Source organism: Falco cherrug, chromosome 5 (assembly GCF_023634085.1).
Source record: "Falco cherrug isolate bFalChe1 chromosome 5, bFalChe1.pri, whole genome shotgun sequence".
NCBI classification, from domain to species: domain Eukaryota; kingdom Metazoa; phylum Chordata; class Aves; order Falconiformes; family Falconidae; genus Falco; species Falco cherrug.
Window position 1 is genome coordinate 91,299,881 of NC_073701.1, and position 576,716 is coordinate 91,876,596.

General features: G+C 41.9%; 12 protein-coding genes and 2 long non-coding RNA genes across 27 annotated transcripts in view; 7 read left to right on the forward strand and 7 right to left on the reverse strand.

Annotated features, from left to right (window-relative positions):
- C5H12orf40 (chromosome 5 C12orf40 homolog) overlaps window positions 1–4,477 on the forward strand; it is a 14,441-nt gene extending 9,964 nt beyond the window's left edge. The window contains exons 7-11 of the mRNA XM_027815441.2: window positions 125–188; window positions 903–963; window positions 1,072–1,138; window positions 2,214–2,296; window positions 2,875–4,477. Of these exons, the coding sequence (XP_027671242.2) occupies window positions 125–188; window positions 903–963; window positions 1,072–1,138; window positions 2,214–2,296; window positions 2,875–3,498 (899 nt within the window). The 3' untranslated portion in view covers window positions 3,499–4,477. The remainder of the gene's footprint in view (window positions 1–124; window positions 189–902; window positions 964–1,071; window positions 1,139–2,213; window positions 2,297–2,874) is intronic.
- Window positions 4,478–12,875: 8,398 nt separating this feature from the next.
- Window positions 12,876–182,290, reverse strand: SLC2A13 (solute carrier family 2 member 13). Of its 2 annotated transcripts, XM_055712362.1 has the most exons (11): window positions 181,477–182,290; window positions 150,741–150,900; window positions 144,298–144,506; window positions 104,826–104,934; window positions 62,739–62,902; window positions 57,639–57,759; window positions 44,273–44,398; window positions 20,711–20,832; window positions 20,425–20,577; window positions 19,118–19,246; window positions 12,876–13,672 (listed from the first exon to the last, which is right to left on the reverse strand). In XM_055712362.1, exons 1-11 carry the CDS (start codon window positions 182,027–182,029, stop codon window positions 13,656–13,658), a joined length of 1,863 nt encoding a protein of 620 aa, XP_055568337.1. In that variant the 5' UTR covers window positions 182,030–182,290; the 3' UTR covers window positions 12,876–13,655. The 2 variants fall into 2 exon arrangements, with proteins under 2 accessions (XP_055568337.1, XP_055568336.1); XM_055712361.1 differs by having other exon boundaries at window positions 12,876–19,246; window positions 181,477–182,289.
- Window positions 182,291–182,498: 208 nt separating this feature from the next.
- On the forward strand, window positions 182,499–184,009 carry LOC114017859 (uncharacterized). Its single transcript, XR_003563144.2, has 2 exons — window positions 182,499–183,234; window positions 183,825–184,009. It is a non-coding gene; the product is annotated as an uncharacterized LOC114017859 (long non-coding RNA).
- A 2,799-nt stretch (window positions 184,010–186,808) lies between these two features.
- On the reverse strand, window positions 186,809–252,031 carry LOC129736223 (uncharacterized). 2 transcript variants are annotated; one of them, XR_008732539.1, is made up of 4 exons: window positions 251,904–252,031; window positions 198,611–198,697; window positions 194,678–195,030; window positions 186,809–191,928 (listed from the first exon to the last, which is right to left on the reverse strand). It is a non-coding gene; the product is annotated as an uncharacterized LOC129736223 (long non-coding RNA). The 2 variants fall into 2 exon arrangements; XR_008732538.1 differs by lacking the exon at window positions 186,809–191,928 and having other exon boundaries at window positions 193,782–195,030.
- Window positions 252,032–252,183: 152 nt separating this feature from the next.
- LRRK2 (leucine rich repeat kinase 2) lies at window positions 252,184–323,782 on the forward strand. 2 transcript variants are annotated; one of them, XM_055712360.1, is made up of 51 exons: window positions 252,184–252,498; window positions 252,648–252,733; window positions 256,965–257,071; window positions 261,009–261,097; window positions 263,095–263,229; window positions 264,856–264,990; window positions 268,420–268,551; window positions 271,388–271,507; window positions 272,655–272,779; window positions 273,320–273,399; window positions 274,169–274,275; window positions 275,917–276,046; window positions 277,211–277,335; window positions 278,992–279,125; window positions 280,812–280,956; window positions 281,260–281,399; window positions 282,734–282,862; window positions 282,949–283,119; window positions 285,092–285,347; window positions 285,558–285,746; window positions 286,123–286,244; window positions 286,790–286,859; window positions 287,321–287,541; window positions 288,036–288,286; window positions 289,586–289,734; window positions 291,562–291,655; window positions 293,504–293,690; window positions 294,081–294,262; window positions 294,680–294,909; window positions 295,914–296,041; window positions 297,297–297,515; window positions 299,726–299,927; window positions 300,429–300,517; window positions 301,378–301,565; window positions 302,385–302,539; window positions 303,503–303,649; window positions 303,803–303,994; window positions 304,732–304,878; window positions 305,206–305,306; window positions 305,482–305,672; window positions 306,283–306,443; window positions 307,260–307,430; window positions 309,288–309,388; window positions 310,048–310,242; window positions 311,267–311,460; window positions 311,751–311,823; window positions 312,643–312,827; window positions 314,227–314,379; window positions 315,430–315,638; window positions 318,848–318,922; window positions 320,866–323,782. In XM_055712360.1, exons 1-51 carry the CDS (start codon window positions 252,336–252,338, stop codon window positions 320,985–320,987), a joined length of 7,602 nt encoding a protein of 2,533 aa, XP_055568335.1. In that variant the 5' UTR covers window positions 252,184–252,335; the 3' UTR covers window positions 320,988–323,782. The 2 variants fall into 2 exon arrangements, 1 of the variants encoding a protein (XP_055568335.1); XR_008732537.1 differs by lacking the exons at window positions 311,751–311,823; window positions 312,643–312,827; window positions 314,227–314,379; ... (1 more) ...; window positions 318,848–318,922; window positions 320,866–323,782 and adding an exon at window positions 311,045–311,151 and having other exon boundaries at window positions 311,267–311,405.
- Window positions 323,783–333,059: 9,277 nt separating this feature from the next.
- ERGIC2 (ERGIC and golgi 2) lies at window positions 333,060–359,049 on the reverse strand. Of its 2 annotated transcripts, none has more exons than XM_055711809.1 (14): window positions 359,007–359,049; window positions 353,372–353,517; window positions 350,359–350,467; window positions 348,271–348,317; window positions 347,240–347,310; window positions 345,747–345,787; window positions 344,913–345,014; window positions 343,328–343,423; window positions 341,535–341,590; window positions 340,464–340,562; window positions 339,161–339,258; window positions 336,021–336,183; window positions 335,374–335,453; window positions 333,060–334,598 (listed from the first exon to the last, which is right to left on the reverse strand). In XM_055711809.1, the coding sequence occupies exons 2-14, from the start codon at window positions 353,475–353,477 to the stop codon at window positions 334,533–334,535; spliced, it is 1,134 nt and encodes a 377-aa protein (XP_055567784.1). In that variant the 5' UTR covers window positions 353,478–353,517; window positions 359,007–359,049; the 3' UTR covers window positions 333,060–334,532. The 2 variants fall into 2 exon arrangements, with proteins under 2 accessions (XP_055567784.1, XP_055567783.1); XM_055711808.1 differs by lacking the exon at window positions 359,007–359,049 and adding an exon at window positions 355,891–356,055.
- An 11,871-nt stretch (window positions 359,050–370,920) lies between these two features.
- LAMB4 (laminin subunit beta 4) lies at window positions 370,921–415,879 on the forward strand. Its single transcript, XM_027815457.2, has 34 exons — window positions 370,921–370,954; window positions 372,155–372,369; window positions 376,269–376,404; window positions 379,161–379,234; window positions 379,928–380,116; window positions 380,708–380,771; window positions 381,329–381,543; window positions 382,348–382,468; window positions 383,728–383,916; window positions 384,989–385,168; window positions 385,973–386,082; window positions 386,875–386,954; window positions 387,954–388,104; window positions 389,045–389,176; window positions 389,933–390,118; window positions 391,316–391,437; window positions 392,145–392,265; window positions 393,251–393,428; window positions 394,794–394,937; window positions 395,163–395,394; window positions 396,964–397,121; window positions 398,705–398,929; window positions 400,057–400,277; window positions 401,471–401,567; window positions 401,919–402,294; window positions 402,661–402,821; window positions 405,939–406,144; window positions 407,049–407,252; window positions 408,831–408,975; window positions 410,810–411,017; window positions 411,614–411,752; window positions 412,036–412,212; window positions 413,217–413,370; window positions 414,757–415,879. The coding sequence occupies exons 1-34, from the start codon at window positions 370,921–370,923 to the stop codon at window positions 414,894–414,896; spliced, it is 5,484 nt and encodes a 1,827-aa protein (XP_027671258.2). The 3' UTR covers window positions 414,897–415,879.
- A 3,642-nt stretch (window positions 415,880–419,521) lies between these two features.
- LAMB1 (laminin subunit beta 1) lies at window positions 419,522–463,724 on the forward strand. The gene is made up of 33 exons (XM_055710621.1): window positions 419,522–419,736; window positions 419,881–420,050; window positions 422,320–422,455; window positions 424,516–424,589; window positions 426,468–426,656; window positions 426,767–426,830; window positions 428,320–428,522; window positions 429,834–429,954; window positions 430,134–430,322; window positions 430,669–430,848; window positions 431,244–431,356; window positions 432,313–432,392; window positions 434,654–434,789; window positions 436,854–437,012; window positions 437,841–437,968; window positions 438,419–438,542; window positions 439,085–439,289; window positions 439,432–439,575; window positions 439,672–439,903; window positions 440,410–440,573; window positions 441,072–441,296; window positions 442,134–442,351; window positions 442,443–442,539; window positions 452,234–452,603; window positions 454,304–454,488; window positions 455,725–455,966; window positions 458,026–458,229; window positions 458,608–458,752; window positions 459,523–459,730; window positions 459,932–460,073; window positions 460,879–461,055; window positions 462,336–462,495; window positions 463,281–463,724. The coding sequence occupies exons 1-33, from the start codon at window positions 419,700–419,702 to the stop codon at window positions 463,415–463,417; spliced, it is 5,358 nt and encodes a 1,785-aa protein (XP_055566596.1). The 5' UTR covers window positions 419,522–419,699; the 3' UTR covers window positions 463,418–463,724.
- A 1,910-nt stretch (window positions 463,725–465,634) lies between these two features.
- Window positions 465,635–480,947, reverse strand: DLD (dihydrolipoamide dehydrogenase). Its single transcript, XM_055710622.1, has 14 exons — window positions 480,828–480,947; window positions 479,791–479,866; window positions 478,913–478,992; window positions 475,818–475,886; window positions 473,214–473,283; window positions 472,785–472,885; window positions 472,307–472,450; window positions 472,052–472,153; window positions 470,691–470,881; window positions 469,276–469,446; window positions 468,697–468,886; window positions 468,166–468,303; window positions 466,715–466,804; window positions 465,635–466,606 (listed from the first exon to the last, which is right to left on the reverse strand). The coding sequence occupies exons 1-14, from the start codon at window positions 480,864–480,866 to the stop codon at window positions 466,541–466,543; spliced, it is 1,527 nt and encodes a 508-aa protein (XP_055566597.1). The 5' UTR covers window positions 480,867–480,947; the 3' UTR covers window positions 465,635–466,540.
- A 22,922-nt stretch (window positions 480,948–503,869) lies between these two features.
- On the forward strand, window positions 503,870–530,205 carry SLC26A3 (solute carrier family 26 member 3). 2 transcript variants are annotated; one of them, XM_027815442.2, is made up of 21 exons: window positions 503,870–504,669; window positions 508,193–508,392; window positions 509,201–509,340; window positions 509,438–509,548; window positions 509,636–509,793; window positions 511,024–511,188; window positions 511,872–512,024; window positions 512,808–512,890; window positions 513,850–513,997; window positions 514,129–514,242; window positions 514,356–514,433; window positions 514,867–514,962; window positions 515,940–516,046; window positions 516,321–516,390; window positions 516,479–516,571; window positions 517,932–518,027; window positions 518,658–518,891; window positions 520,560–520,614; window positions 521,105–521,250; window positions 522,056–522,121; window positions 522,730–530,205. In XM_027815442.2, the coding sequence occupies exons 2-21, from the start codon at window positions 508,262–508,264 to the stop codon at window positions 522,751–522,753; spliced, it is 2,268 nt and encodes a 755-aa protein (XP_027671243.1). In that variant the 5' UTR covers window positions 503,870–504,669; window positions 508,193–508,261; the 3' UTR covers window positions 522,754–530,205. The 2 variants fall into 2 exon arrangements, with proteins under 2 accessions (XP_027671243.1, XP_055567235.1); XM_055711260.1 differs by lacking the exon at window positions 522,730–530,205 and having other exon boundaries at window positions 522,056–522,617.
- A 648-nt stretch (window positions 530,206–530,853) lies between these two features.
- CBLL1 (Cbl proto-oncogene like 1) lies at window positions 530,854–538,116 on the reverse strand. 5 transcript variants are annotated; one of them, XM_055711266.1, is made up of 6 exons: window positions 537,994–538,116; window positions 535,160–535,327; window positions 534,704–534,801; window positions 534,375–534,458; window positions 533,510–533,583; window positions 530,854–532,959 (listed from the first exon to the last, which is right to left on the reverse strand). In XM_055711266.1, the coding sequence occupies exons 1-6, from the start codon at window positions 538,004–538,006 to the stop codon at window positions 531,918–531,920; spliced, it is 1,479 nt and encodes a 492-aa protein (XP_055567241.1). In that variant the 5' UTR covers window positions 538,007–538,116; the 3' UTR covers window positions 530,854–531,917. The 5 variants fall into 5 exon arrangements, with proteins under 5 accessions (XP_055567241.1, XP_055567239.1, XP_027671235.1 ...); XM_055711264.1 differs by having other exon boundaries at window positions 534,704–534,804; XM_027815434.2 differs by lacking the exon at window positions 537,994–538,116 and adding an exon at window positions 537,125–537,987 and having other exon boundaries at window positions 534,704–534,804.
- A 42-nt stretch (window positions 538,117–538,158) lies between these two features.
- On the forward strand, window positions 538,159–548,402 carry LOC129736152 (translation initiation factor IF-2-like). 2 transcript variants are annotated; one of them, XM_055711267.1, is made up of 4 exons: window positions 538,159–538,578; window positions 538,925–538,974; window positions 545,414–545,528; window positions 547,858–548,402. In XM_055711267.1, exons 1-3 carry the CDS (start codon window positions 538,159–538,161, stop codon window positions 545,454–545,456), a joined length of 513 nt encoding a protein of 170 aa, XP_055567242.1. In that variant the 3' UTR covers window positions 545,457–545,528; window positions 547,858–548,402. The 2 variants fall into 2 exon arrangements, with proteins under 2 accessions (XP_055567242.1, XP_055567243.1); XM_055711268.1 differs by lacking the exons at window positions 538,925–538,974; window positions 545,414–545,528.
- SLC26A4 (solute carrier family 26 member 4) lies at window positions 539,485–566,996 on the reverse strand. Of its 3 annotated transcripts, XM_055711262.1 has the most exons (20): window positions 566,501–566,996; window positions 565,940–566,079; window positions 563,569–563,679; window positions 561,800–561,990; window positions 561,076–561,240; window positions 557,967–558,119; window positions 557,773–557,855; window positions 556,688–556,835; window positions 554,168–554,281; window positions 553,297–553,374; window positions 552,999–553,094; window positions 551,434–551,540; window positions 549,959–550,028; window positions 549,531–549,623; window positions 549,336–549,431; window positions 547,321–547,551; window positions 545,826–545,880; window positions 545,359–545,504; window positions 544,144–544,227; window positions 539,485–542,497 (listed from the first exon to the last, which is right to left on the reverse strand). In XM_055711262.1, the coding sequence occupies exons 1-20, from the start codon at window positions 566,653–566,655 to the stop codon at window positions 542,474–542,476; spliced, it is 2,340 nt and encodes a 779-aa protein (XP_055567237.1). In that variant the 5' UTR covers window positions 566,656–566,996; the 3' UTR covers window positions 539,485–542,473. The 3 variants fall into 3 exon arrangements, with proteins under 3 accessions (XP_055567237.1, XP_055567236.1, XP_055567238.1); XM_055711261.1 differs by having other exon boundaries at window positions 539,485–544,227; XM_055711263.1 differs by lacking the exons at window positions 563,569–563,679; window positions 565,940–566,079; window positions 566,501–566,996 and adding an exon at window positions 563,074–563,541 and having other exon boundaries at window positions 539,485–544,227.
- Window positions 566,997–572,983: 5,987 nt separating this feature from the next.
- The window catches only part of DUS4L (dihydrouridine synthase 4 like), a 39,324-nt gene continuing 35,591 nt past the window's right edge, over window positions 572,984–576,716 (reverse strand). For both annotated transcript variants that reach the window (XM_055711505.1, XM_055711504.1), the window contains 2 exons: window positions 575,381–575,481; window positions 572,984–573,983 (listed from right to left, as the gene is read on the reverse strand). In XM_055711505.1, coding sequence (XP_055567480.1) covers window positions 573,945–573,983; window positions 575,381–575,481 — 140 coding nt within the window. In that variant the 3' untranslated portion in view covers window positions 572,984–573,944. The remainder of the gene's footprint in view (window positions 573,984–575,380; window positions 575,482–576,716) is intronic.

Consider the following 576,716-nt stretch of genomic DNA (forward strand, 5'->3'; position numbering starts at 1 on the left):
GAATACAGTAATTTAGTTTTAAGTCAAATTATTTAAATTATTTTTTAAAGTTAAAAACCCATTACTTTTCAAATTGCATTTATGCTATTGTGTTTTATGATCAAGGTTTACTTTTTTATTTTAGATACATTTGCTTATCAGCAGATGAACTTAAAGAAGAACATGCAGAACTACGCAAGAAAAAAAAGGTGAGTGCCATAGAAATTACCAATCTAATAACTAGTGATAACTGCAGAGACCTTGCTGAATTGGAGAAAACCTGCTAAGAGGCCGTAAAGACAAAATTCTAAGCAGTATTACTGAGGACCCAGGTTTTCCCAGTGAAAACAGTACTGAATAATGTGAACAAAACAATGCGCAGGTAAGTCCTTTATACCATTGTTCATCTGCCTATAATAACTACAGAGAAAAACTGTTTCATGAGACAATTTTGAGTCCCTGAAGTTAAGCTTTTGCTCTGACTTGCCTTCTAAAAGACCCCGTCTCCTTTACCTTACCACAGAGGAAGTTAGTCTCTTCTCTGGGCTAAAGTTAGCATATGTGAGTGCCCCATGTTTTACAAAAGATGTTCTTGTCAAAGACTCAGATCCATTAACACCTTCCATTTTACAAAGCAGCACTATCTTCTGCCATCTCTCATATTACATTTTGCATTTCAGCAGAAAAAAATTTTGTGAACAGCAGATTCTTGGTGTTAAATCTCATGTTCAGAAATAAGTTCAATGATCTCAATAGTGGGAAGCATTTCATGGTTACTGAAGATTAAAAAACCCCAAACCCTGAAGACAAAAAAGTCACCAGTAATGACTTTAATTGGGGGGGGGTGGGGGTGGGGGGGTGTTGGGCGCGGAGTACAGGAGGGGAAATAATTTACCAGAGAACTCTGTGTTTGCATCTCTCAGTGACAATGATTTTGTGGCAGAATCAGCCTGGAGACAGAACCAGCTCTTTGCATTTGAAGAGGTAACTTTTATGGAGACATTTTTTTTGTCAAACCTACTGTTTGCACCATTCATCTGAGGTGGTGATCCAGCTGAATCCTTACTACTAATGCTTCATTATTTTTAAAAGTTCACAGCAGCACAAGAAAAAGTGTGTAAGTTTGGAGTGAGTTCAAATCTTCACAAGATGGAGAAGGGTTAGTATCATTGATACATTATTAACTCAAAAATAATTTTTTTTTCCTGTGAAATTGAAACAATTACTTTTAAAGCCAGGAAGAAGTATTTTGATCTTTTTAGGATGTTACATTTGATGAGGGCTTGTATTTTTGATTCACACAGCACCGTATAAAAATGACTAGCATTGCCAGGTAATTAAGAACTACTTGTGTTTGCTTTTCCTTGAAGTGATAAATTCAGGTTAACACGTCTCTGGTGAGTATTACACACCTTTTTTTTCATTGTCCCATTTCCTCCAAAGTTGTTCCCTAAACTGAAAAGCCAGATCTGGAAGTAGGTGTAACTGCTGAAACAAACAAACAAAAACACGAGGGAGGTCAAGAGTACTAATCTGAACACCATAGCTCAAGTTAACTAACATTACCATACAATAAAAGTGCCAGTTAAATGCTAGTATTTTTCTTTCTTTCTCTTCCTGCAGACCTCTGCTGATTGGAAGGAATCTTAGACATGTGTTTTGTATAAATTAATATATTAATTAGATGTTTGACATGTGCCATTTTATTGGTCTAGTCTTTACTATTCTTTATTCTCCTTCCTTAGACTATATGCTGTCATTCCAGTTGTGGACAGAGTGAAGGGGAATCAGCAGCGAGATCCCACGTCCTTTTTGCTCCCCCAGTAGCTGTAGGGGTCAGCTGTACTGGCTGCATTTCAGAGCAGAAGATCTCCCAAGAAAAAAACCACGTAACTTGCATGGCAGCCAATGTGTGCAGGGAGTCTCCTGCATTCCCTGCCTGCCCTTGCTCTGCAAAGGCCTTCCTCCTTTTGAGTAGTGCAGCTCAGCTGCTGGTGATTAACAGCTGATTAACAGCACAGCGGAAGCACTGGGGCTCACTTTCTGTTAAGTTGTGTTGACCTGAGAGAAGAATTAGTTATTGCCAAGAACTGTATTGACCTCACTAACACTTTATTCTTTGAACAGTATCTTAAAACTACATCAGAAGTAGTAATGTTTAATTCTACAGGCTGTACTTGAGAGTGGCATGGTTGGTGAACTTTTGGTGAGTAACTTTTCATCTTGTTTTTCAGATGCGGAGTCATCACTCAGCAGCCAGTCTCCCAGTTACTCTCCAAGGCCAACAGACACCTGTTTCAGCTCTAGTCCTGACACGGTGAGTACTTCCCCTTTATGGGTTCACAGGGGTTCATTTGAATGATATCTGTATGCCCGACTGCATCTAAGGGTGGATGTAGCTGGAATCTTATTTATGGTTTTGTTTTGTACAAGGCAACTTCATGTGTGAGGAAGACAAGGAATGATTAGCTGTAAATTTTCCTAAGTAGTTTAACAGCCATGTCGTCTGGTCTCTAGATAATGCCAGGCGTTGTGAAATTATAGTAACATGACTGTGGGAAGATGCTAAGCAAGCTTCTGCACTCTTCTTTAATGTATAGCCGCTTTACATTACATGCCTGTAAGGCAGGAGGATTTGACACACTGTGTTTTCAGTCCTTCTTGAACACAAAAATGCCACAATGTAAGAATATAAATTCTGTGTGAAAGTGAAGGTCCACCTTACCCACGCTCTCTTCAACAAAGGCCAGGATTACATCCTTGGAGAAAGAATGAAAAAAACCCACCCAAACAACCCAAACCAGACAGTTCTGGCCTTTCTGTTTATTTCATTAACTTAGTTCTTAGTTATTGAACTATTTAAACAGTTGCATTCACACAATTCTGTTCAAACAGGCTGAAGAGGAAGACACAGCCAAAAAGAATGAATATCTGAATGAACAGTCCTTGAAGATAGATGATGCCTGCCTAGTCTCAGCCTCAGCAGGCATGGAGCCCCCCAAAACCTGTCACCCCAGAACAGTGCCTCTCCAGCCTAGCAGTATTTTGACTAGAGAAGAAGCAAACCCCCTTCAGGAGAAAGACTCTAGTTTATGTGCCACAGAAAAGGAAAACAAAATCCATACCGCCCCTTCTGAGGGCAGCCCATTACACCAAGCTCTTAAAAGAGAGCAAGTCACCCGCAGTACCAGGTGTGATGCTTCATCGCAGACTGAGAGCTCTGTGACAGAAATACGGAAAGTGGATGTTGCCACCCAGTGTGGCACCACGCGGGTGTGCAGCTGTGGGAACTCCCTCCCCTTTGCCTGCAGCCCAAGGCAGGTCCCTCCTCCCAGTGCCACAGGCACTGCTGGAAGGCACAAAATGTCAGTGCATGAGGCGCTGCAGCCTGTGGGCACAGACAGCATAGCAGGAATAGCGGCGTTTTCTTCTGAGGCTGAGTATCTGAGTTTGGGTGGCGGAAGGACTCTAGAGGTGCTGAACTATATTGATACAATGAAGAAGAGAGATAAGCAGTGAGCAACTAGAATGGCACGTAAGAAATACAGAAGTTTTGTCTTGTTCTCAATGTGTTTCATTGAACTGACATATTTTAATTTTTCTAGCCTGATTGGAAAAAATACTTTTTTGCTCTTTGCTTTAAATTAGTATTAACTATGGATATCTATCTACCTACTGCTGTCTCTAACTATGGATATTTCTATAGATCTCCAGCTGTTACAATAGCCTAGTACTAGTAAATATATACCTTAGGAATTAGATTAGTGTCCCCAGCATATATCCGTACTATTCTGTAGTTTGGGATTGACTTTGCTTCTCTTGAAGGTAGTAGAAAGATTCTGTTTCACTTCAAAACATATTTGATATGGCTCTTAGTTCAGAACTATTATCTGATTCTTATCCATTTTGACAGACATACTAGCCTTTGCCATATGTTTGTACTAAATACAGAGATGGGCAACAACAGAAAATGTACATCTGCACACATAGAATACAATGTAATTTAAAAAGAACAAATGTATTTGTTTTTACAAAACCCCAATGTTTAATTTTTCTTCCATAGCAGATCTATTGAGTCATTCTCTAGCTGTTAATACTGACAAATCTTTTACGTGCTTCTGTATTTTGCCAGCAGACTGAAAATCTGAAATGCTTTCCTCTTCAGTATTTGTGTGAAGCTACAAATCACAACAAATAAAAGTTTCTGATAATATTGTTTCTAGGTTATATTCTTTCCTTCTAAAAAAGTTCCTAGTAAAGGTGGCAGGGAGACTCACTCTGTTACTGACATCTTCTACTTAAATATCAATATAGCTTTACTATACATACGTATCAATCTATGTTACTATACATCTGTTATATGTGTGTGTGTAGGCTAGTGTTAGCCAGCTGGCTGTGTGCAGGGATCCTGCTCATTACAAACTGGGCTTGGGCAAAAGCTATGCTGGAGACTATTCCTTGAACAGTGCAGGAGATTTTCTTTTATGAGGTTAATATGTTGTGCCTTCTCCCTTGCAGACAGCTGTTAAAAGATTCACTGCCCTTATTCCCACCAGGTCAGTTTCTTTTATTTCTACGTTTTGTAATAAAAGATTTTGTGGATGAAGGGATGTGTGTCACCCAGCCCTGATGAGACTCATTACCATTCTTTGTCCTGTTCTCATCATGAAACTAGCGGCTGTGTTTTCTGCTGGGTTCTGTTTTTGAAGCTAAGAGCCATTTTAGGTAGCCACGAGGTCTATATTGTTCAACAGTGTTCAGGTTTATGGCTATGCCATTTTGGAAACTGCATCTCAGAAAATTTCCCTGGACTTTTTGGTACTTGGAAGAAAAAAGCATTGTCTTTTACATATATAAATTGTGTATGTGGGAAGTGGTTTGCATAGCTGGGCCTTTGAAATGTGTGACATGTAGCCAATTCACTGCCCACTTCCTAAGGCTTGACATCAGCAGATTTTCTCTTTTAGGTTGCCTCAATTTATTGTCAAAGCAACCTCTCTGGTCATTTTTTTTTAATCTGAAACTGCAATGTTCATCTTCTTCGCAGGAACTACAATTTATCTGAATAACAGCTATGACTTGCTGGAAGCTCAGCCATCACCGGTAATTTGTAAGGGACAGTTCTTCACTCAGCGTTACGAAGCTCGTTCAGATTGTGCCCCATGAGCAGCAGCCTGTGCTGGCTTGAATGAGGAGATCTCGAAGGCGTGCCCTTTCCCAGCCGTCCCCCGTGCCTGGTACGTACCTGTCAGCCTTTCCAGCGGTGCACATCCAGCTTCTCGGCCCTCCCCACAGCCGACACTGCTCCAGCTCACTTGGTCTGCCAGCCTCCTGCAATATGCTGCGTCACATTACAGCTAAAAGCTCCAGCGCAGTATACTTTAGTTTGGAGGGTTTTTTTATTAGACGGGCAGATATCAAATTGCCGCGTGGCCAGATAGTTCTCTGGTGGCTGGGCTTGGAGAAGTGCTGAAGTGACCCAACCTAAGACAAACTGCCATTAACTTGCAATGGAAGTTACACTACTGACCTCTGCAAGCGGCATTGTTGTTGGGACTTTGAAATTTTGCTTTGTTCTACAGTGACGTGAGCTACCCAAATTCAGGCAGGTACTCCAATCTGCAGAGCAAGCCTCTGCGCAGGTTGTATTTGCGGTCTGCTCCTATGAACCTACAGGACAAAAAGCGCAGGTCAGAACTGGGAAAAGGGAGCTGGTTGCACTGTATGGATATATATGTCGAGGTGTTCAAATGAAGCAATACCTCTTTCTTAAATGATCTCTCAGAATTTCAAACCTTTCGGTGGGTATAGCTTATCTCCACTTCAGCCACTAATACAGAAGCTTTCACAATTTGTCTGGTTCCAGCCAGATTTCAGCCTAGGCTGCACCGTTTCCCAGTAAGGACTGAAATTACATAGCTCGGTGCCAGACACACATTTTCTGGCTGGCTGTCTGTGAGAGCTGCATACATGTCTCTAACGCAGTAATGCGCCACTTGGGATATGTCAATCACCACAGATAATCATGTTCCAAAGCCTTTGGATGAAAGCATATAAAATCCAATTACCTTACATTTTTTACCTGTAATTGCAAAGCAATCAGAAGAAAGAGAACTGTCTTTGTAGTGGTATGTGTGCTGGCAATGATGATAAATAAGGTAGTGTGCTCATTTTAGCCACTAGAGGAGTATTTTAAAGTGTTTACATTACTATTATTGCATTAGAAGAGAATCATGCTTTCACCTTACCTCAGTGCCAGTCTCCCCTGCTGCTCAGGTGCTTTCTTTCACCTGATTTTTTTTGATTTTTGGGAAGAGTTGAGTTTGGTTTAATAGTAATCTACTCTCTCTCCTAGTGGTAGCCTCAAATCATGCTTTCTTCAGCTGATGCTTCAGCACCCAATGCTATTAATCCACCAATATTTGTACCCTACAGTAATGACCATCATCCCAATATATGGTCAGGCACCACCAGCTTTCTCTGAGGCAACAGCATAGGCAGAGACGCTCCTTTTTCATCCATGACAATCCTCCTGGCCGTGTGCTAAGTCTCTGGGGAGGCCACAGAAATGTGTTATGTTTTTAACTGTGTTTGGTAAGCATCAATTATAAGTTGAGTTTTCTTGGGGAAAAGGAGAAAAGGGTATCTGTAACTAACCAAAAACTAGGTACATTGGTTTAACAGTGGCACTCAAATGCTTCTAAATACGCATTAAAAAAAACCCAAAAAACTCTCATGGAAAATGTTACCCTAAGCTTCAGTGAGAAGCAGTTTTAATATGCAGCTGGTAACCTTTTTTTCCTATAAAATCAGCTCTAATTACAGTAACCTGCAAGGTAAGGTTTTCTGGGTAAGCACCAAGAGAAATTTTCTTTCATTAATGGGGCAGTTTGTTGCTGAATGTTATTATAGCAAAAGCCTCCACAAACTTTTTAGAAATCCTTATTTCATTTTCATGAAGGATTATCATTGTGGGAAATGAGAAGCTTAAGTCTTTTACACAAGTGATTATTTCTCAGGTGGAAACTGTGAATTGGCTTTTTAAGGGTTTTAGCAGACAACAGATTCAGAAAGGATGACATTTCCTAGGAAAAGTATTCAACTCTCCACATCCAATGCCTCATCTGTTCCCACAAAAAGAGAATGACCTCTCTGCAACACTTCATCCTCTTCTCACTGACAACCTCTGACGGATTCAGAGCTTGCTTCTCCAGGGCTGGTGATATTGAACTCCAACGTCTCATAACTGAGCTGAATACAAGGTGTTTGCCCTCTCGCCCAGCCACACTGCTGAAAATTCACACCCTGCACCTAGACAGTGCTTGCTCTGGGTGCTGCAGCTCACTGGCTGTGAAAGCCAACGGACACCAGCTTGCACTGAGCTCCTGCACAGCACGCTGGCGGCTGCAGATGATGCCGATACACCGGCTCTGTGTGAGGTGACGGGGAATCTTGAGACAAAAGACAGAGGGGTGGAAAGTGAGTGAAGATACGGCAGGAGGCTGCAAGAAGGCCACTGTATTATTTAATAGAGCTGAGAGAAAATATTTCCAAATTAGCTGTTTGTGCATGCTTGCAGAGAGAAGGCCGCAATTTACTGCTGCAGTGTCAGGCTCAGCACACAGCTGGCCTGGCCAAAGGACCCAGAGCTGTGGCCGATCACAGGACAAGCCAATACATCATATTGCAGGAGATTTACTCTCTTCCCTGGCTGGAGGTAATTCTCAGGAAATGGGAGGCCTCTAAGGAGGTTTGCTTTCCAGAGAAGCTGAGCTCCCTGCAAACAGATACATTTTTGGAGAACCCCAGATCACCTGAAGCTGGCGGCGTTCTCCGAGCTGGACCAGTCCAAATCCTGCTTGAGGCAGGGCCAGCTGGAGCAGGTTGCTCTGGGCCACAGCCAGCTGCTGTCAACAGCCACCTGGGCTGGGGGTGGGGGGATAAACCGTGCCAGGTAGGTGACCCCAGGGAAGCTGTGCCGGCTCACAGCAGCTGCTGCAGGTGGAGGCAGCTGCTGCCTGCAGTGGTTTCCACCCTGCGCGGTGACCCAGGCAGGAGCCTGAGGCTGGAGGAAGAGGAGCTGTAGGCATGTGAGGAACGAGGCTGGGTGCTGCTGCCCTGCTCTGCCCCCACCTCCTCCAAGCACCGCTCCTGCCTGCCCTGCCTCCACTCACCCGCATTTCCCTGCAGCAATGAAAAGCAGCAGTGCTTCACCCCAGCACAGCTCATACCCCAAGTGCCACAGCCGCAGGGCCTTGCCTGTGGCAGCCCTGCAGCAACGCCTCAGGGCTGGCTAACAACGGGCCCCCACTGTCCTCCCACCAGGGACCCGGAGGGGGTCCCAGTGCCCTCAGGGTCTCCCTATGCATCCCACCCACCACAATGAAATCTGATGTGTAGAGATAATGTAAAAGCTACCCAGCTAACAAATACTTTGCTTGCTCTTGATTTTTTTCCATCATTTTTAGCAGTCCGTGAGAGAGTGGCAGGGACACCAGTTTAGCTCCAATGCTGTGTGGGGCAGCCACCTCCCCCTCTGCCCCCCAGCCAAGCTGGGGGCTGTGGGTACCCTGAACACCAGGGAGAGAGTGGAGGAAGCCACGTAACGTCAGAGACTGGCTCTGACTGCAGTCACATCTTGTGACAGTCCAGTAACAGGGCATGCTGTTGTATGAGACATCCTGGACAAAACGAAGAAGCTCCTCAGGATCAGTCAGGGTTTGATGCTGTCATGCCACGGGAAGATTAAACACCACCACTCTCACAGCCAAGCTTACTCCAAAGCACCACTTCCCAGCGGTGACCAGGCCATCCACTGCAGGCCACGACTGCCACTTTGGGGACGGAGAAGTCCTCTGGCGTTCGCAGGATGGCATGTTACGTGACTGCCGACAACCTCCCCCTTCCACAACTACAGCGATGCTAAATGACACCGAGGGAAGGCTTCAGATGGACAATCTGAACGTGAGATCTGGCGGCAGCTGGCTGGGGACGTGAGGTCTCACCAGCCTCAGCTGTGGAAATGCTCTGAGAGGGAAGAAAAGCTCTGGGGGTGGCAAGGCTGCAAATGCCACAGCACTATCCAAGGGGACCAGAGACATGTCTAAGACAGGTTAGGTGGGGCAGCACAGGCCCTGAGCATTGTAATACAGACCCCCCCACAATTTTGGAGAACAGGACTAAAACAAACGCAGCCAGCTATGCTATGGTTGCCTGCTCAGCACCCACCCTTCAAGTTTTGCCTGGTGGAGTCTCGACCAGCCCAGTCCATGCCCCTCACTGGGGTTTCTGGGCATGCTGGGAGCCTGTGTCACAGTGCTGGGGTGCTGCTGTCCCCTCTCATGCTCCAGGAGCTTCACTGTTCTCCTCCCTCAGGGTACCCACGGCCACGGCAGCAGCTGGGGAAGGTCTTTGCGTGGGGCTCCTGGTGGGGACCTCTTCCTCGGGAGACTAGAGGACCCTTTCAGCAGGGGTCTGGGAGTAATGATGAACTATGCGGGGAACATAAAATCAGGGAGATGGTGAGGAGCAACACTGGCAGAGACCACAAGCAAATGATCAGCAACTGGGTCTCCAAAATGCACCGCAATGTCCTCAAGCGTGAGGGCACCCTGTTAAGAAGAAGGGCAGGATGTGTCAGCAGAGTGGGACTCAGCGCGGTGCCGAGGGCTCGCCCTGCCTCCACGCCTTGACACTGCACAAACTGGCAAATGCAGCCAGGGACAGGAAGCTGTACACAGTGACTGGGGGAAATCCTCTCTCTGTCTCTGTGGTCTTAATAGATTAAGCAGTGAACAAACTTGCAGTGCAGTGCCCAAGAAATGTAAAAAAAATAATAATAATTGAAGAACAAGCCTATGAATATCTGAGATCCTGAAAAGTAAAACCGCTTTACAGAGAGAGATCTAGACCATTTGATCTGCTTGTCAAAAAAATCAAAAGGAAAACCGATTTCTGCATAGATGTGGCACCACAGGGAGCAAATACAGGCACTAAAGGACTCCAATGCAGTTATCTACCAGAGGGTGACAGTGCCCAGCACCTGTTCTCCTGCCCTCAAGCCTTGCTGGTTCACAGGGTGACACATCCTATCTGTCTTCTCAGTGCCCAGTTGGCCCAGAGGGTCCGGCTCTGGAAAGCAACACTGTGTCCTGACTCGCTGAGGTGTGGCAATCCATGCTGAGGTGTTCACACGGAAGCTGTTGCACCCTCAGCCCAGTGCCCATCATCTGTCTTTCCTTCCCTCTAGCCAGGACAGCTCGACACTGTCCCATGTTATCATGTGGTGGTGTGGCAGAGGCACCATGTCCCCACGCTCTTGCCTCTCTAGATGTCCTCCATACCTCATGCCCGGATTGCTTCCTCCAGCCCCTCCTAGGGATTCACTCCTTGCTCCTTCTACCCGTTTCCTCGGCAACCTGATCCAAGCTCAGTTCCACACATCACCTTCATTAGGAAGTTTGGCTAATGCAGCCCACTCTGCCCTCAAACTGCTTGTGCATCTCCAACCAACTTCCTGATGGGCTCCAAACCCCTCACTGCTCCTTCAGGCACGGGCCTTCCCCACATCTCCATCCCCCTTTCACCACCTTTGATGAAATTTAAGCAAGTGCATAAACTGTTTTTCCAACCACTTTGCTGAAAGAGGTGAGGGGCTTAATTTTTCCTTCTCACACCTGCGCCCCACCAAGGGACGTGCTCCCCAGAACCAGTGTGCTGCAGCTTCTACTCTCCTTACACCATGCACAACTCCTGCGTCCTTGTACGGATCTATGTACTTAACATGATCTGAAGAATAATCCACAAAGTAGGGCTTGCTTGGAAGTTTTCCATTTCCCTAGTCCCTTTTCTACTTGAAATAAATTGTACCTAAGCCCATCCCTGTGAGGTGATGGTGTCGCTGCCTTATAAGACCACGGGCAGGTCATTTTGGATGCAGGCTCCTCTTTCTTCCTTCATATAATACACAGCTTACAGCTCCATATAAGACACTTGGCTTTTCTTTTCGGCATTATGGATTCTATTAGAGCTTTTGTGGGATATGACAGTACCAAAAATCAGAGTGTGCTAGCTAAGGCAGCACTTGTCTGAAAAACAGATGGATCCTTGCATCCTGCTGAAACCCAGACCCAAAGATCTTCTATAAAACCATCTAGCCAAACAAAACCCCCACCTCCCTCCAGAGGTCTCAGACTGGATTGTTGCCTTTTTGTTCTATCAAAATCAAGATGCAGAAAGTTATTTCTGGTAGCTCTGCAGTTAACTCTCAAAAGGCAAAAGCTTTCCAAATTTCAGCTCTATGCAGAGCTTCTCAATTAATTATACACACACACGGTACCAGGTAGGGCACATATATTAAACAAGTGAGGGAAAACCTGCCCTGGAGATCAGCTAATGAACAGCCTTCGACAAGACCAGTAAATGCGCATGGCTATTCCCCCATGGATTTCAGCTGGCTGCTTGACTGGTTGAATGCATTAATCTCTCCATCAGGAGGAGGGCTGAGATGCCATTCATTTTGGGTCAAGCAGCAGCTGAAGAGCTCTGAAGAGCTCAAGAGGAGCTCTGTGTGTGTAGGGGGTGGCTAGAAGGACGCCAGCTCAGGGGATGATCCCCGACAGGTTTCTTCAGCCAGCCCAGCGCAACCCAACAGGGGACCACCGAGATCAGAGAAAAGGACCTTTTTTTTAAGCTTACTTTTAACTTCCCCACTTAATTCCTACAAACCATAGCAGCCTTGAAAACAAGCGCTTTGTGCCACGCAGGAAGCGAAGGCCACACAGCACTGTACGGATGGTTTTGGTTTGGATGCAGAACCACCCAGCCTTGACGCCTGGGGGATCTGATCTTGAAAATGCTCATGAAGATGTGGGAGCAAGCTACTGCCTCAGTTCAGTTCTGCAGATGGCAGAATCTGTTTGGCAGAAATCAATCCGTCAGTAGTTGGTTTGTGATAGTAGCTGGAGCTGAAGGACATGAGAGAAGGCAAAAAAAAGGAATGTTTCACAGCAGAGCCACCAGCTTTTCATTATCCCACAAAACTGCCGTGTGGTTTTAGTGACAACACCCAACACCTTTAGAAGCACTATCAGCCAGAAACCTGAAAACATAACCTTCAGCGCACAACGATAAGCTTCCCCTCTCCCCTCCCGGAGATAAGCGCCATCACAGACACAGGTTTGCTGAGCAACCTCCCACTGCCAGCATCTCCCCATCAGCTACGCTGCTGCTGCCTGGGATCAAGCTGCATCCCGGACCGAAAGGCTACAGCTCTGTCAGAGGCAATTCTGGATCTTGCAAGGCCCTACAACAGATCACACGGTACCTGCAGCAGGCGGAGGTAACAGGACCCATTTCCACTCGGTGTAGCGGACGCGATTCCTCTGCCGCGCTGGGGAGCACAGCCAGGGCAGCCCCCAGCATGGCACAGCCACAGTCACACTGCTCTCTGTCAATCATCAAATTGTTTTAAGCAATTTCCTTAATAAAACACAAAGAGTTAGGACATTTCCCCGTTAGAAAACAGCAACTTCTGCCTTTTGCCAGTCGATAATCAAGTCTGACAGTATAAACTGCTGTCACAAAATTAGACTGTGTTTGGGCAGGGGACACTGGAAACCAATGGGGGGACAATTGGTACAGCTGGCAGCTCCACATTACTGCATTGAGCTCTTCAAACAAATCCTTCAGGAAGGAAGGGACACCTACCCCGTGCGCCATCATCACAGAAATGCTCTGTGGTTTGAAATGTATCGTATTAAGACCATATTCAGTTATTACCCTTCGCTTATTTCAGGCAAGCTTCTGGGTTATTTTAGCTCATTTTGCTGAGCAGTGCAATTTTGCAACTCTAAAAGGCAACCCAAACACCCAAACAAAGGAGACCTTGAGAAAGATTCTGTAATTAAGTATCTCACCTTTTATTTTGTTCATTTACATTTCTGGCACTGACAATTCTTTGAAGATATTTATGTAAAGACCAAACTTCATTAAAGCAATCAGAACAGAAGTCAATTAAATAATTTTACATCACTTAAGTTTCAGAAAATGTACAACACTTTCATACGTTATAGGCTTGACTGGTTGCAAAAGGAAATGGCACATGTTTGACATGGTTAAGAAATAACTTGGACAACTCAACAATTAGTTTTGCCAAAACCTGTTTTGTACTGAATACCGTGACACACACCCAGGGACCACAGTATGCCTGATGGCACCATGTCCACGTTGTTATTCAACATGGAATTATTACTATCAATTCTGTCTCCATTGACGTATCACATATTCTACATAGAATTCGTCACAGAAAGATCCAGTTAACGGTTTTGTAGAGGTGTGAGATTCATGATGGAAAGTGGAGATGTGACTCATGCCACTTCCCAGCGATGCCCTGGACCAGCAGGACACTGAGCACATGGAGAATATCAAGCATATGAATAATCCTATTGATTTCATGGGGACTACTCGAACACTTAAAATCGAACAGACAACAGGCATGCACTAGGCAAGGTCTGTGGTGTAACGCAGCATCCCAGCACCACGAAACCATCTCGCTTCACACCTGCTAAGGATCCATGAAATTTCTCCTGCAGAAGTCACGATGATGGTCATACATTTAGTTCTCTCCAAAGTCTATGTAATGTTTAAGGCAGCAAGAAAACTTTGCCTTTAACACTTCAGAAACTGATGTTTCCTTTAAAAATAGGTGGACAATATTCATAATTAATCAGTGCGCCCATTATTTATATGAATGCAATGAAAGGCCAAACCAAATTTTGACAAACCGTATGTCAACAGAATTGAGGAGTGTAACTGAACCGGAGTCGAAGCTTTATAATTACACGTGCCAGATCATTCACATGGAACATACTGTCTAGGGACAATGTGAAAAAGCAGGACTTAGATGAAATCTGTATTCCTGAAGCCTGGTGCTGGCCAGACTTCCCCTGGTGTGAGTGAGCTCTACTGAAGCCAATGAGTGAGCACCTCCGATGAGAAGTGCGAGTAAGATTCAAAACATGCCGCCGGTTCACACTAACAGGTCATTGTGGCTGAAGGATATTCTCATATACAGAACTCTGGAACACTACTAACACCCATTTACAAAACACTACAGTGATGGTTATTGGCACATAAAAAACTCCTTCTCTATATGAAAACATACACAAAATAGATAAGAACTGCCATTTTTTTCAGACTTTTAAAATCTCTATATAGTTGCCTTTAAGGAGTTTTAACCCCAGTATCACGAACAACAATGGTCACCTAGATTTTACTGTGCTGACATTTGTAACACTGCCACAACCTAGACCACTTTGTGGATTATGTTTAACTGTACTGTACACAAGGTGATGAAGATTGATAGAAAACCACTAAGATTCTTGCACAAAAATGTGACTTGTTAAAATCCAGAGAATGATTGAGTCACTTTATAGGCAGCAGCTACATGTAAGCTGTAAATGTTACCCGCGATAAAAAACACATTTTGCCATAAAGCACATATTGTGACATTATCTGCTTCTGGCCTGGTACACAAAGCTCGATTTTCTTCCCAATGCAGAGGAATGGTTTGGTTACCTTGACTCTCAGAAAAAAAGTGCACAAATATTTTACTCTTTAAAGTGCTTTGCAGAACTCTCTTCTGCCTTGATTTCTACTCCAAGATATCTCTACGCTCTGAAGACTCTGCCTCTTTCTCGCATATTGATGTTCAGCTGACAAAGCCTCTTATGCAAGTACGAGTAAAATTTCAAGAAGACCATGTTAGAAAAGTGTTGATGCTGAGAAGGAGAAAGTTGGGTATAAAGCTGAGAAGTACAGGGTCTATCTTTTGTTAGCCCACTGCATGTCTGTGGGACTCCACCCAGCACGCTCATGTCCGACAGAAAGACCCTTGCTCAGGGCCTGTAGCAGCCCCTGAAAGTCAAAACTTCTCCCCAGTGTTCAACCCGAGCGACTAAGAAGGGCAAAAGAGATTTCACCAAGGAAAAAATGTACTGGCTTTGCAAACTCTGTTGTCATCTTCTCACCTCCGTGTGGAGAGGAGCACTCATGTGCTTCCTCCCCCTTAGTCTCCCAGCGCCCCGCTCCCATCCACAGGCCCAAGCGCAGTCCCTTGGTCCCACCGTCCTTCTCCCACCTGGGAGACCAGTCAGAGACTCCTGCTTTTGGCTAAGACACCTGTCTCTACTGAAACAGGACTTTGCGGGGATTTTGATGCATCCCTTCTTTCTAATCCCCCCCCAACCCTAAATCCTACACTAGTGAAGTGCTGCATTTACCAACTCATGCAAAAATAAGTCGGCGTTGGAATGATGATCCTTGGGATGTATCCTCTCTCGTCCCAAAATTTCTGGCAGGGCTATCACCGCAACTCACAAGGTAGCAACGTCTACGAGAGCGATCCAGCATCTTCAGCCCTCCAAATGAGTCCTGGGGCCTTGCTGTGTTTCTATGTCTATTTTCGAAACAGATTTGCTTCTCTTATTAAAAGATCATTTTGATCAACAAAGTGATAAGGGGAAGAAACAAGTGGCAAATCATCTTAACTCCCCCAACACTTTTTAATTTCAACATGGTAAACAAACTACTGTATGTGACTTACTGTGAATTAAATTTAAAAAGATTAAAAATGCATCAGGACTTGTTTCTTTTATACTTGCTGTTAGATCACAACACGTAGTCAGTAGATCAATAAGAATTAAAATATCTCAAATTGTTGTGTATCATCAGTATGTCCAACTCTACCAGCAGTATTACTCTAGCGTTCCTGATGCACAGAATACCTGAATGAAGTGTGCAGTCCTTGTGAAGAAACAATTTCACATCTTCTGCAGAAAACTTTCAATAAAACGATATTGTGCTTAGACATACTATTTATGCTACTTCATAAATTAAAATCCTGTCATAAGAAATTATTCAGCTACACTGTATTTTTATTCTTTTATCTGGAATGTTACTAAGTCTACCTTTAGCAAAAATCTCTTAAAACTTAAAATATGCACAAATATAAAAAATCTTTGCAAAATAGAAACATTTATTTAATTTTCTTCATACGCTATAAATGTTCACAGATTCTAAAAATAAAAACCTAATTGACTAAGATTAATTTCAAGTATCTAATCTCATTTTTATTACACATGATGCTTGGTACTAGGTTCACTGTTTCTAAGGTGTGGAATGTTGTCTTGGTGTAAAGCAACCCTAAAAGGAAGGCTTAAACCTAACTCTCTGCAGGCGGGAAAGGGGGAGTGACAACAAATAAGGTGATATATTTTGCACCCTTGTGGCGATGAATAAAATGTACGTCTCAATTTTGCCTCAAGAAAAAGGGGTCAGGATGCAAACCTTCAGAAAACCGCTTTCAGTAAGATCAATCCTGTGTGAGAAAACAAGCCCAGTGCTGCACACAACTGAGTGCCACTTCTGAGAGCGTCCACGAAACAAGGCTGACAGAGAGAGGCGGTCTTCTGCTGCTAAAAAGCCCCAGCACTGCCTGCAAAACAGAAGAGGCTGATATTGTGACAGCGATCTTTCCAGTGACTTTGCTTTGGTTATGCCCAATAAATGCAGCGGTTTCCTCGACCTGTGGATACAAGTGCAATGAAGTGCGAGGTCAGCGCTGACACTGTGCCAGCGCAGGGACACCCGCCCTGGCTTGCACCCTGCTCCAGCAAAACACAGCAAGGAAAGGAATGTTCATAGGTGGAATGGCGAGCGTGGGCTTATGCTTTTGGGAAGATCAGAACCCTAAGTCCCTATTCTCAGAAACCAGTAAATTCTCTCTTAAACCTATCAACCACATAAGCACAAGTTGGGCGTTACACGCCCGTTCACATGCTGTTCTGGGTAACAAAACTGTTCCGAATAAAGGTCTTCACGCACACATTTTTTGGTTTTGGGAAGAAACCAATTTGTCCTCAAAACTTTTTGTTCTCATCTGTGCCAAGCATCCCTTTTTCTCATATCAGGTACTGCACCTTCAGTGAAGGTTTCAAAGAGGTGACAACCTAACGGAGACTTCCCGTGGTGGGTGCACTCGTAGATAGGTCTGGAGACCTAAGCATTTTCAAGCTTTAAAATATTGTGTGCTTAAAGGGGAGGCAAGATGGAAAGTGTGAGAATCCAGCCCTCTCACTGCACAAGGAGATGTTCAAGGTCAAGCCACTCTTTACAATGATTCATTTGAAATTCCCTTTATCTGCTATGTTTTCCCCTTTTAGTCCCAGCCACATCACAGGAGGATGCTTTAAAATGTTTTCTTTTCAAAATATTTCTTCAATTAATCAAGTAAAAAAGAAGATAACACAAAATACGCCCAATTGCTGAAGGTCAATAATTGGAGAGCAAGAACTTCCCCCCGAGAAGATCAGATAACCTAATATCAGACTTCTTTACAACAACAAAACCCCACATTGTCCAATACAAATAATTTAGTAACAGATGTCCAGTCTCAGTTTTAATAGTAATCCTACATTCAAAATATTTTTCAACCCAAGAAAAGCCCACAAAACAAATTATAAAAGCTGATGAACCCAACAACTTCTTTAATCTTTACATGATGAAAAATAAATGTATTTTTACCAAATAAATGGGGAGAAGCCCACAGGCAGAGGAGGTTTTCCACATTCTTTCATGAAGCAAACGTTTCAAAGAAAAGAATTTAAATTGTTGATGCTTTCAAACTCCTATCTCTGAAGACTTAAAGCAGTGCGAACAGGGCAAGGAAAAAACCAATATTTTTATGTAGCGGCATAAAATTCAATTTACCAAGGCAAGCAATCATGGCAGGTGAATAAAATACCATTCATATTTTCATTACCATGCTAAAGGCAGCCAAAGTTGATTTTTGTGCCTGACGTTTTCTTGACAATTTTGTAATGCTTCAGTAAGGCAATTAATATCAGATGCAGGCTTCTGTCCATTGCTAATATTTCTCTTTAGATCCAGCAAGACACTGGTTGCATAAGGGCATTTGAAGGAAAAACGTGCTGGGATTCATTTACTCTGCCCATATGAAGATAAACCGAAGGCAGTAAGACTATTCGTGAGCCAAAGGCGCAGGAGGGATGACCACTGTGCATTTAGCAGCACAAAACCTCTCTTCTTTCTTTTAGATAATGACATTTTCTGTTCAAAACTAGGCATGAACCCAAACTTTCAAATGCAAAAAAGGAAAACAAAAATAATATTTTTTCCCAACTAACTGAAGCCAGTTAACTGAAGTCGTTGTACCTAGCAATTCATACCAGTTCATTTGTACATGTGGCCACATACTTAGCTCTGTTTTCCTGTCGTCAGGTAGTTAATTTTGGCAGTTTCTCTCATAAACGCCAACTCCTGAACGTAGTGTGTGCTCAAGAGCAGCAGTGGCTACATAACCTGGTGTAACATAGACATACGCCACCCTAGTGGACCTCCACTCAGGTGAGTATGGCTCTCTACTTGTTATCTCAAATAAATAAAAATGGAAATTCTCTGACGTGTAAATTTGGGGAATGTTCCCTCTCATACGCATAGCAGATATTTGTATTTTCCTAATCAGTTTAATCGTTTAAATGGTTACTGTTACAGCACCTTATGCATTCATCATTCGTTGTATTGCACAGCAGAGCTATTTCCTAGGCTGCTACGGGATGGGGAACCAACAGATGTTGGCTGCTTTCTGATAAGTTACTCTATTATTTTACCTTTTATCAGTATTGAAGATAAGGACAACCTCTGCCCATCTAGGATAGCCTTCTGTAGTCATCTGGTACAGTGCACCCTACTAAATACCTCAGGACGGTGCAGTGTTGCACACACTTGGTGAATTCACATAATTGTGGAATTCGATCTCTTTTGGAAGCCATTGCGTTTAGTTATCAAGAAAACACTGGCATATTGAAATTCCTCCCAAATGGAACATTTTTGAACATGAAGGCATTTTTAACTAGACAGTAGAAAGGAGAACCAGACCAGAAGCAGGGCAGTGAGGTCATCAGAGAGCTGCTTTTCCCCCAGAAGGCCTTTAAATGATTAAATACATCAGCAGCTGAAAATTATTCCACATCAGAAGCGTCATTGTCAGAAAGATGGTAATTACTTCCCTTCACCCGAATATACTCGATATACCTCCCTTCATCAGAATCTGACGTACCACATGTACATAGCCTGTTTTCAAACAAAGATTCAATTTCCTCTAGTTTTTTCCCTTTAGTCTCAGGAAGGCAGCCGTAGATGAAAACCAGTCCCAAGGCAGCAAACCCTGCGTAGAGGAAGAAGGCTCCTGCAATGTAGAACAATATGCACAGTCGGTTACAGAAGTTCCCATCCCTTCTCTGCTCCAAAGCAGAGGGAGCAGCACAAACAGCTGGCTGCAGATACCAGCCGAGTGTGTAAAAGCAAAGGCTGGAGCAGCATGGCTAAAACAATGAGCTGCAGGGCTGTGGGTGCAGGAGAAGGCCACTTTATTGCATCATTCCACAACAGAGTAAATTAACAAAAGCAATTTCATTTCACACGGAAAATAATACACATCCTTTCTGGGCAAGTCATTCTGCTGTTAAAATAAACAGTGATTAAATGATTGCATACACACACACACACACACACACAAAAAAAACCCAGATATGAAAGGCAAAAGCTTTCTTAGTTTATCTTAACAGCAAAAGGCATACTAAAACAACCCCCCAAAATGAGAAACTTTTGCAAAAAAGAAATAGTCAGGATTAAAATCGTGCTTGTGACTCTTACACCTAATTATTATTTAAAAGTCCTCTGCAGAGACAATTAGCAGTGCGAAAAGCTCGTTTCCCCTGTGACCCATCATATATAGGGGAGCAGAAAAGGTACCAAAGGGCCAAGAAGCAATTACCTGCCATGTGTTTCTAGACTGATGACTCAAAGGAATGACAAGTGGAGCTGAAAGCCTCTGTACTACTAATGATGTGAAGATTGCATCAAGTCCCTAGCAGCTTAATGCAATTTAAATGATTTGTACTCAAGTGGCTAAGCAGTAATCTGACAAACTCTCCGCAGACTCCAGCAGACAGGGCTTAACAGTTGGGAGTGGGGCAGTAGCATCTTACACAGCTATTTCTGCAAGGACCATCTGATATTTGCCTTGGATGCCACCATAAACTGGAAAAATGCAAATGCCGTCTCCTTAAGTGGGATTCAGCCTATTTCACTCAGTCAAAGGTGATTTTTTTCCAGCTTTCCTGATTTAATCAAGTGTCTAGGTTCTCAGTTAAGGACAGAAAGAAATGTTTCTTATGAAAGCTGGACCAAACTATGATCCAGGCACATTATATCAGGTCTCTAGTCTCACTAAACCATGGTGGGCTGAGAACACTGCATTCACAGTTGACATTTCATAGCAAAACCAACTGAGTGACCCAATATCAGCAGAAAATCTATGTGCCAATGGTAGTACTGCACACGTGGACGCATACTGTTTCTTACCGTAGTATGTCAGATATTCAGCCGTATGCAGAAATGTCAGTGACACGAGCACATTGAAAACCCAGTTGACTCCAGAGGAACATGCGTTTCCTGTACTCCTTGCCCAAAGTGGGTAAATTTCAGAATTGACGGTCCAGGGCATAGGACCCATGCCTAAGAATTAGGAAAAAAGATCAATCTCAGTTTAATAGCTGGACTCAAGAGTAAATTTAACATGTAGTCTCACTATCTGACATTTTACCTTTATAATTTTTTAATTTATATGCAAAAACTAATGTTTGCTTACCAGGTGCAAAGAAAACCAAGTATAAAATAAGGCCCAGAAGTGCTGTCCAAGAGTATGGAGTGGGGCAGAAATTGTATGCCCAAAACAGATCATCTTTTTTGAATACTGTTTCATTTGAACACCTGAAAAATAACAAAAACCTTCATATTAAAGAATATTCAGGGAAATGGGTGACATCTCAATATCACCATGGCATGTAATGTCTCACGACAAGCTGCCAAATGTACAATTAATATGAAAAAAAATCACCTCTGTTAATTTATCAAGATCTTTGAAATTATGTCCTACACTCAGAAACGTGCTTTTTCCTAAGCCCAGTCTTAGGAAGAGTAACCAGCAGAACATTCCTGAATTTAAACGCTTGCCTTGTACCTACAAATCTCCTTCAAATGTCCAGTCTTTACCTCGCAAGTGGTCATACCAAAGCCAATGAGATGGCCATTCACATGAATATCACACAGTGCAAAAAGAGCCGCAGCAGCAGGACTTTGAGGTGAGGATGCTTTATGCAAGGATTTAAGGTCAAATGGAACTTAGACCCTACATCATTGATGAACTAATTATATGCTGTACATATTGCGTGTAATCAGTAATGCCTATGGAGTATGCCAAGGTCAAGTGAATTTATAAGGAAAAGAGCCATATACTTTCTTTTCTTCACAGTGAAATAATTTAGAAGAAGGTAGCATTTCTAATTAGACAGTAAAAATAAGAACCAGACCAGAGGTAAACCATGCCCGAGCTACTGAAAGAAGAAGTGTCTCTATTCCAAGGACCATGTGGAAATTACATATTTTGATGAATAGTATAAAATCAGGTACTTCCATCTGACTGACAATATAATATATTTTAAAGGAATACTGGCAACTGTATCTTTTTGTTACGATTTTTCAGTTTAAACTAGCACTGGTTTAAAGGGGCAACGAGTCATAACTGCAACTAGAGAAACTTTTCTGCTGCAACCACGTCAATGGCTATGTAGAGTAGAACAACCAGGTACTCCTGGGAGAGACGACCTAAGCAGACACCACCCTTTCATATCCTAACAATGGTATTTACTTGAAGAGAAGAAACCACAGGGCGCTGATCATCTGTCTGCGTTACTATTTCCAGACCAGCTGAATGCCCACATGAAGGATACGACCCTCCTGTGCCTGTACTCAGCACTGGTGAGGCTGCACCTCGAACGCTGTGCTTGGTTTTGGGCCCCTTACTACAAGACATTGAGGTGCTGGAGAGTGGCCAGAGGTGGACAACAGAGCTGGTGAAGGGTCCGGGGCACAAGTCTTATGAAGGGCAGCTGAGGGAGCTGGGGGTGTTTAGCCTGGAGAAGAGGGTTGATTCAGGGGGGACCTTATCACTCTCTGCAGCTCCCTGACAGGGGCTGTAGGCAGGTGGGGGTCGGTCTCCTCTAGAGACAGGACAAGAGGAAATGGCCTCAAGCTGTGCCACAGGAGGTTTAGATTGGATAACAGGAAAAATTTCTTTATGGAAAGGGTGGTCAAGCATTGGAACATGCTGCCCAGGGAGGTGATGGAATCACCGTCCCTGCAGGTGTTTTAAAAATGCATAGATGCGGTGCTTGGCAACATGGTTTAGTGGTGGACTTGGCAGTCCTGGGTTAGCAGTGGGACTTGATCTCAAAGGTCATTTCCAACATAAGTGGTTCTATGATTCTCTTGATGGTTGGAAAACCGGAATGAAGATGCCTTCAACAGTCGATAGGTGAGCAACAAGTGATGAGATGGTGGAGCAATGCACACTGAAACGTTTAAAAGGACCCACCACCACTGCAGCTGACTTTCAGAAGCAAATTCCAACAAAACACTTCTCCTCTAAGTTTTCTGTTAAGAAATGACAAACCAGCCCCAGGTGGAACAGAAATGTGCTAAGCACCAATGGCCAACCCACCCCCCTCCTGGGGCAGGAATCTTCCTTAAGTTGGCATGGATGTACCAACAGGACAACATTTAAAGGAGGATATGGCCATAAAGCCCCAAACCCAGTTTCAGGACAGCTGGAAATCCAAAGTTGAAATACATTTAAAAGACAGAAGTTAACCCAACAAATACTGGAAAAACGCCTGTCTGAAACCTCAGCCAAATCCCAATGCTTCCTTAATGGCAGTAAGCTGTAAGATTTGCAGTTCCACCTTGCACTTGAGCAGCACCAGACCAAGTGGAGCCAGCGCTCCCTGGAGAAACGCCGAGCCCTTGATGTGCTGCTGGCAAAACAGCCAGTGCCAGCGTACAGCCTTCCACCCTGCCGCAGCCCTGCCTTGCCGAGCTTACCCAGAAAGCCCATCTCATCCAGTGTATACAGATCCACTTTCAGTCTTGAGGTGAAAAACACATATAAAACAAGACAACTGCACAGCCCTCTCAAAGATATGTCCCTCATGCCTGGATACAAAAGACTCATGGCCTCAGCTGCTGCCTGGACCACGGGAGAGCCAGCCATCTAAGACACTAGCAGCTTCCACGAGAGAGATTTTTCACCTTTTTCTGAGCCAAAAGCACTGCTGCCATCCTTGCCACTTGCTTCTAAGCATCATCCCAGGTTCCTCCTTCTGTCACTTTGCTCTTTGATGGCTCAACTCAGCATCTCTTTCTGTGTTAGGAGTTGAGACATGGATCATTACCCGTTGCTTCACCCTGATGCTTCCCTACCACGCTACGTGCTCTTCGCTGCATGCGGGTTAACTCAGGTTTGAGCTGTGTCCCAGGTGAAAAAAAAAAAAGAAAAGAAAAAGATGACTGAACTGTGCTGGAGAACCATCCATATGTTTAAACTGAAAGCTCCTTAGATGTGAAAGAAATGGCATTTGAAAGACTAATTACTGAACACCTGGTGATCCCATTGCCATCTCCTGCTCAGCCCCCCCCTGAAATTCTGTTGCAAGAAAGCAGATTCAGTGCATAGAAACAGGAAAAATATCACTCGAGACTAGATTTAACAGAAACCTTGCAGTAATAAACTGTGCCCTACTTATCCTTCAGCAGTAATCCTGCATGTACACAGGGTAAAAGCAAAGATGTCTGCATTTGCTGGCATCTAGCAGCACTGGGTATGTTCAAAAATAACACTCCTTTCAAGGCTGAAGATTTGTTCAAGCTCTGTTACTGTGCTAATTCTACTGCTGTACTAGTATTCTACAAAGTGTATTATTTTGCTGAAGAATATATTAATAATTACTGTATAATGTACTATCAGATAAAATTCTGAATTTTTTCCTGCATGAAGGGAGATCTATGATGGGAAGTGGACAAGTATCTACCCATCACTTCACAAGCTGAAACGCACAGAGGAAAATGCCCTGTAAGCAGCTTACAAGTGAAACGATGCAGCTGGGTACCAGTGCAAGGAGTTTGTTAACAACAATATGCTGGGTAAGGGTCGTATCAATATAAATAGTGAAGACACATCACATCATTTCCTCTGAAATTACTGCCCAGGTGAAAAAAAGATAGTGCTACATGAAAATCTTTCCTATTAATTTCTTTTGTTATATATTTTCCACAGATAATTTAAGATGCACATCTGTTCTAATCAGTGAAAACCTGGGCTTCCAATGACTGATGTGAACAATTCGACTGACTGAAAATAAATCAGAACAGCAGTAGATTTCTAAATTAGAGGCATTATATGCTTGGTTTCATAATCACAGGATCCATCCTTTACCAGATAAGGTCTGTATTTCAGAAGATCTAAAGCTTTGCTCCCCACATCCTTAAACTACGCTCACATGGAACATAATAGAAGGTAAGAGATGAAGAGATGAAGAGCTGGTGTGGGTGGTCTAAAATGTTACTGACATATAACAAGAGGAAAGAGGATAAGACCAATTTAAATTTTCCTAATACTTGAGCCTCAAGCACAGCACTGAAAAGCACAGATAGGGAAATGGCTAGGCAGAACATAGCATAGGCAAGTGAGCACAGCACTGAGCTCTGCACAAGTCAGAAACCAAGCTGATTTTCCTCTCAAATTTCCATTAATCTTTGCTTTGCTGTAGACCGAGGACTGTGTATCCCTAAAGATATGGCTTTTGTGGGAATTAAATGTTTCACTCTGAACAGTTCATACATTTTCAATATAAAAGACAATGAGAAGTCAGAAGCTTTCAAGCCCTTCAGAAGCATCTTAAATGGATTTAGATCAAAAGGCTCAGAAGGTCAAAATTTAAATCAAATCAGGCTAAGGAAACAAATTACTTTAAAGAAAATCACTAATGTGATCATTCGTCTCCTTAAAATGCTTGTTAGAACAGGCACATTTCAAAATTACACATTCGGCTCTGACATAAACTTTAACATCAGGTGCTGATGGTACAGAAAGATTTTAAGACCTAATTCACAGTTTCACTAATTCCCCATTACTTTGTTCTAACAATAGTAAAACTACTCAAGGACTGCTCTCACACCACACTTTTGTATTATCAAGATGCTGATAATCTACAATTTACCAACTTAGTCTCTGGTGTAACACAAATATATTGGATTTTGAAAAATCTCCTTTAAAGAGATTTTTAAAGTTTCCTGTGTAGAGTCCTGACTTTTATATCATGCCAATCCAAGTAAACAATATAAATTAATGCCAAGCTTATTGGCTCATCTTTTCACCTGAAGCCTGGTCATGGGAAGAGGCCCAAACAGACATAATGTAGAGTAGCTCCTGTTTGGATTGAGAAAGGTTTTTGTGGAAGATGCTTGGGAACAACTAAGATTGTTTATCCACAGGCAATTACTCATCCTGTGGAAGAATCTGGACCCTGACATTTGGGTTCATTCTCCCAACTTCAAGCTCCTCTGTTTCTGCTAAGGATATTTAGTTGTCTGACCAGACCCCTAACTGTCTTAAAATTACTCAAAGGACAGACAAAGTACCAGATTAACTGTGTAGTAATTTAGTGGTAGTCAGACATGTAACTAAGGAGAACTTTGGAAACCACCTCTACCTTGTCTGTCAAGTGGCCTCTCTAATCCACCTATACACAATCAAATTAGTTGCATTAGCACAACCCATAGAAACCAGTGAAACCATAAAGTATAGTTTCACTATAAATCAGTATATACTGATCCAAAGAAAAATCTATTCCTTTCAGTGCTTAATTTTTATATATACACATGATAAGATGCTATCTGAAGTATTAAGCAAAGCATAACTCTTTCCTGAAGGCAAACAGATTAATTTTAACTCGACCAACGTGTGAATCAATACTTCCTAGGCCTTCTCACAGTTCCCTAGCTACGGGCCTCTGTACCTCAGAGAAGATGCACTGTAGCTCCACGCCCCTCTGGAGAAGTTTGCATCTACTGCTCTGACCTTAGAGTTTACATGCAGAAATAACTCATCCATTAAACCAGATGCTGCTGAAAATATGCAGATGAAGCTTCTTGCAACAGATGATGGCAATTAAAAAAACAGAAAAGAACAAACAGATGCAGCCTTCAGAAAACGCACCCATAAAATTTCATGGTATTCAGCTAGACATTGCTTAACCTTCATTACATAAAAATACCAGCAGTGTTTTGGGACAGTCATTGAAGCTTTTTGCTTTAACTGACAAAGAGTTTTTAAAATATCAGCATGCACTTCAAAAACTTGGCAAAATAGTTTAGTTCACAGCAAAAAAGCAAACTGCACATCAGCAGATTGCTGACGCATTCGCACATGACTGAAAACCAGTCCTTATCATGCTGAGGCCCCCTGCTATAGGACCTACGCATTATACCTATATACTGTGGGGGATTTCCTGCACAAAGAACAGACACCAGGGCACTTTAATGAGTAACAGCTATAGTAATTGCTGCTGTCCAAAATAATTCCAAAAAATCTTAAACTAAAGAGGCAAAGCCAGTTCCTTTCTCCATGCAACGCTTTCCACGCCAAGTAAGTTCAGTAGCAGCTACTAAGATAAGAACGGTAACAACAGGAAAATGATTCTCCTCAAATCAAATGACAGACGTTTCATACTCTGCATCTGGGAAACTGAAAGCACATATTCAAAGATATATTAATGAAACCCAAAACCCCAGAAGCTTGCTTGCTTTGCCCATTACAGAGTCAAAGAGTTTAGAGGTGCCTTCTTTGTTGCATGCTGTAGGTTCTAACAAGGTTTTATGTTTAAATCAGCATTTCTTACAGATCTGCTTGGAGACAGCACATAACATGTATAGAAATAACTGTCAGTTACTCACACTGAGCATCTTTTCCCTTACTGGCTGTAAGACCTTCTGATCCCTCTTTTATCTTCATTCTTAAAAAAGAAACAGAGATTCTACAGACTGCTAAAATCTCCTAAAATCAATCACAAGGAATATTTCACTACAGCTTATACCCACTATTAAACTAAAAAATTACTTAATATTTCATTTAAAAAAGTAGAAGCCCCTACTGAAATGATTACTTCATAGAAATATCTGTCTCTAACACATAACTGCCTTCCATCATGCTTGGACAGCTGCACTCTTTGCTGGGTCAGAAACTGGCTGGCCGGCCGGGCCCGGCGGGTGGTGGTGAGCGGAGTTACATCCCGCTGGCGGCCGGTCACAGCTGGTGTCCCCAGGGCTCCGTGCTGGGGCCAGCCCTGCTTAATGCCTTTATCAATGACCTGGGCGAGGGCACCGAGCGCACCCTCGGCCAGTTTGCAGGTGGCACCGAGCTGGGGGCAGCGCTGATCTGCTGGGGGGCAGGAGGCTCTGCAGAGGGGTCTGGGCAGGCCGGGCCGATGGGCCGAGGCCACTTGTAGGAGGTTCAACAGGGCTCAGTGCCGGGTCCTGCCCCTGGGTCACACCAGCCCCACGCAGCGCGACAGGCTGGGGCAGGGGGCTGGGAACTGCCTGGGGGGAAAGGGCCTGGGGGGGCTGGGTGACAGCCCTGGGCATGAGCCAGCAGGGTGCCCGGGGGGCAAGGCGGCCAACGGCATCCTGGCTTGTGTCAGGGACAGCGCGGCCAGCAGGACCAGGGCGGTGATCGTCCCCCGGTACTGGGCACTGGTGAGGCCGCACCTCGAACACGGGGTTCAGTTTTGGGCCCTGAAAGACACTGCAAAAAAGTGGGCCCACATCAGAAAGACACTGAGGTGCTGCAGCGTGTCCAGAGAAGGGCAACGGAGCTGGTGAAGGGTCTGGAGCACAAGCCCTGTGAGGAGCAGCTGAGGGAGCTGGGGTGGTTCAGCCTGGAGAGGAGGCGGCTCAGGGGGGACCTCACTGCTCTCTGCAACTCCCTGACAGGGGCTGTAGGCAGGGGGAGTCGGTCTCTTCTCCCAGATAACAAGCAACAGGACAAGACGTAACAGCCTCAAGCTGTGCCACAGGAGGTTCAGGTTGGATATTAGGAAAAATTTCTTCCCTGAAAGGGTGGTCAGGTATTGGAACAGGCTGCCCGGGGAAGTGGTTGAGTCACCGTCCCCGCAGGTATTCAACAGTCCTGCAGACGTGGTGCCTGGGACATGGCTCAGCGGGGGACTTGGCAGGGTTAGGTTTACAGTTGGACTCAATGATTTTAAAGGCGTTTTCCAACCCAAATGATTCTATGATAATCAGTCATGTCAGAAGTCACACCTGACTTGTTATGCTGTTCCAATTTACCTCTGTTCCCAGCCACCTGGTCACAGGATTTACATTATTAATTTAGCTAAAAATCTTTGGAGTTTGAATTCAAACACTTGCATTTTCCCAAACTGAGAAACTTCAGTTTTGCATCTGCATCTGAATCTGCTCAATAAATAAGTGCTGGAGCTGTTATTCAATCTGAATAGACTGAGCAACAGACTACCAAATGACTGAAAACAGGAGCAATTTTTACCCATGACAAATAGTTCTCCAGTATTAATCACATCAAAGTGGTTCTTGAACGGTTGCTGTTCTGGACATTGCAGTATGTTTGTAACCACATATTAGTGGATTCTCAAGGGTGGGCAACATAGCTGCTTCGTCTCTTGCCAAAGGAAGAAGCTCAGCTGTCTGACTGCCAGTCATGACATCGGTTCGCTGTGGGTCTGAGCAAGCCGCTTTTGTGTGATTAGGTAAGTCTGATCTCCCAATGAAAGATGTTCAGGTTTGGATCTGCTTCTGGATTGAAGGTTCTCCTTCATATTGCTGTATCCTACTCCCATCCTCTCAAAGTTCCACCTGCTACTCCATTCGATTTTTATCTTATACTGGTGCCTTCCCAGTCCTGCTGGCCACCTCCAGGCCGCTGGCTAACGTCTCCCACTCTGCTGTCACGCCACAAGTGTTTCAAGCTTCATTTTTCATCATGTCTACTAGGAGGGGAGAGAAACAAATCTCTGCTACTACCACGACACTGTCAGACAAGCGTCTCTCATCATCTTTCATGCTCCCCTTACCATGAGAAATGGACTCAAACCGGGAAAAGGCAGAATAACATTTGTACCTAGTGCTAAAGCCCAACCATCTGAGATTTCACAACAGCTGACAGCACCCGTTAGCCACACATGTACACCAGTCCCAGCTACAGCACACTTAAGAACTAGGAGCAGAAATAAGAAAATACCTGGTTTTTTGTTATAGAAGAACATACAACTAATCACACTACACATAGACTGACTTATTTTTCTTTCCAAGCTTTTTCCTACTCTTCTAAAGTATCAGATGATAATAAAAGTGTCAGGAAACACCTGACATCTCTGTGCTCTACAGAGAGCCCTATCCTAGTGCTAATCCTGATCCTGACTGAGTACACTTGGTTTAACCCAGTACAAACTAAAATTAACTAGTAATAATTAAATTATACGATTTTATAATCATGACCAAATTATAAATTATTCAAATATTATATTAATAATGCATAAACTTGTGAGCAGTCATACAACTATGAAAAAAAAATCATCTGTTCACTTAAGTAGAAGTCATACTTACAGAATTTTAATGGGCAGAATTCAAATTAAAACCTGATCAAAATGCAAAATCTTAATTAGTTTTGAGCATAAGCATCTTAGCGGAATATCACTGTCATTCACGCATTTCTACATATCATCATTTTAACTACTTTAATCACTAGACAACAGGTCACAGTTTCAAAGTAATGTATTTTGTGTTTCTTTTTAACATTGGACATTTTCAGATACAAATTTAGCTGTTCATCTGAGGGAAAAAGAGAAGGAATATGGCTTATTTATTTCATTTTTTTTGTAAAAAACTTTGAAACGGCCCAAATTTTCAACAAAGAAATGAAACGCGACAAAAATCATATATTTTTGAGTTTGTTTCTTTGTTCAAAAAGTTCTTTTAGCACTGTTTTCTGAAAAAAGATAATTTGAAATATTTATTTATATATAAAGAAAAAAGCATCCTGTAAAAATAATTTACATAAACCCCTCAAATATCTAAATATATTACTGCACAAACTGAGTGTACAGAGGTCCAGTCTATATCCATTTATGTCCAAGTCTAAGACTATACTCAACGAACAGCTGGCAGAGGACAGCTTGGTTAATACCTGGCTAAGGGGTTCACAGGTTGAAATCATAGCTGTAAAAATTAGATGCAGTATTCTCCAGTTAAGAAGCCACGACAAAAATCAGTTTATTATATATACCCAGAAGACTACTTCAAGGTTTGAAACTGTAAAATTCAGTGACACTGACAGTAGTTAGTGGTAATTCTAAGCTGGAGAATCAAATACTAATGCATATGATAAATAAACAAGGGTACAATCTGGTAATTATTTCAGGATAGATTCTTCATAAAACTGAGTAAATAGTTTAAAGACAGTTTTTTGGTCAAGATGGAGATTATTAATATATATTCTGAAGAGCTTTTTCTCAATTTAAATTATGACTCACTTATTAGCTTCAGAAGTTAACATTCAGTTGTAGAAAACTTTTCTCCGAAATATCAGCAAAAGCTTCACTGGAACTAGACATTATATGAGGTTAAAGTTACAGCAAGGTAATGTTAAAGGAGGAGCAAAGCCCACATCTGCTACATGTTTTCATGAGAAGACACAAGAATATATTTTTGCAACTTTAAAGATGATTCTGTGCATTTACAAGCTAACAAAGAATATGAAAAAGCAGCAATGAAAGAGAGTGCACCATTTCAGGTGAGGCTCAGAAGGCAACAGCAGGCGATGTAAGATTTCTGCCTTTTTTTCCCCCTTTCCAAGGATGTATTCCAATGGTTTACAGACAACTTACATCTGCGTACTTTAAAGACCAAGACCTTCAGTAATTTCTCCTGCTTTTTCATTTATAGAATACAAACCCTGGTCTAAAAAAAAGAAAAACAAACAAAAAAAAACAACAACCAAAAAAACCCCCAACCAAAACGACAGCCACACAAGTGTTTCAGAAGCACTAAACTATCTGAAAGTCCTTACTGAAATCTTCTTATTATGCAAATAAACCCTGGGTTCATCCCTTTCATTGACAGGCACACCCTGTTGCTGAAGTCTGTGCCTGTACAAGAGGTTGTGCCTGCTGGTCCACTGAAACTCCAACTCTCAACACAAAACTTGCTCATATCCTTGCACAATTTTACTAACCCTAAATCTTTTACCTCTTTTGTTCCTCTTTTATCTTGCAGCTTCCAAACTACTGATGTGCATGAGAATTCCAACCACTTTATAAACACAGTGGTGGGCTCCAACAGAGTGCCATCAGCAAGTCATGAAGCCTCCCAGATTCCAGTGCTGTATCCAAAAAAGTCTAAGCCAATCCTCACAAGAAAGCAAGATCCAGTAAGAGGCAGAGAAATAGTTCGGTCCTAATTCTCATACTGAACAACTGCAATTGGCTAAATGCTGTAGTTTTCACTAATTCTTACTTTCAAGTATGATTGACTCTCAGAGAACTTTACTGAGGTGCAGATCAGCAAAGAATGTTTAGAAATTTGGGTAAATATGATGAAGGTTATACTGCCCAACATTTTGAAGCCTTTGTCATGGTCAATAGATAATTTAGTACTACAGTAGTATCAAGAAATATAAGCAAAACACTGCATTCTGCCAGACAGAGTGGAAAAAATGCCATGTGGTAGCGGGTACAACCCACTGCTGTAACACCTAAAGCATCACGCGTTTGCGTGCAGGTCTGGACGGAGATGTGACGGGTGTGATGGGGCTGTGGTTCAATGACATAAGTTGTTTGCACAACAGTTGGTGGAACAAGAGAATTATGGCTACCACCGCCTTGGCCGCTACTGCACATTTTCCCTTCAATCCTGTTCACAGCAATCACAAATTGAAAAGAAACATCTTGTGCCGCAGCATGGGCACAGGCACACGGCAAGCCCTCGCAAGAAGTGGCATCTAGGAATATTTAATTGGTTGTGAAAGAGATGTCATTTCACAAATTTTAAACAACACAAGCACAAAGCTATCTCCACATGACAGCCAGCAAAAAGGTAGCGCAGAGGCATTCTGGAAACAGAATGAGCCATTATTTCCCTCCCAGCAGCCATCAGGGTTGAGAAAGACTCGTGGACTCCTTATGACCCTAGACTGTGCATTAAAGTTTGTTTAGTGTTTTTTCTGTGGTTATGCAGAAATAGCTCACTTTTGGAACAAACAGCTCCAGCAGCGAGCGTGCAGACACACCCGTGCCTTCATCCAGTCGTTGCTGCTGAAAGGAGGGAGCGATCATGAATGATTTGGCCGTTTCTTCTGACAGACATACCTTTGGGGCATCTCAGTGACAAGCTTAACTGGAATGTGGCTACCAGTCACCTGGGGGGCTCCCGGAGCTAACCTGTGCCATAGAATGCTTTCCACCAAAACCCAGACAGGTTTGGTCACACTCCGCTACTCACAGGTGCCTGCAGGCAGGCAGGCTTCATTCTGTTAGAGCTCTTTCAGGACAAAAATGCTTATAAATGTAGGACTCGAATATATTTTGTTAAAGACAGACTGGCATTTAGCATCTGTGACAGACTAGCATATTAAATATTTCAGTTGCGTGCAAACCCCTCTGTGTAGCTCAGCGCTCCTGGTCTTTCCCTGGACTGGAGCGGTTCTGCTGCTCCTGGCATTTCCGTGTGGAAGTTCTGGGTCATCCTTGCTCTGACATGTTTGAGAGCTTATGGATGGAGCACCAGGCTCCAACCAAATTACTGAAAGAACTGGGGTAATCGAATTGGAGAATTTCTAGCTTCTGTTTCCAGATCCAAAAGCATTTAGTCATTCTGATTTTATCTCCTTGCAGCACCAATACTTAATAATTAAATTACTGAAACAAACTGTTCTGAAGATTATGATGTCAAACACGGCATTTTACAATTTTCTGCAAGTTTACTATAAAATAAATCTCTACCTAATATTTAATCTCATTTGTTTTTTCACCTGATTTTACATTTCACTTGCTTAATAATTAGCATTTCTGAAGTTCTTTTGGTTACAACACAAACACCAACAAGCTGCCTATTCACTGTAGAAGAACCAGTTCTCCCAGGAGAATCTTCCCTGTAGTATATGAAGACAGATTGTCCCAAGGAATGCTGGTAGAAAGGGCTGAGTGCAAGGCTCAATAATAACAAGTATCAATACTTTAAGATTAATTAAAGTATTATTAACAGAACAACATGCAAAAATTGCTGGCATGACGTAACAAAGTCTATTCTATAAAACACAGGCAAAGGACAGCTGCGAACAAAGAACAGCATCTTTTATCCATCAGTCAAGGAATACAAGATAGCTTAAGGTCAACATTTTAGATATCTGAAGTTGAGTAAAACAAACTATCCAGATTTCTTATTCTTATTTGCACTTACAAGCAACTGTTACTGGTGCCTGTCCTGTACACCACGTGTCAGCAGTATTAGCAAAGGAATGTCATCAGCGTCTCAAAAGCATCACTTGAGTTACAACTGACAAAAGTAATTCTAAGCCTATGGTCAAAAAAGACCAAAACCAAAAAAAGCAAGGTGGTGTAACTCAGTATGAAGGTAACTTAACAGAAATATTCACTGGAAGTTCAACTTCCAAATGAAATTGGTTCTATTTCAATGTTACAATCTCTTTTTTCTGAACGCTTCCAAACACTCCAGAAAACAATAAAAAAAACAGAGAAAAATTTATTGCTTTTAATTATCCCAAAGTTTAAGATGTACAAAGTATTGAAAAAAAAATACTTTCACGTTGAAACCTGGTATATGAAGTTAGTAGGTAACAGCGAGATTTATAGTTCAATTTAGAAAGACCAAGCAAATCCCACCCAAACCCCAAACTCAAAACACAGCTGGGACACGCTGACACAACTATAACGAGTGACCAGATGTTGCACTGACTGGTGAGCACTGCTGATTCAATTCATCGCCCAGATAACTTCCTTGGCAAGTTCCAGAAAGGCTGCCTGCCCTGCCAGCGGAGTGCCCGGCGAGCAGCCCAGGTCACGCTGCAGGCATGCTGCTGAGATTCTAAAGCTACTGCACTTACTGGTTACACCACGCAGCAGTCCCTGCGCCTTGGAGTCTGCCACACCGCCACCCTGCAGAAATGATTTTCCACAGAGCTGCTGAAACCTTAAAATCAGAATCGACCACATATTTCAATGGGAAGCGAAGAGAGAAAAAAATATTTATCCTTCTGACATTTCCACTGAAACCAAAAGGAAAGTGCGTGCGGGTAAAAATAATTTTCTGAATTTGCTTTTTTTGTTGAGCCTGAAACAAAAATTGTAAGGACAAGTAAGATCAATGTTACATGTATTAAGACACATTTTTTAGCACTTCCCTGCTCTATTTAAGTTCTAGTTATTGACATACGTATAAAGTTTATATTGTAATAGGTCTAACAATAACCTTTTGGCAAACTTAACCTTCCATCTGAAGTACTGAACCGTTACATTCAATTTCTGTAGCAGCAGTTTAGATATTTAATATTAAAATATTACATTTTAACTATTGCCAGCAACTGTCTTTCTGCTACTACAATGGAAATCTATTCAAACTAAAAGTCCTGAGATCTTGCGTTCCTTGCTGCAAACAGATGATGGAAAAGTGTTTTTAAAAAGGAGCTTTTCCCTGATTCCAGTAGGTGGCAATAGCTCTGCCCCAAAAAGCTCAGAGAAACTGGTGCTTCAGAAGGGGGATGAAGCACCGCACCCCTGCCCACACAGGCAGTACTGGGGAGGCTCTGGATTAACTCCACCAACACAGCAATACTCCACTGTCAGCCCTAAAATTCACTGGAAATCACTAATGTAACTGAAAAAGGAGCCCCAAGGAAATTTAAATAATATTGTAAGGCCACTTATACCAATATAATTATTTCACACCTGATTTGTAAGAGTGAGCACGTAACATAGTGTTGCTCTGGTTTGATTTGTGCATGCAGGTGCAATATCTATGCCAAATCTAAGGAATTTTATAAAATACAGAAATTGTAACTGATTACACTAACTTTAGCTCATGACATCTATAAGCAATGGGTAGCAAAGTCTTCACTGTTACATGAAACTCAAAGTTTGGGATCCGACAGCAGCAGAACTCAGCAGAAATCGAAGTAATCATCTATCTTTGATGGCTTCTGACAACTAAAAAGAACTTGACATAAATAAGTGCTTTTTGGCAATAATTATTTTGCCAAGAAAATATGCTAAATGGGAACATACATAATCTGAATCACAGGTCTGAAGAACTAAATAATCATGCAGAACCTCAAACTCGTCTCTCATTATCATCTATGCAAAGCTAATGTGACAGCTGTGGAAAGCTACAGGAAAAAAGAGTCTATACATCCTACAAGCAAGAAGAAATGCCCAAAGTGCTGCTGTTCAGAAGTATGACCTACTATCTGACAGACTGCCCATATCCTAGCCTGTACTAACTGACAAGCTGAGTTAAAACAAGGTCACAACTTTAAATCAAATGAATCAATAACTCCAGCTCATCTTGTGCCAGTGAGGGATTGATGTTACTGCCTCCTTTCTCAAGGAAATGAGCCACACATGCAGACAGCACATACAAGAATTTATATGAATTAAACTCATCAAACATACTGAATTATTCAACAGTCCTAATGCAGAAATATGTTAATTTATTTCCCCTCATAAAGAAAAATCTCCTCTAAAAACTTCATCCTTTTAAGAAGGGAAGACATCAGTTTTACTGTATCAGATGGTGTGATTACTCAAGAGTTACTTATTACAGAAAAAAGGTGTGTAAGATTTGGATTAGTGATGCTGTTAAAGGTATAACAAAAAATTTGGATTCCGGATCCTCTATGGAGGGCTGTGTTCGACCCTACTGAATGTTCTTTATCAATAAATATCCCCAACCACGTGCACCTTTCTAAAATATTTTCCACTTAATATTTTAAAATATTAAAAATCAGAGAAAATTTCAATTTAGTAAATCTATTTCAGACTGTAAAAACCTGACGGAATTTGCTGAGACAATTTTCACAGAGAACTTTTATTTAAATCCAAACTTCAGCGTCAATGACCAAATAGATGTGAAAAACTACTAATGGAAGTAGTCCCCTCTCAGAAAAAAAATGCACACGCTCCCAAATATGAGTCAGTTCCTTTTGCTTTGGCTCCAAGGCAGAAGGGGAAAGCCCCCAGTCTCTCGCACCAGCAGCTCCCTGCACACTCGCACCCTCTGGTGAAGCATCCTCCTCTGCCCCTCTCTCCAATCCCCTCGGCCGAGGAGAGCGCCAGGGCTGTGCTCTGCCAGGGCTGTGCTCTGCCAGGGCTGTGCTCTGCCAGGGCTGTGCTCTGCCAGGGCTGTGCTCTGCCAGGGCTGTGCTCTGCCAGGGCTGTGCTCTGCCAGGGCTGTGCTCTGCCAGGGCTGTGCTCTGCCAGGGCTGTGATACTGCCCTGGGAGAACCCTCCTGGTAAGGCATGGACGTCTTTCAATCTGTCCCTAAAAAGACGAGCAGCTGAAGAAGCTAATTAGCAGCAGGCTTCTACAGGCAATAAATGACACTCTTCTCCAATGTACATTTCATAAGGGGGAAGAGAGAGAAAAAAGCTGCAGGAATTATCCACGTACTCTAAGCAGACTGACAAGAGACTGCCAATTCTCTCATACACGTTGGCATTTCTTTGCCTTCACTTTCCCATCTATCTTTCAGACATGCTTTTTGCATGGGAAATGGTATTTTCCTTCTAGTCCCATTTCAGCTGATGACAGAATGACTGAAATGAGCAGAAAGCTTGCACCTTCAACAGAATGTAAATTCAAATTTTAATCACCACAGCATCTTCTTCCTTGGACCACTTTTAACCGATGAAGACACTGACTCAAACATTTTCCCACCACAACTTTTCCTGACACAAACCAGCATTTGGACATCTTTTAGCTCAAGGGCCACTTTTGCTTTTCTATTCCAGTTACCTCAATGTTATAGCACCTGAAGTAGTTGTAACAAGTAACCCAAACAGCTGTCAGCATGTGTCTCTTCATCATTCTCTACCAGAATGCCTTTAAAGAGTAAGGTCTGGAAGCAGTGTTTAGTGGCAAAGTGCAATAGAAATAAACAGGTAGAGAACAAATGTACAAACAATGTTTCAAACCAACCAGTCCTGCTTTAAAATCCTACTTTGCACTGGGTGTCTCCAACAAATATATTTTGTCTTCAGCATATAGTCTAAACGTTTCCAGAGCCAGAATACATTCATTTCATAAGAGGACTGACTACGAGTCTGTTTTGTCCTCCCTTTCAAGCATCCAGAATTTACCACTGGTCGAGTAGATATAATGAGTTAGAGCTATTAATAGAAATTACTAAGTGATTACCCTAAAGGAATGTAAATAGTTTCACAGTTCAGATTATCATGTTGCTCTGCTCATTATTTTACACCTACAAAGGACCTAACCTTAGTTCAGGTATTAGATCCAGTCAAAAATTAAGTAATAAATAAAAAGGGTTTCCCCCCTTGAACATTTAAAAAAGTAATGAAGAGACCGTATCTTCTGCTAAAGATCAACAAAATTCCACCCTCAATGTAAATTATTTAAGTACATACATAGATTTTACCGTATTTTTAAATGCTTAAAGAGATCTTACTATGGTTATGAGGCCCATCACAAAATAATTTCCTTTTAAAAGAACTGAAAAATGTGATGCCTTGAAGATTTGAGCAGGAGGAGTGGCTGAAAGGATCAGAACATTAAAATTGCACCTATTTCTCAGCCTACTCCTGCCTCACCAATAACAAAGGCTTCATCTACGATTGAGGACACAATATTCTGCATCACTGTATCCTTTTCTTCTTCCTATTTGCTCTTACCAGTTAGCAGAGATGGCATTAAAATATGCATACGAGATTTCTTAAGTTCCTCTTCTACCTCCCTAGCTCTCCAGAATCGCACCAGTATGTGCAGCCGTTAGACTGTGATTACACTAATAGCTCCTCCCAGAAAAGACCTCGTGCCTTAGCTTAGGCTGACAGACTGCAAACAGTTTCAGATCTTTTCTTCATTTCTCTTTTTGCACACCTCACTAATGTATATTAGATATTATTATGCTGAAGTACACAATCCTAACCAAATAGGCCAAACAGCATTCCATCCTGCCACCCAGTTGCTCCAGGTTTCCATACCTCGTGGTAGTGGTGAAGATAATAAATCAAAATGTAACTCTATTCGAAACCACATACGTTTGGGGTTTCTTTTCTAGATGATCCCGGACAGGAGAGGGGGTTTTCTATATTCTGGTTCCTACTGAAGTGATGAATATTTCAATTTAGTAAACATTTAGCATATTGCCCAGAACGGAATTTCTCTAAGAGTACTGGTTGTAATCGCAGCTCTTCTGAGTGCTGCTGATATACATGCAGATGTAAATAATCTGTAGAACCTGCTACTTTCCTGAATCACTTACTCCCTCTACTATCTTTCCACTTGGCAACTGTGAGAGGCATAATCCTTTGTATAATCTGCATCTGCTGATCTGAAGACTTGGTAAAATAAATACTAGTTTCTCCTCTAACTGCTGTTGAGTTAAGCAGCACTTTTCACTGCAGGCCCTTGTACAAAGATTCCAAACCACCATTTCAGCAATAAAATCTTCTACCAATACTTAATGCATGACAAAACAAGCAATGTCTGCCCCCAGACAGAGGAGTGCTTCATTCCTGGAAGGCTGCTGTGGTGCTAGCCTTTCTGTGGTAACAGGGAAGGTCTGTATACCCATTCCCCACCACGTACTGAAAATGGATTCTCAGTCTTTAAATGTGTGAATACGTACATACATTTTTTTGGCGTTAGTAAAGCAGACACAGCAACTTTTACAAATGTACTTGTCACATTGCAAAAGACAGTGACTAGCAAAACAAAGTTAATGAACTTATTTATGTCTGTCTTTATTCACAAGCAGCAAAAGGAACCTGACATTTCTAGAAAAATCTAATGTCGCTACAAAGAAAAAGTATTCTAATCATTTTAACAGTCTCATCTGGTATGCATTAGACAACAGGCAACACTGTATGAATGTAAAGCTCCCCAGAATACTCCTGAGGCTGTGGCAGACACTGGCATGCTCCCCACTGGACATAAACCAGGCTGTTGTCTGAGAATCCAGCTAACGAGCTCCCATGTTTTGTTTGGTTTTTTTTTTTTTTTAACCACTGGCATCTAGTTAGTGTCCAGGCTCAAATGCCAAGTCATTAGGCACATTTCTGCAGTGGAAACTCTCCTGAAGCTGGGAACCATGGTTTGACTGCCTGCCTGACCTGCTTCCTTACATTACCCAGGTAATTTAAACCCACTTTTCCCCAGAAAAGGCTTCCGAGATACAGTCAAACTCCTCAGCAAACTGACGTCCATGAGCAACAGGCACACAGTGACACCTAACAGCATTGCCGAGCATCTGTAAACATGCTATTAATTTTACATGGAAGGAGCGAGCTTAGGAGAGCACAGGCCAGAGGAAAACAACAAGCTTCCCAAACACAGAGCTCTTCTGGCACTCCCCTTTTGCACTAAATGCCCTTAGAGAGGGAAATGCTTTTTTATAATGGGGAAAGCAGGATTCTTCACGAAGCATTAAACTCCCATGGCAGGGAGATGTTCCTCTAACAAAGTTAATAAAAATGGCTGAAGAAAGCAAATCACTCAGCTCCTCTCCCTTTATAGATTTCTGTTCCCAATCCTCCTCCTTTGGGGACTGTGGAGACCTACCAGCTAATTTTGTGGACAGGATGGCTTCTAGGCTTGTCTCTGATCTGCAGATGATGTTATTATTTCTTCATAATTGTTTACTGTATAAAGTCAACATCTTTCTCTCCAGAGGGAAATCGCTCAGAGTCGCTTATGAGAGCCTTTTAGCTCACAGTCATGGGCCTGCTGTGCTCTTGACAACATACTCATGTCAAGGTTAATGTTGTGTCAAGGCACTATTAGCAACTCCTTTCCTTGTGTGGTTATTCTTTCAACTGTAATAATATTAATGCAATTTAAAGTTACTTCTAGAGCATTCTTGGCTGGCCTTTAGGGTTATTGCAATTACATGGGAAGAAGTTTCAAAGTTTCTGAGAGTACTGTGGGAATAATTGCACTTGTGGGGAAAAAACTCGATTTCAGTTTGCACTCTGAAACCACGGATCACCTCCACATTCAGTGGAGTCCATCAGAGACAGACTCTGCCCATAACCTCTGTCATGCCACCTGAGCTGCATACTGGAACCCTCCCATTGCATACCCATCTGCAAAAGCAAGATAACGCCCTTTATCGGCTTCAGGGACTTTACAATCAGTGTTCATGAAGAGAACAGAACTGCAAGCCTTTCTGTGCTATTGCTCAATGCAAAACTTCCCTAAACCTTGCAGAAGAGAGTCCCAACACAGAACCCTCAGGCTGCACTGACAGAGAAGACACAATTCTTCTTTTATTACAACGTAAGAATATTCTTGCTCACTGTCTTGAAACCGCCCTTGGCATGCCCCTGGCAGAGCCGGAGGCGGCAGGGTTTGCTTGTCAACAGTTTTGTTAACTGCTGCGGTAATACCAAGGGCAGCAAAGCACCTGCCTGTACTGCTGTCCTGGGCGAGACGCTCCTCTCTGTGTTATATTCCAACACCAGTCAGGCTTATGTAACTGATTAAATAATAAAAAATAAATCTCTATTCTTTGTCTTACATGTACAATCTTACAAGTGTACCCGCTGTGTATTACCCATGCTGCTTCAAGGCCTGACTTGGACTTGTTCAGATTTATTCTTACGCTCCCTCCCTCCCTGAGGGCCACCGAGTTCCCTATGTTCAAAAAAGCCAAAATGCTATATTCGTCTTGAAAAACGTTTGGATGCTCTAATTGTCTCCCTAGGTTTCTATGACAACAGCAGCAACATAAACAGCCTTGCTGGCAGTCACAGGAGACTGAAATCTCTGCTCTCTTCCCTCCCCTCCCCAGAACTTCTCAATGTAGAACATAACTGAATAAATATGATTAACAATGCACATAGAGGCAGTGTCTAGTACACCAGGCTGGCACTGGGGAAACTTCTTGCAAATAAAAATATGTTACAGTATTTCGTGATAACAGTCAAAACATTGCCTGTTACCTCAGTGTTATCGAAGTACCTTGGGATCAACTATGAAGAACAGTGCAAAGCTATAAATATATAAACAGGAGGCTTTTCTATGTCAGCCTGTGTGGCTGCAGAGAGATTTAAAAGAATATAACAAGGTCTTCTCTGTTGGTGCCTCTAAGCACCTCTTACCTTGCTGGTAGGTTACGCATCAGGAACAGATAAGCCCCTGCGCGAACGTCAGGATGGTTGGGGTTAAGATGGCTGCAAAGCTACGTGGCTGTGCACACATTGTGTGATGTGACCATAGGCACCTCTCCGTGGCTGCAGCTCCCAGCTTTCCAGCAGGAAAATCATGAACAGAATGGATCGCAGCAGCAGTGAAATGCTCTGCACAGCATCATCAGTCCGAGTCCAGCAGAAGCTGTTTCTCTGAACCTCCTGCATCAGGCAGGCTAGCCAGAGCTGCTGCTTTGGCTGACAGGCAAACTAAGGTCCAACAAATCCCAAACAAATAGCTCAGATCTTCCTTCTCTCCCGAGCAAAATGAATGGCAAAATAAATTGGCCATAAGAGGCCAGTGTAACCCTGGAGGTTTTAAGCTACTTAAACTCATTCAGCCAATACCGGATGGCATGAAGCCATCAGAATACACAGGAGTTACAAAGAGGCCACATGTGATAATTAACGGTTATCAGCTGTCCACAGATCACAAAATCATCTTTCGAATTATTAAACCAGTGTCTGACCACAAAAATGCCATGTATTTTTAGAATAACTGCCACTTTACGTCTAGCTTGTGACAAAGTAACTGAAACGAAGGGCTGCAATTTCAAGGATCAGCATGGACATAATTTCTTCACCAGCACTGCTAGTTTGTCTTAGGCACTTGTTCTCCCTGGGCTGCCAGAAAGGTACAGACAACTCCTGCTGCTCAGGGACACAGCCGGGGATGTAACTACGCCGTTCTCACCGCAGTCATCTTCTCGCTTGGCAGGGAAATCCTACGGCTTTGTAGGACTGATTTTGCTGTAAAGCAGATTCAGGATTTGAGGAAGCGGATCTGGGGGTGGGTATCTGAATGTGAACCCTTAGAAGCCAAAATCTATGGGTATTCCCTCTGGCCAGCATGCAGAAATTCACCTGTCTGGGAGGAGGAGGAGGAGAAACACTTGCCCATTCCACAGAGCTGGGAGGGCACAGAAGATGCCACCTGACATTTCACAGCTTGAAGGACCAGCTTTTAGAAAACTGCCTGACTATAAAGACCCAGGTGGAGGCAAGATTAGAAATTAATGAAAAACACTAGAAATTTGGATGAACATACTATCTTTGGAAAAAGAAATTTGGATATTTTATTGGTTTTCCATCTTAAGGCAGGACTTTCACTCTGGCAACTACCAATATAACAATTTTAAAATTGTTTTGTTCTTCTCTTGAAAGATTTTGAACAGGGTCCTTATGCTATGGAATTATTGTACAATATGGAAATACTGTATTTTGCAATATGAAAAGGAAATACTCCTTCTTTCCTATCTAACTTGCTCCAATAGGCTATACAGCAAGGAGTGCTATGTGAGAGTGAATCAGGAATATAAAAGGATCCCTGATGCTCACATTTACTATGTTATACAATAACACTGCCTAATAAATAAAGTTTGATTTTATCTATCAACTATTCATAACAAGTTTATGTTGCCGTTTATGTCTTTGTGCATGCTAGTACCATTTTGCTAACCACAGACATGTTACTTAAAACTACAGTATATATGAAATGAATGTTGACTTGGCATGCTGAGATCTGTTACCTTACAAATAGGAGAGTTCAAGTGCTGCAGAGCACGTCAGGATGTTAGGTAACATGCAAGGTATGATGCATATCATTGAAGACAGTCACAGAACAAGCAAGAGGGATGAGATTTTGCAGTTTGCATGATTATTTATTAATAAAGAATAACAGCCCCAAAATGATCACAGTGCTTTTAAATTAGGATTACAAAGAATATAAACTACCCTGCTCCACATCTGGAACGAACTACTAGGCACAACATTCTAACAGTACTGGAATCAAAAGGAGGGTAATTTTAGAATAATTTAAAATGAATGATTCTAGAATTAGATTTTTTTCATAGCTTCCAACCTCTGTCCAAAATGACTCACTGCCACCAAGGCACTTGGTTTTAACTTCTGAGAAATACACAGGAAAATTAAAAAAAAAATAAATATCAAAAAGCCCAAACCACCACATGAATGCCTGTTTTGCAGGTATGTTTACGGCATGCTGGTGGCACAGAAGAACTACAGCGAGGAGGTTTTCTCAGTAGTAATTACACATTTTATCAGCAGTAATTATATAATTCCCTTGTGGCACTGAGCCATCTTAAACTCTAACTCAAGCCCTAATCATTATTAAAGTATCAATAAAGCCTTTACAGGATGCTGTTCCAACTCATAAAGCCATTCCTTAAGAACAGTCAATACTTCAGAAAACCTGAACATTGCTGTGACTTCACAGGAAATCTTTGTGTTAACAAAAAGAGGTGTGATGTACTTTGCAGTTGCATTGGGACTTATCTACGAACGCACACAATTATACAACCTAACTGCAACATAAGGCATGCTGCTGCTTTTAAGCACAGGAACACAGAAATCTGTGGCCACAAAACATGCTTTTGACAATGTGAAATTTTCAGATTTTTATCATTTTAGATGATTCAGCTGAGTAACTCAGTTTCTTTAGTAGGCCAATATTGAAAGTGTGGTTTAATTAAAGCATTTTAAAAGAACATTAATGCAGAGGGTTTTAAGTGTATACCTAGGCAATATGCCACCTCAAATGAATGAAGACTTCAGGTAAAAGCTGTTTTCCTAATTGCTAGTGTACTTTTGCCATACTTTCTAAGTGGCAGACTACACCGAACTGGCTGCACGCATCAGGGTCAAGGCTTTTATTTAGAACAGTTGTTAGAACGTAATAGCCTTTTTTTGACAATGCCAAGTTATTTTTTTCTTCCACAACATCCTACGAGTAATATTTTATGTGAAAGCAAAAGTGTTTTCAATAGCATAAAACACACCAGCCCACAGAGCACAAGACCAGAAAATCTTGAGAAGTGACATACCTGCCCCAAGCTGCTTTCATTGTAGAATCTTTATCAACAGGAATGCAGGAGGACTCAACAACACTTGATTTATTCAATTTGTAGCAGAGACCACAATCTGGATCTAACATACATCCATTACAATAGCTGAAAGAGAAAGAAATAAACACTTAAGCAACACTTTACTCATTTGTACATGTCAAAACCAACAGTATCTCCTTATCAGTCTTGGGATGCACTGTAGTCAGGTTGTCAGTGTTGGAGACAGATAATAGAAACTGCCCAAAAACTAATAGAGATCACTTTCACCTTCCTCTGTACCACATTTTGGTGGCCCAGCTGCAAATCTCCCAGTGACACCTGACCAGGCTGTAGGAGAATTCACTTGTGGGATGAATTTTGATTAAAAAAAGATAGACCGGGGTTGAAGAGAAGGAATAATACATCATACCTAATAATCAAACAAGAATTTGGGCACATACAGATGCGGGAGTCAGTCTGAGATCACAACACCACGCGTCTCCACGTGGGAACTCGGCACCTGATTTCCCATTCAATGGACAGAGTCAATATGTCAACGGAGGCAATTCACATACAGGTATCTAGTGCCCAACAACATTCCACCTGCCCTTCACCTCTCACTGCAGAGTGTGCAGTGATCTTGTAGATCATTACCACGCATCACACTTGTCAGCTCTGCAAAGATGTCTCCGATTTCCTTGGGAGCCTCAAACACCACCAGATGCTTACATTTAGGCAAGGTTTCCTCAATGCAGCCTTGCAAGCTCTTCAAATGACTACACGGTAAAACTGTTCTCTAGACTGCACTGGTTGCACTGACCTCTTTCCCACTGACTCTGCTGGGAGCCTAGATATCAAGCGCCCCACAGATACTTCACTTAGGTGTCAATCTAAAACCTGCCCCTGAGAACAAACCGAGCAGGATGGAGGCATGTGAGCTATGAAGGCATTCCAAAACCCTCCATGCAGTGCAAGTTATCTGAAAGCTTCTAGCTCAAGCTTCCCCAGATCTTGCAAACCCAAGGCCATTGCTACTGTGGTTAAACTGCCCAGATGTTTATCTTCCCCGAAGCCATCTCAGATTCAGAGATACATTCTCACCAGTAAAGCCCCTGATACAGTCTAAAGGGATATCTTTAGGAGTTAAAATAGGAGGATAAGAAACTGCAAAACATGGAGCAAGTCTGGAAATCTGAAATTATAATTAAAAATGTAACATCCGGAAACGTATAATTAAGGTGCCCAAAATAGCTTCAGCATACATCCCTGTAACAACAAATCCAAGGAAAAAATCCTTTCTGAGTGTATAACTTTATCACAACAAAGACTTGGTGAATGATGAAATAATCTGCTTAAACTGCTATATCATTATGAGAAAACATAAAAGCAACTGTACAACAAAGTTCCAAGAAACTAAATCAGTAAAGCTGATAATATCAGTTTTAAAAGTCTGAAAGCACATGCTTAAAATCTAGTCACTCAAACTCTTCTTACTCTTACGTTTCTAAAAGAGTTACAATAAGGTCAATTCATAAGGTCCTTGGCAAAAAAAGAGTGTTGGGGAAGTTTTAAAAACAATGTCTTCATTTGCATGTTTCTATTTCTCCAAAGTTTCAGAAATGTGTGCACTTTTGTTATTATATTCTTTCTAAATTATGAAATTACTTCAGAATTTCCGTGTCGTCTACTTTTTAGAAAATAAATCTATTTTACATACAACTTCGTCTTGCTTAACTGATAGGTCAAATTCTGGTCTGAACATCTTTTTTTTTTAATACTAGGAAAGCTACATTAAATCAGTTCTTAATAGAGATATAAACCACACAAAACATTTTTACAGTGGAGGTGAAACAGAATTTTCAGGTAAAGTCAATCACGTATTATCTAACTGTAGTAAATATTCCCTCTTTTGCTAAGATAAATGAGAAAATTGTAACTCTGTAATTATCAATTATGAAAGGAAGGATAATTCCAATATTAAATTAGCAAGACTTAGTTACATTTTATTAATTCATATTAGAACAGCAATGGGCAGCAAACAAAACAGTTGACAGGAACAGAAGACAGCAAATTAATAAAAACATTTTTGTAAATCACGAATAATAACATTAAAAATAACAAAAAAATACAGCATCTTTGAGTGAAAAGAATCCTATGATATCAAACTGGACGCTGATGTATGATTTTCATATAGTAGAACATCTTCCACTCCAATTACGTTGTGTATCAAAGTACTTGCTAACAACATCAATCTATAAAAAGACCCAGGGTGCTAGCAAATCCACCATGGCATCCTGGCACAGAACACAGCCACTTCCAAATACTATGTGCTATCAAGTGCAGCACTGGATTTTTAAGTCAACCATGCGTAAATTATATTCAATGTGAACACCATGTGCAGAATTTAACACATTAAAGCGGTCTTTAGACAACAATTCTCTTTGTAAAATTTCAGGGTTCAAGGGTTCTCTAGATTTATTCTTTTGGGGTTTTACTTCAAGCAGAAATACAGTCAAATAGCCAGCACCAGCAAGACACAGGAATGCAGAGAATGACAATGAGACACACTGATGAACATCATCTTTATAGTGGTGCTAGCAGACAAACAGGATGGGGACAGGGTGCCTCGTCATTTCCTTCAGTGTCCTCACAAAAATCAGTGCATGAGATGAGTAACAGAACTGAACATTGTCTACGGTTAACTCCACATAACCTCTTATTTGTTGGGTATCAGTAACCAGCCAACTGGGAAGCAGAACGTATCTTACTAACCTGCCCCACTCCCACCACCAGCAGTCCAGGAAAGACTTGAGAAATTTGATTATCGCTTTCAGTGCCTGCCTACAGGGCTGTTAGCTCAGCTGTTCCTTGGGCTTTATTTTATATCAGAGAATCACAGAATCGTTCAGGTTGGCAAAGACCTTTAAGATCATCAAGTCCAACTGGTCTTGCAGTTGGCATTCAGCATAATAAAGGCTGCTTGATTTCACGTCATGCTAAATGTTAGAGGTTATAGTTACTCATAAAAGATTAACTAATTTAACATTATTATTTTCCACAGCTTTTCTGAAGCGTGTCTTTCACATTGAAAACTTAAATGACAAATATTTGTAAACCCTTTACCTTTGCATTAGGAATTTCTGTCATTAGCTATATAGTGAGTTCATACTATCAAGCTTTGACTTTAGGTTTTAGAGACAAGACCAATTTGCGTCAAGGGAAACCCAGAAATTTAACATACAAGACTTAAAGCTCTCTCAAATGTAACTCTCAGCAGACTTAGGGTGGGTAGTTGCTGTTCAGAGCATCTAGCATTCTTCTGTGCCCTGTTTAATCAGCGATAAAAAAATTTTATGTTGACTTTGACGAGGTAGTCATCACTTTTTCCAAGATGAAGATCAACATTTTTCCTCTAAAAAAAACAATATACACATTAAAACTGTTTTGTAACACGGTAATCTGTATCAGTTAACAGACTGATGATCACTGAAGATGCAGTATGAAATAAGGAAGACTTTTTTTTTTTTTAAAAGCCATTTAAAAACAAACAAAAAATCATGTGCTGAGGCTTTTTACTCTTAATATCTCTCAAAATATGGAAATAAAATACATAGTAGTTTCAGGCTTATGCTCTTCTTCATTCTAGCCCCATTAGTATTTGCTAAACAAAAATATTTGAACAATTTGAAATTGAGCACATATTCTTACATACGCTCATAGTGTTGTAAATAACCAAGGAGACACAATATAATAGGAAAAGAAATGCTCAATATACTTATTGACATGTAACTATCTGCTACAGATCTCCTTCCTGTCCTTAAATGTACCTTCTTACCAGCCCTACCCAAATAGATGCCAGTATGTATCTATAAAGATACTAATACTTCATCAAATCTGCAGCAGAGATCAGTTACAGTCTTGAAAGCTATATACCGGCATATTCCAGGGTGTCTATGTAGGAAAGGAAATTTGCATCCAATTATAAATGGGAAATATGCTTGTACTTTATCATGAAATATTTATTTTCGTGCTAAGGTTATGAGGCAGTGCCTTGGAAACAGGTTCCTCTGTGACGAGCCAGTTGAAAATTCCCAGGCAGGATGGTTCTCTATCAGACTGACAACTCTTCAAGATTGAAATACCTCAGAGAGATGATTTGATTTTGATGAAAGCAGACAGCATTACAGCAGAAAGGTTTTATAATGTGCCCAGTTTCCTCCCTGCTTACCAGCTGGGCTCCTAGGCAACCCAACAGAAAGGCGAGCATCTAGAATTCAGATGCTTCAGCCTATGTAGCAGAATAACAACAACCAGGAATGTGAGGCTCCAGAAGTCCAAAGATGCCTGGCTTCTTTGCAGCTTCAGTGCTATGAAGTCTATAGAAAAGCTTCCCAGTAGCCTGGCCTCTCAGCTTATTGGGAACTGCCATGAAATGGGATTTCTGTGTTCCTGCCTCATTGTCAGTGCATGTTTACTGACGGCCCATTTCAAGACCAGATATCCCCAAACCTGCAAATCCTCACTCCGTTCTGCCAACACAGTCAAGGCTTCCATGCTCTTATGTCCTCGCCAGCTGACCAAATGGAATATCTGACATCTAGAAAGCCTGACAGCACTAACTCCAACTTGCTAGCAATTTCTTGCCGGCCCAGCACTGTCAGCTTTCAGAATGCTCTGCTCTGGAGCAGCCTGCCCGATTAACTGTCCCTGAGGTTACGGGTTGATCACAAAGATCACAATGCCCTGCTCTTCCACAAAGGAATTAAAGTATATAGAAAAATTATTAATTAGCTAGCTGTACACATTTTTCTTGATACCAAGATTACTGTTTTCTTTCTTTCCAACAGTGTAGTTAACAAGCCTGTAGTGCAGTCTCTAAAGAGATTGAATAAAATCTCTGACCTGCTAAAGTGACCCTCCAGATGAAAGGTTGTTCATAATTGCTTCTTCCTCTGCTTTTCCCACACTGCTTAGAATACTTCATACTTACATTTGGTTTGTCATTACATTTTGTGCCTTAAATTTGTAAAATGACCTTCTAAATAATGATTTTCCTACAATCCTCAGAAGCCTTTTAATTTGAGCTGCAAATTGTACCTTGCCACTTCTCGGTGAGTGATTTAGCAGTAAAAGACCTCTGCTCAGTGCCCTTGCTCTGCAAGTGCCATTTCTCTTTCTGTCACACTATGTTGTCTTTTTCGAGCTGAACCTCAATTTCTGAATCAGTTTCCACTTTTGCCACATTATAAAGAACTTCTGGTTTTGCCTTCCATATTCTGTTATCTGATTATAAAACTGTAGCAGTATGTCCCTATCATCCAGTTATAGAAACACAAACTGAGCTTGGTAGCATATTATGGACTGTGTAGTTCTTTTCCAGAATGTAACACCTGATTTCACAATATTCTACTACATGGGTAGCATTAACAGCCACTGGGAGTATCAAAAACATCCGCAACAGGCACTTATTGGGGATGTACGCTTTCCATTTGTTGTGGACTCATCATTTTCACTGAGCGTATGATGCACATACAGCCCATGTATGTGAAGCAGTAAGTTATATGTGAAAATATGATAAACTCTCAACATGCAAGTTGAACTTGATGAACCTTATGAGTCTCTTCCAACTTGAGATACCCTATACAAGACATGTTGCTCATGTCCTGTCTTCTCCACAGAGTAAATTCCACCCTCGTGAGCTTGTTGAACCCAGTGCTTCTGCTCCACATGTTGCAAATATTCATGTTCCTGGAAAAGGTTTTCCTCATAGAAGTGTAGGAAAAATAAAAAATGCCTCAGGCAGGAAAGGCTCGATGTAGGGACAGGAGGGTCTTGTAATATCTACTGAGGATTAGCACATACCACCCAAAGAGAACATAAGCTGCAAATCACCACAGGCTGGAAAAGAATGTCACTTTGATTGTGCTGCTCTCCACTCTTTCCACCTTGCTGTTTGCCATACTGGAGACATGACCCTGGGCCAGGGGGAGATCGTCCATCCTACCTACAAAAAAGGTTTACCTTTTGCTCTCATGATTGGTTACGCACACAATCCTCTACCTCCCTTAGCATATGGTGTAGGTGCTTTCCAGCTCCTTAGAGAAAATCAACAAACGGGAATCAGGCCTTCCTTGCTTCTGTGCTAGTATTGTCCTGTCTACAACCAGAGAATGCCTCTTCCTCTGGCCCCAACTGAAAGAAAACGGCCAAGACAGCCAGGCTGAGGATCACCAGTCACGCTTATTCAACTGGACTCAGCAAGGGATGCAGGCAACCGATGAATCAAACAAGAAATTGAATTCAACAAAAATATAAGTACTGTTGGACAACTACTGCAGTAGATTTATCAGCTCTGTTGACATGAGAGGACATTGGTGCACTTAGCTTTCACCCAGCTACACGATTAAAGAGCTTTGGGGTTGTTTTTTTTTTTTTTGAAAATTGCTTGCTTATAGACAAACTCACTTCAGTTAGTTATTAGGACCTTGTTTAAAACTGCCTGATGCTTGCACCTGAGGTCTCGTGCTGTCTGCATGTTTGCATGCTTCACTGCACCTCAGGCATGAAATCAAGCATTTTGTTATACTTCTGATGAATCCTGTGTTGCTTCCAACAGCTAACTACAAGACTCTGATTCAATATCATTGGCTAAGAATATGGGGGATACTTTAAATAGTTAAAATGTGGGCTAACTACAAGACACAACTTCAAGCTGTCATATCTGGGACACGGAAAACACAGTATTTCACAAAGAATGAGAAAAACCCACTCAGACTTCACGAGCACTTTCCTGCTATTAAAGGAGACCAAATGAGAGAAGTTTATTTGTTGAGGTCTACTGGCAGTCAATTAGGTAACACATGTATCCACTCAGTGATGTCCATAAAGAAAAGCTACCATTTATAATCACAGTACTCATATGCTACCTACAGTTCTGTAAATTACCACGCAGCTACTCCAACAGATCTAAATCAAAGTTACACTCAAATATGATCAACCATTTTTCATCTTCAGATCAGGCTCCTGCTCCATCTAGTTCACTGAGACTGTTCTTCAGTGACTCCTTCCTAGGTAAAAATTCCAGACCAGTACTGAATCCTTACTCTTCTTGATATGCTAGACATATAAATAGATCAGCTCTCTTCGAACTTTCCTTAAACCCTCTTTTCCAATGACTCACATGCCTAAACTAAGCAACAGTAAGTTTTATATAAACTCAGAGCACCTGTTTTCAGCATCTTGGTCTTTGCTACTTTCACTTTAGACCTGAAGAGGACCTCGATGGCTCATCCATTTTTCCTACCTATCAGAGTCCGATAAAAGAAACTACTCTCTACAAACTGCTGCTTTGCTCAACTCCTTAGATCATCACAGCTCCACCACTACTACTATAAGCATCATGTCAGCAGACTGTGCTGGGATGCTGACATCACATGAGAAGCGTCCTGATCTACTTGCACATAGATGTCAATTGTCTCTTGTCTTGGATGATCTTGTCTTTTTCTGAATTTATAGAGCCCCCAGCACAACAGCTTCCTGATTCATGCCTGGAACTGAGCAACACAGATAATAAATCACAGAAACAACTGACTTACATGTGCCTTTACTTTGAACGTAATGGCAGTGTCCGTATAGTACTTTGCTTTTAAAACTAGCCTACCAAAGAGACCCTACACATAGATACTATACTCCCAGTTTCTAGGCAGATCAGATACAAGCCTTGTCCGAACTTGATGAAAATCATCCTTGTGTGACTAAAACCTGCAGACCATATAAAGCATAACACCTTCACTTTGAAAAGTTTAAAAAAAATAATTCCCTGAGCATTTTTTCAGGTTTTGTTAAACAGTGAATTCTTAGAACTATTAGCAGAGCTGTGAAGTGTTGATGGGTTACTATATGAATAAAACAACTTGTTTCCTTGGTAATGCAGAAGTTGACTCAAAAATGAAGTTAAGTGGAAAAGTTAACAGTGGTTACAGGGTCTGAATTATACGCACAGATGTTACAGTTCAGGTAAGTCACCCTTCAAATCTTTATGTTTAAATTGATGAGATGAGTTTTTCCTCATTCACATTAAAGATGCTTCCTACAAAGAACTCGCGTATTCTTTCCTATCTCTTATGATTTTACATTGAATTATAAGTTTTGATTGATAGGAACAACATGCCAGCAAGTGAAAAATCATTACCAAGCAATATATCCTTCTATTATCTACTTTAAAAAGTTCAAGACCCTGTTGAGGTAATTTTACAGTTCTAGAACGTAAACTGTCTATCAGATTTTTAATTACATTTCATAAGGGCTGGCAAAAGTATTCTCAAATGTGTTTATCTCTTTACATACTCATAGTTTTCTGACCTTAATAGCAGAAACGCATTACTATATTTATGATTGCTATTCTCAGTTACCAGAATGACCAGTAGCTCAGTCATTTTGACATTAGAAACAGAAAGTGAAAATCACATTTAAAAATCACTGGTTCTATGATACAGTGACAGTATGAAGAAGACCGACATCTAGTCTGCAGATATATCAGCTTGTCAATGACTTTGCAAAATAAAGTACAATAGCCAGTATACTTACTATATGTATCCTAAAGCTGTTAAATAGAATAAAACCAGCTTCAGTTGCTAGGTTAGCTGAGTTTTTCAGGACTGATCACAATTATATACTTTTGCTATATTTTATTAATTATAAATAAAATACATATTTCTGCCTATTAGCTATTCTGTAAAATTGCTCTGTAAGGCTACTAAATATTGGCGCCTTCATCTCAGTGGTGTATATTTGTACAATGAGTTTAGGAACATTAACCACGTGAGAGTGACTAATTCAAAGATGAACAACAGAGCCCTTGTGTACCCAGAACAGCTGGCACCGCCTGTATTGTTTTAATCAAACTCTGAAGACAATCAGCTCGGGAAGGAATCTGAGAAGGTCCTTGTGCACAGGTATCATTTCCATGGGATAGGAGGATTATCCTAAGCTTAACACAAAAATTACTGTTTTCATATAGTTACTGAGGTGAAAAATATTGTTTATGCAGAAGAAATGCACGTCATGTCTTCTACAGCTGACCAAGTCTCAAAAAGTTGCATTAAGAGAGACAGACACATGAATGAGACAAAAAGACCAAGAACACAAGGCAACAGGACAATGATAATTTTCCAGAAATGGATGAACATCCCAGAGAAAAGTAGAATGAGACAGTCACACCTTTGATTCTTCAAAGATTGGGGAAAGGTGGTAGGGTAGCTAGTGCACATGGCCAACCTCGACCTCCTTCCAGAACCAGCCAAGTTCCCAGTAAAAATGCGAACACGTTTATAGAGTTTTGAGTAGTCAGATTAACAATAGGAATGGCTAGCTCCTCTTTTAATTTCTAAGATGAAGAATCTTGGGATGGTGTTGTTTTGCATTGTTAAATTTATTTCTAAGATGAAAAATCTTGGGATGGTGTTGTTTTGCATTGTTAAATTTACCTCTGAACTTCTCTGTGGCCTTGATGATGAGTAACAGATCAGAGCTGCTGCAGAGACTAAGATCAAAGAAAAGGGGTGGTCACACTGCAACAATCTATGCCATCTTACATGGGCTGAGTGTGAAAATGAGGTTTGATTTAAGAACGGCACACAGACAAGCTCATCTTGCCCCTCCTCACTGAGACAACCACCTACTTCCATTTGCGAGGAGGCAAAGTGAATTTCAGGGTTCAGTGTGTTCTGCTGGATTTGCGTTATTTCCATGATGTCCTGATGACACATTCAGGTTTTTATCATTTAATTATGGATTACTTTGTGGCTGTTGATCAACTATGATACTGTACATCTCTACGCCAAATGTAAAAAATTTACTTTGTATTTGCAGCGTATCTTACTGGTTTGTAATCTTACAGGTTTGTTATTTTACAATTTTGTTACCTTACAGGTGACTTGTAACTCCGTTTGCATGGCATGGCTCTTTCAAAACATGGTATTCAAGCCCTAGGTGCTTTTTTGAATTAGGACAGTGACTGTTCTTTCTTTGCTAGTCTGTTCTATCTGCATTGTTATTCTAGCAGCAGGAATTAATCTGTGCAGAGGAATATGGATCTGAGGGAACAACAAACGAACAGACTGTTTGCAGTAGGTCAGCCTAAGGCTTCCATAACGGACACCCACACTTACTCCAACCCAATGGATTTGCAAACATAAAAAGCATTTTTACTCCACATGGTATCAGTGAAACTTCTGTCAGAAAAAAAAAATAAGTTACTGATGTTTTTATAATTTACAAATACATTTTGGCAAAGACAAATACAAGTTGTATTTAGGAAACACCTCCATACCTCTGAGACAGCCAAGCTGCAGACAGGTTTAGACTGACTAAGTGCACCTCACCTCAGAGAGCACTGCATCACCATCAGATGAAGGAGGCTATGTGTTGCATTTGTGTAGGCACATGTATCTAAAAGTGATTCTGATGGCTATAGGGAGCTGGCATTATGTGTTGATCTTCTGAAGTCCTGCTGTCTTTTCCTTTTCCAAAACGTTCTGAGACCTCTTCAAGGCTTGCAAGACACAATGCTAAGCAATATGAGGTACCAGCAGTTATACCAAAGCCAGCTAAAACACGGAAACACGGATTAAACAGCAGGAGATCACTGCCATTAAATGACTTCATTTTACTTTGACTTGCTATCTTATTTGTAACTATCCCTACAGTGACATATGCCATCCTACATGGCTGCTATCTGTACAGCTCCTTTAATGCCATTATTCTTAGAGCAGCATAGAAAATATACTGGGCTGGCAGTATGCAGAGTAGACTTTTACTTCCAAATCCTCAGATTTAAGGATCTCTTTGACTCAGCTCCATAACTGCCATGGGGAATACCTCCAGGGCTAAAAATAAGAGAGGTGAGCCCCACAACATACAGCTCACTCTTTAGCTTTTCTTTGGTTTGCAGTCCACACCTTCTCTTTCTTCCAAGGCCAAGCATGTTATAAAGTTCTTCCAACCCAACTGGAATGGTGAAAACACCATCTACTTTCTCATGACAAAAATATTTTTTTAGATCTCATTCAGCTTACTGACCACGTGCACAGAAAGCAGACATAGTCATATCCTGAACAGCCACTGTTCCAAGTCAAATATAACGTGCTTGTATGTCATCCCCTCCAGAAATAATTCAGATAAAGGAACACATTAACACATATTCTCTATGTGTAGCTACAAGAGCTTGGCAGGAAGGCATGCTGAAACTAGGCTCCTTCTGGAGACATCACTGGAGACAAAATGTTTAAAATGTTTTTCTTACCTTGATCCTTGCCAAAAGCAAACAGTATTTCTTGCACTTACTGCTACCCCGGCTAAAGACACCTGAGAATTTTGAGGCTTCCTGGAATGGAATCAGTGGCTGATACCACCTCCCATAATGGACACTCATGATGCTGACGGAATATTCTACCTTTGTCTCTAGCAGGGTCAGGGTTTGGTGATGTTTTGAAGCCCAAATATTGATATCCCAAATAAACACAAGTGCAAAAGTTCTTATTAACCATATAAATCCCTATTTTTTTTTTTAATAATTTTAAATAGCGGGTGCTGTAGCCTAATTCTGTGATTTGTGGGCAACTACCTCCATTTGTTAGTTTCAATTCTCCTAGCTTCTGTGTCTTTTTAGTAAGGTATAGTATAAGATTAAAATAGAAGCACCTAAGGCTTTCTCATGTATTGCTCATTATTTCACATCCTCCCATACATGTTCACTTCTATCTTTAAACTAAGAGAGCTCCTTCTATTTCAAAACACTCTCAAATGAAAACATTTCTGTTCTTCTATTGCTCTTTTCTAGATCCTTCGAATTTCTATCATATCCGCTTTTGCTCACTTCATGTCAGAAACAGAAATCATGACAGATCAAAAGAATTCCGATACTTAATGAAACAACATGCCTTTATGAGAACTACTTTTAACTTGTCATGCTTTTGCCCAGAAGGGCAGGCTAAGCGTGCCTCAGTGAGTCTGAATTTCCCTCCTGACTAGCTGTGGTTAACTGGAAAACAAAGCCTGTGTTGAATAATTTTTGATTCCTTCTTAAGGTGAACTAGCCATACATATTTCTTCTATGCACATTTGATACTGTTTGAGGTTATATGATCATCTAGCTTTATTAGATAACAAATAATGAGTTCTGTAAATGGTGCATTGGCTCTCTCCAGACATCCTTTCCAAATAGTTAACTGAAGTCCTAGGCAAATCCTTCTGACATCCTGCTATCAATGTTATCTTATTCTGAAAGGAGAGCATTTGGAAGCTCTTTCCCCCTTTGATTCTTTTAACCAGATTACTTGCCATTTGAAAAAGCTGTATAGACACATTCCAAAATTTGCAAAGTATAGTTGACTCTGCAGTAGAAAACAAGTAAAAATATAGGGGTTTGCATGCAGGGATCTTCATGTCTGGTAGTATCTAACGTTGTAGTTATTAGCATCTATTTACACTCTTTTGAAGACCTTCTTCCCCCTCCCCAGGAGTCTATAAACGTTCAGACCCTCAGAATCTCATCTAAGACACTGTGCTGGCATATGAAAAGCCATGAAACTTGTAGCCAATATCGCAATGAAACTAGAAGCACACTTCTCATTTCTTGAGATTTCTCTCTATTGCAAACACATGTAAAACTGATTTTGAACCTAAGTAAGAATTTCTTTAGCCACTTAACTAGTCTTCTCTCAATAGGGAATTTTCTAGTCTGCCAGCTAAATAAGAGCACTCATATGTGAATTAAAACTACAAAATTCAGAAAACGACACTTTCCTAACACCCTAGAATTAATGTTATTTGAAACCATGACTACATATGAAAGTGCATCTTTCTACCTACAATAGGAAAAAAGGTCAAAAAAATCACATTTCTTTTTATTTGTTTGGTCTGTAATTATCAGAAGATTATTTTTTTTTCCACTCAGGAAAAGAAAAGGCAAGCAACACATCTTCTTGAAGTGTTTACAGATGTTATACAAGACAAATCTACAAGTAGACAAATAACAGCAAGCATTTTTGCAGACTACTTTTAAAATATTCCTAACTTTGTGTCCGCTATAAATCGCAGCAGGTGTGATATAACAGAGGAGATCTCAAGTGTGGAGTTTGCCACTTTAACCACCTTATTTATTCAAGGAACTCCATGGGAGTATTCAAAGCATTTAAGCAAAGAGTCAAATTTTCTTTACAGAGGGAAGTTAGGATTCTAACCTGAGGTATCTGGTTTAGTTCCTTGTACTAGACTTCGCGAATTCTCTACGACACACTAGGCTGTAAAACTCAACTCATCAGAAACAATCTTCAAGAAGATTGGATGAATGATCATGAAATCTCACCTGTATTTTGTGCAGGTAGAGTTTTGATGTGAAGGATCTGGTGGATTAATTGTGATTCTTGGCGAGACCTGAGCTGATAGCAAAAATCCCGAAGCTAGGATAATAAGTGCTACAGCGGTACCTAAAAATACAGATAAAGAACAATGTGATATTTTTCTTCAGAGAGCATGAAATAATCCTCTATTGAACGGAACTATGCTTGGGAAAGCAAGGCACCTCATTACTATGCATACAGCATTCACTAAGGAGTTGTGATGAGAACCTAAGAAAAAAACCCTTTGCTACCTCCACATCTTAAATTAGTTTAGATGCTAAAGTGCATCAGGTTTAATATCCAGATATCAAATGAATAGGTTGAGACTTTTTTTTTAAAGTGTGGAATTGAAGAGTGCATTAACAAACAGGTATTTTGGTGTAGAAAAAAATGCAGTAAAGGTAAAACTTAATAGTGACTTCGAAATCACCACACTTCTTCCCACTCCCACACCCATACTTGCAGGCTTTCCTGTAAAACAGAAAACAGCATCAGCTTTGTCATTGACTCTGCTTCCCTTTGTGAAAGGAAAGAAATTTGGCTTTTCACAAAAATACCACCAAAAAGCCCAACGGCAATTTCTGATCTTGCTTCAAAGAGCACACACAACATTTGCCAGGAAGAAGTCCCCTCCCATCTATTTGCTCCTGTCTCCCCCCAAAAATTCCTTGTGTATGAGCTGGGCAAAATGATGAGAGGGAAGATGGCAAAAAAATGTTCACATTTTCTGCAACAGGCCATTACTAGAACATAACTCAGTTTTCCTACCTTATTTGTCACATGCACACACAATATGCTGTATCATTTTAATGAAAATTGATACACTTCACTAGTCATGACACCAGTGCAAGTAGCTCAAGCTCAGACTTATAAAACCTTTACATCTTGCTACTTGATGAGGCATTGAGTTCTATGTTGTAGAAAATACCCTGTGTACCTGTTTCCATCCTCACTATTTATGTGGCATGTTTTGTTTGAGAGGTCACTTATAACACGTATAGCCTGACCTGAAAATACAGAACTAGTAATAACTTTATTTACTAATTAGCTAGTTACCTACTGATGATCTAGTAACATTATCCTTACCGTACGAAAACAGACTCGCAAACCACTAAAGCACATCCCAGTTGGAAGGCAGTATGCATTAGTGCAGTGATATAGCTTAATGGCTGAGGGCAAATGAAGGATACCGTGTTCAATTCCAAATGCTCCTCCTCATCCCTCTGCTGTGTGCGTTAGAAGCACGTAAGCAATTTTCTCAGAAATGCATCTGTGCGAACCTTTAGAAATGCAACTACCTTAAAACCCCTAACATATCATTCTGGTAATCTTTATGAAATGACACATTATCTGGCTTTTTTGGGGGAGGTGGGGTTTTTTTGGTGGGCGCAGGGCAGGGGGGATGTTTTGGCAGGTTTGGGGGTGGGTTTGATGGTGTTTTTAAAGAGAAAAGCAAGAGTTTACCTAGCAGGCAAACCCACCAAGTATGTGAAAAACTTTTTCTGAGGTATAAATAATATCTTCAGTAACAAGATCCGTGTAATAAAATTATTCATGAATGTGCCTGTGCAGCAGCCATGGTTAACAGGCATGAATATGCATGAACTGCAGATGACTGGACCACACATTTACCTGAACAAGGCAGCTAAGACCTTAAACTCAATCACAAGCTACATGTGGAGAAAGCACCTGACACACCATTAAATGTGATTTCAATTTATTCTGTACTTGTCTTTGTACTGGTATGGCTAGTAGGTACCTTGATAATCCCAGTTTTCAGGGCAGGCTGTATAATGCACTAGATTTGCTGTACTTTCAAAATGCCATAAACCAGACAGCAAATATCTTTAGGCAGGGCTTATAATCTTATTTATATTCATTCCAAATATGCTTTGTCTGCCTTTTAAGTTAACCAAATACACTAACACTCACTTCCAGTACCTCTGAAAATGTCTTATTCCTTTGGAAAAGTACTGAATACATAAATTTGGCAAATTAAGTTTATTATATATTTTCATTCTGTGGGAAGTTTTTCTATGATGAACAAAACCATGTAATTACAGTACATCATTAGCTGAGATAAAAAAAAAAAAAAAGAAGAAGAAAAGAAAATATCCTGAAGATATTTTAAATCCTCTCTTGTTACAAAAAGAGATACAAATTGGCCAATGTTCAAGTACCACCATGCTTCCAAACTGACAATTTCTGAAGAAGAAAAATGAAACCACAATAAAATGGATACTCCACTTGTCAAAATTCCTGCATGTTTCTCAATTAACAGCTTTGAAGAAATTAACTGAAGAAAAAGAGCAGAAGAACGATAAAGAAATGATGCCAAGATACAAAATGAATGGGAAAGTAAGAGGAATCAGTAACTGTAGGAGAGAAAAAAGTAACTGTAGTAAAGAGAACTAAAAAGGTGTGTGGGTTTTGGTTTGGTTTTTTTTTCAGCAGAAGCAGTTTCCTGCAATTTTCCTAAGGCTTCTGGATCTATCAGAAAGGCTCAGTTTTTCAAAAGTTGCTAATATTTTTGAAAATAATCAAAATAAATCAAATTGAATGTAAATTAGCTCTTTAGCAAATGTTTTCAGAAAGCAGGAAAAGATGCGTTAAGTTTACAAAATTAAATTACAGTACGTTGGCTTTAATCAAAGTATTAATTTTATTATTTTTCTACAGATTCATCTTGTAGGTTATCATCTAACAAACATCAAATCGATTAACCTTTACCAAAAAACACCCCACACCCTTGCAGGAGCAGGCAAAGGAAGTAGTTTTCTTTTCATTTTGTGTAATGGGAGACTGGGGCATACCTGGCTTCTCCAAAGACCAGAGAAGCAGCTAGTAATAACTCAGTGTAAAAGTCAACAACCTCAGAAAAGCAAACCAAAGTACAGCAGTAAATACAAGTTTACCCCATGAGAAAACTCTTAATGGAAAACAAATCCACCAGCAGATTTAGTAATTATCTTTTTACTAAACAGCCCTCTTGCTAAGGAAAACGTACCATATCCACCACTACCTAAATTGAGGTGTCAAATGTTACATTAAAAAAAAATTCTAAATTCTAAAAATTCTAAATAGTACAGACAGATGTCATTTTATTTCATAACTGTCATCATTTGTATTTTCCTTAAGGAGGGACTGTATGATAAAGAACACAGCAAGCAGTGCAGGATGGGTCAAGTGACACTGCGGGCTGACAGCCAGCAAACAGCCACAGAAGAAAGACAATTTTAACCAATTACTTTGTCTCCAAACAGCATCAACAAATAAACCTTAACTGCGTTATGCTCCTTTGTTAGTTCTGTGTCTTATTTCTATATCCTCCTCTGTTCTACAACTAATATGCTTTGTAAGAGACATTTATATCTACATTTCAAATGTACAACCTTTGACTGTGCTAACCAGAGCCAAAAAGCAAAGAGTTCTGTGATTGTATGAAAAGTCCACATGGGGATCACACCTATACAGCTGGGTCTAGAAAAGCAATAAACTCCTGAGGGGCTGGCCAGACATAGAAGGTTACTGGGGCCAGATACATAAATAAATATATACATACAAACACTGCATTCTAATAGCACATAAAGAGAGACAGCACCCAAGAACCAGGAGTACCAGTGCAGAGCCAGGACAGATCCACTTTGCAGAAAGACATGAAAACAGGCAAGTACCACAGGGGAGATAAGGTATTGAGCATAGGGGATGGTACAGAACTGGGTCTTTCGCCTCTGAAACACTTGGCACTGGATGGAAATGCAGAACAACTTCTAGGGGAGATGTATTTTAACTGACCTGGAGGTAGACTGTGATGAAAGTAGCAATCTGAAATTTTTGTTCATTTTTTCAGATGAGGAATGTGCTTTTCCAAACTCCTCTGTCACAACCATATTTCTGAAGTTAGATCATGGAAAATGCTTCAGGTTTCCTGACTCCAAATCAACAGTAACATACCAAACACACATTTATTATAACCTGGAATACTAAATCACCTCCAATCTATGTGTTTTAATTTACAGATTTGGGTAACTATCAAACAGACACAGCACTGTGCCGTCACCATTCTGCCTATATAAATGCATCCAAATACTCTAAGTGTAGATTAACTCACAACCCTTGGGAACTGCAGATGGCCAGCAACTTGGCAGGTGGTCTCCCACTCTGCTGTGCTGCATTGACTAGAAGTTTGGATCCCTGACAGCAACAACAGAACAAAATATGGAGATATTAAACCTTCCCACTAAACACTTATTTCAAGAGAAGCAGGAACCATTTCTCTTTTCAAAAGCCTGTTGTTGGAAACATCTGAACCTTTCAGACATTCAGCCAGAGGCAGGTACTGGTCACGGATCCCCTCAGCCAGAATGAGCATGTAACACAGGAGCAAACAAGGGCTTACCAGGTAAGTGGGAGGATGTGGCTGAGCACAGGCAAGGCTGCTCACTCTGCCTTTTCCTGCTTCTAAGAGATGGCTACATGACGAGTTACGGTGTTTGAATATTTGGACAAATTATACAAATCTAGAATTCTGTCTTTCAGTATCTCATACAGAGATGAATTAAAATCAAATTAGTGTAGGTAAGATATTTATTGTATTGTATTTGAGATAACTACACAAAGGACTGCATTACTTTTTGAAAAGTGTTGCAATGGCTGTACGATACACTTGGTCCAGTAGTTCTTGATAAGATGTTCTGAATTCCAATTATTGAGCCAAAAACATGTTACGTATACACACATGAGATTTAAAATCTAACCAGCTGTGAAGTTCCAAGCATTTGATTACTTATACTGAAAAAAAAACATTAAAAAGCTAAATAAAAATGTTGCCAAACATGGCTTGAAGGAGAAACTACACATAAAAAAATAACAAGCTAAACCTCTCTTCTTAAAATTTGCCTTTAGCTGTGGTACTATCCTACTAGCCTTGAAATATGATTTCAGGGAGAAGATGTGGTCAACACTGTTATTTTAAAGAGGACTACTCTGAACAAAAGAGCACTTGAAATTTTATTTTCATTTTAACAGTTATGAGGGAAAATACAATACAATAATTAAACACTCACCTGTTAAGCTACCAAGCGTAAGTTTCCGGCGACCCATTCTTTCAACGAGCCAGACTCCCACCAGAGTGAAAATGAAGTTTATAAATGCTGTCAGTGCAGCCAGCCAGATTGCAAGCCTGTCATCTTCAACTCCTGACATCTGCAAAATGGTAGCGCTGTAGTACCTGCAAGCAGAGGGAGAGACAAATACAAACACTGCTGATTTCAATTTGGCTCATGCTAAGTTTCTGATTTTAAACCAAAAAAGATCACAACAAATACCAAGTGTGACCTCCTGCATAATGCAGCCACAGACTGACACCCAGTTACCCTGGGAAATCAGGCATAGCCAAGGCATAACTTGCACTTGACTGAAGTTTTGACTGGAGAACATCAAGAAACAAATTGCAATTCTCTTGGCTGTTTATATTTTCAACAGTCAACCCTATTCTGCTAGAAATGGGGTTTGCATTTTTAATTTAAAAGAATCCCGCTTTCAAATCCAGCCACTGCTTTGTGCTCTATCTTTTTCCTGCCAAAACCTGTGTGATTTTAGCACTCTCTGTACTGTCTAGGGAAAGATAGTTCAAAAATCAAATACATTTTCACTCCCATTAAAGGTCACACAGAACTAATCTAGGGCATCCAACATGTTGCAAGTGAGACTCGCAACCTCCTGGGTTTAGGTCTTGCAGTTTTATTTCCCCGGCACTGAAGTGCCCCAAACTCACTCTTTTATATTACTTTCATCTTAACCAGAATACGATTGCTTTGAAACGCCTTAGCACCATGTTGCAGGGATGTGAATCTGTACCCAACAGCAGCTTTTGACAGAATTTGACAGAATTTGCTACTTCTCTCTAAAAGGAAATACAATTCCACACAAACAGTAACTCATAAATAAATCAACTGAGCAAAATGAAAAGGGAAGAAAAAGGAAGCCTGCTGCCATTTTTCACAGAGACCAAATGAACACAGATATTGTGCCTATGTTCTCAGGAAGAGCTAAATAAACCTTCACGAAAACACCTGAGCAGTTTTGTTCATGCTGTAGAAGAACTTTTCATCTTGTACTTAATTTGTGCTGACTGAAATACTGGATATTCAAGCCCCCAATTCCCTAGCAGCCCACAGGCTACCACACAGTAAAACAGCCATCAAAAATGTCAAAGCTCAATTTTCCCCACCCCCTCTCTGGTCAAAATGCCGCTTGATTCAAATGTCCCCTTGTTGACTTAATGCCCAGATACGTTCAGAAATTTCAGTGGCCCACGTTTTTCTATTCTAAGCATAAAACACTTTTTATTTCAAATCAATAATCCATAATAATCTGCCTGCCCATTAGTGACTGCGATGCCTTGTCCAGGCTCACTTCATCTGTAAGAGCTGTATACTCTGAGACCCTGGAAAGGGTGCGAATCTTGGAGAGATGAAGATTCATAAAGCGTAGACATCATCTGAACTAAAAGGCTGGTGTTAATATGTCCTTGCTTCTTAAGGCTCTCCAAATTAAATCGCTAACTGCTTGTCAAACCTGACATCGTACTGCACTATTCTAATCATGAAAATCACTCTCTGATCTCCCAATACACCTCTATTTTTCTTGTTAAGGGTAGGAAAATAACAATAAATATCAAGTCTTGGCCTGCTGTCACCTACCATGAAACTCCCATTTACTTTCACCAGACAAGGCTTCAGGAAGCCACGTTTAACTCCACACATCTAAATCTTCTCAAAATCCAATTCAACTGGGAAGTCAGAAATTGCCAGTTGTCAGCAGCAATGTATAGCCTACATAAAAGCACATAGATGTCTACTGTCTGATATACACAAACAGGCACCTTCTGCCCCCAGCATTCCTTCTGGTTGCTTATTGCACTCCCTGGTTATATATTTTCTCAACTAGAAGCTTACTGTTTATCCATAAATAAACAACATATTTCATTTCTCTGGAAAACAAACCAGGGAAATTTAGACCCTGCAAATCCAAATACCAAGCTACCAAAGGCTGGGTGCTGGGCAACGATGTTCACGTTTATTACGGTATAGCAATGTAGTTTCAAAAATGCATAAGAATTGCATAGATTATGATAACTACTAAACATATTTGCTAATGTTTACCTATTTTAGTACGCCCATTATTTATACCAACCTGTGCAGCGCTAACTGTCTATTAATGTAACAAGATGACAGGTCTTTTTAATTTCTTCCTGACAAGGAAAGAACTATGTGGCAGAAAAAGGTCAAGTTCTGATATTATACAGCCATAGTGACTACTGCAGCTCCTGCAGGGAATGCAGTTTTAGTGACAAAGTTGTGTAGTCCTAGCTTATTTTCTAAAATGTAAAGAAAATTACAAAATCACATGTGTATCCTTGGAATTTCTAAGCAAGTACTGTGTCTTAGAAAGCAAATAAATACAGACAAAGCCACATAAAGTAACTGAGTCGGACATATACAGAGAGATTTTACCATTGATCATTTCTGAGGACATCAAAACTATGAAGTTGTTCTATCAAGAATTGCTGTACATTGAAAAAAATGGAAACATTTTCACATTCAAGAATCCTCGGACTAATCCTTTGACTATATACTGAAAATGCATAGTACTGGAGGAAATGAAGCACCCCCCAACCCTTTCCTTCCTCTTCTCCTTTAAAGAGCCAGGGGTTTTTTAAAGCAACGATATCCAACGTTTAAAGAAAAGGAAAATTCCGCCCCCCCCCTTCAAGCACGTCTTAAAGACAATTCTAGATGCATCAGGATTCCCAGGTTAGCTCATTCAGCAGCAGAAAAGCAGCCCATCATGGCAGGCTTTGTAGCTCTTAAATAAAAAAAATCAGTGCCTGTCGATAAGGTGCCATCACAGCTTGGAGTGCCCCCATCTTTCACAAGGGGCTGCTCCAGTCTATCCTTTATAGCAAGTCTACTCCAACAAACCTTCTCTCTAAGACTGTCAGCCTTTTTGGACAGAATCTGTAATTCTTGTAAAAGTAATGAAGAAATCTAAGCAACTCAGAAGTACCATTCAACGTCTTGAAAACATTTACATTTTGGCTTTTAAGAAAACAAAAAAAGAGTACTCTGGCACTGCTTTGCCATGGGTTTGTTAACATTTCCTAGCACAATACTTTAGGAATCAATGTCCAATTACTCGACCTTCTCAGTCCAACAAAATCAGTCTCTAGAGGTAACAAAACCCTCTATCTTTTTTTCTTAACTCAACTGAAATAACACAAAGTAAAATGGCAAGTAATGCAATAGCCAAGAAGCGAATATTGATGGAAATTTAAAATGGTGCAATTTTGACAGATTTACATGCTTTTTTTCTGCAGCTGTGCATGAACAAAGATCCTCTCCTTGTGCTGTATCAGTCTATTATGTGTTATCAATTATTGGACTAAGACAGACAAAAGTATTCATAACAAAACATGCTCCACATTCACAAAATTGCATTTCGTTTACACCTTCAACCTGTTTCTCTGTTCCTTTAGGAATTACTAAAGCTTATTCTCATCAAGTTTGATGATTTGCAGCATGGGACCTGCATTAGATCCATCCCGGCTGGGGTCTTGCAGCGTTACCCAGCCAAGACACCGAGGGCACTACAGCATCCCTGGCCCCGAGCAGCAGGGCTGTCACACTGAGGGTAGCCCGGTCACAACCTCCTCCTGCCTGTAGCTGCAACTAGAGTGACTCGTGCTGCAAAGCATAAGATAAAGCATAGTTATTTTAAAAACATAACTGTTACAGCCTATATACACATGGAATATAGAGTCTTCTCCCCCAGCTGACTTTTACAGTTCAGCGAAAGGTTCAGGTGAGAAGCAGCAAGTCCATGTTTTCAGGTACAGACTCCTGCAGGCTGGCCGCGGTGCCATCTATCAAGCCAGACAGCTGCATCACTATGAGACTATTCCAATGCCAAGCAGGAAGCTGGACCATTTAGACAGATACCACCTTGTAAACCAAAATCAGAGGGAGTAATACTAATTCAAATTTCACATTGATTCAAACAAATGTAGCCCACTCAACTTACAAGTCTTCTAATTTGTTTCATGTTTCCCTTTTTTTGCAAACTATTCCACATCCCTGTAAATACAATTATAACGTTCTCCAAGACACCTTGTTGTTCTGACACACTCTTTGAATATGTACATTACGACAGCAGTGAGGAGAACAGGCTAAGCCATCCTTCACATTTCATCTTTGGGTGATTCATCTTGCTAACCTGAACAGCAACAGCCTGACAAACGGGATTGCCATGGTGTGGAATACAGAACGTCTGCAGCGACACACCACTCGGTGGTGGCTGGCTTCGCTTGCCACATCGCGCTTGCTGCAGGAGGAGGGCTTGGGGAAGGAGCCCATGCTCCTACATACAGCTCCCGAATCATTCCATCTACTCAAAGGCCTGACGTGCATTTGCCATGATATACTTTTGCTAAGAACTGAAAATGAATTTGTATAATAGTCCTATTGTTTCAAACTGGTTTTAATCCTGTAGAGACACACACACCTTCCTCTTTAGTCTTTTGTTTGCAGCTCGCACACAGCAATCTTATCATGTCTGGCATTTCTGAAGCTTCAGAGGTGCTGAAGGAACAAGAAGCACAAGCCACCTCTTGCCAGCCAGCTAAGCACCACGCAGCTGCTTGCTTGCTTCCCCCTGCCCCCCATGGGATGGAGGAGATAATCGGAAAAAGGTAAAACCCGTGGGTTGAGATAAAAGCAGTTTAATAACTGAAATAAAGTAATACTAATAATAACAATAACAATGATAATGAAGAGGAGAGGGAAAGAGAGGAATAAAACCCACAGGAAAAAAACCCCAAGTGATGCACAATACAACTGCTCACCACCGGCTGACCGATGCCCAGTCAGTCCCTGAGCAGTGATTGCCCCCCACCCCCAGCCAGCTCCCCCCAGTTTATATACTGGGCATGACGTTCTATGGTATGGAATATCCCTTTAGCTAGTTCGGGCCAGCCGTCCTGGCTGTGCTCCCTCCTGGCTTCTTGCGCACCTCCTCACCAGCAGAGCACGGGAAACTGCAAAGTCCTTGACGCAGGGTAAGCACTACTTAGCAACAACTAAAACATCAGCGTGTTATCAACATTATTCTCATGCTAAACCCAAAGCACAGCACTGTACCAGCTGCTAAGGAGAAAACTAACTCTATCCCAGCCGAAAGCAGGACACCAGGAAACTCCTGTTGGTATTATCACTGCTGGAAGGAGGCCAGGCACATTGAGTAACTGCAGTTTACTGAAACACGGACAATACAAGCTTCAGAACACCTTCTAGAGCAAAGCGGGCTTCCTCACTACGGGCCTGCAGAATTACCATGGCTTCATCAATACATTACACTGTGGCAACTCAGCTGTGCAGATGAACTCACAGTATCAGAAGGAGAAAGCAAAAGCAGCATATGGGAAATTAGATGCCAAAGTACTGGAAACGAAAACAAGATAGAAAGAAGTTGATATATCTGGAAGGAGCCAAAGACAGCAGATGCTCCAGGTGTAAGGGCACTCGGACAGAAGAGATGCTATGGCCCTGCCAAATACCACATGAAGCCTGGGGCAGGGAAACAGGCACATTGGCAAAGTGTGTAGAATCAGCCAAGTATAAATATCCCTCAGTTAGACTTGTTTGTAATGACTGCAGAGCAATATAGCAGCATTTGATGATATAATTGGAGTGTTGGGTAATGTGGTTCAACTTCCCAGCTTCACGTTCTGCAAACCACAGCGATAAGGACATGCGGCAGTTTCCACTTGCAGAGGTTGCATTCAGAGACACCATGGACACCGATTTGGAGACCTGGGCAGTTACTGAAACTCAGCTGCCTCCCCGTCTACCTCTCCAATCATGTCTGCCTAATCTCTTACCTTGCTTTTTAACAATCCTGCTTGAGCAGGTAAATTGGATCAGATGACCTCTAAAGGTCCCTTCCAACCTCAACCAGTCTGTGATTCTGTGAAACGCAAATTTGATTACCTCCTTTCTGAACCCCTATAATATAAATTAGTAATATTAATATCAACAGTAGCACCAATATTATGGAATATCTGAGCATAGACCTACATTTCAAAGGGAATTGCCTTTGCCAGACAATCTCCATCAGCTATGGATAATGAAAATGGAAAGTTACAGCAAGGATAAGAACTAACCTTACCTTTGACATTAAAGATATAATAAAAGTTGATCACAAAAACTGTAAAAATCCATTTCTTCACTATGATTCAGCATCAGTCCCAGGACTATCAATCACATTAGTCAGTTTACAGCCTTTAGATTCCTTAAAAAATTAAAACCTTAAAATCATGAACTGTTAGGTTGATAAAGGGAATATTGAACAACCTCAACCACCTCCAAAAGCCCACAGTGACGGACAGGGCAAACCTGTCCAGCCAAAATAGTTACATCAGGCCTTGTATGGCTCTCTCACAGTCCCTGCTCTCCTCCAATCCAACTTGATTGTAAACTTTTTTAGTCACCTTTTCAATTCACTTTTGCTAATTAAGCAAACAGCCTCGATTGAAATCACATGACTGAATTGCTTTCTCCTTTAGCATGTCTACCACCTTCCTTCAACTCCTATTTTGAAAACGTACCTCATCACCCAGACTTGTGCCCTACTGCAGACTGGCAGCACCCAACCCAACACGGTTAGCTTGTCTCAAGGTTCTGCTCTGCACCAGACTGCTCCAGTGTCAGGCCCTCCTGCAGGACACTCCACTGTTCTCTAAAATGGTAACAGTTACTATGGTTCAAAAATATCAGTAAACATGGTTCTATCTTCTGCATTTGAAAAATCACAGAGAATGTGAACAATGATATTTACACACACAAAAAATTACATTTAAATATATATGACTCTGCATGCAATTATATACGCACACAATCTTTGTGGCTAATATAATCCTGTTAAATGCGATGAATCTTGTTTTGTTTCACATGATGAATCGCTTCAGCAAGGCAGCAGGAGACATTTTGTCAAATCTACTCTTGTCTTACAAAAGATACTTAATAATTTTAATCGATTATAAGATGTTGCTGTTTGTGCACGTCAGTGGCTGGCAGAGATCAGACATGCCTGTATGAAAATGTACAAACAAAAGATGTCCCTCTTTCCACTGGACATCAACAGGACCCTTCCAGCTCATTAGCTCCTCCAGCTCTGTTTAGGCCTAGTGGATACACGTACCATTATTTTCAGATTAAGAGGACAAAATATCTAAGAACTACATGCCTGAAATCTTGCTAAAGCCCACCAATCCATAGCAGATCCTGCTGCTTTATAGAGCTCCCATTTAAGACCAACAGTTGAATATTCTTTCCCATACTTCTATTTTTGAAGTCCCGAGGAGCTCTCTAAGGAAAAGGTTGCTGTATCATCTCAAAGTCTACACCGGATTTTTCAAAATGAGTGCCTGAAAGGCAGCCTGGGGGACTGCCACTGTCTGCTTACCTACTGTAATTATACCTTCAAATTCCCCATTTAGCAGTAATGATGTATTGTGTTATAAATGCTTTCAGCATAGAGTCAAATGAGACAGTGAATGCCATTTATTACAATCAGTGTATTTTGATAATAAAAAAACCTCAGCATTTGGTACTGTTTGACAGGTAACTCTATACACCTGTATACAGTGTGTGTATACATATATATATACTGTATACAGTAGGTTTTCTGATTCACCACGTTATCCATGTGCATGGCACATTAAAAGGTTTTAAGGATTACCATTTCACTATGTTAAGAAAACACGGGAATTTTTTTAGTGTCCAAAGAGAATAAATTCTATAGCTATTACGCAAAAGTAAGTGTACCAGTGTCTGAAAGGGTTTAAAAATACCTTTAAAGGCTTAAGAACACCAAGATACACAAAGAAATTCACTTCACTAATTTAATGGGATACTGTCACACAGCTGTTGGGTCATTTGAAAATACTGTTGCAGTATCTGCTGTGAGACTGGAGAAAAATTCCTTTTTTATTTATTTATTTATTTATTTGCTTTGCACCAGATACATCTTTGTACACAGCCAGAGTGCTTTTCATGCTCAGTCATTGCTCCTGCTTATTTAGGTCCTTCACAGGTATCACCTGAAACTATGGGGGAGGGAAATTGTTTTCTTCTTCATAACGGAAAAATGGTTAAATAAATTAAATAAATAAAAATAAATAAATAAATTTTTAAAAAGTTAAATAAAATAAATAAATAAATAAATTAGAACTACTATTTAGAAGGAAAAAAAAAAAAGGCTGAAAAATAAGACCAAACTCCTACATAAGTCTGTAACAGACCAAGTGCGCTGTAGATGCAAGAACACAACCCTGTAGTTAAATCCACTGAAGAAGTAGGTTGAATTTAGCTGGAGATTTAAACTGAATTTCCAGGAAGAGCTCGAAATTAAATGAAAGCTCTGGGACAAACAAAGTCTTGACCATCCTGCTCTTCCCAAAACAGAGATGCAGTTTCCAGCACAGAACATCACAGTCCATAACACCTATATGCTTAGCAGTGCAAAAAACCCCAAAGTAATGTCCACTTTTTCACCTTGTCTTCAGTGTCTTCACTCGATATGTCAGTGCTTAACTCCCCAACAGAACCTTTATGAAAGAAAATCACCACCATCATCGCTATTTTATAAATGGAGACCACTGAGGCTTTTGGGAAGAGGAGGAAGATCGATGACTATTTGCAGTTGTCCACCAGTACTACCTGCAGCAGAATAAAGACACTCCAGAGTCTCAATGCAGGTAAGTGCTCTCTGCAAATTAGTAAGTATACAAGCAGGGAAAGAAAATGCCCCAGGTGTTTCACAAAATATACCTTCTTCCATTATTCATTTATTCTGACAACTTCAGTTTAATTTAAATTATGCATAATATTCCAGGGTATTCTAATGCTGGAAAGCACTAATGCCTGCCATAAGCTGTTTGGGATTCAAAAAAAAAAATGAAATCAGTCTTCATTACAATCAATAGACTTGCTAAATGTATATAGCATTCAAAAAAAACCAAAATCAAACTAGCCCCTTTGTTTAAGTCAAGGCTAGTGGCAAACAAAGGGGCTATATACACTACAGTCTCACTATAAAACCCAGAAGTTAGCAAGCTGGGAGTAATGGGATCTCAAAGGTAATGGGGGGGGGGCGGGGGGGGAAGAAACAGGCTTTCTTTTGAACTTCGTTCACAGATGCTTTCTGAAGAAAAAGCAAGCTTCTGTGCTAAATATTTATTTATCTTTTGGGAAAAAATATACTACTTGCAATTTTTGGTTATGAATAACAAAAAAGATAACATCGCCATTTAACCCTCACCTTTCCATCCATGGTTTAGTATCTGAATGGAGACAAGTTAAATGTCTCAAACTTCTCTCCCAGGCAGGCAGAAGAAAAATCATATGTTAATAAATGCACTATGCAGTGTTTAAAAAAAAAAAGTAATTTCAGTACTGCTTACAGGATCTGGTCTTTCAGTCACTTTTCAGTTAAGAAAAAAAAAAAAGGATTTTTTTCTTGTACAGCAAGGCAAAGTGTTACTCATTGTGAACAGCACTTCTTTTCAGATAGCACATCTTCAAAATACTGCACCTCCAGTTCTTTTATTCACCCCAGCAGGGTCAGATTCCCTACTTATGCTGTGGGAGCTTTATGTAGGACACCTTTGAGTAACCCTGTTGGTGGAACTTCCTGTGGAAACCATTTCACATTTTATTACACAGCACTGAAATAACTGCCTAAAGGTACCATACTGTCAACCTACCACTGCAGCACCTGAGCTTTGTTCACATTTTTTCTAATTATAAACATATGACAAATACGTATGTATTTAGAATAACAATTTCAATATATACAAATGGAACTACATAAAAATGTCAGTTTAAAAATAGTCCTTTCTATGGCCAAGATACATGACTCAATCCTGAGAGCACTAGCCCCACCATTCCCCTTAGCAACAAATTCATTAATACACACACATGTAGAAAGACATAAGCATTGCACCACTACTTGGGAGAGTGCAGTTTGTTCAGAGAATTAGATAGGACTAATTTCATAAATGATACTTCTTAACATTTTCTGCCAAGTCTTCAAATACCATGGTACTGTATAGACCAGAGATGGTACTGCATCCACACAGAGAAGATAAGTTGTATGTACTTAGAAGTTGCAGAATACTCATTAAATAAATTAATCTTACAGCCACAAATCTGCAAAGCCCTGATTTGGCCTTTGATGATGTAATGAAATACGACGCAATCTCTACAGTTCTTTACTGATAATTTATTCTGTTACTGATTCCTGATTTCTGCTCACTTATCCCTGTGGTGGGATAAGCCCCCATGCTCAGACTAGCTCCTGCCCTTTTTCCACTCTCCCAGAAGCTCCGTCAGGCTCCTGCTCTCTTATCAACCCACCATTTTACTCCTTGCACAGAGTACATTACTGCTGATATATCCTCATTTCTCAATGTTTCATCTTGCAATCCTGCTATTCACTTAACAACTTTTAAAAACTTTAATTTAAAAAACAAACACCAACCCTAACCCAACCAAAAAAAACCCACCATCCCACTTCTTTACTCCTCCAATTCTTGTAGTTTCAAGTAAGGGGTACCTTATGAAAGCTCAGCAGCTAAGCTCAGGAGACTAGATTTCAAAAGAAAAATACTTTCTTCCATGAAACTACACTGTCTTCCTGTACTAAAATGAGTAAGTCCACTTACAGACAACATGCCATTATTAACGTAAAAGTTTATAGAGTTTTAAATGTTCACACCAGATCTTTGTAAATCTCCCAAACCTGTAACTATCTTACTAAAAATTCAGTCTTCCACATACAGAACTTATTTCCATATTGAAGTTATACAAATGATCAAAATAATTTGTCTATGGCATATAAAAACTAGTTAATATTCCAGTGACACTCCAAGTATTAATTCATATGTGAAATCTGATTAACATTCTTTCCTTTTCAATTTTAATTACACGATGTTGCATTAATAATGTTTATCTTGCCCAGCTTAGCATTTTTAGAGCTCAACTCATGAGAATGATTGCAACGAATTCTTGCTAGGAATCCACAAAATTGGTCTAAAACAATGAAAAGGTCAGCGTAGTATCTTCTGATCACCAAGAAAAAATTAACAGAGACATAATAAAGTCTTTGTGGCTATCAAGCTATATATTTATTTATTTAAAGATACTGATTTCCTAAGAACTTCTAAACGTCTTGCCCATTTTGCAGAACTCAGTCATTAATTGCTGTATCAAGCCTCACTGAACTGCATGTTATTTTAAAATGTCGATTTTAAAACCTAGGAAGCCCACAGCTGCCCTCCAGCTTCCTTCCAACTTGTCACAGTTACCAAAGCCAAGTGGCCAGAGACAACATTGCTCTTAAGAATGGAGCCCCTCAGAACCAAGAGAAAGCCCTCTACTGCCTTAAAGGCTTTGGGGGTTTTGGATCAGGTTTCAATTACTTGCACACAACATTCCAGTTCCTCCAGAGTAAGCATCAGGCCAGACAATGAGCTGCACTTCTGGGAAAAGCAAGAGGATGCACGAAGGAAAAAACTAATTTAACCAGAAGGTAGGCTACTGAGATGATGGACTGTCAGGGGATTCCAGTTATGAAAAGTAAAAAAAAATAGCAAAAGATATAACCAATATCAGAAAATATTGCTGGGTTGGACAAAGGACAGCACAAATGAGCAAGTCTACAGTTAACAACTCAGTGAGGAAAAATTCATCCGCAAGGTAAGTGAAGTTGACAAAGTCCCCGGCACAAGGTGCAGGACAGCAGCACGCAAGCACACAGCGATGCAGCCAGTGCTGTGCCGCAGAAGCCTTTAGCATCACTCTGTTGTTAGGTAGGAGCTCTTAAAGCCACTGTGATGACCCTAACTTCTACATCCAATGATGCTGGAATAAATGGTGGAAGCCTGCTTTAAGAACATTGCAGTAAATAAACACTTACTTCTCGTTCTGAATTAGTCTATTACAGCACCACACACACACACACAAAATTCTACTGGCACCAATCCCACAGTCATTCAGGGAAAACACCGTGATAAGCAACGAAGAGTAACAGCACGCATATGTGCATACGAGTACACCATAACTGCAGTCACTCCTGGGCACAATGCCCCCGCTACTAACAATTCTAAGCATATGTCCTGTGTAAGAAAAAAAAAAAACAACTTCTGGAAAATAACTGGCACAGAAGTCTTCCCTAGGCTCAAATGCACAGATGCACCCATATTAACAACAGTAATTTCAGGACTGTTTAAAAAACAAACCCAAAAGAGTAATTCTGGAGTGACACCATCTGAGGTCATTATTGCTGATGGCAGATGAGATCCTTTTTCTTGGAGTACTGGGTTTGGCGAATATCCTAAGCTGACAACTTCAACTGACCATTCTAAATCTGCATTCAGGAATTTATATTTTTAGATGTTTCTGGCACCAAATACCAAGAAATGGCAACTGTTCAGTGTGTTTCAAATTCATGCCACTCATTTGTGGTGCTTTAATTGAGATTTCCAAATCCAATCTCAGGTTTTAATATTCATACAATCAAACATCACCCTTGCAATATATTTCAGACATACACTGCACACAGACTAGATCTCAACAGACTTGTATTTTCTGCTTCCTTAGAAAAGAAAATTAATTGCATAGCAAACCTAAATGCCTGCAGTGTGAATATTAATTTGGCAGTCTGCTTCTATTACACACAGTCTTTTCTGTTGTCTTTCATCCCATCTGTTCCAGCAAAGACAGGAAAAAATCATGGCGGACCCAATAAGTATCTTTGAGTGGTATCACTAACATACACAGATTTCTTTCCTTTCATGTTCAGGACAGGTAAAACCACAGTAGTAATGTTAACATAGCTTATAAATGACAATCAGAAAACCAAAGAGTTTGATTTCTGGTTTTAAAATTGATTGATCTACCTGAAGGCAGCACCTAGCTGCTGCTTTTGAAATCTCCTCTTTACCTTCTACAGTAAAAACTGCCGAACAGCCTGGTTCTTTGCCTCTCACTTACCACAAAGTAATCTGCCAGCACCACAAGTAGGCATTTCTGCTTTTCTGCCAATAAACAAAGTATCAGTCTCAGGTTCTGATGCTCTAACCCGAGATTCTCAAGTTAGACCTCATCCTACCCATGTTGTTTTGCTCCATGCCCTGAAAATGCTTTGTGGAGATGCTCTGCTTACAGCAGAAGTGAGAACAAGTGCGTTCTAATTCCCAGTCCAAAAAGTTTAACGCAAAAATGTAACACCATCAGCTGGAAAGACCTAGAACAAGCTTTTAGTACCAAATCTGGAGAATCACTTGCACAAGCTGAGCTCCTTTCAAGAAGTGTGCCTCACCTGGGGCACTGGGTACCTGAATCACCAAGCCCTACTGTACCCGAAGGTGACCTTCTGACTTCTTTTGAGGGAGACCTATCCTAGGTTGGACACCTCACTCTAGAAGGAGATTCATGGCTGAAAATGCAGGAGGTGGCAGGTATCACCCTGCTCTAGAGGGACTATTTCTCCCCTTGCCGCGTCCTACAGCATGGCTTGCTGGTTCTCTGACCACGTCACTGACCTTTGTAATTCCCCTGCACAGACACCTCGGTCCACTCACGTTCTGTGTGAACACATCTGGAATTCTACCTGAGGAACTGAATGTACTTGCTCCTCCGTGAATTTAGCTCTTAGCTTGTACTTCCTTAATTGTTATCTGGCTGCAACTACATTTCACCACTGCTGTGAAGTCTGCAACTTCTGTGCCAGTTCCCATTCATAAATGCTAAGTAGAATTATCATTACTCTTTGGATGCAATGTGAAAGTTAAAGCAGCTATGAAATAGACCTCTAGTAGAAGACTCCAATACGTTTCTAATGTACTGTGAAAAATAAAACTGTACTTAGAAAAGCACTGAATGGCTATTTTGGGAATGTGTACTTCAACGTAGGCTGCAAAATGAAAGCAAAGCAACGTGTTGCAAATGTGCTACCTATTCAAAAGGACAAACACATTGCTCTTTTCTTCAATACAAAATGCAGCAATTAAGCACCACATCAAAATTATTACAGCTATATAAAGCAACGTGAAGACTAATGTAATAAAGAGTTAGATCCTCTACAGTGCAGGACAGTAGCCTTTTAATCTAGGAACCATATGCTAGCCAAGAGAATTGTCTGACAATCTCTCGAGTATGTTATACACTGTATGCTTCTATTCCATAGAGAAATTCTTTTCTAAATTTATACAGACAACTTTTAAAATGTTATTATAAGAGACCTAACCATATAGGAGAGAACTTACTGTTTATATCATGTACACAGTTCAGCATTGTTTGCATGCCACCATTTACTGGTATATGTTATGTATAGCATTTCCATATATTTTGAATTTACAATTCAGTGAAGCTGCTAGAAAATTCATATAAAACAGTTTAAGATAAAACTGCATGAAAATTTCTAACACCAAGTCAATAAATAGCTGAAAATACTCTATGCTAGATGTTTCTAAAGGTCCCCTTTGAAACTACATTTTAACTTCTCTCTGAAATAATCATCATTACTTGTGAACACCTAGTAGAGGACAGATACAGAATGGCCTTTGTGTTTAACCCTTTCAAGCAAATGCTACCCACATCCACTGTCTGTTTTCCTGTGTTGCCTCTGGGTAAAGACCACTTTCATTTTTATCGTTTCCTTGTTGCAACCAATTAGGCTGCCAAGTTTTAAATCCCTGGCAGCTTATACTATTCAGACCAATTATTTGATGAGCAAGGACAGCTTGACTACAGACAATTTATGTTCTCTGTCCTTCAGAGTTCATCATGTGAATTCAAGGCCAAGATCAAAAATCTAAATTTTAATCCTAGTTGTATGACTTTGTAACCTTTGAGACACCATTTCCTTCCCTCATATTTGTTCCTCCTCTGTAAAAGGTTTTAAAATACCTTTCCCACACTTCTCATGAGAAGATTCATATGTGGACAATACTCAAAAACAACTGGAAAGGAGAAAGGAAACAAAGGTTTCATCAGTTCTACTGCTCCCCAGAAGGACCCCGTGGAGGTCTGCATGAAGAGCTTAGGAATATGCTGAACAGCACCAGTGATCTTGAAAAGGGGTAGGTGGAGGGTAAGGTGTTTTTTCAGGGTGATAAAATGAAATCTGGATTTTTCTTTTAAATTGTTAAGAAGCAAAAATTGTCTTTCACCACCTTTCAGACTACAGCAAGAAGGTACCGTCAAGATCATCTTCCACTCTATAGGAGAAGCCTCTTCTGCAAAGAATGACTGGAAGGACTGGCTCTGTTTTGCAATAATCCCCAACAAAGCTTTATCACTAATGTGCTCAAGTGATGAGTACTTGAAAAATGCTTGAAAAGGCTACGCTGGTAACATCAGCACCTTGCCCTGCACTTGACAAATACTAATCACAAAAGGAAAGTGAAGAAAAAAAAAAAAAGGAATTATTTTTTAATTAAAGAAATGGAGAGAAAATATGAAGAAGAATTACATTTCTTTAACTGTGTATTAATTCCACAACTTAAAGAAAAATTAATCTAATCATAACCTCAATTAAAAAAATTATTTTATATGCAATGTACTACAAATGTATTACAGGAAATCAATTTAATGCACCAAACAGTAACACCTCCAGTTATACAATTCCCAGCCAGTTACAGAACAATGGGCTTCAGTGCGAGTTAAGTAGAATATGGTGCTTTATGAAAGATTTATTAAACATACCTTAGTATGACAACAGGGCCCTGGGTTTTCCCATTACTTCTGTTTCACCCTATCAGGTGTACATTAACAACAATAAGATTAACAGCAATGAAAATAAAAAAATTAAAATGCAGTTAGCCTGCTGCATATTATTGAAGGAAGTTATCCTTTAGCATCATTTTAAAACATGAAAGATCTGATTTCTGATAGTACCCAACCATCCTGAACTGGTGAGAGTCCTGAACTGGACCATGGTGAAAGGAATAAAACGCATCAGAAGAGGCTGAGGGAGGTGGATTTGCATAGTCTGGAAAAGACTACAGTATTTTCTACAACCTAAACAGGGCTACTAACAGAGTCAGTCTCAGTCACAATCGTCACAAGCTACAGGAAGTGAAATTCCAACTGAAAACAAGGGAAAAAAGTTCTTCACCATGAGAGTGGTTAAGCACAAACCCAGGTTGCCCAGGGAGGCTGAATCCACCCTTAGACGTTTTAAAATCTCAACTGGGTAAAACCCTGAGCAACCCAATCTAACTCTGAAGGCGGCTCTGCCTGGAACAGCAACATGGACCAAAAGATCTCTAGATGTTCCTCCTAACTTACATTACTCACTACACGTTAACTCAATAGCTAAAGGCTGCTCAGTCATTTTCACAATCAGACATTTAAGACATGTGAAGACCATTTCTAAGTTTTCTTGAGATTCATCTAAAAGAAAGGCTGAGAATGAAACTCCTAGATCAGTCCTGCACGATTGCAGGAAACCGCGCACTTCATAAATTCAGTTAAGCTCCACCTTACATTATGCTCCATCGCCATCCTCTTCCAGCAGTTAGGAACAGTCTTCCCATTTCCAGCTCATATTTATCACCAGTAGAAAGGAATCCTAACTTTATTTTGATTTTATTAGCAAAAGGAAACCTTTTGCACTAAGGTCTATAACAAGAATACTCAATAAGGCAAGATTAATTATACAGTACCTTTTCTCACAACCTTCTGTCACATCATCTTTGCTTAGATCTTTACTCCTCTTAGGGTTCCCTGAGCAAGTCCAGCTATTCTTGAACAAAAGCTGAACTAAAAATCTTTCATGTGAAAAAAAAATAAAAAAATCAAAACTTTCTAGATAAATGAAATTTTCAATATTTTCTTGTTCTAGCAAAACCACTTATTTGTTCAAAGAGTAATATCTGGTTTGCCTACAGCTTGATTCTTCTTTGTTAAATCAATGCACTATAGCCTATTTATCCTATTTTACTTTATTCAATTATTATTCCTACTTTAATTACTTTTTCTTTATTTGCTTGCACTCCTTCTGTATTCGACTGCTATTATATTGTAATTTTAACTGTAATCTCTTGAAATAAGAGCTGTCCTTCCCCTCTATGCTTCTACACCACTTAGGGCAGCACTATCGGGCTCCACAAACAAGCCTTTAAAATGCAACAGTAACACAAATAAAATTTATTAGGCTTGAGGCTGGCTACCTCAAAATTGCCTGGTTTTCCCACCATTTAATGAAACAATTCTACATTTCCCTGTATTCATACACCAACAGTAAAGCTAATGGATATAATGTTCTCTCTTTCTGAAACTTGCTATGATTCAGCTATTACTCGTTTGGGGAAGAAAAAAAAAAAAGTAACCTTTCAAGGCTTCCAGTAAATGACACACCAGTTATAGCTGGTGTTTTTCCTTTCTTTTTCTTTTTAAAACAATACCAAGTATGTAAAATACAACATAATGTATGCAGAAAGCCAGAAAAGTTAAACATCCAAATTCATGGAATCAGAGAAGAAAACATGTCTTATTGCCACAGTGTGAACAATGAAGAATGAAGATGACTATGCCATCACCTTATGAATAAGATGAATTGTGTTTTACACAGAAATTGGTTTTATACATATTTTTCATCACTCAACCATGCTCAGCAGGTAAAAACAACTGGCAACCTACACAAGGTTTGTTTAGAACAATCTTTAGGGGTTGATGTTAATAATGTAGTAAACGACAAACAGCATAATCTTGCCCAAATTCTCTTATGCAAGCAAAAGTAATGCACCTCTGGTACTTTTAGAGGAGCAATTACTCTACCTGTTTGAGTATAATCTAAGAAAATTAACAGCAAAAGCATATTACCAAAAATGCACAGAATAACTTTGATTCTTTGTTCTGATCTTCTCTGTTTTATCATTATTATTATAATCATCTGTGCACTGCTTATAGCCTGTAACGTCTAAACAAATGCTCCTCAAGCAAAGCTGCTCATTAAAAAGCTTTTCCTCTTTTTCAGGGGAAAGTTCCAACTGGAGGTAATCCACATATATGCTGGGAGAATGTTGACACATTTTGCACTGACTGTCCTGGCCATATTACTTCCTCAGATATGGCCTAGAATGTCTGGAGCAAACTACTTCATCAAGTAGGTTCTACTGAACCGATAACCTGGTGAATACTTACAATTTCTTATTAAAACAAGTTACATGGAAATCAGAATGGAAGTTTTATTAAGATAAAATTACACAACTGTATAAAAAGTCAAGTCAAAATATGGATGAAATTCTGTTATCAGATGCCTTGTTAAGGTCTCTAGAGAAAGTCAGTCTTCTTGACAACTTTAATTTATATCCTGCAACTGGGATTTTGCTCAAAAATGTCACATTAAACAAAAATTTACTTTTTATTTGAGAATTTTCATGACAGGTATCCAGAGAACTTATGGGTGTACAGGAATTTGAACTGAAATATTTTAACAAAGTAGCAATTACATGGCAACAGGCATCAGCTTCCAGACAAAGTCAATTCTTCCCAAAGGTCCTTTTAGAAACAGCAGCCTTGAAGAAAAACCGCATCTCCACCTGACAGCCCAGCTGATGGAAGATGACTGCTTTCACGGCGTGAAAGACAGATGATTTACTGTTTTGCAAAACATTAGGCATCAGACAACTGAGGACTGCGACTCCATATCCTCATTGCACCGGCTTTGTTGGTCTGCTAGGAAGCACTCTAGAAATAGCACTGTAATAAAAGTCCTTTTTTTCTCAAAGTGGCCGAGATAAATTAATCCCAGAGGGACAGGACCAGTGAAACTGAGAGGAGAAAATGCATCACATAAATGAAATTTCTATGAGTTTCATTGGCACAAAGGAAAGGTCTTCTTGCCTGAGGACATTCAGATCAGAAGTCCTGAGAGCAAGGTTCCATTTACAAGAAGAAAACCAAAAGGAAGATGGAGATCTACAAAAATAAGAAGCAGCAGCAGCAGTTCACTGAGTAGACACACCTGACTTATGGGGCAAGGGAATAGTAAAAACCTCCTTAAGCAAAGCTGCTTGCGAATAGGTTTTTCCATTTTTTGAGGGAAAAATCCCGATCGGAGGTTATCCACACATATGCTGGGAGAATGTCCCCACATTTTGCACTGACTGTCCTGGCCATATTCACTTCCTCAGATATGGCCTAGAATGTTTGGAGCAAACTACTTACTGTGAAAGTATGTACTATATTTATTATAGATATACACGTGTATTTTTTATAATATTTACTTATTTAAGAGTTAGCAGACTTATTGTACAGACTAGCATCTAGTAATCTAGCTTCTCATCTACTTTCACTCTCTCAAGGTCAGACAGAACTAAATTTGTCAGCAGGTGACTGAATAACTAGTAGGATGATGCAGGCTTTGATCTGCTCATTCCCACTCAGAGCAAAATATCTCTGCACATAGGAAATCCCTGTGGTCTTTGACAATGCACACTACATTAATTTCAGTGGAAATACTTCTCCAAATAAATGGACAACCTGGGTAGTATTTTTTGCTTTGCTTAGTGGCTGAATTTGTCCTTTAAATACTGATGGCAGTGCCTGAGAAAGGTATAGCTTCCACACCTTTTAAGATCATAACTCCTGCCAATACAAAATGTTCTTTCTGAAGTATTAATATACTTTGACATTAAGTCTCACCCATTTGGCTTCCATGAAAACTGTTTGAAACTGTTAACTTTGATTAACGCTGCATAACTTCTTATTCAGGTTGTCCAAATTGAACGTAGAGGATATCTGTTGGATAACTTGTACACTTAGATGTTTGCACATGATTAGGTAAAGTTGAATTTGGACCTCTGCCGCAATAAAAATACTGATATTCAGCACTAGAAAAAGTCTGGGATATTTTTTTCCCATATCCTGAAAACAACTTTTTTTTAAACCTCAATTTCAAATCTTTTGATTGGAAATCATGCTCCTGAAGAAACATTTCAAGGTGTACTGCATGGGGCCAACCTTTTAATCTTAAGAGATAGGAATTAGGTGCTCAGATCTAAATTTTACCAGGACCACATCCCTGTTGGTTTGTCTCATTGCATTGGTCTGATCCTCAGCAGGTGTCTGTAGGCATAACCGCGTAGAAGTCCCAGAGCTCTGACTTCCCTTGAGAAGCTGAAGTAATCTGTGTGTTTCGAAGTATCTTACAGATGCCTGATGGAACGTCAGTGTACGGTAAGTCAATTAATCTTCTTGTGCCTCAATTCATCCCTCCATAAACAGTCAGGCACATCTCCAAGGGTGTTATGAAGTTCAACAGATGTTTATTAAGCACTCTGAGAATCAATCAGGGAAAGAGTGTAGCTGCCATATAACACTGTACACTTGCCTCATACTTGAAATCTTCAGGGTACTTTATATAAGAAATACGGAGAAAGACCTTTTACTAAGACCTGCAGAGATAGGGCAAGGGGCAACGATTTTTAAATGAAAAAGGGTAGATTTAGATTGGATATAGGAAAAAAATTCTTTATGATGAAGGTGGTGACACACTGGAACAGTTGCCCAGAGAAGCTGTGGATGTCCCACATCCCTGGAAGTGTTCAAGGTCAGGTCGGATGGGGCTAGTCTAGTGGAAGACGTTCCTGCCCATGACAGGGGGGCTGGACTAGTTTATCTTTGAAGGACCCTTCCAATCCAAATCATTCTGTGACTCTGTGTGACTCTGAGAAATCTGGGTCTTCTTGTTATGTCTGCATTCCCCATCATCCAATCTGAATACTGTTGTTTTGTCATAACCCAGCTTTTGTGATTTGGAGTGTTTCACAAGGTTTTAAAAAGTACACTCAGGTCAATGGTAACAGATTATTCACAGGCAAGGTCAGCCAAACAGCGACTGGCTGACAATAAAAAAAGCTAAAAAGTTAGCAAAATGTAGGAAGCAAAATAATCCCTGAAAAATTCTGATGTTCTATCCGATATAAAGAAACATTTAATAAGATACAATCTTACTTGTTCCAAATATTTCCCGTGCTGATCTAACAGAATTTAACAGATACACCAGCATGCTAAAACTCCAACGTTCATCTGAACTCTTGCTTGTGCTTCTGCCTGATTTTCCCTGCTGAATGCTGCCCCTGTCTTCATTCTTCCTGGCTTTTTATTTGATCTTAATTCCATCCCAAAATCTATTTAATGTATCAAGAAAAACATCCAGGATAAAGCCAACTAAGCTGTGTCTAAGAGAGATGAAGGTCAATTTTCTCAAACCGAAGCTTGTTTGGGGATCCTTGCCAAGAGAATAACAATGCATGTAAATACAGTAGCAAGACTCCCCTATACTCACACAGTTTCACTGTTCCTTGTAACAGTGCTTCTAATAACATCACATACCTGCAAAAACATATTTTGTTTCCGTATACCAATGTGCAGAGATCTTAACACTTCTTGGAATAGAACTTCTGCAATGGTGATCTCTTAAAGCTAAGTTGTTATCTTACTTTCTCATTCTACAATATACATACTACTGATGCATTCTTTTGCTTAAAAGTTTATTTTTTCCTCTCAGTCTGACCTCCAGCCTCAGCCCTGGACTCTCCACACCTCTCTACATAATGCAAAACTTGGTCCTGTTATTGTCCTCTCACTGTGACCACTGGGACTTCAGCAGGCCCATGGCTCCTGACCAGGGAAGAGCCCGGCACTATCAGCAGAAGACTGACTTGTTGATCTGTACATTGTTTTAACATTGAGAAGATTAAGACCCCTTAATGAGCCCCATAATTAGCACTGTCTGCCAAACAACTCTGATTATCAAGGTGTTAAAAGAAGTTAAAAGAAATAGTAATTCACATGACAGCACACCAGAGATTGGTAAATCATTATCATACCTGAATTGTAGATAATCATGTATGTTCTTCATTTAAATATTGCACTGTCAAATAAAGCATGCTGCAATACAAAATACAGATATTCGGGGGTTATGAAGTTAAGATAAGTTCTGACAACTATTCTGCCCTCAAACACTAACACTGACATTGCAACTGCCAGACTGTACTTGCACTGGCAAAAAAATGGTGACAGCTAACCATTTTCTCACAAAGAATTTAAAATCTCAGCTTCATTTACTGAAAAAGTTCTTATGTATCAGTAAAGCTCCTTTCTCTCATTGCAATAAATAGAAAGGATTAGCCATGTGATTGGGCTTTTTTCCATTTAAATGGAAAGACTACTTTTGTCAGAGAAATGAGATACTTATGGCCAGTGCAGAAGCTGTTATCTGTGACATTTGGCACTGCAAGACTACTACTTTCCTTCTGGAAGGGAAGCCTGGACAAGGACAGAGCAAGCTTTCCATCGGTGGGCATATTAGGGAGAAGGAGGAGGGGAGAAATCAGAACATTAGATTCCATACTGGGATAAAAACAGTTACTTAGAAAAGAACTGCCTGCAAAATCACACTGTTGAAAGCAAAACATCACATAGCCTCATTCCTAAAGGTTGACTGCATTACTGAAATATCTGTCTCCACTGCTGGGAAGGACTCTGTGTGCTAAGTGCTGTACAAATACAGAACAATCAAACGACCTCTCCCAGAAAGCTTGCAATGTAAACGCAAGGCAAAAAACCCAAATGGATGCTGACAGATGGGGAGAGATGAGACAATGAGGAAGCACGACTAAGCCCTGACTTGCAACCATGTCAGCACACTGACATCCTGGACCTCAACTGCTCACGGAGGTTATGCTTTGAGAAGGTTGCTTTATTTTTTTTTTAAGAACCAGGTTCAGGAAGAAAACTTGCTTTGCAGGGGAAAAGGAAATTACAGGTGAATAGCTTTCAATAGATAACAAAGGTAAAATGCCTGGAATGGGGAAGTACAAGATTGGTACAGCTGAGAAAGGAAACACCAATTTTCCTGAGTAGTCAGCTGTACAATTGCACAGCCTACTTACCTGCCAACTTCATCCTATAAGGACTAGGGAGAAAGGACAGAACCAAAAAGCTCCATTAAGCTCTTTACACCTAGCCCAGGGGCTACAGTAAGCTGTTCTGCCCATGGGGCCAAGTCCAGTGAGCAGAGACCTGTGTGTTGAGTAAGCCAGAGCTCAGCACAGCGTTCTTAATCAAAATCCACTGGAGCAGCCTAGGTTAGAGTAGCTGAAAGCCTGAATCATCGTGGCATCATCATGTTGGAAAGAAGCAAGCAACACTTTCACCAGCTCACAAGAATTTTGATCAGGAATACTTCTGAGAGAACCTAAAAGGATATGTGCTTTGCCCTTGCATGCTGGAGATTCGGGCACCCCCTGAAGGCTAAGGCTGACATCTCGCTCTTGCTCTAAACTGCTGCCGCCCCTTACGAGACTCAGTAACATTTTCTCCAGACACAAACCTGAAGCCAGCTGCCTTTTCATTCAAGTCCTTATCTCAGGCTGGCACTCAGAAATCTGAGTGACGTTACAGTCTGCAGCTGAGGGGAATAACTGTCGAGCTGGGAGTTGTCAACGTTTAATACAGGCATAAAGAGACTGCCATGTAAGGGGAGACTGAAGAAAAGCTGAACTGGTATAGTTTTGAGAAGAGGCAAAAGTATATGATACAAATACAGTTTCTGAACAAGGAATACTGAAAGAATGTTACTTTTTGCTAATCATACTCTCACATGGCCGGGTACATGGAAAAAAAAAAATCAGAGACACATATGAAAAATAGAACGAAAAACAAATCTTAAACAATACTTCCCTGGCAGACCTGTCTATATAGGTTGCAAGTTCAACAACTACACAGCATTTAAAATGTATCAAATAGCAGTATGCATACAGCAAATAACCATGCCCTTTAGCATTAGAGTATGCCTCTCTTCAGTGTTCTTCACAGATATTTGCAAACGTATCAAGGAAGAAAATTTCCTCTGAGGCTCTGTTACAAGAACATCAAATGAATTACTGCATAATTCACAGAAAAGTAAGTTTCCTCTGGTAGGCAAGTAACAAAAGATTACTATTATTTGAGACATTGCCCTTTGGTGCCTAACATCTAATCAGAGGATTAGAAACCAAGCCTGCCTTAACGCTGTTGGGGTAATCTGATCTCAGAAGTAAGGTGGCATCTCCTGAGGCAAAGGTCATGCTTTCCCAGCCAAGTCAGTTTTCAAGCATGGTGGACAGAAAACATGGGTTTAGAAAATCTGCAGGGTCAAAAGCCTTGAACAGTGACGGACAGATAAATACCTGCTCTAATGCCTTCCCACCACCTGGTCAGAAAATTTTTCAATCCTCTCCAAAAGGTAGTAAATCTATGCGCTTTATATCAGTCATCAGTGCAATCTCCCTGATTTTTTTCTATGAAGACAGTGCCGTATTACTATCAACATGTTCAATTTGTCTCAGATATATAGTGGCCACTAAAATTCCTGTGTTTACCACATCTAAGGTACATTGTGTAAGCAAATCTTATTTGCAAACACTGCAGGCAGTTAAACACACAAAACACCTTTACTGATATCAATAATATGTAAAATTGGAATGTTTCCCATGTTTATGTTTCTACCCACACATTGCAGAAATAAAGCGAAGTGAATTCAATCTATTTCTACATACTTGAAGAATAGCTTATTTTAAAACTCTCGTTTTTTCAACCTTTCTCTATCTAGAAAGACTCCAGGTACTTCTCATTCTTCCTTAACCTAAAATTTCCCATCCATTCCTCAAATATCTAGAATTGCCCGGAGAGGAGAAAAGCCTACAACTTTAGATACGTGACGTATGTTATTGTGGATACATAACTAACACATTTTTAACATTTATCAGTTGTGTGATTTATAACGCCTATAAACAGTAATTATTTATGCACACAAATATAATTAGGTATTGTTATCCTCAGAAGAATTACGAGGTGCCTCAATCTCAGCACCTTCCCTCAAAAACCTGTAAAAGCAGTATAGGGACATAAGCAGAGGTGAGGGCAAACTGGTGGGGAGTCTGTTCTTACAAGTGAAAATCACAGGGCCACACTGAAGCAGCAGCAGCTGCTTTATTAATAGAGAACAACGAAATCTCAGCATTAAGTTTTGCTCCCACTCTCCCCCTTCCACTCCTTTCTCCTCATAATACCTCTAATTTCACCTAGGTAAAGATCCTCCTTTAGTGCGTGGTTTCTGTCCGGCCATTCCCTTCCACAAATACAGGTTTTGCTGGGTTTAGCTACCTCAGTACAGATCAAGCAAGATTATACTGGGCAGCAATGTACTTTTTCTGACTTTGACAGCATGAAAAAGCTGGTTGTTTAAAATCTTGCATATAACCGAACATTCATTTAGACACAGAAAACAGCCAATACCTTGAGGTTTTGAGCAAGCTAACTGACATGGCAAAACAGCCAAACCATGTCCTATTGCTGTACTTGATCATTAATTAGTCTAATGAACACTGAAATGCCACCAGATAGGATGAAGTTGTGACTCAGAGCAGCAGATGTGATTCTGATCTGAAACCTCTGGGGAGTGTCTGTGACAGTGAGTGCAACAGTCAGTCTGAAAAGCAGTGCCATAGAGGAAGAAAATTCTGCCATGAAGGAAGAAATTAGTCCTTGAATGGCAGTTAATATGTTCCAGACAGAGAATTTTGCTGTTAGGATAATTTACTTTATGAAACCAGAATAAATCTCCAAACAAGTAAATTATGTCAACTCTAAGGAGAACGTCTAATTCAGAAAGGTATCATTAACAACAGCTGCTTATAACCTTTTCATAACTGTATTTAGAAAGAATAAAAAGTAATAAGCTAATGCACAGAACCTAAGACATACTTACATCAATAAAAATGTTAAAATGTGCATGTCAAATATACTTCAGTGCCTCTATACATGACAGTTTACCGTGCAGCAACAAGGGAATCGCTGCAAGATCATGTTGTTAGCAAAAGCCAAAAGCTGATTTACTGAAAAGATGAGCGACAGAACAGCTTTAACACTGCAAGAGAAGATAAAAGACCTTGGACCTGCCCAGACCAGTGACAGTCATACAGCTCTACCCATTCTGCACACACAACTCTGAATGCTAAAAGACTCGGGGAGACCAAGACCTTTACAGGAGCTGAACTACAATTTCTTCCATGCTAATAGCCCAAATGAGTCTCCTGACTGAATTAGAAAAGCTCAAAAGCATGAAATTGTAGGACTCTGTGAATACTATTATACAGTACAAACACACCACAGGAAGCTAAAGCATGTACTTAGGGGACGTAAATTGCTAGCATGAGTTAAAAAAAAAAAAAGAGTGCCTAAAGCTGCTTGCAAGCCTATAGATGGTGTGGTGGTTTTAAGTCCTTGTAAGAAGGACCAGAGGCAAAATAACGTGTTCTTAGCAGGAATCTACTGGTTTCGTGCATCCTTTGGCTGAGTAACTTTCCTTCAGGAAAAGAAAAAATATTTTCTTTTTCTACATAATCAACAGAACAAGGGAAGCTTTCAGTCTCAGAACCTGAGAAAGAACAAAAGTCACATAATAGCATCTTCTCTTTTACACAACCATTTGCTTCAATGTATCCCAACAAGACACAGCAGAAATGAGAGTTCAAGTGCTGTCACAGATGACCAAGAGCTACTTGTTCAGTTTTCAAAAAGCAAAAACCTAAACATGGCTCTTAGATTCTGCTGAGAGGAAGGGCAAGGGAGCTAAGCTTCTAACCATGGAATTGATTTCTTTTTCCAGCAGAAGCTTTCCAGTACATATTAAAGCACAGTACACCTCAGCTAATGTGTTTTTCTTCTTTCTTTCTCTATTTCCATTTTTATTTTCCTCTCTAGCATTGTCTAGATTTCCAAAACTGGATGCAAGTCTACCATCTCAAACTGCTTACCTATATTTATTGCCTAGTTTATATGCATTCCTGCATTGAGGAGTTTGCACAGATGGCGACATCCGTAACTTCTATGCAAGGAGCTGCAGTAGCTCAAGCAGAATTGAAGATACAATTGGGTAACAGAATCTTTTACAGGCGTGCTTAAAGAGGAAGTGATCAGACCAGAGTTTACAGAGAAAAGGAATTTGGCAATATGAGCATTTGTTTAAATTATTTTCTAGCTAGTTTAAGTAAATGTCATAAATCAATAAACATTAAGATCCAAATACCTATGGAGATCTGATCGGTATCTTGCAGAGCCTATGATCTAGATCTCAGTACAGTCAATCATATTTTATACATGTAGCTACAAGAAATCCTGTTTCTCTATCTGTTCAGAATTCTGGCAGTGCCTGAGTTCATTTGCCACAATGTGACATGAATCACCAAAAAATTATGTTTTGCTGTATGATACAAGCATTTAAAATAGGACTATATACCCTAGAAAATACAAAGGGCTAAGTTTCACTAATTTTACTTACTCAAAATTCTAATAAAGCATATAAGGTAGAAGAGACTACTGTAATGTATTTGATAATTTTTAAACTATAAAATTTTTAACAGAGTGATTATTTCTCTACAAATATATGAAACAGAAATGAAAGGAATATGACTTGGAATAAGTACATGGTTCCCTTAGAAGCCATCCTGTTTCACTAATAAGTCACTCTCCGTTGCTACATGAACCAGAAACAACACCAGCCCGTATCCTGTCTTTATATCTACTACAAACAAATGACATTATAGGCATATCTCACCTGAAACAAAATTTGAAGTTTGTTCTTAAATATTAAGATGGTTGTTGAAACATCTAAAATTTCTGGAACGTGAAACTGAAAAAGTGACATCACTAACAAGCATAATTTACACTTCTCATTCTTACAAGATCCCTTTTCTTCTGCTCCTGCGTGCAAATGGGACAAAGCTGCTGCCTCAGCATACTGCTAAGATTTAGTGGTTTGCATCTTACTGCAGTATTAAATTGCAGTTACACACTGTTTCAGTCCCTTGCTCTCACACTCTGTTAAGGCCTCAGATGTAGCACAGAAGGAGATTTTAGACAGTTACATTCAAAAGTTTGTTTAAAAATAGCCAATTAGCCCAAGTTTTACTGTTCCTTACAGCCCTGGATGCCAGGGTGTGTTTCTGTACTTTTTTCAGTACTTTTACCTGTTTCCACCTCTCACCAACATACAAGGGCTACAAGTATTTCTCCTTAGTACACAGAAGGCTTTGATTTTTGTCAACTTTCACTTGTTTTCAAGAACTAATTTAAATATTTTGGTACTAAATCCATGATTTAAAGACCTGAAGCTGAAAACATTAAGTTGCCAACTTATAAAGTTTAACTGCTCATTTTTCTATTATCCTTCCCCAGTCTGCAAACATACCATAGAAATAATCATAGAATCATAGAATCATTTAGGTTGGGAAAGACCTCTGAGATCAAGGCCAACTGTTAACCCAGGACTGCCAAGCCCACCACTAAACCATGTCACTAACACTTGAACACCTGCAGGGATGGCGATTCCACCACCTCCCTGGGCAGCCTGTTCCAGTGCTTGACCACCCTTTCCATGAAAAAACATTTCCTATTATCCAATCTAAACCTCCCCTGGCACAGCTTGAGGCCGTTTGCTTTTGTCCTGTCGCTTGTTATCTGGGAGACCGACCCCCCCCCTCCCGCCTACAGCCTCCTTTTGGGGAGCTGCAGAGAGTCATGAGGTTCCCCCCGCCCCCCAGGGTCTCTTTTTCTCCAGACTGAACAACTCCAGTTCCCTCAGCTGCTCCTCGTAGGACTTCTCCTCCAGACCCTTCACCAGCTCCTTTTCTTCACCAGTTGCCCTTTTCTGGACACTCTCCAGCACCTCTACATCCTGAGTAAGTAGGAAAAGGGAGTAGAATGAGGTAAGAAAGCTCAAATTGTCTTAACTGATTATTTTTGTTGTGCTTTTATTTCCCTCCCCTGTCTTCTAACAGGGTTCTCTCCCTTCTAATTAACAAAAAAAAAAAAAAAAAAACAACCAAAAAAACCAAACACACCCACACAAAAACACCCAACAAAAAACCAAAAAACCTCTTACATTCATAACCTTGACAAAAAAATTCAAGTTAAGGTGAGAAAGGGGCCTTCAGCGAGCAGAAGTTTGCATCAGCGGTCCAGTATTTCTCTGCTTTACTTTTCCCTTGTAAAATACAGACAATAATTAGCCACCTCTGTAAAATACATGACATTCTACTGATAATAATGTAGTCTCACAATTTTCTTCTATTCCCAGGATGCTTGTAAAACATGCTTTCTGTGAGTGCAACAAGCAAGTGACTATTAAAAGGAAATAAAATATCATAAACAGATTTTGCTCTGTCATTAAAAAGTTCCAGAATCACTCATTGAGGTGATATTACCTCCCATAGACTTATTAGCAGTCTGGGGAAAAAAACCTGAACCATTTAAAGCAGTCACAGGTGAGTCCCCCCTCATCTGCAGGGGTTTAGGCTCAAACTTGAACTCCTCCAGCTCTGACAACACCTGATCGTGGAAGACACTCCAGGTAAGAGCCAGCCCCTCCAAAGATGAGAAGCCAAGTGCCATTTATCCGCCCTGATCGCCCATTCCCTCCCTGGCCTCTCCCTGTCACCACTCCTCCCCGCTGCCCTTACGCACAGCATACCTTCTCACCGTGCAGAGGAATTCAGAGTCTCTGCTGATTTCTTATTTTCTTTCTCTCTGGTGACTGTGCTCCACACCACACCTTCCATATGGGTTATTTTGACCATAGTGATCTTTGTTTTGCAGATTGCTCAGTATAACAAAGTCTCGATTAGCCTTTAGATTGCCATTGTGTTTCATTTACGATCCATTTCTGAACTATTTGCCTTTATGGTAAATCTCTGCATTGTACATAACCCTTCAACCTTTTTTTTTGTGTGTGTGTGTGTGTGTCTCAAGCTCTGTGGTACAAGGCATTTTGACTAGCCTGCTGCAGCTTAACTCTTATTGACAGACTCCAAAGAACCCAATTTACAGAAGCAGTTCCTACGCCCTTAAAGTAAAGGTGAATAAACATATCTAAAGGGCATCATATCTCTTACTCTGTATTTGAATGGGATCAGTAACAGATTTCACTGAGGTTGTTCATGTTGCTGTATCAGGCAGCATCTAACCAGTTGACCTTTTATACTTTAATTTTGTGTCTTTTCAAGATTGGTTACATTGCGAGCTTTGAATTGTTTCACATTTATATATTCCGTGGGTTTCATCTAAGGAGGAGACACTTTCTTATTGCTAAGAATACAGTCCAACATTTGAATAATACATGCCTTATAGGTTTTCAGAAGTGAGTAAACCTATGACACAAACAAAAAGTTCTCCCCTTACTATTCTACTGTACCTTAAGGAAAAAAAATAATTAGATTGGCCATTGATTAATATCTGATTTCCTGACAGGTCTTGAAATAAAAAAATTGCTTTTGCTAGAGATAACAAATATGGACAGTTTAACAAAATGATGCATATTAAACATTAACAATTGCATAAGAATGGAATTTTTACAAGATTATTAGAAAGGTAGTAGCACAAGCAAAACTGTTGAGACCAAACTATGCTCCAGGAACTCTCTAGATAAATAATACGTTACAACCAACCAACCAACGAGTATTGCTGTTTAGGGAAGTTCCTCCAGCAATCATTCATGATTTAGACACATCACTGCTCTGACTTTGCTTCGTTACTCAGCTTTACATATGAACAACATGAATGAGATGCATTTAACTGACTTAACAGCTACACTGTGTATATACGCATATACTAGACATAAAGCAAAGGCGTTTAACTTCATGTAACTGCTTCACCATAATTGCTAATAATCCAAGCCGTATGTTTTAGCAAAGACTTTTGCTCTCACTCATGAAGTTGACACATTTCCTCCTGTATGGCCCTGCAGTGAAGTTAATACTGGATTTGTGACGTGAGTTATTACCAAGGCAACAGATAGAAATCAAACAGTATCATGACTTCACTACAGGCAAAAGGGAGAATAGAAGCCAAAAGCAAAAACATTGGGAAAAGTTTCTAATTAAAGACACAAATCATTCCATACCATCAAAATAAATGGTAGAAAATATTAGTTTGAATAAATTTATTCTTTAAATAGATAGTTTGGTTTTTTCTTCAAAGTGGCAATCCTTATTTAAATATGCTTTCACAACCTGAAGAACTATAGCAACAGATTTTATCACTTACTATTTACGAAAATCACACTAAGGCAAAACACAACAAAACATAAGTAAAATCAGCAGGACTGTTAGCTGCTTTTCAATGTTTTCATACAAATGTCTCAACATACTGGCTGGTTTACCCCTGAAGGTCACATTAATTTATATGAAAAATTGGGGGGCCAATTGTGTACTTGTGCACATAATCCCTGCTGATCAGATTTCATTAAAAATAAAGCATGTTCCAAATGACAAGACAGATAGCAGGATTTCTTTTAAAATAACTTGTTAACTCCTATACATTTCTTTTAACATGTGTCTTTTGAGCATGTTATAAAACCAAGTAATATTTCCAAATGAAACTATTACAAGCCTTTGTATCAGTAACCTTCAACACAAAACTTAAGAGGAATTTACTTCTGTGAAAGGATTACATAAAAATGCTGATTTATTAAAGACACTTGACTTCGGGTTTTGTCGGGGATTTTTAATATTTTTTTTAATTGAAGTGTCAATTAATACCAAGAAGAATCCTTTTTAATACATATGCAACGTTATAAAAGTAACGTAACTGTCAGGCAGACCCTCTACTAGACGGGTCCAGACTGTGGCTAATAATTTGCTGCTGTCATACCATGAGGTTTAGTTTTACTTACACTATTTCATTCTTCAGTATATATTATTCTAGTCACTAACCCAAGACAGAACTCAAGAAAGACCAGCAAAAAAAGAAATATTTCATGTGGTAGCTCTGCAACTCATTGCTTTAAAGGTCCAGGTTTGGAGAAGAAAAAAAATCCAACACAAAACCTCTACAACCAAGTGCTCAGCACCAGAGACATAAGCAAAGGACTAATATTTAAAGATTTATGAAAGAGAAGAGGAAAAAAAAAAAGTTCCAGTGTTTCAAAACAGAATGACAGCCTATAGTTAAGTACCCATTACAGTACCGCACATCAGCACCCTGAACCTGCTTCCTTTACAATTTGAAAAGGTTTTTGATAATTTATTTTTAAATCTGAGAAAAATTATAATGCACATAAACATCCACCTCAATGTCATTTAATGAGTATGGCAGTCTAGGATTTTTTGAAGTTTGTCTGGGTTTGGGGGTGTTGCTGTTGTTGTATTTTTTTAAATAATAAATGGACAGATTATGACAATTATCAGAATAGAGGTGGGATGTACATGTTTAAATTAAAGGAAATCAGCCTTTACATTTACTTATTCTCATCTTCTACTGTACGTCTAGTAATTCCAAAACCAAAAAAACCCAGATGTTACTGCTAATACATTCTCTATTGTTATAACAGTTTAAGCAATTAGAGATGATGAATGTTTCCTACTTCCCTCGAGACACTCAACCTAACATCTCTAACCACTAAACTATGTTCTGATAATCATGCTAGATTTTACTTAATTTCACCCCATTACTCCCACTATATAACATCTTGAACTACTTCCCTGATCTTCTTGGTACTCAAACCTTCAAAACTTTTATATCTGAACTACCTATTCTTTGATCTCCAACACTCAGGACAAAGATGTATCTTCCAAAACATCTGGCTAGTTAGACTGACAAAGCAAACAGCTTCTTAAATAAGATTAACAATTTACAGCTTTAATTTAGTTAACAACTCCAACATGATTCACTGGCTTGTTTGGCATCTTTTTTTTTCCTCCCCTTTAAATGGCTTAAAGCTCTGATTTTCCTTTTCTGTCTCAAAAGGAATGAGAACATGAGATGTACAGAGAACTGGCATTAGCAGTGAGAAGCTTCAGCCTGAGAGGGAACCTTGAAGTTTGGTGTATGGTGTCCAAATAACTCAAGATGTAAGTTTCTGTTTGTTTTACAGTGAATTACGAATTTATACTTTTCAACTGACTCAGATTAATTTCTGGCCATCACTCAAGGTCAGCACAATAGGAGAAGAAAGATCCATCCACTTCCTTTTTTAACATTATTTTTAAGTGGAAACTTAGCATAGTGTAGTTTTAGTGCTAGCAACACCTATACACAGGTGACATGTTTTTAACACTGATATACTCTCCTACTTCTATCCTAAACACTCTCTCACAATTATTTCAACTGATAGATTTCAGCCTTTGGAGCTAAACCATTAAACTCTGAAGCTGCTCAGGGTTCTGTAGGTCATCTCCAACAAGGACACACAAGAATACTTACGACAAATGTTTCACTCTGAACAAAACCTCTAAAGCACAGGAGTTGTCTTCAACATGCAGCAAAGGATACACGAACCTTTTTAAGGCTGTCATGATACGGCTAAAGTTTAAGTTTACCAAACAGCCTTCTTATGCCTCAAGCACATCTAGATCACTTGGTCTTGCAGTTTGCTGGCTAAGTACAAAATCAAAACAAAGGCTAAGGTCTAACTATTCCTCACAGTTCTTGCACAGGTTTAGAGCTATTTAAGTTGTCCAGCAGTATGACCTGCTGTTCCCTCTCCCCATACTCTCTGCGACCCTAAATACCAACCCTCACTACCACCCACCACCTTCTCGTCCGGAAGGGCTAGGACTTCTGCAGGTCATGTCAATTCATGACTGAAGCAGTCAGCAGAGCCTGTTTCACCCCTGTGGAACAGAGTTTTGTTGTTCTTTTCTCAGACCTGCTGCAGTTTTCCTTAGCCGGCTAATGGTTTGTTTGCTTGTTTGGTTTTAGCTCTTGGATACAGCTTTTGACATCCCGTCATGAACACATTTATGTTTCAGCCACTTCCTAGCAGACTTACTAAGGCACACTCTCCTTACCAGGTAGTATTCCCCTCCCACCTTTTTTCTAATGCCGGAGAAGAAGAAACAACATCAGAGCAGTATCTGGAGAAACTAGGGTCAGATTGCTCCTCGCCCTGCGCTCGGGGGGGTGTGATGGCAAACAGAAAGCGGGAACGGAAAGCTTCGACACTGACAACACGGCCACTTCCCAGCTACTACAAACACTGCCACTTGTCCTTGTAGACAGCATTTGATGAAAGGGTGATTAAGGTTTCTGTTACACAGTCCATCAGCATCTTAACTGCTGGATTATAAACCTTTTCTCCCAACCTAAGGCCCCGTACTTCAAGCAACACTTTCATCTCTGAATGTTTGTCCTTGGTCACAGTTCACAAGCCAATGCTTCTCTCTTTAGGCTGTATGATGATTTTCCAAACTTAAGTGGACAAATTTCCACAAAGAAACTAACTGTTCAGTTCAGACCTGCCAATTTAGGAGGGGGAGGATTTAAGGAATAAAAAAAACCCCACTACTATCATATAGGCTGGTTTCTATACAATAAACTAGTGTCCAATAAGAACAAGTTGGTGACTATTAGCCGTTTGGAGGATATTTTTATTTTATTTTTAATACACTCTTCATTTAAAAAGAAACCAGCTCAGCTGTGCTAACAGTACACTGCCTATAGAAAAATGGCTGGTGAATGTGCAAACCTTTCAAAATACCAGAGTTAGGATCTCATTTTCCTTCCAGCACTATGAAACCAATACAGGCAGCTTCCATAAACTCTCATTTAGAATGTTTTACACTAACTAATATGAAATTACTTTATCTATTAACAGCAATTTTTCCCTCTCAAGAGCTGTTATGAGTTAATCACATTATTTCTGTAGAGCACATACAACAGACATTTGGTATAACAGGAGAGTCCCCTTTCTTAGTGTGCTTGACTTCTGTTTAGTTGTTTTTCCAAAAACATTTTCAGTCTGTCTAAAAAACATCTGTGTGCTATGTAAGTCCAAAGGTGCATCTCCTTTCTCAACTGAAGTTTTTTACATTATTAGTTTTCAGACAGTACTACATAAAGCAGCTGAAATATAAATATAACATGGTACAATGAAGGGTCACTTCTCCAAAAAACATTATTGGATGGATTTATTAAAACCTAATAAAATATTAAATGGGTTATTATTTGAAAAGCAAGTGGATTTGCAACACAGGGTTGTTGGTTTTTTTTATTACTCATCTTCTAAAGCCTAAGGAGAAAATGAAAAATTTAAAAGAAAGATACAAACTGTTTACTCACAAAAAAATATGGAAGGATGAAAACCTAAGCAGGTAGCAGTCTTAATGTTATGGAGTCATCAGAGAAAACTTAGACTTGCCAATTACCAAGACTTCTCAATTATCCTGACAACATTAGAAAGTTCGTATCTGAAGAAACATTAATGTAATTGTCCCTCCTTCAGTCAGACTTAATGCACAGCTGGGTCTGAGGGTAGTCAAGAACAACAGGCAACAAGTTATGGCCATGCAAAAATAAAGGCTACATGGCAGTCTGCTTGGTAATACTGTGGCCCAATTTAAATCCAAGTGGAGACCACAACAAAAGACATAGTGTTTTTCAGGAACTGCTGTGCAACTTGGATGACATTTCAGCATTGTGTGAGTTTTGGGTTTTGTTTTGTTTGTTCCCTTTTTAATTTTTTATTTTTAATAAAGTATGCTACTTTCTGGATTTTGTTTTAAAATGCACAGCCAGAGAACACAATAGAAATGTATACAACCTTAAAATTCAGTGCTTGAATACAAACTGCAAGAAAAATGTGAACCACCATTATGTTTTACTAGTAGAACTTTTGCTTACAGATCTCAACAACTATTTTCCAATAGCCAAATGAACAGTCAATGCTCTAGCAAAGTCTCGTTTCAGTGACGAACTTATTCATTATTAATCTTTCATAATTGGTAAATACGTTAATTTGTTCATTATAAATATGTCTATGGCTGTTGATGCTGAAAGAGTAGGGAAGGTTGCTACTACTTGTGCTGTAACTCACAAAACATTTATTCAATAATCTTTAACAAAAACCTGAAAGGTTTACCTCCAGTCACTGTCCTATGCTACCTATTTTATTTTTAAAAAGTTGAAAAACTGGGATTTAAAGGCAAGTTTCTCAGTCTTGACTTCCACCATCCCTCTGGGGGTTAAATCACACATCCCTGTCCAGCAGAAATACCAAGTGCTGCTATGAGTACTGCTCAGTCCTAAGGCTACAGAGAGGTACATGCTGCCGCACACTCGCTTCAGCGAACTGAAGCGAAGGTTTACGGCTCCTGGTGGGTTCCAGCTCTGCAATTGCTGCACAATAGGCCCAGCAACTAAAGCTGCTGGGAAATGTGCTTTACTTCCATTGAACTCCTCTCTAGCCTCTATTAAACTCCAGAAGTATCCTGGTTTCTTCCTAGTCCCACTCCTGTCTCTTTCACTCTCTCATTTATATTCAGCACAATATTTGTTCACTTTTCATGTTAATTGTTTCAATATTCTTCATTTATCTTCAAACCCTCAATTTCTACTTGTTACATAACCTCCTCTTGTACTCTTTTGTCTTTTCCATCTTTCTTTTATTTTTTTTACTCTCTCATTACTTTGAGCTTTTTTACTTCTCTGTATAGTATTTTCTTCCACTCCCTATTTCCTGCCAGTTGAAAAAAGGCACTTATTTTTATCATCTCATTTTTCTTGTTCTTTTGTTTGCTTGCTCAGATTAAAAAAGCAAGACTATTAGAGCTCAAAAGCATCTGTGGACCAAATCCAAACACCAATATATTTCACATGTGGATTTACTTAACTTTTATGAGATTCAAGTATATCATAACAATAAAACCCCACTTTATTAATTAGGAATAACAGATCACATACAAGAGCAAAAAAGCAAGCTTAACAAAAACACTGAAGGCCATGAGGTCTCCCTATTGACACATTATACAACTTTTTTGAGGCAGAAAGCTTTTCAAACACAATGTGAAAAGATAATGGCAAATTACAAAATTAGCATCATATCAAGCTTAGTGTTTCAACCGCAGAACAAAATATTTTGTTTGGCTTTCAAGTCCACTTCAAGTTCCGTGAGAATAAGAACAATAAAGATCTACAGCTGCCTCTTCAAATCTTATCTCAGATTTGTGGTCTTGAGGGCACGGGCAGCCTGTGTGAACATCCATCAGCTCACTCAAAACTAGCAACTCCCCAAAAGAGCAGCAGGGACTCCAGCACAGGCCACACGACCTATGTGCAGTTCTGACAAGACAATACTGAACTCCCTCCAGTTACAGCTAAATTACTGCTCAGCATCCAAGATAACTTGGGATTTTTTCCAAAAGCTTTCTTCTCCATAGTTTGGGGTTTTTTTTGACTGCAATGAAGCTGCACAGTACCAGAAACATTTTCAGAAGATCTAGTCCTGCAGGAACGTGAGCAGGTAGCTAACATCCATGTGTTCTATTCATGTTTTTCACCAAACAATCCAAAACAGTCAAATCCTTCAAGATGCCTCTTCCTCCCACCCCCAACAAAGGAATTTCTTTCTCATTTAAATACTGTTTTACTTTTTTAAAGAAAAAAATTATGGGGAAATTTAGCTTCGAGTTTTACCTTAAAATGGTCCTCCTCCCCCAGGTTTTAACTATGGGCCACTGCGGGCTTGAAAATATCTGCACATTGCTGTTTGAACAAAATTCTGGGATATGTTACTATTTAAAAGCTAATCTGTGGAAAACCGCTTTCCTGGAATATAACTTCCTTCACAGGGCCTTTTTCAGTCTCCTGTCACCCACATTTGTGGCTCCAGGCTTGAAACAGTGAGCTTCCATTTTAAAGATGAAAAAATACCGGAATGATAAGAAACTGAAAAGCTAAACTGTTCCAGACTGCTTGCACCAGAGTGAGAGATGCTTGTCTAAAACTGTATGGCTTTATCTTTTATAGGTCAGTTAAGCTGGCAAAAGCCATGAGAAAAAGGAAACATTTTTTCTACTTCAGGTACTCTATCAACAGCAGTAGTACCCCTGTTCTTAGGAAAAAAAAGGAACCAAAGCAATAGATCAGTGAGCTTTACTCTTTTAACTGACTAAATTTATCATGCTAGAATTTGTTCCTGTGCGAGTCACAATCTCCTTAGCCTACTTTTACATTTCACTTTCTCTTTTAGATCCACCTCCTCAATGCAGAGGTTGCTCTGCATGCTGTTCTCACCAGTTCAGTAACATCTTGTTTGTGATGAGGGCTTCTGGTTCCTCACGGCTGGATGTCATGCACATACATGGCTGATGCAAATACAATATAAAACTGTTTCTGTGCAAAAACTGGATCAGTTTATTGCACAATGAGGTGGACAGAGCACAGTCCTCAGCAATCCTTACAAACATACTTCTAGTTTTCCTCTTCCCACCCTCAAGAGAAATCCAACTACACATAGACTTTGTTGCTCTCATTAGCTTCACTACTGATATCCAATTTTCAATCAGAAAATATGTAACAGATTTCTGAACTCTTAAGCATGGAAGCTTTTATCATTGTCTCCATATATTTCTTGTAGGTATTTTTCTGCTTTTCAGGATCTCTTCTATTACTGGGTACACTCAGTGATTATTTTTAGGCCCCTGCAAATTTCCTCTGTATAATTTCCTGCCTCTAACACTCATACTTTTTGATTCAAACTTTTCTTTTCTTAAATAGAAGAGTTACTCAGTAAAGCATATACAAATTGGGGAAGTATTAATCATTCCACAACTGTTTTCTTCCTTTCATTTCACTTTCCTGCATGGTGATTTGATTATTATTTTTTATGAGATTTTCAGAGACACATAAACTCCCTCCTATGGCCTCACTTTCTTACAGGAAAATACAAGATTTAACAAATGCTTTTATATCAGAAATAGTGGAAAGCCTCAAGCCAGAAAATAAAAACAAGTCAGGGCCAATTGCGTTAACTGGTCACAGTGCAGAAGAGTCCCATGGAAATACATATGGAGAAAGGGGACAACCAGGAAAAGAGGACTCACAGCAGCACCAAAGTTACAGTGAACACCAACAATCAAAACATCTTGTGTGCCTCTTTTTGGTAAAGGAATTTGCAAAGCTACTGAAGGACAATTCACATAATCTTACAATCTCCAACCATAACCACTGCCTGTTTCACTGCTGCAACAGAACAGCAATCCCAGAATGACACAACTAAATATTAGAGAGAGGAAAAAAAGTGTTTGCAGAGTTAATACAATCTGACAGTTCCTTAAGGTACCATTTAATTACTGCATTAAAAAGCAATCATCAACTTCTACGTAAGCAAACCATCAATAGCCAGCTGCTCACTTACATTTGAAAAATGTCCCTTCATAGGAGAATGTTTGTCTCGCATATCTGACAACTAAAAATTTCGTTATACTGGATTATTTAAAATATACTGGATACTGAAAATGGTTTACAAGCCAGTCCTTTAACAACAGTGCCTTCGTGTGTTTATTATAGGCATTTTCTTACTTTAAAACTAAGATTCAACTATGTTTTATAGTTGTAATTCTGTCCTCCTACACATCCACAAGCAAAATAGGTCAATTCCAAACTGTTTGCAAAGCCTCCTACATAGAAAGGAGTTTGAGATTTTAAAACGCAAAATAAAGTTTAAACAAACAAAAGTCAACCTGCCAGTGTCGTAAACCTTGTGAACTGTCAATTTTTTGTTGTGGTCTAATAAGGCATCCTAAAACAGTAAGAACAAAAATGTGAGAGTGACTGTCCTGGGCCAGAGGCTGCATCCACATCATGTTTAATAACCTTTTAATAATGTTCATTATTTAAGTTTCCCGAAGTAACTTATAAACTTACTTTTACATTTGGCATCTGTAACATCCTGTGGTAATGAGTTCCACTATGTAATTATGAATGCAAAAATGTTTATTTTAGACCTACTACTGGGTAAGAGCTAGGAACTGTGTTATAAGAAACGATGAATAATCACTCTCTCCCCATCTTCTCTATAACATTAGTAGCTTTATACGCCTCTTGTGTTTCTTCTGAACTCGTTTCTTCTCCAAGCTGCAGAGTCCTAACCGTCCTGTTCAAATACAAGTATCTCTTTCCCCATATATAATCTGGTTTATCCTTACTAAAAGAAAGGACACCTGCAATTGTTTGTACTATTCCAGATCAGTCATGGATGTCTTCACGATGTCTGTATAGAACTATAATGCAACCTCAAGACCTCTTTTTTGAATAGAAACAATTTAGACTGCCATGCATGTTAGTTTGCCAGTTTCCTCCTGCAAGCATTATTATATAATATGGCATAGTTAATGCACTTACTATTTTATTAATTTGTTATCTTGTATTATCTTCCCACAACTGTTCACATTCACAGATTTGGGGTCTTAATAGGGTGAATGGTGTACGAGTACAAGCTGTTAGTTTGCTGGTTGGCCCCTTTCACAGACTTACTAAAGCAGGAAAGAACTCCCTGTAAATCCCTGTAGGAGCCTACTCTTGACTTGTGATAACTGATCTTTTATTCCTATCCTTGTTTTCCTTCCTATTTAAAAAGTTATTTACCTGAGAGGGCTTCTCTCTTACCTTTGTGACCATCTGGTTTCTTCAGGAAACTTTGGTAGCAGCTGTCGTGAACTAGGATGGTTAGTTCACATGGGCTATGTAGTTCTAATGTGACCATGAAGTCACATCCAACCAGTCGGCAAGGTATAATCTGTCTACAACAATCGTGTTGGCTCTTCTTTATTATTTTATATTCTCCACGTACATGTTCACTTTTCATATTTATAACCACACATCATCTTATTTGATTATATGACAGTTTTAATTAATTTTTATAAGGACAGAAATAAAGCTTTCTGGCTGTAGCTTCATGCAGATTATGCTACATTTCCAAATTCAGTGATTATGTATTCGAATTACTCCAGACCTGTTGGGTGTACCCTGATTAGTCCAGGCAATTCATTATTACTCATTTTCATCAGCTTGTTCCAAAAGTTCTTCTCATAACACTTGAATTTGAAACAGACCATCTGAGACATCTTAAGTAAGCTCCTGTTCAAGCTTCGTATACTGTCTAAAATTAACACAAAGTTAAAAAGAATCTTTGTAAGATTTGGTGCTAAAGACCTATCTTCTGCTAGTGTTCTCACAATGTCTTGATCCTTACTGGGCCTGGAGACTAATAGGTCTCTTGCTTCCGATGTGCCTGAAGAATTTCTTAGAGCTCTTTCTCTGCCTTCTGCATTTTATGCATATCTTACCAGTTTTGCATCCAAACCTTTGACACATTTGGTTACAATTTCTCTGTAATAAAGTCTCTTTTTACCCGTTACAGATTTCCCTCCTTTGCGATTTCAAAAGACTGAGTTTGGGGGTTCCCCCTCCCCCCCTTGTGATAGATGGCAGATATTTACTCTAACATTTAATATGGTAGCTCTTGATATCACTAAAATCTTTATCCTAATGATTTCCTAACAAGCTTGCTCCCTTAGGCATAGCTCTCTCTGTAAGATGTTACTGCAATATATTTTACATTTGCTCTTAAAACAATACGGAAATGGTATTCATTATGGTTACCCTTGTAAGGTAGCTCAACAGTAATTTCATTTTAACTAGGTCTTGTGCACTGCACATTTTTCAAGAGCTACTTCTCTTGTGAGATGGCTGCTTATCAGAAAATCCAATATATTGTTCTTCACTCTATATTTACTGAGTCTTCATACACACAACAGAATCAGGTAATAACAGGAAATGTTTCTTCCCACAGCATCTTACCTCCTTTAGCACTTGGCAGTAATGTTCCATCTTGTTTACATGGTCAACAGTCTAACCCTCACCGTATTTTTATCTATTTGCACACAAATGCAAACCATAACTGTACTTTCTTGCCTAGACATACACAGCTTTAACCATAAAGCCTAACATAAAATAACGCATCTCCCAGAGTACAGTTTGCATTCCCATCTGTATATAAATGTTTGCCCTTATACTAACATCCTCTTGTAGCAATTTTCTGAGACAACAAGTATGTCAATATCTGGATTCCAAACCAGCATTCCAGCTTTCACACTCAATTTTTTACATTTCAGATTTGTCCAGAAGCCCATCTACAACTGCTACTGGTCTAATTGTCTTTTTCTAATATTTTATAAAGAGAAGCAAGCAGTAAATACATACATGACGGTGTTAATCCCTGACAGTTGTTGAAACATCTGCAGACCACAACCCACAATTAAGGCTCTTCGAGTTGGAGGGTATGTTAGCATTCTGCAGATCACAGGTCCAGCTTAAAAAAAACAAACAACAAATAAAAAAAAACACAAAAGAATACATAATAGTTCTTAAGTGATTGCTATCAAGACAATGTTCCCAGGCATAACAGGCTTTGCACCTTAGTTTCAAACAAACTTGGATTATTTAAATTATTTTTTTAAGAACTGGATCATGTCAGTTCTGCTTTTCTGCACTTTACTACAAAGATGATTTTCAGGAAGCCCAGGCAAAAAAACCCCGAAACACAGTGTATACTACCGGTGGCAAATGTACAGCTCTGCTTTATCATACTAACAGATTGCACATCTGCTCCATCCGAATGTATTCAGTTATCACAAAGTAACGTTGCTATTTCCTTTCTGGAAGCTCCCACTGTTATTGAGAGGTTGTTTCAGAAATGCAGTTACTCACTGCTGAAGATCTAGGTCTTGCTGATAGTGTTCTCCCTAGTCCTCCAAAGACCCAATTTCCACAAACCGGTTGCAAGTGTGGGTACTCTGAAGGTATGGGACAGATCTATTCTGCTGAGCTATAAGGCCAGCAGAGGGAGCATAAATTAATTAAATTTGTTCCACACCTTTGGTAGCAATGGTATGAGGCTGCATTCAAAAAACAGAAAACAGTTCCTAATGAAGAGAAAAACAAAAATTTCTGGCAAACAGAGAAAGTTTTCTTCTCTGTTAACTTTTGATTTTCAAAGTATCCTACAAAAAAAAGTAATACAGACGGCTATATGATATCAGGCAAAAATGTAAAAATATTGATACCATTATTCACTTGAATTTCTTTCTGCCCAGAGAGATGTTTAGTGCAGAACATAGTCTGGTGAAAAATCCTATGTTTTGTACCGCTTATCACATCAGGCATACCCAATCAGAACACCTAATATAGATCACAATATGTGTAAGTCAAGACCATAAATTAAAGTTGCCATAAATATTTTTTTTTTTTAAAAAAAAGGGTGGTGAAGAGGATCTAAATTTTTATACTTTCAAAGTCTTTCCCAAACATACAGAAAATACTAAATGTATGGATACAGCACAAAAACCTATATGGGCCAGTTAGTGAAGAACAATTTACATGCAGAGAGTTAAAACTTCAGAAAACTGACGATATGTGAACAGCTTCAAAAGTGGAACTCAACAGGGGGGCTTAAATAACTTTTTCTTCATTGAAAGATAATCAGACCTGCCTAAGAAAAACTTACTTGCATTAAAAAAATACGGTATTTCAAACTCATATCTTCCATTGTATCCTCACTTAACTTTGCTTCTTCATTATAAATAGTGGAATGCAGCCTGAAAAATTTTCCAGCTGGTCTCCAAGCAACATTAACATTCTGACAGTACAGAGTCCCACCTGTCCTGCCACATAGCCACATCGCTACCTTCAAAATGCCTCTGAGTAAAATCAACTGACAGATAAACAGAGCCAATCTATGTTATCTGGTAAGATATTCTCAAGCAAGATATATCATCACTGGGTAGACAAATGTATCAAAGGGTTCAGTAGTTAAAATGGCATTTCCTTGGTGGAAACCCAACAAAACCAGCACTCGCTGCTATCTAGGAGCAGTCCATTGCTTGGACATATTCATGGATTTCTCCTCACCTCCAAGCTTCACAAAGAAAAAAAGATTAACTAACAAATGCAACTATGAACCTTAAATTCACAAGCAACAGCCCTCAGGGCTTCCTACTTGGCATCACACCTAAGCACGGAGGCTTTAGGCTTAAAAACCTTTATCTGGCAACTAATTCTGTAGTGTCTGTCATGAACCCAGGCTGCTGAAAGCCTATGAGAGATCGTCTGTTTGTCATAAACTTTTTATTAAGTCCTTAATGGGGTTCAAAATCCATCTTTTCCTTGAAAAGACCTTACAGCCAACCTAAATCTTGAAGTCCACCATCAATAACTGCGCTCATTGAATAAGCTGGAACTCCACAGCAGGGGCTGTTAGGAAAGGAAGCAGAAATGTCCTAAGGAACTGATGCAAGGTCTTTAACAATTCCTGATCCACTCAGCTATTTGATGAAAGTTATATAAAACTCTATTCACAATACGGCATTGTACAAAACAATTGGAAAGAAGGCATTAAAATGAATGGCTCAGAAATTAAAGCAGCTGTTCTCAGACAATGGCTTGCAGCTCAGAGGGAGTCACGAACTCTCAACAGAACTTCACCACACAGATCGGTTTGTATGCCTGAAGGGGGGCCCTGCAGAAATGTTAAGACCACGTAGTAAAGTTTAGACCTTTACTTCAGAACTTTAGACTTCAGATCTTTAGAGCATCCAATCAGCTAAATTCTGTAAGTACTTGGAATTTTTCATATTTCTGATTAATTGTATCAGAAAAATTATGCTAAAAATAATCATAGTGGTTCAGCTCAGAGATTTAAAAGTTTCACTCCAAATCTGTACCATAGCAACAGCACATATCAATAGACATGCACAAAATTAAAGGATTTTCTTTCATAAAATTCACAGCCTTCAGGTTTACAAACCAATAAATGGAATGAAAGGAATAAAAGAAATCTTTAATCTCTATATTAAAGGAGCTTTACAAACTGCACTAAAAAAAATCCGAAGGACTTTGGCTGAGAGATGTCTGTTTTTAAAACAGAAAATGAGTGTGAAACTTTTTATTGAAATTCTCTAGCCCTAAAACTAACTATATTATTTTTGCGTTTTCCTATCTTCAGTGCTGCCATACATCATCTGTTGAGTTCATATATTACAGACATCTTAAAAATAAACAACTCTAGGCAAAACATGATTGTTAACAACAGAGAATGGGTCTAAACCAAAAAATGAAAAGCAAAACAAGTTTTCAGAATTACATAATTTTTTCTTCTGAAAATAACTTCTGAAAATGGAACTTGTACTTCAGGAGTTTCTGATAACCATTACATCTGCTGTCAGTTATTACAATAGATTAGAATAGCACAAAATTGTAAAATCATTAGATCTTTAAAAAATGGAACAACTTAATTGCTTACAGAAGTAGAGGCAAACAGATGATGCAAAAGATACATCACTAAAGAAAATGAAACATTTGGGCATTTTTACAGTGGAAAAAAATAGATATTTGTCTCCAAAAGGCGGTATTTTGTGTTTGTGATACTTCTGCCTTAATTGCTGTTGTTTTCTATTCAGTTAGGAGACTTAGAAACATTCCTGCATTTGAACCACTTCACTTGAACTTGAGAAACCACCAAGATGTTTGTTTTCCTTCTTCTAATCCATGAATAAAAATGAAGTCAAAAGGATGAGACCTCTTAATATTATGGCTAATTTAATGTGACTAGACTCTGTTGGACTTTTTATGCTGCGGTTTCGGATAATTACTTTATCTGAACTAAATTTCCTTAATGTATATGTTTACAAGAGTTCAAAATATGCTACAGTAAAGGGCAGCTGCAGCTTGCTCTAGTGAGTGTGCAAAATGGCAGCAAGAGATAAAGAGCAATGGAAAAATACAGATACTGCTGCTGTAGAAGGTGACGTTACATGGTGATACACAAAGTGGATTGCTGTGACCTAACTGGCTTTTTCTTAGCCTGGTCTAAACTGTCCACCTAACTAGACAGTCATGGTTACAAACAAAAGGCCATAAAAAGATTTGGAAATTTGGGTTCACATCCAAAAAAACCTTATTAGATTACACTGAGCTAAACAGGGGACGGAGCAAGAGCTGTTCCTGCCAAATCATTACTTCTGAAAAGCGAGCAATACTTTCCAAACATTACATTGATTATCTGAAACTTTTAATAGCAGCTTCCTATATTTTAGCTGTTATTCTTATTACTAGGTCTAACTCACAAAGTCAGTCAAGTTTAAAAATTGTGAATCACCTGGTAAGGCATTCTGATTTTCCTCTGTAGGTAAAATGGATTGTGTGGCAATCATAGGAGCTTGGGTATGATCCACTACCAACTAAGAGATGCAGATACTTTTCAAAAACAACAACAAAAAAACCAAAAAAATCTTTAGTTCTAAAAGGACTTTAAATAATGAAAGCTGAAAAGCAGAACAGGTATTAATGATGTCTCAGCATCTCCTTCTGAAAATGTACTGCATACACTTCCGGAAAAATAAAAATATTGTCAATAGATATAAAGCCAACCTAAACATCCCCCAGCAAATGCAGGCAGACATCTGGTGCCTGGAAGCCCTGTGATCCCCCATCCCTCAAATTCTTAGTACAGCACCTGGCAAAATTTCACAGCCAGGAAACTACGGTTAAAGACTGGGCCCTGCCAAAGTCATTTGCAGGTTCAAACATTCTTTTGCCAGCTAATGTAGGTAACAGCTTGTAGCAACAGCTTAAAACTACATAGGGCTCCTGCCAGCACTTTACGCTCTTGCTGTAGAGGACTTTTTCCAAAAAGGCAGGCTCAGTCAAGCCACAAGACAGTCACTCATCAGTTTAGCATCAATTAAGCTCAACATTCAAATTAGTTTCTTGGACCCATTCTTGTCCTATTGAGAGTCAAAACCTTCTCTTCCATCTAGATACGTCTTCAAAGAACCACTCTACAGTCAGTAATGGGACAAAAAAATGAGGGCTGGTGATTGGGGTAACAAAAAACAGAGAGGGAAACCATTTCACTGGTTTGCCTTTCCAGCTTCCAGCCCAGCTGTCTCTATCATCTGCAGAACATTCCCCAACCTAAGACTCCTCCTCTAAAGCAGGAGCTAGCTATTAGTTTCTGCATATAAATGACATACTAAAGCAAATACTCTTGCTTTCCTAGCTTATTACGTGATTATTTTCTAAAGTAGCAACTTCATTCATTTTTCTTTTCTGTAAAATTTACCAAATCACAAGCAAATGGAAGTAGCTTTAAGATCAAAACTGATTTATCCTGAGTAGACACAAAAAAACCCAGTTTTACTTAAATACCACGCTCTTCCTCACTGTCTCACAATGTTTCCAGTAACATTGGAAGAACCACCCCCAGCACTACAGGAAGCCTCCCTACCTCATCTAGTTTTCTAATCCTCTGAGAAAGCTCAAACGGTTGCTTGCTTGAGTCTTTATTTATTTATTTATTTTTCTTTTTTAAGGCATAGCACCCAATGAGCCAACAATGAGAAAAGACTGTCAGCTTGCCTAATAAGTGACTATTTTTCAGGTTTCCACAGCAAATATATCCAATGGTATAACAAGACAGCCTGCTCTAAAAGCAAATAAAAGCTAATTAGACATAACCACTATGGTTCTAAAGAACTAAGTAGTGTAAGGAGTTTTTCCATGCCTAGATGAACTGAAAGGGCTTTTTTGTTTGCTGAGGAAACCTAGATTTCAAATAAATGATCCCTCCAAATGAGCTTTTTAATCCACACACTGGGAACAGAAACTCTAAGAATAAAGATTTTTTTGTTTTGTTTTGTTTTGACAGCAAGTTGAGTAGGTCTTTTGGGAATCATGAAAACAAAGCAATTTTCTTTTTATCTGTAAAAGGAAAAAAAAATATCTTTCCCTTGATACCACATTCTTTGGTATAAAGCTTCGGTGATGGAAAATCTATATGACTGAGTACTTGCACAAAGGTGGCAGTAGTTAAGAATACCTTTGAATAGGACAAGCAGCAGTGGCACACAGGGAAGCAAAAACTGGAGTGCGTTTTGGCTCTGTATGACACATTCTTTATAGGAAACAGAAACGACTATAATGAAGTTCTTTAAAACTGGAGAAACCATGACAAACAAACATAACAAAGAGTGGCCATTTACATGGTACCAGCAGGAGCTGAGAGAAGCAGCCACAACGACCCATGAGAGTCCACGCGGGTGGAAGAGGGACCCCAGTGAGGTGCTGCCAGACCTGTGGAGTGTGGGAATGAGGGAGGGGAAGGTTTACCTGTTTCTTTGGTAGGAAAACTTGTGTAGAGACAGAGAAAAGCAAGGATACATTGTGCCTTCCTTCTAGCTGTGGCAAGCACCTTAGAAATAAAACAGTAGCTATTAAGGCGGACTTGTGCATACCTAGAGCCTGCAATATAGTTTTAGCAAACAAACATTTCCTTTTGTGGTCTGCTCTAGAACCACTTCACATAGGAAACAGTAATGTCACCCTCACTTAGAGCTGGAGAAAGCAGCCGAGGAAAGATAATGTAGCTAGCATTATGCAGGCACAACCAAAATAAGCCAAGCATTTTAACAGCCTGAAGAGCTTCCCACTCTCTCATCAAGTAATGAAATACAGTGCAGAGCATTTAGCAATCTGGTATTAAAAAGCTTTTTTTCTTTCATTTTAAGTTGAGGAAAGACACTTAAAAGAAAATTGTAGTCAGGGAAGTTTCAAGAGTGCCTTTTTTTTTTTTTTTTTTTTTTAACATCTTGGTGCTGCTTTTCAATTATAAGAGCATCAAAAAAAGCTGATAATTCAGAGTTCCCTCCAACCCAGTTAGTAGCCTAGTCTTAAGCTGATCTTTCCAGCTGTTACTGTATTAACACCTATAAAGCTATTGCATTTTATTTCCTGGGCAACACTCCTCAAGCCTTACCTTTTTTGCAATTTTCTGCCAAAAAATCTTACTGTACTGATACTATTTTCCCCCTCTATCCTCTGTTTCCAAATGAAATATCCCTGTTCCTGCCCTAAGACAGTAGTTTAACAGTGAAAACAAATTTCTACTTCTTGTCTCCAAAAGAACGAGACACAGCATGTTCCCAGAAGGGAAGGGGAAAAAAGGATAATTTAACAGAACTGAGAGAGGAGCCTGGAGGTCAATTAAAGTCCCCATGGGAATTTATGAATACAATCTGTTGCATGTTCACTTTTTTTTTAAAAAAAAACACTTTATTAATAGCACATTCAGTTTTGATATTCTCCTTCAAAAAATTTTAAAAGAACTATTTATTTAGGGGGCCTGAAAAACTCCTCTCACTTCTTAAAATTCAGATGCCATTAGAATAAGAGCATCATAAAAAAGAAAAAGGAAAGTAGTTATATTAGAGATGAAGTCTACGTTAAAACAGCTTTAAAAACCTGTTTTGAAATCAATATCATTTCAGCACAGCTCAGCTGGGTTCCAAAATTATCAGAGTGGAGAAAAATCAAAAAGTCACTGTACGTTAAAATACTTTAACTTTGGCTTCCTAACAAGACAGCACCATCAATGGATGTATAGATGACAGCACAGCAGACCAGTTTGAAGCTAAAAATAGTAAGTCTAAAGAATGTGCTTCAACATTATTTAAAAAAAAAAAAAAACAAACCCTGAAGCATTTGAACTTGAGCTCAAAGCTGAGTTCCACTGAAGACAGGAGAGACACACAGTTAAAACATTTCACTGAAACGAAGCCTAAGATCATACCTTATCTAAGAGTACTAGCTCCTTTACTACGTTTTAGTATTAGCCATCTGTCATAAACACAAAGGGCTCCAAGACAACCTTTACCACTCAACAACAGCATGTTTTCCAGCAGAGAAGGCTGACCGCATCCTGAGAGGAGGAGCAGGAGCACTGCCAGCTGGTCAAGGAAGCAGTTCGTTCCCTCTACCCAGCACTTGCAAGACCCCCAGCTGCAGTGGCACACACACTGCTGCGTGAGCCTGGAGGAGAACCACCAAGGTGGATGGGGCTAGAGCACACGACATACGAGGAGATGCTGAAACAACGGGGATTGCTCAGCTTTGAAAGAGAAGGGGAAGGGAAAAGCCTCTGCTGTCTACAGCCACCCACCAGAGGGTCAAAGAGGAGACAGACCCAGGTTCCTCAGAAGTATGCTGGGGTAGGACAAAAGGCAAACAGGCAAGTTGGAATGCAGAAAATTTGGACCAGGTGTGAAGTCTGTTTATTTCATACCATGGAAGTGGTCAAGCACAGAAAGAGATATGCAGACGGGTCATGGTCAAAACTTTGCTGAAAAACTTCCTGAGCAACCTGCTCTGAGTTATCCTGCTTTGTTGAGGGATTGGATTAGGCAACTTTCAGAGATCATCTAAATGATCCTTACATGAAATCTACATCATTCTACTACTAGTGCTGGTACTGGTTATTACAACCAGTAATAATGACTTCATAGTAGTCAAAAAAAAAAACCAAACCAAAACAAAAAAAACCCTTAATGTTAGAATTAACAGACTATTCATGACCCTACATGATAGTGCACTTCTTTCTACTTCTGTTAAAACCTTACTGGCTTTCCAATATGTATTAATAGTACTGTTTTCACAGTTATCTTAAACAACAGTGATTGAAAAGCATCCTTAGATACAAATCCTGTAAAACTCAGCCATCTCCATGCCACCACCAACAGATCCACCACTTTTTGCAATTTCAGTCCTAGGCTTCATTAACAAAGAACCTGTCAGTCACACTAGACTGACAGCTTTTACCCTGAATTTATAACCTCTGCAGAGAATACAAATCAGTATTGAAATCAGCAAGTGTAAGATACTTAATTGATAACTCCCATAACTGGTATGAAATGTAAAATAGCAATAAGGGGGACCTTATTTCAGCCTTTCAATATATAAAGGGGGCTTATAAGATAGATAGGGAGAGACTTATTTGCCAGGCCCTGCAGCAATAGGACGAGCGGAAATGGCTTTAAACTATAAAAGAATAGAGTAGAATGGATACAAGGAAGAAATTCTTCCATATGAAGGTGGCGAGACACTGGCACGGGTTGCCCAGAGCAGCTGTGGCTGCCCCATCCCTGGCAGTGTTCCAGGCCAGGCTGGATGCGGCTTGGAGCAGCCTGGTCTAGTGAAAGATGTTCTTGCACGTGGCAGGGAGGTGGATTAGGTGATCTTTGAAGGTCCCTTCCAACCCAAACCATCCTATGATTGTTAAGAGTTCTGGTCCTCTTTGCTTTCTCACCTTCATGTCAAAAAAAGGAATATGGTAGAAATGAGGAAAGACTGAGAAAAAGGCAAAAAGAACAATCAAATTAATGGAACAGTTCCAACATACAGAAGTAGTAATATTATTTTTACTAGGCCCTTGGGCACTAAATGCATGTACAATTATGCCATATTAGTGTACTTATGTCTGGATTCACAACAAGCTAATATTAACACTCTGTTTAGCATGATTCTGCCTTCATTAGCATAACAGGCCACTGCTCTAGCTCCAGATGAAAGCAACAAATCAAGTACGCTGTCTTTCAAGCTGGAGGAAAAAAACCATTAGGGGCTAGGATTACAACAAAAGTTTCATAAAATCAAAAGCGGCAAAATGAACGTGCATAGAAAACACGGCTGTTCCAAGATAAGACAGAAAAAGGCCTGTATAAAATATCAGAGGCAAACCCAAAAGCATGGTTATGAACCACCATGCGCTGGCCACTATCAAGACAGAATGGTGGTGAGACAGACTTTGTCTGACACAGCATGGCCATTTTTACCGAAGTGTGAAAAATCCACAGTGCAGTGGATGTATGGTTCTTGTCTGCGATCCAGAAGACAGGGACAAACGGCCAAATCAACCACCTGCTGAAGTATTATCACTGGCTGAACTAGTAATAATTTAAAATACACTTTAGTAGTTCAGGCAGTGATAATACTTCAGCAGTTGGTTGATTTGGAATTGCTGCTCCAGCAAGATATAATCTGCAGTAGCAAAAACAAAAATGCACAGAACAGATAATAATCTCTTGGGCTATGAACCTAAGAAGTGTTTTTATCAGGAGAACTAATGATTATGAAAAGCTGATATTCATAACGGTTTCCAAATCTTCCAATTTCTGGAGGATTCAAATACAGCCTACGTGAATTTTTCTGTTTCAGCCACTCTGGAGTTTCAGACATAACGAAGTATTTCACAATACTTTATTGTCACATTCCCCCACTATCCTTTATGTTCAACTAGTCTGTCAACGGCCCAGGAAAGCCAAGACCCTTGAAACTTTGCTTATATATACTGGCAGAAGATGTGCCTGCATGAGAACTCTCTGTGATTCTATACTTGTCGATCATGTCACTGTATGTACAAATAATCACCCAAACTTTTGTGTTTGCAATTTTGTTGAGATTATAGGATGTGGTTTTATGTATTCAGCTCCTGTTATATCTTATCAACTGATAAGATCTAATTATACCCTGATTTAAATCCTGCTGCCTACCCCCACTGGAATGAATCTCATTCTAATAAGAAAACTGCTGCAACATGAGGACCTGAAATGATTGCTGAAGTGAGCTCAAGAAAATGGTGAGAAGACTCCCATTACTGTCCATCATGATGTAAAAGTAATACAGCACATATTAGAACAAGTCAAGAAAGATGCATAACATCGGTGGTTGGAAATTCTTCTTGGACGGTCACTGACTACTACAGGAATTCTCAACCAAATGCTTCACCCTGTTGCTGTCCTGCTGATACTAATGATTTTACTTTTTATTTTGGTGATTGTACTATACATTATAATTTGGATCATTGTAAAGCGACTGGCTTACCACTGTCTGTTACACTGAGTGTTTATGTGCATGATAATCCGCACACTGTACATGCACAAGATGTCCCTAAATCTGACTAAATACAGTGAAGCTTGAGTGACTACAGTCACGGGGTGGATATATCACTAGAGTCACTCAAGCTCCACCTAGAAGTAAAGAAACAACAAAAAAGTAAGTTAGGAAGGGGAAAAGTTAAGGAAGACTTCATCGTAATTCTTGGGATCGATCGATGGGCCAAACCTGTCTTCTTCCCCACAGGGACACCTGTCGGGTAAGAACTGTACTATGTTGTATGTGCACTTAATGATTTAACTCCAAGTGGCTTTTATTAATGATTAGACTTTGTGTGCATACTGTTTCACGCTTGTTCTTACAGTCAGTGTACTATCAACGGCAATATTGAACCTTAGTCTCTCACAAATCTGTCTAATAAAAATCCTTAGGTGAGCTCTGTTTTGCGTGAGTTTCCAGAAACTTGAATAATTGATTTGACAAGTGAATCTGTCACTGTGAATCCCTGAAAAAGGACAGGCAAATCACCTTCTGATATAATGTGCTGTCCAGTAGTCTCTGTAGCAAGCTCTGACAAGCTGGTCGGGTGCAAGGGTTTCATCTTTCCTGGGACATTGACAGACTAGTTGAAGATAAAGGGCTGGGGGAAAACCTCCCCCTTAACATGACAAGTATGATTCTTCACAATTTTGCATCAGATGTGATCATTAGCATCAACACAAAACCAGCATGGAAGCAGTTCACGTCTATTTGCACAAGGAAGAAAGCCTATGGAGAATCAGATTAGTAACCTCCTCTGATTTGTTTTATAATGCTGTCAGTGCTTGCAACAAAATTCCTCCAGCAAGAAGCACTGACTATCTTTAATATATCTTCGCCATGAAGTCAAATCTCATTGATTTCCAGGAATTAGAGAGAGACTGTCTCTGCATAAACTTCAGAGAGTTCCTCAAGAGTAATTCTTGCTCGTGTCAGTGAGACTGACAGTAAGTAGCTGAATCTATGTACAATTGTCTGTACATAGCTGAAATATTGTTTGCCTGTTGTTTAATGGGATAATACACTATGGGTCTTACTTTCACTAAATCATTTTTAAAAAAGTAATTTCCAAGCATGACACACAGATGTCCTGTATCATCAGCTGTGACTAACTTGGTGAACAAAGGCTCCTAGATCAAACAGAATTTAAAAAACAAAACAAAACAAACAACAAATATAGTGCTGCACAAAACCACAGGCAAAAGTCATCTTCCCATGTCATGATGCTGGTTTTAGGGAAAACAGAATTAATACTCCATAACAAACAGTTCAAGGTCTTTCATGTACTATGGAATACATCTAATCTGCAAGCTGCTTGCCTTACACCAGCTGGAAATCCTTCTGATTTTCTTCAGAATCTTTGTAATAGAGACAGAATGGCATTGCCTAAATACCATGTTTATTAGCAGTTTCTTTATAAATACAAAATATTTTAAAAGGTGATTCTCTAATAACTGTTAAAACCCAGCAGAGTATAAGATCATGCTTGATCTCTTTTCCCTCAGTTAAGTATGCGCTATAAGATAGAAGCATGCAGGACAAGGATCTTTTCATTGCTTCTGTGCAACCTCACAATCTAGCAGATAGAAAGGAAGATCATAAAGAGTGTATTAAATTATTTAGAGAACTGAGCCCATTTTTCAAAAATATACAAGACTTCTGAGAGAATTCCTTAAGAATATCACTGAGTAGATTTTTTGCTGACTTTATACCCTTATCAAGTTAACCCACCATCTAAAAGAAAGGACAACATCCAAATGATAGACATCGTTCAGAAAACAGTAACCTGGGTGTATATACGTAAAAGCTGGTATTTAAATAATGCATCTCCGTCTCCTCTTGTGGTCCCCTACTGAACTCCATCTGTTTAAAAATTTTACAAAGGAATTTTAAAGTTTTGGACAGACGTCATGTTTCAAACCTGTGTGTCTTATGCAGCAGCTTACAGCTGGTCCTAAATAGACAAGGCAGCCCCAATAACACAAGCAAAACAGAACCATTAGGACTGGAGCCAAGCCCCACCAGAGCAGCCACTCTGAAGGGGCACATTTCCACCTCATCACCATGTTTGACCACATTCAAATCAAAGCATTTAAGTGACTGGTCATTTCCCCGATGCCTGCAGTGATCTGAGCCATTTCAGTGTCAACAGACATTTCTTTGGCAATAGATACTAACAATAACATTAAGGTACCACTTCTAAACATACTGCAAGAGGGTTATGGTCTCAGAATAAGAAGGGAGCATCAGAATTCCTTCAGTGTTAAAAGTAAAAGCAAACAGGTTTTGATGTGGTAGTGAGAAAAAGCACAGCAAAAGCTTTGGCCTGCAAGCCAGGAAGAACAAACACAAGGCTCACAGGAAAACCAGAATATTTCATAAAGATTTACACATATTTTCATGTAACTATCAAGTAGTCACAGTGTTACACACTCCCTAGAAGATGCAGAAAGTTCAGCTGATCTCCAAATACACCCTGGGCAAGGACAGGTCAGAGTTAGTACTCAAAAAATCCAACTTTAAAGGGAGACTGCACATCTGCTTCACTCACAAAGGTGGTCTGCTTCGGGACCACCACAACGTTGGCTGGCCACATAGACCATGATACATTATCATACGAAAAGAAACACAGTTTATCGCAGAAGAACATCTACTGTTTCCCAGAGAGGAACAAAGCACTAAGAAAACCCCGGCACACCAAAAGATGAAGGGGAGGGTTTAGGTAACGTTCACAGCACAGACTTTCAGTGGCACACTATTGTCCACCAAAACACGAGGAGACACAAACTCGGACAGACACCAGTGTGCTGGCAGAAGGTCCTTGTGGAGAGCTGCTACCAAAACCCCAGTGAGGTTTAGCAGTAGGAGTCGTTTGAGCTTGTTTTGTTTGGCAAAGTTTGATTTCCTTATTCTGGTACAAGGACAGCACTGCAAAACCAGCAGAGTCCATCCTACAACTGCGTTCTCAAGGCTGTAATTCCAAGAGAAGCAGGCACAGCTGTCCCTCGCCCCTTGCCACCACGGTCACCTGCTAGGTACAGCGGGGCCCAGGGCAGAGGTCCTTCTGCAGCCAGCGGCTGTGCTGCTGCAGAGCCCCGAGGCCACATCAAGCACTGGGTACTGGTACCGGGCAGAACAGTTTCTCTACTGGAAGATCTTCTAGCACAGACAGTTTTGATTCACTCTATATACTATTTTAAGGAAAGGAAGATTCCAACTCAGGGCTCATCCCACCCTGTGAACAGGTACTTTGGGTTTTGGCTCTGAACGCGGGCAGAAACCACTGTGGAACTCAAACTGCCCTGCAGCACTGAAGAATGCAAGGGAACACGTCCTAGTCACCAAATGAAGACTGAAGAAAAAATAAGCAAAAAATGGTTTGGCACCAAAATAATCCCTTACTTTGAGTTGGTCTACCTACACCCTACAGACCATAACAGAAAATCATAATTATAACAGAGTCAACATAACCATCTACTAAAAACAAACTTTAGATTCTGTAGGTTTTGCAGGCACTACTAACACCTTGAAGCTATGTCCCTGGGCCTACACATCTGTCCCAGCAACCTGCTTTCAGGTCATCCCAGCTGTCCCTAAAGATGCTACACAGGAATATGTTACATTCAGCTGCTTCCTAATTCCATTTGCTAACGTTCAGTTTTGCAGGGAGGCAAAAGAGCAGTGATGGGAACTGAATCAGCAACTACGGCAGCACCAGGGCACATGCAGCAAAATCATTAAATATACATCTATATGTAGAGATAAATAAGAAAATCCATGGTAGACTAATTGCCACACATGGAAGGTGCTGTTAGGACAAGCTTTTTACATATTTTTGGTCTGCTCACGTTCCTGGCCAAATCTGTTGGAGTTAAGAAATAACACCTGGAGAAAGCCACCTATATTACCATCTTGTTGAGATTTTTTTGAGGCTTCAACTTTAACATCATGACTTGCACAAATGCAGCAAACATTCTCAGCTGTAACGCTATTTCAGAAAAGTGACTTAAATTTCTTTCTTAAAGGCAGAAAGAGTCTAAACTGCATTAAGGGAAGAAGCTGTTTCTAGGTCTAACACAAATCCTTACCTAGGGCTTCAGAAGCACACGTGCACTACCTTAAGTCAAACATGACCCAAGACAAACTTCATACAGCAATTCACAACATCCCACTGGAAGAATGTGGTCAGCAACTAGTTACTGAATAGCATTACAGTTTCCCCACGAGCTCCTAGTTTTCCTGGATTCGAGGGCAAAAAGTATCACTAGCATAGGTGGAATTTCAGGTAACCTCCCCTGGCTTCAGGACAAACTGCAAATTTTACCCAGACATGTATGTCCTCTCTATATGCACAGGAGCTACTGTTCCAGGATGTTTAACTACCTTCCAGAGGCAAAACAACTTGTTAAGAAAAACATGTTTCAAGAAGAAACACTAAAACCAACAGAAATAGTATCAAGTCCTAACTCCTGCTACCAAAAAAAAAAAAAAAAAAAAAAAAAAAAAAAAAAATAGGAGGGGGCAATTACTCCATTTAGAATTTGTCAGGCAAAACTGCTTCATACCATGAGTAAGTTACAACAGCCTGGTTGGCATTCGATTGGGTGAGGCAACAATGGAAGTTAATTTTCGGTGTCAGATATAAGAAGCATCTGCATCTTTGTATGGATACCAGAGAAATATTTTCATGTTTCTCAGTAAAAGCATCATTGCCCAACTGTGCCTTCTGCCAGCTGTCACCAACCTACTAAGCAGGCTGAAAGGAAAAATTCTGGGGCAGGAAGTCCGGGGAAAACTTGTAAACAAAAACAGAGGGAGAGCAAAGCTGGAAGAAAGCTGTTGTTTGGGCCACCTACGCTTCAGGGTGGATTTCCAAATATCTCCATTCAATGACCTCGTATTTGCTGGCATTCTCTGAGATGCCACTTAAATCACTGAAAGAAATCACTACTGCTGATCATGCAGGCTATGAAGCTAATCCAGTTTCATCCCCCACCTAGACACATCTTCATACATTCTCCACCTATATATACCTATACGTGTTCTGCATCTACACAGCTAGGATGAAAGCACCAGCAGACAAGCACAGAAGGTGGAGAGTGGAGGTGAGAATGATTTGCCTGACTATAACACATGGGCGGAGAGGAAGCAGATGTAAAATCAAGTTTACAACATAGAAACAACGCCACCTTTGATGAGCTCATGCTCTCTGACTTTGGGAAACCAGACAACAAAGGAAGTTTTCTATTTTGAACAGCACAAGGGTAACATATGCTAGACAATGGTAATTTTTCATAGCAACACTGTAAATAAGGAAAAAGCAAAGTATGCCTGCAGTCATAAACCAATTCCTCCAAGTGTTTTGCCAAAAATAATTACCAGCCTATGAATGCCTGCAGGAATCATCATTCAATTACCTAATTTTCATCTAAAGAGAACGGTGGATGTTTAAGAGCAAATATAGTAAAACTATAGTACCAATATAGTAACACCGCGATGTAACAGCCATTGGACTTGATCTCTGCACCTGACACACTAAAACACAAATTAATAATTTGCACTACCAAAAATTACTCAACTGTAAATTTATACTTAGTGTAATACACCAAGTGAAACTACAAGAAAAGTCTGGTCATAGCATGGTAACTTGGAGATCAATTCCATCACAAAAAGTAGTTTCTTTAAAGACAGAAAATACTATAAAGTCCTTTCCCCTTTGAGAAGTGCTAACTTCAACTGGGTTAAGAGGAGGATACACATAACCCACCACACCCAATTATCTTTTGGTTTAATAATATGCTCATACACTAAGTTATACAACATATTTTAACACAGAAGCTCACTCGTGTGAAGAAAATTAATTCCTCTGGGCAACACACAGTTTAGGAAGCAGTATGACCATGTTCCTCTCAGTAAGTAAGGCAGCGCACTAGGAGGGGATCACGGGGTCAAAGTCACTTGAAGCTGAGGTCCCTAGATGTACACAACACATAATTTGTAGGTTTTATGTCAGATTAGATTTAGCCTGGCCCCCTAGGCAGAACGCTGCCACACACAGGCTGTTAGGAGCTGCCCTGAGATTTGATTTGAAGCTTCACGTCTCCAGGAGTCTGAGCACACCGAATGGATCCTGGAGTGGACCTCCAGTTTCATCTCCCCTGAAGGAAGTTACTCCATGGGCACTAACACCACTTTGCTATCTGAACAAACAGTACGTGGGGGTGATGATGGGACATGAGAAGAGACTCACTGCAGAGCTATGCTTCTGTTGGGAGCCAAAATGCTAATGCAGATGCAGTCAATGCATCTTTTAGTAGCTGACAGCAACTGGAATGGTTCTGCATAAAACCACACTAGGAAAAAAAACAATCCAAGCTGCTCCTAATAACTATTGGGTTTTATTTTAAATTAATGTAGAAGAAATATAGGATAAAATTATTTTGGCATTTTGTAATGCTAGCACAGTGTATTTAATCATGCAGCAACTCCCTATGGGTTTCAGTTTCATTCTTTTTCCCATCTGATATTTTTTCCCCTCCTCATTACTAGTTTTTCAAGTTCCGCCTAAAACCTGAGGATCATCTCAGGTCCTTTACCACTATTGTTGATAGCTTTTGACAAACAGAAGATTTTATTTTTTTCTCTACAGATTAGATTTTTTTTCTCAACAGAATTGCAAGGTCCTATCCCTTGCTGTAGGGCTGCAGATCTTTTTATTAGACAAGCTTAGTAAATAATGATAAAAAACATGGGGACTGGGGCAGGGGCAGGAGAAAAATAAAGGCAAGGTCTGAGAGCTGGTTATGTTCTACACCCTCTTCTTGCATCCTGGATTTTCAGGAACAACTGACATACACAAGGGAAAAAGAATTTCTAATTTTAAAATCACAGAATCATTTAAGTTGGAAAAGACAGTTAAGATCATCGACTCTTAACTGTAAACGTAACACTGCCAAGCCCACCACTAGAATATGTCCCTAACCACCACGTCTACACATCTGATGCAAATGCCCCAGCTGCAGTCTTCCCTGAGGGCTCCTCTAGTTTCTGCAGCACTAAGGTCTGCTGGTATTTGCAAGGTGCCTGCCAAAACAATGCTGCATGTAAACACTCAGCCTCCAGCTGGTTTTGTCTTTGACCTGGATTTGAAAGAGTGACCACAATGTGAAACTGGATTTGTCAGCAGAGATACGGAAAGGTTGAATAAGTTGGCTTTTACTTTTTAAACAGTTTAAAGACATGTTTACCATGTTGCTACTGAAAGTTGTTGGAAACTATAAGCATGTTTTTAATTCAAATAAGAAACAAATCTTGTCCATTAGGAACAAATTTAGGTACACATTATTGTTACTAAGCCAACGGCAATGTGAACACCAAGAAGATTAACTTATCAATGTTACTGCAACGTGCATCCATACTTCCAGCTTCAGGGAAGACTACTGTTTACTATTTAAGTGCATTTTAAATGTAATAGTTTTAGTTCCAAGCCTTCACATCAAATACAAATTACTTTACTTTCTGCTGTTCAATGATGACAATAGCTTTTCTTCCGACCGACCCGCACGCATCTTCTGATCACTTAAAGGCAGGTCTCAAGACAGGCGTCCCTGCTTTCCAGCCTTGCCCTGCAGATGCCACCGGCCCTTTCGCAGCAGCCAGTGAGGCCTCAGCTCCCGTACATCTCACACTTCCCTCAGCAGCAGGTGCCGGTTGCTTAGAAACACTGCAGGAAAGAGGATTTTGTATTGGCTTTAGATAACGATGAGCTCAATTGATAGCAGCTGACTGAAGATGACATTCTTTTAAGTCTTCCCATATTTCAAGCCAACCTTCGCAGTAATAAGAAAAACCCACGACACATTTAAAGAAGCTGAGCGAAAGCCAGGACGGAACTGGGACAAGGGAAAGCAGAAACTCGTGGTTATGAGTCTAGTTGTAATTTACTGAAAGAAAAAAAAAAACCCAAAAAAAACCAACCACCACCAAACACAAAAACCAAAACATCACAAACAAAACTTCTCAAGAGACAGTCTTGGGGAAAATGATTTGCTGATGTCAGAAGAGAGAGCTTAGGAGAAGATGTTTACTTGTGCCACAAAAATGCAACTGATCTCCCCCTTGACTCAAAGAACATCAGGGCATTTACAGTGGGCACTTCCAGGTGCATCGCAGACCTCTGAAGAGCACGCTGGCTCTTTCACTTCTAGTCCAAACGTGACAGCATCGATCAGCAGCTGTTTCTGCTCAGGTTACTCTGTGTATCATGGGCAGCAGCTGGCTGACAAGGTGATCCAGGTGACAGCGAAACCCAGATGACTGAATGGAACATTTTGCAGTAACGCTATACACTACATTCTGCATCTTTAAAATAACATATGAAAATGAAAATTGTCCAATATCACTTATCATTAAAGGAAAGCACACAAATTTCCCATGAGAAATACTGAGGCTAGGCTATAACTCACCACTCAAAATGGACAATGGGAGAAGCATTGAAGATGTGTAACCCAGCAACATTTCCATCAGCAAGAAATATCTAAAATTCAAAAAACCCACCAGGAATAGCCTCTACAAAAGGAGCTGGGGAGGCAGTTAGCTTGTGGGAGAGGAACAGATCCAGAGGCATGAACCCACAAACATACCAGCAAAGGAGATCAGCACATGTTGCCCTTACTTGAAAAGGACACAGGGAGGTGTATCTGGCTCTGCTGACAGAAGCTTTGCAGCTGAGTCAGGCAACTGCTTTTTCTTCTGTGCTCTCTACAGATGGCCTGCAGTGAGGGTGCCATCCTATGTTGCTGCAAAGCCAAGTGTTTACTTCAAAAACACCCAGCAACCCTCTGCCACATGGCTCACTCACACATGCTCAAATCTTCCACCAACATCTATCACAGCGACAGAGAAACTATTTTATGGAGGAAGTGCAAGCCTCCAAAGATGTAATACATCATGCTATTTATATAAGAAGAGAGGCTGAACATTATTTTTTTTACATTGATTCTTCCAGATAATTCACTCTGTAAACTAACCTGTAAGCGTAAGTCTGGAAGAAACGAATGTCATCCCACTGTGCTACAATACAAGAATTCAGATTTTAAACAAACAACCCTCCTCAGCAAAGGACAGCAACTCAATTCTGTGACTAAGAGCAGCAGTATTTCACTTCACCATTCACGTCTGATAGATTGTATTGCAGTGACATTGATTTAAAACGGGAGACTTTTCTGTTCCCAGTGGACAAAGACAACAATCGCAAATGTCACCTACGTGACACACTTCCTTCCCAGGCCTCAGGTAGAGAGAAGCTCTCAAGAGCAGCCAGTGTGACATAACAATAGCAAAAACATATAGTTCTGTCCATAAAGGAGACATCAACATTTAAGTAACCACTTCAGGCTACCAGCATACAAAACACGCACCAGCATGCCCCTTCTTCTGCGCAAGGTAACACTGAACTTTCTTGACTCTTCAGCCCATGAAGCTCTACAAATACATATTGCCATAGGAGAACAATCCCCTAACTCAACATTTGTTATCCATTTTCTCTCTTAACATTCTTCCTAACACCACAGTCTACTTACACGTTGTTCCTCCCAAAGGCCAGGTGTTTGCTTTATAATCTCAAAGTCCATCAGTGACACTAACTCCCTGTAACATTACATCACAAGGATGAACTGGAAAGATTGTTTAGATTGTAAACTTTCCACAAATGGCACTGTATAACTTTTAAATGTCTAAAGAAAAGTCTTTACACTAAAAGCCATTTATCTCAAGCACTGTGATACAGATCTAACGTCTGCATCTCCAGCATCTTCCCTTATTTTACAAGGATGGAAAGAAATACTTAAGAAGGTAATAAACACATTAATCTGTCGCCAAAACAGTGACTTCTGGCTGTTCACATTTGGTATATGCTGCAAGTCAAGTCTCAAAGACATGTAGATACCAAAGAGCAGAAAGCCAAAAAGAATTACAGCATGACAACAGCTTTTTAGTTAATAAGAGGAGAACAAATATTTATTTATTTTTTGCTTGCTCTTGCTTTCTCAAAGAGAACCACCATGATATCAGTGGTCTGGCATCAAAGAAAAAAGTAAAGTAAATAATGCAAGACTTTTCAGAACAAACTATACAAATAATTCAGTTGCTCCTTGAAGTGCACTTCGTATGTTTTATATATGAAATAGAGAGAAAAAAATGCATAGACTGTATTTTAAAAGAATTCTTCTTAAATTCAGTGGACATATTCAGTTTGAAGAATTGAAGAGAAGTTTAATCTGGAATAGTATAAAGACATATATATTCAGAACGAACATTCCAGTTGTCTCTTCCAGGTATACCACAGAAGTGCGTCTAATGGCCTTGTTTGCCCCAGAAGTAACAAACCTTTCTGGACATGGATAGCCCAAAAAGGTTTGAACAGAAAGATTCATTAATAACTTAGCCCGGGGGGAGGAGAAGAAAAACAATGTCATAAAAACACTACGCTTAACAAGTGAGAAAGCACTTCCCTGCTCCCTGCTCTTTCAGAATCTCATTGTTTATGCTGACATTGTAGATTCACAGAATTACTAGGGAAACTTCAGCTGTGGCTTGTAGAAGCCCAAGTGCGTTTTTCATCCAGTATTGCAACACTGTGACAGTCTGTGCAAAGTGTCCAGGCATCTTTTGGAAAACATGCGAACCCGGGGTAGGATATTGCTGAGACGCACCACTGCGTCACTCATTCACAAATTATGCACTACGCTAAATGGAAATTGTTTTACTTGAAAACGTTACTGGATGCCATAATGCTATCACAGAAAGTATCAAGCATCCATCCTAACCTCAGAGGCGATCACTACCTCCTGATAACATATCAGCAAAGTCTAGGACATTGTTTCCAAGGTCTAATATGCACAAGACACTCTCCCTTTCTGGATGTGACATCCTTAGTAAAAAAGCCACAAAAGAGCAGAAAATTTATTTAAGGCAGGCTGAAATGACAGATACAGACCAAAAGAAAGCATGGGCAAAATTTCAAGTTCGGATTTCCCTAAAGTACAGCAAAACCTGCAGCTGCAAGCAGCAAGTCTCCATTAGTTTCTCCTAAGCCTTCCTTGTAGCTAACCAATTCATTAGTCATTGTTAGTGAAACAGTAGAAGAAACAAGAATTACACATCACTATTAAGTATTACAAGGATTAAAGAAACCAAAAGACAATGATACATGTGAAGAAGTAACAAAAGTTAAAGAAATGCAGAAAATACGAAACAACTAAAGCTATAATAACAAGAATTCCACAGAGCTCATCATGAAGAAGGTCTGTACTTCAAACATGCATGAGGGATTAATTTGTGATTCCTGTTTCAACTAGAAAGCTTTTCATACAAGTGTGTTTCACTTTAGAACCAGTCAAGATCTAATGCATGTAGATTGTCTGTCTGCATCTCTTTGGGGATGTATTGACCTAGTTAGCTATCTAACGCAGTTTCTGGTGATCATTTCTTAAGTTTTGTCTTTGTGTTGCTTAGTATTAATTTGTAAAAAGACTGTAAGAGTGTTACTGTGTGTGTGCACTGCAGCGCAGCTCACGTAAGCAGAGCAAAGGAACAGGTTCCATTGATGGTTTGGGGTTTGTAAAACACTTCAGGAAAGTATTACAGCACCCTAAGCTTGAGAGGGCACCAGTCAAGCACCACACTGCAAATGCAACAGTAACACCAGCTGACGCAGATGTCCATGACAGCCTCCACCCTGCCTGCGTGTTTTAGAATCATGTGAGACCTACAGGCCACAGAAGAATCTTCCTCACAAGCATCTAGAATCCCACCGCAAGGCAGCGATAATTTGTTGTTGTTTTACGTGCACAGAAATCACTCAGACCAACCTCCAAACAAGGCTATTCAAGAGAATATTACCCTGGGTGAATATGCAAGGAGCAAGGTCCTTAAGCCATGGAGTAACAGCCTGAACACTTGCTTGGTTTAGCAGCACCCACTTGGGTACATGTGACAGAAGTGTCAGTACTAAGCCAGCTTTGTCAGCATCCACGCTTGGAGCTTCTGAAGAGCTTCCACCCACGGCCGGCACACACCCTCTGCCCCCACCTCAAGGTGCGCATACACACTCATGTACTTTAGCAAAAAATTTTGAAGATGGTCTAGTACTGCCAGGGGTAGTTGTGGGAGCTGAATCCCATCACAAGTTTCATGCAACCCTTGGAAAATTCCTTTGGTGCAAAGCCCCTGCCTGTTCACTCTCTAGAGTAGTATTAGTAGGACTTCATTGCATTAAGGATTTTGAAAATGCCATAATTCAGAAATCAAGAGGTGCATGCTTTTTATACAGAGGCATTTCCTAATCAGATTGCAAAACAACAAATACTTTTCCTGAAAAATGCTGAAGAACTTTGTTAACAGGAGGCAAATCCTACAAAATAAATAAATAAATAAATAAATTAGTTGCTATCAACTTTTGGAACATTTAGTTATTACCTAAAAAAAACCCCAAAAACCAAAAACCCAAAAAACCCCCAAACACCACAAAACACATCTACATGAATAAGATCATCTGCTGAAAAGCTGAAAAACCCCTCAGATTTAAAAAAAAAAAAAAGTTACAGAATTACAACCATCACTTATGCTCCAAACTGTAGTTAATCTATGGGCTGAGCTTAAGTATGCATAATATAATAAAACCATGCATGGGGAGACCTGACAATTTCATGGATGATAACTCCAGAGTCATCAAAAGATGTACTTGGGTAAAATATCATATGTGCTCGTCGTGCTCTTCTACTCTTGCTGACCTTTGCTCTTGGCTACTGCTGGTTCAAGATTGGGCTAATGGGATACTTGAACAAATACATAAGCAGAATTACAGGCAATTCTAATACTTTCATTTCCATAAATGTGTGAATGCATGTCTTCACTTCTGCATGTCCTAACATTACTGCTGAATGCTCTTTCAGTGCTACCGACACATACATTTTGTTAATTAAAAAAAATCATGCAACTATCTGTCTGCAGTCACTTGAGTCCATACATTAGTAAATGAGACAGGATAGTCCTCTAGCAGCTGATTTACTACCACTAGAAGATGCCGTGTAACAGTGAATCACAAATGGTATAAGCATATTTCATAGGTGACACATACATAGTATGTGAATTATACTGTTTCTCAGAAAGGTGCTGTAATCAAAGACTTGATAGCTTGGGTCTATTCTCAATTATACCAGAAATTAAATCACACTGCTTCAGCTATTCTTTCTGTAAAATAGCAGGTTGATCTTGATCTCTCATCAATGAGCTGCATAAGGACCACTACCAATAGGCTACCCAGTACCTAGAATCTCAGTAGTGGAAGACTTGTAAGAGGAACTGAAGCCGTTATTTCCAGTCCATTTCATACAGCCCTGTGCAAAATACTTCAAATGGAGGAAAAGAGGAGAAAGTGGTTTGCTTGAGCTTTTAAGAAGTTTGGCTCCATGCTGTGCTTCCCAACAGTTTGAGAACACAGTGTAATTTTTACAGTTCAACAATAAGTGCTTTTTTTTAATGAAGAAGAAAAGGCAAAATTTTCTTGTTTTCCAATCACAACTAGCCCATAATTACAAGTTACTTTACAAAGCACATAAGAAGTTTGCTGATGTATTATCACAGGAGTGGTTCAGTTACTGTAGTAACAGATATTCTTGCATGTTTTCTCTAAGAAATACAACAAACACAGGAAAAATATATACAACCCTTACAGGCTACACCTGCTGTTCTCTGGTCTAGCTACACAGAAGAATGAATCACTGAAAACAAAAAATCATGTAAACGCTCCCTAAAGACAAATAAGAGTCTGCAATTCATGTAGAAATTCATGAAGTCTTTTTGTAGAAAGATTTCAACAAGAGCTTTGAAAGTGATAACTTCAAGTATACAAGTAAACCACTTGCAAAATTTTTTTCCAATTGAACAAGTACATTTAAAACTTCCTTGAACTAATTTAAGCTTTAAATCCAAGTTTATTCTAAATTGTGGATATAATGCACTTCTAAAACTCAGGCCCTAAAGGCAACTTACATTGTAAAAACAGTTTAAACATCATTCAAGGTTTATATTCTCAATAGAACTCAAACTGTAGATGATACTTTTTCTTTTTGTAGCCATATCAACTACCATAAGCTGCTGAAAAAAATCCTGAAAAAAACTACTGTGCTTATCACCATAGGAACAAAGTGCTGCACTTTTGAGAATGATATCTTACAGGATTTACACAAAATTGATTAGTGGTTTTCAATGGTCACGTCTTACGATTGGGACTCACATTTTGTCCAATATAACACTAATGTCTCAATATTGTTATTACAAAATGTAAGCAAAAATTACATCTAATACCACTATCAGTATAAAACAATATTCCAATCTGCAAAATCATTAAGAGTATAGATGGGAAATTTTATCACTAAAAAAAATTTAATACATGTAAGAATAGCAACAGGAAGAAAAGAAGATTGTTTGAAATTATCCAAGTCATGATAAAAGAAAACTGCTGAGCTGAAACTGAACACTGCTCTTCAGATGCATAAGGTTCCAAAATACAAGGTGGGAAAAGGCATATAACAGGTTCTGTAGGTTAATTTCTCTCTGCTGGAGTTAGAGAAAAAAGGAACAGGAGTTTATCAGCATGGCAGAAGACTGCAAGCTTATTAAAACTACATTTCAAAATAACTCTCAGTTGATTTTGAAAACCAGTTTCCGCTGATAAGAAGAAAAAATTATCCACTCAAAGCATATTAGGAGCCCTTATTTTGAAGTATTTTTGTGATGTAGTATCTCCTAACATACCGATTATAAAATGTACAGTCTAGTAAAATGCAGCTGCACCAATGAAAGACCTGTGAATGTTTTCCAGAATTCACATTTTTAATGGATCTGCCTGCACCTGAATAGAGAATATACTGACCTCCATCAGTCACACTTGGGGGGTGGGGGTGGGGGGTGGGGCGTGTGTGTATGTGTGTGTGAGGCAAAGACAGCACTGTATAGACCAGCTGATATTTTGTATTTTGATCCAGGCTCACACAGCACAACAGACGACTGGCTGCAGATGGTAGGGAATGTTTCTCAGATGAGAACAGAACACTAAACTGAGTGATGACTTCTCAAATTTGTAAAATACAAATAATTTGCCTCAAAATCACTAAATAAATAATTTAAAAAATATTCCACATCCTCTGTAATGCTGTTGGGTTATGCTACAGTCAGATTCAAATATTGAATAAATTAAGCTATATTTTTAAAATGTGTCTTTCTGTTTATTTCAAGGATTTACACCTAACACAGCATGTCAAATATTTTAAATCAAAACATTATCATTATGCGGCCTTGAAGTACATATATTACTTGCAGGCACACAACATTATTCGTTAACCACCATTTGGTACATTTATACATGGATTTATATCACAACAAAACTAGGCAGTTTTTCCCTAATAAAGCATTCAACACTAACAGCTTCGTGGGCTCCTGGCAGCTCAGATATCCGAAGCCCTTTCTTTAGGTCTCAGCTTTTCATGTCGGATGGGAGCTGGAGTACTCAAATCCCCTATCCCAGCACTACAAGCGGCAGTCAGCTGGCACAGACCGTAAGTCTTCCCATGATACTTCATCTGTCATCTGTGAAGCCGAGGAGTTAACACCTATTATCTGAATTACCAAGGACAACCAAGCGAGCCTCCACTGCGATGAGGGAAATGAGTGTGCGTCTCATAGATAATAATAGAATCTGCAAATTTAGGTTGATATTTTCACATTACATTTTCTCAAGTTATAACCTTAGGAAAATCTGGACTGTTGTTGCAAAAGATTTCTTTAAATCTGACACTACGATCAACTGAAAGATCCAGTTGCAGGCTGGGACTGGCACCACATCCAGCCAAATGAACATAAACAGTTCATTCAGGTGCCTGTTCAAGCTCTGTCTCTGTCAGGGTATGGCACAACAAATCCAAGTGTATGAGTGACCAAAAAGATACCATGTGGTGTTTAAGCATGCACACACTATGCTTAAGCAACAGCAAATTTTGGCTGCAAAACATCATTTTATATAATAAATAGGCTGTCCACACTCCCTTCTTAAACAAAACAAACAAAAACCCCCCCCCACAGATATTGAATCCTCAGGCCGCTACAGTCTATCCTACTGATTTTCGGAAGACTTGGAGACCAAAAAATGTAAACAGCTTGAAGAATATAAAGTGTGACAGATGGGGGCAGGATGATTAATTTGAGGCCACTCACTCACTAATAGGTGGTATTCGGGTATTCTATGATGGATCATTCTTCTGGGAATGTGTTTCAAAGGGATGTGAAGCTCTAAACAATCCAATCTAGAGATGAAATGGTATCTCTGACCTATCCCATTGTTACACTGCACTGTAATTAGAGTAGGATAAACACTTCTCACTATATTCAACCCTATTTATTTGTAACCTGTTATCCCTTGCCCACCCCACCAACCTGGGGTTCTTTGGTAAATGCCGCTTTAATTTATCTTCTGTTACAAGACTCTCATTCCTCTTGTCTCTGACTAGTACTAAAAATAATCATCCCTTGATTAAAAAGTTAAAGTCCCAACAAAATATGAAAGATGCAAAGGTAATACAAATACAAGATTTGTATAGCATTTATATGCAGACTCCTGTTTTTGCTACACACACTGAAAAGCAAGGGGGAGAAATTAAACAAGGGGAAATATAAAAAGCAGAAAGAGCTGACAATTCAAAAATTTAAGAAATTAAGTATGGGGCAATATAGATGCATTTTTCTTTAATAAAAAGCTTGTTTTCCTCTGGCTATGAAATGAACTATTCTGTAACTGCCACCTTTATTTTAGACTAGCAGAAGTCAGAACCACCTACATTTTAAATTTGCTTTTATTGCCATAGAAACGTATGTTTGCTTTAACAAAAAAGGAAGTCTCCTGGCTCATAGCCAATCGTCTACTTTTTTATATCATACACTATAGATGGCAGTTTATTCATTTATATATCCATACTTGCACTCTCTTAAGTGAGCTACATTCACCTAAGCTACAAAGAAAATCACGTGGTTTGTGTTATATAAGATAATTATACAATAGTTATATTTAAATTAAACTAGTGCAATCTACTGTGTACAAAAGGACAGAACTACTTTAAAATTATTTATGCTCTTAAATCAATTCAATTTCAAATATACTTTAGCTGACACTCACTCCAATAGTAATTTCATGTTTAAATCAGTCATACACCATTTTATTAAATATTTGCGATTAAACCTTTCCATGTGCAATAAGAGATGGCAAATAGGTCAAAACACGATGAAGAAAATGGTATATTTCTTTTCTTTATAGCCACTGATGCCAAGAAGAATGCACACAAAAACTAAAGACGTTCAGCACCGACAAAAAAACCAAATACATTCATAAAGCTTTAGTACCAGAAGAAATATTTACACTCTTTCTGCCTTTAAGTACTGTTCTACAAGGCAAAGAAGTGCCTGGAAGCCCTCGCAGCCCCAGTTCGCACAGGTTCAGGCACACGGGCACCTCATAAACGCCAACAGGTTCCCACCAGCCCCTGCCCATCACAGCAGACCAGCCAGCAGAACGAAGCTGTTACGCATTACAGCAAAGATGCTTGTTTTGTAACCTACAATAAAAACTGTCATTTCACTACAAAAGGACAGAATAAACATGTAGCCCGTTCAACTACACATATTTAAGCAGTTACAAGCAATAAAACAACTTGAACTCTCCGCAGTTTCTCAGCAGTTCCACAAGCTCCTTGCAGCCAAAGAGGGGGAAAACGGCAACATGCTAGGTCTTCAGACACGACACGCTGGTGTGAAGTCAGCTCTGTAAGGGGGTAAACTGGATGTTCACCAAGTACGGCAGGGAAAAGGAGAAATTTTTCAAGCCCTCGCAACCTTTAGTTACAGAGTAATTCTAGATGCAAATCACAATATTGGAGACAAAATTATTTATTCATTCATAAATCACCATGGCTGCACTGTGAGATACCTTACTTGGACCAGGTAAAATTTTTCATATGACTTTTGGTAAACATTTGACTATCTGTAGACAGTGAACTATACTGATTTGAAAACATTATTTCTTATTCAACAGAAATAGAAATATTCAAGTATGTGCAGAATCAGGAAAAAAAAGTTCAAACCCACTGTTATCCATAAATGCATTATTTAACTCTGCATGTTCACAGAAAAAAAAAAATATATACACAAATGGACCACTACTAGAACAGTGGAGCGACCCTTTCCTCATAGGAAAAAGACATTAAACACAGAAGTAGTTTCCTGGAGGGGGAAAGGTGCTAAAAAGTGACAAACTGCTTTTGGTGAAGGCATTGCTGTTGGTGGGTTTTCTTCTTTGTTTGCTGGGGGTGGGGGGGGTGGGGGGGGGGGTGGCGCGTGTTTTTAGCAAAAGGGAAACCTGAAAGCAGAGGTGAAGAGGGACCAGTCCTACTGATTTTTTTTTAATTTTCTTATTCTGTTAATTGAGCTATTCAGAGCTTTATTTATACAGGTATTTCGAGAGTGTAATTGAAATACCATTTAATAATTGTGAGAGGCACAATTTCCAAAAAGTTTATACCAAAAATTTCAAGTTTGTAATGCATTTGTTACAGCTTCACATAGAAAAATTCCAAAGCGCTTTAACACTTCCAAAACAAACATGTCTAAGGAAACTGCAGTTCCCCCACAGACAACTGACAAGCAGAAAGTAAGTCTAATTTAATTAGATAAATTATTCATTGTGAATTACTCATGATACATTAGTTATCTTGCGCACGCACACACACACGCTTCAACCATATAAACTCTCTCTAATCTACAAGGATGCTTTTTTCCAGGAGACCAGTAATATTTTAGAATACAAAACAGTACAATAAACTTCCCAGACAGTACTTCACTTACAGAAACACCACACAAAAAGCATAACCCCGCAGATGCGTTCATTCAGATGGTAGAAGGAAAAGGTAGTGCTCACCCTTCCTATTCGGGAGTGAAACAGCACAAGGAGGAAGTTCTTTCCTAGGGACTTGACTCTATAGCAAGACTAGCACACTACTACACAGTTACTGAGCATCACTATGGCTTAAGGAGTAACATTTAAAAAAAACAAAACAAAACAAAAAAAAACCAAACAAAAAACCAAAACCAAACACAACCAACCAACCAACAAGGAAAGAAGAATGCTAACTTTTTGCTGACAAAAAAATTATGAATGGAACACAATTCTGAACTGGTCTACCGCTTGTAAAAATTACAGTCAAACAGAATAAACAAAGAAATAAACCGGTTTTTACCTCTTGGATAAAAGCACTAGATCTAAATTCATACTCCAATCCAATAGTCAACATGGAAGTAGTACACCATTTGCCATTTATTTTCAAAAAGAAGGGATCCCAACAACTTGCTTTCTTAGGATAGGGAAACCTCAAGAATATTTGTGTAAGGGAGCATTCAAAATGGACGGTTCGGGAGTCACAGCTGCAACATGTTCAGTAGTAAAACCTTGTTAAAGTATTCAAAACACAGTCCACACATGGCAGCATGCCAATTGTGATAACTTCACATTAATTGACAAGATTTACTGAAGCGTTCAGTGCACGAATACTTTGGATTAACTATCAGGAGGGATGCAAGGATAGCTGTTTATTCTGAACCAAACCCTTCAGGTTCGCGAGAAGAATAAAATGTTCTGAAAACAGCAGAGATCAAAAAAAGCCCAATGGTGTTGTTTAAAAGGCAAGAGGAGAAGATAAGTATTGGACAAAAATTAGGCAGATGATACTTTGGTGAAGGTGTCCAAGAAAAAATAAAGCCTGACTAGAGTGCAGGAGCAGAATATGGCTTTACGTAAAAAGAAGTAACTGCAATCACTGTTTAAAATCCTTTCTCCTCCCTAATGGTTTCTTCCTATTAACAAAGTACTTCAATTTAAACAGGCTATATAAACACTGTATCCACCTGACCACAGAGCCAAAGAAAATACTGCTGCTGAAGAATCATTAACATCTGATGGGTGGACCAAGTTCCACCCTTGGGCAAAACCTGTCACCTAAGAGGCAGCAGAGGAAGAGTCAGCTCTGCGCTGATACGGTTCTTACAACACCACAAAGCAAAACTAATTTAAAAAAAAAAAAAAAAGGTAAGTTTTTAATTTCCATGAATATGCTGAAAAGGCTAAAATGGGACCAATAGGTAAAGTTTGCTCAGCTGCTTGCCTGTGGTATTTACATATAAATATTGATATTAAAAACCTGAAATCCATTTCCATTTTAGAGTTTCCACTCATCTTCACAAGGTCAGAGAGCAAAGAAGCTGCAAGATTATCTCCAACTTTTGCCACAAAACCTGCTCTAAGAGCTAAATAATGAATCATACTACTAAGCTTAGTGAAGTGTTATAATTATTCCTCAGTGGTCTAAAAAAAATTTCCCCCTATGCCCATTAACATTTTCACACAACACTGTATACTTTGTCTGAATCCCTGCTGCATGTAAACAAGGCAGCTCAAGTGGGAGCATTCGGCTTAGAATTGTGTGTTCAGCGCAGATGCTGGATCCAGGAGGGAAATGATGAAGAACCAAGGCTTTTTTCCCCCCCCCCTCCTTTTTTTTTAATTAACTGAGCACTTGAATATCATTAGCAGCTCTAGACATCATAATTTTATTACTTCTTAAGAACAATATACATAAATACAAAAAGTGTATCCATAATTTCAGATGAGAAACAAGTACATTAGTGTAACCACGTTAGAGAAAAACAAAGGCTCAAAGAGCGAATTTTGCTGTCAAGGCAGCGCATGCCCATCTGTTGCACAAGAGTGCGCAGGAAATTCAAAATTATATTTCCCATTTCTAACACAACCAAGCTACCACACTGCAGGCATCCCACCTCAAACTGAATCTGCTGCTCTCCAGACCACTGACTCCAAGGATTGGAGTCTTGGTTTGGTCCACTCAAACCAAAGTAGCAGGATCCTGGCGAGCATGACAGTAGCAACAAATCCTCACGCTGCAATCTGGAAGAGGTTATCACACCGCCATCGCTGGCAAGGCTGGCCCATGGCCAGATGCCTCAAGCCACCACCTAAATGTTGTAGCTTTCCTTTCAGCAGACGCATTCTGGCCTTTCACTCCTATCTCGGCGTTAGAATCCTATAACTACCCTTTACCAACATAGGCTCCTCTCACTTAGGCTCAACTCACTTCCTCGGGCTCCCTTCCCACCGTAACAAACCATGTGCATTACGGACAGTATGGAGGTGTCTCCCACCGCTTACTGTCTCTTCTGTTCCTGTACTAAGGAGCAAATCGTATTACAGTTCAGAACAGCTTTGCCTCCCAACAACGCAAGAAGCACGTCCTTCAGATCTTCCCCCGCCTTTCCCCTATTCCCAGTTTTTTCTGCTTACTTCACTCCTTTTCTATTACTCAAGTTACGCACATCCGTTTTTCTTATTGTTGACCAAGGATATTTCCCCCCAAGTCCTTCAAGCTCACTTCTGCCAGGGATCTTTAGTCCAGTTTTCCTAAAAATCTCACCACATGCCACACTGGTTTTGCGTTTTTGTGCTTTTCCCCTGGACTAACTGGGAAGAAACTATTGTAAATATATACTGTTACAAATGCTGTTTAATATTTATGCTATTATACAGCAAACACTTAGTAACAGACCAAGTTATACAGCTAAGTGCTACTTCTAGAAAATCCAAGAAATGTGTCCAGCTTACTGCTTTCTAGAACTGAGCTTCCCAAAGGCATGGAAATTAGGGCCAGAAGCCAATAACTTCTAGAAACTGATCTAGCCCACGTCAGTTGGACTAGCTTGTTTAAATAAATAAAAAAAAAAAAAAAAAAAAAAAAGGTAAGTTTTGTGTTAAAAGATACTTTTCTATAAATTTGAAGTACAGTAGCTAGCCCTAACAGACAATAAACATAGAACAGAGAGAATGGTAACACCTGAACAACCAGCCAAAAATGCCCAATTTTGGCTGTTCCTCTTAAGAAAAATAAACCATTCCAGTTAAATTTGCAGGGGTGAGGGGATTTGTTTGGTTTTTAAGAATGAGTTACAAATTCCTATTCCCCTGGACACACCTGAAACAAAAACACTATCCTTATTCACAGCCTCTCCTTCAGTCAGTTTTTGCTTTAGAAGAACCACATTCTCTCATGAAAGGATGTCAATCACTAGTCTTGAAATCTTGCAACAATTTTTTCCACTCTGAAACATGTGTTTTCACAAAACATACCTGTTTCTAAACAAAGCATAGGGAGCAGCTGAACGTTCAGTGATGCCCTAGTATTGGAGTGGAACCCAATGCTTGTGGGACTACAGGTCTGAGAACAGCAGCCTCAGCTGAAAAGCATCAGTTAAGAGTAGCTGAACATCAGCAAATTCAGCTCCAATCTGTGAATAATGTCATTTGGCTTAAAACAAAATCATTACACCCAAATCTATTTTTGAAATTACAAGAGATTAAGTCTTTTAAATTTTCTTTTCCTTTCCAGACTTCTAGCTTGAATGTTCTGTAAGTTTCAGAAGCTATGAATTAATATAAAGCTAATAATGCTGTCACTGGAAAGCTGTTTTTACTTCCAGAAACTTCATAGTGCATCTAAAGTGGGGAAAAGAAAGAAAACCAAACCAAACTGTCCTGCCTCACAGTGCTTCCCTATACCCCCCTAGAAGTTTTACAGAGTTCTGCTTTTTCCTGCCCTTCTGGACTACCATACGTGAGATCTGTCTGGACTTCAGGCAAAGAAGAGTTTGTTCCAAAACACACATCTGAAGCAATCTACCTGAAATAATCTGATCTTCAGACAGGCAATTAACCACCATTTCCAGATAAATGTTCAGCTTATGTCAGCACGTCAAAAACCAAGGTGAAAGATTAAGGGATCAGTTTTGGTCACAAGCCATTGAAGCAAGGCCAACTCAAAACACCCCGCCAGGTAAACACGCTAACAACAGGATTCCTAAAGGATACAGACAATCCCAAACTCACAGTTAGATGCAAACACTGATGGTATAAGCTGAGCTCTAAGATACCAGAACAAACTATTACTTTTAATATATAGCAGTATTATTTCTATCCAAGGCAGAAAACCAATAATGTTCTTAATACACTATATTTCTCAGAGGTCATATGTGCAAGAGTAAGTCAGCCTTTTAAAAGACTTTAAGGATAAAAGGAAAAAAAATTATCTGTCTTTATCAATTGTTTAATACAGTAATTCATACTTTCAATATTCCTTGCCAAGTTTTGTAGAAGGCTTTTTCTTGTTATCTGATTGTACACTGAATTGAGTTAGTATACTTTCTGAAGATCAAATGTCTCCATGTTTTATTTGCCTGCACTGCGTGAATTTTAAGGGAGTGCTTTTTTTAATGGGCTCAACTCAAAACAAATTCTAATGGAGACATACAGAGGAAGATTTTTTTTGTTCTTAAGGGAACAGAAAAAGAAATAATTCTACACGTCAAATGGTTAAAATACAAGAATGAAATGAAGACGTTCCTTTCAGGTACCTCTTGCATTGGCCACACTTCCCATGAAATCCTAAGGCAAAACCTACCTGGAACTGACCCTGGCATTTAATATTGCCACAAGCAAGAATTTCAGGCTGACATGACTATCAACCATATTGGATTTGGGTTTTTCTTCAGCAAATCCTTAGCCCAACTCCTTTGTTTCCTGTTGCCCAAAAAGCTTCCACCGAATTTCATGGTTACAGGTAACAACAGCCACTTAATACCATAAAAGAGGAACTAACTTCAAATAAGGATTGGAGTGCCTGGAAACAGAACGATTCAGAGTTCTGCACAGCCCTACCAGAGCATCACAGTATTACCAAGGTTCATCAAGTAACCACCTGATGCCCAATAATAATAATAATAATAATAAAAAAATAATAATAATCACATCTATATCTTTATCAACACCAGGCATGTTGGGCAATGTCCTAGGATGAAAAAGACTCCCAGAGATAAGGGGAGAATAATGATTAAGAATGAAAAAACTGAAAGCTTCCAGGATCCCCCTAGAAAGACACATGTCAAATGGTTCCAGTCAAGGCGACATGCAGGAATACTAACAAGTTAAAATATTACTTAAGAAGAAAAGGTGCAAGAAAATAGAAATATACTGGGACCAGGAAGGACTAAGAGTCCAGATATCCTGCCTGATAATATCCTATTTTAACTGACAGCTAATTAGGTTTCAGCTCATAATTTTTCATGATGGTAAGGTGGTTTTACCTTTATATCATTATAGATTTATCTCCAACGGGAAAATACAAAACCTAAAAAAGATGACTGACTCACTGATCCAACAGGAAATTCAGCAAAGAAGTGAGTCAAGCCTACAGGAGTGAAAGAGTGGTATGGACACATTTTTCTTGATCTTACAGAAAAAAGCTGGCTATTACAAAAAATGTATTAAAAATAATGATAACACAAGAAAATGTCTGATCTAGAAGCAGTGCTCATTACATAACATACTGGTGCAGAATGGTAGGCTAACCAACGTTACAGTGTAATGATCAATTTTCTAAATTACTCAGTGAAATTCACAGAAGCAGCAGAGTTCCGTGCACCACTGAGCCTCAGCAGCTTTACATGCCAGAATTACTAAGCATAACATGTGCAAAGAAGACATCTTCATCATCAGAAGTTGACACGTATACATGGGTAAGAACAGCTAATATAATGTAAAGGTCCACAGGCATAGCAAGTAAGGTCAAAAGCCTCAACCTTAATTCACAGATTAAGGAAATGTGGGGTAAATAGGACTTGGGGAGATTACACTGCTCTCCTAGTGTAATTATGATCCACGGTTACACACCTTTAATCTACACAAAAATAAATGTCTAGTCTTAATGCAAATGACGTTCATTTCATCAAGATGCTAAGATAGTACTATACTCATGACTACCGATTTCATGTGAAACACCATGCATCCTGCCACATCACAGCTCAGTACTGCTCCAAGAGGGGCATGAGGAAAAGCCATGCAAGTTTGCAGATGCTTTCACCCAGGAAGACAGTACAAACTGATACTTCTCTATGATTTGCTTTGAACGTTGGAGTGCTGTCAAATATATAGGAAATTAATGAACTATTTTAAATGTCTCCATTGGATACTATAATGATTTCTTTCCAGTCTGAAATGACCACTACACTGGCAGCTGTAAAACTTTTATAAAAGGTGTACCAGATAGCTTTATTGTTATGCACAAAATCACCGCATTAAATTCACTCCAAAGTTCTTGCTCTAAAATTGGCATTATAAATCTCACTCTCTAATTTGCTTAGCAGCATAACTACTTCATCACCTACCACTACATCACCTGTGTATTAAGCCGTTGTGCCAGTGCTTGTGCTTACGCTTACCTGCATTGCTATGATTTGATGGCCTGTTTTTAACTAACCTGCAGTACAGAACCTCTGCCTTAACTGTACTAAAACCCACAATTCAGCAGCAGTTAGGCAGGCATGTTTTGCTAGGAAGTCACCCCAGAACGTTCTCCCAGCAATATCTTTGATCCTTCCCTTGGCTGCAAACATCTTCTGACCATTCTCTCCCCCAGGGCTTCAGAGCCTGAGCCAAGCACCAAGGATCTGTGAGAACCACAGCCTGTCTGAAGGGGATGGACACTTCACAACCATAAACTACTGTTTCCACAACTCTTGGGGATCTCTCTTCTTCCCAACATCTTCCTCAGTCCTACCCCTGATTTTCCTATTGCCAGCTCCCTTTCGCACTACAGCCCCACCATCTGAGATGAGAGGGATGATGTTAACAGAAGATTATTAGCTGGAATTGACCAAGATTAAACTGGTCTTGTAATGTTACTGCAGAATGCAACACCACCCCCCCCCTTCGCTTCTCAAAATGCAAAGTTACAACACCAGAAGTCACACTGGGAGTACAGACTAGAGCACACAAAAGCAGTATTCATGACTGCCAGAAAAAATGTCATTTGCATAACCAGTCATGGAGAAAGCGTGTGTCAAAAAGATACATCTTCTTCCTAATACCAGTCTGAAGACACTAAAATGCAAGCTGCTAAGCAGTAGCAGCAGCAGTGATTTTGATGAACATCTTAGAAAGGATAAAGAAACGTGAACGATTCGCTTAACAGGTATCCCACAATGGTACAAAAGACTCCTGAAACAGGAGCTCGTTGCTGAAGGCATTACTATTTTCATGACAGAAGCTGCTGGATGACCATGTGAAAAACTCAATGAAGAACATCACTGGTTTTATGACAGACATTAAAAACAAACTTTTAAGAAAGTAGCTTAAACAAGACAGATGAAGGTCCCCTGTGATTCATTATTTCCGTGACAAGAATAGTTGATGAAACAGTTTAAAAAAGACATTACAGTTTTTACTGTGGGACTAGAGAATACATTATGATTATACTCTGTTACTTCCTTGCAGAGGAGTTGTCAAACAGGGCTTTATTTTCACTTAGAAAATGATGCCCTAAGAAAGTGGCAATGATGCTTATGTATAAACTAATGAAAAAAAGCAGCCAAATTTTTTTCAAGAAAGGAAAAGACAGAAAAGAAAAAGGCACTTTTACCTAAAAGTAAACTGGACTATTTTTGATCTACAAAATTATCTTTCCTTGAATGCCACATACACACACTGTCAGTTAGGGTCATTAAAGCTTTCTGTAAAACTGGAATGATGTCCACAATGTCTGATAGGAATTACTACCATCATTTGTCATTGGTATTAACTAGTGCTTTAAAACACTCTCTGCCACAAATGGAAAAAACTAATACAAAAAGTACTACAGCAATATAACAAACAAACGAAAAACAAATAAACCCAGCCAAAATATACATGGCAAAATGAAATTCGAAGTCTTTGCAGAAGCACACATTTCAGCTGTCAATACCTGAACACCTGGCAATGAAGCCATGAACAGTAAGTTGCTCTTGCAATATGCGTTCCAAATTCAATACTGAGGATCCAGACAACTCAAGAAATGAAAGTAATTACAGTTTAACACCACTTGCAAACACCACCCGTAAGTCACAGAAAGGCAACAAAAATAACGTATGTCTTGATGCCGACACACAATGTACCTTTTCATAACAATGAAGAGTTTGGGTTAAATGGAATGAAGCGCAATTATAACCAAGTTATCAAAAACGAGAGCAACTCTATCTAATGCCCAATTGCTAAGCTTTTATAACAAGCAGGACAGCACATACTTGTAACTGCCCTCTTTTTTTTTTTTTTTTAATGCCCTTTGGTGACAACTCTGAAGCTGTGGATTACCTGAGAGGAAAACACTGATTCTCCATAACGAAGCTTTCTCCTACAAATGTGCTCCATTTAACTAAATTCCAGGAACACCGCAAGTTTTCAGGAGAGTGTGTGGGGGAAACTGAAAGACCTGCACGTTCCAGAAAGCCAACAGCCTCCCAGTCAGTATGCCAGTCCAAGTCACAAATATACAGAGGACCGATTTAACCACTGAGCTGTAGTCAGTCCTACTGCAGTCTTACACCACCACATCTAGTTTACTAACAGTGAAACAGCAGCATGAGAAAAGATTAAAGAGAGAGAAACAAGGTCATACCCTATAACCCAGTGATGGAAAATAAGGGATTAGATGGGTCAAACATCTGTTCCTTTTATTTCTACAAAGCACACAAACTTTTATACTAGACATTATGTGGCTTTCCACAGAAGTGAACAGCCCAATCCCGAATTAGGATCAAGAACCTCAGCACAGGACTCTTAAACCAAGTTGTTCTATGAATATCCACTTCAGCTTTTTATCAAAGCAGCTTCAGTGAACTTCATTTGCCACCCACCCACCCCTCAAAGAACTGCAAAAAAGTATCCAAAGCCTCAAAAACGTACTGGGAGAAAAAAAAAAAATCCTGTCCGGCTCCACACCAGTGATGAATATTTTGAAAATCCCTTCACTAGCACGTGTCAAATAACTTTTTCCAGATATTTATTGTAAGGCTAAAAGCCAAACTCAGTGAGGCAGTGAGATTAGGTATTATATGATGTTGAATCTCAGTTTACACAGATGTAAAATAACTTGGATTTTGCTTTTCACCAGCTCTGAGAAGTTATGGGTTTTTCCCATCAATGTTTCAGAAAGCAAGAATTAAGATGAGTCTTACTTGAGATTCCCAGGTTAACACTTTCAGCACAAAGCAAAAGAAAAATATGTATAGGACAAAGTCAATGGAATGGTAATCTTGTTTTATAGATACACACAAAGTTTTGAGCAATTATGGCATAAGGATATGAAAGAGTAAAAAACAGGATTTTATTTAGATGCCTTATTCTCTTGGGGGAAGACCAAAAAAACTTTCAGAAGCTGCCTTTACTGAAAAAGAATCTATTACACACCGAGTTTTGTAAATACTTCTGAAGGCTACTTGTCTAGAATATGGTCAGCCAGGATATGGTCTTTGGATAATTCAGAGATGTAAAATGCCTTCTGACTTCTACCCTCCCTAGTGTCTGGGCTTTTCCACCGATGAAAAAACCAAAATTTATTTATTTCCACTCTTCAAGATGTACATTCTTAAACTGAGTAATTTTTTGAGTGCAATTCTCACATAAGCGTAGGTGGTATAAACTTAGAATCTTACACAACTTTACTTTTTCCTCACTTAAGAAATCAGAACCTAATTTAAAACTGCAGAGTCATAGAAACATCTGTTCATTTTTGAACCTATCAGTGTATGAAGTATTTCAAACAATAGCAAAACAGACAAGAAAAAGCAAAACATCAAGTTCCCACAGGCTACGATTTGAACATTTCTTCTGATTTTTATCTCCTCATTGATAGGCAGAAAAGCCAACAAGCATTCAGCATACCTGCTCCAACTTCTTTTTCTTCTTCTTCAATGTTATTTTTTATACTGTCGTACTCCTCATCAATTGCCTGGTTGCCACGCATTTGAGACAGAATTCTTCGTGCTCTCTGAGTCTGGCCTTTCTGAATGAGCCAGCGGGGACTTTCAGGAAGAAACAGGAATCCAAGGAACTGTATAACAGCTGGAACAGCCGACAGGCCCAGCATGTACCTGGAAATAAGTAAATAAATAAATAAACATCTAATATTGGCCTTCAAAAACATGCTATGAGAAGACTTATTTACAGCTACTTAAGCTGTACTTTACAAATCAAACCCTCCTCCCCTCGTATTCTTTATCACTAAAAGTTAAGCAGGCAAGAATCATATTCTGCAAGTATTTTAGAAAACAGGAACCTTGCTTTCAATTCCACAAAATCTCAAGGATATGTTGACTACTCTGCCAACATTGACCCTACAGCTACTGGTCCTGAGGACACTAAATCAGACTAAATAAAAACTCTGAAACGTTCCACTAGTTTGGAAACTGGTAATCCCTTTGGTTAAGATAAAAGAATGAACAGGAACCAAAGGGATGGAGAACAAATAGGCACTGCTGATGGCTAAAATGAGACTGAAACCCTGCTAATTGTTTTACAGACATTACAAAAAAAAAAAAAAAAAAAAAACACAAACAAAAAAACCCCAAACAACAAAACCCCATAAAAAACCCACAAAATACCAACCAACCAAACAAAACAAAACCAACCAATGAAAAATGCTTAATTTGGTCAGTAATATGTACACACAGACATATGTGGGCAAGGAATATGCCTCTTGTGTAAGGAGATGCCAGTTTTAATTTTGAAAACTCCTGACTATAATAAGCAGGAACACTGAAAAACATTCATTTCAACAGCATGGCAATTTACACCAGATCTTCTAGAATCTGCTGTTACATCTTCAGCCAGCTGCAATGTTAGGTTTTAAATCAAAACTGCATTTCAGATGCCATGAGTGGCTCCTATATACAGCATTAGGACTAGTTCTCTACTCAACAGAGAATTACCACTGGCCAGACAGTTAATGCTTTCAGGGATCAGCACTGACATCTGTACAACACCCAGAGCCACCATGAGTCACTCCAGCCGAAGTGGTGGGAAAGACTGTAGAAGACAAGCATGCCACCAACTTCCATGGGTGGTTCTGGTCTAGACACTTCACTTTTCTACATTTATTCAATAAAACAGTAAGAAGAATAACAAGAATCGCAGAACAATGTGTAATTTTGTTCTGCTTTTTAAATCTGACCTTTTCCCATTTGCGCTTCACAGACTTTTTTCCACTTCCATTAAAGACTTTAAATGGTGCTGGTGTCACCTGTACATTACTGCAGCTATCACAGGTTTCACATCGGTGGTTATAATCATTAAAACACCTCCAGAAACTAGCCCTCAGACTGAATGCTGAGGTTAGTCTGTACACAAACAGGTTCGTACCCTGACATCAATCAGGGGATTATGGAGATTTCCCAATCTCCCCTCTAGCACCTCTCTTCATACCCCAGGCTGCATGCTTTCACACAGACAATTCAGCAGTCTCTCACCTGGATGTTTTTATAAGGCATGCTATGAAATGAGCTTGCTAACAGAGCAGGAAGAGAGCACAACCATTAACAAAGACCTTGTTTCAGGGCAATGAACCAAACGTATTTGTCAAGGCCAAATGCATTTTGGATGAAAATGGAAAAAGATTTTCTTAGCGGCATTTGTAGATTCAAAAAAGAAAAATTGAGCAATACAGCAGAGCAGAAAACTGAAGAATGGGGAAAACATCACCCAAAAGGTAATGCAAAGAGGATGACCTCCCCAAACCAATGTGTATGCAGGCCAGTCTTGCCATCCCCAAGCTGAGCCCTCAAGTTCTTCCTAAAACTAGCAAAAATTTCCAAACGTCACACAAGTAAATCTTGCTCTAGAAAGAAATCTGTAAGGAAGTCTCTTATTTTCTAACACTTTAAGAATGGTATAGCTGATCATTAGTTAAAAAAAAAAAAAAAAGAAAAGCAGAAGGAAGAAAAATTCTAAATGCAAAGCTCGTGTTAGATGAGTAGTCTTCAGATGTCTAAGAAGTATCACTAATTCACTGCTGTTCTCATTCCTCATTCACTAATATTCTCATTCATTAATGTCCTCATTTCTTCTAATGCTCTTCCCCCTTCCCAAATATTTTGGTAGCTGCAAACACAATCACCTTTACACATACACCATTGAAGCTCACTGAACTGTATATTCAACATCTGCATTAGAGTGGTATTTAGAAAGCCTTTTCTATTTCAAATAAAGAGTAAAACAAAACCACAGAGATTGAAAACATAATCACTGTATTCTGTCAAACTGCAAGCAAAAGGATCTTTCCATGCATCTAAATAAACAGTTTTAGTCCTTTACACTCATATTACCTAATTTCTGCTCCTCCAAAGCCGTTCAGTCCCTTAAATACATACAGAGCCTCTAGAACTAAACAGCTAGGTACCTGCAATCATCTTAGGAGGCAAAATCAATCGAGGCTCCCGAAAGCTCAGTCCAGCCTATTAAAGCTATAAGTTGGACTCCATTGGACTGTTGATCACAGGCAAGATAAAAAAAGCAGCGTACAGAAAGTGCTCACTCACTGAAGTTAGTTTCCAATTGACATGCTCCTGGTCAGTTGAGTGCAAGGAGCAGACCAGAAGGAAAATGTTCAGTTAAGAGCGTACATCCATTGCAAGTTCAAGAGTTGCTGCCATTTTCAAGCAGATCAAGCAATTTTGCTATAACGAATTTAGACTAAAAGCAGGCAATTTCAGACATTTCATGCAGTGAGCCAGCTTTCAGAAATCTAATATAGTTCTTTCCTATACAGAGTACAAGACTTTGAATTTGAAGCCAGATGTCTAGCAGACCTGAAAAAATCCAGCATGAAATTTAATAAGTCTGCTGTAACATTTCTTTTTCTCAGACATACTGCTGCAATACTATTAAGATGGCATTAGCAGGGTTTATATAGCTAAACTGACATCAGAGTCAGGTAGAATATTTGTTTTCTTTAGTTCATTTTTTATTTAATATCCAGCACTCCCAAGAACAAACAGAGCCGAGACAAAGTAAAATTCCTTACTGGCTTTTGTAGCAATCCAATACTTAGCCATTCAGTCACTAAGAGCTATAATAATTGCTGTAATTTTCCTTCTTATGCGTGATGACTCAGGAGCGAACATCTGCGATTCCTCCCCATGCATTTGCTGGCCACTCTCTCCAGGTGACAGACCATCTGTACTCCTCCCTGCTCAGTCTTCCTTGTGATAAACTAACTGAGGGCAGACAAGTACACAATCCCCAGGTAACAGCTCCAGCATCACAGCTGAGAATCCTTGGATGCCTCATCACTAGCATAGCCTCGGTTTCTACCCGATGCATTGTCAACAGTTTCACTTCGCTCAGTCCAGCAGAACAGCCAGCGCTTGGTACATAAACCACAGCATTACTGCCTCAGCAAAAGTTACCCAGCATGAGCCAGAAGGCTGCAAGAAACAATTACTCCTCACTACTCAACACACTCTGCTGAATCTGGAAGACTGAGACCACCAACGTGAGAGAAAGCTACAAACCAGGAATAGCAATAGATCGCTAAGACTATCACGCGACTGCTCCAGTGTATGACACAAAAGAAGAGGCTGAGAGAACTGGGTTTGTGCTGCCCAGAAAGAGAGATCATCAAAAGGAGATCAAATTGCATCTTTCCCAACTGAAAAGGAGCTCATAGAGAAAATGGAGATAGTCTCAGATGTACATTGTGGAAGGACAAGAGTCAACAGGCACAAGTTACAACAAGGAAAATTCAGATCAGAGATGATGGGAAATAACTCTTCTCAGCAGGAGTGGCTGAACACCTGAACAAGTTGTCTTGACAAATGGAAACGTCCCTTGTTGGAGATTCTCAAAAGCTGGCATTTCACACAGCTCTGATCAAACACTCAACCTCCTAAGTCTTACTCAATCCACAGGTTCTGGATTTTACTTTTAATTTTTTTTCAGTTTGGATGCTTAAAAAGCCTGAATTGTACCAGAGTCGTTTATTCTTTGAAGAAGAATAAGTTATACCGATGTAGAAGTTTCCAGAGCAGTTGTGCAGCATTTCAGTGGGTGGGGGCCTCATTCCTATTTTAGGTATAGCGGCATATTGAAACATCAGTGTTTTACAAAAAGATAAAATCTACATTTGACATTTGACAACGATTACTGCCTTCCACCTAATCTTCCACTTCAGGTAAATATATTTACAAAGTAAGATATCAAAAGATGGTAACGTCTGTGTGTAACAAACTGGAATTTTTCACTTAAATAATCATTTACATACAAATGTCCTTGTCAATTCTGTGTCACTGCTTGATTTTGGAAACTGATACATCCTATACCACAATGCCAGCTCTTTGACTAATTGTTTCCAAAGAAGCCTAAAAGTCTGTTTCTAAGCTGTGAAAATTCAAGCTAGGGAATATCTTAGTTTACCTAAACAACTAAACAAAAAACACAGCTCCAATAAGATCTTGTCAGATACTTTATTAGCTTGTATTTTCTTCTAATATGCTAGTATTTACTGAAACATACAGATTATGTTACACAGATACACACATCCTTACCTCCTATGTGTCAGCATACTCATGGGGAAAAAAAACCCAACAAAACAGATTTACATCCACAAAAGCTTCCCCCAGCTGAAGCCCTAACCACTGAGGGAAACTGAACTTGAAAAATCTGCCTAAACAGAAAGTGCACAGTGCCTCTAACAGTAACAGTGACTCAGAACTCCAATTCTAAATAATATCTTTACTTGTCCGTTCCTCCCACCCAGCCCCATGCATAGGAAGCCACTACACTAGCAAATTATTTAGGCTAAAAGTTAATTTAAAATAATAAAGCAACTACTGAGTAACTGGCCTCAGGGATCAAATACTTCAGTTTGTATTTTACTTAGAAATGCATTACTGCATTACATTAACTTTTCTCAAAATTTAGCATATTTCTTTAACTGCAGAAAGGGATTAGCAATCCTATAAAACTAAGTTCTTCTTTCAGTGAAGGCTGTTTCTCAGCTCTCTGTAAGCAGACGTATAGTCTGCCAGAGAATGCAGCTGCATTATAATGAAAAGGTCATCAAAAGGTTCACGTAAAAATGCAAAACGCCATTTTCATTTGAGCTAAAGTAATCAATGCATTTTCAGAAAGCACAAAGCAGAACTATAAGTTAAAATTAAATTAAAATTAAATAAAATTGGCACCAAGTTACTTTTTTCTTAAGGTCAAAATGTGACTTTTTTTTTTTTTTTTTTACAAAAAAGGCAAAGGAAACAATCACATGGACAAAAAGTAAAACCCTCAAACTTCTTGAATCTTCAGACATACAAAAATTAAACTGTAGATTCATTACAGAAATGTTTTTTTTGTTTTAATGCATACTTTTTTGCACAACATAAAAAGATCAGCTTCCAAGTTCTTCTGTGTACCAAGTCCCTAATTAATCGTTCCTAACTTAAAACTCAAACGTCAGTGCACCCAGAACCCCTGTTCAGCTCCATTAGAAGGCAGAGAACGTAATAATACTTAGGTTGCAAGTTTTTGGGGGTGGGGGGAGAATCCTTCAAATTGGGATTTTCAAATAGCAAAATGATTCCAGGCTGCAGCAACAGAATCGAAGGCCCTACAACAACATGCGTCCCCTTCCCAAGTGTCTTTCAAGAGAAAAGCGCACATCATCAAGCACAAGTTTCCAGAAGCTGTTATTCCTCCTACACATTTCTGTTAATTATTTTTTCAAGTCAACACTGTAAGTAAAAAAACTCTCAAATGACAGACCACTTTAAAGGCGGTAGGCATAAGGCTGCAGTCCAGAAACACTTGGTGATGTTTACAGGGAAAACAGAATATCCAGAAAGCAGAGTAAAAGAGATTTGTGTTATTCTATAACCTAAACTTTTAACTATAAAGTTATGCTACAACAGCCTTCAATTCTGATTGGATTACTACTGCTCAGATTAAGAATATTCAAAATACACCTCCAGTCTGCACGTACAGCATCATACTCACCGGAAATTTGCCTTTTGAAAAATCAGCATATAATTATTCCAAATGCAAAAGGCTATGTACTTTCATAAACTTCATTACAATCATTCAAGCTTGTTGACGCATATTTATTGCTCATCCATTTTAAAGTTTAGTAAAGTGAAAAAACCTAAGCACGCTGAATACTAAGCCTAAGTGAGAGCAGTATAGATATCATTTAGCAAGAGCTAATTATTAAAGTTCCATTTTAATATACAGTTTTACCACTTTATATGGAAATTCTATTTTACCAACAAGAACTATAATAGCTGTCAACCAAATCACAACCATGCCAGTTTTGCTTTTAGCAAGGAAGACTCACAAACCTCCATCCATCCTTTGCGAGGTAGCTGAAGATTCCATCAACAACACTTGCAAAAAACTGCCCTCCAGTGATGAACAGAGTGTTAATGGTGACTAATCTGCCTCTTAAGTGCGGTGGAGCAACTTCTGCGATGTACACTGGTACAGTCATAGATGCTACACCTACAAGAATAAATTCAATTATAATTATAAAATCGAAAGAGATAGTACATCCCTTTTTCATCATAAAATATTATACCATTTAAATGGAACAAGCTGGAAGAATTTAATTTCCAGATTCCAAAAGATGAAAAGATAGAAAAACACACCTAATGAAATCTAGAAGCACACCCAGAGCAAATGGGCCCACACATGGGTTGCTAGTGGCTGTATCGCAAATTTAAGGTTTGGTGTAATGATACAAGAAATAACTCACTTCAGTTCACACTGAATGTACACTAAGATTAAATAAAAAGCATAAATATATTTAGTTTTGAAACCGAGATGCTACAATTCAAGTAAGCACATGCAAGTCAAAGTGACTAACTGAAGAAGCCAATTGTTCACAGCTCTGAATTTAAACAGAACTTTAGCCTGGTTTCCACCTCCAAGAAAAAGCAAGGACAAGCATCGTCATTATCATAATTATAATTATTATGATGTAATTTCATTACTGTTACATAGAACAAATTGTTTCTGGACTCTCTTGGTTGTTTCTTGACTTAGTTTAAGCATATTTCATACGCAGTACCAAAAACTCAACCACCATAAGGAAGCAAGGACTGAAGCTAAAGTACAGAAGCTTTTTATTCTGTCTTAACACTGGTAGGATTTCCTATGAATTATGCAATGGCCCTAAATGAGCCATTTGTGCAAAAGGCAGAAATGCCCCTGTGGAACACACAGAGGAGCACATGCACATACGAAAACTGTAAAACCAGGAGTTCAACAGCATATGAAGAACAAAGCTGGGTGCAGTCATGCTTTGGTGGTCCAAATCCACCAACAAAGTCATGTTCTCATTTAAAGGAAATTTATATTCCTGTTTCCTTAAAAGAACCAACAGTGACAACCAACAACAATTCCTTCTGTAGTTACAACTGGAAGTACCTTGGCAGCACACAGACAAAAAAACATTGCAACTGAAACCAGCTGAGATACAACTTGGGCACAGTGAGCAGAGCCAAGCACCAGAGACATCACATCTTCCAGCCTGGAGCAATCCCACCGGGTCCGCACCAACAGCCCCATGCCAACGCGGGCGAGTGCTGCGCCTCCTGCGATAAGTGGGGTCACCTAAAGGCAGGCAGTGGCTCCTGAAGCACACTGCGGTTCCTGGCTCGTGTCACTGCAGAAAGGCTTTGTCATAAAACAGCGGAGGCTTCAGCCGGCACCTTGCTGCCTGGCTGACTCACCCAACTAAGAGCACAAAATCATCTTTAGCAATGAGGCTAGCCTGACAGAGCTGCTGGGAGCCTCCAAACGCCTAAGCGAGGAATCAGATTGTTTCAAATGGCATCAGAAGATCCTTTGTTACAATAGGTAAACATGCACAGCAGCCTCTCAGCATGATAACCCAGTTCCTGGCAAAGCCTCCAAGGACACGCCGATGCCTCCTCCTCCTATTGATTGAGCAATCCACATGGAATAAAAAAAAAAAAAACAAACCCCACAGATAAGTGTCAGAGAAAAAAAAAAAATCATTAAAAGTCTATTCATGCATTTTTCAAAGCCAACCGGAATGCACCATAGAAAAAAGCTTTCAAATAGCCCTTTGCCTGTTTGATAGAGAAGCAAATTTTCAAACGTAGTCCACCTTGACAGATACTTCTCTCACATCTTACACATCAACACTCGACCCAATTACAATTAAAGCAGTGAAGGTGGCGCACGTAAGGGAAAAGCCTTTATGAGCAAGCATAGGAGCAGGTCCCCCTTCTGCGACCAAACGCCGCCGAGGACCCACGCGAGGCAGCGGCTGGTGCCAGCTGGGGTGGTGGGGAAGGGACCTGCAGCTGCCGCCTGCCCACACCCCCGGCACCCCAGCCCACCCCACAGGCTGTTAGGTCTTGACCATCTCCACAGGTGGTTCTCCAACCAAAATGGTTCTATGATTCTACAACATCCATGTCAGCTTTCTCACCCTGAGACTTTTCACAACGCTGCTGTCAAAAACAGCCTTTTTGACTTAGACTCCACTTTCTCTATTGGGTTTCCCAAAACATATAGGTTCAAAACATCCAAACAAGAACCTCGGTTCAGAAGATGAAGTTATGTTATGTATTTCCAGTTATCACTTAGCTATCAAAACATACGCTTTACTACTCTGAGTCTGAAATGGGAGGAGAAAATCAGGAAAGTCTCCCCGGTTTGTCTGGACAACATCCAGCAAGCATTCACACACAAACCCAAAGTTTTTTCTAAAATAGCACCAGGAGTTAAAAAAGGCTACTCTGAAACAGATCAAATTAAAGGGGAAAAAAAAAATCATACCACTTTAAGGAAATAATGTTTTAGATTCTATAACGTTATTTATTACAGGTTGGCTTATCAGCTGCCTTAGAATGCACCAATGTTCTCCAGATTTTCCTCCTCTAATTTGAAGACACAGCAGAACACAGGGGAGCAAGTTCTTGTGAAAAGGCATAGTTGGAAGCAAGGCATTACATATTAACCAATTATTAAAATCTCTGAAATACATAACCAATATTCGTTATGTAGTTATTTTAATAGCTAGATATTAAAGACATTTGAAAACAAGGAACAGCTTTCCTAGCAAAATATTTATGGCTGCAATGGAACCTGTCCTTAATCTTTCATATGAGAATGCCTTCAGTTACACTTAGATGACATTTTCTAATATGCTCGCACTGTTAAACCGCTCACACCAAATAAAAGATTCTTGCCGCAGGCAAGTGTATTACTACCTAACTAATAAAGCTGATAAGTGACAGGATGTGAGGAAAAGAAAATGAAAACAATTAACTGGAAATATGTCAGAGAAAGTTTAAGCTCTACATTGTGCACCACAGCTATGGAATCTGAGACAAGAGAGCAGGCAAACCCAAGCTACAGCCTCTTGAGTAACCAAGGCATTAACCTTCTGCCCTCATTAAAGAGTAAAGTTGAGAAAAAAAACATAATAGAAGGTTCCTTAAATTTAGACGACAAGATGCATCTAATTATTACACAGGAAGCGTTAGATGACACAACGGACTAAAATCATGATATTAAATGATTTTTCACTTCAACACTTAGGAGACTAATTACTAGAGCTGCTACTATAATCTGCAGACAAAAGGAAAACAGAGACAAGACAGTGCACAGCTCAATTTTAGGACAATCAACAGAAAGCAGATATAAAAAAGGCATTTTAGAATCACATTACCATCCAAGAAAGGTATTTTCAGTATGAACATGTAAGCATTATAAAGAATTCATTAAGAAGTTCAGGAATAAAGTCAACAAACCTACCTACAGGAAAGAGAAAAAGGTCATGAAGAAGAACTCCTATGATAATGGGCAGAATTAAAAATATATTTCAAGAAATGAGATTAAGGTAGCAAAACAAAAGGACTAAAAGAATCCAAGATCTTGTTTCTAAAAAGCACTTGCAAACAAATGCTAGGAAGATGGAGCAATTTTAAAGACTTTTTTGCAAGATCAGAGGGATATAAACATATCCTGTAAAGACCAGGACTTCCAGGGCAGCTCCAGTCATGTGCCTAGCAGACATGAGGGAGGGTGCGTCATAAATACAGATGAGCAAAAAAAGCTGGAAACAGGATATTGAACGAGATGCACTTTTACTCCTAGCATAATAAAAACGCTCTAAGGCAGTCATTTCACTGGTGTCAACCAGTGTCAGGAGCAGCAGAAACATTTGGAAGGATTTCTGACAATTTCTTTGTTGTTGCTGTTCAGATTACTAACCAAAAGGTTCATAAACACACGAAATAGGTGACAAGAATTGAGTAACTTTAAAAAAACCTGATGCAACTCAATCAGCCTTTCATGTTTAGGAATGAAGAGGACTGACAGTTAACTAGAAGTGCTAATGGGGCACATCCAGGGGCCATGGTTCTGTCCCTCCTTCGTCCAGCTCGTGCTGACCTTCTGAGCCAACACCAGGTAAACCAGGGAATACAACCAGCTAAAAGGCTATCCAGCTGTTAAGAGGTTTGTACCACCTGGCTCCCTTAAACAGTTCACAATGAGATCAAAAGCCTGTACCGGCCCACAGGCAGGACCACGTATGCTAATGGAGACTGGCCTGAACTGCTAGGAGACTCCAGACTGTCCAGTTGGAAACTAAAATCAGGATGTAATATAATAAAAACAAAACAAAACACACACACACCAAAAAAAAAAACAAAACCAAAAAAACAACCACCAACCAAAAAGCAAAAATATCCTGGATCCTGTTTCAGAGAACAGCAACTGAGCCATTAATCTCGTAACAACAAAGAACATTCACAGCTCATTACAGAAATGTATCTGTTAGGAGTTCCAAATGAACTGACAGATACAGAAGATACTAATACATTTCCTTTCAGGGAAAATGAAATCATGGGAATGAAGCATTCTTCACTGACACATAAAGCTGTACTGAGCTACTTAACCAAGGTAATAGTTTTGTTTTTTCACGTATCTTAGAATGAACTTGTAAGAGCAAACTTTCATTAAAATGTTAAACTTTAATGCAACCAACTTTAAAGTTCGCTTCATTAAGAAGCTGCCCATAGCAGTTTGTTCTACTCAGAAGGATTCCACGTAGCTTAAGCAAATTATTCCACAGATGGAGAATTTGTGGAGGCAAGTTTATGGCAAAGAGAATCAGGAATTAAATATTAATAAACAGCTTAATACAGGTTGTTATTCTACGAGAAATTTTGAATATGAATTCAAGGTTTGGTTGTTGTTTGTGGCTGTTGTTTTTGGTGGTTGGTGTTTTTTTTTTTTAAATTAAATAGTAAATTGCAAAGGGGACAGAGGGAAGCTTGCCAAGCTACAGCTGAACATCAGGCTAATTATTTCTTCCAGCAACTTTGCAGGAAACCTGATCAACTTCTTACATCTTGGATATTGAACATGCGATCTAAATTTAGTGCCTTGAAATACTATTGATCCCAGAAGTACATCAGGTTATACAGACAAAGAGATTTTCATCAAGTATTTCCTTTCCATTGTGTTCCCACAAAGTATACTCTTAAGGTTTTTACTTCTGACAAAAACGGCATTCTTGCCAACGGATAACTTTAGAACATTGCTCACATTTGAGTAGTAATATTCAAGAGGATAAGGGCAACTTTTTGAAAGGTTAACCCTTTGAAAGAATTGGCAGATTCCACAGTAATTGTATACTCCTTACTGCCAGTCTAAAGAAGAATCCGTTCAAGTGGTTTGTGAATGCCTATCATTGGCAAAATGGATACATTTTACCTGCAAAGGGTATTTATTTTAAAAGACCGTGAGCTTTCACACCCATCCAAAAGAAGCTGCCAACAATCAGCCACCTCTACTCTACAGACAACTCTACAACATATTTTAATTATACGGCTCAATCTAAACAAAAATTCAGCCTTTTCATAGTCTTGTAGAGTCCTTTCCTGCTGTTACAGTTAACACTTCAGCTTTCAGTAATGACAGTCAGCCTCAGGGGATGTTACAGTGCCTCATCAAACATGCTAACAGGAACTACTTGAGAAAGCAGTGCACCTAAACACTGTTCTAGTACGCTAGCAGAAAAAGCTAAAATGTTCACTGAAATAGCTTGTATTTGAGTGCGATCATCAGGGGAAAGCTCAAGCCCCCTCTAACATCTCAGCTTTCCACCCACAGCATGTATCTAGTAAAGGCATTATCAGCAGTTTGTAACTTTTTACTGAAAGTTATTTCAAGAATGATTGGCAGCACACTTTCCCATTTCAATCTCTCCCCTACATCAGATTAATAGAAGTCCATTCCTCAGCAGTGGCACAACCGTACTCAGCTACAGCACAGCTCTGAAAAGAGCAGCAGGACAAAGCACCAGCACTAAAACCACATTGCTTTGGGAGAATAAATCACACCTAAATCTGACCATCGCTGTATCTCCTCTATAATGGCTGTCCAATGTCAGCAGACTTCATTTAACTCTGGGATTTTATTTAAACACTAATTAATTAAATCAGAAAGAGCTGGTTCATCATAGTTAAAAAACCTGTACTGTCAAACATCTAATACACAAAGTAATTGCAGATCTTTATGTCCCTATCTAGCCACTAGCCCAAACCAGAATGACCAATATTATAATTAGTGACAAAAACCTATGTTACTATGTAGCATCCAACTATGAAGGACTCCAAGGGATAAGAAGAACCTGAAGAAAAATGAATGAAATGCCTCGCTGGTTGATACGGATTCAGATGTATAGAACAATCACATCTTGATAAGCCTGGATGAGTAATTCATTCCACTGACCACAAGAAGGTTTCTCACTGTTGTGTGTATCCATAAGGATCAAGAACACAAAATCCTTCTTCACCTAAAAAAGCCTCAAACTATGCCCACTAGAAACAACCACAACTACCATATTGTAAATGCAGACCCTAAGAAAGGTAGCATTAGCCTTTGTGAATTGCATTGCACACAAGAGTAATTCCAAGTTTCAAACTGTCCCTTAAAAGATAGATGCAAACCCAGCTCATAAAAAAATTAAGATGCCAACACCGAGTACAATTCCTGTATAATGACAGCACCAAGACCTTTCTTTGACATCTCTAGCGCAGTATCTTGCAAGAAGAGCATAAGGAAACCATGTATCACAGTACAGATATGTGAATACTCAACAAATTGAGTAATCAAGAAGGGACTATTCATCACAGTACTTATTTTCCTGCGCTGAAATTCTGCAAGCCAAGGAAACTTTTTAATCAGGAAACTTTAATCGAGTCATGAAATGGGAAAAAGTGAGCCATGACCCTTGAGGCAAGATAGACAAGAACCTACCACGTACAGGCTACAGTGTGAAAGTTTATTAAAATAAAACTTAGTTTACTCAGTTTGTTAAAAGAGAACTTAGTTTAGCAAAAACTTGAAAACATACAAAAAAATTGCAGGAATCTTTAATAACATACATGCAGCAGTAAATAAAAGAACACTACCCACAGGCCAAAAACTACAGGCATTCAGTTCTACCAAACAACTCCTGATGTAGAGGGGGATACGAAACATGCCACAATCTGCGGACAACAGAGTAAGCAGGAGAGCTAGAGGGTGAGGGAAATACTTCTTCTCTGGGACAACTGTCAAACAGCAGTAACAGACAGAGAATTCTACATGAAAGCAAATGGAACCGAGAAAGTTTTTAAGGTCAAATGAAACTAACTGTAAGGGTTAGAACCACTTTAACTGCGGGGTCCTATTCAACCTCAGCCTCAACATTAGTACTATATCTAGAACAGCTCGTTTTGGAAGAGAATTTTTAAAAGAAATAATTTCTTCTATCCAAAGTTAATTTAAGATTATTCAAGGTTACAGTAATCCAAACACATGTTAAGAGGAAATTTATTTTGAGTGCCAAAGTCAAGAGGAGAGAGTGGGATTTAATTAACCAGAGGCAAAATAGTCAAGCTAAACATCCAGAAAATTTGAAGCAAAGATCTTTGCAACTGCCCAAAACATAAGAGCATGCCTAGCACTACAGATATCAGACCAGTTTGCATTTCCCAGCAACCCAGAATTAGCTACCCATACTCAGTCTTTCTTTATGGCCAGCATATATTCCTTTTAATGCAGTTTGTGAAACATCCGTGTCAGACATCTCCATGTTCAGCTGCCCTAGTTCCTGAGTGTCCTACTAAGGGCCTTCCTTCTCACATCGTGCCATACTGGGAACCTGTGCTTGTAGTTCATGCCTGTAGATCCCATTTCAGAAACCTGGCATTTTTAAAAGAAATTACTCCCTTCATGGTTCCCAAATCTATCCACAGATCTAGCTTTAAGATTTACCCTGGCTGAGGTTACTTCAAAACATTAATCAGAATGATGTCTAAAAGAAATCCAGCTAAAAGACAGCATCATAAAAATGGAACAATTGCACTGGTAATTAATTGAGCTACTTCATCAGTAACAGTTTCTTCAGAATATACAAGCAAAGTGATTGATTGCCAACCTACACCTTCATTTTTCAATAAGCAGTTAAAAAGTCTTCTTTAGGTCACCTACACAGCTATCAATTAGCAACTTTCAACACTGAAACGGATTTTCTCCTTCTTCTAAAGTGATCCAGACAAGAGCAGATGGATTATTTCTGGATCGGCATTTTTAGGAAAGCCTAAAAAGGAAAAACTCTTTCTCAAAGAGTACATGTGTGTTCATATGTGTACATATATGCACAAAGGTATACCAGGGAGGGAGTATCGCTAATTTTCAATACTGAGTTTGCTATGGCTCCCTCTACTTGAAAGGTACCAAGAATTTCTGAACCATACAAGATTAACAATCAGCCCTAAAAGTGACTAAAAGCTACCAAAAGCAACTAGCAAAAAGTCCTAATTTGTTTTGTTTCTGAATTACTTTTGATCAAGCACTATTTGCAAAGATTTTGTGAACGTACAAGCTGTGAAAGATCTTTCACTGTGAAAGAGTGAAGCACCATAAATTTTTATACTACTCGACACAACCATTATTTTTACCATATTGCAAAAGCGTCTCACTTCAGAAAATAAGAGCATTTTATTTTTCTTTCACTTGAAAATTATAAATACCACATAGTAGTTTTCTTTATGACAGCTTGTATAAACACGTAAGGCAAGCAGTACTTAATCTACTTTAAAAGTGAAGCTTTTAGTTTAAATAAACACTAATTGACACAAGCAGTGCTTTGCTGTAGGCATTCTCTAGCACATGCAGACTATGCGCTGTACATGCTGCTCACTTACACCTAAGAAAACGAAGCAGATGAACTTGGCCAGGTCCTGAGGCAGTCATAGCCAAAGATAAGGAGCTGCTTTCCCAGCCAGTGGTTCCTCCTCATCCAGCAAGGCAGCTGATCAGGATACGTAGCCGCATCTCAGCTGCTCCATTTCCTGCTCCAGACATTTGATCTGGTGGCTAACACACACTTGTGCTAAGGCACAAGATCACAGGTGCTAACTGAGCGGCTGAGGAATGGCATCCAGCTCTTTCTGCTGACTCAGCCAAGCAAACAGAAATTTCCAGCAGGGAAGAATGTTTTTAAAATGACCCAGAAAGCTTTGGCAGGACTCACCTGCATAACCACTCATATATGCTAGAAAGCCAGCGCTATGAACACTACGCAATCTTCACATGGTTAAAAAAAAAAAAAAAAATCAAACAAAATCCCCAACCAAACAAAACCAAAATACAATCCCACGCTAAACACCCCAGAACAACAACTGAATGCTTCAAGGATTAGCAAAGATCTTCTGTGTAGAGACATTTTATTTTCAGAAGACAAGGGCAATGCTACACATAAAATTAATACTCCTTTCCAACTTTGCACTTCTGTTTATAAACCTACTCTTTCTTTCCCAGTTCTACTACAGTGATGCTTTACCCAACTTCGAATAATTTTAAGAGAATCGGTATCTAAACACGAACAAGCTTTAGAAGCTGAACTACAGCTTAGCTAAAGGTATGCCTTTCACTTACTCCTGAAAGCTCTCTTCAACTAAGAATAAACTTGGGTTTAACAGTGCCTCTTTCTACAAGTGTAATTATTAAAACAACAGTTAAACCAGTTAATTTTTCTGTAAACTGCTTTAGGTTTCATTGAATTAACCAAAAGTCCAGCAATTGACTCCAAACACGCAGCTTAAGATGAAAATGAGCAGAAGAATGCATTTTCTTAGCTACATTTGCCACCAATTAAAAAAACTAATCTAGAAAGTCTAATCCCATTGCAAATTTAGTATTTTAGACAAAACTCATGGAGTAACATTGAATGTGTTTGTTCACTATTCAGGAAAGACAGCCATAAAAATATTGTGTCTAGTTTACATTCCCATTAGTTTTGTGCTTGCAATGGGTAAATACATTGCAACCATCAACGCAGAAAGCCCTATTTTTGTATGAATTACTACATTTAGTTACCCACTCATGCAAGAAACAGCATGACTTGTAGGAAGACAGGTGCCAGTTATATGGTTTTACAACTACTGCTCTAAAAAATAAACAAAAGCCCTCTGCGCCTTTTAAAGCTTAAGGCCTGATTTTATAAAAGAAATTTCAGTTATATCATTATAATGAGTGCAAGTAGCACTTCTAACAGTAATGTAAGTATAACTATCAATATAATGAAAATACAGAGTCACAGTAACTGCTCGGTTTCCTTCTATACTAGAGGTTTCATGCACAAAAAAAGATTGTGTCTACAAACGTAAGTGATCTGTGTAGAGATAATACGACACATTTTTTGATCATATGGGAAAATAAATGATGCCTGTATTTGCAATACTGGAGGTTGGGGGTGACGGTGGAGATCAGTATGGTACCTCTCCTTTAAGACACCTCCCAATGGCATGCACATTTTGCATGCTATGAGGAGTAAAGGTGTTCCCAGAGCACATGGGTTAAGTGCTGCATGTTACTTTATGAGAAGCAGCTCAGCTTAAATATCTAGCTTCCATGCAACTTTTCCCCATGGTCTGGATTTTCCCCACTACCATTTTGGTAACAGCTGCTTGGTGCCAGTGGCACGCAACTGTAATAGAACATCCTATGGAGGAATCCCAGGTAAAGATCTCTTAAGTGGTTAAGTCTCAGAAAGGGTTTTGACTATTAGGACAAGGATCCTGGACTAGACTGTCCTTAGCAGAGGGACAAGCCAGTGCTGAACTTCTTCAAGCCACATAGGTCTACTCCTAAAAATGACCTGCTAGTCTGGACCAGCAGTCACAACTGCAGGATTCGCAGCGTTAACCTGATGAAACCTAAAATTCACAGAATTCACTCAAGTTGCCAACAAATATGAGGGTACTTTAACCTATTTCAGTGTATATTGGCTTCCATCAGTTGCTTATGTTGACCAGAAGGAGACATTACATGTGAAGAATGAGGCTTTTTTGTGTGGGGAAAAAAAGCAAAACAGTAGCTGTGAAGCACTGAGCGGAAAAACTGAGATCAACAGTGGCCATCATGGAAACATGGTGGGATGGTTCACACAACCGGAGTGCTGCAATGGATGGCTACAAACTCCTCAGAAGGGATAGACCAGGAAGGAGAGGTGGAGGGGTAGCTCTGCGTGTCAGGGAGTGTTTTGACTGCCTAGAGCTGAATGATGGTGACAGCAGGGTTAAGTGTTTATCGGTAAGAACTGGGGGAAGGCCAACTAGGCAGATATCCTGGTGGGAGTCCATTACAGACCACCCAACCAGGATGAAGAGGCAGATGAAACATTCTACAAGCAGCTAGGAGAAGTCTCACGATTCCAAGCCCTTGTTCTCATGGCGGACTCCAACCTACCGTATGCCTGCTGGAAACACAGCACAGTGGGTGGGAAACAGCCCAGAAGGTTCCTGGAATGCGTGGAAGAGAACTGCCTGCCACAGCTGGTCAGCGAGCCAGCCCAGGGAGATGCCCCGCTGGGCCTGCTGTCAGCAAATGGGGAAGGGCTGGTGGGCGACGCGGTGGTCGGAAGATGCCTTGGGCGTAGCGAACATGGTATGACAGAGGTTTTGGTTCTGGGAGAAGTAAGGAGGGGGGTCAGCAGAACAGCTAGCATGGAATTCCAGAGGGCCAACTTTGGCCTGTTTAGGATCCTGGTGGACAGAGTCCTGTGGGAGGCAGCCCTGAAGGGCCACAGGGTCCAGGCAGGCTGGACATTCTTCAGGAAGGAAGTCTCAAAGGTGCAGGATCAGGCCATCTCTATGTGCCAAAAGATGAGCTGGTGGGGAAGATCAGCCTGGCTGAACAAAGAGCTGTGGGTGGAACTCGGAGGAAGAGTTTACCACCTTTGGAAGAAGGGGCAGGCAACTCTGGAGGACTATAAGAATGTCACAAGGTTATGCAGGGAGAAAATTAGAAAGGCAAAAGCCCAGCTAGAACGCAGGTTGGCCACTACCATAAAATATAACAAAAATGTTTTTACAAATACATTAGAAACAAAAGGAGGCCCGAGGATAATCTGCATCCTTTATTGGATGCACGGGAGAAGATTACCAGAAAGGACAAGAAAAGGCTGAGGTACCTAATGCTTCTTTGCCTCAGTTTAACAGTAAGATCAGTTACCCTCAGGTTACTCAGCCCCTCGAGCTAGAAGACAGGGATGAGGAGGAGCAGAATGAAGTCCCCACAGCCCAGGAGGGAACGGTCAGTGACCTGCTGCTCCACTTGGGACACGCACAAGTCTATGTGGTCAGATGGAATCCACCCGAGGGCACCGAGGGAGCTGGGGGAGGAGCTCACCAAGCCGCTCTCCATCATTTGTCAACAGTCCTGGCAAATGGAGAGGTCCCAGTTGACTGGAGGTTAGCCAGTGTGACACCCATCTACAAGAAGGGCAATAAGGAGAATCTGGGGAACTACAGGCCTGTCAGCCTGACCTCAGTGCTTGGGAAGGTTGCGGAGCAGAACGTCCCGAGTGCCACCGTGTGGCACGTGCAGGACAACCGGGGGATCAGGCCCAGGCAGCATGGGGTTATGAAAGGCAGGTCCTGCTTGACAAACCTCATCTCCTTCTACAACAAGGTGACCCACCCGGTGGATGAGGGAAAGGCTGTGGGTGTTGTCCACCTGGACAAAAGCCTTTGACACCATCTCCCCAGCATTCTCCTGGAGAAACTGGCAGCTCATGGCCCGGGTGGGTGTACTGTACCCTGGGCTAAAAGCTGGCTGGCCGGCCGGGCCCGGCGGGTGGTGGTGAGCGGAGTTACATCCCGCTGGCGGCCGGTCACAGCTGGTGTCCCCAGGGCTCCGTGCTGGGGCCAGCCCTGCTTAATGCCTTTATCAATGACCTGGGCGAGGGCACCGAGCGCACCCTCGGCCAGTTTGCAGGTGGCACCGAGCTGGGGGCAGCGCTGATCTGCTGGGGGGCAGGAGGCTCTGCAGAGGGGTCTGGGCAGGCCGGGCCGATGGGCCGAGGCCACTTGTAGGAGGTTCAACAGGGCTCAGTGCCGGGTCCTGCCCCTGGGTCACACCAGCCCCACGCAGCGCGACAGGCTGGGGCAGGGGGCTGGGAACTGCCTGGGGGGAAAGGGCCTGGGGGGGCTGGGTGACAGCCCTGGGCATGAGCCAGCAGGGTGCCCGGGGGGCAAGGCGGCCAACGGCATCCTGGCTTGTGTCAGGGACAGTGCGGCCAGCAGGACCAGGGCGGTGATCGTCCCCCGGTACTGGGCACTGGTGAGGCCGCACCTCGAACACGGGGTTCAGTTTTGGGCCCCTCAGTGCAAGACAGACATCGAGGTGGGGGAGCGTGTCCAGAGAAGGGCAACGGAGCTGGTGAAGGGTCTGGGGCACAAGCCCTGTGAGGAGCAGCCGAGGGAGCTGGGGTGGTTCAGCCTGGAGAGGAGGAGGCTCAGGGGGGACCTCACTGCTCTCTGCAACTCCCTGACAGGGGCTGTAGGCAGGGGCGGGGGTCGGTCTCTTCTCCCAGATAAGAAGTGATAGGACAAGAAGAAATAACCTCAAGTTCTACCAGGGGAGGTTTAGATTGGATATTACGAAATATTTTTTCACTGAAAGGGTGGTCAAACATTGGAACGGGCTGCCCAGGGAGGTGGTGGAATCATCATCCTTGGCAAAAAATGCACAGGTGCAGTGCTTGGCAACATGATTTAGTGGTGGACTTGGCAGTCCTGAGTTAACTGTTAGATTTGATGATCTTAAAGGACCTTTCCAACCTGAATGATTCTCTGATTCTACTCCATTACCAATGTCTAAGGGACAAAAAACAGGGGAAAGTCTCTGCTAACCAGCAGTGGGTGGATGCTGCAGGTGGGAAGAAACTACCGCTACATTTTATCAGGGAAGCAGATCACCAAAGAGCTTCCTAAAAGCAAGGCTGCAAGTCTCAAAGCCTTCAGGGAACAGACTGGTAGAGGACAGAAGATCCCAGGAAAACCTGGGAGATGCTGCTTTCATGGCTTTCAGCTTTTGACAACTTGCAGTCCTCTAAGCACATTGTAACGGACAACCATCTTCCAAACTACAGATGCAATTCTGCTAACAGGGTTGCTTTACTCTTGCAGACCTCCTTATTAATAATAGTACTCTGAGCAAATGGATGCGAGAACCACAGATCACAGGAGCACAGCTCCCAAGGTCCCTCCTCAGGGCAGCACTTTCCTGCCCTGTTTTTGTTCTTCAGGCGTGTTAGCAGGGGAGGATTCAGTAAGAGCTCCACGTCAGTCTGCAGTGAAAGCTGGGCATTGTTATGTTCTCAGTAAATCTCATTAATTGACACAAGACCCTGGTAACTCTAGACAACCTAAGGATTAAAAGAAAATAAAGATGGATATCTAAAATGCCGTTCTGTAACTCGGAGCACTGCACAGATTCTCTCATCCAGCAGTCTGCTCTGTTACCCCTATCCAATAAGAGAATAGTAAAACCAAAAAAATTTAAGAAGAATTAAGAGCTGACATTTAAAATGGCATATCTGACAGTCCCATTCTAATTAACACAGATGCAGCAAACATCCTTGTTAAGATAAAATCTGTTTTTCCTGTGGCTGGCCCTGTGCAACTTGCAACAAAGCACTGTAAGTCATAAAGATGATTAACCAGGCAATGATGGACTCTGCTGCTTCAGTCTGCTGTCCCCCAGCCTTGAAGTGCACCACCTTTTTTTGTACTCTTGAGGCAGAGGTACTACAGAGCCTCCTGTTAATTTTATGTAACTCCTTTGTATTTGCTCCCACTAAGAAGCAGATTCTGTCCTGAAAACTGGAAAGTTCACAGTTAAAAATGAAGCCATGTTCTCTTTCAAACTGAGATGACATTTCTCATGTCAGGTTCCAGTTTTAAAAAAAAGATTCATGTACAAGCTACCACCAAGGAAAACACCTAAATCCAGGATCTCCCTAAAATACAAACTTTGCAAGTTCTGCACTTACAGCATTACTCTGCTTCCATAGAGAAAATTTATAAAGCAATTTTTATGTTTGCGTTTGACTGAAAATCTGAATACCAGAGCAGGAAGGGAGCTCCCAATCCTCACAGCACTCTTTCCAAAGAAACCCTATGAAGTAATTACTGTCTCCCATCTTGGTTTTCCTTATAATCTGGCCACATTTCACCTGATCTTTTAATTAAGTTTTCATACAGCAAGATGTAATTGAAACATCAATTACAGTAAAATCTAGCTACATATAATTGAATTTTCACTCAACAATAAAAAGAATTACTCTTATTTATATTTTTTTAAACATCTCTGGTCTACATCCTCTTCCTTATTTCCCAAAACAAAAGGTAGGAACTGCTGACAATACTGCAGGAGGGCAGCATCAGGAGGCAGAATTAATTATCCACTGGAGAAGAATCATTAAACCGAGCACTAATGGAGTAACTGTGAGTTGGAAATAAACCAGTTGTGATAGCTTCTAATAAAATACTATGAACCAGCAACAAAGCACAAAACAGCTCATAGGTGACTCTCTCCAAATGACTACCCACTCCTCCCTGCCTTGTTAGTACCATTTATGGTTGTACGCAGTAATAAAATAATAAAACCACAGTATTTGCCCTATATTGTAAAGTACACATGTTGATGACAAGTTTATATGTAGATGAGGTTGGGAAGAACCTTCTATTCCAGCAGAATGCCACTATAGCAGGGGTCCTCAAACTTTTTAACCAGGGGGCCGGCGCACGGATGAAGTGGCAGGCAGTCATCTGCAGCTGCTTGTTTCCCCCCCCAAAACTCCTGGCAAGGGGGGGGGGGGGGGGCGGGGGGGTCTGTAAATACGGGGGGCTGGATTGAGGACCCTGGGGGGCCGTATCCAGACCACGGGCCATAGTTTGAGGACCCCTGCACTAAAGACTACCTCCTTAATAGCAGAACCCCCTTCCTTAATGCTCATGACCTACCTCGGTAACGTAACAGCTAAAAAAAACTTCACACAGACTGTGCTTCCAACGCAGCATGTGCTTTGAACAACTCAAATGTCTATTGCTTGTTATCTTCAGGTGCTGCATGATCCACCTTTCAAATACTGTCAAGTTCACATCTACAGTCCTCTGCTCACTCTCAGTTTACATTGCTCTCCTTTCTTAAAGGGCTTTTTAATTGTTACGATGTACAGATCGTTTGAGTAGTGCTTCAATATACCATATGATGAAGCTCTACACACAGCAAGGAGGGGAAGAGGAGAGAAGAGATCTGACTGAAGAGGAAATTATCCAAGAAACTGAAAATCAGAGTATAAAGTCCATTCAGAGAAATTGTAGTGCTTAACAGGTTATGACTGATAGAATTTAAGATTATTATTTTGTTTTAATAAGTCAAAGAACACCTTTCAAAAATGTAAGCAAACATCAGCCCCACAAGGAAAATATGGAAGCATGAAGTCCCACAGTCACTTCAAGATCAAGTGGCCAGGACGTGACAAAACAAGAATTACAGATTGGTCTTGTGTTTACTTAGCAAAAGACAATGCACCAGACATACGGGGTCACACAGTGCGCAAGTCAGGCCTTTCAGCAGTACAACAGACATTTTCTTACTGCAGTATTTAAAGTTAGACAGCCTTCCGAATGGCAAACAACCATGTGCATATATTTAACTTATTTTAACATAAGGCTTGTTCTAATTCAGACTTCAGACTATAAAACTGCATAACACAAGAAACTTCACATTGTGGCAAGATGAGTTCAAGGCTGTGTGTCTCTAAGCTCTTTGTATCAGCATTAAATAGTGGTTTTTTCTTGCAATAGTGTCCTTGCTACTATTGCTTCTACAGACACAAGCAAACTGTATGGGTTCCAGCTTCTAGGAAAGGTAACCCAAGCTGGTATTTGCATTTGCAAAATTTACTGTACCTTAAAAAACAGATGGCTGCAGATCCTGTAACAGGACAAATCTGCAGAGTACAGAACACACAGAGCAATTATGAAAGCGAAATGCAGCAGACCAGACACTTCTCAGTCTATTATTGGTTCAGGGTCATATGTATTTTAGTGGCTGATAATGCATGACAAAGAAAATCCAAACCAAGAACATGCAGAGCAACTGTGAAAAGGAGACACAGCACACCAAACACTTCTCAACCTATTATTGCCTTAGTGATACATGTATTTTATTGCTGATAACGTATGACAAATAGAAATGCAGAGACACATACATTGCTTCAATGTGATTCAGCTACATTGGGAACATATACATGACTGAGAAGTATGCACACGGTCATTTTTATGTTTTACTACAACTAACTGAGTCACTTGCTTTAGGCAAGAAACCAAGCATTGCTGTAAGCAAAACATCATAGAAGATGAATATAAGCATTTATGAAGAAATATGTATGTCATCTTCAAACATCAGCTGAAGACTTACAAACTTCTCTAAAAAATCTGTCTGAAGTTGTATTTCAGTTCTAGCTCAGTATGACATCTGTATCTACCTTACAGACTTAATTTTATATGAACCTACAATTATCTGATGAACAGATTCACACCTCCTGTAAAGTACTGTACTAATTAGCAGTTTATCAAGATCATGAGGTAAATAAATTAGCACTGTTGTAATATCAGTGAAATCACACTGGCTTAAAACTGGTGAGAGTGCCAAGTCAGGCCTCTCAAAGTTCTCTCTCTTGCTCATTGCCACAGCGCAGATGAAAGCTAGTTACTCTGTGCAGGTGTTCAACCATACAACACCATGTTATCTACGCTAAGAAACATACATTCCTACTTGATAAAAATTCAATGAAGAAGAAAGAACTACATATTCCCACTCGATATAATTTTAAAAAGCAGAAATAACGGCTCCACACCCCAAAGCAGTTCCTTGTAGCTTCTCCTGTAGTCTACAGCACAGCTGTGGAACGTTACTAACACACTGCACAACAGGTTTACAGTATCCTCTTGCACAGCCACCTCCAATCACAGTTTTTCTCACCACAAAAATACAAACTCCTAATTAAAATATCCACTATTGTAATTTCATTTCATCACTCATTTCTTCCTGCACACGCACACACACAGAGTTCTCCAGATGCCTGGATTCCTACTTCCCAACACAACTGTTTAGGAGGCCTGGATCAGGCATTCTTTCTAACCTATATGGGCCAGGAGAGACAAGTGTGGCAGATAAGCTACTTCAGCACCCACACTTCCAGTTGCCCCTTCTTTGCACCAGTGCGAGGAGCATGGTTTCCCTTATATCCCAGTCCAAATGAAGCACCTCATAGGGTCAACTCGGGGACAAGAAGCCATTGCACCTAGACAAACTGAAAAACTGAATAGTTTGACTGTAACAAAGTGGTCCATAAGAAGTCCCCATGGTACCTAGCATGCAGTTTCACTTCACATATCCTGGAAAGACACTCTAAGAAGAAAAGCAGAATTAATACAAAAGCTTGAGACGGCAGGGTGATAGGCAGGCCAGGCTCGGCCTCACCCAAGCAGCACACACACAGCCACAGGAATTTCTGCCTCAGCAACCCATCTAAAACAGTCACACACAAATCCATATTCACGGACGAAAGATACATGAGCAAAGGCTCTATTAAGCCAGCCAGAAATGGGTTAAGATTTTAGGTAAAGAAAACCAGAAAACACACGCACACTGTCCCTCAGAAGTCTCACCATTAGAGGGTAAATTACTGAGAATTAACTTCTGAACAGACTCACATAACTATTCTACACAGGTGGCTCAAGTCTTGCTAAAGGTACAATTGATATTACAGAAGAGATAGGCCTGCTGGTCTTGAGCTACGCGGAAAAACCTCTGCACTGCTGTGTTTATAAGCTCGGAGCACTATCCTTCTGTGCAAGGGAGCACTCCACATCTAAGAGGATCACAATTAATCGCCCAGATAGTACTTGGGTGTCAGGCAAAGCAATTAACTTTGAATCAGGGAGAGGGCCAGCAGACTGACACAAGACAGCTTTTGACTCCAAGGAAGGAAGATTCAGAAATAGGTGGGGAAATGCAGAAGCAAAGCCAAAACACAAGCTGCATCTTTTCTTACTTTAAAATTACCATCAGCAGACACAAAAGAAAGCAAAACAACAACAGAGCTTGACATAAAAATTATGCCTTCAAACAACAGCTTTTTCAGAAGTGCACACACACTGTTGAACTTGATAGTGTTTTGTTTACCCTTGCTAGTAAAACTGCAGACAGAGGTCAGGAAAGGAAGGAAGCCCTAAACCTGCAGGACAGTAAGATGTACAGAGGTAATCACATAGAGCATACAGGTGTAGGCAACAATTGGGCCTGGCCCAAAGTTAGATTTCAAGATAAATAGTACCTTCTTGTCCAAGCTTTTGAAGAATTTAGTAAAGTACATTCCCACTCACTAAAAGAGAAGTTGACATTATTTGTGTAATGCTCTACTCAATGTGTGCCCAGATTCCTGCTATATGCACCAATAATTTTTTCTAGGAACTTCCCAGTCAATCATTAAAAGAGAAAGGATGTACAGCCCATGCCCTATTTCTCCTTCTACCCAAGAACTACATACAATGCAAAACCAGACCCCAGCATTCAGCTCGAAATACTACCACAGTGATTTAATTCCTGGGCTAAAACATCATGAATGCCTATGCAGGACATTTAGTCTTTTCCACCCCTTTTTGCAAGATCCTGAAATTGCCCAGGTGGCTCTGGATTTCCAAACTGTTCCGATATGAATCGGACTAGTGACGTCAGCAGAGCCTATGATTAATGCAGGAGCAGGGAGTCTACAAGTCAAAAGACTTAGCTGAACTCCACAGTGAATAAAACCAGATTTACCTTTTCCCCTCAGGCAGATTCCCCATTCCTGTGCTCACATAGCTACTATGACCTCAACAGTCCAAGAATCAAGGACCCATGAACAAACAAAAAAAGGTCACTTATACGCAAACATTTGCTGAAGTGCATGCTTAACGTACACACAGGTTTAGTCTTAACCAGTACTTCCTCCATGCTCACCGTGTTCTAGTTCATCTATTACCACACTGCCTTTCTCAGATGTTAGACTCCCCCCAGGATCAATCATAGCTCCAACCAACAATCCTAAAAAATCAACTAACCGAATGAAGAGAACAAGCACTTAGTGGCAAATCCCTTCAATTTTACCTCCTTAACTTCACAGATTAAACAAAACTTCCTAGGTGGACAGCTACAAACAGAAAAATAAGTTCAAAATAACAAAGTCAGTCCTAATACAGCTAGGAACGACAAACACGGCACATTGACCTAAACCTTAAATCACACAAAAAATACTCTAAGCAGCAGTGGTTTTCTCCTACTATCACACGTTGGACAAGAAGATTCCAGAGAAGTACTAGCTCCAACTCAAGGCATCTGACTTTGGGATCCTGATATACCATCCTCCATCAACTATATCAGAACTCAGGCTCCCAACTCTCCTTGTTTCCAACTGTGCTCCAGTTAGGTGCTCAAACAGGCAGAAAAAACATCCCCTGCCTACAACACCTCATGTAGGCTCTGTGCTTTAGTTATCTTTATGGACTTCTGAAGTTGCTCCAGCCGTCATAGTTTTCATCAACATATCTAGTTATCTACCCCTTTTCCTACAAAAAGCTCAGGAATAAGTAATTTATTAAGGATATATATTCTCTTCAATACACAACTTTTGCTTCCAGCTCTCTCTGGACACCTTTAATTCTTCAATAATTCTCTGACAGTTTTTGCTGTTGAATGGCAGAATGTGAAGCCTAGGCTACAATTGCCAGTTCAGCAACACAAGAGAAAACTGCAACATGCTCAGAAGTTAGATGATCCTGAGGCTAAAGACAACTAACTCTGCCTTAAAGAAATTACTGAATCCTGACTGCCTATCCATTTCTGAATATTCAGCTGAAGAGACAGTAAATCAACAACCGTATTTTCCCCAGGTTAAGTACTGCCAATTCCTCCAGGATTAGAGCTGTAAAAAAGTAATGGGCCATACACCGTTTGAATCTTTCACAGTATTGGTTAAAAAAAAAAAAACCACAGAATCACAGATGACTATCAAGTATTGTAGTACTATTAGATGCTCTGGATAAGAATCAACGGTAATTCATGGAAGGAAAAACGGAAAGACAGGAACAGGTGCTCCTTGTTTCCACCAGCTGGTCGGGTCTCGCTTTGGAGGCTGAACTGCATAGCAGGGCACTCCTGCTCCTCTGGGCACAGCACTCTGCTCTGGTGCTGCGCTAGGGAAAAGGAGGAACACCTGGAGCTCTGCTCCTCCCTCACCCCTGCAAGTGGGACACGTGCTACAGCAGGACCTGGCTGAACTGCAGAAGGCAGTTCAGAGCAGGACATGAATCAAGATTACTACTATTGTTTTCAAACACTACCAAAACCTAACTTTTTTTTTTATTATAATAAATGTGATCGATAGCTTAGGAATGATGGCACTTCTCCGATAGTACTGTATGAGCCATAACAACACGAAGTCATTTAATGACACTTAAGGTCACTTTCATGTTTTTATGACTGTGTCAGCATGAAGAAAAGACGACAGTCAGAAAGGAACAACAGACTGGTGGGGGAAAAAAAAACCCAACCCAACCCAAAAGTCCTACATCCATCTATTCATTAAGGGTGCAATCAGTTCAAGATGGATTTGAATTTCAAATCGCTGCTGACCTCAAGTAGGCCTAAGTTCAAAGTTCTTATTTGGTAAACCAAGAGTAGCAGTGCTAAAACTACAAAAATACACCTGGAAAACTATCAGACATTACTAAGCATAGTAGATTGTTCAAGGCTTTGTTGGGTTTCTATGTTGTTCTGGCACAAAACAAGTATTTGAGAGAAGGAATAGGAGAGAATTTCTTATAAGCAATCAGAAATTAAAGACCACCTTCCTTTAGCATATGCCAGTGATCACTTCAGTAAATGTTTTTCTCCAAGCAGCACTCCCTGGAACATGTTCCCAATTTACAAGACCACAAGCCCCACAGCACAGGCAATAAAATGTGTGTAACACCAGGCAAGTTCTTCTGCTCTCTCCAACTTGGAATGCATTCTCTTGGGTTTCCAGAGTGTGACAGGAAAGTAGAAGTACTGTGGCTAAACACAAAGACATCCCTAATACTTCCTTCCAGACGCTGGAAAATAATCTTCTTTTCCCAAAGTGATTACACCCATAGGCACATTAAAACTACAATTATTGGTTTTCCTTCCCTGAAAACTTGCAAGGGAAGCAACAGTGGAGAAAGCCATGCTCATGAGGCTCCTGACCAAAAGAAATGGGAAACAGAAGGGCTGTTACTCCTTGCTTCTATCCAAGACAGAAAATATTAGCCTGCAGAAACTCCCATTTCTGGGAAAAGGCTGGAAAATTCTTGCCTTCAGGCTCCCACTTAGGGTATAGGTTTCTAAAGCTACCTAATTTTGTCTAGACTGTGAAAAGATGGGCATTTGCCAGGTGAATCTAATTTTGGATACATTTTTTTTTACACAGCAAGTCCTCCACCATTTCTGGCATCTTCTGGTTCTGTGTCTATCGTCTGGGTATCAACAAACACCTCATTACTGCCTCAGAGACAACTGAGCGCGCAGCTGTATGTGCTTGGCTGGCTGTTGATTAGATTAGAGTGCTCCTCAATGCTACCAGTTGGCACGGCATGAAACCTGTGAAAACTCAGACCCTCCCAAAAACAGTGTTAAAAAGAGACCAGAAAGTTCTAGATTTGAGGGCTGAAGCAACTGCCTCCCACAGAAAGCCCGCTTCTCCCTGAAGACCATTCAGCATCACAGAATGCCCGTCAGCCCATGTACTAAAAACATCAGATAACACCGGCATTTTCCACACTGCCTGGAAACAGGGGGTTTTTGCCTTGAAATTGCCTCATCATTCAGGAACAGAAGTAGAATGTACCTGTTGATGTAAAACGCTCCCTAGTAAAGGACCAGTCCCAAGGCCGGTGCCAGGTGCTTCTTGAAAATGTCCGCTCTAATGAGAGCCAAGAAGGCTTTCAGATTAGCCACAGAGGGCAAACCTCCTTCAAAGAACTGCTCTCTTGCTGAATTACACTGGAAAAATCAGGGAGAAGGGAAGAAAAATTCAAGTAGAGATGGTGGGGTGACAGATCCTGAATATACATAACTGGAAGATACATCTCCAGGGGAGGGAGAAGACGATCCCTGAGGGACAACTGAAGGGGAAGCCCAAGGAAAAGAGCTGCACGTATCAATAAACATACACCTCTTTTTTTTTTTTTTTTTTTTTACAGCCACATAACTTCTTCAGTACCTGAGCCCACTAACACAACAGCCACACAAAGAGATGCTTAACTCTCAGGAAAGTCAACCCAGGAGCAATCCCTAGGGCAATTCAAACAAGGATTGGCTGCCTGAAAGGAACATAAGAAAGAAGTCCATGCACAACTGTAGAAGAGGCAGGTAGCCTTGCTAGTTAGCCAAGTAAGAGACCAAACCAAGCAGGAGGCAGAAATACATTTGCTAACACCGTGGCTGAAAGCATGCCATGGCCTATCCACAGCCAGCCAGACGTGGGGGGGGCTCCGAGGTCACAGCATGACATTTCCTCCACAGGCAGCACATCTGAGAGGCACTTGTAAAGGAAGAAAGGACAGAGTTTCTGAGCTAAGAAACGCAACTTCAGTGACTGGGTATATAAACAGCTAAAATGGGAAACCACCTACGAAAAATTCACCTTCAGACTGGCATTTGCTTTGAATAAATCCTTAATAAAACCACACATCTAAAACCTCCAACAAAACTGAGGAGGATCAAAAGTGGAAGGAACAGGAACACGTGTTTTTTAAAGCTTCCTTTCTTCAATTACCATAAGAAAAACACCTTTTAGAAGGGTTTGCATTCAAGTTGTATCATAGGGCCTACAGAAAGATAGTTTAGCTAAGGTAGTGAAATGACTACACACTCATCCAAAGCTATGTTGAGCTACATCTTTACAACATAGTTAATAACTGCTTCTCTTGCTATTTGTTCCAGGCATAATCATTGCAGAAAGAAACCAAAGGAAGACCTCTGCTCCCCTGATTTTCAGCAGTCACTGGTTTTAGACTTTCAGCAGCTGCAATGACTCTACCAACCAACCCAGCCTTTTCACAAGCTTCACACCAGTAATACTGACTGTACAGGTCAGATGCAAAACCTCTATTCTTCACCAGTGAAGACCCATAAAACAACCCTGCAGACAAAGCTATCCCTCAGGGCCATTATACTTCTGTGGCACCAGCATGAAACAGAGCCACAGTTGTCCAGTTTGAGTCCATCCACCTTCAGTAGAAATCATAGATTTTGAGGACTTCCATAGGATATGCAACCCAAAAGCTTACCATACTTTCACGGAATAATCCCTACGATTCCTAAAAGACTACATTTTAAAAGAAATTAATGTCTTTCAAAATACAATGCATTCTATAAAAACCCACTAAAGAGCATAGACCTGCTACAATTAATTATCTTGACTACTAAGATAAGGAAAAAGCACAATTAGAAAACTCCTTCTTGTGAGCGTCTACTTTCAGTGGTTTTACTTTTTTAATTGCTTATCAGGATACAATTGGCAAAGTACATATACTAGTATGCTCCGAATAAAATCTGAGCGCATATTCTGACAGTGCACAGCAGAAGATGGTAGCTAGCACTCCGAATCTGCTGCTTGGACTGTCCTCAGATGTCCTGCCTTATGCCTCCGTGGATGGGTCTGGTACAAGCTTCAGCTTAAGTCACTCAAATCCAAGAGCTCCAGCTGAATGATTTACTGACTTTAACATCGTGGTAAGAGGATGCCACTGGGCTCTTGTTCCTGTAGCAAACAAAGCATTTGGAAAATAAGCCCACCTATGGTGCCCACATCAATTTTTCAAAATAGGTAAGAAACCACTTGTGCTTAACACTGCAAGCTTCCTTCAAGCTGCCTTTTTTATATGGAGTAGGAGGACCATACAAATTTCGATTTTACATCACATATGAACTGGGTGCATTGTATTTTTTCCAAAATGAAATAAAATACTTCAAATATAACAGGAATTATGTTTTGATAGAACAGTTTGACCAAGTACAGGGAAAAAGATAAGATTCCCATGTTTTGGAGACAGAAAATATATTTCAAGTTTTATGAGCTATGGGATTATTTTTTAAACAGCAGCAGCAAAATGCCCAAAACAAAACACACACACACAAAAAGGAAACACCACCCTTATGACTTACAGTTTCCAGAAGAATCAAATGTCCAAAAATTCTCTTAGATATAACTATGTGTGCTTAATACTTAACACTGTTCTGAAACGGTCACTAAATATTTGCCAAAGGCAGCAATATTTTTGTATAAATTGCTGATCTTTTGATATTACACCATCAGACAAAACAGTAACCGAGTTAGTGCTTGTTGATATGACGGTGAACTGAGCATAGCACTCTGTATCCTGTCCAATGCACACAAAAATCAGAGGACTTCAAAAGATAATGCTTTTCATCTTAATGTACTCCCAGTACCCTGCAAGATCGCAGCTCCAGTCAGAAGCTAACATATCCTCCCAGCTGCTTCTGCACAAGAACAGATTAAGCTCTTAAAATGCAGAGATCCAACCCCAAATGAACACAGGAATGTCAGTAGCTATAAATCCTAGAAACCTGGGTGAGCATCTCTGGTCAGTGGCAGTACAAGAGTCAATTCCAACAATGTAGCTATTTGTCTCTTCAGTCCCCTCCATCTCTACAGCAAGCTTATACTAACAAACCACTGCCTCTGGAGGAAACAACAGCCTATGAATCTCTGGATTGAAAATTACAAGCATCTGCCAGAAGCAGCGCAGCATATTTGGGGGCCGACAGTGACTTTCACCTCCAAAATGCACTAAGCTGTAGGACGCTCATTTATAAAAACAGACTGAAGCTTCAGAGCCTCCCATGGGATGTTGGGAAGAGGAGATTAATCTGGAGTTTTTTCCAAGATAATACACAGCACCTGAAAAAGCTCCACAGTACACTAAAACAAAAAAAAAACAACCAGCACACGCATCCTCATCTTTAGTAAACAACAGGTCTTGCCAGTTATTTTCCAATACTTTCACAGCATACATGGTAGTCCAGCTGATACGGTGGACCTTCACTCTAAAGATAATTCAGAGCTGATGCTACATGATGCAAGTCCTTTGGACAAAGTTGGTTACTTTTATTATTTGCTGCTGGACCTTACTGTCAGTAGAAGCCAGTCCCACCAGGGGATCCTGAAACCATATGCCAGCGCTTTTCACTCCTGCCTAATTCTGTATACAATCTTCTTTCCTCTGCTCAGAATAAGACCTACATATGCAGTAAAAAGATGCTACCAGGAACACTACATACACCACTTTCAAATACAGCCTTTTAAAAAAAAAAAAAAAACCAAACACACACTACAGACATTTTGAGTACAAAGCAAGCACTGACAGTAGGCTCACACTGTGAAGATACATCACGTACCAGCAAAGACAGGGGTCAGAGAGAAGACAAGGCACCTAACCAGTCAGGTTTCCTTGGCATTGCAGACCTGGTAACAGAGTGCATGCACACACAGCAGTCCTAAGAAGTAACTCTGCTTTCACAAGGGCTTGGGTAGTGTGCGCATTAAGTAACACCTAAGCCACACACTGAGCAAGAAACCAAAACACTTAAGACCTGATCATTATTTGAGCACCATCTGTTCTGCATGCTGAACAAAACAGGATAATCTAATCATCCACGTAATAACTGTACATTAAGATATCAACTGCGCAAGCAAGCTTAATTCTGTCACTTCCTGAACCCTGCATAGCTCAAACAGCTTTCCTTCCACAGCTGGTACATAAAATTTTCTTGAAAAAGTAATCTGAACAGCACACCACCTGAAACATCATGCCAACACCCATGTACATCACCTGTGGGCTTAAAAACTTCACCATCCTCAGATGGCCGAAGGATAAACTGCTCCCATAGCAGACTGGTGAGCTATTGAAGCACATCCAGCCAATGGGTTCAGACAACAAAGTGATTGTAAAATTAGGACATTGACTGATTACAGTCTAAAAAATAAGTGACTTTGCAAACAGCTATTTATTATTATCCTTTCTAGTCTTTATTAGATTAGTCCCAGTGTCTACTCTATGCTCACTCTCCACCTCCCTTCTCATGGCAGCAGGTTTTCAGCAGAATTAGCTCTCATCTACAGCCATGCCTAGCTCAGACCTTCGGTGGTTCAGTTCTGGCCTGTGCTCAGGCCTGGGTATGACAGACCAAAGACGAGCCAAGGGAAGACTACAGCAGCCAACACAAGGCAAACCTATGCTGACCCTCAGTCCTGGACCAAATGTGGTCGATCACCCTTCAGCAACAAGCTAAGGCCTTTAGCATTACCAGATGCAAAAGATCCAAACGTGCTTTGTACCAGTGACATTCTTCCAAGCTAAGCTCATACAAAGCGCTACCGAGCACATGCAATCCAATTTCCTAAACGTCTGAATTTTGCCCATATTTGCTGTAATGAATATCTTTCCAAGTGTTGCATTCCTGACATCAGGCTCAGCCAAATTCCGAAAGAGCCAGGGACATCAGAGCTGCTCGGGAAGGGGCAGGCGTGGGGGAAGGAACAATGGCCATAACCTTGTTCTTAAGCTATTCTGTCTGAAGTTGTCATGAACTATGTATTTAGAAAATCAGACCTGAAAACATCTAAGCATATTCTAAGCTCATGCTGAACGTGGTTTCCCTTTTTTCGCATTCCCTATATTTTGTACTTACACTGGGGGGGGAGGGAGGAAAAGAGGAACATAACTGTTTCCAACTATAAAAATCCGTTCAACATTTGCAGTAAAAGAGGACTTGGGCTTATGCTGGAGAGGTGGTCTTTATTGTCCAGAAACACCTCCTTCTGTAATTGCTGAGGAGAAAAGGAGAGTTTTTCCATCTCAAAACAGCTCTATGGAAAATGATAAGAAAGGGACAAAACAGATAAGCAAGAGATGTTCATCGTTTCAGCATATATCCGGTGGGTTTCATCCCTGAAAGTTTAATTGTAGCCCTTTATAAATCAGAGTCACAAGAAAAATGGCCATTTTCTCACATAGACACAATTAACACAGATCCACCCCGTACCAGCAAGGGCGGAATGAAATCCCATAGCTAACCACCACCGCATCTGCTTTCACAGCACCACAGTACCGCCCATTAACATGGTAATTCATTTATTAAATGCAAGCAAACACATATTTCTGGAGCAGATCTCTTGATGTGCAATTGGCAGAGAGCTACGGGGAGAAGACCTCAAAGGTGTATAAAATTATACACAGTTAAAGAATTTTTTTATTGGTTTGCAGATAGAAAAGCATTTTATAACACTATGCCATTGCACCTTTACATTTCAGCAGTTCACACTGTCACTGAAGCATCACTTTACCGAACGACCTCCTTACACCAGTGCTAGAAGTTCTTGCTCACTGTGGGCAGCAAAATGATAGTCAGAGGGCTCCAAGAGAAGAAAGGGAAGAAACTGGTTAAAAGTTCCACCAATTTCTAATGCCTTCATAGAATTATCTAGGCTCCCTCTGGTGGGGGATTTAAGGCAGACTTTGTTACAGTTTGGTGTATGAGAATAGTTTTGAACCACATCATCTTTTTCTTTTGTAAAATAAACCTTGTTAGGATTGGATTCTGCAATCCTTGGAGTCTCTTGTGATGCTTCAGTCACAGTATTTTAAGGTAATGCTTTGTTTCTGGCCATAAGCTCCATCACATAAAGAGCAGCAACCTTTGATAAAAAGGAGAAAATACCCTATTTTTAAAATGTGAGTCAGTGGCTTTGTACTCTAAAATCCTCAGAACATTTCTCCATCCTTACTTCAGCCCTCCAGAGCCTCTGCAGAACCACCATCCCTGTCCCTGATGCGGAAAGAGGCCAAAGAGAGATCTCCCTCCCCAGACTACACAAGAGATCTACAGCTGTACAAAAGAACTACCCCCAGCACCCGATTTCCATTTCTGTGGCTTACATATTACTAAATCCCAAGTCTCGTATCCCACCAACAATGCCAGTGTCATTTATTTTCACCACCGTAAGACAATTCCAGTGTGCTTATGTATCTCTCTACAAGACAACACATGCACACAAGAGTCAAGCCAGCCACCCCTTTCCTCTCTCTTCCCCCTGAAGTTGTTGATGTAACCAATTATGGTCAACAAGGAACATGAGAAGCTTTACAAACACAAGACGACGTCAAGTTTGATATTTTTAGTATCTACCACTAAACATATGTACTACATATTGCCATCAAAATACTTCTTCTGTCGCTTTATAGTAAAATTTAAGTTTTTTTCTCTTCTAAACATAGTAACAGATGTTATCAACATTCTGCAGGCTGAAGTCTTGATTGAAAAAAAAAAATAAACGCAGAGAGGTAGCATTTAAAAATTAGGAAAAACCCACCCAACTCGATATAGGAAAACAGCAACCTGAAAAAGACGTCCCTCACTGTACAGGAAAACCAGCGTAAGCTCTTTCAAGGATGGAGTCAATTTTATCTCCGACAGCCCTTACTGTGACTCACTAACTTTTTTTCCTTAATAAGACCACGAATTGCATCACAGCAAGCGTGTCTAAAACGAGCCAGAGAATTCAAAAAATTATTCAATGGCTAAGAAATAGAACTTTGCTACGTAGAGGAAAACAAGTCTAATTCTCAATTTGTCCTCATGCTTTTAGAAAGGAAGGGTTGCAAGATTATAGTAAGAAATATTTGCCTTTTCTTCTTTCTTTCCTTTTTTCTTTATAGATACTGTGGTCCAAGGACTCTGAATAACCTCATACAGCCTATCCTGGACGACGAGTATAACTCATTACTATCTGACAGATGGCAGCTGAAGAGCAACCAAAATTCTGGGGATATCTGGGATACAGTTGGCACCGAAACTAGTCTCAAAGGTTAGAGGAACCGTTCCTCATCACTTCGTGTTCTTTGGGACAACTATAAAGTTTTACCACAACCTACCGTTCGCAAGTTATGCAACACATATAGGAAGGCAGCTTAAGAGCAGTAATTCCCGTTCAGTTCTGCAGGAGGCTATTAATGAAACCCAAAGCAAGCCTCATCTCATTTGACCAGAGAGATTACTACCTTATTTTGTCCCGAAAGCATTCCTTTCGGGCCCAGTGAAAAGCAAAGCTGTGCAGGGAAGCAGGAGAGAGTTATTTACAGTTCAGGAAGACGGGCACGATCCCCTCCCGGCTCCTGAGCTCCCAGAACCCCCTCCCAACGCCGCGTGTACCCTGCGCGCTGTCGACACCGCGAGCCCGCTCCCCCCCGCGCGGCCACCAGCCAGCGCTCCCCGGGCGGGCCGGCACTGCAGCGCCCGTGGGGGGCCGGAGAGGCAGGCAAGCCCGCCCGCTCCCCACGGCGCCAGCGGACCCCTCTCCCGACGCCGCTCGGTTACGCCTTTCCCTCGACAGCAGCCAGGCACTTGACCCCGGGGCCGGCGCCCGCCTCCCGCCTGCGGGCTGCCCGACGGAAAGGGGCCGCGGACGCGCTTTCAGGCTCGGGCTAAACCCGCCCCCGGGGGCGGCTTTCTCCCCCGCCGGGGCAAGAGCCGGGGTCCTCCCGGGGCCGGGGCTGCAGCAGCCGGGAGGGGAGCCCGGCGGGGCGGCGCGGCACTCACCGATGCCGAGCCCCACCACCACGCGTCCCCCCAGCAGGGTCTCCTTGTCGCGGGCGGCGGCCAGCACGCCGGCCCCCGCCGTGAAGAGGCCGCTGGCCAGCAGGATGCAGGGCCGCCGGCCGCACAGCCCGTTGAGGACGCCGCCGGCCAGGGCGGAGAGGGCGGCGGCGCCCACCGTGCTGGAGACGAGCAGCTCCTGCCAGAGGGCGTCCAGGTTGAGCTCTCTCTTGAGGAGCAGCAGGGCCCCCGACACCACGCCGGTGTCGTAGCCGAAGAGGAAGCCCCCCAGGGCGGAGAAGACCGACACCACGTAGACGAAGCCGGGGGTCTCGTCCTGCTGGAACTGCCGCCGCGCCGCCCGCTCCAGCTCGCCGCCCGACGCCGCGCTGTTGAGGCTTGAGCACGACTCGGCGGCGATGAGGCTCCTCTCGCCCGCCGCCGCCGCCGCGCCCGAGCCGGCGGACCCGTCCGCCTGCCGCCGCCGCTTCTCGCCCATCAGGTTGCTCAGGCTCCGCAGCGTGTACTCCACATTGTCGCTGGCCTTGCGGGACATGGGACGGCCGCGGCAGCTCCTGCCCCAGCCGGGGGAGGGCAGGCAGCTGAGGCGGGCGGCTGCCGGGCGACTCTGGCTACGGCGGCGGAGCGGCGGCTGCCGCTGCTGCTACTGCTGCTGCTGGCGCCGCCTGTCCTCGCCCCGCCCGCCCGTCTCGGGCCGCGCTCAGCCGGGTCGCATAGTCCCCCCCGCACGCCACCGGACAGACTTGAGGGGAAGTTGCCCGCCGCGGCCGCCGCTCCCAGCGCCAGGCGGAGCGGGAGGCGGAGGCGGGCGGGGACGGCGCCGGACGCCAGGGGGCGGGACCGATCAGCCCCGCCCCGCCCCGCCCCGCCCCCCCGTGGCGCGCACGACTGCGCAGGTGCAGCCCGCCGCGCCTGCGCACTGAGCGCCGCGCCGAGGCCGGCGCCGCCCGGGGTCCCCGGCGGGAGGAGCGGGGGAGCGGGCGGGCGCCCCGCAAGCCCGGGGTAGCTCACCCAGCCCGCCGCGGTGCTGGGGCGCGGCTGGGGGGTGCCGCTGCCGTCGGGCGTGCTGCGCCTTGGCCAAGCGGCTGACGTACCCCCGAATCGCGGCTGACTTCCTAGCGGGGTGCCTTGCACGGGGGCGGCGTTTGCGGTGTTCTGCGTGCCCGGTGGCAAAAAAAGGGGAAATTTCGACCGGTTGTTGGGAGAGGGACCGGTTTGTTAGCGTATGGAAGAAGGGTTTGCCGCTTGTTCTCACGCTTATGCTTCAAGCGGGACTAAGCGTTTCCATGGTTCCATCTTTAAGCATTTTTGCAGGGATTTTCGCCGGGGTGCAGAGGAAGAGGCGGTGCGGGCCGGGCGCGGGGCTCCCGCCGGGGGAGCCCCCCAAGGCGGGCAGCCAGCGGAGGGAGGATTTCGGTGGGTGATGGGAGCGGTTGTTCCCGGCCCACACCTTGTGAGCAGTGCCAGCCACAGCCACGTGAATTTAAATATTACGAGAGGGAGCAAAGTCCAACGTGGACACCTCTGCGGCGGTTTGCCTCTGCCTCACAGCAAGCTGTGCAACGCTGATACCGTGGTCCAGATAACACCGACTGAATAAAACAGCGAGCAGAGGTTACTGAAGTGAACGGTAGTAACAATTGTTTATGTAGTTAATCGAGTTAGTGATAGATGTGTCAGTGGATTGATGCGTACAACAGGGCAGCTTCCATGCACGGGCATGTGAAAAGCCTGAACTAGGTAAGAATTAAACACATGTTAACATTCAGTTGTTTTTAATCACGCTTTGGGTAACACGGTATGATTGGCGCAGAGCATTCCTTCCTCTTGTACAGACGGTTAGGGGCCCGCTCAGCACTAGAGCGAGAAGCCCTTCCCAGTTGTACCATCAGAAATGAAGCTATGTGCCACAAGAAGCTGTCCCCTCGGGTCCGGCAGCTCTCCCCGAGCAGACTGGCTTACATTACAATGCTGTCAGGAGAGAGACTGTAATATTCCAGAAGTCTCCAGACTTGCCCAACAAGCTCAGCACTCAATGCTTTTTGTATGTAAGCCCCAAATAAAAAACATGGGACACCGCATTAAAATCACACCAAATCCGTAGCCTCCTAGAAGGAATGCTTTCACAGAATTTTGTCACAATAGCTGGGTGTCACAAAAACCACCTGTCTTAACAGCCATCTCAGAAGCTGGAGGCATTCTGTATATTACAGTTAATAGAAGTTCAAGATAGCTAACAAAAGTTGGGGGCTTTTTTATTCTATCGCTGGCCCAACAGTCACAGACATAATTTCTCATCAGATCATGCTCTCAAGCTAATCTCTTAAAAGGATTCCCTGGAACACAACAAAGAAGTTCAGCTGCAGGACACGCTACAGGGAAGACTGACTTCATGAGAAAGAGGGAGGAATCGGTTGGTTTGTGTGTGGATTTGTGTTACCATGATCATCTCCATAGTACTGGATTTCATTCATGATAAGAGCTGACTTATAAATGATTTCACAGTAATGAAAGACATAGTAGGTATGATTAGTAATCTAAGACAGGGGACGGGGGGTCAGATCCAAAGAAGGATTTGGGTGGATTTTAGGTATTATGTTATGCTTTCAAGAGATTAAATGTTTAACTGAAGCACTGTTTAGATTTGCAGCATTGCCTCATTCTCTCCTTTAAGGTATGTTTGCACAATTGTTTGCCAGGTAATGTTGTGAGCTAGATCAAAGAACTGGTCCAGCTTTAAGAAACTCAATTTTTTTGTGTTTCAGCAGAGAGCAGGAAAAATTGCAAGATTTTCCTGCTTTTATATTGTTGATGCATGGCATACTTCAGAAAACGTCTTCCAGAAAAATGCTGAGCGCATGTGCCCAGAACTCCCCAAGACCTGAACAGCCTGGAGTTAGCGCCTGTCTCTGTTGGCACTCAGAGACATGTGGACAAGTACCTAAGTCTCCTGGGGACTTCAGTCCAGCCAAGGTGCAGTGAGATGCTGTAGGTCTTTTGTGTGATAGCCTAATGGTTGATAGCCTCACCCAGGAGGTGGGAGACCCAAATCACAGATTTGCTTCAGCCCAGGAGAATTTAAATCTCTCTCTCACCTCTCAAGAAGATTGTAGGTTAAGTGGGGAAAAGATGGAATCTTAAAGGAAATAGGGTTGATGCGCAGACAAGAATGTGAGAGTCATGGGGCTAGATGGACAGAGAGGCTAAAAAGGATCTGACTCTGTGGGAGAAGAAGCTCCAGCCTTGTCAGCGATGGTTGTATTCTTTACAAGAAATCGTGGTTGAATTAGTAGAGAATAATACAGGGATCAAATCCCCGAATCAATAATTCTTCCCATCTCAGTCGGTGCTGTGGGGGTGGGCGTGAGGGCTTTAGCCTCATGTGAACTTTAGCACTACAGTGTGCAACCTCTTGTGTTTTTAGGCTTCTAAACTAATTTCTTGTTCGTTATGTTATGGTGCCTTAACCTCTCATAAGGAACCTGCTCTGATACTCGTATTATTTTGCCACAAGCGAAGTTGCTGTGTAAGTTGAGAAATAGCACTGTGCTGGGCTGAGGGAAATCACCTAGCTAAATGTGCAAAAAAGATCAGCAAATATGGTTTATAATAGCAGCTTATATAACGTCTGAAGCCTTGGGAAAGCACTGATAGTGATGCCAAAATCTTTTCTAACAAGTTAAGTTGCATGCTGTTCTTGAGGTTCAGGAACTTTTCTCTACACAGAACTATACATTATCAGTACGCCAAGGAATACAGTTAGGTGCCACTTTATATGAAAAGTATTTTTTACCTTTGACAAGACACAAACCCTGATCCTGTATCACACCAATTTGTTGAGTTTGCAAATATGTATTGGTAATATAAGGTTGAGGGTATAAGGAACACTCTAGTTTAAAAAAGAAAAAAAGGAACTGTAAATAGGAATTTAACACAAGGAACAATTTTATATTAGCTGTGTATTGCCTTAAAACTTCCTTTTGTTCCAAAATTCATCATATTCTTGCACCGTTGTTTGGTCTGTTTGGAAAGAAGACACTTTCAGATACATCCCATAGTTTTCGATCCTGGTATAACATTCCTTCCCCAGCCATTTTCACTATCTGGACAGAGTTATTTTGTTCATTTATCTGAATATCTCATAGCTCTCAATGCAGTTTTAGTTATTTGTAATCCTTCCAGTGTTTGCTTTGCATTCTCCCTTAGACATACAGATCCCGATTAGACTCTACTCCAGTCTCTCAACAAAAGTTGCCCTTCATATATATACAAGCTCTCCTCAATTGAATGCTGTTATGTGGAGCTTTAATTCCTAGCTATCCCAGCCCGCAGGGTGACTTTTAGCCAATTATTTACCTTTTACCTTGGTCATCTGAATCTGTAAAACTGGGACAACGCTATTGACCTCATTTGTAAAATCCTTTCAAAGTGAAAGTAACATTGAAATTTATTAGCAAGGAACCTACCAACACCATGCATTTAATCCTACTGGTCAAGTGTTAAGAGGTAAATTGGCTAACAAGTACAAAGAGTTACCGCATTGGCACTGGAAAAGGGTGTGGATGATGGGGATTGCAGAAAAAAGCTGAGAAAACTGTGGGATGACGCATTCCTTGCCTGACAGGCAGAGCTGGCAGCAGTACAGCTAAGGTTGCCTAAGACTTCACACCACAGGCTGTTATAATCCCAGGTAACTTTACCAAAGTAATTGTTTGAGCTCGCATTTTGCATAATTGCTCTCTCTCTCATGCTAAACATATGAGTTCCAGCAAATCCACTTCAAACCCCTTGAAAATGCAATTGTAAGAAACACACGGTTTTGGAAGTTAATTTTTCCTCTCTATTTTCGAGATCTCCAGCTTTTTCATGCTTTAGAGCAGGGACTCAACTTTTTTGGCAGGAGAACAGTTCCGTTCTGCCTTTGGCTGTCAAAAGAAAGATCTAATGAGATTTGACTGAAACAAAGTCTCCGATAGTCAGCAGCAACATGTGTGAGAGCGTGTTGCTAAATCCAAACATGCCCCGAGCAGGTCTGCGGCCCTTGAACTGACAGCTGACAGGGAGGTCACTCCGCATAGGCGTCCAGGGTGAGATTCCAGTAGCCCATTTAGATGCATCACTTTAAAAATCAGGGCCCAACACATGCTGAACGTGAGTGGCGGTGCAAAATGGAGGGTGATGAAAGACTTCTATTATTGTACATTTTGGAATTTTTACATTTGTGTACTTGCAGAGACGGTTTGTGAGGTTACAATCCTTGCCAAGTCATTGTTATCCTGTAAAAGTTACAGTTGCTTACAACACCTGGCAGCATAATCACGGCCTTGGCACAACACTACCCACAAGATACTAGGGAAACACTACTCTTGATACACTGTATCTTCAAACAAACATTTGCCAACAGAAAGCTCCTTGAGTGCTGCAGTTAAGCCCAGGAGCACAACAGGTCATTTCTCAGTCAGCTCAGATTCCTGGGATCGGAGGGTAACCCTCTCTTCCAACATCCAATCATCTTCCAATGCCTGGTGTACGTGAAAGGCATATGCAGGAAGAAGAGAACGACATGCAAAAATACCAGTTTCAGTCCAAGCCCCCTTAATTCTATTGTTTACTAAGCAAATTTGATTTATGAGATTCACCATTCCTCTAAAAGGTGGACAGTACTTCTAAACCAAATCCTTCTACAGATTATGTAAAACCAGCACATCAGTTGTCCATCATTTAATGAAATAAAACTGAAAAATAAATCAGAAAGGCTTTTAGGCTTATGCATGCCTGCACGCTATTCTGCATCTCTAGAAAAGTAACGGCTGACCCAGCATGAGTGCGCTACTTTATAAGCTCTCACCTCATCAAAGCAAAATCTCAACTGTCGAATTAAAGTCCCAAGAAGTGGAAACCATCTGTTTTAAGCAGCAGGTTAAAGGCTGGTTTTGCTGTCAGCCCTGACATTGCATTGCCTCCGAGCAGAATGCTATACAGGAGTGCTTTATCCCAGGTTGCAAATGAAACTGGAAATAGACTGAGAGGAATTCAGTCACTGACTCATTAAGTTGGTCATACCCTCTGGATCTGACAGATGGTGAATCCGTCAAAACTTGTTTGGTGTGGTTTTTTGGAGAGAACTGCACAATGAGGGACAAGCAAGTTTGAAATAGTAATTGGACCACATGAATTCCTTGTGCAAAGGCAAAACATGCGCAGAGAGTGCCTAAAGTGGACTGATATGTGCCAGGACATCATCCTGGCATGTGGAAGGTGAAAACCAGCACTTTATGTGGCTGGGAAATAGGATGGAGCAGCAACAAGCTGGAACTTTTATTTGCCTCCTTGCTTATTTCTTTCTGTATCTGTACTTCAAAAGTCCTATTTCCACCAATGTAGATAGGTATCTTTTAAAAATCTATTTTGTTAGGCTGCAAGTATTAAAATCTGCTACATTTTTTAAATAGGTTCTCTGTGAAATGTTTTATGGAACTCCCTCTAGAAATTTTAACAAATTCCCTGACAAGCATCATACCTGCCACAGTGATAATTTCAAATATAACATTAAGCACTCATGAAAATTGCATTAATAGTGATTCTTGACCCCTTCAAAGCAATTGATATGGGTATATGCTAATCTCATGGGAAGGTTAATGCCATCAGTAGGAAGTGTTGAACAGTCACTGATATTCATTGCAAATTAATGCCACTGATTTTTAAAAAGATTCTGTGAGGTCAGGGAGGACTTCTGCTTACAATCTGACACTGCCACGTGGCCCTGGATATATCTAGGAGGCGCTTCTGATGGTACTTTAGGTGAATGAGAGTGGGAGTTAAATGCACAGGGTCTCTTCCCAGAGGCCTTCCAAGGTACCGGGCTGTTTTCACTAATGATGGAAAACTTGTGTACCTGCTTCACTCTACAACTACAATTGTATGCCTAAATAAAACAGATTTAATCCCACTTCTGCTTGCGTCAAAAAGGCAGCACTCAGAGGCTTCCCTCAGGTGCCTGTACACTGATGCACAGCCTCTGGCAATAAGGAGGAGCAGCTGCACTGCCAGGCACAGTTGCAGGGTCTTTAACATCCAAGTCACAGACTGTGGAGTGGTGCACATGGCTTGAATGGGGCCACGGATGGGTGCAGGATGTTTAGGAAGACAGGCAGATAAAGCTGGCAGCTTCATGCTTTCTGTTAAGGAGCTCCTTGACTACCCAGTGCCCCAGTATCAAACCAGAGACATGCCTGCTGAGAGTTTCTGGGTCAAGATCAGAGGGAGGAGGAACCCGGGGGATGTTGTGATAGGTGTGTACTACGGACTGCAGGCTGGGAGGAGGCAGGGGCTGAAACTTTCTGCAAACTGGAAGACTCCCACTCGGAGTCCTTACTGGGGATTTCAGCCACCTGTTTGTCTGCTGGAAGAGCAGTATGGCATAGGCAGGCAATGCAGGAGGTTCTTAGAGTGCAGTGCTGACATTTTCTTAATATAAATGCAAGAGGGGGGCAGGCATGGCCGCCTTCTTAATGCTGGATTGACCTCCTGCTGAGGAGCAGGGAAGAAGTGGGCGTGAGAGCAGTCATAGAACACTGCTCAGGCTGCAGCAGCCTTGAGGTGACGGATGCAGAGGAGAGCCAGGAAGGTAAGCAGTGGAGAGACAGGACTCCGGGCGAGCAGGCTGACTTACTCAGGAAAAAGCCTGTGGGAAGCAGCCGTGAAGGGGAAGAGTCCCCAGAAGCACGAATTATTTTTTAAAGAGAACTTACTGAGAGTTCATGCATGAACTATCCCCTTGTGCAGGAGCATAGGAAACTTCAGCTGACAGCCTATTTGGCTAGGTAAGGTCCATCCTAATGAACTAAAATATGGACAGGGAACATGCAGGAAGCAGGAGCAGAAAGCACTGCTCAGGCACTTCTGGGTAAAATCAGGGAGGCTAAAGCCCACCTGGAACTAACATTATTGAGGGACATAAAGGGTAGTAAGGTAAAAAGAGATACCTACAGGTATCTGGGTACATGGGCCCGCAGGTGGATAGGACAGACAACATGCTGACAGACAACAGAGAAAAGGCTGAAGTAATCAGCACCTTTTTTTGCACTAATTGTCACATGTGAACTGTGCTCCCTGGCCTTTGCACATATCGGCACCGGCTGAAAAGAGAAGGGCGTCAGGGAAGCAGCAGTTCAAGACCACTGAGACAACTTGCATGTATTCAAACTCATGGAGTCAGGTGGTGGTCACTCAGGAGTGTTGATATTGTTGGCCAGTGTCATTGCAAGGTCACTATCTATCATCTACAGAAAAACATGACAAGCGGAAGAGGACCCTAATGGCTGCAAGAAGGTTAACATTAGATGTATGTTTAAAATAAAAGCAACAAGAAGGCTACCAGGGAATGTAGGTCAGCCTGATTAATTCCCCAGGGGAAGATGGTACCTGAATATGTCCTCTTCCTCCTGCCTGTGCTCAGAGATGTTGGCACAGGTCACCTAGTGCTGTGGTGGAGCCACAGCTCACCTGTGCCAGGTGGCACCTGTGCTGAGCTCCCCCACATTTTTCATTCATGCTGGAAGCCTCGGTGCAGGTGACCTTGAGAGGTGTCTGAAGGCAGAGAACCACTCAGTGCAGAATGCTGGGCTGCTGGAGCAGACCCTGGCAGGTTACACGAGGGGCTCATTTCCACTCCATACAGACACCCAGGGTACCAAGGGCACCAGGTTGTTCCTTGTTGTGGTGGTGCATCTCGCCCTCTCCCCTGGGCTGCATTACAATCTCAGGAACCGCTGTTACTATGTGTAATGAGTTGGGCAGTTAAGCATCCCTTGACCATGCTAGCAACTCCTGCATGGCTGAGGTGGGAAATGGCACTGACTACCAGAAACACTCCTTATCTGAATCATAACATCCCCTAACAAGCCTTGGAACATTAGTTATCTGAACCCAAGTGGTATCATAACACTGTCGCTGGAATTTTTCAAAATTCCAGTAATTACCAACTCAGGTTGTGGCCAGGATGGAAGTTTACTGATGACTAAAGCAAATCACCTCTGACCCTATGAACAGTGGTCCTAAGTAAGGCCCTTTTGAGCTCTCCTGGTCTGCGGCAGGCTGCAAACAGCATCACTATCCGAGTGTGATGCCTCCCAGAACTTGCAAACTCCCAAGTTTTCAAAGTTAGAAGGACCATTGCCAAAAGCTAATGACGAAACCTGGGCTGATACTCCTACTCCTCGAGGCTCAGCCCTTCACCCATTGAGAAATGCAAAGGCATTCAACATGAATATTTCACAGAACTGAAGGGAAACTTTTAACAGGTATACCTTTGTACATTTATACATACATATATATATATATACATACACACATCTATTCCTTTGTGTCTGTGTGCATGTGTGCGTGAATTGATTTAGGTACCCAATATGAAAGTTAGCATCTCAGATCAGTAATCAAGTCACTGTTGTGATTGTAGTAAATTCTATTGGTTCACTTTGTAAATGATAAGCTAGTCAAAGATTAAGTGCTGCTGGAATCTTATGATCAACATTAAACTGTGAATAAACCTTAGACATCCTTTACATATAAACCACTGGGCAAATCTGACACTAAGATTGGATCTACCTGCACCTTAGCTCTATTAAGAGTTTAGAAAGCAAGGGGATCAACTCTGAGCCTTGTGACTCAGTGGGTCTCCTTTTACCCTTTTACATCTTTAGTCTCTGTGTAAATCATTTCAGCTTAATTTTGATTTGATTCTTCTTTTTGAGATTTATCTGTGTAGTAAGTAATAAATGATAAAAACCTGGGAGTAATGGCTGATACACCTGAAGGCTGTGCTGCTGTTCAGCCAGACCTGGACAGGCCAGAGAGTTGAGCAGAGAGGAACCCATGAAGTTCCACAAAGGCAAGTGCAAGGTCCTGCACCTGGGGAGGAACAAACCCATGCACCAGTACAGGCTGGGGCTGACCTGCTGGAAGGCAGCTCTGCGGAGAAGGACCTGGGAGCCCTGGTGGGCAGCAAGTTGCCCATGGGCCAGCAGCATGCCCTGGTGGCCAAGGAGGCCAATGGGACCCTGGGGGGCATCGGGAGGAGCGTGGCCAGCAGGTCGAGGGAGGTTCCTCTGCCTCTGTGCTCTGCCTGGTGAGGCTGCACCTGGAGTGCTGTGTCCAGTGCTGGGCTCCCCAGTTCCAGAGAGACAGGGAACTACTGGAGAGGGTCAGCGCGGGGCTGCAAAGAGGATGAGGGAACTGGTGCATCTCCCTTCTGAGGGAAGGCTGAGAGAGCTGGGACTGTTTAGCCCGGAGAAGAGAAGACTGAGGGGGGATCTTACCAATGCGTGCAAATATCTCAAGGTTGAGCGTCAAGAGGACGGGGCCAGGCTCTTTTCAGCAGTGCCCTGTGACAGGACAAGGGGCAACGGGCACAAACTGCAGCACAAGGAGTTCCACCTGAGTATGAGGAAAAAAGTTTTTCACTGTGAGGGTGACAGAGCACTGGAACAGGCTGCCCAGAGAGGCTGTGGAGTCTCCTTCTCTGGAGACATTCAAAACCTGCCTGGAAGCGACCTTGTGCAACCTGCTCTAGGAGAAGCTGCTTTAGCTGGGAGTTGGACCAGATGATCTCCAGAGGTCCCTTCCAGCCCTGACCCTTCTGTGATTATGTACCACCAAACTTTGTGAAGTCGCACTCCCACAAATTCATATTAAGACTATTTTGTTAACACCTTTGATGGTGATTCTTTAAGCAATCTGAAACACTCACTTGTGACACTTGTTATCCCTGGGACACTTACCTGAGGTAGTGCAAGGGTGCCCTGGGTAAGAAGACAGCTTTGCCCTTCATGCAAGGGTTTTTTTCAGCACCAAGAGTGCACGTGGCATGCATGGTGCTGGGACCACACTGGAGAACTGTGTGAGGTTGAGAACTGCAACTGGTGCAGCCACTTTCATACTGCGTGCCAGGAATGGTCCTGGGAGCAGCCCATTCCTAACTATTGCCAGGCTTTGTCTCAGGTCTAGTCGGTTTGCTCCAAAACAGGAGCTGGAGTGAAGCAAAATTTTGCCCTTTGGCCTATTAGGGATCAGCACTTGAGTTCACTCACTATCGCTATTTTATTTAGCAGAGCAGAAGCCCCTCTCTGCTGACTACATAGGGAGCTGTAGCTCCTGCCTCAGCACTTCTGCTTACATGCTTAAAGCAGATCGTGTGAACACCCACCTTACTGTAGGCAACTGGGCACGCTGCCTATGCTAAAGCGTTTACTACAGAAAACAATTGGGTCCCTGAGAGCACAGACCTGTGCGTAACAGATATAAATACAAAGTATTAGCTTACAGAAAGCAACATATGGATTGTCAGTAGAGAATAAAGCAATATGCATTTTATATATTCATGTGTTAATAAAAACCACACAAGGTAATAAGGATGCTTTACTCTTCAGCCTCCCTGTAAGACATTAACAGTGCAGTTTAGGATATGTGTGGCTTCTAGCTCTGACAGTGACACGTGTAGGTGACACCAAATGTGTAGTTAACACAGAAATAGCAGGTACCTACTGTTAATAATACAGGTATCCTAAATACATCCTAAGGGAACAAAGCCAAACAGCTCACAGGGAGGTATGTAAACGTAATGGCTTAGGGAGAGAACAGAACACGTTTAAAGATTGCATCATGAGTTACGCAATGAGACTGATACTCTTCACAACAAGACCGTGATACTGTAAAAATATTAAGAAAGTTTGAAAGGTTTTTCTATGCTGAAATGTGTGTGCTCATTGTCAACACTGAAGAGTACTAAACTTAGATTTTTTTTGTTGCAATTTTGCAGCTGTATGCTAATCCTTACAACAGCTTTCATTTCAGAGGGAAGCACCTAATAAGGAAGTGGGAATTCAATTAGTCTATATTTTTCTAGCAGTAAACAGATGGAACATCTCAAAGTAAACACAAACTATTCAAGGAACACAATTTGGTGAATGTATTTACCAATATTAGCAAAGATACCATTCTATGAGCAATAGGGCGGTTATTGCTCAGGACCAATGGCAAAAGAGCAAGTGTCATTGTCATTTTTTTACACTCAGTTCTCCAAAACTGGCAATTAGAGAGGTTCTCATTGATAGCATCATGGCAGATAACATAAAATAAGAATGAGAGAAAAGAAAAGGAGAGAAACAGAAGACGACAAAAACAGCAGGGGAAGCAAAAAACCCCACCTTTGAAGTACTGTAGAGGAAAGTCAGAATCAAGCAAATAAATAGGCTTGTGGGCTTTTGAAAACTTTCAAGTTGTGAAGATGGAGAAAAAGAAAGACATAGTGAGTGAACAGGTGGAAATCTGTTTTAGGCACTGGTTCCAGCTGGGTTGGGTTAGGTCAGGAGAATCAATTAACAAGCAGCAGCTTTTAAGGCAAAAAAGTCTGAACATCAATGGTATTTGAAGAAAAAGAGGAGTAAATAAGCAACTGTTGTGGCATAGTCCCTCTCTATGCTCCCTCTTGCTCTTGGGATTGACATTGCTTTAAACGCCCAACCATATTTGTTTGTAATCTGAAGGTGAAGCTGTGTATTAAAGAGCTTCCAGGCTGGCATTTGTTAAGAGGAACTTCTGCTGAAGTACACGTCAGACCTTTACTAGGTTTCTTTGCAGGAAGATGTAATCCAGATGGGTGTCAATCAGATCTGCTTTCAAGTGTCAGCCCCACATTCAGACCTGCACATGGTTTTCTGGCAGGATCCATCCCAAGCTTGCCTGTGAGTTGGGCCCTTTGTGAGGCACCACACAGCTGCTTGCTCTGGAGTTGAACCCAGATCCTGCCTTTCTATGAGGCAGGGATGAGAGGAACGGATGGGGTTTCCTTCTGCTTAGAAACTTCTTTCTCTAAACATCACCAGCCTTCACAAACTCAGCTAATAGCCTGCCTCAGGAAAAGCATTTATTATTTGCCCTGCCCCGTGCCTGAAGGCTGGAATTGCTGGAGGATACAGGCTGGCCCAACACCCACATACCTTCCTTCTTGGAGCCAACGCAGAGCACATGGGAGCAGATGAACTATCCCAGCAGCCATCTTTGGGTAAAGGCTTACATGCTCTCACACCACCCCTTAATGTGGGTGCAGGGTTCAGAGCCCATTGCAGACAGGCAGCCCACCCCATACGTGAACGTGCAGCAACCCCCTCCATCCTGGGCATCCTACCTGCTGTTTCCAGCCCTCACTTGCTGCTGGAAGAGGGCAAGGGACCACAAAATCAGGAAAGGCTTGGGTTTCTGCAACCATTGTCATTCACTGTGGACATACAGATGAAGCCAGGATGGGCTTGTTTCTCATGAAGATGTCTGTGAACTGGGTTTGGACTCCTCTGCGGGTATCAGCTTCCTCATGACAAATGCCTTCTCTCAACTGCAGCTCACTTCCTGCAAGCCAGAGGTGCTTTGGTCCCTGCAGACCAGGCTGTCTGCCACTCCATGCAGAAATGACCTCTCCAACAATGCTGTTTCTCCTGTTCCTCCAAATAGCACGTTTTACACAAACTGGTGTGCTGGCAAGTTCTGTTTGAACAGAAAAAACTACTTCAGTATCACAGTGATCTTTCAATTTTTCCCAATAATCTTGCTGTGTATATTACGTTGTGCTTTGGGGCCAGCAAAGCCTCAAAATGATGTTAGGTTTTTGAGCAAACAGCAATATTAAAAAATAGATCCTGCCCTCAAAGTTTATAGTTCAGAAAAAAAAAAAAAACCAGAGATAGGGAAAAATGGAGGCGGCATATAAAGTGAATAGAGTTTGTAGTTATGTTAGCTGCACTGTCCTCCTTATTCCCCACCAGGGAAAAAGAATGGGAAGTAGATAGGGTGTGAGATAGATTATTTCTTACAGACATGCTCATTCCTCAAATTCATTCATAAAAAGTAAACAGGGAAGAGAGGCAGGGCACTGTAGCACTGCAAATTGTGATTCTGTGAAATTACACTGGAACTTTCTAATGCATCAGTGCTTGTCACTTGAAATTGCTGCACCAGTTATTTGGGAGTTATGTGAAAAGACAAAAAAAAATCATTTTTAGTCATCAAATTCACCTAACTGTTGGGAAACAGGGTTCATGAACACAGATCAAAGAAAGTATCTGAGACTCAGGGTACGAGAGGAGATGAGAGGGTCCTCCTAGATGTGTGAGAACCCGTCATGGTTTGAGCTCAGACAGCAACTAAGTACCACACAGCCACCTGCTCACTCACCAGCCCAGTGGAATGGGGAAGAGAATCAGAAAAAGGTAAAACCCATGGGCTGAGATAAGATCAGTTTAATTAATTATTATTATATTTGTGTATATATATTTAAAATTAATAATAGGAAGATGATGATGATGATAATAAATATAATAATAAATATAACAATAAATATAACAATAAATATAATAATAAAGATAAAGAGGAGAGGGAGAAAGAGGAATAAAACCCAAGGGAAAAAAGCAAGTGATGCACAATACAACTGCTCACCACCGGCTGACCGATGCCCAGTCAGTCCCTGAGCAGTGATTGCCCCCCACCCCCAGCCAGCTCCCCCCAGTTTATATACTGGGCATGACGTTCTATGGTATGGAATATCCCTTTAGCTAGTTCGGGCCAGCCGTCCTGGCTGTGCTCCCTCCTGGCTTCTTGCGCACCTCCTCACCAGCAGAGCACGGGAAACTGCAAAGTCCTTGACGCAGGGTAAGCACTACTTAGCAACAACTAAAACATCAGCGTGTTATCAACATTATTCTCATGCTAAACCCAAAGCACAGCACTGTACCAGCTGCTAAGGAGAAAACTAACTCTATCCCAGCCGAAATGAGGACAGATCCCCGACAAAAAGAATTACTAATAAAAGAAAATAAACCTTTTAAAATAAACCATTGATTTGTTGTAGCAGGGGCAACTGCAAATGAGCAATGTTGTCTGTGGCCATAAAAGCTGCCACTGTCAGCCTCTTCCTGATGCTGCCTAGGATCACCATTCATTAGACCCAGGACCAAGATATTTGGGACTGGTACCCTGGGATGGGACCTGCTTCTATTCCCTATTACATTAGGTGTCCAGCTGGAACTCTTCTGGATGATACTTCTAGGTGCTGATACTCCCGCATAATTACACTGCTATTCTCTGGGAACCTCTGTTCACTCTTCCTTTCTGATGCAACATTAAGAACCAACACCCTATTCTAGTTTTATTTTCTAATGGGTTGCCTTGATGAGTTGGACCATTGATTTAAGATGTCTTCATTAGTGAAAAGGATGAACTTTCCATTCTAGAGAGACTTTGATCAACCTTCTGAGAAAACAAGTCAGCTTATGAAAAGCACCAAAGCAAACCTGTTGCTCAGGAACAACACAAATGCCTGCTTGAGACCCAACTTTCCAGACTGGGGCATACTCACATCAGGTTCATCTTCTGAGCAGCTGAGAATCTCTCACAAGTCTCTATTGAATTCTTTTTCTCAACCATTTTTCCCCCTGGAAGGTTTTAATGTCTCTCTCCAAGTTCCAAAATTAAGAGCTGATTTAAAGACCTTTTTTTCTACTCAGCAATCATCATCTCCTGAGTCCAAAGCAAAGACATAGCTGGGTTTCTCAGTCCCAAAATAGTAAGAATTGGGCATTTGGTTAATGACATGGTCAAATCAACATGTTTTTTCCATCATTTACCCTTTGGAAAAATTTACTGACATTTTCAGGAAAAATCCATCCTGAGACAAATGACAAACTGCAGTCTAAGAAAGCTATATAACTGTGTCTTATTTCCGATGGGAAGCACTGAACAGCTTTAACTGTGGCTGGCACCTGAAGAAGTGAGAGTATGTCTGCACTGCATGCTGCAGCTTCAAGCATATATCTCTGAACTAGGGTACACCTAGCCACCTGAGCACAGAGCTCTGCTCTGTGGGCTAATTTGTCATTCAGACAGAGGGTTTATTAATTTAGTGCTGAACATCACACTAATGCAGCCACGTTCAACAGGTAGCCCAGGTACCACTGAATCCCTGAATATTTAGTAGTGCATCTGCATCGTTGTTTGCCTTATGGCCTTGCATTTTCTTGCACTTGGTGTAAGCCACTCAACACGCTGCAACTTCATATACGCGATATAAGCTATCCTCTACTAGTAAGCCATGCCTCAAGATGGTAACAGTTGGTCCTCAAAATTTCCTGTGCCAGGAGAATAACTTATTAATTCCTTTTTATTGAGACGTGAGTATTGTTGTGTCCCCAAAATGTCCATGCTTGATGAAATGCAGTAAAACAGTGGCATAGTAGCATGGTCTACATCTGTTGTAAGCAGTGGTCTTGCAACAGCAAACTGCCACAGCAGATGTGTTCTGCAACATGATTTTATCTTGGGGAACGAAGCTAAAAAAATTCAACCACGAAGTCACTGTGGCTTCAAGGGATTCTACTTATATGTATAAATATTTAAAGGTTCAGATTTGCTCATACATGCTATCCAGCCAGAAATATCTCTGGACTTTTCAGCGAAGCTTGTAAATGTTCAGAAATACACTTGGATACAATAATGTGCCAAAAAATATATTGCATTACAAGAAAGTAGGCATTCACCAAAGAATATTAGAAATGAAGGCATTACTCTTACACTAGGAGCAAAACTACAGCAACAAGTACTTAGGGAGGGGGAGATGGGACCAGAGAAGGACAGCAAGGCAGGCAGAGGCAGTAACATTATTGCCAAGGGTGCCGTCCCACAGTACTTGAGCAAGATGAGTAAAGCAGGTTGAGTGACAGTAACTACGGTCAGCCAAGGGTCCATAGTTTCTGCACATCCACTAGGCAAGTCCATGGCAATAAGGCAGGTCCAAGCTTAAGTAGGAAAATCGAGTCAGCAGATTAGAGTCAGGATCAGGATCAGTGAGGCAGTATCCAGAGCAGCCAAGAGTTGCTGATGCCCAGAAATGTTCATAATAATGCAGACCCAAGGTTATGCCAAGAGGTCAGGTGCAGATGGTCAGGGTAAATGGACATGGCTGCAACAGAGCTCAGGCACAAACAAGGGCAGGGGTCTGAGCTGAAATGCAGCTCCAGAGTGAAGGAGCTGTTTCGCACAGCTTTCCCACACAACACACCTAAACACAACTAACCTGAACCAAGGTTATGCAGAAGTACCATGTCAGCACCGATCTTTAGCACAGGCAGACAGCTCGGGATGTGGGAGTGTGCTCAAGGGCCTGACAATAAAAAGTACAAAATGAGATGTGTAACTGGCATGTTTTATGCCCCACTTGTCATATATCACCAAACCTAGCTGGAAAAAGAACTACTCAAGCATCCCAGACGGGACTCAAAGTGCCAGGACTGAGAGAGGAGAAAGTGGCAAGTAAAGCAGAGACAGTTTTTATAATTCAAAGGCATATTCCTTTAGTTCCAACATGTGCTAGGACAATTTCAGCTTTCCCTAACTGAAGTCAGATGACGAAAGTTTTCTAGGGTGACCTGAATGCATTCTTGCTGTTATGATCTGGTGTCTGAACCTATCTATTGGTCAAAAAACCTATCAATGAAATTCACTTGACCAGTGGTTTTAAATGTACCACTACTTTGGTGTTAAACAAGACAATGTCTCAATGTAAGTCAGTCTTTTGGGATCAGCTTTGCCTGAACAAAATGCTGCAGGCCAAATATAAATCTAATTATCCTCCAGCATCCCAGGCTACTAAAACAAACACGGAAGTGTGTCAGCAGTTTTATCAGCTAAGTTCTAGAAACTGTTTCATAAGAGGTTTTGAATGTGGAAATGGCTATAGATCCTGCGTGCTGTCATCCATTGCATCCAAGGCTTGGAAAACACCAATTCAAAGAAAAGTGGTTATGAAGTTTTGACTGTAAAAGGTAACACTCTTTATGTCTAATAATGTTGACACTGAAGTACTACTAATCCTCAACAATTTGCTTCTTGGTTCAATAGAAGAATGTGGCGCTACAGCTGCTATTTTGAGATCAACATCTGTCCATGCCTTATGGAGATTTTGACTTTAAAAAGAAAACTAACCTAGCATATGCTGGCTTCTGGAATTTATAGAATACTATAGAATGATAAAGCATTAAAAGCATATTTAAAATTGCAATATATGAAGAATGGGAAGTGTCAGGTGACATAATTAGCTAAAAGAAATGCCATGGAATTCTGAAATGTTATTTACATATAAGGAATTTGGAATACAATGGCCTGAGACTTTCAAGTCATGGACGGTTATGCAAGCCACGTACAGGTGTGGTGGGTAAACCAAGCATTCTTAGTTACAGAACTCACAGCCAAATGCCAGAAGAGACAACTCTGCTCTTCCAGGCTTCCTTGCACAGAGCAATCAAAGGACTTCTACAAAGGATGGAATAAAATAATTTTTTAGAAAGCTGCCTGAACTCAAAGTCCCTAGACAGTGCAGGCATGCCAGCAAATTTACCTCATATGTGGAAATCCCCTTCTACCAGATTGCAGCTTCCAGCTGGAAACCTCACCTGCAAGCTATTATGCTTTTGTCTAAAACATTGAGACGTTTGTCACTTCTCATTCCCACATGTAAGCATTTATACAACATCAATCAATCACCTTCAAAGCTGAGGGGATCGTACTCCTTAAATTTCATATTCAGATTTATTTTACAGCTTCTTATTTTTTTCTGGCTTTAATCATGGGCAATGACGCAGCTTTCAATCAGTACACGTGGACACATTTCTTCACGTATAGATGTTTCTCCAGTATTTACACCTCTAGCTGAAGATGACATATAGGAATTAAGGCACTGAAAACATGTTGAAAGTCAGTATAGCCAAGAAGTTGTGGATAGGTATGTGCCTATAACAAACTTTTAAAAGAACATTATTTAACTGTGAAGTAAAGTAGAAAAACCATGAGGATCACCCAGCCCTACATGACTATTCTTGAGCATCTACCCAGCAGTTTGAATGTCCTATTGAAAAAAAAGAGTGTGCTCACGACATTGAATGTTGCACCATCATGCCCAATGGGAGATACCTGACTGTAAATCTTTCTCGTGTGCCTCACTTCACCATTTAAAACAGTTATTTTTAAGGAAAAGAGTAAAAAAGAACCAACTAAGTTCAGAGGCAACATTTTTGTTACCAGGAATCAGCACTAAGATTTGAAGCCTTGAACCTCTACCATCACAACTGACTGCCTTCAAAACTAGCATGCTGGCTGAGCACAGCAGCTCAGCATGGAGCTCCGACTGCTTCCAGGAGCTAGAAGTAAGACAGCTCAAAATAATGCCCAAGGGCAGGCAGACAACAGACTTATGACCTATTTCTAGGTTTGGCTTGGCTTTGAGGGTAAAAAAACCATGCTACACCTATAATCTATAACTTTTGCCTTAAAGAAGACCTCTTCCACACAGTATTGTTTTCCTTGACCTCATTCAATACAGCTGCTGTGGCTGGTAAGCTGGGAACAAGGGATGCTGAGCGCCTGTGTGAAATGGAGCGTTCCTGTGCAGTTGCTAAAATTATTATGAGGACTGAAAGAGAGAGCATGGAAATAGCAGTTAAAATCTTATAGTTCCTCAAATGCTGATCAGAATTCTGCATGACACAGAAAAGACTCCTGGAGCCCAGCGCATTTCCCCTGCTGGACATGAAAACCCTTTTATAAACTGAAGAGTTATGAGGGCTTCTTAAAGAAAAGGCAGCAACAGCCCTTAGAACTTAAATCTGTTGCTGATTTGCAGTCTTGCCACCTTCACTCCCCTTCCTCCACCTTCCTTAATAAATGGTTTAAAACATCTAGTGTTTGAAGATTTAAAGCATTACATTTACACTAAAGTCACTAGGATTATCCTTCTGTCCAGCCAGCACTTTAGCAAAGACTCCCTGGTAACAAACATTCAGACACCAGAGAACTCTACCCACAGAGTACAAACAAAAGCACCTTCACGGTACATAAATCCTCTTCCTAACTTCCTAAAGGAGGCTTTACCATGTGCTCAGAAGACAGAGAGATCTGGCTCTTGCAGACAAGTCGAAGAATCTATTTCAAATCATCGGACTCTTGTAGGATGACCTGTTGTTCTTCAATCTCTTTTATACCAGGTAATTTCTAACTCACTACTTTCAAGGGTGGTTTATCAAACATCTCAGAAAAGGTGATTTCAGAGTAACACCCTCTGCCTGGTTTGCATTCTTTCCAGCTATTCAGAGCTAGCACTTTGCTGAATTTACGGTTGACATGTTTCTTAACATTACTCAACTTCTTTGAGGCAGCTTTTAGTGGCAGTTAGTCCTTGTCAGCCTCAGGCGTAGACCCAACACCTACCATGCATCCAGATGCTTCCTTGTGCCTTTGTAGATGTTTCCACCTTCTGCATGGGGCTGACAGACACAAACACTGCTCACATCACATAGCTACAAAAATGCCTCAGGAAGAAAAACAGGCTCCCAAGTAACATATCTGCAGTTTGTGAATAATGACCTACATGAAGAGAAAGATCAGGTACAGAAAAAAAGCCATGTTTCTTCTCCCATTTTCAATGTAATATTTTTCTTCAAGGGAGAAAATACCAATAAGAAAACCTTGCAAAGATTGCTTGCTTTTAAGTGTGCCACACAAGATATGTATTACCCATTTCACTCCAGGATAGTATATTGCCTTCCAATTGCCTCATCTCTTGAATACTGGAAGCCCTGAGAAATAGAGGCAATAAGGTGCAAGTGTCTTATGTCCCAGCCTCCTGGGAACCCAGGAGGGCTGCTAGTGAGAGAGGGAGATCCCATGAAGATCTTACAGGAGCCAGTGGTTGATCTACAGGCAAATGTCCCACGGAGGCATTTTTGGTGACACATGCAGTACACCAGCCAGGCACCTTCATGCCAGGGCCTGGGTCTCCCGATGGGTGCTCCTGCATGCTTCTTTGCAGTACATCTTCCAAGACCCAGTACTGCCTGGTCTTTTGCCATTTCCTGTATAATATGAGCATTTCTGTGGAAGGGACACTATGAAAGCAAAGGCTGGGTTTGATATGGGGTTGGAAATGTCTGTGCAAACAAGGGTAAGTGATCTGAAGAATGCTAACATAAGTGCTATCCTCCCAGTACACCCCAGCATACATGCTCCATAAAGGAACTACCTTATGGATGGAAATCACCCCATCCAGGTGTACACACGTATGTGGGTAAGAATAACCGACTTTTCTTCCTCAAGGGACATCTTTCTCTACCACCACATGGAAGGCAACAGAGAAAGCCTTCTCACCTCTCCAATACATGCTGTATTCAGGTGTTCCTACCCCTGTAAGCATAGTCATCACTGTGCACTTCTGGAGGAACAGCCAAGCTGGAGACCAAAACTGGAACCCCTTCCAGGATCATTAAACCCAGGCAGGACCATTAAAGCTGTTGGTAACAGGGGGCTGTACTCTGACCAGCCACAGACAAACTTCTGCTTCTCTGCAAGGTGTGCAAATGTGCCTGAAGTCCATGAAGCCACTGGGAGAAAATACTCTGCAGTTTCAAAGAAGTGGTGTAGTCTAAGCTGATCATTAGGCATAGGGATGAAGTGGAAGTACCTGTTCTGCAAGGATGCAGGTGCTGGAGACCAGGACACTTACTTGCCTTCAATTTTTGCTGTTTTATTGTTATACTGTCAGTTGCTGCAGATTTAGTCCATGCTCATTTGTGCAGTCCCTAGTGGCTGATAGCCCTCTTTTAGCTAACCAGTACCTGCAAGAGCTCTACTTCAGTATCACACAAGTACCCCAACCTGACCTTTGGCTTGACTGTGCAACAGAAGCTCAGAGAAAGAGGTGTCAGCTTTTTATTTCTCCAAGGAACTGAAGACCAAAGAATTCACAAGTTAACTTGGAGCTGACTTTCCAAAATCCCATAGAGCCAGCAGCTTCTTTGGCACCAGCACGATGAATGCCTCTTAGGTAGGAACAAAATGCGGCAAAACTCAGCATCTGGTAGCAGCCGATATTTTAGTACATTCCTGTTAAAGATGGCAAAGAGGGGCCCAGGAAACATTCTTGGGAGCTTGATATTCAAGAAGAGGCAGGTATCGAAGTCACAGAGGTACCACATGGGGCCCAGTACAGGCATGGTTTCTGAGTGTTTATCCTCAAAAGAAACTGGAAACAAAACAGTGCATTTTAAGATGCATTCATACCTTCTTCTTCTATTACATTTGCATAGGTTGAAATTTCACAACAGCTATGCCCACAATGAAACAATAACTTTTCAAATAACTACTAACTAAAAAGCAGCACAGGCCTTTCCACAGCTGATACCTCAGCCTGTTTCCCGATTTGGAAAGGACCATTCTCAGCACCTGCCTCCATGCCTTTAACATGAACAGAATTGGATCATGGCAGGGAGTGGGAGAGAAAGAACACAGAGAACCATTTGGGACGAGGAGACTCAGGGATGCCTTATGAGCCCCACTAAGAAGCATGTTCTAGCTTTGCAGTACTGTGGCTCTGGGAATAAGATGCTTTTCTAAATAAAATACCCATAGCTATTTGTAGATAAATGTTAATCAAAATCTTGCAGAAATGACTGAGTATCGTTAGGTTTCAGTTTCTGCTCACATATACTATTACAGTCTTACTAGTTACTTCTCAAAATCTGACAGTTTCAAAAGAAATTGGTATTAAAGTGAATTGGTAATGTGGAAAACAGCCTGTGATGCAAAGGAATTAAACACTTCATGAAAGAAAATGTCGAAATCAAAATAAATGGTGGGAGTTGATGTGCAGTCAGATCTTCATTGCCAGAAATGAGAAATTTCCCTCCTTACCCAGCAGTGTGAGCAGCCACCAGGCAACAGCCACCACAAACAGGTTTCTGAGGAGTCTTTCCCCACATCCGTGTGACTGTACTAACCATAACCAATGGGGGATCGTCCTGGTCACTAACCATCCCATGGGGAAGGGTGGTCAGCCTCCAGCTGGCAGGAATAAACCCGATTAGCAGCTTTCTCCAAAAGGAAAATTCACACACCAGGGTCAGAATCACCCCCTGGGCATTTCAGGAGCCTGTGCTTATTGTGCTTCCAGGGAGTGCCATCTAGACATGGCCTCACGATCAGGAAGATGCAAAAGGAAAATGGCTGGGACAGGCGTTTGCACACCAATGCTGCAGTTTGTCTCCCGTACCCAGAAGGGCAGTAAAGCAAGACACAGGGCACTGTTCTGCCTCTGTGCAAAACCTTGCTGAGCTCTCACCTCAGCCTCACTCTCCCCATCTCAGGAAGGAAATAGTGGAGACAGGGAAGGAACACAGAAGGGCAACTAGAATGATGCCTTGCAAGGAGAACTAAAAATGCTGAGGGGGCATACAAACAAAGCTTACAAAATCACAAAGCATAGTAAAAGTAAAATGCACAACTTATCCACCAAACCTTTCAAATACCAGAACTATAGATCACTCATTGAAAATAGCAGGGTATGAGTCTAAAATATATAAACTGCTTTTTTACATGGGTTGTAGTGAACCTGTGGAATCTGTTGCCACAGGGACCTGCAGAAGCAAAAGGTTCAAGCAGGTTCATGAGCAACAGGTCCATAAACAGATACTGAAGGAACAGACCAGGACTTTCCCCCCTAATACCTCTTGCACCATGAATGGGGATATTAGAGGAGTACAAGTAGAATGGACACAGAAAGCAACTAGATTTCTGTGTTCTTCCTGAAGAGCACTTTTGATTGCCAACATCAGGGACTGGTCTGGCCTCATAGGACATTTCTTGCATTCTTGGAAACCTAATGACATGTCCATGAGATTTCCATCAGTCTTCAACAGCATCTTCCTACACAGCATCCAATAAACAGGCAGAGCCTTTGCTGGTGCAGACCTTGAGCAAGGTACAGAGATGTTCATAACTTGAAGAGGAATAAGCCCCTAACAGCCAACTTCAGGGATTCTACGAAGAAAACCACAAAAATGACTGGGGCACAAGCTCAGCAAAGAGCAGGATTAGGGGGAGAATTACGTATTTGACTTGTGCAGCGTGCTGGAGGCTGGGGAGGTCACTAAAACACGAGTCTCAAAGTCTTCATACTTTGAAACAGAATAAAGCATGCTGCTTAGTGGTATAGTCAGAAAATTGGGCCCAATTTCAATTTTCTCTTACTTAGTTCAAATAAAGATAACAAAAAAACTATATAAAAAAATAACACAGAAATACAGCTTTTCCCTGTGCACTTTGGCTCTTCCGGTAGTCTTAGGTCTTCCCAAATATAATGCCAACACTACTACAATGCTTACAACACTAACCTTGCTAACCAGCCAGGGGCCAGTGATGTATACAGTATGTACACAACAGCATTTGTATTCAGGGTTGTTTCACAAAACACTACCTTTTGGTTTTTTCAGTACCTGACAAAATACTGTAATAGGGCAGATAGCAAATCCTCAAATAGTTGCTTGTGGCTTTCTTAAACTCCACAGTTTTAAGAATTGTTACATCAAGAAAATTAATCTATAAAACAAGTAAAACAGACTAAGATGACATCCAGGGTTGCCTACTCTGCTCAAGACAAATCAGTGATGAAAAAGATGTTAATCCCGCTGTAAAACATACTGTAGCAGAATCAGCTGAAATACACTCCCTGGCACTGCCCTCGCCCCATCTCAGCTCGCTGCATCAGTTTCTCTTTGACCTCTTTTGTTTAAGTATAAGCAAGTGGCTGACATGATCTTCCACCAAGTTTACTCCTTCTGGGCTTTCAGCTCAGAATTAAACCATAAGGTGAACCTTACATTCTTAGTTCTATGCCATGCAATTGTTCTTCCACAAGTCCATCATCCAGCAGCGATTGTTTTGCGTTTATTTATTTTTAAATTCTTTCTCTTATTCCTATTTTTAGTAGTTGTTTCTCCTTTTTCAGCCTTCTTAGCAATAGGTCCCAGGCCTGTCAACCCCAAATAACTAAGTTGTGTCTACCACTACAGAAGCCACTTCACTTTTTCCTTTCCATCTGATCCTGTCATGATGCTTTTTCACAGCCCTCTTCCCACTACATTGCTCCCTGGCTGAAGTGCTGGCTACGGCCAGAAGCTACTTTTAGTATTCCAAGTCTGGTGCTCATTTGCCTCAGCAGTGGTTAGCCTAGCCTAATGCAACCATATTTGCAAGTTTATAAGGACAGCTCATGCTCTAATGAATCTCGTTTGTGCTCAGAGGCTTGTCTCACTTTTTAACTGAATTTAAGGTCACAGAAATATGTTTATAAACGTTTTAATATATTATAAATATATTTTATGTTGAACTGAATTTGCATTGCACTCCCTGGTAACGTTTATCAAACACTAATTTTTATAAATATCATAAACCACACATGACATAAAAGTTAATAGAGACAAAGGAAAGTTAATCTTTCAAAATGTAAGGAAACAGAACCCAGATCCTTAATCCAATCTTACCATTTATTTCAAACTGCCCAGGAAGTTCACCCAAATTACCTATATTATTAGTTATTACTGAAGAAGTTGTTTTCTATTGTTACTATGGTGGCCACATCTGCAAACCCAGCTTTGAAGTGACTGTTAATCAGTCCTGGAAGAAAGTGTGCTTAGTTGCTATCAGACCTACTTGGAACTATGGAGGTTAAACATGGTATCTACTAAAGAAGTACGGTTTTCTCCTTTAAACTCGGTGTCAGAAGGAAAACTCTACATTTGATTTGTCTGAACAGAACATGAGGAAAATTTCATAGTACGTGAAACAAAAGGTGGATCCAAGTCCTGACAGAGCAATGCTTGGTGTGACAGTCTGGTTCACCTTAATATGGAGCTCCATGTGCTTTCCAAATATGTTTTGTTTGCTAGCATGAGGCCAACCCACTAAGTGCTTCACATTCCACAAGGTTTCTTGGTACTAACCTTCTATTAATCGGATCATTTTATATTTACACAGTACTTTGAATATGCCTGAACCAGACCTTAAGCTGACAGCAAAACACCTCAAACAGAAAAGTGTAGCTTTCCTTTTAATACTTAACCCATCATTCTCAACATGACTTATGTAACGTGTCCACAAGTACTGGAGTGTTTCACGGCAGAAGGTTGATCTTTTAATTTATTTCCATTCACTCAATCAAAAGTCACACCTGAAAACAGATTCACCAGAAACATCTCAAGTGGCAATAGTCAGAAAGTTTGAACCGTTAAGGAGACAGAAAAAGTCCTGAACAAATGTGAATAGGGGCATGCCAAGCAGATATCCTAATTTAGGAATATTGGATTTATATCTACTTGGAAGTGGTTGCTTTTACAACGGTCAGCATTCAACCACAATTCAAACAGAAAGGCTGTAAAAATATTCAGAATAGTAGCAGCTTTAGATTCAACAGATACAGAAATTCAATGTCTGAGATACATGGTTCCAATTTCAACTGTGATTGTTGATGCAAGCCAAATGACAACTTACAAGAATTATGTCCATGTCAAGTTCAGAAATGTTTCAGTTCACTCACCCAAACTGAATGATAACTTCTATGCAAATATCGGAATTGGTAATGATAAAGATGCTTTCATCAGCTCATTGCTAAGGTAGTACATTTTGTGCTCTACATCACATTAAAACCTGTTTTTTAACTATAACAGGACAAATAAGGCTTGGCCGGTAGGTAATTTCACAACTGGAAAAGGACAAATTAATTTAAGGAACCATAGATTAAAAACTATCACCTGGAATTCTTAGTTTTGTGTTGGTGCAAATTGTGTAGATGTGTACCAGGACTTGACCTGTCTACTTCTGATTTGAGATTAAGAGCTTCTCTTACAAACAGAGAGCCACCTTCCATTAATGGGACAGTAGGGGAGAAGCTGACAGTATGTTCTGCAATGCCCAGTATAGACAGGCTGCAGAATTAGTGTTATTTTAACCCTCCCAACACCAAGACACTCCACTTGCAATTGAAAGCATGTCTGGGTTGGAGTCCCCAGCTATATGAATTCAGTAGAGTTCAACCCATTCTGCAGTATAATTCATAGGTCAGCTCTTGCAACAAATGACTTTGCCACAACTGAGGAGGACTTCTGCTTTCATTTTTCTTTTTTTTAAAAAAAAATGATGAAAAAAACCAGAACTACTTTCCAAAAGAAAGAACTACTTTTCCAACAGAAAATCTTTTACTCTTCCTCAGAAAAAAGTACAGGAGATCTGAAAATACTGTAAATCATAATATTTAGAGGAATATTTTCTTATTATTAAGTTTCCTTCACTGTCCTGGTGAAATCAGCTTAAGAAACAAAACCTCTTGCCTATCAGACAGTCCACTCTTATCTACGATAAATCTGCTCTTTCATTGCAGATTAGTTTGGCAAGTAAAGGAATCCTACTTTGGCATACATAGCCCTGAACACTACCATCAGACAGACACATCTCAGAGACAAACACTTTTAATATGCCATCCCTGAAGTAACTTGCAAAGTAGATGCTTCCTCTTCTCACCGAGTTCAGTTCCAGGATTGTGTAATCCTGGTCAACTTTGGGCTCCTTTCAAAGGCTAGGGGGGATTCAGTGACTCTCAAGGGGTGAAAGGGAGATATCATTCAAAGGTTAAAGCTTAAATTCCCATTCTTTATCTTCCTAGGTAAGCAGCATTTTATTATAGCAACCTAAAATGCTTCTAGGTAGGTGCAGTGCTTCTTCAGCAGCAAGAAAGGTAATGGGCTCTGAAAACAGGTTGCCTGCTTCAGTGCCATAAGCACAGTCCTTGCAATGCAGAAACCACCCAAAAATGGTCTGTGAGACCAATTTTATAACATGCTGAAATATGAAAGTCAGATGCTGCATCTTGACAGCTGGTACTTCACTCATTCCTGTGATCTGCTGTTGTCTGAATGAATCCACTGGCTTCTCAAGAGCCCTGGATCCTCTGTTATCTCAAGGATTAAAATATTGTGTGTTTTTTACAACTGCTCTCACAAAAACATGGGACAGTAGAAAAGTGTGGCTCAAGATGATGAATTCACAGTGAAAATTTTTAAGCAATAAATTTAACTATCTAGACATTCTCAATTTGCACCTACAAGGACATAAAACCATAGTCAACTCTTCCAAGAAAATAAACATTTTCCAAGTTTTTTCTTCTTTCTATTGATTTCAATTGCCAAAACACCCCAGTTTCCCAAAGCTGGATAGTTCTAGCACATTGTCAGCCAAAGTACCCAGCGCAATGCTGGGGTTTTTTTTATTAAGCTCAAGAACTGTTCAGCTGACAAACATCAAGAATTTCACTAGCTTTAAGCTCACAATGTTACCTCACCAAAACATGATTTTGCATCAGACCAAAAGCAATTGCTGCTGCCTCTTGGCAGCGGTGTGGCTTTTAAATGGGCAAAGTCAGTATCAGCCTGTCCCCTAGTTTCACAAGGAAGAAGTGAAACTTCCCAAACTGAACTTGGAATCATGCTTCAACTACATCATGTAAAATTTTAGTATACTTACATTTATAAAGATTATGGTAAATATTAATGTTATGCTATTACAAAAGTACTACTTAGCATTTGTAAGTCTTCAGTATAGTAAAATTTTGCTTTAGAGTTCAGAGTTAGAAAAATAACTAGTACAAAATAAAGTAGGCTAGGAGAATTTTGATTTAATGGAATACAAAGCTTAGGTTCTAACTACAATTAACTGACTAGTATCCTCTATAGTATACACTTGCTTTGAATATATAAGATAAACAGAAAATAATTATAAATGCTGATGGATAATTTTAAACAGTCTCATCATGAAAAGGTACAGGTTTTTGCAGCTCTCCTAGTTGTCTCTCTCTGGCTTTAATAAAGCAAAGACGTAATTGTTTTTCCCAGCAGTGGGATCACAAACAAGTACTCTAAAATCTGTTTATATAAGAGAGAGAGATACAAATAAAAAAGGAATAGTTCTAAAGGGAAAGCTTTCCAATCATTTTCCAATTAAAATCCTAGCCCTGAAACAGTTCTGAACTTAGATAATGAGAACACTAAGGCAAGCTGTTAATTACTTTTTATTTCTGTGAAAATTGCGAGATATTTTGAGTGTAATTGCTACAGCTCCTCTATGGTATTACTCCAAAGACACTAGGAGGAGCTCTAATTGTTCCCCAAAAGAGACTAATTACCACCTAATAGCCATTAAAGTAGGCCCAGTTTACTGGGTTTGTTAACGTAGATTTTACGTAAAAAGTATGACGTAAATAGATTATTAGAGATAAAAAAGATCTCCTACCGAACAAATTTCATCAGTGTTTCTTGTTAGTGTGGTTTCTGTCTCTGTACATATTTTTTATATTTATCTATTTATATATTTGTTCACACTGTTCATCCTACACACATACATTATGTATTCCCATCAGAAGAAGAATGGTGATGGCTACAGGTGAGTTGGCCTCCCAGGCTCATAACACATGGCTGAGTGGATATATAATGATGTATGCATATTATATACAAAGTTTTTTTGGTTTGGAAGAACACTACGCTGACCAGAGGTAAAAGGCAACACTTTGTAGAAACCTGATCTAAAATAGACATTCTTCACACATGGCTTTTAATAATGTTTTTAACACTTTAGATGTATATATTTAAGCTGTATGTGGTTAGGTACCAAAAACTGGTTTCCAGTTACCTTAGGTTACATCTACACAGCCACAATCATCTCCCCTGGGGACCAGTGTCTTTCTTGCAGCCCAAACAGCACAATACAAACCACATCTATTCTATCATGTCCACGCTGCACTTGCAGCGCTTAGTATCCTTTCTGCAACCTTAGGTGTCACCTTCTCACCTGCACACTTCCTTAGTACAACACACGCACGTGTGCACCATTTGCCTGCTCCTATCACAGAAACAGATGCCTTAGGGATGGTTCTTACCTTTGTGCAGCACTCTGTGCAATGACATCTGCACAGACTTGTCTTGATAGCTCTACATCCACTGCATCTGCTCCTTGTACTCCTGTCAGAGAGCCTCTGACATCTTCTCTCCCCAGTTTGTGGGCCTGGATTTTTCCTGCGTATGGGATCACAAGAATTGCTCCACAGATTGTAAGTTTACTCCAGGTTAAGGACCCGAGCTGCCCATTCAGGTACATGGTACTGCTGTGGCAGACTAGCTCACCTGAGCCATCACCATTCTATTTCCAACAGGAATGACTAATATATACAGACTAATGTATACACCCAGAATGAACAACAATAGGACCACAGCTTTCTGGATATCAAGGAGCCTCACATCTGCTATTCATCACTAACACACCATCTCCCAGGATGCTATACTGCTGGACATGAGGGCTACTCTTGCCCTCTTGAGCTATGCCATTACTGACTCGTAAAGGAGAGTAGGGAAACCTGTGCGTGCCTGCAATAAGCGTGTTTGTGAGGCAAGGCTGAGTAATTAGAGTGTTGGCTTCCCAAATATATATAACATAAGTTGGGCGACACTACCAGCCAGGTGCTCCTCAGCTGCTTTGGGGTCATCATCAAGAACTGTATCTCATTTGTTATCTCCCATGACATTCTTACCAAGAAATCAGTTGCAAAGGCTACCTCCCTATTACCCTTGGAAGACCACTGAGAAAGATTAATATAGCAGCTGCACTTATCACATCAAGGTCTTTTTAAGAATTCCTCTCTCTACCAGAAAGAGAAAGACAAGATCCTCTCCTTAGACACAGATACCAGCCTAACCATGGTTCAAATACCAAAGACTTGGCAGGTACTGTGCATCTCCTAATATAATCACACAAGTACTCACTGATGCACTTCCACTAGCCTTGACCACCTGCAAGACCTTGACCAGTGTGTGCATTTGTCAACTGACCACATGATGGCAGACCTTATGGGACTGGATGAATGCCAACAGCCCCAATCCCAGGTGCAGCTACTTCCTCAAATACACAAAAGTAGGCCCCTGGGATAGTTTCCTAAAAGAAATCACTACAATTTTGAGTTGGAAGGTCAGTGCCATCAAGTGAAGAGCCATTTGCACACTCCTCAAATGCTGAAAAAGGCAGGTGTCAAAAGCAGAAAAACAAAGTTTCAGGGGCCCAGCTCCAGATATAATTTGTACCTTGAAGGTTAAAAATTCTGCAGCTGGCATTAGTAACAGTCTGACAGCCATAAAATCCATAGACTATCCTGGCAGTCCTGAGGAGATGATATTGCTGCCTACATTCAGAGGCAGAAGACATTGCTATATAGATCTGTGGTTAAAGAAACATTGAACTTTGAAAAAAAACAGCCTGGGCAGCCTTTATGGCCAGGACCAACTCTCTGGGCCTGAGCTCATGCTCATACAGCTAAACAGGCTTCTCCCGCCAAAAGTGGCCTCATTCATACCACCCACTGGGAACAGCCCTTTGCCTGCATGAGCACATAAACGTGCCGAGGCCAGGGAGTTTGCATGCAATTAGCTGACTCTGATCAACTACAACACAGTTAAAGAGTCCTTGAGTCTGGCTAGTGAAGAAGGGTGAGAGGAGGAAGGGCATGAGGTCAGGAGACAGACTGAGCCAACACAGTATGTACAAGAGTCACAGAAGCACTTTAGGCTTTCTGTGTGAACAGCTGAAGAACAAGAAGTTCAGATATTGACTGAGAAGACAGTGCATCCCAGTAAGATCTATGTAAGATCTGGTCCCAGAAGAGAAACATCCCCAATTATGAGTCTGGGCTTAAAAAGTACACAGCAGAAATGTTTCATGGACTTGAGCAGCTACAACAGTGATTTGTAGGAAAAAAATATCACCATAACTGAACTGCCAAGTGACCTGATGGGAAGCCAGGTCTGTTCACATTCAACAGTCTAGAAAGTTCAAGAACCAACAAGAAGATCCAGTATCACCAGACTATAGACATTCCTCAGTCTTCACTTTGTCCTGCACACAACAGCATGTCAGCATAGGAGAAGTGAGTGCTGTGCTCCCATTGCAGTGATGCATCAAGAGGCAGGAACCACTGGAGGAAACTGGTGGCAAGGCTGGATCATTCACAGCATGGTGTTTTCTGCCTTAAAACAGGTTCTTTTAAAAAAATAAAGACATTATATTTATGATGTCAACCTGAGGTGCCAATAATCAACGTTTCTGCGCTGAAAAGATCCAGCTAGATGTTCCCATGCAAGACAAGTACCCAGTGAGTTACGTGTGGAGCATTCTCCACCAACCTAGAAAATCCCATCACAGGGGTGGTGATGTTCAAGTTCAACACCCATAGACTCCAGACACTGTGGATATCTGAGAAAACTGGGAAGCATTTAGATGACTTGATTGTCTGCATGAATGTTAGCAAAACTCTGATCCTGAAGCATATCATTAGATTCTCTCAATTAGACTGTACAGGTGGTATTTAATCTATTTTAGAAACTTACTCACTAACAAGAGAATGAAGCAGACTGATGCTGAGCCACGTAGCCTTGCAGTGGATATTTATAGTTTTTTACTGCAATTGGAAAAAAAATCAGCACTATTCAGGAAATAAGAAGCAACTGATATCAGGACTATGAATCATGACTTTGGTAACCGAAAGAATTTTAAAACGTATCGGACAAACAGAACCATAGGTTCCATTTACAAAAAATGTCACTAATAGGAACTCCTTGGAGCTGACATGTATTAATTTGCTCTCCAGAAAGGCAGACACAAGTAACTCTGGAAACATCCCAGTAACTACAGATCGTGACACTTAATATTCATCATTCTCAACTTGAAACTAGAAAGTTGAAACAGATGCTTGAGTGATACAAGTCACACTTTGTGCAGACTCCATGCTTAGAGGCATTCCACTAGTGGTAGAAGTCACCTCCTCAGAAAGCAGCTTGAACGACAAAGGATTGAGAAGTCAAGAATCATCTCAGTGTTCACACAGTGATCCATGATATCAGCAAGATTCTGATAATTATGTTGAGGAATTAATGCCCAGGACAAAGAGCAAACTGGAGCCCACATATTGCGGTTTTGGTGCTTGAGTAAAATGCCAGCAGCAGTGATGTGGCTGAAGTCAGGACCACCTTCTGATGTTTGGGTGAGAAGCAAACAGCACTAAGGGAAGTGCAAGTGGTGGGACTCAGTGGTGTGTGCCTAAGTCTTGGTTGCTTCAGTCATAAGAAGTCCTTCATTCTCCATTCAGCTTTTGAACAGCATTATTCATTTTCTTATCTTGGGATTTTCTTTGAAACTATGTCTTATGTGTAAACTTGGAACCTGGATATCTCCTCATCTGAGTCTGTGACAACCCTTCAATAAAGATACCAAATTTTTCAAACTGTATGTAATGCTTTTCTTTGAACAGGCACGTTTGTAACCACTGCTGCTTGGAAGGGAAGCACACATTTGGGCACTGCTCCATCTATACATAGCTCAAGTCTCATGATCTTTAGAGAGCATTTAATAGCACTGTCTATAGAACAACTGGTAGTGAGATTAATAAGGCCAACATCTGCCCATGCAGCTTGAAGAGGGCAGCCCAGCCAATAACTCTAATTCTGAAAAAGAATCTCATCTCCAGCTGTTGTAATACTAATTTTTTTAATTTGCAGCACAGATCAAATCACCTCTACCTCAAAAGATGGGCTCTAAGACATCCCATCCTGTACTGAGTGTAAGAGAAGCTTATGAGTGCAATGAAATGCCAACATCATTGCCTACCATGCCTGCATCACTCTCTGTGTATCCATTCAATGCCCAAGACAAACTTATTTCCTCAGTCTAGCTGATGCTTACCAAATGCTACTCACACAACAATGCAGTTTTCCTGCATTCTACATTCATCTTGACATCAAGTATCTCACCTCTGCATCTCCTTTCAGCATCCAGAAGGAATCTTCTCATGCATAAGTGACTTGGATGTCTCACTCAATTTTCTGTTAGGTCTGTTTTTCTAATCTGCCTCTTCTTTGGCTAGACAAGGCTGCAGAGAGACCATGGCTCCTGCTACCCCTCAGGATGCTTGAGCATCCTGAAAAAGATTAACATACCCCCAAAAAGGGGAAAAATAAAGCTGTTCATCTGCCACCTTGTTATGCATCAAGGCAACATTCTCCTTCTCCTTTGTTAGGAGTACTTGAAGTAGTTAATCTGATGAACACCTATAAACTCAAGCTCAACTATATTCAGTAGATGCTATCCCAAGCCACACTGTTCCAATAATCCTGAAAATATCTGCCCAGGAGGAGTTAGCCCTCTAAGGCAAGCAAGCCCTTCTTTACATTACCTTGGAGTCAGTGGATATATGGCACAATTCTTACAGCCTGCTGATTTCACACTTATACATCTGGTTTTGCAGCATCTGGAAGAATAGCCATCCTTGGAAGTCAGGAGTTAACACATGTCAATGGGTGATGAAAATTTTGATTCTGTCAGCTAAACTGTCACCTGGGGTAGCACAAAGAGCTGAGGAAGCAGAGAAACAGTATTTCTCTAAAGAAAGATTTGAGATGTGTTGGATGTTTGTGACACTGAGCAAGAGCTGGAGGAAGGGAATTAGAATCACTTTGTGGTTTCAGAGCTGTCACACAAACCTGAATTTTAAGCAGGGAAATTTAAGAACAGCAAAGATGAAGTGAGCTGTTTGTAGGCAGGTCAAAGGATAATACTGAGAATATCAACAGTATGAAACTGTATAAAACGACAGCCTTTGCTTCCATCTGTCCAAACAGATTTCGGTGTTTAGTTGGTTTTGGCAGGGAATAGAGATTAAAGAGCTTAGACAGGAACGCTGGTATTAAAACCTGTTCTCAAAGTCCAGAGCTGCACTTGAAGTTTGTTAATGAGCAGAAGAGGGTAGCCTTTCCTTCCAGAGTGTCATCGCACTGTTCTTTGAAACCAAAACTTGCTGCAGCTGGCAGTACCACAATTCATGCAAACAAATCCAGTTAAAAAGCCCAATTGTATGAGTTTTCTGTGTTGACTACCCATGTATTCATTAATGACCACAGACCCTACCTGCTGAACACTACTGATGTTTTTGATAGTTTCTTGACTTCAATAGTAGTTTTAGCATTATCATCGCATTCGCTCCAACTTGAACTACTTAGCACCAGTACAACTTGTCATGTGTCAGTTATTTTCAACCACTAGCAATAATCTCACACTGCTTAGACTGTGCTTTGGTGTTGCTTGTTTCCTACTTCAACTCACAGGACAGAGCTGCTTCTAGACTTATTTTAGATATTGGCTGGTCCAAACATCATGGCTTCAGCTCCTAAAAAACAATTAGATTCCACAACATCATTTGTGCAAATTTTATCCTGATGTCTGGTGTGCGATAGAGCACAAAGATGGCAGCTTAAACCTGCCTAAAATCATATAACACCACAGCACATTTACAGGAGAACTTCAAGAGTATGAATGACATAAAACATCTTTAAGAACAGCATAAAACACAAAGCCTTCAAGACAGTGAACACAGCCTCGTAGGTGTTCCACCTTGGATTCCCATCGACCACTTCATGCATCACTATGGTCAATTTACATAATGCCATAACTTTTTATTGATTTCTGTTACATCTGCAGCAAAATATGATGATTTTGGGAGCATTTCCTATTATGCGTTAAGTAGGTGCTGAATTTTGGCATTGACTAGATCACACCCATCAGTCTGCTCTACACACAGCAGCCACAATTCCCATATCCTTCAAATCATTGCTGAAAAATCATATAATTAGATTCTGGATATCTTCACACCACCTTTTCCTTTTGTACAGTAGACAAAAATATACAATAACTTCAAACTAGTGCTTGACCGCTTGCTTCATATAAAACGATTTTTTTTCTATTTTTCCAGACTGTGGTGCCCTCTGTCACATCACCAAGCTGTTAGCTATTTCCATTTTGCCTTAGAGTCTCTGTATTAATATTTGTTGCATGCCGACACTAATACAAATATTTTCTAGGTTGGAAAGGAAGAATTCAGTGAGTTAGCAAAATATAGGTAGAGACTGGGATGTGCAGTTGAATGAAGTACAAGCAAGAAAAGCAGGACAGAAAAAAGGAATCCTTTTTAAATTCTGTCTTCAGTAAGAGCTAGTGCACACTCATCACTGCCCAAGACTTTAGCCCTCCTAGGATCTGTCTTTTAGACACGCATAAAATTAACTTATTTTCTGGTGAGGTTGGATATATCATTGCTGCCTCAACTAAAAATTTTGTCCAAGATCAACCTGAATCACATAATACAGCTGTCTCAGCTTTGTACCCAACCTCATGAACTTATGAGCTGAGGCAGTCCTTCACAGGCTAAGTGTCCAGTAATCCTTACTCCCATACCTCCACAGGAATAAGACTCTCACATAGTTACCATCATTATATTGCCACTAGTTCAAGATATCAAAAGCCACACAATCACTGAACGGAGATAACTATAAGTTTCTAGCTTTATGCAAGCATTAGGAACCACATCTATTCAATTGACTGTCACCCTTAACCAGCTATTAGCTCTAGAGAAAGTGCAATAGGCAGAATGTGTCCACATGAAGCCATTAGCAAACTACAAAGCTACCGCATACTGTTTATACTGTTCTTGCATAGGCAGGAAATTAGCCTCGCTAGGAGATACTTTGAAAGTTTTCTATAAATAACATTGATTCTCCAGGAAGCAAAGATCAGAAAAAGGCTGTGGGTGCTGAAATGACTGTTCTGAATTCAACCACAAATACATTCCACCTTATCAGAGATGGAAGCCTCTATACTGCTAGCACAAACACTATCCTTTTGTACTGATACACTTTTACACCCAATTCTACGCAAATGCATAGGTATCATGGATATTGGCATTTCAGATCAAAAAGGTGGTTTAGGCCTAGGCTGCTATGGTCTAAATATCTCCTCACCCCCTCAGATGAGTGCAAAAGTGGAGAATGACAGAGTCAATAAGCAAAGGGCATGGGGTGATGTGAAAGGAAGGAATCACAAAATCAACAACACAGGGCTTAGGTGGGGTGACCTCCAGCATTTACAGGTAAAGCAAGGAACTGCCTGCAACGCACCATTACAGAGAAATTCTCAAAATCCTTTTTAGTAAATCAACAAGCTGGATTGCCTCACTGAAGTGTCTCTATGCTAATGCACAGTGTGCGCAATAAATGCGATGAGTTCTAGATCTGTGTGCAGCCGCAGAGCTACGATCTCACTGGGATCATGGAGATGTGGTGGGATGTCTCCCATGACTGGACCATTGCAATGAAGTGATACAGGTTCTTTAGGAAGGACAGGCTGGGAAGACAAGGGAGGGGAGTTGCCCTTTAAGTGAGAGAGCACTTGGAGTGCAGGGAGTTCTGCCTGGGGATGGATGATAAACCTAAGGGAGCTGGCTGATGTCATTGCAAGGCTACACTATAATCTTTGATTGGGAATCCCAGTGGTGACTGGGAGAAGTGCCTGAAGACTAGAGGAAAGCAAATGTCACTCCTACTTTCAAGGAGGACTCCTGGAACCACAAGCCAGTCAGACTCAACTTGATCCCTTGGACGATGATGGAGCAGCTAATCCTGGAAACCATTTCCAAGCACATGAAAGAAGACAATCATCAGGAAGAGTCACCACAGACTCAGAAAGGGCAAGTCATGTTTGACAAACTTGATAACCTTCTATAATACAATGAATAGCCTGGCAGAAAAGGTGAGACCAGTGGATATGATCTACCTAGACTTCAGTGGGGCTTTCAATACTGTCTGCCACAAGATTCTCATAGAGAAACTATTGAAGCATGGGCTGGATGAGCAGTCAAGGTGGGCTGAAAACTGGCTGAATGGCCAGGCCCAGAGGGTGATGATCAGCAGCACGAAGTCTAGCTGGAAGCCAGTAACTAGCAGTTTACTCCAGCGGTCAATATTGGGTCTAATCCCGTTTACCATTTTCATTAATGATCTAGATGGCGGTGCAGAGTGTACCCTCAGCACGTTTACAGATGACAGAAAAGTGGGAGCAGTGGCTGATACGCCAGCGGGTCAATGCTGCCACCCAGAAGGACCTTGACAGGCTGGAGAAATGGGCTGACAGGAACCATCTCAGGCATTGTGAAGTTCAACAAGAACTGTGAAGCCCTTCAGCTGGGGAGAAACAATCCCAGGCACATGCCGGGGCCACCCAGCTGGAAAGTACCTTTCAGAAAATGACCTGAAGGGAGAGCATAAAGAGGATTGAGCCAGACTCTTCTCAGCTGTGGCCAGTGACAGGACCAGAAGCAATGGGCACAAACTGAAATACAGGTGATATCATTCTAACATCAGGAAACAATTTTTGACTATAAGGGTGACTGAGCACGGGCATAGGTTGCCCAGGAAGGTGATAAAATCTCCCTCCTTGAAGATATGCAAAAGCCTGGTCATGGGCAACCAGCTCTAGGTGGCTATCTGAGCACAGGGGCTGGACCAGATGACCTCTAAGAAGACCCTTCCAATCTCAACCATTTTGTGATACCATATTTATTGTTTCCTGCATTCCCCCTCTGCTTCACTGAGATATTGGGAGTATGTGTCATTGTGGTGATACCTTCCATTTCCTCAGCTGCACAGATATTTCGGGACAAATTTCCTCTTGGCATTTGCACAGTAAAGCCCTGAGTGTCAGGTTACAGCACCACACAGATGAGTAAGTACAGACCTGCCAGATGTCTAGGTTTGATCGAAGCAGTTCAAATTTCAGCACTGCTTCCAGGAATTATCATCTCAAGGACTTCGTGACCCAGAAATGAACTTTTGTATTTAATAGTCATCGACATATTTTTCTTCTGTGAATTAATCCAATCATTTTTGGAACACAGAACACATGTAAATCTTTAGCATCCAGCGTCCTGTGATGAGCAGTTCCACAGCTAAATAGCATGTTATGATGAATTATATTTTGCATTTGTTTTGAATCTACCATGGGCTAGGTGGCTTTGACAACCACTAATTCTTGCACAGAACAAGGATGGAAGAAGTTCCCTATGCAGTTTGTGCCATTCACAGCTTTATACATGCATAACCCAGATCAGTTCTCTCACTGAGACCAAAGAGCCTGAATGAGGATTCAGTAAACTGTTACTCATACAGGAACCATTCCATTCCTTGATCGGAAAAACAGCCATCTATTAGATAGAACATTTCCAGTGTTGCTATATTCTTCTTAAGATAAAAAGATCAATTAAAAAATGTTCAAGATGTCAGTATACCATAGATTTATACAGTAACATATCCATTTAGTGATGAACAGTTCAAGAAAGAAAAGAGCACAAGCAAAGGACGTTGCTGAGAGAGGATGATGTTAATTGCATCTAAGCTTCACAATGGAGCATGATGGCTTTAGAGCTGTGAATAAGCCTGGGAAATGCAACATTTCTACACAAGGCAGTGGAAAGGACTCTTGTGACAGAAACAGCAGCTGCAAAGAGAAGAACAAGCAGCATCCACAGAATTTGTTTTAACCATTCATGAGATAAGTCACAGCCACAGTGTTGATGTGCAAGACGATGGAAAGAAGAAGTTACAGCTGTAATACTCAATGACTTTTCCACTGCGTGTACAAATAAAACATGAACATAGTGAATAAAACATGAACAAAGTGAATTTTTGGTTCTCCATACATAAAAATTCGCATTATAGGCCTTTTTCATCAGCAGATATATCAAATGAGAACAAGAAAATGTGTTTCTCAATCACTTATTTTCAGAAAGAAGGCAAAAAGCCTCCAGATTTTTAGGAGAACATTCATAAAACCTCCTTGGCTATACCACAGCACACAGGAACATGCCATTTACAAAAATGTGGACTACTCTGGTCTTGCTTAAAATTTGGCAACCACTCAAAATTTGCTTATTCTGACTCCACAAGAAAGGCTCTTATAAAATCTCCATGTTTCTTGTCTTTTCAGACTGCTACCTTCATCAGTTCTCTGCTTTTGCTGTTTGCCAAAGTAATTGAAGCCTGAAAAATAGCACGTTAGCATGGAATAGCAGCAGTCACCAGATTTTCATGGTAACTATCTCCAAAACAAGTTCATATTATTCAAAGATGTATTCATCAGCAGGAAATGCAGACCTGACAGCAAATATATGGTGCATGAAGCTCTTCCAAATAAACAATGATTTTAATTTGCCAAAGATAGCTCAACATATTACAGCAATATCAGGAAGCAATATGCACACTGATTATTTTCAGCAACATCCGTAAGCAATGTGCACACTGAGCATTTTTGCCCTAATGAACACTTTCAGGTCAAATACAAGAATTGGAATAGCAAATTAAGTCCTCAAAACAGAACAAAACCTCAGGTTCACCTCTGATATTTACAGAGGAAATGAAAAAAAAATTACAAGATTGAACAATAAATACAATGCTAAATACAATGATTATTGCAGTGAGTGTAGCAAGGCTGATAAATGAGGATGAATTACATCAACTTTTTTATTAGCCCTTTCTGCACTAACAGAATAATGTGGATATGCTAACCTGACACATTTGTCTCATCTGTGAATTTTTCAATTAGCAAATAAAAAAGAAGGAATGATAATAATTTTGCCATCAAAAGCAGCCTTTAGATATTTTTTTTAATTCCTAAAGAGAAGCAATCTGACAGAAACAATGCTAAATGGCAAATTACTGTCATCATAAATATTCTATTAAACTCTTCTTGCAGCCCTAGCATTGTAAAACCTTATACTTCAAATCTGAGCTTATTTTTTTGTTTATGACTGAATTTAATAAGTATATAATTTCTATATGGATTTGCACAATCTAGACTTAGCCCACAGCCCATTAGCGTTGTGGTGCACACAATTAGTACTACGCTAACTAATTTTCACATGCATCAAAAAAGCCCCTGTCATATATTGATTTAACCTTAACAAGTTAGGGCATATTTGTTTTCTCAGATTTCTGGCTTCACAAAGGGCAAACTGTGCCTGATTAACCTGGTAGCCTTCCACAATGGAGTGACTGTATCAGTGGACAAGGGAAGAACAACGTATGTAGATACCTTGGCTTCTGTAAGGCCTTTGACACAGCCCTGCACAACATTCTTGTCTCTAAATTGGAAACACTGACTCTTCCATGGATAAGGAATTGGCTAGATGGCCACATCCAAGGACTTATGGTCATTAGCTCAATAGCAAAGCAGAGATCAGTAACAAGCGATGTACCTCAAGGGTCTGTGTCAGGACAAGTACTGTTCAATATCTTCATTAATGACATAGTAGGATTGAATGCACTCCCCACAAGTCTGCAGATGACACCAAGTGAGTTGATATGCTTGAGGGAAGGGATGGCGTACACAGTGGCTTTGACAGGCTCGAAGAGTGGGCCGGTGTAAACCTCACAAAGTTCAACAAAGCTAAGTGCAAGGTCCTGCACCTGGGCCAGAGCAATCACCAGTATCAATACAGGTCAGGGAATAAATGGATTGAGACCAGTTCTACAGAGAAGGAGATGGGGATACTGGCGGATGAAAAATTAGATATGAACCCACTATGTGTGCTTGCAACCCAGAAAGCAAATCATATCCTGGGCTATATAAAGGGAAATGTGGCCAGCAGTTCGAGGGAGGTGATTCTCCCCCTCTGCTTCGCTGAAACGACACCCAGAATACTGTGGCTAGCTCTGGAGCCCCAGCACAAGAAAGACATGGACCTGTTAGAGAAGGTCCAGAGGCAGGCCATGAAAATGATCAAAGAACTGTAACACCTCTCGTATGAACAAAGGTTGAGAGAGTGTGTTGTGTAGCGTGGAGAAGTTATCAGGGAGACCTTCTTCCAGCCTTCCCATATAAAGGGGGCTTGTAGGAAAAAATGAGGAGACACTTTTTACCAGGGCCTGTATTGACAGAATGAGGTACAACAGTTAGATTTAGCCTAAATGAGGAATATATCTTTTATATGCTTTTGTTATGAGGGTGGTGAGATACTGAAACAAGTTTTGCAGAGAAGTTGTGCATGCCCCAGCCCTGGAACTGTCAAGGTCAGGATGGATGGGGCTTTGAGCAACCTGGTTAGTGGATGATGTCCCTGCACACAGCAGGAGGGGTTAGACTAGATGATCTTTGAAGGTCCCTTCCAACCCAAACCATTCCATGATTCTAAGACAGGAGCAAATACTGAAGGACTGGAACAAGGACAGACTTCATGATGCAACGAACACTAAGTGCTGCAGAATCTGTATCCTCTGGGCACTAAGCAACTGATAGGGTTAGATCTCTCTCTGGCTCTGTGTATCCATCAGGGGGTCACTTCTTGACTAGAGAATATAAAATTCTGCATTCGGTCATGGGCTGGCCAAGCACTGAGATATCTGGAAGTGAGGTTATGCTCTGCATATCATACCTAGCGGCAGAGTCAAATGCTTGCCCTCAGAGCAGATATGATAACAACTGGACATTGAGTTATTTTCAAACTAAATCTTGGACATCCTTTGAAAACATAAGTTTTGGGACAGAGAGGGGCATGATGGTACATCTCACCCCCTCCCCTGGGCACTCGGTGATCTCAGAAATCCCCATAAGGCTTTAGCTTCTGTGTAATGAGTTGGGTGGTTAAGCGTCCCTTGACCACGCTGGCAACTCTTGCACAGCTGAGGTAGGAAACTGCACTGGCTATAGCAGAAGCATTCCTTACCTGGACACCACCACCACCTGACAGCCTTGAAAAGCCCTTGACAGGCCTGCGATCACTCGTCACTATGACTGAGTGGTACAATACCACCATCAATGGAATTTTAAAAAATAATTCCCTTGATTATGAGTGTAATTGCAACCAGGACAGAAATTAGCAATTACTGAAGCCAATCATCTCCAAAGCTATAAACAGCTGTCCTAAGTGAGGAGGCCCTTTGAGGTAACCTGGACTGCAGCAGGCTGTGAACAGCATCACTCCCTGCGCAGGACGCCTTTTGGAGCTCACACATTCCCAAGTCTGTGACTAGGGAGACCACGACTAAAGGCTGATGACAGGGCCTGGGCTGACTTTTCTGCTTGTTGAGGCTCAATCCTTCCATGACTAAAAGCTGATGACAGCGCCTGGGCTACCTTTTCTGCTGGTTGAGGCTCAACCCTTCACTTATTGAGAAATGCAAAGGCATTCAATGTGAGTATTTCACCAGACTTGAGGGGATTTTTTAATAGGAACATGCCTTTGTATGTATCTCTATAGTTCTATCCCTTTGTGCCTGTGTGGATGTATGTGTGAATTGATTTAGGTACCTCATAATAAGTTTTACCATTTTGAATTGATAGATAAGCCACTTCTATTCTAAATACTATTTTATCCACTTTGCAAATGATAAATTAGTCAATCATTAAGTGCTGCTAAAATCCTATGATCAACCTTAAACTGTGAATACTCCTTATATCCTTTAGACATAAACCATTGACCAAGTCTGAGACTAGGATTTGATCTAGGCGTATCTAAACTGTAAGAGTTTAGAAAGCAAGGAGGTCCAACTCTGAGCCTCGTGACTCAACAGGAAGATTTTTCCATTATTCCTTACATTCTTTAGATATAAACCATTGTCCGAGTATGAAACCCTTTCACATCTTCAGTCTGTGTAAATCATTCCAGTTTAGTTTTAATATTATTCTTTTTTGTGAAAGTAGTAAGTAGTAGGTAATAGAGTGAACCTTATCATCAAACTTCATTAAGTTGCACTCCCAGAAGTTCCTATTAAAACTATCTTGCTCATACCTTTGATAGTGATTCTTTAAGCAACTTAATCACTCATTCATGACAAGGGACTGCCATTCAAGAGAAAGTCTCCTTTTCTTTTACTCAAGTGCTCTCTGATGAAATAATTTTGGAATCTCTGTCCACAGGGTCACAGGTCAGAACTCACATATCCATGACTGGACACAATTAATCTCAGGATGTGCAGATACATGTGCATACAATGTTGCTATAAATATCTACACAATTACAAGTAAAAGCCATGACCTGCTATACAAATCTAATTACTTCAGTGGTTTTATCATCCTTTGGCCAGTGTCACAATAAATCACTGCCTGCAGTTTTTGATTGTGATGTACCTGAAATGAAGTACATTTCTCCCAGCAGTGTTTGCAAGGAGTTTCTGTTGTAAGTCCTGTAAAATCAAGCTGAAATCTAAGTTAGTGAAGACTTCAATAGGAAAATGGGCAAGATTTGCATTTGCCATGATCCAGATCTGAGGTCTGTCTGTAGTCTATGTTCCTCTACAGATATTCTGTTCTATATAGTTAATTTTTAAAAAATTCCATTTGCACCGTACCAGTGAAAAAGATAGCTAATTAGTTTCTTAAATTAAACTAGCTCTGTAACAGACATTTTAGAGAAGTTGGCTGTGTTCAAAATGCTTCACAGCCTCCCTTTATGACTCTGTCCAAAGCCAAAATCTGATTAATTGCATAGTAGAAACCTTGAAAAATCTCCAGACAAACAGAAAATGGAATATGCCAAAATTGGTCAAATCAAAAATCTTCCAGTGCACACATTTCAAAATAGTTCAAAGCACAATTTTTTATCCATAAAAAGACTAAACCAAAGCATAATTGATCAAACAAGAACAAGACTTATCTACAGCTACTTTCAACCAATGTTATCAGAGGCAGAAAATGAAAGCTACAATAACAATACAAGGAATTTTAACTTCATTTCAGTGGGGCAAGCAATAGTCCCACAAAGAAATATTTCTCTAATAAAATAGGAGTGAAATATTTTTAATACTTACTAGCTAAAATTAACTTTTAGCTTCAAAAGACTTTTTAGTCATGGCCAATCCATTGACATGCTATATTCTATCCACTACTTTGTGGGGAAAGATTAGCAAAATACAACTGCAAGAAGTTCCGCAGAAGCTGCAGAAAACAAGGCTTTAATTTGATGCATGACGAAAAATGAGCAAAACAGTCTTCCCACCTAAAATGACTAAGCTAAAGACAGTGCAGTATATTTGGAAACCTCTGACAGATTGAAAATCAATGCCATTCAGCAAGACCAGACCAAGAAATTGTTGCCTGGCTGCTGACCCCAAAATTCAGATGACTAGCACAAAAATACACAGAATAGAGAAGCAAAACTAAACCTTTGATTATAATGTAAGCAGAGACTAAGGCTTATGAAATTTTTCAGCCACTAACACACAGTAAATCATTGCAAAAAGGACATTTTTGCTGTTTAGTGATTTTCTTAAATATGTTAATAGCTTATAAAACTTCAACTATCTTTGCTTCACTGACACTTTAAAAAGAGTTCTGATAATTGTAATTTCTACTAATCATCTAGGTTCAAAATCTTTGCTCACATTCATCGTGTGTCCCAATTTTTTTCATGAAACAAGAGTCCAAAAGCACATGGGCTGGACATGAGCCCTACCGTGTATGAATGTTGAGAGATCAGAAATGAAATGCAAATAATTAATGAAAGTCCAAGAATTTTTAGTCTATGACTAAGGGATGAGATTATTCAACTCTGAGGTTGAGATTGACTTCCTTTAATAGAATGCATATATTTGAAATTTGAGCTTTGCACATGAGCCATAACTGTGGAAAGGAAATTTTTGCTGTGACGGAAGAGGAATATGGTGATGTGACTGTTGTTTGTAGGATCCTCACCAGCACTGGACATATTTTGTTACAGATAAATTACTGTGGGAGGGAAAAATAAGGTATTATCTGAGAGCATCTATGAAGGTTTATCTTATGGGAAGTACAACTGCTGGCCAACATACTGGCTAACATACTGACAACACAAACTTCTGGAACACTCAGTCCCCAAATATTCAGTCCTACACCCCAACTGATGCATGCAAATATAGACTAATTTTAGCTTGATAATAGACGTGTGGGGACAATATTCATTAAATGGCTGAGGCCATACAGCAACAAGAATGACTAAGTGCCACTTCACTGATCACAAAAAGCAAAAAAATGAATTAAAAGTCTCATTGTAAAGTATATTTGCAGGAACCAAATCTCACTTTTTACCAGGAAGGAAGGAGGATGTCAGACCTCCTGAAAGTATTAAATGCAGGGTATCAAATACCCAACCACAAACTCTTCAGGGAAGTCACCACACTTTGAATAATAACAGAAGTCCAGAAGTCTTTCATATTAGTCTCTTACATTTGCACTGACAAACAGCTCAGATACTACTGTTTAAAAGTACTTGTGACTGAGAAATCAAGTGCTACAGTCTGTGTGGTGTGGGATTATTGCCTGACTACCCAAGAAAAAGCAATGCTGTATTCTTCTATACCAACACATGCCTTCTGTAACCAGTGGTGTTTAAAGACACTGGCTGCATCAAAAGCAATGGCTGATCATTCAAGCAAATTCAAAGAAAATTGCTAGGCAGCCTACAGATGAATTTCACAACCTAGATTTATGCACTAGGAGGGGGAAGAAAAAAAAAGGAAAAAATAGATCAAATCCAGGCTTGCTATTTCTATGCACGGGGGAGGAATATCTCTGCTTTCCTCCTACTCTTCAGGGTGAGAAAAGTAAACTAACTGCAAGGTACTCTGTCACTCATAGCCTCATTCATAATAAATCAGACACATGAAATTCTCACATGAACAGCTGCAAACTTTCTGAACCAGCAGTGAGTGTGGCTTTGCATACAATCGCAAGACTTGGTATGTACCGCCAACTGATTAAACCATTCTCACACAGGAAAGAGCAAGAAGTGCTCACAGGCTGTGTCCAAGTTACAAATAACCCTAAGAAGCAAGCTTCGGAGTAGCCAGCCTCCTCATCTACATAGTAAATACCACAGTGATTCAAGTAGCTCAGTCTAGAATGAAGGCTCAGAGTGATTGGGGTTAAGATGATAGCGGGGATTGCTCTTAAAGGTTGTACGGACAAGACCTCGCTAATATCACCTCACATGTCACAGTCTGCCACTTGCCTGTGCCAATAGACTTGAAGCTTCCCAAGTTCAGACACTTCTCAACACCATAGTCTAAGGCATCCTGTATCCATCCTTCCCATCTTGCAATATGAACACTAACCTAAGAAACTGCAAAGTGGCCTTTACCCGTTATTTTGAGGCAAAGCCTGTCTCTGCAAGCATAGCAGGTGAATACTAGAGCCCAGTGTTGTAGTCTATACCAGCATCACACAGAAGAAGATCAAAAGTGAACTACTAAGACACCAGAAAGGATGATCTGATGCCTTTCCCTGCTCCGATGAGCTGCTTCAACTGCAAACAGATGCAGCGGCACTTGACTGTGCATAACCACTGGTCTAAGACCAGGTCTCTACTACTACCAAATCTCAGGATAGGGAAGGGTGATGTGGCCTCTATGTCAGGCCCTCACTTGACCACACTCCAGCCCTTCAGATGGAATCCTATCCTCCCAGTCAGGCTTGCCTCCTTCTCCTCTATGCAAAGCCTCTTGGCTTCCACAGTACCAAATTTCTTTGGTTCTCACACCGCTTTGTTGACCACCCCCACATATCAAGTGGGCCATGGTGCACACTGAGCAGTGGTGTGGGGACACTCTATTCCTGAGGCATGACAGTGCACAGGCAAACAAGGCAATGACCAACCCATATGAAGGGCTCATTTTCCTTTCTGTTTAAGAACTCAGCTGAGACAAAGCTTATATTAGTATTTTCCTTATTAAACATCTGGGTAATTCTCCCCCCCCCCCTTTAAGAGACCTGTCTACAAAAGGGCCACATGTATTCCAAATAAATGTTTTCTTCCCTGTGATCTTGCAGAGCCTATTGCACACTTCCCGTTCTAGCAGGTGCTGCTGTGAGTCAGTGGACAGGCCCACTACTGCTGTAGGTAGCCAGCCCCTGGTATGACACAGTGTTATTCAGTGACTGAAGTGAATGCCAGATCAATTCCAAGAGACTGAATTACACTGGCAACACCAAGTAAAACAATAAGGACCTTGTACACAGTAGTCCTGTTCAGAGAGTGCAAGGAAAAGAATAAAATTGTACCCTTTCATTCCTAGAGTTGGAACATCACCCACTGATGTGGTAGGAAGCTTGCCAGAAAGCCAACTGCTGCCAGTATTGATAACACCAAGATAAATGCACATTACAGCAAGCAGCTGTGCTGCTGGAAGCACTCAGTGTTGCACCCTTGGTGCCAAAGACTGTTTTTCTCATGAGCACTTTGATACACATACCCTCTTTGGAAAGAGACAAAAGCATGGAGGACTTGGCACATTTGTGGTGAACATTAACTGAAATATTTGACTTTATTGTGGCTTGTATCTTACTGATAAGATCAGCTAGTGTAAATAAACTAGAAAGTCTTCCATATCATGACCACAAGCAGTATAGGAGCTAAGTAAGTGTACTGTGTTTACAGTGACAGCACATCGAGTATGACGTTACACTGCTCACACAGTAATGCATTTACTGAAGTTATTTAAAGGTTTTCTGGTAACTGCAATGTCATTTCAACACTAGAGTTAGTTATGCACAGTCACTAGAAGTTTACCATTAGGAAGTTTATATACCATAATGCGTTTCAAATCACTTTTATAATGTTATATCACAGTATTTGACAGTGCCATAATTTTTTTTTTTTTTTTTGTATCAGCATTGTGGAAGATCCAAGACAATCATTACTGGGAGCAGCAACAGGGATGGCAGGCACCTTGCCAAGCTGGAAGACTGAGGGGAGAAATGCTGCAGCAAAATATGACAGCAGGGCATAACCCTCCGGCCAAATGGGCCCCCAGCACAAGTCTTGTCTTGGGGCAGGCACCACTCATGCCTTCAGCAGTCTAGTGAAGGACCACAGGAAATAAACACACCAAATTCAAGCCAGAGGCATCATGGGCAGTAAGAGGAGTTCTACAAGAGACGAGAACAGGAGTAGGGAACAAAGACTGGAGAATATCCCATCATACCAACAGGTATCTGGTCTAATCCAAATTGGGCATCTTCTGAACTTGTTGCAACACAACCCTCATTTATCTCCAGCTACTCTTGCAGCATATGGAGCATCAGCTCACCTTGGAGTCAGCACAGATACGATACATAGACAGATTCCACAGGCTTTGTTTACATTTAATTTACTAATGACAAAAAAGAATGAATTTTGCTATTGGTAGATAAGGACTATCACATTGCTTTGTTACTCAATTTCTGAGATCAACTATATACCTCAGGCCCCTACATACTGCCCTTCTGGCATGTCCAGGAGTTGTATTCAAGGTAAAAGATTTTAGAATTTGACTGTATTTTAAAGAAAGGAAAATAAGTCAAATTTGGCAGAAGTGACAAAATAAATTCAGAATTTGGACAGAGAATATGTGGAGTCTATCTTTAAAAAAAAACAACAAACAGATGCAAACTTATGCTTTGAAAATTATGGATGGGGATTAAACGCTTCCATTCCTGTTATTTGCTTCACCCTTGATTTGTCATTGGTGGTTAAAAATCAATAATTATTATGAAATTAGAACAGGGTTAAAATATTGCATGATCCTAGCAGCATACTGTTAAACAAAAACTTGCAAAAATAATGTGTTTGATACGATAATTTGTGGAAATATTCATACAGTAAAATTTATTGGGACTAAAGTTGATTCAATGATCAAAAGAAAACCTCAGTAGCCCCTTGCAGTGACAACAGACTAGTCTGAAACTGTTAAATACTCCTTTTCCCCAAGAAGATTAATGAAGTTAACACCAATCCTACTACCTTAACTAAGGAAATAAAGGCCTTGCCATGGTCATTCTTGACAAAGGCTAATTCAATTTCAACAGATATTTTAACAAAATTACTGACTAATTAAGAGCATTACTAACCAGTACTCCTTTATTTTCCTTTGAGAATGTTAGTAGATTGAAATTTTTTTCCAGTTTGAGAGCGGTGATAAATAGATAAGCAGCTAATTTAGAGAGACATCCTCTTGGTAGTTGGAATGGGAAGTTTTACACTATTTCAGTGGCAAGCTAGGATCTGCTATGTGATAACTTAGCTATTACCTTTCAGTTACTTGACTAGAATAGCACTAGAATGCTTGCAGAGACATAGGAACCCTGATTGTCTGTCCATGATTTTAGCCACTTGCTAATCTGGTGAGTGCTTCTTAGAATAATTAGTTAAGCTTTTTTAAATCAAAGGCATTTTCTTTACAACTAGTGCAAAAACGTATATGGACAACAATATGTTCTCTGGAAGAACTAACACCAGGTCTTCTAATCCTAAAAATATCTGTAAAAAAGTGGGAAGTTTATACCTTATAATTGTTGGCAAACCCAATAAGATATTTTCTCTATAACTGCCAAGAATATATCTAGCACAAATGCTGAACCCATATGAATAACTGCCTATCCAAGAGCCAAGAACCTTCTTCCTTACTAAAAGCAGTGTAGATCAATTCACCAATAAATGAACAGACAGAGAGAGGGAAAATTATGTTTCTGGATTATGATTTACCTTGATGCCACATTTTTAAATTCCATTCCAGGAATTTACACTTATGTGCATCACTGTGTGTATTTGTATCTTCAAAAAGTTGACAAGATAAACATTATGGCACAATTAAGGAGACCCAGAAAAATTAAATTAGAAGAGAAAGCTCTAGACACATGCAAAATGCATCGTACCTGGCCCTGTAAACCCACTGGTGCTGTACAGTATTAACTCCAGTTATTGAAATACTTAAAAATTAAATAAGAAGTGAAGTAATCCCAAGACAAGCAATACTACCCAGGTCACAGTACTGGCCTCTAGCTGGTGAGCAGAACCACTTCTGTACGCATTGTAGTGTAACTGGGATGGTCTAAGCTATAAGAAAGTAGCATAAGGAGAGATAGTACCTTCTAGTAGACCAAACATTATGAAGTAGACCATATTAAGTAAAACAACAGCCCATTTTTCCTATTATATCCAGAGTCCGTGTATTTCAGCCACTCTGAAAACATTGATTCTTCCTGACGCTTGTTTTCATGCACTCAGTGCCATTTGATCCTCAGCCATAAGGGACCTCCTTCGTAAACCTACATCCCCTTGCAAGTTCATCACAGCCAAGTGCTACATCACCACAGATCAGTGGCTCCATCCAGGTCAGCTGGCCCTTAACCCTCCTCCTCACAGATTTCTTCAAGGTAACCTTGAAGCCAGCACCCAGGAATTTAGGCTTTATGCTGCACCTCCTTAGAAACCAGCCACAAGTCCCACATTAATTGTTCAGTTGGGTTTCTTTCCTTAAAGGTCTGATCAAGTGAAAGCTTTGCCTTTTTAACAGAAGCTGTTTAATCAGCTGGATACTGCCAGAAAACATCCTGAACATCTCCTTCAGTTTCCAATTTAGACACACAAAGTGCATCATCAGCTATTCAGCAGGAAAGAGCAGGAAAAAATATTTGGGCTTTGAAGTACTATAGTAATCTTATCTGCTCTGTTAACATCTAGACATAGCAGTATATGGCAAAGCAGTGCACCCCAAAGATTATGAGAGGGAAAAGCAGGCAGGAGGAATACAGGAATTTCAGGAAAGGTGGAAGGCAGGATCTCCAGAGAGACAGCCCTTCTTTTGAGCAAATTCAGATTTTTTTTCTGGCCTTTCTTCAGGAAAGCATCATTTCAAGCAGCCTTAGTTTAAATTAGAGGACCCACAGGACCAAAGGATCCAGACTCTATTACTGTACTAGAAGTATACCCACCACTAGGTGTCAGGCCAATTTAAGGTATTATATGTAAAAATTTCTTTATATAAAATCTTGCTTTCATTCTACTTTATTCTAACTATATAATGGAAATATTCATATATACGTTTATAACCTACACATACACATGTAACACTCAAGCTAACTTTAAGGGAACACGCCTAATTACATTTGCAGAAAAGCGTACTTTCAAGTACCCAGCACTTTTTTGAAACTCAAGTGGAGCACCCTGCTTTTACAAAAGGCACATTTCACAGAATCATAGAATAACTTAGGTTGGAAAAGACCTTTGAGATCATCGGGTCCAACCCTTAACTTAGCATTGCCAAGTCCACCACTAAACCATGTCCTTAAGTGCCACATGTACACATCTTTTAAATACCGCCAAGGATGGTGATTCAACCACTTCCTGGGGTAGCCTGTTCAAGTTCTTAACAATCCTTTTTAGGAAGAAATTTTTCCTAATATCCAATCTAAACCTCCCCTAGTGCAACTTGAGGCCATTTCATCCTATTGTTTGTTCCTTGGGAGAGGAGACCAACATCCACTTCACTACAGCCCCCTTTCAGGTAGTTGTAGAGAATGATAAGGTCTCCCCTGACCCTCCTTTTCTCCAGACTCAATAACCCCAGTTCCCTCAGCTACTGCTTGTAGGACTTGCTCTCTAGACCCTTCAGCCAGCTTCGTTGCTCTTCTCTGAAGATGCGCCAGCACCTTGATGTCTTTCTTGTAGCAAGCTGCCCAAAATTGAACATGGGATTCAAGATGCAGCCTTACCAGTGCCAAGTACAGGGAAAAGATCACTTCCCTAGTCCTGCTGGCTGCACAATTTCTGATACAAGCCAGGATTCTATTTGCCTTTTTGGCCCCCTGGGCACACTGGTGGCTCATACTCAGCTGGCTGTCAACCAGCACACCCAGGTCCCTTTTTCTACCAGCTGCTCTTCCCCAGCCTGTATTGCTGTGTGGGGTTGTTGTGTCACAAGTGCAGGACCTGGCACTTCTTGTTGAACCTCCTACAACTGGCTTCGGCCCATGAATTCAGCCTCTCCAGATCCTTCCTACTCTCCAGCAGATCAACATTCCAACCCAACTCTGTGTCATCTACAAGCTTACTGAGGGTGCACTTGATCCTCTCATCCAGATCATTGATAAAGATATTAAATAGAACTGGGCCCACTACTGAGCCCTGGGGAACATCACTTGTGTCCAGTCGCCAACTGGATTTAACTTCATTCACCATAACTCTTTAGGCCTGGTCATCCAGCCCATTTCTTACCCAAAGAGTGTGCCTGTCTAAACCCATCTTATCTAGAGGCCGTGGAGATGATGCACCTTCACATACAGAGAGCAGCGAACAAGCTTAAGTCCATGGACAGTACTTAATCTTTTTAAAATTAAAAGCCCCAACAGTTAAAATATGAGATGAAAAGGTCAAGGTAGAATACCTGCCCAGCCACTTTTCTTAAGCAATGAATCCATTACCACCACAGAGCCCCTGCTGGCTAGAAGATAAAAGTAGATGGACCATTTATCAGCATTTTGTCCAGGAAAGAATCATGTAATTGTCATATCACTTCTGAGCAGGCCCTGTCTGAGCACTTTGTCATTCAAATTAACACCACCCCCTTTACAATCACAGGGCTTAAAACACATAGAACAGGGATGTAACCTAAGGAAAAATATTTATTCAGAGTATTATGCCTTCAATCATAAATATGCATGGGCTCTTAAAAAAAAAAAAAAAAAAAAAGAGCTGGTTATGAAGTCTCCTGTAATCAAAATTTAATTCCCCCTCTCTAGGAGGAGTATGATGAGACAAAACTGAATGTGGAAAAACGGACCTGACTGACTCAGTCAGAAAAAGCTTGCAGAGGAGAGTCCCCCGGCCATACCTAACACAGCTTCTGCAGGCTCACCAGTGATGTAAAGCACTGCAAATAAGATCATGGGAGAGCAGGAAGGGAAGGGAAAAAAAAAAAAAAAAAAAAAAAGGGTGGGCAGGTTGGAGCTGGGGTGGGGAAACCTTACACTGAACAACCAGAACTACCAATGGTCCAGGGAAAAGGAACTGTTCCAGAAGACCACCTTCCTTTCCACCAATGCAGAAAAAACAGCCTCCTTCTATCAAAAAAGATGACACTTCAGCTCTGAAATATGGTTGTACCACACTGCAACATACAGTCCTTTCACAACTAACCCAGAGTCTCTCTGTGTTTCCTGATCTCTCACCCTATAAGCATCACAGAAAACCCAAATCAGTGTAAACATCAATGCTGGGAGGGATGAAGAAATGAGGGAACTGCTACAAACTGATAGCAAGAACCAGCTTGAGATGGCTGATATCAAGGACAGACTGAAATTTTATTCCAAGTACAATGAATATAGCCAAGAGGGGGAAAGGGCCCAAATGATTCTCAGCAGAGCTATCAGAGATGACTGATAACAGAATGCAGAAATGGTCCCTTTACAACCCAAATCAACCTGGACCTCCAAGATGGATTTAATTTCTGAACTGAATCTTTTGAGTGGGATGAACCTCAGACCTAGACCCCAGCCATAACCTAGACAAAAGTTCTTGGGGGGGCATCTTCTAACAGCTTGCCCCTTTCTTCAGGGTCCCATTTGCAGCCCTACTCCAACAGAAGCTCTAGGATTTGGCGCTCTCCTAACCCTAAGGATGGGCACAGCCAGAGCATTAAGCCAAGAATCCCAGCAACAGCTCAAACCTGATGTTCTCAGGCAGAGATCTTTTGGCAACCCAGCCTTTCCTTTGGCAGCTCCCTTCAGCCCACAGCAAGTGGAACTCGAGGCTTTTCTTTGCTCCAAACCCTAGCCAACCCTTCTCTCAGCCTCAATCCTCAGACTCCAGCCCTGGCTGAGACCAAGGCAATAGGTCTGTTGGCAGCCTAAACCTTCTCTCGGTGCCCTCTCTGCAGTCATACTCTCAGCTGAACCCTAGACTTTGTCCTTCTCCTAACTCTGTGCTGTGAGCAGTCATAAAGGTGGCCTGGTTAGAAAGAAAAAGTATTACTGAACAAAAGATGTCTGCTGAAAAATACTGACAGAGAAAACCCAGCCAGCCTGGGAACCAGAAACATCCTTGAAAAGTACAGCTGGCCTCTCTGAATTAGAGAACTGAGCACCTAGAACCCAGAGACATCCTAAAACGCCATCAATAAGTGCAAAACCCAAGAAACTGTAACAGCAACTTACTTGAAAAAGTGAGAACAGGCTAGGAAAATAAAAATTGGTCTGAAAAAACAAAACCCTCTATTAGCTGTTCCAGGTGAAAAAAATAGACATTAATAGCATCTATTGGCTGCTTGAAGCAGTGGTATCCTACACCCTCTTATGTCTCTATGATACAAAGAGGACTTAATTTTTATCCAAAGTAGATCTTTTCACCGAGAATGTGCAAGTGTGCTACACATACTTTTCCTGAACTGGTTGAAGTCTCCACACAAACTTTCTGTGAGATCTTGGACTACCAGTAAGCATGCCTGACTGACTCCAAACTCCACAATGCACATCAGCTTTGCAGTGAGCTTGTTACATTATCAGTCCCCCTCCAGGCCCACCTCTGAGGTCAGTTCAGTTTGTTCTCTCACTTCTAAGATGGCTGGGTCCCCCTCTGGGATCAGTTTGTCCTCCACTCGGATGCTTTTGCCCCTTCTGGAATGTGTTTAAGGCACTTGGTACCATGTGCATGTATAAGTAATTTGCCATACGTATATCTGCTGTTACATTGTTGATAAGTTTGCAGTAACCTGTAATAGCATATACCTATTTGATTTTGCTATACAGTTGATTTCTGCCATACTATTTGTTGTTTCTATATTACTGATTGCTGGTAGTCATTTGTAATAGCTTGATATTTATATTCCATTTATTGATCATAGGTACACTTGCTAGTAAAGGTTTTTGTGGTATTTGCAGTAATTTGTAATAAAGTAGTGAAATTTAGAGGATAAAAAAACTCTGTCCTCATGCATTAAAGAATCCTACAAACCTACAGTCATGATCACTGCACACCTGCAGCCCAGGTACCCCTTCAAGCTGTGACATGCTGTCATGGAGTAACCAGACCCAGCTGCTCTGCAAGGAGAGCTGAGCCAAGAGCCGAAGATGAAGACAGGCAGCGTTCACCTCCCCAGCAAGAGCAGAACAAGTCTGGGCCAGAATTGCATCCAGAGATTGATCCCAGCAGATGCTGTCCAGAGATCACCCAGCAAGCCTATAGCAATGAGGCAGGTTCAAGACCAACCCAGGAAGCCAAGCCACAGGCCCAAGTCAGGATCAAAGAAGTCTGAGACTGGAAGCAGACACAGCAGCTACACAGCTGTAACATAGGAAAGATGCAGGGGCCAGCAGTAAAGCCACAGCTTAAAAGCAGCTCCCAAGAGACAGCTTCAAAGGGCATTTCTGATGGGGCACTGGGGATCTTATAGGTTCATAACAGCTAAGCAGAACAAAATTGCCATCTGAAAAATCGGGACGGTCAGAAACATAACATTAAGTAACTGCCCCATATCTAAGAATGCAATACATGTTAATATACACATACTCCTCCTGAACAGGAAAAAGGCTGGGGGATATTTAAGCCAAGTAAAAACCAACTAACCTAAGTCTGGATTCCTCATTTTACATCATGAACATTACTACAGATGTCAGAAAGGTATATGAGGCAATAAACTTCTGCAAGCATTGTTTATTATTATTGTATATCAAATCCACAGCAGAATTATAGCCCATTCTGCCTGCTTCAAGGCTGCACAGCTACAGGCACATGAATATGTGGTCCTAGCTGCAGAATGATGTGCAGGCCTGGGGAATATTTAGAGGCACATGGCCTTGGCTATTAAACTGGGTTGTTTTTTTCCACCACTATCAGTGCAAGGCATATGTGGAAAAGAATCACAGGTGTAAAGGCTAGAAGCGTGCAACATGCTATGAGCAGATCTTACTAGTAGATCTTTGACAAATAGCTAGCACCAGTGCTTTATGTCTGTGATCATAAACTGAGAAGGAAGGCAGAGCTGCATTTCTGCATGCATTCTGTCAGAAAATGTATGGTGTATACAAATTACATTTTTGCCACACAATTAGTACTGGAAGCACAGAAGTATAAAGAGGTAGAAAGGAAAACCGATAGTTTGAAGGGATACATGCCTTATGGCCTTTATTCAGTTGATTATAGACAAAAGTCTGAGGCTTTCCTAGCACATACCACCGAAGGCTAAAACGGCTACTTCACCCTTAGCTTATGCTCATCAGGGCACTATATATATTATCATACAATTCAAGAAAATGGCTGCAATCATATTTGCTCCTAGAATTCACGAATTGACTTTACTTTTCCCTGCTCAGGAAGAATGAGGACAGAGATACCTTCAGATATTTAAATGAAGGTTTTGAAACTGAAAGTAGAATCACTAAATAAAAAATGTGTAAGACTGGAGAAAGGCTTGAAAGGGGGAGGAAATATGCATGCAAAACATTAAAAACTGTGCCAAGAAACCTCAAGATGAGAAGGCTCAGGGGGAGTCTTATCAATGACAGATAATTCCTGATAGGGCAAAGTAAAGACAACAGAATAAGGCTCTGCTCAGTGACAGGATGAGCAGCAGTGGCACAAACTAAAATACAGGAAATGCCATTTAAACACAAAAGTGTTTGCTTGGATCACGGTCAAACACCGCAATAGGCTATCCGGAAAGCCTTCAGTTCATGAAGATGCTCAAAACCCAATTGAACATGGGCCTGAGCAACCTGCACTAAGTGACCCTGCTCTGAACAAGGGTTTGACGAGACAGAAGAGCTGAGGTCAGCAGGGACTTCGGGAGACTGTGATTCTGAGATTAATTACTCTTGAACTTGTAATGTAATAACAACACTAAAGCCCAAAACAAATGTATAAAACTCAAAGATCAAAAAGAATCATCTTCCAGGTCCATCTTACATACAGGTAAAACTTAAGCTCAGTGAAAAAGCAGAACTCATAGTGCTACATTATCTAGTTAGGTCTGTAGGAATTAGTTGTCACAACTGGAAAAATACCAATACAGTATCAGAGAAAGGTTAGTATAAACATACAACCTCTATAACAATTCCCTTTTTTGTTGTTGCTGTTTTTTCATGTAAGAAAGTTCAGGATCAGATTGTGTAAACTTAAAAAACCAGAAGTAATAGTTCAACTGCCACAAGAGGTCAGCTCACAATATTTACAGTTTTGTTGAACATGCCAATATGAGCAGTTTGCTTTGCTTTCCTGACTGCCCCATAGACTTCACAAAAATCAAATTTCAAATGAAGATTAGCAACAGAGGGGCAGTCTACTTCTCCCTGTTACCACCTCCCACTCCTGTCTGAACAAAGGTAAAAGCAACCTGTGCTGACACCTGCATACAGGAGAAGTTCTGTTCTGTGTATTCCAAGATAACATGAAAAAGATATGGAAATGTTACAAACACAGACTGGCTTCAGAAAAACTAGGAATTTTTCCCAGCCACTAGACATATAGTCATGTGCACTTTGGATTTTACTACCATTTATTCACAAGAAAGGCAAAACTGCCTGTGACTAAGTATTTTATTAGCTGTTCAGAAGCTCTCTGTGCCACTTAACATAGCCACACTGACATATGTGGAATCTCAGCACCTTCCATTAAGGCATCCAACTTCAACAAAGCATCAGCTTATCATCTATGGTCTGCTACTGAAGAGAAGGGAAGAAATACCATCATAGGATAATTCAGATTGGAAGTGATGTTTAATTCTTGGAGCAGGAGCTTGGACTGCAGCAGTCCGTTCTGAGGTTCAGCCAGGCTGGTCAGGGCTTTGTTCAGTCAGGCTTTTAAAGACACAGACCTAACAACCTCTCCAGGCAACCTGCAGTACTGACTCAGCTCATGGTGAAACAATTTCTTCTTTTATCTAGTCTGAGCTCTCATTTCAGTTTATGCCTGTTGTCCCTCATAGTCCTACCATGCACCCCACCAAAAAGCCTGTCTCCACCTCCTCAAAGGTATTGGCAGGTTGCTGTTAGGTCCCCCCACAGCTGTCTTCTCTGGATTGAAGACATTCCTTCGGCCTGTCCTCACTGGGCAAGTCATAGTCCCTGAACACATTGGTGGCTTAATGCTGAAAACTGATCCCACTTACTTGGACACAGCCATTAAGTTTCTACTATATGTTCATAGACCCACCTGTGGCACAAACTGAGAACCATTTCATACAGTAAAGGTATAATAACCAAATAAGAGGATGCAAGCAAACACCACTATTTCTATTCCAGATGTAAAAGGCAGAAGAGAAACAGATTACATGGGAACAGGCATATGAAATCAGTGGAAAAAGAATAACTCATTTAGACACATTTGGAGTCAAAAAAATAAAGTTACATTATGCAGACAATAGCTTTTTGGCATAATGTCCTCATAAATCTTTGCTTCTGGACATCACAAAATGGGGCTTGAGGTTTTTGGTACTGCATTTTGTCATTTGGGACTCCAGAGTAATTATTCCTGATTCCTAACCTGTAACCCCCAGAATATCTTTCTGAGATGGCATTTTGCCATGCCTAACCAAGTTTGTGTTGCTCACAAACAGTGTGAAATGGGAATTTTCTTTAGTGTGAACAAACCACCAGCTGAGAATGAGATATTGAAACCATTGACTCCTTTGTTTGGGTCTGCCAGCCTGCTATATGCATCATTTTTAAGAGGAAAAACGAGTTAAAACTCCTCATGAATGTGAAGTATAGCTAATGCTCAGTTGACACCTAGTGGTAATTTCCAGCAAGATTAAAGGAATAAAGTGTCGCATTCTCAGTAGTTAAACCCAGCTATCAGCCTCCTAAGAAAGCGCCGCAGACAGTTAAAGTGACTGCCTCTTCACAGAAGGCAAAATGAAAGAAAAACAAAGGTCAAGAAAGAATGCCATTGGCAGTAAGGCTCTGCTTGGTGAGATGGGGAGCTCACTGGGAATAAAACAGCACAGCTTCCAGAAGGCTTAAGGGCAGCTCATCACGGCAAACTCCAATAGTAAAGGAAGTAAAAACACAGTATCACTTAGGTTTAAATGTCTTGAGACTCCCACTTGCATAGGTACAGCCAGAATCAGAAGTGCTAGACCAAATCCATATAATATACAAATCTGCTTCATAAAGAGTAAAGTCACCATATAGCCAGGTTATCGAAGATTTCCAGCTAGTCAGCTCCCATATATATATATATATGGGTTAGCACATGCAGACAGTTTACTAAACACTCTCTCCTCTCCCAAAGAATACAATAAGAAAACATGGGAACTATTATCATCATCTGTTCCCTTCAAGTCTGATGGCAAAGGACCAAGATTGTACATGACTCTCCTGAAAATGCTAAGTCAAGGTAAAGTACTGACAATTCTATAACTGTTTGCAAGACTATTAAGCTAGTGTTTATGAATATGCTGAGCAGAGCACATTGCTCCTGTCAGCTCCTCCTACATCTAAGGACAGTAAGGAGGCACAGCTCAGAACAGAAATCAGACAGTCCCATGATGTGCACTCCCTCATACCACAGTCCGTATACTGCCTTGCTATCACCCCATGCTCTCATGTGCAGGCAGCACTGCTGAACTTCTTGCATGTGTTCTGAATTCCTATCTCAACTGACTACTACATGGAGTTAAAACAACATTCAATTACAGTAGACTCAAATCTATCATTGCACTCACTTAAGAAGTTTCTATATGGTTCAATGCATCCTTCATTCATGCATGACATTACATCAATTCCAAGAAACTATAGTGATATTCATTATACATTGGACGATGAGGCCGTGGAAATTGTTACATCAAGTCAGAAGACTGACTGATCTGGAGTTACAGCCTGTGGCACACAAGAAATGCTTCAGAGAAAAGAGTAAAACACTTGAGCGAGACTTAGGAAAAACTGATTTAGAATCTATTCCACAAAGCACAAATCTTTAGACTCCAAAAGCAGCTTAACCACTTTAGCTCTGGGGATTCTGAGGAATAACCTGTGCTCCTTTAACTCTGCTACACATTTGTACTGTAAGTCAATGAGTTCTACAGCCCTACTAGGATATTACGAAGCCAGTATTTCCTTTTCAGACATATCACATATCTTGCTTTTCATTGTAGGGCTAGAGTAATGGCTGTGCTTAAGCAAATGAAAATAGGTCACGTGCAAAGAAACAGGAGAGTGTCCTGCAGGAGATGTTGTGTGGCAACAGCACAGGCCACACAGTTGGAAAAAGTGACAGGAGATCAGAAAAAGAATCAGAGCACTTCTGAGTCACTGTGTAGGTAGGTACACAAACTTATGCAACGAAAATAATTGTGCAGTGTTCCCAAGGAGGTAACAGTGAATACTATTACTATCTGGAAGAATATATACATTTTGCTTAGTAGATTCAAGATTGATTGCAAGAGTCTTTGCATAACTTTATCTTTGTTAGCACTCATGGAGTGTTTTTTGCTCTGTACTTTAACCACTCTGTCAAGACTCTGCCCAAAAGTATGAGTCCAATAAACATACCATCGTGCTAAGAAATTTCCTTGCTGCTTTGCTAAGGCAGATGCTATGTTACTACTTATGACACTGCCATCATCAATGCCTAAGCCACACCCCAGACTGCACTGACTCAGTGAACAACATGCACAAATTATTCTGGGCACTATTTTAGCTTCAATTTACATGTTTACATTATTACTTAGATATCAGACTGCCCTTAGGAAATACATTGTCCTCTTCAGGGGGAGTCATCTCCAGTTCCTTGGGTATCTCTGTTGGGTCATTGCAAGGTGCACACCAGGTCCCCAGAGTGCCTCCTTGGGGCACATTCAGCAGCCCCTTGTGCAAGGAAGCAGCTCTGAGGATGAGATGATGCACAGAGGTCACAGACCCAACAACCACTTTGCATGCAACCACACCAGAGATGCAGCCACACTACAGCACGCTCCAGTCCTCCAAAAGGATCATGGAGTGCCTCAAGTCTCACCATACCTTCCTAACACATCACTGTGGCCAGGCACCACACATTTGCCCACAAAAAAAGCAAAACATTAGTGACATAACCCAGATGAAAGAGCAACAAGAAGCCTTCCGCAAGAACCACAACTTCATGTCCCTCCATGTAGCCAGTGACCCAAGTAGACCTCTGCAGATTCATGACTGATGCACAAATTTGAAATCACTTACAAGAATATTCTACATGGCTGTCCAAAACCGGTTAGTTGTTTTCCTGGGAAGAAGCTGAGCTAATTAAGGACACTAGTATTTCCTGAGCAACAAAGACCGAAACCTTGTCATTTGCATACACCCGAATAAAAGTGTTGAAAAAATAGAAAAAAAAAAAGCAACCAGATCTTAGTCTATTTCAATACTGCATAGGATTCAGGTCACAAAAAGTGAGGCAAGAAAGTGTTAAGAGTAACAAAAAACACTGGAATAATTGCTTGAAGGAAGTTACCCTCACACCAACTGTATCACACAAACTGTAACACAATACCAAAGCATCAAGTGGCAAAGCATTTCAACTGCAGGTATCCCTAGCTGTAAAGTATCAGAGTACACTGAACATTTTTTCAAGAAAAAAATTTTAGATTAGTCTTCTTGAAAGTCTATACTTAAGTATGATTTCACACTCAAATGAAAGCTAGCTTCACTTGTCTTTGCCCAGAGTTCATGTGCTGTGTTTGTGGTTCCATTTCTGCAAGCTTTATCAGCCTGATGGGGGAAACACACCATTATATTCCACACCAGACTAACAATTTCCATTTTAGGGGAATTGTTTTATGTGATGCCATTTTCTTTCAGCCTGCTTTGGATGTTATGTTTTCCTGGTATACTCTCTACTGACTCTCCCTTTTATAGTTTCTGCAAGATGCCTCTCAATTTTCTTCTGTTATTAACTCTGTCTCTCAAGACTTAGGATACACAGCTATCATTGCTTCTGCTCACACCTATGAAATATAAGATCCAGGAAATCACAAAATCTTTGAGTAGTTGCAAGGAGGTTTATTGAATATTCAAACTACAACAAACACTAATACATACTGTACAGGCTACACAATGCTCTGTCTGCACAGGCCATAACACCTGGGAAGCTACATGACAAAAATCAAGATGTTGCAACCACCACCACACAGTGGCAGAAAAGTTACACCAAGCTGGTATTCCTGTTCCCCACAGTCCTCTTTCTAAAGACTGAGAAGGGGTAGTAACAAAGAGAGGCTAAAAATGGCTAAAATCAACTACTTTACATGTGTTTATGGTATGCCTCTGTTCAACACAGGAGGCAGAAATGTTTCACTAAGTGTTAACAAGCTGCACTGGCCAGGAGCATAGCAGCAGGTTCTCAGAAGATACGGGTAAGACCTGGCATGGCATGGCATGCAGGTTGAAGTCATGGCCAAAGAACAGGACCAGAGGAATATAGGACAGGCCCTGCAGAGAGACAAGACTTACCAGAAGTAGGCTGACACTTCTTGAGCCTCACTTAGCGGCTGAGTAGTCAGGGCTTTTTTTTCTTTTCCTGTCACACACAGAATGAGGAAGAAACAGAAACCAGAGGAGTACTTCCCTGTGTTATAACATAACATCTTAGACCTAAACAGTCCAGGAGTACAGCCCTAACCTGAACAATTACAGTTTGGTCCATGAGAGTCCATTTTACAAGAAAAATGGAATTCAAGCTCACATGCAAAAAAAAAAAAATAAATCTCTCTACTCATCTAGTCTTCTCTGTTTCAGTTCTGACTTCATCTACAAAATGAAAAGGGAAATGACTTCTTGCTTACATGAAATCACCTATCCAAAGAGAAGATAAATATCTTGTGGTTTTTTTCTGTTATATTTTTGAAGGACTTGCATCTGCAGTGGTTAAACTCTTCTCACCACTGGCCAGCTGCACCTAAGGCATCCTGTTATATGGTCCCATTTCAAATCCCAAAGTATTAGCCTTTCAGCCACAGCTATGCACTGCCAAGAAGAGGTGAATCTGCCTGACATGCCTGGATGCCATGTGAACAAGCTCTCAGCAGATGCACTATCACTGTGATTACTCCCATCCTCATCCCGAGTCCCAGAACCAGAGGCAATCAGTCCAAAGAGATAGATGAGGTCACCAACTACAGTGAAAGCTGTGGTGAGTCAGAACAGAAAGAGTGGGGTTTCAACCCACCAGTTGGGAAATGCAGTCCCACAGCCTGAGACAGATTTGCTGAGCATGGCTGTGGTATAAGCATGGCTGTCCCAGAGAACTTAGCCTGACAATCCTGTCAGCTTCCAGGAGGGACTCAGCCTGTCAAGCCCAGAAGCTATAAAATGGCAGAGGCCAGCAGAATTAGTCTTGCTGAAACTGCAGGGCATCTACCAGCTTCAGGAAGCCCCAACTCATCCAGGATCCTTTGTCCCAGCCAGCCAAGCTCCTCAGGCTGGTGTAAGAGTGACCACATGTGTGCATGCATACCTGTCTTCCCCCGAATGCTATACCTTTTTCCCTTCTGCATCTATCAGCTCAACTGAACATAGATTGTACCTGACTGGTTACTACATTGGGTAAGAATGCTATTAAAGTCAGAGGCTACATAACTGCAGATGACTATTCCCAGAACTGAAAAGCACATCCATTCATAATTCAATACACCAAAAAGCAGCATAACCCCCTGGGGGTAGCATTCATTAGTTTGGTGAAGCCATAAACTGTTTCACATCCTCTGTGTTCTTCAGCAAAAAGAGGCTGGTTGCTAATTAATTGAACTCATCCTGCATGCAGACAAAACTGTTACTCCTCACCTGTAATCAAAGTTGTTCATCAAGTCAATTACTATTAAGACCAGAATTTAAATAAAGATCCAGCATCACCATAGACTTGCTACTCCACCAGTTAGAGGCCATTAGCAGTGGATTCCACCATGGATGAAACAGACCCACCACCCTAGCCTTTGCTGGCACTCTGGTCCTGAAAAGTGACTCACGGGAAGAGATATGAGGAACACCCCTCAAATGTCCTGTGAAAACACTGGTTCACAAACCCAGAGGGAGAAGTGTCATGAAATCTTCCATCAAACCCATCCATAAAGCCTACACATCAAGAACTGCAGTTATTGACTGGTGGCCAACATTCCCAGTATGAGCATCCAGCCAACTTAAAAAAAAAAAACCACCCAAACATATATATCTACAGATTGATCTGTGAGTAGCAACTGTCAGACCAGAACTACTGACAAAACTGAAGTCTCAGCTTTCCAATATCAGAATGAGCTCTATTAAAACCTCTGCAAAGCTCACAATTGTATATATCTTCACAACCCCAAGGAGTGTATAACAAGCCAATGGAAGGTCCACACCTTTGAAGTCTGAATATCAACATCAGAAGTGCTGTTAAAGGATGGTTATACTTCCCAGCCTTTACAGAAAACAGTTTACTTTACAACAGCTCAAAGGGCTGCAACTTTGGAGTTACCCACCTCATAAGCTCACTTTCAATCTACAAGTACGTAGATTACACTTCATTTCATACACACAGGATAACATCACCCTGAGAAATGGCAGTGGAGGGGTGCAAAGAAATAGACTAACTGATTACGGATAGTCATTGGAATTAGTGAAGAGATAAACATTACCAAAACAACAACCCTAAAAGTGCTAGTTACTAAAGGCCATAATGGGATCAACTGAATAATGTAACAGAAGACCTCCAGCCAAGTTATATTTCCAAATTTCAAGAAGTTTAAGAGGTGGACCAGTTTGAAAGCTAGGACTGTGGAATAAAGCACTTTGAGAAGACCCTAGCAGTAACAACTGGCTGAAGAACCACGTCTGTCAGAGGTGTCTGTTAATAGCTATGGAGCCTAGGGCAAATGGTTACTCAGAGTATTTCCAGGGAGAGGAGGATATAACACTAAAAACTGCAGACACCACCCAGCCAAGAGAGACCTGGGCTTGTGTTGTGGAGACACACTCTTTTCAAACAGTGCATAAAACACGGCAAGCTATGGCTGGTAGAGGGCAGAAGTGGAAGAAACACACTCAGCCCCAGCCGAAAGGAAGAGAACAAGCTGTTTAAACCAGCTGAAGATGAGGTGGCCCTTGGTTGTGGTCTTCATGGTTAGGCAGGACAAGCCATCCACACTCACTGATGAGGCATTAGAAAGAGTGCAGAAATATAAGAAACTTCCCAAACAGGAAAACATTAGAGAGGTGATCCAGAGGTAAAGTCCTTTGCCACTTTTCCCATGCTCTGATAAAAAAAAGCCATCCAAACAACTACACTTTACTATCAGAGTTCAGCCTTTCTGCCAGTCATCAAGACAAGACTGCTCAAGTCTATAACCCCTAATTACTTCTGTAGATATTATTTATATCTTCACCAGATTTTCCCAGGAAAACCGTACAATATAGAGGCTTACCGGGACCATCTTGTTCTTTTCATTCTCTCTAGTCTAACTAATTAACACACTGAAGAAGACTTTTGACAAACTCTACCAGACTCATGAAGACTTAGAAGAAGCTGTCATCCCCTTCAACCAGTCCTCCAGGGGTCTACCACCTGCAAATGAACAAAGCTTGGGAACAATGTTGCAAATGTTGGGCTTGAAATGCTTAGATTTCAAGCTGGTTCCTTAATTCAGCCACCTCAGAAACACTAGCACAGTATTTTTTGTTCTTTACCAACACAAATGGGAAGGGCGGGAGGCATTAATCCAGGCCCCAAGCTGTCAGCTCAGGAATCTACAATTACTAAAAATTATTTACTGAAGAATCTACAAATGATCCAGGTCAGCACACCAGCTGTACACAATAGGATGGAACAGGCAGAGCGACTGCAGCTACCCAACATTTAGTTGAGATGGTTAGAAGATACCTGAAATCTTCCGTTGTGTATCTGTGTGGGTTGACCCTGGCTGAACACCAGTTACTCGCCAAAGCTACTCCATCACTGCCCTCTTATGGGTTGATATAAGAACACTCAAGTCACTCATCACAGGCTAGAGACTCTACTCAGGGAAATTAACTGAACTTATTGCCAATCTAATCAGAGTAGGGTAATGAGGAAAAACCCCAAAATCTTAACACACCCTCTCACCACCCCTCCCTTCTTCCTGGGCTCAACTTCACTCCTTATTTTCTCTACCTCCTCCCCCTGAGCAGTGCAGGAGGACAGGGAAGGGGGGTTAGGGTCAGTTCATCATGCCTTGTTTCTGCCACTCCTTCCTCCTCAGGGGAAGGACTCCTCACAGTCTTCCCTGCTCCAGCATGGGGTCCCTCCCACAGGAGACAGTCTCCATTAACTTGACCAACGTAAGTCCTTATCACAGGCTGCAGTTCTTAACTAACTGCTCCAGCATGGGTCCCCCACAGAGTCCTAAGTCCTGTCAGCAAACCTACTCCAGCATGGGCTTCTGTCTCTCCACAAGGCCACAAATCCTGCCAAGAGCATGCTCCAGCACAGGCTTCCCACAGGGTCACAGCCTCCTTTGGGCAATCCACCTGCTCTGGTGGAGGGTCCTCCATGGGCTGCAGGGGGATGTCTGCTCCACGGTGGACCTCCATGGGCTACAGGGAGACAGCCTGTCCCACCATGGGCTTCAGGGCAGCACAGCCTGAAGGGGAATCTCTACTCCAGTGCCTAGAACACCTCCTCCCCTTCTTCTGCACTGATCTGGGTGTGTGCAGAGCCGTCTCTCTCACATACTCTCAACTCCTCTCTCCAGCTGCAGTTGCTAGTGTGCAGATTTTTCCCCCCCTTCTTAAATATGACATCCCAGAGTCACTGATGGGCTCACAGCCTTGCCCAGCAGCAGGTCCATCTTGGAGCTGGCTGGCATTGGCTCTGTCAGACACAGGGGAAGCTTCCAGCAGCTTCTCACAGAAGCCAGCCCTGCAACCCCCCCTGCGACCAAAACCTTGCCATGCAAAACTAATACAACTGATCATGGGGTTTTGTTCACAGTACTAAGTTCATACATTAGTATAATTTGCTTTCCCTGTCTCTTGTACCTTCTACAGGGACACCTGTCATCCATGTGAAAAACAAAGGATAAGATGCCATCTTGGTATTGACTACCAGCCAAAATAATAAAAAAAAAAAAATCAACTGAGGAATCTTGAAGTAGTAAATATAGCCTTAAACAGTAGGAATCCCATTGATAATGCCGCCACCAACAGTAAAGACCCAGTTCATTTGAACAAGTGTATCATAACTCCCGGGATATCTGATGTCATGCAGTTTTCCAGTTGTGATACATGAATGCAAAGGATGGAGGTAGACATCTGTTTTTATACGTGACCAGACAGAACAATTTATTAATCTCTGCTACATTAACATGTCATGTCTTTATATATGTCTAGATGTTCACACACCAGAGGTTCTATACTAGAGCAGGGGTCCTCAAACTACAGCCCATGGGCCGGATACAGCCCCCCAGGGTCCTCAATCTGCCCCCCCATATTTACAGAACCCCCCCGCCAGGCGTTGGGGGGGGCTGGAAACCAAGCAGCTGCAGATGACTGCCTGCCCCTTCATCCATGCGCCGGCCCCCTGCTTAAAAAGTTTGAGGACTCCTGTACTAGAGCATTAGTAGTCCCATCTGAGTCTAAAAGGATAAATACAATCCAATCCAAACTGGGTTATTAGTTACTAATAAAAAAAAAAAAAAAAAGGAGGAGCAGGTAATAACTCTTTTACATTCAAAGCACTCAGCCTCAAGAACAAGCCAGCTGCTACAGAAGTCTGGCAGATTTTATAAAAAACATGAAAATGAAGCCTCAAGGGAACATAAGTGCCTGGAAGTGAAAGTCATCTGGAATTTAAGGAGGAACAAGGGACATGGAGCTACAACAAAAACCTTCAATGCTTAACTAGGACACACTGAAAAAATTACAGTTGAGATCACTTAAAAGACTGAAAGGAAACCTTTTAAAGTATAAATCCAGGTTACATTTTAGCTCTAGCCTTTCCTTTCTTTCAACTTGTCTATAATACCCTGGCCTTAAGCTTGCTAAGCAGTTGACAGTTATTTGAGCCGGTTGACTAGAAAAGAACTAACACAGTAAAGGCTATAAAGGCAGCAAAACAGCAACTATCTTACACACATCTCAAGTGGTCTGCATTCCAGCATGCAGCTAGAGAACTCAACATATTTCAGGAGAAAGGCCTGGCCCCCAATTTTCCTTAAAGAAATCCACAGCTTTTTTCCATTTACATTCAATGAAACTGTAACACATAACTTGTACTTGCGCATTCTTATATAAAGCGCAACACAAGAAAGTCCAGAGCAGCAGTACAGCTGCTAAGAGCACAAAACAGCCACAAGTTTAAGGTCAGGATTTGAAAGTTGCATTAATATGACTTCATCAATGGCCCTAGTTTTAATTTACAACTGGCATTTCCAATCTGTATAAACTACAAAGATTGACCTTTAAAAATCTTTTGCTTAAGTCTAGCAATTGCTACAGCTTTGAAGTTACTGCAGAAACTTGATCACTAATATAAACTGAAATATTGTACTTGCATTCATACCATTTGCAAGATAAAAGAATCTTGTCAAAACTGCAGGAAGCCAGCAATGATGTTTTAAATCTAGAAAATATTTTTTAATTTTTTCTTTGTGCCTGAATCATGGCTTCTGCAGAATGGAAAAATAACTTTTGAGTGAAAGTAATCCATTTAATGCAGCTAATTTTTGTTTTAGTCCAGATGTAATGCATTCCACACATGCCAAACTGAGTCACTATTTCATAAAGCTATCTCATAGTCATGTTTGTTTTCCCGTGCTTCAGAGAGGGAGAAAACTAGCTCACCATTTAACAAGCACAGTCCTAGTTAACAGACTATAATTAGGATACTAAGACAATAGCTTCTTTGTGCATAAAAACTTAAGAAACATTGAATGATGACAAGAGCAACATACAAGCTTAAGACTAACACACCTAATAGACCACAAACAGTTTATCCAGGGCCACATGGCTTCAGAGGCATTACTAAACATTGTTTCTTAAAGTTTATTTTGAGAAGTTAGCGACCTGTAAGCCAACTATTTAATGAACATCATGCATGTCTATCAACCAGACATTGCAATCTAAGCAAAAGCTTCAAGTAAATCCATAACCTACCATAATCCTCCAAAACATATTTGCATAACTAAAGCGCAGTTCAAGTAAAGAGTTAGCTCCCTTAACACCTACACATTTAAAAAGTATATGCAAGTCCTTTATGTAACATATTCTACTGATATTATCTTTCTAATTGAGAATTATTTTAAGAAGTGATTACTAGCTTCCTACCAATACATCATTGTCTTGGACGAGCCACAGAGATACCAGAAATATTACCAGACCTCAGGAAAATTGCACCAACCACAAGTGAGGACACACACAGAGCAAGAGAACCTTCTTATCTCCAAAGAGCAACCTCTCACTATAAGGCTTGGAAGGAAATTTGACTTCCAAGTGCAGTAAAGGTTTCTTTTAAACAAACCCACAGACCTGCACCCACAAGGCAAAAGCACTCAGGAGTGCAGAGCATATGTCACCCTTAGGCAGGGTGAGCTACAGCTTCACCTCAGCTGCCACACAGCAGCCTTCAGATCCCCCCTTCACCTTCCCTGACCCCCCACAAACCCACCACACGAGGAAAGGCTGACCACCCCAAATGCCACATGAGGTGAGGAGGTACCTCAGCTGCTCAGGGAGCTACACATTAAGAACACACACTGACTACAGTTCTCTCTCCCCCCTTCACTAATGGTACACTATACACCTTTACTTTCTTCCTTGACAACGTCGAAAAAAACACAGCAACACACTCCCACACCACCCCCACTACACACTCACCCCCATACCTCAGCCGCCTCAGCCTCCAGACCCCTTTATAGCAGGGGAGCACGACGGGGCGGAACCGAGGCTCCAGCTCTGCGACTCTATTGGACAGCTGTGTTGTCAATCACCAGAAACTGGCCAGCTGCCAGCGTGCCTGGCCCCTCCGCCGGGCCTTTGAGCGAGTGACGTGAGCGCCCCCTAGGGTCAGTGGGCCCGTGCGCCCGCCCGCCCGCGGGGGCTGGTCCGCCACCGCCGCGTCCCCGGAGCGGCGCGGCGGGAGGGGCGGGAGGCAACGGGAAGGGCGGCCCGAGCAGGCGGGTGACGCCAGCCGGACAGACGGCCGTCCTGCGAGCGCGGCGGCAGGACGGGCCGGCGCCGCCTAGTCCTCATCCCCGCCGCCCGCGGCGGCTGGCGCACGGGGTGAGGTGCCCGCCGCGGAGGGCAGCGGGTCGGCCATGGCCAGCGCCGGCCCTCGGGAGGGGGAGGCGGCGGCGGCGCGGGAGGAGCAAGCCCTGAGGAAGCTGGTGGTCCGGCTGCGGAACGTCCAGGAGAGGGAGCGGCTGGAGACGCTGGTGCAGACCCTGAGCGACCTGCTGGAGCTGGCGACCCGGCAGAGCGGTGAGGCGCGGGCGGCCCGGCGGGGCGGTGAGGCGCGGGCGGCCCGGCGGGGCGGTGAGGCGCGGGCGGCCCGGCCGCACTGCCCAGCCCTGCCCTGCCCCGCCCCGCCCCGCCCGCGGATAACGTGGCCTCTCTCTGTCCCCCCGCAGCTCCGCGGCTCTTCAGCGGCCAAAACGTGCATGTGCCCTTGCTGCTGGTGGTGGACCTGTACCCGGGAGCGGCGGGCGTGCAGCAGGTGAGGGCGGCGCGGGGGGCCGGGGCCTTGGCGCCTTAGGAACTGAGCACCGCCGTTCTTTCCCGAAATAAAAGTTACCCCTCGGCTTGTTGCTTTCTTTTTCGCTTGCCCTCCTCTGGGCCACTCTCTGGAGTGCCTTGGCCTGAGCAAGGGCGCTGTATCCGCTGGCGTTTAAAGGGCCCGGCTGTCCCAGCGCTTTGCGGGCGCCGCTCGTCGCGTTTCTGTTTAAACGGCAGAAGGCGGTGAAGTAGGAAATAAAAATTCAGCGATGCGAAAACTCTATGGCATGGGCTTCTAAATTACCAGTAATAAATCAGGTAAATTATCTCGTATATTTCCGATGTGTCAATATTGAATTTTGCCGCGGTTAGACAGGCATCGTAGAAGCAGAATTCTGTAATATGAATTCATACCTATGCAGCCCTATCCTAGAAGGAGGGTCGCACTAGTCCCGTTTTTTTAAGGGGTGCGTGTGTGTGAGTCTGTTAGCGAAGAGTCGGTTCTGCCGTGTAAGGTTCTGCTTGGCAGCTCCTGTAACTCAGCATCGGCCCGTTTAGCTCAGGTGCGGCACTTGCACCATTTGATTTGTACTTCAGGTACAGCTGCCAGACTTGTATGAAACAGCTCCTTCCTGGCAGGCATGTATTAACTTTCTGATTACGTTATGCTTGAAGGATGTTTATGAGCTTCAGATTTCTCTGCAGCTTGCTTTTTCATTATTATTATTATTAGTTAAGCTCATTTGTATGTTTACAATATTTTGGGCATCTTTTTTTTTTCGGTTCAACTAGAAGGCAAAGCAGAAATTATTTCGCAAACGCCTCTCAAATAATAGTATATTTTACGTGGTTTTTTTTCCTCTAGTAGGCTTTGGATAGAGGGCAAAAGCATGAAATTAAAATATAGAATTGTACTTGTGTAATGATTCATCTGGAATAACAGTGATCTCGGGTTTCCTTTGAGGACTAAATATTTGTGCACAGTCTGAAGTTTTAACTTATTTTGCTATTCAATTGTCAAGCTATTAAGAAATATAGAAGGATGAATTGGCAATTTTTTTCAAGATAAAGCGTATCAGGTATATAACAACTTACAAAACCACCGCTCAGACATTAGGTGATGAAGTAAAAAAGCATGAAATCCAGCCACAACCATTAAGTCTGAAATGACAGCATAAGATTCTCAGAAGTGCATAAGGAAGATAGCAAATGTTTAATTTTCATTTTAACTGTGTTAAAATGCCTCTTATTTTATATGGAATTTTAAAATTAGTATTAGTCTTTGTCTACATTTGCAGTCACACAGTGTTTCAGTTTAGAAGTTTTCAAGCTACTTTGCATTATTATGTTGTATTAAATTGTAAAATTCATAGTCAAGGCAAAGCTCTAATCCTGTTCCTCATAAAATGTCATAGGCTGCTCTTCCTTCACATTAAATTACGGTATTTACAAACATCCACAATATGTTAGTAGAGCTCTGTCTTCTTGCTTCATTCACTGCATTTTTTTTACAGTCTTTGTGAATACAGAATTCTCACTTTATGGCAGTGGTGAAGTAATGTAGTCCTGATTTCAGTGTGGTCTCTCTACACTACTAATGAGTTTTCATTGAATAAATGGATTAAGCAACCTCTTTTGCTTTTACTATTGTGATAAAATTGACTCGCATAGGAGAATAAATACAATAAGAGACATACCTGAAGTGAGGATTTTCTTTCTTTCCCCTCCTTAACTGGTAAACAAAGAATCATGTTGTGCTGCTATTCCACTGGCTTGTACAGGGTACATTTGCTTGGTAGATCGATATTGCAAGTACCAGTACAGGCATAAACCCTGAAAACTTCTTTAGAAGTAGGAAAGTACTAGACTGGAAAGTCAGTAGTACCTTAAAGTAAAATAGAAGTCTTTAAGTAAATACAGTGGTTTCTTTCTGCAGTTAACTCTGGCAATGATTGGAGCAGCTTAGAAACTTTAGAGCAAAATATGTTTACACTTGAGTAAAGAGCAGTCAGCAGAGCCTCATTGTCTCACATAAGAGGTGTGACCTAATGTAATATAAATTCATTGCATGCTAGAAATGAAAAGGGTCTGATTAAAAATAACAGTTTCAGTGCTGCAACCAACTGTTTCTGTATATAGGGACCTGTTGAATTGTTTATAAGAACGTCTTTGTTTGCTGGTTTGGGTTGTTTTTCTTTCCCTGTAACCCTTAGGATTTCTGTTATTTAAAGGACCCTTATTTTCTTATGTCATTATTAAACAGATAAAAAGCTTTCTGTTATCTCAGGTCATGATTTTAATATTGTGAAATAGACCACATGTCAACAAGTCAGGTGTTTCCATTGTGGTGACTCCAAGTATTGACAAACATTTATAAGAACTGTAGATCCAGAAAAGACCAATCTAAAAAAAAAGTCATTAAGCTAATTTTCATCAGGTTCTAAATTTTACAAGAACACTTAGGTGGCATGAACTGGGACTTTTAAACTAAAATCTTTTCTAATCAATACACAGTGTATGAATTAATGGTCACCTCTACAATATCTTTGCTGTGCAGATTTGAAATTTATACCTGATTCGCTGTCACTGGTAAACTCTGGTTTGCTTGGATCATGGAAAATTAGGTAATTACATATCATCTTGGGGAGGACTGGTGGTTGCTAAGACTATTCTTTGCACCTGTGTTTAGTCAGGACTCAGTTACACAGACCAGCCTAATGTTCCTGAATGTCCATAGTAATTGGTTTGCAGTCTCATGTAGAGCAAGCCAGCTTGCTATCCAAGCAAGAGAAGAGCGTGGAAATTAGGCCGTGGTCAAGCTCAATCTGCAGACATTAAGGTTGTAATTGGCTAAAAATATCTGGCTCCACAAATCTAAATTGAAACAGAACTACTGCAGATAGTGTGGGTGTATGCCATATAAGCAAGTAGGTGAAAGATAAAAGCAGAATTTCATGCTCAACAAAGCTTTCATGAAAGCTGTCTAGATTCAAGCCTGTGCTGTTCCTATAGATGTCCTTACGCTACCAGAGTTGCAATTTCTGCTTTCTAGTCTTGAAGACTGTAGGGTTAGAGATCATGCGCTTTCCATGAACTTTGCAGTTAAACTCTTTGGAGTTTAACTTTTTTTAGTTTAACCATTTGCTTTCCTGTTGGTGGCTGCCCTGTCTTGACCCCTTTGCTTTACATAACTCTCCTGCCAAAAACTTACCCAGTTACACATACAGGTTTTGAGCCATAGTTAGATTATCTACTGTCTTGACCCTGTTCTTAAAGCGCACAAGCCTACTTCCATGGTTTTTTTCATTTTTTCTGTATGGCCAAGGGAACTTATATACCTCGTTTTAATTCATTTTTGTAAAATCTGCTTCATCTTGACTTTTGACATTTCACAATTCACTTCTCTTTCAATACAGCAGTGTTTTCTTGCTCATCGGTCAATCCTTTGTACAAATTTTGCTTACTGCATCTTCACTGAAGTTCATTCAATCATATCAGCCTGCAGGCATTCTTAAAGAGAGCAGATTTCTCCAATATGGAAGAAGAATATTTTTCAGTTTTGGCATTACTTAGAGATGTTTGATAGTCAAAGAATTTGCATAGGATAGAGCAGGTAGTTATTAAGAACAAATGCATTGGGTTTAGTTCATCATTCATTCCTTGTGATCTCAAAACTTTCACTGCCTTCATTACATTTTGAAAGCACACAGTATTGAGGATTGATGGTGAGAATATGAAATATATAGTATTGTTTAGGTATCTCATCCTCATTTAAAACACTGGACACCTTTAAAAACCTATCCTTGCTTCTTATAGTTTTCTATTAAATGGTAAATTCTCATGGAAACACCTGGTCCTCAATAAAGCTGGACTGCCTTTAATAGTGCAATGGTCTTCCCTGGCCCATGATGACATACTATGAATCACGTTGTATTTTTCTCTGTCAGCATCTCTTTCAACTGTGTCTCCTTTATCCTCAAGCAGCGCTGAAGCATACTGAGAGTGAAGTGTTCCTACAAGCAATGCATTTGGAATCACTAGCATATCTGTTTTACCTCCATCTTTTAAATTTTTATGCTGTTTGTCTTCTCATGTGTTAATTAATTTTCCCATATTGATTTAACTAGATAATTTTTCAGAACATGTTTTCCAAAAGCCAAGAATATTAGAAGACAACATTGAAGATCCAAACAGAATCTCTGTTCTAAAATAGCTGTATTTTTGTTTTACAGATGGGTTGGTCACTTCTTTGTAAATTAATAGAAATCTGTCCGAGTACTCTTCAGAGCATAGCTCCTAAGGATGTTGGGAAGGACTGGGAAGTATTGGGTGTTCACCAGTAAGTATTTTATATGCAGAGAGTGTTCAGGAATGCTTGGTTATCATGGCAGCATATATATGCAATGAAATATATTTATATAAAGTTATTACATCAGCTTCTAAATGTTGGAAGATTTTTGTAGGTTTATTCAGCCTTCAAAATGGGCTCACACAAGCAAGGATCTTATCTGTGCATATAAATACCTGGTGGAGAAAGTAAAAGAGGCTGAGCCAGGCTCTTGTCAGTGGTGCCCAGTGACAGGGTGAGAAGCAATGGGCATGAATTGAAATATAGGAAATTACACTTAAAAAGTTTGCTGGGGTGGTGGTGTGGTGGTGTCATTGTATGGTTGGGTTTTGTTTGTTGTTGTTTTTTTTTATTGTGAGGTTGGTCAAACACTGGAACGAGTTGCCCAGAGAAGTTGTAAAGTCTCAGGCCTTAGAGAGATTCGGAACCTGACTGAACATGGCCCTGAACCCCAGCTTAGAGCAGGGAGTTGACGTAGGAGACCTCCAGAGGTCCCTGCCAATCTCAACGATGCTGAGTTTCTGTGCTTATCAAGGTCTTCCATTTTAATAGACAGATGCAGTATTGCCTGAATTTGTCTGTGTGTGTGTGACTGTTCTTTCCAAAAGTGAGGAACTACATCCACAAGCCTAAAGTAATGTAAATGGAGAAGAGGAGGTTTTGTTGGTTTTACAGTGGTTACAGTACATGGTCAGTAGGGAAGTAAACTCCCTTGAAAGAAGTATGTGAAGTTTTTGTCAGAAAGCGAAAGTGATCTTGGTTGCTTTTCACTAGCAAGGAATAAGCGCACTGAAGATGTACAAGCTAGTTACAATTTCTTTGGCAGCTTAAAGGCTTGATAATTGAGAGTTATTCTGTGAGCTAGAGATGCTGCTGTTCATTCTTGGGTTCCAGAAAAATTACACTTTTGGGTGGGTCTTTCCCATAGCCTCTTCAGAGCCCACATAGTGTCTGCAGTTGAACGAAGCATCCTTTTCAAACTCAATCTTCACTGAAGATCTGATGATAACATTACTGTCCACAATTCCTTCCCACTACCAATATTTTAGCCAACTGTGTTTCCCTGTCTGGTATGCTGACAGTTTTCCTTGCTGTGGAGAAACTTGTTCTTAGTGGGAGAGTGGGCTCAGGCATTTCTGTCAGTGCCAAAGACAGAGCAAGCCAGCTAAATTATATCTCGGGTTCCTTGTAGGGGGATTGCAGTAGTACTGCAGTGTATCGGTATCATAATGAATACATGCAGTTTGCAGCAAGGCAGGAAACAGTTATGGTAGAGAACAGGTGGTCTTATTTTTTTATTTTTTTTGCAAGAGATTTTCAATTTTATTTGTGTAACTATTTTAGGAGAACAGCAGTCTTGAACTAGAAAAAGCATTTTTTTCATGTGTCTCAACCATGAGCCAACTCAACCATGTTAGTTGTGTTTACAAACAGTACTTTCGTATTGACTTAGGTGTTCTTGACAGACAGTGTGATAAAGAAATAGTCACTGTCAGTGTGAGGAGAAAGGAAAGAAATTCCTTCAATGTGTTTGCAACCTCTCTGCAAGGTCAGAGACTTCATGAGATGTTCTGTAATCTCTTACATTAAACTCTCATACAGTAGATAATGTTTAGAAAATTTTACACCCTCACTCTTAATTATACTTGAAATATGAAGTTATATGTAGGGAATTTTCTCCTTGTATTAGACATGCTTTAGTGTCTATTTTACCTTGCAGTATACTGAGCAAGCTCCTGTCTTTATATATTAGCACTTGCCTGAAACAGATCACACTCTATAAAATGCCTGCTTCCCAAAGCAGAGTTCCTTCTCCACAGCAGAACTCATGAGTCATTGGTAGATGAGGGAGAGACGTTTAATGGCTTCAGAGCATTTGATAACTCGGTGGGCCACAGCTACTTATGGAGCAAAGAGGTGAAGGAATCTTTACCTCATGTACAGTTTCTATGCATGTATGCATGTGTGCACACACCTGCACCCACACAATAAAATGCATTAGGAATGCTTAAGACTAGAACACTTTAATTGGGAAATTAAAGTAGGTTTAAGGGTGTCTGTTCAGCTACTCTACCAGCTTGGTTAGGGTGGCTCTTTGTTTTCCTTGATTCATCACCCTACTGCTTAGTCCATACGTGTGGGCTGTATGCTGGGACAAGAATTTGCCTCAGGACTGAAAACCCAGATACCACCATCTGTCCTTGTCTGTAGACTTAATAGTCCAAAGTGTGCATACAGAAGTTTCAGTGAAGTATCTATTCTCCATTTAAGAAAAACACCCCTGCATTTAACTGGATTTTGTTTTCCATTCTTACAATCATCCCACACAATATTCTGACTAACCTTAGATTTCTACAGTGGTTTTGTGTTCATGAGAATGTAAGTATGTAAGGCATGGTTTGTGTGAATAGATGAGATATCTTTTATTGGACTTACAATATCCTTTACCTTTTGCAAGACAGGAAATAATAACAGTGTATCTCCCATCAGACTTTGCCTCTTATATGTATTTTGATTATTATAGTTACGACACTAGTGCTACAACAGAAGGGAGAGAAACGAGCAACACCATAATATGAAGGGAAAAGAAAGAAAACAGTGATACATTCATTCCAGTTTATAAAGTTATACTTTAGCAAGGCAAATAACTTCATTGCTAGAGCTGGGGAATGAAATTTGGATGAAACTTTTAAGTGTTGCTTTTTATTTTTCAAGACATGTCAAGAATATCTAGTAAAGTGTCACGAACTACTACACAATCTATTTTTATTAGATATTATATATACCAAGACTCACATTTGAAGATTGTTAAGATTGCAAGGCCAAGCTCTCCAAAATCATGAAAATAAAAAAAAAAAAATGAAGGCTTCTTCAGGGTTTTTTTATGTAAGCCTGTCCATTTTTATTTAGTTTTTAATCACACGGTCAGGGGTTTTTTCCCCCTTTTGAGATATGCTTCATTCAGTGCGCAATCAGTGCTTACTCATGTTCTGTCATCGACATCATTCGATGTTTGGCCTGCTGCCATATTTACTGTATATTAGCGATACCTCATGTGAAAACTGGCCTATTCATTTTCTTCTCAGCTTTTCTTAGTGCTCATCATTATTGTCTAGAGCTTTTAAAATGTTGTTTATTGAGAAGGTTTTACGGATTTGTAGTCACTGTTTTACAGATGGTAGTTTGAGCAAAATATGTTAAGAGCATGAAATGATTTTTGGGTGCCCAGTTTGATACATGCACTGGATTTTTCAGAGTACTCGGCATTTTTTGTCTCTTCCTGTTTAAAAAGTCAACTTTGACTGTGATGCAGCATTTCAGAGTTTAATATCCATGGGTCTCAACTCCACCCAGAAAGTAAGAAGTGTAGAACTGGTAGTCTATGAAATCTTTCTTTCTAGTGATTTCACCAGTGTCACATAAGTGCTGTTTGGTAGAAACTTAGATAGTGTAGAGTTCTTCAAGTTGTTGCTCAAATTCTTTAGCTGGGAAACTGCTGTTGCTCTTCCAACAAACCCTTGATTGTTCACTGTAGCTTAGTGCTTGCCGCAAACAGAACGTTGCCATACTGTCCATATTCTGCTGTGCTCCACAGCCGTGCTTAATGTAGAGTAACCCCACCCTGAATGAGACTTGTCCCCTGTAGAACAAATATATGAAACTAATTAAAACTTAGTGTGAAATTTATCAATTTTACTTCATTATTTTAATGAGGTGTGATAATAGTTAAAATACCAACATTATTGCATTGTTAACTTGAAAAGAACAGAAACTGAAATACAAGTTTTAAAAAAATAATTAATTGGGAATTTTTTAAGCTTTTGCTGATTTCTGTAACTATTTTTGGTTTTAAAGTAAATGTTTGATAAAATTTTTGTGTGTTCATATTTCTGTAGCCATAACTTTTTCCTTTTTTTTTTAATTTTAGGCAGATTCTTAAAATGCTTACCATTCACAAAGGAAATATAAATCTCTCAGTAATAGGACTGAAAGCATTAAATCTACTCCTCATGTCAGGTATTGAGTGTTTTACTTTCCTGCTTTGTCTAAGCCTTTAAAACACAGACCTGTGGTATAAAATATGTGACTGTACATGTTGGACCTGATTTTTCTCTCTGTTTTACTCGGGAAAATAATATGTCATTTCTACTTGTATACAAAATAATATTGCTTTGCACTTTTTTTTTAATCCAGGTAGAAATGATTCTCCAAATTGCAAGGCTGTGAAGAACATGACTGATTAATTTTGCCAACTTGTTATTAGCATAGACACAAATACTTGCTGTTAAGCAGATAAATAAAATAAGGAAGAAGTTATTTTTCCTTGCCAATTGATAGTCTGGCTTGCTTGCTTTAGTACTGATTAGTACTTTTGAAAACAGTAAATCATCTTGGACATTTCTGTTATTCTGCTCTGCAGAGACCTGATCTTACGAGGTACTGAGAACTTTTCTTGTGGTGCTGAGATTCTTGATCTTCCATTGAAATTAAAGAGAGACCCTAAGGGAGAGATTCTGCTAGTTTTAATCAAGCTAGCCTATAATATTAGCACAAATTATTGTTAGAATAGGAATATTTCCATTGACTGTAACCAGCTTTGAAATCAGCCTTATTTACAAACTAAGGATTAGACTTGACTTTAGGTAGTTAAAGATAATCCAGCTGTCAAAGTCCACTCTACTGCTATAGGCAGCAGAGTGAGAACTGGCACTTTCAGAGGATGGTCATACTATTCATTTGTCTATTTTCGAAGACAGTTACCTCTTGAACTTGTTTTCGTTTCCCTTTTGATTGTAGAGAGGTTTGGAGGACTAGCTTAGACTGGATGCCTAACTTTTTATCTGCTGAAGTTGGGTAATACAGGTCTCGTTATAAGTAGTTACACTGTGTCATTAATAATAACAATAATAGCAAAATCTGGCTATTACTGAATAACTGTAATGAACAGCTTCTTTCCTTTAAATGTGAGTATTGTAAAGGATCCTAAACTGCTGACTGGATATTCTGTAAGAGTTTATTTGTTGAATACCGCTCCTCCCCTCAGTGGTTGATCAACCAAACTCTCATTTCAACTACCTTCAGAAAAATATTTGAAATTTTACCTTGTCAGAAAAATCTCTTAGTATGCTTTACTTTGATACCTCTGTAAACTTGAATTGCACTGTAACTGAAGCTGACAGGCCAGTGTGAATGCCATATAGAAAGATCTTATCTTAAAAAACAAACAAAAAAAAAACCAAAACAAAAACCACAAAAAAACCCAGATGCAGCTGAAACACTGGAACAGACATTATGAATTGTATTGTTATTGCTGTAAGCTCGAGAAATTGTCATGAATACGAATCTTTTTGCCTATACATACTACAGAGTAATATTTTTATTAAGAGGTTTTTTTATGTCATAAGAGAGAAGTGAGATTGGCTTTTCAGTTCAGTTTCAGGCTGAACAAATGGCTGAGAGAGTGAGAGTAGGGCTTTGTGATACACAGATGGACCGATTTCACATTTCACTGTAGCTGACAGGTACATTTCAAATCCCCTCTTGTTTTCTTCAGGTAGTGTAGTCCTGCCTTCTTTCTTCCATCAACCTTACTACTTAGCAAAACTTTCCAGCATGCTATGACTGCAAAAAGGGGGAGTATTTTGATGGGTTAATTTTCTGCCAGTTCAGTGAGTTGAACTGGCTCATTGAGGGGTCAGACAAGCACCAAAGCAGTGCAAGGAGGGAGCAAGAGTGGAGAGGAGAAACTGTCTTTTTGGCAGCAATCTTTTAGAATATCTCAGTTGTGTTGTGAAACACTACCTTAAGAGATAACTTCCTCATGGGTTATGCAAAACCTGAATTTGAGCAACGGAGCAGATTTTAAGGACAGTATTAAAGAATTTTGGATTTTAATGGTCGTGGTTTTAATGTTTTATGTTTTATTTTATGAAATGTTTTAATGTTGAGTACAGTGCTTCAATAAAAATGTTGAGAACTAATCAGTGCAACATATAATCTCTTCTGCATTTTAGATGTAATTGCTTTCCTGCTCTTAGAGGAAGAGGTAGATGTGTTTTCCTTGGTATTTAATGCCATGCACAGCTTCCCTAAAAATGAAGAGATCCAGCAACATGGGTGTAAAGTGTTACACAAACTGTTTGAGAAAGGTATTTTTATCTTGTAGTTTATTAAGTTAGAAAAATATGTAAGTTGGAAGGGGATGGCAGACGTTTATTTAAATGAAATAATTTGTGCATTTCCAAATTCTGGTTTGTGTATCATATCTGTTCTTTGAATGAGTTACCACAAAACAGGTTTTCCAAGCAATATCACAAATTTTCTAAATTAGAGCAATGAATACAAAATTTTCAAAAAAGCAAAATGTCTCTTCATTTCTGACTCTAGAGTTAACTGAAAAGATGGGATTCAACATTAGTAACACTGGAACAAAGAGCAGTGACATTTTGTTTTAATTCTCAAATGAACAGGATTGCTTATTTAGACTGGCAAATTTTAGTAACATGTGAACGGTTCTAAAAAAAGCAAAATGTTTGTACTTTTGAAATATATGTGATTCTGCTTTTGATCTGGACAATGCTAAAAGATGAGTCTGTAACTGTATGATATTCCTGTGTTTCTTTTGAGAAATGAAGTTACCATGTATTGAATTTCTGCAAAGTTTTCAGAAACTGTGCGTGTAACAGCCAGAAGTCCCATTGTTGTAGCAGCTTGGCTTTGCATTGAGTTTCTTGCTTCAGAATAAATATTGAGGAGTGCTAGCGCTTTTACTAAGTCCGCTGTACTCCTTTGCTTCAGAGATAGTCTTCAGTTCTTCAGACTTGTTCTTTCCAGCACTATTTTGTATTGTTTTTTCCAAGTCTTCCTCCCACACATGTGTGCCTGGAATTATCTTCTGCATTCCCTCCCCTCTTTCGCTCACCCTAAGTACTTTTGTCCTGCTGTATTTTCTTTTCAGGCTCCATAAGGGTCTGAGCTTCTTAGATTTTCTGTGCATTGTTTTTTATAAGTGCCTGATTTTTACAGACCTACAGACTGCTCTGGGTACAGACCTGCAAACCTTCTTCTTGATGGCAGTGCTAAAGTAACAAGTTCCTAGGCTGCCACTGGCTACTTTTTCCTGCCTCTGATCCACCTTGTCAGTTACTGTAATGCGAATGTTTGCCTAGCCTTAGCTTGAAATAGATTCAGAAAATGGTTCTGCTTATGAAATATAAAATATGTAATTATTTTTCAACCTGGATCTGTTCCCTTATCTGGTTCATTGCACAGCCACGCAGTTATGTCAGTACAAATGACAGGGGGTAAGGGTGGAAAAACCTTAAGCCATTATTACAATGAAGGTAAGGTATTATTAAAGTGTGGCTGTAATCTTTATGAAAGAACTCCATTATCAAAAAAAGTTAAGAAGTTAAATAAAATCATGGAGTATGCAAAGTGGCATTCAGGCAAATTTTTTTCACTGTAAGCTTAGCCTTTCCTTCAGTTATATACTGTCTTGGTGAGGAACACCTGAAATTTGCTCTCTGAAAAAGGCTGAAAGGCTTCTTTGAAAATACTGATTCACAGGGAAGCGTTTGAAGTCAGAACTAAGTTACATAAAGTGTAGGCTAGAAAAAGGTCTTTATAAAAAGGAGTTGTAACTGGAAGATGATGTGTATGGAGAGTACCTTATATAAAGAAACTTGATGAAAACAATTGTCTTTTCTCATGTTGTACCAGAATATGAATTATTTCCTCAAAACATACTGTATCTCTCTTGCTTTTCAAATTAGTTCCAGAAGAGCAGCTGACTGAATTTGTTGAAAGCAAAGATCATATGGTCATACTGAAAGTATTTAAAGAGTTTCCAGAGAAAGAAGAGGTGATTCTTCCTGCACTTTATTCATTACATTCCTTAGCTGGTCCACGTAAGTGCATTGTTGGAAATTATTTTCATCTTCCGTCGCATACATCAGCTCACCTCAGTTTGTGGTAATCTTTCAGTGATTGTAAAAAATCAGTAAGAACTGGTTGGGAGCTGCCAGACAAAGAACTTTCCTGTTTTCTTTGGGAAATGCTGATTTGCAATTTTTCATGGGAAATTTTCATATTCAGCCATTCTGATAAAACTGAAATCTCTCATAAAATAACAGAAAGAGACTTTCTTCTGCTTGGAGTAAGTGGTAACAAAGATGCTTGTCATGGTTGCAGGGGTCAAAGTTCAAGACTGCCCTGTCTCTTTTTAATATTTGAAAAATAAGATGTATTTGTTGACTAAATAAACCTTCAGTGAGGCTCGGGTAGCAGGTAAAGAACGCTGTTGGCAGAGGCTGTTCCGCAAGGGCAAAATTGCCGATATGAATCCAGTGGCCAGGACTGAGATGGTATCTGGGCTCAGACAACCCCTCTGATGGTTCAGTGGTGGCTGCAATGAGGAACATTGTTAGCACTCCACACATTATAGGGTCTTATGATATTGTGCAGATCCTCAGGTGTTGTGCAGTAAGACTAGAAGAAAATGTCATTGTGTCTTGTCTTCCGATAATAGCAGTCCCTGTTGTGGGCAAAATCAGGTCCTGAGAGCATGCTTGATGATTTGTGTCAGTTTGTTGACAGCAATTTGATCTTGTTGACACAGAGGTAGCTCTTGTCAGCTTCCTGCTGGTAGTCGCAATTTTGGCAAGCGTAGAGCAGGGTCCTGCTCTCCATGTCTTCCACGAGGTACATAACGTACTCTTGCAAACATGATTCCTCACAAAACCTTACTTGTACATTCTGTCTGGGTCTATATGAATCATGCTAGCCCCATGTATTGCGCAAAATAACTAGTGTCCCACATTTCATCAGACTCCAAACTATTTAGTTTCTGTTTCTCAAAATTCTTGCTATTCCAGTTTGTGGTTAAAAAGTGTTCCTTGAGCCAGAAGTAGTTTTATCTTAGCCCAGAAGTTATTGCCATTTTCTAAGGAAAAGGGTGCCATATTTTAATTGCTTTTAAAATTAGTAAATACAAAGTGTAACTAAAGAACTCTCATTTCTGATAAGAAAGATTGAAAATAGAGAAGCAGAGTTAGCTTGCCCATGAATGTGCACATGAATGCACTTTTGCCAGCATTTATACTCTTGGTTTGTGACATCCCACAATACCTGCAAGAAAATGTATTCCTTTAAGGCCACATGGAGAAAATCATTCACTGTAAGTACACGCTCTAGTTTATCCAGTACTAAAATGTTTGTCTCCCTATACCCTGAAGTTCACATCTCTATTCCAAATGATTTACATCAAGGATTTGTACTTCACTATGCCTTCTTTCACTAGTCTGTATCTAGACTTTCTTCCAGCTTATATGTCGCAAGAAATTGAAGGGTGAGAGTTTCTTCCAATGCAACAAAGAACTCTCTTAAATCTCAGTGGTTTTGATGGAATGAGAAAATGCTTTGCTGCCAACTTTCCTCCAAAGTCTATAGCGGAGTGATGGGTCCCAGAATGTTAGCCATCTAAATGGTAGCCATAGGCAGCCACCCAGGTTTTTCCTCTATTTAATGGGGAGAAACAGGTACCTCGGGAGGAAATTTACCTGACCCGAAGGGAGGTAGGTATCTGTTACAGGTGGGATGAATCACCATATGGAGTGCTCTGGTCTCTTCATCAATTGTTGTGAGAACCTAGATGACCAGGTGTTGGTGGTTAAGATTAAATGAGCTTGTTCAGGGAAATGGTGGCTTCCTGCAAATGTAGCATTGCTTGGTTCTTGCAGGATTTAAACATGCAGTTAATTATTCTCTCTCCGTAGTAAACAGTTTTGGAATCCTGAATATTTTAATGTGTTTATAACTGCCACCTGTGAAATGATAACTTACTTTCAAGTGATGCAATACTGTTTTGTGGATCATACCTTTAAAAAGGTGTTTTCACTTGAGAAAGATGTGAAGAAATTGCTGTCATCATAAAGCATTGTGAAAGGTACCTTCCTTCACTATCAAATAGAATGCTTCAGAAATGCTTCCTGCTCAGAGTTTGCTTTTTCAGCTTACAGAGTGTCATTATTTAATATTCAGAGACACATTATTTTGAAGATATGCTGCTTTAAAAAGTCTAATTATCTTTAATAATACAGTTGCAAATATTTCTTTTAAGTTGTATACAGGAAAGCCAAGCTGTTGAAAGAACAATTAAGAAAGTCTATGGACCTCAGCAGAGTAATGCTACCTCCCCTGGAGTCAGTGACAGGACTCCCTTTCATTCACTGGGGACAGGATTTTGTCCAAGATTTTTTGGGGTTCATATTTTGTCTCCTACCCTGCATAGACATACTGGAGGGATGTTTTCATACACTGTGTTTTAACTACCATAATGCCTTTTTGCCTTAAATTACTGTATGTGGCATCTCTCTGTCCTCAGGAGGAAAGGACGCGTTCTGTCTGTTCACTGGCTCCTGTGAACGTCCGGTCAGTTTGTGTATCTGGCCTGTGTAATAGGCAGGAAAGAGGGTGAAAGTGACCAAGCACTGGCACAGGTTTCCTGGAGGGGGTGTGGAATCTCGATCCTTAGAGATACTCAGAAGCTGTCTGGCCATGGTCCTGGGCAACCTGCTCTAGGTGGCCCTGCTTGAGCAGGGGGTTGGACAAGACCTCCAGAGGTCCCTTCTGACATCAGCCCTTCTGTGATTCTGTGAAATAGAGAATTTGCAACGACTTTCAAAATATTGCAGGAGCATTGGATGAATGTTTCTATACCCTCAGGACACAATAGGCATATGGTAGAACTAATTTAAATGAAAAGAATAACTTGCTAAAATGTCCCCTAACATGAAAGGAAAACTTATGAAAACATGATTAAATCAAATAAATGACATCTATCAGAAAGAAAAATTCTAAACTGTTTCTTAATTTTATGCCCTGGGAATATTACTGAAACACTGTAAAATGTTTACCTGCTCATAATAATGTTATAAACACCATTTATAAGATTGAATTAATATTTATAAAAAAAAAAATGTTCAGCTTTAAGAAGAAAGTTACATAGAAACAGTTTGTGAAGAATTCCTGTTACGTGGCCTGATATAGAATGGAACAAATACATAAATGTTAATGTGGACTCTGAATTAAATTATTTCCAAGTGTTGGTTGTCGTTAATGTCTTCTATGGCAGTACCAAGAAAAAAAGTGCCACCTTTCTCTTGAGTTTCAGGGCAAAAACTGAGACATAGGCCCAGTTTTCTAAATAAATCTATTTAAATGAAGTCTGAATTAGAATCCAATCTTTTTTTTTTTTCTTAAGAACTAGAATCCATGCTTTTTTTTTTTTTTTTTTTTTTTTCCTTAAGAAGCAATTTTTGTTTGTTTTTTTTCTCTAGCCAGCAATGTTGAAGTGCTCATGTCTGGAAATGTTCGCTGCTACAATGTTATAGTGGAAATGATGAAAAGTTTCCCCAGTAGTGAAACAGTTCAGGAAGTGAGTTGCTGTTTGTTGCATAAGCTTACATTGGGTAAGTTCCCAAAGTTGTTTGTAGTCATCAACAAGTGTTACAAGTAACAAGAGAGCTACTATTCCAGTTAATCCTCAGGGTGGTGTATAGCTCCATGTCTCTAAAGATGTAAACATACTGAGGTAACACAGGCCACAGTCAATAACGTATCATTTTGCGGTAAACTTTAGTAACAGTGACAGAAGCTGCCATGAAAGACTGGGTGTGTGTGGGGTGTGGAATGGGAAAAAAAGAGCGGGAGAAGTATGAGATGAGAATGTGGGATCAATAGATCCCATTCTATTTAAAGTTACTATAGAAAGGAAGAAAATTCCTTCAAGATTTCTTTTTTTGAAGTGGCGATGCTGAATGTGTGAGAAACAACTGGTGCTACAGAATTACCTGGGGAAGTACTTTCCAAGACTCTTTCCTCCTTGCAAAGCGTTTACCTTCAGAGACCTATGCTGCGTTCCTGCCCAGCTGTGGTGCCTGTCTTGGGGCCCTCTGTGCTGCAGCAGTGAAAGAACGACAGGATTCTGGACTTCCCTTGACTTGGGCAAAAGTTGTCTGGGCTTATGTGGGCTAGCGTCACATCAACAGAAAGGATGGCAATGTCAAAAAGGGGTTTGCTGTGCCTCTTAGCAGCTCTGTACTCTTTTGCCACTATAATCTGATCTGCATTTGCAAGGGCCATGTAATTGAAAGTTCAAGTGAAAATAAATATGTTTTTCCCCCAGCTGCATACAAAAACACTGAGTAGCTGCCTGAGCAGCCCCTGCTTCCTTGGCAGGTTCTACTTCATCAAGGACTCAGCTAAGGTCTTTCTCATAAGCTAGATTTCCTGATTCTTGCAGGTGGTGGCCTGAAGCTACTGCAGATGCTGGTACCAGTGCACGAATCCCCTTAATCAAGTCAGTCCCATCCTTTCACCATCTGTTTCTGCTTCTGCAGGCAGATATTGTAGAAAATAAAGATCAAACTTGAGTGCAACCAAGAGCAACTTGCAGTTCCCCTTCAGAAAGCCAAATAAAAATTTCAAGCAAATGTGGTGGCCGCTGAGGTGGTATTTGCAGTTTTTTGCCAGGAGATGATGTTACCCTTGGCTGGTTTCCTCTGCAAGGCTAACAGAAGATAAGCAGGGAAACTAAGCACTTGTGGGAACACAGCAACTCTGTTGACGTGCCTTGGTCTTACCCTAAGTGTAACCAGCCTGGTTTCAGTCACATGTTTGTTGTGTGTGTATGCTGACCAACAAGTAATAGTGGTGGTAAAGCAGCCACAAGATCTATTTCTTCTTTCAGCATAACAGATGCCCTTTATCTTAATAAGGAGCCGCTTCAGTAGAGTTACGGGAAGAGGTGTCCACAGCACCACACAGTTAGGGAAACAGATGTGAAATTGCTGGGTGCTGCTGGAAATAGTGTGGAAGATTTCCATATAGCCAGTGTGGCTTCCCAAATTATTCTGATGGACACCATCTTCCTAAATCCACGTTAACAGGCAGTGAAATGGTAAAGTCAGCATCTACAGCCTCCAAAATCACTGTCATGTATTCTTGCTAGTCTGGTAATGACTATATTAGATTTGACAGTCATCAGTATTTTGAGTGATACCTGGTTGGCCAGCCACAAGCCTAACAGAATTACTCATCACGTAGGTTAAGATTATTAACTTTGTGAGGTAACAAATTTGCACAAACATACCGTTTCCATTAAAATACAGCAGGAAACGGCAATGCTGATATAACATGACCGCACTACTACAGGGTAAGAAGAAAAATACTGTTTCCAATTGCACTTGTAATAGATTTTAAGGGCAGGGGTTTGGAGTGATGCATTTGGAAAAGACTTGTCTTAAAGTCTATTCTTAAGCATTCTGTTAACTTGGTCTGATTTAACTGAATGATAAAACATTGGAAAAGAGGTACTTATCTTCTGGTGAAAGATCTAGACATTGAAGGTAGTCAGCACCTGTAGGACTCAGGACCAGAGCTGAGGGAAAGAAATGAAGTTGGTCGTTCTTCTGTATGTAATTCCCATATGTGAGCATCAAAACTATAGACTTATTAATTTCATACCTTACCTAAAGGGTTTGAGAAACACTGATACAGATTTTAAGCTGACCTTTCACATTGCTAGTGTGATGCTCATTTTTACTAATCAAGAATTAAACGAAATGGAATATCAAAACAGAAACCATAGCTATCAAACTGTATTTTACAAAGTGAGTGTTGCTGTATTAATTTATGCATAATGCTTGTTTTTACAGCAAATGGGGAAGTTATTTTCATTTGCTTGCTTTTTGCAGAATTCCTTATATTCAAACTATAATATAAAATACTGTACAGCCTATAATAGAAGTTATACTTTAAATATATTTATCATCACAAAGTAGTTCTTCCTACTATTCCAGAATGCAGGTATTCTGTATTTATAATGCTGACCTTGATCTGTTTAATGAGGAGGGCAAAAACAGAGAGCAAAACGTGGTTAAACCACTTGCTTGATAGGACAATTCAAATCATTGCAGGAATTCAAGACCGGGACTGCATTCACTTCCTGACAGGAAGTCTGCAAGTGATACACTGACTATTTTTCTTATTTTGATGACAGTGTACAGTTCCTTTTGCATTAAACCTCAGTCTTTTGTAAAAATTACAAAAAAACTAGGTCCCAGCTGTTTTTTTTATCCTTGACCTCTTCTTTCTATAAATAAAACATTATTGTGTCAAGCCCTGTAATAAGAAATCCAATGTTTGCCACAAAGTTTGTGCATTGTGTGCTGAGAAACTTGTTAGATGTGTGTAAAGCTCTAGATATTCATGTTTATATTCATTTAATATTTTATGTATTTTCAGGAAATTTTTTCAATATCCTTGTGTTACACAAGGTTCCAGAAGTCATTGTGAAGGCTGTTAAAACATACCCTGAAAATGGAAAGTTACAAGCTGCAGCTCTCAGTTGTTTAGCTCTTCTAAGTGAGTAAATCTCTTCCTAAATACATAAATAACTTACCTCATTTATTTGTCCATTTGCTAATCTTTTCTATACTGGTAATATCTTATGGTGATTTTGAACTCCATTTCTTTAACATGAAAGCCTCAGGCAAGATAGGTTTGACAGAAGTAGATTTCCCACATGCTTATAGTTTGTTGTTTACTGCAACGTGGTTGTGTTCCTATCATATGCCCGACATCTTCACAGTGTTCAGAGGTGGTATATTATGTTGACAGATCTTAACAAAGCAACCTGTTTATTCATAGGCAAATACTGGATAATCCCTACTTAACATAAGATCTCTAGAGATAACAACACTAATGTGATGCTGTGTTTGCCATGTGTGACAGTACTCATTATATCGTGGCAGTTGATAGCAACACTAAATCAATGCTTGTGCTTGAGTTCTGAAATCAATTAAAAGATGTAAACTTTTCCTTGAGTAAACATCAGGTATTATTCTGAAAAAGAAGTTAGTGGCAAAAAGCTAAGAATCTGATCCTCTTTGTCTTTGAGTAATTGTTCCATAAAAAAGTCAGTAGAAATGGTGTTTAAGAGTCCTCAAAATAGCAAAGATTAGAAATCAATAAATGCTCCATTAAGCCTCAGGTATTATGGTCAGTATTGATACATACTTTTTTCCTTAAAGCTGAAAAATTGTAGGTATAAAATGATTTCTTTTAAATTCTCTTGCTGTTACTGTGGCCCGATATTTGTGTCTTAGCAACTGCAATTTGCATTTCATTTTTTAAGGGCACTGCTTCAGAGTGTAGATGGCTGTGTGATAAGTGGTATGTGCAAATTAATCACTCATGTCTGTGATACTCTGTATGTAAATACACAACAACAAAAAAGAAGTATCTGCAGGTCTTTTCAGAGCCCGAGTATTGACTGATCTGAAACTATGTACCTAATTTACTACACTGTAATTAAGGTTTTTATTCTCCTTTATAACCTTAAAGATGTTTTCGAAGTCTGTCACAGAGTTTATGTCTAAAGACTTCTCCCTTCCCAGAAAAGGCTAATCCTTCCACTGATTTTTGCACATAGGCAATGTGAGCACCTCTGTGATTACTAAGTGGTTTGTTTTCACAATAAGAATTTATTGTAAATATTTTATATTTCAAGCTGAAACAATATTCTTAAACCGAGACTTAGAGGAAAGAAAAGAAGAGGAGGAGGAAGAAAAATTGTGCTGGTTGGAAGCATGTTACAGAGCATTAGAACTGCACCGAAAAAACACAGATGTGCTGGTGAGAATTTCTGGATGATGGGGGTATGGAAAGACAGCATTGTGCATTAAATACAATGTCTAGCAACATAATTTTTTCCTGTATATCCTTGGTCAAACAAGGCCTTAAGGACTAGATTAGATTTAGAATAAATCTTAACCGTTCTTGCCTTTCTTATCTTTGTTGAAATCAACTGGTTTCAGTTACTCCTTTGGATCAAATGTAGGTAGTTAAGATGAGGCATATTACCTGAAACTTTGGCCATCCAAAGATTGTTGTTTATGTGGCTTCTCTGTATACAACAGCAAAACACAGCAGAAGAATTAATCTCAGCCTAAAATAGATATCAAAATGAAAATCAAATAATGAGAATGTGGCACATGTTTGTAACTCAGGCCTATCCCAACTATAAAGAATGTGACAGTCCACATCTTTTTGTATTTCTACGTAAAAAGCACATTGTACCTTTGTCATGGACTGAAAAACAGTCAAAGTATTTACATTTTTTCTTATAAAGGATTATTTTCGTAATTCTTTTGTCTCCTCTTGGTTTATATTTAGGAGGCTGCATGCTGGGCTTTGAAAAATCTGTTTCTGTATCAACGCAACCTTCATGAGAAGATTGGAGATGGAGATAATCAGTCAGTGTTAATATCTTGAACTGTATTTTTGGAAATGAAAAAAATGAAAGCCTACTATTAGGCCATTTGGAATCTCATGTTTCAGTTATTTTTGGTGTTTTCAAATATTTGAAGTGCACAGTGATCAATAGTACTTGGGAAAATTTCTTTCTTAAAATGTTTGCTAACCTTGACTCAGGCAAAAATAAAGGGTCAGAATACAGTCTCATAGAACTAATTTTTACAGTTCACAAGGAATATCCTCTTCAGTTGCCACAAGGATGGGGACAATTAAAGAATGTAAGAGCAGGGAAAACAGAGAAGATTAAGGTATCTAGTACATAAGGAGTATAGAAAGGCAGTGCTCATTTTCCCACAAATCAGATGAAAGGGCATAGCAGAGGGAGTGCTGCATCATCAGAGAGAGTCTAGACGTGGCTAAGACACAGACTTTCAATTTAGTTACAGTGTTTTTCAGAGTTGCTTAAAATTTTAATTATTTAAATTTTAGTATGCCTGTTTTGTCCCCCTTTCTGCATGTCAAGTCACTTGGAAAGCATAGTTCCATTGAATTCAATGACATTCGGAGTAGGTTAATATGCATAGTTTTCAAAGGGCTTTCTTTGTAAAGGAAGTAAAACTGTTGCTCTGGAAACATGTTAGATGCCAAGTACAATCACCTGAAGATTGAATTATATTGCTTAACACCTTTTTAGGAAACTGAAATACAATTATCAAGTAACTGCTATAATATGGTCAACGTGCAGCTATTTGTTTCTCTCTGTGAAAGGTTCCCAATAGACAGAGCAGTGATGCTCTCCATGCTGATGCACTCCTCTTCAAAAGAAGTATTTCAGGCAGCTGCTAGTACCTTGGCAATTTTGTCACAACAAAATGGTAAGGGAATTTAATTGTCTTTACCTTCTAGTTCAGCAAAAGGTTATTGCTGAAATAGTAAAGAATACAATACAGTATTCTCTATGGTTAGAATATTACGCAGTTGTGTTTAGTAGAAAGTCTATTCCTTGCTTTGAAAAAGCTATTGTTGGCTAGTATCAAAGAGAGTATGTGGAAGTGAAGAGCTCTTTGCCAGTTTATGTGTTGCAATTGCTATTTTTTGGAGCAGGAGATGGAAAAAGAGGGTGTTTGCTTTGTATGCTTGTTTAAACATTTATCTCATGTTTAAATTTCCTCAGGAGCACTGATTGTTGAAAATCACATGAGTAAGGATTACAACCCAACAAATACCATTTTCTTGCTTAACAGAGGGGATTTGAGCAGTCCTGTTGACTGCAGTAAATCAAATTGTGTAGAAAGTTAAGCATGTGCATAACAGTTTTCAAGATTGTTGCAGTCCTGATTATGTCCCTAATACAGTTTCCTAACTTTTTTCAATTTACAGACCCCCTCAAAATTTTTCAGTGGAGATGTGGACCCCTGGGTAGAATATTTAAGCCTAGTGAGAGTTGGCCTGCTTCTATTAGATACCTTTCCCAGAACCCTTTGAAATGGTTATGGACCTCAAGTGGTTTGTTGGCTGCATGTTGAAAACCACTGGCTAGATAGGAACAAAAAGACTATCAGTTAATTACTGTTCTCTAGGTGAGAAAGCGTTGTTTTATCACTAGGTTACTGAGCCACCCAAGTACAAAAAATGAAGAGGTTTTATAGTTATTTATGGGATTAATATGTATCTATATCAAGAAACAGATCTCATAAATGTATGTGTATTGTTATCATATATTATACCAGGTTACCGTATTCATACCACATTACTGGCAAGTGGGTCTCTGATTCCTTTTGGAAGGCTAAAGCAAATTTTTATTTTGCCTTTTTTTTTTTTTCTTTTTTTTCTCCCCTAAATAAATGCGGTTACACCAGAATTGAAAGAAATAAAGAAGCTTAGTAAAACACTCTGGCACAAGGCAATATTACTTGACTTAACCATTTGAAATCAATGTATTGAACTGGGAATGGCAAGAATTGGTGGTAGTTACCACGATAATGTAGAGTATTTTTGTAGTATTCTGAGCTGTATTGGTTACATTATAGCTACAACATGTGCTTGGGTATTTTAATTTTTAAAGAATGAATTAATGAAGTAAATAGAGTGAATAAATATAACTTCCATTTTTGAAACCTTATTTTGGACGTCAGAAACTTGCTTGGCTTGAAAGTTTTAAATTCTAGCTCTCCTACATGATCACAGAGCGCAATTAAGAAGAAAAATTGTTTAAGAATTAACATTTTTGAAAATAAAAGCAAAGATGTGCGTTCTCCTTCCCTTAAGTTAACTTTATGTAAGTAAAACCAGCAGATGTATTTAGACTTGTTCAGGAATTACAATGCTTTGATTAAGCTACGCAAACAGAAGTCAGCTTCAGCTCAAATTGTTTTCCATTCTAAATTATACTTCTATAATGTGTGTGTTTGATGAGGAAAAAAAGTGGAAAAAAGTTAGCAGTTCTGTTGTTTTTGAGAAGTATACATAAAGAGAAAGAGATATACTTACAGGATGGTTGCTGTTTTGTGTTTTAGTAAGTATTAGGAAGACACTTTTGGGGAAAGGCATACATATGAATGTTTTGGATATAATGAGGAAACACCCGCATTCTCCTGAAGTGGCTGAAAGTTCCTGCAGAATTCTGAATTGTGTTTTTGAAGGAAGGTAATGTACTTAGAAATATGTGGCCACTTCCAAAGTGAAGGTTTGTGAAATTCAGTGCTGTATGTGATTACATATCTATTATTGATTGCTTCATATTAAAATTGACCACAGGCTGACAACCCTGTTGAAGACATTGAATTTGGTAAGCCCCATAGTCAGATGCCCAGATGGATATGTGTAGGGAGCTGCATATTCTTCCCTTCATTGTTCTTGAGATGGTTTCAGTAGGCTGTCACTAGGTGGTCTCCCCCTCCTGTTAGCCATGCTGAGTTCTGCTGAGTGCCAGGAAATTTCCCACAATATTAACTCTGATTATTACAATAACATTATGTTAATATTACTTTTGTGTTGGCTTTTGCAAATACTCTAGAACATAATTGGAAAATCAAACTTGTGACTCATAAATATGGGTATACAGGGTGGGAACATGATTCAAAGTGTCCTGCGAAGTTTTGTCAGCCTTCCTTGAAACCTTTATATATGCTAGGCTATCTGTGAAAAAATGACAGACTCAAGATCTAGTCACAGGATTCCTTATGAATAATTTTATTTTGTAAAGAAAATCTCGGAATTTCCATAACCTTGTTCACAGGAGTGAAAAGTATTATAAAATGAAATAATAAAATAACCTTAAAAGTGAATTAGTGGCCTCTGGCTACTGTTGTTTCTAGGAATGCTAATGACATTGAGATTATATTTTTTTTTCTTTAAGATTAGAACCTAACATGATTTATACTTTTCTGTTTGTTCTACAAGAATCTGAGTATTCATTAGTACTTCATGACAGTTGCAGAGCACTAAATCAAGGAAGATATGTCTTTTCCCCTCTCTGGACTGGAATCAAAGTGAAATACATGAGTCCACTACTCACCCTGAATTAAATACTGTGCTTTCTGTGTATCACTGTTCTGGACTGGATTGAAAATTACCTCTCAGTAGTCTAGAATGGAATTAGGCTGAATAGACTGAATTCATGGAATGGCATGAAAATGATGTATTTGCTATGATGAAGAAAATTGCCATAGTTTATATTTTGTAGCTTAAACCAGATTTAAAGTGTCCTAAAGAGTTATCACACAGTGTTCATTAAGAAAACAAATACATGTAAAGTTATGTAGAAGAAATGCGTTCTTTTTTTTTTTATTTTATAAACAATATTTTCAGTTTCCCTCATCTGGATGTAATGACAGTAGCTGTATCAGAAGTTGTAAAAGCCATGAGGAAACATGAAAAATCACTCTCTGTACAGCTGGAAGCACTTCGAGTCCTTTTACACTTTATGATGCCTGGTAAGTCATCAAAAAATATAATCGGTGTGGCATCATACACCAAATGAGAGAACAGAAATTAGATAGCTGAGTTTTAATTTTCCTTTTCTAATGAGACAGCCTTTAATGGAACTCCAGAAAATTTACTGGAGTTATGTACGTAGGAGAGAGCAGCTGTAGCTCTTAAAGAACATACAAGGTGGAGGAAAACTTGAGATGTTGAAGGTAACAGACCAAAATTATCACTGCTGATTTCCTCTTGGTTTCATCCGTGAAGAGCTAGCTCCGTTACTTCTGAGGAATTCAGGGAAACAAGTGTAGATTTATTGCTGTGATTGTGTAGTTTCATCACGGATATCCTTTAAGTGAGAGCAAAGTGATCGTGACTTCAACATTGTTGTACCACAAAATACAATTGTTTTAACGGTATCTCTTGGAAGGAACATAAAAATTGGCCCTCTGACACCAAAAAAACAGGCTGTGATTTAAAAATAGGAAATATATTATTATATACTATTTTCTACAGAGAAGAAGCCAAACTGACTAGCTTAGAGAATTCCTTTCAAAAAAAAAAACCAAAACCAACTCTTTAAGGGCAATCTACAGTGTGGAAAAATATATTCTTGTTAGTTCTATACCTTTAATAGAATTAGGGGAAAATTTTAACTCTTCTTACCAGTTTACTGCTGTGTATCCTGGGTTTTTTCCTCTGATAATAAATATGAGAGTACAGACATGGGGTACTGATTTTTTTTCAGAACAACTTTTTGCAAGTATCTCTCAGCAGTTTTACAACTGCACATTTTTTTCACATTTACAAAACCAGGTACTCCGAAACTAGTAACTTGGCTAATATGCAGACTGATTGCAAGTTTTCAGTTTCCTTCTATTCTTTGAATTATAATCCTGATTTTTTTTTCAATAAACAGCAGGATTATGACTTGCCTACATGTTAGAAAACATATATCAAGGTAGGTTTTTTGTCAGTATCCTGGAAGTGAGGCCCTTCTAAAGTGTAATCAAACAAAAAGAGTGCCAACTAGATGCTGGAACTTGCAGGTTAATCAGGGAATGAAAAGTAGTTCATGGGGACAATAGTAACTGGAACAAACATAAATGCTGAAGTGACTTTTACAGGATTTCTGGGTACTTTCTTTAGTGCCACTTGACTGCAGGTGTCAATACCTACAAGAAATGTAAATCTGAAAAGCCTTTCTCTGTTCTTTTATTTGTACTCACATTTAACGTCATCTGTGGGTAAAATGTCACCTATGATGTGCTGCCAAGTGAGAAAGCGCAACAAATTTCTCTGTAGTGTCTCCTTTCCAGAAGGAAGAGGCATTCTGAAGTAGGTATCAGGAACAGCAAGAAACCCCATAGCTCAAAGTAATATATTGCAATATACCTTAGGCAAAATTTTTTGGCGTGATTTTGCATTTTCACAGTAAGCAGTGAGCAAACGTGGTGAAATCATCATTTCAAACAGAATGTACTCACACTGCAACCTAAATCTGGAGGGACTCCAGTCTCTGTAATTACAGCATTCTGAAAAAGTCATAGGATCTGAAGTATGCCCTCTGAGTCACCTGTGTCTTCAATTTGATTGTTATATTGGTGTAATACTGGGGAGAATATTAAATCTGTTCTGCTGAGGAAGGCTGTTTTCCATTGTTGCAGGTACAAAGAACGAACACCAGAATGGTTCTTCCAGAGATGTGGGAGATGCTGCTTTTGCACTTACAGTAAAAGTCATTAAAAGCCAGTGTCTGTTGGAGGGAACTCATTCGCTGGTGCTTAATGCTTTGAACAGGGTATAGTTAAAGCTTCATTCTAATGAATTTTACACTTGCATTGGTAAATCATTTGTAAGTTTTAGTTCCACATTGATTTTTCCTATTGATTTGATAGAATTAATCTTAACTCCTGAGTTTCATTCACTCAGGATTTTGGGTGATTTCTTCTTATTTTCTGTTCTAGAGTGTATTAGATGATCCTTTATACAGTAACTCTAAAGGATATTTATAAAAACAAGGCTAGTATTTTTTTCAAGAATACAGTTTGTGATTTTTTTTTTAATGGACTAGTTTATACGTGAAATGTGTCCTAATACCTACATCTCAACTACACATGGAACTTAGTGGTTCTTTAATATGTCTTTCATGGATACATACTCCTTTACTTTCAACAGAACAGTATTTCTCAGTTGTCTCCATTCTTTTCACTGTTTAATTCTATGACTTTTTCCAGCCACTGGAAAACAGAATGATCACAGTGCCTTGAAGGAGAAGCTGAAAAGTTAAGGGCTGAAGCAGAGCCAGTCTAAACAAAGGAAATGCTGGGCACTTTGCACAGCAAATTAACCCTAAATCCTAGTGATAGGAAAGGTTTAACTTCATGGCTTTCAGAAGAATCCCACCTCTACAAGGTTTGCAAGTTTCACATGACCACAATCAGCATGTAGCAATTCACAATTTTTTTTTAATGGACTAGTTTATACGTGAAAAGTCTCCACAATTTTAGGCTTCCTAAAAGCTTTCAGTCACGACAGTTATGTCTCTTACATTTATTGTAAAAGTCAGAGCAAATAATGTATCAGCAAGAGCGCTAGAGTACCTAAAGGACATTTCTTGACCTGAAGATACAGGATATAGGAGTGAACAAGGGAGGCAAAATAATTCTTACTTCAGAATGTATTTTAGTCTCCAATGTTTTGTGACCATCCTGATTGCTTTTTCTGACCCAGCTGGTTTGTGTTTTGGGGTGCTACAATATCAACCAGAAGGGCTAGAAATTAACAAGTTTTAATGAAGAAATATTAGAGAAGGAGTAAGGAGGAAGATGGGCATGTCTCCACTGCAATATTTGCAAGTCACTGTGACAGCTATGCATGCTTTCAGATCTAGGCCTCATCTGGGTTTCCTCCATCTGGGAGTGGGGGAAAACTGGGAAAAATAATCACAAATAACGTGTTGAATTGCTCTATAATTAAAACCAAAGCTTTTAAAATCTTGATGGGGTGTGGTAGTAGGTATGTTGCCTCATATCTTTTTCTTTTGGCTTTTTTTTTTTTTTTTTCAGTTGTCACCATGTTTATCCTTGTGCCGGTTCTCAAAAAAGCCAATTTTTGTTCTTTTTTACCCACAAAGGAAGTACATTTTCTCACTTTCCTTACACTAGCAAAATGATGTGAATTTGTAACAGTTGAACTAAAACTTTGAGGGGAAAAAAATCACGCTCTCCATTAGAAAACTAGCTAGGGAATATTTTCAGAATCCCAGGTGGAAATCTGGGGAGGTTGAGTGGCTAAAACTGATAGTTGAAAAGGAAACCTTTTTGAAATTGTGGTTATCATTACTTATTGTCACATCAGCTGTAATTTCATATACCTGAAGAACAATTGCTTGTTCTGAAAGAACAACTTGAAGAACAAGCAACTCTTCTGTTACCATTGTAAGCAGAACAAACTTGATCTCATTTTCTATTCATTTCTCCATTAGTTTATTGGAAATCCTAGCATTCAGAAGCGTGGATTAAAACTACTGGCTTCTCTAGCTGAGTGCACGGGTGCACTAGAAATTTTAACCCAGCAAGGAGCTACTGACACTGTGCTTCATACCCTACAGATGTATCCAGACAAACAAGGTGGGGAAGGTATTTTGTTAGTAGAATGTGAATGATGTAGTAGGAGGGTCTGATTAACCATAGAAGCTGTAACCTATGTATTACACTCTTTAATACTGGATGTGATGTAGGTTATGTGGCAAGAAAAGGCTGCAGTACTGCTTAGTCCTTGGCTTCGTTCACTTTAGTTATGCCTGGCCCTGTGACAGCTTATGCAAGTAACTTTCTGGAATATTAGTAATATAACACTACTTAGGTCATGGGTTTATTCCACTCAGAATGTCTGAATAATCATCATTATTAATCTTTCTTCTTTTTTTCTAGACATACAGTGTTTGGGTTTGAGTCTTCTACGCTCTTTGATTACAAGAAAGATTTTGTGTATTGCAACTATGCATGTCCTGTCAACAGTTCTAGTTTCTACTCTACGGCGATTTAAAGAGGTCACTGAAATCCAGATGCATGTATGTGTTACTTCTGTTACAAAGATGAGAGTGAAAGGAAAAACCTCAGAAAATTATTTTTATGTAGTTATATTTGAAATGTAATTCCTTATTTTAATTACTTCATTTTGATTTTATTGCAATTAGTAGATTCATATAAGTCTTTATAATTAAACAAATATGTTTGCCATAGAGATGGTTTTCTTGGAGGCATATATTCAATCCAGAATATGTAAGTGTATGTTTAGATGTTTGTCTAAGACTTCTGAGATCTGCAAACTAGAACAAACTTCTCAGTCATGGTTCATCATTCAATCAATCTATAACCATTTAATGAAGTAACCATCATTATAGTATTGATTGCCCTTCTTTGAAAAATAATAGTAAATAACTTAGTTCCCAGCCCTGTCAACAGCAATAGGCTTAGTGTAGGAAAGCTGTATTTAAGAAGGGTATTACTGGAATACTGTGTCAGACTTTGGATCAACTTCTGAATATGGAAGGAGAGTTTTTATTCTGTCATCAAACACAAGTTCAGTCCTCCTCATGTGAAAGTTCTACTTCCTCTGCCTCAGAAGCTTTCCCTGTTTGTTGCCAATTTCTTTTTTCTAGCAGAATGAGACTTGCCTGTGTGAGTTTCTGTACTTCTGTTTCAGATCAATATGAAAATATCACAAGTACAGCCTCCCTTCTTTATTGTTGTTCCCCCAAGCCTTCCAAGCTTAACTTAGCCACCCATGTGGAGAGAAATCAAAATAATATGGTAGAATAAGGAATTTGCTTAAACTGATTTAGTCTCAGTTAGGTTTGGACAGAGTCTGCAATTTATCCAGTTCACCCTTCTAGGTGAACTTAACTTCCAGAATCATGCGATAATTTTGAATTTCTTTTTAGCTTTTGGATACAGCTGTTAAGCTTTTCATTTAGGCTATATATTTTTTTGGCATTCAGGGATTACAGAGCAACACATTGGGACAAGGGATGCATCTTAATCTTGTATTCTTAGAAGGAGATTGTTTCTTCTGTACATTTTCAGGAAATCATGAGTACATTTGTTGCTGCCAGGCAGGATGTTGTCAGGTGCTGTGGTGCATAATTTGGCTTTTCAAAGTGTCAGTTAATATCTGTTTAAGTGAGTCAGCTAAACAAGCATGAAACTGTAGCTATATAAAACCAGGTGGTTTTGTCTTCTCTCTTGATCTTTTCCAATTTGTGAATTGTTGCATGTTTAAAAGGAAAAGAAAAATAACTAAAGCACATATCTTTTGGTTGAAGTTTGAAATTTTTTTTCACAACTTGTTTTAAAATTACACTTTTTGACACTGCTTATTTCAATCCTTTCTTTGTGTTCTTAGGGATTTCATGCAATCTTGTCAGTTCTTGGTTTGTCACCTTGTTTTGCAAAGCTGCTTGTACATGAGTCATTTGATGCAGTCATTTTCTACCAGATGTCTATGTGTTTCACTGACCAGCGAGATCAACAGGTATCTTCTCTCTTTTGACAGCTCCACAGCTGAAAAATTTTGGTGCTTTTTTTGTCCTAACTTTGATTGTTTGTCTTCCTGTTCAGTTTCAAAGCCTGTGTTGTAAATGTTTTGCTAAAATAGCTGAAAATGATGATTTAAAAAATGTGATGCTGGAAAAAGCATGTATTGAGAACAACAGTATTATGGCTGAATGTTTACTTCTACTGGGAGCTGATATTAATAAGAAGACAAAGACAAACTCTTTGATCTATCAGGTAATGTATGGAAATATATATAGTTCTATTGCTTTAAAATGTGTCCTTTTGGGTTCCTTTCTCTCTCATAAAAACATACATTTGGCAGAACACAACAGCAATACCCAGTACAATCTAACTATGACCTGATAGCGTGATTGCTACTCATAGTGACTTCAGGCTCGGTCTGATGTTCATTGGAACACCCTTAACTTTATTGAAGCTCATGGGGTCACTGTCACCTACGATGTGCCCACACTGCCAGTTCGGTTCTCATGCACGATCACTTTAAGTCCCATGCTTTCTGATTGTTTACCCTGTTCACATGCAAACCTGGATTCAATCAAGTACTGACTTAGCCTTAGCTTTGGAGTATTTTTGAGGAAGAAGACTTAAGCTCAAGCTTTGCAAACTCCCAGTCATTTTTTCAGCTCTAATCAGGCATAGATGGCATCAAGCCCATTAGAGCCCAGTCCATGAGCTGATACTCCAAATTCAGTTCTTTCCAAGCTCTTCGAGGCCCAAGTACAGATGGACCAGCAGACAACACTGTGTGTGCTTAGTCCCACTCTGTTCTAGACCTGCAAAGAAGACTTTGCCCAAAATGTCTTCCCTGCAGTGGTGGATTTTTTTTTTTACTTTGTGTTGTACTTAAACTTGAATATATTACTATATATTGAATATATATATATATATTCAATATATGTATACACTATAAACTTGAATATAATCATTAGGTTTTGTGCTGATTTAACTGTTCTAGTTAGAGTTCTGACTTGTTATCAACACAGCTGAAGGAATATAACATCTTAGAATGCCTGCAGTCACACTGGCTGCAAAGAGCTTTATCCAGACAGTGGCCACATCCAGAGCAACTATTTGAAATATGTTGGTGTCTTAAATAAGGCCGTAGGCAAACATCCCACCTGGATTCAGCCATGCCAATGGAGAAACTGCTCCTACCTGCTTATAAGTGCTTCTTGCTAAATGTGACTGCCTTTAAATTATTTTTTTTGAGAAATGTTGTGTATGAGCACATCTTAATTTTGCTTCAGTGTCAAAGTTTTAAGCCAGGGGTCCTCAAACTTTTTAACCAGGGGCCAGCGCGTGGATAAAGTGGCAGGCAGTAATCTGCGGCTGCTTGGTTTCCCCCCCCAACCCCTGGCGAGGAGGGCCGGGGGGGTTCTGTAAATACGGGGGGCTGGATTGAGGACCCTGGGGGGCCGTATCCGGCCCGTGGGCCTTAGTTTGAGGACCCTTGATTTAAGCAGTCTGAGAGAACCCCACCGGCACTGCCTGAAGTGAATTAGGGAGTGTTCATTTCTTCTGGCAGAGCTGGCTGGGTAATAAAGCACAGCTGGGCTGGAACCGGCTGTCCGTCCATGGAGTGTGAGGTAGGCAAATCACTGTTAGCAAGCTACAGTTTGCTAAGAAACTGGAAGTATTTCTAAAAAATATTTGTAATATTCACAGTCAACCTGCTCTGTGTAGCAATGCAGGCTGAGAGATGGAAAAGAATAAAGCTGACTGAAGCCAGTGAACCTGAGCGGGTCCCTAGCACTAGGCAAGGCTTGATGAATCTCACCGTTGTTGCCTGTTCTCTCATATCTGGATGACATGGCAAAATAATCCCTAAGTGTCTTTTTACAACTGAACAGATAAACAAATGGAGTTGCCATTGACTGCGTGCAGTAACAAAACTACTTAAATTACCATTCATTTTTGCCTGGAAATTGTGTGCACTCACGGCAGAAATTACAGTTACAGAACTCCAGCATTTTTTATCTTTTGAACAAAGACTTCAGGAAAACGGAGGTTGGTACTCAGATGCCTTAGGCAGGCATATGCTCTGAGGTGTAGGGAATTGTGTAATTGAAAAAGAGGCACGATCCTAAAAATGCAATGCATTTGCATTTGAGGCAAATCTCTTAATGCAGTTTGAGCTGTTGTTTGAGTGCCTTGCATAATTTTTTTAATTGCTTTTCTCTGTTAGGTTTGTGAGAAAGGCCATAATCCTAAATTGGTGGAATTGCTATTAGCCAATGGTGCTCGAGAGCAGGATGTTCGGAGTGCTTTAACCATCAGTATAAAGAGAGGAGATAGCCAGATCATCAGCTTGCTCTTAAAGAAGCTTAGCCTTGATGTTGCCAACAGCAGTATATGTCTTGGAGGATTTGGTATTGGGAGACTAGAACCTTCCTGGCTCATTCCTTTGTTCCCAGATAAACTTACTCCATTAAGAAAACAAAGTGAGTATATATAGAATTTGCTATATGAAATGTGTTAATATCTCTTGGAGGTGCTATATGTGTTTTAGATCAAGACCTTTGGTTCAGGATCTCTTCATAGCATTCAGCTGATTATAGAAAGATTGCTAAACCTTGAAAATAGATTATTTTTTTAAAGCTATTTGGATTTCTTGGTGAGTATGCTGTCTTTTTGGTTTCTTATACATGCAGATGCAGGTTCTGCACTGGCAAGAATGGTGCTTAAATTCCAGATGAAGAATATTTCAGAGGATAGATCAAGAGCCTCCTCTGATCTAAACTTCTGTGAAGATGGAGTGGATAAAAACTATGATTGGAGTTTCATTTCTGACCCATTAGTGGACAGTGTTTTTCCTTTGAGTGATGATATTGATAGTGAAGGTAATTGCTTTTCTTTTCTTTTTTTATAATCCCCATCTACTGTACCAAGGCTAGACCATAGCCATAAATCAGTTGCTTATTTGTATTTGAGATAAAACACTTCCCATGAAAAAAACCCAACTTTTCTCTAAAAATTTTGGTTTTGATAACATTGGTAAATGGTTTATGGTGAGTAAGTATGTGCTTTATCCACTAAATTAGGACCTTAAAGCATTTTATTCAGTTACCTATTTAAAATCAGTTCTTCATACATTCAGTTTCTTGTAAAGAGAGAGAGGGATTCGTCCAACCAGATTTAGATATTGGCTGTTTTGATGTCTGCCTTTAAATAAATTTCCTTACTGATTTGTCCTCCTGTGATACTGTTTTGTACTAGGAAGTGAAGGTTCGCTTTTTACAAAAAAGAAGTCCAATTCCATTGCAGTGGCTGACTTTCATTGTAGGGAAATGGCATTTCTAAGAAGTTCTCCTACTTTGCCACGACATTCCTATTCTGTGGTAAGTCAGATTCTTATTCATTCCAGGCTTCTTCTAAGTCCATCTGGTTTACCTACTGCAAAATTGTTAATAAACAAGTGTCAGGAAAGGTCATGTAACCATATGGATTCTTGTCTCACTGCTACTATTTAGCATTTTGTTCTATTGCTGTGCTATTACTGTGCTCCAGATCATCATATAGATGAGAGTTTATTTCAGAAAAATTTTATAATCAATAAAAAATACATGTTCTTGTGAATTGCTCCTATTTCCAGTCTGACGTTCAAATGCAGACACTGAAACTGTGGGCCTATTCATAAAGACTTAACTACCCCTAAGTGAAGCTAATATTCAGAGTGCTACTGTGATCAGTGAAGAGAGACCAATTCCATAAGATGACATAAGAGGACAAATGTCCTCTGTGACCTGTTATTTTTAGTTGAAATGTATGGTTTCTTTGTGTTTCCCCTCAAAGAAACAACAATAAAAATAAACTTACTGAGTTCATATCATTTCAGATACCTGCATATGTCCATAACTGTTTTTTCTCTTCTGGGATTTTCCAGGGACCTGGCTCTGATTATGAACCATTAATGAAACAAAGAAGAAAATTCTTCCCTTCAGATGAATCCCCCAGTAAGTGAACTATACAGTTCAACATACATAACAGATTTTTCATCCTTAATGCTTTCACAAGCATAACATGCAAAAATTTTAGTTGGATTATATATTTGTTTACAAAGAGGAGGAGGATACATTTTGGAAATACTACAGTGGAGTACAAGTAATGCATATATAGGAAATTTCCTTTTTTTCCTGGGCTTCACAAATAGTTTATGTAGAATTAAACAGGCAATGATATTTCATGAGGGCCCTTACTAGCTTTCAAAACCTACTTCTGTTGTGCAGTGCATGTGTCCATCCTCTTCCCTACTGTATTACAAATTTCTGTCTCTTAATAGAAGTCTTCACGGATTTGAATCTTAACCAATATCCATTCACTGTCTTCTGCATCTTTCATCTCAAGCTGATTAATCTTAATTTTACTTATGTGATAAAATAAATCATGCTATTTTCCCATGTTTTTGTTTTAATAGAGGGCATCTCAAGATTTTCACCACATATAAGACCATCAGACAGTCTTTCTTCATTGATCTCAGAGAAAGAATATATTAAATCACTAGATCTTTCATCAAATGAGCTGGAGAACATTGATGCCATCAGCCAGAATAGCTGCTTAACTAGTCACCTGGAACATCTTGAGAAACTGGAGCTTCACCAAAATGCTCTTACAAGCATTCCAGAACAACTGTGTGAAGTAATTCTGCATATATAATTTTATATAATACAAGTTGAGATTAGTTAAAATAAATTGTCTCTAACAATGTACCCATAATAATACCGCTCATGAATATGGGTGTATATTTTTGCAGGCTTCATATATTCATTCAATTTTCATTCAGTGGCTTTATGTTCAGCTAGAAATAAAAGTATTTTCATGAAACTGTTTGAAGTCATTTACTGCAGAGAACTGCTTTAGGACATGTTATATGGAGTAATGTAATAACACAAATGGAACCAAGAAGTGCAGGTAATTCATATGTGTTAAGTTTTGTGAAAAAGAGCTAACTGATTTAGAAGAATGTTTTATCTTTTGTTCTTTAATAGAAGTTACATTGGTACGATTGCTGTTTTTCCTAGTGAGAGAAATACAAGTAAATTAATAAGTTGTATAAAATATAACTCAGTTTAAAACCTGTAAATTTGTATCTTCTTTTAACCCTTTAAAAACAAATTATCCTTTTCTTTCAGAACTTGAAATGCTTGACGTACTTGGATTTGCACAGTAACAAATTTACTTCTTTTCCAACTTATTTACTGAAGATGAGTTGTATTGCAAGTCTTGATATCTCTCGAAATGACATTGGACCTTCCTTTGCTTTGGATCCACGCCTCAAATGTCCAACTCTAAAGCAACTTAATCTTTCATACAATCAGCTAGTGTGCACTCCTGAATTTCTTACAAATGTTGCTGAAAATTTGGAACAACTATTGCTTGAAGGGTGAGTAGCATTAGTAAATGGACAGCAGCATAACAAACACAACAGAAAATAATATATTTGTCATCCAGAATGATGACTGTTATAGCATGGAAAGGATTGTTTAGTCAGCAGTGAAACACTGACATTATCTTCCAAATGTGTAAATTGCTACAATTTTCAGTGTTGTATTACAAAGTACATGAGAATATCTGAGGACCTTGATAGAATCTAATAGCTTTGCAGTTTCAGTAACATACAAAAAATGTTATGGTTAAGCGTTTTTCTACTGCCATACTATTCATCCACAGGACTGTCTGTGTTTGACTTATTCAACAAGGTTTTCTGTTTACAGAATAGTTTCTATTCATTATTCTACTATATCTACTATTCACTACTACTGGTCACCAAAGGTTCTTTCGGAATTGCATTTATTGGTATGGATACGTTTAGATTACAGAAGCAGAGAAAGTATGTAATTATTTTTTTACCAACACTTCTTATCATATCTGTTAGTGAGTGAGATAATTCATACCTAAACAGAATTCTGAAGAATGCTGTTATTGATAGCTCTGTGAACTCCAGATACTGTCTCATTCTTCTCCCATAACTTATTTTTAAAAAGATGGTGATATTTTTTACACAGAGGTTCACACAAAATAAAGATAGCAACATATGTAACTAAAGCAAGCAGTATTAAATATATGAATCAAATTCACAAAAGCAGTATTTTAAATTCAAAATCCTATTTCATTTCCTCATTAGCTTTATTTTTAATGTTATTAGCAATATTTCCCTTTCAAAACAGTGCTGTATGGTTCTTTTATCTCTGTATTTTCAGGATCTTTGTCTCTTTCTGGTGCTCTTCTTCCCAGAAATGCAAAGAACATAAGGTTCTTTGGAACATTATGTACTCATCCTGACTTGCATCCCCTATATGGAATTCCATAATTTTATTTTTTTAAAATGGATAATAATTCTGTGATTATAATCCTGCAAACATATCTATAGTAAACAGAACTACTCACAAACTCAACAGTCCTCTTTCTGTGGGATTGAGCTGCAGTATGTCATCAGGAAATGACAGTACATTCTGACATTTGCTCTCCACATTAATTAAAACAATCTTAGTATCAGTCATGCTATTCCATGTTGTCACATGTACCCGTGTCTTTGATGAGTGGTCAGTCTTTATATAGACAAAAGTCTTATTTTTGGTTTACAAGTGTAATGATAGCATTGTCAGATCAACACTCTTTACTTCTGCTTTGTAGCTAATAGTTTCTGAATAAAATGAGGATTACGTTTCTCTTGTTATTATAGAAACAAAATTTCATGCTTATGTTCACCCATATGCTTGAAAGAACTGAAAGTTTTAAACATTAGTAAGAACAGTATTTCATCACTTGCTGAAAATGTCTTCATGGACTGTACAAAACTGGAGCAGTTCAACGCCAGGATGAATGCCCTTGGTAAGTATCTGTGAAAATAGGATCCACCTTCTAGAAACCATTCCAAGTCACATAATCCTCAGCTACCAACATTTGGTGCCTTGGGAGAACAGAGAAGGGGAACATACATATCGTCCCTGTTTATACAGTTCCCTAAGAATCAGCTTTTGATAACTATTGGAAGCAGTATACTTCCATTGGGGCTTGATGGATATTTAATCTGACTTGGTGTAAGTCATTTTGTTTTTACATTTGTAGTGGGTGCTATAAAAATGTTTGAGTGTACTTGAGATCATGCATACTGTTGGGGAAGGTTCAAAGCAGAGGAAATCTTTCAAAGTTAGCTTGCAAATCTAATTCTAATACAGGTTTAGTACTGTACTGAAATACATATCATGTAAGCATCCTGGTGGCTTGTAGCAGGAATAGCATGGCCAGCAGGACCAGGGCAGCGCTCATCCCCCTGTACTGGCCACTGGTGAGGCCGCACCTCGAACACGGGGTTCAGTTTTGGGCCCCTCAGTGCAAGACAGACATCGAGGTGGGGGAGCATGTCCAGAGAAGGGCAACGGAGCTGGTGAAGGGTCTGGAGGACAAGTCCTGTGAGGAGCAGCTGAGGGAGCTGGGGGTGTTTAGCCTGGAGAGGAGGAGGCTCAGGGGGGGACCTTATCAGTCTCTACAACTACCTGACTGAATGTTCTAGCGAGGCGTGTGTCCATCTCTTCTCCCAAAGAACAAGTGATAGAACAAGAGGAAATGGCCTCAGGTTGCTCCAGGGGAGGTTCAGGTTGGATATTAGGAAAAATTTCTTCCCTCAAAGGGTTGTCAGGCATTGGAACAGGCTGCCCATGGAAGTGGTTGGATCACCATCCCTGGAGGTATTTAAAAGATGTGTAAGTGTGTCACTTAGAGACATGGTTTAGTGGTGGACTTGGCAGTACTAGGTTAAGTTGGACTTGATGATCTTTAAGGTCTCCTCCAACCTAAATGGTTCTGTGATTCTGAGCATTACCACACTGTATCCGGCATTGTCTTCTGAATAAGACAGAAGTTTTCATTCACTTGGCTGAACACGGGTGTCATTTGAGATGCCCTGAAATATCGCACATGGCTTACAGCTTCTGGTCCAGAAAAAGCAGGTCTTCCATAGCTCCTATGTTGCATCTCCAAGCCACATGCAGATAGCTCAGGGTACCACAGGGCAGATCACCTTCAGCGGAACCCAGTGTTTAAACACTTGAATTGAGTCCAGAGTGTGTTTCAGTGGCTTAGCATATATTATACCAAGGTGTCAAAATTAATTTACCTATGAAAAATACAAATGACATAAATGAGATTTTAATGATACTGCAGGAGTTCATAAGTTACTGACAGAAATTCTGTTTTCAAGACATAAGATCTTCCATTTTGAATTATTGTCACAGTATTTCAGAAGGTAACACTTAGACCTGCATTAAACACAGCTGAACCATTACAGTCATTTTTATATGCATAAGACCCACTCACTGGGTGAACTATAGGAATGTTATATATACTGACGATACAGTAAATGTAAGTAAGATTATTTCAGTTTTAATGCTAACATGAGATGAAGTATAACAGTAAGCAATGTGATAAAAACCAACACGTTAACTCAGTTCTAAACTTCTTCCATTTTGGGAGTTCAGTTTTAAATAAGCTTTAAAAAAAAAATTCAGATTCTGCTTTGGTAGCTTGTACAAAGAAAGACCTGTGTATAGGAGACGATAGACTGAACTTCCAGTCTGTCTTTGATTTTAGAAGATTCCAGTCTTAAAATAATTTAAACAGTTCTGAAAAGTAACAGGATTAACCTCTTTTCTGCTCTAGAAATAATACCTGACCTGTCATCCAGCATAACAAGCTTAAAATTATCCCAAAATCGTTTTATTAATGTTCCAGAAGCGATTCTTCTTCTACCACAGTAAGTTATTATTTTATTTATTGAAGTTAATGTGAAGTTCTTAATGAAAAAAATCTGATGGCAAGACCTTTGTTAAGCAGAAAATTCTGCATGTTTTACTGATTCTCAGCAGGTTAAAACCAAACCAGTAGCTTTTAACTGAAGACAGATCAATCACATTTTCTTTATTATTTTGAGAAATTCTGTACCTGAGATTCAAATCATTGTTGTTGAAAATGTATTGCTTGACTGCTGAAGCTGACAATTCTTGCTGAGAAGAAAAGAATGAATTTATTATTTTCTTGAAACCAACATATAAAGATACTGGCAATTTCTCCTTTTCAAGCTCTGCAGACTTGTGCACAGGGCTGCTGAGATTAGTTTTTCACTTCCCAAATATCACAAGATATTTATTCTCAGAGAATGACACTTCCTCTGGATGGAATTGTGATAAAGATGCATGTGACCTTTATTTTGCTATACCTTCAAAGCATTATTCATGTGAATATCAGACTTCTGCTTTTTTTTTGCATTTTTTTGTTGTTTTGTTTTTTTTTATAGAAGTTACTGACCTTAGCAAGTCACTAGAATCAAATTGTGGAAGGAGTGTTTGGAAGAGATGATCAGATCAGTTATCTAATAGATATGGGTAGATGTGAGTGCTGATGGCACCATGGGCCGGGCAGATTTCTGAACTTAATGAAATTTACATAGAGCACATCATTATTAACATGATATTACACTGTTTCAGCGTGCTAACTCTTATATTCACAGCAGCAAATTTAATGGATGTGTTGAAAAAGGTGCAGAATTCAGGTTCTCCATCTCCTGGCCCAGACAAATCAATAAGGAGTTGCATGGATTTTTTGCATGCTTCATGTTCCACAGTAACACAAACAGCATACTTGTCCAATAGATGACTTAGAGAATGTTCTTTTTTTAAGCAGTTCTTAAATACATCTGTAGTTGAACTATATGATTTATGCACATACATGTGTTTACAAACATACGTTAATAGAAAGATTCTGATAAGAGTGATGTATTCATACCATGTGATGTTGCCTAAGTTAAGAACAAGAAAGAGCAGTTCAGATCACCCAGCGAGGTTCCATAGTTTTTAAGTGGAATCTTGAATTCGAATGAGTTGATAATAATACCAGGAAGTTCCTGGTTGCTTTTTTTTTAATTTGAAATTTATACAAAAATCACATGAAAATACTTATTAATATTATGTTAGATTGCAATTAACTTTTTTAATACATCTATTCTAGTAGGTTAGACATTGCACATAACAGTGTACCCCACAGTCCTGCACTCACCTGTAACTGGAATCCTGAGCTAAACTCTATTATCTGTTACATGTGTATAAACTTACATTAACTATACTGTTTACAGTTGAGTATTTGCACTACAGGAGTGTACCATTTGTGTCTTCTACTAATCTGAATAGTCATGCATGTTTGCAAATCGTGGAAAGAAGTGGACTGTTATCACAATATGTACACTTATTTAAAGTAACTCTCTAAGTTACTGTCTCAAACATATACACACAGTACAGTGTGGATGTTTATTTTCATAAGCAGGCAATTTCATTCACAAATACATTGAAAGAATATTATACTGAACCAATCATATGTATTTTCTTATAGTTTTTTCTGAGGTAATGAAGACCTACTTACAATATCATCTTAATTACTTTTGCTTATAGTAGTAATTCTCTGTTGTCTTCTATCTACATTCCTGTCAGAAAACTGTCTGTTCCGATATCTAATCCATTTGTTTATTTATTAAAAATTAATACAGTTCCAGTTAATCTCAGTTTTATTTTTTTCATTTGCTAACTTCTCTCTTTTATTTTCATGTTTTTAGTTTGCAATCAGTAGATTTAAGCCAAAACAAGATCATAAGCCTGCCTGGACCAATGCACTGGAAATCATTAAACTTAAGGGAGCTGTTATTTAATCATAATCAAATAGACGTCTTGGACTTGAGTGAAAAGGCATGTGCATGGTCTAGGCTAGAAAAGCTACACTTGTCCCACAACAAGTTAAAGGAGGTAAAGTGTAAGATTCTACCTAAAGAAAAAGAAATCACTTTTCAATTGAATGCAGTTTTTCATTTGATTTTCCTGTCACCTGTAATATCACTGTAAATTCTATCAGTAAAAGGGTATGTAAGTTCAAACAATACTTCCTGTGAATGAAAATCATCGTATTCTATTAAGCTTTTCTGTCTGGAATGTGTCATATAATCACAATCAGTTTGTATAATGAATGCGTTATGAGGTCCTTTGTCTATTAGTGTGGGATAGTAGGCCTGTTTATTAAAAAAAGTTAAACTTCAGTGGTAAAAATAATACCTAGTTTTGATAAATATCTAATGTATTCATGCTCATACTTGTTTTTTTAAAAATGTTTAATTGCCCATTAAATGTTCTTTTATTTAGATTCCTCCTCAGATTGGCTTCCTAGAGAACCTGACTTCTCTGGATGTAAGTTATAATCCCGATTTGAGATTCTTTCCAGATGAAATGGGAAGATTGTCCAAAATCTGGGATCTTCCTTTGGAAGGACTCCATCTTAATTTGGATTTCAAACATGTAGGATGCAAAGCCAGAGACATTATCAGGTTTGTTGCCCTATTGTGCTTGAATATTCTTGTTTTGCTTTCTTGGGATATGCTTTGAAAGGACGTGCTGGTTTGTCATATGAAATCCAGCGTGCTACTCTATGGAAGGTATCATATCATATATCAACGCGCACAGATAAAATAGATTATAGTCATTTAGACTGTAATGGTATTCTTGAATTTGATGCTTCTCTAGACCATGCAATAAATGGTGCTTATGAATTATTTCTAATGTTTCTTGTGTTCCCAAGTGCATTGCACGGAACACATTTTTGGGTAACTACAAGCCAAAAACAGACACATTCTGAATTAAGCTTTAACTTTCAAATCAGAAATTAGAATAGACTGGTCTTGAGTTCTGTTGATATTCTTCTTTATTATACACTTCTGTGAGCTTTGCAAACTTTTTAATGCCAGATTTCTTCAACAACGACTGAAGAAGGCTGTACCTTATAACAGAATGAAGCTCATGATTGTTGGAAACACTGGCAGTGGGAAAACGACCCTGCTACAACAGCTAATGAAATGCAAACGAACAGAATTGGGCTCTCCAAAACCTACAGTAGGCATTGATGTAAAAGACTGGATCATTCAAGGGAAAGGCAAAATGAAGAAAGAGCTTATATTAAATGTGTGGGATTTTGGAGGTATTTCAAGAGCTTATTGTCCTTTGTCTTTTCTAACCCATTAATGCATTACTTACACTTATAGTCAGCCTGTGAAATTTTGAATTGTGTACAGTAGAATCATGCAAATTTACACCAAAATGCAAGTGACCACTTATAAATCAGTGAATGCTGTAAATTGGCAGCTAATCCGTCAAATTTAATACAAAGCCTCAGGAATTTCTCATCACCAGCTGTGGTCTGACCACTCGTTTCAACCATGGTGCTTCAGAGCTGTCATTTCAGAATAGTAAGAAACTGCTTGTAATCACCAGAAGAATCATCTTCCACTCAACTCTGTTTCTTCCTCTTATAGCCTGGGTCTCTCTAGGCTCTACAGTATCACTGTTCTGTAAGGTCAGAGATAACAAAGCGCTTAGGAGGAGTCTTCGAACTTTGAGCTTTTGGAAAACTTTCTAACTTTGAGGGACTCAGAAGCACTTCTAAAATTCAGGGGTATTTTAGGCTACAGAAAAGTTATTTTTAAACACTGGTCCCTGATCATTTAAATGCAGTCTGTGTCACAATGGGTAAGCACAGAGGAGCAGCATTCAAGCTGAATGTCCAGTTTCAGTTGTGATTTTGAGTGCTTAATCAAACAGGAGTCTGTTTTGAAGCTGCTGAAAGGATAGAAAGAGAGGGAAGAAGGAAGGAGTGAGGGAGAAATTCGATATTGGAGCTTTAAAAGAATCACGACCTTTCAGATTGTCTTTGCAGCAACCATGTTTATCCAGTTGTTAAATCTTACACTTCATGATTTAAAACCAACTTACATATTTCAACATACACTTCAGTCAATGAGCTACCACAGAATACCTACGTAAAAGGTGTGGTTATTACATGTTTTCTGTCAATTTAGGTAATTTTCTGTAAGCATTGATTCATTTGTGGATTAGTGATCTGAGAATAAGTATTCTGCCGCCTTTTTGTGATCTGAAGATGTTCAGTGAGAAAAGTACTAAACAGTAGAAAATTTTTATCATTAGGACAGGAAGAGTTCTACAGTACCCATCCTCATTTTATGACCCAAAGAGCTTTATATCTTGCTGTTTATGATCTCAGCAAAGGACAAACAGAGGTGGATGCTATGAAGCCATGGCTTTTTAACATCAAGGTAAGTCATAGATACGTACAGAATGGAATTCCACTGTCCAGGGAGCTGTTGATGAACAGCAAATTAACCACAAATATTTTTAGATAGAGGAAGAAGAAAGAAGCTCTTCAGCAAATAAAAGTAGTAAGATTAAATAAGAGCTGAGATACATCATATATTGGATGTGAAAATATTTGTAGACATACAAAGACATGATCAGCAACATTTTGTACTTAAAACGTACAGAACGATGTGCAAAAGAATAGTTTGTATGTTCTGGCAATATTTGGAGTTGACTAGTAAAAATGAGAAAGGGGTAGTATTAAAGGGATGACGAGTGAAACCTGCTTTTCCTTTTATGCCACTGCAAATTCAGGGGGAAATAAGAATTTGACTAATTTAAAACTGACTAGATGCAGGTTTGAAACCATGCCTTAAATGTATGTTTAGCATCCTATTGTTAACAGGAATGATTCCAGGACTGTGGTAGGGAAATTGATCTGAGAATCTGCCTATATATTTTTCTTTTGCTGTAAGTGTTTTATTTTCATTTGGTGGAATCACTCCATGGTGAGTGAGCATTACTTATCTTTTCCTTTTGTATTATGGTTAGCCATGGCTGGGCAATGCGATTACATAAAGATTTTGTATACTGATCTTTTTTGTTAAACTTGTGGGTTTGACCCTTTTCACCTTGAGCAATGATGCAGGACAGAGGGTTACAGTCAGTTTACTGTTGATAAAGGCTATTTCTGATGTGTTCTTTGCTGTGCAGTATTTCCTGATGTTCCATTGCTGCACTGTTCTGATGACAACTAGCAGACGACTTTGCTTTTCCTTTTGCTGGGCATTTTAAATGAAAAATACAGTTGTCCCTCTATTTTACTGACAATGTTATTAGTCTGCAAAGTTTGAAATCTGCATCTATACTGTTTCCTTTTAGAAAAATCTGATTTTTTTAGTATTTTTATTTTAAAATAGTCCGCTCCCTGTATGTTAAAAAGTATGTTTTGTATTTGTAGGCTGATGTATTTTTACTGCCTTATCCAGTCAAGGCTGTTATATGGGATTGCAGTTTAAACTTACTCTGAGTAAAGACATGAAACAGTATTTCAGATTTCAAACTTATTTAAAAGAGGTATATTTAAAGAGGGGGGGAATGGTTACTTTCATTATATTGAATTTTTTACTAAATTGCTCACATTTTATGTGGATATAAAACAATAAGATCAACAGTCACTATTGAGTTAATTGACTGTATGGATCTTACTAACAGGCTCGAGCTTCCACATCCCCCGTCATTCTTGTTGGCACTCACTTAGATGTTTCTGACGAAATGCAACGTAAGGCCTGCATGAGTAAAATTACTAGAGAGCTGTTGAATAAGCGAGGCTTCCCAGCAATCCAAGATTATCACTTTGTGAATGCTACGGAAGAATCAGATTCCATTATCAGACTTCGGAAAATCATAATAAAGGAGAGTCTTCGTTTCAAGGTAAGCTACATACTGTTAGTAATGTTGAACTTGTTTTAATTAAGTAAACACATTTTTTAAAACATTAATACATAAATAAACATAAATACATAAACATAAATAAATACATTTTTAGTGTGACAGCAAACTCATCTTGCCTTCTATAAAATGTCACACACAGCAAAATCATGAAGGAAAATCACCAGGGTTTTTTCAATTCCATTTTCTACCAAAAAAATCAACTTAGTAAATATCTCAGCTAAACTGTGTTTTCAAGCATTAGGGCCACAAACAGAATATTTATTTTTTAAAAAGCCATTTTTTTTTACAAAGAAATCTGATCAAAAACTTTTTTTGTTGGATGGCAGCATGTAATTGAAATAATAAGTATTGCAAGATTTCGGGGGAGCAGGAAATAAAATTTATTTTTTCTGAAAGCCCAACTAATTCTCCATTTACTGACTTCGTTTAACAAAGTATGAAACTATTCCTAGAAAAAGAAATGTCAATTAAAGCAGGAAAAGACAACCCCTTGGACTGAATGATCCTCCTACTGGAGAATCTGCACTTCCAGTTCTGTTGTCTCCAAAGTCAGCCCTACTGCTCATTCCCTGCTATCTCCTTAGCCACAGCGTGAAGCTGTAAGTGTGCATGACAAGCATGAAGAGACTAGCCCAGGCATGGAGCTTATAGACAGGCAGGTTCCAATCTGTAGCAAAAAGAATATACATAATTTTATTTTTTTCATTGATACTATATCAGTCATAACATGTTAAAGAGAAAAGGTGATGTCCTGGGCTACTGAAGTCTATGGCAGAACTTCATAAATCATAGCAGAGCCCAAATTTCTTCTGAATTACTGCTGAGAAAATGTGTTAGAGCAAATGCTGTATTTATGACCAGCTTCACGGTGGTGGTGATACAAAGGAGAGAAAGAGTGTGCACACCTCTTGTTTCTCTCTCAGAAACTACCAGCTTAGCCACTTCCATAATGTGCATAACTTCCTTCCACAGTTAAGGAATAGCTAACCAGTGCTAAGTGGCAATGAGGTGGCCTATTCAGATGGAATTGATTAATTCCACTTCTCATACATCCAGTAAGCATGAATGAGTTTGTAAAGCTGTATGGTGCCCTATATCTTACCATACTTCTTCAACACTCAGGAGAAGTTCTGCTTTATGAAAACATTTCACTCATAGGTACACAAAAATCGTTCCTGTAACCTCCACATCTCTTGTGACTATGACTTAAGCTGATCTTTAAACTTCCACGCAAATGTAAGGTAGCCTGAAGTAAAGGAGGTAGTTTCCGTAAATAATGTAGACACTTTGTGAAAGGAGTGTTATGAGTTACCTGCTTAGAAGTTAGACAAAGTGAGTTTTCTACATTGTCATCAAGTGCTCTGAGTCTTTGAAATTACAAGATACTAGTTACATTTTCACAAGGTGCTAATTACATTTTTGATACATAAAAATGCCACAGTGCATTGGTGTTTAACTTCTTTGAGAGGAAAATCACAGACTAAGCAACCAGTTTGGAAATGTTGGGGGAATTGTTTTCCATTTCCTTAAAAAATTGCTAGCTCAGCACCCATGGAGAAAGAAAAACCTGGTCAGGAGCCAGCTAACACCAAAGGTCAAAGGATGTGTCCAGAAAGGAGATCACACTCGGGAAATGGGCAAAGCACCTGACTCTGTTTCCCTTAAGTGTTACATACCTGGCTAAACTTATTTCTTCCTCTCCTTTTGCCTGCTGACTGTCAGCCGTGGAAACTTTTAACTGACGTACTACCCTTTTGCCCCCAGTTTATCTAAAGACATGTCTAGAGATATTACAGATGACAAGAAGTATCTTTTTTTTTTTCCTCATTTGCCTAGTCTTGTGTTAACCTGAGATGTATGACGTCATCTGTTCATACAGTGAATAGTTTCCTTTCACTTCAAGTCAAAGCTTCTCTTTGAACTGATGTCTTCTCAGAAGACATAATTTCTTTTTATGTACATGTAATATGGAAATATTTTGAGTATTCATTTATAGAAAGACATTATAATTTTGAAAGAAGAATTAGTTATATCTAACTTTCAGAAGTCATGTTAGTCAATACGTGAGTGAGTGTTCTTCCTTCTGCTGCTATTATTGAGTGGACATATCCACCTTATATCTTGGTTTATTGTCTGCTTTTCACATTAATAAATTAATACATTTAAGATTATTATTCCTAATTATACAGATCAGAGATCAACCAGTCGTTGGCCAACTAATTCCTGACAGCTACCTGGAGTTAGAGAAGAGAATTCTGCTGGAACGGGAAAATGTACCAACTGAATTTCCCGTGATTGATCAGAAACATTTACTGGAACTGGTACAAGAAAGCCAGTTACAGTTGGATGAAAATGAACTCCCTCACGCAATTCACTTTCTGAATGAATCAGGTAAAATATTACCTTCAAATGTATGTTTGTTAGCACTTGGTGGTAAATCCGCAGCAGACAGACTTGTACATGTTTTTAAACGCCACAAAGTGTTGAGCTGAAATGCTTACACTTGGTAACGTTAGTTTGATAATCCAGGTTATTATGTCGTAAAGGAATTCCATGATACAGAGGGTCACTACTGTAACAATTTATATCTCTGACCCCTCCTTGAAAACATCATACCTGCTGTTTCTGAAGAAAGATGCAATTGCTGTAGTAACTTGAATAGTATAGCAAGTCAGGTTACAAATCTAACAAACCACCTGAAAATAAAGGTAAAGCTGAACAAACCATGATTGCATTCTACTTTCTCGAGATATTGACATAAATTCAATAGCTGTATTTATTATTCAAATTGCTTATGTCAAGTCACAAAACAAAAACAGTCCAGAGTGGGGTGTTTACTTTGTTTAGTGGAGCTTGACAAATGTATTGCTAATTAAAATATTCTTTGCACAGGTGTACTCCTCCATTTTCAAGACCCAGCGCTACAGCTAAGAGATCTGTATTTTGTAGATCCTAAGTGGCTATGTAAAATCATGGCACAGGTTAGACTCTGATTATTTTTTGTTTACACATTCATGGAACTTTTTCCCCTGCCTGAAACCACTGTAACTTACCAGTGATTCTTCTTCACCATTTCTTTACTCTTTCATGATCTAGAATTTTCTCAGGTCCCAGATTGGTTTACCTGGCTCTTTCTGTTCCCTTTGCTTTCCAGACAGCTCTCTGTCTCAGTGGTTTTATGTTCTTAAGCTGCACCAGACACAAGAATACATACAGAATAGAAAAACTCCACGGATGCAAAGTAATTCTGCAATATGTTGCTATAGGTTGAGATGAAAGCTGGAACTCTGGGTTAGAGGAGTAAGAATGGGGGAAGAAGGGTCATTGTATGTTTGGTATTGATGGCAGAGGAGAGCGAGTGAGATGGTTTCACATGTTGAGACAAAAGTACGGCAGACTGACTGCTCAAGTGAAACAATGGTTGGAGTGTTGATCTAGAAACACTCTCAAAATATTTTGTATAGATCAGATTTCCGAACTTCTGAAACTTTACCTTTCATTCAGTGCAGGAAATGGGGTGGCAAAAATGTAAGTTTTTTGCGCTGTTAAAGCTGGTGGAATTAAGAGTTTAAAAAGACCTAGAAAATCACAACACACAGTCAAAGCTACTGAAGAATAACGCACAGTGGCTTGGACAGGTCAAATTTTTTCACTGCTGTCTTCTTGCTGGCTAGCATTATGGAAATGTTTGGTTTCACTGTGAAATGGAGTTCATTTTTTCCACCTAAATTTCCACCTAAATAATAGGATACCAAATATTCCAGGGAACAAAGTTTGTCAGAAAAATGTGATCTAATGATGACTATACGCCTGAAATTGTTGTGGGGTTTTTTTTTGAAAGATTCTGACAGTGAAAGTGGAAGGCTTTTCTAAATATCCTAAGGGAATTGTAAAGCGTTCAGATGTGGAAAAATTCCTTTTAAAGAAGAGAAAGTTTCCTAAGATCTACATGTCACAATACTTTAAGCTTCTGGAAAAGTTTCAGATTGCTTTGCCATTAGGAGAGGATCAACTTCTAATCCCAAGCAGGTAAGTGAAGAGCTAAACCCACAAATGACAGCCATAGAGATCGATCAAAATAAAAACCTCCCATCAGGCTAACTATTTTAACTGATCACCAAAGCAATTTGGTATATGAAAGCATGATATATACTTATTACACTACGTTTTAGTAAATGCTTTCAGATATGTTAAGCTGAACTTGTAGCAGATAAAACTTATATTAGCGTGGTAGGTAAATGGAATCTATAAATGATAAAAAGCTTCATGAGGATAATATTTCTTTTACACTTGCCATGCTTTGAGACTACAGCAGGAAAATTATAATTTGGCTTTACATTACAGTGTGCCAGCATTACAGATATTTATGGCAATATAAAATATAACCATGAATTTCTGTAGCCTGTTTGCTTGGAGTGAAAATCATAGTCAAGTTACTCAGAGGCAATATCTCCTCCAAACAGTCTAGCTCTTAAATGTGGTCACAAAAAAAGTGTTACGAATTTGGATGCAATCTTTTTGTTTTATCTGAAGCAAATAGCACAGTTGCTTTGCCTGAGTTACAGATTTCCCTGATGTGTTTAATAATGTTTATGTTGCTTAATGGAGAGAGTGTTGCATGGTTGCATTGATTAGAGTTTCTTCAAAGTTAGTGAAGTTCTGTTGGGTTTAAGTTACAGCAGAACTTCACTCTAGCACAAGCACACAGAATAAGCAAATACACTATCTGTCTGCTCCCTGATCATTTTAATCATTCATTCATCAATAAATAATATATTTTACATAATAAATAATGTATTTCATCAGTCAGTTTGGAAGAAAGTACACTATTAAATTTTATTCTTTCAGTTTGTCTGATCACAGGCCTGTTATAGAGCTTCCCCACTGTGAGAATTCAGAAATTATCATCAGGCTTTATGAGATGCCGTACTTTCCTATGGGATTTTGGTCCAGGCTGATCAACAGGTTGCTTGAAATATCACCTTACATGCTATCAGGAAGAGGTACATACCTTTTATCTTCAAAAGCAAGAGTGAGCATGTTTGCTTTGAATGCCAATACCTGCATGTTAAAGCTCTAATACCCCACATTGTTTTGCTGGCCACTTCACAAATATGAGAAAAAGAACACTGGTCATTTCTGTAACTTAGAAATATCCAGGAACAGATAGTGCCTGATCTTTACAGTGGTGTGCAAAAGAAATTGAAGGTTGTAAGCAACCTATTTCTCTCCTTCACATTCTTTCAAATAGGAAAGAATAGATCTTCCACAGAAAACCAAACTGCTTTTCTTCAGGTTTGTTTGTTCTTCCTTTATGAAAGTCTAAGAACTTTGCTTTCATCAGAAGGGGGAAGGGGAGGGAGGAGGTGTCTTTGATTTTTTTCCAGTAGTTCTCCTGTCAAAGCACAGAATTATCTGGTGATCTTTGCCATTTCATTCATCTGTGGTTTTTTTTAATGTGTAATTTATGAATACTAGTGACAAGTAAAGTATGAAAAATATGCATTGCTAATGCTCTACAAATATGATTTATAACTGCCTGCTCTCCTGGCATTCAATTCCCTCCCAAGCATAGAATTCCAGTCGCATCTTGCTATTTCATGAGTGTGTGATAGAGGAAAAGTTTAAATAATTTACTTTATTTCATATGTTACATAAGATATTCTGAAAGTACCTAAGTGTTTCTGTAATCCCTGCATGCATCTCCTGCTATGTGACATACCGTCTGATTAAATATTGAGTATGTGGATGTGCCTTACAGAACCATATACCAATTGATGTATTATTCAGCTTTTGTGGGGTTATTCTGTCTGCAGTGATGTAGCCTTTATTTTATTTGTTATTTGGGTAGGCATAAACCTACAATTATAATTAAATATGTAAACTACCATGAATTATTCCAAATATTTTAAAATATGACCTTCATATTGGCGATCAGATTTTTAATCTAATTTTGTATTTTCTAGAGCGAGCTCTTCGTCCTAACAGAATGTATTGGAGGCAAGGCATCTACTTGAATTGGTCTCCTGAAGCTTATTGTCTAGTGGAATCAGCAGCATTTGACAACAACCCAGACAGCTTCTTGAAAATTACAGCACCTTCTTGCAGAAAAGGTTAATTATTCCTGAGCCTGGTTTTTGCTCCAGTTTGATTACAGCTTGGTATTTTGGTTTGTTGTGCTTTTGCCTTTGGAATGTAGAGTTTAGCTTTGTAATTACAAGTATGGCAGATTAAAGCTGTAATTTCCCTCTTTTTGTTTCTTAAAGGGTGCATCCTTTTGGGGCAAGTTGTGGATCACATAGATTCTCTTATGGAAGAATGGTTTCCAGGTTTGCTGGATATAGATGTATGTGGTGAAGGGGAAACACTGTTGAAGAAATGGGCTCTGTACAGCTTTCAGGATGGTGAAGAACACCAAAAAATACTACTTGATGACTTACTTAAAAAAGCTGAAGAAGGTATATATGCCATTTGAGGTATATAGAGGTCCATATGTATGTAGATAAATATTACATGACATCCCCTTTATGACATTTGGGTACTTCACATTATTTAAAAGTACTTCATTTCTGTAAGAAATAATTACAATATAAGTCAAAACCAATTTGTTCTTTTTTTTTTAATGTAAGAGCCATCTGTGTAAGTGTCGAATATGGGGCAGTTTGCAGCCTCTCTATATAGTCATGTATAAATTGCAATAATGAAAAGAATCATTTACTGATGATACTGATAATGCAACTTCATACATGGAATTGAATCCAGCACATAGTAAAACTGATACTAGATCTTTTGGCTGGACCACGTAGAGCAGTAATTTAAAAGGTAATTTTCAGGATTACATTCTACATACTAACAGAATTCTTTCTTTTTATAGACAGAATGATAATTTCTTGGTTAGTTTGGTGTTGTATAACAGCAGTTGCTCTCAGATTTGATTGGTACATATACAGAATCTTGGAAATACTTAAACATGTAAGATACATTAAGTTGAATGGCAAACTTAATTATTATGCTGTTCCATATATATGTACGTGTATGCTTGTGTATGTGCGTACATATATATATACACACATATATGAATTTAATTTTAGGTATGTTGATCATATGCACTCACAGAGATCCATGTACCTTTCAGTGCCTTTTGAATGATGACTACCCTTGTGAGTTTTGTAATTACTTCATTTGTTTTTCTTAGGTGACCTTTTGGTAAATCCAGATCAACCAAGACATACCATTCCAATAGCTCAAATTGCTCCTGATCTGATACTGGCTGATTTGCCTAGAGATATAATGTTGAACAATGATGACCTGGAATTTGATGAAGCTCCTGAATTTCTTTTGGGTAGGCATTATTTTGTAGGGTTTTTTACAGACCTTATGAAAACAAATCTATGGAAGTCAGTTCTGCAACATATGGAAAACATTTTAGAGATTTCTTTTCTGTGGCAATGTATTTTTTAAGGTATTCTGAATTTCAGGTTATTGAGTTTTCCATTTTGCATTAACGTGTATGCTAAGGGCACTTTTTAATGTGTTTAGATTACCGATCAGGAAGCTTAACACAGTAGATGATCCACGCATTTTAAAATTGTATACTTTCAGCTATTTTTTTGAGAAATGGTGATATCCCTTAGTTTTTAATACTCTTCTCAATTTTATTGTTGAAAAGGTGATGGTGGGTTTGGATCTGTGTACCGTGCATCCTATGGTGGAGAAGAGGTTGCTGTAAAGATTTTCAATAAACATACTTCCCTCAGGCTCCTAAGACAAGTAAGAAATACTGCCTTTTTTTCTGTTAGTGCTGCTCTTGGAATACCAACCCTAGTGAAGAGCTTAAAAAGCTTAACTAAATTGTAAGACTTCACTCCGAAAAATTTCTGAGTTTACTTCAGAGTTACAGAGATTATGCTATTTGCATTATTTCATCTGATTTTACAATTTACAGGAGCTTGCAGTGCTTTGTCACCTCCATCACCCCAGTTTAGTGTCTCTGCTGGCTGCTGCAATCCGTCCCCGTATGCTGGTGATGGAATTAGCCCTTAAAGGATCTCTTGATCGTTTGCTTCAACAAGACAATGCAAGTTTAACTAGAACACTTCAGCACAGAATAGCTCTACATGTGGCTGATGGCTTAAGGCAAGTGTGACTTCTACATTGCTGTAAAAACAGGGTACAGCTGCAAGTAGGATCTACTGCAAATGAAAAGCTTCTATTTTCTTATATCTCAAGCAGAACATTCCCTGGGTCAGACAAATGCTCCTATTCTAATGATTGATTAGCTGATATATGACACAAACTTTTGCTACCTGTTTTTTTTCTGCTAATAAGTGGTGCTCATATAAATAGAAAAATAGCAAGAGCTCTGGGTGGAATTTCTATGTGATTGTTGATTTCTTATTAAAATGTCAAAGCAATTAATTTAGTGCATTTTTAAAGTTCTGGAAGTCCATGAACGTCCTCAGGACAAAACCTGCAAAGGGACCAATGAAGCTTAAACTTCTAAGATTCAGATTTCAAAGTGCCAGTGACAACTTCAGATAAGACTTGGTACTGCAATGTTTATGTATCAGTAAACAGCATTTCAGAACAATTCTGAAGTCAATATCCAATAAGGCAGTATCGTGTTGGTGATGTTTGACGTTTTGAAAGCACAATTCACTGTTGTGGGAATAATGCATTCAGTATGTGTGTATAGATGCGTCCCTGAATTATGAATGCTTTCAATAAATAGTTTTTTGATTAACAGGTACCTGCATTCAGCAATGATCATCTACCGTGATTTAAAGCCTCACAATGTGTTGCTCTTTACCCTATATCCCAATTCAGCTGTTATTGCAAAAATAGCTGACTATGGCATTGCCCAGTATTGTTGCCGAATGGGAATAAAAACCTCTGAAGGCACACCAGGTACGGAAAAATGCTTTGTTTTACAGTGCGTTATGCCAAAAAATAGCTAATATGTTTTTTTATGTAGTTTGTAAGAAGTAACTTAAATCTATATTCTAGTCAAAATCACAAAATACAGTCCTAGTCATATTACAAGTTGTGATGCCAGATTTATACCTCTTGGCCTTTCTTCCTATTCATGTCTTAACCCCTTTTAGAAGAACCAGGGAGTATACTAAAGGTTTGAAACAAGAACAAATTAAATCGCATACATTCATTGCAATATTTTTGCTGTCCTGTTTTAGTACAGTTATTGTGATAGTGAAATTATACTGATAAAATTATTTGTCACTTTAATTTTCAGTAATGCATAGGTAGGTATTAATTTCTTTTAAGGGCAATAAATACCTGCAGTGTTCCCTGACTTTAGAGAGAACATATTAGCATCCATTTTAAAGCACTGAACAATTTAACAACTTCAAAAAGTGCCTTTAGCTCTTGGAAATTGTGCATGAGGGTGTGACTTCAAGTGTTAAATTTTAGGCCTTCAGTAAAGACTGCAGACTTGCCCTTCATTTTCAGTATTCATTGATAAATTAATTATTTTACATGTAATGGTGCAGGAGCACTGTAACTGATGTACTGTCTTCTTTCTTTATACTGATGGCTGATATTTTTTGAGATCTGCCACGTGCAAACTATCGCCAGCCCAGAAATAGCGTGCCATTTTTGGTTTACTTCCTGTGACACTTTCATCAATAAGTGTTTGCTCTTAAAACGATAAAGATGGCTTCATCTTGGTATGAATAACTATTAACGAATGATTTATTTTTGCAGGATTTCGAGCACCAGAGGTTGCCAGAGGAAATGTTATTTACAATCAGCAAGCTGATGTTTATTCATTTGGCTTGCTGCTTTATGACATTTTAACAGGAGGAGGTAGAATAGTGGAAGGCTTGAAGTTTCCAAATGAATTTGATGAATTAGCAATACAAGGAAAGTTACCAGGTATGACTTGTTCCTTCAAGTTTTAACATTAAAATGGACCAGTTGTCCTGCCTCCTCCAAAAATAACACCTCTCATGTTTTACTGTGTCTGACGTTTGACATTGATCAGAGAAGAAGACTAAGCAACAGCAATTTTTAGAAGCTTCTCTGAATTTCATACAGTCTTGAAATAGGTGTCTATTCAACATCACATTGATTATAATTTCATTGCAATTTCAAGGGATCTATCTGGCTCCCTTTAAAAAGAAATAAAGGTTTTGTATACTTGGGACTTTATCCAGATCTAGCTAAAATGGGTGTTTCTGAAGTGCCTTCTAATACCATGTCTGGACTTGACCCTTACACGTTACTGTGATAATGCATATCATGCACTGAGTTAAACACAATTCCACTTCTGTTCTTTGATCCTGATACATCATGTTAAAATACCCATTATTGTGAAGCTGCATATCTTAAAATCTTTCCAAACCCCCTTGAAATATTAAAAAAAAAAAGTGCTACTACTTTAGAAGAGCCTCCACCCCTAAAGGTTTTTAAAAGGGAATTCCTATTATCTTGTCAAGAGTGTCAAGTCCCTGCTCAGCTACATGACATTCTTCATGCTCCATCTGCATTACAACATCTAGTTGTTGGCTCCTGGAAGGAAAATTAAACAGACTATCAGGCTGGACGGGATGTAGTCAGCTGGACAATGTGACTCAGTATTTGGCAACTTCTGTGTGAAGAGCTGTTGAGTTTTTATGGTACCACAAGTTTAACGTGGCGTTCTTATTTATTGCCCTGCAATAGTGGATATGCTCATGAAACATTCTTTAAGACTGAAAAGTTACTCCATGCAGGAAAGGGAAGCAACCATACCACTTAATCTGGCATGGCTTCTCCATTAAGAGAAACAAGAGAGTTTATAACATTTTCTACTCCTTAAGGAGCACAGTCCATTTCATAGCTCAGACAGTTTAAACCCCATCCCTGAAAAGGCCATCCCATGAACTGAAGACTAAGTACCTCTTGAGTGCAACTGTCCATTTGGCTGTTTTCTGTATTATGAGCCCTATGAAATAGTCAGAAGTATTAGTTTCTGGAGATAGGACAGTTCCATTTGTGCACCTGCACATGATTTGTGTATTTCCAACAAAAAAGGGGCTAGCTGTGTTCACAAGTAAACAGCATACCTACCATTTGCTGAACAGATTGTGTTCATTTGCAGGTATTTATCATTAATGTTACCTCTGTCTAATGTAGGACTGGAATAACTGCTGTGGGTTATGATGAGTTAAAAGGAAAAGTAACACAGGCACCATTATTCAGGAGTGATTTTTTCTTCGAGAGCTCCGCACCTATAGTCATAAGATACATATTTAAAGCACTGAGTGGAAATTTAAACTTCCATATCTGGTAAACGCTGTATGATATATTTTATTGGAAGTTCATCTGTATTCCATATACTGTCCAAATACAGAAGAATAAATGGGAAAAAATGTTCACAGGGATTGAAAAGACTATAGACTGAAATGACATGCCCTTGAATGGTCAGCATTAATCAAAACACAGCTCAGACATATATGATTCAGTCCCAGGTATAGAGACATTAAAGAAAAAGTTAAAGCAAAATCCATTTGCTCTAACTGCTTTTAAAGAAAAGAACTCCAACTCTAGCACTTCATGTTCTAGCAACTAATGGCAGATGAGCAATTCCAAGCTGTTCATGCTGACATTTTACCTAAGAGAATAATATTTCTTAGAGCAGCTCTGTAAGAAGTTAGACAAATTCCTAAAATAAGAAGAAAGTTATTCAGAAGTCTCATTTCTGAACTATAGTAAAGGCTGGTTAAGAAGTTATCTAATTTTATATTTTAGATCCTGTCAAAGAGTACGGGTGTGCTCCCTGGCCTAAAGTTGAAAATTTAATTAAAAAGTGTTTGAAGGAAAACCCTCAGGAACGACCAACATCTTCCCAGGTATTACTTAGTGTGTTTATTTGTGTTGTTGTGATGGATAATCCTACAAAGTTGTTGGGCTTTTTCTGCAAAGGAGTGGGACTTTGAAGTTATTGAGAGGCACAGGGTTTTTTCTGTTGTTCTTTCTGGAACTGAAACAGCCATGAAATACTGCCTGTTCTTGCCATCCAAGACAAACTGTTCCATTCAAATCTAACAACCATTTATTCTTAGTGTGCTGTTTTCCCCTGTGTTGCTGTGTAGTGATTATAGTGAAACAGGCTTCAGGTTATTCACGGTCTTTACTAAAGCTATGCAAAAAGGACCGTTGTATAGTATCCCTGTGGTTAACCTTCACTGTTCCGTGCATGTGAGAGGAGGAACAGCGGTGTGAATCTGAAACCTGCTGTCTGTTATCACATCAGATTGCTCTTTGAAATGGGTGAAATTTTCAAACATACCTTAACCCCATTGACTTCCTGAAATTTTAACAGAAAAATAAGAGTCAGCATGGAGTTGCTCAGTGCACAAAGTTTGCTTATTAATAGTGGTAATACAAGTCAGCAGACCTGCTGAGATACCACGTCCATATTCCATAAAACATTGTTATCCATTGCTTGTTTTTTATCGCTGTACAAGCCATTGTTATTACCATGTGCAAATTGTGGCTTTCTTCGTAGGTTTATGAGATCCTGAATTCCGCAGAGCTTATCTGTTTGATGAGGTACATTTCAATACCCAGCACATCAACAGCAGAGTGCATGGTAGCTGCCAATCAAAGCTGCAAGAAGGCAGGAGTCTGGATAGGCAATGGCAATACAGAAAAAGCACAACTTTCATTTGTTAACCTAAATACAGATGGACATACTTGTGAGGTATGTGGGAAAGTTGCCATTTATTCTTATTTTTTAGAAAATCTGCACCCAAATGTATTTCGGAAGAATTAATTGCATTTTAACAGCAGGTTATTACTTCTGGAAAGCTAAGCTTTGAGAGAACAAAGATTGCTTATAAATGAGTCATCGCTGTTATCCATGAAATCAAGGAGAAAAGCAGCTGCTTTTTCCTCTCGTCTTGCCATCCAGCCTGGACTCTCTCATGATACTGTCTTTCCACTACCGGGTTCCTTTCTTCCACTCAGGTGGAAGCTATTTCTACCACAGGGGCTAGAATAAGGAAGAATAATTATACAGCCCTTGTTATATCTACCTCCCCTAACAATCCAGCTAGTCTCTTACTGATTCCTCGCTTCCCATGGATGCCACGTCTTTGTACCACTTTGGGTGTATCCCTCCAGCTCTATTCATTTGATATTTGCACATCCCAGTCCTGTGCCATCAGAAAAAAGAAAAGGTTTTCCCCAGGCTTAACATGCAGTGAACGTGTGCCAGAACTGAGTGTGACTCATCATCAAAGTTAAGTTATATTTCCGTCTGCCATCTGTTGACCATGACATATTTGAATCGGTAGCTTTGGTATAAATTCTATGGCTTATTTTTCTAAAATGAGAAAAAGAAATATTAGACCAGTACTTTTATTGTTAGCAATTAAACTGAACGTATATTGCAGTGTAGTTCCATTTGCTTAATTCTGTGATGGCTTTGAGACCTTCATTAGAATAGAGAGAACATATTTTTTCCACATTCAGCTTAGAGATTTTCCTGTGTTCTGTCTTAGGTGTTCTTTCCAGCACTTTAAAAGATAGATGGTGCAGTTGAAGGTGTATTCTGCTAACAGGGAATTCGATTTCTTAATGGGAGGTTACGCCTTGGTTTCTGTCCAGGGTCTGTGAAGTTTGTACTTTATTGTTATTACCAGTAGTTTACTAGCATTTACCCTTACTGAAATCATAACCAGGGGTTTTTTTTCTTTTTTTTTTTTTTTTTTTCCCTCACTCAGGATATTACAGATAGTAAAATTTTAAGTTTGGCCTTAGTGACCCTTTCTACTGAGAAGGAAAACTGGATTGTAGCAGGAACCCAGTCTGGTTCTCTGTGGGCATTTAACACAGATGATGAAACAAGAAGGCATCGTCTACAGAAAATGTCAGATTCCATCACTTGTTTATACTGTAATTCTCTTTCAAAGCAAAGGTATAAATGAATTTTAAATATTTTGAGTTACATTTTGAAAATAGGACTAAGCAGATGTTTAGAAAATTATATCTGTAAACTCATGCAGTTTTGTTCAAACAACTGCTGCTTTTGCCTGTATTTTCACTTAATTTTGCACCCAGTGTATCTGGAGACTACATTCCTGACCACGGGTGGTTGTATTTGCTTTTGGGATTCAGTGAAACTCTCGAAATACTAGAGGCTACTCATTTAAATTTTTCTTAGCTGATCAAGGCATTTCTAGAATTCATTATTTTATTTTATTTCAGCAAACAGAAGAATTTCTTCTTGGTAGGCACAGCTGATGGCAGCCTGGCAGTTTTTGAAGACAGAGCAGTAAAGGTAGACCTGTTCTTTGCTGTCTGTTCTATGAAATGCTATCAGTAATATGTAAAGCAGCTACCAATAGTAGCTGTATTTCATGCAGCTTATTTTTTAATTGCTTCTCTAAAACTCAAAATTTTCTACTGCTGTCTTAGAGGAACTGCACATGGTTTACAATATCTGTTTTAACCCATAGGGTTAAGAGCTGGAAATTGTTTCTCATTACAGGACTCTGAAAGTCCTGGCAAACTGACTAGAGTGGGATATTAATGGTTGTTATGAAGAGTATTCTAACGGTTTTCATCTCCTTTAATTATGCAGTTATAGCTTCTTTTTCTTTTGTTTCACACTAAATTTTGATAGACTAGATATCCTCAAAAAGACAATATTTGTTTAGGTTTTCTACTCACAGAACAGAGAAAGAAATCCTGGGAGCTCTTTGTATCAGCTGGTTCCTGAGGGTTAGCTCCTGACCATAGGCAATTTAGAGGAGTTATAAAGTTGCAATCCATTGTAGAACCAGAATATTGGCCCAGTGTGGGATGTCTCCAAGGGATACATGTGACTTTCCATCTAGTTCTTGAACTGCACTGGGGGTTGCAGAAAGTATCAATCCCAGCTCTGTCCTGTTCCTGCTCACGCACACGGATATCTGTGGGACATCTATAGTGAGACTACGGTGCTTTTCAGTCTCTAACATTCTGGAAAGATAAGATAATGGTTCCAAAAATCTGGCTGTGTAAATTTATTTCAGCAGGCTGTGTGGCCTTGTTTTAACAGTTTCTCAGTGTCTTTATACTCCTTGTTTCTAACAGAGATTATATTTTTTTCTTGCAGTGTAAAGGCGCCACACCTTTGAAGATACTTACTATAGGAAATGTTAACACACCACTGATGTGCTTAAATGAATCCTCATACTTACCTGAAAAAAATATAATCTGGGGAGGCTGTGGAACAAAGATTATTGCCTTAACTAGTGATTTCTCTGTTCAAAAAATCATTGAAACAAAGACAAGTCAACTGTAAGCTTTTTTTATAAGAGAGATTACTTGGCTCTTTTATTGTTTCATTAAAGATTTCTGGCCGTACTTTGATGTAATGTCTTCTTCTAGAGCTCATTCTTTGAGTTCTCTTGTTTCTGTTCTTTTCCTTCCATATTACAGGCAGAATACAATGTGCATTAAAATAAGATCACTGAGTAGTGTTTATTCATTGCTGCTTTTAAACAAGGGATGTGCATATATAAAGATTTATGAAGTCAATATCTATTCAGAAAGTGTATAAATGCAACTGATCGGTTTTTCTCCCCCAATTACATTTGTCCAGGCCCCGTTTACTTTATTTAGAATTATACACACATACTTAGCGTAGTATTTGTCCTTACATGTTTGTCAGTCTGATACATGTGCATATCTTTGCCCTTTATAGTTAAATCATGTATGATCCGACTTTCTCATTATCTGGAAATTAGAGACTGGAGGTTTTGGAGTGTTTGATACAATTCTCACATGGGCAAATCCTGCTCTGCAGTTAAGAGAAGTTTTTCCTGACTAGGGAAAACCGTATTTGGTTTTACACTAGTGGATACCATTATGCTGGGAAATTAACTTGCTTTGGAAGATAACGTGTTAATATAAAGCAAGAAACTAAAAGTTCAGTAAAATGCAGTTCAATGGCAAGATGCAAAATATGTCACAGGAATAATCTGAGTTTTGTGGGGGCAAAAACTCTATACAGTTTTGAAAACAAAGTTGTCACAGCCAGGTATCATTAGGGAAAGCAGCAGTGTTACTGAGTGTCTGCTACCAGGGGCTCGTGATTTTGAGCAGTTCTTCACGATGAAGAGTCAGTGAAATAAGCTAACTGTTAATTTACAGGACCAATAATATTTTGATACATGCAGGCACAGATCTGGCATGAGACACAAATTCATATGTGGAGGAAAACAGTCAAAAAGCCTGTCAGCTGAAGCGAAACGAGCAGAGCAGGGTGAGCTAAATGTCACTGCTGCTTTTTAGGTTTAGTCATCTTTGTGTTGAGTGACCCTTTATGGTCTAGTGGGCCCTGTGAGAATTATTGAATGTCTCCAAACACTGAAAGAATGTCAGGAGAAAGGTGGAGTTTGCCTTGCTATGATGGGAGCATATGTCATTTGAGAAGATAGATGGGAAAGATTTATTAATAGATTTGGGGCATTAATGTGCCTCCAAGGATATCATCATCATAACTCCATTACTGTGAGAATTTATGTCAAACTATAGGAATATTACAGCAAACCCATCCAGCTGTATCCCAGCTCAGTTCGGTTTTAAGGCTGCATGAGTCTGTAAGAGTCAGAGGGAAGCAAACCCCTCTCATGATAGTCAAGTTTTTCTACTACGTTTTTTCTGTGCATCTAACTGGAGTTCTTCTCTCTTCCAGGTTCTGTCATAATGCTTACAGTGATGCAAACATTATTTCAATAGCAATAGACAAATCCATCTACTTGGCCAAGAAAAACAGCCATTTTGTGGAAATCTGGGACAAGAAGGCGGAAAAACTTTCTGAACTAATTGACTGTGCACATTTTCTGAAGTAAGTGTTTTATGTCAGATTGATGGCATGATGCATAGAAAGCTGAATATCAGATTGCCTTCTCTAGCACAGTATCTTAACCTGCTGGAGGTAAGGAATTCTTTGGCCAAATGTGGAATTCCTTTCCCGTCTTTTGGCCTAGAACTTCAGAAGATCTCATGTAGAATCTCAGTGATTATATTTCACAATTTTTCTGTGATGTTGAGAAGATTCATTTAACTCTGCTCAAGAAAAAAAGAGAGTTTTTCGCTGTCCTTCAGATACTAATGCTTTTGAATCCAGTTATTTCCTGCATCCCTGGAGTAAGAATGTCTTCTCTCACTGTAAGGGGTGAAAAATAAGTTGACCTTGTAGAGAAACAAGTCTGAATTGGCAGAACTGTTAGCATACAGATAAGCGGCCACATTTGGCAGTGAAACCGCAAGTGTGTGGTAATTAGCAACTGGTTTGCTATATGTAGACAAATTCCCAGGTGCTCTGCTGCATGTAGGCACGTTCCAGAGCAGAACTTGGGTAGATAAGTGATTGTATAGAACCAGCATTTATGTACGCAATAAATGTTGTCACTTCTTCACTGACTTGGGGTCCGTGCCTTCACATGCCACACCTTGCCGGTGCACAGATTCAGTAGGAGATGAGAGTTTTATTAATAGTGATGGCAACTTTCATTTGCGTTTAAATTGGTCCTCTTCCTTAATGTGCCACATCCGTTTCATTTTCATGGTGAGGTTAGGAGCAGCTCCAGGCGTGCCTCTCCCGCTTCGCAGTGACATCATCCTCCTGCAGACTGGGAGAGAACAGAGAAGTATACCTGCCTCCTAAATAAAGCAGACCAGCTGGCTCTTAGAAGTCTTAGAAGTAGTTTTAGAAGTAGGCTTACAAGTAGTTTTCATCCCCGTTTGTTTCAAGTCAATCAACTGATTAGCATGAGATTCTTGTGGCTTGTCTTGTTGAATGATTGTTTAGAAGGCTGGTATTGAGAGACTCGTTTTAGCAGTTGTGGAAAAGTGTACCACCAGATTTTAATGCAAATTCTCTCCATACTTGTAGGGACAAAATGGAAAAATTAAACAAGGAATCAAAACATAAACTGGCTTATTCTGGAAGAGTGAAGACAATTTGCCTGCAGAAAAATACTGCACTGTGGATCGGGACAGGAGGAGGACATATCTTGTTGCTTGATTTATCAACACGTTGCCCTGTACGAGTTATAGACAACTTCTGTGATTCTGTTAGAGTCATGATAACAGCTCAGCTAGGTAAGTAAAATCATTGTATGATGAGTGCTTTGAAATCAGTGCAAAGTTTAGGATTGCTGTGTCCGGTCTGACACGGCGTCCCAGGAACAGATACGCATTTTCCATGTTTTGTTCATTCATTCTATTCCACTACTGTCATCTTCAGCCAGTGTCAGACACTGGTGTTAGCTGAACGCCAGCAGGCTGTCATACCTGCGCCCACATAAAACAGCAGCTCTTCCCTGGCTCGTCACTGACCAGCACGTGAACACCCCCCACCTCCACCGGGTCCTTGTGCCGTGCCTCAGCACAGCTCTCACCGTCTTCTGTCCAGCGGTCTTCATCAGGGCCTGGGTCTGCCTGCGTTATTTCTGTCTGAAGTTTTACATTTCTGGCTTTTCTGTTTGCGGAGCTTGTTAGGTTTTCATAATTTTTCCTTAATTGCTTATTGCCTAGTTTTCTTTTCCCATCCTTATTCAGGAATAGTTCTTTTAGGTTTGGGTCACAGGCAGACCACAGCCGAGCTGGGAGAGCGCTGCAGACCTGGGCTCAGTGCACAGACTTGTACATAAGTGCTGTTTCTGTCACCAGGGCCAGCTGTTTCGAGCTGCTGTAGGCAGACAGTAGTTGTGAGGGTTTGGTGGTAATTACAGCCAGAGGAGCATAGTTGAGCATGGGGCACTTCTTGACTGTTGTCACTTCTTTCACCTGTACCTTTCCTGCACCTCTAGAGCCCAAAAGTAATAAAGGCCATAGCAGCTCAAAAGTTCATTGTACTGCAGTGGTGGTAAGCTCAAAACACACGTTCATTCAGAAAGTAAACTCTGGCACAACATGCGGATTCCCATCACCTTCCACTGTGTTTGGAAAAAAACTCTGGAGTTCCCTTGTCAGTGTGATTTGAAGTGTCTTTGCTGTCAAAAAAAGAAGCTGCCGTTGTAGACTCAGAGGCACAATGTAACCCTCCTAGCAAACTTTACAGTTGCCGGCTGCGGATGCTTTCTTATTACCATCACGAACGTAATTTGGGGGCTGTTTTTTCCTTTCTAGCACCAGGGGTATCCGTAGGCTACAGTTAGCTCATAGTGCTTGACAGTGTTGTGTGAGTCAAAAAACCTTCGTCTTCCCCTGACTTGCCTCTGCCTGAGACCGCGAGTTTGTAGAGTCTGTTCAGTCCTCAGCTGTTAAAGAGTGCCAGCTGTAGAGTCCAGATTCGCTAGCACAGCATTTTCAGTCTTTCTTGTCCTGATCGCTGATATTAGTACTATAAAGGGACATTTTATTTTTAGCATTTTGAAAAGAATAGTTACTATGAAAACAAAATTTCTGCTTCACTCAACTTTCCCTTATCAATGACAGTAATATTATATAGAATAATACAGTGTGATTAAAAAAGCCTTGAGTCTCACATTTTTTGTGCCTAGTCACCTCAACATTTTTAATCAAATTTTTATGTATAGAAAAGTTAATACTTCAAGAGGAAGAGTTTAGCTGCATTTACACAGTTCTCAAGAATGGAAAGTAAGATTGATACATTCTTCTTTTGATCATCTTTTCCCAGCAATTATTTATAAGGGTTGGGTTTTTTCCTAAATTCCAGGACATTGTTTCTACTGGGATTTTCACAGTATCAGTAAAAATGGCACCGAGGCTGCTGAGCAATTCTTCAATAGTAAGTCATTGCTCACATGAAATGAGAGAATAGCGGGAAATATTGTTGTATCAAATAGTTTTATTTAAGATTAAAATATATAATGTCAATCAGATGTAAATATTTCAGGGAAAAGAGATTGCTAGACATTGAGAGATCAGTTTTATCTGTAGTTCATATATGAATATGGAAATAAAATGTCTTTTTCTAATTCTCTCACTTAACACATTGACTTTTAATAGACATGAGACTTTACAGTAGAGAATGATTTATATGTAAATCATTTTGCAAGTGGAAATTTAGCCGTATATAGTAAGAAAGGACCCTAGTCTGAATAAGAAACATTATACTTAAGTTCCAGTCACTTTTGTAAGGAGCATGAATAGGACTGGTTGCAGAAAAATAATGAAAATGATGGAAAATCTGAATATGGAAGAAGTGGTGTATGGTTCCCACCAGCCCTCATCCACCATAAGTGGATTTACAGAAGTATCAAAGGAGAATGTAGTGCAAATCTCCACAGGGCAGGAAAAAATCCCTCTCTACCTTGCAGCAGTTCTGGGGGACCCACCAGAAACGTTTGCTGATTCAGAAGGGACGTGCTGTGGGGGACAGACCGCGGTGTGGTCACACAGTGCTTCCAAGACTGTGGCTTTCCCAGTAAGCCATACTCCAGTCTGTTCACAGCCCGGAAACTGACCCCCTCCTCGTCTGTTCCCTGGGGGAGCGTGTAGGACTTCGTGCATGAAGAGGTGTGTGGAGGTGTGGGGCGCAGTGCTGCAGTGGGGTGTCCGCAGGCGGAGGGCTTCCCTTCCCCACCCTCGGTGGCCCAGGGGTGCAGGCTGGCTCCTGTACTCCTCTGCTGTCGCCGCCCTCCTCGTGCTGCCCGTAGGGTGGGGAGCACGTGTAGCAGCTTCCATATACCTTGCAATTCCTTTATAAACGGGTCCTGTTGGAGTCAGCAGGAAGTTGATACTGAAACACCGGCACATTCAACTTACCCTCTGTGATCCAGCCCCTCCCGTCTCCCTAGTCCGACTTTTGTGTTACTCAGTAGGCAACTTCCGTGACCCATCCCCTATTTCTACTTCCCTGCTAACTCTCCTTTCCCACCTACATGCCATCAGTAGCTGGGAACACTTTTAGGTAGTTTGTATCATATTTGAATGTTTTGTTTTCTTCGTAACCAAGCTGATTGCTGGCACATACTGTTTCTGCTCTGCGCTGGGACTTCGTTTGCAGCCTGTCCCTTCCCTGTGACATCTGTTTCCTGTGACTCTGCTGCCTCTGCTTGTGGTATATAATAGGGTGCTTTGTTCTCAGGCTTGTTCGATGGGCCGGCTGGCTGAACCAGTGCTTGTGCCTTTGAAGCCTGATAAACCCCTACATTAAACAGAGACATGAACTATATTGTTTTCGTGTCAGGGTTTTCCACGGTTAGTGATTCTGAATAAAGAGGCAGGTTGACTGACCTCTGCTTTCTGTCCTTTTAGTGGCATGATGTCATCTACTCTTTCTGTCCTTTAATTTTAATGGGAACTTTGTAATTTAAACTTGACGTTTTATTTCTTTGGAAAAGGGAGTCTCAAGAACGTGGTCCTGGTTTTGGGATATTGCTATAAAAGTGACACTGAAGACGACAAATATCACAAAGGTACCTGAACTGTGTTTTGTTAATTTGTATTATTAGTGGAGTAGGCACCGTTATGTTTGCCTGCCCACTGAGAGTAGAGAGTTGATGATCACCGTTTGATATAGTTTTATTGAGACATTTATTGAGACTAATAATAGTTTGTGTCATCTTTTGCATTTCTGGGCTCCATACAAGCTAACAGTAACTTCCCAAAATGGATCCAAGGAAGCCACTGTTTGAAGTATATAATCTGCTGGAAATCCGTATTTGCAAAGTAAATGTCATTGTTTAATTGGAGAATGTATCAAGTGGGCTTCCAGAAGGGTCTGTGCTAGGTCAGGAATCCTCAGTGCTTTCACGAATGACGTGGATGAGGGAATCGTGAATGTGCTTTTTCAGATTTGCAGACAATTCTCAGCTAAGACAAAGCCACAAGCACGCTGGCAGGCAGGATCAGAATTCAAAATGACCTTGACAAATAGATCAAATGGTCTGGAAGGAAGTAGGATACAAGTCAGTAAGGACAAATGCAAGACCTTTAACTTAATTAGGTAGGGATAATTCATTGTACCAACACGAGGGAATGATCAGCTTAAACAGCAGTGCTGCAGAAAAAGGGTTATAATTGATTGCAGGCTGGACATGAGGCAGCCGTGTCACGTTGCTGCAGAAAAGGCAAACACCATTCTCACACCAATCAAGAAGTGGCGTCTGTAATACTTGAGCTAATTCCTGCACTCTGCTGAGTGCTGATATGGCCGCTGCTGGAGGAGCGTATCCATTTGGGACATTGCTGAATGATTTGGACTATTAGGAGTAGGCCAGAGGAGGGAAATGCAATCTGTGAGGGAATGTTGCAGGAAGTTAAGTCGGTTAATATAAATAAAACTTAGGGAGAACATGATAATAGGCTTCAAATATGTAAATAAAGAGCAAGGGTATAAACACTTCTACATAGTCCCTGCGGGTAGGATAAGGGCTGACCAGTTTCTATCACAGCAAGGGATATTTAGGTCAGACAGCAGAAGCTTCCTGACAATCAGGATGGTGAAGTGCTGGAATGGGAAGGCAGAAAATCACCATCTTTGCGTTTTTCTAATAACAGTAATAGCTGATGCTCTGGTCAATCCCTTCTTCGCCTTTATCTCATCCTAGTTTCAGTGACACCTAAAAATGTGGCAGTGACTGTATATGAAGTTAAGGGTGGCAAGTGTAGATGAGCTGACTGGAGTAAAATAAGAATCAAACTTACAGCAGTGTTTTTGATATTCTGATATTCCCTGATTATGACCCTAAGAACATCTATTGCCTTTGTAGCCTTTTTATTGTATTTAAGAGTGCCATTAATTACACGCAGAGGAACCGGAGCCCCTCAGTACCTTTGGGGCCTTAGTTTGTGAGCCCTTACTCATGCAAGTGTTCTCAGATATCCTTATTCCACTAAAAGCAGCGTAGATTCTCCATGAACGAAGAGGAGTTTGCATGAAGGGAGACTGAAGAAGTCACCTTTTCTCAGTATACTCACTTCCCTATAAAATCAGTTTTCATTTTTAGTTTATAGTGAATGGGTTTTGAGTCTTGTAAGCGTTTACAGTATATCTGCTCAGGGAAATAGATGAAAATTATGTAGGCACTTCAGTACTAGCGTCAGCTGCAGCTCAGGTCAGTACCTTATAGCACACAGGCACCAGAAACGGTTTTTCAAGTGGTTTTAAACCGTACACTCTAGGTTTAGGAACTGGATTCCAAACCACTGTGCAGGTGCAAATAGCGTGTAACCCGTAACTGCATTACCTCACACATAAAGTGTCACATAATTTGTCTTCCAGGTCCTAAGCATCGTGCTTCACTGAGGCAATTTACAAGTAATTAAAAAATAAGCAGATAAGCAAACCCACTTCTAATTATGCAATAATGAATCACCGTTGCAGTTATCAATATTTTTGGTTTTTTTTATTTTCCAGAACTACAGTCCTGCGTGTCAGTGTGGGACATTAACCTGCCCCATGAAGTGCAAAACCTGAAAAAACATATAGAAATGAGACAGGAATTAGCAGAAAAAATGAAGAGCCTTTCTTTGGACTGAAAAGTCACCCTGCAAGTGTCATCCTCTTTTCTAGTCTTTCATCCTAACATACTGTGCAGTATTTACAACTACTCCTTGCTGGTGTTTTTAACTGAAAACCAGGAAGAAAATTGCCATGAAAGAGGCAGTTGGTATTCATAGGGTACCAAGAAAAAAGAAGGATAAGTTATTTGTAATATCTGAAAGGACAGAAAACTGCTGAGAATTTCTGAATCTAAAGTGTTATCGTGCATCTGTTGTTTACTTTGTGAAGTTGTGCTCTCAAACAGCCGTGGAACAACTTCAGTGTAATGTTGTTCATCTGGGTTTTGATCTCAGTTAAATTGGGAATAAGCCAGGAGACTATAAAGGGCTTTTCTTTACTTCATTATCTCTACTGAGTCGACGTGTAACAAGAAGCAAAATTTAAGCCTCTGTGTTTATCGCAGTTTGCATGTATGAGTTTGCTCTGATGATTCGTGTTTTAGTAATGTCAGAGCTCATGACCCCGAGTCATATGTGAAAGAAAATATTGTATTTTATATAATAGCAGTGTTTATAGGAACATATGACTACATTACTCTTTGAAAACAGGCAGAATAATCTTTTTTCTTCCATGAATAATGGACATTTTTTCATTATGATCAGAAAAAAAGTTGTTGTGCTACAGTAATAGGAAATCTCAGAATTCAGTTTAAATAGGCCAACAGGCTTCTGCAAGTTGGTGTCCTCTTGCAGTACTGCAGTCTGCCTTGTTCTAGGAGATGCAGTCACATCATTCTGAACATTACCATGCACACCTATCTGTTGTGCAACTCACTTCGAAAAGCCAAGAGAAAACACAAGGTGTACGCTCAGATCTAAATGCTGCTACAACCACACAACAAGCAGCATGCTGCTGAAGCCAGACTGCTACTACTTAGTCCATCTCACTGGTTTGCTTATCTCAATCTAAAAAACAAAAAAGGGAACTTCCACTTCAATATTTCTAACATGTGAAGTTTCCGTTTAATTTATATTGTTAATTTGGGGGCAAGCACGGGAACCTTGATGAGTGTAAGAATTGGCTTCCCTACGCATACAACTACCAGAATTTATGACCACACATCTTCATTCAAGAGATGCCCTTTGCTGCTTTCTGGCCTTAAGTCCAAGCTGCTTCTTACAGCCTGCACCGACCTGCTGCGAGTGAGTGCCTTATTTCTGTCCACCAGAAAACAGATGCTGTTGTTTGGGGGTTTTTTTTGATACCAAAAGGTTCTATAGGGTGCTCCTGAAGTCTCAAGGAGTGGAGTATCCAGAGCCCTTCCTGAGTCTACGGGGCTGAACAGGGTTGAGCATCCAAAAAGTTCTCAGTTCCATTTTTACAGTTTTGAGGAAACTATATACTAGGACAACAGTATTTATTGTGTCCAGCTGTATCATTGTTCTATTTTCTGCCATTTGTTGAGTGCATACTCAGGATTCCTTTCAGATATACACCCCAGGTTTTTATGTCTTATAATCTGCATACGTAAAAGAATTTGCTATTTATATGGGATTTTATAACTCAGAAAATATATCTTGTAATGAATACTTTTTTAAAAAATAGAATATATGTATTGTGATTATTATTTATAAGTCATTTTGAAATGTAAGCCTTAAACCATTTATTAAAATCCTGCTTTGTTAATAACAGAGTCTACTTTCTGATCACTGAACTTCCAAGGAGGAGCTTTCGTGTGCAGTTTTAGTGGAGCTTAATCCCTTAGGGCAGGATGATGCACGATCCCAGTTCTGTGGGTTGTGTTGACACAGCTGCATTCCCGCTTGTTCTCCATCTCATAGTGCACATCTTGGGCCCTTTTCCATCCCCCAGTTTGTCTTCTATTTAGTGTTCCTTACGGCCTTTCTCAGAGGTGGGAGGTGACCTGTAAGCAGTACTGTCCTTGCAGTCATTACTCGCCTCTTCTGAGGTTCTCTGGAAAAGAATGATCCATAGGCTGAGACTCGGGCCTATGTGTTACGTATTTCAGGGATAGCAAAGAACAAGAGAGACAACAGCAGCCACACAAAAGACGAGGTCGTTACAAACCTGACTGAATTGGCCACTTGTGAATTATCAGTGGTGAAAGGGTAAAATTCTCCAACAGTTGTAACCCACTGACTATTTAGCAATACCGTATGGAACACGGTGATCCAGCTGCACCCTCCCCAAATACTTTTTAGCACCAGAAGAAGAGATCTGGAGAAGATCTGTGTTGGTGCTGCTTGTTCTTTTCCATTTGATAGTCTAAGTGCATCTCTGGCCATCTTGAGCCCTATTCAGCTCACGCTGCACAGCTGCCTGTCTGCTGAGCGTGGTGCTGCTTGGAAAGAATAGTGACAGGGCATACATATCCTGTCAAATAAAGCATCCGCGTCTCCCGAGTGCGGGAAAGCTCTGGAAGGAGGTGGCTGCACAACTGTTTGGCCAGGAGCTGGCAGGCAGCAAGTGCACGGGTCCAATTTAGAAGCGCCCCAGGGACTGGCATCCCCTTCCCAGCTCGGATGTGCCACCAAGGGGAAGAACAGCTCTTCTGTGCCACCACCATTTAAACCTGCGCTGTAAGGAAATCTTTTCCCGGCAACATCTCTACTGACAAACTATAAAGAGAAAGGGGAGAAAAAAAGATCCATGGCTTCATCTTCCGCTTGGTTTTAGTGGAGCTGCTTGGAAACCAGCAGGATGTGACCATGTAAGAGTACAAGCTCTGAGAGACGTAATGCTTCCTGTATGCTTAGGACAGCATCCAGCACCTGAAAACGGAAAGAACCCTTACTTCAAAAAAGAGCCTGTTCACTCCTGGTTTGGCAGTCACTTAACACCTGAGCTGGGACACGTAATTAACCCCATGTTCCCCAGAACTGCGCAGCTAAAGCATACCGGGGTTCAGGCCTAAAGACAAAGAGGCAAGTTGTCTGAATGCTTGATTAAAAAAAAAAAAAAAAAAAAATCAGTATCTGAGCTATCTTCCCCCTCCTGTGCTATTGCTGTTAATTAGGGTCATTGTTGTTATTGGTTGCTTGCTGATAGATTACATATTCAGATTCACCTGTACGTTAATTTTAACCTTATTTCTTTTACAAGCAGCTCCTGGTTAATTCCGCTGTAAACAAGTTACACAGCCTGATTTCGTGTACTTACTGTACTATATCCTGGCATCCCTCTTACTCTGAAATCTCCTACTTCCTCATGTACCCTTATTATTAGTATCCTATTACTTCTTCATGCACCACTTTGGGGCAAAACTGGGACACGTAATGGGGGAGAGCGAGCGAGGCCTCCTGGGCGTGAGCTCATCCCCAAACACAGGCATTTGTCATCCCTGCCACGGAACAACCTCACCCATCTGCCTGGAGCGAGCAACACTTAATAACCCATTTTACGATGAAATCTTCAAATACCAGAGATGCGAGAAAGTAGTAAGGGAACAGAATGAGGCTCACTGAATGAAGAAAAGACAATGAGATTCATATTTTCCTATCGGCCTTTCAAAATAGAAAAGCACATGAGCAATTCCTCTTCTCACTTACCTTCTGGCCTTTAAGAAATCACTCATCAAAAAAAAATCTGGAAACAGCTCCCATTACCCGTCTTAAGAGAACCAGCGGTTGTTCTGGTTTTTTCTGTCTTAGTTCTTCATCCCCATTATGAACTCATCCCAGGACTATACTGACCTGCACGTTCTCTTATGTAAAAGCTTCTTCATGGCCTTTGAACAAGTATAAATAGAAATTCCATTTATTGGCTGGCTAGCGTACCGTTTTGTTAACTTTTCCAAAAATTTGTTTTTATTAGGTAGGCACGTTATCTAACAATTTTATTAGTTTATAAATACGGAGTGGCATAATTGCATGAGAGCAGAGAATCATACTTATTGTGTACCTGTACTTTAAAATTCAGTATTTTAACAGGAAGATAAAACCCCACAAGATGTATTATTGTCATATTAGTGAAGGGGAACCTCATTTAGCAAAACTTCAGAAGCAAATGCAAGTGAACTTTCCAGCACATCGCTTCAAGAACTTTCTTCACTGTATTTGTGAGCTGTGCAGGTACTGCATGAAGACAGCACTGCCTGTATCTATAGCCATCTCCGTAAGACTCCTCAGTTACAGCAGTTCCTGTTCGATTAAGTCATGAAACTGAAAAAAAAAATGACCAAACTGTGAAACAACTTTTTTCCCTGCGGTGACCTCATGCTGACCGGTACCTACCCTCTATATTTATTTTTTTTAATGGGCTGAGCAGTAAACTGGAATTATTTTGTAAAAGTTACTTCAAAATCACAATACACCAGTAGATCTGTTCTAAAAAAGTAATGCTTTTTTAGGACCGTCATGATATTATTCTAGTAAAATAAAAATGAAAGTAAAAGCAAGCTTTTTTTTCTTTTTCTTCTGTGTTGCTTTGCTTTCCTCGCTGCCGGCACAGGTGGCAGGTGAATCCTGGCAGGTTTGTTAAGTGCTGCAGTCAATCCCTACAAAGGCTGTCACTAATTAGTGAGGAGAGACTTAAAAATCAACATTACATCCCCGGCATATGTGATTATTCACTTCTATCACAGCCCATTAGCATCAATAACCTGAAAAGTTACAAGTGGATAGAAAAGGGGAAAGAAATTAAAATCCTCTGCAGTGATGCCCGTGTTCTGCCTTTTCTGCACCAGTTTTCTCTCTGCCTTTTGCCGCGCAGCACGGCTGGGAGAGGGCAGGGTAGTGCCCGGCGGGCTCGGCCCGCTGCCAGCGGCTGAGGCACGCAGGAACCATTTTGCCATCTGGGGAAAGACAAGGAAGGGCAGGGAGGGGAGAGAAAGAGGAACACCAAAGAAAGGAAAGCTGGCATTGTGGCAGCACTCAACAGCACAGTCCCCTGCCGGCCCCGCCAGCGGCACTGCGGGCGGCCAGGACCCCTGCTTGGGTGCTGCCACTGCCACCCCACACCTCCCGCCCCGGCGCGCCGACGGCTCTCCCTTCCTCCCGAAGGCAGCGGGAAGGGCAGCGAGGGCTGGCGGAGCACAGGGCTCACCAGCCCGTGTCACTGGTGCCGAGCCCGGGGCTGTGCCCCAGCAGATGCTTCAGGTGAGGCAGCTCCAGCTTCTCCTGCTCCATCGCCAGCTGAGCCACGCACGCCCGGCCACCACCCCACCATCCCCGCTTGGCCAGGCCACGGCTCCCGCTGCGGAGCGCCCGCAGGCCCGGCTCGCTCCCCTCGTCTGCACAGGCCTGCTTAACGAGGCTGCGAAAAGGAAAAAAAATTACTTCAGGACGCGCTGCCCTTACAAGTCCTTTCTCAAGGGAAGGATGACCCATAACTAGTCACAGGGGGAAAGGAAAGGGCTCGGGCCGCCCGCAGGCCCTGGGTCAGCCCCAGGCGGTGGCAGGAGCGCGGTGACAGCGCACAGGGTCACACAGCGTCACCACCTCCCCTGCCCCAGGCCCGGGCAGCTCCGCAGAGCCCAGCCCGCACAGCACCAGCCTGCCGGGAGGGCTCAGCATGGCAGGACGAGCCTTCACATTGCAGAAAGCAATTTGCACAGCACCAATGGAAACACCTGGCTCTTCGCACTGCAGATACCGTAACGACAGCTCACTGATGCTCAGTTCTGCTTTTTCCTGCTCTGACATCTCCTTGGTCGCCTTGAAAACATCTGTTCTCCACAGATCAGCAAGAAACACCCGCTGCAGACACCACCCGTCAGGCTCCTGCGCTCTGCAACTTGAACTTTACATCAGCTGAGCTGAGGCCCAGGATCAGAAACGTTGTTTTCGAACCCTTAGCATCAGAGGTCACAATAAACACGCTTTCTTTAAAAGCTACAGAACTGCTCACAGAGCGATGAGCCCTTGGAAGAGCAGCAGCATTTGCAGCTTGCAAAGCAGAGGGTGGGCTGGTTTGTGTGGCGAAGCTGCAGACAGACGTGCAGCAGCCCCCCTGCAGCCCTCCCAGTCCTCAGCATGTCCCCTCCCTGGCTGCTGCGGGTACGTGCAAATCCACGACAGCCTGAAAACAGGATGGGAAAGGGAAATACCTGCTCAGTTTTACTTAGGAAAGGCTGTGTGGGGCTGAGGGACATCAAACCCAGCCACCTGCCCAGCGCAGGAGTGTTTCCAGGGGCTGGTGAGGCACAGGGCGGGCAAAGCCAGCTGCTCCTGGCAGCACCCGGCCCCCCGGCAAATGCACCGCGCTCTGGTGGGAGCCCACCCTGCCCACGGCTGCTGGGGCACCTTCCCCTGTGCCTGTCACCGGGGCAGGGAAGCAAGACCTCTGTGCACGCCAGCCAGGAGACCACTGACCCCCACGGCGTTCAGGTGAGACCTTGCACGATTGTATGGGGAAACCAGTTCCGCACACTAACTGTTCTCTTAAGTTACTGCAAGCGTTTCCTGATGAACACCCACATAAAGCTCATGTAAATTTTGCCATTTTGAAGCCCACTGCTCAAACTCCAGTCTGCTGAACGGTGTCCACAGGCGGGCAAAGCAGTCAGGCTGACAGCCCAGGGCTCAGCTAAGGAGATGCCGACCCCAGGGTGCCCCATTTGCCCCCGTGGTTCACTATCCAGGTCCAAGGGACTCCACCTGGACCATCAGGACAAGCTACTGGAGGGTCCTCTCTGTAAGGGAGTGCTGACCCCTTCTCCACCCTGGCCAGGCTCTCCGGGTGCTGCTGATGGAGGACTGAAAGCCCATCCAGTCCCCCTGCGGTGATGCTGGTCACCTAACGAAGAATATTTCCCCTCTCCTCACGCCCCCCCAAAACTGCTACAGCAACAGCTCTTTTGCATTAGTCTAACACTGTCAGGTTGAGGCAAAACTCAAAGGGTGCTTTTAAATCACATGTGCGCAAGTAAAGGTTTAATGAGTTTCCTTAATCTGGAAAAGTTTAAAATTGGAAAAGTGAATTTCTGAACTTTAAAGAAGTGTCCCCCACCAGAGCCCAGGCTCCCAGCTGAAGGGGAGCGACAGCAGCCCCTAATGGGCGGCGAGCCGGAGTCCTGGGCCGCCGGCCCTGCCCAGCAGCCACGCTCAGTTTTAAATACCAAGGCTGTTCATACTCACTTTTAATAACCAGCTACCAGCCAGGTAATTAAGCTTCAGTAAGCAGTAATCTTCAAGTATTATCCATGCATTAAAACTCATTCCTCCCCGCCCCCCCCCCCCCCCCGGCTTTTTTTTTCTCCTCCAAAGCATGTGGATGCAACGTGCTGAGCACCCTGCAACTGGAAAGTCTCGTGACAAAACATGCTCCCACCTTGTAAGTACAGTAAAGTTTGCAAGGAAAAAAGAAAAACCACCACCAAAAAACATTCAGTTCACTGGTTTTACAGCTACTACGGCTAAACCCAGGAAGGGACACAAACACTCGGGCTCTGCAGGGGCTCAGAAATAGCCAGTGCAGAGCAATCAGTCCTGCTGGAAGACTCTGCAATCCCCATTGTTGGAGCTGAGGACAAAAAAAAAAAAAAACAAAAAAAACCCCCACACACACACACCCCCCAACAAACGAACTAGGAAAAAAAAAAAAAAAAAAACACTAGGAAAAACCCCCAATATTGCATGTCTGCAATTCCAATAAAACTGGTGTAAGATACATACAGGACTGTGTGGACTGCTCCTGTAAGCTCCCAGCACACAGACGCCCAGGCTGGGTGGCTCTGGGGGACACGTCACTCCTTGGTGTAACTTGCACCACAAGGAGCATGTGGCACAGGCACACACGGCGGGGCGCAGGGGGAGGCTCCTGCTGAGAGGGTGCCCGTGGCCTCGGGCCCGGAGAGAAGCTTGCCTAAATCCAGGCCTGGAGATGAGGGCTCACAGATTGGGAATTATGTCGAGTTCTGCTCCGTCTCACTCAGCCATTTTTCTTCAGTCAAAGACTCTACCCTGGACAAACTTTTAGTTTAAAAGTCCTTTGGGCTTTGACCAGCACCATTCTCCTTCTGCGCAGGCATCTCCAGGACATCAGGAGAGCAAAGCGCAAAATTGCCGTTGCTGCTCAGTTGCCCCATTGCCACTGAAAGATGGAAATACCAGCGTCCTGGTTTCACCCAAGACCTGTATTTCTCCCCCTGGAGAAGCCACAGGACAAAGGCTGGGAGCTCCCCAGCTCCACCAGCAGCTCCTTGCAGACCCACATGCCATGGGGCTGCGTGTTCCCACAGCCCAGCTCCACGCAGGTGCCCCCAGCTCCCTGTGCCCACGGCGAGGGTCCTGCATGGCAGCCACAGGGGCTCCCTGGGGAACGGCTTTTGGGCTTGGTACAGGCAGGGGAGCACAGGGCCCTTGCTCCGAGGAGCATTCCGTGACACCTCCAGCCTGCGAAGGCACAGGCAGACAAGGGCGCAGCAGCGTGGAGGAGCTCTGCTCACCCTGAGCCCGCCCGGCATCTGTTTGCCATCCGCTCTGGCCACCACACCACACCAGAGTCCTCCTAAACTCAACCCAGTCTGGTTTTCTGTTCTTCACACCTCAAGGTGCCGGCCCTGGGGCTCTGAACATTTCTATTCATACACACAAAAGCAGCAAAAAAAGACAACAAACAAGCCACAGTGAGATTTTGCTTGAATTCTGGTATGTCAAAGCCAGGGAGAGGCTCGTGTTACAGAGCGTGGCTTCAGCTCACCTCCACAGAGAGCACGCTGCGCTACCCAGCTTTACGGGCTTCTGCTTGAACAAATCTATGGACCAGCTCTCAGGAAACCCTTCTGGAAGGCAGGAAAAGGTGAAACACTGCCTTGCTCCCGGGTGAGCAGCAACCAGAAACACTTTGGAAAGGACACTAAGCCATGGCAGATGGAAAAGATGAAGCATTTCGTATCATTTTAACTAAACCAGCTGAAACGCATGCCAGTGCTCTAGTGAGGTGTGCAGGGACAGAAGGTGGACGGATCTACAATGCCAGACCTTTGCCAGGGCACCAAAGGCAGTAGGCAGCATCCCTTAAGGCTTCTTGAATCGTTAACTACTGTATGTCAACTACATATGCAGGCAAGGGTATTTTCTCTAAACAACAGACCACTACCAAGGCCAAATACTGGACATGTTTTGCATTAATTAAGTGTTGGTAGGAAAAAAAAGGTTATCTACGAGAAGTAACCTTGCAACTAAGCACCAATCTGAGTAAGCAATGTGTATAGTAGATGTATCCTCCCACACCCTCACCTTCTGGAGTGCCTTTTCAAAACAGACCCAGATCTTTGCAAATATCCCCAAACAAGCTGTTCTCACTTCCCCTCTTCCCAGAAAAAAAGCTGTGGTGCTTGGTTATCCCTGAGTAAATAGAGAGCAGAAAGTTTCAGTATCATCAATGCCACCAGAGATGTGACCAAGGTGATCACATCCCTCCTGCTTCACTATTACTGTATCGAGTTACACAGGACACCCTTCCTACCGGCTCTTCGCACAGAGAGCTGGGCAGCAAAGCGACAAGGCCACAGCTGCCTCCCTGACCCTCCTTCTGTCTGTACAGTTAATCACAGCTGCATTTATACCAAATACGTATCTGCCTCTGCCTGTTCCTAAGCAACTACGGTGACTGCTTAGGGATCAGTTGGCCAAACTGGTCCCTGAAAAGCTTAAGAGGATCTCAGGCCGGGCAAGGCAGAGGAGGGCGAGTCCTTGCCCTGCTCCACGTAGGCCCCGTGGCCCACCTCAGGGACACAAACAGCCACCCAGAGCAGAGCCAGCAGCTGCAGAGAAAGGCCGGGCACTGCACCCACAGGCAGGACCTCACCAGGGAGCCTTTGAGATGGGAAGAGCTAAATTTTCTTTGAAATTAGTCACCCACTTCTAAGATAAGAATTTTAGGGGAGGGTAGAGCAGCTTGCATTTGCTTTTTTAAAGAAAGTCTGCTATGCCAGTTAACCCGACCCCTCTCCTGCTACAGACACACGTGCATTTCTTCCTCACCTCCCTGCCCATGAGAGCCCCAAAAACATCTGCTAGAAAAAAAATCAGGGGGAAAGAACTAAAAGAGCCTGAAGTACAGAAATGTCCATTCATACACCCACTTCACTCTCTTCTCGTGGTCTGTCCTGCAACAGGCACCAACGCACACACCAGCGAAGATGGCAGAAAGATGGAGCATCAGGCGGCACGAAGACAGTAGCCGCTAGATACGGTACAATCTGTCACAGCCCGACTTCCACAGCCTCCCCACCACACTGCTCACCCACCCCCACCCCAGCACATCTCACATGACCCAAGAGCACAGTGCATCACTTGTCTAGAGGACAGCATTATAACGAATTGCATGAATTTACCCCTTATGTCAGCTCACAATCAATTCCCCCCCCCCCCCCAAGAACTCTCTCTCACAGCCGTGGGCTCTGGCAACCCCCTCGGTGTTTACCCCGCTGGCTTGCTTCTGTGCCCCCTCCACACAACAGCCTGGAGTTCCAACTCGCTGGAACATCTCACCCTGTCTTCTGCTGTACCGCAAGCAAACGCCCTTACTGAACTACTGCAGGTGTCGGGACTGGCTACATCCTTCCCTTTTTCTTTCTCTTATGAGAAATCTTTTGTGAAATCCATCCAGAAACACAGTAGTGAAGTGTGTCACCCTAAGACAAGAGATCTTTACAGCGACTTCTTACTAATGCTGTGTGATTCTGGCTCGCAATCAACAGGGCTGAAGGTGGTCTGTCCTGTGAAAAACCCAGCTCTGTGTTTCCTCTCGAGCTCTAAAAACAAGAGTTACTTGAGAAATACCTGCTCCCATCCCCTCGCCACCTTCTGGGGCTGGGACTGGCTTTCCGCAATGCCAGGGTGCAGTTCAGGGGACCCAGGGGACAGCCACATCCAGGCCCAGCACTGCTGCAGGTCCTGGAGGCAGGCAAGGTGACTGCTCCTGCTAACGCAACCTACACCTGTGAGAGCGCGGCAGCAGCACAGCAAAACCCAAACCGTGCCAGCTGGAAGCAGGGAAGACTTTTTGCCCAGAAAAACAGCTGAGGGAGACAGGGGAGCCAGAGGAGTCTGCACACTATGAACACACCTGACAAAGGTTAAAAATTTCTTCCCATGTTCTCCCTCAACATCCTGCAAGAGCTAAGGCAAATATACAATATTTTGACCATCTTTCCTGACCCGAAATTTCTTCATCTACGATCCCCCCCTTTCAGAAAATACACATCACCATCATCAGAGTTTCTGTTTCCCTTGGGACACCCACTCCACTCATTTTTTTCCATACTACACTCACTTTTACACAACATAAACACACGCAACCAAAAAAAGGTTACTGCAATAATCCACTGTTTCCTCTGGATCACCCTTGCACGTGTGGATTAAGCTGATGACACCGTGCGGTACAAGGGGAAGTGGTACCAGCTGTAACAGCCAAAGCCTCCGTGGGGAGAAAGCAATCAGTGCAGCAACACTGGTTCAGCCGATCCTGTACTCATTCTGCAATGCAGCATCTCACAGCTGGAAGTTGATCCCACATTTTCTTCCATTAGCAACCAGCCATCACACAAGCTTTGTTCTAGATAGAACAACATGCACATGCCACACCAGGATTTAAGACAAACCAAGACGCTTGGCTCTTTTATGTGAGAATAGAAAATAACATTTACGTTCTGGTACAGAAAGTCAACGCAGATCAGCATCTCCCACCAGCGCAGTCTGTTCCAGGCAGGTAAGAAACAAGTGTTAGGACAAAGCCCAAAGCAGAACCAGGGAAGAAACCTCAGCAGGAAATGCCAAAGAGAAATGGGAACCAAAAATTTACAGCTTTATATTTTCTTGCTTATCAAAGACAAGAGTTTCTCAAGTTGCTGGAGTTCTAATTAGTGTCATTAAAAAAAAAAAAAAAAAAAAAGAGAGAGAGAGAGAGAAAACCCCAGACCTGGCTGTCAACCCCAAGGACCTGGCTTCCTTGAACCTCTGTCTTTCTCAACAGTTGAACTGAACAAAGGTCTTTCCTCACTTTTCACATTTTATTTACTATTTAATATAATTCCTGTTTAGGAAGCCCTTTGCATAACAAATCAGCTACATTATTTACACTGTGCTCATCACCATGATCCAAGTGTCCTGCAAAGCACATTAACAGAAGTCAGCAAAATCTGACAACGCCACGGAGATATTTTTATTTTTCCATGATTAGTCCTCTCAATCGTAATATTCATTCCATGGTAAGGCCAGGGTCAGCATCATCTCCCCAGTATATTATTAAATCAGTTTTGCTAAGAAGGAATCATATTACTAATTTTTTTTCCCTGGTGGAGTAACTGTTTAACCACAGGTGTATGCCAGTAGTTCAGCGGTAAGAGAATGTTTAGTTTCTCAAAGCACCATCTGCATTACAACACCCATTCTCAGTAGCATATTTACAATATAAAACTGATATTGCTCTCTTATTTTACAAAAACCTTCACGAACAATAAGGATTAACTCTGCAGATCCCTTCCTATCATCTGCAGCAAAATGATTCAGATTCCCTGAAGTCACCTACCACCAACTCCACCACTCACTCCTTGCCTGGGCTAGCAGACCTCCCAACTGCCCCGAATTCCACATTTCTACAGTATTTAGCTGAACCAAAACAAGGCAGCTTCTTGCTGTTTTTCCTCCCCATTCCCAGGATTTACACACCACGGCTTACGTACCTGCAGCAGGAGTACCATGAAGGATCCATCAAAGCAATTTCTTTACCAAGAAAGAGGCGTACAAAGTTTCCTGATCTTTTGCTAGGGAGTCTTGCCTTTTATCAAAACTACAGTCAAATGCCTTATTTAAAAGGCTTCTTATTCTAAGTCAAAAAACTGTGCACACTGAAGCCCGTTCTCAAAGTCCTTGGGCACTTCCACATCACCACCAGAAGTGACAGTCTCACTGTTGGCAAAGCAGCTGTGTGAAAACAGAGGAACTACTCTGCTCCACATTGCGTTTCTTCCACTAAAGAATGGTGGGACTACAGAAAGGCAGCGGCTATAACCAACATCATGGCTTGGGCTCCACTTTACTCCCTGAGTTCTCTCTCATCTCCCTCTTCTTCATGATTTTCTAGAATCACTCCCCACCTGCAAGAACAGCACCTTAGCCCCTGGCCCCACCATGAACATGAAAATGAACAAGAAAACCCAAACCCCAGTCCGTACACCTAGGAAAAACCCCAGCTCTATTATTGTCCCTTTTTGCCTGCTGCCTGGCCTTTCCACACATCTTGGGCTCTTTTCTTCTTGGAGTCTGCCAGCCTTCCCAGTCACAGAAACCAGACTGCAAGGATGCTCCAGTGGTCAATGGCAGCCATCACAAAGACATTCAGCTCGACCATGAATACTGAACTGGCAGCAAGGTTCCTTTCATCTCCAGAAGATGGCCCACCTCACTGGTCTCACAACCTCCTATGACTCCACGTGCACTCAGAAAGACAAAAAAGTTACACAAATTGTTCTGTTGGTTTGTTGGGGTTTTTTTGTAAAGGCTTCATTTTTTGCTGCCTGTCAGCACTGTCTCAGCATATTGCACAACATTTTTCTTTATTATAAAAAAATGTCTTCTGTATCAGGCAGGAAGAAAGAAAATTTTATCAGGAGGCTAGTGTGTACTATTCTCTGTCATTAGAGGTAAGTGGTTGCTTGTGTGGCCATCAGGAAGTGGGACCTAGTCAAATAGAAACAAAGTGTTAATAATGGCTTATCAGAAACGGAACCTCCCCTCCCTCCCTCCAAACACATACTTTCTTTATTCTTGGGCATTTCTTGTATGCTTTTGCCTGGTCTCTCAAACAAAAATTATATATATCTGCTTGCCTTCTCTCCTCACACTCACATAATCTTGCCAGGTGGCAAACTTCAACCAAAACTGAGAGGCAGAAGGTCATTAAGGCTACCTACAGCCTTAAATGGGAAAAATAAAAAGTAAAATAAAATCAATTAGTAACTAGGTGAGCAATCCTACCAGTGCCCAATGAAGGGAAAGGTAAAGACTGCTCAGCTCTTTCACATATCTTGGCAATAGCCTGTCAGGCTAATCAGTGGAAACACTGAATCCCTGCAGCACACGGTGCCTCTTCTTCGGTCAGCAGGCCAAATAGAAGAAGAATATGTTAGGGAGACTGACGAGGCCTGGGAAAATATGTAATTTTTGTAACAATATGAAAATAAAAAGAATATAGCAAGAACAACAGAGGGAATGTAGCAGAGAAACCTTTAAGAGACTCTGTTTCATTAATTCAGCTTCTTAGAAAACACCTTGCCTCCTTATGTCTTAGGTTCCCCAACTATTTTAAAAAGCTGTTTGAATCTCTGGTCACATGCATGTCAAGGGGAACGTTTATTGCAAGCGTCTTAAATTTTGCTGGGACAGAGTCCCAGAGTTGTCCTTATCATCTATCCTCAGGTAACTGTGTCACTTATTTAAAGGAAGTTTTTCTTACTGATGTGGATCTGTTAGAGCCCAGTCTGAAACGGCAAAAAATAACTTCTGCTACAAATCTTCCAAAGCCATGTAAAATTCCTGCAATGTCAAACAAGATCTAAATTGTAACAAGTAGCAAAACTGTATTTACAGAAGTATTACAACAAAACTATACACGATACTTAAATGGGATACAGTGCAGTAAACTGGTATATAAATCACTGAGACATTAAGATAAAAAAGGAAACGTCAGGGGGAAATCTAACATTCTGAAATGCATCAATAAAAGCAAAACCCAAGCTATCCAAGCAAATGTAGTTCCCTCTGCCCAAGCTTCCTGGGTGAAATTAATTCTGTGGGACAGAAGTATCTATGTGGAAAGGCAGCTCTTAGTTCAAGGTCTCTTTACTATGCTCTCTTCAGGAAAAGAAATAACTTGTAATCAAGACACCCTATCATGTCTTGACTAAGTGAATCATGACTTTTCAAGGTAGTTTATTTTCTTTGAAGGAGCAGTATATTGACAAGGTACACAAGGAAAACCCTTCCAATTATTTCAGTGGAAAAACTAACAACTTTTGGCACTGATTTAGCATTGGATCCCAATTATTGGAAACGCACGGAATATAAGAATCAGAACTTAAGAGGTAAAGCACTGATAGTTACCTGTAGTTGAAAAAATTCCCCCAATAATGCCACAGAGCCTCACTAAGAACTGCCAGAAAGGCATGTGTTCTTCTGTCACCGTCACCATAAGTGAACTGATATCATATTTCATGAATATTCCTGACACCCCATGGCTGCCAGCTGCATGGTTAATTACTCTTTCCTGAGAGAAGAGAGTGAAACACAAGTTATTCACAAGGAAAACAATCTTAACAGACGTGATGACAAAGAGCTACTTCATCAGAGCTAGCAATCAACAGGAGACCATCAACAGGGAACATCAAGATAACTTTGGCCAGTACCTTCTAAAAGTCAAACATGATTAAATATTTACTTTCCTGGTCACTTGTCTTCTGTGCTGCATGTCAATGTTTATTACCATGCCTTGGTCTATCCTCTCAAGATTTGCTCACCCGGTCCTTTATACAAGGATGTTTATAACAAGGTTGCTTTTGGTACCTATGACTGTAAGTGCCACAGTCTTGGTCTAGTCCGTGAACTCAAATGAGTGCACTGGTCTAATACAAAGCCCCAACTCTTCCTACTTTATGTCCTATTAATCACTTAAATCAGGATGAGACCTTCAGGAGACATTTAAGTTGCTGAACAGCCTTAGCTACAGCAGTTTTCCCACGGGGTGCATATAAATCAGAGAATACTAGATTGGAAAGGAGCTTAAGGATGATTTGCTCCAACCTTTCCTGGCAAAAGCACAGTCTAGACAAGATGGCCCAGCACTCTGTCCAGCTGAATCTTAAAATTTTGCGTCCAACGTTGGGGAATCCACCACTCTCCTGGGGAAATTATTCCAATGGCTGATCATTCTCATTGTGAAAAATTTCCCTAGAGGTAACATTTACCCGTTACCCCTCATCCTCTCCACATGACCCCTTGTAAAAAGGGAGTAGCCTTCTTTGTAGCCACCCTTTCAATACCGGAACACAGTGGCAAGGTCTCCCCTAAGCCTTCTTTTCTCAAGGCTGAACAAACTCAGTTCTCTCACCCTTTCCTCATATGGCAGGCTTTCCAGTCCTTCAATCATCTCTGCGGCCCTTCTCTGGACCCTCTCCAGCCTGTCTGTATCTTTTTTGCATAGCAGGGACCAAAACTGAAAACAGCGTTCCAGGTGTGGGCTGACAAATGCTGAGTAGAGTGGGATAATGACTTCTTTATTTCTGCTGGTGATGTCCCTGTTGAAGCAACCCGGGATCCTGTTGGCTGGCTTTGCTGCAGCAGCACACGGCTCATTTATACTGAGCTTGCTGTCCACCAGGACCCCCAGGTCCCTATCCACACAACTGCTCCCCAGCTGGGTAGATCCCAGCCTGTGTTGCACTGCTGGATTATGTTTTCTCAGGTACAAGACCTTACACTTGCCGTTGAAGGTTCTTGTTAGCTCACTCTTCCAGCCTAGCAAGGCCTTCCTGCAGGGTGGCTCTCCCTTCCAAAGCGTCTACTTCCCCACTTCGTTTCGTATCACCAGCAAACTTCTTCAGGGTACACTTGATCCCATCATCCAGATCACTTACAAAGATATTAAACAGTGTTGGTCCCAACACTGATGCCTGAGGGACCTCACTTGTGACAAACTGCCAGTTTGAAAAGGAGCTTTTTACCACCACCCTCTGGGTGCAGCGCAGATCACCTGTCCAGACTGGAACCCATCAGCTTCTCAAGGAGGCAGCTCTGGGAAACTGTACTGAAAGCCTCGGAGAAATCCAGGTAGACAAGACCACTGCTTGCCCCACATCGACTGAACAGGTTACTTTGTCATAGAAGGAGATGGGGTTTGCCATGCATGATTTGCCCTTGGTGAATCCACGCTGGCTTTTGCCAGTCACATGCTTCCTTTGATTTGTGATAGTCCCCAGGAGGGTTCTTTCCATAACTTTCCTAGGGACTGAAGTAAGACTGACGGGCCTGTAATTTCCTGGATTCTCCTTTAAGCCCTTCTTGTAGATGGGGGTGACATTAGCCTTCTTCCAGTCTTCTGGGACATCCCCTTATCTCCATGACTTTTCAAAGATTATGAAGAGCGGCCTCACAATAACATCAGCCAGTTCTCTTAACACCCTCGGGTGAATAACATCAGGGCCTGTCAGTTCGTAGGGGTCAAGCTCCTGTAAGAGTCCACGTACCAACGCCTACTTCACTGACCATGGCTCTGTGTTTGTATCAACCTGGATTTTTGTTCCCAAGGCCTAGGGCCCAACAGTGCTGGTAAAGACAGAGGTGAAGGAAGTCCTGAGAACCTCTGCCTTTTCAGCACTGTTAGTGACAAATTCGCCTCTCCTGTTTGACAGTGGGCCAAAATTTTCCTTCTGTTTCTTCTTGTTATGAACCTAAGAACCCTTTCTTGTAGTTTCTGACATCTCTGGCCAATTTCAGTTCCAGCTGAGCTTTTGCTTTTCTAATTGCATCTCTGCACACCCTGGCAATATCGTCGTAGTTCCTTATCAGAAAGAGGAAGCCGATGAGGTCTTCTACAGACAGCTGGAAGTAGCCTATCACAGGCCCTGGTTCTCACGGGGGACTTCAACCACCCTGACACCTCCTGGGAAGACAACACAGCCAGGCTCATGCAGCCCAGGAGGTTCCTGCACAGCGCTGATGACAACTTTTTGACGCAGGTGACAGAGGAGCCAACGAAGTGAGGTCTGCTGCTGGCCCTTGGACTCACAAACGAAGAAGGGCTGGCTGGGGATGTGAAGGCTGGGGGCAGCCTCGGCTGCGTGACCACGAGATGGTGGAATCCCATGGGTTAAGGCTCTGGAAGGTAGGGGTGTCCAAGCAAGCCGATCTGTAATATACATCTATTTCTGGCTGCACCCTTTCCTCTAACTGGTACAATGGAAGAAAAGATAACTTAGGCACCAAAGCTTTTCACTTGCACCCCCAGGGCTTTGTCGCTTTCCTTGATTCTGCCCAGGTTCCAGCCTGTGGTGTCATTCATGCCTACATGAAACAGTAGCAATGTAACAGAAATGCAGAAGTTTAACTTAAATTAGACCAATGCTATTTTTTTCCCCAGTGCATACCTATGCACAAGGCATAATCCACTACTTTGATAGAAAAAATAAAAATAAAAAGGAAAAAGATCAACATCTTTCACTGTGTGGTTTTCTTTCACTTGTACTTACCCTTTCTGTCACTGAAAATTGATGAGTTTCTGCTGAAATTTTGTATGTATGGAGTTTGGTTGGCACAACTGTGATAAAATATTGGAACATCTGGTTGTCTAGAAGAAAACAAATCTCGCTGTTGAATTAAGTAAAGAGTCAAAGACCATCTGCGACATTCAGAAATAAACCAAAGAAATCATATTTAAAACAGTTAATCAGCTAAGCCATTTATACTAGGGACATTCTTCAAGGAGTCCCAGCACTGCCAAGACTACTTCAGCACCATCTGTGTGAACAAAGTTAATTTCTGTGGGCAAGCCCTATAATCACATTTGGACTCTGAGAAATTCACATCTTACCCACATAATAAAAAGATTAATTAAGGTCAGGCCGCTCACAGCTTCAAATACAATACACAGATTGTGTTTTCCAGGGCACTAGAACTGAACAAGTTTCACACAGTCATATTTTGCATGATACATACATCTTGACAGTTGTTTGAATATTTTAACCACTGAATTGTCTATACAATGCTGGAAGTCCTTCTAAACTGTTCATGGGTTTTCTCTTGATTAGATGTATCTTCTAGAGAATTCTTCTGGAGCAATCAGCATACTTATGTATCTATGATTGCTCTATCTTCGTGCAATTCCCTAAAAGAACAAACACTGCTAGACTGAAGCAATTTGTTTCAACTACACTAAACCATTCTGGCTAGAACAGCCAATGGACTGACTGACTTTGAGACAACAGCATCTTTAGAATGTTCTGGGGCTTCACTCATGGGGGACGCAAGCCAGAGGATGAGATGTAGATAGCTCCATAAAGTAGGTTACTATACGCCTTAATTTATACATGAGGAAATGAAGTGATACACAAACACTTCCTGTAGTAGCCTCGCAAAAGGCACTGTGGAAGTGACAAACTCAACGCAGGAATAGAACCCAAGATTCCTGATGCTATTTTCTTTAAACCAAATCTGACTTACTTTTCCCCGTTATGACAACAATCAGATCTATGAATCTCCACTGTAGCATACTGCTGCAAAATCCTTTGCATATGTTCATACTGTAACTTCAACACAATACAAATCTGGAAGAAACTGCAAATCAACCTCAGCAAAAGAGCAAGCGATACTGATACCAAAAAGAAACTGTGCATTTAAGATGCCATGTAGATAACTGAACAGTGCATTTACTCACTACCAAATTCAGGAGGACAGGCTGTAAATCACAACAATCATGAAACATGATAATATTTTAAATGTAATGATTGGAAAAATATAGAAAAGAAGATGCTTTTTTAAACACACAACACTTACGATCTGATGCTATTTTTTCTGTTCCATCCAAAGGGTTAATAATTCCTGGAATAAGCTCTCCAAAGGACAAATGATCTATTCTGTGAGAGAAGTTATAGGCTGAAAGACAATACAGAAGAATGACAAAACATTTTAAAACTATGAGGTTCTGTACTCAGAGAAGATGCACCTATTTCTCACACTGGAAAAGATGCTAGTTAATTCTATTTTAAACACTGGTGTGCTTTTCGTTGGATTTGTGCCCATGACTCATCAATATCTCCATGAACACGTTTCAAACAAAACTCAAACCAAAATTTTTAACCCAGAAAAAATTCAGTTTCTCTAGAAGAGAACTACTAAATCAAATTATAACTCTATCTGAATCAACCCTGGAGCTGAAGAGAGTTAAAATTTCACGACAGGAAATTTCTAGTTGGCCAAATACTTAATGTTATTCTACAGTTTGGGTTCTTGCAGGTAATGGTATTAAAAAGACTAAAATTTCATGAATTAAATGTACAGAAGAAGCATAAGGCAACTTCCAAGTTACATTGCTGATTTTACAAAGGTATTTAATATCTAGAAGATTATATACTTGTGTTAACATAAATTCATCGGCAGACATTTGGGGGTTTAACCAATACCAAGTTTATTTTTCACAGTAAGTCACTCTTGCCTCACAAGCAGCAGCAATATGCATTTAGTACCTAGACTCATAACCTAAAAATGAAGTTTCTAAGGACAAAGGTCAGAAATTTTTAGCCTTCTAAAAAATATTTTGCAGGAAATAGGTACTTTGGACTGAAATACAAGAATTTCATGTGGTATCTGTGTTACAACAAAGTACATCTGAGATTCCTGTGTTGTCATTACTGTAGAAGCAACCTGAAGATAATACTAATAGTGTTAAATGTATAAAAGTAAGTCTCTGCCAAGGTGGAACACTGCAAAAAATACTCTTTGATTTCTTCTACAATGCAATTGCCCAGCTAGAACATCTTTGCAACGGCAACCTATGTTAACATATGAATTAGCAGACAGCAGTCTGAATGAAATTATATTCATACAGAGATGACAGAAAGAACTTACACTCATGGCTTACAAGGGCTGCCAAGTGTGCATGGCCTCGAGGGTGTGGTATTGCCCTAAAGAAAGCAACATATGTTTTATTAAAAAATGTGTTTAATGAATCCACACAAAAGAAGCATTTTTCCTGAACAGGACTACTTAGAAAAATACCTCTCCCCCTCTTATTTCAATAAATACTTTTTATATATGTATATATAAAATACGTGTATATATGTACGTTATAAATGTATAACATATATACATGTAAATATGTTATATGTATATGCTTTAGAACTTTTACATATATAAAAACTGTGTGTATCTACATAAAAAACAAATACAATCTTTTTATTACTGCCCAGTAGAGAGAGACTGAATGACAAAGGTACAGGAACGTTAGAATCATGAAAATCCTTACACAAAACTAGCATCTTGCATTTTTTAGAAATGTCAAAAACACATCAAGTCACTAGACTACTAGAAAAGCCATCAAGGCCTACGACATGAAAAGCTGCAGAACTGCTCAAGTGACTAATGAAAACTTGACTGTAATTGTTCTATGACTAAGCAAGTTACCTACGCTCTGTATTTGTTCCCTGACTAAGCAAGTTAATGTTCTGGACCCTTGTTCGCAGACCTGCAAACAAAGTACAATGCAGAGGCTGGTAACAGTGCGAAGGGCAGGGGAAATGCAACTCTGTCTGGAAAGTAGAGCAGTCTCTCAGCCACACTTCACACCTACCAGTCCAGCCAACAATGCAAGAAACTTTCCCTACTTTGCTTAAGTTAAATCATTACCAAATGCATGCAAGTGTTGGACAAACAGAAGGTGGACAAAGACAATGAGATCTGTCAACACGGAACACAATAAGGGCAATAAGGTACAAAGGCAGCCAGTGAAAAAAGCCTTAAAAAAAAGCCTACAAGAAAAGAAAGAGCAACTTAGCAGAAACACAAATGTAACAATGAGCAAAAGGAAGCAAAGGAAAGCAAAAGATTATTCAAGGTTGCAGAACTAGAGACAGGAAGAGAGAAGTGATGGCAGAACAGGTAAAAGGCTGAAATGATCGGCTCCAAGAAAGGCTTAAGAAGTTGGACATCTAGGGGCAAATCAGAGAGGTGGTACAAGACCAGACAGAATTGACATTTGGAGAAAGAAGCACACAAAAACAGCAGCTGGGATTACGTGTGGATAAATTAGAGAGTACAGATCGCACGCTAAGATCTCTGGTGACAGAGGCTGCAGGAAGACACAGCAGAACTGAGAGCACAGAGAAAAGTTAACAGAATAAGCTAAAGCATTGACAAAGCGTATCAGAAAGTCTCTCCTCAAATAAAGATGAGCTGGCATTTAGCTCCCAAACGATGGCTCTATAACTATGTTATCTCAGCACTGAAATGGCACATATCTACACTTCATCAGGGTTAGTGAACTGTGTACTAACAGAAAGGAAAAGTTTGGACAAGCCCGAAGAGTTGAGGCAAGTACAAGCAGTCTACTCCACATCATATGCTTACAGAGGACCTATCTGCAGGAGTTTTCATCCTGTAAGACACTGGAATCCGTAGCCACTACATTGCATGTAACAACACACTGCACCACACTTTTTTAGTAACTTATGAATAAATTTGGTTCTAAGTGTTCAAGAAAAGGTACCACATGGAAAATAATACCAATCATGTGTATGGCAAGGTTAATAAAAAGTCATTAACTGAAAAGCGTAAAAGCATACACACACATAGACATGCGTGCACTACATATAATGTAGAAGGCAATTCTTTTGTTTTATTTTCAGGAATTGAAAAGAACATACTTGCCCACAGTTATGTGAAAGTTCCCTGCCACTTTATTGACATAAAGATGACCATGAATTCTGCATGCATCTGGAGACTGTAGTGAATTATCTTCCCTGTTTAAACAAAAACAACATCAAGACCACTTCAGAATATTCACTAACAGAAATAACAGCAATACAGTTAGACTTCTTTTTCCTAGCATAAAAATATAGCACTATCATCTACCTCTTTTTATCATGTTCTTCTGGAATTACAGCAGGGATGATGGAAGGGAGGGAAACCAATAAAGGTCAGTCTGATGAAACCAGTAAGCTTTTGTTCATACTTGTATTCAGAGATCTGGCCTATAAAGCTAACTTATGATATCTGAACACGAGAACAGAAAACATAAGACCATAAGTATACTTCGCTGCCCCAGGGATGTTTTTTTTCCAATTACTTCTACCGAAAATGGGTTCTTGGGAAAGTTTTAATGCTACAATGAACAGAACAAAATACCTTAGTCACATTAACAACACTGTAGCAAGAACAGCTTTCAACATTTATTTTTCATGAAACCTTCCTCTTCCCACACTTGTTGGGATCTCCACAACTCAAAACATATTTCCAAATCTGCTCCTTAGAGGGAGATGGAAAAAAAAAAATGTATTTTTTTTAAAATCACTTCAAGCCTAAATACCACCTCAAATACTACATTAGCAAGTATCACAGAGGCTTCGACTTAATGAATATGAAAACATCAGCTAAATGAGAAAAAAGATTTTTTGAGCCCTCTTCAGCCTTGCCTTAGGAAGAAAGGATGTATTTGGTCCTCAGACAGGGAGATTACATCGGAAGTGCATGCAGCATTTTTGGTGTTTGTTTTATTTACAGTTTGCTTGTTTGGGGTTGCTTTCTTTGTTTGTTTTTAAGGGGAAAGGATTTTCAGCTTTCACATATAAAGTGTTCTCCTCTAAAAAAACCCAAAAGCAAAACAAAACAAAACACAAACCAAAAAAGCCAACGAAAAAAAACCCCAAACACATAGCATTTTGTGTGTAGTTGGAATAAAGTGAAAACAGCAAGGTTTCTACACACAATTTTAACAGTGCCATCTTAGACCATGTTTTTGTTCAAAGGTTCATTCTATTAAAACCATAAAGTTTTAAGTCACAGCTAATAGCAGGACCTTTTTTAAAAGTTGCTGGACAGAAAACTATTCTTTCATTAAAAAAAAATACTTCAGTATTGCTTTGGCATTACTAATTCACATTAAGAAGGAAGCATCAGATAAAACTGACTAAAAGGTGTGTGTGTATATTTATGTGTGTGTCTGTATTATGTATATATACACACATATGAGAATACACACAGAAAACCCAGAAACCTTCTTCAGGTTAGAAACTCCACAGGTTTTCATAAAACAACAGCTCTCCAAAGCAAGTATTAAGTATATTATTTTAAAACGCAATAAAAAGCAGCAAGGTCTTCTTTTCTTACAACCTTATCTTCTGGGGGGGTAAAAAAAAAAATAATAAAATCATAACCACAATAAAATGTGAAGTCTAATTAAATAGGGCAGGGGGAGGGGGAACAATGACACAAAACCCCGATTTTTCTTACCGTGGTGGCAGTGCTGTAGAAGCACTTTTAAAAGCACTTTTGAATATCACATCTTGAAGAGAGTGTTCTTCCTGCAGCCTACTCTGAATCAGCTGCAGCATCCTAAAGTTTACATAGACAAGTGTGAAAGCATGCAACAGTAAACAAAAAATAACTTCACAATTAATTATTAGCTTCAGTTGCAGGTTATAAATCAAAAAGTTAGCAGGGTTCATGTCAGTATTAAAGCGATACATTAAACTTTGAGAATGGCATTTTATACAGAGCTTAAAGCTCCGGTGTACCCAGGAGTGTATGACCAAAATACTAAAACTAGCCAGACCCCCAAATAAGCTTCAGGTTCTATTACAAACTATCACTATAGCAATCACCCACGCAACCAAGCTGTTCCCCTTTAAACCATAAATAGTGTGTCAATTCAGTTATGTGAAAGACTCAAACTCATTTGCTTTGGCAAGAATGTATCTATTGGTTACTATGGTTCAGCTTTGACATTTAGATACCAAGCTATTGGTGTTACCCATCCGAACCCATAATTACAACTTGTGCTACCAAACATTTGTTTGGAAACATGAACTGAATGAGTCCATACATCTTGGCTTGCAACTGCATGACCCAATTCCACAAGTACGTCCAAAGCCAGTTTTTTCCATAACAGGGATCTCAAGTCATGAGAAAAGCAAAGTAAATTAGTATCTTTCAACAGGTTTGCACTCTTCAATTACCAGCAGGAGCTGTTAGACCCAAACAGTTCTGTCTTGTGACTCTGGTGTACCTCAAAGTCACTTCCAGTACAAATACTACAAACCATACACATGCATCTCAGTGATTTACCTTTGCCATTCTTTTTGTTGTGGGCTGAGCTCAAATACCACCTGAAACAAAAATAACACATCTGATAAAACATGCAGGAAGCATTGAAGTCCCATCCATGAAACCCAGAAAAGAACTGGGGTGTGGAAAAGAGCGGGCAGCTACCATCAACTTCACACTCGGTACCACGTTCTGCAGTTTATGAAAGGACTTTAAATAATACATTTAGTCTTAAAAGTATGGACATTTCTGCCTCTTCCCCCCCCAGAACTGCTCACTTGTTTGCATTTACAACTTCAGCATCTTTTCTTAAAGCTCTTGTAACTTGGGTCAGCAGTCTCTGCCCTTCTAGTCTAACGTGGGCTAGAAGAAGCAGTGAGTGGCAATTTAATTCTAAGTGATAACAGACATGCACAGGTTTGATGCATACAGCAATGAAACAAGCTAAGGAGCAACCTTTGAAAGACAAAGGTCCAGGTGCAGATTGTTTATCTCTAGGGCCATCCTACACTGAGCACTACTTGAAGACAAGCTACCAGACCTGCCATACTTCAATCAGCACAAGAGTATCACCAGTAACATCTGTGCACCACATAACACAGATGTAATCCAGGCAGTAAATTCAATTGCAATTAGTGCTCAAACATACCAAGAACATCCTCACTGGGGCAACTGCTAGCATGCAGCAGCTATAGCAGCACGGAGATGACTGTCCAGACAAAAAGAAGCAGCGTTCCAAGAACAAACAAACAAAACCAAGCCCCTTCCCAAGTGCGCCCTTCCATTCAGCCATCTCCTCCTGCTCATACATGAGTAGGAATGTGGACAAAACGTTTAATTTGGACTACCGTTCACTTATTAGAGAATGTAATAATTACAGCAGGAGGTTACATTCCCTAATAGATTTCCTGTAAATGATAGATTACTTTCATACAGCCTAATTACTTCAAAGCTTATTGTATATGCAACCAAGACAGCTTTAAGAGCACAAGCTTACAGTTCCAGAGCCTTCAGTTCACAATACAGAAATTAAAAGGATACTAACCCAACTTAGAATCTCTAATGCCATATTATAAGGCTATCATGGTGACTTTCTACCCCTTTTTAGAACCATAGTATTCTAGTTAAAAAGCAGCTACATCAATTCTCTTTTATAAGAGCTCCGATAATTTTCTTTCTGTATCAAATACTGTTAGCATTTACCCCTAGAATGTGCACAGGTAAAACCACTTAGCTGTAGAAATCCCTAGCTTGCTAAGAAGCACTGATCTAGGAGTCTGCTGTATTTGCAGAGAGTGAACACCCAGAAATCCTACTGCTAGCCCATTTCCCTAGCAGATTCCTGGGGCAAGTGCTGCAGACCTCACTCAAGCATCAGGCAATACTCAGGGAGGTTCTGTGCAGCCCAGATGTGGGGAAAAAAAACCGCACAAGCAAGCAAACCAGCCCAGCAGTGCTTTGCACCAAGTAACGAACAATTTCTTTTTTCAATAAAAAGGTAAGAATCAACTTACTGGTTCATAGATTAGCCCATCTGCAGAGGCAACCATTGTTTCTGCTAAATCCAGAACATCAGCCCCCACATCTTAAACAGGGAGAAAAATATGAAGTCACACAGATGATCAGAAGCAAACAAAAAAAAGTTCAAGTTGAAATGAACAGTACAGTAGTAAATTTTCAGTATAAGTTACTGTTCCTTCAATCTATCTAACCTTCAACATGAACTAAAAACAAACTTCAGACTTGCATATTTTCTCACTGACGTAACACCTACAGAGATGTTGTATGAACCACATATGCAAGCTTTCTAGGATCTGTTATGCATAAATATATTTTCCTGTTTCATAAGCACTGAATACAAACCAAGACTAGTCAAAACAGAGGATAAAGTTTTATTTCTCAAATTAAAAATAAATAAAAAATAATACAATCCCCACACTGATGAACCATACAATTAATACAAGGTTTAACCTAGCCCAAAAAAGAAAATGAGTCCTGAAGATCTGCATGCTTTCCTGGTAGAATTAGTGTTCTCTCTCAGTTCAGGACAACCAAAACCAGTCCATACAAATATTAGTTCATTAACTAAATGATGTCAAAATAATAATAAGCATTGCCTTTAAATGGGAAGGCATCCATATGTTCATGAAAAGGATCAAATTACCTGATGGTTCCAGTACTGTTAAACAGTAGACCAGGTTAATTTATTTATGAACTTGGCAAATATTAAGAGTTGTGATAAATTCCTGCTGCTGAATTGTGTCTCACAATGAGCTTTTAGAATATTCCAGCTAGAGAGAGACAACAGATCCTTCTCTTTCTGACAAAGCAAAGTTCTATGAGATGCAAATGAGATGGCATAAGTACTTTTCTTCACATCTCCTACCAATTCTTTAGTGAGTATACACCATCAAGATCACTACATGCCATCAGGATCAGAAGAAATATGTTAGAATATTTTGAACAATATCCAACTATTGCAAGCAAACAGATACTCTGAAGAGCCTTTAAAGTGTTTCAAAACTTTCACTGATGGAATACTTACATTGACACCTCATGGCAACTGTAATGTCAATATTGATTCTTAACTTACTGGAAAGTAAAAAAAAAAAAAAAAAAAAGGGTAAAAAGCTAATAAGTAACATTGAATGTAAGTACCAAGAGACATATTACTAAAATTCTCAGATTACTTGCAGAAACACAGTCAAATAACAAAATTTACACCAACAAATATAAACTTAAGCTGTTTGAAATTTGGGTGAACCAAGATGGACTTTTAATTATTAAAGCACTCGTAACAAGAAATAAAAGCATCACATTTCCCTGCTGAATTTTACTATGAAACACCTAACAAGATTTTGTGTAAATATCACTGGCCCAAGAGTTTGTTGGTCTCTTTACTAAGAATGTATGGTTTTCAATATTTTAGACACATTTTTTTTTTCCACAGAACTAGAAGAGTGCAGTAAATTCCACAGAATGTGGTGGACAGGACAATGTAGGAGTTACAAATCTAAACCTGAGTAAATATTTGAGCACCTTCTTCCCATTTTGTCCTTAAGACAGGCCATTGCATTTCCAACCCTAATCAGAATTTCTCAGGACAGTGACATTCAGGATAAGGCTGAGAAGCTGCTAAAGCCAGTTCCCAGGAAATGCTGCCATGTCATAAAGATCATTGGTTTTGCCAGTACTGCTTCTGGAAAAAGCTCTTTTCCCAAAAATGCTCCCATATTATAATAGTAAAATGCCTTGTATGCTAAGATCTTTACCCTGAATGTTTCCATAACAAGGGGAGGTAAAACATACTTGTTCTTATCAGGGGAAACAAAAAAAACCACCCAAACCAAAACCAACACCCAAAAAAACTCCATCACATCAAAAGCCTGATTGTGTGGCATTCCTCAATATTGTGGATGTATCCTACTGGTTTTCATGTTAGTTTCACAAGTCATTTAAACTATAATGAATAAATCCCCTCACTATAGTCATATGGTCCTATCACCTCCAGGGAGTTTCTTCTGGGAGCTTAGCTGACCACTACCAAACCACACAAGCAAGAGATTAAACAGTGGCTCAAACTTGGGATCAGACATGGTCAGCAGACAGGAGAAAGAAAAGCAGCTGAAGTGATACCAGTCTCCATTGGTTTAAATTGTCAAGCACCACAGGCTGAGTGATTAACTCACAATCAAACTGGAAAAACTGCAGCAGGACATCTCCCAGCTCCTGTAACTGTCTCTTAACTGCTAGACTATCCTTCCTGTGTGATAGCTTCACGAGGGAAATAACCTAGTTTAGTAAAGACCTGAATGTCAAACTCCCTTCTGTCTGACGGGATTTACTCTAACTTGAGTTTTTGATGCATCTCTTTCATTTAAGGTTCGCGTATTTTTTATTTTTTCATTGAAGAAACCTTTGGTATTTCTGACGTACAAGGCATCCAATTAATATACGTATCTTTAGCTTGTTACCACAGCAACCAGTCAAACAGCTTTTAAAGCTATTTCTGTTCCAGACACATGATATTTAAAGGTGTTCAGTGCACAAAATCTCTATTAACTTCACGTGGACTCATGGGTGCCCGACTATCTCGGGAAGAAAGGTGAACACAGTCCAGACAAGCACAGGAAATCAACAGCAAATGGATTTTCAGCTGATCTTGGGGGCTGTAACTGGAGACAAAGATCAGCAGCAACCTCTAGATATCGCAGCCGAAGTTCTGAGTGCTTACTGTTCACCTCCAGCAGCACAAAGTATAATGGCAATAAACTAACTGTATAAACTAAAGCAAGCATCATGCAAACATGGTGGCTTTACCTAGCTGATGTGGAGTTACATATTACAATGTCCTCCGAATTGTTAGCAAATAATTCCTCAGGGGACTCCTTCACCAACCAACCTATACTATTCTGACTTCTTCATTGCAGAAATCTTAATTTCTCCTCTTCATAGATTCCAGGAAAGAAAAAAACCCAAATTAATCAACCAAAGAAAAATCAAGTTCCTCTAATATGTCATTTTTAATTTCAATCATAAATTGCTTGCAAGTCACACAACCATTTTACATCTATTCTTTCCTGAAATGCAGATAACTTAAATTATAAAAGGAATTATAATGAAGAAAAGTTACCTAGTAAAATCCTTGTCTACTTCATACTCATATTTCATCCATGTGTCCTGGTACACCATGAACTCCATTATAGTCAGGAAAGCTATCGTCGTAAATGCTATCAGAGAAACTGAGTGGCCCAACAAAAAGAAATATAAGTTTAGATTGTGAGAAGTATTATTCAGAAACATAAGCAGAACAAAATTCTAACATTCCAGAATCTGATCATTACCAGTACAATACCAGTATCCATAAACTACTCTTGGAAAAATGTTTTCATATCTACAGCATTTACTTTTACGTAGGGGAAAAGAACAAGTCTGACCTTTGTATCAAGAAAAATCTTTTTCAACAAGTACAGTCAAATACTAGAACGATGGGGAGGTTGTGAAATCCCTATATGGGAGATTTAAGAACAGGAGGAGGATTTAAGATACTCCTCCACATATAAAGGAAAATACCCACAAATCACTGTCAGGGATGGTCTAGGCAAACTCAGTCCTAAATTCAAGTATGGAAGAAGGATAAGGTGCACCTCGAAGTCCCTTGAAGCCTCCACTTGTCTACAACCTAAGTTTTTATAACACATTTTTTATACCTAGCTTTAGAGCCAAGAAGCTAGCGGACAGAAGAAATAATATGCATTATATGCACTGTCCAGTTAGAAGAAGGTGCCTTGATCGTATTACTTGTGTATAGCTCCACAGTCAAGACTCCCACCCCAATTTTTCAAACCCTTCTCCCTCTGGCGATAAGCAACATGTAGCTACCCATTCTACCAACAGCTAAATAAGTGAAGAACTGATTTGAAATTATTTTTAGGAAGAAATCTGGTATATTTTAACGGTATGTGAGTCTCACTTATCTCCAAAGCAGCCTATTCATCACATTTGCAAAGTTGTACAATGCAAGGAGAAGACCATCCTGCTGCACATGTGTCAGAAACACAGTAACAGATGCCCAGAAGCACCTGCTACACCCCTTTTATTAAATCATGGCTTTTGTTAAGTTAAAAAAAAATCCGTTATGGAGCATGGTAGCGATTTGTGCAGCTTATCGACAGTGTATGTTTTCCATGTGCACTCTGTGGAGGATTTCTACAGAGTCTGTGAAGGGCAACTTGAGAAAAAGCAAGCCCATTGTTGATAGGCTTCAACTCACTACACAGTGGTCTACAGGCCAGAGGTGGCAGCAGGGGAATAAATGCACTGTCCTATGGGATCAGAAAAAAAACACTGACTGCAGCATTGACCGTTGCATCGATCAGCAACATTCAAGTTCTAGCTTTCAGCTAAAACTACGTAATGATCACGTATATGAAAACCTTCATGTCAATGCATACTGCGAAAGCAGATGCACTAACGGGTTTATTATTCTGGCTATCAATTTCCTTTTAGAACCCAGCAGGCCAGACCCACCCCAGCTATGCAATAGGAAAGCTGGAGCCATACTGTCTACCCAAAGCCACAAGGAAACAATTAACTTGTAGTTGCTTTCTGGGTAAATCTGAGCAAATTTTTGTGTATTTGTGCATCTGAACTGGAAAATAAAGTCACTGGAAATTCTGCAAGACTGATCTTCTTTTCTGAAGGCTCTCCCAGCCCCAGAGCTGGAGTCCCAGCCTGTTTGAGAGACCGGTACTACTTTTGCAACAGGTGTGAAGGCACTGAAAGCCTGAGAATACAGTCTTGATATGTTTTGCATCCCTGTCACACCAGAAAGTAAGTGTGACACTTCAATCCTGAACAGATCGGGAATACTGTAATTCAGATTTTTATAATAGCATACAATAAGACAATCCTATATTGTCATTTATAAGGTTGCTGGGATAGACCAAAGAATGCTAAACTAACTTCTGGTGCTGAGAAATCCTTAAGGGATCCTTTACCAAAGTGTCATGCAGGATGGTGCTATACTACAAAAAAGGAATTTTTAAGCATTTATTGTTTTTCTGCAAATTAGAACATAAAACCAACTCGCTTGCTTTCTCAGGAACTAACATTAATGCAAAGTTATTTAATAGGGTCTTAGAGATTATTTCCTATACAATAATCCTTTAATTATTAACAGTGCAATTCAGGAAACATAGCAAATACAGATCCTTGGGATATTTACTTCTACAGTACAAGTAGCACAATGACTTCAAAGGCTTATCTGTAGATTGCAATTGCTTCTTGTACTTTTTATTCAACTGAATTTCAGACATAATTGCACGAGAGAGATTTTTGTCCTCCATTTCAAACTAACTTCTAGCAGTTTCCTATCTAACTGCAAACAATTCCAACAGTCCAACAGATGAAGTCACTGTTTCCAGATCAGGCTACCTCTAACCCAACCCAACTTAAAGGCACAATTTTCTGTTCAGATACATATAGAAAAGGTACTTCCTACAGCTACAGCTTTTTGAGAGAAGCTCAAGTGACTACAAAGGACAATATAAGTACATGCCCTGGAGTAAAGTGTTTAGTTCTTCAAAGGGCTTTCCTTACTCTTAAAATCAACTACACTTTCAAGACAGAAAGCATTAGAAAGCTGCTCTTCATCCTGATGCTTAACTTAGTCAGCTCTTAGGCACCTCTGAAGAATGTTTTTCCTCTTTTATGAAAGCATAGAGTTTGAATCCCACCTGTATTTCAGCTCATGCTGACACGGTCTCACCCAGATATCTGACACAGAGAAAAGGCCTAATGAGACAACAAATGAGAAAGTTTTACCACAGCCCTGGGACCGTGCACTTCCAGTTGTAATTGGTTAGAAGTTTTTACAGTGAACCTTTACAATGATTTGCGTCTCACCAGTTTTACAGAAAAATCTCCCTTCAGATGAGCGATGAATGCATCTGTTTGGATGAGGTACTATGTCTTCACTTGAAGGAGATGAGCTCAGTCCACAAAAGAAATCAAGAAACCAATTTTGGCTAATTTCAAGTGATCACAGATACCCATCTTCCTCCTATTGAAGTTTCTATTCCCAGAACATACTAGACTGAGATAACAGCCAACATGAATAATGTCAGCATCTCAGTAAGGCCTACCTGTGCCTCCACTTGCTGAAGTTTCCACATAGCTTTCAGGAACCTTTGGAAAGGCATCCAATTCTTTCATCAAATTCAAGGTCTTCTTCCGATTCAGTCGCCTCATCTTCAGCACGCTCTTCCACCACCTCCTTCATATATTCCCTCTGATTTGAGAATAAATTGTTGTGATTAAAAGACAAAAGCAATATTACTCAAATTGATTGGCTATAATTATAAAGCAATAATAAGTTAATTAAAGCCTAAGAAATATGTCTTGAAGAAACATATGCTAATCAACTGGGTGATCGCTCTTGCTTCAAGAAAACTGTTAAAATTGACCTGGACACTGCTGCTTACATTCCAGACACATCCAGCAAATTCACCATTTAATTACTATGATTAATTTCTCTCTCAATTAAATTCTTACTAATATTGGATATATTTAATATCAAATTAACAAAACCAAACTCAGTCCTGAAGTAAGCTTGCTAAACAGACCTGACAATGCACAGAAGTCACTGACTTAGCAGGGAATACCTAACAGGCTGAATAAACTTGGGGAGGATGTTAAACTGCTCTGGGCTCCTATTTTCAGCCAATACGGGCATGCTATATGCATGCTAAAGGAAAAAAAAGTGCATTTCATATTTTCACACCTGTAGAATTTCATCATAATAATAAAATCAGCAGTTTTTTCCTCTACAAAAACGTCCCCAAAGTAAATTAAGTATCAAATCCTAGCTCCATACTTCAGAAACTTTTTTTGTCCATGACACGATCTCTGCTCCACTTGGAGTTGTTGATATGTTAAGCAGCAAGATGCTGAGAGAAGCAGCCTGCCCAGGAAATAACTGTCTTAAACTGTTTCCAAATCATGTAAATACTCTCACAACCCAGTCCTGCCAATACTCTGCGTGTTTTAACAAGTTGGCACTGCTGTTTTCCTTCTGAGGAAATGCTGCACTTCGCCCAGAATTTCTGAAGCTACAAAAACCATCGTGCATTTACTGTACTCTGAGAATACGTCATACTATCATCCCCTATTTAAAGGCAACAAGGCAGGCAAACTAAGCGATACTGCCAACATGTGAGATGGTCCTCATCATCATCTTGTAGAAAGAGATATTAACTCATCTCACCTGTTTCAAGAGCATATCAAGTCTCCAATGCGTCCTAGTGAAATTATTCAAGAGCTATTCCCTGTTCTGCCCCTCTCTGCTGCTGAGCAGGCTTCCTACTGTGCAATAACAAAGCAATAGGCTTTACTGGAAATGGGAGTTCACACATGAAGAACCCCGATCTATGCCTGCAATTTCCTCACTACACAAAGTCGCTTCAGACCTCAGTGAGAAGATACAGGCACTTGGTGGAAGCATCAGTCAAATAAGCCTGCAGGGACCAACAAAATACTGCACGTGTGGCAGAGGATTTGAAGAAACCACAGTTAAAGTAGGCAGAGAAGATGGGTGCTGAAATTGAGTTTTGGTTACACAGCATCAGGGGTAAAAAAGAAAAAAAAAAAAAGGAAGCAAGGTCCTGTTTTTTTCTACACTACATAACTGTGGTTTAACCAATTACCTCAAATCCACTCAAGAGTGGATTAAGGAAAAGTTGGAAAACTTCAGAACACAGATATAGCAGCTGTTTGGACACAGTGACTGGAGCCGTAACACTCATTAGTAGATGAAACACCACACAGGGCTGCCTGATCCTACACAGACAGCACTGAAGTCACACAGTCAACTTTGCACTGTTTCATTTTCCGCGTCTTCTCTGCGACTGCATGTGTATGGACACACCGTAAAGACGTGCAAGACAAATCCAGAGAGTTTGAGAGCCCTTCACTAAGAAACTTTCTAAATTGTTCTGCACCAGTAAGCATGTGGATTTTTGCACTCTAGCTAGAAGTGCCCCATTTGGTCACGGTTCTGTAGTCCCACGAAAATCACTTTCTGTTACAAACGAGACTGCTGCCCCTTTCCCCCTGCCCACCTCAGAAACATCACATACAAAATGTAGGATCCGTTGCTATGAAAGTAACATGTTATGGATCCCAGAACCAACTACATGGCAAAAGAATCGTTATTACAAGCTAAAAAAACAAAAAAGGGAAAAGCATAGCGTGAACGCCACTGGCGACCCGAGCGCCCGCTGGAAGCGCCCGCAACCCAGACCCACCCGAGGAGCTGGGGCAGCCGCCGCTTACTCGGACAGCCTGGCAGCGGGGCCGGCGGGCCGCGCCTGTGACCCTCTTCTCCCGGACCCGCTCCCGGACCCACGCCCGAGCGCCTCCCGGGGGCATCGCCCCAGCGCCGGCCGCACCCCCCCGCCCGGCGGCCCGCGCCGAGGAGGCCCCGGCAGGCGGCCGCCAGCCCCAAGCCCGCACGCCTGTGCGCGCCAGGCCCGCAGCCAGGCACCGGGGAGCCGCGGGACAGGGCAGGCCGCGCCGGGCAGCCACCGGGACGGGACGGGACGGGACGGGACGGGGCAGGCCGCGCCGGCCGCCTGCCCCCCCCCTCCCCTGGCCGTGCCCCTACCTCTGGCTTCTCTCGCCGGTACCCAGCGCCGCGGGCGAGGCCGGAGCGGGGGGGGGCAGCCGTAACGCCCTGCTCGGCGCCCACCTCGCTGAGCATGGCCGCTCGCGTGGCCCGGCGCGGGCTCGCTCCGCCACCGCCGCCCGGCGGGAGGCCCAGCCCGGCGGGAGGCACAGGCCGACGGGAGCGGCGGCGCCGGCCCGCCCGCGCGCATGCTCGCCGCCCCACGGGCATGCGCCGCCCGCCGCCGCGGCCCGGGGCACCGGGTGCCGCCGCGGGGAGAAGGCCGATCGGCGGCCCCGCGCCTACGGGGACACAAGCCGTACGGGCGGGGAGCGGTGGGCGCCGCAAGGCGAGCGCGGCGTCCCCTCGCTGCCGGCCGCGGGAGAGCAGAGCCGGCAGCAGCCCGGGGCTGAGCCCCCCGAAGCCTCACTGAGTCCCGTAGCCCGAGGGCGCAACGCGGGCTGCAGCTCCGCGGAGCTTCGCGCGCTGCCCCGCAGCCGGTGGGGCGGGCGTCCCGGGCAGCGGGAGCGGCGGGCGGCGCCCCGGGGCGGGGAGGGGAGCCCGGCTGCGCCCAGGCGGCGGGAGCCGGTACCCGGGGGAATTCGTGCTGCGGCGAGCTGCTGCGCGGGAAGCGGTGCTTCAGAAGCAAACTGGAAGAGCCCCGTAACCCAGCCTGCGGGGTGGTACTGGTTTAGAAGCTACGAACGTCAAAGCACGGCAGCGTTTGAGAAGAGGCAGTATTGTATCACGATAACTGTGAAGGAAAAGGCTTTAAGACAGCAGCCTGTAATGGTTGGGAAAGACAGATTTTTACGCTCACAAGCCAGTCTTCGGACCTGATGTGAAAAAGGTGAAAGGGCTCGTTTGTGGCCAAAATCTCTGTTCTCATCCCTGTGTTGGTGGAGCTAAAAGGCACTGCCTCTCACCACAAATCTTGCCCCTCAGTAACAGCAGTGTTCTTTTATCCCCGCATTTTACCTTACAAGTGCAGAAGTGCCCGTGTCCCCTGTGCCACTACCAGCACAGACTTACAAAGTCAGTTATCACAGGGTTATGTTACACTGCTGCCACTGTGCCCGCAAGTTCACGGGTAGCTGACCCAACCTAGACATCTTCCTACAGTTGGTATCTTTTGGGAAGTGCTGACATCTTAGATGACATCAAAATTACTCAAGAAAAAGTGATCCGTGTAAGATTAAAAAAAATAATAATTTAAAACATTATAACCAAGCATTTATATTCATAGATCAGAAAGAAGAGAGACTGAAGACTCCAGTATTTTTTTATAATGAGGCAGGCAAATAAAACTGACACATCCCAGAAACACAGTGATGAGTTTCACAGCATCAGTGCAGATTTGCTCTTTATAATAGTTCAGAGGAAAAAGTAGATCCATGACAAGAGAGTTCCAAGTGGCATGCCAAAGTATATACAATTTGAGTAAAACAACTGCTTGTCTGGGTATCTACAGCATTTGAGAACAAAAGGAACCCAAAGCCAATAAAGTAGTACAGACCCAAAGAGTATTTTTTTTGCTTTTTAGGGATAGGCAGACTGGGTTTTAAGGAAGGAAAGAGGATACAGCCACAGACTCATGTTCTCACTGAATTCTGATTGGTGTGTTTTGATAATTTTTGCAGCTATAGTAACAACTGGATCAGAGAGACAGAAAAAAGGAGGTGGGAGAATGACACAACAGATAAATAACCAGGCTGAAAATATGTTTTATCTGTATGTTTGTTCCCTCATCTCAGAAACAGCAGGCAGCTTTAGCTACACTTAAAACTCTTATTGACATGCCAATGGTTGTAGGGTATAATTCAGCAGCCAGGGATTTCGCTGGCTAAGCTCTATTTTCCCTTGAAACACTCTCAGCACAGAGGCCTGGAAAGAGCAACTGATAGATCTGGTTATTAGCTGTGCATCAGAGATGCTCAACAGATGTTCTCACACAGGCTATGAATTAAAGCAATCCAATCTGCTTGCAGACAAAACCAGCATTAGTTCTCAATGCCGCCTTGAGATGCCTCTTACAGAGAAGTGTCATGGGACAAAACTGCTTGCAGCTTTGCACCATTATAGCTGTATTTTTAACTGCAGATGTCTCCATAGGATTTAATGGGGAAAACACAGCAAACATTTTTCAGAATGCAAGAAAAGTAGAGAAAATTATATAGTGATAACAGTGCATTACAATGACACTATATATTTGACTGTACTGTGCGGAAGCAACATAACAGTGATCATACTGCATCCATCAAGTACCAGACTATTCTAATTCAAACTGTGCTCCTTTCTTCATGCCCCTGCATGTTTGTGTTCTGCTCTCCTGATCACACCTCAGCGGTGGCAGCCTAGAAGCACCTGCCAAATTACCTTCAGGAGCAGAGAAGGGGGAAGAAATCCAGCTGTCAGCTGCAAGCCATGCAGGCGAGCCAAGGGGCTGCCCCTCAGCTGCTGCTTTACACACATTTGTTTCACTACAGTATTTAACAAGATCCCAAAGCACCCCGAGACTCGAGTGCAGTCATCTATGTAAAAATATAACTGCCTTCCCCCCCAAAAAACAGCACTTGTTAACACTGGTGATTTGTGAAGTTCCTTGATGTGTGCAAACAGGGGAAACCCTGTCAGATGTCTCATAGCCATACAATGTAGCAAACCACAAATGAAGCAGAACAGAAAAAAATAAAACCAAAATTAAAAACCAACCCAGGAATGTTAGGCTATGAAGCACACTGATATCAAAGACAGTAACAGAGAAGATGGTAGGCCGAACATGAGGAGCGAACGTAAACATGCAGATTCCCCACCTGCGCTTCACCACACTGCAGCGTTAACATGCTGGAAAGTATATGCAAGATGCACGAAATTAAAGATCTGGCTAAAGCATGTCGAGCCTAAACCCAAGCCCCCATCGTTTGCTGCTGCTACGGGCAGCGGCACAGGTGGCTCACGACGGCTGAAAAGGCACCGGGTTAGCGAGGGAGGGCGAGAGCAGCAGGCCGAGCGGCAGCAGGGGCTGGGGGTCGGGGGCTGCGCGGCCGGGGGAGCCCGGGGGCGGCGGCAGCGCGGAGGGGCTGAGGCGAGGCAGGGGGAGAGAGCAGCCGCTTTACCGGAACGTGAAGGCATCGAGGTGGCATTTAGGAAGAAGGAGGAAATACAGGTGTAAAAGGTAAAATATGGAGATGAGGGGGTGGGAGTGGCTGCGAGGGGGGTGGAGGGCCAGAAAGTCAGTCCTGGGGCCGAGCGGCGAGGTGTAAGGGCCCGGGCGGGGCGGAGGGGCGGCCGCCGGGGCGGTGAGGGTGCTGAGGGGCGGCCGCCATGCCGCGGCGCTGGCGGTGGGCGGGCCCCGCCGGGCCCCTCAGCCAATCAGAAGGAGCCACGCTCGCAGAGCCCAGCGGGGTGGGGCCGCCGCCGCGCCTGCTTAGCGCCCGCGGCGGGGGCGGTGCGGGCCCCACGCAGTCGGCTTCCCGCGCCCGCCCTGCGCCGCCCTCCCGCTCCGTCCGCCCGCCCGCTCGCCTCCCTCCCGCTCCGGGCGGCGCTGGGTGAAAGCCCCCCCACCCCCATCCGTCCGCCCGCTCGCCTCCCTCCCGCTCCGGGCGGCGCTGGGTGAAAGCCCCCCCACCCCCATCCGTCCGCCCGCCCGCTCGCCTCCCTCCCGCTCCGGGCGGCGCTGGGTGAAAGGCCCCCCCTCCGTCCGCTCGCCGCCCTCCCGCTCTGGGAGGTGCTGGGTGAGCCCCCCCGGGCCGCTCGGAGCGGGGTGTTGTGCGCCGCCGCCTGCGTGCCGCAGGGCCGCCGTTCCTGCCGTTTTACGGCTGGGGCGGCTGTGCCTGACGCCCGCCCCTCAGGCGCTGAGGCTGGCCGATCGCCGGCCGATGGCGGCGTTTCTACGTTCCCTGCTTCACCGGTTTATACAGTCACAGGCTGCCGGAGTCTGTGCCTCCTGCCGGTGAAGTAGCCCGGTGCCGGTCAGCCTTGCGGGGCCGCCGAGGCCGGCCGGGCCCTGGGGTGGGTGAGGCGGGCGGCAGGTGCGGAGCGGGGGCGCTCGGAGCCGGGGCGGTTACCGGCCCTTGGCGGGGGGATCACTTTGCAAGGCCGTAACGCCAGTGGCTGTGGTGGCATTTATTCACGGCCCTCCGCCTGTAGCGGGCGTGAATAAAACCAAGATGGCAATGAAAGGAGGCCTTGGTCGCTTTTCTGTATCGCTTTTCCCATTCAGCCCCACGTCTAGTCTTTTGACAGATCCTTGTCTGAAAGATCTTCATGAACATTTCTTTTCATGCGGTCTCAGAAAGCAGAACAGTCCAGTTCACTGGGAGGAAAAACACATTAAAGCTACTTGGGGTATCGAACAGTCCTGTTTACCATTAATGTATTGTGTAAACCGGACAACTTTGTTCTAAAGAGCCACCACTGTTTTAATATGTAATCCAAATGTATTTAGCACTACAAATCTTTTCTAAAATAAATTAATCCTAATTCTTCTTTTGAGTATTTCTATGACTTGGCTAATGTTTAAAATGCAAATTACACAGCTGCTTCGTCAGGCTCATACTTCACCCGCAGGAGAGCTGGGGCGAGTGCTGTACTTGAGTGAAGTACTGTGAAAGCTGCGGTTTAAAATATTACAGTGTAATCTTGGGTTTTTTTCCTTTTCCCAAGAATTTAAATTGTTTGGTGTAGACAGATAACTGATTCGATGTTGTGTCTTTCATTCAGCAGAGATTTGCTGTGTGTTGTTGATAGATTGTGTGGTGTGTGTGGGGAGAAAGGGAACATAAGTCACTGAGCTGAATTCCTGTCTAGAGTACAAATGGCAGGTTAGTGATAAATCCTGGTCTATCACCGCTTGGCTATTTTTAGTAATTAGATCATGATTACGAAACAGAAATATCTTGGTAATTGATCAAGTTACATAAAAATGCTAATCCTTTCGCATAATGGTTTCTTGAATAGTATAAACACCGAGCAGCACAAGGTCAGCAACTCTCAGGAGACAAAGACTCTTTACACTAGTGCACATTGTGACCTTCAGTATTTCTTTGATTTTAATGATCTGTTTTCCATTCTTTGGAACACAGTTTTACTGAATGGGCTTCTCAAAGTTTCTTTGAAGTTGTATTCACAAATAATCATTATTTTTTACTCTTTTGTTACAAGTTTGCTGTGTCCCGGTATAAAGCTTAGTCTTGAAAAGTACCACTAGTCTTAAAAATCTGGATGGTAGGAAGGATTTGGGCTTCTGCAGGGCTACCTGGTTGAGAATGGTGTTAGCTGGCATAGTGGAGAGATATGAACAATTTACCTTTGATAGAGGAAAAGGGATTGCTCTTTTTTAATTGCATAAAAGACACTAAAGTCTTTTTCAGGGTTTGGGAGAGGTTTGGATAAGCCGTATGTGAGCTGATGTTGATACTAGGTTATTCATAGATAGTAACAAGATTGACATAGTCTTGCTAATATTTTATCAACATTTTTCACATTGTTGTGACCCTTGTGGTGTTACAAATATACTAGTAGATGCATGTAAGTTGATGCTCAATCAGCAGAATAAGGTTCCCCAAACTTACCATGAAATCCATGTAGGTAAGTATGCACACTTGATTGTTTGGGCTCTATAAGAAATAAATCCTTAGAGTTTTCTTGAAAATTATTCCCTTGATGTTCTGCCAGGCCAAACAGGTTGTTAGAAAATCTTGGCAAATTGCTAGAAAGGTTTTCTTTATAAGAATATTGGTTTGATTTTAATAATAATGAACGTTAACTTCATGTTCTGGTGTTGACTTTTTTTCTTTTACCGTGCCTGTTGCTTTCTGTAAAAATTTTAATATGGTTGGTGAGAGCTGAACCTAGCAAAAATAACAACTGTTAATTAAGCTTTACCTAGTCTAAGTGTGATCTGGCAATCACCAGGATCTCACTCAATTCATTTGCAGGACACTTCTGCAAGGCAAGCTGAAGGGGTCAGGATCTCTTATGTGAGCACCTCAGCATGCCTAGTAGGTCCAATGCACCCCAACTCTTTAAACAGACATTATATTTGTGCAAGATCTGCCCACGCAGTGAGTGGAGACCCTGTAGCCACACCTGTGGATAGCCCTGGGTTTTTTCAGCCTCTGTTCCTGTGTACTGAACACAGACACTTCTTTCATGTCCACCTGACTAAGCCACAACTTCCAACATCTTCTCTGTTATCCCCTGCCCAGCTCTCTCCACATCTTCCTTGCCCAGTCTATGTCCCTATGATTACCTGTGGACCTTCTCAAAACACTAAATCTTTTCCCAGCTAGGGTACCTTAATCAGCTACTTGTCTTCCCTCTCCCACCCTCTCAGTCCCCAACTTCAAATTAACCTGGTTTCCCATGAGCTCTGGCCCTTTCCTACCCTGTTGCAGGCTGCTTATCCTTCAAGATGTAGCAGAGACTCTGAAGTGCCATCTGGCTCAGTTTTCATAGACACCTACTCACTTCACTCCTAGGAGCTGTGTGTAATGGTGAGAAAGGACAGGCAACGTCTAAGCAAACCAATTACTGTTGAAATACACTCCACACGGATGATCAGCAAGGGAAAGATTGCTTCCTGCCTTCTTCTGCTGAAAGGGAACTGTCTCAATAATAGTTTGAAAGCAAGAGGTGTTTCCTTCTCCGCATTTGCTGCTGGCATCTTCTGTGCTTGGCTGGGTTTCCATCATACCCAGCTGCTCCTGCCTGGTGGTGACAACACTTCCCTTCCATATGACAGGGGGAGATCAGGAAAGTGAAGGGAGATATTAATTTTTCTGCTTTCTCCCATCTGGTATTAAGTACTTGAGAGAAAAATAAAGCAGTGGTTATATATTCTTGATCCTGGGCAAATAGTATAAGTCTATGCACCAGTTCCCAACTTGCCAGCATGCATTGTTATTGCTGTGCTACTGTTACATTGGTTATATCGTTAGGGTCCATGACAAAATCTAATAATTCCCCTCACTTATTTTATGCATGACTTGTGTTTGATGCTTCATGTGTTGGTACAGATTCCAGGATAGACACATAAAATTAAACAGCTGATAATCAGCCAAACATCATTCTGTCATACTTTTAGGTAATTAACATGTGTATGTTGATAGATTTAAATCCTCTCCAGAAACCTTTGTATTAAATTTCATTCGGGGCTGAAAATGGAGAATCTCCAAAATTTCAGTTTAGCTGTTTATATTGCCAAGTGAGGCAAAAGAAGGTATGTGTAACTGTTGAGGCTTTTGACCGAGATCGTTCATCCAACACCTGTACGCTCTGCACTCGCTGTCTTTTGCAACCAGGGACCTTGTGGGTGACCACAGGAGAGGGGCTGTGTGAGAGTGCTGTTGTGGTGCACAGCCGGACACCACGCATATCACAGGTATTGGCAACTACGGATGGAAAATGTCAGATTTACCAGTTATTTTACCATGCAGGCCTTTCTATTTCTGCAGCTTGAAGCTATATTCATTCTGTCGAAATGTACATTTTCACATTGCTAGTGGTTTTGTGCTACTTTTGTTTTCCAATTACATGAGAAAGAAACCATTACTTCCAGCCAATGAAGTAAGGAGAAAGAAAAGTGATTTTCAGTCCATCTTACTACTAACCAAAGTGAAATAATTGATCCAAAATGATTTTATTCCAAGTCAATCTAAAACTTAATATTTAAATTTGCAGTTCTTGTAAAAAATAAGGAGAAGCTATGAGGGCAGACTTCTTTCACTCCAGAGAACTGTAGTTTGGATGCTCCCCAGGATGGTGGAAGAGCTGGTTTCACTTTGTGCTTCCAACTGGAAGACCAGAGCCAGTGGCTCCCACGGGAGCTCTCTGACCATCGGGCTTTGGTAGCTCAGCAGTGGGTACTCTTGCTCCTGCTGCCACCACCGTTTTCCTCCAGTGGACACATTTTTCTCTCCACTCTTTTCGCTCCTGAAACTGGTCAGGTTCTCCTCCCAATGGTCTCAGTTTTCTAGTTTTTTTTTTTAACCCTGTGGAATTGCCTGTTTTCCTTTTATTTATTCTTTAAATTGCGGTCTCCTGGATTCTGATTTTTGTTTATTCCACCTGCCCCCCCAAAAAACCCCAAACATACATCTTTGTTTCCAAACAGACTGTGGTTCTGCATTGGTAACAAAATGTTTCTAAGCCAGTAGGCAACAAAGAAAGGTTCCTCAGGGGGCAGAGAGGTTTTCTGAGTGCAGCATAATTTCTAAACAACATCAATTTAACCTTTGCAGAAGAATTTACTTTAACCTAGAGAAAAATGCTTTGTACAGTTTAGGCTGACATGTATGGAAAATCTAATAATAGAGATTTAAAACAGAACATTGCCATAAATTTGAGTGAATAAAAATAGGAAAATCTTTTCTTAGAACTTTCAACAGTACAGGGACCATTAGCACAGTAAGGGCACTGTTATGCCTTATTAACAGGTACTGTGGTGGAAAAAGCTTTCCGCTGAGCAGCTTCATTATTTTATGTTGCAGGGTAGTGGCTGTCGTGTGAAAAACTGTTGCCATCATCCTAGCTCTGTGTATATTGTCCTCGTATGTACAAACTGCACTTTAAAGTTATAATAGAATTTTAATCCCTGGTTTACTAAGGGGAGGGGAGGAGAGTTGCCCTTTTTTTTTTTGTCAAAATATAGCTTGATATTTTAAAACAAAAGAATGAATGACTTTTTAAAAGTGTGTAAGTAAAGCTAATTCAATCACTGCTCTTCATGCTGCTCGAGTCAATTTTTTGGCGGAGTTGGAAGGACCATACCCCCTGACCTGTGTTGTATGTACTTTATTTGTTTTCTTGAAGAAAGTAATTGAGCAAATGTCTTTAAAAAATAATCTTTGGTCAAATTATCTTTAGATTATTTTTTTTGTGACTCATGTGAAGCACCTTGGCTTGAACAGCTAAAACAAGCATCAGTTCTCTCAGAAGCAAACCTTTCCATGTGGTTAAAATAGTAGATGTGTAAGCAAATACTAGGTTTTAAAAATCTTTTCCAGTTGTCTTATTTGCAGACTCTAGATTATTCCTGATAAAGTAATCAATATAAATATAGCTTAACTGCTGCAAGTCTGATACAACTCTCCCTTTTTAGTGGAGAGTGTGTTTTAGAAGAGAAAAACTGCATGTTTAATCCATGAACAGCCTACAGCACTTCCGTTAAAGCCTCAGAATGCAGTTTTCTCCTCATAATCATGGAGGTAACTTGCATGTGGGCTTAACGGGGCCAAATAAAGCCAGGAACCCAGAGAATGTGCTTTGCGGGGTAAATATGCTTTCCTTGGTGTACTTTCCCTTTATTCCCCTGTGGAAGTTTGGCAGGGACACAGGAGAACTTCCTTGGGCAGCTGTGGGTGACGACAACCCGTAGGAGCAAATACTCACGGGTGAAGCACTTCTTCAGTCTGGGTCTTTGTTGGTGTCTGAAAATCTGAGGTTCTCCAAACAGCTGTGGAAATTTTGCTATGTGCAAGCAAGAGCAGGGCATGCCAAGGGGGAAGAGTTGTTTGTGGCTCCCCAGGCTGGGCATCGCTTTGTGTTCCCACCTGGAGGGCAGCCTTCATCAGGGGGATGCCAGTTCCATGGGGTTTTGCAGTTTATTATTCAGGTATAATAAATTATCACTAGAAAAATATATCTAAAAGCTCACCATAGCTATCCTGACAATGTATGAAACAAAAAGCAGGGCTGTACCTCAAGCCCTGAGGACCCATGGTTACTGACACAAGGAGGGTAAGACTACTCGCGAGGACTGTGGTAAGGGAACAGGCCCCTTTGGGAGGGCATGCAGAGCACCTGCAAGTTCATATGTCTTCATAGGGCTGTGCTGATCTAACATTTCACCACTGCTGGTGCTCTAGCTTCAGTCTGTCCACATACCTGGCATCAATACCTCTGTGTCTCTGATCCCACGCAGGATGGTACCATGGGTGCGGTCCCATGACATCTGGACACAGCAGCCAGACCTGGGTACTGGTAATGGGGTTTGTCCACACCCCCAAGCCTGATCAAGGGTGAAGCACGCTTGGGGTTAATCCAGGAGGTCTAGTTGGGAGGGAAGAAGAGGGAAAGGGGCCAGAGGCAGCTCTGAGGACCAGGCTGTTACACCTTGTGGAGGCTGGAAAAGCTCTTTTGCTTTCTTTCCTCATATGCGTCTTTGGTTGTTTCTTCCTGAGCGTATTTATTTTCTGTTTTTCTTTCTAGTTTCAATTCAATAATTTTTCTTTCTCTCTCTCGGGTTAATAGGCCAGTAAAGCAATGAAAAGTGAAAAATTTCAAGCACTTTTGTTTACTGATGTGAGAAGGATCATAGAAACAGCTTTGTCCAGTTGTACTACATGAACTCACCAATTCTGAGTAAACTAACATGAGATCACAACAAGGTATGTGACTGATTTCTCATCCTGCCTGTCCTGTTGCCTGCTTGGAAATGTCAGGACCTTAGGAAATAACATGAAACGTATCTTTAATATATATACCTTGAATAGCACTTTGAAAATCACACTGATACTTTAAAACAAATCCACTCTCTTCTTTGTCTTTAGTGCTGATTACTACTATCAGCAACGCTGTGCTTGCCAGGGAGATAATGTTCAAGCTGAAACTGCATTTCTTGTTTGTGGTGGAAAACCCAAAGACTTCGAACACCTGACTTGCACTCAAAAGGTGGAGGGCACCATGAGGTGCTGTGACTGTTAGAAAAGGAAACTTCTACTAAAATATAGATTTTACATCCTTTTGAAATGTGGAAAAGTTCTTCCAAACAATTATTAAATAGAATTTTAAAAGTAGCTGTTTGCTCTAGCATGGAGGAGCAGACAGCCGGTGGGATGCAGAAGCAAGGAGGCTGGGGGCCAAGGTAGCCTCTCTCTCCCCCTGCCCCTGAGCTCTGCAGCGTATTCTTCTGCTGTCCTTAGCTCTTTCCTGATCAGATCTATCAAATTAAATACTTATTTTATTGTAAGCTTTTATTTCATTCTGGTTTTATTATTCAATGCTACATTCTCCCAATGTTCTGAAAACCATTTTGCCTTTGAGAAATGAGACTTTAAGCGTAAGATACGCCTGAAGAAATGAGAGCAGAAACAACAGAGGGAGAGGGAGAAATGTAGCAAGATGGTTTTGCTTTTTGGACCATTAGCTTTCATTTATGATTTTGGGCAGTTCTTTATGGGATGGGATTCATTTCAGTACACTTTAATTGCTTAAAATACAGGCATCTATCCTAAGCTAGGGAACTGGGCTGCCCATAACCAAAGGAAAGCAGTGGATACCACCAAAGGGGGATTTATCCCTTTAGGGTAGGTATCTAAAGGTGGTAGGATGGACCCTGTGGGGATCCCTGTCTTTCTCCATTGACTATAAAGGAAACCCAGATGATTTCTTTAGATTAAATACTTATTTTTCACATGGCAAGAATAATCTCAGGCTCAAGTAAGTTTACTTCTTATTTAATCTTTAAAGAAATCTAGAATATTTTTTTTTTTTCTGATGTTTTTCACATTTTCAATACAGGAGAAAATAACCGTATACCCAAACAGCCATTTTTATTCAGGAAATCTGTTGGAGGAAAATATGTACCTGAAGGGGCTGGTGCCAACTGCCCATCAGCCGTCATCCTGGGGCCAGGCTCCGAAGTGTGGCGGGTGCCTCTGCTCCTGCCCTCCTCCCTCACTGCTGGCTGGTGTCTGTGAAGGGAATACATGCCAAAGTACCAGCAATTCCCGTCCTTTGTGCCTATTAGGGATATGCCTTGGGCCTAAGAAATGACAACTGTAGGACCTGTGATGACTTGAAAAATCACGCAGCAATGCTATCTACCCTCCAGCCAGCACGGGATGAGTGATAAATCCAGATCCTTTACCAGTAGAGGCATTAAACAAGCAAGAAAAAAGTTTCTTAATCCTTGCCTCAAGCAGTTTCAAACCTCCTTCTTGCTTGGGATCTTACATAAATCAAAACACAGGACTGACTATATTCTGCAAGTAAATCTTCCTTGATACTTACTTCTCACATAACTTCTCTGTAACAAATTCTGAATTCCCTACCAAATATGCCAATAAAACGTCAACCATTCTATAATTTAGTAGCATAATAATAATAATACTTTCTTCAGTTATGTCACTCTTTCAGAAAGCAGTTGACATACTGCTTACACATAAAAAGTAAAATTAATATCTTAATATATCATTTAGTCTTTTATTTCTTAATATTGAAACTCACTAAATATAAACTATCTGTCCAACAATTAATCATGCATGAATACAAACTGAATGGAGATTAAATTAACCTAAAAAAAAAGTCTCCCACAAGCAATTTCCACATGCACTTGAGGAAAATAATTTCAAAAAATGTAAGTATATGAATTATTTCTGCTAGAATGAACAGTCATAGTAATTGTAGAGGACACTTAGTACTGAGCTTTGCAATAGGATTAAAGAACACCTCTTTTTTTTTTCCTGAAAAGATAGGAACTACCAAAAGAAAAATGCTGATTAGTTTATAAAACATATTTTGCACATATAGAAAACCTTCTTTTTTACAGGCAATCATGAATTAAGACTTACAAGCAGTCAGAGGAGAATTGATAACAAATATATCACAACTAAATATGTATACCCAAGACAATCTGCCATTCTGAAAACTGGAAGCAGTGCCACAGGTTTCAGCAAAGACACCAAAAAGCAGCGACCAGTTCTGTGCATGAGCTGGTGAATGCCATTTCAGATCTTCTCCATCACCATGTTTCCCATGACTGCAGTGTACCCCACACACCACCCTGCTCTGCTCTCGCTGCTGTGGATGGTTACAGACAAAGCTTGTGCTGAAATGCAAAGCTGTGACTCAAGTTGCTATGTTGTCTTCAGCTTTAAATTGAAAAAAAACACTGCTCACAGCAGTGATCCAGAGCTTGAGCTAGTCTGAATCTAGCTCCACAGGTCCATATGGGTGCAATCACAGCTTTCAGGTGGGCATGTTTACAGTCACTTCAAAACCCAGTCATCCCTTCCAGATCATTTGCACCTACTGTGAGGAGTCATCCTTTCTAGCCCACGTTCAGATAAACCAGTGCTACTAGACTTCTGAAGTTAAGTAGCTGTAAAGACTTTGACATTTGATTGCAAACCAGACCAACTGAACAGTTGATTAATTAAGCAATTAAAGAGTTGTTTGCCAGCACTTTAAGAAGCCCAGCCTCCTCTTTTCAGTTGCATGGACTTTTTCTGCCATGAACTTAACCTGTCACAATTTTCTTTCACTGCACATATTTGCTGATGCCAGAAGCTCCGGCAGAGAAAGTTCACAAATCAAGCCTTTGGCAGGTTGCAGGCTGGGTCTCATTCTCACCTACACCTTGGTGCCTCGGGGGACACCTGTCTTCTCCAGCTGAAGCACACAGGTATGCCTTTGCTTGCTTCCCTCAGTCAGTTGTGCTCATTTCCAGATGAAACATTTCACTGTCTGAAACCCAGGTAAGACCTCTTCAGTATTTAATTGCCTGCTAAGCATGGAACTAAAGTATGTTGGGGTTTTGCTGGGCTGTTTCTCTGTTAAAGGGAGTCATGTTTAAAGAGTATTGTTGGTATTGATGTTGGAGAGGATAGGGACTAGGACGTGTACTTATCAAGATTACTCTAGTTGTGGATACCTATGTTTCGCTACAGTGCTGTTGCAGTAGTTGCAGCCTAAGTCATCTCTGAGTCTGTCCATTATTCTGACAGTATAAAATTTAAAGTCCAATATAGCAGGAAAATGCTCGGGTTTGCCTCAGACACCAGCTCCACTGCCAGCTGTCTCTGCAGCTGAGGAGGCAGGCGCAGCTGTGCAGATGCTCACCAGCATCATCTCCCCGTCACACGCCAGGCTCCCTACACTCATGGCAGTGAAGGCAGCTGACGTGGCATGAGAGGCTGGTGACCCTGGATAGCTTTCCCTACCCGTGGATGCTGAAATAGCCATCTAGGTATGGCTGTTGCGTCATGTGCTGTGTAGAGCTGCATGAACCAAGCCTACCTGGAGCCTATAACATCTGAAATACTTTGAATGACTTTGCTTATGTTCCCCCTACTCTTGGAGGGATATTTTATTCTAGCTCATTCGGCACAGTGACAGCTGTGTGAAGATGAGGAAAAGAACAGAGCCAGGGAGCAGCACTTTGTGCATGTTTATGCAGGGATGCAGCAGCAGCTGGAGCTGCATCAGGGTATGCTGGCCTTGCTGGATGGAGAAGGAGGTGGAAGGCACAAAGATGGGAGCAGGCTGTGGTTTGAGAGCTCTGGTGGCAGAATGCTGGGTTGGTTTTTATACCCATGGCTGCCTTCTGTTTTTCCAACAGAGGTGTTGTGTTGGCAAGTCTTACTTTCCTCCAGGTGAGCAGGAAGAGGAAGGATGTGAAGTAAATGCCACAATGAACCTCCCTTGGATTTACGCTGAGGTTCCCCCGTACGAGTCTTTTGCATTGATTCTGATGTTACCTGTTTTTCTTCGCCATACTTTGAGATGCCCTTGTAATCTTGTCTCTGCCAAAATTCATAGCACCTGACATCAGGCATTTCTTAGTGGCATCTTCATTAGGACCTCGGTCTTTGTTTTAATTTAATTAAAAGAAAAAAGAACCTCCAGGGAAGGGGTTAGGTCTGTGCAAACAGCCCTGCTGAATCTAGTTAGGATTAAATAGCTTGTATTTGAATGCTACAATATTTTTGCTAATAACATTCTGGTTTTATTTTACACTAAGTACGAATATGTTTTCACAGTCTTCTCTGAAAGCCCTTGTGAGGTGTCCCTCTGTTTTCATCCTGTTTTCAGTGCCGAAATTTCAGTCATGAGAAGTTTTTGCAAGAACAAAATCAAAGCCAGGGTTTCCTTTTAACCTTTATATTTTTATTATGGCTCTGCCACTTTATTAAAGGCTAGCCCAGGTTAAGCCTATGTGCAAGGGGTGCCTTGGCGAAGCAGAGCACCGAATAACCCACCAATTCATCTTCTGCAGTGGTACCAGTTTGAGTTTCCTGGGGAGACATGAGGCTGGGGCTGGCCATCCTGCTACAGCTCAGTAAGTACACGTTACAGTTACTCAGACTAATTTTGAAATATTACCATGTGATTTACATATCTCCAAAATTTTGTTAGAGTGCTGCTTTTAAGTACTCTAGTAAGACCCATGTGACAGTGAGTCCTTATTCCCCACTCTCCTGCCTGGGAGTTATGAATGATATGAAACCTTTAAGTATAAAGATATGATACATGTTGTAATTGAGTCTGAATCAGGTCCTGAAAGAGGCAAATCAATATTTTCTAATGAATAATGAGTGTGGTTCTGCATAAATAAAGAAGAGCAGGCTAACCAAACTTATGTACTGCTTTAAACCTAAAGAGTCAAGCGTCACTCATAATCTGAAGTATAGCCTGAGCCATAGACTGAAATCTGGCTGTGAAATACTGTATTTTTACTGTTGTAATTGCATTAATGTTTCTAGTGTTCTGTAGGATATTCATGTATCGATTGTTTGGTTTCTTAACTGCATTTTCTGTAGCAAGTTGAGCCAAGTAAAGCTGAACGGATAAAGCCTCCAAGGTAGCCATTCCTTTTCAGGGTTTCAGGACAGAACTTGTTTAAAAGGACAAGCCCTGTAAGGGAAGTCTTAACATAATGGAGAAAAAATGTAAAGTTGTTTCAGGCAAAATAAACAAAAGAACCTGCAATTATTTAGAGAATTCAGAATTATTCTCTTTTTAATCATTAACGACTGTTCCATGGGGTCTGAGTGGAGGGTTCTGGGTCCAGACCAAGGGTTTAATTGCAAATCATCAGACAATCTGAGGGACGCCTGACGTCAATTCTGGTCTCAGTTCCACCATTATTACTTGGAAATCAACAGAAATCAGTAGAATTAATCCAAATCTGGCTGTGCTCACAGAGTCAATTGAAATGCCTGTGGCTCTGCTGCAGTAATGCTGGCTATGGGTATAGGTTATTTATATATATATATATAATCCCATTATTCTAGGATAGAAATCATAATTAATTATTGCTGATAGCAGACTGGCATGTTTGCTGTGCAATAATGTGCTAAGAATTTAAATTTTAGCATAGATTTGCAATATTGTAGCTGTTTTTTATAATTATTTTGCAGCAGGTGTGTTCATTACCAAAGCTCTGCAGGATTCCACCAAGTGATATTATTAAAGGAGTACAGACAAAGGTTGATTTAGTTTTCTGCTGATGTTGGGATTTAACTGATTTTGTCTGGAGAACACTGCTGGGTATACAAAACAATTTCGCCTCTCCTTTATCTTCTTTTGTGCTCAGTGCTGATAAGACTCCAGCATGCACAGGATGACTGTGATGCTGGGTCCTGCCACCCGGCCATTGGGGACCTCCTCCTCGGCCGCAGCAAGCAATTAACAGCCTCATCAACCTGTGGAATGAACAGCCCTCAGAAGTACTGCATTATAGGCTACTTAGAGGTTGGTTTGCTCTTTCTTTTTTAGGGAACTGAACTCTGCTTACTAACAATATTCTCATCTGTAAAAGGAATTTGCCCAGTTCGGATGTTTCTGTTGGAGTTGTCTGAATAATCATCAGACAGTGTGACATAAGCCTGCTAGAAGGCTCTCCCTTACTGAGGCACATACGGAGGGTTTGGCAGCAAACAGCCTCCACAGTGATGTATAGCTTCTCAAGAGGCAGAATCATCCATGAGATGCAAATGAACACAGGGATTTCTGAAGGAGCTTTGGTCTGCGAGTCCTTTTCCCACTCATGCCTCAGAGGTGGAGACCACGGTTTGCATTGTGCAAGTGCAGGAGTGCAGTCCTGCAGGGTGTAGGCACTGCCTTGATAACCTTCACTGGAGGACATGTCCCATACAGTGTTGAGACCTGAGGCAGCCTGTTAAGAGACTTGCACCATGTCCTCTCATGTCTTTATATCTGAAATAAGGCCAATGTCGATAAAAGCAGATAAAAGCCACCTCTGGCAGAGGGAAAACCTAATGGTGTAGTCCAGACTTTGACTGACTGGCTGGGTGGGTAGGCAGATCCAAAACACAGGGGATCAGAAGGATCCCTTTTGCTCCATGGTCACAGTGATGGGTGCTGTGGGGGACAAGCAGGTGTGTGGGAGCTGCACCAGGCAGAAATGGTAATTCCCCTGTTGCATGTCCTAGAGGACTTGGCCCTGCTGAGCTAATAAATTGTTGCAAATGGAAATATTTTCACTAAATACCAGCTTAGGCTGAAGAGGAATTTAATAAAATACAGCTTAATTTATAAGCAATTGAAAATAATTACAGTTTACGACCTTCTGGAGAAATGGTTGGACACATTTGCAGAGTAAAGCTCTGCCATACTCAGATGGCACCAAGCGCTGTTCTGAGTTAGATAGTGCAACCACGGCTTTCTGCAAAATGTAAATACCTCTTTCCTCTTCTGAAATACCCTGAGTTTTGGCACTGCTTCATAGATGGGCAGAAAGAGCCATCACAGAGACATTGTTTTTCTTGCCCTTAGCTGGATGATTGCCTTTTGTTTTTGCCTTTTACGAGGAGATCGAAAAAGCAATAAAGAATTAATGTTTTCACTTGCCTGAACTTATCCGTTGAATTATGTAAATACAGACTCATGAAAAAGAACATCTGTTCCACAATAATCCCTGTGATTTAATGCTGCTTCAATGTATCTTGACCCCTGGTGACCGTTCCCTGAAGAGGGTGAGAACTACTAATTCTGCTGCTTTGCAGAGTTTGAGAGAGGCTTATGCTCTTGCAATGTGTTCTGCTCTATCAGCTCACCTTAAATGTGTGTCACCTATATATGAGTTCCAGTCAATTCTCTTTCTCACCAGCACACTTTGAATGCTTTGCTGGAGGCAGGCCAGGCAGCTTTGCATCTTGCATCTTTCAGAGTTCTTCCTCCCCAACTTCCCCTCCTGATGACCTGTGTCAGGCATCAGGACGAGAGCAAACTTTGTGTGAAAATGTGTGTTAGTCAACAAGGCAAGCTGCCAAGAGGGACTTGGATGGGATGTCTTATTGAAAATTGAGATTGAAAAAAAAATTAGACTTCGGTTGCTTTGTGTTTGAAAAGAAGCACTACAAATCATTTTCAGTCTTGAATGTGTCTTAGTGTTTCTAAATGTAGGTTAAGTGGTTTTTAGCCCTGTGATTGGATTTACTACTTACACATGTTTTGAAAGGTAAAGAAAGAGGGCTCAGTACTGGGGAGACTATAAAGCTACTCACTTCAGAGGCAGGCATCTGCCACACTTGCCTTACGTGGACATGCACATGCTTGTCCTTTGGGGTACAAAAAGACTTTTATGGAGCAACTTTAAACATCATTTAACTGAGTATCGTATTGTATGTGTCTATATAAACCAGAGAGTGGGTGTGTATAGTCCTGCCAAATGCTTTGATAAGCTGAGCTCTCTCTACCAGGACTTTGTGAAATGAGATGGAGTACTTTTTGTATTTCTGTCTTGTCTTACATTCATACATTTGTCAAATGTGGTATAGAATGACTGAATATAATATATATTTATCATAATGTTTTAAACACATGAATTATACCATGCCTGTAATTCTATATCTCTTCTTTTATTTAAATGTCAATAATTCCCAGGTGATTTCATAATACAAAGATGTGCAAATCATTCGTAATACTTCTCTGTACATCCTGAGTGTGCTGGGCATGTTGCCTCTCCACCAATCCTCTCTCTTCTGGATTGTTTCCAGCCCAGCTGCTGCCGCTGACTTCCACTTTCTATTTTCAGCAGCATCCCTGCCAGCCTCCCAGCCACTGGCACTGAATCTTTGCCTCCTCCTTCAGCTCCTTCTGGGATGCTGTGTTGTCCTCTCCTCTCCCTGCCACTGTCCCTGCCAGCCAGGCACAAAGCTTGGGCATCACCCTCCTCTTTAGCTTATCCCTGTCACGACGGAGGGAAGACACAGTCACTCAATATGAGTGATCAGCAGACTTCGTTTATTGTCTCTTACAGTCACCTTTTATGCCTTGTTATAATTAGCTCATACATATTACAAAAGTTAAGCTCATTATTGGTTAGTTGCCTAAATACCAAGCCCGCCCCTAGTTTCTCTTCTGTAGTTTTCTGTTCCCACCTGCAACATTCTTTTCCCACCAAAATCTTCCTGTTACTGTGTAACAAGGACAGCCAAAGACAGTGTATTTTGCTTTACTTCAGATAAGCTGAGAGGGATGTGCATTTTTGTCCAGCCAGCTGGACTATGAGACCTTTTTCAGCTAGCCAGTTATCCACATATCCCTGAGTCCTCACACTCGGACTCTGCCCAAATCCCGTAGAGTCCGGCGGTGTAGCACAGCCACCCATGCCCACCCTGCCGTACACTAACCCGCGGCCCTGTCATCTGCGTTCACATGCTGCCTGGGCTTGTCTGCAAGCTCAGCACAGGTCATCTCCCAGCACAGCATGTTAACCTTGTCACGTCTCCTTAAGTCTCCCAGTCAACTCCCCTCTTATCACCTCTAAATGAGCTCCTTGTCCTCACTTCCAAAACCTTTTTGCAAACAAAAGTCTCTCATTCAGCATTGAGATATTGGCTAATCATTGCCACCTTCATCTTCTGCTTGTCTCATTTTCAAACAAGACCCTTTCATCCTACTGACATTCTGATTTTCTTCCTTTGCATTTCTTTTTAAACTTTTCCAGCTTCCCTATGCCTACAAAGGGTGCTGACAGGGGTTGGGGTGGTGGCGTCAGCCCAGACCACCTCTTACGTTTTACCTGGATCCAGCTTTGCCTTCCATTTGTACAACAGCATCTGTCTGCTGCTCCTGGCTGGGTTTCTGAGCTGCTAGAAAATGTGCAAAAGAGAGAGGAAAAAAAGGTGCAAATGATTTAGTGAGTATTCCTCTTTGAAGCTTCTTCAGATCTTGAATGATCCATGTATTCCCTCAGCCTCCTCATTGCCATCTCTGGGCAAAAATTTCTACAACCTTTATGAGACATGAATAAAAGCTCAACTTTTAAAAAATATATTTCTCCAAGAAACTCTTGCAAAACAAGCCCTCTTGCAGCTAACCCAGAAACAACACCTTGATAAACTTCTTTGCTCTTACTGAGATCCTTTTCCAGTACTGAAAAAGTGTATTTTTTTATACATTACCTGAGGCAAACTGAGACCAACATTTACTATGTGCATGCTTTTGTGCATATGGTGATTTTCTTGGGCTTGTCCCTTATATATGAAAGCCTGAGTGATTAAAAGCACAGGCATCCAAAGCAACACAACAGGTTGCAGTCTTGCAATGACGTAAATGTGTACATCCGCTGTATCTTTAGAAAAGAGACCAAATTCATCTTTTATTCTGCATGTTTTGTTTTCTAGGCTGAACAGAAGTGCTTTCTCTGTGATTCCAGATACCCATATAATCCCTATACACAGCACAACAGTCACATGGTTGAAAATATTATCACAACTTTTGAGCCTGATAGGAAAAAGAAGTGGTGGCAGTCAGAAAATGGTAAGTTTCTTTAAGAAATGCAAAATGTAACTGTGACATTTATTTATGTATTTGGCATTCACCACGTTGCCTTCATGAAAAGATGAAACAAAACTGCATCTATTCTTTGCTTCAGTAATACTGAATGATTTAAACATATTTGTATGTAGCAATATAGGATTTCAGAAACTATATTTTTCTAAAGACAAATTTTAAGCACAGTATCTCCAAGAGCTGGCCAGAGGACCTGTGGCAGTGCTGTGTTATACACAGTGGCCATGTGTCTTTCACAGGGTGCCTGTCTTTCAGGGAAATGTCATTTGTGGTAAAAGGTACATTTGCCTACAGATGTGTAATGACAGAGTGTGTGAAACAAATATCCTTTTTAAAAAAATAGTGCTTGCAGTATAAAGCACTAATAATTTAGGAAATAATTAAATAAATCCTGGCTGTCAGCACCCTAATTGCCACGTGTTAATTTTGTTAGAAGCTTCTCTATTGTAGTTCTTCACTGATATAGAATCATGGAAGAGTTTGGGTTGGAAAGGAACTTTAAAGTCATCGAGCCCAACCCCCCCTGCAATAAGCAGGGGCATCTTCAACTAGGTCAGGTTGCTCAAGAGCCCCGTCCAACCTGACCTTGAATGTTTCCAGGGATGGGGCATCTACCATCCCTCTGGGCAACCTGTTCCAGTGTTTCACCACCCTCATCATAAAAAATCTACTCTCTTTTAGTTTAAAACCATTACCCTTTGTCCTGTTGCAACAGCCCCTGCTAAAAAGCCTGTCCCCATCTTTTTTAGAAGCCTCCTTTTAAATACTGAAAGGCTGCTATAAGGTCTCCCTGGAGCCTTCTCTTCTCCAGGCTGAACAACCCCAACTCTCTCAATCTTTCCTCATAGGAGAGGTGTTCTGTCTCTCTGATCATTTTTGTGGCCTCCTCTGGACCTGCTCTAACCCATCCATGTCTTTCCTGTGCCCAGACTCCAGAACTGGATGCAGGTCTCACCAGAGTGGAGTAGAGGGACAGAACTGTATTAAGTAACTAAGGGTAATTTGCTGATCAAAGGGGTTTTTAACAAAAGGAATGATCTTGCTGTAACAGATTTGAGAATGTTTTGTCTGGAGAGAAAAGAGTTAACTGTTAACCATGAGGTTGAAGATGTACCTCTTCAAGGCCAATGTGAAACCATAATCTCATGTTACTATGACAACTTTGTCTTCGTCTAGACTTCGGTGTAAAAATAGTTTAGTTCGTAATGTACAGCTTCTTGCTACGGGACTGAGAGCATAACTGTTTGCTTAAACCGGCCTTGAAGCTGAGAATAAAAGCGCTGTGTTACTTGTTGGAATTTGTGAGCCTGGATGGAGCTGTGACTCCCTGGCTGCCCAGCGCTGTTTTTGCTTTCCTGCCTTAATAAATACTTAGTGAATTTATTTTGGACTTTAGCTATTTCAATTTCAACTGTAACAAGAATCATCTCCTTTGACCTGCTGGCCACACTTCTTTTGATGTAGCCCAGGATTTGGTTGGCTTTCTGGGCTGTTAGCACGCGTTGTCGGCTCATGTCCAGCTTTTCATCTGCCAGTACCCCCTAGTCCTTCTCTGCAGGGCTGCTCTCAATCCCTTCATCCTCCAGCCTGTATTGATACCAGGGATTGCGCTGACCCAGGTGCAGGACTTTGCATGTGGCGTTGTGGAACCTCATGATGTTCACATGGGCCCACTTCATGGCCTTGTCCAGATCCCTCTGGATGGTGTCCTGTCCCTCAGGCATGTCAACCACACCTCTCAGCTTGGTGTTGTCTGCAAACTTGCTGACGGTGCACTCGATCCCACTATGTTATTGATGAAGTTATTATCCTTACAGCTTCTCAGTGAAGGCATGCTAGGAAGAATAGCATTTACGCAATCTCATTTGTCATACAGTGAATATGACTGTTTGGAAATTAAAGCACAGAAAAATTAAGATAATATGTTACCTCTAGTTTGTGTATCCAACTAAAAAATTCCTAAGCCTTGTTTATTCAGTGAGTTTAACAAGGAACTGTCACCAGATTTGGATACCGCTGCCAATAAAGCTGTGGGTCAGCTGTGAGAGAATCTTTTTTTGCTTTCCTCATTTTTCTTCTGGGATGAGGTCTCATGCACAGCCTGGTCAGCAGGAGCCCTGAGATGCTGCATGCAGATGTGAACAATAGAGATATCTGCTGGGTTCCTGCAACTCTCTACAGAGATGTGTGAATTGTGTGTGTGGGGTTCCGTATTTGTTGCAAGTTTGGAAGATCCCAGGTGCAGTAGCACTGCTCATGGTGAATTGCAGGTCCGGAAGTATAGAAGGGTTCAACAGATCTGCTTAGCATGAAGAAAGCCCCGTGGTTTTATTGAGTTTCATTTTTTTCTTAGAAATAAGCAAATAATTTTAAAAATAATTTAAAAATTTTTACATAATCTAACTGGATACAGAAAGACAAAAGCCCAGAACCTTACCATTACCGTAAATTAGAATCTGAATGATCTGAGTAGGATTTTTAACTACCTTGTGCAGTCTCAGTGACATGCAGCACTGACAGTACGGGTGCTGGAAAGGCAGCACATCACACTGTCCCTGAGAATGATCCAGCCACATGCTGGGTTTGTGCACAGGGGATGCCCCAAACAGACTATAGCTGCTGTGCTGGAAAAGTCATCTTTAAATTCCCCATGAGAAAGCTGTCTCAGCAACCCCTCTAATGGGTGCGTTGTGCTCTTAACTTCATTTTCATTCTCCTTTCAGGCATTGACCATGTCAGCATTAGATTGGACCTAGAAACTTTATTCCAGTTCAGCCATCTTATCCTGACTTTTAAGGTACATCTTTTACCAGAGCTTTTATGTAATGTTATACACTAATTACTTAACCACAGGAATAAATTGCTTAGAGAGGCAGTGAAAGCTCCATCTTTAGAGGTTTGTAAGAACAGGTTAGATAAACACCTGTCAAGTATGGTTAAATTGTAGTTGATCCTGCCTTAGGGGAGGAGGATAGACTGAATAGCTTTCTGTTCATGTGCCTTCTGGTCCTATTTTCTATAAATCTGAAAATTAAAGCTGAAAAAAATTTAAATTGCAAAATTAAGCCCTAAAAATTAGAACATCTCTGAAATGCAGGTGCTCCTTCAAATTTAGTTCAACCTTCTGATGCATATCCATTATGATCCGGACAGTTACAAATTTTTTTCTACATTTTTGTAGAAAAAAATTACATTACATGAAGTTTACGACACCAATGTAGTAAATTTCTTACTTAGAAAGTAATCTTGTGTCTATATGGAAGGTTACCCTTCCCTTGTGCTAGACAGTGGTTCTAATGAAGTATCCAACTTTTTCAGAGAATCACATAACCGGCACAGTAGCCCTGTAGTGAACCTACAAACTCTGAAACACAGAATTTTAATTGGCAGCTGTTGGCATCCCACAAACAAACAGGAATGTCAATCAACAACCCCTGAGATGTCGTCTTAACACCTGGTTAAGAAATTCTTGAAATAATGCTTCTTGCAGACATTTCGGCCTGCAGCAATGCTGGTTGAGCGCTCCACGGACTTTGGTCAGACCTGGAAAGCATTTAGATATTTCGCACAGGACTGTGCAGCTTCTTTTCCCAACATCTCTTCTGGTCCAGCAAAAAGTGTGGAAGATGTCATTTGTGATTCAAGATATTCGGACATAGAGCCCTCCACTGAAGGCGAGGTATTGCCATGTGTCTGTGTTTGTATGAGTTCAGGTCATATGTGGCTATTTTTCTGGAGCTGAAGGTCTTTCATCTATATCCATCAGATCCACTTCCACAGGTTCTGAGACATGAATTGCTATTGACTTTACAGAAGTAAGTTGGAAAGACATATATATATATATATATTTATATACCCTTAGTTTCACACCCAAATGAATTCATAAGACAACTTGTACAAAACCTTTTAAGTGCTCTTTCCTGGTTTCCAAACTCACATGGAAGTCCACCTCCTAAGAGATCTTGACTCCCCACCAACCTCTACCGCTGAAGACTGGGGCCTGTCCTTTGGGTGCTCATCCTGTCTCTACATCACTCTAGGCTTTTCCTTCCTCCTGACACCTCAAACCACCAAAAGGCCTTCTTGCCTTGCTCAGCCAAGGCCAGGTTGGAGGGGTGAGAGCACTTCCTTAATCAGCCCACAGCCTTGTTCTTTTATTTTATGGGATCAGTAAAATGGCATTAGTAAGAATGAGGTCTCAGGTGACAGTCTTTATACCCCAAAATAATAGCTTCAGTGATCTATAGAGCTGTATTAATTTATTTTGCAGGTTGTTTTAAAAGCTTTGGATCCCAGCTTTGAAATAGAAAATCCATATGTGCCATATATCCAAGGTATGGGCAGTACAAGTTTTCTCCAGGGATACTTTGATGGTGTTGCTTGTTTTGTACACTGAAAGAGTCAATAGCTCAGCTTGTGTAAGACAATGATGTTGAAAATTAGGTACCTAAAGGTCTTAGGGAGACATCTATATTAATAAATAAAATGGGCCAGTCTTATTCTCTAGCCCTGAGGGCAAACAGCATGGCTCTGCAGAGCTCATCCATGCAGCTAGGCTGTCTTTCCTTCTGGGAACAGGTGGCTCAATCCACACTGCTCCAAAAGGAGCAGTCCCAGAGGTGTACGTGAACCTATGAAGACAGTGGCTGGGAAAATACAGGTTGGCCCTGGCCAGAGCCATACCAAGGAGGGTGCTAACGTTTACACGGCTGTGTGCCAGCAGTGGGTCCATGCCCTGGCACTGGACAGGTAACTGGTCTCAGCCAATATCAGATCATTTTCACCATTTCTTCAGTATGGAGGAATTCTTCAATGATTAATCCAAGCTGAAGATGTCATACTGTTAATTTTGAGTGAATTTAGGCTCTTGATTTCTCTTCTTTTCTTCCAGAGCTCATTACAGTGACAAACCTAAGGATCAATTTTACTAAACTCCACACCCTTGGGGATGCTCTGCTTGGAAGAAGGCACAGTGATCCCCTCGAGAAGTACTACTATGCTGTCTATGAGATGGTTGTGCGGGGCAGCTGCTTTTGCAATGGCCATGCCAGCCAGTGTCGTCCTGTGCAGAATCTGCGGGGAGATGTTTTCCATCAGTCTGGGATGGTGCGTCATTAACACTGTCTCCGTCAAGGGCAGTCTCTACCTGGTGTTTTGTGGGAAGAGGTGGAGGGAGGGAAGGAAAGGAAGATCTCTGACGATCTTTGGATTGACCATTTGCAACTCCAAGCTGTAAAATGTTTCAATACAGCTTCTTTAAAACCCTGGGATGGATTTCTCAGAAGCTGTCTCTTTGTTGGCACTACCATAGTGTTTCAAAAGCAACTGGGACGAGACATGTTGATAATAACAGCAAATACCAGAGCTGTAATGGTGCAAATGTAATGCAGTAAGTGGCCTGTGCTGTGTGCAGACTTGAATGGCCACTTGTTGGGTGCATTCCACAATCCAGCTGGGCTTGAGGCCTCTGCAGGACGAGAAGAGGCATTGGCACAAAGAATAGCTGATAATGCAAAGCTAACCCATGAAAAATGGATTATTAAAAAATTCAAGAACATGATTGTGAATTCTTTCCCTCTGGGAACAAAAGGGGTTTTGTTTCTCCTGGAAAGTATGTATCTCAACATAGAGACATGTAGGGAGAGAGAGAATTTAAAAGTTTGAAGTCTCCTTTGATATCTCTCAAAGTATTTTTTTCTAAATGTTGCTCAGTGGCTTTAAAACTATTTGGTTAAAATTTGCAAGTATTCTCCAGACCTTTTACTCAAATAAATGATAATTATATGTCAGCTGAGGGAGCCAAAGAGCTTGAATTTTCCTGATCTTGCTGGCATACTTCAAGCAGATGTCTCCCTCCATTCAGCTTCTCTCCTCCCACCTTACCTCCTTTCTGTTCTCACCACATTGCAGGTCCATGGGAGATGTGTCTGCCACCATAACACTGAAGGTTTGTCATGTGAAAGATGTAAAGATTTCTACAATGATGCTCCCTGGAGGCCAGCTGAAGGGACACAGGATAATGCTTGCAAACGTAACTCAAACATATTATTTTCCTTTTTGATAGGTGGGGGGTGGGTGTAGCACAATCCCAGCCCAATCCATAATGGGATGTCCAGGTTTCTGGGAAGGAGACTTTTCCATGCCTCTTCTAGAAAAACAGATGGGATTCCTGTATCCATTGGTACTGTGTTACCCTACAAGAAGGAGGTTCATGCTCTTATTTTTCATAAAGAGAAAAAAAAAATGTAAAGAGGAAAAAGCAACTAATGCAAAAAAAATCATTCATTGGCTTGCACAGGGTCTTTCTTGCAAATTAAAGAACAATTTAGACAAAGCTAAATTATTTATTTCCACAACAATGAGTAATATAAGATATAAAAGAATAGTATATTAGGATCTGTAACAAATATTCAACTGGGTCTTTCTTCAATTAAGCAGTGTTCCCCACTGCATATCAGGCACACTGACCTGCATGGGTACTGTACTGGTTTTGGCTGGGATAGAGTTAGTTTTCTCCTTAGCAGCTGGTACAGTGCTGTGCTTTGGGTTTAGCATGAGAATAATGTTGATAACACGCTGATGTTTTAGTTGTTGCTAAGTAGTGCTTACCCTGCGTCAAGGACTTTGCAGTTTCCCGTGCTCTGCTGGTGAGGAGGTGCGCAAGAAGCCAGGAGGGAGCACAGCCAGGACGGCTGGCCCGAACTAGCTAAAGGGATATTCCATACCATAGAACGTCATGCCCAGTATATAAACTGGGGAGAGCTGGCTGCGGGGGGACAGTCATTGCTCGAGGACTGACTGGGCATCGGTCAGCGGGTGGTGAGCAATTCTACTGTGCATCACTTGCTTTTTTCTCAGGGTTTATTCCTCCCTTTCTTTCTGTAATCTCCCTTTTCATTACAATTATGATTATAATGATTATCACACTTTTCTTTATTTCAATTATTAAACTGCTCTTATCTCAACCCACGGATTTTACCTTATTCCGATTCTGACCCCTATCCCACTGGGGGCAGTGTGGTTGTGAGCAAGTGGCTGTGTGGTGTTTAGTTGCCAGCTGGGGTTAAACCACAACAGGTACGTCTGCAAGTGTAGGGCCCGGGTCTGTCATAAGTCTCCAGTGTTTCCCCCTAGCTGTAAAGCACAAGGCCTGGGAAGCTATCATCTTGTTGGGGTGCTGAAATCCTGCAGGTAACAAGTAACCCTGTGTAATGGTAGACAGTAGTGGTGGCAGGACCACAATAATAGGGGTCATGGTGAGTAATACCCCACTGTTGGTTTTGGTTTCAGGGTGTAACTGCAATGGCCACACTGGTAGATGCCACTTTGACATGGCAGTGTACCAGGCCAGTGGCGGGGTCAGCGGTGGTGTTTGTGAGGACTGTCAGGACAACACCATGGGGCAACACTGTGACCAGTGCAAACACTTCTTTTACCAGGATCCACTCAAAGTCATCTCAGACCCTCAGGCGTGCCTCCGTAAGCTTCCTTTTTTTAGCTTTTACAAGAATGACTCAAGACAGGGTGGTTCTGATTCTCTTTGCTCTGAACCCTATGGTATCCTCGTGCTTAAATGTTCGTATGGTTATAAAAATGTTACCAAACCTATAATATCCAAACTGCCTTATAAAGTAGCTGCACATCAGCATTTTTAAACCAGCATTGCAAAAAGAGCTGTATATTCCAACTCATTGCTAAACTGAGCTTAGAAATCCAGCAGAGCTATCGTCTTTCTTGAACAACATCAATATGAATATAAATAGCAGTAGTGCTGTTGCTTCTGTGATAGTCAGGGATTACAAAAGAGGTGTGAAACGATGGGAGGAGTAATAACTTTTGCTATATACCTGCCATATGCAAGAAAAATAGTCTTTCAGGTATAAAAGCCCTTCTTCTGAAAGATGAGCTGAATTCAGTGTTAATGTAGGATGGGAAAAATGCTCTGAGTATAATTTAATTGTAGTAATTGATTGGTGTGGAAAGTCCTTAAGGAGCCAAGGGGTGATTACCCAGGGGAGTGCTGTGCAAAGATGTCAGCTCTGCTGTGTGAAACGGGTAGCGCCTTAGGAAAAACTGAGATGCATCATGAAGGCAGCATCTCATGCTGAATCCATTGCTTCCAGTAAATTATTCAGCCATGGCCAGCTCAGACCAGCTCTGGAGTGACGGCTCATGTGGGGTACTTCTGCGACCCTACAGCTTTCATGAGAGCATCCACAAAACTATGGGCCCCACTCCCTCCCAGGTACTCTGGAGAGGGTAGGGAGTGGATGAGTGATGCCTATTTCTACCCAAAGCAAAGGGTATATTTCTACCAAAGTGAAGATTGTAACTGTCCTTCAGAGAGAAAGCAGATCTTGGAAACATGCTCGTAATATTTCTTAACAGCAGCTGTGCATTAATTGTAAAGCATCCAACACAACGAGCACAGATGAACGTCTCAAATCTTTACAAGGATCCTGAATCTGTGCCTACCCACAGCTCCATAATTGCATTTTCATGCTTATATCTAAATGTGCTTTTTTATGTCTCTCCTTGACCGTGCCTATAGCCTGCAACTGTGACCAAGAAGGTACGTTGCACAATGGCATGTGCGAGCGCCACACAGATCCTGCTCTGGGAACAGTCGCGGGACGGTGCCCTTGCAAGGAGAACGTGGAGGGTATCCGCTGTGACAAGTGCAGGGCGAACTACTATGGACTGAGTGGCAGTGACCCTCTGGGCTGCCAACGTATGTAAACCACCTCTTTTATTCTTCTTTTCAAAGCATTTTTAAGAGGTAGTTGAGTGCACAGATGCACACGCTAATGCACTACCTGCTTCACAAAATACCCTGTTGCTACTATAATTTAATGTCAATGAAATTTAATGTTCCTGGTGCAGCATCTGAGACTGAAAAGATGCAAAATCACTTGCAGAATACATAATATACTATAATAGATCAGGCTGTTGTTAATAGAAGGATTGTTAAATACACAATTGAATTGAAAAGAGGAGGTTAAAACACATGAAGATTATTTTAACACCAAACTCAGCATAACAGTGAATGGAAAGCTACAGATGAGCTATTAAGATAGCTGGACTCTGCACTGCAGCGCAGTGTTGAGATGACAGGAGCTGCTGCCTTGCCATGAGAGTTTCCAGCCAGCCGTTCCCCTGAGAGAAGCTTGTTGAAAAACACATCCCACCCCTACCCAAGTGCACTGTGGGTTTGCGAGCATGTTATGCCCACAGCATGGTACTCAGCAACGTGCAAGGGCTGTGTGGTATGGATCAGCACACAGCGCAGGGTAAACCAGCACACTGAACTTCTGCCAGTGGCCCTGCTCCCCCGAGTGAGGGTAGCCACTGAGGAAGCGGTCCGTTCCCCAAGGGCAGTCTGAGGGCTGCAGGGTACCAGGGCATGTCCATCCGCAGAGCATCTGTCCGGAGAACCGAGACTGCCTGTCACACTGATGCCACATCTAAAGCAAATGCCAGTCCTGCTGCCGTCACTGGGGCCTGCAGGGGTAACCGCTCATTTCTCTCCCTGCAGCCTGCAACTGTGATTCCTCCGGCAGTCTGCCTTTCTCTGTCTGTGATCCTGGCACCGGAGAGTGCCTCTGCCAGCAGTTTGCCACGGGGCGACGCTGTGAAAAATGTGTTGTAAGTACTCAGCTTTTCTTATTACTCCTGCATGTGGTTTTAGAATTTCCTCTCCTGTCTCCCACCTTTTCCCTGCCAGAAAAGTAAACAATTAGTCAAAATGCGAAATAATTTTACAGCTGTGTGCTCCCATTTTGCATTGATACATCTGGTTTGGTTTTTACTGCTTGCAAACACTTGTGCAATAAAATTGCAATAAGAGGAACACTCCCAGGAAGGAAAGGAAATGCAAAATCATGTCTTCAGGCCGTCTTTACTTTTACAGAGCAACTTGCTTGCACAAATGGGTACATATCTGGCTCTTCTTGCAGTGGCTGAGTGCAGAGGAATGAAGCTGGGTTAATTATCATTGATAATATCCAGCTGTGGGCTGGCTTCAGGGGCGGCGGGCTGGCTGATGTAGACAAGGTGCAGCTGTGGCTGGTTCTGTTGAGAGGTTGGGCAGCCAAGGAAGAGAGGGCTGCCGAGGAAGAGAGAGGAGGAATAAGTAGAGAGAAGAGAGAACATGAGCGTGCCCTGGGTGAGGAGAGACGAGGAGAAGGCAGCAGAGGGACTGGTGTGAAGAGTATGTTGGTATGAGATGGTAAAAGACCTTGTTGCAGCGTGAGGGTTTGGAGAGCGCTGTGACAGCTGGGCACCCCTGCAATCTGGTAAAAGAATCTCCCACAGCCAAGCACAAGCAGCAGCACAGCAGTGCTCCAGAGCATTGTTCATCCAGAGGAATAAGTTCTGTTGTGCTTTAGATACCTAAATATTGAAAAAAAAAAAATAAAAATTTTCTTTTTATCCCAGGTAGGTTACTGGGGTCTTGGCAACAGCTTGTATGGCTGTTCTCCATGTGACTGTGATATTGGTGGATCCCAGAATAACTTGTAAGTTAATGTTCTTCAAGTTCTTTCTTGGTTTTAATTTTTATAAACTCTTAGGCTAGATTTTCTGATTAGGTTAATAGAGTCTCAGTACAAATGGGAAAATAGACTGTAGATGTAATTTCATCGCATACAAGCAGTGTAAAGTTGGGTTGAGATCTTGGAAATTTATTTGCAATAAGAGGATTTACCTTTTTCCTTTGAAGCCAACTTTGAATCACTTTGAGCCAAGTTTTGGTTAATATAAAATATAAACTGCATGGTTTGAGAGAACCAAAGGCCCTAATATTAATAGAAATTAGAAGTAAATTAGAGGTAACGTTTTCAACTTTGCTTCCTACATCTACTTTAAAAGCTAAAAATATCTTAATTTTTTCTGACATACTGTTTCCTATTCAAAATATATCATTTTAGAAGCAAGCTTGATTTCAGTTGGGCTCCCCCAAAAGTCTAGTGGGCAGGGGTCTTCGCTACTTCAGACACAGGAGCACATAGTCCAATGCTGTAGAGCAGCTCCTTGTGAGCAGGTATATCAAAGCTAGTAATCATATGATGTGTTAAATAAGAGTGTAAGTATATGAAAACTATCATGTTGCATCAAATTAAAGGTCATTCTGATCTCATGCCCTGCCTCCGAAATTACAGGTGCTTAACAGCAGTGATAGATACAGTAATAGATATAGAAACAGATACAAGAAATGGATACAGGAACAGATAGTAATGGATGCTCAGTAAACAAAAGGATCTGTGCTTCAGGTATGGAATGGACAGAGAAAAACAAAACATGTCATATCTCCTAAGCGATGAAAAAATAGCACTGAATAAACCCAGCATCACAAATGGAGCGGGTGGGTGGTAGGAAGAAGTTTGGTACGGGAGGCAATCCAATAATGGAAGAAACGAAGGGAATCTGAATCAAGGGTGGAGCTGAGCTGCTCTTGTGCTGTGAGGACCCAGCCATGCCACACTCTGACCTCCTCCCTTTACCAACTCTCATCCTAGGTGCTCACCAAAGGACGGGCAGTGCAAGTGTCTTCCCAACATCGTTAGCCGCCAGTGTAATGAGCCAGCCCCAGGCTACTTCTTTTTACCCCTGGATTACTATATTTATGAAGCTGAGCTTGCAAAGCCCCTTTCTGGCTCTGCACCCTTGGTACGTAGTTGGCTTTTTAGGTGTTGTACTGAGAGGGAATACATACAGTGGTGGCACAAGAGCTGAGGCTGAGGTGAGGAGCCCTTGCCTGGGGAGCAGCCGGAGTGGCTTTTTAGCAGGAAGATGCAAAGCTAGTCCCTTGACTGTCCCCAGTTCATTCTTGTTCCTCACAGACGTGACTGTCCCATAACTGTGGCTGTTCCCAAGGGTCAGTTGCTACAGTATTCTGTGACCTGCAAAGCTGTCCTAGCTGCTCCTCACGAACAGGCTGGTCTAGCATGAATTGGAGAAATTAATTTAATTATTTAAATTAGAGGAAAATGTTTGAGTTGCCAACAGCTATCATGAACTGTGATATTTCTGGGGATCTCCAACAGGGGAAGAATAAAATTCCTCTCTGCTCCATTGGACTCACTCCTGCTGCCTTATATAATGGCACTGACTGCAGCCCAATTTCCTCAAGAATTTGGCATCCATTTATAGTGTTTTTTAAAAAAATTAATTTCTTTTTTTTTTCTCCTTGACATGGAGGTAGTTGTTCCCCATGCAGAGTACAAGTCTGGAAAGCATCTTTTCTGCTGTCTATGTTTTCACTAACATTTCTTCTCTGATGTGTTGTTCAGGAGCTGTAGAGAAGAAGTAAGAAAAAATGTTTATTTGCAGGTCATATCAGCAAATATTTAGCTATAAACACAACCAGTAATCATTCTACAGTCCAATAATTAAATGGAAAACAGATGTCTGGGACATAGCTTATGAGGAAGTACAAGTTAATTTTAAGGGATTGAGGAAAAGGATTTCCAGCAGCTGCTGCGCCATAGCTTAGAGTTTTGCCCAGCAGAGAACAGAGCTTGTTTTAAGAATGTGGATTTTCATTTAGCTGCTTACCTACCGGTCAAAATTGCTCAGACCGTGCTGCCCCGCTCTCGTTACTTCATAGGTTAAACCAAGCACTCTTCCACGGTGTGACATCTACTTCCAGAAACAAGGCTATGAGTTCATGATTGAAAATGGAAAGATTGTGTTAAACAGGAGCAAGAAACGTAGCATAAGAAAATCTGGACTGGAACAGGTAAATTGGTACTTGAATAGTTACTGAAGATTACACCAAATAGTAAAATTTTATTTTGCAACAGAGGTCAATGAAATGTCTGAGCACGTGGAATTCGCAGTTCCAGACATTACAATCCTGACACAAATTAAATCAATTTTTTTGGTACACAGTTGGGCCAGGCACTCCATAATTCACACAGACAGATTTGGTATGCTGTGTCCAGTGCCATTGTAGTCTCGGGTTCAATTAAATGTTTAGAAGAGAAGAGCCCCCATGAAAGGTAAAATCTTTTCTATGTTTGTTTTGCTTGCAAGATGCCTCCAATATTTTCTGCTTTCCAACAAGTTTACCAAGACATTAACTTAGAACCTACTGCATTTAAATGCTGTCAGCTTTGTAGTTTTAAGTATTGATACTTATTTATTCATCTTATAATGAAAAGTCCAGCCACATATGAAATAAAGCTTAATTTGTTTAAAGTTTGCAATGTAAATGCTTGGAGATGCCAAATATGCAGAGATGAATGGGTTATTCCAGTCGCTCCTGCTGCTGTTCTTGCAAAGCTACAGGAAGCTTTTATTATATGCGACCCTAAACATCATACATTTGGGAGAGTTCTTAGATTGTTGAACTCGAGCTTGTTCTGAAAATGAGGTTGACTGATGGCCAAAATAAGTAAACAACAAGGCAAAAATATTTCCTTTCTCTTTTCTGAGTTTGTTTTTTTGTAATTTGGCTCTGTGCGTTGTTGAAAATGTCACTATGACTTTGCAGGGTGTGATGCAATTTGGACAGGACGCGGCTGTGACGGTGGTTTTCAGACAGCCCAGCGCCGGCCGGTCTGTCACATGGACAGGACCTGGCTTTGCCCGCATTCCTAGCGGAGCTGGGCTGAGATTTGCCATCAACAACATTCCCTTTGCTATGGATTTTGATATCACGATTCGTTATGAGCCTGAGGTATTTGTGATGTCTTGTGTGTCTTGTGATGTTGTGATAAATGCAGGGTCTATTTGGTCAATAATAGGAACACAGCAACTTGTCCCGCTCCTTAGATTTAAAATTAAAATAGGTCGTCTTTTCATCCTTATCAGCCAAGCAACATGCCCTCCACTGATCCCCTTAACCCTTTCCACACAAATCTGAAAAATCAGCACTATAAGTGTTTTCTAAGCATCAGCCAAGATTTCATCTTCTGGAGTTCCTCTTTTGGTACCTTTGCTTGGACTGGACTTTTGTGCACAAATCAGACACATGCAAAATGCAGCTCCTTTTAGATAGACATCCTGTATTTCTAGCTGGGATTTTCTGGGCAGGAAAATGTGCACAGGCAGGAGCAATCTGATAGATACTTATCCAGGTTTTGCATTTATTAGATATTTGCGACATTCAGCTTCTCGGTTGCTCAGGCTGTGCTGAGGTGCGTGAAAATTGTAGGAAAATAGCCAAAGTCGTATTTGTTGCTTGAGCAAAATGTCTCAATGATGAAGACATGTCTGGGGAAATCTGTTAGCCTAAATTTGGTTAAATCCATGTCTGCACCCCTGTCTTCAAAAATCCAGGCAAGTGTTTTCTCGGTACCAGTGTTTGTACATGCCTTGCTCTTTTTGCTTTGCAGCTCCCTGGGACAATCCCACCGCTTGAGGTCCTCTTTCTGTCTGTTGTGCTCTATTCTCTTACTGTCATTCTGAGGCAAACAAAACCCCCTGTGAGAACAATTTTGCAGTAGGCTGGTTTGTTGTAGCTTTTTTCTTCTAAGGGTTAGCTTAAACAGCTGAATTTTAAAGACTTTTACTACAAAGTCTTTTATGTTTGTTATTCCTTATTAGATACAAGAGGCAGATAATAAAGGGTATCTCCGGAACAACACTGTGCTGAGAAAGGAAACAACTCCAATGACTTAACAGAGCTGTTTCCATTTGCACCAGCTGAGGTCCCATTTCTGTCTCTGTTCTTCAATTAGCCATTGCAAATACAACACATTTTTCACAAATAACTTTTTTTTTTTTTTTTTCAGTCCTGTAAAGAACAAAGAGAAAATCTGTTTTGTGTATTGCAGTGTGGAATCATTCAGATGGCTTTCATTAGCCCTGGCAAGGAGAAAGTGGGTTTTCCAGATATGAAAAATGATCAGAATTTTGTGTCCTTTGTTTATAGTCCTTGGAAGACTGGCTAGCAAGTGTTGCTGTTCAGCCTGTTGGTATTTTGTCAAGTCAACACTGCAAAACCAAGGGCCTTTCACAGGAGCCACATGTGTTGCCTCTCCCAGCTACGAAGAGGTCTGACTATTCCTGTCTTTTTGCCTGTAGATTTTCTGTGTTCAGATCCTTTACTGGAGTGCTGCAGAGTGATAAATGTATGAGAAAGTGGGAACGTTAGGAACACATTGTGGCCTTTCATGTTGCTGTCACACCACAATACTATGTAGGCTCTAAGGAAGAGTCTGATGCTCCAGTCCTCAGCCTGGGAAAGGCTTGCCCAAGCCAGAAGAGCAGCCTGAGATCCTGCTGGGGCTAGTCATTGCTTTGGTAAAGATCCAGCTGCAGGTGTTTCAATATAAGAAAGGAAATACTGACTTAGAGTCACTGTCCTAGCCTATTTTCAAAACTAGCTTTTCAGCTTGAACCTATGGAAAGAGTAGAGAGGGACCAAGAGGATGTGACCAGTTTCGGTCAAACAGGGACAGGAAAGGACAAATATGAACCGTGAGTTGCAAACTCCTCTGCTTGAAGTAGTAAAACCTGCCATTTTCAGTTTAATCTCACCAAGTTTAAATCGTGCCTGGTGAATCATCCAGGCATGAGTCGTGCAGCTTTCCCAAAGCCTGCAAGCAGGGGGGCTGGGTGGGCTCCCGGCAGCAGCAGGGCTTGCTCTGGGCTGTAGGTGTTAGGATGCAGGCACAGAGGGAAGCGAGAGCTCCCAGCATCCTGTAAACTTGCCTTGTCCTGACTCCTGCCTATAACTGTGCTTTATTTCTGCTGAACAGGATTGCACTTTTGCAAACTACAGTCTGCCTGGAGCCAGGAACAGAATATTCTGTGGATGTGTATTTTTCTCAGCCCTCTGCCTCTGACCCAAAAGTGAAATCTTTCATCTTGATTGACTCGGTGAGTAGTTCTGTCACAATTCCCTTGAGGCTGTGCCTATACCAGTGTGATTTATTTATTTATTTATTTTTACTCCAGATACTTCAAAATAATTTATAATGTCTTTTAACAGAAATTCAGGGAAGTGTGCTTCTGCTTACCTCTGTTGGCACTGTGTTTGCATATTTTTGTATGGAAAGACAGGATTGTTACTGTTTTAATTTTCATGGAGAAATACCAAAACAGCTCATCAAGTTATATTTGTTGCATATGTTAATAATCAGAGTATTTATCCCTATCTGTTGCTCATTTATTATGAGCACACTCCACATATGCTGACAACATGCTGTGGTCAGGGGTATAATAAATTTATGCAGTCCTTCATCACTTAGTTTTTTTAAAAATCTCTGTAATTTGTCTAAATCTAATTTTAAAATCATGGATATATTTAAAGATTACATTGGAAAAGTAAAATTACTTCTGTACTTTCCCAGAAATTGGGTGCAGACATCTCCCAAGTTTCCACCAAGTCAGGAGCTGGGTGTTAGTTTTGGGTCCTTCTCTTGAGAAAAATATTTTTAAGTCCATTACTCTAATTTCTTCTGTAGAACTGGACCTGACAAGGGCTGGCCATACTTGGACATAGACCCTTCAGATGATTTTTCTCTGTCTTGGTAATATAAGTAAAAAAAAAAAGCCAGATACTGGTTTTGGAATCATCAAGATGTCACCTCTTAGAAGCAAAACCAGTTCTGAGCATATATCTGTCTTATTATAATCTTATTCTTTTATATACAGGGTCTCTTTTATTTGAAGAACTCAGGGAATGTCTAGACCTTCAGAATAAATGTGAATTTAGATGACCAAGCAGCACAACAGCAGATTTGGAAACGTAGTGCTCTGGGCCTCTGTCCTTGCAATGCAGAGCACAGTAAGAGAATGTGGGAAATTCTGGTTTTCAGTATATCTAAGCAAAAGTATTTTCTTTTCCCTTTTAATGCCAAAGCTTGGACTTATTCCCAGAATTGGCTCCGTGGAGAACTTATGCAGTGAAAAGGATTTAGATGAGTACCAGAAGTATCACTGTATTGAAATTGCATCAGAAGTTGGACCTCATGTCCTGCCTGAAGCATGCACACGGCTCATAGTGAGCATGTCAGCTCGTATTCACAACGGCGCCGTTGGTAAGGAGCAGCCTGCACAGGCAGCTCTTTTGGACAGTTACTGGTTTTCCCTTGAGTTTATAGAATATGTTGACTGGAGAGCTCCCAGCCCATGGTGGTGTAGGTAAGTGAGGCCAATCAGCATGTGGTATGTATGGACATGCAGGATACGTCCCCTGAACCCTGAGTGCTCTGCAAACACCTTTTGGTGGCATGGCTCTTGGGCTCCATCACACCTGATGAGCTTCATGGAGCAGCAAGATGGGGACCACGGCAGTGCTCATGTGTTTTCTGAACAGCATTTCAGTCAGATGCGGCTTCACCAGATAGCCAAAGCAGTAACTTTCCTACTTTTCTTGCTGCTGTAAAATGACAGAGGAGTTTTCAAGCCCCCTCCCTGGATGCTGCAGGCCAGCTAAATGCCCTGATAGGAATCCAGGCATGCTGGCACACAAGCTGATGGGCTGGAAAAGATTCACCAAGAAAACCTTGGAGGTGTCCTGGCAAGAAGGTGGTGGGAGATGGGGTTTGAAGCCTCAGGCAGTCTTGTGGACCCACTGTGGAAAGGGCAGCTGGGCTCGGTGGCTTAGGAGACTTACCTGGTGTTGGGGCCAGAGAAATGGAACTTCTCTGCACTTCCAGTAACAGGAGGGGCCTTCCTGGACAACTTTGGTGGCCAGCTCCTTCCAGGGAGACTTGACTCCAATGGGCCTGATAGTATTTGCTTGGTTTGGGCTATTTTTAGAAGGACCAATGCCTTGCTCACACAGCATGTGATGTGCTCATGGCTCTATAGGCACAGACCCTGCTCATTTAAGTTTGGGCTGTGCTGAACTCCCCACTAGTTCGATTCCCATAGTGATGGGACTCTCCCAATGAAACATGGCGCTTGGCTTTCTAGCGTTGACATCTGAGCATCCTAGACAAACACCCTCTGTGGGTTAGCAGACCAGGTTCATTCAACGAATTAGTCCAAGGTGTCCAGAAAGCAGCAAACAATACACAGGTGCAGGCTGTCTAAGTACTACTTGCAGGTTATGTCCAGTGCTGCAGCTAGACATAGATTTATAGCAAACCTTTCTAAACTTCAGGATATCTCCATTTTGGATCTACATTTTGCTATGCCCTCTTCTGCCCTGTCCCAAATATGCACTGAAGGTGATGCCCTGAAAGTGGCAGCTCCAACACCGAGACTTGTGCTGGTGCCTGATACACCATCACCGGTGATGCTACAGCATCAAATAATCCAAGCTATGGCCATCAGTGGTTAGGGAACCCCGATAAGAGTAATCAAGCTCTTTCTTTCCCATGTTTAAGTGCAAGCTTACGAAGGCAGTCACACTCCCTTATAACCAAACCTGTTTTCATTTTCTTTCCCCTTGGCAGCATGTAAGTGCAATCCCCAAGGGTCACTCAACGCCAGCTGCAGTAAACTGGGAGGACAATGTCAGTGCAAAGCCAACGTTGTGGGACGCTGCTGTGACACCTGCTCTGCGGGCAGCTATGGCTTCGGCTTCCACGGCTGCTACGGTGAGTACTTGGCAGCTAGCACCAGTGCCAGTATCTGGCTCTTCATGCATACCCCGATTTTTTTAGGGCTTTGGATCCATGATTATGTGTGAAGCAATATGAAAAATGTTTCCACAAATAATGGATTTTCCATGCCTGCTGTTGCGCTGCCTTTGAGCAGTCTCAGCGATGAGTAGGGTTGTGGGAATAACTTCAGGACACATCTTTGCTTTTGGTGTTTTCCAGAATGTGAGTGCCACCCGCAAGGCTCACTGAGCTCGCTGTGTGACCAGGTGACAGGGCAGTGCTCCTGCCGCCGGGAGGTGGATGGTCAGCGCTGCAGTCGATGTCTGGCTGGGTATTTTGGATTTCCCCACTGCCGTCCTTGCCTGTGTAACGGCTATGCAGAGTTTTGCGACCCGTTGACTGGAGAGTGCCTGAACTGCCGTGGGTTTACGGCTGGAAGCCACTGTGAAAGGTAAGTTGATGGACAGTGCTGCAAAGCTCACCCAAACACTGGTGCTCTTTGAAATGCCTGTGTTGCTGGAGGCCCACCTACAATGCCGTGAATGCATTGCTGACCTTAACCAGAAACACGTACCTAAGCTCAATATTAAACTGGGTGTAGCTGCTGAATGGCAGGTACCTATGGCAGGTTTGACAAATGCCTGTGGGGGGACTGCGGGCATGGCACGCAGACAGCATTGCAGTGGGCTCTCTGAAAGAATGCATTTGAGACATGGGTGCCATGGCACCATGGGGTTGGAGACATGTGCAAAGCACTGTGTATGAGATCCGCTGACTCCTGCTAGCTTTTACATTGCCAAGAGACTAACCTCGTGCTGAATACTCATTTTAATACCTGCAGTTATCTCTGAGGAGCTTAAATAAACACGTACTGTTTTCTGGTCATATTAGTTCCATACAACCAGCAAATCACTTTTCCCATGTGTTCCAGCTCTGTTCAAAACAGTGCTGCTCTTTTTTATTTTATACAGTGGCGACAGCATCAGAGCTCAACATGGATGTCAGAGTTAAATTCTTTAGCTGTTTAGTTTGGCTAGACTGTACCTTGTAATTCACTTTTAGTATTTCCCCATGAAACCTACTGAGGTTTTCTTGCAGTGCTTTTGGACGATACAGCCTTCGGCTATTGTGCTTGTAGGCAGCAAATATATTAAAATTGGGAGACTGAACTACTTGTTGCCCTGTGCCTCTACAGGAGCTCCACACCCCAGGGCAAGGATAATTGAATAGCCAAGACTTTTAGCCTGGCTTGTGTACATAGAGAGAACTGTGCTCCCATTTGTCATAGTAAAGCAGATCAAAGACAGGATGCTTCAGAAGGTGCTGTGTTGCTACAGCTGCAGGGCTACAGGGTGCTGGGACGCAGAGGTGGTGGTGACAGATGGGATGGCAGGGGTAGCTGAGCCCCCAGAGCTCCCTGCCTGTATGGGTAACAGGACAGCCACCACTGCCTTGAAACAGCCGTCACCCCACGCTTGCAGAACATGTCAGACAGAGCATGGCTGACTTCAAAATATATGCTGCATCTAAAACATGCAATATTCTCCGAGTGCTCTGAATGAATCGTTGCTTTTTTGCCCATGTCAGGACTTTCCAATGTCGTCCCAAACACTTTGTGTGTGTGTATGGAAATAGACGAATGTGTGTGGTTATAGGTGAATATGCAGAATTTTTACATGGCAGCTTTAAGCTGTCTATGCAGAGCATGTGTGGTATGTCATATGCATATATTATAATTTAGAATAAAATTGTTCCAGAGTAGGTGAAAGTCTTCAGAAATATTCTTTGAAAAGAAAGGATATGCTTTTTCTTTTTGGGATTCCAAATTTTGGGAATACAGCTCTGATTTTCCACTTTAGAACATCTTTGAAGCTCAGTATATCTGTAACCAGTTAATGGGGATAGTATTACAATGACCTGGAGTGTTAAATTAATTATACATACATTACATTGGTTCAGCTGAGGGGACTGAAAAGAGTACTTGACAATTTCTTCTGCTTTGTGTTGACTGCTTTGACAGGTGTGTGGATGGCTATTATGGAAACCCTCTGAACGGAGAACCCTGCCGCCCATGCATGTGCCCAGGGGCACCTACAAGCAACAGGTATTTCGCACATTCCTGTTACCAGGACTCCCAGTCTGCACAACTGGTCTGCAATTGTCTCGAGGGATATTCAGGTACAAAGCAAAATAAGGACTTGTTTTGATTCTTTTAAAATTAACATAAGAGAGAAAAATGACCATCCTCAGCTTATCCTCTGTTCAGAAATGACAAGTGAGGTAATGGTAATGGCATAGGTAAGGAAAGTTGACACTCAAATTTACTGAAATTATGTGAGGAAGTCCTGACTGAGAAGAGTAGGGATTATGCAATTAGTGTTTGAAGAAGGGAATCATCTGTGTGGATACAGTGAAGCCATTAGTCTGTTGAAATTCTCTGAAAACCTCCTCCTTTCCAGGGGCAGTACATTAACCTGATGGGGAGAGGGGGGAAAACTGTAGTTGCTCCTTACCTCTGAAAAACAAGCATTGGAAATTCAAATCAGAAAGAACAGGACATCAAAAAGACCCAATAAAATTTCCTAATCAGAAAAAAAATCTTTCTTCATATAGAGGAATCTAGCTTTGATGTTATGCCCAAAAGTGACTGTTTCACCATTCAGATGGTCACTTTAGAAATGAAGTTCCCATCCTCAGTTGTCTCATATACAGATGTTTTTGCAGCAAACTGATGCCTCGCTTCCTAAGATCCCGTTGTCGTAGCTTGAATTTCTGCAGGGAAACCTGAAGGTATTTCCCTCCCCCGGGGCATTAGAAAGGTCTCCATTGATGGAAGCAATCCCTAATGGGAAACGCTGCCAAAAACTAAACCAATGGTGTCATCTTTACTTAGGCCAGGTTCCTTTATAAGTCAAGAGCAGTTTTGCTTGAGTAATTGCTGTAGGACCAAAATGATCCTTGTTGGTACTCACCCAGGGAACTTCTCTCCTCACAAACCACTGCAGTTCTTAGTTCTGGACTATCCTCCTCCTGCTCCCTTCTGACAAGGCTCTTGATCACCTCCGTGGCACTGGGCTCACTTCTTCAGAGGCTGTTAAAGGCTGTGGTCCTGAAGACCATGGTGAAGGAGTAGTGTCCTTGGTTGAGGATGAGCCAGTGAATGAGGTCGCAGCAACACCAACTCAGAAGGGTTTCTGAGATGCAGAGAGGGTAGCACTCCAGTCATGGCAGGCATTGGGATGGCATGCAGAAGTAATTGCAATGCCAGCAAGCGAGGACAGTGTCCCAGAGCTGGTATATCCTCCTGAGGGTCCTCCACTGGGTTATGGAAAGGAGGGAAGGTCTGCTGGACTCTGTGTTCCTCCAGGAAAGGGCAGCCCACACCTTCCCATGCTGGTGTTGGGGTGAAGGGCCCAGGGAAAATCCTGCAAATATGGCCAATCCTCACCACTGCCATTGAAAGGACTTCACTGGAAAAAGATATTTGGAGGTATTGTGTGAGGGGGTACCTGTTTACTCCTATTTCCTCGATAAAAACGGCATGGGATGATGAAAGTGCATTTCCATCAGATTTCAGTGTGGGACGTGTAATTTAAACTGACCGTAGGATTGAAGGGCAACAGTCTCAGACTGGTGGATCTTTTCCATTGGAAACGTGCGTTTGAACAGACAATCTGAATCCTTTAACAGTATTACATGGAAATTACATGTTTCACTTGAATTCCCATCAGCCAGCAAATATTTTTACCTTCCTCCAACAGGCAGTCAGTGTGATGAGTGTCCTAGTGGGTTCTACAAAAACCCAGGCAGCCCCAGGCTTGACTGTGCACCATGTCCCTGCAATAACAACATCGATCTGACAGACCCAGAGTCCTGTAACAGGGTCACCGGGGAATGCACCAAGTGTTTACACAACACCCATGGAGCAAACTGCCAGTTCTGCAAACCAGGGTATTTTGGCTCAGCCCTCGATCAAAATTGTCAAAGTAAGTAAGCAACAGCATTGCAACCGTGTATTACTACCCAGAAAAGTTCTCAAGTAATTAGGCTACAGGGAGAGGTTAGCCCTTGGAGGGACAGTAAAACTAAAGCAGATCAATGGAGCAAAACATGATGAGAATATCAAATACATTTCTATGTGTACCAAATAGATATCTATCAATGACACAAATAACTGTTAATGTGGCATCTATTAAATTCTTTGTCGCCCAAGTCTTGCTAAATCTCATACTGCATATCACTTCTAGGAAATACTAATTTGTGAAATGTAATCAGTACTCTGTTAGAAAAATAAATGTGTGTTCAGCCCATTCAGGAAGGGATCAAAAGTAAAGGACTCAAAGATAACTGTTTATCCATGTTGCTGGCTGATGCCAACTAAGCAATGCTCAGTTAACCAGATGATCCCTTGCTGAGCTCCCTGCCTTACCAGTTGTTTTCATTAAGTGGCTAGAATGAGTCTGTTCAGGCAATTTAATAGACTCCATGAGGACAGTCAGTAATTCAGCACTTTAACAGAAAGCCAGGAGTGTTTAAAAAAAAAAAAACAAAACAGCAAGGCATGAGTTTTTTCCCAACACTTCTCAAAGACACAAATTTTCACAAATGTGCCTGACTGAGGGTCTAATTTCTACAGGCCAGACAGTTATAAGTATTTTCAAGAAACTCTTCCTGGGAATCTCTAAAATACAGTTCAAACCCATGTCTTGTGCATTCTTGGAAGATGTCCGCTAGAAATGGTTAAGCAAGGACTTTTGGCTCCTCACAAGGAAGGCTTCTTATCTTATTTGGCTTACTGGAGTTTCCCACACTGCATAGTGCCTACTGTAAAACAGCTTCTCCTTACCTAGCATATTTAACATTTCATTTTAATAAGATCCAAAATTCACTACGCCTTAATTTTTCTTGCCTGTGTTAAGTGCTGAATGTTCCCAGTAAGTTTGCTCAAAGCAACATATAAGCTATTATGGAAACATAAGTAAACTATATGAGATCAAAAATGCGTTCAAGGTTACTAGGAGTAAACCAACAGCATGGGCTTTATATGCAGCTCTGATTGTCCATCCGCTGTCTATATGCTCATCTGCTGTAGCAGTTGTCCTTCTTTTTCCAGGGTGCATGTGCAATCCAGCGGGTGTTCACCCTGCCATGTGCCCCGGGGGAGATGCAGCCTGTCTGTGTGACCCAGCCACTGGAGCTTGCCCTTGCCTGCCCAACGTGGTAGGCGCGACATGTGACCAGTGTGCCTCTGGCTACTGGGACCTGGCTAGTGGAAAAGGATGTCAGATCTGTGACTGTGATCCAAAAAACTCCCAAAGCAACCAGTGCAACCAGGCAAGAAAATTACTCTGCTTTCCAGGAACTGGGGTGGTGGTGTTCTGGCATGGCACAGCGGGGACCCTCTTATAAATGAGGATAGTTGTCTGTCAGGCTCTCTGAAAACAAAAAGTCTTTGGAAGTTTGCAGTTGGTGCCATCACACTTGGAGTCATTGTATCAAACGTGCTGTTCTGGTAATGTGGCTCTGCTTGTAAACAATCTCTCTTTGTCTATGTGTTTCTTTGTCATGTGGATCTAAGAAAACGTCACACAGGAAAAAATGGCCTTGTAAGTATATGTATAGGGAAGAAGGAAGTCCAGGCTTGGACCTGAGTGTCTCATGAGTACTTTTTAAAGCGTTTATTTTTATAAAAGTAGCAGCTGTGGCCATTACAGGAATCATGCCTCATCTATCAGACTGCTAGAGTAGCTTTTCACATCTTCGTTTCCTGTGCATGTTTTAGGGCTAGAATGTAGAAAAAATAATACAGCATTTCAGAACAGAGAGGTGGAGTTGTGGTCCCATGGAGTCAACAGCAATTTTGCTATTGACTTTAGAGCACCAGGAGCTTATCCCAAGTTCTTGCTGATGTGCTTTCACATTTTCCTTTCAATGTGCTTTCTGTTTGTTCAAGTTTATTTAGCAGACTTATTATTTTTCCTAGCAAACGTAGCTTTTAACTTCAAAGAACTACTACTGCTGTTCTGAGCTGTACCAGTTATCAGAGCTATAATTCCCTGCAGTGTAATTTAGCAGCTGAATTCCAAAATAAATTTTCTAGGACAATGTGCATAATGTACCCTCAGAGTTTTCAGTTACAGTTATATCATGTCGTTAAAAGTTGAAATGCGAAGGTGAGTACTTTGCTCATTCATCTGTTTTGCAAAGGAAAAGCATCCTCTTTTCAATCATAGTCAGAGGATGAGTTCTTGAAGAACATCTCTAGACTGGAACATACAAAGTCTTTCATATTAGTAAAGCAGAGCCACCTCTCAAAGTCCACTTTGTTTTCACAGCCTTCAGGAAGAAGACAGGAAGCATGGGCCAATACTGTGTAAACCATGGTGTTCAAATACCATGTGCAAGCAGGATCAGTGCAGTCCCCACACAGCTATATAAGTCACAGGGAGAAAAAGAAACACAGTAAATAATGTATATCCAGCCATATGGCTCTGCAGGAAGCTATTTAATCCTAACTGTCTTTACAGCTTACAGGCCAGTGCCCGTGTAAGCTAGGTTACGGCGGAAGACGTTGCAATGAATGTGAGGATAATTACTTTGGCAATCCCCAGACGCATTGCATTTGTAAGTATTACGAAGTGGGGACAACTGGATTAGAAACTGCTTCAAAAGAAGCATTTACTTTTTATATTCATAGGGGAGATGGGACATGCATCTAAAGAAGCAGGCTTTCATACATTTGTGTGCATGAAATGGTTAAAAGTGTTCATATTATTTATTTGTATTGTTCCTTCTATGGTTATGATGGGACCGTGGAAGTTAGAGATGAAGCAGAGGCGTTAGCCAGGCAATCCACTTTGCTCTACCATTTCAAACACTGGCTTGCATTTATTGTCTTGAAGTGCATGATTGTACCTTTTGCATGTCCCATGGAAAAGGAACAACTGGATTTAACTTGCTGTCCCTTTCTTGCAGCGTGTGAATGTAACCTGGAGGGAACCAGCCAGCCCAAGTGTGACAAAGCCACTGGCACGTGTAACTGCCGTGCTGGTGTCACTGGCCAGTTTTGCGACCGGTGTGGCCGCGGCTTTGAGAAAAACTTTCCCTCTTGCCGTCAGTGTCATCTTTGTTTTCATCAGTGGGACACTGAAATTACTACCCTTGGTCAGACTGTTCAGGGGTTAATGAGGTTTGCTGCAAATCTCGACGATAAAGAAGGACGAATGGCCATCTGTGACATGCGCTTCAAAGCCTTTGAAGATGCCATTTCTGAAATTGAAAGAATTTTGAGACATCCTGTTCTTTCACTGGAGGCCCTCTCAGGCATCAAGAATTTTCAGGGCTATATTCAGTAAGGGCTCAGCTGCTCCTGAAAAAATCCTTGGCTGAGAAAGCAGTCTTCCCCCGGGCTCCACCAGCCATCCTTAGACATAAAGTCCTGCTTCTGAGAGCACACAGATGCTGGACTCCTAAGTCGCTGTTTTCAATAAATCTGTGAACAAAATAATCCTTATATATATTATTTGTCCCTCACAGCCGTATAATTAAATGCTGGAATTTTCCAGTTCATCCTAAGGGTTTTCTAAATAAGCCATTACAAGTAAATGTTTCTGTTCATTTAGAAATTTCTCTCTTGTCCTCTAAAATATTGTGTATATCAGTTCTAGTTTAAAACCAATCTGGTCTGACTTCTGCTTAACTGCCATTTCCCTCTCAGACAAAAAGTTGCACAAATGGATCCCCCTCACAGTACACCGTATGAGTTTCCTGACCTTAACAAGAACATAGAAGACATTGGAGAAGAAGCTGACCTAGTGTATGAACTTCTACAGCAGAAAATACATCTGCATCAAAGTTTTAATTACTTGAACCTCAAAGGTAAGGCAGCCAGCAATTAATTGAAATAGGTGAACAATTTCTGTGAAAATTCAGAATGTTTTTCTCACCATTGAACCTTAGAAAACTAGAATCTAGGGATCTTTGAAATGTTGTATGGCAGCACAAAAATACAAATACTAACAACACTTTATACTGATTTTCCAAACTTGCTTTTATGTTAAAATGCCATGATTTCTACCATCCTAAATTTCAGATGCATGTGCTGGGGTCATGTCAATCAGAAGTCTTATGAATCCCAATGTTTAGATGGAGATTTAAAAGCCACCCAGTTTGACACGGATCATACGGTAGAACAGCAAAGGATTTTTTCCCCACTTATGACTTCTCTTGCTCTTAGCAATACTTTAAAGAATGTTGTACAGCAATGGGGTTTGTTTAATTAAAGCAGAGAGTCATAGTGCAACTTCTTAGTGTTCCCATGGGAATATACTTGACTTTATGTAGTAAGGAACTAGCTCTCCATCATCAAAATATATGACATCAGAACTGTGTTCCTTGGCATTTTTGAAAGAATTACACTGTCTGTGCTTGAGCTAAGTATAGTCTCCATCAGCTGCTAATAGCAGTAATGACAATGTCACAGACTGGCTTCTGGAGAAGGACGGGAATATATGGCAGGAGACTGTCAGCAGTATACTCACAGCCGCCAAGATACGAACCCCCATAAAACAAGATATGCACCACAGAAGACACAAGCTACAGCATTCCCATTTACAGTTCCTGTGTTTCGTTTGGGCAAGAAAAAGATTGGCCTAGGCAAGATCAAAAAAAAAAAAAATAAAGGGAGGAAAAGTCTAAAGGATACAAAGCTGAGGGAAAGGAAGAAGGGATACAGAGGGATTAATTAAGATTTAGGGCTTCCCTGCCCTGTTGTACTTGGAAGCGCCCCTGGGGCCAGCTCTTCCACTCAGGTCCCTGCGAGAGCGGTCAGTGCAGCTCTCCCAGGCTCCACTTCCCAATCGAACTGAGTCGTGCACTCTGAGAAAGGCAGCAAGGCAAAGAAACAACAAACCCCAGGGAGGTCAGTGGATGCACAGCTGAAGCATCCATGGTGCTGTCTGGTCACGTTCCAAACCCACTTCATCTTTCAGCCTCCAGAGATGGATAAACAGCCCTATAAAAAGCACACGGGGGTGTGGGGAGGGGAAGACCTTGAGTTTAAGCTGAATTTCTGGTTGGGGCCACAAATATTCATTGGTCCTGCTACCAGGCATCTAACAGCACAGAAATAACATTTCCCTCAAGATTACCAGCTTCTCTGATATCCGGGAAGAAGCCTTTCTCCCTTACCCCATCTTCATTTTGGGACCAGCAGCACATCCTGGGTCTGGCTCTGTCTGCTTTTTCATCTCTCTCTTTTTTTGGGGGGTGGGTGGGTTGTTTTTTGGGTTGTTTTTTTTTTTGTCCTCGGGTAGAGCAAGATGTGGCCATGTTCACCATCTGTGGCACATTTGACACTTGTGCCCTAGACACACTTGGGAAATGGGCTCCTCCCTCCCTCCCTTTGCAAAGGATCAGGACTCAGACTCCTCACAGGTGTGCATTCAGCCGGCTGACCTGGAAACATCAATATCTAATGATGTATTAAAATCACTGGAAAAAACAGGACACAAGTGTCCTTGAAAGAACGCCTTTATGAGATCTCATTAAATTACGGCTTTCCAGCCTTTGCAGCCACTGTGGTATGGTAATGCTGTGAGTACAGCTTCCTAGGCTGTAAATCAAGCCTGTGCTAAGATGCTATATTTAATGTAAAGGAACCTGGAAGCTCTACAGCTCTGTCACAAACCAAGTGTGAAAAATGCATTTGGGCCACTTAAGGGAGAGCTGAACCACTGTAAAATATTCCTGCAATGGAACTGTTGCACTGAAAACAGTCTCTGGCTTAGATATGGAGTTACAGCAGCCTCTTGCCAGGTATTTTGTATTCGGAACTAACTTTAAACTGTACATTTTTTCCAAGAGTTACAAGATAAAATAAATAGCCTTGGTTCCACACAATAGCTAAACATTGTTCAGCTTCAGTCAAAGCAAGGCCCCAAGGGCTTTAGAACCTGATTCAAAGCATGCAGGACTTGATGAGTGCCTTGTCATTGACTTCAACTAGTAACTGAGTCAGTTACCAGCACAAAGAGGGATGTTAATAAATGACCTCTAATGCTTTTTCACTGCCAACACATCAGTTCTGGCTCATTGCCCATACTGGAGATTTGGGGACAACTTGGGTTCTCTGGAGATCTGGGAAGCCCCAACAGCAGCAGCTTTAAATTATGTGTTTTGCAAAATGCCTGAGCCTTTTCCTTAGGCTATTAATATGTACTATTCTCCAACCCTTTTGAGTATGCTGAAGGGAAAGCTTACACTAAGCAAACAAGAAAGACTCTTGCTGGAAAGTATTTTTTGCCTGGTCTACAAGCTTATCAAGGAAATTTTGGGGTTTTTTTAAATACGTCAACCCTGAAATTGGATTTTCCAGATCCAAAGAAAACTCATAAATTCCCATTTGTAATCTAAATTTTGGGCTCAGTTTAGCAGACCATTTAACTTTTGCATGGTATGCTGAACAGACAGGACAAATGCTTTCCTGACTCACAATCAGAGAGCTGATAATTTCATAGGTTTTGCAACTGGCAGAAACAGTTCTCCTGCCTAAACTTCAAAACAGCATAAATGATAGGAACTTTATCAGATTGACAATGGCAGCAATGCATGAGCTACTGACAAATGCAGATCAGTAGCAGTTTGTGTTATTAATGGGATCCCCTTCCTACTTTTGTGTCTTCCATTGGCTTCTCATACAACTTGGACTCTGAAGAATGACATGGGATCCACTGTATTTGCATCTAGTTTAGGAGGTTTTATGAATATCAAACATGATTCCTGTTAAGAGTCCTGTTTGGCAGCTGGCTGAGTAAAGGATTAAAAAGCTTGACTGAGGAAATGACAGCTCCTGTCCCTCCCTGCTGTCCCAAATCAAACACCAGTGACAACAAACTGAATCGCCTGTCACTCACCGTTTGTCCAAATTCAGGTAGATACGTGAATTAAATGCAACCAAAACACAGTTGGTACTAAACCCTACTTCTGTTGCTACAGAGGCTGTCAGCAACATTAGGAAAGACTTTGAAGTATCATCGCTGGCAGAACAGGAGACCAGTGGGACAACCCCTGTTGTAAGGGACTCAGAGTACACCAGGAACCATTCACTGGCTATGTTGGGCCATCAGGCCTTGAAAGCAAGCAATGTTCTGGAACAGCTCAAGATGATCAAGAGCCCCAACATCCAAAACTTGACTGAAAAGGTAGGCACTGTGAATTTTGAATGGGAGCTAAACAAAAATCTCTTTTTTTTTTTTTTTGATGCTGTTAGGAAGTTTTATTTTAAAAGGGTGCTTTACATGCATTTCTAAATCTAAAAAACAACACTCTTCTGGCACAGACATGCAGTCACGTCAGAAACAGCTGCACTTCTCAGTTGTGGTTACTACCACCATTCTGGAAGCCATTGCTCCCAGGGCAGACCTAGCACACAGAACGGTTTAAGCACTCTCTAGCCTCAAGAGGATGTCAGTGTAAACCCAGAAAAATTAACCCCAACCTCCTCCATCAGTAACTTAAACTAAGCAGAGCAACTTTGCCCTGGAGTGGATGGGGAGCGCTCACCTTATCCTTTGCATCACCCATGGGAGAGGAAGGGAATTCTGTCCTTCTGTGGGACAGCAATGAATACCTGAGAGCACCTTCAACCAGCCCTGCCAAATCTGGGAGAGATCATCCATCTAGACCTTTAGTCTCAACATCTGTGTCAAACTATATGGAGGGCTAGACATGGTACCATGTTATGTGAGAGGTGATCTGGACCCTTTAGGATAAGCCATTGACCCGTGGGCTGGATGTGGCCAGGGGACAGTTCCAGCCCTTTTGGCACAGAGGGGTGAAGCAAGGGTCTTAGTGCAACACGTGAAGCCCAACAGATGGCTCCTGCAAGGATGCTTGGAGCCATGGGCTACCGTTGCATCCTTCAGGGAATGGGAAGGGGACCTGCACCTGGCATCAATACTCACCTTTGGAGAGACTAAACCAGCATCTCCTCAGGAAAATCCCATCATATGTTCAATATTTATGCGTCGTCAAACATCTTCCTTCCCCCAGGAGTGTATCTCATGCCCCAGAGGAGTCCTGACATAAGCATTTTCCTTATTGCAGATCTGTGGCGTGCCGGGAGACCAGCCCTGTGCCACCGCAGCCTGCGGGGGAGCTTTGTGCCAGGACAGTCACGGACTCAGGCAGTGCGGTGGCCCAAACTGCAGTGGAGCTCTTCCTCTCTCCACTGAAACCCTCCGGAAAGCTGAGGAGACTGCTGTGTTGCTAAACAACTTGACTACTCAGCTACAGGAACCTGAGAATCAGGTGCTGTATATCAAACCTGTATTTGTTCAGTACAATGGATGGTGGGTGAGATTTGGGAGGTGACAAATCTACAAAACCTCACCTGCTCCTTGGATAATAAAGAGCAGTGACATAGTGATGGACCTTGTCCTGACGTCATAGACCTATCACAGCTCAGTACTGGAAGTATTAGGTGCCAGTCCCACCAAGAGACTATGGCTCTAGCTATGCTTTCCTCTTCCTCACAGCTGCCAAGATCTCGCAGGTCATGGTGCCCTGTGGCAACTATGGAACTTGGTGGCATCAGGCTAATATTGTCTGTTTTTATTGGGAAAGATTCAGATGGCACCATTTGTCAGAAGCCTGAGTATGGCCCATGCGTATTGCAGTGGGATTACAGCTGTGCACACCGTTAAGCTCTATTTATACAACTTTGTATTACTCTTATGTTTGCCATTAAATAATTTTTGCAAATAATTTCAAGACGAAGCTTTTTTGCCCCTGGTGATGTTTAGAAGGGCATCAAGTAGTCAGCTGTACTGCACAGCAGCAGTGAAAAGTAACTCAAAGCAAAGTGTGGCCAATGCAACATGTGCCAAGGAAACAAAACTGACAAATCCCAGAACACCGGTAAAGACAGTTTGATCTTAATAACAGTCAGAGACGATGCCTGTTTGAGTTATAGGCAAACACGTTTTCCAACAGAAGTGCCATTCTGCTGTGGCTTTGTCCTGTCCCTGCAGGGTGCCTGGGCATCCATTTCCTCTTTTTAAAATGCACGCGACACTGCACCATAGCTAACGCTAACGGGTTTAGAAATGAGCAATCGGGGCACATGCCTGGGGCCCCAGCACACAGAGAGGCAGCAGCAAAAGGCATTTGCTGAAGTGGTGAGTGCCGGGTGGCAGGGACATTGCCTTTGGTGCTTGCAAGCCCAGGCAGCTCTGTGATAAAATGAGTGAAGTACCTCAAGACGTTTCAGAAGTAAAAACATCACCGTTTTTCTTGTTACATGGGGAAATGGCAAACCTTTTCCCTCCACAGATCGCAGAGAGGTGGTACCTGTGCATTGCCTTAAGGCAAAGCATAGCCCCCAACAAAGCAAAATGCCATTGAAATTCGATGATTGATTAAAAGCTCTCATTTAAATTATCAAGAATACTAATTTAATTTTTAAAGACAAGCCTTAAACTCTATCTTCCTTATTTGTGTCCTCTTGAGCGTATTTTTAACAGCAAATGTGGAAGGGCAAATGAAATTACATGCCTTTTCTGTACTGAATCTGATCACTGACATACTGCAGTACTGCAATAGAAAATAAGTTAGCACCTTCTTTTAGAAACAGAAGGGGCTGTGGTTTAGCATGGTTGCAGAGACAAAAAAATGCTTGATTTAGGCTTTTTCTGAGGCCAGATGAAGGCCATGACATAGCAACTTGGGGAGTTCCCCAAAGGGGTCTCCTACTACTTTTCAAAGCCACATCAAATGATTCCACCTGAGGCTTAGATAAAAATCACTTTTGTGTCAAGAGCTCATCTTGTCAAGCAATGATAGCTAACCTCCAGAAAATCGCACTACGATTTCTAATAATATTTCCAGGTTGAAAGCATTACAAAAGTGGCAGAAGACAGCAAGTTGAAAGGTTCACAATTCAATGCACAACTGGAGAGGGCTAAGAATCAAATTGAAGTTGATGGAGAGATCACTAAGGAGTTCATCCGAAAAGTGAGAAACTTCTTACTAGGTAAATGTGCAAAGTTCCTTTGGACTAATTTTTAATATATATTAATTTTAATTTTATATATATTCCGATATAATATAGCATAATAGGTGACCAGAAAATGATCTAGCTGTATTCACACATAATTTCTCATCTTCCTCCTGATCTGTGCAATCTTTTTCAATCCCTTTTTTTCTAGTGCTTCTTTCTCCCAAGTGACAGTACTTTGTATTAATTTTCCAATAGATCTGTTACATTCTGATTGTCATTTTTTATTAAAGTGCTTAATTTGAAGCATGCAGTTCCCTCAGTTCCTGATTTATCTGAGTAAAGGGTTACTAAGATAATTTCATACAATGTAGATAATTTCATACAATGTATAATGACCAGCCATGTCCAATGCATCCTCAAATTGTTATTCCACCCCATTCTTCCAGGCCCATAAATAGAGGCTCTCCGTAGGGAGCGTGGGAATTAGGACACATACCACTCCGTCGTCTCCGTAAAGCTGTAACTCGAGGAATCAAAGGATTCTGGTAGAACTTCACAGCTCTCACAAAAAAAATAAAAAACCAACTATATATACCCTAAAACTTTATCCACCCTCACAAATGCAGAAAAATGCTGTAAGAAAGGGACCCTAAGGTTGTTCACCAGATGTACATCAAAGGAGTTCAAATGTGGTAACGTTTTTTCAACCTTTTGGATGGAGCTGGTCTCATAAGTTTCTAAGGATTGCATGTTGGCAGTCCTTTGGCATTCGTAACTCTACAACCAAATGTGAGTGAGAGCAGAGGACTTCCTTTGTTCAGGAACATTGAAATTATTTTACTGAAGTGGAAGAAAAACTCCTTAAGATTCTCAGATCTTTATTTGATAGCAATTGAAAATTCCTTTGGCTCTTTTATGTTTCTTAGCAGACATACAGCATTTACTAACAATTATAAAATCATTTTTGAATGGATTTTTGTTTTGTAAATTGAAGTTTGAGAACAGTAACAGCTGAGATGCATATAGTTACATTAAATCTGCTGTATTCCACATCGATGAGAATGGTAATTTTAGATTAATATATTCCTACAGAAAATAGCTCTCAGGAACGCACTACTGTTTGCACAGTAAATGTCTTCTATTGACTTCTTGGTGAGTTGCTTTGGAGCGTTAGCAAAAACATTTAATATGTTTCAAATGTTTTACCACCCAAGGTCTTGCCTATAAAGGGGAGTGAGCAGAAAACAGAAGTGATGGTGAGACTTCACAAGGCATGGACTGCTCTAACTGTGTGTCTGTGCCTCTTAGCGAAGAGCTAGGACAAGCTCATTTGTAAGGGGAGTTGTCAAAATAAGTTTTTTCTACTGTAAATTCCCATCCTATCTGAGTCTGACCCAAGTTCCCTCTGTAGCTTAGCCTTTCTCATTAACCAGCAAAGGAACCACTTCCTCAGTGTTGTGGCGACTCCAGGGAAGGGATTACACCCACCAGCCGGCTTGGAAAGCTCCATTCACACCCCGGTCTCTCCAGCACCTCTTTGATCTGGGGGCCAAGGGAGAAACGGGCTCTGACACATCTAGCTGTGCTGTGCACTGATTTAAAACCTTCTGTGGGCTCAGTTCTACATCAGAATTTTAATAACCCAGTTCAAAGTGGGCTCAAATCCTCATTTTAGCCAGTTCTGACAACGCCAACAGCAGTACCGGGAAGCATAATATTAAATTACAAAATTCTCTTACCCCCTTGCTGTGTCTGTCAGCTTTATTCTCCCACATAATTCAAAGGGTAGGCAGCCACAACGACCACTTACATTCCCCTAGGAGGAAAGAGCTGCTTCAGGATATCCTCACCTCCATTTCTGTTGCAGATGAGAGCACGCCTCCAGAAGACATTGAGAAGGTGGCAAACTACGTTTTGCAAATAAACCTTCCCCTGACTCCACGAGAGCTCACAGGCATGCTTGGCAAAATCAGGAGCATTACGAACCACTGTGAGAAGTACAAACTGAATGCAAATAAGAGAAACAGAAAGAGGGAGGAAGCTCGGACGCTGCTGGTGGAGGCACAAGAAGCTGAGTGAGTAGGGTATTCTCGTATGATGTGCAGGCTCCAGCTGGGGTGGCACTGTGCATGGTAGGACTGCTCCATGCCCCAGGCAGTATCCTAGTAACGCTGGAGGGAAAGTTCAGGTGACAGCAGCTTGCCAGCAGGAACGAGCCACAAGCCATGACCATGCAGGAGCCGACAGTGCTGCAAGGAGGCAGCTCCCGCCAGCTCCTGGCTCCTCAGCCTGCAGAGTCAAAAAGAGGCCAAAGCAGCTACTTACTTTCACATTGGACCTAGTGGAGTATTACACCTGGGAAGTTTAAATATGGCTGAGAAAGAGCCAACAAGAACTAGGGAGGGAGAAAACATTCACCCACGAGTCTTCCTTACGAGCAGGGCACCACCAGGCAGCCCGCAGCATCCAGCCTGGCCTGTAATACAGCAGCACATCTGCTCCCACACAAAGTCCCTTACTGAGGTTTTTCTTTGCCAATTTATGAGCCACAATTTTAATGGTTGTTGCTGGACTTGAGGGAACATTTCTGCATGGCAGCATGGCTGCATTTGAAATGTGTTCTTCCTTTGCTCTCCACATCACTACACACACTTCTATTTTTCTGTTTTAGCAAAGCAGCTAAAGCTCTTCCACCTGTGGATAAAATTAATAATGAACTAAAAAATGTTGCGAAGTCCCAAGGACACTCCAAAACCACCTTCATAAAGCTAAATGAAGAGATACAAGACATCAGAACACAAATCTCACAGGTATCTTGCTGTAAATATTTTGATTTACTTACTAGATACATTTTAGAAAAAGATACTTAATCTCAAAGTTTCCTTAATGTAAGCTTAAATAAATAAAAGCAGAATGTGGCACAGATATGACACGGATTCCGTAATCAGGAATCTCCTCTTCTTAATCGCTTACTCCGCTCAGGAGTCTCCCTCCTCTTCTTAGTCAGTTGATATTAATCTCCCTCATTGCCACACTCTGCAGGCTGGATGGACATTGCATAAGAAACCACAGCCTCCAATTGCTCTGTTTTAGGCTGAGAACCAAGTGAACAAGACAAATGATGAACTGAATGACTTGTCAGCAAAACAGTCTGAGATGGAAGATGGAATTGCCTCACTGCAGGCAAAAATGCTGATGAACAAGAATCAAGCCACAAAGGCAAGAGCAGGGGCAGAAGCAGCACACAAGCGAGCCCAGAATATTGATAAAGTAAGTATTTCTGTCATGTGTTAAGGGAAAAAAGATTATCTCCGTGTTTAATAGTAATTTTGATTCAGAAGTGTAATTGTGTTACCCTGCTCTCCTCAAAACTGTTAACATTTTCCTTATGCCATGCAGCATAGAATGTCACAGGTTAAGAATAATTTACTTTTTATTTCAAGGCTTCTGGCATGTAACACTTCTGTTTGCTTGAATGAAAGAAAATGTATACATTTCTCTGGCTGCTCTACGACATTTTTCCTTGCACTGTGTATAAGACTTGTAGTCACCATGGGCACCAGTACACACAACAGAAAAAATCATAAAACCAGGTATTAAAATAAGTGAGTGATGGAAGCAGCCTGGCCATTCATCCCATGACACTTTCCTTCACAGAAAATTGCTGTGGGAGTAACTTGGAGTTTTTAGTTGGCGGGGTGCTTTTCAGTAGCTCAAATTTTTGAGACTGCATCTAGAAATTTGCTAAAATTGCGAGAACCAGGCACCCACAGTGCAAGCTTGGAGCATGATCAAGCTTCCAGATTATAAGAAATCTAGGTGAAATCTAATCTGCAGCCTCAACAGTGGCAACCTAAATCAGCAGGGAATAGATTAGCCAGTAAATATTACTACAGCCAAAAATGTAAAAAAACCTCAATGTTGCTACACATAATTCATTAAATTTGAATTAAGCCTCATGGCAAAAAGAAATTTACCAAAAAGCCCTATCAAAATAAGTAAAAACAGCATAAGCTTCAAAAATCTGAAGTCATATTTTCTTTATATTCTCACCTTCCTTTAGATTGCTCTACTGGCCATTTGCTTTAATTTATTTCTATCAGGTTTTGCAAAGCATTGCTTGATGCACACATTATGGATATTATTTTTTTTAAGATAATGAGAGATTCAAAGTTTGGTTCAAAGAGGATATTGAAAAAAATATAAAAATCTCCTTCGGCATACCAGATAAATTATGAGATGCTCTTCAACTAAGTAACAGAATTTTGTTACAGGAATTTGCTGACATTAAAAGAAAGTACACCATTCTTCAAGAAAAGCTAAAAACCCAAGGACCTCCCAAAGCAACACTAGAAAAAGTGAAGCAGCTGAAAGAAGAAGCAGAAAAACTGGCTGAAGAGACTGAAAAAAAAATCAAAAAAATAACAGGTGGTGTTCTCACTTCTTTCTATAGCAAGCAGCAAAAATTGTGACCGTTATGAATTAAACTGAAGGCCTTGCCCACAGACACTAACTGACTAGGTTCACCTGAAATCGGGTTTAAAACAATTTAACTGGTGAAAATGCCTGCTTGAAGCTACTCAAACAGTTTAAAAGTAGTTGAAATGATTTGGCTTATGTACTTTTTCTGGCATAAACTGGTTGCTATAAGCAGAGTTTCAGAGGTGTCCACATAGGGACTTGCAGTCATTTGATTCAGCTTAAAAACAGGACAAGTGCAAAATCTGCACAAAACTTGGCTGCAGATTTAGCTGGAAGCCTTGATTTATGCGCTTGCTTTGGCCATTTGGACCTTAATCTTTCCTCTGCGCTCTGTCTTTTCTTACATTACCCAAGTGATGGCTTGCTTTATACAGAGCTGCAGGGTAGCTGTTTTCCACCAGCCCATACTTACTCCCCTTCAGACATCACCTCTGAGCAATGGCAGAACAAACCAGGTACAAAAGTTGGCTTGTGGAGACTGAAGCCAACATGCCCTGGACCTGCGGGGCTGTGGCCAGGAGGCCAAGGGGTCATGGGCAACGGAGATGGCAGCTGCTGTGGCTATACCAGCACCAGTCCTCATGCAGCTGCTTGGGTGGGTCTAGACGGTCACCAAAAAGGAAGAGCACATCTCATGCAATCACATGCAGGGAACCTAATTCTACATGTAGTGAAGGTCTGGGCATTCCCACTGGGAATCCTTGGGCCTAGGATCCTGCCAGGCTCAACATCCAAAAATACTGTGTAACGTCAGTGGAACTGAAGCAGAAACTCCATCCCAGGAGCAAATTCTTCAGGACAGGATCTGAATAACTTTTCTAATCATACAGCTTGAAGAGAAGCATTAAGAGCATCCCAGTCACTCCAAATGCCCAGATGATGTGTGTTGGAAACAGGCAGTGAATAATGTGGGTTTGACTCATTACCAATATGTTTACATTGGTGTAGCTTCACAGGGACCAGCAGCAAACATGTGTGTAAATGAGGCAGACCTAAGCTCATTACACCCTCCGTTTTCTAGGCTTTACACACATCAGTGGACACAGTGTTCCTTTGAGCATTTCCATTTAAACCAACTCCTTTAAGAGTTCTGTGTCGGGCTCCATCCTAGCTGATGGACAAAAGCAGATGCTAAGAAATTAATATCTTTAAGGCTGTCACATTTGTCTTGCTATCCAGAAGCCAGACTTTTCCCTCCAGTTGCATATATAACATTCCCCATTTGAAATGGGCTTATTGCCTCTAAAACTGCTGGAAAAAGAAACACTGTTAAACCCTGGATTTTAGTTACACAATAAATAGGAGTATCATTGCATCTCTCTACTCTTCCAGATTTGGAGAAGAAGCTTCAGGACCTGAATCAAACCAAACAAGACAAGGCAGAGCAACTGAGACAACTAGAGGAACAAGTGATAGCCATTAAAAACGAAATCATGGAGCAGGAAAGCAAGTATGCAACATGCAAAAGTTAGGATCTGAACAGACCATCAGGTAAAAGGCAACAGAAGTCTCTGTGCTTACCACCTCCTGAGCTTCCCAGCATGGAGGGCTGTCCCCTGTAAACACATCTGAAGGTGCCTATTGTATTTTGGCACAGTTGAATAATGTAATTTTCTGTTGGTTTTTTGTCCAGTGGAGTTTATATGGAAATACCTTTGAATAAATCAGCTCATTAAGTAATCAGGCGTAGTCTTTGAGGGAGCTCTGTAATAAATGCCTGTGCACAGCCTAGGGCTTCTCACTGTAGAGGGTTGGAAATGCAAAAGCAGGATTGCTCCGAGAGCTGCAGGTCACTGCCTCAAAGACAGACTCCCAACACCCTGTGTCTTCTGCTGAACCCTATAACCTGTGGCTGTGCCACAACACTGCACAGGGCTGCACAGACTGGGATGGGGTGACGCAGATGAAGGGCTGTGGGCTTCTGTAGCCATCCCTGCTGACAACCGGCAGCATCCCCAGGGTACCGTCACTCCTCCATCCCCATCTCTTCACTGAGACAGAGCAGAGGGGGCACTAGGAACCCCTGACCATGTGGGGGTTCCCCTACGTTCACTGAAAATCCACTGCAACTGGCATTACCTCCGTGGAGCAGCGGCCCATTAGCGGTGGGTGATGGGGAGCCAACTCCCCAGTGCCCACTGGATGGCAGTGCACAGATGCTTAATGCTGAAAAAACTTCAAAATCATTTCTTTGTCAATGCCCCTCCTGCAATGCCTGTTTTTCTTATGCTTATAAAATTCCCACATTTTTTGTTAATGCAATCAACAACTGGAGAATAACTCCAGCTCTTAGGATTAAGCAGTGAATCTAAAGGGCCACAAGTGTTAAAAAAGTCTGTCCAGCCCTTCTCCTACATGCAGCGCTTCACAGAAGTCAGGGTTCACTCAGCAGTTTCTTGTAGCCATAAAGAACACAGGAATTGTCCTTAAATTTTAGCTTATAATTTTATTTTTTTTTTTAACATGTAAAGAAGGAGACTGGGGCTAACCAAATGCTACAGAAGGACTAGGGTTTTGAAAGACCGAAAGGAGCTACACCTCAGTTTCAAAATCCCACCCTCAGTATACATACTCCTGCAGGATGCTGAACAGACTAACGATGGCTTTTCATCAGTTAAAACCAGTCATGTCACTCCCGGATGGACTGTCCCACAGGAAGCATCCATTATAGGCTTCAGTCAGCTGGGGTGAGGAGCCCAGCACTGCTTCAGAGCTAGGATGCAGCCCAGCCCACATCTGTAGAACAAGGAATGCTCTGCCGGAATACAGGGCTCTTAGCATTTACCCGTCCTCATGTCATCAGCACCCATAAAACAATCCTTATCGATTTAATGGAGATAAACCCTCCGTAGCTATCACTCTGTGTTTAGCAGAGCTAAAGTAGCATTTGTTTGCAGTGGGAGGCTTGGGTGGGAATTGCTGGCACAGAGGAGATTTCAAAGATATTCTTCTTAACTCAAACCAGCTGTGCTCCAGGGCAATGTGCAACATGCATTACCCATATAATAGCTTCTATGGTGAAGATGATGTTATCAAATCACAACTTCGACATAATCTAACAAAAGACACCTAAAAGCAGGCATGCCCGTAATTTGCAGTTTAGCTTTTTCTGAATTTTAGCACTTTCAAAAGTCATCAGTGAGGTGTGAGGCTTCATTAGAAGTTACTAGCCTGTAATCAGAGGAGCGTATTTAGACTGACTTTGCCATAATGAAATTGAGCATCTCCATTTTACTTGGAGCACACAACTCAACAAGCTGCTCACATGGGTGTCTCCAGGTAACAAAGGATTTCCTGCAGGTTTCAGTACGGCCCCTGCTGCTCTGTACCTGAAACAAGCACACTGAATCACCGAGACAGAAATTCCCAATTGCATATAAACCAGAATTATTTCATTCATGGCTTTAAAAATCTGAATTCAGAAGCAGAAAGTTGAAAGAGAACTTCCTTTTAGAATCCACTCTTGGCTGTGAGTGTTGCCATATGGCTTTTGACAAGCCGCATGGATGAGAAGTCTGTAAAGGCAAGGCAGTTAAACAGGCCTGGAGGGGAGTTGTATTCTTGGGGGTGGGGTGGGGTGGGGGAACAGAAATCGCTGGGGAAAAAAAAAAAAAACCAGGAAGAAGAAAGTCAGCGTGGAGTCTAACCTCCCCTGCCTTCCTCCAAGCATGCTCAGACACACAAAGCAAGCAGACCTGATGGGACCAGTGGCTACAGAACAGCAAATCTGTCCTAGGACAGCTTCTTAGGTTTACAGCTGTGCAATATTCCTCACTGGAAGTGCCACAAAAATTTTTAAAGTGCTTTTGCAAAGTTAATTTGTGGGAAAATGCTGTAACTTGGATAAAAAGTACCTATTTTTAGTTCCCCTGGCCCTCTTTCTTGCGGTTAGAAGTGGCTTCAGAAAACCGTTTCTTGAAAAATTTGAATCAGTATCTTGCCGTGGAGCATTTTGACTTCAGTGACATTAATCAAAATACAAACAACACTTAACCAAAGCCACATAAAAATGATCTCACCAGCTCCACTTGCTAGGCACTGACCCCCTGCAGTGTTGTAAGAAAATGGGTGATCAAGTGGGTATCACTGATGTCAAATTCTGAGATCTGGTTCTTTGAGAAAACTTTCAAGCCAGCACAAACAGGACTGTAAAGCTGCTTCACCAGCCACAAGGACAGGCCATGACACAAAACCGGATTTTTACCACTTGAACAATCAAATTAAATTACTCTCACTCACTATTGCTCACAAGCACTGCAGAGAGAGACATGAACAAATTTGCTGCACCTAATTACTCACACAGTGAAAGCTGGTGATTTCGGCTACCTCTGAAAGGTGATCATGGTTATGGGTGATGGTGGCCACGGCCACCCTGCTCTGTGGCTCAACTCCAACTTGATCACTGATGCTGCACAGCAGGGTCACCCCCAGGCTGGCAAGGTACAAAGGAGCCTAACCACAGCGGCAAGGAACTCCAGAGGGCAACTTTAGCCCACTTTAGGTTTAGGGAAGGATAGGACTTCTACGAGGCTACAAAACAGAAAAAAGAAAAAAAAAAAGAGAAAACTTCAATAAAAACTGAGAAAACATGGGATAGAAAAATGTCCAGTGGCAATAAAAGACTCTGCCCTTGCAGTCACACACGGAGCAACACCGCTGCCCATCTGCCACAGAGCACAGAGGTTTCTAACCACAGCAGAGTAAAACATTTTCAGTTAGTGGGATAAAAATGTTTGTCATACTGAAGCTTAAAAACAAAGCCATGCCGTGATTTACATGACAGGATTGTGAAACAATTAATGTTGTCAATTTAGAAGACCATGTTGCAGAAGTAGTTTAGAATTACAATACCTGCCCTGCCAGCTTAAAAGGGTTTGATTTTCTGGGTATCTTTAATGAAACGGCCCCAAGAGTTCTTCAGTCGGGATCCCGGGGTTATGTTTCAGACCTGGTGTTTAACCTCTAGGGCAAGTCACTTGGTATCTCTCTGTTTCTGCTTATCCATCTGTAAAATGAGAACGAACATATTTACCTACCCCGGCAGGGCTTGCTGGGACAGACAGACCGCAGCGCCTTTCCACTCGGGCACCACGGTGAGGGCAAAGCGTACCCGAGGGACACCAGCGCCTGCTGAAGGTTTATACAAGTTTACGTGCTGCGTGTGCGCCAGCATAACTCAAGTACATAAACCCAGGCACCTGCCCCAGCCTGAGCCCGGCTGGGGCTGCGCTCTTCAAACCCGTCCGTCCCTTGTGCCCGCTCCTCGGTGTTTATTGACCAGTGACCCTCTCCCTCGCGCGCCAAGCCGGCAGCCGGCAAAGCCCCCGTGTCCCCCAGCAGAGCCCACAGAACCGAATCAGAGGCCGGGAGCGTGGGGGCAGCTCCAGCTCAGCCACCCCCCCCCGTACTGCCCTGGGTGGGCGGGCAGCGCCGCACGCGCCCGGCTCATGAGGCACACGAGGAGCCCCGCTCGTGAGCCTGGGCGCAGGCGGCCCCGGCCCGACGGGCACCGCTGCCACCGCCCCCCGGCACGGCACTGGTGGGCCACCCGGCCGACCCGGGGCCGCTGGGCACCTCGCGGTTCGGCTGCGGCCCCCGGCCCTTTGCGGGGGTTCGGGCCTTGCCGCGTGGGCACGCTCCATCCCGCCCCCGTCCCTCCCTCCCTCCCAAGCGCCCAGCCCCAGCAGCGCCCCCGGCAGAGAGCTGGATTGGGTCAACCCCCCCCGTCTTGCACGTTTCCCCACACGGGCAGGAAGACGGGTCGTCCCACCGCCGATTCCACCCTCCCCGCTGCCCCCCCCGGTTGCTGCCCCCCGCCCCGAGCCCGCTCCCACAACTGGGGAGCAGCGGGGAGGGCACTAGCTGCGGTGCCGGGGTTTGCGGTCCCCCCGCTCCGCCCTCGGGGCTCCCCGGTTGCAGCGGGGCGGGCGGCCCCCTCCCCGGCCCGCGCCGGGCCGCTCTCCCCCCGGACTCCCACCGCGGCTGGGCTGCCCTGCCCCGACGGCTGCCGCTGCCCCGGGCCCTGGCGCCGCGGCGGGGCTGGGCAGCCCCGGGGCGGGGGGGCCGGGGCGGGCGGGGCCGCGGGGGGCGGCCCGGGCCGGCCCCGGAGGAGGAGGGCCGGGGGGCGCCCGGCGGCGCGGAGCCGCTCCCCGGGAGCCGCGGGGAGCTGCGGCGCTTGCGTGGAGCAGCCAGAGCAGCAGCGTGCGGTGGCGGCGCGGAGACGGAGCCCCGTCGCGTCGCGTCCCGTCCCGTCCCGCCGGTGTCCGCCGCCCGCCATGGGCCGCCTCCCGCTGTACCTCTGCTGCTGCCTCGGTAACTGCCGCCCCGCTCCGGCCGCCGTCGGGGCACGGCGGGCTGGGCGAGCCCCTGCAACGCGCGGCTCGGGGCGCCCAGCCCGCCCGCTCCCGCACCCCTCTCACCCCTCTCTCCCCCCTCTCTCCCTCCGCGGCCGCGCAGCGCTGGCAGCCGCCGCGGCGCAGGAGCCCGAGTACAGCTACGGCTGCGCCGAGGGGAGCTGCTACCCCGCCACCGGCGACCTGCTCATCGGCCGCGCCGCCCGCCTCTCTGCCTCCTCCACCTGCGGCCTCGGCCAGCCCGAGCCCTACTGCATCGTCAGCCACCTCCAGGTGAGCGCCTCGACACGGGGGGCAGCGCCCCCGGGGCACCCCCGGCCTCAGGGGGGGCGGCGGGGGGCGCACGCCCGCGGGAGCCCCGGCGGGGTTAGCCTCTGCCCACGGGCGGGGGGCTCCCGTGGGGCAGCGCCGTGGCCCTGCGCGGGACCCCACGCCCCGGCGGTGCCGCCCGGGGCACCCCGGCGGCCCCCGGCCCCCCTTCCCCGGTGGAGGTTAATGAGGAGGAATGTGCCGCAGTCGCTTCAATTCAGACTTTATTTTCCGACTTTCCCGGAGCCGTCTAGACGGCTTCCTGACGGAGAGTGGGCTGTAGGACCCGGGTAGCGCTTTGGCCGCTGTTCCCGCAATGTAATTGCGTTTGTATGGTCTCCGAGTGAAGGATGCAAACAAGGCTGGCTCGCACATCTGGTGGAAAGCACAAAGCTGGTTCCTAATTACGCCACCAGGCTGGAAATCTCAGAGACGGGAGGGATGGTGGGGAAGAGTAAAATATCAGCTATAAGTGCAACTCCGTTGAACTGAAAGTAAGGGGATAATCTGGAGCCGAATTTACTGCGGAGACAATAGGGCCGGATCCTGGCGCTGGGAAGGAGGGCGGCGGGAAGCAGCAGCAGCCCTGCCCGAGGGGCTGTAGCGCTTGGCCCGCTTGTGCCCTCCAGTTCCCAAACCTCCCCCGCCTTTAGCTTCGCTGTAGCCCTCCATCTGCTGGAGTTAATACTGGATTTAACGTGGAGTTTAGCTCTGCTGGTACGTTTTCAGAGTATATTGGGGTTGACTTAAACGGCGTTAGCATCTCTGGGAGAACAAAACAGCAAAGGCACTTTGTGATGTTCTCTTGCCTCAAAAAATGCTGAAGTGCTGTGGTAAAAAGCATCACTTCAGAAGCTCACGTGCCCCTACTCCTGAGCTCACAGCCCCAGTTCAGCGCTGGGGATGTCCCTGGTTACTTCCGAACCCTAAGTGGTATTGAAGCACTTGCAGGAAGGTGCCAAGTATCCTCTGGTAACAGGGGGCTGTGCTGTGCTGAGGGCTTCGCAGGATTGGGCTCTCTAGGATTCGGTTTCAGTGGGAGACAGGAGCAAGCCATGGCATGAGGTGGGGGCTGTGGTGGTGGGGGAGGGGAGCCTGGAGCAGGCAGGAGGGGACATCTTCCCCGGGACCCCTGCTCGGGCCGTGCTCTCTGCTGGAGGGGTCTCCGGGGGGCTGGGCGGGGGGGGGGGGGGGAGCGCCGGGCTTGAGGAGCCGCTGAAGCCAGAATCGGTGAAATGGAAAGCCTGCGTGGCACGGAGCTGCTAGCTCTCATGTCCTTAGCGGATGAAGTACTGCATTTGTCTCCGTAAACCCGCTGGAGGAATGATGCCTGTGTAGCTTCTGACAGTGATGGGTTGCTGCAGGGAGGGAGCCCCGGCACTGCGAGGAGCTCCGCTCCCTCCCCTGCCCCTCTGGTCTGCCCAGCTGCAAGCTGGCTTGGGCAGGAGGCCTCCTCTGGGTTTGGTTTGCATCCTACCTTGCAAAATTGGAAAATGGTGGGTTTAGTCACCTGGACGGTGCAAAAATGGCATTGTTCGTAGTAATAGTCACGATGGGGTTTTGTCCTGGTGCAGAAGCTTCCAGCTTTCCCAGGCAGCATGTGCCGGACTTGTACCCAACCGGGTTTTTTTGGGCACACCTTGTAGTGTGTGCTAACAGAGTTTATGTGCATAGCTTGGGGTTGCAGTGGCCTTGACAAGCTGGATTCGGAGTAAAGTTAACCCCGTGCTGAAAGGGCTTGGTTACCAAATCACTGGTGGCCCACTGACATGCACTGAGCTTCGCTGGAGGTATCCCTAATGCAGAGAACTTGCAACTCCTAGCTAGCTCCCAAAAGCCAACATTATTTCACACAAGTCATGGAAGATGTAGTTTTGCATGTGTATGTTTGTATAGAAGCAGTTCGGCGATTTTCTGTAGATGCTGCCTTTGATTCTGACTTCTACTGGAGAATATGTGTGCTGGAAGAGATTTCCTGAGACTGCAATTTCAATAGAAAGCATACTTCTCCTAAAAATAAAGTTTATGGAATTCCTGGCATATTTTCCATTTGGCAATTTGCATTAATTCATAAAGGTAAATACACTTATCGTTTCAACAAAAAAAATACCTTTGATGACTCCTGCAGGCAAAATGAGTGGAATGTGATATGGATAGAAAATGCTCTTATCTGCAGGAAGCAACTATTGCCCTGTGGATAAAATCAGTAATGCTGATTGTTTTGTTGTTTCAGGAGGACAAAAAATGTTTCATATGTGACTCTGAGAATCCCTTCCACGATACTCTCAATCCTGACAGTCATCGCATTGAGAATGTCGTCACCACATTTGCTCCAAATCGCCTGAAGCTGTGGTGGCAGTCGGAAAATGGTACGGGGGTTTGTCTGGGAGACATTTCCAGGACTGGGAGCTGCTTTCCCCCCTTTTGTTCAAGGGTACCTGCGGGGTCGCTGCTATCTCTGGCCTGGTGGTTATTGTGTTGTGAAGGACCATGTTGTGCGAGGAGGGCTGAGTAAAACTGGCTCCTTTTGTGTGCCCTGGAGCAGTCCTTTATCCATAACGAAGGAGTTTCCTTAGTCCTTTGTGGGAGTGTTAGGACGAGCTGTCCCACTGCTTTGCAAGAATCCTTTCCTAAAGAGAAGTTCCTTGTGCTGGCTCCGAATCTCCCTCGTGTTTGGGCAGCAGGAGCAGAGCAGCCTTCCAGGAGGAAATATCCCGGGGCAGCACTGCCAAGGAAGCGCCGCAGGGCTTCCCCGGACCGACCCAGGGCTTCCCCGGAGCGCTGGGCTGCAGGGAGGGTGTGGAAGGAGGTTTGGGCGCGGGGCCGGGACTGCTGTCCTGCCTGCAGACTTCCCATTTCCCTGTCCTACGCCGGCAGAGCAAGGCCGGGGCATCTTGTACCCTGCAATCTACCTCCTCCCTCCTGGGCTCCCTGAATTCCTGTATCCATATGGCAAGCAGTAAAATGAACACCAGAAACAAGCCAGCTAGTTAAAAAAAAAAAATAATGATTGCATGTTAGTTTGGTGGCTTTTTTTTTTTTTTTTTTAAATCCTTCCTCTGTCCTTTTTACTTTTATGGTTATGTTTTTGGCATGCCTTCATACAGAAAACAAGGCATTGAGGTTTTTCAAACAGCAGTTTTACCCTGAAGCCTTAAAGCCAGCAGGACAGGATGGGATTTCTGCAAATACATTGGCAGTAGCTGTCTTACTGTTTGTGAAGAAAAAAAAAAAAAAAAAAAAAAGGTAATATTTGTAACATTTCTGCTGCCCGGTAAAAAAAATTTTCACTCAATCTATTTTAACCATTTAGATCAGCCTAGCAATCCAGTTGTCTCCAGTGGGTCTCTTCTGGCATTCCAAATAATTCATGTTTTTTGCAGCAGGCTTGGCAGCATTCACACAGAAAAGGCCTTAGCTCATAAGGTCATGAAAATGTCCTTCAACAATAAATAACAAATGATTCTTTCTGTCCAACTCATGTTTTCTTCTATTCAGGCATACAGCAGAAGGGACCGTTGCTGCATACTCCACATAATGTTACAGCTGGTCAAAAGTCTAAGCGCTTTATTGGTTTATTGTTTTCATTTCTCACCCTTTTTCCTCTGTAAATCTTGATTTTTTTGAAAAATTTCTAACCACAGTATAATTAACATCCAGCTGTTTTGAGAGGTCTCTTCGCATGACAAAATAATATTTGTTACTGGTTTTCTTCTTTTCTGTGTGGAGTCCTTGACCTTGGGTAGTCCTGCAGCAGAGTCTGGGAAACCTTTTGCCTCTCACCAGTTTCCTAGCCAGCATGATTGCAAAGCAGGGCTGTGGTGCTTGCTTTAGGGGTATTTGAAAAGCAGGTTGTAAAGGAACTGTTTCTGCATCTGAACGGACAGGAGAGTCCAGAGAGGGTGAAGGAAGGTGGGAAACAGCCCCCATCAGCTGCTGGTGAGACTTGGGGTGATGGGACTGCAGAATCTCACCCCTCTGTTGCTGCTGGATGGGCTGCAGCGTGTGAGGACAGCCTGGAGTCACCGTGCGGGTCTGGGCTCAGCATCCCCAGCTGTACCAGCCTCTGGGGGTGCTTTGGAGCCAGGACCCAGCCCACAGCAGTCCCCATCCGTACCCTACATCTAGTGATGTTAATCGTGTTACGTGGTCTGAAATAACGGCAACGCAGGCTCACACTTTGAGTGTAGCGCACGTGACGCAGGTGATGCACAGGAGTCCTGTGTGGCATGCACTCTTCAACAGGTCCGTGGTGTCTTCCCTGTACCTCAGTAAAGCGCTGACACTCGTGTCCCTTTACGACAACAGAGCTAAGTGGCAAAGAAAAGAGTCTCCATGCCACTGGAGCAAAGAGCTTTGGCAGAATTTAGATGTAGGGGCTGGTGCGTGTCCTTGCCTGCTGCATGGCTTCTTTTCTCTGCCCCTGCAGGTCTGGAGAATGTGACTATCCAGCTGAACCTGGAGGCTGAGTTTCATTTCACTCATCTCATTATGACCTTCAAGGTAAGGAAGCCACAGCCTTACCCCGAACCCTACAACACAAGGAAACGAGAGGTCTCGTAGTTCTTCACAGGGATTTGGGCTTTGTCTGAGCTGTTCTCCTGATTTTTTAGAGGTGCCAACCATGAGCTCCTGCTGAAGTTGTGCAGGAAGGCTGAGTTGTGCCTTGTGGCTTCAGCTGCATTTGGTCTCTGGTGAGGCTGCAGGAGGAAGCTGCACCCTGAAGCTGGGGGTTGTGTGGTGTCCATCTCTGGTAGTTGCGTTCTAGAATAAATCGTATAGTAGCAAGGATTTTTCTTCTTAAAAAAAAACAAAAACAATTTGGCCCTGATGTCGGTTTTCATTTGGCAAATGGAAAAGTCTTCAGGAAGAAGGAACATCTGTACACAAAGTGTCTTTGTTTCATTGTAAACAGATGTCTTGGAATGGCAGATTGTCCTGTACATCCTAAATCCCAAGCAAGCAGTAGTACCAAACTTCAGCTGAGGTTTCGGGGGCTGCAGCGATTTAGCCCTTCAGGAACTGCTCTTTGCATGTAAACAAATTCACCTCTTTGTTTTTACCCATCACATTTCTAGGAGAGCTGGTTCCTCTTCCCTGTGGCATTGACTTGGGTTTCTCCCGCTGCCTCGGGGTGGTGGCTGAGGTGGAAGGTGGTCCTTTCTGCTGGACCGCCGAGAGATCCCTGACCCGATGCAGGTGCTGTGGCCGGCTTGGTCTGCCATCAGGAGGAAGGATGCAGGGGAAAGACAGTTTAAGTCATGATTTGCTGACTTTATTTGTGTGGTAGACACTCGAGCTGCTTTACCTTTCCTCTGGGTTGCTACGTTTGTTGTTGGGTGAGATACCAGTTTGTAAGTTGGGTGATACTTTCAGCCAGGAAGCAGAAAGAACATTTCTTTCCACGTGTGACTGAAATGCTTTTGTGCTTGGCTCTGGGGGGGTCTTCTCTGAGCACATAAAAGTAATGAAGAGACTGTTGGTATTTCTTGGTAGGTGCAAGCCAGGTGTGAAACTAATGCCCACTTTTTGAGGGGCAGCGCATAAACTGGAACATGAGATTTTTTAGGTCAGAGGGTTTAAAAATCTTGTAAAAGTCTCATTAGTTAGTTGTTCTAGAGTTGAATACATGTGGGTAAGGAGGACGGTGGTTTGTGTGAAGTACGTGCAGCCTGCTGGAGTCTGGGCACAGCCAGCTGGAGGAGTCACTGGGGACTGGGGGAGTCGAATGCAGCGTGAATGGCTGAAGCTGAGCCTGTCATTCTCCTTAAAGAAGAAGGTTTTCTTAATGCAGCGCAGAGGACAGCTGGTACTGGGTGGCAGAGACACTGCAGAAGGGAGTGTGGTCCAACAAAGAGAGGTGGGCGATCCCAGGGCTTTTCTGAGCATCAGAGATAACTGCTCGGCAGGAGTTTCTTGGCCACTGGAGCTGGAGGGGAAGCACTGAAAGTGGCCTCCTGGTTCCCAAGGCAGGAGAGGAGGCCCATTAGGTCCTTTGCAGAAGATTAGGCAAGGAGGTACAGCGTGGAATAAGGCTGTGCTGCTTTCCACAAGCAGAGGAAAAAAATCTTTTTGTCTCCCTAAAGGCCTGCTTTAGCCCCAAGTTTTGAGAAAGGATTTGGAATAAAAAAAAATCTTACTTGAGTTTGCTCATTTATTGTGAACGTATTTAAGTGCTTGGCCACTGAATGCTGTCATTTTAAGGATGGGTGAACAGAAAGTGGGATATCAGCAGAAAAATATTTCCAGATATTGGAAGTAGTCAGTGCAGGGACAGAGATTAAAATCCAGACGTGTGGATTGCTCGCACTTAAAAGCACCTGATGTAAATGCAAGTAATAATGAACCTAATAAAATCTCTTTTGGTTTTCTTACTATTAGACGTTCCGTCCTGCTGCAATGTTGATAGAAAGATCCTCTGATTTTGGAAAAACGTGGCAAGTATATAGGTATTTTGCATATGACTGTGAGAGCTCGTTTCCTGGGATTTCAACTGGACCCATGAAGAAAGTGGATGATATAATCTGTGATTCCCGATACTCTGACATTGAACCTTCAACGGAGGGAGAGGTCAGAGGGTTTTTTTTCCTCACTATGTTTATTGTATAGCTTTTTTCCATACAAATTCAGATTGTCTTATTTTTAAAGCTGAATCTTCCGTTGTACCATTTTTCCTCCAGGTAATATACCGTGTTTTAGATCCTGCTTTTCGAATTGAAGATCCATACAGTCCAAGGATTCAAAGTATGTATACAGTTACCTCCAAGCTCCTTTGAAAGCATTTCTGTATTTACTTGCTTGCAAAAAAACCAGTCAGCCACAAATAAAACCAATAACAGTTTTGAAGTCATATGTTTGTGGTATGGCTTGGCTTCTTTCGCTGACTGGGATGATGACATGCTGGGAAATAACAATCAGTGTTGTCAACTCAAGTGATTTCTCTTATGCGCATCATTGAAATTGGTCCTTTTCTTAATTGATGAGGGATTTGGTATCATTAAACACCCCGTCTCCCCAAGGCACATGCAATTGCTGATAGAAACCTTAGAACGTGATCCTGTAGTTGTACAGTATTCAGAAAGCAAAAGAAACAACTGCAGAGGTACTTACATCATTCTGCATTTCCAGCTAAAATCAAGGGGGTCGTGTTTTATTTTTCAGAACATCTGAGTCATGGCTTTGGGTTGGTTGGCCTTGGTAGCACTGTGTGGCTGGCCAACACACATACAGTCATAAAACACAAATTACTGTAGTGTTCATATGTGGTCGTGACAATCTGGGCATGCCAAGGCAGATCTGTTGCTGAGCATGGCTCAGAGAGAAACCTCCTGGGGCATTTGGCCTGAACAGGGGACTGCAGCGCCTGGCCTTAAACTTGACTGCCAATTTAATGTGCGTTCTCAGTTTCGGTTTGTGTCCTTCACTGTAAAGCTAACTGAGCAGAAGAAAAGATCTGAGGTAGAAGAGTGTTGCTAGTTGCTAAATAAATTGCGTGTTTCTTTAACCAGCATTTTAAAGGAGAAACTCTGCTTTCGTGGGCTTGAAGTGGTTTTTCAAGCCTAGTTTCAAGGCTCTAAGAAATGACACAGGATTCATAACATCAAAGCAAACATGCAGACTGAATTAATTACTGCAATATTGTCTTGCCATGGATTGTCCCTCGAGAACTTCTCCTTTGTATTTGGTCAGTGATGGGGTCTTGCTTCTTTCAGCAAAATGTAATGTTATATTTGCTAGGAAATTCGGCCGTGTGAGAAAAAACATTTGTGTCTTGTTGTCAACTAAGATTTTTTTCTAAAAGGCTTGTAACTCTTCAAGCTCTTCGTCCACTTGTCAGCAGTTCCTTAATATCGGTTCCTTGCCCATCTTACACTTTAAAGGCCCAAAGAACCAGTGGCTTTTTGGTGCTACTGGTTTGTGCACCTTTAATAATATTTGTGTTTGTGCCTGCATATGTCTTTTATTATAAATAAAAGAGACTAGTATTTTTAATTAGGCTTACACTTACTTATACAGTGATCAACTTGTGGTAAGATAATGTAATTTTTTTAAAATTTGAGAGTATGAAGTGACGTGTGTAGTATGTAACTGCTGAAATTACATCTGATCTGAGCTGCCCATAGGAAGTGTGCTTGGGAAGTCACTCTGGCTTCCTCCCATTCAATACAATATCTGGTAAATAATCCCAAAACGGCCTTTGTTTTTGGTGGGGTTTTTTGTGTGTCCCCTGCAGACCTATTAAAGATTACAAATCTGAGAGTCAAATTCATCAAGCTGCACACTCTGGGAGATAATCTCTTGGACTCGAGGATGGAGATCAGAGAGAAGTACTACTATGCCATCTACGACATGGTGGTTCGTGGGAACTGTTTCTGCTACGGGCACGCCAGTGAGTGTGCACCAGTGGATGGCTTTGAGGAAGAAGTGGAAGGAATGGTAAATACTCGCTTTTCTGCATAAAGCTGTTCCTGTTTGTGCCTCTAAGTGGCTTAAAACAAATTGAAAGATGATAGTCTGCCCCCCCACGCTCCCCACCTTCAATTATCAAACAAGAAAACTTAAAACTGTTCCTCCTCAGCAAATGTATATTTTATTATTGGTGTTAATCAAGGGGAGAGAAGGTGAAAATTGTTTTAGCTTTCCTTCTCTAATTAGGTTAAAGAGCTGATGAAATTAAAAGGCAGGAATGCAGAAAGGGAGTGTAACAGTATGGGGCCAGAGATGGGCATGGGAATCAACTTGGTTACTCTAAAATTGAAGTGAATAGAGACATCAAAGAATGAAACACCTTTGCGAATCAAACATGACGTGTGTTTGTATCAGTCGTTATCAACTGAGAAATGGAGGCTGTAGCCGTAATCAACAGCAGGCTCTGAAGGAAAACCCTGCTGCCTGCGTTGTACGCTGCTGTGCAGGTGCTGCATCCCTTCTGGGTTCTGGTTTTCCCCCAGATTTTTGCCTGACAAGCAGTAATAGCACCCTTGTTAATGAGTGAGTTATTAACGGGACGAAAACGTGGAGGCACACGGGGAGGTTGTGTGGTTGCCCCAGGGGCAGCGGGGTGCTGGCGAGCGGGTATGCTCCCTTGCCCTGTGCTTTTAGTGAGTGTCTCCACCTGGGCAGCAGCAGGACTGGCTTTGCTTTTAAAATCATAGCTCCCGTGCCGGTTGTCCTCGTCGTCTACAGCAGCAGCTGTCACACGGTCACTGCTGGTCTACTTAGTACTTTTTCTGTACTGTACACGTTGAAGGCAAAGTCTGGGGTTGATGGTTAAAAGCCATCCAAACTGGCTGTTGTCTTTGCTTTGAGAACCCAGGCAGGACTGGAAACAAGGTGCTGAGCTAGCGACTGTGCTGGTATAACTAGATGCATGTTAATAGCTAATTAACAGCTAATAAACAGCTAACTTTGAAGTCCAAGAGGCTTTTGTGATTATTGAGGTGGAACTGTGCTCTCCTTGTTCATGCCTGAGAGTGTTTATTCAGGCAGTAGTTCGGTAAGGAAAGAAGGACAAATTTGTGTGAGGACGTTCTTACCTTGGCAGGTAAAGGATGCTTCTATGGCCCTTTATGTCTTCCTACATGCAGTTACATGCAGTAATGTCTCCAGAAGTATATTCTTTATGTACTGGCTACATTTTGCATTTATGTTTTGCATGGGGTTTTTTCCTTTCCTCTTTTATAACCAGCTGTATTCCTCTTTTTTAATTCTTTCTTTCTTTTTTTTTTTTTTTTTTTTAAATGACAGGTCCACGGACACTGCATGTGCAGGCATAATACGAAGGGGTTAAACTGTGAACAGTGTTTGGATTTCTACCATGACTTACCCTGGCGACCTGCTGAAGGCCGTAACAGTAATGCATGCAAAAGTGAGTTTGCGAAAAACGCAGAGCTGAGTTCTGGAGTGAGAATTACGTACCTGTTACTTGGGAACTTCTGACAATACGTAAAGCCCTGCATGTTCTTTGGTTGACTTGGTGCGTCTTTTCTGCAGGCTTGTTCCTCCCCTGGGACCAGACTCTTACTTTGCTTTCTGTCTTTGTCACAGAGTGTAACTGCAATGGCCACTCCAGCCAGTGCCACTTTGACATGGCAGTGTACATGACGACGGGGAATACCAGCGGGGGAGTGTGTGACGACTGCCAGCACAACACTGTAGGACGCAACTGCGAGCAGTGCAAGCCCTTCTACTTCCAGCACCCAGAGAGGGATATGCGGGACCCCGACATCTGTGAGCGTAAGTGCAGCCCCGCTCCTTGGGGTGGGAATAGCCATTGCATCCCGGCCATGGCCCCCCCTCCAGCTTTCCCTGGAGAGTTTAGGAATTACTTGCCTTCTTTTGGCCAGTGCCGTGCTCCCAAACAAAGATCCTTGAGGGAAGGTGGTTGTCTTGGTGATCTTGAGTGAGCCTGGCTGGGTTTTGTTTTCTCTTTGAGAATCTGGAAGTGTATCTGGTCATTACGTGTTCAACCCATGTCATGTCTAATACCTCTCTCTACACAGCAGCCGAATTTAAATAATTCGGTGTGAGCCTTTGCCTTTTCTTTTGTAGCAGTTAATCACACGCAGTGCTTCCTTCTTAGCTTGCAACTGTGACCCAGCTGGCTCCCAAAATGGTGGCATCTGCGATCGCCACACTGATTTCTCTACTGGCCTCATTGCCGGACAATGCCGTTGTAAATTATTTGTTGAAGGGGAGCGTTGTGACCTCTGCAAAGAAGGATTCTATGGCCTGAGTGCTGATGACCCAGCGGGCTGTCAGTGTGAGTAAAAACATATGTTCCTTTATGTGTGATCAAAAGCTGTTTGAGGAGCTGTGAGAACCAGGAGAAGTTGGTTTGTGGGGTGGGTTTTTTGCCTTTGTTTCATGGTTTTGCTAAAGGAAAAACATTCTTACAGATTTGCTGTAACTTGGAGTCCACCCGCCCTTAAAATTCAGTTCCACAGCTGATCCTTCTAGTGTATTCAGTGGAAACAGCAGAATCCTCCTTATTTGTTCTGTTATTTCCAGTTTTACGGGGGTGGGTGGTGGGCAAAGCATGCAATTAATCTCTGTCCTGGGAGGCGAAGCTTTAATGTAAATATTTAGGTTGGATGCTGTCTAAAACGTAACTCCAATCCTGCGTTTTGACCTGCCTGTTTGTATTTCCCAATCTAGCTTGTGCATGTAATCCTCTGGGTACCCACCCCGGGGGGAATCCTTGCGATTCAGAGACAGGAAACTGCTATTGTAAGCGCCTGGTGACAGGAAAGCAGTGCAATCACTGCCTGGTAAGCAGCCTGCCAGAAAATACGTTAGGAGATGCTAGTGTGAGGGAGGGTGGCTTGCGGAAAGCTGGGAGCAAGGTGCTGGCCGCTCTCTGCCCGCCCTGGCGTTCAGGCTGGAGCGGGCACCTCGGGGAAGCCAGGAGGAGTGAAGCACGCTGTGTTACAGGGACCGGGGAGGCACGTTAAGGCGGACAAGAGCATCCAGATTAATTCTCAGGACTGTAAGGACCGAGACATTAGTATATCTGGAGTGGTTGCGCAGTGAAAATGAGGGATCTGGGGCAGTTCCTGCTGGGGTGAAGGACAAAATGGTCAGAGAGGCAGTGTTACCAAAAAAAATGGCTTTCTATACAGGCTATTATTTTAGGCAGGGATTATCTCATACGCATACATTTCCATGTAGTGTTTATATGTGCTGGAGTGTTATAGAAACACACTGTCAGATAACGGGATGTGTTTGTATAAACACTGACGGGCTGTCTTATCTAACAGTGAACTATATGGAAAAGCTAAACAAGGCTGTCTGTCCGGCAGGCAGAGCAGCATCTCTGCAAGGGCAGTGCCCCGCACAAAGCCCCATGTGTAGCACTCTGCTGCGGGGTGACGTACCGGGCTGTGATTTTTCAAGCTTTTCATGGGTCAGGAGCCCAAACTGGTGTAAATGGTGCAGTAGGAGTAAGGTCTCTGAGCTTGGGTCCTCCTGAATCTTTTTTTAAAAGCTAGATAGAAAGAGGTGGGTTGTTTTTTTCAAGCCCTTGAGATGGTCAGTGAGGAGGAGGCGAGCAGGTGGGGAGGTTGTGCTGGTGGTTGTAGGGGTAGGCCCCCAACCAGGGGAGCAAGATTTATAGGTTGGGGGGCAGTCTGGGGTGGCTTACGCTGAGTATTTCAAAATGTGCCTTTGGGGTAGATGGGGTTAAATCAGCACTGGGTTACAGTGCTGGTGATGTTTCCTCCTACAGCCTGAGCACTGGGGCCTGAGCAATGACATGGATGGATGTCGGCCATGCGACTGCGACCAGGGAGGAGCGCTGAACAACAAGTGAGTCTCAGCCCATTTACTCTCCTGTAATCATTCACCCCAGTGAGTTTCCCTTCATTTGCAACCACAACATCCAGGGCTCAGTGTGCTGTGGAGGAGGATGTTTGGGACCGTCTTTCTGCCCCAGTGTGTTTGCCTGGCCACCAGCATGGGGGGAAGCACGCTAGCTGCACAGTACTGCTGCGCTGCCCCACTGGTGCTGCGTGGGGTGGGATGCGGACCAGGAAACGCCCACGGGGGAGGTGGAGGTTTTTCAGAGAAAAGCGTAGTTTTTGAAGATGCATCCATCAGTAAGAGCAGGGAAAGTCCTGGCTTAAATGCCTGGTCGGAGGGGTCCTGGATAGCCAAACTGCTCCTCTGACCGGAGCAGTTTCCTGTGCATTAGGTGCATGTCCGACCCCAGGCTTTTCAACAGCAGCATGTTGCTTTGCTTCCCGCCCCCCCACTTCCCTCCACAAACCCTTTGAAATATTCTACTTTTGTCCAAAGCCGCAGAAGTTTCCCAAGGGAGTGGACAAACTGTTTCCCACTGGAGCCCACTGGACTGCACCAGGGGAGTATGGGACTGGTCCCAGTGTGCCTCCTGTGGGACATCACAGCCTGCAGACACCCCATCTGTGGCAGGGATTGCCGTGGGAATGCCCCGTGGGCCGTCACTCCCCTCCAGTCCTGAGTGAATTATTACTCCTTGGCAGACAGCGGTGTAGCTGTTAGTGATTATTTACTCCCCCGTGCTTGCTCCCTGCACACAGGTCGGTTACACCGCATAGTTCCTAACAGCTCCCGCAGTGCAGCCGCGGTTCCAGGGGTCTGGGGTACAGGCTCAGCCACGGCCCAGCAAGGCTTTGCAGCCTGTTTCCCATGCATTGAGTCCAGCGATTGCAAAACCATGTGGGGAGGGGACATGCAGTGTCCTGGTGTGGGCGCAGAGCAGCCGTGCTTCCCCACAGCCACAGGAGAGCTGTGAAGCCTGGTGCTGGCTCCTGGCTTTGCTCTCGAACCTCAGTGGGAAGGGGGAACTTCCCCCTCCCCAGGGCTCTTCTCGGCTGCTGCATTGCTGCCTCCTGGCTCCTGTTCAAGATGTGGGATGCAGCACCTGGGGCAGCCACACCTTGCCTGACATTATCCCCCCCACCCCCCTGCCCCGCTGTAACCCAGGTGGTGGAGTCATCGCCATCCCCAGAGGGGAAACTGCCCAGCTCCCCTTCTGGGGCAGCTAGGGGACTTCTGGCATCTCAAAGTGAATGATTAAGTCAATCTCTGCAATTTAAAACATGATTTCGATTAGAAATTACTCTTAGAATGGGGGCCTGAGAAGCCTGGAGGTCTTCCATGGAAACCAGAGGGGTTTGACTTCTGGAAATGTTTCTAAATTCCACTCAGATTTCAAGAAAGGGGTGTGTTTTGGTGAACTGAAAAAACCCTGCTATGAAAAAGTGTGACCAGGTGTATGCAAAAATAGAACGTGGCCAAGGGTTCTTCATAATGCGGGGTGGACTGGGGGAACAATAAACCCGCCAAAAGGCAGTTTGGGTTAGAGATGTCTTGAGCAAATAAAATAGCTCTCTATGCAGGAAGTGGAGCTGCTGTGTGCCACCCTGGACAGGCCTCCTGCATTCCCCAGTGATGGCTTTGTCTGCCCCATTTCTTTGGCTGTGTCTGTCCTGCTTTAAAGCAGCCAGGTGTGGTTTCCCCCCCCCCGCCCCCGTGCGTAGCTGCTGGTGGGCAATGTCTCAGGATGTGCTTTGCAGCACAGGAAGGCAGCCTGACGTCGGGGGGGCATGCAGGGTCATGCATGTTCTTGCTTTGCCTAAGCCAATACAAACAGATACGCTGCTTGCATGGCCTGCAAGCCTGGAGCCGAAGGCTTGCAGGACAGACATGCCCCTTGGCTATGTCTGTGGTAGCAAGTGAAGCTCTCCCAGGACTGCTGTCTGGCCCCGGGGAGCTGCCTGCATCCATAGCAGAAATCCTCTTGCCATCCAAACAGAGGAAACCACACGCAAACTGCCTGCTGGAAACGGTCCCTGGCCCGTGCTTGCTCCCTAGGATTTGTTTGGGAGAGTGATAGTTGGCTTGAGCCAAGACTGCCATTTTAGCAGTACAGATGGTCCAGCTGTGCAGAGCCCGAGAATATCTCATGTTTAGATGCAGCTGTGTTCAGAAGTCCTTCTCCTGTGTCACACCAGAGTGGAAGATTGCTCCAGCACTGTCTCGGCATAGCCAAGATGAGCTGTAAATTCATTGCTCTTCTGTTTTAGCTGCTCGAGTCAATCCGGCCAATGCGAATGCCGGCCCCACATGTTTGGACGTCAGTGCAACCAGGTGGAGCCTGGCTATTACTTCATTTCACTCGATCATTACATCTATGAGGCGGAGGAAGCCAGCTTGGGTCCCGTGAGTAGCAGTTTTAGTGGGCTGGTGTGTCTGGTCAGGTGTGGGAAAGTTGTTTCACCATTTGGGCGTTGGAAGCATCTGTGTTATACCCTGAGTGTTTTGCAATTAAAATGTGGAAAACACAAAACTGAATTAAGTCTGAAAACTGTCAACCTGTAGTTCTTCAATCTTTGTATCGATAAATAATGAAGCAGTTTAGGGGGGGAAACTGCCATTTTCCTTTTTAAATCTGTTTCTTTGATCATGAATGTACAGCAAGTTTCCTGTCAGCATCCCTCTCTGTACTTCACTGTGTTCGCACCCACCGTACCTGCTTCTCCTTCCCCTCTTATCTCAAGAGCAGTGGGACAATGACACTGGCCTTCTTTTTGGTGCGGCTGAGACCAGGAGGGAACAAAGTATGCATTTAAGCACATTGCCACGGCTTTTAGAGTTTTTGTACGCCGGTAATACTTCTTTTATTAATGACTAAAACCACAGATGATTGTGCAAAAACCCCTGTTTTTGTAAGTGAGGTAGCCTCGTAACTTGTTTTGCCCGCTGGGCATGGTACATCAGCGTCTGGCTCTTTCTGTTTGCCATCGAACAAATAGCCTTGCTTTTAATTCATTAACAGCAGCTAGGTGATTACATCAATTTTTTTGCCTCCTGCAAGGAGTCAGGGAGAGGAGATAATGGTTTCTCTAAAGCAGCAGATCCTTTTCTGCCTGCAATTAGGGCACTTGGTCCTAATTTCTTTATTTCAGGCAAAATGCAGCACTTGGCAGTTTCAACCAAGGCAGAGGGTTTTTGTTCTCAGATAACCGCAGAGAGGGAAGACAGTGCAGAGCAGAAGCTGGACCACAGCAGAGGGCATGTGAGCTCGCACAGGGGTTTTGGTGCACTTGTGTCTGCGCAGCTGGAGAGGGGGTACCCCAGGCCTCGCCAAGGCTCGAGGGTGGAGGAGCCTGGCATGGAAACCCACCTACCTTGCCAAGCAGATTGAGGGGATGTGCTGCTGGTTTGCCTTTTGAAACCTTCAGAACAAACCATTTAAAAAAACTCCAGCATCGAAAGCCTTTCTCACAAATCTGGTGGCGGAATAAAACTCTGAATTCCCAGGCAGGGGACCAGCACAAGACAAAATGAAGTGACACCGAGTCGCAGGGGCTTTCAGGCAGTGCCAAGCCCCTGTGCTCCCAACAGCTGCGTGCCCTCACTTCCATCCTGCCTGGCATCCTCTCTGGGGAGCTCTGACCCTTTGTGCAAAGCCAAAGGGTAATAACTTACAGCCAGGCTCTTTTCAGAGTGTGAGAATACATGAGGGGACATCCTGAACTGATACGCATATATATAGATGTTTCCTTTCATTTTATCGCTTTCTAATGAAGCAGCTTCGTTAGGAATGCTCAGGATGTTGTTCTGTGGAGAACTATTTGTGGATGCAGATATATTTGAAATGGGAGGTTCGAGCACCACACGTTTCCATTTTCTGTTGCCTTTTTCCTCTTCTTTGCTTTATACAAAGAGCAACAGATAAAAATCTGGCACCTCAGACCGAAAGGAGTGATTTGGCTATTAAACGTCTATCAATGGTTAGGATGTCTGTTACTTAGTGATCTACTTTTCAAATGTTATGCTGAGCTGTGCTTTGGTTTGGAGACGCCCGGTGTAGTCAGGAAGTAATTAGCACTCAGCTTGAGTGCAGTTATGTGCCACTGCAGTAAATCCTACCACTACAAGTGTGATGTGAAAGTCTTTACAGTGGACGAGATGTTGTAGATGGTGGATTAGTTACTCACAGCAAGTTTTTTAATTTAACTCTCCACCATAACAGTGTAATGGATGAAGAGTTGTGCAGTGTTGTTTTATTTTATCTTCCTTGCTTTTTCTGTATGGTGAAGCGGAAGGGTAACAGTGTGCACACATATGGGTTTAAAAGAGAGTTTGTGTTGTCTGGGATGCAAACAATGGATGCTGCGATCCAGAAGTGATCCATCAGTAGAACTCATCACTTCATGCACTCCCATGGGGCTCGCAAATTTAATGTATTGGTATTCAAAATTCTGTTCCTTGTTTTTGTAGGGAGTAAATGTAATAGAGCGCCAGTACACGCCAGACCGCACACCATCGTGGACAGGCATAGGATTTGTAAGGGTCCCCGAAGGGGCATACCTGGAATTTTACATCGACAACATCCCCTACTCCATGGAGTACGATATTGTGGTCCGCTACGAGCCACAGGTAGGTCTGTGATTATGGGCATTGCTGCCTCCTGGCAGGCACTGGCTGTCCTGGCGCATGACTGACAGGAGCCCGGCGCTTCCAGGCATCTTCAGGACTCGGAAGACAAGAGTGGACACTCAGCTGAATGTTTGAGATGTGTCAAAATCACAAAGACGTTGACTGTTACAAGTATTATTTGCTTTACAGTTTCTTTCATTATTGCATTGTTTCAGCACTTGTTTAATGAGCAAATTAAAAAGTGACAAGTCCTGTCAGGACAGATTAGAATATAAATTTGGTATCAGCCAGATGGCTTTCTCATGGGTGGAAATGCTGTTACGGGTCTTAGAAGACAGCTCACCCATCCTGGATGTTGAATGCCAGCAGCCAAGAGTTTGCAAGCAGTTGGTTTTGACAGTGGATAATTCGCAGGGTGAAGGGAAAGGCAAAAAATCCCCACAGCTCCTCACCTAGAGCTTGGCAGCAGTTGACTGCAGTGAAATACTCGGGTACAGTACCAAGAGGTGGGGGGAGAGGAGGCTGCCAAACCCCCTGCTGATGCCGTGCTACAGATGGGGCTGCTGACCACCTACACCTAGTCATGTTTTTTTGGGAGGGAGGGAGGCTGTTGTGCTGGAGGATGCCCAGGGGCACTTGCCTTGTCTTGTCTCAGCCCGAACCTTCAGCCAGTCGATGCCCCATTGATGCTGGGGCCGCAGCCCCTCCTCTCTGAAGCGCAGAGACCACCCTGTCTGTGCTCATGCATTTCCTGCTGGCCTGAGCTCTGGATGCTCCTGGGAGCTTATGGCCGTTCCTTGATGCTGATCGGCCTTTTTTCCCCCCCAGTTGCCAGATCAGTGGGAAAAAGCTGTGATCAGCGTCTCACGCCCAGGGAAGATTCCTACGGGTAGCCGGTGTGGCAATACAGTTCCTGATGATGATAATCAGGTCGTCTCGCTGTCACCTGGCTCCAGGTCAGTATAACTGGATGGGACAAAAGGAGAAAAAACATCTACAAAACAATCAGGACAGAGTAACATCACGCTTCCAGTTTGCCGTGGCCTTTATGAAAAGGGATGAAATTTCGTTTCCAGTGAATTACAAAAACATATTTAGCATGGTATCTGTAGACTCAAAGCTTCTAAGTTTATTCTTGTTTTCTGATTTGTTTTGTTCGCCGAGTAAAGAGGGGAGGGAAATGTTTGCACAGCCTGTGAGTGAACATCGGTATGGCTCTTTATCTGGTGGATTAACTTTTCCAGTTATGACTTGCACAAGCCTCCAAACTGTTTCTTTCACATCAAACTTTTGTTCTGCCCAGTCTTGGCCTCTTTTCCATTATCTTGATTGCTTTGCAGGGCTACCTGAAATGCTTTATGGCACTGGATGTTTGAAGTAAGAATTGTTTCCTGTTCCTCATCTAGATACGTCATTTTCCCGCGGCCTGTCTGCTTTGAGAAGGGGCTGAATTACACCATCCGCCTGGAGCTGCCCCAGTACTCCTCAGTGGATACAGAGACGGAGAGCCCATACACGCTTATTGACTCTGTGAGTAAAAACTATTTTGGGGATGCTCTGGGGTACAAGTGTATTTAGAAGCCTGAAAGTTTGCATCTCTTCTGGCATGAGTCTGTGTAAATCTAAAGTAATGTTTTACAACGTTGTTGCTTATGGCTGAAGCCAGGTTTTAACTGAGCAAGATAAAACAGTTTAGGTTTCTTCAGTCTCAAAGTATGTGGGGTTTTTTTTTGCTAAGAGGCTTTTGCTGTATTTTACAGAACTGCAGCTAGTTCCAATGGCCTGTAGTTTCTTCGGGGAGGATAATGTGTGCCATGTATGTCATGAATGTCAGCATCAACCTTTTTCTTTTGAATGGATAGAATTTGGTAGATTTGGTAAGAATTTGGTAGATACCAGAACTATTCCACAAAAAACTAGAGAAATACCGTCATTTACCTTCCACATTCTGTCTGGCTGTTTGCTTTTTGGCCAATGAAGGGTGATAGGAAATGGGATAATACTGAATTTTCATAATTTTGGCAGAGACTATTTATAAATAGTGACACTGTCACTGTAAAATTGTTTTGTAGCTTGTTCTCATGCCATACTGCAAATCACTGGACATATTCACAGTGGGAGGCTCAGGTGAAGATGTGGTCACGAACAGCGCTTGGGAAACTTTCCAAAGATACCGGTGTCTGGAAAACAGCAGGAGTGTTGTGAAAACTCCCATGACTGATGTCTGCAAGAACATCATATTCAGCATTTCTGCGCTATTACACGAGACCGCATTATGTATGTAACTGTCTACTTGTAGGGCACCCTGCACCTGGAAGCTGGGCAGCGCGTGCAGGCAGAGTGGTTTGCGTGAGATGGGGCAGTTGGTTCGTGTCCTGCGCCACGGTACTCACTCCTCCCGATGCTTTTCTCTGCTCAGCATGCCAGTGTGACCCCCAGGGCTCCCTGAGTTCGGTGTGCGATCCCAGCGGAGGACAGTGCCAGTGTCGTCCCAATGTTGTTGGAAGACAGTGCAACAGATGCGCCCCTGGCACCTTTGGGTTCGGGCCAAGTGGATGCCGATGTACGTTAAACCCTTGGCTCCGGGCTGTGCTGCGGCCGCGGCCCCGTGTTTAGGACTTGCTGTGGAAACGCAACCCCTCTCCCCCTCTCCTTGCAGCGTGTGAGTGCCAGGTCCGAGGTTCTTACAACGCCTTCTGTGATGCAGAGACGGGCCAGTGCCACTGCTTCCCCGGGGTGTACGGGCGGCAGTGTGACCGCTGCCTGCCTGGCTTCTGGGGCTTCCCCAACTGCCAGCCCTGCAACTGCAATGGTCACGCTGACGACTGCAGCCCCTACACCGGAGAGTGCCTGAGCTGCCGGGACCACACGGCAGGGCACAACTGCGAGAGGTATGGCGTGCATGCCCCCTCCCTGGCCCCTCTCCTTCCCTGCAGAGGATGGGCACAGCAGCTGCTTCCCTCTGGTACTGGTGCTCAGGCGGGTGTGAAGCCATGGAAAGTCCCTGGACCCCTGGAGCCAGAGCAGTGCTGGTGGTCCTAGAGGAGGATGCAAGCGGGGAACCCCCTCTTCCCTGCCCACCAGCTTGCACTTCCCAGCAGCGCCTGCCCAGGCGGCCGGGAGCACGTTGCAGGATCCCAGGGCTTCAGAAAGGCTTTCTCCATTGCAGCCTCCTGAGAGGCATCTGCCTTGGGTCTCCTGCTCTTACACTGGCATAAACCAGACAAATTTGCTTCTATGGGCACAGCTGCTTGGAGTGTGAGCGGCGTGAGAGAGCCATAAGGATATTTTTTCACCCTTTGGTTCTTCACAATGGTTGAAACCCAGAGTATAGCTACGTCAAGGCTGCGGTCTGTTTGCCTGTGGTCCCCTGCATGCCATGTACCCCACCGCATAGGTGCCAGGCTGGCTACTATGGAGACCCCATCCTGGGCTCAGGTGACCACTGCCGCCCCTGCCCGTGCCCTGACGGCCCCGAGAGCGGACGCCAGTTTGCCAGCGGCTGCTACCAGGATCCAGTCACGCTGCAAGTCGTGTGCGTCTGCAGTGTGGGATACATAGGTACTTGGTGGGTGTGTGGAGGGGGGCTGGGTGGGTTGAACCTCCTGGTGAGAAGGGCTGTGTTCGTATGGATTGTTGGTTGCGACCACAGTGCCAGTGTCGGTGTGTTGCTGCTGGAGGTTGGCAGCAGTTGGAAGGTACCAGGGCTGGGCAGCTTGTGCAGGTGATGCCGGCCGTGAACCTCATCTCCGCCAGCGTGGCAAGGGGTGACCAGTGGTCAGCAGAGATGGATGGGAAGGACAGCGATGGAACTGAGGGGACAAGTGTGCTGGCAGCTGGGCTGCAGCACTGTACCTCGGTGCCCTAGGCGGTACCATCCATGCTGCGCCAAGCTACCGCAGTCTCACGGAGCGCTGCCTCTGTTGCTTCGAGCATGATCTGATTAACACTCCCCACCCCTTAACAGCCTTTTTTGTCTTGCCTCAGTCTTGCCGTCTGTGGGGCCGCGCACTAGCGAGCCATGATGGCAATTCCCACCGTGCCTGTTTGTTCAAACAGGCAGTCGATGTGATGAATGTGCGTCTGGCTTCTTTGGGAGTCCCGACGAGGTTGGCGGCTCCTGCCAGCCATGCCAGTGCAACAACAACATCGACACCACAGACCCGGAGTCTTGCGACAAGAGGACGGGAACGTGCGTGAAGTGCCTGTATCACACGGAGGGTGCAAACTGCCACCTCTGCAAACAGGGCTATTACGGGAGCGCCCTGCAGCAGGACTGCAGAAGTGAGTGGGGAGGCGCGGCCGCAGCCCCCGCCAGCTGTGTGGTGGGGCAGCAGCTGCCTGCGTTGTCTCACCTGGGAGTGTTTGGGGCGGAGGGGAAACCTCATTACCTGCAGCTGGAGCTGGTGCCTGGCCAGGCGGGGAGTCCTTTACATTTGACAGGGAGAGCAGGGACAACATTTACATGTGCTGAAAGGATGAGGCTTATGTGGGAGGGGGGTTTCTTGCCCTCTTGTTAGCAGTCTTTGTGTATCCCTTTCCCCAGAGGTGAGGGTGGCGGGGTGAGGGTTTGGCTTTTGCATGCACCCGCGTCCCTGCAGATGTGGCTGGGCAGGGGGAGCAAGGGCCGAGGTGAGGAGCCGAGCCAGGCGGCGGGGAGGCAGAGCCACCTCCTGTGGCACCAGGCACAGCCCGGCAGGGAGACGGGCTGCTGGGGGGAGAGCGGAGCCCGGCTCTGCTTGGCACGCCATCGGCCACCCCGCGCAGGTCTGCTGCTGTAGCCAGCCGACCGGAGCTGGCAGGCGTGGACTTTGTCGCATACAGAGCGGGGAGAGGAGAGCAGAGGGAAGGCTGGGCTGCTTGGACGAGGGGCTCCTGGCACCTGCTGTGTGCTGGGGCAGAAGCTGCAGGGGTGGCCAGCCTGGGATGGGAGAAGAGCTCTTGTATGGTCCTGGGAGTTGGGTCAGCCACGGGCTGGCCCGGCCTGGCCACAGGCATTGGGATGTGCCAGCATCTGCCCACACCTCTGGGGACTCGGGAGAATGAACTGAATGTGGGCTCCGGGCAGCCTGGTGACGGGGGGCAGGCTGACAGCGAGGCGCCGTGCTCTTTCCCTCACAGAGTGCGTCTGCAACTACCTGGGCACCATCCGGGAGGACTGCGAGGGCTCGGAGAGCTGCCGGTGCGAGGCGGCCACGGGGCAGTGCCGGTGCCTCCCCAGCGTGGTGGGGCAGACCTGCGACCGCTGTGCCCCGCACACGTGGAGGCTGGCCAGCGGCGCCGGCTGTGAGCCCTGCGGCTGCGACCCCGCGCGCTCCCTCGGACCCGCCTGCAACGAGGTGAGGGGAGCGGGGGGCACGCTCCGCCAGCTTGGCCCGTGCTCCGGGCGGCCGGGCTGCTCACGTCTCCTCTTGGGGTTCCTTTTGGCAGTTCACGGGGCAGTGCCAGTGTATGCCGGGCTTTGGAGGCCGGACCTGCCGGGAGTGCCAGGAGCTCTTCTGGGGTGACCCAGGTGTGGAGTGCCGAGGTGAGTCCCCAGTGCCTGCTTCTCCTGCTCCTTTTGAAAGGACCGGGTGGTTGGGTGTGCCATCACCCCCTGGTGCGCCGGGACACCCCGGTGCCAGGAGCAGCCCCCCCGGTGACCCCTGCCCATGCCCGTATGAGCCTTGGAAATGAGGGAGGAAGGTGGGGGGGGGCCCTGTCCCCGGGGTTGTGCTGCCTCCGGGGACGGGAGTCGCGTCAGGAGCCTGGCCTGGCGCTTGTGGTTTACTTTATTTCTTGTAGGACCCTTATTTAGAAACAAAACTTCTCTGTTTAGAAAATAGCTCTTCTTTAACCATGAGGTTGCAGTGCCGTAAGGTAAGCTGGTGTGGTAAGAAAACATGCTGAAAGTGTTTGGGTTCGAGAATTGGTCTGGAAACCAGTTTCCTTTGCCTTTGGATTGTACGTAGTGGAAGGTGACTGCTCTTTTGCCTCTTGATAGGGAGACTGAGCCTGAAGAAATAAGGTTTTTGATTTAGTAGGGAGACTGTCCTTATATCTCAGACTAAAATAAAGGAGCAAGCAGAGACCATGCAGTGCGTTAGCCATAGCTACATGCCACAAAACTGAGCACCATGAAGTCGCTTGTTTAGAAAACTGGATGCTCTCTGTCCTTTTGTTATAAACAAGTCTGTTCGTTAGCTGGAAAAGAAACTTCAAACACTGTCCAGACCAGAACAAACTTGTATCTCTGATCTGTTCAAATAGGAGCCTTTGCCAGGAGGGTTTGCAGTAGATTAAGGTATTTTTTTCCTGCGGGGAGGAATGTGCTTGCTGTGGTCTTTAATAAATCCCTTACAATAGAGATACCTTAAAGCCCATTATCTAACGAGATAGGCAGGTCACAGCTACTTGGTTAATGCAGCAGATGAAAGGACTGGGGGATTGTCCCAGCTCCTGAGTACATACTGGGTTTCTCGGGGGAGAGGCAGCCTTTTGAGGAGGCTGTGTGTATTCTGGTGTGGTGGAGGGCACTGACCCTGCTGGCTCCAGGGCAAGGATTGTGTCTTGGTATCAGCTGTCGCCATCAGGGTTTATTGATGGAGTCCATCTGCATACCTTATCAGCAGGATTTTGCAGCGTACCAGCACTTCTTGTGTCATGGAGTTTCTGCTGCCTTTTGAGCATGTGAAAACCTGCTCTTTAATCTTTCTGAAGTAAAGAGAGGATATTATTCAGGGCCTGGTTTTACCATGTAAGCTCTATGCTCTCCTTCTAGCTCGTTGCACTTACTGCCCCCAAGTGACACTGGAGACTCACAGGAGTAGAAATGCAGATTTTTCTTCAGGATTGCATCCAACATGAAGTCTCTGTGGCAGGTGGGGAGAGCTGGTGCCCAGAGCTGAGCTATGGCAGCCTGTGGTGTGATGCTCCAGACGGGCTTCAGGCATGCACTCGCTCATGGAGCACATCCAGCCCCACAGCACTGCCGAGTCTCCTTGGCATGGTGGGGTCAGTGTCTCCTGCCCCGTCTCCCATCCTTCCTCCGCAGGGAGAAAAGCGATTTCTCAGCCCGCATTTAGTCCTGGCGAGCAGAGCGGTGATGCTAAGGCTGGCAGATGTGCAGCCGCCGTGTGGGCAGGTGACAGCTCTTAGTGGTGGGCAGTTTGCAGGCACACTGGAAAGCTGTGCCGTTTAAGGAGTTGCAGAGCAGTGCCCCTGGAAAATCGCTGAACTGTGGCCTGCAGCCAAGGTGAAGCTGGAACTGAGGTGGGGATTCATCACAAATATGTCTGCTCCAGCTGTAGGGGGACACCTGGGCTCCTGGCCATGGTGGTTGCCACCTGCCCTTGGCGGCGTGCTCGTGCTGGCCCAGGCAGCCAATATGGCCACATTTGTGTTGCGTTGGGGAAGGAACTACGAACCAGTCTGGATGGGGAATGGCAAGAGCTCTGAACCGCGTGAGTATGGACGGTGTTTTTGCTGTGGGCGCCGAGCTGATGTGGAGGTGTGGATGTCAATCCTGACCACTCCAGGGTGGGATCCTTCACTGGCTGGGGCAAGTGTCTTCTGCTCAGGGTTGGTAATCACAGGGTGAATCGCTCAAGTGACAGTGATATGTGATCTCTTTACAAGAGGTCTTCAGGCTGCTGGCACCAAAAGACATGAGTTCCTGCTGAGAAATGGGGGCTGTGCTGCCTGAATTGATTTCACACGCTTTACAAATTTTTTAATTACTAAAAAAAAAGAAGTGAGGTCATGTGAACACAAGTGCCTGCAAATAACCTGTAGACACAGCTGTGTGGAGATGTACAAAATAGCCCATCTAGGACAGGCTGGGGGCTGCAGCCCCCAACATGTTCCCAGGCACTCACAGCAGCACCAAGCTGTGGATGTGGCCCCGGGGTCCCAGCACACTCTGCTGCAAACCAGAATCCAGGGAACGCTGCTGCCTTCCCCATCAATGGTAGTGACCATTGCTGGCTGCTGCCTGTGACTTGTTTCTGTGATCTTCGTAAGATCAGAGATGGTGAAGCAAAAGCTGGGGGAGGCAGGTTTTGCACCTGGTTTGGGTGCTTTGATTTGCAGTCTGTGCTCCCTGGAGGGGAGAGAAAGCATCACCTGATGTTTCCTCTCTGCGCGTCCTCTCTGCATGCATGAACAAGATCACACGTGGACCAAACCGCTGGGACAAGCTAAGGTGGGTGCCTACGTTTGGGCAGCGTCTTGACCCCTCGGTACCTCCTGCCACCCACAGATGTCCATTGGGGATTACACACTGCAGAGACTATAGGACTGGGACTTTGGAGACTGCTTCCCCCATGCTTTGCGAAAGCACAGCAGTTACTCATTTAATTTAACATAATGCATGAAACAAGCACAGGACGGGTGTAGAGGACAGGGCCACAGCCTCAGACTCGTGCAGGTTCCTACGAGAATTAGTGAGCAGGAGCTGTGCTGTGAGTGTCATCTGCCTGGGTGGGGGGACGGGGGGACAGTGGCAGCCCCTTTGCAGGTCTTCTCCGGGCATTGCTTCAGAGCTATGCAGCTCTGCGCGAGCCTGCACGTGAACATGTGCGTGTGCATAAAAATCCTTGCTAGGGTAGTAAATAATAGGATTACAAATTTCATCAAACTTGAGTCTCCCAGGCGTCTGCTGGACCTTTTCCAAAGCCTGGCAACCAAAGTGCAGGACTCGGCATGCTGAGCTCTGTGCTGGCTTCAGCCTGCAAAGCACATTGCTGGCAGGAGGCTCCAGGGAAGGCTGAGGTACCGTGTGGCTGCAGATGGCAGCTCCAACAATGCCCTTGCACAGCAGATACTTGAAGTTTGTGTTTCATGTAATATAAAGGAGACAACAATTTTACTATCATTAGTAATCACCATTTTTAATACAATTTTTAGTTAATTGAACAAACAGAGTGCAAGTTAGTAAAAGGTACTGTATGAGATTGAAGGTTAAGTTGTATTGCTATATCCCCTTTACAAGAAGCATACCTGTGTCAATATTTTTGTGTCTGACTTGAGTATCAAGCCCTATTGTAAAAATCAGAATTTAATTGAAATGAAACGGGGGTGGGGGTGAAATGATGGTTTTTATCAAATACTCATTTCAGACATTGGCAGGAAGTTGTTTTTTTTCAGTTTTTAGACTTTGTTTTGTACCTGATGCCAAAATATCTGTTCACTGAAAATTACCCCATTGCCATTTAAGAATAGGCTTCATGGTCTTAATGTAACACCTGGGTCTGTCACGTAGGCTGATTTTGTAGGAGGTATTTATGTTGCAGAGGGTAAGATTAGCAGATACTTCTTTTCCTTCTCTGCCAAGTGTCTAAAGGAAGCCAGACTAATTCTACACTAAAGAAAACAGAATTTTCGCCATGAATTTCATAATTTCAGTTGACCTGTGGTTTTAAAATATTGTAACGTACATTGATTGTTTCCAGAAAATTGCCCTTTTGGCAAGGTCTGCTAGCATGTTAAAATGCAGCACAGCTCTAGTAATTCTAGGCTGGGATCTTACCTTACCTGGTGTACTGAAAGTTGTAACACTGAGGAGTTAGCAACATGCTTACAGGGTAATTTGAATCAATAGCTGATTATTCAGAAGAAATTTGCTAGCTCTGCAAAACTTTCAACCTTGTGAATGGTTTCCTCATCATAGTGCCTCACTACCACTGGGAAATGATGCCAGGAAATCATGTTTGAACAAACCCTTTGTTTTTTTGCTGCGGAGGAGTTAAACATTTGATGCTCTCCATCCCTGATCTCAAGCAGGAAAGAAAGTATTTCTGCAAAAATGATCTGTGTTCTGTGTAGGATGATGTATGGCACTTGCTCGTTCCTAGCATCCTGCAATAAGGCATTAAACACTGAGGCCGATCTTCATACAGCCCTTTTAGTACCCATTATATCATCTCGGCTGTACTATCAACTGCTGTGACACGCCTTAGCTAAAATTAAGTGATATGCAAATATGCCACATACTAAATTTACAGTCGTTTAAATGGAAGTGAGTTCTAAATATTCAGAACCAGAGGGAAAGGTAGCAGAGCTGTCAGAGTAAGTGAAAGATGAAGCGGTTCATAGATCCTTGTAAGCATAAAGCAAACCACTCGAGCTAGTCATTTACTTCTATGGGATTTCTCCCCTTAGGTTTCCACAAGATTACATTCAATAAATATTTACGAGTGTTACTTTTATCTTTAAGATCAGGAAAAAAATACAGAAAGAGAAATGCATTGATCAAGGTGGCATAAAATTACCCATGGATAGTCTGTGTGTGCATGTACATATGTGCATGGGCATTTGTGAACAGATGTGGCTACAATCTTTTATACTCGTAAGCTGATAATTAGCAGATCCTGACTGAAGAATTTGGCTAGAAAATGTTCCTGTCAAAAATGTGATTTCATTTCAGTCGGAGTATGCCACAGAAGAACGTCTGATTGAGTTAAACAATTAAAGAAAACAATATACCCAGTTCCAAAATGACATTTCAAAACAGAACCCTATTGTTTAATTTGGTAAATGCTCCTTTGAAAACCCTCAGATCTTTGGCCATTCATTACAAAAGACTTTTCCTCCGCTATATTTTCTATGAGAGGTACTGCAATGTCCTGCTCTTCTTACCTGGGGACAGATTTGAGCCCTGTCCAACACTGATCTTCACAGCAAGCAGCCTTGTCTATATTAACTTGCAGCCCTTTACCTCAGCCTTGGTCCATCCCCCCTCTGCATGAAGGGAGAGTTACCAACCATTGGTCCTGAAGGCCATTTCCAACTCAAACCTGTTAAGGCATCTAAATATCTCACGGTAAACTCAACATCTGTGTATTCCCAATTCCTAGTCATGTAAGCATAGGCAAAGCATTTAAAAGGAGCTTACAGGACATTGCGTCTTTCCCAGTTCCACGTACACTTTAAGTGGAGTATAAAGCCATCGCTAGCCTCTGCGTAATATCTGAAACATGTCTGCATCTCTAGATGTGCCTGTGTGTTTCTTGTTCTTCTTGGAAAAACAGAGTTGGATTAACCAGACATGCTAAAATCAGATGTGGTATAGCTACTCGGGTGTTATATCAGACTTGTGAGTGTGCTGGTTAGAGCCGAAACCTCCAGAGCTGAGCAATACTTTATAGACTGTGTTTCAGTTAGGTTGTTTGAGTATATCAGAAGCAAAACTGCCATAACAGAGAGCATCATTAGCACTGGACTGCATGGGAGTTGACTCGTGGTGGCCGTGGAAGAGTTGGACGTTAATGAAGGAAGTGTTACTGTGGCTAGAAGTGATGCTGGCATAGTCTTCACAAAGATGATGTTGGGTATGATGTGCTGGAACATTCCGCAGAGCACGGTGTTCACTCTGTTTCTAGCGAGTGATAGGAATCGAGGCGTCTCCTGTTTTCACATCCCAATTTGTTGGCGGTGATAATCAAACATCGTGTAAATCCTTTTGTTGGGTGTGCGCCCACCATCATGAATGATGGATGTGTAACTCGGTTATTCTTCCATGAGCTATTTGCCAATCCTGTGCTAGACTTTTCCGGTTTGTGCCAGCTAGGAGGTCCTCCTTTCCTTTCACGTGGATCCTGCCATTGCCACTGTGCTTTTGTCCCTTTAGAATAAAGTTGCTTGTTTGCCGCTTTTAGGATGAAGTCGTGCCCTGAAATCTCACGGAGACTGAAGCCAGTGGGTGCTTGATAGGCAGGCGTCGCATGAGGCAAAGAGCTGAAACCTGTGCACTGAGCTATTTGGCTGGTGGCCCACGGTGTTCCAGCCATTCCCTGCTACCTAGAAGGCTTTGTGTGGTCTTGGCCCGGGCTTGCTTTTCTCCTCCCGAGGACTGGCCACAGCTGAAGTCAGTGGAGGGTTTGATCCCCACCGTGCTGTAAAGGGAAGATGTTCTCTGCAATGGCCTTGGATGTGCTCCATGCTGGGGTGTAAAATAGCTGGGGTGTAAAACAGGGTGCAGGACTCATCCGCTAGAGGTGTTGGAGATGGTGGAGGTCCTGTTCCACATGACTTTGGAAGGCAGTGTCTGTGGGGTTTTGGCTAGCTTAATGTAATTATTAACGCGGTGTTCAGAAATTGGGCCCCAGCTTCTGATAAAAGTACTCAGGACTGACTGTAGCGAGGAACAGAGGTGGTTTCAATCATCTGTCGTCAAAGTGCTTGGCTGAGGTCATCTGGACTTTAAAAAAGAAGATCACTGACATGCGTGTGTCATTTGTGAGATGAAAGGTTTGCTTGCAGGGTGTGAGCTGTAAGAGGAGCAGTGATGCTTTTGTGAGAATTTAACAAATGGTTCAGTTAGTGCCATAGCCAGGAATTGTCCAAGGGCTGTAGCTAGAGAGACCATACCACCAACATGTAGAAATGCCTCTGAAATTTTCAAACTGGAAAGAAACTAAAATTGACTAGAGTCTTATTCCAGTACTGAGGGAGGCTTTTTCTTTTTTTCCTTTAAACTATGTGGGTTTACTTAAAAGTAGAGATAAAGTTATCTTCTGTTTTACCTTTTGGCTTGAAAGCTGGTGTGGTCCTGCACACAGCTAATGACTTGGGAAGATAATGAAGAAAAGAAAAAGCAAGTGTGAAACCAGCACTTTTGCAAGCCGGTTTATATGCGTTGGATTCTCACTACTGAGGTAATGCAGAGCCAGTGTCGCCTGCTTCTGGTCTTGGTAGAGAACTCTAAAATGGAGAAATAACCCACAGTAATGTTTCTAGCTGCCTTGGACGATTTTCTCATGAGTCCCACAAAGCTCAGCTTGGAAGTTTTGTAGAATTCTAGAAATGTGATGATTCTTCCAAATGTTGTGCTGCATTTAGAATAAATTACTACTTTGTTCTTTGTCATCTCCCAAAGGCAGCTGTGGAGTTTGGGTTTTCACTTTGCAAATGAGTTAGTACTTAAATTGTCCTCTTCCCTTTCCCAGCGTTTTCTGCCTCCAGAGATTTTGGAATCCACATTACCATGTAAATGCTACTAAAGTCATGTCATCTGCCTTTCCTGAACATGCAGGTATTCAGGAGTAGAATTACCAACATGGGGTTTTTTTTTCACTTTAAGCTTTTTAAATCCGCAAGTAAATATAGTGATCTGATTTGCCAGCAGCAAGTATTCATGTAACTTGATCAGATCTCAGGATCTTTGAGAAAAACCACAGGCCATTTAGCCTCTTTCTATGCAGAGGAATTTGGACAATTCATCATTATACTGAGGGCCTTATTAGCTGACAGAAGGGTTAACTGACCTTCAAACAGGAACTCAACAGTTTGCCTGCAGGGAACATATTCCATGGCTAGTCGACTACTTAAGCACTTGCGATGTAAAGTAAAAACAATCTCTTGTGTCAGGGTATGATTCCAAGAACAAAGGACCATTTTGCTCAATTGTGCAGGCAGCAGAAGTTATTTTTGTCTCTTGCCTATCATATTCACATTGTACAAGAAAGTCGTTTTGTTGAGGAGCGATTTGTTCTGCCGAGGCTCTTTGTGTAATTTTTGAACCCAAGACCACCACTGTGTTTTGGCATTGAAGCAAACAATGTACGCTCTTGAAACGGCTTTGTGTTTTGCCCTTTTTTTTTTTCAAGGGGGCATGTGCTTGGGGTTTGTGAATTGATTTATGGACCTTTTTGAGCCATTAACTTCCTTCAAGGATGCCTGGTAAATGGATGTGTGAGCAAAGGCTTTTATCAGGTATTGCAGTCCTTTTCCTGTTCAAGGAACATGTGCTTGTCCTGCTTCAGGTGTACTCTGCCACTACGATAGGTAGATGACCTGCATACTCTCAAGCCCTCTCTTTTTTTTCTTTGATGCCATCCCTTTATGAAAAGCTTTGCAGGTTGGTAATTTCCTTTGCTGCTGTTGCCTGCATGACTGAGGAGGAGAGGAGGTCCAGTGGCAGCCCCACTGCATGGAAATGCTTCTCTAGCTAGCGTTACTGTGTACAAAGTGTGTCTGCTTTTAGAAATGACCGTGCGTCAGTAAGTTAATTGAGTAACTTCTCTTCATGGTGGGTTAGTACCAAAGAAGAGCAGCTTTATTCTAAAAGCTTGTTAAAAAGGGGTGTTGCCCAAACCTTATCGCTCCAATTTGGCAGCCACCTGGAGCTCCTGGGTCTTACCTGACTGGCATATAAAGGTAGGTAGGTGATCATGGTTACAGAAATAAAATAAGAATGAAATTCAGTTCGAGGAAGGTGTGAATACTAACTCCTGATTTGGTGCTCAAAGCGTGAATTAATTAAAACAAAACATATGTTTATTATTCGTCCTTATTCCCACTTGATAGTGACAGTGGTTAGGCTCTTGGTCAATAGCACCTGTGTCAGAGATTTCTCTTTTGTCTCTTAGACAGGGCTGCCCATGACCACATTCTTTGTTCTGTTCCACTTTTCACTGCCCGATTTTTTTGTCCCATTTTCTGTATACCCAGAATGGCAGCTCAGTGCCAGGCTCCTTGATGCATGTTGTGAATGTTTTCCCACCATCTGTGGCTGGAGCATGTCCTGAGCCAGGTCCTGTACCTCTGCACAGAAAAGCTCGAGGGCTGTTCCTCCATAAATTTGTCATGTTCTTCTTTGAAGCCACCTGAACTTTTAGTCCCCACAGTGTCTTGTGGTAGGGAGCTCCACCACTTAATGCTGTGTAATCAGCTATCTCCTTTTATTGTGCTGGCTGGCTGTGGGAGGTGCAGGGGAAGGTCGTTGGGTTTTGATCTGCTGGATTCCTCGGTTGACCTCTACTGCTGTGCGGGAGGAGACAGTAAATGGTTGTTCCTGTTTGCTTTTCCCATTTCAGTCATGTTTTGCTCTTAAACTCTCTGTTATGTGCCTGCCTGTTGTTTCTTTTCCTGTCTGGAAAGCCTTGCTCTACTTACTTTTCATTGTAGGAGTGAAACTGGGATCTTTGTCTTCAGCTGGTATCCAACTGACATCCAAACACCGCAAGAAGCATCCGTCCTTACTCTGTTATTGTGCCTGTTTCTGAGATAAGCAAATCCTGGTCTCCCCTAGAGTTATTTCCCTGCCTCTTACTCCCCTTCCATACTCAGCCCCGCTTCCCCTGTACCCAAGCAGACTTACCCATAATTAGCTTTTTATAATGCAGACACAGACCGCGGCTATACTCATTTCACCACTTCATTGTAACCGATTCTTTTTCTCCCTGCCAATCACTGTAATTTCCCTCCCCATAGCCTTCACTCGTGTCTTTTTCTCCTTCCAGCGTGTGACTGCAACCCTCATGGCATCCAGACCCCGCAGTGTGACCGTGCCACCGGGCAGTGCATCTGCAACGAAGGGGTGGAAGGGCCACGCTGCGACAAGTGCTCCCGGGGCTACTCGGGCTTCTTCCCCAGCTGCCTGCCATGCCACCAGTGCTTCGCCCTCTGGGATGTGATCATCAGCGAGCTGTCTAATAGAACCCAGCAGTTCCTGGATAGGGCTAACGCCCTCAAAATCACAGGAGTCACTGGCCCATACCAGCAGACACTCAACACCCTGGAGGAGAAGCTCAGTGAAATCAAAACCATCATCACTCAAAATCCAGCTGCTGAGCCCCTGAACAACATTGGGAATCTCTTCGAGGAAGCAGAGTGAGTACAGTCGCAGTTATGTGGGTAAGTCTAGTGTGGGAGGGAGTGGGAGTGCCAGTGAGCTGGGATTTACTTGAGTGACTGCTGTCCCCACGCTGGGCTGACACCCCAGCTCCATTCGTCCAGCTGGGCAAGGTATGCTGCAGCTCCTGGGGCTGGCGGAGCACCTTGCCATGCTCAGCACCAGCAGTGGGCATCCATCCTGTGAGCAGAAACCAGGCTGGGGAAGGTGGGAGCAGTGCAGCTGCCACGCTCTGGGCAGGGGTTGTCCCGCTCCCACTGGCACCAGGCAGCTAATTACCGCAGAGCCACTCATGCTTGCCTTGCGCTCCCCTGGGGCAAAGGACAAACACTGCTATTATGTGAGCGAATGAAGAGGGGAGAGATTAAATTCCTGGATTTCCCTGTGTAGCTGATGAGTTGGAAACTTGGGCTCCTTTCTGCACTCCGAACGTGTGGGGGGAAGCGTCAGCTTTATAACAAGGATTGCTTCCATTTTTCTCAGGGTATGAGCCTTGTATTTTGTTTTAGGGCTAAGCATACAAAAGGTAGTAGTTTGTGCTTTTGGAGATGGGGCAGTTTAACATCAAGTAGGATTACAGATGCTTTCTAGCCCTGTGTGCAACTGCTCGCACTGGCTTGTGCATTGTAAAGGAGACTGCACAAAGCAGAGGGGCGAGGATTAAAGCACAAATGTCCCAATTAGGGATGTGCTTGTGCCCTGCAGCTCCCTCCCTCCAGCTGGAGAGCTGGGGGCTGCTGCTGCATTTGAGCTCTGTGTGTACTGAGCGTGTCAGACAGGGAAAAAGCAGCTCCTCAGCTGCTCTAAGGTATGTGTATATACGTATCTGTTCTTGCTTTACTCTGGCTGCATAGAAGTAATGGGCTTTGGAGGACTCCTGGAAAACAGCAGGCTGCTGGGCTATTGAGAGCACTGTAAATTGATCATGGAGTTTAAATACTGCCTGATTCTTTCAGAATGAGGAAACACTGGGTTTGGTGGAATCGCCATGGATGGGAATAGCTTCCTATGCCTAGTTCCGCATCAGCATTGACGTGTAACATCATACGCTTGCTTTTCCTTTTAGGGTTATCCCATTAGCTAAAGCCTGCTCTGTGGCTCGCTGAGGCTATGCTGCATGCTGAGGGCAGGAGGTTTTCCATCATAGCCCTAGAGAAACGGCTGGTGAGGAGGGATCTTTACAGACAAGTTAAAAGAATCCATTGTGTTAAAACTAAGGCTCCCCCCCGCCCTGCTTCCTGAAGTTCAGATCTGTCCCATGAGCTCGTAGTAATCAAAACTGCATTTGTAACTGTGTGGGATGGGAAGCAAATTATGTATGGATCATAGTAGTCAACTCTGACCTATGCAGTTGCCGTGATACAAAAGCATTACACCAGTCCTCTGGAATCTGCCTCCAGTTAATCTTACACAAAGCAGCTGTTTTCTGAGCAATTTGGTGCTTTGAGTTTATAAACGTGCTGTAGATTAAAAAGTAGTTTTGTGTGATAAAGGAAACAAAACAGTATTCTAGGTAGGCATGTTGTTACAAATCACTCGCAGCTCCACAGAGGGAGGACAGGTCGTGCCGTGGGAGAAGCTCGGCATGGCTCTAACCACCACTCTTCAGTGAAGTGAAGCACCGAGGCTTACAACCCTTCCTCCTCCCGCTGTTGAGTCCCATGCCTCTGTTTTACAGAAAGCTGACAGCAGACGTTACAGTTAAGATAGCTGACATAGAAGAAAACCTGTCAGCCTTAGCAGTGAAGAGCAATAGCACAGACACTGACCTGAACGCACTGGAGACGGATGCCAAAAGCCTAGACCATGTCGTGAAAGAACTTGCAGAACAGCTAGAGTTCATCAAGATCTCCGATGTTCGGGGTAAGTGTCACAAGGAGGGGGAGAAAGCAGTGGGGTGGCCAAAGATTTAATTAGTGCATGGTTTTAAATGGCAGATTACTCTTCTAACTTGTAATAAAACACAGTTCCTAGGAGGGCGCCTTCTTTCTGTGCATTAACAGAACTGCTGAGGCAGCAGGAATGTTGCTTTGCCCCCTCACTTTCCCTCCCTCTGCGCATTGCAAAGCCAGGTCAAGTTCTTGGGGCACAGAGTTGTCTTAAAGTCTCTTGTTTAGATGAGACACAACAGCAGAAAGTGCAGCGGATTCCAAGATACACCTGGAGATCTCCTTTGCTCTCCCCAGTCTGTTAAACTGTTGTTTCTGGTTGAAAAAACTACCTGGGTCTTTGTGACTAAGAGGACACCATAAGGGCCCAGTTCTTCTGAGCTACCCAAGCTTTGCATGCCCCTTGGCACACTGAAATGTGCCAAGAAACAAAATTTTCTGGAGAAACAGGAATGTCACAGAATTCTTGAGAAATTTTGACGACTGACTTCATTCCAGCTTGAGACAAAAGATTTTATTTTATTTTACATTTCCTGAGAAGTTTAAAGCCTGAGTTTCCAGTAAAAGTGTGATTTCACAGAGCAAGGCACGTAGGATGTAGAACAGAGGAGTCCCCAACTGGTGGCATTCTGCAGAGATCTGCCCTGAGGTGCAGAGTGTGGCCACCCCCGTGGGGTCCCTCACACCCGCTCAAGGCCTCTCCAGGAGATGTCCCAAACTAACAGTTCCGTAAATCAGCATTTCTCATCAAGCAGTTGTTTCTTGGGAAAGCTCTGACCAGTTTCCAAGCAGTGACTCCATAAGCCAGACATCCCAGGGCAAACCCTAAGAACTAATGGGATAAGTGAATCCTTAGATAATGGACTGTTGCCCTGTAAACCTAAAAGGCCAGATCTCCTTTTGGCCTCGGGGCAAGCGGAATTCAGTCGTTAGGGTCAGAGAAAGGCTTAAATTCAAAATTCAGCAAACTTGACCCACTGTCAACCATGCAAAAAAAAAACCACCAACCCAACTTCCCCAACCCCCCCCCCCCCAACAGGGCAAATTCTGTCATCCTTGCAATGGTGCTGAATACAGCTGCAAAGGCTAGCGTTTCATTTAACTTGATACTCGTATCACTAACCTCGATGTGTCATCTGCCAACCTCCGTAACATAAATAACTTTGGGTTACTCAATAGATTTTTGAGCAGCTCCATCTGATTTCTGCAGGAGCCTTGGACAGTATCACTAAGTATTTCCAGATGTCCTTGGAGGCAGAGGAGCGGGTCAATGCCTCCACTGTTCACCCTGATAGCGCCGTGGAGCTGTCGGCACGGACCCGGCGGGAAGTGGAAGACTTAATCAATGAGAAGGAGGCCCAGTTCAAGGCTAAGCAGGAGGAGCAGTCACGCCTCCTGGATGAACTTGCAGGCAAGCTGCAGAGCCTGGATCTCTCCGAAGCAGCTGAGAAGGTACGCGGCTGAGAATCGCTGGTGGTATAAAACCTGTAGCAAAAATGAAGTTGGGTTTGTGACAAAGCACTGGGTGGGGAGGAACTGTTGAGGGCTCAACAGTGTGAGGAGATATGCAGTTTGTTCGTGAAAAACCCATGTTTCTTGGGTGACAGGGGGTATTCATCAGTGAGCTCCGAGACCTGTTGGCTTTCAAGCACCAGCCCTGCATGTTGGTCTCCCTCCTACCCCTCCCAGCCCCAACAGAGCACTCATTTTTAAACGGCCCCTGCTCTAACACAACACCCTTTGCTGTGGGCAGAGCTCCCACATGCAGGGAAGTGTAGCGAGTCTGCTGGACGGAGCGCCATCCTGTTAAGGCTGTCCTCAGTTCACGTGCTTGCTCTGTCCAGGTGCCTCTCTTCCTTTTTGCAGCTCTGTAGGGCACATGCTACGCCTGGGCAGCGCCCAGCCAGGCAGCGCTTCTGCCCGCACCAGCGGGCCGCCCTCCTTGGCATCACGCTGCTGTCCTCGTGCTTGAGACAAAGCCGAACTTACATGGAGCTGGAGTCAAAAGGGCATTTTCTCTGTTGAAGCTGCCTGTTCATCTGTAAATATGATCAAGGGTGGCTTTTTCTTGGGAGAGGCTGGGTGTTCCCTTAGTTTCACTTTGAAGTCGGCCAGCTGCATTCAGAACAAGCCCGCATGAAGGCAGCATGAAGGCTGCTGCAGGGGACTGCTCATTAACTCTCCTGGGCAGGCCAGGCCTGTGTCAGAGGATTGTCCCCTGTCCTTTACAACTGACTGTCATCCCTCCCTACTCCCCCAGCCCTCCTTTTTTCTCTGGAGGGAAGAGAGACACATCTTTTTGTTTAGCTTCCCTTCCCCAACATTCCTGCCTAACTGTTCTTGAGGACTGAAAATCTTGGCTAGATGTTTATCAAGGCCATAAACACCCAGTTGCTTGGAGGTGGAATCATGGGACACCAAAAAAAAAACAACCACCAACCCAATGTTTCTGCTTTCCAGCTGCTGCTGGGTTGCATGCCAAACAGGTAAGAGGGACTCATTTACACTTCACAGGAGGCAGCTGCAGCTAACTTGGCACAGCCCCTAGGTTTTCCCGGCTGCAAAGTATGTCAGTGAGTGACTATCATTTGGCAAAAGGGTAGGGGGAGGAAGGGAAAAGAATCTCACAAGAATGGGGAATTTCCCAGTTTTCCTTCTGGCTAAAACAACTGTGTGGTTTCATTGCCAAACAGTTGCCCAAGTAGTGGACAATTCTCAACACAATGTTGCTGATTGCAATAGTTTTGCTTTTTTTTTTTTCTTCTAAAAATGTCAACCTTGAAACAAGTTCAGGGTTGTTTCTGTGGAAACACATATGTGTTCCCACATGTGTTTTCTATGAAACACATCCTTGATAACAATTCAAAAACTGGAAAGTGTTCTGAAAAGATGGAATCAGAGCAAACATTTGGTGGAAGGGAACGGGACAGCTTTTTAAAGGAGATAAAAAAAAATTTCCTGTTCAACTTGGAGCATTTCAGCTTCTATTTCATTTCCAGGGCATTAGAGTAAAGGAAAAGACACTACTCTGCACCAAACACTTTCTTCTTTATAAAATAGCTTCTAGGGATGGCCAGTTTTGTCTCCAACAGTAGAGAAGACTGACTGCAAACAAAAGGCATACAGACGGTAGCAGCTTCCAGCTTGAAACTAAAGCTTAAAGGCAGTTCCCAGTGAAAGAAGAAAGTCGATGAAGGCACAGCAAGGCTTCCCTCGACTTCTAGCTCCTTCAGCAGCAGGGAGCTGCCTATTTGTAACCAAGTTAAACACAGGAAGGTGCAGGGGACAGAGAAGAAAGACTGAAGTCATGCTGGTACAGACCTGCTGCAGAACCCACCTCCGGCTTGCAGCTCTACTTCAGCTTCCTTCCCTTGGGGTACTTGGGATGCTACTGCGAGGGGCAGAAACATCGCGTTTCTGTTGTGGTCGAGCAGCGTCCTACTCCACCCCCCTCGCAGCTCAGCAATGGAAATAAAGCTGTGACCGTTTCCTTTGTCTGATGTCTCTGCAGACATGTGGCACTCCCACGGGAGCCTCTTGTGCCGAGTCAGAGTGTGGTGGTTTGAACTGTCGAACAGACGAAGGGAAGAAGAAGTGTGGAGGACCTGGCTGCGATGGGCTGGTGACCGTAGCTCACAATGCCTGGCAGAAAGCCATGGATTTTGACAGAGACATCCTCAGCGCCTTAGCAGAAGTTGAGCAGCTCTCCAGAATGGTAATATGCCAAATCAATTGCTAGATACTGAAAAAATCTTTGAGTTGTAACACAAGTTTAGACGCTAATTGACAAAGTATGTGCCTGGCTTACTTCAAAATACTTCTTTTCAATTGCGTAACTTCATCATGCTTGTAAAGATCCTCAGAAAGGGAGCTTGATAAAGTGAACCTTCATGGATAACTAAACATTAACCCGAATTGTTTGAACTAGCATTGGTGGTGTGGATCACAGCCAGCTTTTAGAAGTGTTCTGTGAGTTTTACGAGGAAAAGCATTTCTCATTACCATTCTGACTCCCACCGATAGTTTCTTTTTTAAAACAGGCCTTGAAGCATAGGCGAATATGCAGTCAAGCCCTCCATTTTCCTCTCTTTAGGTTTCTGAGGCGAAACAGAGAGCTGATGAAGCAAAACACAATGCACAAGCAGTTTTGCTCAAAACCAATGCTACAAAAGAACAAGTGGACAGAAGCAACGAAGATCTGAGAAATCTTATTAAACAGATTAGAGACTTCCTAATGCGTAAAAACCTTATATTTAAATATTTTAACTCTGGGTTTGTGAAAAACTATCTGTATCTCTGAATCATCGTCTAAAGGGTAAATGCAATAGCTGTGTTGTCCATCCCCCCTGCCCTTTTCAGCCAGACTTAGTGCGTATGATGAAATCTGGAAACAAGAGAAAATGAAGACAATAGGAAAGTGAGAGCAAACTGTGCCATGTTCTTGTGTTCATTTCGGCTGAGGCTGTTGTACTGCTGTAGTTGCCAAGCATGTTCGTAAGTTCTGGCTGGAAAGACAAAGTACTGTGAAAGTGGAGGAAAGTCAGAAAGTGGGTTTATCTCTTAGTAAGAAAGCAGGCACAGGTTAAACGAGGGCCTAGTTCACTAGCAAGCGGCAGCACGGCAAACCCATTCCTTCCCTGTTTGCACAAGACTGAGTATACTGTTAGCACAAACACATTTATGTGCAGCTGTTGGCTTAGTTTCCTGCAGGCTCGCATCCCCATCCCCCACCCCCCCTCCCCAGCATGGTGTAGCTAATCACCAAGATCTTCATATGGCTTCCAAGAGAGCTGTGCCAGCAGGGCCTACGTGCCTGCTGGGCCTCTCTTGACAGGCGAGTTTCACCCTAAGGATGCAGTTTTAACACTTAGATTTTCTGTAAGTCTGGGGGAGGGAGTTTTCCCATTATTTTCTTTCTTAAAGGAGAAGCTGGACAAGAATTTGAGTACTGAGACTTGACAGAGGGAGGCTTTTACTCACATCTTTGTCATTTGTGTCCATCTACTAGAAGACAGTGCTGACCTGGACAGCATCGAGGCAGTGGCTAATGAAGTGCTGAACATGGAGATGCCAAGCACTCCCCAGCAGCTGCAAGCCCTGACAGAAGATATTCGTGCACGTGTAGAAAGCCTTTCTGATGTTGAGGTCATTCTGCAGCAGAGCGCTGGAGATATTGCCAGAGCAGAAATGCTGCTGGAGGAAGCTAAAAAAGCAAGGTATGCAACCCTACTCACCAAGAGCCTGAACAACACTTTCATTTCGTTGTATCAGAACATGCAGAGTTTTACTTTCCCTGATGTAGATTCTCATTCCTTCACTCGGGGGCAAAAATGGCCCTTTGCAGTGTATGACTAGTTCTTTTTCCAATTCCAAAGTAAAAACGTTTTAAATAGCATTAACATAGTTTTGGTCCACAGCAAAGGTGCAGCAGATATTAAAGTCACTGCAGACATGGTGAAAGCAGCACTGGAAGAAGCTGAAAAAGCTCAAAATGCAGCTGAAAAAGCCATCAAACAAGCTGATGAAGATATTAAAGGAACTCAAGACCTGCTGACCTCAGTGAGTTCTTCCTAACTCTTTCTTAAGATACAGCAACAGCACCAGTCTGATAACTTAGGTACTGACGTAAGCCTGTCTAGGGAAGGCTCTTGGGTACTGCAAATCAAAGACTGCACTTAATATGAATCTAAACCATTCCTGCCTTCACATCAACTTTTGAGTTAATGTGACAGATGCTGGGGGACCATTTGCTCTTAAAAAAACCCAAGCTTTTCTCACCCCATATCCTGTACCACTGAAGTTAAATGAGCAGGGCTGTGGCTCTCTAGTACAGTAGGTGTGCCAGGATCCCTGGAAAGTCATACATGTCAACCACAGTGGTAGCACATTAGTGTAGCCATGCTATCAGTGTCCTCTACCGCTGCAGCGTGAGACTAAAACAAGGAAATGCTGAATGAAAGTGCTAATTGCTGTAGTCTTGTCAGATAATCTATTTTCAGACTCTATCTCAAAGCCCTTGTGGGACCATAGTGCTGTCTATACCCATGAGGCTTGGGCAGCTTAGAGATAAGCAGCTTCACAAGTCCATTATTACACGATGGAGTCACGTGCCTGAAGTTTTGCCTGTGGATTAGGCAACTCTTGCATGTGTAATACAGTCAAGTACTTTTTAACAGTGTTCCTTAATGCTTTTGCAGCTCTATATGGACCCTGACAGCAACTGGCCAGTTGTAGCAAAACTAAATCACTGTTTTTTACATGAGACCTGCTGCTGTAATTAGTTGATCAGGGCTTATTCTGAAAGTTTAGTATTATTACATTCTGTGTCTTTTGAAAGTGTAATTCTCCTACTTCTTTCTGTTAGATTGAATCTGAAAATGCAGCATCTGAAGAAACACTGAAGAATGCTAGCTCACGTTTGGTTGAGTTAGGGATGAGTGTTGAAGACCTTACGAAAAAGGCTGCTACAAATTCAAAGAATGTGGACAATATAGAAGAAAAAATTATTACTGCAAAACAAAATGCTGAAGAAGTTAAAAAGGTGAGAAGCTCAGGAAAATGGTTAAGAGAAAGCCAACAAAACTCTCACCCTGGGTTTGCCTAAAGGAACATTGGTGATATTTGTCATCCATTTAATTTATTGGTCAAGTACTGAGAACAATAACAAAAAAAGCATTTAATGCATTTACCAAAGACAGCTGCTTTTCACTTACTTTGCTACCAGGTACAGAGAGGAAGAAGTATTGGCAAGTTTTCAGGTTCTAAAATAAGCTGCAGGAAACCAGTCATGCTGTCACACTGTCAGCCTTTCATAGTAAAGCTAAGGGACAGAAATGAATCTGTCTGTCACAGGAGTACTGGTAATTGTTTTTCCCCATTGTCATTTACGGTTCCATGACAATGACGGGTTCAAGACAAACAACCTGGAATTTGGCATATATAGAATCAAGTGACAAAAACTCTTAGCTCAACATAAAACCAAAGTAATTTCTAAATATCAGAGACCCCAAACTTGCTCTGTGACCATATGTTGTTGCTCCCACTGTCTGCTACACACCTTAGTAATAGCAAAAGAATGCTCATTAACTAAACAATTGACAGATCTACCAAAGGAAGTTTCATTGCTCCTGTCTCTTGTCTATAGTTAACCCACCAGTCTCCAGAGAGGCATCCTCTGCCGGGAGAGATGTATTAACCATCAAATCAATTAGTTCTGAACACTTAAGTAGTATTGCAGGTGGCTGTCAAGTAAACACAAGAGACTTGCAGGACTGCCGCAGCTTGTTAACTTACTTATTGGTTGAATTCATTTGGGTCATATGACTTCATCATAACCTCACAGGGAAAAGCACAGCTGAGAAACCACCCCTCGTGACTTCTCCAGCACCTTCACCTACACAGACTAGGCAGCTGTTCTCATTACTGAAAGGGTAACGAGGGTATTCCTCCCCAGCTGCAAGCACTCAGCCAGAAGCACTGCCAGTTCCTTACCACGTGCAGCTTTCCAGCTGTACTAGGAGCTATGGCGTGGTAGTTACAGAATTGGGTGACTGAATCCCATAAATCCTTGCCAAGTGTCAGCATTAAAGCCATGAAACAGCCACAGATCTGACAAAGGGGAACTGATGTGTCTTCACCCTAACTCTTAAAGTCTTTTAATATTAAAAGTAGGAAATACCCTAACACTGTTTCTGCTTTTTGTTAACTGAGCTAAGGTAGACTCTCTTTACACCCGGATTACTAAGGGCAGAGGGAGGAAATGCAAACCCCGGTATTGTCTTTTGAGTGAGCTCCATCTTGTGCTTGGGTCTGGAAAAACAGGTCCTCAATACCGAGCTGAGTGACAAGTACAAAACCGTGGAAGACCTCATTGCAAAGAAGACAGAAGAGTCGGCTGATGCTAGGAGGAGAGCTGGCACGTTGCAGGATGAAGCTAAAGCCCTGTTGACTCAAGCAAACAACAAACTCCAGCTGCTCAAAGGTAATTCTTCGTTACTGAGGTCTGACGGGCTTTCCTTATTCTTACTGGTCTTTCCAATCAAAGATTTCTATAAAAAAGCCTGAAACTTACAAGTGAGATGCAGACTTCTGGTATGGCACCTATCACCGCTCCAGGGAAAGAACATAACTATTAGGCTTAGGAACAGGGAAAGAACATAACTATTATGCTGAGGAGGAGGACTCACTCTTTCAAGCAAGACCACCATCTTCAAACAATACTCCACCCCCCGGAAAGCTATTAAAACAAAAGGTAATTAGGATATGTCAGTTCCAGTTTACAGTAATTTAACCTTCACTATTGACAAAGTTGATTGAAACAGGAGGGGGCAATCTGCCCACAGCTACCAGGAAGGGAGCTAGGTTTTCCTTCTGGTTTTGCCAGGCCAGGAACTCATTCTTCCCCTTAGCTGCTCCCGCACAGTTACAGTGACTCACTGAATAGTCTTAACCGTAACAAGCCAAAACATTTCACTGTTCTGTAAAAGCCACCATAAAGCAGAGAATGACAGTTATTTTCAACGTGAATCAAAGTATACTTCTGGATTTGCATTCATGGAAAATTACTTCCTTGTTGCTTTACGTCCCAGTGTTAAGGAATCAAAAAGGTGCCATTCCAGCCTTTGCTTTTTTTTTTTCCTAATCAGATTGTCTTCTGCTAAATAAATTTTAATAGTAGTTTATCCATGATTATTATAATGGATTATTTACATTTAACTGCATTAAAACACCCCTAATAAATTGATTTTCCCCTTCCTTTGCCAACAGACTTGGAAAATACATATGAAAACAATCAAAAAGTTCTGGAAGACAAAGCTAAGCAGTTGGTAGAGCTGGAAGAGACAGTTCGCTCCCTCCTGCAGACAATCAGCCAGAAGGTTGCTGTTTATAGCACTTGCTTATAAATGGGAGCAGGAAATGCCTGTGTTCAGGATGGATTTTACAAGTATTATACTAGTTCTTTTTTGCATTACGCTAAGACCTGATAAAATGAACAGGTTTTATATTGACTTTAAAGTCACAGAACCAAAGACAAGTAACTTTTTGATGTTGGAAATAAACAGTACTTTTGTATCACTGTATGTACCTAGTATGACTCATGAAGTTCCTTCCTATTTTCAGCAGCTGAAATAGCACATCAATTAATCCTTTAGCAAGTCTTGTTTTTAAACTGGTTAGAGATCTAATAAAGTCTTGGCTCCAAGTACATTACCTCTAAATAAGGGCTCCCATTACTGTGAACTAAAGCGTTGTCACTCCAAACAAAATTACAAGTGAATGAAGTAACATCCTTGTGTGGTTAGCTAGCATTCACACCACAGTACTCAAAAAAAAGGATTATTTACCCTCTGCATGATGGCCATTTAGGCTTGACACTAGTTTCATGTCACCGATTATGAAACACTTGATATGTGAAGTGGAAACAGAGGTCAGCACTGAAGGAGCAGATGTGGTTTACATTTCAAGCACTAAATTTATGTGATAAACCAAGCTTGGAGGATCAAGGCTTTCTGGAAAAGGAACTGTAAAAATTGACAGGGCATCTGATGTGAATCAGTTAAGGAGCCATACACAGGCAGCTTTCTAAGAACAGCTTGGACTTCACAAAACACAAATAAGATTCTTTTCAAAGTGCAAGAGTAGCATCCAGTTCACCATACTAAAGCTCAATGTTACTGGTAGAACAGTGCACCTTCAGACAATTGTACAGTACTACACAAATCGATTTACAACATTCATCAGCTAAGTGACACAAATTAGCATCCAAAACTGCAACATGCACTGCTAACCCTGACCCGAGGAATGTATCTGCATATATACTTCGATCAGCAGTTAACCTAACTTTCACTAACGTGATTGAAAGTCAGTCAGGACAACTATGGCAGAATACATCACCACCTAAGCAAACTGACAAGCACCCTGTTTAAATAATTAACTAAGCTCCATAGGTTAGAAATGCTACAGGAAAAAAATCCATCACAGGAACCATTACCATACCACCATCATACAGTGTTTCACTGCCAGGATAGCAGCTGTTAAAAACAGTTTGCAAACTTCAGAACATTCAGACTTAACTGCCATCAGCTCATGGACAGGGGCTCAGTAGCTCATCCTACTTCTAACTAGAACAAGAATGACAGTGAGAGAAGCAACAATACAGTAATAATTTTGAGGCCTTGGGATTTTATTTTCAAGTGTCAGGGAAACTATAATCTCCAGTATAATTTTAGTGGTATTCTTGATTAAAGTTTGCATGCCTTTCCGAACTTTATTTAGCAAATTTGTAACCGGTGAACTTCAAGGCTGAACTGCATTAAGCCTGCCATAAGTACTGAGGGAGGTGGACAGTGTGGATACAAAGAGCAGACCTTCTAGGAAGAACTTGCAAAGTGCAAGATAGACACTTAATAGCATTTACCTGCAGTGGGTAGAAGTGATTCTGAAATGTTGACATCTATTGGAAAAGTTTTTCTTCCCTCACTATTGTCTTACCTTTGCTTTCCCCTCGGCAACTTCCTGCTAAACACCTGAAAGCAGATTCGCATTAATTCATTTAACCTGGCGTATCCATGAATCAGATTATCTCATATCCTGGTGGTAAGCTTAATGAGTTGTCATCGTTTAACCCCATCTACATTTACAACAGGAGTTAAAAAAAACAAACCAAAATGAAGAACAGTATCGCTTTGTCGATTAACTAGTATCAACGAAATGGTAATGTTTACATATGTATTTCCATCGCTCAGTATGGATAATGGATCAATACTTGAATAACAAGCTCTAAAGAGAAGTACAAGGATATACCCAAGTAGCTTTTTAGCTTTTGCGTCACTTTCTGAATGCACATTTGTCATTCCACTGGCATAATGAAAAAGGGCACGCACAATACCAGCAGATATTAAAGTTTTCAAGGCAGAAGAGTCTAACAAAAAAAAAAAAAAAGTACTCTGCAAAACAAAATTTAAAATGAGCTACTGGAGTTGGGCACATTCCATATACATGTTAGGGATCTTCCAAAGAGATGCCATTTGTATGTGAGTTTCTTCATGTATTCAACAACCTAGACAGTAAAAGGAGTAGAGTAACGGCCGATCAGCAAAAAACCAACCAAGAAGACCCTCCAGCATGTTAAATATTTATTAAGCTCTCTTGCTACAGAAGAGACAGAAAGAGAGCACAAAATAGGAAACAAGAAGAAAGTGTGGAGAGCTGACACTGCAGCCCTTATGTGTGGAAGGTGCAGAATAACCCTCATATCAGCACTTACTTAACAGCAAATGCTGCTTCACTACCCAGTTTTAGCATTTCAAGTTTAAGAGAGTTGGACATGGAAGCTTCAAAACCAAAAAAAGATTAAGTAGCAGTAAGACTAATTTCTCTTCAGTCTTTCATTTCTCCATCAGCACTCGATTTTTCCCTTGATGAGTTTTCAATATGAAAACATGACATGTGGAGAATCACACACACAGAGTAGTTTTCTCTTTAAAAAGTCAATATAGTTTTAATCAATCTACACGAGCCCCTCTTCTCCCAACATCCTAACACTACTAGGTCAAAACGGTTATGGGACTTGAATGTAAGAAATATTTAAATACTGAAGTTAATTCTTCCAGAAGGAAACGTTTTTGTGCGGAAGTGACAGTGGCATCAGAAGTGTCAGCATTCGACTGGTGCAGTCTATCACTACTTCAAATACGAAAACACCAGGTATGCTGGACACTCATTCAGCATTTTGACCAGCACACCATGCAGCAGCAAAATGTTTGGTTTTGAAAGAGAGAAGAGTTCTGTCAGGCTGTTTTTCTGCAATATTCATCATGTAAATAAACATGTAATTTTAAGTATTTGGTTTAGAGAAACTGGATAATTCCACTTGTTCCAGACTCTTACTTCCTAAAATATCTGATGTTTAAAATGAAGAGATTCACTTAATTCCACCCTAAAATCCTCAAACTCAGCCTTCCATAAGGGCCCACAGTCCATTTTCAGAGATGTACTATACATGTAGAAAGACCTGCTCCTTCATTTTAGAAGTTGATAGCTTTGCCAAAAGATGCTGCTAGGTTTGCTTCCCTGAAGGCTTCTGACACTGTCTGTAGAGAGTAAACACAAAAAGGTACAGGTTATTAATAGTTTCATGTAATGACAGCATGTCTGTGTAACCCTGGTGTTCAACAGTCCATTTCAAAAAACAAACTTACTGGATGGGCATGGCAAACCCTGGCTACATCTTCACATGATGCTCCATATTCCATAGCAAGGGCAGCTTCATTAACCATTTCACCAGCACCCTGTAATTTTAATGGTATTTTTAATTGGCACAAATCTTTATGCAGTTGTTGTTCTGCTAAAAAAAGAAAAGTTGTATTGTAACTAGCACTTCAGCTGTGTTCTAATATAAGTCATAAATACTCCATCTGTTCTGTGACCGTGCTCAAGCCTAGCACAAATCTAAACATAATTCTTAATGAGAGTGTCTGTTCTCTCAGTAATGAGAATTGTAAAAAATTTTTCCACTACAAGATAGTGGTCAGATAATACATTCTCAAAGCTACAGCGTCTATTATCACTGCTGAGACCTCCCCAAAACTTTCCTCCTGGGAACTTAAATAGTTAACTAGATGAACAAAAGCATGTTACTACATCTGCACCCTCATTTTTGTTTGTTGTATTTTTGTGTATTTACTCAGGGAACACTTCTCTGAGGAGTTAAAACTAGTGAAATCTCCCGTTAACATTTTTAGCATTCAGATCCACAATCACGTAAGATTTCCCCCCTTTTTCCCAATGAAGAAAATTAGTCTGCCTCACACTGATAAACCTAAGTTGTGCTTCCTTTAAGGCACGCTGATTTTTAAATGACTTGCGTTGTAAAAGAAAATAACTAGCACAGTGTCTTATGTACTCTTATCGGCAATTACGATAATTGGATTCAGAAACAGTATATCCATCCATAGGAATACAATTTCCTTTCCAGGAAAACAGAGCAGTTCTAGTGTTTCTGTTAAAGAAAGCTATGCACAAAGATGTATGGAAATGTTTCTGCATGCATCTTTAGGGGAAAAAAAAAAATATTTAAAGCTAAGAAAAAGAGATTAGGGTCTAACTTTGGAATGTGTGGGACAACAAAGAGTTATACTTTCCCAAATAGAATTTTCTGATTTCTCATTTTTAAAAAGGATTTTTAATCTAAATTACTGACCCCAGATTTGGTGACTGCAGCATAAGGTTACCAGCTTTGCTGAAGTCTGAAGTTCAGGGGGAGGGGGGAACCACCAATGAAAAAGCAACAGTCTGTTCAGCTCCCTCAACTTCCAGAACTTGAGTCAACAGTTTCTGCTGTTCTCTTGAGTATTCCACAGTAGTAAAAAAAAAAATAAATAAAATTATCCAACCAAAACACTACTGGTCAGAGAAACCAATTAACCATAGCAATTCTAGGGGAAAAAAAATAATGCTGGGTCAACACTGAAGTAACAGAGAAGTGGGGAGGACTACAGGGCTGCAGAAAAGAACAGTAAATAAAAATAACTATGGTAGACTCAAATATTCCTTCTTTTTACAAGCACCAGTTTTAACTTGACAACTACTTTGCAACTGTGCAACACGAAATAAAAAAGACCAAGACAGCAGCACAATTTACAATACTTACTGCGCCTAAAATGTGAGCACCCAACATCCTGTCTGTCGATTTTTGACTAAGTATCTTCACCATACCATCTGTGTCAGCATTTGTCTTCGCTCTGCTGTTCGCAGCAAATGGGAATTTCCCAACTTTGTATTCTACACCCTACAAAACCGATACAGGTTGTTGAGTTAATGACCAACAAGAACAATGCAACCATACAGACAAGTACGAGAACAGAAGCAATACGAAAATAAGAGGCACATAAGACACACAAAGCAATGCATGTATCAACCACCAAAAGAGCTATAAGGGGTTATTAAAAAGATTAATTAGTAAATGAACAGTATTAACTTCACAGAATAGAAGTCATTAAAGAGAACTGTGATCCTTGGGAGAGTGAAGTGCAGGAGAAATCATTCAATCATACACCCTAAGCAATAAATTCAGATGCAGAAATTCTCCTGGAAAAAGTAGCTAGATAAACTACTAGACAATGAAACCACACCCAGGGTGGGAAAACAAGGCAGTTTTGTCCAAGAAGAAAACAAACAGTACCTCTTCTTTCAGCTGTTCTTCTGATTTGCCAACCCAGGCCACTTCAGGGTGAGTGTATATCACAGAGGGTACGCAGTTATAGTCAATGTGAACTGCTCCCCCAGCCATCCCTTCTACACAAAGAATGCCTTCATCCTCGGCTTTGTGGGCCAGCATAGGTCCAGCAACTACATCACCAATAGCATAGATGCTATCAGCCCAATGAAACAGAATGAGACACTGTTTAAAAACATCCTAGCACACCTAGGCTACCTTATATAATAGTCAGTTTGAAACATATTACTGAAAACTAATCAAAACAGATTAAAATACCAAATTTCAAAAGAAATATGAAGTCTAAAAGAGCAGTTTCCACAGAATGACCACACTTCAAGAAGTACTAGTGACTTTTAAATTACAACACTTAAAAGGTTGACTAAAAATCTTTAGTTCCCGAAATAAACAGAAATCTCGAGTTTTCCTTTCAGAAAAGGAAGTTATATTCTGCAATTAAAAGCAGAAAAAGTGCTTTAGTTGGCTAAACTCTTAAAAATAAGACTTCACTTTAAAAAAAGGTAAAAAATATTTAGTCTTACTTACTTTGGAATTTTGGTTTGGAATCTGTTATTGACTGGAATTCTCCCCCTCTTATCAAGTTCAATTCCAATGTCCTCAAGACCTAGATTTTTTGTAAAAGGACGTCTACCGATGCAAACCAGGAGCACATCACAAGTTATTACTTCTGCCTTGCCACCAGCTGCAGCTTCAACACTACAAAAAAATGAGTAGCAAAAATGCTCAGCTGTAAACTTTCCGCATTGTATTTCTCTGATTAGTAACTGGTATGATCCAGACGGTGACCTACTGGCTGGATCTGTCATCCAAAACACTTGCATTCAGCCTGCCCCACACTTCTTCCTTGCAAGAGTTGAGGAGTGGAGAAGGGAGGAAAGGACGGTAACTTTTTACTACTAGATGGAGAAACTCAGGGTATATACCCACTAGCAAGTAGCATGACCTGATAGGATAAAATCTGTACAGCAAACTAATTGATGCTGAGTACTCAACATCCAAACTATATATATTCTGGAGTGGGGCAGGGCCATGTATTCTGAGCAAGCTTTCTTCTGGCCAAACACCTGTTAGGAGCTGCCCTGCATCAGGTGCATCCCTCAACTGTGTCTGTGTTTAATTGCACACCCAGAACAAGTTCATGTGCTCTGAGAGCACGAGGACCAAAGCATGGTAAGCAAGGGTAAGTAGGAAGTGTGTTTCAACAAAAATAAAACTCTAAATGTAGAAACAGACCAAATACAAATCACCATATTAAGATTTCAGTGAAAACACATTTAAACTTACTTTTGTTAAGTAACATTAAGCATTTTCTTAAAACTCAAACTACAGTTTCTGCACAGAGAATACGTTAACAAGAAAAAGAACAGAAGTAGTGTATATGTATGGGTTTTCACAAAGCAAACTTGTTTTATATGTTTCCACATTAGCTGTTCATCTGGAAGTCTTCAAAGGCCTTGAGCACGGCCATTAAAAGACACTCTGGGGTAGCTTCATTTACCTCTACGCAAAAGCAGTAAAATCTCTGCCATGCTTATTTTGAGACAAGAGGAGGTATGGACAAAATGACCCCCAGGAAGCAGCCAAGAATTAATGGCTTAAAAATGACTGTATGAACAATCATGATATTTGTGTTAATTATACCAGAAGCAAAGATTTTCCATGAAAAGAATTAAGAGTTCTGGTTTTATTACTGATCTCACTGTAACACCAGTTTTATACTAGCATGCTTTCAACTCAAGTCAATGGAACCCTCCTATATAAGCAAAGCCAAATTTATGAGCTCTGTAAGTTACTAACATTACATTTCACTAAAGAATTAAGTTTCATCCTAAATCCATCTTCTCCTGTTTAAAACATAGTAACAGATTGTATTTTTTAATAGGTTTGATGGGATTAGGAGGAAGAATATATATTCCTTTAGCTTTATGTTGAACACTTACGCTACATCAATTGTTCCATCTGGTTTCTTGGTAGCACCAGTAACTTTGGTGTTCAGTTTAAACTTAAGTCCCTGTTTCTGAAGAATACGCTGGAAGTTTTTAGAGATCTCCATGTCAATTCCCATTCCACCAACATGCCCCATGAACTCAACAGCTGTCACATCTGCACCAAGGCGCTGCCAAACCGAACCCTGCAGTCACAACAAAATACGTAAATATAGTTTTTGAAAAGCAAACTTCAGATTTCTTTAGTATTTACCAGAGACTGTAAACTTTGCAAAAGCAGGACAACACAACAGCGAACTGGTCAGTTTTTACAAATGCTACAGTGCAGAACATGACAAGTCCAACTTTCCCTAGCGTTTGCACAAAAATAGATTGATCACTGCTTGCTTACATACCCAAAACTTCAATGATTGAATTCATGGAATTAAGCTTTTAAATACATACCTAATTTATACTCAATTATTTTGTTTTGTAAGTATAGAAAAGTTCAAAGTCAAAGAACCCAAATGTAGCACAGAAAACCCAAAGTAAATTGCTTGTGGTGTTCTAATACCACTACAAGTTAAATCAAAACAAAACTACAGTAAGGAAACCTTATGCAATAAAATGGAACCACTGCTGCCTCTGTATGTATTTGTAACCACAACCACTATCATCAGTTTCACCAACAAAACCCATACAGATCCTATTTACTTGCAGTTACCCACATTACCTAATCTATCATAATACTATCACAGTATTTGACTTTACATACTCTTTCCCTGCTTAATGGTGAGCAGGCTAAGCAACTGCTATGCAGATGTGCAAATTTTCACACAGTTGCAAAACCAGCAAATACACATTTTTTTAACCACGTAGGTATGAGGCAAAAGGACTCAGACTCAGATGAACTACAAAGTCTCCACTCCTTTGGTTGTTAGACAGAATGCGTACAATCATACCACAAAAATTTCTTGGGATTAACTGCTACATACAAGATTGTGTCCTGGTTTAAAATCAACTTCCCTTAACAAAAGTTCTCTCACCTACACATAGAGCAGGTACAAACCTCAGAGAAAGTTAATCCCCACACGCCGCCCCCCCAAAAAAACCCACCCCAAACCAAACCAAAAACATACTGTATGTGAGACCCTGTATGTTTCCCTCTCATTTCTCTGCTTAGGTAACCAGCTGCAGGAGTATTGATCCTACAAACGCTTACCTCAGCTTTTTGGGTAGGGAAGGGAGCTACCAGGCTGTCTGCATAGTTATATTACAACTTGCTCAAAACATCTGTTAAATCACAGCAACATCGTCAAATGTAACACTCATTTCCTCTATAAATGGAAGACCAAGTGGCTTAAATATCCTCTCACCAGTTCTACACCAATGACTCCTGCACCAATGACAACCATCTTTTCAGGAACTTTTTTCAGCGACAGCGCACCAGTGGATGACACAATATTATCTTCATCAATCTAATGACAAAGAAATCCACAAAGGGAGACTTACAATCTCTTTTATACACTATATATAAACACACAGAAGGTGAAATGCAATATTATATCCACATGTTTTAACGTCTTAATAACACATTGAGAAAAAGTACCATTAAGACTTCAAATACGTACAGTAATTCCTGGGAAGGGAGCAACTTCTGAGCCTGTGGCTATGAGTATGTTCTTTGTATTGATAACTTGCGTGCTGCCATCTTCTTTGGTTGCAGTGACTTGGGTTTTCCCTGTTATTTTTCCAAACCCAGATACATGTACAACCTTTAGTAATCAGAACACAATGAATTCAGATTAAAATTACTTTATATAAATTATGCTGCATTTAATCTCACTAAGCTTTACAGAAGCTGCTAACATGTATATTTTCATCACCATCTGGTACAAATCACAGAATAATTGTATACCATTCTTTTAAGTAGATTAAGAATGAAGGAACTGTTCATTTAAAAATCGCCTAGAAGAGACACATTCAAATTCTGCCCTTGCTGAGTCAGTCACTTGAATTAATTTATGTGGCAAGAACACAAACAGGGAAAAAGCAAGAAATTCAATTCAGAAAAAATCATGGATATACCTCAGTACAATCCAAACTAACCTTGTTTTGTTTAAATAAATGAGCAATTCCACCTGTTAAGGCCTTCACTGCACCACTCTTCTGTTCCATCATCTTCTCTAGATTCAAACGGATTCCTGTAACTAAGGTTAAAAAAGAAATTCTGTCAAGCACTGCAGTGCTTTTATTTAAAACCTAAACACAACTAACAGCTCTGACACAGTAAGATGTGTTGAATGGCCCTACTAAATACTAAAGGTTACATTCAACAACTGCTATATTAAAGAGCAGCATTACACTTTTCAGATATAACTTGTCTATCCCTAATTCAGGATTTAAGGAGCAGACACACGGCCCTAACACTCCAACTGACAGATAAAGAATATTAATTAAGATTTGAATTACTAAGTTTACTTGTTGGTGGGAACCATTTATGTTAACAGGCACTGACCAGCTGCTCTTCACACTCACTTTCGATTCCTCTGTTAGCAAAATCTTTCCCGTGGGCCAAGTGATATAGATGCGAGTTGTTCAGCAAAGCCTAAAATACACACAGAAAAGTGACTTGTGACATATGTTCATGATTATTCTGAGGGAAAAAAACCCACCTGATGTTATTTGCAAAACATTCTCAATATCAAAAAAGTCTAACATCTACATATTTTAAAAGGTATATTTCAAACACAGAATTTTTACACAGTAGCTCTTACTGAAGTGTTTTATAAAGTTAAATATTTAACAGAAAAATAGAAAACATTAAATCCACACCTATCCTTTTTGCTCATGTCACCACAGAAATTGGAAATGACTCCATGGGGATTTTAAAAAAGAATAGGAACAGACTTTAAGCAGAGAAATAAAGATAGAATCACAGAGTATCTCAAGCTGGAAGGAACCTGTAAGGATCATCAAGCCCAGCTCTCTGCATCTCTGCAAGACTAAATTTTACCTTGCAGATAAAGACTAGTACGTCTTACTACATAGATTCTGACTGACTCACAGGAGAATTTCCTTGTTACCTCAGACAAGAGATTACTTGTTAACAGAAAAACTGGATGAGGAAAATCTATACTGAAATCCCTGTTAAGATTTTAGCCTGTGTAGACATAATGTGAGTTAAAATTTTGTAGTTGAGTTGTTGTGCGGCTGCATAGCTAGTTGAATTGAAACTAGATGGCTTAGAGCTACCTCAGGTCACTGACATTCAGAATTCAAAGATAAAATTACAGTAGTTTTCATAAGGATGTCTATGAATCAGCAGCTTGAAATGCAAAACCTCTAAACCTGTATTTTGATTAGAAATAGCAATATAATTAGGGAGGGACCTTAGTAAGAAAAATTATGTCTTTTACTATAGCTATCCCAGACATGAAATTATCAGTATCTTTACAAGAAAGACAACAGTGGAGGTCTGTGCAGACTGAAGCCTAAAGCAGCCATAATAAATGATTCAAAGTACATTTTGAAATACTTGCCTTATATACACATTTGAGTAAAACTAATACTATCAGAATAAGATAATTCCATTTTTATAAGTCTTATCAACTCACTCTCTTTAAAATTCATTTGCTCATTTCACATAACTGTCACAATCCCAAATCTGTAACAACCAACATTAATTACACAGCCACCACTTCAGACTTCAGCAATTAAAAGGAAAAAAATTCCATGCCCAATGTATTATTTTGAGTGGCTTTTTGGAAAGGAATATTTGAATAATTTGTTATTCTTCAGTGTATGCAGCCTACGTATCCGCTTCTTCAGAAGTTTATTGCCATTCAGAAGATTATAGATAGTGTCCAAGTTTAGCCATGGGTTCAGAAGCATTTTCATAAGAACTTCACAGGATAAAAAAAAAAAAAAAAAAAAAAAAAGACTAAAGATAGTAAATAGATGCCAGCAGAGTTCCCAACTTTCACAGAAACACCGTGTTACAAACACCGTGTTGGCTGACACCTCATTTTTGAGTCTTGCCTCTATATATTAAGATATTCTGAACTTCATTAGAAGTATTACTAAAATGTTTAGGAAAATTAATATATCATTTGAAAACCTTTGTATTTAGACTGTATTTTTTCGTACCATGCTACAGGAACCTCTCTCAGCAAACAGATTAGAAACAGCAATACAGTTAAGAGGGATCTTGGTAAGAATCTTCTGTCTGTTACTATAGCCATTACAAACCTGGCACTACCAGTGTCTTCCTTCACCTGCTGGGTGCTACACGAGGTAGATCTCTCTCATCTAGCAATAGCACTGTTCTTACAAGGTCCTCGTTCTGAAATGACTTAAAACTGGATCGACAACATCAAATACTAGGTTCTGAATTTCTTCTTAGTTCTCCCTTCTTTCAGAGTACATGCCTTGTACTCTCCCCACCTGCACTACTCCACACAAGCACCTCCAAGTCATCCTATGCAGCTGGTGAGAATACTAATTTAGCTTAGACAAATATTTAAAGAGCTACTCAGCTAGGCTCTTTCTACAGTCAATGGAGACACACAGCTCTCTTTAGAGCATGCTGCATCCAACCAAAACCAGAGTTTGTGATTTTTCAGGGGTGCCTTTCTCCCTCTAATTTAGATTTACTTTCCCTACCGCTAGTGACACAGTTCAGCATTCCTTTGACGTAGGGACATCATCCTGTCCAAAACTACATGCTTATTTTGAACAAACGTATATGAGGCAATCAACAGCACAAGAGGTACAGCCACCTAAAATAGTCAAGGTAGACTGTAAGAGATACGGCCACCTGAAACAGTAGTCATTACTGGTTACAACACAAATTCAACAACTCAGAGTGGTAAGATACATCTGTATGTTCCTCTGGTTTTCATCCTCTGCCTCTCATCTAGGAAAGCCCACAAAACAGTTTGCAAATGAAACCTTTCTACTGTGCAAATAGAATTCTAACTCTGTGTTACTTGTATCTATTTGTATCTTCAGCTCATTTGGATTACAATTTCAATTTTTGAAGTATGTCAATCTTGAGAAACTCCTTCTTAATGTTCTTCCAAGTGAGGCATATAACATCTGCTGTTTTTAATGGAGTTATGACAAACTGTATACACTTACCTTGGATGGAATACATCCAACATTCAAACAGGTTCCACCTAATGTTTCATTTTTTTCTACACAGACAGTCTGAGGAAAAAGAAGGGGGGGGGGGGGGGGGGAGAATTTTTTAGCAATACTATGCATTAATGTGTCTCCATTTCATTCCTACATTTATTCTGTGGCTCACATTTGCCCTCAAACACAAAATGGCCCTCTGCCACAAAATCCTCTACCAGAAGAGCACCACGTTCCCCACTGCACCGTTTATACTTTCATAAAAGTTTAAGTCCTGTTGTTCTACTTCAAAAATCCACCAAGCTGCCTCAATTAAATACAACACTCAGTTCTGTGAAAGATGTTTCCCTTACAATTAAAAAAACAACCCCCTGCAAAAAGCAAAAAATGTAAATCATGCAAGATTGCTAAAACCAAGTAATCACAAGTGAACAACAGATAAATGAACCACCACAGGTTACAACTGTACAAAGTACTTTTTTCTTTAAATAAAATCAAACAGAACACCCAAACCACAAACATTCCCTCTCTAAACAGGTTATCCTGTGAGACACATGGCTATAAAGTTGTGCCAATACCTATAAAGAAAGAAAAAATAAAAATCAAGTAAAGCAAACTCAAGCAAAGATAAGGTCAATACCAACACAGATTGAAAATATTTCATCTCATTAAGTTGCCAACAAAGTGTGCAAAGGAAAAAAGCAACGGACAAAACTTCAAGTAAAATTAGATCACTTTAGGAGGAAGAAAGTATCGTAAACTTTTTTTAATAGAAGCAAAATAATTGGTATTTCCTTCTTTGCAAGGTACACACATGTTCAAAATAATAGTTCCTTGGTTTATACTCCAAGAGCTCCAATCTGCTGACAAGTGACTACCCAGGTGAAAACCTCTCATCGTTTCTTTAAATTGTTGCTTTTATGCTAAAGTAGAGGTGCTGGTAACATGAAGAGCAGAACTCACCATATCAAATGACAGAAACACACTGAGACACGCTGATCCCCTATCTATCCTTTCCCCTGTTTTAAGCACATGAATGCATGAAAAATGATCCAAGGGCTTTAAAAGCTGCGCTATGGATCAATCAGCACCAGACTGCTCCTACCTTTACCTGATAAGGAGGTTCTGCCTCGTCCACTTTACATCAACTTCACCAACAAGGCCAAGCAAAGCTTTTGAAAAGCCAATGCCCAGAGAACATTGTTGGCAATAACATGGGATGCTGTGATGGTGATACAAGGACTTAACACTTGTGCTAGCAGATGTAGCACTAAAATTGAAGGTTAATGTTCAGTAATCCAGCAGAGCCCACTCGGGTTCTTCCATCGATGGTATAACTATAGAATCCAACTTTTTGCCAGTCTTACAAAAACATCTCCTTACATTCCTTAAGGGCAGAATAAACGTGCTTCATGTTTATCCAGTGCTACAGGTGACGGATGCAAGCACGTCCATGTATTTTGCCCACTCCTGATTAGCTGTGAAGCAGTATAACAAAATTATTTCTTACTATGATTTAAAACAGAAATTCCCAGGCCCAGAGCACTTTTTAACCTCCTTGTATATGGTATCCTATTGTCAACCACAGGTAGGAAGGACCTGGGGAAAACATTGTTTCAAGAAAAGCAGGGATACAGCCACAAAAAATAGCTTTAGAATAAACAAACATGAACGTATGAGGCAGAAGGCCTCAGTCTCAAATAAAACCTGTAGCACTGAGCACATTTTCTCTCAGGTATAAAGCTCAGTAACAATGTACATCTAAAAGCAAGAGTATTTATTAAGACAAAAAAATAATTCACAAGCATGGATAAAGACAACTCAAATTATCTGTACTAGGCCACAAGTAGACTTAAAACTTCTTAATCTGATCTCAAGGATTTGTGTTTTGGTACAGTTACACATTAGAAGGCTGAAAGATACCCAAAGAGACATCCCCAGTTGGGGGAGTAATGACTAATGATGGACAACACTCAGAACTACAGAAAAGTTTAGGCTGAAAGGACCTCCTCTGGAGGCCATCTCGTCAACCTCCCGCTCCAAACACTGTCAACATCAAAGATGTATCAGGTGGCTCAGGGCTTTGTACAGTCAAGTTCTGGAAATACCCAAGGGTGAAGATTACACACTATCTGAGCACCCATTTCAGCACTTCATTGGAACTCCATTCATCAACAGGAGCTCCTGTCCTTACCAGGTGGTCTAATCGACTCACTTTTGCCATGAAGTCCAGCTGTCATAATTCAGAAGCATTGGAACATACCAGCCAGCAGGACCATGCTCAAGACTGCTAGCACCTCCTTCTCAGATTTTGAAAAAATTAACAAATGAATAATGCAGTACCAATAAAGTAAGTTGGTCTCATATTAAGAAGTGAAGGTAAAAAAATATCCTGAAGTCACAATCCATATTTTCGTAAGTTCAGAGAAAATCTGAAATGCATTATGCACCTATAACTCTCCCAATACTGTTAAGCAACACATCATTAGTACACACCAAATAAAAGTAATGTCTTTCAAGCAGCATTCAAAGACAATGGACCAATGGACAGAACAACATAAACAAATGTAAATTAGATACTATAGTATTTCTACAGACATATTTTCACCTCTATAATTCTCACATAACAATGGAATTCCTCTACCCACATTCAAAAAGCACATCAGTTGAATATTGGGTTTTTCCTCTTTTTAAGTTCCCTCAGTCTGTTCTTCAGGACAATTTTTCAGTGGCCTTTTTGTCACTGTAACTTTCCCTGCCCTCCCCCCTGCTTCCCTTTGCTGGGAGAAAAAGTCCTTCCTAGCATTCTTTTCCTACCTTCGCTTCCACAAGAGTGTAAGCCCACCTCAATCATTACTTCCAATCTAAAGCAAGCTGTCCTGAGCAGCTTTGCCAGTAGTACAGCTATAGACAGTAAGGCCTTCACATATACATTCCAACTTCTGTATAATCTGGGTAAGCAAGGTAAAGAAAGATTACCAACGTGTCAACAGCATCTGGTGGCCCAAGATGTGACAGAATTTCAGTTTTTCAGTATCACACTAACACCCTTCAAGTTCATCTGGATGAATATTCTGCTGAATGAGATCTCGTTTTACCTTAAATCCAAGCTGAGCTGCTTTGATAGCAGCAACATACCCTCCAGGACCAGAGCCAATAACTGTGACATCGGCATCAACTGAAACAGAGAACATTTGAGTTATTGTTTCAGCAATTAAAATTTTTGTGCAGGAATACCAGTTTATGATTTCTGAAATAATTCAGGTTTGATTTTTTTTTTTAAAGAAAAGCAGAATAGCTAATAAAAATGATGCAACTTAATATAAGTTTAGATAAGTAAATTACACTTTACATCTAAAAGTAACTTTCTGGACAAAGGGAAAGGTTGTACAGAGGTATTCACTCTGCAACAAAAACAGCCAGTCTTAAATTTTACAGGGAAAATAATGCAAAATGAAATGAAGAAACTGAATTCTGTCTGTCCCATCCCTCTTACTATAAATCCTTTAAGAACTTAACCCAACATGTTTGGATAGTTTATTATAACATTTTTCCGATACAGTTTCTATTGATGTCCAGTGCAGAAGAGAAATGCTTACAGTTTACAAAGGAGAAAATATGGCTGAAATAGATATCTATGCAACCTCTATTGATTATGAATGCAGCAGGAACCTATGAACTTTGTACCCAATTCATATCTCATAACCACAGCCTCCTTTGGAATATTAATTACCATCACTGTTCTTATGTTATATAAAGTTCAACTTCTATTTATAGCTTTAGTTTGCTGTCAATTAAGGCAAGTAAGACACTATTTTTCATTTAAATCTCCATGCTGACATGGATTCCACTGTCACCAGGAAGACCTATTTCTAAGTTTGAAGCACTGCTTTGGTTCTTGTGGGTTTTAGGCGTGTGTGGGTGTGTGCACATGTTGGGGTTTTTTTGTCCAAAGAAACTCTTCACAATTAATTACCTTGATCAGCATACGACCTTTGTGACACCGCACAAACTCCCTGAAGGCCATGATGAATTCTATCAAAACAGCTTCTCTAAAGAGAGTGGGGAAAAAACACTTGGTTTTAAAAGTCAAAGTCTACCCTTGAAGAAAAATAAGCATTCGGCAACACACACAGACGGACACAGCTGCAGTCACCAGCTAACCACAGCAGGAACAACATGACGAGCAGGCACAGAGGGCCTGGAGCAGGAGGTGGAAGTGGCTCTGCCGTCTCCAAGGATCACGACAGTTCTCAGATCAGCCTCGCCTAAGGCTGCGCCTCACTACGAAAACTTCCAGCCCTTCATACGGGGCTCTCAAACTACTTAATGACATAAATTAACACCTACAGGAGCCTGTGAAGTCCTGTTGTTCCACAACCACCCCTCCAGGCACCTCCTGTGAGCTGTTTCTGGAGGCTGCGATGTTGTAACTGTGACGGGAGAGCACAGCACGGCTGCTACCAGGGTCTCGGGGGCCGCTCACCCCGTACCCGGAGCAGAGGACGCTCCCGAACGTACTTCCGAGGCCGCAGCGCCGCGCACCAGGCGGGGAGCGCCCGCAGCCGGCGGCTGCCACCGCCACGAAGGCTCCCGGCCGAAGGCTCCCGCCCCCGCCGGCCGCAGCCTCCCGCGGGCCCGGCCCCGCAGCCCCGCTCTCGGGAAGGCCAGCGCCCGGGGCGAGACCCCGCGCCCGCCCCTCCCGGGGCCAGGCGACACGGCGGGCACCTCGCCCCCTCAGCCGAGCAGAGGCCGCGCCATGCGAGGAGCGACGCCCCGTCCCGCCGCAGGAGGGAAAGCGGAGAAGCGGCCAAGCGCGGCCCAGCCGCCGCGCCCGCCCCAGGGCGCCTGCTCCGGCTCCGGCTCCGGCCCCGCCCGCCCTCACGCCGCTCCGGCGAGGGGCGGGGGGCGCGAAGAGAGCCCAGGCCCCAGGCCCCGGCTCCCGAGCGCGGCGCGGCTCCCCCCGCCCGCCGGCCGGCCCCGCGGCAGCGCCGTGCCCCGCCGGCGCCGTACCCGAGCGAGCGCGCAGGAAACGCGCCCCCAGCGCTGCATGTCCGCCACCGCCGGCCCGCGCCCCTCAGCCGCCGCTCCAAGGACTCCGCGGACTGGCGCAGGCGCGGTGGGCGGGGGAGCGGCGGGCGGAGCGGCGGGCGGAGCGGCGGGCGGAGCGGCGGGGGCGGGCAGGGGGCGGGGCTATGCAGACGAGCCTCAATGCGGCAGGGCGCTGCGGCGGGCAGCCAGGTCAAGCGGAGCGGCTCGCGGACTCGCGCCTGAGGAATCAAAATAAAATTTGGGAACAAACGGAGGAAGTACAAGCATTTCGTATTACACAAAGAAGCCCCGTTCGTCTAAATGGCAGTGGAACGCACATAAATTCAAATTTTAAATATCCGAAAATATAAAATATTTCAGTTTGGAAAGGATGTCAGGTGTCTCGGTATAATTGCTTTCAACTTATTTAATGAGGGGGAAAAACAGCACCAGAATTTTGAGACATATTTATAATTGACGCTGTTTAGTTTAATGCTATTTATATTCTTCCAGATTATTTGTTATCTAGGAAAAAAAGGGGTGCACGCCTCCTGGCCTGCTGTTGTTTGCACTTCAGCCCATCAGATATTTGAAAACCTAAATCCTTCGTTGCCTGGGGGGGGGAACAGCAGTGGCCGAGGCCGCGTTTCTTCTATACTGGGTTAGAACATGTGCAATGTTCTGTTCAATTGATGCTATAAATATCTCAGTGTAGCTTTAGGTAAGTAATGTGCGATGTAGTTCATAATATTGATCACCCGTCTTGCCTGAAAGTGAAAGTATTTGCTGTGAAAAAGGTTTCTCGAGTTTTCTAGACTTAATAATTTCTTGCTTGAAACCAAGATCTCCATCGGGTGGCAGTGTTCGGTTATTTTTCATACAGGGAGGCACATCACTGAGCCCAAATTTTGGAAATCCCCTAGAAGGGAGGCATAATGCTCATAAATGACAGTCTTTCTGATTAGAGCAGACATAATGATCTAGAAGAACCACCTGGAAGAAGAGCAATTCACCCATTAATAAACTACAGTCAGATCTGTTGAAAGTGTGTTAGTTAATGAAGGTGCCAGCACCTGGGTTCAAAATGAAAGGCTGTACTCAGTGGGCAGAAATCCTCTTCTGCTTTTCCACGTAAGGGTTTCTCTGATTGCACTCCAACAACACTGGAGACTGGATGTGCCTGATATTTTTACACTTAAATCTCTAACTTAGGCTGGCTTATGAGAAAGCATCCCAGAGTCCCCAGTACTTGCAGAGAAAATACCAAGGCCCCACTATTTCCTCCCATCCTCACTAATGAGCGGACCAAAGAGAATAAAAGGCAAACATCCTGCATCTGCAGCTAACTGAAAATACTCAGCCAACATGTTTTCAGTTCTCCACGGCCTGTCCCCTGGCCTCCCAGCCCTGGTGCACAGCAGGGTATCGGAGCCCTCCCTTCTCTACAGGCACTGTATGAGTATTTGTAGGGAAATTAATTTTTTGTCAGACATAGATCTGAATGCCATGAGCACATTGCTACGGCTATCAGTGAACAAGACCATCTTCTGCAAGAAGAAATTACTTGAGGGTCTGAAAGATGTGCTTTGGGCATGTCATGTCTGGCTAAGAGAGCAATGTCTGGGTAGCAAGTGCAAGAACAGGACAGGGCAGAGAAAATGCCAGCTCCTCCCTGTGCCCCTCCAAGAGGGAAGCCGAGGCCCCAGCAGAGCTGCTGGAAAGCCCGAGGGAGAAGTCTCTGCAGAGATGCAACACCTCTGTGCACTTCCTCTGTCCCAGCCCAACGGCTCAGCCATGGGTTCGTGCTGCACCGTGAGGTTTTTGCAAATTAAAGATCCTGATGATTACTGTGGCCATGGAAGGGAAGGCGGCTTGTGTGGTGATTGCTTCAGGATCCAGGAGTAGTGAGAGGGTGTAGGGGACCTGGGGAATGCAGAAAGCATCAAGGTGTGTCTTGGTGGATGGGGACTGTGGGAAAGCAAAGGGGCACAGGGGGAATGCAGGGCTGGACCTCTCCATCCCATTTTCTGGGGGCCTGGCAGTCACCTCCAAACAGGCTTGCCCATTAACAGTGTGTTACTTGACACATTACAGTGTCATGGTGGCTGGATCTGCATTTCTGAACCTTCTTGGGGACTTTGCTGGAATTTGGAGCTAGTTAAAATACTTTCTTGAGGTTTTACATCTCTGAGTAATACAGACCATAAAAGATCAGATCCTCAGTGGATTGCCTTTAGCACTATGGTAGTTGTAAACCATGATCACCCGAGTGCTTCTTGTTCTTTTGCTCCTGGCATGACTTCTTCACCTTTCTTTGCTTGTGGCACTCCTTTTGTGAACAATGAGGTTACGGTACCTGGGTACACTCCTGGTTTTTATTGGATTCATTAGTACACATGAAATGTCCCTTTGCAGCAAAGCAGGCTCTCAGGATCCTGGGCTGTGTGCAGAGGAAGGAGTGCTGCCAGCAGGTCGAGGAGGCACTGGTGAGAAACAGCTGGAGTGCTGTGTTCAGTTCAGAGACATGGACACACTGGAGAGAGTCCAACGAATGGCCACAAAGATGGTGAAGGGGCTGGAGTGTCTCTCCTGTGAAGAAAGGCTGAGAGAGCTGGGAGAAGAGAAGGTTCAAGGGGGATCTTGTCAATGTACATAAACACCCAAAGGGATGGTGCAGGGAGGATGGAGCCGGGCTCTTCTCAGTGGTGCCCAGTAACAGGACCAGAGGCAACAGGCACAAGCTGAAATACAGGAGGTTCCCTTTGAGGAAACATTTTTTCACTGTGAGGATGACCGAGCACTCTCCATCCTTGGAGAGACTCAAAAAACATCCAGACACAGTCCTGGGCAACTGGCTTTAGCTGGCCCTGCTTGAGTAGGGGGTTGGACCGGGCAACCCCTAGAGGCCCCTTCCAACCTCAACCCTTCTGTGATTCTGTGTCAGGAAGATAAACTGCATCATGGAGCCTTCTGGTGAGCTGCCCTGAGAACTCTGACTGGGAGCTAAAGGAAAGCTGCAGGCACATACTGAAGTCAACAGAGGGCAACATGACTGCATAGACTAACAGACATCTGCAATCATGTTTTAGCAAGAAGCGTAACATCATATTTCTTTGAATATTTAGTATTTTCTTGCATTAAAAATTGCATTTTTACATATATGAATATGCACACATTTTTATTTGCACACATCAGGATTACCAGTCTAGACAGACTATGACACTGGCTCTGACTTGGGAAAACAGAACAGAAAACATCTACCATACCCCATCCCAGGACTGGATGGTGGCCATCAGTGTTTAATACCTTGCAAAGCCATATTTAACAAAACACATTTTCAGATTATTCCTCCTATCTTTCGTAAATCATTTTGGTAAACTGTCTTTGGTGAGAGGGAGCACCGTGGCAGGGTATGGTATATCCAGGCAGAGGGGTGGCATTTGGTTTTGCATCCTTGTCCAAGGCAGGGCACTGTAGTGCTTTCCAGACTGCTCAGCTTACCGCTCTGCTTAGCAAAGCTTCCTATCACTCAAGCTGTGAAGCAAGATGAGTAAAGAAGTGGGGAGAAAGTTCAGCAAGTCCTTGACCTCTGTTTGAGGTTCTGCACCAGTACATGGGCAATATGGGATAAATAGGAAGGAGGAAGGCAAGTGGGACTGGGCCAGATGCAAAATAGCAGCATACCTCAGATTCACTGGGGAGGCAGAACAAGCGTCTCAAATGCATATCAGGAGTTCTGGTATGTGCTCTGTTCTGCAGGTATTTTGCCAAGATCTATGGCTCCCAAATGTTTGCAGGAGAGTTAAGCGGTTGGGACATTCCTCTGCTAGTTGGAGCTCTGAAGGCGCACACGTAGGCAAGCAGGGGGTTGGGGAGGATGAAGCCCTGCATTTCTGAGCCAAAGGGAAGTTAGAAAGGAGTCCCAGACACTACAAAGGCCACCAGAGCTGGGTCTGATGGCAGGACCCATTTGGGTTCTCTCACACCACATGGTGACCACAGAAAAGCGTATTGGTCCAAATGAACCATGGCATATCTAAAACCTTGTCACATACCTTGGTTAAACACCCAGCATCCTGCCCCTGGCAGTAGCTTGTGAGTGAGGTGCAATCCAGTTGCCTCACCTGGGGGACTGACTGTTCTTTGCATTTAAATATTAGGCACGTAGTAAAGCCATCCTCTTAAAGCAAGTACCTAAATTCCCTGTGCAGGTGCCTTTGAAAAGAAGCACCCAGGAGATCCTGTCTGCCTACCTTCTATGCATGCACCAAGACCAGCATGACCTTGCTTGGGGCCTTCAAGGATTCCTGCCTCTGCTTTTATTATACAGGGAGAGCGAGCAATCAAGGCAGGTTTGTCTCACATCAGTGCAGCCGTCAAGATCAGACATCTGGTTTAGCAGGTCTAATAGAGAGCTAGGCTTCTGGGCTCCTATGGGAGATGCAGAAAGGCTGCCAAATCGAGAGGGTCATTCATCCTGTCCCAAGGTGGGCGTCAAGGATTGCCCTCCAATGGCCGACTGTAGTGCTGCCATCCGCTGAGCAGAGAGGGGACCCAGGTGACCTGTGTTAAACATCAGCCTCTGAAACAGTCAAAGCTGGTGGGGAAAAAAGCTCACCCCATTTCTGAACGAGTGCCTCCGTAGTCATGGAAAAATTGGGTGCTAGTTGGGCATCTCGAGCAGTTCAACTGGGTCCTGCCCTGAGCCTCCCAGGGACACAGTTGCACTGCAGCCCCTCGAGGGAGGCAGAGATGAATCTCCCTTTAGTCATCACTTTGCTTAACTTCATCGTTGTGCTGCGCTAAGGCAGTGGGAGCTCTATGCTTGATGTCCTTCCCTCCAGTTTCCTTTCATCTGACTTCCTCCTGGGTATTAATTATCTTGCAATAGCAGTGAGTGGCTTTGCATATCAGTTACACAGTGTACCTTGTAAAATCCTGTTCCCTGCACATTACTCAGTCCTGAAAATTTGCGACCTTCTAGCTACAGAGGAGATTACCGATGAGGCCGATGCAGGATAGGAAAGCCTACTTTGAGCACGGGGAAGTCTGCATTATTTCTAGTAGGTTACACAAAACAAAAAAAATTATTCATTGCAGGATAAAATTGTGCAGTGCTCATAATTCAAAATCTTTGCAAGGAGACAGGATCGGCTTATGTATTACTGATGTTTTCTTTCTCCTGTGTTCAATTTGTCATTGCCCATTTAAACTTTTTAATAAACATTTATGCCAGAGCTGATCATAAAGTTAATTTTCACATGTAAAAAAAACCAAACAGTACTTTCATTTGTTTCAAGCTTCCAGTCAAATTTTCCAGTTTAAAATAAAAATCAAAACCAAAATTACAAGTGTTTTGTATTTCTTAAACATTTTTTAATTTCTGTAAAATTCATCGGTTCTATTCTTGTTGGAAAACTCATAAATATAAACTGAGGTGGAAAGTTTCCACGCAAGTGTTTATGTTAACTAAAATCTCACTTTTGTCCTCAAACAAGGTCATTAGCAGTGCAGTGACTATGCAGTATTCCTCTTTCTTCGATTCCAAAAGCTCTGGCAAACAAGGTAATTAAAATAAAAATAAAAGCTAAATAACAAGGCAATTAGCTTGCAGGTGCCCTTCAAGAGATATGTATTACATCAGGGAAATGGCACATTGCTACTCAGGGGATGGGTTTTCTCATGCTCTGCTCTCTTTGTCTGGGATTTGGCCTTTAAATCCCCCCGAGCAAGGCGGTTTCGTGACCGACTGAAAATTTTGCACCAGGAGTCAGGGACATTTTCTGTGTTCAGGCAGAAAATCTTGGAAGTAATAAATTCCCATTGTTAGATCATCTTGGCTTTATGAAAGTCAAAGTTCTCCTCCAGGCACAATGTTATTGTGCAGCTTGGAGCTCCCCGGGTGATAAGAGGGTGATAAGCAGGGCGCATTTCCTGCATCTAGGATCGCTGCGGTGTTAATGTTGTATAAGCACTGTATGGTACCTCGGCGGAAGAATGTCCTGATCTAGCACAGTAAATCAACTGACACCGTGAAAATCCAGGTGCGCACACCGTGCTAATCTGCAGTTTGCCCTTTAAGAACTATAATTGATATAGATCAGTTATATTAACATTACTGTTTGCTCGTGATATTGTGTGCTAGTCTGTTAATATAGTACATTATAACAAAGTCACGTACCTGGGAGGCACTTACCCCGTGCTACAGTGTCGGCTGAGTTCCAGCTGGCGAGAAAGCAGCTCTGGAGAAGAGGTCCTGGCGGTCCTGGCAGATGGCAAGCCGACTGTGAGCCAGCAGCGTAACCTGGCAGCACCGGCAGCCAGCAGCCTCCTGGGCTGCCTCAGCAAAGGGGCAGCCAGCAGGTCGAGAGACAGGATTGTTCCCCTTTATTCAGTGCCTGTGGGACTACGTCTAAGTTTCTGCATCCAATTTTGACTCCCCAGTGCAAAACCATGGTGATGGTGGTGATGGGCACAAGGTGGGGCACAGGTGCTGTGCCCTTGCTCTGGGCAGCTGCCCAGCCATCCCCAGGGCTATCTAACCTTTAGGAGCCCCAAGGAGATTTTACAGTGCTGTTGGCTACCTGATCCTCAACTTGAGTACTGTTATCGTTAGAAAGTTTCATATCTACTTTAGATCTACCCTGGGCTGGTTGGTCTATCAAAGAGAACACTTTATCAGTCTGATACAATTTGTTCTGGAAAAAAGTCTGTTCATCATTGCTTATCTCTTTATAATCTTCAAGGTGCTAAAATGTATATAGAAGTGTGAAGTAGACTGGGATTCCCTTGGTTCTCCTTCAGTTAAAAATAAAGTAAATCCTTTTGCACTCAGCAAGACTCCAACATCCTGTCCTTCTCCAGGTCTCTGACAACAGTCAGACATTGCTCCTCTGACTCCTTAGGTGGTCCAGATTAATTTCATTGAGTCCTGCCGACCTGGGGGCCTTTATCTGCAGTCTATAAGCAAAGGTTTATAAGCCAAAATGTTACACATCGGTTTTGTGCTTATTGTTAGGATACATAGGATAGAGAAAGAAAAGGTTAAATAACATTCAAACAATCCAGAATGGTACACGACTAGTCTTTACACTAAGGGTTGGTGTTACAACCATGAAGAAATGTAATTTTGCAAGCCAAATGTTGCCTGAAACTACTTCCACAGAAATATGAGAAAAGGAAGGAGAAAAAAAGAAACATACAGAAAAAATGAAGGTTAAACCGAATAAAACCAGCATGACTTGCACTGGAGTGAACAAGCACAGAGGCAAGATCTACCTCTACTTTCATGTGTAGTATGTTGTACCGGTTTTGGCTGGAATAGAGTTACGTTTCTTCGTAGTAGCTGATATGGTGCTATGTTTTGAATTTGTGCTGAGAACAGTGCTGATAGCACAGGGATGTTTTAGTTACCGCTGAGCAGCGCTTGCATAGCATCGAGGCTTTTGCTTGCTCCTCACATTGCCTTGCTAGCGAGTGGGCTGGGGGTGTATAAGGAGTTGGAAGGGTGACGCAGCTGGGAGAGCTGACCCCAACTGACCAAAGGGATACCCCATACCATATGATGTTGTGCTCAGCAATAAAAGCTGGGTAAGGAAGGAGAAAAGGGGAACATTTGAAGTGATGGCATTTGCCTTCCCAAGTAACTGTGTCATGTGATGAAGCCCTCTTTTCCTGGAGACGGCTGAACGTCTGCCTGCCGATGGGAAGTGGTGAATGAATTCCTTGTTTTGCTTTGCTTTTGCTTCACCTATTAAACTGTCTATCTCGAACCAGAAGTTTTCACACTTTTACCTTCCAATTCTCTCCCCCATTCCACTGGATGGAGGAGTGAGCAAGCAGCTGAGTGGGGTTTAATCCAAAACGTATCTACAAACCAGGAGTGGATTTGTGCAGCAAAGCAGTTAGTGCTGAGGACCTGAAATCCACATTTCAGTGTTTTTCTTTACTTTGGATGAGCTGCAGCCTGGCTCTGTTGAACTCCCCTTTGCAGCTGCTCCTGGATATGTCCCTGGAGGCACCCTTGCAGCACATCTTGCTATTCATTCCCACCCCCAGGAATCTGGTTCAGGCAGTCCGAAGCTGCTCCACCAAAGCAGAGGAATAAGAGATAATCAAGAGATTTGCTACAAAAGTGGACTTGTCTTCTGAATCAACACACTGATTTAGATGCTCCCAATGAGACTGCAGAAGGAAGCTTCAGGTGCTCAAAATAATTATATGGCAGAAAGTTTGGAAATAGCACTGAAAGAGAAGAGGTAATTTAGAGAGAGTTTCAAAATCATGTACTAGCTTACAACCTCCACTTTTTAAAAGTGCACACATGTCAGGGAGGGTGATCCTCCTGGAATTACTCATACTGATGCCACAAATGGAAGGAACAACAATAATCATATAATTATTCTAAACTGGCCACAGGGGTATCTTTAGAGGTTTACTAGGTAACTAATATTAATTACTGTTCCTCCCCAGCCAGCCTTAATAAACATTGAACCCAAAAATGTGAACTTCACCTTCTCTTCTGTTCTACATCTTAACACAAGGTCTCATTGTCATTAACACGGAGATGGACTAGGAGCTGTCTGGAAAGGGTTTTTTTTCCTTCTGTTTAGGGTCTCCAGCTCTCACTGCATGAAAGCAGCTGGTGCTGGGATGGCAGGAGCGAGGAGGAGGCAGGTCCCAGCCCTGCAGCAGTTTGGGGTACCGCACACATCTGCCCGCAGCAGGGCTGCGCTCCCTTCTGGCAGCTTGGTTTGCTCTACTGCAGCCCAACATGTTGTGCATTGTGTCTTTCACTCTAAATTTTGTCCTAGAAAACACTTCATGTGCTTGAGTTCCCAAAATTGAACCGGAGACCAGCACAAATGTGCTTCTAGTGCCAACACTCTTAGACCCAGATGCACAGGAAGCCTGGACAGACAACCCCGTGACTTCTTCCGTAGGGAAGTCTCCTTGCACATAGATTCATGGACTTGCAGGCAACTTTTCAGCACTGGAGGAAGGCTAAAGCATAGTCAGAAGTAAGCCAGGGAGACAGTAAGATGAAAAAAATACAAAAAATGTTGGATACAAGAACGCAGCAGCTGCAGAGCAGAAAAAAAAAAGGTGTGGAGCAGTTTATATGCAACAAGGTACAAATCAGACTGGAGTGTTTCCTGTTATCAGCATCTGAATTAACCAGTTTTAACCAGTTCAGGTATGTCTACGTGAAAGGGAGTGAAGTGCGACCATACTCCTAAGCATAGCTTCAGGGTGATAGGAGTGCCTGGACAAGCTCAGCAAGGCCTCAGCTTCTTTGGGAAGAGCATGTTCATGGACCTTCAAGGTTGGTTCAAGTAGAATAAAAAAAGAAGCACCCAGAAAGGTAATGCTCCTGTGCCAACTGCTAGGCAGATGTGTGCCCACTGCCCTGGGTCATCAGATGCTCCAATATCCCAAAGCCACCAAGCAGTAGCCTAAAGTCCATTGTCAGCACCCGTGAGGACTCCAGATCTGCTCCTTCTACAGGATTAAGGAATCTTTATTTCAGAGCTTTTTACTCCCTCTAATGCCCTTATTAACTTGGGCATATTGAGACATTCATACAGCAACACTTTAAAACATGGGTTAAAATTGATTTATTTTCTCTGTCAGTTTGTTCTAGAGAGATATTTCCGTGGCTCACCAGAGATACTACTACATCCACTTCTGTTGCAGCAACAGACATCTGAGATGACTTAGCCCTTTGTGCATTTAGAACTAAATTTAGAGTGGCTATGCTGTAGCTCAGCTCCAGATTCCCCATGCCCATGGTTCAAGCATATTTATTCTGCTTCACTGTAAAATAACTTCTCTCCCTCCAGAGGAAGCTGAGGGAATCTGAAAAGTCCAAAAGACACCTGGGCTGGGGAAGGATTGGGACTATGGACTGTGTGTTGTGCTGCCACCACAAAGCTCACTTACAGGGTTGCTGGGGAAGTTTAGTAGTAGAGATTCATTTCAAAGCTTTTGCTTTGCTGTTGCTCCTACAACCTGCCTCATGCTGTAAAACTGTGATCTGACTATACCAAGGGGATATCGAGTAGGTCTACTTGGAAAAATGCAGAACAGACTCACAACATCTACCTTCAATGGCAGTCACTAAGTTCCCACTCATCTTCCCCCTCTTTGCCTTACTGTTCCTTTTCTACATGTTCCTCAGTCACTCTACACATTAACACCTTTGCCGCAGGGCAAAGGACACAAAGTAATGCACAGCAGAGGTGTCAGGGTGCTGGAGAGGGGAGCAAGGCCTCCCTGTAGGCATCCACGGCCCCCTAGATCAGCCCAGCTCACCTGATGGAGCTCAGCTGACTGCCAGCTCAGCAAACACAGGAGTCGCCTTGTCATACCAGGTCAGAATCTACACTACTCTGTCATGGCCCAAAGGAGACAGGTGCTGGAAATTCATCTTCCGTTCCTGAAGCCCTCTAACTTTTTCAGACCTCCCTGTATGTAATGGAAATAGCACTTGCCATTACACACCAAGGATAGGAGTCAAATCAAGGGACTTTAAACATCTGCAAAGTCGACACCTGCATCTGAGAGGCTCCTGTGGAGTCCCTCTGCAGTCCATGGGAGTGACAGATACTCACAAGGCACAATTGAGATGACCCCTTGTAGAGAGTCACCATGGAAAGATGGGCTAATCACACCCTGGGAGTGCCCGTCTTTTCATAAAGACAACTGTGACAAGCTCAGCTGTGGGCATCCACATCAGCCTCCATCCATAAATCGCCCAATCCATTTCTAGCGGAGAGTTCTTTTGATCTGAGAGAGGCACGGGTCCTGTGGGACACAGCCATGAGATCCTGCAGTTAATGTCTATACCCAACACATATGCACATAAGCAACCTGAATTCTGTCGTGTCCTAATTTGGGATGCTTTACTTTGCAGTATCAGTAGTTTTCTTCAACTAGTATTTGTTTCTGGGGTCTTTTAAAAAGTGATAACAAGAAATCAGGAGACCCAACACTTGGTTTTGGTTTGGTCCTCTCTCAGCCAGCCTGCAGCCTTGAGGCCCACTGTGTGGAGCAAGTGGGTAAGGCGGCGTGTCAGTGAGTGGCGGTGGACGTTTCACAGATAAAAGCTGACAGAAAAGGAATGCACTCTTCCTAAGACATATTCTTAGAAGTATCTGAACTGTTTGGACTGAAATCACCCCGGAATTCATTCCTGAAGCAGATTCTGTACACAGGAGCTTATTGCACTGGTGCGCAGCTCAGCATGGAGCACTGCAGCTGCAAAGTGGGGCAGTCAATATTCACTTGCTAAATTCCTGTTGGACTGCTGGCCTCAATGACACTATCTGGCAGGAATTTCATGTTGAGTTTGAAACTTAGAAAAGAAGGTTTTCCTTTATGCAGTTTGAATTTGGTTCTCTCTAGTTGCACTTACACTTCTTTGTTTCTAATGGTGAGAGCTAGGAAGATCAGGAACTCCCACTCAGTGTCCTTTGCACAGAGGTACATGTGCCTTTTGTGTAGCCACATTCTTAAGATATTTGCAGAGTATGGTCATATTAATGCCTAACAGACTAATAACAAACACCTGCAGTGCCCCTCACAGACCTCTGAAACAATCTCAGCCACAGTTACTGCAGTTCTGGAATTCTTTCTGGTGGCCTAATCGATAGCTAAAATGCATTAAAAAGAGACATTATTAGGAAACAATTATGGAAAACATCTGATGAGACATCCTCGTGGATGGCAGCACATGAACAATAAGACCTGAACACCCAGGTCGCATAGCTGAGGCACAACAACCCATGCAAGGACATGGCTGCCTGCCCTGTACGAGCTAGTTGGTCATGGAGCAAATCAGTGCAAATTCCTGAGGAACACGGTGGTCATTTGGAGTTGGTTGGTAGTGAGAGAGATGGGAAACCATGTCAGTTATCCAGCCCCGCTCTGATCACGACACAAGAGAAACAGCTTTGCTAGCAAAATTCCCATTCTGCTTTCCAGAGCCTGCTTCCCTGCCTGGAGGAGAGAGCAGATTTCTAGGGCAGGGTTTTTCAATCGAGGGGTCTTAAGACCTAGAATGGTCTCAAGGGCCTGCCACTGATTTGAAGCACGAGTAAGAGATTACATAAGGGTAGAGTTTTGCCTCCCCTTGAAATAATTCAAAACTTGGTCAGGTTCTCAGGCGGCTTCTCCCAGTCAAGGTTATTTTGATTCCAGAATGAAGAATATGGATTGTTATGAGCTAATATCTGCCTCTAACAAGAGCTGCACTGGGCTGTCTGCACTGTCACAGGGGAAGATGTCCTTGCAAAGGTAGTTTCCAAAATATCTATCAATAAAACTTCCTTTGGTATGGCACTGAGTAATTTTTACATGGCTCAGTTTCTTTTAAGTAAAGCAAATACTTTACTGTTTATCTACTATGGAACACTGTTATAAAGTCACACCAACAGTCATAAAGCAATTCAAGAATCTGGAGTGGAAGGTCCTAAAAAGTGACAAGTGCTACTATATCATTAATGCATTAATAGTGATTGGGTAATGTTTAACTGTATAATGAGACAGTAGTAATAAAAATGATACTAAAACAAGCATTAATTGTTCTTCTAATCAAAGTACTGTTCCTCTAATTGAACTATTATCTTCCAAAAAATTGGAGTGATTAAATAAAAGGCATATTTACAAACACTTGATCTTCAGACAGAGTGTAAAGGTTATCAGTATAGGTTTATCTTAATAAATTATGCTTGAGTAAGAATTATATTTTGGATCAGTTTTCAAATGCTAGCTGGGGAATACAAGAGTTCAATAACATTTCATATGATGCATTTTTAGACTGTCAAAGCAATTTTTATATATATATATATATATATATACACACACATACATGAATATCAGTATCATAAAATATCAATATATATAAAAAGAGTGGTTGACAGTGGTCGCAAGACCCCCAACTCATTTTTGTGTATGATCAGGCCAGTCTAATGGTTGTGTTTGCATAGTCATTAATATTGATTAATGGTTGTGTCGGAACTGTAATCAGTATTCATTTGTGGCTTCATAAATGCATGTAAGGAATCTGGCACGGGCAGACATAGATAGGTAGATGTCTAGGAAGTGAGGAGCTTTACACCTTGATCCTTAAGAAAAACAGGTTTTCACAACTGCATCAACCAGGAGCAGGGTGCCTGGGATATTCACCCTCAGTCTTTTCTCCTGAAGATTTAGATGCTCAATTGCTGTTACCTTAAAGAGACACCTACTACTCCGCAACACGTCATTTATTCTTTCTATGCATTTTGCTGGCACCTTGTTCCTCTGCCACAGACATGATACTATTTCATCCTCTCCATCCTGCCTTCAGAATACTAAAACTACCCAAGTTTTTTTTGCCTCCTGTGGGTACAAGGCATGTGTGGTCATAGGATGGCAGGGATGGTCTTCCTCAGCCATTTATAATCTTAGCTCTCCATCAAAGTTGCTCTCCTCTGCACCCCCAGCTGAGCCTCTGGCCCCCTGTGCTACTTGTCACTGCTCCCTAATCACGGGGACAATGGCAAACAGGTTACAGCCATGGCATGGCACGTGCTGAGGGCCTGCACGCCAGGACTCCTTCCCGGCATGACTCTCTTCACTATCCCGGGACACTGTGCAGGTCAGCTCTCGGGTGTGATAGCTTTGCCAGAAGTACTGGCTGCAGCTCGCTGGGCAAGCCTGGTTCATCCACTGTGACTCCCAGCCCGCGCACCTTGCAAGCTCCAGGTCTGCAGCGTGCGTGTGAGCTCTGCCTTCAGCACCCCGGCCCACCAGGGCTGTCTTGCTTACACAGCGCCGCTTACATCACAAACCCCTGCCACAGCTTCTGGGGTAAGAGTCAAAAGACGGAGTTTAAATATTAATGGAGTCCTCTGCAGTGCACAAGGCAGTCAAGGCTGAGCACTGTGGTCTGCAATTATTTGCACCAGTTTGGAAAAATCTTAGATTTCAATTGCTTCGTGTATAAGCAACAAAGTTTCATTTTCCAACATGTGGGCAGCTGCCAAGAGAAGACATAACCTGTTGTCCTTAAGAAATTTTTTTCTTACCTCATGTGGCTAAACCAAGACCAGAATTGCCCCTTTACAGCCCAGAATGAGTGCTCAGTTGTTTCTACTCCCCTGTGGGTTGACAGGCGGAGGGGAAGGGCTGGGAGCAGGGCCGTGGGGACATCTCTCTGCTCCTCCTCCTTGGTGGGGCCAGTTTCTGAGCCCTCCAAAGAAGCCTCACAGGAGGGTCACCCTTTCAAAACAGCATGCCAGCAGCCCTCTGTGCAAGGGTAAGATTCCAGCTGGGGGTGCGAGGAAAGCGGCCAGACCACTCCCCTCTCCCTGTCCCCTTGTGCCCTTCTTGCACACGAAGGAGTCACAGGACCCCACAGGGGCTGATGCCACTCTGAGGATCTGTACCCACCTTCCGCACACGTGCCAGGCTGCAGGCACAGAACACCTCGCAGAAGCGCACGGCCCAAACCCCTTCGTAGCTTAATCTGTATTTCCTTGCCTCCCACCAGCTCCCCAGCGAGCTGGATTTCCCAGTTACTTCTGCTGTCGCAGCCATCTGCAGGTCAGCATTTCCACCTGCGTTCTCCTGAAAGTGCCCCCACTTTCTCCTTTGCTTCACCCTGATAATTTCACCAGTTTTTGGTACGTCTCACTACAGAGAGTTGTGGTTTAGTCAGTCATTGGAACAAACCCCAGTTGCTTAAAAGTAATGAAGACTTAGCTTGAGGTGGAAGAAATTTGTCCTAGAAACTTCAGGAACATCTTAACGTGCACAAGAAAGGCAGAAGGGTTCTTGTGGAGGTGGGTATGCTTTTGGCAAAGCCTCACTTTACACCCAGGAGATGAGGCAGAAAGCTTTTGAGACTTGCCACCGCTCATCTAGGTGATGCAGCCTTTCCAACCCGAACTGCAGCACCTCAACACTCTTTAGGATTTCATGAGTCTCAGCAAAACTTTGCGTCTACCATTTATTTATTGTGATCGCTATTTAGGAGCTGGCACCACTGCGAAGAACAGTGCTGCACCGTACCTCGCATCCCATAGCTCAGGAGGTCCCTGCTCACCTTGTCCTGACGGTGAATCCTGCCGATCCAAAACAAGCTGCAAGCTGACTCCTCAGTGCTGTTTAAACCAGGCTCTGAGTACATAGTTCAGCAAATAAAAGCTGGATTGGCTAGAAAAACAGAACGATTTAACAAAATGAAGGCACACACACATGTTTGTATGGTGGTTTTTCCACGGACACATCACGGGACAGAGGATATTTAATCGGGGCTTGTACTGATAGTGACATGAAATTGCAACCAACTCACATTTATCACATGTACTTAGCTACATGGTTTTTATTTTAGGCCCATCATGAGTCATAAATAAAGAAGTCTTTCCAGTGAACCTTGGAAAATATTACATCAAGCAAGTGCAGCCGGTAGGTAAAAGGCAATTAACTTCTGATCATAAAGGCAGCTAATAAAAAGAATACAAATATTTGAATGCATTTTTCATGAAAGCCACTATCATATGAAAAGGTACTACTATATGATGAATCTTAAAGAGTTAGTTGTTATTAATGCCTTTTTAAGGGATATGACATAAGTGAGGGATTTTCAGACTGTGGCACTTTGTACTGCTGTTTCAGGATTGTTTTCAGGATTGAGGATTTGTGGTGTTAGAGCAAGCATTTAATTTCAGTCAACACCAGACTGGATCACCCAAACGTACTTATTCCAAGCTCATTGTCTGTGTGACCATTTTTTTCACGCAAACTTCCTGGGAAATGAGATAGGGAAGGCATTTTGAGATACGAAGAAGAGTCTGGTAAGGGCTGATTACTTTTCTGACCTCCTCAGACCTCCAGCTGCTTGTTTCTACCCAGGGGACTCTGTTCTGCCCAGCCTGGGCAGCCACCCAGTTGTGCTTGTGGAGGTTCCCCAGGTGCTGTTGTCCCCATCCCGAGGTGTGTTTGCCACATCGTCCCCCTCCAGGGGAGAGCCCTGCTGGGAGTCCTGCCCTTGTTTTATCCTCCTCCTGCTTGCTCTGCATTACCTTCATAGGTTTTGATAAAAGGCTGGTAAAAATATGCAGCTCCCAGGTTTTTTCCCAGGTCGTTTTTCCCAGTTGCAACGTTGCCCTTTAGGCCAATCAGCTTCTTATCACTTTATTTTCAGGTGGTTTTGCATGAAGCCCAGCATCGGGGAGGTCCCCTTTTTAGTTTCACCCAAAGGACTTCTCCATTTCACTCCTGCAGCCCAGCGCTCCGAGCCCCATCGGTGACTCAGTGGGAATGATGCCAGCTATTGAGAAAGAAGCTCATTTCCTGGAGTGACTATGTTTTCCAAGATGGCCTTTATCCTAAACTGATTAGGCACAATATTTTTAGCTTGTTTGCTCTGGCATGATTACAACCTGAAGCAGTCTGTCAAGGAGCGACGGGGAGCACCAGCGCTGGCAGCAGGTGCTGCAGCCAGGGTCTGTTCCCCAGAAGTTGCTGCAAAAGAAGGTTGCACCACCCCTGGGCTGGAGGGTTTTCCCATGGCTGGTAGTGCTGGCTAATTGCAGAATGGCTTGGGATTTGTGATTTTGTATATTTTTATCCCAGCTGGAGGAAGTACAGCTTTTTATCAATAATGTTGCAGATAGGAACTGCAATAGTGGCCACTTTGGGATCCAAAGACAACGATGAGCCTGATTACAGCTCTGGGTGGCCGAGCGTTCCTTCAGGATTGGCACAGGGAGTAAATAACCCTCTTTTTTTACTGAAAGAAACAGTTAATGCAACAGAAAAAGTCTGAAACCATAGGCTGTGTGCAAGGCACAGCTAAGCCACGTGAACTAAAGGCTTCCCATTGTACAAGCGGAGGCCAAAGTAGCAGCTACAAGTATTGTGTGGAGGAAGAAAAAACCAAGGTCTCAGGACTCAACCGACCGCGAGGCTCTGTGGATGAGCCCAGGAGTCCCAGAGCTGGCCGGTTTGGGACTGTGAGCACAGAAACACAGACACTGCTACCTGCTCTTTTTTTCACCGAGTGATACATGAAAATTCATTCAAATGCTCCATTTGGGGCAGGGTGGTGGGGGTTTTCACTGGATCTCTCAGCTGCCATTCTTGTAAACCTCCTCAAACAAGCAGCGCTAATAAGGAGTGCTACGGGTGGAATTATCTCCAAGTCCTCAGGTACCACTTTCCTCCTCCTGCCTTCCCCTGCGCAGACAGCATGCCAGGTCAGGCCACCTGCCGATCTGCATGAGGACATGTAGTTGTTTCCCTGTGTTGGTTTGCGAACAAGCAGATAGGTGTGGGTGCAACAGAGGGTACCGTGGGGCTTTTCAACAGGTAGTATGAGAATGAGAAGGATGAACAAAATTATGTTTAATTTCTGCTTACAACAGAACCCGGCTCTTGAATTTTACCTTTAATTTACCCTACTAGTACTTATGATAATAATAAATTTAAAATAGATTTAATATTTTATTTACCGTGTAATGGATTTGAATGTTTTTTAAAGTATGTGTCTCTGTATGATGTAGAGAAGAAAACTTTAAAGAAGTGAAAGCTTGCTAGCACTAATCTAAAAAATTAATCTAAACGACTGATTTTCAGCATGTGGTCTTTGAACCTACTGCTTTACATCTAAGGATCTTTGTAACACAAGTAAGAAAAGCAGGCTTTTCTGTGCTAGATTGCAATGCATACTTGGGAGGCTTGCATAGAAATGTTTATGAGCCCACAAATGGAATAAGGTAGGTATGTTAACAGTAAATTGAAAAATAATTTAAAAAAATCAAAGAATTTCAGTTCCAATTCATTGCCACACAGGAACTGGAAGTCCCTCTCTTAACAATTACCAAAATATTCAGGAAAGTGAGGCTCCTTAAGTAATCTGAAACTATCCTGACATAAGATCAAAAGACAAAATACTCCATATCCCATGACTACCCAGTTTGGGCAATTCCATGGGACAAGCAGGCTGGTAATAAAGGTGAGTTCAGGTTAAAATTTCCAAATCCAGATGTGATTTCAAAGGGCTATAAAGAGCAGGGCTGTACGCACTCAAACAGCTCTGAAACAAACACTTAGCAATGATGTGGGAGTTCGCAGACCCCAGACCTGTCGGGCCGCCGAGTCTGCAGCTAGGTGAGCCCCTCTGCTAGATGGACACAGGGATGTTGCTCCATGAGCAAAGCCCCAGATCGTTTCATTTTGCACATTCTTGCAAAACAAGCTGAAGCTGATAGGAACGCAAGAACTGATAAGAGACCAGGTGAAATATTGGGAAATACATTTTTCCATTTAACCGTTACCTGAGGGAAACCTCAGGCATAATTCACACAGTTTAAGGAATGGCACAGTCTAAAGTATCTGGAGATAGTGGAGCATTTTATTGCACTGCTATCTGCAAAGGTACACCACACCGAGAGACCTAGAGCACAAGCATAAATGTTTACAAGGAGCTGGCTCTGACTTGGTGTTCAGATATATTCAAATGTTTTACCAGCTAAATAGAAATATCGGCTGCATACTTATTTAATTTATTTTTAACAGTACCTTTAAGGGTGTTTCAAAATGGATAAGCAACTGAAAGTGTGCTCAGCTGGACTGTAAAGAGGTAATGGGGAACAGTGGCCAGGGCTTGCCTGGGAAATATAGTGCCAGCATCCCTTCGGAGAAGCTGCTTGCTATTCTGCCAGGCAGTGTTTTGGCCATTTATAATTACTGTTCTGTTTTGGTTTTACTTTCATGCCACTTTGTCTTTGCCCCTATTTAACAGAAATATTTTGGGTTTAGTAATTGAAATTCAGGTGACTGCTGTTGTGGTCTTCAAGGATCATGATCTTGACTGACCTCTGGGGAGGCACACACTGGAGCAAGTCACGGCCTGGGGAGGGACTCACAGGCAAATGGTTCAGTAGTGCTGAGGGCTGGAAAATGGGCTCTTCTGGCTCAGCAGTGCTGGACACCGCACTGGTTCCAGGCCCCATCCAACACGCGACAGCCCCCAGGCTTCAGCTGGCCAGCTCCTGCCAAGAGAGGAATAACCTATTCCTCCCTCTGCCACCTGCCCTCGCTCGCCAGGAGGGAAAGACCTCTAAAGAAACCCGGTGAGGACATCACAGATTTCCCTAAGGCCAGCACCACATTACCATGGTATTTGCGGAGCAGACCTGCACAATCCTACAAGGGCTGCAGCACAAAGCCCCAGGCGGCTGGCACCGTGGCTTCCTAGAGATGGGATATTCCTAGAGGAGGCACATACATAGCTGCTGTGCGCAACTCTGAGGTGAGCAGGATGCCCTGTGATACCTCTCCTTTAGGCTGGGGAAACGTAGGACATTTTCGCACTCTCACATGGCCGAAAACCCTTTGCAGGTGGGTGTGCTGTAAGTATCTCCTGGGGCAGGTGTCCTTGGAGCCGGCAGAAAGGAGCTCACGGTGAAGAGGCCAGGCTGAGCCTCTCGCTGCAGCACAGCACAGGCACGGCTATCTATGCCTCTGTTGTATTTTCAGGTATCTGAACACTCATTACTCTCTGTGTCAAACCTAACTCCATGCACATGTAGCAGTACCTGTACCAAAGGACAGAGCACATCAAACTGTGATACTGCAGACTCCCAGACTCACCCAGGAGAAGCTCTGCAGGACTCCGTGGTTGTGCATCCTCCCATCGCTGTGATTCCCAGCCTGGCCGAGTCTCAAATAATGTGTTGCTATATTCAGCCACAGCGTAAAAATACAGTCAAATGCTGAATCAAGTTTAATCTAGTTTGTTGCCTCTGATGTGAGAGATCTCTTAAGAAATTAATTTGCTTCCTGAAATCCAGAGAGGCATATAGCTTTAATTAAAAACAAGGGAACTACTTATGCCTTAAGCAAAATATAGAAAGTTCGTAACAGAGAAAATAATATTAACATTGGATTAAAATATGATACTTTTGTTTTGAAGATTGAAGCCAAATTTTTTATGTTGGCAGACGATGACAAAACTCTCCCTGCTCTGACGGGCAAAGTTGCAGGATTTTGTGTTTGTGCTGTGTGTGGTATAATGCCATCACATAAACAGCATCATCAGACCAAGACTGCTGGCTTATCAGGGCACAATAACTCTTAAGTCCATGATTAAAGGGAATTAAAATACATAAGTGTAATAAGAGAAGTGTGAATAAAAAATGAGAAGGATGTGAATATTGCATCAACCCTTTTATTAGGAATTTCCAGCTCCTCTGCACAATGCACTGCTTGAACAGCACTGGGTGCTCCTGCTTGTTGTGTGCTCTGTGCAAAGGAGTGATAACGTTCAATGACACATATCCTAGCAGGGTGTTATCCCTTCCTGAGTCACTAAGCAAAATTCAGGCCCTTTCTCTGCAAATCTTGATAAATCTGAGAGATCCAGAAATATTGTTGTTAATGGAACTGACCTTGTGTTCCTGTCCAACCTCACCGCCCTTTCCAGTCTTACACTGACTGCTTGACACTTGCTTAACTAAACTTACTCATACTCACCCCCATTTTATGAATCGCTACAGAATTTGACCCAGTAGCACAGCTGATTTGATCTGTACCTCAAGGTATGAGAAAGAGAAACTTGCTGTGAAAAAACCAGGGTACTAGAGTGTACAAGAAGCTGGAAGAGAAACGACATTATGCCTCCTTCTGGCATCAGTGTCCTGACTCTGTGAGTGTAAGTGATGCCTCTGCTTTCCATGAAGACCTCTCAGGGCCATCCAGTTTTCCTTTTCTTTCTTGGAGGTCCCCAGTGGGGTGGGGAACTGGCACCCACCAGCGGTGCGTGCCCGAAGTGACTACACACTTTGTGCCGAGCAAAATACATTTCTTTTACCCACAGAGCTGCCTAAGTAGAGCAGAGTGCCATATTTGAAAGGGTTGGAAGAACCTGAGTTTGGGGTGTGTTGCACTAGAAGCATCAGAGCAGATGGTATTGTGAGCAATATTTTGCTTGAAGGTTTTGGCCAGAACCTGGCAGCAGGGTGACCAGCTGGGCAGCAGAAGACAGAATGTGGTGAGAAAGCTACACCTGAGGACAGAAGCTTTATACAGCACATGGTGAAGGAAAACATTGGGAAACACTACAAATCCACACGGGCTGATGCTGTTATCCACATTCTCAGCTAGCTAATCTCCCAGTATCGATACTGGTGTTTATTTAACACTGAAGAAGACATGGAGCTCTTCTCAAGACAAGTAAAATGCATCTCTGGCAGAACTGTTCCCTTTTTTCTCTGTAAAAAAAAGCTTCTTTCTGCAGTTGTAAGCTGCTTAGACAATGTGTTACTGCTTTATCACCTCCAGTCACTCGTTCTTCCCTTCCCATCCTGGCTGGGGCAGGAGGCAGCACACGTGAAGCCCTTCAGAGCTCAGCTCACCAAATGGCTTTCAAGAGCCATGTGTGCTTTTCAGCTGCCATGAAAACAAGAGGAAGCTGAGGGTACTTGAGACTTGGAAAAGGATCAGGCTGTGACTGATTTATGACACTGAACTCTGCATCTCTGGGGCTGCCTGAGAGCCAAAGCAAAGACAGATTTTTAATTTCCTCCTCCTCTTCTCTGCCTTGGCAGAAAAGGACACATTTTCCCAGAGCTTAGCTGGTGTTTAAGCACTCGGTGTAAAGACATCAGAGGGTTTCACAGGTGGACTTCTACAGTGTGGGACAGAGGCAACCCTCCGGCTGTATGACTCTTGTGCACAACACCTCTTCTGAGCCATCAGGAGAAAATTGTGTTCTTAACGTTACTGCTGCAAACAGAAAGACCAAAGTGCTTATTCCCTTCATCGCTCCATATAGCACCTTATTACTTCAGTGAATTAGTGGAAATAATCCAAGAGTAAAGCACTTACAGGTGGACATGATGAAACCAAAGACAAGGCTTTAATGATTTCATTAGAGCTAAGGGTCCCTCCTGCATTTAAACCTAGTCCTAAAAAACCTGTCTGACTGTTTTGTGTTGCAACTTCTCATGACATATCCTGAATACAAAGAGTTAAGAACACATTCAACACTTCAAAGGGGTTTTAAAGCACTTCTATGACCAGACCATGCCTTCACTTTGAGGAGGGAGGCCAAAAGCTCTTTAATTGTTTTATGGTGCGAGCTGTTCCACATCTTTTCAAATGTTTGTTATTTTAATGGCAAAAGTAATTTCAGTAAATTCAAGTAATGTGTCAGTTTTACAAAGGGCAGCAAATCCCTTAAACCTAAGAGCAGTTACCAAACCCAGGGGTTTGTTGTCACAGAGAAGGTGTTCTCGAGAGTTTAGGAGGTGACCTGGGATCTTTACTGACTAGGGGAGCTTATGTTCTTGGTTAGAAGTGTAGCTCCAACTTCCAAAAGCACCTGAGGTCCTTAAAGACTCTCCGGGAACTCAGAGGCACAGGCTAAAGCACAAGACAGAAATCCTGACTGAATGGTCTAACAGAGCTCTCACCTTGTGGGGCTGGATATTGGGGTCCTGCTTGCTTCATTATTTCTTGGTCTAATAATTGACTGAAATACGGGCAAACCACCTGACAGCAGAACCTCAGGCTCCTCCTGCCTCTCCTCCTCCTAGACCCATGCAGGTGACAGCTCTCCTAAGTAAACAAGGTGCCCTCTCTCACGCTGTCCCCTTCCACCAGATGAAGAAAACTCTTTCTTCAGGGGCAGGGTCTGTGATTTCAAACCCCCAAAGGCTAAGATTTCCAGCCCAGAGGAATGCCCTAGGGCACCTGGCACCCCACAGCCTTCCTGATACCGTGGCTATCAACAGCTGAAGCATTTCTAGGTGTTCATGGCAGTGTGACATATGAAAAGGGTGATAAGGATGGTTTTCTTCGGGGACCTTTGATGCTATGGTGTCCTCAGCACCTCAGCACTGAAGGTTTACTGCTCTCCTGAAAACAGAACACCTGAACACAGGGACCTGCAACTGAAGTTGTGGCCTGAGGCATCGAAATACTGTTTCAGCTATCTCCTTTGGTGGTTTTAGTGTCTCAGTGAAATGTTTACAAAGGCTCACTTCGGCCTAGGGAGAATGATTTCCCTCCGTTCCTCCACGGGCAGCAGAGGGGAGCAGGATCCCACAGGAGAGTCTAACCCACCTACGCCACATTCGTGCCCAACACTTGGCCGCACACGTGGTCTGCACCTTTCCACTGTCTGTCATGGGATGCCACAGCTGTCAGCTCCACCAAGTCACAGCTGCCCTTTGGAAATCCCTGCAAAGGCTGTTTTGGGCAATGATCTGAGCACGCAGGAATCCCTTCTGGAAAGACAACTGAGGGTCCCTTAAAGGTGCGTCAGGGGAAGGTTGAGAGAGGCACGCTTTGCCCAGATCTGGCATGCCCTGCGGCCCCATCTCCCTCACCACTGGCTCACACTCCTTCAGAAATGAAGGGTACCATAGCTGAGCTCTGGTCACCGCTTCCCACCATGCTCAACAGAAACCTGGCAGATGCACAGCGCAGGATTGCAACAGACAGTCCTTCTTATTCACCTCTATTTTCCCATATTAGTCTCTGCAGACCAATCACAAACAGTTCACCAAAGTTAAGCAATATCACAGAGAACTTTAAGAAATGACTCTTATCATCCCTCCTGAGGATAGGCTCAATGGTCAAGGCCACAGTGAAATCTTCCTTTTCTTGTAAAAGTTAACTAAAGTTAGTTATTAAAGTGTTGCCAGTATTTAGGGAGGTTCTGAAATGAAGAACAGCACAAGATACCTGCACTGCCTCTGAAAATTTCAAGGATATCTTTTTCCATAAAATCTTGGTGTGGCTTCTTCTGAAGAGCTTCCTGTATCAGGTACAATTTTGACTTGCCGGTCAGGATATGGGATATGTGAAGTAATGCTTATAAATGAAAAGTGTCTAGTCATATGTTGTTTTTCTTGTAAAATGTAGAAGTTTTCCTTGTGGAATTTGTCTGTATTTTTCAAATGTTTGTATTGCAGAGCTGAGTTTGTGAGTGCGTATACACAGATTGAAAAGTAGGACAAAGCATGTTAATATTTAATTATTCAGTTAAATTTACCAGATTTTTGTGTACTTCTTAGTCAATATTTAGGATAAATTAATAAAGAGAAAAAAGTATCCCTTTGTTAATCCCCTCAACAAAACGACACATGTCAAAAATATGCATTGCCGAAGGTTCACGGATGCGGGGGATTAGTAGTGGAGTTACATTTTTTTTATGTGTGAGAGATGGTAATGCTGTTAATTGCTGGCCCAGAACAGGATCAGAGGCTATATGGAATAAAACCGAACCAGGATGTTATCTCTGGGGTTTCAGTTCAGACCTGGTCTTGGTCAACAGTGAGTGAAAGTTGTTACCTACCACTCAACAGCTGTGCAGTACAAGCTTGGTCTGTGCTCCTGTTCCCCATGTGTGAGTGGACACATTAAAGAAGTAATCAGAGGAACTGTGCTAATTAGTGGTGTCCCACAAGGAGTCCAAGAACTTCACGATGGGAGCACTCTGGAAAGGCAGTGTGCGTTGCTGGAGTACGGACCTCTCTTTTAGGGGGTTTGCGGAGGACGTTGGCCTCCACTACACTGCTACTCATTACAATAACCCCACTTTCTTTAAAGCATCTTAAGGAAGCAATGGTGCCAACAGCCAAATAAAACCTCCCCATGCAGAGGGCACCCTATCTTTCTTAACATACAGGGGAAAAAAATGAGAGTGAGCAAGAGGAAGGCAATACCTGGCTGAAGTCACAGCTGCCAACAGAGCCCGTGGGAGAGGGAATGAGACTAGAAAAGCTCAGCTAGTGGGGCAGGTGACTAACAGCAGTGGTCACCTAGCTGCAGCAAGGTACCACACCATATGGTCTCATTTACCTGCCAGGAGGCAAGTTGAAGGCACCTTCCACTGTGCTTCAGGCGCCCAGGCTGGTTTGGTTAAACTTAACTTGAGTGATGCCTCATGACACCACAGTCTCTAGAGCAGACTCATGGTTCAGCTTGATGAGATTCTCAGGGCGATGCTCCAGGTCTCCTTCTGCAGCTTTAAGCCATCAACCCGAAGATAACCTGGAGGACAGCCAGTAAACTGGGGTTCCTAGCAGGAGGGAAAAAATACATGCAAAATACTTACACCTTCCACAAGACCAGCACTAATAAACCAAAGGACATTCGGAGAGTTGTAAAGAGGCATGTTGTACATTGTCTGAGACTGGGGTATCAGATTTGTCCTGAGGAAAGAACAAAGGCTGGGCAAGGGGCAGGAGTGACAACTGAAGTATTCACAAAAGCTACAGCAGCTGCAGCACTGGGGATAATCTGAAACGAAAGAGTAACCCACGCACTTTTTGCTTTTATGGCTTATGAACATTTCATAGGGAACAAATAGTGCCTCGTGTGCCCTACAACGTAGTGAACAAACCTATTCAACAGGACTTTCAGCAATATTCCTTTCTGCAACGGGAAGTCTATAAGACTGATACACAGACCAGGAAACAGAGCAATTCTAAAATCTTTAATAGATGAAACTTGTTCCTGCAAATCTAAGCACACTCTGATAAACTAAATAAACCAATTTTTTCACTGAAATTTCATCACCCTCAGGTTTGGAGCTCTGACGACAACAGAGAGGGTGACGGTAGTGTACAATTTCAGGATCAGGGTTTGATGTTAACTGACCTTGGATCAGCGTCTTGAATGAGCTTAGATTTTGAGTTTTAATATGTTAGAATAATTACCTGCCAGTTTTTGGAAAATGTTACAGGTCTAATTTTTTTAATGTTAAAACAGATAATAAAAATGTTTAATCCATTGCCAAAATAGTGATTTTTTTTGTGGAAAAACAGCGTATCAACAAAACCAGCATATCTAAGAGGTTCATCTGTCATTATTTGAACTTCTACTCATCCATTAATTTCCCCAGAACAAACTAGGAGGAAACTAAAATGAAATCACTTGAAATAGGTCAATAAAGGGCCCTGAGCTGTAGCAAAGTTTCAGGATGGGATTCACATTTTAATGCCAAAATTGCCATAGATTAAAAGCCTTCCATCTGTTCATAATTATGCAAAATGCCTTGTGCCACTTTAAAATCTGTCCTGTGAACTCTCCAAATATTGAGTACACAAGAACCTGAATCAGAAATGCACATAGGCTATTTCAGTGCGAGTCAGGCGATAGACCTGGGTGAGGAGCTAATGTCGGTTGGGCATCTCTTGCAAGCCCACCAGCAAGCACCAAGGCGCCGAGCCGCATTTGTGCTAGCGGAGAGAAAATGCAGAAAAATGCTCTATTATCAGTGTCACAAAAGACTTTTTACTTCCCACAGTACATCTTTGTCTCTGAGTCGAAAGAAAATAGAATAGGATAGAACAGATTAGTTCCGGTTGGAAGGGTCCTACAGTGATCATCTGGTCCAACCATGGCTACCAAAAGCAAGTTCCACGGCTCCTGTCTAGGACTAGTACTGTTTTAAACATGCAGTGGTGGCTGCAGCAGAGAGAAATGTTTTAAGATAGTACATCTATTTAAGTTAATTTAACATGGAAAGAATGTGGGGATAGAGAGAACACAGTAGGCAGCACAGTGATGCCATTAATTAATTGCTGAAAAATACCCAGTGGTATCGACTGCAACGAATCTTGAATCTTCTGATGTGTAACGTGGACTTCAGGGGTCATTTCTGGAGTGACTGAGGAGAGTTTCTATTCAGCACAGACATGCAGACACGGGTTGGGAGAAAGCAGAAAACAGTATTTAGGTCAGACATCGCAAAAATTGTTGGTGAGCATGAAACATAGGAGAAGAAGCCCAGACAACCTGTGGAAATAAATCTTACAAATAACAAGCAGCAATACCGTGCTTTTTTACTACTGAGCCTAACCTCCTCATCACACAGACCTGAGCTGAAAGATTCAGCCCGGTCTCCGAGTATGAGAGAGGATGGCTGAGCCCTGCCTTGGCTCTGCCTTTCCCCTCACAAGTCGGCGGGTTTCAGCGAGATCCCAGCCCTCCCAGCAGTGCCACAGGGAGAAACCTCTAGGGATCTGCTTGTTTGTTCTTTAAGAATTTAGTCTCTCTCGAAGGAGGTGGGTTTTGGTTGTAGATGGCTGGCTTTGAGATAAATTAACTCGTAATCCATCTTCTCCACTTTTTGGCTGCATCTTTAGGAAGAAATAGAAAACACTGCCCTGCAGTGGGAGGAGGAGGAGGGCAGGACAACATCTTGGCAAAGTGAGGCGGGTGTCTCAACCATCTCTCTTTTGATCTTCAAAGGTGGTAACGCTCAGCTTGGAGTTCACTCTTCTATGCCACGGCCACCTGCCCCGCAGTACATAAGGAGCTAACCCTGTTCTTCATTTCAGGTTTTTAAGTGACTAAGGCCAGAAAGAAGCACACACGAGTCACCATCTTCACCTGATACTTCAGTAGAAATGGTTGAACCTGTGGGCAACCACTATGTTGTAGCCAGACCTGTGTACTCAGAGAATTTGTTCAATGAAGAGCATGAGAAACTGCACAGATACCATAAAACCCTTTGGGATCACCTGAAACTCTGTTTTCGGTAAGGGTTTTTTTTATTATTTTTAAAATATAGATCTAAGAAACAGATCTTGAGCTGCTGTTCTTGGACAGCATGAACTCCATCCTGACAACTTCCACCTCAGATTCCAACAAAGCAAATTAAAGCTCATTAACCAAATGCAGCATCAGATTTTTTTGAAGAATTTTAGCTGCTATTACCCTTAAAAGTCTTCCTGCAGTTGTATCCCAGGCAGCTTCTCTTTTCCTGGGCGCTTGGCAGCACAGACTCTGGGGAGACCTTATTGCAGCCTTTCAATACTTAAAGGAGGCTTATAAGAAAGATGGAAAGAGACTTTCTAGTAGGGCATGTTGCGATAGGACAAAGGGTAATGGTTCTAAACTAGAAGAGCCTGCATTCAGCTAGATATTGGGAAGAAATTTTTTTACGCTGAGGGTGGTGAAACACTGGAAAAGGTTGCCCAGAGGGATGGTAGATGCCCCATCCCTGGAAACATTCAAGGTCAGGTTGGATGGGGCTCTGAGCAACCTGACCTAGTTGAAGATGGCCCTGCTCATTGTAGGGGGGTTGGACTAAATGATGTTTAAAGTTCCCTTCCAAACCAAACTATTCTATGAAAATTTTGGTTGGAAGGGACCTCTGGAGGCCATCAGGTCCTCCTTGAAGCACAGCTAGCAGAGGAAGTTGATCAGGGCTGCGTTTGGGTGAGATTTTGACCTCTGGCAGCCTGTACCCGAATCCTCCCCCCCTTCATTTCCCCTCTGTAAACAGGCTGTGACTCAGCCGACCCGTTTACTGACAGAGCTCTGTCCTCTTTGTGTCTTTACAGCTGCTCCCCACAAAGGGTCAAAAAAATTGCCTTGGGTTTTTTTCCCATCACCTCATGGCTGCCAGCATACCGCTTCAGGGAGTGGATCCTGAGTGACATAGTCTCCGGCATCAACACGGGCCTCGTGGCTGTCCTGCAAGGTACCTGCGGGAAACGTGCCCTGCCGGGCTAGGGGCGAAGGGACTGCTGCTCCCGCCTGCAGTACACGTCACCTTCCCCGGCCCCCTGTCCCCACAGGTCTCGCCTTTGCTTTGCTGGTCAATGTCCCCCCTGGTTACGGACTCTACGCGGCGTTTTTCCCTGTCCTGGTCTATTTTATCTTTGGCACATCCAGACATATATCAGTGGGTGAGTTCAGGCACGCCGCCCACCCTCCTCACGGCTGAAGTACGCGCTGCCCCTTCGGGTCTCTAACGAACGCCTTGTGCTGCTCAGGTCCCTTCCCCGTCCTAAGCCTGATGGTGGGGGGAGCCGTCACCAGGCTGGTCCCCGACGACAGCGCTGCAAATGGCACTTCCACGAATCTCTCAGCAATAAATGAAGAGAGGGTGATGGTGGCTGCATCTGTAACCGTCCTTTCTGGGGTTTTTCAGGTTGGTAAACAGAGGTGTGTGTGCCTACACACGTCTGTATACACATATATGAACAGGTGGAGGGCAGACTGACCTTCCTCTTCGGTTTCTGCTTGGCATGGTCACCAAAGTAATTCTCTGCCCCTTCCCACGTAACTGACCTTGGCCCACTGATTAGGAGGCATCTGCCCCCCTGCAGTGACCAGGCACTGACCCATGCTGCAAAATCCTGGGTTTGACCAGACCTGCATCTACAGCCCACACAGCTGCCCCCCCACCAGCAAACCCAAAGCTGCTGCATAGGAAAAAAATATATTTGTGAGAGTAATGCAAGTGATGCAGACACACCAAAAGGAATAAAAGCTCTGTCTCATAAATGCCAAAGAATTTGGATTTGTCCTTTCAACAACAACAAAAAAAATTATCCTTACTTCCTACAGTTCCTTCCTTCCTAACATGTAACGTTTGTGCTTCATGAAACACTGGTACCATGTGAAAATATCGGTACCGAAAACCCTGACACTAAGGCATTGCAGCACAAACAAACTAGCAGGCTGCAACAAGGCTTTTACCGTCTGTAAGATTCTACTGCCCACACCATTTCTCCTTCCTCCAGAGGTCAGGTCAGGTCAGGTCAGGTCAGGTCAGGTCAGGTCAGGTCAGACCAGACCAGACCAGACCAGACCAGACCAGACCAGACCAGACCAGACCAGACCAGACCAGACCAGACCAGACCAGACCAGACCAGACCAGACCAGACCAGACCAGACCAGACCAGACCAGACCAGACCAGACCAGACCAGACCAGACCAGACCACTCCTCCCCCATCCAGCCCCCTCTCCCACACTCCTCAGGGCTGTTTAACCACTCAGCAGAACGAGCTACAGCTGCACATCGTCCATGTCAATCAACCCACCGCCTCTGAGGCAAGCCCACAGCTGCACGTTATCAACGCTAATCAGCCCACCGCCTTCAGTCCTCTACACTAAGGAGGTTTATTTTAGCTATAAAATACAAATAATAGGTTTTAACTGCTTTAGTGATTACTCTTACTAGTGTTATGCTCCCTGTTGCTAAATTTCAACTTTGATTGCAAATCTGATGACACTATCATCTGGATCATCCTTAACCCCTGGACATATGGGATTAGGTGAAAATCTTTGTTTCCATTAAACACGGTTCTCTTTGTCACAGAGATTGCTTAAAAGCACAAGGAAATCCCACTGATGTATGGTCATTTTGCATTTCAGTTGCTCCTGGGAATCCTCCAGTTTGGATTCATCGTTATTTATCTATCACAATCGTTAATCAGTGGTTTCACAACTGCTGCAGCTATCCATGTGGTGGTGTCTCAGCTGAAATTCATGCTTCAGCTACCTGTCCCTGGATTTAATGTACCATTTGGCATCATCTATGTGAGTGAAAGTGTTCATTATTTGCTAATGGTGTTGAAACCTGGGATGTATATCTGACTGCAAGGCAGTAATAAGAGAACTCAGCATAAAAACAGCCAAGCAGGAGGAAACACAAGAGAAAAATACAGAGGATGTGTTATTAGCATATGACCAATCTTTAAATTTATTGCCAAACACCAAGTTACACCCCTTGGGCTACTTAGATAATATTTTCTACTGTGTGTTGGTGTATTTTAATTGTGTTCAGCTTTGCCTCAAGCATTTAATTATTCACTTTTACCAGGGTGGTATTATAGATATTAAACTTGGATATGACTCTGTGAGGGCTGTTGGATGACAAAGGAAGAAAGACAGGGAAGGGGGAGCGGAGAGAGGCACCTGCTCAGTAATTCCATTGCTCACGTTTCCTATCGTGCACGTGTGTGTTGCTCCGATCCTCCCTCAGGGGGTGCCAGGAGGAGAAGGTCAAGAGGCAGTGGAAAGGGTCTTTCACAGAGGCTTTTGTCATTTGGACAGTGCACACGCACATTTTCTGGGGCTTGCAGTCCACACTGTGCCACAGGGAATAAATCCCAACTGTTGCAATCCATCCTCAGAGCGATACAGGCTCTTCTGGAAGGGATAACGGTACTGTGCCAGGACACTATTTCTAAAACACCCCACGTTTCTTCCTGATTTTGCAGACTCTGGAGAGCGTTTTCAGCCAGATCACAAAAACAAACGTCGCTGACCTAGTCACATCCCTTGTTGTCTTACTTATCGTGTTTGTGGTGAAGGAAATGAATGATCGATACAAAGCAAAGTTACCAACTCCCATCCCGATCGAACTCCTTGTGGTAATGGTCACTTGCCTTTGATTTCGCAATGGCTCCACCACTATAGTGATATGGGAAGCAGAGTTTTAACTATTTCTTCTCCTGTTCTGCATTAAAAGTTGGGTTATCATTTTACCTATAAGGAAGAATTGGCAACACTCACGGGCTATTGCGAGATGTTTTACCTCTACTAAAAAGTTTTACCCTGCTTAGCTGTTCTCGGCTGAATACATCTGTAGCGAGTAAGATGTTATATGAGTTTTTCCCTTGGATGAAACTGTCTGTGACACCAGCCAGCTGCAGTCCCACAGCTGGCCTCTCTCTGAACCACACCAGCCACTGAAGTCCTGGCCATCCATGGCCAAGCACAAAACAGATTTGCCCTCCAGCAGCAGAGAGTTTTGCCTGCCCTGACCAGCCGTGGGGTGGGGGCAGCCTCTCACAGGGGCAGCAAGCTCCTAAAGCCCTGGAGGATGTTGCTGTAGATGCAAGTAGCGCTTGTTTTCCCCCGGAGTTATTACGGCACCTTGTTAGAAAACACCTGGTTTGTTGGGTGGGATGTTCTCTGTTGTTAGTGAGATATTCTGATATATGCTCTGTGTGATTTATGAATTAAACCCGCGCCTGTAAGGTGGTTCAGGAATGACATCTGGACAGCGAAGAGTTGTGCAGACTCTGGGCATAATTCTGTCGCTAGTGATGAGACTGGAGGGTGCCTGGGAGAGGGAAGGTAATGGGGTTTAATAGTTTCTTCACACTCTGGCTGGAATGTACCTAATGGAGATGGGGATTTTTACCTTTCAGACAGTCTTAGCAGCACTGATTTCCTATTTTGTTAATTTTGAAGAAAAATTTAACGTAGCTGTCGTCGGAAAACTTGAAGACGGGTAAGTGATTTACTCAAAATTCACCAGTGGAGCAAAATGTTGTCTCTAGTTTGTCAGCGTTAAATCAGTTCAGCTATGATTCTGATTAAAATAACTGGCTTCATTTTCTTTCAGTAGGTAAATAAACATTTTGCTCTCAACAATATAAGGAAACACTTTCAACAGATAAAATTACTCACTAGAGCACACCTACTCAACAAAGAATACACTGCGACATGAAATAATTGCATGCTTCATTTTCTAAGACAGCTGTTGAGCAGGAGGTTGATGTTTGTCCCTTTTAGTGAGCTACTCAGTCCTGAACCCCTCAGTTTCCCCTGAAGTACATGCACAGTTCAGCAGCCACCACCAGCTCTGGGAGGCCACCAGGACACTGCACAGTACTCCTGCCTGGTCCCATGACTGGCCACCAGCATCTCCCCAGGCACCATCAACCCCCAGAGGCCTCAGCGTCTGCTCCTCCAGAAGCACATCCATATAGAGACTACATCCACATATAGAGTATATATCCATATAGAAAGTACATCCAGCTATGCCATATTACCAGACTTATTAAATATTTGCTTAGGTGTCTAAAGTGCTTCAATGAGTCACACGGGGATTATTTTTTTTGGTCGTAATTAAGTGAAATCCTTCTGTGTGTGCATTGCCTGTGCAAGGGCCTCAGCGCTGTGTGAGATCTGACATGTCCAGCTAGAATGCAGAACTGTGCATGCACCTCAGACAAAATAAGCTGTCGCTGGCCCTGGCCCAGTAAACGAGACACAAGCTGAGCCAAATGTGGCCAGAGTCCCTGTCCTGAGTAAGGATCCCCCAAAGTTTTATAGAATTCAGACCTGCAATTCTGTGTCGCATGTCTCCAAAGTGCTCCGTCTGAGGTGGACCACTGCCTTGCTCCCTTGCTTGACAGCTGGTCTGCTTAGGCATATCCTTTACGAGCCGAGCTTTTTGTTTTTCAGATTTCAAGAGCCTGTTGCACCCGATGTAGGTGTCCTCCAAAAATGTATCGGCGACAGCATTTCCATCGCAATTGTTGGGTTTGCAGTAGCCTTCTCCGTGGCTAAAGTGTATTCCATCAAGCATGACTACCCAGTAGATGGCAACCAGGTAGGCAAATCACACATAAATCAATACCATGTGTTTGTCAATGGGAAATAAGTAATTTCTGGAATGCTTTGCCTTGTGAATAACAGTCATGAAACAGCTTTTAAGAACAATCTCTTTTGTTTTTATTTCAGGAACTGATTGCCTTTGGGCTGGGTAATATAGTTGGTGGTTCATTCAAAGGATTTGCCTCCAGCACTGCTCTGTCGAGATCAGGGGTGCAGGAGAGCACAGGAGGCAAAACACAGGTATAGAAGACAACAGATTATGATGGCATTTAATGCAGGAAAGCTCCCCTTTTTCCTAGCTGACCATAATACCTGCAGAGAATTACTTACGGTGGAATTGTTCTCTCATGCAGATTGCTGGTATTATCTCAGCTGTCATCGTCTTGATTGTGATCTTGGCCATTGGATTTCTCCTGGCACCATTACAGAAGGTATTCACCAGTTTCACCCAGTGCTTCCTCCTGCTTGCTGGAGACAGGACTGTTCTAGGAGTCACTGGGAGTGTTCATAGGCTTCAGTGGGAGCCAAACAGGGTTTTGCATAGCTTGGTTCTTCTTCTCAGATCATGACAGAGAGGACCACTACACCTGGTCCCTCAAAGGGAATGCAAGTGCCCAAACACCAAACATTACAGCACCAGCTTTTAGGTGCCCAAAATAAGTGGGATTTGCAACCTCAAGTCAGATACCTGCACTGCACCACAGCTAGGGGGGTTCCAGGGCAGCAATACACCAGGAGGAGTTCCCTGGCCTTTCAGCTGCACTTTGGCCCTATTTGTATGACCTTTTTTTTACTTAAGCCTCAATGTTCAACATTTTCTTTGTTTGCTTTAAAATCCAACATGTATTTTTGTCTTTTTAACAGTCAGTCCTTGCATCTCTGGCTCTTGGTAACTTGAAAGGCATGCTCATGCAGTTCAAGGAAGTAGGCATCCTGTGGAGGAAGGACAAGTATGACTGTGTAAGTTGAGTCCCACAAGCATTCAGGAATGAAGCACACTGGAAAAAGTCATCTATTATGCAAATTTCTTACAGGTTGTTCCTTTGTTATACCTGCCTTCACTGAACAGAAAGTACAATAGTGGAGTGCCTTTTTTTGCTTGTATAGCCCTTGCTTGTGTTTTACCTTTTGTCCCACCTATTTTGAGTTGATTCTCTCACCTAACTTCATGTTCATCCATTTCATCAGAATATATTAAAATATATTTCATTACATAAAATCAAATATAGAAGGCAGTTACAGAAAATGTCTAAATACTCACAGTGTTGGCCATGCGTTCACATTCTCATGCAGCCTGTTAGATGGAAGTTACACAGCAAAAAACAAGTGACGACCATGGCTTGAAGGGTTTACTCCAAATGGTAAAGCTTGTGGCTGGAGGGCAGGACCGCGTACTTCTAATACTCAGAAAGTTTAGGCTCCTGCCCTTCTCACCAGCCAGTTTGTTGTGTTCCCAAATGGTTCCAGGCCTCAGTTTTCCCAGATAGCCGTTATTTACCACACAAAAATGCTTTGAGATCTGTGGTTAAAAAATGTTCAGTATTATCTAGTCATTTGTGCTTATCAGTCATGTACATTCACAGCACCTACATTTGCACATTTACTTCTCTCAGCTTTACCAGGATCCTGATTTACTTGTAACCTTGCCTTTCTGCTGGATTCTTGAGTACTTAGTGAACCACCTATAGAAGATCCACACCTCTGTTGTTCTAAGCCTTGATTGTATAGGAATTGTCACCCCTAGAAACACCCCCTGGTGCCAGTCATTGAGTCTGACCCCGTGTTACAAGAAAATACTTTAGGAAACACGAAGCCCCTCACCAAAGGCAGGTGGACAGCCCGGACCAGATCTGAGATCTGTTGCTGCTCCCACACTGTGCTCCTGACCCAGGTCCTCGACATGCTCATAACTGCTGCCACCCACCTGCTCGTTACAGGTTATATGGGTGGTGACTTTCTTAGCTGCCGTTTTTCTTGGCCTGGATATCGGGCTTGCAACCGCCGTGGCATTCCAGCTGCTGACCGTGGTGATCCGCTCCCAGCTGTGAGTACCTGTTGGATGTGGTTAAAAATATCTTTTTTCCTCCTGTTATAAACTAACTCCCCCTGTACAGAGAAGGCCTACAGTCACGTGCCTCCGAATGTCCAACAACTGTGCATGGAAAATCAGTTTCCAGGCATAAACCCTTGGATGTGGGGTCCCACTTCAGCCTCACACTGCAGCTGAAGTTGCTTTCTCTGATCCTTCCCTTCCACCAGGCTTCAGTATAGAGTACAAATAATTGTGTGTGTGTGTGTGTGTGTGTGTTTGTTCACAGTCCAAGCTGCACCCTTTTGGCCAATGTTGGGAGAAGTAACATCTACAGAAACAGGAAGGATTACACCGATGTAAGAAATGTCAAGTTTCTTCTATTATCTGTTGCGTTTGTGTTTCTACAGCAGATGTTGTTACTGATGCTTTTGCTTCATTGTACAGATCTATGAGCCAGAGGGAGTGAAGATTTTCAGGTGCTCGTCTCCTATCTTCTTCGCTAATATTGAATTCTTCAGAGAGAAACTCATCACCGCTGTAAGTGTCTGGGGCTGTCGTTCTGAAAATATAAATTGCACAACACATTAAGGTGAATACAATTTCCCACAGTCAGTCCACAGTTCAAAGATGAAATTTTCATGAATTATTCAAATATTGTTGCCACTCCTGTAATCCCATGTGTACTTAAGCAAGAGAACAGCCTGATTCATGCTGAACTTATATCATAACAACTTATATACACATTTTAAGTCCTTTAGAAGGAAGTAGTACAAACATAGAGACTATAAAGGGGCATTATTTTATTAGCATTTCTATTATTTATACCAAATAAATGCTAGTTTACTCATCTCGCTGCAAAGAACGTAACCACAACAGTCAGAAGAAAAGTTGAATGAAATCACGCTATCAAAGATGTCTTCAAGTCTTCCATGACAAACAGGGTGAAGGCAGCCAATCTTTCTGTAAGCAGCACAGCCAGCCGGGACCCTTGAGCCCTCACCATGCCAGAGGGCCCCGCCATCCCTAGGCTGAACCAAAGGTGCCCTCATAACCTCCCCTTCCTGCTGCTCTTAGCAGGGAGTCGATAAGCAGTGGCTACCATGAGCTTGGGTAACGAGTAGTTCATTCTTCACAGGAGGGACTGAAACTGGCAGAGGAACTAGGGAATCCGAGACAGTCGGGTCTCCGTGTGCTTGGCTTTCACCTCGGAAGAGCCTGAAGGGTTTTCCCTGTGAGTGCAGATGCTCACACCACTCTCTTTCTTTACAAATATGAGTACTTCTAACACCTCCTGCCTCCACCCACTAGATTGATGAGGCAGGAGACTTGCAGGAATTTAGTGTTTTCATAACCCTTATTAGCCTAATTCACCTGATCTGATGTCTAATTTTGTTAAAACCAGCTAGGAAGTTCAGGAGACATATGCAGCCAGCATGATCAACTTTTTTTCTTCTTCCAGAAAATAAAAAGGATGGGTACACAACCCGTGCTGCAGTCAGGTGCCACGGAGCAGATACGACCTGTAAGCTCTCTGATCTCGGCCATCTGGGTGGCTGTCTCCATTACAAAGTCGAGTAGGACACACTCTGGGCTAGCCAGCACTGTACCAGCCTGCTGGAGTTACTGGCCTGTGCCACAGCATTGTCACTGCTGTAATGCTGTCCATGCTGGTGTTGTAAAGCTAGTACAGATGGGCCTGCCTGGTTCGTAGTCATACCTGTAGACATCTTTCCAACCAAGACAAAGAGCCTTGTTTGAACTGATGAAAAGTAGTAGGCAACATTAGGTCCAAACTATGCTCGTCCTGATTGTAAAGAAAAGCCACGTACGATGTTGTGTCCTTCTCCTGGTGCCATTGTTTGGGTTCTTTTAATTATTCAAAGTGCCGTTTCTGCAGGTTGGCTTCAACCCACTGAGAGTCCTGAGGAAACGCAATAAAGCTCTGAGGAAGATCAGAAAGATGCTGAAGAAAGGAGAGCTGCAAGTGACACCTGTATGTAAGGCAACTCCATCTGGGGGGCAGTTAAGCAACCAGCTCCCTGGCTTGACATGGCAGAGAAGTGCCTCCGCTCCTAATTAGATATGCTGTTCTCCAAGTTGCCACTGCATGACATAAACGCATTTCAAAAATAAGATTTTAAATGGCTCTCACAGTTAGAGACTTACAGCTTTACCATGAGCAGAGCTTGTATGTGTCCACTGGAGTTTCATTTGGCATCAAATGGCAGAATCAGATCCCACAGAGGTGATGTTCGTGCTACATTAATGGTAGGATAAAGCTGGGTTTCTCCCAGCACAAATCCTGCATGCTTTTTGTCAACTTGTTCCAAAATTACTGAATTAAAGCATATCAGACAATTGACTTCAGGGAATAATAGAAAGCCATCATTAACTGATTATGATAATGATTAAATGACTGATGAGAGGAAAGCCAACATTTCCAGACTCCTCCAGACAAAGGACAGAACTTTTTCTAGCGTAAAGTGCACGTGGGTCCTGCTCCATCTCATAGGAGGATCAGCTTTGCATTGCTACCGCTCTTGCCCTTGTGTAAGATGCACTACTACCCTGGCTGGGTCTTAAAAGGAAGTATTAACTACGACGCTTTTCTCTGTCAACACAGAAAGGCTTGATTTGCACGGCTAACCATGCACATGAGTCAGATGAAGAATTAGACAACAACAGGATAGAGGAGCTGGACCAGCCCACCAACATGACAGATTTGCCCGTTCAGATCAACTGGGGTGGTGACCTCCCCCCTGGCATCACTGTGCCCCGTGTCGACATCCACAGCATCATTCTGGATTTCTCATCCGTGTCCTTCCTTGATTTTTCTGCCATGAGAGTCCTCCAAAAGGTAATTGTAATTCACAAGACAAGTTGATTATATGAAAGAAAAACATGTGACTGCAATTATACTTGAGATATGCTTGAGGGAAGGGATGGCACCCAGTGAGACCTTTGACAGGCTTGAGGAGTGGGACAATGTGAACTTCATGAAGTTCAACAAGGTCATACGCAAAGTCCTGCACCCGAGTTGGGGCAACCCCCATGGTTGGGGCATGAAGGAATTGAAAGCAGCCCTGAAGAGAAAGACTTGGGGGTACTGGTGGATGAAAAATTGGACATGAGCTAGCAATGTGTGCTCACAGCCCAGAAAGCCAGTTGTACCCTGGGCTACTCAAAAGAAGCGTGGCCAGCGGGTTGTGGGAGATGGTTGTCTCCCTCTACTCAGCTCTAATGAGACCCCACCTGCAGTGCTGTGTCCAGCTCTAGGGCCCCAGCACAGGAGCAACATGGACCTGTTGGAGAGGGTCCAGAGGAAGGGCACAAAAATGATCAGAGGGATGGAACAGCTCTCCTACGAGGAAAGACTGAGAGAGTTGGGGTTGTTCAGCCTGGAGAAGAGAAGGCTTCGGGGAGACCTTGTTTGTGGCCTTTCCACACTTAAAGGGGTTTTATAAGAAAGATGGAGAGAGACAAGGCCTGTAGTGACAGGACAAGGGGCAATGGGTTTAAACGGAATGAGGGTAGATTTAGATTGCATAGAAGGAAGCATTCTTTATTATGAGGGAGGTGAGCCCCTGGCACAGGCTGCCCAGAGCAGCTGGGGCTGCCCCATCCCTGGCAGTGTTCCAGGCCAGGCTGGATGGGGCTGGGAGCAACCTGGTCCGGTGGCAGGTGTCCCTGCCCATGGCAGGGGGGTTGGATCTAGATGATCTTTAAGGCTGCTTTCAACCCAAACCGTCCTGAGTCTATTCTGTGTTTCTAGCCCGTTTTTAAAGGAAGACATCCCTCTATGGATTGGAAAGTCAGTGGCAACCTTTGAGTTTATGTGAATATTTAATGTACATTTTCCATAGAAAATGTTTAGGAAATGGATTAAATAATAAATCTGAATTTTCTTGGAATTAGAGTGTTGGCTGTGGCACCCTTCCTGCACTTGCTAAGATTTTGGAAAGCTTTACAGAAATGTACCTATAAAATACAGCTTTAAACACTTGGCTGGGAGTTGGAGCACTGGAGTTTCATTTCTGCTCCTGCTCTCACTTCCCTGGACGACCTTGAACAAAGCAATAAGAACAATATTTTCAAACAGCAGTAGCTAAAGTTAACTATCTATAACCACATAGGGTGTGTAAATTTATTTCCACTGGAACTAAGCACCTGCCACATCAGTGGGAACTGTAGTTCTGCTCAAATTCCCAGTTATAAAAATCTCTCCAGAAAATTTTGGAGTCCTAGTTTCATCATGTGTCGAGTAGGTACGATAAAGCCATACAATTTATGAAAGATCACCTTTATCAGTATGGACTATGGCCCCTTTTCAAAAGGACTGGCCATCCCTGTCAGCAGCCCTGTGAAGAGACTATCCTACCTCTTGGTGCAGCAGTTTAGAGCTGCTTACCATCGTACATCTCAAATATCTGAAAGTGGTTTGTATATTTGCTATGGCTGATCACCATAATGGCTGATATCAGTAAAAAGAGCAGTATCTAAATGGTGCCTCCTTCTGGTTTAACAGACTTTGAAAGAATTTGTCCGGATCGACATTGACATTTACATTGCAGGGGCACATGGTGAGTAAGTACTTGCCTTTCCACCGGCATCGCCATGGATGCCTCATCCCACCGCCCTTCCCTGTCTGCCACTGAGCACAGCTGCAGAGGATCACCCCAGTTACACCTTCCAGTGCTGTACAGCGAGCAGACCCAGCTGAGCAGAGGTGTCACCCCTCCCACGCTGTCCCAGCAGGCTGGGACCACGTGTGACGGCTCGTTTTACCTATGGCCACCACTGTGCTGTACAGCTCTGGGGTATCGGGCAGCCTGGGTTAGGCATTAAGTAAGAAATGGGGCTCAGATTCCCTTCTGCCTGGCATCGAGCAAGGCAGTACCGACGATGTTGCACCCTCTCCACATCAGTAAAGAGGAACCCATCTGCTCTAATAAATAGAACAGTGCAGGATACCAGCAAATCCTGTGTTTACTCAGTGGACATGCTCAGGATATACAATTCCCTTCTCAAGGCCTGCAGGTCAGTCTGTGCTTTCATTTTGTTCCCCCACAGAGGGATTCCTGGAAAAACTGGAGAGATGTGCATTTTTTGATGAGGAGATTAAGCCATCCGTATTTTTCCTCACCATTCATGATGCAGTTTTACACATTTTGCTGAAGAAGGACATAGCCAGCTCCCCCAAATTAAAGCTCACGGAGGTAAGACTACATACAGTTTTCATCCTTTGCTACTTTAGTGCCTTTACACTATTCGCAGGCATGCAGCAGTGCCCTGCATAGCTAGCCATGTGCCCTACACCATCTCTATATTCAAAAAGTTAATGACTAAAACTCAGCTGGTCTCCAATATATCTGGAGAGCAAGACTGGCCCCTGGTCCAGGTGCCCAGCCAGCCACTAGTGAAAGCAGTGAATAATTCCCACTGGAGACTGGCCTGGCTGTGGACATTGCTTGAAGCCACCTCCCTGGGAAGAGCACAGCGTGGGGCACAATCCCAGCTCATCCGTCAGCAGTCCTCTGTCGTCACCCGTCTGGCAGGGACTGCTGCATACGCTGCAGCGGCTCTTGCAAGGCAGACTTGATGTGCTTGCATGTAGGCTTCCCAGGACTGTCTGCCTTCAAAAGGAATGCTAAGGTAGTGCAGATAAATTAGTACAGCCACATTTGGCGATGGCCTTTCTGGGATTGTTCTTAAATCAAGAGCAAGAAAGGATCCTGTGTATGTTAAATCTGTTTAAAAGTACCAAACCTAGAATGCTACTCACCTGGAAACTGTCTAGTCCCACTTAGCTGGAGTGGTCCAGCTCCTCTGCACTGACCCAGAGACCTGGCAGGGGGCATAAAGGGCTGACAAGTGAAAGCTTCCCTCCTTCCCAGTCAAATTCCCAGGTGTGTTCCAGAGATTTAAAAAGCAAGACCTTCGTCAATGTAAAAAAAAAAAAGGAGAAAAGAAAAAAAAGAAGCAATCCATTTGCTAACCCACAAATTCTTGCGTTCATTGCAGGAGAAGGGTAGTGGCAACAACTACATCACCATCCCCAGCAATGGACTGCGCAGCCGGGAGTGCGCGGTAAGATTCCCATCTCCGGTAGCGGTAGCGGCACTCCAACCACAAGCAGTGCAGCCCCAGAGGCTGCTCAGGGGAGCTACTGGGTCAGATAAGAAAAGCATCTTCATCCCTGAGCTCTTGTGTCAGCCCAGGGCACAAAGCATCCAGCCAGCTTATTGATAGGATCTGACCTCAGGCAAACCTTACAGGAAGAGTAAGAGGCTTGGGGCTCGGCTCACAAGCCTTGTCCTGTGCACCGAGGGTCTGCAGAGGGAAGGTGGGCAAAGGCCACCTCACCAGGCTCTCACCTGGCCTCCTCACCTGGCCACAGTCCCCCCATGATGAGCTCACTGCTAGAGTGTCCGTGTGGCAGAGACATCAGCATTAGTCCCATTTATCTAAATGTCTCGGGAGAAGAAGAGTCTGGAGTCAGGGATAAGACAGGGACACACAGCTTTTGTCACGGACTTAAAGAGAAGGGCAGTATCCAGCACACAGCTATCCCATCAGGAGAAAATGTCAGACCACAGCCTTCCCACACAAACACTTCAAAGGAGCAAATTCTTACATATCACTCACCAGAGGGCTCCTTACAGAGGGTGACATTTATTTCCTTTTATTTCATGCAGATTCCAGCAGAAACAAAATTTTAGATTTAATTTTCTAAAGATAATATCCTCCAGCAACACCACGTCACTTACAGAAGATGAACGCAGATACAGTGGTGAGCATGAAGACAGAAGGATAGTTTTAAACACCTTAAGAAGCATTTACTACATGTAGTTATGTTTCAAGTTTTGGAATGGCCTTGTTAGGCTTTATGCGTCTCTGTAAATATAGGAATGTATTTATGTACATATATGGAGGCTAAAATCACACAGATTTTCTTATTTCATACCTTGCTGACACCCTACCCACAGAGCTGAAGAAGCAGGTAATGTTAACCCTATTTGCATATACTTGTACATATATCTATATTATCCTGAGAGTTTGTAGACAACCTGTACCGTTACTAGAGAATATATAAATATTTGAAATCTTGTAATTTATAAGACAGAAATAATAGTTGGGAGTGATATTTTATCTTCAGCTTGTATATAACTTGTATAAAGTTTTCCTGATGGTTTGTAAGATACGTAGTAGACCGAGTTACTGAAGTTGTTGCAGGTCCCTGCCATGAGCATAGCATACATAGTGACTAACGTATCTACTGTAAAACATGAACGTCGTTACGGCAAGATGCAGCATTTTCAGATCCAGACATGACTCATTGATTTGGTTTGGGCTGATACAAAGTGCACAAGAGAAGATACATTTATAGCGAACTATTAAATAATGATTTTGGTAACTAACTCTGCATTGCTCGCTGCATTTGTCAATACACCATCGAGGTAGCTCGTGACCAGTGAGACCCAGCCTGTGTCCTGCAGCGAGTGGACAGATGTGCTGGCCCCTGAGCTCGGCTGGGGGGAGCGGTGGGTGTGGAGCTGCCAGGCGGGCATGCTGGATTGCCCAGGTCTCTTAGATGGGTGCACAGAGGACTTTAAAGAGTCCACTCCGATACTCCAGCCTGCACAACCGAGCCTGCACAACCACCATCAATTAACTCCTGCTGGAAGTCTACAGCTTGAAGATAAACTGCACACGCCTTTCAGAGAAAAAAAAACAACCCACGCTCAATGTAGGGGAGCCAAGACAGTGGGTTGTTTGACACTGATAATACGTGCAGCTGTGATCCTGCAGCAAAGTGGTTAAATAACTTTGAGGAAGTGTGGGAGGGTGAAGCAGAGACAAGGAGGAGTGTGGTCTGGCCTCTGGAGGATGATGAAACAGCATGGACAGCAGAGAGTAGCCTGTGGTGGGCAGCAGCTGGTTGCGTGGACAGTGGAGTTTGACCAATGGTAAAGCTTTTGGCAGCGCGTGTACAGTGCGTAAGCTTATGGAAGCTGTGGCTAGCTAATAGTAAACGTCTTTGCTTCACCGTCCTTGCAAAGTCCTTGCTATCATACGCCACAGCCCAAAGTGGCAGAGCTCTTAATTTAGCATAGCAACTGCTGAAGGTATGAAAATCTTCAGCCTAGAGGAAAATGGAGCCATCTTTGGAGTCTAAAAGAAATAGCAGTCTGAAATCACAAGAGTTTTTTGTTTTCAAGTCTAGTTTTGACTTTCAACCAAGCTGGGGTGACCAGAACCATGCATTTGGACTTGTAGCAAAGGAGGGCCAAAGGGAAGGAGAAAGTCTTCTGGGCAAATTTTTATCTCCATAGTAGGCAGGGCTTGAAAACAAAATTTGAAGAAAAAACAATAGAAATAATACATTATTTATTATATATTGTAACAGAAAATATGTATAATCATAGTATGAGTTTTATCTCCGTAGTATGCAGGACTTGAAAACAAAATTTGAAGGAAAACCAGACAAAAATTAGTGGGGAGAAATTCCACTTGCTTTTATAAAAGGTACATATACACATGTACCATCTAGAAAACTGAGCTCCCAAAGGGAAATGCCATAGATGTCGCATCTCTGGACCTGAGCAAAGCCTGCCATGCCATGTGGGCAATTTTTAATGCCGCTGGAGAAGATGAGATGACTAAAGGCACTGAAAGGCATAGAAGGATCGTGCGAAAGAGGAGGTGACAACTAGGAGCTCCGAAAGGTAAACACCAGAATGGAGGAAGAACTACTCTGTTAAATATTTTCTTTTAAAAAAAACAACAAAAACCCACCAAAAATCTGGAGTTACTTGATTAAATCTGCTAATGATTTATTTTTTTGATTTAATTTTTTTAATTAAATTACAATTTAAATTTAATGATTTAACACCAGCTTGGAAGATGGCGTTAAAGCGAGAAGGCTTTGAACACAGAAAGAACGAGGTAAGCTTGAAGACTGAGGTAAGAGAAGTTTGGCATTCAGAAAACACAGGCGTGTATTTGCAGACGAGTGACAAGCTGTGGTTCTGCGGTGGGTGATCACAGACTCAAAACGGTGCGGGAGACAAGGGAGACATGGCCTTCGGTGGCCATCACAGCAAGATGTTCCAGGCTGCTTTCCGCAGGCACCAGGCGGAGGGTGGGCAGCTGTGCTAGCCCTCTGCCCTCCTGAGCACGCCGCAGCAGGCTTGCTGGCAAGGCGAAGTACCTGTCAGCTGCCAGCCAGCACAACAGCGCCCAAAGCCAGGGTGTCACAGAATCGCCTTTCTAATGCAGCCTTGCAAAAACCCCAATATTCTGATTACATCGGAACAGATTTCTCCAGCAGAATGAGGAAGATACTAGTGCTGCTGTGTGATGCACAGGGGAGATGTCACTAAAGACTCTGAACTTCAGTACTGAGCCCTCCAGTTCAAGAAAGATGAAGTCAAACGGTGATTAATGAGGAAAATGGCCATGAGAATCTTTGCGGAATGGAGAGTCTGTACCTAAGGACTGGCAAAAAGAGATGCAGATACATCAGGATTTAACTTAAGAGAGGAAAGGTTATTTTCCTATAAGGAAAAAAATAATAATGTATAAACTGGCCAAACATAAACATAAGCTAGATATAGAAGACGGTTCCTAATTTCCACAGTGGTGAAATAGATAAAATATTAGAATAATAGGAGCAAAAGCCCTAAACTACTTTTAAGATAGGGCTTAACATATTTATGCAAATCACGATGCCACATCATTCCAGTGGAATCCAGACTTTCTGAGTCAGTCTGTTCTTTGCAGTCCCGTGCTCACATGCACCTATACAGACTCAGGCAACATCCCCAGCAAAAGCAAGTCAGGCTGGTGGAATACCACATATCGCACTTCAAAACCATACTGGATTCGCTGACAGGTTAAGAAAAAAATATTCTTTTCTAAATGGCCCTCCTCAGAACGATTCACTCCAATGCTAATGAGCCTCCTGACACAGCACAGTGCCCCAGAGCACAAATCCCCCTTCTAAAACCACTCACCATTTCTTAAATGGACATGATGCCTAGACAGCCTTAACCAGAGAGCCTTGCGCTTCCATGCCACACAAACCTACCAGCTATTCGCCATCCTCCTAAATCACCCTACCCATTTTTTAATGTCGCCAACAGCAGCATTGTATTTCTGATGCTTTATGTGATTTCCCCCTCCAGGTACTGGTTATTCCTGCATTCAGCTCTCTCTTACTCTAATATTGATGCTTCCCTGGGCAGTTGACCCTTGTGTAGATTGTAGCACTGTCACCTTGCTTTGTTGTGGGATATTGGTGATGCAGATTTACTGGTTTATTCTTGAGTCAGGGACTTTTGGAAACCTAGATATTTATTGGTCTTCCACTGGGCACTGTCGCTGCTCAGTTACGAGCAATACCATGCACCACTTTTTAGTATTTTACTCAAGAATAAGCTAAAAGGCAAATTTCATACCTGCTTTCTTTTTGGAGAGCTGACAGGTGTCGTGTTAATTCTTCATCGTATGTCCTAAGCCTGTCTCTCCTTGGCACAGTGCAGGTGCTTGGTAACTAAGTAACAGGGATTTTACCGGCAGCAAGAGGAATGGAAAATACAGAAGCCACGGAGCCTGTGATGTTCAGGCTTAGTCTCAAGCCTGGTTTTCACTTTGCAGTGCAGAAGAGGTTGCCTGTGTGAAATAAGACAAAAAATTCAAATTTATTCAGTTACTCAAGGTCTTGAGCCCAATGGAGAAAGCATTATAATATGCAAACCCGTATTTTTTTCAATTTCAACCTAAGTTTCTGTTAAGGAAAAAGTACATTTAAGTACACCTTCACTGAACAGAAACATCACTCGGTTCTCTGTTCCTCATCCCTGTGCGGAATGCGCACAGCTTGCTTTTCTCACTCTTCTTTAAGCATCTGCTCCCTTCTGCTTCCTGAGAAAATGCCTGAAAGTTCTGATCCAGAAATGTACAACTCTCATTAGCACTTACGTGATTTTATAGGAAATAATGCACCATAAACTATCTTGGAGCAGTGTTCAAGCATTGGTCTTCATAAATAAAACTGAAGAAAACTCGTTGTCGACTGACATAATCACATCTATTTAAAATCACTCATTTTGGATTTTTTAGGCAGTTAAGACGAAGTTTGTTTGTGAAACATTCCTGCCCACTTGCACACATTGTCACTCTTTCCATTACCAGAAGATGTTTGTTACAATCTAGCACTTGAGAATCACTTGTGTTCTATTGTCAAAATGAATGATTAAAGTTTCAAGATGACTGAGCTAATTTACCAGCTTCCTGCTGCTATTCCACCCACACCTTTCTGGATGCATGCTGGATTTTTTTAATCTTTTGATCTCTTGTACTCATGAACTGAGTCAAAACTGACAACAATTAAAAAAAAAAACCCAACCAAACAACCAAAAAGTTAATGCCCCATATTCAGAGAACGAGGAGATACAATTCAGAGTAGGAAAAGTTTCTAAAGTCACTCTGTCTTACGGCTCAGCCAAGACTGAAAGGAGCTTGAAACTTCATTATTCTCACATTGCCCAAACAAATGCAGCTAACTACACTCCACAAACTGGTCAGAATAAATCGTCAGCGTGAGCATAACATACCTGAACACAGCAACAAACCTCATCATTGTGAAGGCACCATTACTATGAAAGGATGACAACAATTGCTAAGAATTGCTTTTAACACCATGAATTAAAAACCAGGGGAAGTACAACTAGTAAAATCCTGATGTTTCCTTTAGAAATGTAGACAGGATGAAAACGAATATAAACCTTGCAAATTTCTCTGCTGCATTGGGCCCTGTAGCGTCATATAGATGAAGAGAAGTTCAAACTCTTATCCCATACATTCAACACTATGTTGCAACCGCAACCCGCTGTGCTCCTCTGGTTTCCCAGGCTTGACAGTACCCCCTGACACGGCCCTGTGCGTGCTTTTGTCAGCAACACAGCAATGCAGGCAGAAGGAAACACCACATCATCAGCACGGGTGTTACAGAGCAGGAAACATTTTAAGAACAGAGGGGTGTGTTCAGGCTCGGTCCGCAGAGAAGGCATATCTGCAAATGTGCTTTTAAGAACACTTGACTTCATGGAATGCCAGAGACAGGTTTTTTTTCTCCCTTGCTATGTGTGCAAAATCTAACATGGAATGAATAACGGGTTACTCCCACTTTGGTTTTTAACAAATGGAACCGGACACTCCTTTGAGAGCAGTAAGTGAAAAGAAGTGCAAACTCCATCCAGTAAGGTTTTCTAATTCTCTTGGATCAGACTTCTTAAAAGTAATTCAAATTTTTCATTTTTCTTTTTTAAAAGGCATGAAAAACTTAAGACATATACGTAACCAATCTTTATGTTAATAGCGCTTATAAAAACCCCACCAAACATAAAGTACACGTTCACACAACTAGCCTCCTTGTTGTGAAGTATGATGCATGGTCGCAGGCAATCCTTCAAGCAACATTATAGATGGAATTGAAGATCAAGTGTAAGGAGACAAGCATCTAAACCATGGATGTTTTCAGGCCATCTGCTGATGTGCTTTCATTCCTTCCCCACTGAACACAAACCTTCACCAAAATCCTTTTTGTTCCCTTATGTGGCATTATTAGAGGAACCTACAGAAGCTGACAAATCTGAATGTCATCAGAATTATCTTCAAAACTTGAGATCTGCTTGGCAATGCTTTGGGAGGGAGACCACTGCCACAGACAAGGATACTTATTCAAAATAAACATAATTAATTAAATTTAAACGTTTGTCTTTACAGGAAGGCATAAGTAGGAATCCAAAGAATTCACAAGTACATCTCACCATTTCTAAAGACTGCAAATTACACAATTAAATACAAGATATGAATTTCTGAACTTCATACCGAAATGATCAGGTATTTTGCATAAAAAAGCCCAATCAACCAACTGAGCAAAAAAACCAAACCCCCAAACACTCCAAATCCCCCATAAACAAATCAAAAAGACTGTGAACATAAGATTTTGACCAATACAAACATTTTTTAACTTTGTAAATATGAAAGCATTGACAATACCCTTAGTTACATAGGTATGCTTAAGACTTAATAAATAAAAAATGGATTTAGGTCTTCCTATACAAGCTGGACACAGAAATTTGACCCAAGCCCAAGTCCTGCCTACGTAAGATGACTTTTCAGCACGTCCGCTGTCACAGACTTTTGATCCATGGTCACTAAACAATTCAAGGGACCCCACTGGTCTTTTGGGCAATTTGTCACTTTGTATGACGTAAGTCACCTTTGCCTCAAATACAAAGAGAAAAAAAATCTCACATTTTCTACAATGACATACATTATGTTTTGTGCTTTTTGATAGAGCAAAAGCTGCCATTTTCCCTTAATCAATTCAACTGCCTCAGCACTTTCCAAAAAGCACCTTCTTGACAACTTCAGCTACCTTGGGACCCAGAATTATTAAAGCTTGAACCTTTCATCTGCTTTGCAACAGACTGAGTAACACATAAGTATGCAACCTGACTTATAGAAACTAGCGTGATGGAAAGAGTTGCCTAATTTCCTCATCGCCTGTGACTGACAGGTAACGGCTGATCTCAGAATGTCTTATTTCCAAAGCAGAGAACAGTGGCGAGGTTGATGGATCTCCCTGCACAGCAGCCTGCCACACGCTGTCCTTGTAAACCTGTCCTGCCTTCCCAGCCTAAACCAAATGCAGCTGGTACCCAGACCCATCACTAAATCCGTTTAAAGCAGGCGTATCAGACCCAAGTTTGGCTTTGCCGTCAAAAGAATTAATCAGACATACAGATGTCCTCCCAGACGAAGATACATGCTGCAATATAAATGTGCCCAAGCCTACCGCTTCCCAAACAATTTAACAGTGACAAAAGGGTGTCCTTAAAGTTCCTCAAGTGTTTAAGCTACTGAAACAAAATAATGATGGCAGTCCTCTTCACCTTCATCCACACTGAAACAGTACATTTTCGACCAACTTCATACCACAATACACTATTACAATCAGCCTCTTTTCCTTCGCCAGTGTGTTTTATTTAAAATGACTTCAGTTTTCAGAAAAACCAAAACAAAAAACTCCGTCTTAGAGAGAAGCATATTACAGCTGAGCAGACTCTTAATCAGTTGACACTGGCCATCTGTAGATCCCAGAATTTATTTGTATCTCTCAGAATTTATTTGCACATCTCTAAAGAAGTAAAGGTAGTCTAGAAGATTTGCCCATGGTCACAAGGAAATCAATGGCAGTCAAGGACAGAGAGTAAATCCAAAAAGCTCTTGCTCTGGTAATTAAAAATATGCAGTTTATACATAAAATTACAAAAATTCTAACGTTCCACGGCAAAAGCTCTTTCATATATTCAACACTTATGAGCAGGAAAGAAGTTTACAAAATAAATAGTAATACTGAGGTTTTAAGATGGTTCAGAATATTCAAGAAAAGTAAGAAATTACAAACCTTAGAAAAAAGCCAAAGGATTTCTTCATCTAAAAGTGCCACTGCTAGAAACGTGGCATTCTGAAAAAAACAAAGGATCAGCACCAACAACAGTTAGAAATGCAGAGATAAACACTCCAAACAGCAGACAGTAGTCTTCTTGTTGTCCTGTTCTGCTAACAGCTGCACTAAAAACATTCTCATTTTGTATTTGTATTTCTCTCTTTAAGTATGTAAAGCATAAACTTGAGGCCAAAACAGACCTGAGGGTCTGTTTATATTGCTATTTTTTGAAAAAAGCAAAACAAAACACCTAACTATTGTCTATTCAATTAAATCTGTATCACAAAATCCAAACAGATGAAGGATGCGTAGCTTTTTATTTCTTTGTATCTACACACGAGATTTCAGACCACTTCTTTCAGGTTATTCAAATGGGAAGTTTTCCTACTGTACATATTATAAAAAAGTGACAAGAGGCAAACACCGATTCCCTACCTAAAATAATCTGCTCCTCACAGACATGGCAAGCCAATTCACAGCCACTTCCAAGCAAACACAGCCATAGGAAAACACAATAGTTTGAATTCAACTCCAGTGAGTAGTATACATGTAAACAGGATCTTCCCAATCAAAACTAGCTTTAGAACAAACCAGAAAAACCCCAAAACCCAATTGCAAAAATGAACCACCCCCCCCCCCCCCCCCCAAACTCCACAATACATTACAAGGTTTCATGTCAGGCCCAAAGCTCTACTTCTGATAAATTTATCTTGCCACATAAAGAAAAAAAAAGAAAAGAAAAAGCTGAAAAGCAGTATTCTGCATATCTGATTTCGAGTGCCGTGAATTCACCATAGCCTGAATTTCTTATGGTAACTGTTAGTAGATTAAAGCTCCCTTAAGATTTCACAACGCTGCCCATTTGGAAAGTATTAGTGCCGAAGTAAGTGTCCCGGAACTACGTCTGTGTTAACTTCACATAGAGCCCCACCACTTTTACAACCATATTTCAATTTAATTATTGTACACAGGTTAACAAAAATGTATCACAAGTGAAACTAAACACCGGATTTAACAAAAACAATATTCAGAATGGTACAACACATGTTCATTTTCTCCAGGAAATAACATTACAACTGTTCATCTCAGGACAATTTAGCCACACTAGAGACAGAAGTTCTGTTAAAATGCAACTGTGGTCTACTAAGCCACTTACTTTAGCACTACAGAGTATTTGAAGTCAGAGCCCTACAGCCGAGGCTTAAAAATCATTTAAGAGTCAAACCCCCAAATGTCTTACAGTCAAAATGACAGTATTTAAAAAAAAACCACCACAAAATAACCCCCAAACAATTAATCAGAAGGCTGCTGTATATAGTTTTATCCTCTTCATAGCACTCTCTATTCATATAATTGCTTGTATCATTGGTAATAGGGTCTGTATCTGGCTTGATCAGGGTGGTGTGGTCCAGGAAGTGGGGCCTGAGCAGGAGGCCCTTGCATCCTTGGAGGTGGCGGTGGCCCCCTTGGAGCTGGCCATATCCCTGGACTCATTCCCCCCGGCTGTGTGAAAGGGGGACTAAGAGTTCCTTGGTCTTCACTGAACTGTGGCAAAGAGTTAGGATTATAGTGATGGGGAGGGGGTGCATTTACATTTACGGGTGGGCCTCCGTGCTGCGGAGGGGGAGGTCCTGGAGGAGGATGATTCATATATGGTGGCATCTGGGCAATTATATGTCCAGGTGGTGGGGTTATTGGAGGAGGAGCAGAGGTCATTGGTGGTGGAGGCGCTTGGCTATATACCATGTGAGGAGTACCTGCTGCCTGGGGAGGATGCTGCAGCGGATGGCTTATTGGTGGAGGTGGTGGGGGTGGGGGTGCATAGTGTTGCTGTGGAGGCATAATATGATGAGGGTGCGATACCACTGGTTGACCCTGATATTCAGGATGATGATGAGCAGGTGCAGGGGCTGGTGGAGGTGGTTCTCGAGCACCTGAATTCGAATCATCCTGAATAGGGACGGTTATTAAGTTGCTGTGTTTTCTTGTTGAGATGCGGAAGGTGTCCTGACTGACCGGGCGAGGTGGTGGTGGAGCCATTGACATCTCAGCAGGAGGCGCACGAATGTCTTCATGTGGCTGGTTATAATGCTCATGTGGCACGTGCTGTAAAGGAGGTGGTGGCATCATGATGTGCTGCTTTGGCGGAATGTGGCTCATATGATGTTTCTCAGGTGGCATTATGAAACGCTCAGGAATTTCTGCAGGCGGTGGGGCAATAGGAGGATGTACAGGTTCGATTGGAGGACGAGTAACAGGCTTTCCAGCTCTCATATGACGGTGGTTGATGTGAGCTTGTAAGTCCCTCTGTGACAGGTAAGTTCTCTTGCAGCCTTGAACAATGCTACACATGAAGAGAGACCCTCGTACACACTGCTCAATTCGCTGCACGGGTTCGTTACAGCTAAATCAGAAGAAAATATTTGTTTATTGTCATCACAGAGAACTCTATCTGCAATGCTTTTTTATTTTAAAAGCCAACCAGTTTACCATAGTTACCCAAATTAGAACTGATGCATTTTCCCCTGCTGTAGCAATGAAAGAAACAATTCATTAATTCTGAAGTTTATCTAGTTTTTAAGTCTCCAAACACAACTATGAAAGAACATAAAAATTTCATGAGGTTGAAATTCATAAATAGCATCACTCTCAAATTCCTTCTGTGCATTAAGACTTACCAAGAGTCACTCTAAGTAAATTAAACTGCCGTTCATTCCTTTTCAAAATGAGAGTAGTTACACGTTATCTACTCAAATACTTAAAACAGCAAACACTGATCTCTCACAATCCCAAAATATGGGATACAAAACTATAATCAAGTTGTGTAGTAAAGAGTACTCTACTGCCTCTGCTAAATGTGCACAAGAAAGAACCATGTTAACACAGTATCTGAAATAAGATATTTAAGTTATTTTCCTACATTTCCTTTAACAACAAATCTTGAGATAACTTACCCCGGACACATCTTGTCTCCCTTCTTCTCATGTAGTATAGCACAGTCATAGCAGAAAACATGCTTGCAAGGTATCTAGAGACAAAAAATGGCTCTCTTAAGACACTGTATATAAATATCTATGGAACTTTGCAAAACACAGTTCTTCCCTCCAGCACGTAATAAAACTAAGTTACCTATGAGGTAAACAGGCATAGCAGTACTTAGCGTCTTTACATAGACGCTTTCTAAAACAGTCTGCGTTGAGTTTGGGGTTTTCTGGGGTAGGTTTGTTAGGGTTTTTAAAGTGTTGGCAAAAGTTTAAGTCTTGCAATAATACAAACACTGAATATTCACAGAAGCTGCATACGCAATCTTACTACACTTGTCTTGCTGGCAAGGAATGAAAGTTTTAAAAGCATTAACTGTCATTAAGTCAGATCCTGAAGTCTGTTACATCACACTTGAAAGTATAGATTAATCTCAGGGATTTTGTTACACTAATTTTAAAGGGACATACAAGTGAACAATGTTTTCAAACTTCGCTGCAAGTCTTCAATTGATATAAAGAGCTTATTTTTAAAGCTAAGTGGTATAAGGTCAAAACCCACTGAACTTGCAGGTTTTTCATTGGTGACAGTGTTTGCTTTTTTGTTTAAAGTTTTCAATCTTACTTTATTAAATTGGGGAGTAAAGTGAGATCAGACAGACAGAACAAAAACACTTCAACAATGAAGGCCCCTGGTTCCATCCTGGTATTCTTCTACTGTATATTCAGAGGCCTGCTGAAATCAGTAACCTCTAGAGGCCTCAGACACATCGTAAAACCTAGTTTTACCTAATGGGGATGAACCATGGCCGCATCTTCCACTGGTAATTTCACTCACCATACGTCCATACATTTTGATGGGCAATCCACACTTATCACAGAAATGGACCGGTGTATCGTCCTTTTCCCCCAGCAAGTTTATCTGATAGGATAGAGAAAGGGGTGGGAGAACAAAACCACACATTACTAAAGCTTCTTATTTTGATTATCACCAACACAGCCATTATTTCTGATTTAGCTGAGCAGGAAGCAAGAACACCACAAACGTGAAAAAGCAGATGTATTTTCAGTCAGTCAAAAACAACAGAAGCACTTTTATTTAAGCAGGTATCTACCAGGACTACCTACAGCTTGGTATGATTCACAACTTCCCACCCATGACTTTACCTTATAGTCCCAAAAGATGGGTCCAGGGAACCTCCTTTGATTGCCAAACATTTCACCTCCTTTGCACTCGTATCGCTCCTCTTTGTTATATTCAAATTCTTCTGTGGAAAGCAGAATGAGAAGAAAGACACAAGCCAACCACAACGCTTTCCTAATTGACACCGGCTGCTATTAAGAGCATGTGTCACTCTGTACTGAAGTCATCAAGAAATGCCACAGCGCTTCCAATCTGCTTGGCTCAGTCTACAGAAAGGTACAGTCAAAACAGTAAACAGTCTGTTTCGGGAACATGCATCATTTAATGCTCATAGTGTAGCAGTACCCTGAAATTTGAAACTTGTTTTGCACTTAAGACAGAACCTTGGACTCTAAGTCTCCAAGACTGAATAAAGTCTTGAACAATGCTGCAGAATAATATACTTCCCCACTACAGGGCTAGTATTTTTATTAATTTACCTTCATCACCAACTTGTGTCTTTGAAGGCATTCTGTTCATAGTTCTTGCAGTTCGAGGTGCAGGTTTGGTTTTATTGGCCTGTTTTGAGATCAGCTTTATAGGGATTCTTCTACGAACATCAAGACCACCCAATGATCCTGAACTATTTGTTCCTTGCAAATCATTGTCTATGAAAGAAAACAAAAAGTGTATGTAATTTTTCAGTTATCTAATAGTTTCTAAAGAGGCTAAATATTAACAGAAGTTTTAAGAAAAGTAATTTTTAAAGCTTCATACAACATATCAAAGTTTAATCACTAGGAAATAAGTATCTTCCCACACAATTTCTTGTAAAGGTCAAGTCACAATACTGTATTGGGAACAACTGTGATTTTAGGAAATCTGGTACTAAAAATAAAGCTGTTTTTAAAAGCTAGTCTGTCATTTCTGCACAACAGAAAAAAACATGAATTTTACAGCTCCTCTCATAGTGTGAATAGTAATGAAGAGTCAATTCTTTGTACAACCTTGACAACATACAATTTCTTATGAGAAAAGGCAATTTCTACAATTTATGTAAATTGTTCATTAAAGTTGGAAGGAAACTATATATAAGTATACTTTATATATAACTATTAACTCAGCATCTTGGCATATCACTTAGAAGTTTAGCATAACATATCACAAAGACATCAGTACTTAAGATTATGTAGTAGTATCCTCTCTAAATTGAAAATTATTGTTCCTCACTATGTACAGAATTCTCTTTAACCAGATTTAAATCCAAGCACCAGGACAAAGGAAGCAAGAAATAGCCTGACACATGTGTTAGACACAGGCTCCAAGAGATAATCTAGAGGGAATATTGCAACAAGCAACACCAATGAAGTGGGCACAACTCCCTCAACTTCTAATGAGTCTACCTTAAATTGTTGCGTAGCATCTCATTCATGCATAAATGAAGTTATGTCCTTCATGAATTTACTTAGCTCGCTTTCATCATAATGGAAAATTCCATTCTGACAGGTGTTTCAAAGCAAGACATGCTCAGCCTCGAATGGGCACACCACAAGCTGTTAACAGTGTGAGCCCTGCCATTCCACTCAGTACGGTACTGCAGCCCTGGAATGACTGCTGAGGCCCTGAAGGATTACAGCACGGCAGCATGTGGACACTGAAGTTAGGGCCCTATTAGTGTAACCGCACAATGGTTCACAAACTACTGTCCTTCAGACCCTATAACCACCCAACGCAACACAACAAGTAGGAGGAGGGGGAAAAAAAAAAACCAAAACAGCACTGCTCTAAGTTATTCGGCAGCTACCACCAAAGCCAGGAACAGTTTCAAAACAGGACTGTGTCCCAACAGCCACTTTACCTCAAAATCAAAGGCTTTCAATTTCCTCTGACAGATCAAATTTATTTATTTCTCTTAGCACTGTCGTTGAAATATTTCACTCAAAAAGACAACGTGGAAAAAGGCAAAACCCAATAAAGCTTGCTTTAATTTTGTTCATTTGTTGCTTTTAAGCTGTCCTGATGGCTAAACAGGTGACCCAGCAAGCATACAGCTATGACACCAGGCTTCCCCAGAAACTGCTGGACTACATCAGAGCCAACACTAATTTTCTTCCTGTTGGGAAATTCTGTTTTCTACCAGAACACACAAAAATGCAACATTATAGACCAGAAAAAATCCTGCAGGATCTCAATCTATTTGCAAATAGGGATAATGAAAACAAATTTAAAAAACCCCAACCCTGTGTATTATTTAACCCATTGAACTGCCAACAGGAAACAATTACATTCTGACGCTTTTCTTCCATGTACCTTTGCAAGCCAGGAATATTTATGTGAGTTAGCTGCACATCTAATCCAAACTAGCAAGCTTATTAATAATTCACATGTTGTGGAACGATAATTGATTCTAGCCTGTGCAAGCATACCTAGCAGGATTAAGTCCAGAAAAAATTTGAAAAACATACCAAAATTGTTAAGACTACTTCAGGAAGTTTCGATTAGAGGTGATGCATCCTCCTGAACTGTCACCTTCATCAACATTTCTTAATTTTTATTTTTGCATTTCAGGGTTTTTTAGATTCATACAGTTCAGGTACTTACACAAATGCATACAAATATATACTTATACATACAAATTTATCATGCGGTCCTTGCTAAAAGAAAGAAAACCAATCAACCAAACAAAAAACCTAGCAAAACCCCCACGCTCACGCGTCTATTCACGAGGCCACGCTAGCACGCTAGCCAGCGAAGCTCTCGCCGCTGCAAAACCAGATTTAAGCACATGAGAAAGTTTCCTCTCCGAAACACAACCACGGAACCAGAAAACCCATCTTCAGCGCCCATGTCAGGAAACGCGGCGGGCGAGCAGCGCCTCGTCGCCGCCTCCGAAGCGCCGCAGGCCGCATCCACCTGCCGCGGGCCCGCGGGCCCCCGCACGCCGGCCCGCCCGGCAGCGCGCAGCCGCCACCGGCAGCGGCCGCGCCTGACGCTGCGTCAGCTCCCCGCGCCCCGCCAGCCGCCCCGGGACGGCAACGGGGGCGCCACCGCAGAGCGGCCCCTCGGGCCGGGCGCGGCCGTGCCGGGGGTGGGGGCGGGGGACGGCGAGCCCGGCGATGAGGGGAAGGGACCAGGCCCCGCCGCGCGGGCCGCGGGGAACCGCGGCGAACCCGGGCCCCGCCGGCGTTACCGGGCGCCGGGCCGCATCCTACCGCTACCCTGGCGCCGCCCCGCACCCGGCGGCCTCGCGTGCGGCTTTCCCCCGCCCGGTAGCGCGGAGCGGGCCCAGGCGGGGACGGGTATAAACGCGTCTCCCGGCCTCTCCCCTCCTCACCATTGTGGTCCATGATTCGGCGCGGGGCACTGTGGGAGCGGAAGGGCGCGGCCGGAAGCGGAAGCGACCGGCAGACGGGCGGGAGGGGCGTGAAAAAGTCCGCAGGGGAGAAGCCGTTGTGGTGCAGCGCTTGCTGGCCCCGCGTGGCCGCAGGACGGGGAGGGCATGGTGGGGCCTGGGGGCGCTGGGCCGAATAGCGCCGCGCCGCAGCGGGACCCCAGTCCGCCCGGCTCTGCGGCGAGGCCGGAGTGGAAGGCGCGGCGAGGCCGCAGTGCCTGCCGGGATGGGGCTGGGGGACCGCCGCCCCCTGCGGGTGTAGCGCCGCGCCTGCGCGCTGCGGCCAGCGGCGGGAGCCGGGGCGCGCCGGACGTGGCGGCGGGGCTAGGCGGGAGCAGCGGGGGCGCCCGGCGGCGCGTAGATGTGTGCGCGCTGGTCAGGCTTGCAGGCCGGGAAGCGCTGGCAGCCGCCGGGGCGGAGTTGGGGCGCGCTGTGGCCCGGGCGGTGTCGCCCGTGGGAACGCCTGGGAGCCGCCGCGGGGAGAGGGAGCTGGAACCGGGGGCGCAACCCCATGGCTTCCTGCGAAGGGTACAGTTAAAAATGGGGGGTGGGGTGTCTTTGTTCCGGAGCCGTGCCGCCCTGCCGGCGGGCCTCCGTGGGAGCGGGACGGCCGGAACCCGCGCCGGGCAGCCCGGGGATGTGCCATGGGAACGGCCGGTTCCCGGCAGTTCGGGCGTGAGAAACGCCGGTGACTTGGAGCCGTGAGCCGCCGGCGGGCCCGAAAGCCTCGCAGCAGCAGCGCTTTGCCTCGCGAGACCGCTTAGTGTAGTTCGCATCAGCTTTGCGTTCTGTAAATCCTATCTAATTAGGTGGGATACTGTCTGTATAGAGTGCTTCTGTAGCACTAAACAACGTAAATACAATTAAATCGTAGGTTATAGGGGAGAAGACAGTAGCCTCAAGCCGTCCTTCCACACCCCTAAGGTAGGGTATCTGCTCCATACACTTCAGGTTGGTGACGTCTCACTGAAAGTCTCCAGGGTTGGGATCTTGTGTCCCTACAGGCAATGCTTCTCAGTATCTTTATAGCCTTAATATTTAAAAGCTACCTTTTAAGCCTAATGTTTCTTGTCTTATCTCCACAATGCAGAGAGAACAGGTTTTCCCTTTTCATAGCATGGTTCGGGTTGGAAGGGATGTTAAAGCTTATCTTAGTCCACCCCCCCTGCCATGGGCAGGGACACCTGCCACCAGACCAGGTTGCTCCAAGCCCCATCCAGCCTGGCCTGGAACACTGCCAGGGATGGGGCAGCCACAGCTGCTCTGGGCAGCCTGTGCCAGGGGCTCACCTCCCTCACAGGAAAGAATTCATTCCTAATATCTAAACCAAATCTACCCTCTCTTAGTTTAAACCTGTTGCCCCTTGTCCTGTCACACAAGCCCTACTAAAGTCTTGTTCCTCAAAAGGCAGACCCAAGGAAAGCGTGATGCTGATCCCTCCATAATATGCTTTATTTTCCCAATAGTAATTCACAAAGAGGAGAGTTTAAAAAAAACCCAAACGTGCAGATGCATGGAGCATGTTTTCAGTGTGCACAACTTTATTTTCTAGTTAATGGATACAATTACTTTTAAAATACAGCTTTTTAAAAGGGTAAAAAAACTTAAAATACATCTCCAAATTTAATACCTGACATGCAAAGACAGAATAGTAATACTCAAAATGCATACAAAAATACCACTTCTTCATTCTACTGGAAAAAGATAAGCACATCTAGTTGCATTACTTATGGATGTTTGAATTAGTACAAAACTAGAGAATTTTAGCTTAATTGCAAAATCAATTATTTTGGTATCCTTCATTTTGATGGATACACAGATAGAAAGTGAAGAAGCATATACTCCCTGACCCACTGAGAAAGGTATTTGAATGCCTTCTGCATGTTACTGCTTACCGTTCTGTCTAACTGTAGGCTTTGTGTGAAAAGCTGTGTTTCAGAAAAGGCTGGCTATTTTGTGCCAGTTAAATTAAGAACAAATACAGCCATGCCTAGAAGAATTATGCAGGCTACAAATAAAGAATAAGTCCATCGCATCCTATTTTATCACAATGAATTCCAGCTGAAATGTCATATTTGGAAAGGAAAGTGGAAGACTGTTGAATATTCAATTGCTTTTTCTAAATACCTGTATGGACAAGAACTGGAGAAGATTCAAAAAATAATGTAAGCCCACATCTTGGGCAAGCAAGAGTCTATACTCAAACTTCACAGTGCAGATGTTCCCTTGAGGAAAAAAATAAATCCACTGCTATATTTTATACCGTCTTTTCCATAGTATGTGTTCTATGCAAAAATTAACTGAAAGCTCACTTGCCAGTCCCAGGTATAATATTTTACATTTACTTTTTACATAAAATATACATCCACTTTAGAAAAGGAATACACCTTCTGAGAAACACTTACTGGCCTTGTCCTTCTGTCACCAGCCTTGTGCACTGGCCACGTTAATGAAAGGTTAATGTAGGTGGGGGCCATGGACGGAGGGGAAGGTTGTGTTCAGTACTGTGGACAGAAGTGCCACCCTCCTGCATTAGGCTGGCGAACAGGTGAATGAGGACAGGTAGCGCTAAAAACGTGAATTGTCAAATCACAGCCTGAGCCTAAGCATTAGTGTAAATAGAAATTAATACTTGCATCTGAGGAGGTGCAGATCAGTCCGATTTGCCTCTTAAACACACACCTCAGCTTCTGGAGATGCCAATCTGACATACAAATGACATATGTCTGCTTCTAAATACAAGCCTGAATTTTTGCTGGCTTGGACTGGAACATCGGTATCATCTAGGTTCAAGCCTGTATTGCATTTGAAATAAGAAACTTCACTGACTGAAGTTTTTGTCTTAATTAGAGAATAAAGATGCCAGTCCGGTGCTGTTACCTACTGTGTAAGATACTGTCCAACTGAGTAAAGTTTATAGGATTTTTTTCACTGATTTTGATGGAGTTCACTCAGGTCCTTAAGACAGAAAAAATTACTTAGTGCTGAGCTTTTCACCTGAGATTTTCTGCTAACACTACTTGCAGCAAAAATCTCTGTGTAGTGTGACACAGGAAAATTTATCTGATGTAATCAAATAAGGATACTTAAATATGTGAACATACTGAAGCTAATTAGCCCACATTGTGAAATTTAAAGGGTTTTTATACCTGGACATTTCTTAACACTCTTATTATTATCTGTTCCCTCACCATGCAAGGCTTTTTCCCTTAAAAAAAATAATATAGTGCTAAAAAATTTAAGATAGCAGTCTTTTTTCCATCAAAACATATTTCTTTGTGAAAAGAAAGAACATTGATTTCCTGCATATCTATTTTATATAGTCCTAAAGTAAGGATTAAAGTTTTGCAGGTCAAATCGTTTATCTTCTGTAAATTATTGCACTTGTGCATTATGGACTTTCAAATGTAAAAGAACAGCAGCAGTCTGATGTAGAATATTAAAAGGAAAAATATGCTATATAAAAATATAACCATTCATTAAACTAAATAAAATTCTATATTCCATTTAAAAAAAAAAAACCCACAAATGTCTATATTAGGTCACATTCTGACGACTTTACTTGCACTCAGTAGCAGCCAGTTCTACAAATTCCACTGAGTACTTGGGGACTAAAGTTTTCCTTAATGTAATTTATGTCATGGTCTGCCTCTTGATGAAAGATACATAACCTAGCCAACATAATCTTCTGTGTATACTTCCTTTCAGGGACGATCATTGATAGTAGTGCATGATTTGCTACAATGAGATTAATGCAGAACTAATGAACCCCTATCCAAGGGTCTTTTCTACTGAAACTTGCCCTATTAAAAGTTTTACAGTAGTTCGGTGCCATTTTCTGTTCATGTGACTTTCACCCATCACCTGTTTCAGTTACCTAACAACCTGCAGCAGTTTAAGGAATTGCTTGGAAAAAGTGATCATGATACATTTTTCAAGACTTCTCAGCACGTTTGCTCACACTAATGTTCTAGAATTGCAAAGCCTTGGCCAGCTAGAACTCCAGCCCTCTTGCTAGGCATTGTACAAATACAGGATAAAAGGCTTGCCATCCAAAGATTTTGATCCCTTTGACTCTCCTGGACAGACCACAAAGCAGCTTTTCATCCTGTACATGCTGATAAAAGTGTAACGCACCTTCTGCCTGACTAGTCCCAAAACTGAGTACATCTTCAGTAGGAGTCTTCTGAATTTTTTAATCAACATGTCATATTGGAAAATGCTTGCTGAATCAAGGTGCAGAGTATTTCTGGGATAACGTTAGCTAAAATTTGGAAATTTCTAGAGATCTGTATCATTCAGACAAACAATCAGGGTTTTCTTCAAGTGCAAAGATTGGCTTCATTGCAGAAAATGCTTATATAGTACTGGTGCGTAAATGTTGCTGTGAGTTCACAGGCAGGACAGTACCAGCAGTTCGTCTTCATGAAGCAAGTCTGCGCATAGCCTAATGGAATGGTTTTCAGACAGTGGAGAGAAACATGCCATGGTTAATTTTGAGTACACATTGCTTGGCAAAACAAAATGTTTGTGTATGTGTTAACTAAAACCTGCCAAGTTCAACACGGCCTCAGTGAAAGTACAGAGAAAGTAAGTGTTCTGAGGCAGCTGCCCTCTGATGTGTGTCTGCATCGGACAATTCAGTCGGGAAGCTGCAGGTTGGAAGGTTTCTAGCTCTCACCTTCAAAATGAGGCTATAAAGGTGGGGGACAGAAACCTCCCAGAACACTCTTTGACCTTGGATTGGTAGTTTTGGCTTCTTTTCTTATTTAATGACCAATATAAATATCTAAGCAATCCTGTGAATAGAAATCAGAATTCAAGTCTTTTTGGCCTGCCTTTCCCAAATGCTTCTGTTACAGAATCATAGTGTCTCTAGCTTTTTTAATCATGCCTTTCTGCACTATGACTTTCAGGGGAGTCAAAAGTGCTTCTCCCCTTATTAGCGATAAAGAATAATATTTGGGCCTCTTGCAGTTTTCATACCAATCCAAAATGGATAGGTGAATCAGGAGTACCAAGTATCACAATCTACTGACCAAGCCCTGATGAAGTTTGAGAGGCTTTTGCTTACAGTCTCGCTTTCTCCTCTCACCAATCTGCCTTCCGAGCTGACCTTACCTTTTCCTACAGGACTTCGTGCTACGGTAGATACTACAATGCAGGGTGATGATGAGAACCTCTACGCAGCCACAGCCTCCTCTTACCAACTTCCCTTCAGGAACCTCTACATCCCAGAGGCACAGCAACCTTGCTGCGGCATTTAGCTAGAGCATGACACAGAGAAGGATCACAGCATTCCTGCTGCTGGAGCAGAGAGGCCAAGCACAGGGTGCTACCCCATTTTAGATCGGGAATTAGGAATGGAGTTCTGACTAGTACCACAGCAGCATGATAGGAGGGATAGATAGTAATCATGCCTTTACCTACATGGAATGTTGTAATGCTTCCAAGGCATTGATGCATCACTAGTTTAATCTGTCTCAGATTATAAAAGGGTATTTAGCCCAATCTCTTGTTTTCTGAGTAAGTGGCTTGTGTGCTGCACGGTTATTTTAGCGGCAAATGCTACTTTGTTTTCTGGCAGTGTTCTGTAACTACAAAATACCACGGTATTGCTTTAATGGACTTGTGTTGTTGCATTTAGTTATGTCCAGTACACAGCTTTGCTGCAGCTTCCTGTAAAATGTTCACATTGTGCAAGAAGGTGTCTGCTGTGTTACAATGAGGAACGAAGGGGGAAGGTTGACCATAATTTTGGGCTTGGGTGCCTCAAGCCTTACAAAGTCATCTTTTAGGCACCTAGCTCATGTTTAGATCCATTTATAAGCCTGTGTAAGGCAAAAGTAGTCCTAAAGCAACAGAGGAGATGCTTCTGCACATACAATCTGCTACCTCTCAAGAAAAATTTGACCTCCTCCATTAAGCACTGACATTCAGGTACCCAGGATGGAATTTATTTATGGAGAAGGAAACTGTTGAGGGCTCAGTTCATCCCCCATACTCTCACAGCATGGCTCAGTGCTACAGGCAAAGGAGTAAAGCCAGCAGTATTCTGTAAGTAACAGACACATTCGGTTCTAAAGTGCATACCTCTTCCTGAACATCGAGTTCATCATCAGGCCGGCTTGTTTCTGTGAATTCTATGGGTTCTTTAGACTCCTGCATGAGGGAAATCTTGACAGAAAGAAATTAAGAAACATCATGAGTTATGTATGCATTGTCCATATCACTGAACTTGATTTATTACTCTGAAGCACCTTAAGATAACTTCCACAACTTACAAGAGTCTGTTGTTTACCATTCCGTGACAAAGCTGTTGATTTAGTTCAACTGAGAGGTACTTAAATGTTGAAAAGCTTTTGGTCCTGCCTCTCCTCATATGACTAGTTACAGCTTTGTAAAAATAATAAAAGCAGAATCTATCTCTGAACTGCTGTATAGCTTTGGCAAAATGTTAATCTCTACTATAAGACAGTAGTATGCAAAAATTACCAAAAAATAAGGGTCCTGTCTTATTTATTAGTAATATTAATTTTAATTACTATTTATTTGTAATACTGTAATAGTGATTGCTAGGGAAGGAATTGTTATGAAAAGACAGGAGAACATTATAAGGCCATTTTCCTAATGGAGGCCCACAGAAACACAGAATATAATTAGGAAATGCACAGAAAAGGGCAGCAGGAATGAACACTGGCATGGAACAGCTTCCATACACACACCAAGTAGAATGGGACTCCTCAGCTTTGATCAGAAGTATATGAAATTATTAATGGTGTTGGGAAAGGGAGCAGGGAATGATTATTTGTTGCAGCTAACAATCCAGAAATTGAACAGGCTTAAAACAAACACGAAATATCTGTCATATAACACGTTTCAAATTACAGAACCCATCTCCACAGGATAATGTCAAGCTAGAACATGTAAAGGGTTTCCAAAAGGAGTATGGCAGACATCAAAAAAACCTCCTGTAATAATTAAACATAATGGTCCAAATGCAACATCCAGCTGAAGAAATTTTTAAACTGCCAGTTGTTAGAAACTAGAAAATGTGTCTTAGGATGAAGTGTTCTCCATATGTCCTGTTTCTTGAGTTCTTTCCACTAACAAGACCCTGGGGTCAACAGACCCTTCCTTTGATCTAGCAAAATACTCGTACCACAGAAATTGTCCAGTTTACTAGACTGCACTTTTTTGTACTACAGATCTATGTCTACTTTTCGAACATGCTATGCTGTAATGGAAATTCCAAGAACGTATGCTAGATGATAGAAGGGAGGGAAATGTACTACTGGATATTCTTACCTTCTCAAATATGGGATCCTGGTTGTCACTGTAGGTCATTTGATTCCTTATGTAGAGCACAGCATCATGGACAGTCAAGAAGAATATGTCTTTTCTGACAGTATCATCAAAGAAGGCACTCCGTTCCAGTTGAGATATAAGGCTGTCTGAATAAAAGAAAGTCATAACAGGTTAATGCAATTTGAATTTAAGAAATAAATGTCAAAATACATGGTTGTAACTATCAGAAGTCAAATGTACAGCCAGATCAATCAGTCATACATTTGCTTGACTTTTACTTGCCGTATTTCCTTTAAACCCCACCATTTCTTGTGTCCCACCGCAGCCCACCGTGTTTATCAGTATGCTAATTCACATTTTTATTAGAGCAAATGCTCCCACAGACACATCTAGATATCCTTTCTCATCCCTGCTTGTCTTTGTTGTATTCTTTACATGAGTGATAGTAGAAATATTCAAATGTTTACCTTGATATGAAGCAAAGTATACTCTCACATCAATTCTTTCAAACTCTCTAATTATCTAAAAAAATAAAAGTTTGCAACAAGGACATAAATAAATAAAGTCTGTAAGGAGAAAATACATATATGTACATAAGTCTATGTATGTAATGTATAGGCGCACACACACATGCTTCATTTGTTTCTGATTATCTTCATTCCAAACTCTTATGTTTTGTTTATTCATCATAAAAAAGGAACTCCTATACTTGGCTGTTCTTAAAGATCCAGTTGTTGCTGAAGCGGCCTATCTTTGACTGTGTATGTAGAACTCTCAATTTTACACGTACATACATTGCTGCCTATTAAGGTTCTCATTCCCTTCTCATAACACAAACAACCTGAGAACCACATGGGCCTGAGCAAGCTTTATTTCCCTCCATGAATGTGTGATATGATACAATCTTTCATTGGCACATGCAAATTTTTTACAGGTTTTTGCTTCATGCAGTGCACCAGATGGACCTGTTCTTGGATGGAAAAAGCTACATATGGAAAAAGTTATGTCTGTGGACCCCGTATCTCTTGTCTCAGAAGCTGGACCTGAATCAAAACTAGTCAGGAGGCTGAAGCAAGGCACACAGCATTCTTTATTTCAGTTAGTTAAAAGGTGGGAGACTGGAGTCTACCCGACTTCCTGGTGGCAGGCAAGTCTCTTAGAATAGTATTTTCAGAGGTGATTGCTAATTCCATCCCCTTCTGCTCATTGATAAACTAGAGTCTTGGTAATCTAAGATCTGGTTTATAGATAGGCTAAGCAGTCCCAGCTGCAAAATGAAGTTAGTGAAAGTAGCAAACATATGAAGTATCAAAAAGGACTGAAGAATCTGGTCCTGCACACCTGTGACTGGGCACCAAAAAGCAATGGAAATACTGGGCTTAATCTCTTTACCTCATTTCCCTCTCCCTAAACTAGGAATATTATCTCCTTATTACATAGTGTGATGTTTGAAGATGAATGAATGTTGAAAAAGTGCTCTGACTTTAGCCACGGGAAACCCTATAAAAGAAATTAATCATTCTTCCTTCCTTCACAATTTAAATAATATGGAATGAATAAATAAACATTGTGGCTAAAGACTGAAAAGTGATGGTAAGATGAAATTTTTACTACCTCTGTGTTGAGTGAGCATCATCCTGTACCCAGATTAAAGCAGGAGGCATGTGGAAAGAAAATACATAACTAAAATATTTCAGAACATATGCATACAAGGGGACCACATTTTGCAGTTCTAATTTTAGAGTACTTGACTATGCATCCTTCATATTGTTCTTTTAATGCATTTTCCCACACCTAAAATACACAAACACCAATATTCTACCTCTTGCTGTAGAAGTTTTGAAGGTATTTTTCAACACCAGACTTTTAAAAACTCAGAAATTAACTTCAGTTAATATCTCTTGATTTACATACTACTGACTAGTTTCATTTTCACGGAACACCAGAAAAAAATGCCCTTACCGTTTTTATTGATCTCACAGCTACAATATCCAAGAAGGTTACTGCTCCAAAATCAAGAATGAGACTGTGGATGGGCACCTTGGGGATGTTTACTTTGACTGGGAGTTCTGAATTCCAGTCCACCTGGATCTCTACTTCTTTGGTGGGAACTTGAAGATCTTGGTTGTCTTCAGGTTCCTCATCAGTCTCAAAAGCTTCATTACTAATACCAGGCTCACTGATGATGCCATTCTAATGTGCAAATAATATATGGAATAAATTAAATAATCATGGAGAAAGTTCTCAAGTTACAAAAAATACTTCCCTGTGATACCGTCTGTTTCAGGAATGAACAAGATGGAAACTTGTGACCAGTACCCTCTGCTCCCACCCCCTGGTAATGTAGTTGGCATAATTAATGCCATTTTAAGGCAAGCAGCCATTCTCTCTGACCAAGCAGGTCACGTATTCATTTCCTTTCCCCTCATTATTAGGTCTTGAAGTTCCTGTGAACCAAGTACACAAACCAAACAGATTTCTTCTTCCCTTCCCTACCAGCCTCAAGATTCCTGGGCATCAGGCTGATTACTCACTCCCCTGCTGGCCTTGAAGATCCCAGGCACCTAGCCAACCAGGTGTTGTTGATGACCCGATCACAGAACAGGGAAGTGTACCAGTGCACAGAGCACTGTCCACAAAATCAAGCAGTTACAAGTCCTAAGTGGGGAAATTGGACTGGAACTATTGCTGGAGAGTGAGACTGTGGCACCTCCACTGGTGTCTGTTTCATATGAGGACTGGGTGAGGGACTCATCTTCTTTTATAAAATTTTTGAGTCTACATTATGCTCATTACATTGATGCATCAAATGATGTATTAAGTTCTCACCTGAATTGCAGAGGGTCTAAGTGATTTGAAACCCTAAATTAGGGTCTAGGTGATTAGAAACTGTAAGTTAAGTTGTATTATAAATTCTGTATTATGCTGCTTATAAATTGTACTGCATTAATTCTGTTTGTAGAAATCCTGTGCCATTCCAATCATAAGTTCTATCCTATACTACTCATAAAATCATATTAAGAAAAATAAAGCTTTAACTGTAACTACAATTTAGTGCCATCATCATTCTGTAAGGATCCCTAAAAGAACATGTCTGTCCCTTTAGTATCAGGTGACAATACTGCATGCAAGAATTTAAACAAAAACAAGACAGAGCACATAATTTCCTCCTCTGTACAGTGTATTTCTTTTCCTTTTTTTTATTTGTTAAAAGAGCTTCTTCCTGCAAAAAGGCCATTATCCAGGAAAATAAATACCTTGGAGCTACTCCCTCCCTCAATAGCTTTAATTCTAGGAGATATTTAAGACCAGTATTTTCAGCTTTGATTCAGATTTACTATATATAATAACATGGTAAAATGACTAGGTCAAAAGCTGAAATGTCACATAACTGAGCATTTAACTGCATCATAAATTGTAATATATACAGGAAATACTGCATCCTGCATTGAGGGCGATGACAACAGAAAAACCGTTGTCTATCTTCCAACTCTGGAGATTTGATGTGTTGCCTGTCCACTCCTGTAAGCATTTAATTATTGAAATGTATATTCCATACTTAGAGGAACATGCTGCTTTCTTTAAAGAGCATGTGGAAGGCTGTATCTACCAGCCAACTGATATATCTCACCTGTGCATAGGAAGCTGGATGATAGGAGCATGTACACATGAAAGAGCCAGCACTTCTGCTGCACAGAGACAATGTGAGGTGGTGAGGGGCAGAGCTAAGATCAGGGAATCTCTTGCTTCCACTCTTGTTAGCCCTAGGCTGTCACAGCATCCTGGATCTGTGGGGTCTTTGGCAATAGGTGTACTGCTCTGCTAAGTCTCCTGCAGGTCCCAGACTTCCTACCATAGCAGTAACAATTTTCCATCTTTATTTTAAAGGTAAGTACAAAGGAACTCATAATTAAGGCTAAAGTAATACACTCTAACTAATCCTTTGAGAAAGAATAGAAAGGAAAAAAATGGTTTACCTTAGTAGCTTTTAATTTCCCCTTCTTGATTAGCTTTTGTATCTTCCTCAGTGCTTTGAGTCTTTTATTATATACCTTGACTGCATCAAATCCTACCTATAGGAAAAGGATCCAAATTATTTAACTTTGCCTAGATATAATTCTGAAATCTCAGAGACAGTTAAGAAGCATCCAAAACCATCATAAATCACTTACTGTGGATTTGAGGCTGCTTTTCAGTCCATCGATATTAGCATAAAATATTGGACTTGAAAATTTCAGTATCTTCACACCTTCTGGTTCTATAACCTGTTGCCAAAGAACATAAGTTTAATAAGAATATAAGTTTAAGCAGCAACAACCATATTTGGGCTAATAAGAAGCGGTTTAATTGCTTCAACAGTTCAGCTATGTATCTAATTCACACAAAATGGTGTATCTTTGCTGATAATTGAGGCGATTCAGTTTTTAGAAGCTTACAGCCCCAGCATGCAATATGGACCAGCCATCTGGATCAAGATGAAGAATTTAATGCTGAAACTTGTTATCTCCAAGCACTCTACTTCCAAATTCAAGTTGTCCACAGTATGTGAGGCACAACTTCGTCTTATACTGGCTTGTAGACTGAAGAGGCTATGACTTACATTTTTGTAGTCCTTGACCTTCTTGTAGATGTCTGTGCCAGGAATGTTTCCAAAGCCACCCCATGAAGGACTAACGGAAACAAAAAGAGAAGACAGTGAAGGTAAACATCATACTGAGGCATTCACAGAATTGAAGGGATTACTGCATGCAAACTGTCATAGACTCTCGTAGTCTCCTCTCTTCTGCCAAACTAAATAGCCTCATTGCAAAAGTGTTGTACCTGTTTTGTGTCACTGTGCAAGGGTCTTTTTCTGATTTGTAGTGAATTGTCCTTTTTAAAGACAAGGTACTTTGGTCTCAGCCTACTTGCTGCACCGTTTTTAAGTAGAGCTGAATGAATAACTTGTTCTGTTTGTTTCCCAAACCAGAGAAAAGTTTTAAAAGCAGATTAGTTTGGTTTAAATGAAAAAACATTTTTTTGACTGAAAAAAACCTGATCACTACTTCCATTTCAAATCAACTGAAACAATACATTTATATTCTTTTCAGATTACTTAAAACTTTTTGTCTAACCCTATTAATTTTTATTTCAGTCAATAAAAATACCAAAATATTTTGCAGTCTCCAGATATATTTTTAACAGTTGAAGCAGATTGTTTTGAAGTTTATAAAGCCTCACCTCCCTTTTATATTTTGATTTCACGTATCTTAAGTTGAATTTGGGAATGTTTTTTGAGGCTCTTCAAATTCTATTTTTTATAATCTACTATTCTGTAACAACTTTTGCATGGCTTTACTTTTATGCATTTGCTGAGAGCGCAACTATCCTTTGGTATTGCTAGTAACCATACTCTCTGGACTCCAGGCTGAAGGAAAGGAGTTATGTTGTATTTTCAGAGAAAAGATCAATGAAAGGTAGCAAGATGGCCAAATGAGATTCTGCAAAGCCACCTTTTCTTACCATTCCACTACCATATATTCTTTGAGCAGCAAAAAATGAGCCACAAGTACAAAATTTTGTCTTATTCTTATGTTTTCTCTTCCTCTTCTTTCACAGGCATATAATCACTCTTGTATAAGCAATAAGTAAAAAGGTTATTGGCATGTGCAACATCCTGTAGTAGTATTACATGTTAAGAGTTACTGTAATGATCAATTAATTACAGAAGCCTTTCATACATCTTTTTATATTTGATCTGAATCCCTTTCCAGAACTCAGCTATGTGTGTACACAAATTCCAGAACTCAGCTATGTGTATAATAATAACATTTGGCTAAGTAACACCAGAGTACCCAACATGAAATAGAATAAATATGCATCTTCTTTTTTTTTTTTAATGATTGCACACAGTGTTCTGTTCTAAAGAATAAATTTTTTCCATGTAAAAATTTTTGTAAACCCAAGCAGATTTTCTGCCACAAATCATGTTGCTTTTCAGGATATTATTTTTCATGGTATATATTGGTATATATTCAGGATATATATTTTTCATGGTATAACACTAACAATTATTTCTTATTCTGTGTTACTTACAATTGAACTCTCAGCACAACTGTCAGCAATCCAAACAAAAGGCCAGCAAGTAATCCCAAATCAAGTCCCAGAATGATGGATGCCACACATGTAAAAACCCAGATCATCTGGAGAGGAAATAACAAATGTAAAGTCTCATAATCAAAATATATAACTCCTGGCCATTCTAAAGAATCACTAGACCAGGCAATAGGAGCAGCAGATGGATTTAACTTTGGAGACGATCACAGCACACTGGCAATTAGCTGACCCCATACAAAAGTCTTCCTCTTCCTCCAAGATGCTCCTATCCATCACTATCTTATTAGGCATAGTTAGTTTTTTAGGAAATAAGCTTTTTATTTTTTTAACATAACATTTTTCAGGGATCTAGTTCCTTTGGTGAAATTAAAGGAGATGCAGTTAACCATTGCATTTTCTTCTTTCTGATGGTGGCAGTCTTTGTTAATCTTTCTTTAGAAATTGAAAAGTGTTTCTTTTCCCAAGATGTAAAATACTGTATGGTGCCCCACCTGCAGACATATAGAGAGGGAAGGGGGTCCTCAGTGATATCTAAGAATCAGAACTGTTGCAAAGGGAAGTATTTCATATTAGCAGGTTGATGGCATTCTCTAAAATCTCCACTGAATACTCAGGCAGAACAGTTGAAGTGGGCTCCTCAGTTCCTGCTTACGTCACTGCCCAGGCAGAACACCCAGCAGACCCACTCTTTCAAGGAGCTGAGTACCTGCACTTCTCACTGAAGGCAGTGGGATCTTTTATAAAGAAAACTAGTAAATGGTTGACTAAAAAATTTCAGATCTACCCAAGGCGGGTACTGCCCAATGACACAGACTGTAAAATCTAAGCATAGTAAGGATTGCATGGAGAAAATACTTTCTATGCAATCTTTTCCTGCCCTAACAGCCACATTGAAGGTCTGCTCCACAGACAATACAGTGGGAGATGTGAGCAAGTACCCTGAGATATGGCTATAGTGGTTCATAAGAAAAGCCTGTTCATATATCCCCTTGCATGCCGAATTGATCCACATTCTAGCTTGGATTAGTCTTGCTACAAGAAAAAATATTTTCTGAGGACTACCTGAGATTATTCAGGCAAATGGGATGCTAATTTGGTCACAACAGAAATATATGTGCATGAATTAAGAAAAGGTCAGTTTTTTCTGACCCATTTAAATCGTACGAAAGACAAAAACTGAATGGTAAAGGTGACAACAGGCCATCTTTATTCTGATTGTCAAGCCATCTCAAAACAAGATTGCTGTAAGCTATGCTAACTGCTATGGAGGAGTCATCGCTGCACAGGAATACCCCAACTGGCGCTCTTACTGTAGGGTATAGGAAATAATGCAGATAAGTAGAAAACTATGTAAAACTCTAAAATGGGGAATTTTTAACTGACCTCAAGGCACTTGCATTTTGAGGATGCACATGAAAGTTTTCTGATGTTAACTCTACAAAATTCTATTTATCTGGTACTGAAGAGAAACTTGGATGGCATTAAAAGGCAAAAAGAAACCAGACAAAAACATTCAGGAGAAAAGAAAAAATTAGGTTACTTACAGCATCCACTCTATTCTGTCTCCACAGACGGGGAACATCAAACACTTGCATGAACATCCCTTTCAAGTTAGCTATGACTACAGCTGCCAACACAGACTGTGAAGAAAAATGATGAAAAAATGTTATTTAGAAGCAAAGATACATACTAAGACAGTGCTCAACATTATAGACAATAAACCAGAGCCTCTTCTGGTAGCGGTCACCATGTTTAAACAGGGCTATTAATCCTGCTCATCAAACTTGAGCCTTTGAATCTGATCAGTGCTGGTGGCTATGCTGCAGAGGACAAGTACCGTACCTTTTGTAAGGGCTCTAGCAATTTCCCCAGGGCAACAATGGAAATCAAAACAATCCCAGCTGAGATTATACCAGCAACCTGCGAAGGACATAGAGTGTTTATAGGAAATGAACTTACTAAGACTCTATCTTACGTTTCTAGCATTACAGAGAAAAATGTACAAGTAGTTGCACATTACGTTTCTTTAGGAACAAGAAGACCTGCCAAAATGCCATTGTGTTTAGGTGTACCTAGGCAATCATTATACACTTCAGCTAACACAGAGGGAATTCAATTAAGCAGGTAGTGTAAACAACCGCACTCAAGGTAGTAGCTCTTGGAGGGGTTACATTGCATAGACAGATGAAAGGAGCAGTCTGGGTGCCAGCCAGAAAAGGGGCTGCTGGATTACCCATAGTTCTCCACTGTTAAAAAATGCAAAGCTGTAGTACTGTAAAATAGAATAGTTTACTCAACATAAGAAAGATGGCACACGGGCAGATGATGAATGGCAAATGGCAGGGCTGCCCAGGCCAGCACGTGGGAGCTTAAATATCTCATAGGCAGCTGCAAGAGGATTTCCTCCCCTCATCCTGAATTCCTACTGTGACAAACTCAGTCCCTTCATTGGGAATAAAATTCTGGGAAATTATTATGCTTGAGGGATTTCTGACCCTCTAATGAAGCTCACGCTATGTAAAACTTGATTGCCCTCTCCTGGCAGAGCCGTAAAAATGATTCACTACCGCAGCAAAAACTGCTAACAAAGATACTTGTGGCTTTCCACATGCCAGCAACACAATCATTTTAGGACTGTTTTCATCCCTTGTGAAAGCTGTGCCTTATACAAGATTAAACTTACCCATGCATAGTACTAGTAAGAGGTCGTTACCTGAGTCTTTCCACCAGTACTTTCTTGGACTGCGGTCCGTGAAAGAGCAGTAGTTGCAACAAAACAAGAAAAGGCACCTGAAAAAATGTTGCTGAACCCAAAGGCAATAAATTCCTGAAAGATAATTGGATGATGCTGTAAATACAGATGCCTGAAGATGATTTGCAATGGATAATAACAATAGCTTCTACAGTAGTTTGTAAAGTAGGTAGCACAATAAAGTTGAGAAGAGTGTGGATTAGTAAGGGCTGTTAAAGGTTTACAAAAATTCCTCTTGTGTCAGTGTAACTAGCTGTGTTTGGAAACCAATACAATGAAGTCGATATACTCTCCCTGACATGGACACACTCATCTTAGTATAAAGACATTTAAAGCTTATTTCCATCAATGTTATCAAACCTAACATTTCTAACAATTACACTGGTATAATTGCATCGAGAAATGGGACTAGTATAAATTTAACTCCCAAGTATCATCAGCTAAACAATTTTAATCAGTGCAACAGTATGAGTTTAGACAAGCCTTTAATTAATGCAAAGCATTGTATTAGTAGAACTAATCAGGAACTTTGCAATAAAACACAGTTGCACTGAAAACTTTTAGTTTGTTGAGCCAGAAGTTTTTCACTCTAAACATCCCAATGAACTCATGCTGAGTCCCAGGCAGCGTTCTCATAGATTTGCCCCAGGGTCACAGATGCTGGCACCTACTGATGCTGGTTGTTCTGCTCAAGTGACAAGGACCCTGGGAGCTTTATGTCCTGGGATTTGGGCCATTCCTCTGCTGAGAAATGAGGCATTTTGGAGCTGCCTGCAACCCCATATAATTGACAGAAACATTGTTTTCACCAAGCCGACACAGGCACAAGAGATTTTCACTCACTGCAAATTTTAAAAAATATAATTTAAGATTTGATTTTGACTGTCTCTCTTCTTTTCTCCAAAATGAAATTTCCTGTAAGCTTTTCGTTAAGCTCCAACTACAAAAGCAGGGTTTTGAAGCCGTGTTCTTTAACAGAACAGCCTAGATGATTCATGCCTATTCCTGTATAATAGCTGTGCTTTGCAAGAAAATGGTGGAAGTATAGTTCCTAGTGTTCTTAGGTCCTAATAATCTATGAATCTATGAAGACAAAATAAACACTTGCAAATAACAGCACTGACCTATCCTTCAAAATTATTTTACTACCTGCTTTTACGATGTTATTTTAACTTCTCCGGTTCAAGTAAACTATTTGCCCATCATTCAAGGCTACATTTAACCTTTGCTGTGTGTAAAATTCATAGCATATTATTGAAAGGAAGGCACTTGGCTTTTATAGACAGTATTTCTACTACTACAATATTTAATTAGTATCTCTGAAGCACATCAGTGCTGGCAGAATAGCATATTCAACAAAAGAACAGCATAAACAGCACTTCCAGGAATATGTATTCTTGATTCAGATTTATCAACCTGAAAGCCAATGCACTTTAGGCAACTTTTAAAGTGTTACCAGATATGAACTTTATGTATTGTGAAGTGACCAGCATGTTCAGAAGTATAATTTTGTTACATACTGCAAAACTGTTTCCAAAATCAAACTTTATGTAATCCATTAGTACTAAAGGACTCATTAAACAAAGTACTCAGCTTATCTATTTATTGTAGTGAGTGCATTTTCTTGTATGTTCAAAGGATAAAATTAAAAATTAGCATAGATGCAGGACAAGGAAACTTTCTGACATTTTTCTTCCACAGCTATATAACCCCTGGTAAGACACTGAACAACTGCAGGAATCCTCTAAGAGCTTGTGAATGCAGCATTCCAGCTACGTGCCTTTAGAAACCAATGCTTCAAACAATGCAGCCATTTGGTGCAGACAGTTATTCAAGTATGTTCATATACTGGTAGGCATTTACTTTTGTGAAACTGCAGAACTTAGCTATATAGTTACAGGTATATTTATATTAGTGTAACTGGTGTCATGCTGAGAATTACAATAATTTATTCTGTAGGAAAAAAATCATGCCTTAACTGAAAAGTTCAATTGTTAAAATCCTGCATGTAGACTAAGCTGAAATAAAGCTGTCCAGAGCAACTTCTTAACTTGACATTGCCTTCCCCCACCCTGGCAACACACCTCAAAACATGCCTTACAAGTGGAAATGGAAAGCAGGTTGCTAAAGCTGGCCATGTCAACTTGACATCACCAGAAAATTCCCCTATAGAGTGCTTAGCTTTAATTACTTCTTCAGAACTACTGCAGGCACTAAAGCCACACACAAGAATTAATTTGTATAAAAAGCCCATACTGAAGACAGAGCACATTTAGCTTATCTCTATGTGGTAAATTTGTCAGGTAATATATGGCCATTTCAGCTAATTTTTTTTCAATAGTTGAAAGAATTAATCCTGTTATCTTCAGCCTTATTCTGAAAAATGTGTGTGAATGAGCTTTCTTTTATTTGGCTACATAAGTCAGCAGGAAACAGAACTTAACATTCACCACGTTTATGAACTATTTTGGTTACACATACCTGGTTTCCATCAATAGCATAGCCATACTTGGTTGCATATACTTTCCCCACAGATACAGCAATAGCATAAGCAACAATAGCAATGGAAAAGGAGGCTGCCATCATCTGGGAAAAGAGGCTGACATCTGGAGGTTCGGGAGGCAAAAATCTAGCATTTAGAAAATAGATAGTGTTATCAACTTTGGTCAAACTCTGTTCTTACTAGAATTGTCAAGGAGTTTGAGGAGGTTGCTTATAATATGAAGTGTAATGTTTCAAGTTAATAAAAAGGTGGAAACAGCCCATTGACATACAGAACACGCTTATCTAGCTCACCATAGCCCAAATCCTGATGCTATTAGTCAGCAACAAAGCTCCCATTGTTCTCAGCATGACTGAGATTTGGCCTTATGATAGCAAAGTGAAAAAGTACATTTTTTGAAGCATTGAATAAAGGTTGTATTGAATAGTATGATGAATTACATAAATATGTTAATGACACTTCATACTACTGTTAACATACTTTTCAGAAGATCTCAAAAACATTTTATCCCCTACTGTGTTTCCACAAATTTTAATTAATAAGCCCTGAATACCAAATGGAATGTGAAGGTTACTACTGTGAAGTGCTCTGAATCTTTAAGTGAAAGTCTGTGCCAGTGTAGTCCTCAACATCCTTGCTCCTCTGAGTATGGAAGTGATGAGATTGATTGGGATAACAGTAGTGGCATGAATATGAACCATAGTGGGATAACTCAGATACACAGAAATTAAATCTATGCAGAATTTCATTATTAAAAATACTTTTTTTTGTACATTTTCCTTAGACATATATTCACTTCATGAGCATGAAGCAATTAATTCTCAGGTGAACTTCATGAATCAGGTAGATGTTTCTAATCCAATTTTACAGATGAAGGAAAACTGGGCAACATATTTAAGTGGCATAATTGACAGAGCCAGAAGTAAAACTCAGGAAATCTCCAGCTCTCATTTCTAAACTCAGGTTACAGCTCTTGATATCTCTTTTATGTCTTTTTCTCTTACCACAGTCATTTTTAGCCCATTAAAATAATACCTATTTCCCAGAAAACAAAGGCACTCACCCTCTTGGAATGCTCTTAACAATGCCTGCATTGTATTTTTTTTCCAAGTCAGCAGCATATGAAATGCCAGTGGCTACTATTGTCTGTAATAAAATAAAACAACAGCTTTAATACTTAAAAAGGGTTCTTGTCTTCCTGTAGCTAGCCACATTTATTTTATCTGTTATCAGTGTTTGTTATGCTCCTTTGCTTACCACAATAACTTCTATTGGTATAGGTATAGGTATCTTGTGTTTGAACCGATCGTTTATTTCTTTAACTACCATGCAGACAAAAATGGTGAGGAGTCCAGCAGTAAGATCTGCAATGTTGGTGGTACTGATTTTTTCAAATGTTTCAATAAGAGTCTGAAAAATAAAAATGACAACATAAAGCACATCCATGACCACCTGAAAGATGTAAAAATACTCATGAGAAGATCCAGATGCATGGGGTTGTGGAGGAGGCCAACTTACTGCTTTGTTCAGGCCCAAAGGAGTCAGAGGATAACATACTGTCCAGGTGCTACAGAATCAGTGAATGGATTTAATGGTGAATTTAACTGAAAAAGCCTAACTGCGAGAGCTGTCCACACAGGGGGCTCCTGCTTCCCAGCTTTTAGGAAACTAATACTAAGTAAGAAGAGCTAAACCCCTGCCTGTGTTTTACCTCTACCTGTTCTTTGAGCAAGGAAGAGAAGATCTATAGCTTCTTCCACCTTGTCTGAATAGCAAGGGAGACCCCCATTTTTCTATATAAAAGACAGCTATAGCAGATTCATGGGCAAAACTTTGGTTCTGACATACACACTGCATGCCCAGTGTATATGGTCTGTGGATTTCTACTGTTGACATACAGAGACATACAGAGAACAAGTATGAACACATGGGTCCTGCCAGGCTGTGGAGAATCCTACACTTGAGAAAAGCAGTCACTAAACCTCACCTTACAGTACATTAACCCTCCCAGCAGAGTTCAGTCCCAGGCTGGAGGACTCTTACAACTGGGCTGCAATAGGCAGCTCCCTTCTCTACCCTTGCTATGCCCTTGCTTGGTCCTACTGTTTATTGCAAACAAGTGTAGAGAGGAAACATGAAGAGCTGATTATAGAAAAGCTACAAATACTCCTCTGCCCTCCTCCTAAGGATCAGGGTAATTCTCACTTGCCCCTGGTCTCCAAGAAAATTTAATTATTCCCTGCACAGTGAAGCAGCTTTAACAGAACGACCTGGTAGAAAAGGGCTTAGAAACAGACTTTTTGCGTCCTGGTTAACTCCCCGAATACTGAGCTATCAGTTTAAAGGTAAGGGGAGGGTTGCAGCAGCAGTACCACTTATTACCATACCGAAAAGACCCTGGTTTTGAAATAAAACATCTGAAAGTGCTTAATCAGCTATGTTTTCTAAGCTAAACAAGAAGCCTTCCTGAAACACTGAATCAGATGCCTTTCTTCAGGTGACAGAACCCTTTCCTTGCCTGTGGTACTGCTTACCTTGGATGCCATTCTTACTGACCATCTCTGGCACTGCCCTACTTCACAGGGGAACAGTAATTTCCTAACTTTGGGTTGTGGATTCTTCTAATGTTGGATGCTTAGTGTTGTAGTTTGTCAAACACCACTTCTGAAGCAAGTCCAAAACTTGTTGAAGCTGACACAGCAAGTCACAGGTTGAGCAGACCAGAAATCACAATTTCTTTGCTCTACGCACATCTGCAAGCACATTGACTTGGCTCGCCTGTAAGAACACAGAACCTTTGAGCTTTAACCTAAAAAGTCAGCATTCCATTCAGGCTCGCAGGAGTGGGAAGAACTATGTAATTCCTTTTCAAGAATACTTTCTACTAAATGTACCACCCTTCAGTAATCATAAAAAATAGAGACAGAAAAACCTGCTCGATTAATGAGTCCATCACCCTGCCAGGTCTGCTCTGAAGTCTATTAGACATTACTTTGTCTCATCTAATTTTCCATGTTCTGAGGGAAATAGTTTAACTCTGAAAAGGCCCATAACTTTTTTTTTCCCCCAATAGTCCACCAAATATTTTTTTTCTAAATTTTGCCTTGCTGTTCGTAGTTATGTTCATCCTATTATTGCTAATCTAGATCTAGATATTTTTGCTAGTCTGGTCTCCTGAACTCACATGTAAAATCTTTAAATACACTTCTCTGTCTAGAACAGCCTCTCTTTTTAGAAATCTGTTATTCTAATGTGAAGTGTTACGGAAGATCTAAAATACTACAAACCTGAATAGTTTTGAACTAAGTCAGTGACAAAACTCTGAATAATTTTCTTGGGGATGTCAACTATTCCATAATATGAGACCTCTAGGAACTCAATGTATCTGTAATCGAGGCAAGACATTTCTCCATGTGATCATTTTCTCTAAGATCAACAAATGGAGTTGTGACAGCAACGTTTAGCCTCACCTTACCTAACCAGCAGGTGAGGTACCTGCTGTAGTTCATCATTCAAATGATGATATGAAAACTTTTGATTTTAGTCAAACTGACTAACTTTTTCTGGTCTCTTCCCCAGTTATTTCATTACAAGCTTTGCATTTGTATCTATCTTAAGTTTTGTTACATAAAAAAGAAACCCAAACCCTAGCATTCAGCTTTCTAAAAAGTTGCAGTGTATGATCTGAGAAATATTCTTCCTGAAGCTTATTGATAGTTGGGAAGGAAAAAATCTTGCCTGGTGTGCTTAGTTAAATTTCTCTTTGGGAGAGGTTTGAATAAGATCATTTTCTCTAAGATCAACAAATGGAGTTGTGACAGCAACGTTTAGCCTTACCTTAGCTAACCAGCAGGTACCTGGCCAAGGGTGGGAATCCACATCCTTCTTTAGATACTCACAAATATGGCTACAGCGTGGAATGCAGAACAATGCCCTTTACCAGAATGACCTGCTGGTTTAAGAGTGAAGAGGCTTGGGACCAGTCAGCTCTGGCAGATGACTTGACAGTGTTAAAGAATTAATGAAACAACCTTCACAATAAGCCAGAAAGCAAGGCGTGGGACAGAAAAATAGTCTCCAGAAGTGACAACCTAAAGAAGAACTCTTTTGCTGGATAATTACATTTAAACTTTATGTGGAAAAGACTTCAAGATGGCAATTAGATTTTCTGTCTGGGGAACCCTGAAAGCAGCTATTTAGAGCCCCACAGATACAAATGAACAGCTGAAGATCTTTGTGAGAGTGAGAATGCCCTATACTTACCACCATATATATGAGCCATTCCTGTATGGCATGGAAGCAGAAGATAAACAATTATATAAAAACTTTGGCATAAGCCCAAAATGTATTAGAAGAGCATACTTACATATATTATGGAAAGGACACCATTATAGTTTTTAGTTGAAACATTGAGGACTATTTTCAATTGTGACACAAGCACTTGAAAAGCAGCTGCAGTTGTAAATCCCCCAACTAATGGATCTGCAAGGTACCGCACAATGAAACCAATCTGAAGGACTCCAAATATTACCTGGAAAAATCACGAAGAATAACAGCTTGCTAAACAACAACAAGGTACATTTTTATTTCTTGATTTCTCATGCTTTGTTCTTTTCTCTTTGATACAGAGTCTTAGGACCATATTCCCCTATTGCAGCCTAGTGTAGCTTAATAGCATGCCATCCAAGGAAATAAAGGAGACCTGAAAAAATGTGTGGAAGGATGCTCCAGGATATGCACCATTAGCACTTAGTTTCATGCATGTCTCTTGGTCTGCAATCACAGGGCTGTTCTTCTGTTGTCTGTGCTCCCAGTCATGCAGCCACAGACTCTGCCCAGGAGAAGAAGAATAATCCCCCAAAAGCTCTTCAGAGTTTGAGATGTTTAATGTGTCATGACTTGGCAGTGTTAAGTTAGGGGTTGGACTTGATGATCTTAAAGGTCTTTTCCAACCTAAATGATTCTATGATTAATTTTTGTGTTTTGCTACAGGAAAATGTCTTACTGCCCTAGTAGGTATTTCCATTAAATGGTTTTTCCATTAAAATTCAAGCAGTATCAACCTTGTGTCTTCAAGCCAACTGTTTTACCTGTAAAATTCCAACCAGAAATGTGAGTGTACTAGCAATCAGCACTCTCTGTGCATCTCTGGATTCAGTGTCTATCAGTGTCCCAGTACCATTAGTCCCTGTAGCATTACTGCCATCTATGAGAAAATTATCATCAGGGGCCATGCTCAATACAACAGATCCCACCATCAAACTGACTACAGGGAACGGACCTGTAATGACAAACAGAACACACTAAAGTTTAATATACATTGAAAAGAAGCATTTATCAGACTAGACAAGCAAACTTTAAGTCAGAAAGTCCATATAATATTTTAACTGGGGTACATTAGTAGTATTAGGTGGCCAGGAGCCACAGGCACTGCAAATATGACACAAAGATACAATTTCTTCCTTAAATAACTTACATTGTAGATACAGGTGCAGTTTCATGCTTTGCTTAATCCAATTTAGGGCTGTACCATGGCCAAAAGGGGCAACATGTTCCAATCATCGCCCTTATATCAGCACCACAACCAGACAAAACAGATCACTGATCCAGCTGAAACAACAGCTATTTAAATTTTTTTTTTTTTTTGGTCATGGTTAGTTTTCAGCTGATCCAGATTGCCACATAGCTACATGGTCAGGAGTCTCACCGCCACGGTGGTGGCAGAAACATGCACCAAAGTGTAGGACCACATCTTTTGGCAGTAATGTAGTATTACATTGGCTAAAGATGACTGAAACTATACTTTGGGCAAGATACAGAGAGAAAGCAATGATTGTGTCAGCAACACACAATCTAAAAGTAATCATATTTGTTGCAGTTATTTACTAAAATTATGCAGAAAAGGAGAATGTCACAAAACATCTTAAAGAAGGATAAGCTAATTTTACAGATACCTTAGAGGACGCTTCATGATTAAGAGTATTGGAAAAAGCATAAAAAGGAGCATTTGATAACCTAGAAAGTAGGAATGTCAACATAAGTACAGGTGACAACTCAGACCTGGATAGCAAATGTGAGCTGATAGGTAGGGCAGGAAGAGGCTAAAAAAGTGGAGAAAACACACGGAAGTATTTGATGCAGCAGAGAAGAAAGTTGATGAAGGAGCCTATATCACGCCAAAGCTTTGGGAGGGGAAAACAATCTATTCTTAGTAGATATGAACAAGGAAAGACTGCGTTTTGTTAGAATGAAGAAAAAGAAACTTCAGTGATCAAGCTGTAATACTAATTCCAAATGTGAGAACTAACAGGAAATATATCCCATATTTTGAAGGAAGTATTCAGAAAGAATCAACAAGGTTTACCCATAGCCTTGATGTGAGGACCTAGAGCGAGGCTGGAGTAGACACACAGGTTCTGGCTCTCCGCGACAGGCAAGAAGATGATATTGTCCACAGTGATCAAAAAAGGGTGCAGCAAGGAAGGCTTGTAGAGAAGACTAAGAGAGCTGTTTTAGCCATCTTGAGCTTTAGCTGATAGACAAAATGTCTGTCCATACTGCCTACTGAGGCCTTGATCTTGTAATTTCTTGCACAGAGTGTAGCCAAAGACAAGATTTAAACTTCAGCACAAATGCAAGCAAAAAGCATGCAGGGACACAACTGAAGGTAGCTAGTATGCACAGTTGCCTGTACAGGGAAGAAATAAGCCTTAAGTCCCCCAAACCCACCAATACTAATATTCAGTAAAGCCAATTTGATTCAGAAAGTAGCTGTCTGGTATGAAAGATATCAATGTTCACAGCAAAGATTAACATTTTGTAATAGATAATTCACTGTAGCTTGAACACATGCAGTTACCAACTGAGATGTGCCTTGATGTTCCCAGGAAAAAGTATGTCAGGATGGGAAAAAAGGCAGAATAGAGACCATATCCAACAGGAACTGCAACCAGCAAAGCATATGCCAGACCTGAAATGATAGATCATCAAAATGTTAGATTCAAAATCTCTCAACAAACTACTGTCTCGTCTAAAGTAGACTTTCAGAAAGATTTACTGCTTTTCTCTAGATACAATTTAGAATGCATTTTGTTTGTAAATCAGTGGCAGGCACATATGTGAGTATCATTGACTGTAAATGATCGTATATATGTGCCACAGTGTTAGTTGGATGAGTAAGTACTACAAGATGTTCCTGTATTTGTATAGGTAGCACAAAACATAGGTTCAAATGTGAAGTTTAAGTGCAAGTTGCAAGAGTGAATCGTCTGCCCATTGAGAGATAAGAGGGATAGGTCAAATGTTCTAGTTACAGACAAATTTCAAGCACAGACTCTGAATTATTAAACTATAAATATGCTTCAGTATGTTCAGCCCTTCTAAAAATCAGGCCACCTTTTTTTCAGTATAAACATAAAATTATAACAAAGCTTATAAACTTAAAATACCAAAAGTAAATCACACAAATTTGAGAGTTTTGATCCCTATCATCACCTTCCTTTGTATACCTGTGCAAGCTGTCAAATCCAACAAACAATGGGGAAAAAAAAAGCTGCCTTCAGTATCATATCCCATTTAGCTCCCACTGCAAGGTGCAATACTATCCTTCAAAGGTACCGCAAAAACCTGTCAAAGTTCAAAACAACTGAAGTTCTGAGCTCACTATTGTTACTGAGGACTGCAAGCAGCACACACAGATGCTGGGAATTGGGGACTTTAGGGACCTCAGGATCCCAGAAGCCTCTTTATTGGCAAACATTTTGGCCAATTTTCCCTGTATCTCATGATTTAGCATTTCAGAATTATTATATTTTTTTTAAAAAATTACAGCTAGATTTAGATTTGCACTAACTTGGGGGGGTTATATTTTGGGTTTTTTTTTAATACATGGGTGGGAGACCAAACAGTGTATTTCAGAAATCAGATTTAGAAGTAGAATCTAATTGTGAGAAAATTAGGCCCCACTGTAAAAAAAAACAAAAAAGGGGGTTACAGTAAGGTTTATAACATTTTATATTATATATATTTATATATATAACTTGTAACAGTTATAGCTGTTGTAAGACATATGAAAAGCCCATCTAGCCCAGCTCATCTTAAAAAGGCAGGGGGTGTCCTGTAACTGTGGCACTACCTTCAGGCAGAGATCTTCCAGCTCTGACACAGACTCTTCAGCACTGTGAACAAATCCTTAATCCTCAAGTCACCCTCTGCCTTTTGTTGTGTACAAACTTGTAGAAGTTTGTAATACCTTTTTTTTTGCCAGTCTGTGCCTTCCTAGCATGCTCCAAGGGAACAGACAGTAGGGAATACTTGTGACTAATTGGGAATGCGTAAACTTCTTTCTTTGTTCCCAGTGTGAGTTTTTGCCCCCTTGTGCAAATAATTCCCATTGAGGGAAAACGTGGGGTTGACACAGCTAGCTTAACCTCCCCTAGTTCTGAAAAACTGTGAAAATAGCGTAAGAACACTACTGAGATGAAAGAAATGAATGTGCTGGATCATATTAGGGTTACAGCTAGTGTTGTCTTTGACAGTGGACCTCATCAGCTGCCTCAGGCAGAATGGTTCTGCCCTTTAAGTCTTCCTTAACCAGCTTATTTTAATTAATTTCTGATTATTTCTGCCACTTTTCTATTTGTTAATTTACAGAATGCTTTCCTAATAAATGGAATAAGGAAATACGGAAAACTTAATATTGCAAGCCATGCACTGTCAATATCCATCAAGTTTAAATTTTTTTTTTAATGTAAATACACCGCTGCCTCCTTGAAGGCTGTTGTCTGTGGATACCTGAACAACGTTATGGGCCAAATTTTAAAGGACAGTAGATATCAAGGTTGCATTAGTTTGGGGCAATAGCGACGTTTTTATGGGCGGCTGCAGTAGAGCTGTAGGCTCAGATAACCAAGAGAAATAAGACCACATGACCTATCCATTTATCACAATGTAATAAAAAAATTCAAATATCAAAATGAATGCTCTTGGAGCAAAAGGCTTGGAAGAAAAGTTAAAACACACATCTTGACAGCACGTGGAAGGAAATTTAAATCTTCTTGCCACGCAGAGAAAGAAGGAATAAATTAAAACCATCAATTATTTATTGCAAAATAATACCTAATATCTAGTATTAAATAACAAGTCTCAGATTTGTAATTCCATCTGCATAACACGGCTGTGCTCAGCCAGCTCCCTTAGGGGAACGAGGGCCCCTAAGCGCCCGGCTTTACCTTGCAGGGTGGCCACCAGGCCGGTGCTGACCCCCGAGATGACATCGCTGACCAGCCACTCCTTCACCCGGTAGTTGGGCAGCCACTCCAGGACAGGCAGAAAGGACCTGGTGATCTGAAAGGCTCTTCTTCTCGAACACCTGCAAGAAAGCAAGTGATGCACGTACCCCACGGGAAGGCGGCTGGGAAGGCCCTGACGCCCGAGGCGGGCAGGGGGCTGGGGTGACGGGCATTGGGGCTGGGGTGACGGGCGTTTGGAGAGGCAGAGGTGGGACACTGTCCTCTGCCAGGCAGTGACGGGGAGCGGGCTGGTGCCAAAAGTGCTGTCCCCTGAAGGAAGCACCCTGGGGCCAGCCGCCACCACCGCTCCCACGCGAAGGGAAGGGAAGGGCAGCCTATCGACCGACGGGCGTTTCTGGGGCCACTTCATCCCTCAGCGGGCGGCCGCTCCCCGGCGCCGGCACCGCGCGTCCCCCCGCCCCCGCCCGCTCCCTCACGGCCCCCCGCGCCCGGCGCGCCCCGCTGCCGGCGCCTGACGGGCCGCCGGGCGCTGCCACCCACCTGCAGGCCGCCTGCGCCCGCTCGCGGAGCGTGGGCGGCAGCGGCAGCCGCCGCTCGTTCTCCTCCTGGAAGCCCGCCTCGCTGTAGATGGGCCGCGCCACCACATAGTGGCTGAGCTCCGCCAGCGGCTCCTCCGCCCGCTCGCCCGCTGCCATGGCCCCGCCTGAGGCGGCGGGCAGGGAGCAGCGCCCGCGCCGGCACCCCCTGGCGGCCCGCCGCCCGCGCCGCCCGCTCCCCCGGCCGCCCGCCGCTCGGCAGCCCGGGCGTGGCGCGGCCCCGCGGCGCAGAGCTGTCCGCGTCCTGAAGCGGCGGCTCAGGCGCGGCCCCGGCCCTGGCCCCGGCCCCGGCCGCCCACGGCTCTACCTGCGCCCGCGCCCGCTCTCCGGCGTGCGGCAGGGCGAGCCGGCCCCGACGCAGCGGCATTTATTTATACGGCCGGCCGCGGACGGGAGCCTTATTTACGGGGAAACAGAGACCCGGCTCCGGGATGGCCCGGGCGACGCCTCCGTCCGCCCTCCCCCTCCGTCCCCAGTGGCCCCCTCGCAAGCCCTGCCCCGGGCTGGCGCTCCCCGGCGCGACCCTCCCAGCCCCGCGGCGGCCGCTGCACACCCGTGCCCCGGCACCTCCCGTCCCCTCGGGGCGAGGGGCTGCATTTCAAAGCCGACCGCCCGTGGCAGGCCGCCGCGGGGGGAGCTGCTCCCGGGTGCGGAGCGGGGCCGGCCGGCCGCACACGAACCCACCGGCCGGTGCGCGGCCTCGCCCCCCTCCGTCAGCCGCCCTGAGGCACCGTCGGCCCCGCGGCGGCCTGCGACAGGGGACGAGTGGGACTAGCCGCTCCGTGCGCTGCCTGGCCCACAGGGACATTTCCTCAGTTTCCAACGCCTGGCTTCACCCCGTGATCCAAGCGCTGGGAATCGGCTCCGGGCAGAGATAGAAACGCCTCAGAGCTGCGCTGCTCCCCGAGCCACCCCCGCGGGAGGGAGAAGGGGCTCGGGCCCACAGGCCGGCCCTCTGCGCCACACCGGGCTGCGGCTTCTAGCTCGCCTGAGGCGGGTCGGAGGGAACGAACTCCCTGGCAGCTCGGCTGTAACTTAGGATCAGAGATAGGACTGGGGCCGAAAAAGTCAACCCCGCACGCTGAGTGCTGCTAGCTATGTTGCCGCTCTTCCACGTGAGGTGCGGAGGACAACCTAGAAAAGACCCGGCAGGAGTGAAGCAAACATGTGCCCTCCTCACACAGAGAGGCTTTCCAAAATCAGGACAGGAGTCTTGTTCCAGCCAGTGCCACAGAGGTGCTGAGGGCACACCCTGAAGGCACTGCATCAAGCGAAATCCTTGCACAAACTACTCGGGTACGGATATTCCCGACAGCCTTGGTTTCAAAGTGTTTCAGCACAGTCCTCACTTCAGGTGTGTTGAAGCCAACGTTGCTGAACTGGAAAGAAGCTGCTTGCTGAAAGTATGCTTTGTAGCGTAACACTGTTCAGGTTTTCTAATTCTGCAACAGGCTTCCCCTGCTGCTGTACTGTTAACAAAAGCCTAGGTAAACTGCTGAATTGCTTTGATCTGAGCAATGCTGCATCAGGCAGTGGAACAACCAGCTTCCTAGACCGAGTCCCAACGTTTTGTAGAAGCTCGTAAGCATGGCACTGGGGTGTGTAAAAGCTGAGAGTTAATGCCTAACGGTAGGACTTTTTTGTTTTAAGGAAAGTGGTCTTATATAAACATTACTCGCTCCAGCGTGGGAAAGCTTTCAGATTTTTTTTTGCTAGCGGATAAGACTACGGAGAATTAATGCTGGAAAACAGAAGAGCAGCTTGATTCAGTTAGGCATATACTAAAGCACATACAGAAAAACTGAGCTGACATCAAAACTGAGTAATCTATTGAGTTAGAATCCACTCCTGATAAAAACAGGTAGCATGAAAAGTGGTTTTGAAAAGCTGTTGTGGTAATGTCTTCTTAGGTTCTAAAAGTAATGCAAAGACAATGAAGTGACTTCAGAAGGTATAATGGCTTCTAGGTCAATCATTAAAGCATAGAATAGTAGAAAAGACATTTGCAAGAACCCAATAGAGATGCCACACACAATATAAAGTCAATTTTCAGGACTGGATGCGTATTAGATATTATTTTCTCCTAGAATATCTACAAAACTATGATCATCTTATTCAATATTCAATCTAAAATAGGATTTCAGAAGAGAACTGGTTATCTTCTAAAGAAGGAAAAGATAATACCGAACAAGGCAATTCATACAGGAAGACTACAGTCAGAAGAATCTGAAATGACTAACTTGTGCTCCTTGGAAATTTGTTTCCTGCAGGATGCATCTGCCTGAATGGAACTCCAAGGTTCAGCATCTCAGGTGCTGTAAGATCATCAGCAGATGCTGTATAGATAATAACCCTGTAGGACCATGCATATTGGCAGGACAGAAGTTTGTGTGCTTGAGGACAAGAGGTTTCAAGCATCGGTGTAACACAACACACTCACCAGAATTTGAAAAGAAAATGATTTGAGGAAGAGGATAAAGGATGCAAAACCTAGCTCTGTGTGAATTCAGAAACAGTGAGTGTCTAAACCGTGATGTTGCTGACCCCACTTGGGATGTTGCCCTGTGTAGCATCCCCTTCTCCTGAACACTAACCCTTCAAGCTAGAAGGCAGGCTCTTCCCTTCCTTTTACAACTTTAGCTTTTTTTTTTTTCTCTCTCTTTTTTTCCCCCCCCTTTCTTTCTTTTTTTTGTTAGCTTGAAATCTACATCAGTCTTCTGAATCCTTTTGTTCACCTTATTATTTGCTACTATTTCCTAATCAATTCCATCTCCATTTTGTACTTGGTATGAGATAAACCACCGAGGAGGGATATACAGCCCATTTCCAAGTCCCTGCTTACAGTATCACTGTATGCTCTATTCCCAAGTCCATAACTCTAAAATGCCTAAGTCCTATCTGGAGAAGAACCAAAGCCTGAGATTTTGTCCTTACTGGCCAGGAATAACAGTCCCTCCCTTCCTCTTACATTGCCTCTTTTCTGTACCGTGTCTTAAAAGGAAAGCAGTACATTAGCACCTTCCCAGCCAACCCAGGATCTTCTTCCAGGAATATGGATTTAAAACTCAGGCTAAGATGTAGAACAGGGTCTCACCTTCTAGGTGCACAGCTATTAAGCTATCTCACAAAACACGATTATCACCAAAACTACTGCCTCTTTTGGCTGTGGCTTCAAAGAGAAGAGTAAGTCCAACCAGACTACAGTCAGTCTGGTCTTAGGCAGCAGAACAAAGAAAAGGATGTAAACTGTGACTTAAGTAGTCATAGCTTAAGCAGGAAGTCTTGTGGGCACAATCACAATGGCAACTGGTGTCCAGTTTTCAGACAAGTAAGTTTTGAAAGATGCTTCCCACTTCCATTTTCCCTAGTAGCTGGCTTTGGTATCTCCTCACTTCCAGTAGACATGATAGTGCTAGTATCTGACTTCCACTCACTAAACCTGGGTGCACCCAAGTGTGATTGGGAATCTGAACATCCCAGACTTGGTTGTGTTGATGAAGACTTAAGACCACCTTGGCAGAGGTCAGAAGGGAATTCTCTAGCATATACAGCCCTGGTCGGTAGGACTGTAGCCTGCTCCCTGCAGCTGTCCCAAAGCTGGAGATGGAACAATGTCTTTTAGGACAGACTTGCACTCGCAGGGGATAATAGGAATTTCCTACACACCACAATTGCATTTCAGAGTGATGGACACAAAACTAGGGGGACTGTCTTGTTTTCCTCACAAACACACCCCGCAGTGCCCATCCCTATTTGCATATTGCCTCAAGAGCAAAGCACAAGTACTACATCTCATACAGAAAATAAAATATTCCACCTTATTCTTGAACTGGGGATGCTCAGTCCCAGAACTGTGTTTTTAGATGCTACACAATTAACGTACACAGCGGTATTCAGCAGAGAGTACTGGAGGACTGGAAAGACTGAGAGCCGATTTCCCAGCTTGACTTTATCTGTAAAATGATTTGTATCAGGTTGCATCAGGACCCAGACTACAGTTGCCACTGGAATAAGCACTGTCCAAAAGGCAAGGCAAAATGGGGGTATTTGTTCCCAAGAGCTTACGAAGTAAATTCAGTATTTCAAGAAACACTTGAGAAGCGAGGCAGTCATATAACACTTCTCAAATAACTTCACATTTGGAAAACCAAATGTTATTTCAATGCTGAGTAAAAACCAGTCCTTTCACACTTTAAAACAAGCCTGGAAAGCACAGTGTCTTTTCAATGAGGCTATGTAGTTAGGGACTGCTGTGGCAGCAAATACAGGTAGCACTAATGCAAGAGTACATTTTCAGAAAAGACTGCACACAGTTTATGTTATTAAAAAAGATTATTATCAGATCGTTGCTGCAAAAAGAGAAAAAGGGGAAAACATCTTGCCTAGCTAAGGGTGCTTTCATTTAAGGAAACATCAAAGCATGTAGTTAGGTTTATTAATATTCAGGTCAGTTCTCTCGCACCCACCATGACCTCACTGCTTTCTTGACTCAGCAGAAAAAGGGGTTTATGAAAAAGACATGAAAACACATCTCAGTATTTTTGAAAGCTACTATCAGTTAAATCTGTTAAAATGTTTTTAGAATTAATACTCTTGCCTGTGCTTCCCCACCAAAGTTCTGAAAATGCACGATCCTACTTTCGTAAAGAGGGGAAAAAAGCTCCAAAACAACCAAACAATTAACTTTGACATTATTTAGAATATAAAGAGCTCTGAATTCTTACTTCTGGAGACATATCCAAAATTAAATCAACTGGCAAAAAACAGTAAAAAAAATTAATTTTGATTCCACCAGTATTAGTGGAGATGTAGCATTTTTTGCAGTTCTTTCCTACAAAACAGGCAAATGTGACCAAAACCTGACCAAACAGCCTGAAAGATCAAGAGTTAAACCCATGAAATTTTGATTTGCTTTTTCCTTGTGTATCAACCATAACTTAAAAAATTACCAACAAGAAAACTGCACTTAAAGTAGTTGAGAGCCTGCAGGAGTTTGGGTTGATCATGTATGAAGTATTGTGAAACAATGCAAATACAAAATATTCTGGAAGATTTGCCATCTACAGGAATTTCCGGATCTATTATTTAAACTTCTAATTTTACAAAAGAAACATGCTCTTTCCAAGGATAGTTCTACAAAGCAGGCATCACAAAATATTTTCAATCTGAGTAACAAAAGTTTGTTTTTATGTGAACAAATCTGGGACTCCAAAGAGCTAAGCGTGTGATGATGCAACTCTGTCAAATGTGTGTGGCCATCCACAACAGACAAGCAGAAAAACAGTAATGGTAATATTCTACTCTGCAACAGGGAATCTGGTAAGTGATACAAATAATGAACAAGACAGAAGAAATGACTGGAGGCAAAGTAGAAGGTTTGTGGGTTTCAAGCAATCTCTTAACTTTTAATTGAGGAAACATTCTCTGTGGCCTGATACACACGGGGTTTTTTGTCTCCTTGATCTCTCAACAAGTGGGTCCCCATCTTCCAAGCAGCCAGCAGGAAACTGCTAGGCTATTACATATGTAAATTAGAGAGCAGTGCACAAGTACCATATGTTGCATGCATGGGGCATGTTTAAAAATACCAGGCATCCTTTCAGCTTCTGAGGGAGCAGTTCATACCACTATGCACTCCTTCAAACTTCAGTCATGCTCCACAGCAAAAATTACTGTAAAGCATTCAGACTTCCTTCTCAAGAGGAAGTATTGATAATATCGGTGCGTTCACAACTACCCATTTTTTGTTCCGTGCTATTGTTTTCTAAGATAACTGTTTGGGAACGAAGAGTCTGGTGCATTATACCTTTCATTGTAAGTTTCTAATTATCTACCTAATTATTTACTTGTAATATAGAAAGAAATGCTTGAAATTTAATAAGTAGGTAACAGTAAATAGTATGTAGTATTTGCTTTTGTTCTGGGTCTTAAAGTCAGAAAAGCCAGTGAGTTTTTAGTTCTGTTATTAAAAACAGCACTTGCTGTTATACCTCTAAGGCTTCCAACCGCAGTCTTTAGATCAGACTGGAAATAACTTTCTACCATAATTATACCTGTGTGTATTAAGGGAAAATCTGTAGCTTTTCCTGAAAGTTTTGATATGAATAAACAAGTCTCCAGTGTCATAGAACCTCTGAGAACACATTCTGTACTACTCCAGCAAGGATAAAATATTTCTTAAAAACATATGCATTCTTGTTTAATATATGTTAATATGCTTTATAGTACTTAACACACTGTTTAAATTGTAAGCTAAACAAATCCTATTTCCAGAGCAATCAAAACTACCCTATGAAGAAGGCTGTATTTCCACAGAAAGTTAAATATCACCAAGTTAGAATTATATTTTGTTCTTTGCGTATATACCTATTAACTCTGATGAAATAATATACTGGGAAAGATTTACACAAATAAACCCAGAAACTCATGAACTTGAACAACCCCTTTAATATAACAAACATATGCAACTTTCAAATATAAACTGGAACCAACTAACAAAAAAACTCAAACCAACTTTCTGAATGCAAAAAAGGGCTTATGCAAAACAGTGCACATTTGAGGTATCGTATCCATGAAAACAAAACAAAACAAACCCAACTAACTACATTTAAAAAGAATTTTTACTTAGCAAGGCAAAAGAAGTTAGGTGGAACATACAGAGTAAACAGATTTAAACAGTGTAAAAATACAGCATGTTAATACCAACCAACCCCAAACTTTGGTTATGAAAACTGAAATAGTCCAATATATTAAAGAAAAATAAACCTGAGGCATGCAAAATACCATTTTGTTAAAATAAACTCATCCACGTGGCCAAGTGAAAGTAACAAGCTAGTGAGATGGATTTAGAAGTGCATTTTCCCCTCTTTCTTTATTTTCCTTAGATTGACTGTTATTCAGTTTTCCACTGAAGTGAAATGGCTGATAAAAAGCTTTCAGCCTTCTTCAACCTACTGGTAACTGAATTTTTTAAGTCTTCAAACAGCTGTTGCAAAGGAGGCTTAGGTAATTGTGTTTTTGTGATATAGCGTGACATACAACCTTGCTTAAGAGCTACAAGCAAATGGTGCATGATCTGTTACCATTCTGGAGGGCAAAAGCTTGGAGGACAGTCAAGTTGCTCCAGATGGAACTGAAAGATTTTCGAGTTTCTCCTCATAAGAGCAGCGACAAACACCATAGTAAATCAGGTAAGCCACTTAACATTTTATTTACCACACAGAGTATTTTGGCAACCAAGATATATTGAAGAAATCTGAACAGTGACCTGCAATGCATGTGCTTTTCAGAAAAATGAAGTTTTGTTTTAGATATGCATCAGGAGCCTAAACAGCATAAGGCTTTACTCATTGAAGTAACTGTACCGCTGCCATCTGTCTTAGATGCACCTACAGGTCTTTCTTGTCTTCTGCTGCATTTAAACTCCCCTGAAAGGAGACAAATTAAAAAAATAAATAAATGTTTGGCAAGATCAGAAACAGTCGATTCCAAATGCCACATTTTTCCCCCTTGCAATCATACCCGATTAGTTCACTATACACCCTTCAAAGTTGTAGTCCCATCAATATTACCCCACATCACACGTGCGCTTCTGATCCCAGTAGAGTGACAGCCACGCAGCCCCCGTCTGCTCCCTGTTCACATCACAGCTGAACTGTGCAGCAAACCCAGCAGAAAACATTTTCTGCTATCAACTGATTTATCCTTAGGAGCTGCATCTACTGTGTGCTCAGTACCTTCTGTTCCTTCCATTCAGAGGTAAACAGAAAACTGTAAGGATGTGTGATCTAGACCACAAGACTGTTAGAAATGCAGCAGGACTACTTTGGTTCATTGCACATGGAAGCACAACAAAGATAGGACATGCATGGTGGTCTTAATTTGAACACAGAGATCAGTTGAGCAATATCTGTAAGAGTATAGGGTGAGGCTGGGATCAGCAAGAAGCTTCACAGAGTACAGGAGAAATTATAATCAGCTCAAATTTGCCTTTTTAAAATTTTATTAATACAGGACCAAGAAACAGCTCTTCTTGAAAAGCAGGTCATTATAATTTTAGCATAATGTTCTCCTATGACCACTATTTGTAAACAGGCTAACTTTGATTTTTATTGAATTTTGGTTGAATTCTGGGACAGTAGGCATGGAACATATAAACACCTGTCAGACAACTTAAAGAATGGGTAGGGATCCCAGTACTACTAAAAATAAGTACTGTTTATTATGCGTATTACAGCCATACGCATATGCAAACCCAATCAAACTGCTAATTCAGTTTTTGCTTGCTATGCTGCACTGTTTTTTTTTTTTTATTTTGTACTTCAGTTTGATTTTTATAGTAGCCAGTTTTTAGCCTAGGCTGTTTGTTGGTTGGTTTGTTTTGTTGTTGTTCTTGCATATCAACAGTATTGCGACATTTATAATCATGCATTGCAAAAGCATGTTTAAAGAGCAAATAACTTTTATAAATGTATATACCACTCGCTACTATAATTTTCTTACAAGATATTGCAGTTTGATCATCGCATACAAAACTATCTGAATCTTATTTCCCAAGTGACAGCAAAATCTAGTCTAGACTTAGAAAAGTCCTGAGCTTTGTCACCTGAAATGCAAAAAGGAAAATGCTAGTAGCTTTGCCATCCAGTCCATGAAAAACAAAATTCTGCTATGCTGACGAAGTTAAAGGAGTGCTGCCCATTTTAACTTTATGCTATACTAAAGATTTTGGTAAGTTCTCCTGCATAACAAATGCCCAACAAGCAGAATTTCGCTGGTACAATTTCAGAACATCATGTTCATATAGCGACCCAGAACCACTTACCTGAAGCCGTTCATATTCTTTCAACAGACGATCATACTCTCTTTTAAGGCCTTCAGATTGCTTTTTAACTGCAATCACATCATTATTCGCCTTGTGGAGAGCTGTAAAATACCAGAATTGGTGTTTTAATTTTATTACTTGTATTCCTGCAGTTCCTCAGAGCCCTAGCTCCACCCATTGCACTTGACAGTCCTTCCTCTAAAAACCTTAAATTTAAAACAGAGCATCACAGATGGACACAGGAAGCAATGTGCAGCACAAGGAAGGGAAAGAATAACCTGTGTTCAGGAAGAGCATCACAAGGAACAGGAAGAGGCTCTAAGAAACCTAAGGGGGGGGCAAGACCAATAAACTGTTGACAGAAGTGACAAATCAGTGATGACTAGAGTGTTCTGTCACATTGCAGAAGACAGTTCTAGAAAAACAAAACTCTACAACCCTGAAACCAAAACTGTCAGCCCTCTTTAAAGAGGGAACCTAAATACTGGGCAAGATTTTAGCAAAGCAACTGATGTCATCTACAAAATGGGTGGTGGTGTGTGCCCAAAAAAAGAGAGAATACCCTACTAGAGGAGCACAGAGCCCTCCTTTTCACCCTGTTATATGTTTTACCATGCATGAGTTAATTCATTATAAGCATTACTTTATGGATGAGAAGGCAGAAATGGTTGTGGTAGGACAGGCAACTGTGAACAGGTTTTTAACATGTAATTATTACTCTACTCACAATCTCAACAGCAATACACTAAGAACATGTTTATGCTGCAGTACAAAACAGCTTAAGACTCTGTAGGGGCTAATTTACAATGCAGGGTAGATCAGCATAAAGTTTCATAGAGCCATTACTCCTAAGCTGTTATGCAAGCATTCAAGTAAGGTCATTTTAGACATTTTTATATTCCTCTAAGCATCTCAGGTATCTTTATATCTCTCTGCTGCAGCAGCACAGGCATACCCTAAAACTTGATTTATTCATGCTAAAAACAGAGAAATGCTGTTAATGACCTATAGCCTGCCTCACATAGCCAAATTTTTTAAAAAATTATCTTGATGGTACAAATGGAAACAGAAACATTTGTAATTTTCCCTCTTCCAAAAATGTGGATCCATCCCTTGACTGTGAGCTCCACGAGACAGACTGCTCTTTCCCAAGGACCTCCAAGACACTCAAGAATTACAGCACCTCTGTAAGAGCCTGTTCTCAAAAGATGAGGAGCTAGATGTGTTTTTTTGTTAAGCATCTAGCTACAGGCACTCTGGTTTGAACCCTGTTTCTTTTTGAGAGCTAGTTCCCAAAACACCATGACACAAGAGATTTGACTGTTCTCCTACATAG

Coding starts and splice junctions, on each gene's coding strand:
- SLC2A13 (XM_055712361.1), bottom strand. CDS start 182,029: ATGTCCCGCAAGGCCAGCGACAATGTGGAGTACACGCTGCGGAGCCTG. Junction 150,901..181,476: donor GGTGGTGGGGCTCGGCATCG/GTGAGTGCCGCG, acceptor TTATTCTTGTAG/GTGTAGCATCTATGACTGTA. Junction 19,247..20,424: donor TGAATATCTGACATACTACG/GTAAGAAACAGT, acceptor TCTACATTGCAG/GAGCCTTCTTCCTCTACGCA.
- LRRK2 (XM_055712360.1), top strand. CDS start 252,336: ATGGCCAGCGCCGGCCCTCGGGAGGGGGAGGCGGCGGCGGCGCGGGAG. Junction 286,245..286,789: donor CACGACATTCCTATTCTGTG/GTAAGTCAGATT, acceptor GGGATTTTCCAG/GGACCTGGCTCTGATTATGA. Junction 311,461..311,750: donor AATTCTCTTTCAAAGCAAAG/GTATAAATGAAT, acceptor ATTTTATTTCAG/CAAACAGAAGAATTTCTTCT.
- ERGIC2 (XM_055711809.1), bottom strand. CDS start 353,477: ATGAGGCGACTGAATCGGAAGAAGACCTTGAATTTGATGAAAGAATTG. Junction 340,563..341,534: donor AGCCCTTGTAAGCCATGAGT/GTAAGTTCTTTC, acceptor ATTGTCTTTCAG/CCTATAACTTCTCTCACAGA. Junction 339,259..340,463: donor AGAAAAAATAGCATCAGATC/GTAAGTGTTGTG, acceptor GTTTTCTTCTAG/ACAACCAGATGTTCCAATAT.
- LAMB4 (XM_027815457.2), top strand. CDS start 370,921: ATGAGGCTGGGGCTGGCCATCCTGCTACAGCTCA. Junction 381,544..382,347: donor TTTTCCATCAGTCTGGGATG/GTGCGTCATTAA, acceptor ACCACATTGCAG/GTCCATGGGAGATGTGTCTG. Junction 411,018..411,613: donor GTGGAGGCACAAGAAGCTGA/GTGAGTAGGGTA, acceptor TTTCTGTTTTAG/CAAAGCAGCTAAAGCTCTTC.
- LAMB1 (XM_055710621.1), top strand. CDS start 419,700: ATGGGCCGCCTCCCGCTGTACCTCTGCTGCTGCCTCG. Junction 428,523..429,833: donor AGGAAGAAGTGGAAGGAATG/GTAAATACTCGC, acceptor TTTAAATGACAG/GTCCACGGACACTGCATGTG. Junction 439,904..440,409: donor GCAGGGCACAACTGCGAGAG/GTATGGCGTGCA, acceptor CCCACCGCATAG/GTGCCAGGCTGGCTACTATG.
- DLD (XM_055710622.1), bottom strand. CDS start 480,866: ATGCAGCGCTGGGGGCGCGTTTCCTGCGCGCTCGCTCGG. Junction 479,867..480,827: donor TTTCCTGCGCGCTCGCTCGG/GTACGGCGCCGG, acceptor CACTCTCTTTAG/AGAAGCTGTTTTGATAGAAT. Junction 470,882..472,051: donor GAGTCATTGGTGTAGAACTG/GTGAGAGGATAT, acceptor TTGTGACTGCAG/GGTTCGGTTTGGCAGCGCCT.
- SLC26A3 (XM_055711260.1), top strand. CDS start 508,262: ATGGTTGAACCTGTGGGCAACCACTATGTTGTAGCCAGACCTGTGTAC. Junction 512,025..512,807: donor TCCCGATCGAACTCCTTGTG/GTAATGGTCACT, acceptor TTTACCTTTCAG/ACAGTCTTAGCAGCACTGAT. Junction 518,028..518,657: donor GAGAGCTGCAAGTGACACCT/GTATGTAAGGCA, acceptor CTGTCAACACAG/AAAGGCTTGATTTGCACGGC.
- CBLL1 (XM_055711264.1), bottom strand. Junction 534,459..534,703: donor CCATCTTTTGGGACTATAAG/GTAAAGTCATGG, acceptor CTATCCTATCAG/ATAAACTTGCTGGGGGAAAA. Junction 533,584..534,374: donor TCAAAATGTATGGACGTATG/GTGAGTGAAATT, acceptor TTTTGTCTCTAG/ATACCTTGCAAGCATGTTTT.
- LOC129736152 (XM_055711267.1), top strand. CDS start 538,159: ATGGTGGGGCCTGGGGGCGCTGGGCCGAATAGCGCCGCGCCGCAGCGG. Junction 538,579..538,924: donor CCCATGGCTTCCTGCGAAGG/GTACAGTTAAAA, acceptor ATTAAATCGTAG/GTTATAGGGGAGAAGACAGT. Junction 538,975..545,413: donor CGTCCTTCCACACCCCTAAG/GTAGGGTATCTG, acceptor TTCCTTATGTAG/AGCACAGCATCATGGACAGT.
- SLC26A4 (XM_055711261.1), bottom strand. CDS start 566,655: ATGGCAGCGGGCGAGCGGGCGGAGGAGCCGCTGGCGGAGCTCAGCCAC. Junction 556,836..557,772: donor GTTAAGAGCATTCCAAGAGG/GTGAGTGCCTTT, acceptor TCTAAATGCTAG/ATTTTTGCCTCCCGAACCTC. Junction 553,375..554,167: donor GTACTGGTGGAAAGACTCAG/GTAACGACCTCT, acceptor TGTCCTTCGCAG/GTTGCTGGTATAATCTCAGC.